The sequence below is a fragment of the Trichogramma pretiosum genome, unplaced genomic scaffold (genome assembly GCF_000599845.2).
Source record: "Trichogramma pretiosum strain Unisexual culture from Peru unplaced genomic scaffold, Tpre_2.0 scaffold51, whole genome shotgun sequence".
In the NCBI taxonomy this organism is placed as follows: Eukaryota; Metazoa; Arthropoda; class Insecta; order Hymenoptera; family Trichogrammatidae; genus Trichogramma; species Trichogramma pretiosum.
The window spans coordinates 696,250-1,250,750 of NW_019641226.1; the positions used below are offsets into that span (position 1 = coordinate 696,250).

The 554,501-nt window shown below is 39.7% G+C and overlaps 68 protein-coding genes and 1 non-coding gene across 123 annotated transcripts in view; 34 read left to right on the forward strand and 35 right to left on the reverse strand.

Moving 5' to 3' along the window:
* The first annotated feature begins 10,138 nt into the window (after window positions 1-10,138).
* Window positions 10,139-21,466, forward strand: LOC106648034. 5 transcript variants are annotated; one of them, XM_014364673.2, is made up of 17 exons: window positions 10,139-10,408; window positions 12,431-12,854; window positions 12,929-13,766; window positions 13,846-13,961; window positions 14,044-14,150; window positions 14,343-14,966; window positions 15,057-15,930; window positions 16,022-16,216; window positions 16,307-16,706; window positions 16,774-17,021; window positions 17,096-17,574; window positions 17,658-17,955; window positions 18,033-18,415; window positions 18,482-18,659; window positions 18,739-19,362; window positions 19,454-19,563; window positions 19,762-21,466. In XM_014364673.2, the coding sequence occupies exons 2-17, from the start codon at window positions 12,491-12,493 to the stop codon at window positions 20,233-20,235; spliced, it is 6,312 nt and encodes a 2,103-aa protein (XP_014220159.1). In that variant the 5' UTR covers window positions 10,139-10,408; window positions 12,431-12,490; the 3' UTR covers window positions 20,236-21,466. The 5 variants fall into 5 exon arrangements, with proteins under 5 accessions (XP_014220159.1, XP_023314024.1, XP_023314025.1 ...); XM_023458256.1 differs by lacking the exon at window positions 10,139-10,408 and having other exon boundaries at window positions 12,123-12,854; window positions 18,033-18,180; window positions 18,250-18,415; XM_023458257.1 differs by lacking the exon at window positions 10,139-10,408 and having other exon boundaries at window positions 12,123-12,854; window positions 18,033-18,180; window positions 18,250-18,415; window positions 19,454-19,533.
* Window positions 21,467-22,346: 880 nt separating this feature from the next.
* Window positions 22,347-37,570, reverse strand: LOC106648033 (filamin-A). 4 transcript variants are annotated; one of them, XM_023458233.1, is made up of 22 exons: window positions 36,679-37,570; window positions 35,941-36,065; window positions 35,632-35,762; window positions 35,328-35,541; window positions 34,946-35,251; window positions 33,625-34,876; window positions 33,257-33,553; window positions 32,980-33,189; window positions 32,761-32,896; window positions 32,607-32,686; window positions 32,353-32,520; window positions 29,849-29,995; window positions 28,250-29,347; window positions 27,010-27,231; window positions 26,752-26,939; window positions 26,333-26,666; window positions 24,776-26,248; window positions 24,468-24,611; window positions 23,630-24,387; window positions 23,164-23,551; window positions 22,590-23,089; window positions 22,347-22,502 (listed from the first exon to the last, which is right to left on the reverse strand). In XM_023458233.1, exons 1-22 carry the CDS (start codon window positions 37,073-37,075, stop codon window positions 22,434-22,436), a joined length of 8,637 nt encoding a protein of 2,878 aa, XP_023314001.1. In that variant the 5' UTR covers window positions 37,076-37,570; the 3' UTR covers window positions 22,347-22,433. The 4 variants fall into 4 exon arrangements, with proteins under 4 accessions (XP_023314001.1, XP_023314002.1, XP_014220158.1 ...); XM_023458234.1 differs by lacking the exon at window positions 28,250-29,347; XM_023458235.1 differs by lacking the exons at window positions 22,347-22,502; window positions 22,590-23,089; window positions 23,164-23,551; ... (4 more) ...; window positions 26,752-26,939; window positions 27,010-27,231 and adding an exon at window positions 27,252-28,026.
* Window positions 37,571-38,187: 617 nt separating this feature from the next.
* On the forward strand, window positions 38,188-39,760 carry LOC106660408 (speckle-type POZ protein-like). Its single transcript, XM_014383365.2, has one exon. It carries the CDS (start codon window positions 38,428-38,430, stop codon window positions 39,499-39,501), a length of 1,074 nt encoding a protein of 357 aa, XP_014238851.1. The 5' UTR covers window positions 38,188-38,427; the 3' UTR covers window positions 39,502-39,760.
* An 83-nt stretch (window positions 39,761-39,843) lies between these two features.
* Window positions 39,844-42,089, forward strand: LOC106660409 (E3 ubiquitin-protein ligase rnf146-like). 2 transcript variants are annotated; one of them, XM_014383368.2, is made up of 5 exons: window positions 39,844-40,520; window positions 40,605-40,880; window positions 40,945-41,313; window positions 41,390-41,520; window positions 41,618-41,824. In XM_014383368.2, the coding sequence occupies exons 1-5, from the start codon at window positions 40,448-40,450 to the stop codon at window positions 41,765-41,767; spliced, it is 999 nt and encodes a 332-aa protein (XP_014238854.1). In that variant the 5' UTR covers window positions 39,844-40,447; the 3' UTR covers window positions 41,768-41,824. The 2 variants fall into 2 exon arrangements, with proteins under 2 accessions (XP_014238854.1, XP_014238853.1); XM_014383367.2 differs by having other exon boundaries at window positions 41,390-42,089.
* Window positions 42,090-42,299: 210 nt separating this feature from the next.
* LOC106660447 (pantothenate kinase 4) lies at window positions 42,300-46,707 on the reverse strand. The gene is made up of 12 exons (XM_014383415.2): window positions 46,424-46,707; window positions 46,005-46,296; window positions 45,755-45,938; window positions 45,586-45,678; window positions 45,323-45,485; window positions 45,067-45,257; window positions 44,716-44,996; window positions 44,505-44,657; window positions 44,349-44,436; window positions 44,075-44,279; window positions 43,520-43,847; window positions 42,300-43,145 (listed from the first exon to the last, which is right to left on the reverse strand). The coding sequence occupies exons 1-12, from the start codon at window positions 46,536-46,538 to the stop codon at window positions 42,797-42,799; spliced, it is 2,442 nt and encodes an 813-aa protein (XP_014238901.1). The 5' UTR covers window positions 46,539-46,707; the 3' UTR covers window positions 42,300-42,796.
* Window positions 46,708-46,999: 292 nt separating this feature from the next.
* LOC106660471 (pre-mRNA-splicing factor 38B) lies at window positions 47,000-49,311 on the reverse strand. Of its 2 annotated transcripts, none has more exons than XM_014383440.2 (6): window positions 49,003-49,311; window positions 48,614-48,897; window positions 48,337-48,500; window positions 47,870-48,241; window positions 47,534-47,782; window positions 47,000-47,448 (listed from the first exon to the last, which is right to left on the reverse strand). In XM_014383440.2, the coding sequence occupies exons 1-6, from the start codon at window positions 49,016-49,018 to the stop codon at window positions 47,382-47,384; spliced, it is 1,152 nt and encodes a 383-aa protein (XP_014238926.1). In that variant the 5' UTR covers window positions 49,019-49,311; the 3' UTR covers window positions 47,000-47,381. The 2 variants fall into 2 exon arrangements, with proteins under 2 accessions (XP_014238926.1, XP_014238927.1); XM_014383441.2 differs by having other exon boundaries at window positions 48,337-48,488; window positions 49,003-49,309.
* A 404-nt stretch (window positions 49,312-49,715) lies between these two features.
* Window positions 49,716-50,813, reverse strand: LOC106660511. Its single transcript, XM_014383486.2, has 3 exons — window positions 50,378-50,813; window positions 50,119-50,318; window positions 49,716-50,029 (listed from the first exon to the last, which is right to left on the reverse strand). The coding sequence occupies exons 1-3, from the start codon at window positions 50,423-50,425 to the stop codon at window positions 49,882-49,884; spliced, it is 396 nt and encodes a 131-aa protein (XP_014238972.1). The 5' UTR covers window positions 50,426-50,813; the 3' UTR covers window positions 49,716-49,881.
* Window positions 50,814-50,951: 138 nt separating this feature from the next.
* On the forward strand, window positions 50,952-51,925 carry LOC106660505. Its single transcript, XM_014383481.2, has 3 exons — window positions 50,952-51,295; window positions 51,375-51,511; window positions 51,583-51,925. The coding sequence occupies exons 1-3, from the start codon at window positions 51,092-51,094 to the stop codon at window positions 51,752-51,754; spliced, it is 513 nt and encodes a 170-aa protein (XP_014238967.1). The 5' UTR covers window positions 50,952-51,091; the 3' UTR covers window positions 51,755-51,925.
* A 4,428-nt stretch (window positions 51,926-56,353) lies between these two features.
* On the reverse strand, window positions 56,354-60,040 carry LOC106660269. Its single transcript, XM_023458244.1, has 18 exons — window positions 59,962-60,040; window positions 59,827-59,888; window positions 59,593-59,748; window positions 59,243-59,326; window positions 58,933-59,129; window positions 58,491-58,859; window positions 58,319-58,429; window positions 58,115-58,256; window positions 57,964-58,048; window positions 57,781-57,862; window positions 57,523-57,711; window positions 57,367-57,458; window positions 57,238-57,299; window positions 57,127-57,175; window positions 56,968-57,047; window positions 56,792-56,898; window positions 56,539-56,664; window positions 56,354-56,461 (listed from the first exon to the last, which is right to left on the reverse strand). Exons 1-18 carry the CDS (start codon window positions 59,994-59,996, stop codon window positions 56,354-56,356), a joined length of 2,136 nt encoding a protein of 711 aa, XP_023314012.1. The 5' UTR covers window positions 59,997-60,040.
* A 384-nt stretch (window positions 60,041-60,424) lies between these two features.
* LOC106660493 (hemK methyltransferase family member 1-like) lies at window positions 60,425-61,933 on the forward strand. The gene is made up of 5 exons (XM_014383465.2): window positions 60,425-60,764; window positions 60,832-60,920; window positions 60,979-61,192; window positions 61,254-61,507; window positions 61,567-61,933. Exons 1-5 carry the CDS (start codon window positions 60,489-60,491, stop codon window positions 61,808-61,810), a joined length of 1,077 nt encoding a protein of 358 aa, XP_014238951.1. The 5' UTR covers window positions 60,425-60,488; the 3' UTR covers window positions 61,811-61,933.
* LOC106660268 (probable DNA-directed RNA polymerase subunit delta) lies at window positions 61,922-63,210 on the reverse strand. The gene is made up of 3 exons (XM_014383198.1): window positions 63,035-63,210; window positions 62,583-62,889; window positions 61,922-62,509 (listed from the first exon to the last, which is right to left on the reverse strand). The coding sequence occupies exons 1-3, from the start codon at window positions 63,094-63,096 to the stop codon at window positions 61,922-61,924; spliced, it is 957 nt and encodes a 318-aa protein (XP_014238684.1). The 5' UTR covers window positions 63,097-63,210.
* A 1,262-nt stretch (window positions 63,211-64,472) lies between these two features.
* LOC106660414 (laccase-2-like) lies at window positions 64,473-67,420 on the forward strand. Its single transcript, XM_023458275.1, has 10 exons — window positions 64,473-64,607; window positions 64,699-64,982; window positions 65,058-65,268; window positions 65,340-65,620; window positions 65,691-65,814; window positions 65,877-66,103; window positions 66,169-66,361; window positions 66,446-66,664; window positions 66,749-66,967; window positions 67,182-67,420. The coding sequence occupies exons 1-10, from the start codon at window positions 64,535-64,537 to the stop codon at window positions 67,343-67,345; spliced, it is 1,995 nt and encodes a 664-aa protein (XP_023314043.1). The 5' UTR covers window positions 64,473-64,534; the 3' UTR covers window positions 67,346-67,420.
* Window positions 67,421-67,612: 192 nt separating this feature from the next.
* On the forward strand, window positions 67,613-70,041 carry LOC106660407 (peroxisomal membrane protein PEX16). Of its 3 annotated transcripts, none has more exons than XM_014383364.2 (6): window positions 67,613-67,925; window positions 68,007-68,411; window positions 68,475-68,721; window positions 68,805-69,090; window positions 69,160-69,263; window positions 69,343-70,041. In XM_014383364.2, exons 2-6 carry the CDS (start codon window positions 68,279-68,281, stop codon window positions 69,587-69,589), a joined length of 1,017 nt encoding a protein of 338 aa, XP_014238850.1. In that variant the 5' UTR covers window positions 67,613-67,925; window positions 68,007-68,278; the 3' UTR covers window positions 69,590-70,041. The 3 variants fall into 3 exon arrangements, with proteins under 3 accessions (XP_014238850.1, XP_014238849.1, XP_014238848.1); XM_014383363.2 differs by having other exon boundaries at window positions 68,020-68,411; XM_014383362.2 differs by having other exon boundaries at window positions 67,613-68,411.
* A 26-nt stretch (window positions 70,042-70,067) lies between these two features.
* LOC106660405 (toll-interacting protein B-like) lies at window positions 70,068-71,882 on the reverse strand. The gene is made up of 6 exons (XM_014383361.2): window positions 71,454-71,882; window positions 71,184-71,357; window positions 70,988-71,121; window positions 70,714-70,918; window positions 70,463-70,642; window positions 70,068-70,400 (listed from the first exon to the last, which is right to left on the reverse strand). The coding sequence occupies exons 1-6, from the start codon at window positions 71,496-71,498 to the stop codon at window positions 70,290-70,292; spliced, it is 849 nt and encodes a 282-aa protein (XP_014238847.1). The 5' UTR covers window positions 71,499-71,882; the 3' UTR covers window positions 70,068-70,289.
* Window positions 71,883-74,009: 2,127 nt separating this feature from the next.
* Window positions 74,010-76,035, forward strand: LOC106660478. The gene is made up of 2 exons (XM_014383448.2): window positions 74,010-75,213; window positions 75,287-76,035. Exons 1-2 carry the CDS (start codon window positions 74,130-74,132, stop codon window positions 75,748-75,750), a joined length of 1,548 nt encoding a protein of 515 aa, XP_014238934.1. The 5' UTR covers window positions 74,010-74,129; the 3' UTR covers window positions 75,751-76,035.
* A 2,065-nt stretch (window positions 76,036-78,100) lies between these two features.
* On the forward strand, window positions 78,101-95,910 carry LOC106660401 (GTP-binding protein GEM). 3 transcript variants are annotated; one of them, XM_014383354.2, is made up of 6 exons: window positions 78,101-79,680; window positions 86,988-87,266; window positions 90,457-90,705; window positions 91,294-91,376; window positions 92,911-93,094; window positions 93,180-95,910. In XM_014383354.2, the coding sequence occupies exons 1-6, from the start codon at window positions 79,353-79,355 to the stop codon at window positions 93,458-93,460; spliced, it is 1,404 nt and encodes a 467-aa protein (XP_014238840.1). In that variant the 5' UTR covers window positions 78,101-79,352; the 3' UTR covers window positions 93,461-95,910. The 3 variants fall into 3 exon arrangements, with proteins under 3 accessions (XP_014238840.1, XP_014238841.1, XP_023314042.1); XM_014383355.2 differs by having other exon boundaries at window positions 86,991-87,266; XM_023458274.1 differs by lacking the exon at window positions 91,294-91,376.
* Window positions 95,911-98,167: 2,257 nt separating this feature from the next.
* On the reverse strand, window positions 98,168-105,271 carry LOC106660413 (ceramide kinase). Its single transcript, XM_014383373.2, has 7 exons — window positions 104,330-105,271; window positions 102,899-103,156; window positions 102,216-102,409; window positions 100,198-100,573; window positions 99,954-100,106; window positions 99,141-99,525; window positions 98,168-99,065 (listed from the first exon to the last, which is right to left on the reverse strand). The coding sequence occupies exons 1-7, from the start codon at window positions 104,457-104,459 to the stop codon at window positions 98,978-98,980; spliced, it is 1,584 nt and encodes a 527-aa protein (XP_014238859.1). The 5' UTR covers window positions 104,460-105,271; the 3' UTR covers window positions 98,168-98,977.
* A 1,839-nt stretch (window positions 105,272-107,110) lies between these two features.
* LOC106660266 (laccase-1-like) lies at window positions 107,111-109,489 on the reverse strand. The gene is made up of 7 exons (XM_014383197.2): window positions 109,435-109,489; window positions 109,090-109,364; window positions 108,802-109,012; window positions 108,328-108,738; window positions 108,048-108,256; window positions 107,795-107,987; window positions 107,111-107,728 (listed from the first exon to the last, which is right to left on the reverse strand). The coding sequence occupies exons 1-7, from the start codon at window positions 109,487-109,489 to the stop codon at window positions 107,148-107,150; spliced, it is 1,935 nt and encodes a 644-aa protein (XP_014238683.1). The 3' UTR covers window positions 107,111-107,147.
* A 938-nt stretch (window positions 109,490-110,427) lies between these two features.
* Window positions 110,428-112,186, reverse strand: LOC106660265 (odorant receptor 4-like). Its single transcript, XM_023458246.1, has 9 exons — window positions 112,040-112,186; window positions 111,958-111,972; window positions 111,660-111,777; window positions 111,294-111,555; window positions 111,077-111,229; window positions 110,961-110,976; window positions 110,751-110,887; window positions 110,557-110,689; window positions 110,428-110,492 (listed from the first exon to the last, which is right to left on the reverse strand). The coding sequence occupies exons 1-9, from the start codon at window positions 112,184-112,186 to the stop codon at window positions 110,442-110,444; spliced, it is 1,032 nt and encodes a 343-aa protein (XP_023314014.1). The 3' UTR covers window positions 110,428-110,441.
* A 1,224-nt stretch (window positions 112,187-113,410) lies between these two features.
* On the reverse strand, window positions 113,411-115,538 carry LOC106660264 (laccase-like). Its single transcript, XM_014383195.2, has 6 exons — window positions 115,395-115,538; window positions 114,685-115,294; window positions 114,394-114,623; window positions 114,129-114,321; window positions 113,618-114,055; window positions 113,411-113,550 (listed from the first exon to the last, which is right to left on the reverse strand). The coding sequence occupies exons 1-6, from the start codon at window positions 115,521-115,523 to the stop codon at window positions 113,411-113,413; spliced, it is 1,740 nt and encodes a 579-aa protein (XP_014238681.2). The 5' UTR covers window positions 115,524-115,538.
* Window positions 115,539-117,077: 1,539 nt separating this feature from the next.
* On the forward strand, window positions 117,078-121,900 carry LOC106660438 (uncharacterized protein DDB_G0287625-like). 3 transcript variants are annotated; one of them, XM_014383403.2, is made up of 10 exons: window positions 117,078-117,357; window positions 117,509-117,718; window positions 117,788-117,973; window positions 118,047-118,402; window positions 118,467-118,658; window positions 118,743-118,922; window positions 118,986-119,384; window positions 119,457-120,308; window positions 120,388-120,818; window positions 120,886-121,900. In XM_014383403.2, the coding sequence occupies exons 1-10, from the start codon at window positions 117,264-117,266 to the stop codon at window positions 121,574-121,576; spliced, it is 3,591 nt and encodes a 1,196-aa protein (XP_014238889.1). In that variant the 5' UTR covers window positions 117,078-117,263; the 3' UTR covers window positions 121,577-121,900. The 3 variants fall into 3 exon arrangements, with proteins under 3 accessions (XP_014238889.1, XP_014238890.1, XP_023314044.1); XM_014383404.2 differs by having other exon boundaries at window positions 120,391-120,818; XM_023458276.1 differs by having other exon boundaries at window positions 117,788-117,964.
* Window positions 121,901-121,952: 52 nt separating this feature from the next.
* On the reverse strand, window positions 121,953-123,688 carry LOC106660509 (putative nuclease HARBI1). Its single transcript, XM_014383484.2, has 5 exons — window positions 123,611-123,688; window positions 123,314-123,551; window positions 122,902-123,259; window positions 122,731-122,830; window positions 121,953-122,660 (listed from the first exon to the last, which is right to left on the reverse strand). The coding sequence occupies exons 1-5, from the start codon at window positions 123,626-123,628 to the stop codon at window positions 122,193-122,195; spliced, it is 1,182 nt and encodes a 393-aa protein (XP_014238970.1). The 5' UTR covers window positions 123,629-123,688; the 3' UTR covers window positions 121,953-122,192.
* Window positions 123,689-125,955: 2,267 nt separating this feature from the next.
* LOC106660473 (trypsin-like) lies at window positions 125,956-128,570 on the forward strand. 2 transcript variants are annotated; one of them, XM_023458267.1, is made up of 5 exons: window positions 125,956-126,160; window positions 126,330-126,421; window positions 126,497-126,759; window positions 127,632-128,064; window positions 128,131-128,570. In XM_023458267.1, the coding sequence occupies exons 1-5, from the start codon at window positions 126,040-126,042 to the stop codon at window positions 128,296-128,298; spliced, it is 1,077 nt and encodes a 358-aa protein (XP_023314035.1). In that variant the 5' UTR covers window positions 125,956-126,039; the 3' UTR covers window positions 128,299-128,570. The 2 variants fall into 2 exon arrangements, with proteins under 2 accessions (XP_023314035.1, XP_014238928.1); XM_014383442.2 differs by having other exon boundaries at window positions 125,956-126,115.
* Window positions 128,571-132,395: 3,825 nt separating this feature from the next.
* Window positions 132,396-138,291, reverse strand: LOC106660374 (zinc transporter 1). Its single transcript, XM_023458272.1, has 7 exons — window positions 137,910-138,291; window positions 136,113-136,311; window positions 135,734-135,956; window positions 134,356-134,707; window positions 133,561-133,894; window positions 133,377-133,487; window positions 132,396-132,630 (listed from the first exon to the last, which is right to left on the reverse strand). The coding sequence occupies exons 2-7, from the start codon at window positions 136,287-136,289 to the stop codon at window positions 132,433-132,435; spliced, it is 1,395 nt and encodes a 464-aa protein (XP_023314040.1). The 5' UTR covers window positions 136,290-136,311; window positions 137,910-138,291; the 3' UTR covers window positions 132,396-132,432.
* A 470-nt stretch (window positions 138,292-138,761) lies between these two features.
* On the reverse strand, window positions 138,762-149,805 carry LOC106648049 (telomere-associated protein RIF1). Its single transcript, XM_014364702.2, has 19 exons — window positions 149,499-149,805; window positions 148,935-149,138; window positions 148,235-148,864; window positions 147,566-148,145; window positions 147,293-147,498; window positions 147,075-147,215; window positions 146,630-147,003; window positions 146,151-146,557; window positions 145,866-146,081; window positions 145,336-145,673; window positions 144,358-144,665; window positions 143,607-143,875; window positions 142,954-143,521; window positions 142,721-142,875; window positions 142,491-142,662; window positions 141,845-142,422; window positions 141,041-141,777; window positions 140,222-140,786; window positions 138,762-140,159 (listed from the first exon to the last, which is right to left on the reverse strand). Exons 1-19 carry the CDS (start codon window positions 149,594-149,596, stop codon window positions 139,638-139,640), a joined length of 7,068 nt encoding a protein of 2,355 aa, XP_014220188.1. The 5' UTR covers window positions 149,597-149,805; the 3' UTR covers window positions 138,762-139,637.
* A 1,318-nt stretch (window positions 149,806-151,123) lies between these two features.
* On the reverse strand, window positions 151,124-152,249 carry LOC111693523. The gene is made up of 4 exons (XM_023458247.1): window positions 152,182-152,249; window positions 151,883-152,110; window positions 151,395-151,793; window positions 151,124-151,307 (listed from the first exon to the last, which is right to left on the reverse strand). Exons 1-4 carry the CDS (start codon window positions 152,211-152,213, stop codon window positions 151,124-151,126), a joined length of 843 nt encoding a protein of 280 aa, XP_023314015.1. The 5' UTR covers window positions 152,214-152,249.
* A 1,315-nt stretch (window positions 152,250-153,564) lies between these two features.
* LOC106648013 (golgin subfamily B member 1-like) lies at window positions 153,565-168,199 on the reverse strand. Of its 6 annotated transcripts, XM_014364632.2 has the most exons (26): window positions 167,311-168,199; window positions 166,967-167,247; window positions 166,297-166,422; window positions 165,970-166,227; window positions 165,508-165,669; window positions 165,100-165,435; window positions 164,438-164,785; window positions 164,146-164,359; window positions 163,406-164,068; window positions 162,898-163,310; window positions 162,512-162,670; window positions 161,769-162,388; window positions 161,376-161,706; window positions 160,643-160,699; window positions 159,920-160,090; window positions 159,398-159,481; window positions 158,890-159,183; window positions 157,620-158,822; window positions 157,098-157,538; window positions 156,643-157,011; window positions 155,846-156,569; window positions 155,187-155,572; window positions 154,823-155,116; window positions 154,359-154,538; window positions 153,899-154,293; window positions 153,565-153,815 (listed from the first exon to the last, which is right to left on the reverse strand). In XM_014364632.2, exons 2-26 carry the CDS (start codon window positions 167,018-167,020, stop codon window positions 153,791-153,793), a joined length of 8,307 nt encoding a protein of 2,768 aa, XP_014220118.1. In that variant the 5' UTR covers window positions 167,021-167,247; window positions 167,311-168,199; the 3' UTR covers window positions 153,565-153,790. The 6 variants fall into 6 exon arrangements, with proteins under 6 accessions (XP_014220118.1, XP_023314048.1, XP_014220119.1 ...); XM_023458280.1 differs by having other exon boundaries at window positions 159,398-159,478; window positions 166,967-168,199; XM_014364633.2 differs by having other exon boundaries at window positions 155,187-155,566; window positions 166,967-168,199.
* Window positions 168,200-168,286: 87 nt separating this feature from the next.
* Window positions 168,287-174,140, forward strand: LOC106648078. Of its 3 annotated transcripts, XM_014364754.1 has the most exons (10): window positions 168,814-169,081; window positions 169,347-169,657; window positions 169,736-171,732; window positions 171,808-172,187; window positions 172,261-172,419; window positions 172,498-172,835; window positions 172,901-173,065; window positions 173,124-173,444; window positions 173,517-173,696; window positions 173,759-174,140. In XM_014364754.1, the coding sequence occupies exons 1-10, from the start codon at window positions 168,814-168,816 to the stop codon at window positions 173,786-173,788; spliced, it is 4,149 nt and encodes a 1,382-aa protein (XP_014220240.1). In that variant the 3' UTR covers window positions 173,789-174,140. The 3 variants fall into 3 exon arrangements, with proteins under 3 accessions (XP_014220239.1, XP_014220240.1, XP_023314050.1); XM_014364753.2 differs by having other exon boundaries at window positions 168,287-169,081; window positions 172,261-172,835; XM_023458282.1 differs by lacking the exons at window positions 173,517-173,696; window positions 173,759-174,140 and having other exon boundaries at window positions 172,261-172,835; window positions 172,901-173,064; window positions 173,124-173,248.
* Window positions 173,877-176,182, reverse strand: LOC106648079 (telomerase Cajal body protein 1). The gene is made up of 5 exons (XM_014364755.2): window positions 175,564-176,182; window positions 175,071-175,501; window positions 174,764-174,996; window positions 174,469-174,702; window positions 173,877-174,385 (listed from the first exon to the last, which is right to left on the reverse strand). Exons 1-5 carry the CDS (start codon window positions 175,843-175,845, stop codon window positions 174,156-174,158), a joined length of 1,410 nt encoding a protein of 469 aa, XP_014220241.1. The 5' UTR covers window positions 175,846-176,182; the 3' UTR covers window positions 173,877-174,155.
* Window positions 176,183-177,560: 1,378 nt separating this feature from the next.
* On the forward strand, window positions 177,561-183,811 carry LOC106660375 (armadillo segment polarity protein-like). Of its 4 annotated transcripts, none has more exons than XR_001339578.2 (12): window positions 177,561-177,826; window positions 179,055-179,119; window positions 179,199-179,432; window positions 179,504-179,936; window positions 180,010-180,371; window positions 180,439-180,707; window positions 180,969-181,304; window positions 181,377-181,550; window positions 181,688-181,993; window positions 182,167-182,269; window positions 182,444-182,569; window positions 183,189-183,276. XR_001339578.2 is itself a non-coding variant. In XM_014383314.2 (11 exons), the coding sequence occupies exons 2-11, from the start codon at window positions 179,083-179,085 to the stop codon at window positions 183,374-183,376; spliced, it is 2,442 nt and encodes an 813-aa protein (XP_014238800.1). In that variant the 5' UTR covers window positions 177,562-177,826; window positions 179,055-179,082; the 3' UTR covers window positions 183,377-183,811. The 4 variants fall into 4 exon arrangements, 2 of the variants coding, with proteins under 2 accessions (XP_014238800.1, XP_014238801.1); XR_001339577.2 differs by having other exon boundaries at window positions 177,562-177,826; window positions 182,444-182,510; window positions 183,189-183,278; XM_014383314.2 differs by lacking the exon at window positions 182,444-182,569 and having other exon boundaries at window positions 177,562-177,826; window positions 183,189-183,811.
* Window positions 183,812-188,623: 4,812 nt separating this feature from the next.
* LOC106660263 (C-type lectin 37Db-like) lies at window positions 188,624-195,526 on the forward strand. The gene is made up of 4 exons (XM_014383194.1): window positions 188,624-188,702; window positions 194,500-194,609; window positions 194,699-194,934; window positions 195,338-195,526. Exons 1-4 carry the CDS (start codon window positions 188,624-188,626, stop codon window positions 195,453-195,455), a joined length of 543 nt encoding a protein of 180 aa, XP_014238680.1. The 3' UTR covers window positions 195,456-195,526.
* A 1,029-nt stretch (window positions 195,527-196,555) lies between these two features.
* Window positions 196,556-199,891, forward strand: LOC106660262. Its single transcript, XM_014383193.1, has 12 exons — window positions 196,556-196,640; window positions 196,713-197,073; window positions 197,145-197,299; window positions 197,360-197,565; window positions 197,635-197,779; window positions 197,865-198,035; window positions 198,122-198,446; window positions 198,515-198,695; window positions 198,772-198,935; window positions 199,012-199,215; window positions 199,306-199,473; window positions 199,560-199,891. Exons 2-12 carry the CDS (start codon window positions 196,977-196,979, stop codon window positions 199,889-199,891), a joined length of 2,148 nt encoding a protein of 715 aa, XP_014238679.1. The 5' UTR covers window positions 196,556-196,640; window positions 196,713-196,976.
* A 1,363-nt stretch (window positions 199,892-201,254) lies between these two features.
* On the forward strand, window positions 201,255-207,811 carry LOC106660449 (major facilitator superfamily domain-containing protein 6-like). Of its 2 annotated transcripts, none has more exons than XM_014383417.2 (10): window positions 201,255-201,405; window positions 204,447-204,667; window positions 204,757-204,911; window positions 204,991-205,217; window positions 205,312-205,462; window positions 205,530-205,724; window positions 205,796-206,453; window positions 206,518-206,721; window positions 206,814-206,981; window positions 207,046-207,811. In XM_014383417.2, the coding sequence occupies exons 2-10, from the start codon at window positions 204,571-204,573 to the stop codon at window positions 207,510-207,512; spliced, it is 2,322 nt and encodes a 773-aa protein (XP_014238903.1). In that variant the 5' UTR covers window positions 201,255-201,405; window positions 204,447-204,570; the 3' UTR covers window positions 207,513-207,811. The 2 variants fall into 2 exon arrangements, with proteins under 2 accessions (XP_014238903.1, XP_014238904.1); XM_014383418.2 differs by having other exon boundaries at window positions 201,389-201,409.
* Window positions 207,812-208,714: 903 nt separating this feature from the next.
* Window positions 208,715-226,017, forward strand: LOC106647993 (probable sodium/potassium/calcium exchanger CG1090). Of its 3 annotated transcripts, none has more exons than XM_014364587.2 (9): window positions 208,715-209,192; window positions 217,848-218,105; window positions 218,193-218,430; window positions 218,509-218,621; window positions 218,691-218,866; window positions 218,944-219,185; window positions 219,260-219,769; window positions 219,834-220,067; window positions 220,147-226,017. In XM_014364587.2, exons 2-9 carry the CDS (start codon window positions 217,854-217,856, stop codon window positions 220,344-220,346), a joined length of 1,965 nt encoding a protein of 654 aa, XP_014220073.1. In that variant the 5' UTR covers window positions 208,715-209,192; window positions 217,848-217,853; the 3' UTR covers window positions 220,347-226,017. The 3 variants fall into 3 exon arrangements, with proteins under 3 accessions (XP_014220073.1, XP_014220074.1, XP_014220072.1); XM_014364588.2 differs by lacking the exon at window positions 208,715-209,192 and adding an exon at window positions 216,993-217,385; XM_014364586.2 differs by lacking the exon at window positions 208,715-209,192 and adding an exon at window positions 217,392-217,768.
* Window positions 226,018-227,079: 1,062 nt separating this feature from the next.
* Window positions 227,080-227,761, reverse strand: LOC106660261 (odorant receptor 2a-like). Its single transcript, XM_023458248.1, has 5 exons — window positions 227,758-227,761; window positions 227,677-227,719; window positions 227,414-227,618; window positions 227,189-227,344; window positions 227,080-227,130 (listed from the first exon to the last, which is right to left on the reverse strand). Exons 1-5 carry the CDS (start codon window positions 227,759-227,761, stop codon window positions 227,080-227,082), a joined length of 459 nt encoding a protein of 152 aa, XP_023314016.1.
* Window positions 227,762-228,767: 1,006 nt separating this feature from the next.
* Window positions 228,768-231,683, reverse strand: LOC106660259 (flap endonuclease GEN-like). Its single transcript, XM_014383191.2, has 7 exons — window positions 231,279-231,683; window positions 230,924-231,200; window positions 230,571-230,857; window positions 230,335-230,499; window positions 230,073-230,238; window positions 229,701-229,998; window positions 228,768-229,620 (listed from the first exon to the last, which is right to left on the reverse strand). The coding sequence occupies exons 1-7, from the start codon at window positions 231,434-231,436 to the stop codon at window positions 228,848-228,850; spliced, it is 2,124 nt and encodes a 707-aa protein (XP_014238677.1). The 5' UTR covers window positions 231,437-231,683; the 3' UTR covers window positions 228,768-228,847.
* Window positions 231,684-231,867: 184 nt separating this feature from the next.
* LOC106660477 (ras-related protein Rab-24-like) lies at window positions 231,868-233,520 on the forward strand. Its single transcript, XM_014383447.2, has 4 exons — window positions 231,868-232,100; window positions 232,589-232,677; window positions 232,739-233,016; window positions 233,130-233,520. Exons 1-4 carry the CDS (start codon window positions 231,987-231,989, stop codon window positions 233,249-233,251), a joined length of 603 nt encoding a protein of 200 aa, XP_014238933.1. The 5' UTR covers window positions 231,868-231,986; the 3' UTR covers window positions 233,252-233,520.
* A 112-nt stretch (window positions 233,521-233,632) lies between these two features.
* Window positions 233,633-236,434, reverse strand: LOC106660455 (S-adenosylmethionine mitochondrial carrier protein-like). Its single transcript, XM_014383422.2, has 6 exons — window positions 235,573-236,434; window positions 235,308-235,464; window positions 235,042-235,151; window positions 234,616-234,856; window positions 234,382-234,520; window positions 233,633-234,312 (listed from the first exon to the last, which is right to left on the reverse strand). The coding sequence occupies exons 1-6, from the start codon at window positions 235,645-235,647 to the stop codon at window positions 234,195-234,197; spliced, it is 840 nt and encodes a 279-aa protein (XP_014238908.1). The 5' UTR covers window positions 235,648-236,434; the 3' UTR covers window positions 233,633-234,194.
* A 149-nt stretch (window positions 236,435-236,583) lies between these two features.
* LOC106660448 (protein RFT1 homolog) lies at window positions 236,584-239,172 on the forward strand. Its single transcript, XM_014383416.2, has 7 exons — window positions 236,584-236,887; window positions 237,186-237,388; window positions 237,475-237,661; window positions 237,741-238,028; window positions 238,094-238,225; window positions 238,296-238,928; window positions 238,996-239,172. Exons 1-7 carry the CDS (start codon window positions 236,828-236,830, stop codon window positions 239,152-239,154), a joined length of 1,662 nt encoding a protein of 553 aa, XP_014238902.1. The 5' UTR covers window positions 236,584-236,827; the 3' UTR covers window positions 239,155-239,172.
* Window positions 239,173-239,258: 86 nt separating this feature from the next.
* On the forward strand, window positions 239,259-240,501 carry LOC111693524. Its single transcript, XM_023458249.1, has 2 exons — window positions 239,259-240,045; window positions 240,114-240,501. Exons 1-2 carry the CDS (start codon window positions 239,675-239,677, stop codon window positions 240,499-240,501), a joined length of 759 nt encoding a protein of 252 aa, XP_023314017.1. The 5' UTR covers window positions 239,259-239,674.
* Window positions 240,502-240,585: 84 nt separating this feature from the next.
* LOC106660258 (putative odorant receptor 92a) lies at window positions 240,586-243,020 on the forward strand. Its single transcript, XM_023458250.1, has 7 exons — window positions 240,586-240,769; window positions 240,847-241,002; window positions 241,081-241,124; window positions 241,731-242,360; window positions 242,422-242,626; window positions 242,702-242,857; window positions 242,918-243,020. Exons 1-7 carry the CDS (start codon window positions 240,683-240,685, stop codon window positions 242,966-242,968), a joined length of 1,329 nt encoding a protein of 442 aa, XP_023314018.1. The 5' UTR covers window positions 240,586-240,682; the 3' UTR covers window positions 242,969-243,020.
* Window positions 243,021-243,118: 98 nt separating this feature from the next.
* LOC106660257 (copper homeostasis protein cutC homolog) lies at window positions 243,119-244,490 on the forward strand. The gene is made up of 3 exons (XM_023458289.1): window positions 243,119-243,485; window positions 243,717-243,924; window positions 243,987-244,490. The coding sequence occupies exons 1-3, from the start codon at window positions 243,462-243,464 to the stop codon at window positions 244,454-244,456; spliced, it is 702 nt and encodes a 233-aa protein (XP_023314057.1). The 5' UTR covers window positions 243,119-243,461; the 3' UTR covers window positions 244,457-244,490.
* Window positions 244,491-244,924: 434 nt separating this feature from the next.
* Window positions 244,925-247,546, forward strand: LOC106648053 (allantoicase-like). Its single transcript, XM_014364709.2, has 7 exons — window positions 244,925-245,071; window positions 245,491-245,553; window positions 245,803-246,013; window positions 246,096-246,184; window positions 246,254-246,595; window positions 246,668-246,853; window positions 246,918-247,546. The coding sequence occupies exons 1-7, from the start codon at window positions 245,006-245,008 to the stop codon at window positions 247,056-247,058; spliced, it is 1,098 nt and encodes a 365-aa protein (XP_014220195.1). The 5' UTR covers window positions 244,925-245,005; the 3' UTR covers window positions 247,059-247,546.
* Window positions 247,547-248,433: 887 nt separating this feature from the next.
* Window positions 248,434-275,116, forward strand: LOC106648052 (ABC transporter G family member 23). 7 transcript variants are annotated; one of them, XM_023458286.1, is made up of 14 exons: window positions 248,434-248,495; window positions 250,611-250,919; window positions 268,572-268,823; window positions 270,145-270,459; window positions 270,547-270,654; window positions 271,776-271,869; window positions 271,938-272,105; window positions 272,226-272,393; window positions 272,464-272,609; window positions 272,683-273,089; window positions 273,161-273,347; window positions 273,424-273,689; window positions 273,758-273,844; window positions 273,913-275,116. In XM_023458286.1, the coding sequence occupies exons 2-14, from the start codon at window positions 250,846-250,848 to the stop codon at window positions 274,125-274,127; spliced, it is 2,487 nt and encodes an 828-aa protein (XP_023314054.1). In that variant the 5' UTR covers window positions 248,434-248,495; window positions 250,611-250,845; the 3' UTR covers window positions 274,128-275,116. The 7 variants fall into 7 exon arrangements, with proteins under 7 accessions (XP_023314054.1, XP_023314051.1, XP_014220189.1 ...); XM_023458283.1 differs by having other exon boundaries at window positions 248,461-248,868; XM_014364703.2 differs by having other exon boundaries at window positions 248,461-248,868; window positions 272,259-272,393.
* A 140-nt stretch (window positions 275,117-275,256) lies between these two features.
* LOC106660494 (retinol-binding protein pinta) lies at window positions 275,257-277,990 on the reverse strand. The gene is made up of 5 exons (XM_014383466.2): window positions 277,155-277,990; window positions 276,399-276,558; window positions 276,182-276,287; window positions 275,574-275,940; window positions 275,257-275,491 (listed from the first exon to the last, which is right to left on the reverse strand). The coding sequence occupies exons 1-5, from the start codon at window positions 277,333-277,335 to the stop codon at window positions 275,418-275,420; spliced, it is 888 nt and encodes a 295-aa protein (XP_014238952.1). The 5' UTR covers window positions 277,336-277,990; the 3' UTR covers window positions 275,257-275,417.
* Window positions 277,991-278,561: 571 nt separating this feature from the next.
* LOC106660512 lies at window positions 278,562-279,407 on the reverse strand. The gene is made up of 2 exons (XM_014383488.2): window positions 279,276-279,407; window positions 278,562-278,780 (listed from the first exon to the last, which is right to left on the reverse strand). Exons 1-2 carry the CDS (start codon window positions 279,375-279,377, stop codon window positions 278,562-278,564), a joined length of 321 nt encoding a protein of 106 aa, XP_014238974.1. The 5' UTR covers window positions 279,378-279,407.
* A 307-nt stretch (window positions 279,408-279,714) lies between these two features.
* LOC106660256 (chymotrypsin-1-like) lies at window positions 279,715-280,717 on the reverse strand. The gene is made up of 4 exons (XM_023458251.1): window positions 280,669-280,717; window positions 280,284-280,606; window positions 279,937-280,191; window positions 279,715-279,861 (listed from the first exon to the last, which is right to left on the reverse strand). The coding sequence occupies exons 1-4, from the start codon at window positions 280,715-280,717 to the stop codon at window positions 279,715-279,717; spliced, it is 774 nt and encodes a 257-aa protein (XP_023314019.1).
* Window positions 280,718-283,433: 2,716 nt separating this feature from the next.
* LOC106660460 (protein big brother-like) lies at window positions 283,434-289,287 on the forward strand. Its single transcript, XM_014383429.2, has 3 exons — window positions 283,434-283,808; window positions 283,897-284,088; window positions 287,923-289,287. Exons 1-3 carry the CDS (start codon window positions 283,623-283,625, stop codon window positions 288,361-288,363), a joined length of 819 nt encoding a protein of 272 aa, XP_014238915.1. The 5' UTR covers window positions 283,434-283,622; the 3' UTR covers window positions 288,364-289,287.
* Window positions 289,288-336,456: 47,169 nt separating this feature from the next.
* Window positions 336,457-351,800, reverse strand: LOC106648018 (katanin p80 WD40 repeat-containing subunit B1). Of its 2 annotated transcripts, none has more exons than XM_014364643.2 (16): window positions 351,107-351,800; window positions 349,368-349,498; window positions 348,950-349,294; window positions 348,684-348,874; window positions 348,445-348,595; window positions 348,179-348,354; window positions 347,743-347,861; window positions 347,433-347,531; window positions 346,758-346,992; window positions 346,332-346,631; window positions 345,290-345,593; window positions 344,885-345,064; window positions 343,927-344,003; window positions 343,779-343,853; window positions 338,256-338,375; window positions 336,457-338,173 (listed from the first exon to the last, which is right to left on the reverse strand). In XM_014364643.2, exons 1-16 carry the CDS (start codon window positions 351,138-351,140, stop codon window positions 338,041-338,043), a joined length of 2,670 nt encoding a protein of 889 aa, XP_014220129.1. In that variant the 5' UTR covers window positions 351,141-351,800; the 3' UTR covers window positions 336,457-338,040. The 2 variants fall into 2 exon arrangements, with proteins under 2 accessions (XP_014220129.1, XP_014220131.1); XM_014364645.1 differs by having other exon boundaries at window positions 338,041-338,173; window positions 347,433-347,489; window positions 351,107-351,140.
* Window positions 351,801-352,015: 215 nt separating this feature from the next.
* On the forward strand, window positions 352,016-353,646 carry LOC106648020 (UPF0598 protein CG30010). The gene is made up of 6 exons (XM_014364650.2): window positions 352,016-352,324; window positions 352,402-352,419; window positions 352,519-352,875; window positions 352,939-352,987; window positions 353,070-353,287; window positions 353,359-353,646. Exons 3-6 carry the CDS (start codon window positions 352,702-352,704, stop codon window positions 353,587-353,589), a joined length of 672 nt encoding a protein of 223 aa, XP_014220136.1. The 5' UTR covers window positions 352,016-352,324; window positions 352,402-352,419; window positions 352,519-352,701; the 3' UTR covers window positions 353,590-353,646.
* Window positions 353,647-353,744: 98 nt separating this feature from the next.
* On the reverse strand, window positions 353,745-356,454 carry LOC106648019 (angio-associated migratory cell protein). The gene is made up of 8 exons (XM_014364647.2): window positions 356,367-356,454; window positions 355,733-355,968; window positions 355,402-355,658; window positions 355,172-355,316; window positions 354,901-355,100; window positions 354,617-354,823; window positions 354,354-354,535; window positions 353,745-354,276 (listed from the first exon to the last, which is right to left on the reverse strand). The coding sequence occupies exons 2-8, from the start codon at window positions 355,962-355,964 to the stop codon at window positions 354,213-354,215; spliced, it is 1,287 nt and encodes a 428-aa protein (XP_014220133.1). The 5' UTR covers window positions 355,965-355,968; window positions 356,367-356,454; the 3' UTR covers window positions 353,745-354,212.
* A 1,380-nt stretch (window positions 356,455-357,834) lies between these two features.
* LOC106660468 (condensin complex subunit 2-like) lies at window positions 357,835-361,343 on the forward strand. The gene is made up of 4 exons (XM_014383437.2): window positions 357,835-358,611; window positions 358,704-358,812; window positions 358,894-359,987; window positions 360,062-361,343. Exons 3-4 carry the CDS (start codon window positions 358,919-358,921, stop codon window positions 360,745-360,747), a joined length of 1,755 nt encoding a protein of 584 aa, XP_014238923.1. The 5' UTR covers window positions 357,835-358,611; window positions 358,704-358,812; window positions 358,894-358,918; the 3' UTR covers window positions 360,748-361,343.
* A 421-nt stretch (window positions 361,344-361,764) lies between these two features.
* Window positions 361,765-364,068, forward strand: LOC106660541 (calcineurin subunit B type 2). The gene is made up of 5 exons (XM_014383535.2): window positions 361,765-362,050; window positions 362,459-362,498; window positions 362,880-363,091; window positions 363,175-363,384; window positions 363,443-364,068. Exons 1-5 carry the CDS (start codon window positions 362,048-362,050, stop codon window positions 363,488-363,490), a joined length of 513 nt encoding a protein of 170 aa, XP_014239021.1. The 5' UTR covers window positions 361,765-362,047; the 3' UTR covers window positions 363,491-364,068.
* Window positions 364,069-366,277: 2,209 nt separating this feature from the next.
* Window positions 366,278-374,323, reverse strand: LOC106660539 (probable 4-coumarate--CoA ligase 3). Its single transcript, XM_014383532.2, has 6 exons — window positions 374,109-374,323; window positions 372,728-373,086; window positions 371,849-372,378; window positions 371,443-371,780; window positions 367,190-367,363; window positions 366,278-367,130 (listed from the first exon to the last, which is right to left on the reverse strand). The coding sequence occupies exons 1-6, from the start codon at window positions 374,304-374,306 to the stop codon at window positions 367,017-367,019; spliced, it is 1,713 nt and encodes a 570-aa protein (XP_014239018.1). The 5' UTR covers window positions 374,307-374,323; the 3' UTR covers window positions 366,278-367,016.
* Window positions 367,708-371,293, forward strand: LOC106660537 (serine/threonine-protein phosphatase 4 regulatory subunit 2). Its single transcript, XM_014383531.2, has 2 exons — window positions 367,708-368,188; window positions 368,330-371,293. The coding sequence occupies exon 2, from the start codon at window positions 368,396-368,398 to the stop codon at window positions 370,223-370,225; it is 1,830 nt and encodes a 609-aa protein (XP_014239017.1). The 5' UTR covers window positions 367,708-368,188; window positions 368,330-368,395; the 3' UTR covers window positions 370,226-371,293.
* Window positions 374,324-375,044: 721 nt separating the features above from the next.
* LOC106660536 (ATP-binding cassette sub-family B member 10, mitochondrial-like) lies at window positions 375,045-378,502 on the reverse strand. The gene is made up of 4 exons (XM_014383530.2): window positions 377,641-378,502; window positions 376,942-377,565; window positions 375,470-376,578; window positions 375,045-375,330 (listed from the first exon to the last, which is right to left on the reverse strand). Exons 2-4 carry the CDS (start codon window positions 377,543-377,545, stop codon window positions 375,070-375,072), a joined length of 1,974 nt encoding a protein of 657 aa, XP_014239016.1. The 5' UTR covers window positions 377,546-377,565; window positions 377,641-378,502; the 3' UTR covers window positions 375,045-375,069.
* A 102-nt stretch (window positions 378,503-378,604) lies between these two features.
* LOC106660540 lies at window positions 378,605-380,734 on the forward strand. Of its 2 annotated transcripts, none has more exons than XM_014383533.2 (2): window positions 378,605-378,934; window positions 379,610-380,733. In XM_014383533.2, exon 2 carries the CDS (start codon window positions 379,657-379,659, stop codon window positions 380,614-380,616), a length of 960 nt encoding a protein of 319 aa, XP_014239019.1. In that variant the 5' UTR covers window positions 378,605-378,934; window positions 379,610-379,656; the 3' UTR covers window positions 380,617-380,733. The 2 variants fall into 2 exon arrangements, with proteins under 2 accessions (XP_014239019.1, XP_014239020.1); XM_014383534.2 differs by lacking the exon at window positions 378,605-378,934 and adding an exon at window positions 379,007-379,440 and having other exon boundaries at window positions 379,610-380,734.
* A 595-nt stretch (window positions 380,735-381,329) lies between these two features.
* LOC106660253 lies at window positions 381,330-383,409 on the reverse strand. Its single transcript, XM_023458278.1, has 6 exons — window positions 383,107-383,409; window positions 382,881-383,033; window positions 382,551-382,814; window positions 382,179-382,469; window positions 381,849-382,103; window positions 381,330-381,770 (listed from the first exon to the last, which is right to left on the reverse strand). Exons 1-6 carry the CDS (start codon window positions 383,354-383,356, stop codon window positions 381,649-381,651), a joined length of 1,335 nt encoding a protein of 444 aa, XP_023314046.1. The 5' UTR covers window positions 383,357-383,409; the 3' UTR covers window positions 381,330-381,648.
* Window positions 383,410-386,643: 3,234 nt separating this feature from the next.
* Window positions 386,644-388,720, forward strand: LOC106660429 (CD63 antigen-like). Of its 2 annotated transcripts, none has more exons than XM_014383392.2 (2): window positions 386,644-386,863; window positions 387,444-388,719. In XM_014383392.2, exon 2 carries the CDS (start codon window positions 387,481-387,483, stop codon window positions 388,207-388,209), a length of 729 nt encoding a protein of 242 aa, XP_014238878.1. In that variant the 5' UTR covers window positions 386,644-386,863; window positions 387,444-387,480; the 3' UTR covers window positions 388,210-388,719. The 2 variants fall into 2 exon arrangements, with proteins under 2 accessions (XP_014238878.1, XP_014238879.1); XM_014383393.2 differs by lacking the exon at window positions 386,644-386,863 and adding an exon at window positions 386,971-387,367 and having other exon boundaries at window positions 387,444-388,720.
* Window positions 388,721-390,410: 1,690 nt separating this feature from the next.
* LOC106647996 (zinc finger protein 816-like) lies at window positions 390,411-392,541 on the forward strand. 3 transcript variants are annotated; one of them, XM_023458301.1, is made up of 7 exons: window positions 390,411-390,697; window positions 390,791-390,965; window positions 391,044-391,229; window positions 391,291-391,392; window positions 391,458-391,847; window positions 391,917-391,967; window positions 392,036-392,541. In XM_023458301.1, the coding sequence occupies exons 2-7, from the start codon at window positions 390,845-390,847 to the stop codon at window positions 392,521-392,523; spliced, it is 1,338 nt and encodes a 445-aa protein (XP_023314069.1). In that variant the 5' UTR covers window positions 390,411-390,697; window positions 390,791-390,844; the 3' UTR covers window positions 392,524-392,541. The 3 variants fall into 3 exon arrangements, with proteins under 3 accessions (XP_023314069.1, XP_023314070.1, XP_023314071.1); XM_023458302.1 differs by having other exon boundaries at window positions 390,831-390,965; XM_023458303.1 differs by lacking the exon at window positions 390,411-390,697 and having other exon boundaries at window positions 390,711-390,965; window positions 391,044-391,226.
* Window positions 392,542-392,593: 52 nt separating this feature from the next.
* On the reverse strand, window positions 392,594-397,793 carry LOC106647994 (nuclear pore complex protein Nup160 homolog). 3 transcript variants are annotated; one of them, XM_014364589.2, is made up of 3 exons: window positions 397,593-397,793; window positions 397,141-397,197; window positions 392,594-397,064 (listed from the first exon to the last, which is right to left on the reverse strand). In XM_014364589.2, exon 3 carries the CDS (start codon window positions 396,975-396,977, stop codon window positions 392,793-392,795), a length of 4,185 nt encoding a protein of 1,394 aa, XP_014220075.1. In that variant the 5' UTR covers window positions 396,978-397,064; window positions 397,141-397,197; window positions 397,593-397,793; the 3' UTR covers window positions 392,594-392,792. The 3 variants fall into 3 exon arrangements, with proteins under 3 accessions (XP_014220075.1, XP_014220076.1, XP_023314068.1); XM_014364590.2 differs by having other exon boundaries at window positions 397,563-397,793; XM_023458300.1 differs by having other exon boundaries at window positions 397,716-397,734.
* Window positions 397,794-398,314: 521 nt separating this feature from the next.
* Window positions 398,315-399,780, forward strand: LOC106660252. The gene is made up of 6 exons (XM_014383184.1): window positions 398,315-398,611; window positions 398,679-399,082; window positions 399,162-399,261; window positions 399,336-399,437; window positions 399,501-399,659; window positions 399,721-399,780. Exons 1-6 carry the CDS (start codon window positions 398,315-398,317, stop codon window positions 399,778-399,780), a joined length of 1,122 nt encoding a protein of 373 aa, XP_014238670.1.
* A 1,622-nt stretch (window positions 399,781-401,402) lies between these two features.
* LOC106660251 (proline-rich receptor-like protein kinase PERK9) lies at window positions 401,403-401,789 on the reverse strand. The gene has a single exon (XM_014383183.1). The coding sequence runs from the start codon at window positions 401,787-401,789 to the stop codon at window positions 401,403-401,405; it is 387 nt and encodes a 128-aa protein (XP_014238669.1).
* Window positions 401,790-401,997: 208 nt separating this feature from the next.
* On the reverse strand, window positions 401,998-422,337 carry LOC106647995 (interference hedgehog-like). The gene is made up of 8 exons (XM_014364591.2): window positions 421,832-422,337; window positions 405,674-405,762; window positions 405,074-405,328; window positions 404,554-404,999; window positions 403,718-404,282; window positions 403,350-403,648; window positions 402,743-403,283; window positions 401,998-402,667 (listed from the first exon to the last, which is right to left on the reverse strand). Exons 2-8 carry the CDS (start codon window positions 405,744-405,746, stop codon window positions 402,537-402,539), a joined length of 2,310 nt encoding a protein of 769 aa, XP_014220077.1. The 5' UTR covers window positions 405,747-405,762; window positions 421,832-422,337; the 3' UTR covers window positions 401,998-402,536.
* Window positions 422,338-428,775: 6,438 nt separating this feature from the next.
* Window positions 428,776-435,637, reverse strand: LOC106660428 (M-phase inducer phosphatase-like). 2 transcript variants are annotated; one of them, XM_014383391.2, is made up of 5 exons: window positions 435,421-435,637; window positions 430,010-431,102; window positions 429,567-429,939; window positions 429,398-429,497; window positions 428,776-429,312 (listed from the first exon to the last, which is right to left on the reverse strand). In XM_014383391.2, exons 2-5 carry the CDS (start codon window positions 431,063-431,065, stop codon window positions 428,949-428,951), a joined length of 1,893 nt encoding a protein of 630 aa, XP_014238877.1. In that variant the 5' UTR covers window positions 431,066-431,102; window positions 435,421-435,637; the 3' UTR covers window positions 428,776-428,948. The 2 variants fall into 2 exon arrangements, with proteins under 2 accessions (XP_014238877.1, XP_014238876.1); XM_014383390.2 differs by lacking the exon at window positions 435,421-435,637 and adding an exon at window positions 432,483-433,118.
* Window positions 435,638-436,560: 923 nt separating this feature from the next.
* Window positions 436,561-441,856, forward strand: LOC106648007 (zinc finger FYVE domain-containing protein 1-like). The gene is made up of 7 exons (XM_014364620.2): window positions 436,561-436,887; window positions 438,161-438,445; window positions 438,506-439,013; window positions 439,076-439,448; window positions 439,527-439,788; window positions 439,878-440,340; window positions 440,402-441,856. The coding sequence occupies exons 2-7, from the start codon at window positions 438,182-438,184 to the stop codon at window positions 440,623-440,625; spliced, it is 2,094 nt and encodes a 697-aa protein (XP_014220106.1). The 5' UTR covers window positions 436,561-436,887; window positions 438,161-438,181; the 3' UTR covers window positions 440,626-441,856.
* Window positions 441,857-443,411: 1,555 nt separating this feature from the next.
* On the reverse strand, window positions 443,412-457,758 carry LOC106648006 (alpha-actinin, sarcomeric). 11 transcript variants are annotated; one of them, XM_023458298.1, is made up of 11 exons: window positions 457,623-457,758; window positions 456,763-456,957; window positions 447,034-447,268; window positions 446,609-446,944; window positions 446,416-446,508; window positions 446,046-446,131; window positions 445,320-445,942; window positions 445,062-445,233; window positions 444,682-445,003; window positions 443,966-444,606; window positions 443,412-443,905 (listed from the first exon to the last, which is right to left on the reverse strand). In XM_023458298.1, exons 2-11 carry the CDS (start codon window positions 456,862-456,864, stop codon window positions 443,747-443,749), a joined length of 2,769 nt encoding a protein of 922 aa, XP_023314066.1. In that variant the 5' UTR covers window positions 456,865-456,957; window positions 457,623-457,758; the 3' UTR covers window positions 443,412-443,746. The 11 variants fall into 11 exon arrangements, with proteins under 11 accessions (XP_023314066.1, XP_023314062.1, XP_014220094.1 ...); XM_023458294.1 differs by lacking the exon at window positions 446,416-446,508 and having other exon boundaries at window positions 457,625-457,756; XM_014364608.1 differs by lacking the exon at window positions 446,416-446,508 and having other exon boundaries at window positions 457,568-457,641.
* Window positions 457,759-459,932: 2,174 nt separating this feature from the next.
* The window catches only part of LOC106660426 (leishmanolysin-like peptidase), a 105,737-nt gene continuing 11,168 nt past the window's right edge, over window positions 459,933-554,501 (reverse strand). Inside the window, exons 2-14 of one of the 2 annotated variants that reach the window (XM_014383386.2) lie at window positions 504,529-504,629; window positions 482,461-482,491; window positions 478,446-478,528; window positions 464,867-464,978; window positions 464,609-464,790; window positions 464,338-464,538; window positions 462,081-462,500; window positions 461,956-461,976; window positions 461,722-461,854; window positions 461,452-461,611; window positions 461,218-461,384; window positions 461,003-461,122; window positions 459,933-460,938 (exon numbers count right to left, since the gene is read on the reverse strand). In XM_014383386.2, the coding sequence (XP_014238872.1) occupies window positions 460,771-460,938; window positions 461,003-461,122; window positions 461,218-461,384; window positions 461,452-461,611; window positions 461,722-461,854; window positions 461,956-461,976; window positions 462,081-462,500; window positions 464,338-464,538; window positions 464,609-464,790; window positions 464,867-464,978; window positions 478,446-478,528; window positions 482,461-482,491; window positions 504,529-504,629 (1,899 nt within the window). In that variant the 3' untranslated portion in view covers window positions 459,933-460,770. The remainder of the gene's footprint in view (window positions 460,939-461,002; window positions 461,123-461,217; window positions 461,385-461,451; window positions 461,612-461,721; window positions 461,855-461,955; window positions 461,977-462,080; window positions 462,501-464,337; window positions 464,539-464,608; window positions 464,791-464,866; window positions 464,979-478,445; window positions 478,529-482,460; window positions 482,492-504,528; window positions 504,630-554,501) is intronic. The other variant, XM_014383387.2, reaches the window with a different exon arrangement.
* On the reverse strand, window positions 512,875-512,994 carry LOC111693531. The gene has a single exon (XR_002763425.1). It is a non-coding gene; the product is annotated as a U5 spliceosomal RNA (small nuclear RNA).

The following is a 554,501-nucleotide window of genomic DNA, read 5'->3' on the forward strand; positions in this document are numbered from 1 at the left end:
AAATGTCGCTTAAATGCGAAAAGTGGGCCCCGTCTTTTTCGCGTCATTTTTATAATGCGATCGCGTCCGAGAGTTGCATCATAAAAGAGCCCGAGTCTTTCATGCTGTATACGACTACCTACGAGTGCGACGTCCGATGATAAATATTTTAATTCTCCCGCGTATAGGCGTATTCGCGACAAGTCGAGCAATTATGCAGCTCGCGGCTGCCCATAACTGCGACCGAGAGAGCATAAGACGGACGCGGAGTCCGTTATGAAAAGCTCCCGAGGATGAGTAAGTACATTGTAGAAACGGGAAAGGCGACTTTACATTAGCAGCTACAAAGATATGGCTCATTGAAATAGTCTTTATGTATGCTACGCTCAAATGAATCGACGCGCGCACGACCTCGTCCCGTCTTACTATCGTGTTTTTCTTTTTATTTCTCCATTATTATTAGTTTTTTTTATAATGATGTCATAAGGTAAACAAAATCAAATACTCATGGTTGGTCGCGGGCGCCTCTACTTTTGAGACTGCCAACCGGCGAGGAAGTTTTGCGTACATGCGCGTACTCAGCAACAGCGGAGAAAGACGAAGCCAGAAGTCGAGTAGTAGACGGAAGAAAAGGACGAGGAGAAGAGACAGAAGCAGAACAACAACAGCTGCGCGCACCTGGCGTTTCATGCGCTGCACGATACGACTATAGGTATATGGAGGCACACGAATCACGATTATGCTACGAGGCAACGAACGAACGAACGAGAAGAAGAGGACGAGCGAAGAAAGAGACGTGCAGCGTACGAGCAAGGGACTCCGGAACGGATATATATTATAATAATAACGCAGATCGCGTGAGGCGCGTTTTAGACTCTCTCGCAATATCAGAAGGATGTGCGCGAGTATTATATAGTCTGCAGCGGAGCAACGTACGAGCGCGTCAATGGCAATTAGCTTGGATGTTGTTCGTACTTTTTTTGTTTCTTTTTTTTTTTTTATCTAATAAATCGATGTAAAATTTTCGACAGTCAATGCGGTCTGTTGCACACGAGAATCTTGCGTTATAGAGAGCCTAGGCGCATCGGGCGCGCGCTGATGCAACCCAACCGAACGAACACGATGCGAAGATACTCCTCGCGCGCGGCTTTATATTATACCTGTATACGAACATGGCACGTACAAACGCTACAGGCCTGAAATGCATGTATATATTTTGTGCGAAGGTTTATACAGGCGAAGAGAAAGCCAAAACCGCCTCCGCATAGTACATCAAGTGCAGGCAGGCAGGCAGGCAGGCAAAGCGAGCTGCGATAGTTGCATAAAGAAAGAGAGGGAGAGAGAGAGAGATAAAGTTGCGTAAGTCTCGAGTGTGAGTTTACGGTTCACGATTTGCTTTGCCCTTTTGCCACACATAAATACGCATATGTAAATGTGTTTGTATGTGTATGTGCACGCGTCAAGCTGCGAAATGTTTCAGAGACATTTCGTCGAGCGCATCTATTGCGGTGGGTTGACTGCATTACACGCGGAATTCGTATGTAAGTACGAGTGGGCGGACAAGACTTATGAACACGCTCTACCCACTCGTCGAAATTTCCCTAAAGAGACTGTATCTGCTGCTGTTACTGCACTGTTACTCGAGCCGGGCAAAGTTGGACACATTTTTCGTCGCGATCCGCGTTCGAAGGAGTCCAACAGAACCCGCCACTCGGTCAACAGTCGAAATTTACACCTTTCTAATTCAAAGCTCCGAGTCGGGCCGCTTTGTTCGCGCGGCGGTTCTACCTTATAAAATTCAACAGACAACTCGCCGCCGTGCAGAGTCCGCAGCTCCACATATACAGCTTGAAATGTACACGCGCTTCCGGTATTATTATATTTATGCGTGCGGCTATGATATGTGTGTGTGTGTGTGTGTGTGTGTACGGGAGCTGCAAGAAAAATCGACGTATATCGAGCGGCTTAACCGAGTGCCACCGATCCCTGCCACTCGCTCTATCGAGCTCGCCACCCCGAGACTATACGCGTATTACTGCAGATCGCGACTGGATATATTATACTGGATATGTACGCGTGAACGTACGTGCGAATGTAGAGAGTATTTTTGCACCTGTCAATCCATCCGGTCCGGTAGGTTTGTCCGTGACATCGGCCGACGAGTGCGAGCAGCGACGACGTGATCCGCTGAATAACTGGCACAATTCCACTCACTAGAACAATTATTTAATAGATACTGCTTTTTTACGATTATATCGGTCGGGCACTATTTCCAGCTGAAACACCAGCGATGCACTCGTTCCGTGTAAATTTTATTCACAGATATATTTCAGCTGCGACGATCACACGCGACACACTGATGGATTTTTCGTTTCTTCATGCTTATCTCGACTCGAGATCACAGTCACAATTTGTCGTACTATACCGATCGACTTGGAAACTCAGCGCAGCGAGATATCGAGAGCACTCGGCTGCAGCTCCAAGTTAAAGGAACAAGAGCAAAGAGAAAGAAAGAGAGAGAAAGAGAGGACTGTATACGCGAGCAGAACGTGTGCGATCGGTACGCTCGGCGCCGAGCTAGTGAGAGGTCGCCTCGGAAAAGAGAGAAAGAGAGCCCCTCGGTAGAGGTAGAGAGGCACATGCAGAGCCGAGGCAGCGGCGCGCGGAGAGGAGAACGCGAGAGTAACGCCGCGCACTGCACACGGTACATACAGAAAAGTACGGAGCAACAGAGAGAGAGAGAGAGAGAGAGAAAGGCTCGTGTATGCGCCGAACCAGTGACGTCAAAATATATACACACACGGCGCGTTACGTATATACAGTGCACACGAGAGCGCAGCAAAAACTGACAGCGCGAGCTCGACTGGCTTTTGCACTTGCCCGATCGTGACTGTAATTACTTTTTTCGACAATTGCTAGGCTAGAGCTCGAGATTACTGCAGCGGTATACGTATACGTGGACGCGAGCGCAAAGATTGCCCCAGCGATCCGATCGCTGCGCCGTTAATCTAAGCAGCCCCGGCCGAAATCGGCACCGACGTTCCAATAACCCCGGACGAATCTATAAATCAAAAGACACATTATATTACTCATCATCGATCATGCCATTATAGAGCTCGGCAAAATCTGGCGCGTGCAGCAGCTGACTTTATGGCCGATCCGCAAACTGCCGATGCAGTTATGCTATGCCGAGCATGAATCGTGCCAGGCACGAGCGCCGCAAAACGTGAGAAATATGTCCAAGCCATTGATATGTACAAAAATACCAGATCCTCGCGTGCGCTTATGTACTCCGAGCTCCTACTCCCCCGTATACGCTGCCATACACATAACGGGCCGATATTGTGCCGATGCAGATGCTGCTGCTGTTCTCGTATCAATTAGCCATTACGCAACCTCTCCACGATCTCTGCTTTCTTTTTCTCTCATAGTTTGACCTTGTACCGTTGATCGAGTAGCGACTCTTGCTCGTAGTAACTGCACGAAACGATTAAAAGCTCCCCTGCGAGTAGCTGTTTGTTCATTTTACTCATCACGCATCCTTCAAACATTCATGATGCTTTTCTCATTACGCTACAGAAAAAAAGACGAAAAATTACACGTTTTTTCTGGTTGGAAAATGCACAATCACTTTTGACGGATGGGAAAAATTTGTTGCGTGAAATTTCTTTTCATTGCCAATCTGAAACATTAATAAGTAAAGCGTGCTGAAGGCTAAAAATTACGACTACGATAAAAACATCAACATATGATTGGAATACGTATTACTTAATGGAGTTTTTAAATTTTTAATAAATGCGAAAACGCTTAGAGAGTTTTGTTTTTTGGTGTCTTAAAAATATTTTGCCAAGTCAACTAGAGTATAACAACGATAAGGAAAAGGAAGTCATGATTACGTATAAATACAGACAAAAACCTATGGTGCTGAATAGGCGAAAAATTACGACATTCTATAATTCAAACAGTTGAATTACTAGACAGAATAATACGTAGTCATCGCAAGCAAGAAGAAGAAAAAAACATCAGCTCAAAGTCCATCGAGCATCGCGAGTTCGAAGAAGTAAAAAGCTCGATCGAAAGCTCGAGACGAGCAGGTCCTCGATAATTGAAATTTGGCAAAATACAAAGCTCGAGTAAAATTAAGTGCAGACGTAAAGTCGGAGGACTGGTTGTGGCGCTAGCGCAGACTCTCGATATTTATTCATGCTGTGGATAGATATAAGCTCGCCTACACGATCCAACGAGCCACATAGGCCAAGTTGGCTCTCGGCTACGTATTGCCGCTCTCTTTTCTTTGCCACGGAGCTCGTACGCTGCTGCTTTTTATCGTCGTAATATGCGCAGCTGCATAAGCGCGTACCTACATTGTCAAAGGGGAAAATGTCGCAAGAATTTATTATCTGTCAGCTGCTACGGCGTCGACGACGACGACGACGACGTATATAGAAATTTGCGTGCACGCGCGAGCGCAGGGACTATATTATAGAAAGGAAGCTCGCTCGGTAGAATGGAATTGCGCATTGGCGCAACGCAGGCTCGGTCGATCGATCGAAATGCGCGAGCGGCCAATTGGCTTTTTTCTTCGGCCCAAGTGCGGCCCGACAGATACGCACGCAGGCCAGATCGATAAGAACGAGTTGCGAGAAATGGCCGAAACAATAGCGAATAGCTTAATTACAGCTATGTAGGATGGATCGGATGGAATTGCATTAGACCAGCCGGCGAAATCTAATGGAGTCGCTGGCGTTGAGAGCCGAGGACAGCTGCGGCTGTATATAGCCGCTAGACTTTTTGCTCTCCTCCTCCTTTTTCCTATATCAAGTTTATAGCAACTGGAGATCTGTTTCCGCGAGCTACGTGGATGTATAACGGTTTCGCACTCGAGCCCCATGCATCGATCTCTCTCCCACTCCGAAGCGAGTACTTATACTCGCCGCAGCTCTAACTCGTTGTCGTCGTCGGATGATGATGATGATGATGATGATGATGATGCTGCTGCAGCACGAGACGCGCTATGACTTATTTTCCTCGCTCACTCTCTTGCGTATACACATTATGTACTTGCTTTGTTCCAAACCCGTTGCAAGGCGCGATTTTCGTTGAGCAGTCCAAGCTGCTGAATCGCCTTAAAGGATAAATAAGAGTACGCATATCGCACGAAGAACACGGAGCTGACAAAGCGCCGGTAAAGTTTGAGAGAAAAAAATCATTATTCTGGACTGGCTGGGAGAGATCGCGATTATAGTTTTGGACGAGTCGCGGCGCGCCAGGCCCGTAACGGTGTCGCGTCCGAGCTCTGCACTTTTGTCACGAGGCGTTAGTTCGCGCGCGTACATACATACGACACGCAATGTCCTGCGTGCGTACTGGTATACCTGTAGCGTGCGCGCAGTTGCGGTAGGCAGCTCATAATACAGCCGAGATGCGGCTGTGCAAAAAAAAAAACCGGCTGCCTGCGTGCGCTGCTATATACGACCAGCGAGCAGCTCAGCTCGCACAAAAGACTGGCCGGAATAGTCGTGTACGTGCACGCATGCATATGTAAGTGTACATTGTGCAGTGCGAGCGATAAAGAAGGGACTGCGGCCAGAGAGAGAGAGAGAGCAGTGACATGAAACTGTTGCAGGCCGCTGCTCTGCTGCGCTCCTGCGCCTCGCGATCTACGTTCGAGCAAACGCGACGAATTATTAGCAATTATTACGCGCCGCAATTACATTGCTAGGCTTGGATCGTGCGATTTTTACCGCGTCAAATTGCGATCCTTCGCAAAGATTCTTCGCTGATTTTTTTGTCATTCACTTGCAGCGAAAATCTCGGCATTTTCAGACTCTTTCGATCAAATTTTAACAAAACAATCGAAATCTAAAAAATAACAAGGATCGGACAATTTTTGTTAATAACGAATAGAAAGAGATTCGCGCAGCCCGAGGCATGCAGGAATTTTCGAATAAAAAGGGCAGAAATTTGCATTTGCAGCGACTCGAGGATAGCAATTGTGCGACGTAGCGACGACGTGCGCGTCGGTCATGCTCCGGGAATCAGAGACGCTCGCGGTAATGCGGCGTGTCGCTCTGCGGCATCGCTCGCTGACGATCTCTCGCGCATAGGTGCACTGCACGCGTATAAAAGCCCGGGACAGCAGATCTGCGCAGCTCCGACGTCGTACAATGTCTATGCAGCTCTACGTGGGAGATTCGCGCGCACAATTAGCGCGAGAAGGAGAAAAAGGAAGGAAGAATGCTTTGCTCTCCGCTCCGAGCCAACGTGTATACGAATGGACGACGAGGTAAAAAGCCAGATAAAGAACAATCATCGAGCGAAATGAACGTTTTAATTGGCTGCGCAGTCATCGAGCTAGTTCTCGCGAATCCTTATTTTGATTGATGCGTATGGTGTACCATAGAGCGACTGCCGACTCTAATTTCTATTATTCTTGCTAGCTACTAACTTACCTCTCGCAACGACACTTTAAAAGTAATTCAGCCTACGTAGCGAAGCATCGGTTTGTTTTTATTCCCCCCCGGTCGAAAAAGTGCGAGGGAAGTATGTATGGCAATTGTCGGCGTCGTGCTCGCGCAATGCACAACGCCAACTTTGGCCGCGTTTCCAATTATATGCGCGCTTCGCAATTTCGAGACGCTCGGAAAATCGAATAATTCGCGCTCTCCCCTCTGTAATCTTTCGCTCTAATAGCTTCGATGTACGTAATACGGCGTCGAGTGCAGTCTTTGAGCTGCATCTAAACCAACAATTCGACGATACAGAAGCTGCTAGCAAAGTAAATGGAGTCGTTGCTTGCGAACCGATAGCTATAGTTTTTTAATAAAATGTAAAATTGTGGACGATTAAAAGTGCAAAAGTCAATTCACAGGGTTGCGAAGAGCCTTTATCTTTCGGCTTGGCGTACGCACATTTGATGCAGAGCTCTCTCGTATACGTGCGTATGCAGCGAACGGCCCAAACACTTACGAGCTCGCAATACAAAGCTATAGGTCCTGCGAGAGATCGTAACGGTATCGGCGCGTCGAGTCGACTGCGTGCGCGTATTTTGCAATAGCGCAGAGTCTCGACCCGGTCAACTGGGCAGCTGCCTCGCATGCAGCCTCCAGCCACCCACTCGGTTATAAGCCACGCCAAATGCCCGCAAGGACCTCGATTTTCCATTCACACCGCGCGACCGAAGCAGCAGCAGCAGCAGCAGCAAATTCAAGTTTCTTCCGCAGGCCAGTTTCTCGAGGCAGCAACTCTCCGCGTGCACAATACGGAGAAGAAGCAGCTCGGATATCGGCGATTCCGCGGCTCGACGTAGCAGCTAGAAGAGCTACTACTTGCAACACGCAACGCTGTTAAATCGTCTCACATGACTCGCGATCGCGGTCAAGTCGACTCAGAGCTCCAAAGAGATACATTGCATAGCGTAGCAGCTCTTCGCGGTCGTCGATCGTCCATAATATATCGCGTGCGCACACGTATATTATATACCTATCGTATTTTCACCTCCGTACGTGTGTGTGTGTCTGTGCAGCTGTGCAGCTCAAAATGCCTTTAAACACAGATATTGTATCGGTGATCGTTGTGCAACAGGAATCGGTAGCGCTTCGTCGCGCGTGTAATAAGAAAATCATACATCATCGGCATACAGCATGCGGGATAATACGTCTGCATATATAGGCGCTCGTCATTGCGTGTCGACTGATCTTTTTTTCTCGCCGAGCTGCTGCTGCGGCGCGAGCAACAAAAAAACTATTCATAATATGCCTGCTTGATCTATTGTCCCAGTCTAAGGCAGGCCTGCAGTTGCCGCCTTCGAATTCGAGACCATTACTACGTCGCATAACGAGCGGCTAAGACGCCGATAAAAACGATCCAGCGGCCTATAATGATGAAACTTTCTACGAGCTATGAGGAAAACTGTTTTGTAAAAGAAGCCTAGCTAGTTTTTCTCTTTTCGACTCCGCGCTAATGATAACAATGAGTCGTATCGAACGAGAGGATTGCAGCATGTCAGTCAGATGCATTACGAAAGGCGTACTTTGGTCCGCTTTACGCTTAAGCCGCGGTGCCGATGCCGATCGCGCCATCTCGCGACCATCCGACCAATCCGATCTCTCTTGCTTTTATCTTGGATCGGTACACGATCGACGAGCTGCGGCGAACTTTGCGTTGCTCTTATCGATTTCCACTCGCTGCACGACGAACTCGATAAATCTCTCAGCGTGCCGTTCGAGTGTCATCCACCAAAATATCATCGAGTCCCTTATCGCATGCAAGAACGAATATTAAATCTTCAATTACGGTGAACTGTGCCATGAAACTACGTTTTTCGCTCGATTTACCGCTAATTGTATTCGCCTGTAAACGCTCGACTATGCGAAATTACAGTGACAATCGCGAATATCGTATCCTCAAAATGTTCAACGAGCTGTAATGCCTTGAAATTATCATATCTAAACAGTCGAGGCAGATTGAGTCATTCGCTTGCTTTTCTTCAAGCCCATTTACGTTTGCTCGCTTTGTCCGCGCGCTGCGACGAGTTTCGACGCCGACGCACAGTTGCATCGGTCGTCTAACGAAGGCCCCCAAAGTTTTGGAAAAGGAGCGAATGGGAAAGTTCGAGGTGGGGTTGGTGCAATACAAAAAAAAGCTCGACGGCGCGATCGTTACGGTGATCGGTAATATCGGTGCTAGTGGATTGAAGCTGCGTATGACGTAACATGTGGGTCAAATATTTTAGCAGACGCTAATGATTTTTGTCCGCGCCTTTTTCTCTCTCGCTCATGGGCTGTACGCAGCATGAGTGTGCACAACAGCAGCAGCAGCAGCAGCAGCATCAGCGAGCCAGAGCGCTCCTTTTTTTCTTGACCGGAGCAGTTAATCGTGTTATAAGCCCTCCTAGTCTGGGCGTTAATGATGTTTGCGACGATTAGCGCGATCGTCAGTAGCCCGTGCGGGGGCGGGCGAAGGGGCCCTCGGCGGCCCGAGCGCAATTATGATGCGGCTACGAAACGCGCGCGGATCCACTTTCGATGATCGAGCAGACGCGCGATTTCGTTAGTTGGCTGGAAAAGCGCGGCGGATCGCGGCTTTGCTCGCAGTCAGCTGATCAGCGGCACCGCACGAGTCGCCGCTCGCTTATACGAGTCTCAGCAAAATGACCTTATTACGCGCATGCACGCGAGAGCATGTCGCTCGCAGATGCTCCGCCGTAATACACGTATGTAACGTAGCGTGTGTAATCGTTATCACGAGTTTTCGAGGCATAAAGTCCCTCGATTCAAAGAGCTATCGATGAAAACAGCAACTGCCGACGACTCTTGCAGCCGTATACACTCGACACAGACTTATAAATACACACTGAGGCAGATGTTTCGAGCTGCAGCGATTGAGCGCCGTATATGCTGTCTTTCTAATCCCTATCTTATCTCGGAACTTAGAAATGTAATAAAAAACGTTGTGTGTGTTTGTTGGACTCGGCTAATCTATCTCATCTTTCCGAAGTGTCGAAGCGATGATTGGCTATACATTGGGCTACATCGGGTTAAAATCGAAAAATCAAAAAATATCCGCTCGATCGAGCTCGTATCGCTACGACCTTCCACGCAGATTCAGACTCGAGCGCGATAATATTGAGAGATGAATCGGATGTACTGCAGGCTCGCTATGCCCTATTATCTCGTTATTGTCTCTCTGTGTACTTGGCTGCACACAGCCGCAAGTGCAGTGCACACGCGTACGTACGTGTGTATTTTTTCTACCCCAGCGCGGCAGCAGCGTCATTATCGGAGGCGATCGTTCATCCTCGTCGCATTTCTTCATCTATATGGATGTTGCGCGCTGCTGCACTTGCTGCGCGCACCGACCTATACATGACATGCCCAGCACGAACTCGATACGCCGTTTAGTGCCTTTGAGACGCGATAAGAGAAAGAAGTGAGACGCACACACGCTATCTAAGGACTGCGGCCGTCGTAGCGTAATTAGTGTGAAAAGAGAGTGCGGCGGGAGGGAGGCAGAGCAGCAGTAGCAGAGATCCCCGATATTACGCCAGAGAGGCACCGGCGGTGAAGCGCTGCTAAGCCGGTCGGGACTTCTAGTCGCTGCTGCGATTCCACAGCGCTTACACCTACACGCCGACGATAGGCAAAAGTCACCACCGACGATATTTACCGCAGTGACTCGTGTTCGTCTTAATGTTTGTTTAGATTCGTTTCATTTTCTTCGTTTTCTTTTTGCTTTGTTTTTCGTTTCGACAAACTTTTTCTCGACGACGACATAAATTGAGTTTGATGTGCTTCGTGGTGATTTGATTGGCAATTATATCAAACCGAAGGATCGTAAGCATGAAAAACAGAGCAGCGATCGTCCCGAGCCAACAGCAGATCAATCTCAGTTCTGTTTTGCATAATCATTGACGGGATTTCTGTCTGTGGTAAGTTTTCAGCCAACAAATGTTTATAATAGCGCGATACGAGTGCTTAAAGTACTGCAGCATAGAATTAAAATAATGACACAATAACACAGAAATAACGATTGCTGCAATTATATTCGCGAAGAAAAAAAACATAACGCGAATCGAATACTCTTTATCCTCTACGAATTACACAAACTCGTTGAAAGAGTCAGTCTCTCCGGATTTATCTATGGAAATTTTTTATCACCTTAAACATACATTGTATCGAACGCCTTACTTATAGGAACACCGAAATATTATATCAGTTACACAGGTAGAGGAAGAAGATAAAAAAAAAAAAAAAGAAAGACAAGAAAAAAGAAGCGAGAGTTTGAGAGTTCGAACAAAAAGTCGAGTACACACGTGTAGCAGATTTTGTTAGGTCATTCGTCAGAATTCGAAATCGAAGTTCAAGAATAGCGTGATTAGTCGGATAGTGCGGCTGTATACGCGACGCGACGTAGACGCTGTTGCTACGAATGTGCATGAATTGTGCATATAGCGGGCGGAGGCGGTCAAAGTAGAGCAGGCTGCAATTGAATCGCGCCGCTGCTGCTGCTGCTGCTACTGCTCCATGCATGTAGCTACTATACGTCGGCCGGCGCGCGTGCACAGTCAGACTTTGCTCGATATATCGATTGGGCGTATGGGGCCGAGAATATATTATAACGTAGGCCGTGGGGCTGTCGTTGTTGCATATGCATATAGTTAGTCGGTTGCCTACTTTCACGTGTCCGCAGCTCGAGACGAGCCTCTGGCTCCGCCGCAGTTTCGATTGCATCTATGCACGGACGGACGTATGTACTACTGGAAGACGCGCCAGCGCCTGCGATCGAACGATTGAAGCAGGTATCGATACTCGCGCCTATAAGCACAGCCGTCGAGGCGAACGCGACGAGCCATCCGCTGCACGACGATAATCTCGTAGGTTTCGTTGGGCTCGGCGAGTTTCCTTATCGGTCACCGCGACGAGGCTGACGCACACAATAGGAGCTCCGGCAGGCAGTTTGGCGCGATCGGCTTTATTAGTGCTAATTTTTGCTCGAAAGCCCGCGCGCGCGTCCAAAGAGCGTCGGACGGTTCACGCGACTGCGGAACGCTAATTACTTCCTCCTTCGCGCGAGCTGCACAGATGCGAGTAGATGCGAGCTGCGCGCCTCATGTGATCCGCCATGCAGCAGCGAATCGCGAATTCTTCTTCTCGGCGAACTTGACACGCTTTACATATATATTCGTTCGGTTGGCTCGTGTGGCTCTCGTGGCTCCTGCATCGAAAATTACCAAGCTCGATTGTCTCAGCGGCAGTCAACGATAGCTCGCTGGGCACTCGAGTACTCGGATCCACTCGGTGCGCGCTTACCTATAGATACAATACGAGTGCGTCGAGCTGTGTGCGGCGCGCGCGCGACAAACGTCAATGAGTAGTGCGCGTGCGGAAGCTCGCCGACACCTGCAGCACAATCGAGCGATGACGCGATATACACACGCCTTTAACAGTCAACCGGTTTTTCGTCGCTACATCTATGTACACGATACGCTGATAGGCAGGTACGTATAGACGCGTACACACGACTAAACGTACAGTCAGTCACATGATCGCCCGACGCGCAAACCAAAACTATCCGTCTCTGCGGCGCGCGTCAAAAATTCTCCTTCGAGTCCGGACGTCGGCAGAGATAAACAGGATGTTGTAAACAGTGCTACGGGCCAAAGCAGCAGCGCCTCTGCCCGTGTGTACGTGTGTGCGTGCGTGTGCCGATCGCTGTATGTGCTAAGCGGCATCTTTCTCTCCTATCTCTTCGGCGAAAGCTCGAGGAAGAGGCGACGCGTAAAATCTCTCATCGCACGTGCTCCGGCTATTGATAAGAGGTCCGACAAAGAGGCTCTCGCGAGGCGTGCGTCACCGCGCGCGTATATACCCTACCTGCCGATCATATACCTATCGTCGCGCGCTCCAGTGCAGATGTCTCATTCTCGTAACGACGCTTTGGCCTTCCGCAGACATAACAACTGAATGAGGAAGAGGAGACCCGCAGGCTTGTCGGCGCAATCATCAAGAGGATGACGAGGACGACGAAGCTCCTGCTGATCATCGGCCTTCTGCCGGCGATCCTCATCTCCGCCGGGACTGGTCCGCAGCACGAGCTGCTCCAAGAGGTGGAGGATGCGCTCGAGACGAGCTCGTCGCAGGTGTCGTCGAGCACGCCGGAGTCCGTCGTCGTCGTCCGGGCCCGTGACCAGCCGCTGGCCGAGCGATGCGCTCTCAAGACCGACCACGGGCCCTGCAAGAACTACGTGCACAAGTGGACCTACAACAGGACCGAGGCTCGCTGCCACACCTTCATTTACGGCGGCTGCCTCGGCAACGATAATCGCTTCAACAGCGAGCAGGAGTGCTTGCACCACTGCGTCGGCGGACCCGATAGTGAGTACCAATCATATTGTCGTATACTTGCAAAAACAGACTCGCGTACTATTGGGAGAGCCTCGTGCACACAGATACGTTGCCGGCATACATGGCCACCAGGAGCGGCATCTTCGTGACGACGGAGACAGCCGCGACTTTGAGCGACTCAAGCTCAACGGGAAGCCCGTCCACGACGCCGAGCAGCGACAGCGACAGCGGCAGCAGCAGCACCAGCAGCCCCGTCGTTACGTTCGTACCGACGAAGCCGACGAGGCCCCCGGTGCCGAAGCACAAGCGCGGCAAGGAGCTCACCTTCATGGAGACCGGCCACGAGCGCACCTTCATGTTCGCCCAGAGCAACACCTTCATCCAGCTGGACGGGCCCGGTATCAAGCAGTTCCAGCTGCGGCTCTGCCGCGAGATCTCCTTCAAGTTCCGGACGAAGCTGCCCCACGGCCTGCTCGTCTACCACAGCGTCAAGGAGCGGCCCGAGAGCCTCGAACCCTACGCCCTCTACGTCATCGTGGAGAAGGGCCAGCTCAAGGTCGTGCACGTCTTCGGCAAGAACAGCACGAGCCTGACCGTGGGCCAGGGCCTCAACAGGGACCGCTGGCACTCGGTGCTGGTGCGCATCGACGTGCACGGGGCTCGGCTCATCGCCAAGGTCGACGACGAGCAGGCCGAGACCGGCGTCGAGGTCCTCGAGCACATCGTCAATTACGGCGTCTCCGAGGAGCTGGCCTCGGTCGTCCTCATCGGCGGCCTCAGCTCCGAGGAGCGCCTCCACGGCGTCAAGTACATAATCGAGTCGTTCGTCGGCTGCATTCGCGACATGGTCCTCAGCTCCGGTAAATCGGCCAGCGACCTCTTGCCCATTCGACCGCTCATCGCTACCAAGCACGAAAACGTCAAAGAGGGCTGCACCGATAAGTCAGTATATCGTTCCTTTCTCGAGTCTTCGCGCGTATAGCCATAACTCGCTTTATCTACTTTTATTATTCCGTAATAGGTGCAAAACGACGGACAACCTCTGCTTCAGGAGCAGCCAGTGCGTGAACCACTACAACGGCCTCACTTGCGACTGCTTCGGTACCAATTACGAGGGAGAAAGATGCGACGTTTACAGTGAGTAGCCCAATTGCTAATTTCGTCGTCGTCATTGATCGTGATTTCGCACTATAATTTATTCGACGATCATTTTTACTAGCTGCGACTATTTTGACGCTCAGAGGCTCTTCTTACGTGTCGTTCCGAGTTTACGATTGGAAGGACAGAGTGCACTCGTCGGTTAATAGGATAAGTCTTGCATTCAAGGTCAGTTCTCGTTATTTATGATGAAAAAAAAAGAAACTCGCTGCACTACAAACTTTGGCCTAGTGCAAACTCGCTTATCTCGCCTGTTTAGATAAGGCTGAATCAACGCTCGAGCTAAATTAAATATTATCTCTCTTTCTTTGTTTCCTAACTGTCGCGCGTCCTGACGACCTCGATACTACTATACGACAGACGAAATGGGACGATTCGGCGTTGTTTTACGCGTCCGGCGAGATCGACGGCACTGCTCACTACGTAGCGGCGTCCATCGTCAACGGCTCCGTCGCCGTCGAGCTGGACTTTGGCCACAATGCAAAGCTCAGCACGACTCTGGGCCACCACGTCACGATGAATTACTGGAACAATTTGACCATCTTCCACAACGTCTCGGTGGTCTACGTCAGTCTCAACGGCGACGTCAAGATTTTGGATGTGCCCGGGGACAATTTCAACATGTACATCGACCCGGAGATCTACATCGGCGGCGGTCCGGAGCTGCACAAGAAACAGGGCCTCGTATCGACCAACAATTTCGCCGGATCCTTGAAGTACGTCTTCTTCAACGACAAGTCCATAATCTACGAGCTGAAGCGCTCGAATCCGATGGTCCACTACATCGGCGTGCTCGAGCCCGAGTACTACGAGGACGACGTCGAGGTCATACCGATAACTTATCCGTTCGCTGGCAGTCACATTTGGTGGCCCATCAATAGCCTCGACACTTTGAATCTCAACTTTGACTTTAAAAGCTCGAAACCGATTGCTGTAGTGGCATCGGGAGACGTGAAGAGCGAAGGAGGGCCTGGATATTGGGAGGTGCGTCATAATTTTTCTCACATCACAACATATCGAGCATAGAGCAAAAATAAAAAAAAATTGATGAATTATTTTGAAACGATTACGCAGCTACGAGTAGTGAACGATGAAATTCGATTCGTGCTGGTGCCGGTCTCGGGCGAAAACGTCACCGTCTCGGTGGCCGTGAAATTCCCCTACAACACGTCCTGGCACGCGGTCGAGCTGAACTACACGCGGGAGGAGCTGAGCATCCTCGTGGACTACCGCAACAAGCAGAGCAAGCTCTTCCAGATGAATCTCGAGCTGGGCGATCGGGTGATAATCGGCAGCGGCAAGGGCAGCGGCTTGGTCGGCTGCATGCGGGACATCATCGTGAACGGCCAGAAGATCGAGCCGAGGTACATCATCAACACGGAGCGAGTCGTCGGCGAGGTGGCCATCGACAACTGCCAGTTCGTCGACCCGTGCACCCGGCCGAACACCTGCGAGCACGGGGGCAAGTGCTCGGTGAAGGAGGACCGGATCACCTGCGACTGCACCGACACCGGCTACATCGGCAAGAACTGCCACTTCGCCCAGTACCGGAAGACGTGCGAGGAGCTGGCTCTGCTGGGCTACACCAAGGACGACGTGTACCGCATCGACATCGACGGCAACGGCCGCTTCCCGCCGGCCCTGGTCAAGTGCGAGTTCCAGTCGATCGAGGACGCCACCAAGACCATAGTCGAGCACAATCTGCCCTCACAGGTGGACGTGCGCTCCATCAACGAGGACGACTTCTCCTTCAGCATCACCTACGTCCAGTTCACCGCGGAGATGCTGCAGGAGCTCATATCGCACTCGCTCTACTGCAGCCAGTACGTCAAGTACGACTGCTACAAGGCGCCGCTGGAGCTGCACAGCGCCACTTGGTTCGTCAGCTCGAAGACCACCACCGTCGACTATATCGGCAACGCCAATAGGGGATCTTGTCCTTGCGGAGGTATCGACTATAAATTCGACTCTTGAATCCTTGTAATCGATCGCGTATCGCATGATATATCCTTTCATAATGTCCTTTTGTGTTTCCCCAGTCAACAGAACTTGCGTCACGTCGAATCTTAGCTGCAACTGCGACGTATCAGCTGGAAAGTGGCTTTCCGACGAAGGTTACTACGAGACTCCGGACTCTCTTGGCATAACGGAGATGGTCTTCCTTCAGCAACGAGATCTCGAGGAAGACGCTCAGGGCAGAATTACTCTGGGCCCTCTCGAGTGCGTCGAAACCAGTGAGTGACTCGTCTTTCTACGATCGTTTCTCAACCTCCGCAGACTCTCTTGTGAATTGCCCCTAATTGCCTCTTTCTCGATAATAACAGATACTCAAAAGTACGTGGTGACGTTCACCACTTCGCAATCGTACATCGAAGTGCCAGGCTGGAGAAAAGGTGACATAGCCTTCAGTTTTCGTACGACCGGAGAGAAGGCCATTCTTCTGTACCAACCGCCGATCCGTAGTAATTATCCTTCCTTCATGGTTGCCTTGACCTCGGATTACAAGCTGACCTTCAATTTCACCTTGAATACCGGAACCATACGCGAACTCGAAGTTAAAAGCCGAAGGAAGTTGAACAACGGCGAGTGGCAGAAGATCTGGATCGATTACAACGACTATCACGTACGCTTCATGATTAATACAGACTTCCAAATGGTCGATTTACTTCCCGAAGAAGAATTTGGACCGTTCGAGGGCTCGATGTTTATTGGCGGTGCCACAGCGTAAGTATTGAAATTCCTCGATCGTGAATTGAATGATCGTTAAAAACTAAGACCATTTTTGAAATAGGGAGCACTTGAAAACGTCGTCCGTGAGGCAAGGACTGATTGGTTGTTTCCGTGGTCTAGTCGTCAACGGCGAGATTTTAGACATTCACAGCTACATGTCCGTCCATTTGTCGGAAATAATAAAGGATTGCAAACCCTCGTGTCAACCGAATAAGTGTCAAAACAACGCCAAGTGCGTCGAGCTCTGGAGTAATTTCACCTGTGTTTGCGAAAACAAGTGGGCCCATCTGGGTACCTACTGCGAATCGAGTGAGTAAAGAAAAATTTTATTATCTTACGATGTTGCCCGAATAAGCGCCAATCGCGATATTTTTTACCCACAGATATCAACAATAAAGCACTGACTTTCACGTCGCCCGGAGCTTTTCTCAAAAAGAACTACTTCAACTCCATCGAGGAGGAAGCAGAAAAGACCCTGCTGAAAAGAATGCTGGTGAATAACATTCTGATCAATCTGAGGACGTACGATAGCCATTCGTTGATCCTCTACGCCAACGACCACCTGAACAATTTCGCTCACCTGTACATTTCCAACGGGACGAGGATCGTTTACCTGTTCAACGCGGGCAACGAGATCAAAAACATATCGGTCGAGTATCCCGGAGCCAACACCGGCATATCCGTTCAAATAGCCATAATCCGCACGGAGAACACGACGACTCTGCACGTGAACGAGCACAACGTGACTCTGGACACGGTTCCGCAGCTGCTCGAGGACTACTCCAACAAGCCCTGGATCAATCCGGAGAAGGAGGTCCTGGCGCCGCAGAGACCTCCGGCGCCTCCTACGGACTACTTTCAGGTTATACAAACGTTTTGTTTTTGCCCGATGTAACGAGGAATAATTTATTGATATTAGAGAGCCGTGTTGCGTGAAATTATCAGGTGAACCTCGGCGGCTTCGATCCGGACAATCTGCTGCGAGTCGGAGTCGAGGGCAACCTGATCCAAGGATACGTGGGCTGCCTACGAGGCCTCATGATAGGCACGTACCAGGTGGACCTTCCGAATCTGGCCAGCGAAGCCAATCACGAGGGCAGCAAGGGCGTACTGCCCAACTGCCACATGAAGTGCGACGCCATACCTTGCAAGAACCAAGGCATCTGCACCGAGGACTTTGGCAAGCAGGAGGCCTCCTGCAACTGCGAGCTCACCTCCTACTTCGGGGAGCACTGCGCCGATGGTAAAGACGCCCTTTTCAGCGGTATAATATACGAGTCGGACCAATTACTAACCGTTTTATCGCTTGCGACTTTGCAGAGAAGGGAGCGGACTTTAGTGGGGAAAGCGTGCTGCAGCGGGAGTTCGAGCTGGACGGGGACGTGAATCAGATAAAGATTCAGCTGGCCTTCTCGACGCTCGACCGGCAGCGCACCTCGGCACTGCTGCTTCTCCAGACGGAAAACAAGTACGCAAACGCCGAGAAAGCGAGTTACAAGCGCGATAGTAGCGATAAACATGTTGTTAAACCTCGCAGGAGGAGCTATTACCTGCTGGTCGCCCTGACGTCCGAGGGTCAGCTCATCTTCGAGGAAGATCGCGAAGGCTCGGCCTTCGGGGTTCGACTCAACGACCGAACCTTCTCCAACGGGGCTCGCCACAGCATTTACTACGTCAGGGACAACAATACCGCCACTCTTCTGGTAATTATCGAGTAAAAGTTTATTACCTCCGAGTTCGGTGCTTGAAGAAGCCGTTGCCTTTTGCAGATCGATCGAGAGCCCGTGCAACTCATGCCCATTCCAGCCCTCAACTCGGGCGACGACGAGGACGAGGAGGGCGTCGAGGACGACGATGGTCCAGGCACCACGGAAATCCAATTGGGTGGTCTCAACACCACCGACAAGAGGTTCAGAGCCTACAAGGGCTACACGGGATGTCTGAGCAGTAAGTCCACGAAAATCGAGCACTATATATAAGCTCGAGCGAAGGAGCTAGTTGACACGATGCGTTGAGCGTGTTTCAGACGTCGTGGTGTCGATCAACGGGGCAGTGGGCATGAAGCCGCTCGAAGAGTACATGCTGTTCACGAAGAAAGGCAGCGAGACCGTGCGGGTGACGGCGCCGGCCGGCGTGAGGAGCGCCCAGTGCGCCGTGTTCCACACTCAGCCCCGGGGTCTGGAGCCGCCCAAGAACGACAGCGTGAACCGCGACAGGTCCTGGGGCGAGGATCCGCCCAAGCGCGTCCTCTACAAGTCCCACTACTCGGACAACACGCAGGAGGAGCAGGGCGCGGGCACCTACATCTTCTTCGCGCTCGTCTGCGTCTTCGTGCTGGTCGTGCTCGGCTGCTCGTGGGAGGTCTGGCGCAGCGCCAGGAAGGCTCGCAGGCGCCGCAAGCAGCAGCAGAGGTCCAGGTCCGGTTCGTCCGGCTCGGCTTCCCAGAGGTGGCCGGCGGCGGCCTACAACTCCGACGTGGCTCCGCTCACTCCGAGCGGCGGCAAGAGCGTCGGCTTCAAGAACGTCGTCGTCGAGAGCAGCGTCGACAGGAAGCAGCCCAACGGCACTCACAAGAGCACCATCAACACGACCGAGTACAAGCCCTTGCCCAATTCCGATCCCAGCGACAAAAAGATTAGCCCTGTCAAAGGTACTGAAGCATTTAACATTTTAGCATTACTTTTAATTTTTGAATAAGCGTTCGGTCAATCGTCATGTTCCTTCTTCTTCTTGCATTGCAGGCGAAGAAGAAGCCGAGAAAAAAGAGCTGCTGGGAGTGAACGCGAGCTTAGGCCCGAAACCGGTCAAGCTAAATCCATTTGTAAAGACTTTATCATTCTTTTCCATCCCTGTTGGTGTTGATTTTATGTTTCAGCACGCTATTGCAAGCGCTGAGAGCTTCTGCTTCGACGTATTAAAAATCACTAACAATTGACTAACACACGCATTCGGCAACTAACTCAATGCAGCTTTTGATCCACCCACGATAAATAAGCCCACTACGTACTTTACTCGCACCTTTAACGTTTGTCTGTAATCACTTGTTTAGTCGATGGCCGATCTGCGCGAAGAGGACGAAGAGGAGGAGGAATCCGAGGCTGAAGCTCGAGAGAGCAGCGATCCCCAGGACGACGCCAAGCAACAACAGCAGCATCAGCAGCAGCAGCAGCAGGTCGAGCCCAACGGCCGAACGCCGGTAAAAATCGCCCCGGTAAGAAGCAACAATGGCAAACGCAAAGCTTTACTGCAGACGAACTTTTCGATAACCGGCTTGAATGAGATCAAGACCGAGCGCATAGCCGACGATCAGGACTCAAGATTCGTGCTGCAGTGCGACGTGACTGCTCGGGACGTGGCCGACGGCGCGCCAGGTCGGCCGGGCACCAATCGGCCCGTGAGCTTACACTTGAACAGCACGTTCACGACCTTCAAACCTCCCAGACCGTCTAGCGTTGTGCTCGAAAAAGTCACGGCTAAGATCGTTGACGGCAGCGGCGGCGGCGGCGGCGACGACATCGATTGATCGTGCCCATCATCGCCGCCTGTCTAATTACGAGTCGTTGGCCCTTTCTCGTCGCTTTTACGCACAACAATTTTGGACTTGTAACTTTAGCTGTAGTCGATTCGAGCTTTTTAGCAACTTGGCTTCGGTTTATCGCCAAATTTTATCCCAAAACATACGAGTAACAATTGTAAGCTTTTGTACCATACAAATAGGACTGAAACGTTCGCATAGACTCAAAGTCAGAACAATAAGCTGGACTATACTTTTAGGTTTATTTATCTCGACAATATCAAGTACTTTTGCGGTACTCTTTTAAATGAAAATGTAAGACAGTAACGAACGATGGCTTTTAAAGACTTCGTTTTTTGGTGCTTTTTAACTTTTTGTATTATAAATGCTTTTGGCATGAAGCATCCTATTATTAATTATTATTATTATAATTATTATTATTACTATCTTAATTGTACCTACTTTATGCACATTATTATCACATCACAAGGCAATTATTCACCATTGATCACTATAATAAGTATAAATGTGAGAACGACGAATGTGAAACTCGCTTATAATTGGAATGACTTATTGAAATCTTGTAAATAATCAGTAATTGCACTTTCAGATGAGAAAAGCATCATTGATTAGTATCGATGATGACAACGTTATACCGTTAAATTCAATCTTCAATGATGAAAATGAGAGTTGTAGTGATGAGTCTTGAGGTATTATAATTTTAATAGCTATAGCGCATGCAGTTCTTCGAGGCTTCGTGCTTAAAAAAATTTCCGTATTAAAATCCTTCTCTTTTATATATATTACAAATATATCAGGGTAAAATAATTTGCTATCATTACTTGCAAATTGTAAAATTTCAATGATGAATGCGAGAATGCTCTGGTCGATCTGTGCGCTGCTCAGCAACAACTATTACTATACTTTTACTTTGGTCTCTATAAAAAATAAATATAATGTAACATGCAAATATGCATACAATCAATAATTTACTAATGCTGTACATAAAATATTAAAAAATTGATATTTAATCGTTTTCTTTAAATTTTTCACACGATATTTTCATAACATCACTAGGTTGCATGTCCTTCTTTGATTCACAATGCTTTGGTCTGCAGTTATTCTATTTGTTTTCTCACAAACAATAAAAAAATAAAAACAATCAAATAATGCTTCAAGTCAAATTTTTCCCTTTATCCAAACGCACACTACAAGTTATTAATAAAAATATGCTACTACATGTGTAGGCAGCAGATGGAAGTTCAAACGGACAGGCGAAATTATCAAGCAATATGACAGCAGCAGGTTGGTGATATTGAAAATTATTGACAACCACGCCTTTGTTTATTTTTTCTCCTGCATGTGCTTAACTGTGATTTCAGAAGAGATTCGAAAGCTGCGTAACATGAAGCTGTCGCCGATGTATTTGTCACCGCAACAGCGCACTTTCAGTAATCCCATAAGTTATCTTGGTGGTCCACGGCTGCCTGCCTCGAGGAGTGGATCGTCTATCGAATCCGTTTTGTCACTGGACTAGTTGATAATGTGCTATTTTTTCGACTATTCGAGTCGACATAACGTACGATTATTACGCGGATGCTCTACTTAATCCTTCGTACCGACGGCCTGCGCGTTTCTATGAGAATCTCAACAATTTCTGAGTTGATAGCAAATTACATGTGATAGACTTTTTCTTATGAATGAAACGATCAACTTTTACGAGCTAAAATTATGTTCATGTGAATCATTCCTAGCTGATAACAAAGAAAGCAAATAATTAATCAAAGAGGACAAAGTAAGATTTATGTGTTATGTAGCACATTGAATAAATTAGTATCATTGATGTGTACTTGCAGTTCATAAAATTAAGTCAAACTCTTAATAAGTAACTGCTCTTCAAACATTTTCATTGCGAAAAGCATTAGATAAAATCAAAAACGCAATAACACAATAACTGTATATTAAAATTTTAATCATCTTCGAAGTATATTATATACATCTGAGTCAAAAATATAAGTATAAATATATAAATGAATATAAATATACATACATTTCATTGTATATATATGTATATAAATATATATTAGACATATATAAATATTTAAACAAATATTCTAGTATTGGTTGCTTAAATGATAAATAATATTAGTTTAGACTCGTCCAAGTGATAACAAAAACAGTTAAGTTAAGTACAATTAGGTATGAGATTACAATATTGCTTGGGACCCTCTCCAGGATGCGATTGTATGGTGACCTGTATTACAACTTTCGTTGCCCTGCAAATACACGATTGTATTATATTGAATTTTCTTATATTGAGCTATTTAAAAAGAAAATTGTTGAACGCGTTGCGTCTAATTCACCTGTGTAAGCATTAATAATTCGTCTTGAGTATCGACAATTCTAACGGGAAACGGTGAACCTGGCACTAATACACCAGCCCATCTAACTTCAACTCTATAGTCTCCCGGCTCGGTTGGGTCGTAGCGGCACAAAATAATACGATCTTTTTGAGTCTCGCGTTGCATTTCTACTCGGAACGCGCCCTTGGGTCCACGAACTCTCACTGTCAATTGACCGGCACCAGCTCCTCGAGTGTCGCAAATAAATCGTGACTGGAAAGTCGCTAGAACACCGTGTTCTACTCCCGGTCCGTATACGCGCACCTTCGAAGCATCAGGAGCTCCGGATACTTTCAGAGTAAATGGAGAGCCAGGTACGTGTTCACCGGCGTATTTTATCGTTAAGGCGTGTCTTCCTGCTTCTTGAGGTTTTATGTTGAGAGTAAATGTCGCATCACCATGATCATAAAGTTCGCAATAAGCAACTTTATGAGGACCTACACATTGAGCTGTTAGTTCACCTAAAAATTCAAATAATTTTAATCAAACAGGCTCTAAATCAAATAGATGACAATTTAGACTGTTATATAAATACCTGGACCAGCTCGTCGAGTATCGATAAAACTTTTGATCTCTTGGCCAACAACGCCATACTTCAAACCTTGGCCTGAACATATGACCCGAGAAGCATCAGCTGCACTTGTGACATTTATTTGCAGAGGACAACCTTTAAGTTGCCGACCGTTCCAAGACACGGTCATCAATAGTGAATCTGTAGTAAATGGTGTATAACTCGCTCGATATACACTATTACCGAGATGTTGTAAGACTACATCGATTTCGCTGGTCGGAGAAAATATCTGTACTTGTGGGGTACCTGATCCAGCTTGCGACCCATCAATGGTGAAACTAACTTGTTCTCCGCATTTGGCTGAAGTTAATCCACGACCTCTCAACATAACTCTCGAATCCGTAGATATTGACTGTAATTAAAAAATAAATTAGAAAATCCACTTTATGTACATTGTTTACAAAAAGCCGTGAAAATAAAATAAAAATACCTCTGATTCAGTTGCAACAGCAAGTTTCGGTGCTCCAGGGAAAGGCACTCCATTGAAAAGAATTTCCATAGGATGTTCGCCAGCATTAACTTGTGGAACTACGAGTTTCAATCGATTGTTTGATGTCATTTCAAAATCTAAAGGTTGATCAGCTAGTGTTCCAGTAAGTTCGCCTGGTCCAGCTTCGGTCGTATCAAAGCTTATTTTACTACCAGCTGCTAGTTTCAAACGTCCAAATTCGTCACAAAGTGCTGGCCATCCACCAATCACCCGAAGATTACGACTGTCGACGATCTTTGGGTGCCAGGGTGATCCTGGAAGTTGATGTCCAGCGCATGCTATTCTTACGTCGAAAACTCCAGGCTCGCTAGGGACGTACGAACAGTTCCAAGTTCCAGGACTGGGACCGGCTTCGATCGTAGGTTTAGCAACACTATCGGGTCCGTCGACTTGTATGGCAGGGGGACTGCGACTACCCGTTACAGTGAAGTGAGCGGGTTTACCTACGTGACCTTGAAGCAGACCTTGACCTTTTGCACGCGCTTGACCAGTAGACTCTACGGTGCACACGATCGGTGAACCTGGTACTGGGCAGCCTCCATAGCTGACGTTGATGCTATACGATCCCGAGGTGCTAGGAGAAAACTCAACCATTTCTGCGCCATCGTTCAAGCTAGTTATGTGTAGAGGTAATTCCTGGCCCGATGGACTTGTAGCAGTAACGTCGAGCTCGGCAACGCCTGCTTCCGATTTTATAACTAATAAAAAAAAATGGAAATAGAGAGCCGTCAAGAGATGTGTCCATCGATGGAAAGTAAACAGGGCAACCTATACTTACTTTTGAATGCAAAATGATCGTGCACGGAGATGACTGAAGGCCCCAGCTCGTGTATTTTTATTTTGTTTGCATCGAACGCTTGACAGTAAAATGGTGAACCCAATACCGGTTTTGCTCCGTGAAGTACATCAATTTTGTAAGTTCCTATAGATTGCAAAATGTTAAAAATATCGACATGGAAATAAAGAATCAAAACACGAAGAAAGTAACGATGATTTAGTGTTCATTAAATTGGTATAATCTAACGTTGAAGAAAATGGCAATAGTAAAATAAGAATACATAAAAAAGCAATTGAATTGTCTCTTACCAACTGAATGAGTCGTGAATTCTGCGAGTAAATTTCCATCACGATGCTGATAGCAACGCACCGGCACAGCATTGCCTTGTGGACTGCTTATAACAACGTCGAATTCTTTTCCTGGTCTGCCTAGAGTCTCGATGGAGAACGATGTAACTTTTCCAATGCTCGATTGATAAAGACCTAATCCAGTGGCAGTGACCTCGCGACCGCCAGTGGGGCCACGCACTGCAACTTCCAAAGGACTTCCCTGTATATGCACGTCGTTATATTTAACATGAAGTCTGTGCGGGGCTGCTCTCGTCGGATGGAATATAATCTCGTACAGCCCTTTATCCTTTTCACGAACGAGGCTATCTACATCGGCGCCTCCAGAGCGGACATGGACGCTTAGCTTGCCGGGGCCTGCATCTTTTGGTATAGCAACTACGACGCTCGCTGGTCTGTGGCATATAGCGTCCGATACCTCCTGGAGGACGATTTTGTTCGGGTCGAATGCTTGAATGGACTGCGTGCTCAAGACTTTCGAGTCTTGACTGAATGCGACGTTGTACGTTCCAACTTGTCTCGTGCGAACCTCAACCCGATGCAGATGTGAATCCAATTTGATTAAACTGCAAGGTATTATGATGCCGTCCGGACCTGTGACTTCGGCGTTTATCGGCCCAACCAAGCCACCCGTATCTAGATCTATGTAGGCCGTGTTGCCAACTCTGACCATCGTAGGTCCATCCAAAATACTGCCCACTACCAAACACTTGAAGGGACTTCCAGGTACATTATCGTCGTTGAAGCTAATATTCACGTAATGAGGAGCTGTTGTTTGAGGTACAAAAGTAACGTCGTACAATCCTCGCGCACAGGCCACGACCTCAGCTTTCACGGTATTATTTTCCGTACTGACGACGAGTTCCAAGGTACCCTCACCAGCTTGAGCAGCATCAACCGTGAAAGTCGTAGCTTGACCCAAAAGCGCCTCGGTCAAGCCGGATATGTGGACTTTAGTAACGTCGTAGACATTGCAAGCGAACGGAGAGCCGTTGATCGGCTCACCATCAACGAGTATACCGACATTGTGCCGACCTACTTCGATGGGCGTGAAGGTTATTTTGTATTTCTGATCCAGAGGTTCGATGGTTATGGGCAAGGCGATATTCGACGGAGGTGTAACGATGACATCGCACTTGTTGGAGGCCGCTTGTGGGTCAACGACAAACGTGATCGGCTGCTTGACTGGAGCCATTTTCAAGTTATGTCCGGATATGAGAGTTTGGCCAATGCCGAATACTTGACAGGTAAAGGGCGAGCCTGGCACTGGCTCACCGTTGAAACGTACGCTCAGACTGTGCAGGGCAGCTTCTTGAGGCTTGAAATTCACGCGAAATTTAGCGTTTCCCTCGCTCTGCACGAAATTCGGCACGTTTTTGCCGTTGACTGCGACGATTATCTCGAGATTTCCTGCTCCAGCTTGGCTCGCATTAACTGAAACGTATGTCAAGTATTATTAGAAAATGTTTCACCAACTAACAAGCTTGAGCTCATTTTTCGAGCTGCTTGCATACTCACTACTGAAAAAGACGGGCTTTCCAACGACTCCACTGTTTATGTCCGTGACTTTGACTTGATTAGCGTTATAAGCTTTGACAAGGAACGGACTGCCCTGAACATGAGCTCCCTTGAGCTTGACCTGGACGCTGTGGTCACCAACGTCTTTCGGGGTAAAGCCTGCATTGTAAGTAGTTGGGCCAGTTTGATCGATGATGACCGGTAGGCTTTCGCGGGTCGGTGCCAGCACGTCGACGGTTGGCTTGGAATCAGCCTCGATGACGAACGAAGCAACCCTCTGGACAGACACTTTCTCCAGAGCCTCACTCACCAACACTTTTGCCGTGTCATTTACCTGTGTCGAGTAATTGAATATTGGATTATGGGATGATTCACGAAGCCCTCGGTCGGAGGTAAAGATTATTATTCGTCGTGCTGACCTGACAGGTGAATGGACTACCAGGTACATCTTCGCCATTGAATCGGAGATCAACCGTGTGAGTGATCGGCTCCCTCGGAGTAAAGGAGATGGCATAGGTGTGCGGGCCCTGGGCTTGAGCCGAGGTAGGAACTCGGCCGCCATTGACTTTGACCTCCAGGTTGCCTGGTCCAGCTTGGCTCGTTTCCACTGCACCGGAACGGGGATTATTTGCGACGATTACACAAATCCCGAGGGTATAAGCATCTGCGTTACTTACCGAGAAATGTGACCGGCAATCCGATAACGCCGCGTTTCGCGTCCTTGACTTTGATAGCGGCCACGTCGTATACCTTGCAGCTGAATGGACTACCCAATACCGGCTGATTTCTGTGGCTCACTGAGATACGGTGTTCGCCGACGATGCGCGGGGTAAACGACACCGTGCACGTTGTGTCCTTGTTGTCGGTCACTTGAGCCGGCACTGCCTGTCCGTTTGGTCCTATATCGATAGCGAAATTTTGCAACCATCCATAAGCGTAAGTCAATACAATTTTCAATCTTTCAACTCTTTTCCATAGCAGCTTTTTTTTGCTCGGCAGATAGAGAGATTAACGTGAAGAGTGGGCCACTCGGTGATATATATCGAGTTTATCATTATAATTATGTTTTTCGTTTTCAATGTAGCTGTTAGTTATGATCAAGCGCTTTTCATGCAGACGGCACGCATCGGTGCTCGCGTACACATAAAAAAAGTGACTTGTTTCTACAAGCGGTTCAGTTATGATTGCCAATTGTTTAGCCACAGCGTAACTCACAGCTTTGAAACAGCATTTAAGCAATGTATATTATAGTAGTAGCTGCGCGTTACTTTTTATCGCGATATAATTATACATATACGAGCTGTACCACAGCTGAGCCTTTTACAAGCTAAGCAAAATAAGCGATAATTATGATTTAAGTACTTAAAGTTGTAAATGTTTATGGCGGCTTTGTTAATACAATGTATAAATATATGCGTTTAATATAGATGTATGTTTTACAGTTAGGTTTATATTCAATGCGTCCACCACCAATCATCTAAAGAGAATTAAAATGAAGATAAAAATGCTGTAACGTTAAATCGGTTATTTATCAATAACAGCAACAATAAAAAACAACAGTAGCGATCGTCTAGAAAGCAATCGTCATTCAGCCACAATAAATGAATGCGTGCAGGTTAATTGTGAATGTGAGGAAAGTGTGAGTGAATTAACAATAATTATTTAGCAATGTCGTAGTCTGAAAGTTGGCCGACCTGTAACATATAGAGAGAAAACATAGTTCTGAAGGGTCGGTGCAGTACAACTGATATTAAGTGTTTTCGGAAACTGATATCAAGGTAGGTTGGTACAATCACACACATAAAGTAACAAAACACAACAATAACAAGAAGACAAACAATTACAACAAGGTGGGTTAGAAAAAAACACACGAGACAAGTGAAAAGAGGAATCGGATAAGGAAGATGCGAAACGAACCTTCAACGTTAACCTCGAGGTCCTCGAGACTGCCAGCGACATTGCTGAGCGTGAGGGCACTTTGCCTGCCCAGCGGTGCGCTGCTCAGAGCCTGACCACTGACGGTGACGTGGGCGTCGGGCGCGACTCGTGCCACGATCGGACAGCCGGGTACGGTGCGCTTGTTGAAGGCTATGTTGACGAGGTGCTCGCAAGCCTCGAACGGCACGAAGCCGACGGAGAAGCGAGCGTTGCCCTGGGGCGTCACCTGCGTCGGGATGTTATGACCCCTGGCCGAGATGGTGATCTCGAGATTGCCCTCGCCCGCCTGGGACGCGTCGACCGAGAAGTGCTGGGGCTGTCCCACACTGGCTCGAGCCAGCGGGCCCACGTGCACCCGCTGGGCATCGAAGGCCTTGGCGAGGAACGGCGTGCCGTTCACCGGGTGTCCGTTGTAATCGACGTTGATCGCGTGAACACCCACGTCGCGGGGCGTGAACTCGGCCGTGAAGCCCTGGTGCACGTCGCCCGTCACGCGGACCGGCAGGTCGTTCGTTCCGGGCCCTCGAACCGACACCACGAGCTCGGCCGCGCCGCTCACTATGCCGGCCCCGTCCACCTCCATGTGGAAGCTGGCCGGCTCGTTGACGGGCAGCAGCTCGAGGTGCGCCAGGCTCAAGCTGACCCGGGACGTGTCCGACACGAGACAGGCGAACGGACAGCCGGGCACGGGCTCGCCGTTGAACTTGATGTCGATGTAGTGCGGCTTGGCCGTCTCCGGGGTGAAGCTGACCAGGCAGCGACCCCCTCCGACGACCTGCACGTGGTTCGGCACCTCGCCCTCGTTTATCGAGATCTCGAGTTGGCCCTCGCCGGCGGCCGACGCGTCGACGCGGAACTGACAGGCGTGACCGACCACCGCGCTCGGCACCTCCGTCACGTGGATCAGGCTGCTGTTGTAGACTTTGGCTACGAGGGGCCCGCTCGGTAGCTTCTGACCGGCTATGCTGATTTCCACCAGATGACTGCCCACCTCCTGGGGGATGAACGAGACTCGAAATTCGCCTTTGCGGCTCGACTCTTCGTCTATTCGAGCTCCGATCTGACGTTTCGAGGGGGCTGTAAATTCAATGCGCGTTTAAATAATATAATTGCCGCTTCGAGCATTTCAAAGCCGGAGAAATTTGTCGCGAAATCGTGTATTTATTAATATGTAATTTTATGCAAATTATTAACGCCTTGCAGAACTCAAGAGCTCGCGACGCTTTTAGCACGACCGTATATCATTGGGGAGCGGTCGGATTACAATAAAAGAATCTACCGAAACTAGAAAAACAAGATTCTTGAGCTCGATCATTTTTTTCGAATTTTAAGCAGATGCTCGTGTACTCGTATCGGCTGCCGGAGACACCGCCGCGCGCGAGATCGCTTGACACTAATCGGTGAGAAACGGTATGTCCTACATTTCACGGGAAATCGCTCCGATGCATGGCTCGTGTGTACAAACAATAACAACATTTTTCTCGTTCTCGATGAAATATCAATGCCGCAGCGGAATTCCGGATATTTTTCGAAAAAAAGAAGTAAAAATTTGGAAAGCTTATTGGTGAGTGTACTTACTTATGATTTGTACTTGGATCTCGTTGCTGCTGAATCCAAGTGCAGATAATTCAAAGACAGCCGGACTACCAGCGGGCACCAGACGCACCGAGTCGCCGAGCACCGACATCTTGGGACTCGGCATTATATTCACTTTCCAAGGTGAGCCTTCGATAGACATGCAAGAGAGAAACACAGACAAATGGCATATAAGACAATATTATTGGCACAGGCACTTCACACGCATCTTTCACAGTATTTTTATTTTCATCGTTGAATAGCAGATAATGTGTATTCACCTTTGCTCGCACAATGAGCGTTTACAAAAATTCAAGTCCAAATATTATCGATGAGTATATACCACTAGCCGAGCGCGTCGGAACGTAACGCATACAGAGAAAATTGGCTGCGAGAGAACGAAACGATATTCGCGACGCGAGAGGATAATTACGAAAGAAAAGAGAAGCTGCGGAGGTGTGTGTGTGTGTGTGTGTGTGTGTGTGTGTGTGTGTGTGTGTGTGTGTGTGTTAGTTTTTATTAAGGACGGGAGCGCGCGGGGGGGAAAAAAAAGGAGCAGTTAGTGCGGAGACTACGGCTAATGTCGCGAAGAGGCGAGGAAGGTGCTAATCGAAGCCGCTGCGCTAGGAAACCGATCCCGTTGTAAAATCGACGTCATCGTCGTCGACGTCGGGAAGCGAGAAGAACATCTTAGCCCGGAGAGACGATCGATTATCGCGGCCCGCCGAGCCATACGCGAGAGGCTAAACGCCGAGAGTCGTGTGTGTGTATATAGCGAGTCGTGTCGCGTATGCGCGTTTAGAAAGCAGGTGAAACGTCAGCAAGTCGCGATTTTTCTCAGCCTCGCGCCACAATACCGCGATCGCACTCGCAAACGCGACGCTTCGAGAGACGCGCACGGAGAAAGACTACTACTGGCTGCGCGCGGAGAGTGTATCGCGGGGCCGGCCGCGCGCGATCCCCGCGGATCATTCAGGAGTGTGTGCGTGTTGCCGTTCGCGTGTATACGTATAGCGAGCCACCGAGCGATCGCGAGAAAGAGAGAGGTGGAAGCGAAAAGACCTGTAATATAGGATACCGTCGTGTCAGGCCCGTAGCCTCGGATGGTAAGGCCCCCTGCGCGCGCTTTCGCCTCCAGAGGTATATACTCTTTCCTAATGGACGCCTTGGCACGCTATACAGCATAAAAATACTCCTCCACTCCCTACTCTCACCTTGCATTACTACTGCTGCATGGCATTCTTTTGCTGCTGCTGCATGCTACAACGCAGGAATGTGTGCTTATACCTATGTGCGTGTGCGCCGCGTTGCATGTATACAGATACGGCGATCGCACTCGAGCTCGACCTTAACTCGCGCCTATTTCGCGCTACAGCTCTCCGCGGCTTGTTCCGGCTTCGGGCATAAATTTGCGTACGTGGGTAGCGCCGCGGTACTTCTCTATCGCCTTCCGACTGATTTATCTCGGTATCGTGCGCAGATGTGCGAATGCGTCTCTCTCAGCTCGTATAGCCGATTTTGCTCGAGACTTTTGTTCGGGACTCCCTCGAAAGCCGTAGTAAAGAGGTCTGCGCGTCGGTCGTCGCGATTCGTCGCGAGCCGACCAAGGGCTCGACTCGCGCATATTATCCCACAAATGAGCGAAAGCGAAAAACGACCGAGAAGTGAGTCGCGCTTCGAGTCGCACAACGTCTATAAGACGACGCGCGCGCGCGCGAACCTCCATATACACGAGTGAACGGACCCTGATCGCTTCTGCATTCCCAAGATATAACGGCTTCTCTCTCTCTCTCTCTCTCTCTCTCACTCACTCACTTGCATCGCGCTCATATACACAGCTTGCACATATACTACACTGCGCCGAGTCGTGGCTATGCGTTTGAGTCTATTATTTTCATACTACATGTCTAGTATGATATCAGTCTATATCTATCGGTTCTTGCGTGCGTGCCTTGTATTCATTCTTCGCATTCTCCTCTGCGATTGCTCGCACGAAATTGTTTTCTTTTGATTTTTTTTCTTTAGCACATTTGAATAATACGCACGCAACATCAAACTGAAAACGTTTTTTTTCATTTCATATTCGAGGATAAAACGATTTCATGCGCATGATGTAATGTTTTAACGACATCGCTGTCACATTTTGACCGAATTTATCTTTATAATCGTATATACACAACTTTCAATTCGCTCGGCTCAAGTGAAAATCTTACGTACGAGTAGGATGTATTAGTTTCCTCTCTGTATATTTATACATCGTGTACATGTACTTCGTATGACGAGGTTTATATGGCGTTTATTTATTCAGGTCAATGGAACAATAAATGAGCACGTGAGCGTGTGAAATCGACGCGGCAACGACCTAACAAGACAACGCTATACTCGCTTCAATGTCACTTTGTGCTGTACAAAGTTGTGCGATAATTTTCATGCAGTCAAAAGGGTACTAGCATTTTCTTGCTAAGAGAAAAGAAGTTGCGAGATATACGACTGGATCGATTACTCACCTGGAACGGCTTCGCCGTTAAAAGTCATTTCGACTAAGTGAGACACTGCCTCGTGGGGCACGAAAGAGGCGAGAAATCGTTGATTGCCGAGCGTTGTGACGAAACTCGTGACGTGCCCACCATTCACGAGAATTTCCAAATTTCCCGAGCCAGCGTCCGAGCCATCGACTATTTAAACCGATCAAAAAACAATTTAAGCCCTATGCGTTTAAAAAAAGAACAAATTTAAATTTTGATGTTTTGCAGTGACTTACTTTCGAATTCGACCGGTTCGTTGATTACTCCGTCGGGAATGTCGCCGACTACGATGGCTTGAGCGTTGTAAGCTTGCGATCTGCAAAATAACAAAATAGCCTAAATATCGTGCGAGTTTAAAATTTTGGAATTAAATGTATTTAATTAATTTACCTAAATGGCGAGCCGGTTACATGTTTTCCATTGAAAAGAACTTGTATTGTGTATTCACCTATTTGATCAGCAGTTATCGTGTAAGTTTGATTTCTGTAGTTCGATTTTTGTACCGGTACTGGCCTTCCATTTGGGCCTGTACAAATAAAATCGAGTATAAATCTTTATTGATCCAAGCTATTACTTTTAATTGTAACAATTAAAAAATTGCGCACGCACCTGTTACAATGACCGAAATTTTACTTGCTTCTAAACTCGAATCCAGAGTGAACGAGGTAGGACGATAAAGCGGCAGATTTTCCAAAGCGCTACCTGTCACCATGGCTTGATTCGCTTTCGGTTGCATTCTTGAATACTTGTCTTCCAAATACGATTTGGCAACGGGGGAAGAGTGAGTTTCTACGATTTTCACTGGGATTTCTTTCATCGCTAAAATTACATCGACTGGTAAAACGAATGTTTTCAATGTTGCTGAACTATTAAAAGTTTTAAATACCTCGAGAGCTTAAAATGGATTCGTCATCGCGCGTAAATGTCGTTACGTACTCTGATTCTACCTTTTTTCTTTGCAAAGATGAATAGTTCATTACGTTTTTGTACTGTTTTTCTTCAGAATACAATCCATTGAAATCGTCATCAAAGTCCTTATTGCTCTTTGACTCATTGGCCACTGATGATTTGGCGAGATTTACCAGCGACTCCAAACTGCCATGAGAGAGAAGCGACTTTGTTTTTGCTATGGCATCCCAAGAATCACGTCTCAATAAACCTTCTCCGACCGAAGACGAGGAAACTGGAAAATAACAAGTGCTGTCAATGTAAGTTACGAATTTTGTCATTTTCTACAGCGAGGGTATAATGTACCTTTCACGTTACTGCTCGTATCAACGACGCCGTTTTCCGAAACATTTCTTTTACTCGTTGTCCCGTAAGATTTGGCTTCGGTCACTTTGGAATTCGTGGCTTTGTTGTAATAATTTTTTAGACTAGATTTGTTCTCGTATGGTACACCACTTTCGTAGCTCGACTCCGTCTGGTACTCATCTTTGGATTCTTCGTTAAAACTTGACTGACGCCAGTGATTGGAATTTTTGTTGAGAACATTTCGGGGTGGAGTGACGATACCGTGGTCATAAGTTGACTTGTAAAGTCTTTGCGGTGTTGAATCCTTGCTGCTACTATTACTAGCGTTGTCTCGGACTTTAAAAGAGTTCGGGTAAGCCGAGGACAATGGACTGTTCGAGAGCTTGGACATATTCAGGCCATTCATTTTGCGCTCCAAGGAAGACGTACTCGAAGATCTGTCCAAACTCTCGTTCAAAATACTATCTTTGGAGGCTCGTCGCGATCCTCTTGTGTTTCCAATCTTCAAGGGGAAAGGCGACCCGCGCACGTCCGAACCGTTAAAGTACACGTACACTCGATATTTGCCGGGTTCTTTGGGTAGAAAAGACACGCGATACTTCATGTCGCTGAGCTCTTTCGTGTAATGGCTGATCGAGCGCTTGTCGTGGACTATGTCTATGGCGATGTCGCCGAGACCACCGGTACCGCTGGCGTCAATCGTAAAAGTGAACATTTGGCCCGGTACGGCAGCTTCCGTGTCGAGTAGTCGAATACCGTGCGGATCGAAGACGAAACAGGTGAAGGGGCCGCCCTGTATGTAAGCTCCTTTGTGAGTGATGGCTATGCTCCATTCGCCGGTCTCGTCGGGCTGGAAGCTGGCCACGTGGACGCCGTCGTTGGCGCGCACGGGGCAGGCCAACGAGCGACCCGACGGCGACAAAGCCGTTACCTTAATACCTTCATGACTAGTACCGAAACTATTGACTAGAACTTCGACGATCGATCCAATGGCGCATGGATCCATGCCAGCTGCTTTAATTTTAGTTAACGGCGGATGAACTCGGAAGTAGTAAGGACAGCCATCGAGCAGTTCACCGTCGTTGTACACCATTAGCTTGTGCATACCGATTTCCGATGGTACAAAAGTTCCTTTGCCGAATAAACCGCTCCAAGATAATCGACACTCCACACGATCGCTAGGACCGATAACTTCACCCCGAACCTCTTTTGTATTGACTTCTTTGGATAGCAATTCGAGTTTGAAATGAGCCTGCAAGAGTAAAATTCGTAAGTATTATGTGCGGATAAATTAATGTCAAAAGTAAAATGAAAATCCTACCGGCTGATGGATCCTAGCAGAAGTGCTGTCGATGTGTATGAGCACTTGTTCGTTTATTTGCGGACGCGGTTTTACCCATTGGAAAAAGGCAGCGTAAGCCATGACTCCCAAGTGCTCAACATTTTGATCGGCCATGTCTTTGGCTTTCAAGAGAGGCTCGACGCCCAACTTTTTGCCGGCGTCGATGCCCAACTGCAAATTGTGCTCCCAAGCCGAAGGTCTCGAATCGATTCGATCGTAAGCCGGCGCCGGTCCGCCCAATTTGCGAACCAAACTGCAAAGGACTCGACCGTCGTTCCAGTCGCTCTGAAGCAGAATATTTTAGCATGATAATGCGAGTGTCTCGTTGAAACGGAGTTGCCAAAAGCAAGCGTCAACTTACGGTGAAGTTTTTAACAGGACAATGCGGCACTTGAGAATTGACCCATCTGAGCGTGGAATGAAATCCCGGCGAGCCGTCTTTCATGAAGTAAGAGAGATACGTCATGCCGGAGAGTTCGTCGAGATAGGGCGAGGCCAGGTACTCGGGTTGCAGCACAATCGGTATGTCGAATTCTCGCTTCGCCATTTCCATGGCTTTTTCGCAATTGTAAACTCTGAGCAAAAAAAAAGTTGGATCGAAAATTCCAAATTAGCTGCGAATCGGTAAACGCAGATCGACGAATCGTTGGTAAAAATGTACGCACTTGTCATGAGGATCGAGATGCCTCCAGTGAGGGAACAATCCAGGCCTGCAGTAATCCAGCAAGGCGCTCAAATAGATGCCGCTATTCCAGTCGGTCGTGAAATTGTTAACTCTGCATTCCGGCAAAACGGCCTGTAATCGTGAAAAAAAAATTGTTTCAGGTGAATCGTGGCTCGCGCAAGTCGTTACGTAACATAGACGGCGAGCTGCGGCGCACGTGCGCTCATATATATATAAAAGTTTGACCAGAGTCCAATTATTATGCATACATGCAGAGCGAGAGAAAACGACGAGTACGAGCGTTATTTACCTTGAGCCAGGAGAGCATCAATTTTCTCGGTGGAAATTTGGACTTTCCTATTTGGTACCTAACGATGAGCGACCAAATGAGACCGAGGATGAGCTTGTGATTGCCGTTGACGATGTCGACGTTACCTGAGGAGCAGACGAAATGCAGCGCCGATGAGTAAACACGTAGCGATAATTTAAATTTATGCAGAGCGACAATGCCCGAGAAAAGGAAAAGAAAAAGGAGAAAATAAAAAGTGTCGGCGCTGTACGGGCGTGTATCATTATCGGCTGCTCATTATGCATGGAGATTATGTTTTGAAGTTATAATGTATGTGGTCGAGACATTGTTTGGCGCTGCGCTATCACGAAAGTCTAGATGGCGGCGGCAACGGCGGCAAGGATGAAAAGGTCACGGCTGAAAAGTCGCGCGCGCGGCTCTGCTGCGGCTTGTAATACACGCTTGAGAAATCGCGCCTGTTGCGGTTGTTGCACCATATCCGGCGTCGGCGTCGCAGCCATAGCTCCGGCTCTCTCGCGAGTTTATACTGCTGCGGCAGAGCTGGCGCGCACAGGCTAAATCCTACCTATATTATATATGTATAAAGTGCAATTGACTCGCTGTATCATAGGTGGGTATGCGCTGGACACGGGATATAGGTGCGCTATTATAGGTAGGTAGTAGGTGTAGATTGGCACGCTGCTGTACGAGCAAGTGGCAGTGAACGATCGAGCAATATAAGTGGATATACTGTCTCACCGATGTTGACGAGCTTGACACCGTCGGCCTCGACGGCCTTGAGGGCAGCCGAGACGTTCTCGAGGTGCTGATGCTGATTGACGGGGTCGCGGTGCCACTTGAAGTGCTTGTTGCCCGTGAGCTGCTCGACGAGGGCGCAGAGCCTCGTGCCGTCGCCGAAGTCGCTCTCGAGATCGACCACGGGCCCGAGCCGCCTGCCGAGCTCCGACTGTCTCAGGTGCTCGTTCACCCAGTTGCGAAAGGTGTTGGCCTGTATGTCGACCCAGAGGTCCTCGTGGCCCTTGATCGGCATGCCTTTGGCGGCCGTGCCCTCGACCGAGCGAGCCACCAGGCCCACGAGCTCCGAGCTGTCGAGCTGCTCGGCGGCGGCGGCACCCGTTTCCCGACGTCGATGCATGGCCGCGAAGGCGATATTATTCCGCTCCCTGGCTCGTTATTATTAACGCAACGAAACACTCCAACTCTGCATTCGTTATGGGAGTCGCTCGAGCACAAAAACACGTCATACACACAGAGAGAACACGGGCCGCAACCACACCTGTTGAACTGTTACGTATTATATTATATAGCTAGCCGTACAGACAATGAGTTTATTGTGTATATTTGTAATATGCAGGAGGCTGCAGAGGTAGCGCCGCCGCGTGCACGCGGTCTACGCTAGACAGCTCGCTAGCCGCTACTGACTGCTCTCGGGCCTGTATCACTCTGTTATGCGCTGGACGCCGAGTCGCTGCAGTGCTCTCCCGCTGCTGCGGCACGGGTCACGGCACCAACACTGTACCTATCCTATATATCGCGTAGAATCGCGAGCCACGAGTCGCGATGACGGGCACAGGCCGTATACTACGACACAACAGCTTGTGCGCCTCGCTACGCTCGACCACTTGCGACTTTGTCGACTCCGCGAACCACACTGTACGGAATCGTGTGTACATTTAACTCGATCGCGACAGGTCGCCACTCGCCTGTATATATTAACTATATGTCGCCCCCGCGTCTCCAGTCTTGCCTATACCAGTATAGGTACCTGTGGCTCGTGCGCTACAAGCGTGCGAGCGAGAGCACATGTAATAATAATCCAAGAGAGGCCCAGGTAGAGGGGATAGCGCGACACGAATCGCCAATGGTGCACACTGCACGCGCCACTACTTCTCTCGCTCGGCGGCTCTGCTCCGACTTTCCGAGCAGGCCACTTTGAATTTGCCAATTTCGCAGCTGCTCCTCACTCGCTTTCCTGCGCGAACGAGAGCTGCGGCAAAGGCGATTCTCCTCCGCGACCACACCAATCATCAGCTCTCGCTGTATACACATTCTCTCGGCACCGAGACCGCGAAACGCATCTCTCTATACCGCTGCTCTAATTTTCCAAAACGTTTTCGAAATATCCCAGAGTATGAGATGTATATAGCGAATTGTCACGACGCTCGATGTATTAAATTTGCGATCGGTATAGCAGCCGACTTTCGCCGTACCATGTGAGCGAGAATTTGCTGTAAATATGATATATAGAGAGCCGCGTGCGAATCGAATTTTGATTTTCGTGCTCGAGTCTCGAGCCGATTAACGACTTTCGAGCGCGCCCATCGAGTCGGTTTTTCACCAATGAGAGCAGTATCGGACACTCACTGGCAGGTGACTTATCGGTGGACAGTGCAAAACTTATTTTATCCAAGACAAAGAGAGAGGTAAAAGATTCAGCTAGCCGACTATTTTGACAGTTGAACGAGCAGAAGATCAATAGAATAGAATATGAGCACGTGTACAGCCAAATCAGATGATCCTGCATTTAACATCGCCAAACAGGCGACGCATCAGGCACTCTGTGTTTCCTACGGTAAGATATTCGAGCGTACGACGGAGGCTAAGTTCGTGTGCACCATGTCACTGGTTCACGACGAACTCGCACTGATGGAGGGCTCGTCCAGCTGGACCCACCGCTGCTTCACGACCGAGACCAAAGGCAAGTACTGCCTCACTTGGCGAATGGTCATCAAGATCGAGCGCGAACGCGTCAAAGTCGAGCTGTCGCTGCTGCACCCCCTAGACACGGCGCTACGCGTCCGGGCCCAGATTATCGTCACGGAGCCCACCAACGGCAGCAGGGATCAAGAGCTCGATCGGACCCTCTTCGACGAGGCGTACCACCGCGACTCCATCGAGCCACCGTCGCACGATTCTAGCTACGAGCACCGAGGTGTCCTGCCGGACTACTGCACGGCCAAGATCATCGTTTTGCACGCGGAGACGGCGCCCCAGTTGCCGTCCAAGCTGACCTCGCGAATCAAGACCCTCTTCACGTACGGCACTCTGAGCGACGTCGTCTGCAACGTCCAGAACTCAAAGTTCAAGGCGCACAAACTCGTGCTGGCGGCCAAGAGCGACGTGTTCGTCGGCATGTTCGAGCACGACATGCTCGAGAACAGCAGCAACGTAGTCAACATCGACGACATCGAGCCCGAGGTCTTCCAGAAGCTGCTGGAGTTCATGTACACGGAGGAGCTGCCCGAGATGACGTTCGACAACTGGAGCAAGCTCATCGTGGCCGCCGACAAGTATCAGGTGGACGACCTGAAGCGACTGTGCCAGGAGGGCCTCATGCGCACCTACAGCGAGGGCACGGCTGTGCGCCTGCTCGTACTCACGGACCTGCTCGACTTGTGGGAAATCCGCGAGCCCGTCTTGGACTTTATCATTAAGAAGAAGGAGGTGATAGCCAACACGCCCGATTATCAGGATATGATCAAGTCGCATCCGCACTTGCTCGACGCTCTTTTTCGACGTGTTCAGCCGCGATTGATGCTGGCTCAGCGACCCTCCCTGTAACGTATTGACGAGCTACCCCGCACCCTGGAATATCGACCCAGCTCGCATTTTCATCTCTCTTTCATGATTATTATTACATTGACTTTTTTAAAAATGTATATTTTTAGCGACCAATACTCTATCCAATAGTGTGGAGAATCTCACGTATTTGGGATTTATATAATTTATAACTGATTATAATGATCCAACATGTTTACATTTACAACGCTGTCCATTGATATTGTAATATTTTAAGTGAATAACTTACGTATTATTCATGTGATGGTTGTCACTTATTTCTCTATCCCCACTAACGACTCTTCAACCCCCTTATTTCCACGATTCATAATCAAAACAAATCCAAATCTCATAGATTTGTGCCATCTCGCGATATGAAATGTCGAAAATCGCGCCAATATAAGAGTCCTTTATAAAAGTATCCAAATCTAGCACCATTGGCGACCTAGCGCTGCGATCGTGACGAAATTTCGGTCGTACAACATTGCTTGCAACTATACAGTTCTCAACTGCTCGTACTGCCTCGTAACAAGCGCATCAGTGCACTCGTGCTCATTGTATACGCAGATGCTTGTCCTGTCTCGAACTTCGGATTGTCAGAAATATTAACGTCGCATCTCAATTTTAAATGATCGTTCCTCTCTTTAATATTTGAATAGATCATGCGACAAAAAGTCAATATCAGGCTTGTTTATCGATGCGATACTTATCAATGGTGTGAGTGGCATGCAAATTCAAGAAAGTGTCATCTTTAATTATACCACGACTCGTTCAGACTTGTATCGCAATCTCTACGCTGACGATTGTCAAAAGTCCAGCAACGCTTCCCAACTGTGTTTATTTCAATTGATGTGACAACCGATGCTGTCTTGCATTAGCAGTTTTATCAAAATTTCTATTAGCAAAACTGCTGACAATCAAAAGTTATTAGTGCAAATAAACCTCTAAAATGGCTGAAGCACAAACAAATTTCTGTAGTGGTAATAGTTCTAATATTGAAAAACAAAAGGACGATCAAACTGGTAAATGGCTCAATTAATTTTCAATATTGGTACTTTTTAATCAATTTTGTATTTAACTAATGAAACTGTTTATCAACTTTTCAGTTTTGGGAGTACCTGAATGCGCTGTGTGCCTTCAACCATGTATTTATCCTGCTCGGCTACCTTGCAGTCATATATTCTGCTTTTTGTGTGTCAAAGGAGTTGCAAACCAAAGTAAACGTTGCCCAATGTGCAGGCATGAAATTCCGCCAGATTATTTAGAACACCCCCAGTTGATAGATTTAGATGAGACAATACAAAAAGAAACTATTAATACTACTAGCACATCTGATAACCATTCTCATGAAGAATATCAATGGTTTTATGAAGGCAGAAATGGTAAGTTTTTCCACATAGTTACATGTCGAAATTAAAATTAAAATTATTTTTTATTATTTCTCAGGTTGGTGGCAATACGATGAACGTACAAGTATTGAATTAGAGACTGCTTTTAAAAAAGAAGAAGCAACGTGTGAATTACTTATTGCTGGATTTTTGTATGTAGCTGACTTCACTACCATGTTGCAATACAGACGAAATGATAATTCAAGAAAAAGAAAAATAAAACGAGATCTCTACAACGCACCAAAGAAAGGAGTTGCTGGTTTAAGGCTTAATCACAATCAAAATCGCACTGATCAAAGTGAGCAATTGCAGCATCACAACCAAGTACAACAGCAACAGCATCAATTGCAACAACATCAATTTTTTAATAGTAACAGAGGAATTCTTAGGACTGAAAGATCTGCAAGTCCTTCAAATGATAATACAGGTATTTTAAATGTCTTATTATATATTTTCTAATAACTTTTAAAAGAAAACCTCTGGAAAAACTATTTATTACATAGGAGGCGAATCTACTTCTCCCATTCCACCAAGTAATACTCCCCAAACTCCAGCTGGAGGAACTCTTAGTGGAGACGCAACACCTTTAGCACAAACCAGACTTCTGGATCATCGCCCGGATTCTTTACATCAGGTTTTGGAACAAATGCGCTCTTTAGTATTAAGGGAAAATTTATCATCACATAATTCACAAGATTTACAAGATTCCATCGACGATGGCTCATTTTCAGATAATTCAACTTTTCCATGGCTCCAGTCGTCTTTTGCTTCTACCCAGAATTATTCCACAGAGGAGGAGGAGAACTCGTAGAATGAGAGAAATTGGAAATACTGGCCCTATTGGAGCACTAGATTTATCCGTTGCAAGGAAAAGAGATTGAAGAAGCTATTCAGAAAAGCTTCAGAATTTTATTTTTATTAGTATTTTTCATTAGTATTGCCAACAACTGCATTTAATTGTATATTATTATTAAAACCATTTTACCTAGTGATAAAAGATTTTAGATATTACATAAAAGCGGACATAAAGAAATATTTCCAAAAAATAGTATCAATATTTTTAGAATATTATAAATTTTATTTTCCAGGTAGCTAGGATTAAATTTTAAAAGTCCATGTATCAAATAATTATTTGTTAAGTTTAGTTGTTGTAATTCATATCTTATTGAATTAGTCAAAATCTTTAAATAAGTTTTATATTCAATTCATAATTTTAAAATTCAAGTGTGTTAATAAAATGTCTTTCACATGAAAATAAATATTTTTTAAAAAATATACAATTTTTATTTACATTCAATATTTTTGATACAATACATTTTTCTATGATAAGTTTACAATCGTGGATTTTTCATTTAAAAGGATCATTTTATATACAACACGAGTTGTATTTAATCATGATTAGTGAGTCAAAATTAATAATTATACCTTTTAATTTAAATATAACCACTGCTATAAAAAAGTCATCACAAAATAACAAGAACTTTTAATGATTTAACATTCAATACTAAAAATCTTGATTTCAAAAAAAATAACGCATACTGATTATTTTTATTTTATATAATATATACTGTTGAAATATTGATGGTACTTATATTGCGAAAGGACAAATAACGACCGAGGGTATAAAAACACCTGAGTACAGATAGTATCAGTAAAATCAGCACATAATATCACAGAAGACATATTGAAAATCCTTTTAGTACCAACCATTGGTACTCATAATAATACGCTCTGTAGTTACAAAAGCTATTGTTTTTCAATGATTTTCAAATCATTTTAATTCTAACTAAAAAAATATTATCAACAATTTTATTCTCATACTTAAAAATTGATTGTTTTTTGTTCATTCTCAGTTTACAGGCCCTTTTAATCATGTTCAATTTTTTTTTTTTTATTGTTAAAAGTTATCTTCAAGACAAATATATTGTTTTAGACATTACCGTTGAGGTTGAAGTTGGAACTTGAGCGCTAGAATCATTTGTATTTTTTTTTAATTGGTTACAATCACATATATCTTTAGTCTTGGCCATGTTTTGATTATCAGTTTTTGAAAGCTCTCTTTCATATTTACATATCACAGCGTACATGTCACCACCCAGACGCTTAGCGAGCCAACGATTTTTTACGACTGCAAGTTTGAGGCATTCGCACTTAACTCTGGCATAGAGATTTGTATGCAAAGTTCGACCCATCCCTTCGATGACAATTAAATCAACATTTTGTTTTATCATTGCGACACAAAGATCCAAATTCAGTCGACTGAAACAATCGGAAAACATTTTAATACATATTGAAAAAAATCACGTTCAGTGTCTATAAAATGGATATCACTTTTTATTTTTATTTAAAAAGGTTGTACAGCAACAAAGGCCCGCAATTAACTTACTTAGAAAAATTTTCTTTATTCAAGTATTATTTTTCAATAATTTCATTGATCTACATTGGCCTCTTCAGGAGTTAAACGAAAACAAGTATTGGTGACAATCCGCCCCTACTCAATTAACTAGCCGACGTAGATCGCCGAAACTGCAGAAAACAGTACTCTAATAGGGAACCTTTATCTAATTAATTCAAGTTTGGTTTTATGCATTTATTTTTGTACAACCTCTTTAAATCTATGTTTTTTTTTTTACCTCAAATCTAAACAAGGGCCAGCTTGAGCAGTTTCCATCGCCATTAAGCGATTTTCATTCAAAGCATATTTAATGATGTCACAGACTTTTGCAGCATCTTTCAAAATAACTTGTAATTCAGGGTAAGTAACATCATTCAGAGCCGGCATTGAATTGGCACATAGAATGACTTTCGTTCCTCGTTGCAATAGATCTCTTACAAACGGTAAAATACCTAGAATTATGTCCACTCCACTATTATCTATAAATACTGCAGCACACCTGTGAGGAGGTTCTTCTTGTAATCTTTTTATCCAATTATCTAAACAGTCTTGCAACCAAGGTCTTTCTAGAAAAATGAAAGTACGAAATTGAAAAATTGTTGAAAGTTTCAATTTTTTTCAATGAAAAAATTAGCACAACAATTTTAAATGCGATTTTTATGATTCATGCAACTCATGTTTCATTATGATTGAGACTAGCTGAAAGCCAAAACAAAGGTCACTAGAATCTTATGACAAAAATTCAGTTAAAATTATGTGACTTTAGAATTTTTTGGAAATTGCAGAAACATACCTGGTATCTTTTTTTGAGCATCTTCAAACAGAAAATTGGTTGTTTCCATTAAGAGTGCAACTTCTTGAGCGCCCCAGTCAAATATATTTCCAGTTAATACTCCTTTGATAAGTTCTTCTATTTTTTCAGAACCTTCCAAATTATCTATGACTTCTAGCCTTTTTTTTAAATGTTTCAAAGCCTCTTCATTTTCTTGCTTTTTTTGCTGAAATAATACTATAATTAAAACGACCATACTATGATTTTACAGTGCTATATAAATGATAATTATTACAAGAAGATAAGGGTCAGGAAAATCAAATTCTTTCATGCAATGTTCTATAGTATCCAATAGTGTCCTAACAGTTAAAGTACCATACCCACTGAAAATCAATTAATACATGAATCATTACAATGTGCTTTCAAAAAAATTATCATGATTTCCTCTTACAATGGTTGCTCATGAAGGTAATGTAACCGACTGATGTATTTTTCTTTCAATTTTGAAGCTCTGTCTTTAGCAGTTGGACTTTGAGGCTGACTATAAATTGCTCTTGCAATAAATTTGTCAACTGACTCTTCAAAACAATTGAGCCAATAATCTCTAAAAAGTAATTTTTAATGAAAATAAAACATAAACTTACACTTATTTTTCATTTTACCTAGCTTCCTTATCTTGAGATAAATCAGTAGTATCAGGATTATAAGTAGCTGGATCAATTAACAATGGACAAAAAGCTACAGCATTCTCAGCTTGATCAATTTCTAATTGATCGATTTGAATGCCAAGTTGGGCAGATCTAGTATTAGATTTTAAACCAGAAGAACCAGCAAAATTTTCTAGCCAACTACCTTTTTCAGATTCTGGCTGTGCTCCATACAAGAATGCACCAATAGCTCCTAAGTAGCCTTCATGACGCAAAAAAAGAGGCTTTACTTGACCCTGGTTTATAAAAGAAAATAAATTTATTATAAAATTAAATAAGAATTGGAAATTTTTAAATAAAATTCACCTTTGTCCAATATTTAATTGCATATGATATACTATGCATTGACAATGGGTGGTTGCGGAGAAAATAACCACCAAAATATACTTTATTCATGTTGTGCATGGAAGCATACAAACTTGCAATTTGACCTATGTCATTGCTTATGAGGAATAATAAACTTCTCACTATATCTGCTTCAGAATAATTTTTATTTCCTGGAAAGAAAAAATTATTAGTTTTGTGCTTTGTAACAAACTGAAATAAAATCCAATTATGCAACCTGATGGATCTTGACTATTAAATACTGCCTTTCCAAAAGACGATGCGATAAGATCACCACTAAGGCCTTGTGAAGAATAGTCTCCTCCATAAATATCTTTTACTAGCATATCAATGTTTCTGTGGTCACCTTTTTCAGCTAGTTGCAATAATTCATCGAAACCCTATTGATAACATTTTTTTTTAATTTTATAAAACCATAGCTAGGTGTTGCATGATTAAAATAGAAAATATTTATTTTATTTATTTTATTAAATAAATGACCTTGGCTTGAGTAAGTAATGAGCCTAAACCCCAAAATGTTCCCCCTCCTGTGGCTGTACCACCAACTCTCTCAAATTCTTGTTCAGATTCAACCTAATAAAATAGAATAGAAATTATTAAAAAATATTCTTTAAAAAGATAAGTTAGACTCTAAATAAGATTAAATTACTTTGAGTATGCTAACACCACTACCAATATTAACTAATAAATATGGAAATATATTGGGGCTAGCTTTATGAAATTTGTACTCTGGATTGGCATGGCGTTCATATTCAAAAGCTTCTCCAGGTATATTTTTTAATAAAAAGTTGCAACCTTTAATTAAACAGCATATCTCATCTTTCTTATCAACTCTGTAAATAATAAATGATTGAAACAGATTGTATAACTTCTAATCAAATGTTCAAGCTGATACTCACTCAGTGCCTAGCTTATCTTGGAGCAATTTTTTGTATTTGTAAGCTCCACCTCCTGTTACTTGAATACTTGTACCTTGAAATCTCTCAACATTGACTAAATTTTCTTTTACAAAATCCAAACAACTTTCTATATGACGAGTTTCAAATTTAACAAAGTGAAGTCTATTTCCTTCAGAAACTTGATAAGAGTTCTCTGCAGGGAAATCTTCATTTGATTGTGAATCTACACCTTTGTACAAGGCTTTTCTGTATCGCACGGTTGAATAATAAGCGATTTTCGTCAATGACAGACCTAAAATTAAGTCATTTTGTGCAAATTAAAAAAAAAAAAGTTTTTTTCAATTAGGTATAACCTTGAAAATACAACTCGAGGCGGCTACATTATTGTATTGTAATTGTTAAAAATTGTTAAAACTCACCGATATCAATGGCAAACTTTTGAGCATTTTTGAGATTAGCAAATATTTCAATTGCAGCTGGTAATTTAATACTTTGAGGGTGAGAGGAGGTTTCTTCGTTACTGACTTGAGCCATTTCATTAATCTGTCATACACACAGTTTATGCGTGCAAATTATACGCGAAGACTGCTTGTGCAGTGCGTCGAGACAGTGGCACGAGCGTGTATACACAAAACGCGGTGATGCAAGTCTTTGAGCGTGATATACAAGCGCTCTTACACATACGGCAGTCCGTGTATTTGCGCGATCGCAATTGAAAGCGCAAAAAAAGATCTACTGATGTTTGTGCCAATGTTAATCATGCCCAATAAAATAATAATAACAAAGTGCTTTCAATGTGCATACACTTGCGCGAACACAATAATACAAACTTACTCATAAACAGCCAATGTAATTTTATTCTTTTCTTGCTTTCGTCAATTCATTCGTTTCGTGAAGCGCTTGAATCACGCTACAATCGGTTTAATGAACTTTGAATCAAATAATAAAATGCATGATTAGTTGAATAAACACGGGTTTTATGTAGAAATAACAAATTTTAAACTTAGAAATCAAAACTTTATTTAATTCTATTGCAAGAACTTTCTTGTCTGCATTACATTCGGCTAACAATGGGACAAATTTAATTTACATACATTTTATACACTCATACTTAATATTTATAGATTATTTGTGAAATACTCAAATTCATTATCTAACACATTTTTAAGATTTATTTGTCAATCAATTATTAAACAATTAAAATTATCTATATTCAATTCTTTTGCATATTCATTAATTGTGTGAATACATTATTTCTTTTTTTTTTAATGTACATCTAAGAAAATAAGTTCAACCAAAGTGTGCAAGTAGATTATGAAAAGATAAATTTGAAACTTGATCTATTCAAAAATATTACGCCATCATTTGATATTTAAGTTACGCTCTCCTTTGACGTTCTTTTTCACGTGCTAATTCTGCAGCATAATCTACTGGTGAACTCCGTCTGTAAATTAAAAGAGTTCCAAGTTAAGTACAGTACAAATTATACTGTTAATTTAATCAGTTTGAAAAGAATATGCTTGTGTTACCTTATACGGTGTCTGTCTTTGTCACGATGTCGTTCTTTACTTCGTTCTCTGCTACGATCTCTGTATGATTTGTCTCTACTTCGACTTCTCATATCTCTGGAACGTCTGCTTCTTTCTCTGCTTAATGAACGTCCACGATGACGATCTCTATCGCGGTCGCGTTCTCTGTCTTTACCTCTATCTCGATCGCTTTCACGACTTTTTTCTTTCTTTCTACGTGGTGACCTGTCCCTTCGACTCTCATCTGATCTATAAATGAAAATAATTAACTGAATAAAGTGGTTATTCTGTATACAAATTATGTAATGTATTCAAGGTCATACCAAGATGACGCACCTGGCTCGCCAATGACTTGCACGTCCAGCTTCCCCCCATTGAACTTCATCGTCAGGCACATGTCTTGGCTCTTCTTTACGATTATATCCTCCATATTTACTTTGATTATTTAGAGTTATGGATGGTTTTGAATTTCTAGAACTACTTGAATTGTAAGGAAATTTTTCTGCTAAACGTTGTTCCAATTCTTTTTGAATAGGCACTGGAATTCTGGGAAATAATGTTGAAAACCATTCTAACTTTGTCAAAAATTGTTTCAACACTTCTCCCATTTTCATGGTTTGACCCCCACCAGCTTTGACATCCAACTCTTCTTCATCTTCCAAATAATCATCATACCATGAGAATAAATCAGCTGGAGGCTGAGTATATCTACAAATTTAATTTTTTTAAGACACATAATTTTTAGTAACATATTTTTTAGCTGTAATAGAATATAAAATAATGAAATATTGCCACTTACTTACCTAATATACATAAAGCCCAAAGCCCGAATGTATGGTGAATCAGGGTGATTGATTAAACCATTGAGCTGTTTTCTTGTAAGTCGTAATGTAAAAAGCTTATAAAGGAGACAGTATGCGGTAGACACAATACCACCAGCCCCAACTCCCCTGACCTGTAATAAACGCTAAATTAAAACTTCCAAAGTATAAAATTATCTCATGTGGGCTTTTAAATTGTATAAAGGCTTTCCTGCTATAAATTAGCTAAGATACTTGTTATAAATTGATTGATACTTACTCCTCCGCACATTCCAGTTTGACCAGCCGTTTTACGGCTTCCTTTTTCCCATGGTTCAAGATGTGCAACCTTGTAATAAATTTCGTCGATAACTTCATGATAAGTTTTGAGGTCATATAAATTGACTTTGAAATAATGCGACGATTGGATGTTGGTTAATATCAAAGGATTAAGGTTCATGGTACGTTCGTTACCCCATAGTGGCAAAATGTTCGATTTTTTTCCCTCTTTAGGTCCAGGCTTACGGTCCTCCTCATTTCCACTGGAATTATTCCAAGGTGAACCTGAAAAATAATAATTGAAAAATTAAGGAATGGACATAAATAACAAAATTTCATTATAGGTTAGGTCAGAATAAACGTTTACAAAGTTGTATTTTATTAACTTACCGTCCGTGTTCTCCATGTTGAAAAGAATGTAGCAAAATGTTTGGACTTTTGAATACTTTGACAGCTAACAAAATTAAAAAATTAATCCAGCTACCGCATCCCTTTAACCCGACTTGAACATTTGCAAAACGACGAAGCCAACATAAATTGATCTATGTTATGATTTGCACAGTTTACACTTAACGCTGCAGCCTGCAGGCAGCGTTGCAAAAATCCGCAGGCGCTGCAACGTAATGTCTTATAAGTAGTAGGTACGGTACGGTACGTACTACGTACTGTCTACTGGTAACAGTACCAGACAACAGTAAGAAGTAAGACTCATGAGTCACGTTCGCCGTTGGAGCATCGGTGTTTTTTACAAATTTCATGAGTCTTCTTTGACGATACAGTACCATTTCCAAATTATGAATTATCGGTCAGAGCGCAAACGCGACTGCAAGATAACATGCGTTACTGACTGTCAGTAAATATTTTAAAATGCGCATTTACTTATGTCCAAAAATTACTTTATGTAAAAATATGAAATTTAAAAATTTTTTAACTTTATGCATACAAGCGTTATTGAATAGAATTGAATTAATGTTAATATAATTAATAGAATCTTTTTTCTAAATATACTTATTTAGCAAACATCATATGGGGTGCTTTCAAGTCTGTGGATGATTGTATATTTTTGGAAAGTATGTTTATATTCATATTTATTTCATCGAATAAATAAATAAATTTTTACAATAATTTTTTATGAGGAAACTTGATTGAAAGCAGAAAATTTACAAAAATATTCCTTATAAGTTGAATACATCGCAAGTGTATTTCAAGTTATAAAATATCTTGATTGATCACCATAATCGACATCCTTTTACTATTTTGTAGAAAAATTTACTTTTGCAATTTGCAAACTTTGCAAACCAACATTGCAACTATAGTTGCCACTAGTATACAAATGAAACCCACGAAGAAATTGAGTATGAAATATTCTGAGACAGGAATGAATGGTATATGTGCAAATGTCATGCGAAGCTTCATCCTATTTTATAGAACAAAATATGATTAGTAAGAAAAAATAATCCTTATTTTCAATGCTCGTAAAATAACGAGAATATTTTTTAATCTCACCAACTTGCAATATTTTTGAGATCCATCTTTTTTAATATCTTCTCAACATTAATTTTAATCCAGTTTGCATAATTTTTACGAACTTTTGAGATTGGACCATTTGATTGATCATAGCTGTTCATTAATAAACTAGGTTTCTTTAATGAATTACTTGGATCTATTGCTTGACAATTGACTAATTCGATGAACAAACTTTTTTCCTATAGCAAAATACATCAGCGAAATCCTCGAGTGTTTATTGAAAAATAAGATAACTTACGTTTAATTGGCTTCGTGAACTCATAGCTCGATTTTTTCCTATTCCCATCGGTTTAATAAATTATGCAAATTGATGAAGTACGTCTCAATTCCGTAAAAGTCGAGAAACCGTGGATTTCATGTCGAGTGGTGTCAATCGCGTTGAGACAAACTGTCAAGTGATTCTCGACGCACGCACAATATTTGTACTTGAGCATATTGATATCATTACAAAATTAGTTTACAATTTTGCCGCCCCGTCAATATCCTTTTCTTTCAACGTCTAACTTGCTAGCATATAAAAATTCGATCCGATAAAAAAATGAATTCAGATCCTTTTTTTTTATTTATTGCTGATCATGTTATGTTCAACAGGCTCACAAAGCAGTGAACGATTGTGAATGCCTCACTAAATTGAAAAAAATGTATGATTTAATCGTAATATTTATTATGAAAAAGGTTTTTGTTTGAAATATTGTCAACTGTAAATATTATCGAATGAGTCTACTAACTATGACAACATTACGAGAATCCCAATGTTGTTGTGTATAATTTAAACGAACTTAAATGAAAGTTATTTTCAAAATTAACCGAGACTGAGAATGAATAACGTTTTCCGAATGTAAAGCTTTCCTTCGCACTTCATCAACAAATTTACTCAGTTCCTGACTTTAGTCTCACTGAAGAGTTTAAACGAATAGGTACTATTCAAACATAATTATTTAATATCTTTAAAATGACGAAAAAACGATCCAAAAATCAAAATGGTCGTAAACAAAAAACTCACATTGATGAAGAGAGTTCTGATACTCTCAATGGTCATAAACAAAAAACTCACATTGACAAAGAGAGTTCTGATACTCTCAATCAGATAAAACGAAGATACGAAAAAATTGAAAAACAAAGAAAAAATGAACTTGTTACAGATGCTACCAAACCCGTAAGCTGGTCATCATTTCTCAATTTCAATAATATTTTAATTTAATTATGTGTGATTCTAATGAATTAATTATTTTCAGAAAAGCGAACGATTCTACGATGAACTTCCGAGTGATATACCGAGAAAAGATCTTTTGCATAATAATCCATTATACAGTCTTAGAGATGAGACGAATTTAGTGCGGATTCATAAGCCATTGACAAAATTTAGAATTGGGTCAGTAATATGCAGCCAGATAAATATATATATATTTTTTATTAAAATATTAATTCTCATTTTTTGAACAGTTATGATTGGCTAAGACAGTCCAAAGTTATCGTTTGCGTCCTTTGTTTTTCATTGAGTTATCTTATAGCAACTGTATTCCTAAGCCTGTGTATGCTCAGTGCGATAACATCTATTTTTGATCCTGAGGACATCGTACAATTTATCAATAACTTGAAAAATATGTTCAGATAAGCTGAAACAAAAGTACTCAATGTAAAAATTTAAGCCAAAAATGCACTCAAAACACGTTGACTCTTTATTTATCGATTGCTTTTGTAGAGAAATTAATTAATTGAGTTAATACATACACATGTGTTAAATAAGACCACCCCAATAAAACATAATTTATATTGTGGCTCATTACTCTCACGGACTAATAGATTCTAAAACTAAACCCTAAGTCAGAAAATATCGTCAAGATGTACACTTGAAATTAATTACATTTATGAAAGAGTTGACCATTTATGGATACAGCTTTTATGTATTTGTTAATATACAGAATTCGCAGGATGATCAAGTTGAAGTATTCCACAACACAAGTAATATCCGTCAATGAATTTAAAATCATTTCTCATCATTCTCTTCTGTATTTGTAAAAAATATCCTTCAATTCTGACAGAAAAATTATTTTCTCGTTAAATACGAGTTTTGTATTGTTATATAAAAATTTGATAAAAACATATTTTTAAAGAATTCACTTAGATATATGCATACATGAATTTTTTTTCTAAAAATTTTAAATGCATTTTTGAAAATGCCGTATCAGAGATTACATATGATCGCCTTAGAACAAACAATTTATATGACTGTCAAAAGCCATAATTAAATTATAGTTTGTTGAACCATTCAGTGAAATTTATAATTCATCTTAAAATGATTGATCTGAAGACAGTTATTTTTAATTTCGGCTTAAAAAAAATATAATGTAGAGAAAAAAAACGAAAAATCTGTAGTGTAGGAATACCAACAGCAGCCGTGGCTTGTTTAATTTGCTAAAATGATGAAATGGAAGAATAAATTATAAATAATGATCAAAAACGTCGAAATAATTGAATATAAATTACTCCAATGTAATTTTCAACTAAAGATAGATCTGTAATTCACACTAAATAATACGAACTACAAGTTTTTTTACTTAATTATTAGCTAATCAATTCTCAATGGCTCAAACTGAAGCTGATACAAAATCATAATAATGAGATTTTCATATTTAAAAGAAAATTTAATTAATTTTTACAATTCTGATAAGAAATAGTATATTATGCAACAAGTACGTAAAGAAGATGACTCACCCAGGAGTTGTTTTCGCCCGATCAGCGTATCTTTACGCACCTGTCGGATAACATAATATTTCTATCCGAAGTATGAATAATATTGCTACTTTAGGAAAATAAAACTTATGAAAAATTGTACATGTATGAAAATTTACAAAAATGCTTTATTACATTAATACAAATGTAAAATAAATGAACCAATGTGAGAGGTTACAATGATAAAAGACATTAATATAAATTTGTATTTATAATCATGAATATGTATAAACATAACTTTTTCCGATTAAATGAAGAGTATATTGATAACATTAATTAGATGAAATTTCTTTTAACTTGCATTTCTTTTTCTCATTAATTTCATACAAAATTTCTGAAATTTTGTATAACTATTAAAATTTTAAATTTTAATTTGATCAAACTATGCATCTATACTTTAAAATATTAAAAATGATTTATAAGTGAAAAGAGAATACCATATTATTTATCTATACATTATATATTATTACACTCTTTCAGTCGCTCAACGTTTCGACTTGCTGTACACAAGTCCTCTTCAGGAGCTCTCTATTAGATATATATGATATATAAATTCTAAAATATTCTTTTGGTTTTGGTTATTTATCCGAAATGAAACAAAAAAATTCTGGTAAATGACGATCAAAAAGTAAGATATCGGAATGCAGGTGGCATCGAAAAAGATTTTATTTATAATCGTTTATGAGTATATTACATGTATTTCGATTTAAAACAAACAGTAAAAATAAAAGTATTGCTCATTAAGAATGTTCATCCAATTATGTTGAAAATGTGTTCATTTTTTTCTACATAAACTAAAAGTGAAAGAAACGATTAAAGTTGACAAGTAAATATCACTCGTTTCATTTCATAAATCTTACATCTAATAGTTTTATACGTGCGTAAATATACTCATTACGCGCATTAACAATTCACATTGATATAAATAAATTATAATTCACTGGCTTCATGTTCAATGCCCTGGATATATAGATGAAATCTGGGAAAGTAAAGTCAAAACGGCAAAAATATTCAGAGTTATTGTAATACCGTTCCAGTTTCTGTTTGGAGCAAATGAATGATGTTTATGATTGCCTCTTAGCCATATCCTGGCGAACGCATATCTATGAAAGTTAAAAGAGTTTTAAAATTAATTAAAAAATAGTTTTAAAATTAATCATAATAAAATTATTTATAATTGATTTCGTACGCGTATTCTGCAAACATCCTTTTTTTGCTCCAATAAGCCATTACTTGTGTTGGTAAATGGTTAATTGGTTCGTCTATGTTGATGTCTCTACAATACTCTTCGTTTATTGGATCGTCTATGTCATTGTCACTACAATCCTCTTCACATTCTCGTTTAAATTGTTTTATATCTGCTTCAAGTAAACTTACTTTCCTTCTTACTTTACTTCTTACTTTACTTCTTTCCTTTTTTCCTATTTTGTTCCTTCGATTCTTTGGAATTTCTTTATTCAAATCAAGACGCGATACATTTATCGACGACATAGAACCACTAGGAGATTTCAAACGCATTTTGTACAACAGCCAATACGGAACTGAACTTAGTTGAACTAAAAAAGTGTAATATTATCGAATTGGTTTGCCCATTAGGTAACACATAAGAGTGGGAGAGCTGTAGGTGTTGTATTTCTATAAAAGCGAGTTAAAATTTCCATAGATAAAACTATTTTGAAAAAGACACAAAAATAGAAAAAGGGTCGGCATAGGCGTGCCTCAATTCTGTCATGAGTACGACTCGTTAAAAAAATTACAAGCTTCTAAATTCTAGCATTCAACGTGATAATTTTGATTGAAAAATATAGAATTGTTACCAAGCATCGATGCTATACATTAAAACAATAACAGCTGCGATATGAAGTTGATGTGAATAATTCTTTTGCAAATAATTGATTGTTAGTTTATTAATGTGTAACTTTTGTACATTTATTCTCGTAAGTATATGGTTGATTCTCCCGGTGTCTGCTTTTCCGGGTATAAAAAATGAAAAAAATGGTGAACATTTTTTTTCACATTGAACGGCACGAACTAGTTTACCCTTTTTAAAGCCATAAAATATGTAATCATTGGTCCAATCTAGGTCCAATTTTATGCTTAAAATGGACTATTTTCGGTTACGGAAGTGACACACACGGAGGTGACAAATCGCTGCTTTGATCAACTAAATATGAAAAATAAGAAACGCACAAAATTTTCCGTACAACCTGAAATTCGGTCATGAAAAACGAGTCTTTTGACGAGGCGAGCGGTTAAAAAGAATCACGATAGCTCAAGATATTGATATCCACGGAGGTGACAATTTTTTTGAAACACGTGAATTTTCCAATAGAATAATTATCGCTGCATAGCTAAAATGTAAAATTTGAACCCGCAACCTACACTGATCAAAAGTTGGGTCATAATACTTGACATTTACGTATCTAGGGACATAAAAAATGAGTTAGCGACCCAAAGCAGGCGGTATATTTGATATTATTCAGAAGGATGATTAAAATCCAAGACATTTTTCTATTGTGTGGGAAATTTTTTAAAAACATTTTTCAAAGCCCTATGATAGACTTAAACTTTACTTCGGATGTATAGAACCTGGTCTCGTAGTTACTATAGGGCTAGGTGCTTATGAGAATGCATGGCATATGCAAATAGAGTTGATTTGGAGATCTAGACATGACACGGAGGTGACATTTGCCATGTACCATCTCCACGGCAAATGTAACTGGCACTAAAAAATTGAAATATTCATGTCCAATCAGAAAGAATACAATAATATTGAATGAACGACCGATCCAGATTTGGCTTATCTTCAATAGTTTAAAAACATGGCATAAAGACATGCAAAAAGCAGACTTCAGGAGAATCAACCATGTACTTCATTCATATAAAATATTTTTTACAGAGTAATTAAGAGTTAGGTAAATAATCAGAAAATAAGGAATTGTGAGCAGTAGTAGTATTATTTATCACAAATCGCTATATTTATTTTTAATTATATCAGAATCACTGTTTCTAAGTAGAAATATGTACTCTACAGAAGTTACGATGGTAGTATGTGATAATGAATTTAGTTAAAAGATAATACCAATTATATTTTTTTAGGCACTTTGATATCGTAAGGTTGTGTGCATAATCATAATTGTAATTATAGAAGAAAAATTAGAAATTGAAGTATGCAATCAATTGAAGTATGAAATTGTTAACGTTATGAATGATAAATAGAATTGCAATAAAAAAAGGTTTGGTGGTATTGTTTTAAATGATACATAAAATTTTATTAAAAAAAAACGACTGCAGTTTAGATAATTATATTAATCATTAAACTTTGACAACACCGAATTTTTTTTATGTGTTTTAAGTTATTTCAGGAACAATTGCACATTATGTACATTAAAAAAATTAATAAAATAACTAATGCTTTCATTAAAATTTATGGAAAAATATCTCGTTTTGTGAATATTTTTCTTAATTTTAGTTTTCATTATTAATTTCCAAATAATGATAATGTACAATTTCTCTCTAAAAATTCACCATCACAAATGAATTTGACTAAAATGTCTCTTTCGAAATACATGGTGCTGTCACATTGAGTCTGTAAAATATATAGAGTACAGTTTTTTTAAATACTTATTAATAAGTAATAAATACATAATGCAAAAAAATACTTACTAAAAAGTAAGATTCATAAAGGTTTTGAATGGAAACCTCTTGACTCCAGTTGCGTTTTATAGCTTCTTTTGCGATGTTGATACTCAAAGCTTCGGTTATAATTTTATTTATAAAAGACCTCGAATTCTATGAATAACAGTAAAAACGAAGACGTTTAAAAAGTTTTTGTAATAAATAAGGAAAAAATGAGAGTTTCACAGTCCTTTTGAAAAAAGTATTGTCTGTTTCATCTCAGCTTTTGTCTTGAACTTACATGATCGAGATCTTTTACATTCTCTAATCCCATTAAACATTGCATGTCATCGACTCGATGTGTCGTGTTCGGTAAAAGTACATTGAAATCATGGAAATCTGGCATATCTATAGAGTAACATAAAAACGAAATATGAAGTGAAATATAATCACTGCAGCATAATAACTAAAACTCACTTCGCTCAAAAGGATTTTCATGAAGAAAAGCTATCAATAAACCTGTTAACTTAATCCCATACGTTGCATAATAGGTTTCTCTACAAAAAAAAATTGGAATTTAATGCAAAATCAAAATTATGCACTCAATATTGGCGTAAAAAATCATTCACTACTCACTCATCAGTTTCTGATGGTACCAAAAATAAACTTAATATATTATGTAAAACTGCAAGGATAGATTAATTTAATAATTTCTGGCTTAACATAAAGTAAAGCTTGTCAACTTACCAAATCGATTGCGAGGATTTTCAAGCTCAGCCACGCTGAAGGGCGTAAATCGTTTTGCTGAACTGTAAAAAGAGAAATTTATGAAATCAATTAATGAATATTATTTGCAAATAAAATTTTCTAACTTACGATAAATTTTTCTGCAACTTTCGAAATTTCATTTCTCCCATAATTCGGCGATAGTTAATAATATCAACAAAATAATTACCAGAAACATGAAACTTTAATAAACTAATTAAATTTAAAATTTTCAAGCAATTTAGAAATTCAAACTTCACCACTTACCTTGTCGTAGTAAAATAAAATTAAATCATAATTTGATTCGTTAGAAAAAATATCTCTAATAATTGCTTTCAATTCGTAAGCTAAAAACTCTTTTTTTACTTTTGTCAACTGAGTTGAAGCATAGATTTCATCTCGAAGCTCTGCATAAATGTTGCTGAGAACCTTCTGTGCAAGGGGAATGCGCGATTTCTACAATAAATAATAAATAATACAATTTTATGAAAAAAAAGTTAAATTAATCTATTTTGTGATACGCACGAGCATTAATTCTTCTTTGAATACTTTGAAAACGATGTCAGATAAACCATATAATTTTGTTTCCTGAAAACAAAATTCCGGCCTGAAATCATATTATAATAAATATCCGAAATTTCCAAGGCATGCACAATTAGAGTTAAAGAGTGATGCAATAAATGCACCGTATCTTTCTTTTTGACATACTTTTCAATAGGATCGATGCTTTGGGCCAAATTCCAATTCAGATACCGTAAATTTTCGGCTACAATTTTGGATCTCATCGCGTAGTCTGCAAAAATACAAAACTGTTAATCTCACAAAATATTTTTTATTAACCAATAATCTTGAATGATACCAATTTCTTCCATAGAATAATCTCTTAAAATCGTTGCAAGTTTAAAAAAATATGGTTTGTTTTTTACAATAATTAAGTCATCATCATTCGTACTTATCCCAAGGAATTTCAATTTATCTTTTAGTACTTTTAACCAATTAATCTACGATGTAACAATTTTTGATCAGTAATGAAAAAACAAAAATGAAAAAACAAAATGTTTACCTGAGCTGTACTTTGCTGAGCAACCTCGTAATACATTTCATTCCATGATTTTATCGTCAATAATTTATAAGTTGACTTTTCAGGATAAACATTTTTCGTGTTATGTACAGCCTAAAATTGTTTAATGAGTGATGCATTTTTGTAATTAATCGTTAAAAAAATTATCTCTTACTTCAACTATTTCTTCCAAAAGTTCGATCGCATCTCTATCTTTTTTTGCAATTATCATCTTAGTCATAGCAGATTTTGATACTCCAACGAACGGTTGACATAATAAATCAATAGCATTTTTATTTTCGTTTATGTTTGATGACCAACTGAATTCTAATGTATTATTATCAACATCTGTTTCATCATCGAAACCGAAAAACTCAAAATCATCAGTTATCGAGCCAGATCCGCTATTTTGGTTCTCTTTAAAAGAAAAATGCAAAACCTTTTTACAGTAGTTTCTCGTTTTGAATTGTAAATTTATAAATAACTGTTTCATTGAATTTATCAATTTTTTAGCCTTCCAATCTTCTACCAACGGAGGTTCTAACTAAAAATTAAACGAACGACGTAACCAACGTTTTACTTATGAGTTAAAATGTTTAAATCAATTCCACACTTACTACTATTATGCTTTGTTTAGGGTTTTTCGGATTAATACCAATATTAATATTAAAAAAAGTGTACTCAAAACCGAAGGCAGCCAACATTTCCTGCTCTTTTAACCAAGACTGAGCTCGAGAAGTTTGATGGAATTTGTGCAAAATCGACTCAAACATGCCATCCATCGTATAATATTCATCTTCATCTAAGTCATTTTCTGAATAAAAAATATCACAGATAATTCGAACGTTCAAAAATATTATTAAAATAAAATATTCATATGCAAAAGTAAAAAAAATTATTTATAGAATTAATTTTACCAAGACCAACCTAGTTTCATACAATTTTTGAATAAGGTATGTTCCACTGCCAAAGGTTTGATATTTCGATCAATTTTTTCATCCTTAAGATAATCTGAAATAATTATTATTCAAAATCATTCAATAGGATAAATCATTAGTACCCATCCACGTTCCAGAAGTCGACTATAATCTTAACTTATTTATAAATTATTAAAATGGTTTATTCGAGGAACCTCTTACCAAACTGTTTCTCTAACTGCATCACATTTTTTTATCAAACTAATTAAATTATTCAATCGAATTATTCAAGAAATAGTCGAAAACTAGAAGGGATATCAGTTGAGGATACATATAAATACTTTAAGCATCATTTCTTACTTTTAAATGCATTCATAGATAACAAATATAAATCATTCATTCTTTTTTCAAATTGATAATTTTTTAGATGGTCCTTATTATCTGTTCTGGCACATATGGAAGAGTAATGACTTATACATTCCTCGTTGTTTTTAAAATCAATATTTTTCAATTTACCTGAAATTATACAGTACATAGATATTTTTGTTTATTCACGAGCAATACATTTTAATATGACGTTTTTCAAATACTTGCTTTTGTTGTCATTTTTAGGAACATCGTCAAAGGCCCACACAAATTTAAATAAAATCAAATAACTAGAAAAATATTACAAGTTAACTATAAAATTAACTTTTTTTTACTATAATTATAAATAACATTTTTACGTACCAAATAATTTTTGGGTAATTTGCTGATAAATACATTGTAATCGTATTATATTATTGTGAACCAGCTGAAGCCAAGAAATAAACTGATTTCTGTACACATTCAATTCATTTAGTTTTCTTCGGACTATATAATTATTCGTGACTATTTCATATCTATGATTTGAACACCATAAATACGTTCAAATTTTCGAGTATATGAACCGGACGTAATTCATTAAAAAAAATTGATAAAAACAGAAGATGACCTCATAAAAAAATCGGTTTTACCTTATTTTACTAAAATTAAATGGGTAATCTTTTTTTTTAACGCTAGAATCATGGAAATGTTCAATAAATATAATTATTATGCTTTTTATACACGATCAAGTAAAACTACCATCTAAAATGCTAATATCCCTATGTTTTCCACTACCTAGGTCAATTCGTTTCTCACCATATCATTTATGTTTACATGTGGCATCAGGCGAGCGGTGAGACGGTGTACTTGATTAAGATAACATTGAATAACAATTATATTATAAATAAAAAATGTTGAGAAATTTGGCTAAACGATCCATCGATTCGCAAAAATATAAATGGGAAAAAATGTTATCAAGCAGAGCCAGCAACATTACCGCTCAATCAATCTCGTTAAATAGATTTTGCATGAAACATGGAGTCGATGAAAATACAACCTCAGCTGCCGCCGCTGCCAATTCTTTGGCCGAAATAGCTAAACGTTGGCAGCAGCGTTTTGAAGAAGAGCGAATAAGTGAAGGATTTGAATCGTTCGCTCATATCGCTGCTCATGTTTTAGGCATCAAGGTGGTCAAAATGTTCATTTTCCCTCGTTACTTTTACTAACAATTCAACATTGATATAATTTTTGTAGAGATCTGGGCTGGATGCAATCATGGAAAAAAAACTAACTCAGCAGCAAAGTCAAAAATTGGAAGAATTGTGTTTATGTAGATTGTCTAGGTAAAGTATTTCATCAATTTTAATAATAGTTCAAAATAAATAACAAAATATTTTTTAGCATGCCCGTGCAATATATTGTAGGAGAATGGGACTTTAGAAATATTACTCTAAAGTTAGAACCACCAATTTTTATACCTAGAGTAGAAACTGAGGAGCTGGTTAGCATTGCATTGAATAGGATTGAAAATATGAAAAAAAATCCAATAAAAATTCTAGAAATTGGTTGTGGTTCTGGTGCAATTTGCTTATCTTTATTGCATTCAAATCAATCTGTAAGTTCAGGAACAAGTTTATGCCATGGTGGTAATACAAATAAGTTTTTATGTTTTTCAGATACAACTGGTTGCTATCGATAAAAATCATCATGCATGTACAGTAACAATAGAAAATGCAAGTAACTTAAAAATAAACAAAAACTTGAAAGTTTTGAATGCATCGATTACCAAAGAAGGATCAATACAATCAGAACAAAATATTTCGACAAATGAAGATGTGAACTTTGAAAAATTGAAATTTGATTTGATTATTAGTAATCCACCTTATATTCCAACTAAAAAGATTTTCCGTCTGCAACCAGAAATTAGACTGTAAGTTATAATTAAGTCAATTGGTAGCACAAATGTTTACTTATTTACTTATTTTACAGATACGAAGATTTTTCAGCTTTAGATGGAGGTACAGATGGATTAGATGTAATTGATGCTATATTGAAGTATGCTTGCAAAGCTTTGAATTCTGAAGGCCTAGTACTTTTGGAAGTAAATCATGATCATTCACAAAAAATTCAAGAGCTAATAGAAAAAATGTACTCTAAAGAACTTAAATATCTTGCAACTCATAAAGATATATATGGAAGGGACAGAATAGTTGAAATTATCAAGAATGAGTGAAATTTGGTTTCAAAGTATTTTTGTTGTTATTAATATGAAAACTACTATAGTACAATATATACAAGTAATTTTTTCTAAAAAACACTTAATAATTAAAATTAAAAATGTCATTTAGTATTTAAAATTATCTAAAATTATGTCTTCGGCATCATCATCATCATCATCATCATCATCGTCATCGTCATCATCATGATTATCATTATTATCGTCATCATTTTCAGAATCATTATTTTCACCTTCGGAAGAATCTTCATTTTCACCTTCAGTAGAATCTTCGTCTTCGTCTTTGTCTTCATCAATATTCATCCCAAAGGCTTCATTATCACTTTCATCATCATCATCTGAAAATAACTGGAGTTTTTTTGACTTGACAGTGTTCTCACTTTTATCATCTTTTTCAGACTCTTCAGTTAAATTATCACAAAACTTATCTTCTAAAATGGATTCTTCTTCCCACACTGATTTTAAAAGACTTGTTTTGTTCTTTTTCTTCAATTTTTTGGAACTTGGTTTCGATGGTTCCACATAAGCTGGAGGTGGTTTTATTTTTCCTAAAGGAGTTGGATCATCTAAAACGATTTCACCTTTAGTTACTAAGTATTCAGCATATTGTTCAGGTACACTTTTGAATCGATTGATTTTAGCTCGTATTTGGTTGCTAGTCAACTGATAATGATTTTTACGATCTCTAGCCATTGCCTGAAAAATGAACTCTTATTTAGTCAAATGTATTGATACAAAGATGTTTAACACTAAAGGCATGAAAATTTACCTTATAATCATCTCCATATTTGTCTAGCATATAAGTGGCAAATGATACTTCATTTTTAGGTAACCTAAAGAGCCTGACTCTTGGATGCTTGGCATCTTCTTCTAAACTTTTGGCAACATACTGCTTTGTCGGGATTATTGTTTTAGTATTTTCAAAGTTTTCCCCAGACTTTCCAATACTTTTTAATAGCACATCTTTTGTTGAGTCTGGCATTTTTATTACTTTGTTAGGATCATAAGCTAAGCCCATGTTTAGTAAATTATTACGTGTTGATCTCCTCTTGTCCCATGCCTCTTTGATTTGGGGGCTATTGAAAAAAATAAACATGTTATTATTTTCTGAATTTTAATTCATGCATACTGCACTCACGTCATTGAATTGAGAAGTATTCATTATACAGTAACATTTATAGACTATTAAACATATTGTAAATCTTTAATGTAAATCCTTACCATCCGATGCTGGGTAATTTATTTAATCTGTTACGCAGTCTTTTTTTATTAATGGAAGACATTGTGAGAATAACTTTCTGTTGAATAAATGTCTTTTACACAGTTTGTTATTAGAGCTGGCAGCGTGAACACGTGCATTCACTATTTAGCTCTGCTGCCGGCGCGATGAGCGACTACTTTAGCCAGTTTAAGCTGCCATCTAGATACGAGCGGCAGATTTAAAATGATTTTGTCATTTTTTTAATTTTTGAACCTGATCTTTTGATGGGTAAAATTTTATTTAGAAATCATGGAAATGTTTTTAAATACTTTACACATTTAATAAAAAAAATTTTTTTAATCAACAATTAGGCATTAACATTATTGATATTATAATTAAAAATATATTTTTAATTATAATATGTACATTTTTAAAGTGCTTCAATCAATGAAAAAACATGTAATATTTTTGCAGGATCCCTCCATGATGGTCAAAGTAGGGTATTTCATCGATGATCGATGAATTACATGGTTTCACATCGTTAGTATTCGATCATTGCCCTGTAAAAATTACAAATACACCGTCTTTATTATTTTTTTATCTCAAAGTGCGGAAAGTATTGGTTTTCAAACGGCTGGACATCTTAAAATTGACTTGAGCACGCTATAATAACAAATATAGTAAGCAATTGTGAGGCAGTTGCAACACGACTGTAATATAGGCCCCTCTCTCGTTATGTAATGTACTAATTATAATAATTACAATAAAATGCTAACTTGTTTCATGTCATGCTTTGTATTAGAAATATATAGTATGAGTATTAGATTAGTATCATTTTAATGTTTTTTTATTTCAAAAAGAAATGATTTAGGAGTAAAAAAATCATAGAACAAAAATTATAGCCAAAGAATTGATACGAAATTTTCCAGAATTTTTCGAGAGCTATTTTGAATTTTGAAATGGCCTTTTCAAAAACGGGAAAGGTTTAGCGACTACTTTTAGGACTTATAGCAAATGGCTTATCCTTTCATGGTTCATAACCAACTATTTAAAACGTTGGCACGATAATCTAATCAAACAGCGACCACTCTAACGCGTATAAATATAATTTATTTTTTAAAACTTTAAACCAATATGTATTGATTATAATTGGATGATTTTATCAACATAAATGATATTATACGGATTTTTTTATGGAACAGCTTAACACGTTGATAGATTTTCCGGGCCAGGTTGTCATAGCTATCTTATCGGTCTTCTTTTTTCCTGTTCAGCGGTTAGTAACAAATGAAATATTTAAAAAAGTATGTGAAAAATACGTATCTTCAGTCACGATTTTTGAGAACAATGCTATATCGGAAATCGTGACCAGGCGAGTATTTATACATGCGCATGCATACTAGAAAGCTGTTAATGTATTCATGATCATACAGAGTCAATGAAAAGGTATTGTAAAAATATTGCATTCAAAGTGTTGGCAAATCGTGCTTGCGAGGAGTACATTTTCCTCCTGGTGAAAAATGTTACCAAAAAACTGTAACCGGCGCGCAATCGCCTACTTTTTTCTACCCATATTTTTGGCGACCTTCGAGCGTGAGTAGAGATTCAGCGGTGGGATAATCGAAGTATACTCGAGATAATCGGGGTGAATTTCGCTTGTTTTCGACACTGTACGCGTACGCAGCTACCGACGCCGTCCTGAGCTACGAGGACGAGTATTACTTCTGCGCGGAAGCCGATCGCTACAACTGGACGAGCCACCCGTGTAAAAGGACCTGCAAAGATGGCGAGCCGCCTCGACAGTGCCTCTACGTGTTTGTCGTCGAGCAGTACAGCACCATGAGCAAGGCCTGCTACGACTGTCCGTTCAACATGGCCGACTGCTATCGGCCTCACTGCTTGCCGGGGGATGGTCGGCCCAAAACCGTTTTCACGGCCAATAGGCAAATGCCCGGGACACCTATCGAGGTCGTATTTGCAGCGCTTGTTGCGCTCGAATGAGCTTTTTTTTGTTTCACGAAGAACAGGATGTTTTATGCGCAGGTCTGTCAAAACGACCTGGTCGTCGTGGAAGTGAGAAACACCATGTTGTCCGAGAGCACGACGATCCACTGGCACGGATTCAAGCAGAGAGGTACGCCCTACATGGACGGTGTGCCCTTCGTGTCCCAATGTCCCATCTTGCCTGGTCAGACCTTCCAGTACATATTCAATGCCACAGAGGCAGGAACGTACTTCTGGCACTCGCACATCGGTAGGTGCTGGTCGATCTCTAAATCCTTCCGGTTCGGTTGATCGATTGCAATCGATTCGCTTGTCCTGCAGGATCGCAGAGAGCCGACGGGCTGTACGGACCTTTGATCGTGAGACCCTATCCGAGAAGCAACCCCCACAGGAATCTGTACACGCACGACGTTCACTGCATGTTGCTGACCGACTGGATGGTGCAAGAGGGCGACGACGGCTTCGTCGAGATGTACCATTACCGATCGCGAGTTCGCCCCGAGACTCTTCTGATCAACGGCTTAGGTCGATACCAGCCCTTCCGCCGGAATAATACGCGCGGCCAAATTTTCACCCCGACCGAGACTTTCATGGTCCAACGGGTAAGGAATGCGAGCAATCGGCCACAGCTTGTTTCTTCCTTTTATCGCTATTCTTATGAATGATTCATAGGGTAACCGATACCGATTCCGAATGATCGACGCCGGTGCAGAGGATTGTCCGATCGAAATGTCAATCGACAATCACAAATTGTGGATCGTCAGCCTCGACAGCAACGATGTCGATCCAGTCGAAGGTCAGTATAGTATTTGATAAATTGCCTCCTTAACGATTCGATCGATAAAATTCATTGTCCAGTCGACTCGCTGACTATTTGGCCGGGGGAACGAATTGACTTTGTCATCAATGCCAATCAACGAGTTGGCAATTATTGGATAAGATACCGAGGCCACGGACAATGTGAGCCATCGAACACAACAACTGGAATATATCAGGTTGCTATATTAAGATACAATGGGGCAGCCAACCAAAATCCAAGTTCGGCCGTGGGCTACAACATACCACCCATGACCAATACGACGAGGGTACGCAATTGAAAAATCAATTTTACATCGACTTTTTCGATCTGAAAAGTTTGGGCTCGTTTCAGATATTCAATCCATACAATCGAGGAACCGAAGCGCCACCCTATATATTCATAAACGTACCCGATTTGAACGCAACTGCGCCAAACGATCCTTCGCTGACTCGTCGACCGGATGTTCAGCACTACATCAACTTTGACTTTTACCCGATCGACAACTACGATTTTCATCGTCAAAATCTCTATGGTTATAATCAAGGTAGTCAAATTTCGTAGGCCGCAGATTTAATATGACTTACCGGTGGACTGGACAACGTGAAAATAAGCGCTATTGAATTTTCAGTACCCGCTGACCGGCGAATGGGTACGTTTCAATTGAACCACATATCCCTGAAATTTCCGCCTTTTCCACTGCTCTCGCAATGGGAGGAGATTGGGCCGGATACCCTGTGCAACAGAACCCACACACCGAGAGCGGATTGCCAAAGAGAACATTGCGCTTGCACACACGTGATTCAAGTGGGACTGAACCAAGTCGTCGAGTTGGTTCTCGTCGACGAAGGTGATTGGTCGAGTTGCGACGTTTCAACGATCGTGTACGTATGCAAGCCTGGCTTCGAATGAAATGATTTTTTCTTTGTGGCAGGTCGATACGTCGTAGCGAATCATCCCTTGCACTTGCACGGCCACTTTTTCCGCGTGGTAGCCACGGAAAATTTACGCGGAAACGTGACGATCGATCGAATCAAAGAAATGGACAGACGCAACCAGATTAGGAGAAGACTCGATCGAGCGCCGATCAAAGATACGATGAAGGCACCAGGTGGTGGCTATACGATTCTTCGATTTCACGCCAACAATCCTGGTACGTTAAATATTATTGTAAATTTTAGATCCATTTTCTGAGGATATTTTTCCCAGTCGATATAATTTTGTCAACTTATAAAAAAAATTCATCATTTAAATGGATATCGATAAGAGAAAGGAGTTGTATGAATTTATCCTGATGAAATAATTCTCGCTGGGGAAAGTACTGATGAATCAAAAGTTTAAAAGAAGCTGCTTGTGTCTTTCAACAGGATACTGGTTTTTCCATTGCCACTTTGAGCAGCATACAAATGTCGGAATGTCGTTAATCTTCAAAGTCGGCGAGCACAACCAATTCCCTCCAAAGCCCCAAGGTTTTCCTAAATGTGGAAGTTACACTCCGATAACGGGAAACTCCTTTAACGAAGCTGGTTAAACGGATCATTTATCTTTTTCATAGCTAACAATTTTCTTGTATAATGATAATAATAAAAAACAATAACGATTGAAATAACATTTCTATACATATTGAAGAGTACTTTGTGAATTTTGATAATACCTTGCTATAGCTGATTGAAATTCATTGAGATATTTTCTTAGGCAGTTTTGATTGCATCGTCTTTTTTTTTTAAACGAGGTCTTATTGCGTTTCCAAACATCATCGACTACAATATTTTCATGCTTCGACTAATTTTAGTGCTCAAAATTTTAATCCTTGCCAAATCTAATTATAAAATGTCCAAAAATCAAAAAAGATTACACAGAAGTAAACATTAAAACTAATAACTTTAACTTTACTTATGCTCAGTTATGTATAATAAACAATTAGTTAAACTACTTCGCGGCTCGCGCAGCCTCGACGCAATATAAAGCAGTCCCTGCCCAGTTATGCAAACATGCAGTGGTTAGCGGACAGGGTACACTAAAGTGCAATAAGGTGCGAGAGTATATTGTGCTCATGCCTCATATGCTGCCTCTTGGCTCTTGCTAAAATCGTTCAAGAGATTATTTAAAACGTAACCTAAAAATAAATATTTTAACTCAGTTATGAGATTTGCATGAAACATTCAGTAAGATAACCCAAGTTTAATGCCCAGTTTTTTTATGCAGAAGTATTGGTATGAGGCGTAATTATCGAACCCAAAACAAGACTTAGCGACCGTTCCATCTGATGAAGTTAACACAAGGCGAGAAGAAAGAAAGCGGAATGCGGCACAAGCATATCAGCTACATGGGTAGATGATTTGCAATGCAAAACGTTCGAATTAATTTATAGCAGGGCATTGTGAATTTTTGCTTCCATACTCGCCAAGTATATGTATAAAAGTAACGAAGAAACAAAACATTTTCTAAGTTCATCGCATACACAATGGCCAGTCCAATCAAAATAAAAATGACAGTAGACCAGTGGTTTGCAAATTACAAGCAATGGATTACTAAAAATCCAAATTTAGTTTCCGATATAGAAAGTACGATAAAGTACTTATCATTTTTCACAGCGGGTAAGTATTCTATGTGACTTTTGCAACCAATAAAGATTGAAACTTATTAATTTGATATTTTAGGAAAGTTTAATAGCACAACTTTGACATCTGAAATTGTATACTCTTTACCAAATCTCATGGTACTTTTTAACGATCAACTTATTAGAGCTAGCAGAAATACAGAAACAAAATTACCATCTCTACAATCAAAGATAAAAATATGGTTGACCATTATTGATTACACTGAAGCTTTGTTTGAAGTATCTGCTAAAAAAGTCTGGGGAGAAGGAGGTAAATGGTTTGTCATTGCACTTATTCAATTGCTCAAGTAAGTGAACCTCTAATTATAAGTATGTATGTTTACAAAATTTGATTTCAAAAACTTACTCTACACTTGTATATATTCAACAGAGTTGTTATGCGATTATTTCTGGTCTTCCGGTATAAAGAACGAATTACTCAAACACCTGCAATACCACCATTAGACAGAGAAAAATTTAATGAAAAGAATGATGGACTGCAGCCAACTAGAGAAGCTTTTTCATTGAAACGATCTGGAAAAGTTATCAGAACTGTTAGAAGCAGCGCTTCACATCCAAGAACATGGACACCACCAGCTTCTTCTACTTTTATTGAAACAGAAGAACTGAATGATTCAACTATTGGAGCTCTAAAAAAATCCCTTCTTATAGCTGAGGTATGCACTCAGTTAAATACTACATTTTGATATAAATGAGAGAAAATAATTTTATTAATTTTCTTAAAGACAATGTATATTGTTAAACCACTTTTGCACCTTGGATGTTTGTCCATGAGTGGACCCAAAAATTGGAACCCATGGCTCTTATCATTCCTTATTGATCTTGCAAGGTATTTTCTTATTATACAAATTAGTTTTGTTTGAAAAAAAATATTCATGAATAACATTATTTAAATCAATATTTTTCAGTTTAAAAATTTTGAATCAAGAAACTAGACTCAACAGAGAAGAACAAGAGGAATTAAGTCGAAGAAGACTTGGGCTGCTTCTGTATATATTACGATCTCCTTTCTATGATAATTGTAGTAGAAGAAGAATCAATGCTTTACTTGAAACTGTTTCTAAAACGGTTCCACTTGCAAGATTAATTGCTGAGCCATTAGCTAGATATCTACCACATTGGCAAAATACATATTTCTACATGTGGTCAAGTTGAACTGATAAAATTGGTATTTGTACATGAATCATTTGGAGGGTGTAACAGATAATATATTGTTAATCATAAGAATTTTTGAGAATCACTATTGTTTTGTTGTTAAGCAGTATCATAGAATATATGTCTCTTGGATTTAATCAGGACTTGTATTTTTAACTATTTGTGATGTAAAATTATTTGAATTTATAAACTGTGGAATGTAATTTTGACGTTTGTAACATTTTTTATTGTTTTTTTGATAAGAATTTTTTTGTGGCTAGTTTGTAATTATTTGACTAGAATTCAGAGGTTTATATAGAATTGTAAATTCAATATAATTGTGTTGATCAAGTGCCATTGCGCATCAAAATATTGAATAGTTGATATACTCAAAAACTATACATTGAGCATTCCAAACACAATATTTATAATTTGAAGGGTTGAGGAAATGAATAATTTATACTTTTCATTAACGAGTAAATAAATGACTTACGAAAAATTTCAGATTTTCATTCTTTTCTTATTTTAAATTTTTAGCTGGAAACAAATGATAAAAGTAATAATAATATAGAGTTATAACATAAACAATATAACGTAGACATATGTAACATCTTGAAAGGTATGAATACTTATACATCAAAATTTACTTTAATGACACAAGTGATACAAGTTGAATATATTTGGTTGCATTTGAAAAAATGTATCTTGAAATTAAAATATTTTATTCAATCATTTGTAAGAGCGAATTCACAGTCACATCTTTTCTACCACCATTCACATCATAAACTGATTTGATTACTTCTGGATCTATGTTTGAAAACATTTCATTAAGCTGAAAAAAGCATATTAGCATGAAAGTTTTATAATTTGTAAAAACGATAATAATGTTTTTACCTGTTTTAATTCTTCTTCAGCTTGAGGTCTTGAACTTGGCAAAACATTCATCTCAGGATTGACTGGAGGCTGTGTATAAACATTTACAGGAGCAAATGGAATCATACTGTTGGTTGGATTTGTTGATGGCACCATCACCACATTTGAAGCCATACCCATGTAAGGTCTTGGTACCCTTACCTGAGAGGTAATAAATTTAAATCATTTATTAACTTTGTTCATTTGGTGTAAGTTTATATTGGTTTTTTTACCTCATAACTTAAAACTACATTGATGGACCCTTCTTGATCATCTCCTTGTTTTCCACTTAATAAATACCAGTCTTCATAAGTTGTTCCCTTTTCTAATACTTGGGATGGAATAGTAATGTGTCCCCATGCAATCAAGTCATCCATTGTAAAAGAGCATTCATCATAAATTTCTACATAAATTTGTTTGATTCCAGGTGGAAGGAAGCTGCAAGAACAGATTAAATTAGAAAGATATACTTTGATTTGAAAAATGGAGCAAATTTGATATCCTTACACTTGAATGACTTTATTCCAATGGGGGTTTTTACCACCTTTTCTATCTGTATGAGTTTCATATATTGTATGGCCAACTCTTAATCTTACATAAGGATCCATTCCAGTTAGTCCATAATTTTTAACTAATTTGGCCTGAAAAAAGTATGTGTACATGAGTTGAAGAAGATCATGCTGATGTAAATGAAGAATCTTACTTGTACAACTGTAATAGTGAGTCTGCCCATCGAACACATGGTCTGATTTTGCATTTGAAGCATGGCATGGGCAGCTGCAGATTCATGATCCCTCGATCTTGCCTGACTCTCGGTCAAGTCATTAGTTCCATCATCCAATCTCAGAAAATTAGCAGGCAATTCACCCAACATGGCCTGTAAGCATAAAAAAGTTTCACGCGAATGAGTTGTTACAAATTTTTTCGCAATATTCCTAATACCTGGTAAGCTACTTATACGACTATTACTCACTCGTTCTCTCCACTCATCAGTGAGACGTTTTTTTGTGCCTTCCATGTCGTTGCTATGTTTTGCGTATTATTGTGTCTCTCGATGAAAATCTTTGTTGCGAGTAGACGACTACTTCGATGCTTAAGGCTGTACGATTCAGTCTCATCCAAAAGGCCTCTAGATTATTTCTTTTTTTTTAACGGAGCAAAGTGCAGCTATCAGGCATGACACTCGTTAGGACTAGTAGCTTCGTAAGAACTACTCGTTGCGAAGTGTCAATAATGTTGTTGTTGTCGTGAACAGCTGCGGCTGACGAGCAACTCTAGAACGTTTTGCACGGCATATAGCTATTGAGATATGTGTGGAATGACAGCGCGCGTCACAAGTGTCACAATACCCGAGAAGCTCATGTTGCTATATGCGTGCTTTGCGGCAAGCCAACCTGCTCGACTGCCTCGCAAGTGACAAGTTCTGACCGCACAATTTGTGAATGATCATTCAATTTTCAATGTGTTATATTGCTAACAAGCAGCGCATGCGCGACTAGCAACATTTTTCCATTTGCTGGAGCGATGCATTAACATTTCATAATTTTATCGTTTAATTATGTAGTCGCATGGATATCGAAGTAAATTGCAATACAATCGGAGTTCATGAGTAGGGAAAACATTTCAAATATTTTTATGAGATCTAAGTACAGGGAAAAGTCATTTGAATTTTATTTGCATGAAAATTTAATAAAAGACTGAAAGCTAATTGAGCTAGTCTTCGCACACAATCATTTTTATTATTATTTAGATTATTTATCGATTATCAATTATATGATCAATTTATTCTCATTAACTCCTAATCGTATCAACTACTTTCTGTGTTGGAATATCGAAAATTACCTAATTATTTAATGGTATAATAAGCCTATATGCGATTCTTAAATTTTCCGGTAACTATAGAGAATATGCCTTCATTAGTCCCAGTCTCGTTAATTCTGCAAGCAGATACCTTATTTGTTCCAATAAAAATAATAATAATTATATATAAACAATTCGATTTTCGTCGCTTTTTTGGTTCGGCCCTCGTTATATGCGGTAGTTATGTTTCAAAAAAGTACCGAGCATAACGAGAGAAAATGCAGATGGTTACGTTATCAGTGATTAATTATTGAATACATTAATATAAAATTATACAGAGGTTTCAGGTTTCCACAATCCCATCTACTAATCATTCTGTACTAAGAGGCATTACTAGATCTAAGATTTACCAAGCTTAGAGATAATCAAATCCTTCACCTGTTCGACCTTTCGGCCGTCTTGAACCGCGAATAAGGTGAACTTATCGTTGCGTTTGTCAATTCGCGTGTAAGGGTAAACCGCGAATACGTAAACTCCGTATAACTAAGGTCACCTGTATTTCGCAATCTATTGTAACATTTTCATCGTGCAACTACTTTGCGCGTTGAGATAGTATCCTAATTATAGAATTTCAACATAATTTTTCAAAGTAAACAATTTGTTTTAGAAATTGCCTACTTTCACTCGTGCTATTAATTGCAATTATATGTGCGAATATCATTTTTAAGGCTATTTACCTATCAATTAATTATGAATTGAGATATTTTTTAAATTTATGTACGAAAAATTCGCACCGTGATGTTTGAACTTAAAAATATATATGTTATGTTACCATTTTCCAATTTGAAATGATGAAAATAACATCGGCTGTAGTTTCTCGGAAAGAGTCGATTACTTAAAAGACGTGATAAAATATTTCAAGACCTAAAGAAACAATAACTATTTGAGTATCGCAATAATTTGCTCTAAAAGTTTGGAAACTATTAACAAATTGTAAACAAAATTCAAGCTGTTCTATCCATTCTGGCCATTTCTGGCAATATATGCAAATAATACATTTTTTTTTAATCGTTGGCCAAGCTGGAAGATAAATCAAGATATATTTTTGAAATTAACGTGCTTTAAAATGTATTTTGAGACCATTCAAATGTTAACTAATTTACTTTCTCCAAAAAATGAAAATGCTACTAGTTATCGAAAATAAATATAATTAGAAATTTAAGGAGTACTTGTCGATTCCTTCCATCATTTTCAGTTCATCGTTTCCCGACTGCGAACATGATATTATGTGGCACATACGTAAGTCCTAAAGCCCCATACTCGTGAAACAAAAAAAAAGTTCATAAAATATAAAGAAACGATGTTAACTATATCAACCCGAGTAAAAAACGTGATATACAAGGTATTTTACGTATACTATTGCATGAAAGAGATTGTCACATCACATACTTGAAACGGTTCGTAGCTTTTATATCATAACAACATTATTTCTCATTAAAACCACCATTAAAACATTATTTATAATTAAAATTGCTTTGAAATTTTCAATTTTCAAATGTATGAATTATACAAGTTATCGACATGAGCTCATCGTAGGTAAAATTTGTGTACAAATGTCCAAAAGAGGAAGACAGATCAGTTGTTGTCTTAATTCTATTTATTTCTCAATAATCACATGGTATCTATGGATTTGACAAACTAATAACACGACAGAGAGTCGGTTGGATAATTGTAGACAGTCAGTCGTCTGTGTACTGTGGTATGCGATCGCGCATATGTGTAAATATAATTAGTTTCACGTGCTACTATTATACTTGTCGTTGCAATTGATTTATAAAATCAATTTGAAATGTCTTCTCAGCAGAAAAAACACACGCAATTCGCGACTCTTCAGCCAAAGGCACCCGAATATTCCTTGAACGTGGAACGCATTGAGTTCCAAACTGGAGTGTATGCATTTTTATTACGAAACATACAAAATGTTACGGTACAACAATCGGTGCATGAACGTATTATCATGCGGCAAAATTTATTGTCACAATTAAAGGCATTAGCAGTTAATAAAGAACTGCATTCCTCACAGAAAAGGTCAAAACTCCAGCAACTATTGACAACAATTCAAGATTCTGGATTATTTCTAGAGATACAAGGTTTCAGCTGGTTTTTGATGCAAGCAATTTTTAAAAACGAGAGCGACGAAGTTATTAAATTTCTCATAAGATGTGGTTGTAAAGTTTTCGTCGACATGCAAGGTACGTCGGCCCTTCACTTAGCGGCCTTCAGAAAGAGAATAACAATAGTCGATGAACTCTTGCCCTTGGTGAAGACTAATTTTTCCGATCAACACGGCTTGTCGGTCTTTCACCTAGCTTGCCTATCCCGAAACGTTTATCAGATGCAAAGATTCATAGATAGCGGTGCCGACGTCAACCGCCGATGCCAGATGCCCGAATCAATCCATTCGAGGTTTCATTTTTGGAGCGAGGATTTCCATGCCGATTTCAAAGATCTCGAATTGTGCGGCAAGAGTGGCTTGACGCCTTTGCACCTTTGTATGTCGAGATTTTTTGAAAAACACCAGTGCCAGGACTGCCAGTGCGAAAGATACAAATCAGAGGCCGCGGCGGTGCGACTGCTCCTGCTCAACGGAGCCGATCCGAACGCGAAAAACAGCAGCGGCGAGACCCCCCTGCAGATCGCCGTGGCCCGCTATCAGTACGACGTGGTCAAGGAGCTGCTGGACTTCAAGGCAGACCTCAACATGCTGGTGGTTGACCAGCCGCAAACCTTCAACCACTGCAGGCACTGCTCCTTGAAGTCCATACTCAACTTCTTCGAGATACTTCAGCTGTTCGAAAGCAAGGGAATGCTTCTGAGCCCGATGAAAAAGTTGCAGCATTTCAAAAATTTTATCCGTCCACATTTGTATCTTCGTAAGGCTTCGCATTCCCATACATTAATATAAATTATTAATAAAGGTGATCTCAGAGTGGACCTTTTTTTTAGATAACCTGGTCCACGGCTGGAGTTTCTCGAAAAACTGGGACACCGAGTTTCACGATGACACGGCCAAGGCTTATTACAAAATGTTTGTAAACTTTGACGAGCAGGTAAAAAAGGCGTTTAAACTCATGAGCCAAACCAAGATCAAAAATCAACAAACGCTTTGCGATATCTACAAATCTAACCCAGACGAAGTATACCCGATTGTGGTAAATTCCAACTATTGGTCGGTAGTGAATTCGAGAGACTTTGACAATGATTATTTTCTCTACTCACGAATCTTAGTTGACATAATTGCTAAAAGTTTTGTTAGAAGATATTGCGAGATTTTGGCCAACGAATTTTTACCCTCATTAGTTGAACTGTCAGATGCTTCTATTGAATATTCAAATATAGATGGTCTAATTTATTTGTGTGATACCGCTGCTGATGCTCATCCTAATTTATTCAACTCGACAATAATATAATTGCACAAAAACTATAGCATTGTCAGTCCTTGCGTAATTTTAATTAGAAAGTTAGCTTAAAAAGCTTTTTTGACTATTTCTTTAATTGCATAATTATTAAAGTCATTGATGTATCAACGATTTCATCGTTACCAACCAGATTTTGTGTAATTATCTCAAATGCGATTGGCATTGTACATTTTATGCGTGTGACATTAGTACTCATTTGAATCGATTGTTTAAGCAAGTTGGTTCGACATTTTATGTGAGTAATCAAATTTTTTAAATATATGGTCTATATTATTATTTATGATGTAACGATAATTGTTTAACCTACTACATAATCACCTTATACATAAGTATTATTATTCAGTCGCAACAAAACAATAACATCACTTTAGCTTTAAAATCACTGATTTACAATTAGTTTAATTTAATAAAATTCAATTTTATTACTTCGTGAAGAACAAAATAATTTAAAGAACGAACAAATCACAACTTTACTTTCAATTTATATCAAATTAATTCAGGTATTGCCCGTGGGGGTTCTGCTGCTAAATACAATGTTACAGGGTTGAATTCGATTCAGAATTTCATTTAATTTTTTTTTCAAGAAATTAAATTTATTAGATGGCTGTAATGAAAAAAAACTATCGAGAGAAAAATAAAACGACTATTAGTTTTTTATATGGTGTTGTGAGTATTGTAGTGAGCTGTGTTGCCGCTAGGTGGCACAGAGTGAAAGTGCGGTTCACGCGAATGAGTTTGTCAAGTCTGTGCGTTAAATAGACCTAAGGAAAGCTTGTAAGGAAGGCTTGTAATTTTGATAACGAAGTGTTTGTCAATGAAGTTGCTAACAATGGAGGTTCTGTACAGAAAGTATTATATTGTGGTACATAGCTCGAGTTTATCGTAAAACTTGTCCTTACCGTAGCGTACAGATTAGCATATTCGGATTGGAAGTGCTCGTCTTTCGAGTAAGAAAATCGACTCGCATATTCAATGACGTAATTGCATCGTGGTGGAATATCTAATACTTGATGGCATGCTCGGCACAAGACTGAATTCGAGCTGTAGCTTGAAAGCAAGTCCCGATATAGGTCCGAGCACATCGGCCCGGTTTTGGTTGATTATTTTTTCGTTAATTCGAAGACTCGAGGAACTTTTTGCAAGTTGTACGTCGCAGCCCTTCCGAACAATTTCAAACGTCACCTGTCCGATGCAATTCGTATTGGACGAATCACGAGCCAAGGTCACTATCATGCCTACCTTTTCGAGCCTCGAGCATCGCAGTCTAATTAAGTTGGGCATCAAGTTTACCGTATATCTATTAAAAGCACATGCTCTAGGAAAATTAGAACTTCTCGCGAGTCGCGGTTATATTTAAAGCCCTATCTCTCCGCGCAAGTAAACGTCTTTTCTGCTTGGACGGCGTCCAGCAGCGCGCAAAATCGTCTTCTCGAATATTATTCGAGAATATCGTAGTATATGACAAGCGAGAGAGATTGTTGAACTCTGAATAATTATAAACGCGCCTTAAAATGTATATTAAATGTCTTGCCCCTCGTGGAAAGCTCAAAATTGAGTTTGCTTTCGATATAAAAACTTAATTTCACATGTAAGTGGAAAACTTTCGGTGGAAAACTTTTAATTTCAAACTAATCGACGATCATCGAAAAACGGAAAGAATTATTCGAAATAAAAATTGTTTTTTGCATTTGAAGATTATTTAGATCGAGGAGAATAAATATTTTGCCACTGCTATGTCTTGCAGTGTCCATGGAAAATACCCCTTAAATTACATTTAAAAGTAACCACTCGAATTTGATAATTTGAGCATTTACCTCGTTGTTATTTCAGCATCGTGCTCCATTGCAAAAGAAAAGTATCGAAATTTGATGGAGACGTTTGTTCAAGGTATGCCGCACAGAACTCGTGCGAAAGTAAATTGCAAAAAGTCAGTGAGAACGGGATGCAGCGCCTGTCAGGTCGCTTTTATCATTTTAAAACGGCCAGTGCTATCGATGCAGAGAACGCGTAAGCATGTGCAGCGACGATGCAACACGTAAGCTCGAGTCGCGTATGTGGTGGCAGTGGCACGCGTGTGAGAGAGAGTGTATCTTAACGCGAGCGAGCTCGCCGAGTTGGCGTTCATGTGGCGTGTGTGCGATGGGAGCTCGCGCCAACGGGGGCAGGGCAGGCAGGCATATCGCAGCGAATTGCGCGAAAAGCTGTGCGCGTTGGAAAGTCGACGACGAGGTGGTGGCGGCGGCGGCGGTGATGTCGCCAGTGCGTTTAGCCGGGCGTCGCTCTTTCTCGTGCATCGTATACGCGAACGAGTCAAGCGAGCGCCAGTGTTCGGCGACTGCTAAGGCTCTATGGTCGTGTGCGCGCCCGTGTCGTTGTACATGTGCATTCCGAGCTTTCGTCGAGAGCCTCTGGTGCTTTGTTGTCGCAGACAGTCAGCAGCAGCAGCAGCAGCAGCAGCAGCGAGAAGAAAACAGAGCTGGCGAGCGAGAGACGAGCTCGACATGACAGAGGCGTCGTTGTGCTCGCGAGTAAGCCTCGAGTGTCAAAAAGTGCGAGACGGCGTGTCGTGCGTGGCTCGAGCTTTGTTCCTTGTCGGCTGAAAGCTCCGAGTCCCGAGCAGTGCGTATGCAGGAGCTCGGTCGCGCGCGCGGGTCAACGAGCGCGATACACGCGCGCACCTATACACCTATAACTTTTACGCGCCTCTGTCTCTCTTTCTCTCTCGCTATCTCTCTCTGTCTGTCTGTGTGCAAAAGTGCAGATGAGCCAGGTGCTCGTCTTTGGGTTGAAAATAGACACACACGCACGAGCTCTCGCGTCTCGTGAATCGGCCGATTATAAATTATAAATCCTCCCTCTCGCGCGCCAAGAAATCTCGTTGTAGGCGCGAAACTCGCCGTCAGCTCTCGTTATCGCTGCCTCGAACATTCTGCTGTTTCCAGTGAAATTTGAACAAAAAAAAAGGCATAACAACAAGAAGAAGTAAAGTCGAAACAAATGGGATCAAAAGGAACGAGACGAGTTGCCGAGAATAAGTCAAATTAAATTTTGTTTGCGAAATGCTTAAAAACCCGGGCCGGTTTTGCATATAGACAGCGCGCGTATGAGCAGAGCAGATATATACGTATTCGACATACGCTAAGCAGCACATGGCCGAGCGCGTAAAAATAAAACTTGAAACATCTCCGTAAGCTGCGGAGCCAATAGAGCATTATCCGCGGCGTGCATCCCAAGAGTGAGAAAAAAAAACACGTACGCACGCACACGCCTCGTGCTGAGAAAAACGCCGTCGAGTGCGTGTCGCTTGGGGCTTGCAATTTTTCCCCAACGCGTAATACGTGCACCGGTTGTGACAAGAGAAAAAGACCAGCGGTAAAGTCAGGACCAGCGGTAAAGTCAGGCTGGACACTAATGCCCACGTTCAAATTCACAAGTGATAGTGCAGCTGATGAATTCGGAAGATTAAAAGTGCGTGTACAACATTAGTCGTGCGTGGGTGGCTCCGTAGTCGCTCGCCACTTCATATAAGTTAATCAGCAAGTGCGATTGGTTACTTAGTTAAAAAAAAAAAAAACAAAGAAATAGAAAAGACAATGGCCGAGACAAGCCCATACCACAACAATGCGCAGATCCAAAGCATGAGGCGGAAAACGCGCTCGGCCTCGATCTGCGCGCCTGGCTCGCAGAGCATGGAGCAGATGTTGAACAATAGCGGCGGCGGCGGCGGTGGCTGCGGCGGGATACCACCCATGCCAGCCATGGCCAGGGAAAGGGATCGGCTGAGGAAGGACGGCAGCAGCGGCAACGCCACACCCGAGAGCAACAGCACGCCGATCAAGAAGCGACGACCAGCCGTCAGGTCGCAGAGCGCCAGGGTGTCCAGGGACAACAAGAGCATCCGCAAGAAGAGACAGGAACAAGGTTCACTTCTGTTTTCTGTTTGCTTTGTATCGCGCCTAACCAACGACTCGAAATCGCTTTATGTTTTTTCGCGCTTCCAAGGAGTCGAGACGAAAAAACATTGACTTTTCGTCTCGTTCGGAGCAACAGATTGGCAAACTTTTTTCATCGCTCGCTCGACAACTTTTTCCGCGAATCTTAGGCGCTTTTGTACATTATCGCGTCGACTGGGATTTCGAATTCGCAGCAACTAGCTAGCGCGAGACGAGTGCAAAATCCTCATTTACGTCAACAAGCACAATACTCTTTTGCAAGCTAGACAAGAGAGAATTAGCTTTTTTAACGTACATATTGTTTATACAGATGGACATTTTTTTCACCTAGATATTATAACGTGAAAGCGTCTATTGTTAGCCGCGGCATGCGCCGCGCTGCTCTTTTTCTCACGCTTTTTTCATTATCGGTTATTTTTTCCCTGCCTCTCGGCAACGTGTCACCATCGCGGCGATGGCACGCGAGCGAGCTTGCGAGCTTGCGCCGCGCACCTCCAGCAGCAACCACATTGCGAGCTCTTACATAAAGTCTCATTTTCCTCTCTTTTACACTTGCTGCGTTTGTAATGACGTTACAGTAAATAAAAGGACACGTGTGCCTCGTCGTGTGTACGCGCCGAGATTTATGCAAGAGGGAAAACCGTTACAGTGGAAAAAAAAAGAAGAAGAAGGAAAAAAAGCTAAAACGGACAATGCGACGTGACGTAATTTAAAAAGAAAAATCTTCGCGTTGAAGCGCGCTCGCGACGCAAGCTATCGTAATGACGACTTTCGTCGCTAGCTTTTCTTTTTCACGGCTATTATTGTCAGCGCGTATTATTATAGAGAGCTTGCGCTTATACATTGTTTAAAGAGCAAACCGACGAGTCTGCGATCGGTCGATTTTACCATCATTAGGAATAAATTAAATTTCACATTGTACGCATAGCCGTTAGCTATCTTCAATCCCCACAATGAGCCAAATCACCGCTTAATTAATCATCCATCAGTCAGCCGTCGTGTGACGCATTCCAATCCGAATCTCTGCGGCTAGCCTCCCTTCCTAGCGCTGCCTCTAGATAATTCGTTCCTTGACAAAACCAATCCTAGTACATTTCCTGTCGTCGTTTCCCGTCAAATTGAAAACGCGCATACACGGACTTTTCGCCGGATTCGTGACCTCGGATAAAATGATTGATCGTCCAGTTTGTATGGGCAGAGCCGAGCTTGCACTTCCGTGACTTTGATCCAAACATTTCGCGTTTATTTACGCTTAATAAGTTTTCATTTGCACGCCTCCGTTCGCTAACGAAAGAATCGTATATTTTTGCACTTATCATTTTGGCCGTGTATTTTTAGAGAATATTTCGAGTAAGGTCTTGGTGGAAGAATTTGCGCTTGAAATAAAAGAGAAATTTCCACGAATTCGCGTATTCATTGCAGCGGACATGGAGCTTCGACAAAACTGTTTCTTCAATTTTTCCTCGCTCAGCCAACGCAATGTCTCGTTTGATTCAGTAGATCGATTGTGCACATGGTGTCTTAAAATATGTCTAGTAGATAAATTCATTATGGATTTCACACAAGTTACGATACAAAGTTGCATATAAATGATCCTTCAAGGGGGATTTTTTTATAAAAATAAAGTTGAAATACCCTTTCTAACGAACGAAAAGTCGGGACAAACTTCTTAAAAAATTTTTTCGTATGAGCACAGACAGTCATGTAATCTGTCATACTTACCAGACGAATAGTTCCGCAGTTTCTTTTCGTTAAAATTCGAAGCTAGTCAATTTGTGGCAAACGTGTGCAAGCCGCCACTACATGCAATAAATCTAAATCTACAACAAAATCTCAAATTGGAAGGCTACATTTTGCACTAGTTGCTTAAATTTTTATTTGCTATAATCAAGTCGGTGCAGCTCTGCTCTTTATACTCTTTAGCAGCTAATATAGCAGCAAATCACCGTTTCTCGTTAAAAATATTTTATCAAGTTGTTCATATCCTTGCACATTAATTTATGAAATTGGTGACATAACGCGCGGTATAGTGAAAGTCATTAAAAACTACTTAACCATTTGCTCTCCATCCGATAAATTGAGCTCGTCAAAAAACTCGACTATCGTAATCGAAATGCAGGCGGAACATTGTAAATACTGCTAGCTACTGCGAGGAGCATAAAAATCAACGCTAATTATACGTCCCACTTGAGATGGGAACCTTTTACACAACTTTTTTTTTTATGCTGCAAGGAACTTTAATTAACTTGGCGTGTACTTGCGTGTGGATAAACGTAATTTTTTCTACCGATAGCCAATTAAGTATTTTGAAATTAAAAGGAGAAAAACATGGGCAAGGCGAGCACGAGAAAAGCACGCGCTTAATGATTACTGCAAATCGAACGTTCGACGCAGCAGTGCACCGCAGCAAGCAATAACAATCGAAAGCTACAAAACTTCCGGGGGCATAACGTATCGCGTTTATTCGCGCGGCTGGCCGATATCCAAAAATAAAATCATTTCGAATGAGCGATGAGAGAGCAGCTTGCGTGCCTCGGCTGCTCATACTTCTCCTATTGGCGAAAGTCTGCGCTTGTTGAAATTTAAATTTTCTCCACTCTTTATCTCGGCGAGGTAAAAGTTTAGAAAATCTGCTGCTTCAAGTAATTGTTGCACTCGCGTTTACACTGAAAAGAAAGAATATTTGAAATTCATAGTAGATACGCAAGTGTTGCCGACTCCATCTCGTTTCAGAACCAGCAGTGAACAATGGAAAATACATATTAAACGTTGAGAAAGAAGCGCAAGAAAAGGCCATCGATTATCCGCCGAACGCAATCGATCATTGAAATAGTTAAATACCGAAAGTTTCAGGTAGCTCAAGGGGTCACTTATTCGTTTTTTCAGCTCTACTTGAGAGTCCACTCGGTTGCTTTATTCTGCAAGTAAGAGGCCCAATAACGTTTCGAAAAATCAATAGCTACGGGAAAGGCTCGAGATCTTGCCGGAGCAATGCGTTGTCAATGCGATCGAGCCTTTTCTTTGACTCTTGCCCAACGAAACAAAGTCGTTTATCGTCTCGTCGCGAAGCTCGACGCGTAGGGTACTTTTGCCTCGGAAGAGCACAGCCGGGCCGATAATCGATATGCAGTGTGTGTACTGTGACTGTGTGGCTGTGTATCTACGAGCTGCGCTGCACCAGATATGTTAGGTCTAGAGCTTGGCCAACGAAACAAAAAGATGATCGTTGCGGCATTGAATTGGAGGAAGGCGCATTTCGGCTTGCTAAAGACGATTCTTCGTTCGCTCGCGATGCAGCAGCCCCGAAACTCGATCTTCGTCTGCTACTCGTTGCATTCGAACGAAGAATTTTCCTGAAGCAGCTTCGATAAATCGAACTCGAAACGAAAGATGGGATACTCTGGCCGATTACAAATTCGTACGATCGAGCTCTATTTCAACGAAGAAAGAGAGAGAGAGAGAGAGAGAGAGAGAGAGGGAAAATATGTTGCAAACTGTTGCTGTTGCACATACGTGTGTGCAGTGTGGAACAAAATGTAGGCAACCTGTTGAAAGTTTACAATGTAGGTCGAGCTAACGGCGGCGCAGCAGCAACTTGTTTTGTTGCGATCACCCTTCAAGAGTGCGAGCATACTTAGCTGCACACAATGGCTGCAGAAATTAAAGTTTCCGACAACAGATGTTTCGCTTAACTATCGAGGAACTTTGGATTAACGAAAAACCTTCAATAAAATCCTTTTGCTCAATGAAAACGTGTCATTAACCTCCCTTCAAGATAAGTTGCCCCCCATACAAATTGAGCTCGTGAAGAAGAAGGAGGAGAAGAAGAAGAAGATAAGTCATCGTCGTCATGGTTATTTTTCCACAAAAAGTTGCCTCGACTTGAACGTTTTTGGGTCATTGACTGCTCTTCGGCTCGCGCTTAATGCTCCTTCTCTCTCTCTATCTCTCTCTCTCTTTCTTTCTCTCTCACTCTGCCGACTTTGCAGCCGACTTTACAGCCGTCGAGCTGCCGACGAGGCAGCATCATCTCTTTCTATATACGCATGTAGCAGAATCGTCGAAATGCTCGCGCGCGTTAAATATATACAGACATATTCGTCGAGCGCATATAAAATAAAAATAGTTTACGATTTGACGTCACGCGAAATACGTGCAGGCGCGCGTGCGCCTTTCCTGCGCGCCCGCTAGATTATAAATATTTTACAAACCATCTCTCTCTCTCTCGAGCTGCTGCTGATTCTCGCTAAGGGATCGAGTGGAATTTCGCATCGTCCGAGTCAGTCACGTCTCCCATACGCACGAGCAAAAACATTTTCTCCCCTCGCGCTTTATCTCTGCAGCAGAGCGACTTTTATTGCTCTTCCGAAAATGCGTCGCTTCCATCCACTGCTCGCCCCCCCGCAATCATTCATATAGCGAGTACAATTTTTCAAACTCGGCGAAAGCTCGATTCATATACTTTTCTCCCTCTCTCCGCTCGCTCTTTCTCAGCTTTCTCAGCTCGACATTTCTATACATCGAATCCCTTCAGCATCTTTGTCCGCGATAAATACGCAAAGTTTCATTTTACTCGGAGCATTTAACCTGCTTCGCTGCTTTGTAACGTAAACTAGCATTGTTTCGAGTTTTAAGACTGTCTCTCGGCGTCTGTGTAGCTTGCGCTTGTACGCTCTCATACAATCTACAATTTACTCGCCGACAAAACTTTCAATTCAATTATTATTCCCGCTGTAAACTCGAGATATATTTCAGCTGGGAAATCACAATTGACAATTATTATATCTTCTGTTGATAAATTTATGTAATTTTTCTTTTCCGACTTTTCGCTCTCGCTCGCTATCAAGCCGGACCAGGCCGCACGAGAGCGAGTGAGAAACAATTTCATTGTGCGCGCCTGCAGATTACTCGCGAGCTTTTGCAAGCTGCGCGCTGGCTAAATTACGTCATAAATTCATGCGTGTTTTTACATGTTTTGCATCCATGAACATGCGCATTTCGGTATGAGCTTTTTGCGAAAAAATTCACTTGTGCAGGCGCATATACTGCATAATATGCATACGATATGCTTTTCCAGACTTGGAAATACTTCATTAGATTGGCGGGAAAATTTGACTTTCTATAAACTTCAATCGATGATTCGAGACTGAAACTTCCTCGCGACAGTTCGATTGTCATCTCCGAGATTTCGTTGAACGAAGCACGATTAATGCGCCACATTTTGTAGAGCAGAGTGTGACGTGGAAAAAATGAGCATCGAATTGGGCAAAAGCTCAAAGCAAGAGACGAAGAGTATATTAACTTAGCTCTTAGCTGTAGGGCGCGTAATTTTTCCTTATATCAGCTCCTTGGCCTTATATCAGGCCATTTAAAAGCAATGGTAAGCAATTTCTTTTTCTTCTGCAGAGCTCAAATTATTATTGTTGATGACGATGGCTGTGCAGAGCTCGGCGTATAAACACAGCCTCGGAGAATGACAATATTGATTTATCGGCTTAGACAAAATTCTCTCGTATACGTGTGTATAATATACATGGCAAAGCGATGGAAGTTTGGCCGCTCTATAAATAGAATAGTTCAAATTTATTTATACACACGTGAGATATTCAGCTAAATTACAAACTCGCGAATAATATTTTTTTTAATCCAAGCCAAAACATTTGTGTGTTTCCTAGAACAAACAAACCGAGAAGCTCGGCTCGAGCACAGCTGATATTGAAACAGAGTTATTTAAATCCATGAGCTTTTGCAGAAAAAAGGTGGATAGTTGCTGCTCTGGAGAAAAATGTATGCATGTGCGCGCGCACACGTATACGTACTATACGTACTCGTGTGCGTGTGTGCGAGCGAGCGCGATAGAAAGTTGCGACGAAATCTACTCACGGAAAAAGCTTCGGTAATGACCACTCTGAATTTCGAGTTGGATGAGCTAAAACCTGGTGCTAATTTAACTTTGCGGTACGCAACAAGCACATCTATAATACGCGCGCCAGTGAGCTATGCGAACGAGCCTCTATTCAATGATTCGCTCAATTTATCTCGATCTTTTTTTTTTCCTCTTCCACGAGTCGAGTGGCGGTTCGCGCGCATCGTCGATATTTTACAATTTTCAATGATTCGCCAGCATCGCGTCGGAATTTGACGGTAATGAATGAAAATTTGAATTTGACACAAACGGGTGCGTCGAGTCGTCAGGGAATCGAGGCGTTGATTGCACCGCCTGGTACATAATACAATACATCGAGCGCAGAAACGTAGAATATATAGATAAGGGTTTTTCACTTGAAATTGTTACCACGACCTTCGCTGACGCATGTAACGTATTTTAGCACGACAGCTTCGGAGCTCGACACGCGGCAACGATGAAAGCTCGCACGTATATGATTAATAATATCCTTGAAATGCAGAGAGAAAGCGAGAAAGTAAAAGTAAGCAAAAAGTCAGTTTGCATTGGGAATTTAGTACGAAAGCTGAGTTGACGGGTCATTTGCGAGGCACAAATACTCGAAATCGTACGTACACGGCAGAGGCTGGTGTTGGTATAGCTCGGCTCGCGCGCAAAACATCTAATTCAATCGAAAGTGAGGCTTAGGCATATAGTCGAGGCAGCTTCGAAGCTGGGCGCGCAACGTGTGCCACAACGGACGGCCGAGCACACGTACGCGTCTGTGCACAGCCACACGGTCGCACACGCCCCCGAGTCCGAGTAGTCGAGCGTGTATCCCTAACCACCGAGACTTTGTGTGGCTAAGCTCTAATGAGCTTGCTAGCCCGTGAACTGCATCTGAGCACAAAGTTATGCGACGCTCGAGCTTGCATTCGTGTATATTTACGCGCACCTGCCGCGCTCGCTTCTATACGTCGTTAAATATTCACCGATCAAAAGCTTGAAATATCCGCATCTGCCAAAGTTCATCCGAAAGGGGAAAATTCATTTGGGCCATTTGTTTTCATCGTGGCTGCGAAACAAATGATTCGGAGATTATGCCGGCTCGAACGAACGAAGCGACTCATTTTTCTCGTACTCGGTCCCGAATAAAGCTCGGACCGTGAAATGAATTCACGCGCCCGCGTAAGCGCCGTAAAGCAGCATAATCTTCCAAGCTCCAAAAAAATGAGCCCCGAGTCTTGCACGACAAAAGACTCGGAGAGATGTACGAGTCCGCGTGAGAAATGTCCCCAAGACGAAAGAATCAATGCAAGCTCGAAATTTATTTGAGCCGATAAACTAACTTACTCGCTCGTTTGTTTGTTTGTTTGTTTATTGTGGCACAGCAGCACAGCACAGCGAGTACCACAGCGAGGCGGGCGGGGTGCGCTCGGCGCACTGCATCAGCGAGCCCAGACTAACCGACAACGACGCCAGTCCGGGCCTGCGTCGACGGAACAGCCGCAGGGGCCAGAGCGTGCATCATCCGCATCATCACAACCGCAAAGTCAATGCGTACCTCGACGTTCCGGACGCTAACGGACCGACCAATGCCCAGCGCGAGGCCGAGCTCATGCTCGACGAGGACCTGTACAGACTCAGGAGCTTCAGTCTCACCAGCAAGGGTAAGAGAGCGATTCTTTGCACACGCTTAAGTTGCAATTAAAATTTACAAAGTGTCGCGAGCTCTTCTGTCGAGCGACGCTTCAATGTACTCGTTTACCTAAGGACGATGCAAATCCGACGTTGGTTTACATATTCAGCTACGCGTCGCTTTCACTTTTCGCTCGTCGAGTGAACGTTGTATTTTTGTACTTTAACAGCCAAGTTCTTTGAAACTTTTTCAACGGCTGCTAACGCATAATTACGCGCGTAGGTGAGCTGTTTTTTCGCTGTGCATCTACGTTACTTAATCATATCTTCTCATTCAGCGGCGTTATATTTTTAGAAAAAAAAATCGTGTTGTAAACGCAGCTTATAATATCACTACATTTATCAGCTGCTTACAATGAAGTGTTATCCATCTGTCGTTGATGCATCAGAGATAATCCGAAAAAAAATTGTGAGCACCAGGCCAAGGACGTTTATAGAGCTTTAATCTTCGAGTGTGAGCTAGTATATGCCCGGAAGTAAAAAGAATAACAAAAGAGAACAATCTTCTTGTACTAATTGTGCGTGAAAGCTCAACGTAGTGACGCCTCAATATTGCCTGAAAGCTAAACTTTTATCAGAACACAGCCGTATACCTTACAGCAACGCGAGTTATGATATTCGATATCATGAAGAATTGATGGTATCGTAGTTGTAATAAAGAGTAGCAAAAAACATCTCAATGACTTCATTTCAAACATCTATAAACGGTAGATCATAGCGTGGTTTTACCCTCATGTATAGAAGTATTGAAAAATACAATAATTATTTCGTGCAAAAGCGTCGTGTTAAGTAACTCAAATGTAGGTAATTGATGAAAATGCCGAGAGGGCAACTGATAACTCGAATATAACAAATGAAGTATATCGTTAAAAAGTCAATGAAAGTCAAGAAAAAAATAGGATTATCACGATGTTGGAGGCAGAATAAATGACAGGAGGCGTGCGCGAGCGAACATACGTATAGGTCGTTTCGCGCAAAGCGCGACATCACACAGCACGCGACGTATTCCACATTTCATCGATCCATTCACAAGAGAGCGAGAGAGAGAGAGGTTCGTTCGAGCGTATATTATACAAAGTTCTGTGAGCGAATAAAGCTCGATCCTAAAGCGGTAGACACACACACACGTGTGGCTTGCGCGCCCTATATCAATATTCCAATGAACGAAGGAGCTTTTACCCGAGTGAAAAATATTTTTATCCTAGAATATTAAAATAGTTACAGCGATTGATGTACGGGATGATGGTTACAAGTCAGGGGTATATTTATTGCAAACGAAGAAATTTGAAACTCCTGTGGCTTTGAAACTCGCCAATGAAATATGAATTTGACGGAAAATTCAGGATATACGCACTCGGCCGCGTAAGCGAATCACGCTGCTCGAGGATGATTAGCACGTCCGACCGTAAACTGATTCGAACTACTGATTTTCTAAAGCTAGCAGTCGCTCCTGGCTTTTTACTATACATCCTTTTTCTACTTCTATCTTTGTTTATCGAGGCAAAGTCATGATTTTTCCCGCCCGTAGCACGGCCGTATTCGAAGCACGCCGTCGAGCTAATTAATATTCTTTTCCATTCGAACCCGCAGCTTCACGCGCTTCTATAAGCCTGTACATAATTAAAATGATTAGATCTTGCCTGGCTTGTACAATTTACTCTATGCGTGAGAGATTGAATATCGCTCGTATAATCAATTTCGTGAGTCAATGTTTAAAACCGCCATTGTTCGAGTCACTTGTCCAATTTTCTCCAATATTTATGCTCCAAAAATTCACCCACCCGCTCAAGCAAGCAAGTAATTTCCATTTTTTTTCTTATAATTTCATACTCAAAGCAAGCAAGGTAAGAACGTTTTGTCGAAAAATCATACTCGTACTTGTTGATTGAGAAAAAAAACCATTGAGAAAAGAAATAATTTTCATCCCAATTCTCTAGTTATTCTCACATGAAATGACCAAGCGACGGTGAAATTATATTTTCAAACTTTTCATCGCGTTCGTGCGCTGAAAACTCACTTGAAATATCAAATATAATTGAATCATGTATCTCTATTTATTACTACTCTTTCAGTCGTAATAATGTTGGATTACTCGCGCTTCGTCTGAAATCTCATTCCTTTTTCTATCCTCGAGCTGCTACCATTCACCTCGCTACAATCAGAGGCGCGCGAAAAAAATCACGACTACGTATAATATTTATATTCTCAAGCGAGCACAAACGCATTACGAAATATCGAGGAATATTACTGAAAGCTGCATAAATTATGGAACGCGTATCAATTTTTGCCTCGACAAAAAATATGATATTCTCAAATAGAAAATATTTTTTATACTTGGTATTAGGTTTACAACAAACGAGAGCAGATGAATGATATTGCATTGATAATAGTAGCAGGTCGTTGAAAGAACACGAGTCGAATAACAATGCAATAAGCAATTAAGCTCATTGGTTTGTATAGAGAGGCGAGAGCTCGCGAGCGCATAGTCGAAAGGCAAATCGTGTCAACAGGAGCCGAGCCACGTATGTTTACATACGATACGCGCGCGCCACACACGTGCTCGGCGCAGGTACACAATAGTCGCTGCTACGTTTTTATTTTTAATTAAATTTCACGAGTACACCTGCGTACGGTCCCTGAAGTGGAGAAAAGCTCGCCTGCACGCGACGCCTGTAATTGGATTGCATAGACGACGACGACGACGACGACGACGATGACGACACACAGCTGGCTCGGCGCGTCACTACTAATGCCACTCACACTCGAGCAAGTCGAAATATTCCTCGAGATCATTAGCAGGGCGAATCGGTTAATTTGCACAAAATCACGATACCAATCAACGAGTTGAACAAGAAAAAGTGGCCGTCGGGCCTCGGAGCCATATATCATGTAATTAGTGATAAATAGTCGCGCGGACGTAGTAAGTGGCTCGGTCGTGTAACGAAACGTCGAGCGCAAGTAGCAACTCGAGCAAAGTTTCGACAATGGCAAGTGACGAGAGAGAGCCGAGCAGCACGAGCCAACGGTCCATCGAGTTCCGATCGATTCGGCAAAGTTTGCGAGCGCGAAAATAATTGCGAGCGACTAATGTACCATACTCGGTACACACAAACACACCGACAGGATGTGCATTGATGCCCGCTGCTGCGTTGCTTGTTGCAGGTGTGATAAACCGAGGCGACTCGTTTCGCAAGAAGCGCTCGCGCTCCAACTCGCTGGCGCCGAACGAGGCCGAGAGCGCCGAGCAGGAGAGCAGCAAGAACAGCAACGCCAGCAAAGCCGCGCCGCCCAAGGAGGTGATGTCCTACAGCGTGGCCATACTCGGCGCCCGAGGGGTCGGCAAGTCGGCCCTCATCAGCCAGTTCATGTCCAGCGAGGGCATCAATGCCTACGAGCACGTCAGGAGCAGCGGTATGACACACTCGACGTATAACGTATAATAGCTCTGCTCGTATATAATATGATGTAGCCGCACGCGATCGAGCCGAGATCGGGAATTCGCTCGACTGATTAAAGTCCCCCGGCTTTGTCGTTTTGGCCCAACTCTCGTGCCTCGGATCCGTACCGAGTTGGATTTTTCATTCGGACGCATTATTGTCGAATCGAGCGAGCCAAGCCTGATAAATGGCTCGTCGAGCTAGGATCCTCTTTTGTTTTCGACCTAGCCAAAGGATACACGAAAACGAAGCAACAATAGCTGACACGTTTAATAGTTGCGAGGCTTTGTACGTAAGCGACGCGTTCCCTCGAGTGATATTAATCCCGCTTGGAGTGTGATCGCTTTCCTTTTTTTCCTTCCTTTTTTCCTTCCTTTTTTTTCTCCCTCCCGGCCATTACTCGGGTCTTACGTGCGCGTCGACCCAAGGGCGCAGGGGGAATTTCGCTGGCGCGCGGCCTGGACGATATCATCCGCAGGCTCACCTTTGCTCGACTTTTTTCTCCTAAACACGAGTATTCTTTTTTTCTTTTTCATGCCTCCGCTCATTGTTGCCGCTGCAGATACTCCGAGCGAGCAGTCGGTCTTTGTAATGCTGAACGGCGAGGAGAGCGAGCTGCGCTTCGTCGATATCACCAATATAAAGGTCAGTTGTGTCGTCGCTTCTTTCTCTACAGCTTGAAAAAGACCAAGAGCGTTTCACCTATATACTTCAGTCGCGTACTTGGTAAATATAATATATGAAAACGTCACTCGTCCGAGCGCGACGTTATCGTCACGTTTCCAACTTACCCCAAGTGAAATATATTAAATTAACAGCCTAGACATTATGGCTCTCCCTCTCTCTTTCGCTTTATTTAAAGCCTCGCGAGTATTGTCGTACGCGTGTGCGCGGTCCAACTGTTTTGATTGTCGCGCTGATGATACCGTCTAGCCAAGAGAGTAAGTCATGTTTTATAATTTGCCCGCTTTTCTGCCTAAAAATAGAATCGCTCAAGTAGGCTATTCAACGGCCAGAAACGTGCGTGTGAGTATGTCAATCGTCGCGCGAGTCTAAAGACTTTTCTGCTTTAATTACGTAAAAAAGAAAAATAAACATACTGCTCGTCGAGTCCTCTGTCGCTTGTTTATTAATGATTAGCCGTACATCGTCTTGTTTGAGTGCAACTTGATATTTGCGGACGCCGTTTTTATCTCCGAAGCTTTTGACACTGACTGACTTCTTTTGCTTTTAATGACATTAAATGATTTTTAAGTTCAAAAATATGCAAACGCGCATTTATTCATCCGACGTAATGAGACGATATGAATTCGAAAAGCTACCATTACACATTCAAGTGGGTTTTCGCTTTTTTTGCATGAAAACATTTCGTACGTAATACTAAACCAGGGAATACATATTTAACAAAACTATCAAATTCTGATGCGTCTTGTGGAAATTATTTGCACAATTTATATGAATTGAAGCAAATATTCGATAAACGACTGCCACAAATCGTTAGTCGATGCATAATATTATCTACCTTCGAACTACCTTTGCCTAATTTTCGGGAAATGTATAATAAAACACATAAAAATTAATTGATCGAATGAAAAAGCTGCCACTAAGAAATGCTTTCTTTAAATCAGTTCAGAGATAGGGGTGATTTTTATCGATTACACGAGGTGGGAATTCCACTAACGTTTGCACTATTTATGCAAAATGATGGTTTTACCCATTCGGGTTTCGAGTGACGCTCGTGCACGTACAGCTTGTAAAAAATAGTAAAATTGAGTTTAAAAACATACAAGATCTATTCTTGGTTATTGTAAAACCACGTGGCAGCTTCAAAGAAAAGTATTTTCTGCCTCAGGCTTCAATTTGTAAATTTTTCAACTGAATCAGGTATCTAGATAAAAATGAGAACTTAATCATTTACATAAAAGGTCGGTGCAAGGGTAGACATCTGGGCGAAAAGAAATTTCTTTGTAAAAGTAACGATACTGCGCTTTTCTCGAGGATTTCGTTCGGTTGAATTGGCTTTGAGATGTTAATTCGCTAAACTTGGATCGCCTTATAAATAGTTGCCCGTCAAAGAGTCGTTGTGCGAGCTCGCGATAAAAGAAACTGCACAAAGAAAATGCACTAACGGCAGCTTGGAATCTCAAACGATATAAGCTAAGAATTGATTTTGCCTCAGGAACTGGAAAACATAGCGCAGCCACACGCCTACGTCTTGATGTTCTCGGTGATCGACAAGGCATCTTTTCAGCGCGCCGAAGGCCTCCTGTCGCGTCTTCACGAGCAGGACATTCGCGGCCGGCCCGTCATCCTCGCGGGCAACAAAATCGATCTGGTCCGAACGCGAGCCGTCTCGTCTCAAGGTAAGAATCTCTTCGAGAACGAATTACAATTGAAAAATTAACGTCGCTACGAGTGTGTGACTATTTTTTTGTTCCTCTGGTCAAGACGGCAAGTGCTTGGCGTGCACGTACCGCGCCAAATACTGCGAGATCTCCGTCGCCATCAGCCACAACATCGACGAGCTTCTGGTCGGCATACTGAGTCAAATCAGGCTCAAGGTCGCCCAGCAGCAGAACAGCAGCAGCGCCGGTGCTTCCGACTCCGAGCACTGGTACAAGTCTCGTGGAATCGTTCGGGCCAGCATGAAGGCGCGACAGATGCTCACTTGGCTATTTGGCAAAGAGGACAGAAAGTTCAAGAACTGCGAGAATCTTCACGTGCTGTAAGAATACAAAGACGACAAGTTTTTAGTGTCAAATTAAACATCGCTTCATTATTTATTAAGTAAAAGTCCATACAAAGATTAATTATTCGCTACGCACAGTGTGGCAGGCTCATACAGATTTTTTTGTAAGAACAAGTAATCTTGATTCGTTGTTTATTTTATATACAAACCCTTTTTGCAGTTTATCAGCTAAACTAGCCTCATGATATTCATACGTAATGTATGGAGTCTTACGAAAAAATTTATACAGATAGTAGGTGTATAATTTTAAATGATATTTAATGCTTATGCAACAAATAGAGTAAAAATCGATTCTCGAAGAAAGTATCAAGTCAAAATTTTTATCCAGCCTTTTACTTAAAGTATAAAATAGATACTTGTTTTAATAAGCTTCAAATTTATATACGAGTCATTTTTAGTGTTCTATTTAGATTTCTTCAAAATGTCGGTCAAGTTTATACTTGCACAAATTTCACTTACATTAAAAGTGAACTTAAAAGTGAACTGCATAAATCAAAAGATTTTATGGTTAAAGGTACTTGCGTATTAAAAGGATAAAATACGTACATACATATATACATAAATCAAAGGGCCAAAGTATGCAATATCGTAGTACATGTAATTAATCACGCATAGTAAACAAACATTAAAATAATTATTAAAAATATCGAGCGCAAAATGAAATTTTTTGAAAAAAGATGACTGAATAAAATTTGTTCTTCCAAACATGAATTATATCATCAAAAAAATCATAGTACTTGTTTTTTTTTCGTTGCTCTACATTACCTTCGAAGTAAAACAATTCGCATAAAATTCTTGGGATCAAATAGAAAAAATACTCAGTAAAACTATTTTTTCTATGTGACTATACGTGTATCTTTGCGATGCTTCGTACATTCTTATCTATTTGAAAATGTTTACATTACGATTTTACGACTAGACAATAATCGTGTTCATTTAACCGGAACACGCAAATTACGATAGGACGCGTAAGTGCGACGCGACACTTTAACAGCTGTGCATAAAAATGCCCTGAAATATGATTATAAATAGAAATCAAATTATGCAAATTTTCTCGACTCATCGTTTGATATCAAAGTTTTAATTTAAGTTTCATTTACAATCAAAAGTTCTTGCTACATAAGTATTTTACTATTTATTTATAAGTATGAATTAATGTTTTTCACTTTGTGATAATTTTCGTATGTATAAGGCTGTTCGTCATAAATCAAATTGCTTCGATTCTCGATTCAACCCATATTAAAATGTTTTTTAGAGCCTAAAAAAAGAAATTATAGCTTCGCCAAAAAATATACTTCCTATAATTCCAACAGTGTGAAATACTTAAAAAAAAAGCATTTAATATTTGCCAAAGGCTAAGACTTTATGAAAAAAGGCGTGAAAAACTTCACATGGAAAAATATCCATACAAAACTTCGCATCCCTAAAAAGTACACGGAACGAAATCCTTAAAACTATGTAAAGTGTAAGTGTAAATTGGCTTAAAAAATATTCAAGGTATTGCATGAATTTATTAAATATTTCAAATACCGAGCTGCAACTGAAAATTTATTAACTTTTTTATCCCAAATAAATTTTGCAGAAGATACGAGTGAGAATCTGAGCAATTTAAGACAATAGGCGATCATCCTAATATGTACATGCTTGGCTCTTAAAATGAGATATCAGTAAAAATAAATCATAAACATTTTTTTAAGCAAATAAAATTGTGTATACTTGTGCGTTGACATAGAATAAAATTGATTTAAATGAACGATGGTTGTATATAATAAAGATTATGTTTGAATCAAAATGTGAGGATATTTGTCACTGTAACACATTAGAAATAGGAAAAGTACACCTAATACGAAATGATTCATTAGCTTTTATTACTTGAATTCATAGCTTCTAAACAAATGCATCAGTTCATATTTGGTGTACATCGTGTTATCAAATATTGTGAATAAGTTCATGTTAAGTGTGTGAATGTAAAACAGGTAAAATAAATTTAAAAAATCTAACTTTGGGAACAATGAAATGTTTATAAAGAGGCAAATTTTAATCATTTCTCGATAAATATATAATAATTCTAATGTCTTCGTTGATAGGATGCATGTTTAAATGAATTTTAATTTCGTTATCTGAAATAGTATCATGTAAAAAATAGGCCATGAAATAAGTTATGTTGTACTTTGTACATGCGTAAAGGGTAAAATCGTCTATTAGTGTGCTCGATAACAGGTCTTGTACTGGTTAGGAAACACTTGAATTCATTGGAAAATTTCATTGAATTTAACTGACACATTAAAAGGGATCCTAATGAGCCAAAACGTTTGAGAAAAGTTATCAAACCGTTTTGTACGTTATTAGGAGATGTATTGCCTCTTTGATCGAAATACTTTATGTAAGAAATAATCTGTACTATAATATTGAAATGTGTAAAATATATATTTCAATTGATCCGTCAAAGTAGAATTATCGATTTCACTGATATCATGAAGTATAAGAAAACAATTTCCAGCAACCCTCGGTCTAAATTGCTCTTCGTCCTAACTTGAATACCAGACCCTATACCCCACCTTGCACGAAACGTGGATCCAGTGACTCATCAAGAATAAAAAATACCAACTATTTCGAACGTAAGAGGGTCTGAATAAGGGTAATTTTGACGTAATGTCATCACGCAAGAAGCGAAGAAATTGACGCTCGAAGATGGAGAAGTAAGAGAGGGTAACTTGGTCGATACCGTAATGTAGATTATAGGTATATATAAGTTTTCGAACTGACTTTTCTCGTGAGCGACCCATTGAAGAAGAAAAAGCAAATTAAATTCATACACGTGCGCAGAAAAACAAAATAAAAAATCTTAGTGTTACGAACGTACCTGGGAAAAATATTATTCATTTTTTTATTATTATTATTTTACTTTTTTATTCAATTTTTATAATTTTCCATGAATGTAACTGTCATATCCGTATCTCGTGATATTGACCGAGTGTTCGTAAAATTCTATTGGCTACGAGGGACTTGAGTCCTTAGACGTAAAAATAAATATATCTTAAAAATATAAAGTATAAATATTAAAGTGAAAAATGGTACGTTCACAGACGAAAAACGGTGACATTTTAGCCAGTTTCATAATGCTGATTAATCAGGATGTGAATTCGTATAACAGGCACTTGTCCCCCACTTGACATGTCATCACTGATCATGACAATTAAATTACTGCCGATTCTTTGAAAGTCAGCTTTTGATGTTTAATTGCAGCTCATTGAATAGATAATTATTATGAATTGATGCAATAAAATTGTTTAAAAAAGTTATTATATCTCATATATAGAGAGAAAATTGCTTACTCTCCTGAATTGCTGACTGCATTCTGGAAGTTATAACGGATAGTCTATAGTCTATACTTGAGATATATGTGGCTATGGGAGGAACTCATAAATATCGATTAGCTTGAATTCTTGATTCTCGTGTCTTGTGTCTACCAATTCAAGAGTGACTGCCTTTAGCTATGCGTGTAGTTGTTGTCGCCAAAAATTCCAGACAATGATCATCATTACTGGTAAAATCAGAAGAAGCTTCATATTACAGAATATCCAATAATGTCAATGTAAACTGATTAACTAGCTGCAATCAACGCTTACGAATATTGACTCACATTTTTATGCTGCAATCAAGAGTTTAATTGTTCAAGTCATGCATGGAATTTGGTTTGATAATTAATAACGTTTATAGAAAATAGTTTTGATTTATTCGTATTTACTTTAATTACATACATAAGATAAGAAAGTTAATATTTTTATTCTTTAATTCGTTGATTTATGTAATACTATTATTATCACAATTTTAGATTTAAGATCTTCCATAATTTCAAATCAGATCTATTTTTTCATATTTTGTCATTTTTAGCTCAATCGTAAATCTAGCGTGAAAAATATGTGAGCGTTGAAATGAATAAAAAAACATATTTATCATTGTTTGTGCATAAATCATCTCAAATTCTTAACAAATTAACAAGATGAATTAAATACGTTATTATACTTACATATATTGAATTAAATTAAAATTTTAACTTTTAATAACAAATACCACAAGTAAAGATATGTAAATTCAAATCACACTAAAATAGTACAAACAACCTTTTTCCAATAATTTAAAGTTGCTGAACAATTTTTTCAATCTGCCTAATAAAGTACATTGTGTGCATAAGTTTCAACATCTTATAGTACAAAATAATTAACTTATTTAAGGAACGAATGTTTTTTACATTTTCAAATCGCTGTGAAGAACGAATAATTATAGTTTTCCATTACCAAGAATTAAATCTGAATAATCTAGCGCTATTTCAGTTGTAAAATTAATTCATGTATTCATCGACTTATCTAACAATGGCAGTTACACTTTCATGAAAATATATTCTCTATACATTTTATTTCATAGTTTCGTCACATGCGGGTTAAATTTAAAATAATTTTTTTCTTTTCTACTTTTTCTTTGCGAACTAAATAACTCGGTTAAAACCGTGCGTAAAGAGAACGATTTTCACATACATTCGTGGAATGTTCTAATTAAAAAAAGGATAAAAAAAACATCATAAATATATTGTATGAAAACTTACGTTATTTCATTGCGAAATTTCATAAAAAATTCATTTATGTATGTGAAAATAATTGTGCTAACAAGGAGACCACACCAACTCCGGGTCATGGATTAAATCCAAAATTTTTTTTGGGGTCTCCTGGTGCCCAATAATGAAGCTCTCTGTGTTTAGTTTAAGCTCATGGGGCGCTTGGGGCACATTATAAAAAAATCGTTGTTATTTTCTATATCGATTTAGAAGCACTCAAACAAAAAAATGCATATAACAAAAAAATCTTAAAATTGTTCAAGGAATCTGTCTGAATTTTTTCAGAATTTTTAAAACCGTCTATCACCTAGGTTCAGAGACTTCGATTTGACATTTTTTTAGGGGCTTCAGATACCTCTGAAAACAGGTGATAGACGGTTTCAAAAATTCAGACAGAATCCTAGAACAATTTTAAGATTCTTTTGTTCTTTGCATTTTTTGGTTTAAGTGCTTTAAAATCTATAAAGAAAATAACAACGGGGTTTTTTTTTTACTTGGAAAATCTTTTAATCGGCTTAAGGCCCATGAGATTAAAGTAAACACACAGAGCTTCATTATTGGGCACCAGGAGACCCCAAAAAAATTTTGGAGCAAATCCATGACCCGGAGTTGGTGGGTCTCCTTGTAAGTACATAATGTTTAAATTATAGAATTGAATTTCCTAGAAAAAAACATACCTTATATTTACAAATACTTTTTCCAGGCCAACAATTGATTAATTTAAAAAAAGCAATACTAATTAAGTCAAGAAGTAGTTAAATAACATCAACTTTCAATTTTTTTTTCAAATAAAAAAGAGAAAATCAGAATTCAAAATTCTTTTGTCGGCGTAGTGTTGTAACCGCACCGAGGAAATATTCGTGCGATTAGCCGACGCAACGGATATCAAAGTCTAAAGCAAAAACAGCTAGGACTGTCCGTTGGCGGCACTTGCATTCTTCGAGACAATACCTTCAACAGTTGGCAGTGTACTCTAGAAACAAAAAAAGGACAAGTCGATCAATTTTTCGTCCTGATATTTATCATTTTTCATGGTTGATGGTCTTACTTGATTTTGACACTCGGTGCGTCGATCACTTCGCCGTCGCAATTCCAGACGCTCACAGCTGTTCTGGCGACGCTGGACTCTGTGCCGACGATACAGTCGGTTGACGCCGTCGATTCCAAGTTCAACGAATCCGAGGCTCGAAATACGAATTCTCGAGCCCGGTAGACTTCGACAAAGGGTAAATCGTACAGAGTCTTGTCTTTGCTGCTGAGCCGCCACAACATGCGAATGTTGTTCAGAAGAGACGTGTGACGGACGAGAATGACGTCGACGCAGCCGTCGCCGATGTGGCAATGAGGACTGAAGCCCATGGGACTCTTTGAGCAGGCGCACGACACGTTGGCTCCGTTGACCATGAAAAATTTACCCCTCACTGTCAGCCAGCCTGAGAAAGATTAAAATTTTTTTTTAAATAACTCAGTACAGAGAAGATGAATTTTTTTCTTACAAATATTACGGACTGATACTTTGACAAGAAATCTTTATGCTTCAATTGAATTATCATCAGCAACTTTTAACGAGACAAGTATTGAAAAAGTTTTACACGTCGATAGCATATGTAGCAGTTGGGCGTTAATGAAATTATTAGCAGTTACATTTACACTTGGAAAATAATTCGGTGCACTCACCAAGGTTGCTAGACAGGGTCTTAAAACCTCATTAACATTTTAGAAGGAAAAGCGTAAATTATTATATTAAACTTTGGTAAGAAAAAGTTTGTATTTTTTTGAAAAAGTGTATACTTTGAAAAAGAATAAATAAAATAATTGTCTAAAAATAACACGATTGCCTAAAAATAAGCGTCAAACTTACTGGAAACTTTGTCTTGGGAGTCTTCGGTGCGTGATTTTTCGATGCAACGATTGCAATTATTTGTGCATTTCGTGCAAGTTGACGGGTGGTCGGTCTCGGATAGCAAAGCGATCTCGCCCTCGTAGCCCTTGTTGGCAATGATTTTTTTGAAGCCTGAAAAGGAAGCAACGATATGCGATCGAAGCATGCGATCAGGTTGATCTTATTGTCCAGGTGAAAAAAATGCAAAATGTGCGCGACGTACCGGAATAATCGTAGCGCTGCGGTCCCATCCAGCGGAATTTCTCGCTGTCCCTGAGCACGTCGCCCAAGTAGCCGTAGCTCAGTATGCTGGCGTAGACGCGCAGCAGTTGCTTCTCGCTGTGGACCGAGGAGACGTCGAGGCCGCTGCAGTCGCCGAAGATCACGTGTATGCAGGCCGTCTCGACGTCGGTGCTGCCGTGCAGACTGTAGGCCAGGGTGTCGGTGCTCCCGCCCGGTATGACGCCCACGGCCAGTCGTGGCTTCGGCAGCTCGACCGCCGGGTCGTTCAGGTCGATTCGTCGATCGCGAGCCGTCCGCAGAATCAGCCCGTTGAATAGCGCGGCGAATGTCCCGTCGCCGCCGATGCACACTGCGGCCTGAAACCCACCGTTTCAATAATCAATCAACCATACGAACTCGATCTTTTACTCGATTTCAATACTCTTAATTTTTACGTTTCCTTTACAGCTCCCTAGCAAGGTTAAAATTGACTGAGTTTTTTGAACACTTTAAAAAATCTCAAGGCTACTTATATCGTCATTGTTCTTTAGCCTTGTGGCTTCGAAAAAGGTCAGTCTCTTTTTCGACCCACAGAACTCAATTTTTAACTATTTCTTTTTCAGAATTATTAGGCTGAGAAGCAAACTGTAAAGTCATGACCTCACGGATCGTTGTGTACAGCATACTTTATAAGCGTGTATCCAAACATTTATTTTATGAGATTACTTTAGTAAAACTTTTTTTACAGGGGAAATATTTGAATTCGACAACTTGCCCCTACTTCGAGGAAATCCCGTATAATCTAACTTTGTTTAATGTTTAAAATATAATTTTCGTTAAAACAATTTTTCACTAATTTTTCTATAGTTTTCTGAAAGTAAACTTTTGAATATTATTTTGAACGGAGCCATGCTGAGCTCTGTTTCAATAATATATATAAGAAGCCATGAATAAAATAGGGTTCAAACAAAGAATCCGTAAAAGTTTTTAAAAACAAAATTGACACATGCTCTAGCTTACTCTGCCTTCAGCATTGTCTAAACAAGGAACAAGTTCCATAAAGCCGATTTAGTAATTATTATACTCTTCTCGCACTTTGGCACTTTAGTAAAAAATATCACGCATAGTTTATTGCAAGAGTGAATGGACAACTATGAAAATAGACAAGTAAATATTAGCATGCAGCATTAGATTGCGTATGTAGATAAGTTAAGCTATAGCTGGCGTGCGTTTATAGTCACTATGACTCGATATCCAAGCACTTGCTCGAGTGCACATCGGGCGCTAGTGTTATACACGCTGCTGCACTTATCGATCGCATTTTAGATGAATACTTTTAATTGGACGAGAAATTATTCTCAAAATAGATATATTCGACGGAAAAGTCACGATACACGGCTATCGAGTCCATTTTTTTCTGGCAACAAAGCTCGCGCACTGCATCGAGAAAATCTTTTGCAAGTCACTGCTCATTGAGAGACTCATAGCGCGCACGTGTGTCACGTATGCGCAGACAACTTGAGTCTAATTACACGCATGCACATGTCCTCGCGCGATGTTTCATGGCTATATTTTGCTGTGTGGCTTTCTTATTGTGAACACGCGCATCGATCGGCACGTTTGCTTTCCAATTCAATGGATCAAAGTAACTGCAACTTCGCCTTTTTCAATAATGACTTTTTACTACTTTGAAATTTAACTTAACGACGAGCATTAACTTTCTTACAAGTTGGCGACAAAAAATTGGTTTTATTCAAACCTGATCATTTCTTCATACAACCTTAAACGGTAAACTTGTCTAACTTGATAGCGTGTCGACGTTTGCCCAGGGAAAAATATTATTTTGAATTATTGTCCGACGATAAAAAACAGACTAATAATTTATTGATTTAACAGTAATTTCGACATAAAGTATTTATAAGTTTTGAGTTATAATTGCACGGATGTATTAGATAATATTATTCAATCGATTTTCAAATAAAATTCATTCATAGACAAAATCAACTCAGTCCATCTTACCTGATAACTGTCGAGTTCACAGTTCATGAGAACTTCCTCGATATGACCCGGGCGCTGTGTGACTATGACTTTGAATTCGATTCCAACAAGATTCATCAGGGGTTGAACGGTTTTTTCCCAGATTTTAAAACCTTTTCTCTTACCCCCAAAAGGATTAACGAAGAAAAGAATTTTCCGTGGTCGATTCGTATGCTCTAAGAGAAAAAAAAATTCAAATAAACTCAAGCGAAGAAAATTTTTTCCCATATTAAAAAACAATAAATTAAAAACATTTGAAAGTCCTTCGTTATCATGAAATTGAGCGAGCATGCATATTCCAAATATAAAAACAAAGTGCAATTCAGGTATAGTTTTATATTAATTAGTTTCACAATTAATTTTTGTTAAAAGATTTATGTGAGATTTGTGCAACGCTGAACATTTCCATCAAATTCGTAAAAGTTGTCACATGAAGAATTGAAGAAAAATACAGTAGAAGCCAGGAAAACTACTAGCTCTTTGTGTGCAATAATGCAGGTGTAAAATTTAAATGTAAGAGGTAAAAAAACAGGTATTGGTCATTCTTTCAAGTATGTTAATCGAATTTCGAGAGCGGCTTAAGCCATTGATCCTTTTTTTTCTTTTGTAAACCTCGCCATTAATCAGTGTGCATAAAAATGAAATAAGTGGGTTGTTGAACTCACTGGCTAGATAATTGCGAATGGTCTTGACCCATGAGGCGACTTGTCTGGGATCGTCGTGGCTCATAACGACCTCGTGGCGACGCCATTTATTTTTCGTATCTCTCGCGGCGTAATGCAGCACAAAAGTCGTCGAAGTTGCCGGCACGACTTGCTCGGCTGGTTGCATTTCCTTGCACGCTTCGGCGAGCGGCAATGACGTAGCGGCTTCATTGCCGTACGTCGCTGTTAAGACATCCGTCAGCGGTAATGTCCATCTCGCTGCGAAATTCACAAATTACTATTATACTCTCTTTACAAAATAATCGGATCGATGATCGAATGAGATCCGTAATATTTATGGAATGTATTTGCTGGTAAATATTTCAAGGACACGATAATAGTTTTGCTACAGCCGGACAACTTGGGTTTACCACGAGATAATGTATGCAACGACCTCGAGTTGAATTTTTATTCCCGGCGTACGTGACGCACGAGTGTCAGTATTTGTACAAAAGTCATCGAACTTTTCCTTTCAGTAATGGGCTCGAGTGATTTCGAGAACTTTGAGGAGTCGTGCAAGAAAATGTCCATAGAGTCCCGAGTCGGAAATGATAAACGGCTGCAATAATGTATTAAATGTGTGGCCAATTTAGACGCTTTGCCTAGTATCAGTGAACGCGAGCGAGCGACGAAACGTTTCATAAGTCTCGTCATTGACCAATTTTTCGTGTTTTTCCGAAACTGCAAAATTCGCAGAAATCAATTCGCAAAAAGTGCTATTGCTTAACTTTTGTTGTTGTTTTTTCGCTCCTCGATTACAAAACTCGCGCAACGCACGCATTTTGCTTGCGTCAATGAAAATGATTAAATGCTCGAACGTTGGAAAACAAATTTTCACAATTAAAAATTGCTTTTCCGCAATGTCAATGTAATTCATATACTTATGCCGATGATTGCTTATTATTTCGAATCCGCTTCAACAATATCACAGTTAGGGCTTTGTTCCGAAGGCAGAAATAACGCGGCCCTTTACTAAAACAACAAAACGTGTTAAGAAAATGTTTTTTTCACAATAATAAATAAATGAGTTACATATAGGCAAGCGTTATTGACCCGAATGTACAAAGCAAAGTATAGATCGCGTAGAAAATGTACAATTCGTACGTAGATGTCTGCATATATATCCGAAACGAATACAAGTGCAAACGAACTTGATACGAACGTTGGGATTAGGAAAAAAAAACATTTCATCGATCAGTTACGAGGGTGTCCGACTGCCATGTAAAAGAATCGAATGGAGCTTTCGAGGGTGTAAGGCAAAAAGTGCTATATTTAGCAGTTTGTAATAAGTGGGTCACGAAACATTATCTCAGTGGGTGCTGGACTTTGCTGGGTAGGCTGGGTGTCAAGTAATATTAATCGAGTTAGAATAAAAGCCTCGCCGACACTCACCGATCGGAGCTTTCATGGTCTCCCAAATGAGGTAGCCGCGATGAAAGCGAAGCCAGCATCTTTTTCGCTTGATGACGACGGTCGTCACGAGCATCGGCTCGTCGTCGCAATTAGGCTCCGGCAGCTGCATTCTGTCGGCTCACGTCTATCGGTCGCGCGATCTCCAAAGACGCTTATTTATTGCGGCCGTGCGAGATCCAGCCGCGAAAGTTTGAAATAGCTGCGCTCGGAAAATCGATCGTCGGGCCGTCCGCCTGTGTACGTGTATGCGAGTACTGCGACGAGGCACATGTCCGATAGGTCGGCCGCACGCGTCAGAGCGAGCTGAGTGCAACGTACATGTATACAGGCAGCGCCGCGGCGCACGTGCTCTATAAATGTCAAGGTTGAGCAGTCGACTGCACTCGAGCGTACACTTCTTTTCAGCGAAGCCTGTGGCCTTTGAATATTTTGCACGAGCTCGCTCACACGCGCTGGACTCGCAGCAGCAGCATCCGCGTATAGGCTCGACTTCGCCTTTTAATTCTGCCTATACACGAGTTGCATACAGGCACGTTGTCAGCTTATACTTGCCGCGCTGCACGCCTTTCTACGCCAGCTGCAACGAGCTCCGAGCGCTCGTACCTGTGAGAGTGTGCAGTTGCAGCAGCGAACGTTTCCTATCCCTTCCATTCATCGCGATCCCATGTACTCTTTCGTCTCGTATACGTAACGCAGCGAGGCTCGCACGACTCGCTGCTGCTTTGGCTCGGAACGGCTCACATCCTAATTGACACGACAAACTGCAGCGGAACCACAGACACCGACGCTCGTATTTTGCATTCTGCGCGTGAACTGCTCGATTATCGAAGGCGCGCGAAAGAAGCGACAAAAACGATCGCCACCGCCGCCGGACCGACTTGCGGCTTGGACAAAACTCCACCGAGAACTGAGTAGTGAGTAGGAGACAACAGCTGCGGCATAACAGCTCTATATACCGCACACTCGCACGCACACTCGCTCGGCCAGTTTTGCACGTTGATCTATACTGCACGGTGGGAGGTTGCCTGGAGGTGGAGAGGACCTCGATACAGCTAGTATATGAATGTGCGACTAGCATCGTACGATCGCATTGCTATTTGTAAGCGCAGCTTGCCAATTTACTTCTTTTTTCTTCTCCTCTCATCCTGCTCGACTCTCCAGGAAATTTCTCAATTCTATTGTCCATCTAATCTGAAATATCATTCCTTCGGTAAATATTACGTTATTTTTATCAATTCGGTTCAACGCACATCTAGTCGCTGTTTTGTTTATTCGCTTTACCAAAGCATATGAAATTCGAGACAACTTGGAATCGTCGGATGAATTGGTGTTGAAAAAAGTGATTCACGAACGAGAGGAGTAAAAAAAAGCCAAAAAAGCCCAGCTGTATCGTTGCCAAGGTTAATGTCACACATCAAACAGTGCATGTGTGCAGACTTAATTGGAAGATGAGACACAGTGACACAAAACACGTGTAAATTTGGTCGTACTTTCGCATTTCTATCTAATTAAAAATTATTTTTTTTACTACGAAAAATCGTAGCAAAAAATACCCCACTATCGAGAAAAACTATTGAGATTTTATCAACTCCAAATCAACTCACCAAATATAATTTGAATAACAAATACCAAATTTTAATAGGCTGAGTGAAGCGTAAATCTCACCTGCACAATTTCAAATCATTTTTTGTTACCAGTGTAACTAAAATTTTTGTTTACATTTCACACTTGCACGTGACTTAAAATTTTTGTGAAGTGTTAATGTATAGCTAAAGATTATTGTTGAGCCGCATCCATTTATGTATTTTCAGGTTTCTTTTTGGATTCTATTTGAGGATGGTACGGATGGTGGATAATAAGTGATATTCATGCCCTTTGGAGACGAATCGATTATTGTTTGGAAACTATCTGGTAAATGTCATACCGAGTGTATAACATGCATCTATGTTGTACCATTATGCCGTGCATTAATATGATCTTTAAGATGAGATCGGAATTTATAATTTTGAATTAAAACTGCTTTGTGCGTGTTGAGTAAAGAAGAAAACCTGCGAGAAACGAGTGAGTGCAATAATCGTAAGAGTATATAAGCTCCTTGGAGAAATATTATTTTGCGAGCTGTGATTGGCCGGCGCGAACGTCAATGCTGAGGGTCCGCTTGCCCCAATGTTCATGATCATTCAAGTTAAATTTAAAAAACATTACTCATTTTCAAAATCAATAAGAAACTATGTAAGAACAGCTGCTAGAAGTAAAAATTCAATGTGATACCACAGATTAATTGAAGTTGAAGCAAATAAATAAATTCAACTAAATCACTAGATTATCTAGTATTCATAGGTAGTAAAATTTTGTGGTTTTTTTCCATTTTTTTTTCAGGTGTTTACCTATTCAAGGTTTATATACTTTTATTTTAGCAATCTTCGATTAAAAAAGGAAACACTTCACGAAAAAAAGTTTTTGCATCAAAAAAAAATTCATCAAATTATACGTGTAAATTCAAAACATTTTAAAAAAATATAAATTTACAAAATCAATAATTGATGCTATGATGATGGGAAACTAATTCATAACAAATCTTATTAAATGAAAAAATAAGTTTGACTACATAGTAACAATCAAATATTTCACTAATGTATTTCACATCTCGTACGAATAATAATACAAATTATTTCCTTAAAGCTACATTAAAAATGTTGAATGTGAAATTGATTCAACATTTCATTATGATCTAAAAGTAAATTCGATTGCTAACAATAATCCGACGAAGAAAACTCCGTAGAATCAGAAAAATGACCTATTTTGACGATGATAGCCAACCACACTTTGGAAAGTTTTTAGGCACCGGTGGAAAATCCGAGTGCTCTCCGACCTTGAACAAAAGAGCCATACCATTGGACGTATGGTGCTCGTAATGACAATGGAAAAACCAGTATCCAGGATTATCGGAGAAAAATCTGACGATAATAAAGCCGTTGCTGGGTGCTTTCATGGTGTCTTTGAGGGGCGGCCTGTCCAAATTACGTTTGATTTTCCCTTGTCGATCCAACTGTTTGATTCGATCGATTGTCACTCGTCCTTCGAGCTGCTCCTCTGCCACGACTCGGAAATAAAATCCATGCAGGTGCATAGCGTGGTTCAGAGCCTCGTACTGGCCTTCGTCAACGAGAATGAGTTCCACAACTCGATTGAGTTCAACTCGTAAGAGATTAGTGCAAGAGCATTGCTCTTTAATACAGTCAGCCTTGGGCAAGTTCCAAGTCGCGTTGCAGAACGTTTTCGGTCCGATCATATCTTGCTGCGACAGCACAGGAAAAGGTGGAAGCATGAAATTTATGTTGTTCATCTGCAACGAGCCAGCTCGATACTTTTTGTCAACTGAAAATTAATGACAAGACTTAATTTCTAATCTTTATGTGTGCAAATACCTTCATACTTTCTTACCATCGTAATATCCATAAAGTCCTTTTCGATGATAATCATCGTGATCCAAATGATAGATATCAAAATTAATGTACAGCTGCACATCAGCTTTCTTTTTCAATGTGATATCATTTGGTTTTATGGATTTCAAGTCCAGTATGCGCACCTCTTTAGAACTTATCGAAATATTGCCTCTAATATTTGGATTCAAGATCTACGATAAATTATTCAAGGGTTACGTAAGATCATAAATTAAATTTAATTCTTTACTCACTCTTATATTTTTATCGTCTAATTTTTGCTTGTAACTCAGAGGATCGTACAAAGTATTATTATTGGCGCCTTTGTACCTCAGTAGAGTTACTTGGTGCAGGCCAGCGCAAGCTCCATGTCCTTTGTATCTTATCCAATAATTGTTGACTGGCTTGTCTGGATTGATGACGAAATCGATCCTCTCACCAGGAAATAAAGTTATTGCGTCGACTAAAAAAATTATCAACGAAATCAAAGAATTGAATCAAAAGTCGCGCCGTAGAGCGGTAAGTTTCCATTACCTTCAATCGGTTCGATGTCGTTGGCATCTAAACTTATGACTTGCAAAGGGTGCTGATCAATGGACATTTCTATGGCGCATGGCCTGCCACCAGCGTTGATTACTCGAAATCTATTTCTTTTGCCTTGCTCAACATTGAAAACGGCAAAAGGCGTGTAAATCGGCAAGCCCAAGCTCCAGGGGGATGCTGAAAAAGGCTTGTTTCTCGCAAGACCATTGATGAGGAAGGACTCTGGCTTGACATTGGGCACCTCGTAGTACTCCTTGACCGTTGCCGTACCGCTGGGACGCTTCATCCAGTCCATGAGTACCATGATGTGCTCGTCGACGTCGTAGAGTTTTCGGTGAACGTCGCGTTTGGGTCCCTCGCGTACTATCATCGCTCCGGTGAGGCCGTCGACTCGCAAGGAACCTTCGCAGTCGGTAATGCATCGATTATCTTTCGGTTACACTGGTGTTGCGCGAGAAAGCTTACCGATGTGCGAATGCCAGAACAAAGTCCCACTTTCGGTTACGGTGAAATCGTACACGAACTTTTCTCCCGGCAAAATGCCGCATTGGGTTACGTGATGCACTCCGTCCATGTAGGGTGTACCTTTTTGATCGACCCCGTGCCAGTGCAAGGTCATAACTTCGGTTCGCATTTTGTTGCGCGCTTCGACGATTATCCTATCGTTCACGCACACCTACATCCATGGATAGAAATGTAATCCCCGCGATACAATCGAGAAAAAAAAACTGCACTGTTAATTTATTGAATTACCTCGATCGTGGGTCCGGGTAGTTGTCGATTAGCCACGACGATTGTTTTTCTCTGACCATCTCCTGGCAGACAATCGGGCCTGTAGCAATCGGCCAGGTTTTGCGGGCAATCGTAGCAGGCCTTGCTCATCGTACTGAACTTTTCTACGACGAATTCGTAGCGACATATTCTGGCTGGCTCGTCATCTCGACATGGTCGTTTGCATGGGTGTTGCGATACGTCGCTTACATTTCCTAAAATTTCCCCAAAGCTCGCCACTTGCCTAGCATCCGAAACTGGAAATTCAGCACAATTAATAAACGAAAGCGAAACGCAGCTGTACGAGTGATAACTATAAGCACTCACGTAGAAAGCTGAGATTCAATAAATAAATGCACAATAAATATTCCTTGCTGCTCATCGTTAAAATTTTCCAATAAATTGTTGACTTGATCACTCTATTCTAGCTCTGCCCAATGGAAAATATGACGATCATGACTTTACAGTGCTTTTATATGCACGAGCAATCAAACGTGTCCATTCTCGTCCGTTTTTATCTCTAGCTTGCGAAATTAGTTATTTATGCAGCGTAGTATTTTATTCTTAGAGGCATAATCATGGATATAACATTCGTGTCATATGCGTTATCGCTATCGACATAAATAATCTCCAGGTGGCATTATTCAAATATTTATTGATTAAGGAGTTACAATACTTTGAACGGATTCGCTCGACTATTTAAGACGACGCGCTTTCAACTCGATCAGAAGTTATGCTGGCTGGAACTCTGACGGTAAGAGCCAGCGATTCAATTTGGTGACTCATCCACCAACAAATGTTCCGGAATTTGTTTTCATCGTTTTTACTGAGGTGTGCAATAGAGCGAAAGAAATTAAAGTTTTGTGATTTTACGTGCTTTTAACAAAAAAGTGCTTTCAAATATTCAATTCGAATATCTCAAGTGACGTGATTTCCACAATAAAAGTTTTACCTTACCCGAGTGGCTGTGAAAATGTGACTGCCGCAAATTTTCATCGTTTGAATTATATTATATTTGGCATTAGTTATTTTTAGCTTTAATATTTGCTTCATTTATTTTTTTATTTTATTTTTTCATTTTCTCATAAATCGATTTACAAATATATTTTTATTTCAATTTTATCATACGTAAGAGTGCAATCACTAACTGCTTTGCTATTTCAAATAAAATGACCATATTTTTAAAAATAGAAAAAAGAATCCATTCTTAAAATATTAATAAAAAGTTAATTAAACTTTAGTTTTATCATTTTATTTTCTTTACTAGTGCAATAATTTTAAGCAATCATTTATATAATTAATTTTTGCATAGAATATAAATCTTTAGTACTCATTTAACTGATATTCGAAAATACGGTGAAAAACGACATTGATTTTTTCAATATCTATATAAAAATAAATGGAAATTTGAAAATTATTCGAATTTGATTATACGCTATTAATGCTTACCACGGCAAAGTTTTCAAAATTCATGTTGCATATACCTCCAGCTGTGAGAATGCATGGCTTGGAACATCTTAAAATAAATATTGCCAACAATTTTCGAGATCTCATGGAGCTGTCGTACCACTGGCTGTTATAGCTGCTCAAAGATGAATGATGAAGTTTTTTCAAAGAAATTAAATAAAATATATGAAACTCACGCATCTCGAAAAAGTCCACTGCTGTGGTCAATCAATTTTTGACCAGGCCAGCAGAGATAAAACAAATGAATGATTAAACCAATAAGAAGCATTGAAAACCTAACAAAATCTAATGGTTTTTCCAGACTCATTAAAACCTGTGAATATAGAACCATTTTTAAAAATACCATACACAAAAAATTAACTCGATAAACAAGTAAGAGTATTTACCAATACCGACAAAGAACTAAAATACAACAAGTTTATTCCCATAATAACAAAGAAAGCCAAAGAATAGGATGTTTCGAGTAAACTTGCAAAACTGAAAAAAAGAGTTTCTATTTTACGTAGTATGCACAATTTGGTAATTCAGCATACTACTAAACTCTAAAACAGCTGAGTGAAGGCGTATATTTTCAACTAGCCACTTATACGAAACGTCTTCGTATCTTGGGTCAGTTTTTTTAAGATTCTCCTTATTCGGTATGCTCAATCTGTATCTTTTAATAAACTAAGCGTGAGTATTTGAATAAATAAATTCATTAAATCCAAAAAAGTGCTTACTTCACAATGGCAAATAAGCCTAAACAGTGTTCTGCACAATTGGCGTAAAAACTATCAACGGTCATAATGACCGTACTGGCCATGATACAACTGATAGAGTCTATTTGAAAAATTTGCCAATAATGTTCATCCGCATCAAACCAAAATTCTCCTTTTAAAAGATGCATCTTGGGTCGCGACTCGTTTAATGGAATGACCAAGTCCAATAATGTTGGTATAAAAGGTGTTGATATGTACACGATTAAAGCTAAGCTGATGTAGCCTATCGTATAAAAAATTTATGAACATTTCAGGGATTAAATTTTAAATAAGTTGAATTAAAAAAAATATACTAAGGCCCATATAATAAAGGAATAAATCTCATACTCATGTAGCCAACACTTATCATAAAACCCCTTTCAGAGTATTGAATAAGTATTGCGCGCTCTGTTTTATCGACTATTTTTATCCAATTTTTACGCATGTTATCCAATAAAACTTTCATCTAAAATTTATAAATAAGTTGTCAAACCATTTTTTTTTTTTTTTAAATTATTTAATACTTCTTCTCAACTTTATCTTCAAATATAATTGAAATGAGGAATTTGAATAAAATTGTATGCATGAAAAATAATGTTCCAACTCGTTCGAATAAACGGTATATATCTTTATCTCGGTAACTTACACGTAAGCCAAAGAACTATATCACATAAAAATTATATTAGAGTTGAGTTTAAATAGTTTTATTTTTGGTTTGGTGTTTTTACCTGAGGTAAAATTGTAACTACGCCTATAGCTGCAATAAAAAAACTACGTTTGATGTTTTTGGTGGCTTTATCGTCGTACGGCCACAATCCAACCAAAGATAACATTTTTTTATTTATTAGAAAATAATTTGTTTCAAAGATGTCCATTTTTTCTAAATTCCGTGAATATAGTTCACTGTGATTCAGAGACTTGCTCAAGAAAAAATATTATACCCATTTACCGAATTAAACCGCAAGTTTTCCGTTCGATATCAGATAATAGTGGAATTATTGATAATTTATATCCATTAAAATAAGTGTAAAGTAGTCATTTTCTGAATTATTCACATGCCGAGAGAAAGAAAATAGGAAAGGATTGACTCTATTATCAACCGGATTTCACGCAGATAATCAAAAATGTTACATAATTATAAGCAAGACTTTTTTATTTGCAGGGTAAATGTTAAAGTACAAGAAATTAAAAATGAATGCATCATTTTTTTAAGTGGAATGTCAATCAAGATTAAATAGATTTTGTAAACAACCATCAATCATCCGATATCTTATACCATCAATCAATTAAAGAGCTTATATTCAAAACTGAATAATCATCTTAGAGATAAGAACTTTCTTTGTTCATCAATTCAGAACTGTTTTTTTTTCTTTTAAATAATATAGCTTATTCAAGTGTCCGAGCAGAATTAGCTCATTGATCCCCGCAATGCTTTAACTTTGAGTAATACTACATTTGAAGCGGCTCATGACAATCAAATATCATGGATTGATTATGAATATTATATCGCAACGAAAGTCGCCTTATGTCTAGGGGTTTTCGGACATCTACAGGTCAAAAAAACCATGTTAATTCAGCTTTTAGGGAATGGTTGGCCCTTTTTCTTTCAATCATGCACAGAACACTCCATACTGACCGAATACTGGCTTTTAATTATTAGAGAGGGTTTATGGTGAAAAAAATATTCCTTCACAAAGAATATTTCCCGGCATAGGGGCCCAGGTTTAAAATGAAAAATTTTCACTTAATTATTGAATAGGATCTTCTCTTTTCTACTCCATTTTTTTTAAATGCTTAAAATTTAATTTTTTAACTGAGATGCAGTCGCTCTTGAGAACTTTTTACATATACTTGACGTTTAAAATTTTTTTTGTTTTTTCTAAACAGGTAAGCTTTACTGAGAATTATTCTTTTCACTATTAACTTTCTCTAGTAATTAAAATGTCTGCGTAGTAGTAGGTTACAACCACAACAAGTATATTTTATCCTTAAAAATCAGTTCATAAAAATCTCAAAGAAAATGTATCATTCGAAAGGTGAAATAACTTTGGACAATATGTCTAGTAATCATAATAAAGTATTGATCATTTTATTGTTGGCTACATCACCGGTTTATAACTACCACATTTGGGGAAACCTCTCGGGACAGGTGGAAAGTCGCTATGCTCGCCTACTTTAAATACTAGAGCCATACCAACTGCTGTATGTTGTTCAAAATGGCAATGGAAAAACCAGTAACCTAAAGAGTAAAACAATAATTAAGCTCGCAATCAGAATTTTTCGAAGCTCACGGAGGCTTTACACACCTGGATTATCAGCGTAAAATCGTACAATCGTATAACCACCACCGGGAGCTTTCATGGTATCCTTCAAAGGTGGACGATCGAGTCTTCTCTTTATCCTACCCAATCTGTCCAACTGCTTGACTCTCTCAATAGTCACTGGTCCATTCAGATTTTCTGTAGCGATAACTCGGAAAAAGTGTCCGTGCAAATGCAGAGGGTGATTAATCACACCGTATCGACCCTCGTCGACGAAAACGACTTCGACGACCTGGTTCAGGCCGACTTGAAGTACATGCGTGCAGGCGCATTGCGTCTTGGTGCAGTCTCGCGCGGGTAGGTTGGTTGAATTACAAAAAGTATCTGCTCTGATTTCGTTACGTTGAGAGAGCAAAGGGAAGGACTGCAGCTTCAAGTTTATGTTGTTGAATTGAAGAGAACCAATTCTCATGTTGCTCGCCACTGGACATTTAACAAAATTAGTCGCACAGTTTTTATCGAGAAATGAAAAACTAGGGTATATAATTTATCCAACCTTGATTGAATCCATACAAGTTTTGACGATGAAAGTCATAATTGTCCAATGGGTAAAAATCGAAATTAACGAAGAGTTGAACATCGGCATTTGGTCTTAATGTTGGATCATCCGGAGAGATTGAGCTTAGATCGGGAATGTTTACGTTTATTATTGGAGCTGATTCAGTGCCCTTTTGATAAGGGTTCAAGACCTACGAAAGAAAACCAAGCGCTTTAAATATTTGTAAAAAAATTATTTTCCAGATGAATTCTGCAATATAAACCCTCATATTATTTCTTCGTGGTGGTAAATTGTACCCGATGGCCCCTGTGGGTTCTCTCAAAGGAGCCCCCTTGTACTGTAAGGTGGCTACTTGGAATATTCCGTTATTAGCGTTAGCCGTATCTTGACATCTGCCGTATCCTCGATACCTGATCCAATAGTTGTTTACGTCTTGATTGGCATTGAGAATAAAATCGACTCGCTCGCCCGGCCAAATAGTTATGGCGTCGACTGTAAAGTAGGTGCATGAATTATTATATGATGGGAGCACGCGAGTGACTCTGTGAAGTACCTTCGACGGGCTGAATAGGGTTACTGTCGACGTTGATGATGGTCATGGTGTGTCGATCGATGGACATCTCAATGGGACAATCTTCGGCTCCAGCGTCGATCAATCTGAATCGGTATCTCTTTCCTTTTTCCACGGCAAAGGCTGCCGTGAGCACCGAAGGTCTGCGATTGCCCTGGACCCTCTGCTCGACTCGTCCCAAGCCGTTGATGATGATGGTCGTGGGAATGACGTCGGCGATTTGATGATAGGTCTTGATCAGGGCCGTGGCGCCGTCGGGCACCATCCAGTCGTTGATGATCATTCGGTGCACGTCGACGTCGTACATACTCCGGTGGATGTTGGTGCTCGGATAGGGCAGTATGATGAGCGGGCCAAAGAGACCGTCGGAACGCTGAGTGCCGATGTGCGAGTGCCAGAAGTACGTGCCGGGCTGCGAGGCGTTGAATATGTACTGGAACGTTTCGCCCGGCTGGATCGGACACTGCGTGACGAAGGGCACTCCGTCCATGTAGGGGGTGTTCTTCTGCTTGAAGCCGTGCCAGTGGATCGTCGTGCTCTCGGACATCATGGTGTTTCTCACTTCGACGACGATCATGTCGTTGTGACAGGCCTGCGGACGCGCCCGAAAAATACAAAATATTTTCACGTCATTGCATCATTTGGATCGTTGGGGGATTTAGTACGAGGAGAAAAGGAGGAACGGGGCGTACCACGACCGACGGACCGGGTAGCATACGGTTGACCGTGTAGACCATCTTTTGATTGCCGTCGCCGGGCAGGCAGTGGGATCGCAGGCAGTCGGCCATGTTGCTGGGGCAGTTGTAGCAGGCCTTGCTCATGGTGCTGTACTGCTCGACGACGAAGACGTATCGGCAGATTCTAGGAGCGTCGCCCTCTCGGCATTGTCGATTGCACGGGTGCTTCGACCAGTCGTACAGGTCGGCGGTGGCGGAAAAGAAATTCTCATCCTCGAAGTTCAGCACCGCCTGTGTGCCTGCAGCAAATTGTACCGCGTGAAAAAGGCTCGATTTACGGGATTTTTTAAGCTTTCTATTGTCCTAGCTTGCTACTAGGATCCGGGTAAATTGCGTGTTTTATGGCCAATTTGTAATTAGCTTTTTTGGAACATTTCAGGTGATATTCAACTTTTTTACGCATCAGATAAAAGTCTTAGCGTTGATATCACTTGACTCTGAGATTCATTTTATTTTTTTTCCATACTTGATTAAATTCGTTACAACAATTCAATTTTGCCAAAAGGTGATAATCGACTAATTGATCAATTGGCTCTCAAGTCAACAACGAAGATACCGCACACGACGTTATCGAAATTCTTTCGATGAAGATAAATAATGTAAATTTATGATTGAACCAATTGATAATTATTTTGTTATTTTTATTATGCTGACGAAAATTGTTTACCTTCGCATTAAGTTCTGTAAACAAATATGCAACAAAGAACAGCAAACGTTTTAATTAATAAAAAGCTATTGTAGATATTCATTTTAATAAAGACATTTTTCGTCATACTATTGCATAAAATAATTTTTACGAGTATGATATTTCGAAACTAACATTGATTAACAAAAATTGATCAGTCAAATTGATTTAAAAAGTAGTAAAATACGTTATTTTAATTGATTCATACTTACTAGTAATGGCCAATGTAAAACTCCATATAAACAATAGACAATTCTTTCCTATCATGTTTAATTATGAAAAGAAAGCGATGATCTTTCAATGCGATTCGATCGCCTGAAACGATCGATACCGACTGATCAAACGGAGAACCAAAATTCATCGTTTTTTCAGGGATTATGTCCGTGAACGGGCAATATTTGAATTATTATTTCAAATGAAATAACAAATTATTATCACGTATGCAATTCTTAGCGTTAAATAAAATTTAATAATGCATAATTAATTTGCTCAAATTGTTCGTGGTGTTGAATTTGAGTCAAAAATAAATTTTAGTATTGTTATTTAATGGTGAAAGCTATTATAACTTGTAACATGACGATTTGTGTAACTTTTACAAAAAGTTTGCATACCCTCGTGGACAAGTAAAATCCAACAAGCAATTACCTCGAGGAAAAAATTTCCAAATTATATTATTGAAAAACCCTATGCAAATCTCTATATCGAAGCACCAGATTAAAGCGATTTTATCGTCTTATGATCTGATTATATTTACGAATAAATAAATATTAAAATAAATAAATGAATGTGTAAAAAGTCAAAGATTCAGCAAATAATCGATATCTAAGGAAATCGATTATTTTATAAGCTACCTTCGAAGCTCACTAGATGGCACTAGCAAGCACGTTCAGGTTTTAAAATCTTGTTGTTTGGTTATCTCTTTCCCTCCAAAACCAGTATTGGTTGGCAAACGCACACGCGCATGTTTGTGTCAGTTTAGACTTTTTGAGTGTTTTGAGTTTTGAAAGACGAGTCTCGTCGTTGTTTGTATACAAACGTAGACGACAACTTTCTCTACAGAAGCTTCATCTTTATTCAATCGCAGATTCTTACATGAATGAAGTTTTTTATTTCTTCGCAAATACTATTACATTTAAATAATGTCTCGGAGACGAAGTCAAAACAGGCGTTCATCGGCCCGTCTATCAATTCCTACTGGTGTTTTGAATGATAACACAGAAAATTACGATGATGGTACATTGATGCATTATTAATATCATACTTGTCCTATTTTTTACATTTTAAAAATATGACGAGAATAATTAACTAATATATTCCATTAAAAAACTACAGATGCTTATATATTTCATAAAAATTAATACCCTTTACAATTCATTTGATATAGTGTCAAAAGACTTACTGTGGTATAATGAAAGCCTTGTTCGTCCATCAACTAGTTTTACTAGATCAAGAAAAAGTCACACTATCTTGGATGCAGACACTACAGCTTCTACTGCCGTCAGTACAAATTGGTACAATAATCTTACAAAGTCTGATTCTACAAAATTACTAGAAGCTACTGTACAGAAAAATGTACCCATGAAGAATAATGATGGTATTAAATCAATTTATTTAAATTATATACGTTTTTGAAAATTTTAACTGTTATTAAAATTCTCTCCAGCTCAATCTAGTGCTGAATCTGAGGATGATTTACGTCCATCTCAAAAGCGTAAAGCAAAATTTGGAAAAAAAAGAAATAAAAAGTACAAAGTAGATGAGAGTAATATTTTCCACAAAGCTTTTGAAAAAACTACTGATTCTGTAACAAAAAATCTCTCTCATGCAGTGACCATTGAAGGTAATAAAGGTAAAGCTAATTCTCTAGAAAAATCTGTAACAAAAAGATCAAAAAAAAGTAATAAACATATTCAAAATTACAGATGACAACTCCCATCAAGTTTCTAATACCAATATACCAAAAAGACGATCAATCAAAATAATCAGTGATAAGTTATTAAAAAAAGCAAGCAATAAAACATCTCATATTGAAGATGCCAATTTATCTGCAAAAGTATTAAGAAATAGAAGTATTTCTAATAGCCCATCCAAAACATTGAAAAGAAAGTTGTCCTTGATTAATCAAGAAAGCGACAGAGATGACACACTCAATAACAGTGCTAGTATTATAAAAAAGCCTAAACATAAAAGACGGGTCTTATTTTCTAAAAATAAAAACAAGTCAGAAACTAATGTATTTGATGCTATATTAGATAGTACAGGATATGATTCCATTTCTGTAAGTTTCAAACATTTTTCAATTCAAATGAATTCTTATATTCAATTTTATTATATTTCTTTAGGAAAGTATATCCAAAAATAATGCATCAGGAGGAGATGACCAATTGAATGAAAAAAGTTCTGCAGCAAATATAAGTGTACCAGAAAAAGCAGATATAGAAGATGATATTCCTAGTGATAGTTCATCTATACCAAAGAATATTAGAAGATCAGTATTTATTAAAAAAAAATCAGGCGACCTCAGTAAAAATAGGGTATCTTTCAAAAACATTTTTTACACAAAAATCAAGAGATTTGATTCCTTTATTATTGAAAATTTATAATTATGTTGAATTCAGGTTAGTGATATTTCTACAAAATCAAAATTTGAACTTTCCCAAAAATCTCAAAATAAATCTGGAAAAATAGAGGATTCTGATGAAAAAAAAGAAAATGTGGAAAACACTGCATTGCGATCAACAAACCTCTTGGAATCATCTGACGATGAAAATATATACGATAAATCCCATACTTCACAGGTGTGTATTATTTAATGATTCAATTTCAATTAATTTTTCACTTATTTAAAATTATATTTTTAGAATTCAGAAAATGTTAAAGACCAATCTGTAAAGTCAAAGACAACTGATTCTAGTGTATCGTCAAAAATTGCTTCAAAGCTCAATATGAGCAAAAATAAATCAAAATCTAGGGTAAAAAATTCTATGGATGCAAGTCAAATGAGTAAAAAATCTACATCTTCAATACAAACCAATGATAAAGAATCCTCATTAAATCAATCGAAATCAAGAGTAGAAGCCAATAATATTAGTTATGTTAGCAACAGATCAAAAAATTCTGAGGGTCCTCGTTTCACAAATCAAACTTTAAACAATGATTTTGCTGTACCCAGTCCTGTTATAAGTCAATCATCACAACCATTTAAAAATAAAAATTACTCTTCAAAAAATAAAACATTGGATACTTATGAAAATGTAATTGTAAGTATTCCTTATCTATTTATAACATTTTAAGAAATAATTTTTTTAATTTATGTAAAATTATTTATACAGTTGGAAGGTAATAACTATCAAACACCAAGTTCATCACAGCGTAATCCAACACAAAATGATTCTATATCATCTACACTTTCGTTACGTAGAAGTCAACCAATAGGCACATCAACCGTTGATCGTAACGCAAAACCAAAGCGTAAACCAATTACAGAGAGTCCGAAAAATATTTCGTATAATTCCAAAGAAAGTGAACATGAAGAGTCTACAATGCCTAAACATATTAGAAGAACAAAATCAAATTTATTTCAAAAAAACAATAGTAATGAAGAGAATAGTATCTTTGATAAGGGTAATGAAAGTTTTGTACCTGAAAAACAAAATCCAAATACTTCCATAATTTCTAATACGTCAAAAAGAAGTAATACTTCAACTTTACGCGATGCTTGTTTTCAAAAACAAATGCTAAACATCCCATCAAAAGAACCTTTAGATTACGTAAAGCACACTACGAAAAAAGTTTTGGAAATGAACGAGAATTCTTCTAATGACAGTTTAAAAGAAAATCAACAAAACGATCATTCTTCGATTAAATTGAAACTATCCGAAGCAAGCTTTGAAAAGCGAAAAAGTAAAAGTGCTTCAAGTCAAGTTAACGAAGAACAAAAAAAGAATAACTCCGATAATTCTTCGGTGAAAAAGTCCAATGAGTTTCTTGATAAAGATCCAAGCGATGTTAGTATTGAAGGCTCGAGTCGATCTAATAGAGACTCAAATGCAAAAGTTTCTAGTGATGTGAGTTTGGAAAATTCAAATCGATCTAAAAGTTCCAAAGAAAGCAGACTTGAAAATTCTAAAGAGAAGAGCACAAGAAAAAATTCTGTATCAAAGGATAAAACTCCTAATTCCAAGGTATTTGTTTCAATAAATTATTCATAAAAAATTATTATCATTATTATTATTATATCCATTATTAACTATTGTTTATTAGCAGTTAGATACAAATCGTGTATCAATGCTCGAGCGAGTTAGCTCGAAAATCTCTGATGACTTTAACGATGATGTATTACTCACGCCACATCCAGCACAATCTACTCTTAATCCTCATGGAAGACCAGTATCTCGTATTACACAGTTTTCTCTTGGAAAAACTTTACTCGCTGAAACCATTACCCCTAATAAAATAACAAAATTAAAGGGGGGAGGATATACAAAAACAGCAGAATATGAAGCTGTACCTGAAGATGATGAAGATGAAAGCGATTTAGATGATTCTATCGGTGATAAATCTAAAATTAATGAGACACAAGAGAGCAATGATTCTGTTAATGATCAACAATTGTTGTCAAGACATCCTGATGATATCCCAGAAGACAATGATCTATCGCAGGAAGAAGACATGACTCCGTTTCTATCGGAACAGTAAGTAATATTAAAAATCTTCATTATATTAGAAATATACTTTTTTTATTCTATATTTGCTTTACAGGCAATCAAAACAAACTCTCAACAATTCCAATCAAAGTCCCTCAACAATACCGGAAGAAGTTTGGCAAAATGTGAAAAAAAAGACAGATGCTTTTAAGCTCATGATGGCGAATAGAATTCAAGAAGAGCGTAAAGTTTTGCGCGAAAAAGAAGTGAAAAAAGCCCGCGTTGATGCCAAATTCAAGCGCACAATAGCTCAACAAGAAGCAGAAAAGAAGAAATCTCAGAAAAAAACTCCGAATGAAGCATATCTGGTAAAAGGCAAACTTTACAAACAACCACGATTACCCAGACCACAAAGTTGGGCTACGGATCGTTTGTACAAACACTTGTGGCAAGTTCTTGAACCGAAATTTGGTTTAAAAACTCGTGTTCGTTCCGAGGAGTTTGTTGTAGAACTTAGCAATACTGCTAAATTTATAAAATCGAAAAAAAAATATGAAGCCTATGAGTCAGAATTAGAGGAATTGATCCAAAAAATGGCCGAATTAGGAATAATTGAGGATAGAATTGATTTTTATCGATGGTGCAGAAATTACATGCCATACAGTTTTAGAAGTAAGGTAATACCGATGATGCTACCAGGTAATATAAAAAGCATTCCGTCGTTTGATCCTAAAACTGCCTATAAGCCAATTTTAGGAGGATCTGAAGAAGTAGAAGATGACAGCGATGAAGATCAAGAGAATTGACATTTTGAGTTTAGCTTTTTTACTCAAAATCTATTTATTTAGTTTTGTTGGATTATATAACTGATAAAATAATAATTTGTATAAAAATATTGTAATTACCAACGTTGAGATTTGTATAAAATTTTTGTTGAATTGTAACATTATTTTTTTTATTAATTGAAATTCGAATTCCTAATTCATAAATTAATTGTATTGTTAAGTTGTTGTATTCATAAGTTGTAGAGAGTTGTATTGTAGTTTGTATTGTTGTATTCATAAATGAATTGTATTGAATTATATCACTAATAAAATCATAAATGAAATCATATTTTATTAAAAAATAAAGAATGCGTTTGTTTTTTGTGAATTTTTTTCCTTGTATTTACTATTTGCAATATTTACAATCATAATTATATTCTTATTTTGCGAAAAAAGCTTTTGTTCAATAGTCTTAATCTTAGCCCCATAAAATGTTATTCAGTCTCAAGCGATGACAACTTGTTCGTATTAAAAAGTATGATACACGTAATATAAGAGACATATAATATTGTAAAACGTACGAGGAATAATCAACAAGAAGAAAAAAAAATATAGTTCAAAATGATTATAATTATTAGTTGTCAAGATTGTTGGGGAACTAGAGGTTCACTAAAAAAGACGCTTCAATTTCGATTGTTTTACTATTAACATAATCTTTAAGCACATCGCGTTCAAAAAGAGTTTGCGAGTCAATTTCATTACCGGTGAAGTTCATGTCAGGCTGCGGATACTTCCTCAGCATGGCATCGGCCTCGAGGAGCCATTCCTCGAAGAAGGGATCGTCGTTGACTTCGCATATGTTGTGTATAACGCAGCAAGCACCGATTACTTGAGGCACGACTTTGTAGCTAAGATCCAGCATTTGACATAAAATAGGAAATCTCGATCGCAGGCGCGAAATTACCGTGTCCCCGTAGCCGCGAATATCGTTTAAATTCCTATTGAAGATCGCCTCTTCGACGGTGGATTCCGGTTTATAATCGTTCAGCAACCAAGGGTAAGATGGTCCATTTTTAGGACTAATTATTTTGTAGGACATGTCCACACCATTGATACTTTTCTTTTCCTGAGTTGAACAATAAAAGAGATTAAAATTCATGATATTACCGAAGTAATTATGTACCAAAAATACTCACAGTCGGCAAAACTTTTTCAGAGTACTTGTAAATATTAGAGTCCGCGATGATGTTTTGGGGCTCGACTGCCCCTGTATGTCTAACGCTTATATCTCTGAAACTAAAAGAAACAATTGATCGTTTAAAAATTTAATTCCTTGAGCAGAAAAAAAAGTCAAAATTAGACTTTACAGGCAATTGGAATCCATTATAGCTTGTAGTACGAACGACGGGTACAAAAGTGAGTTCAAAAATTTGTAGTTCAAATTGATGGGCGAACATACGGGTATGTGAATGACTGACATGACGCCCAAAATTTGTGGAATTTCATGAACGTGCTCGAAATCCGCCGCAACGGCTTCTGCATCCTCATTTTTGGGCATTTTTATGATTTTGTGCAAGAGATATTTATTGATAGCCACAATGCTTCGATAAATAATCTTGTGTATAGTTGTTTTGTGTATTTTGAATTTTCTCGACATTTTCATGTAATCAACGCATGAAGTCAATTTGTACAATAATATGGCAACTTGCTTTTCGGCGCATACTCCTGTAACGGAAGAAATTTTTGATCTGAACTTCAAACTATGAAAAACATGCATACCTTTGCCCATATATGATTTGCTGCTGTCGAAGGTCGTTGAACCAGCACGTGGTGCTACGTAGGACTTTAAGGATTTAACGAGGTAAATGTAAGTCTTTCGAGAGCAACGAAAGTATTTCTGACATTTTTCGTCGGGATATTGTTCCTTGACGAATGTTTCCCACCAGTCGGGCTCGTCTGGAATAGTTTCGAAACTCATTTTTTCCGATGTTTCTCCCTTTCTCGTTAAGAACTGCGACTGAAAAATTGAAGTATTTAATGAAAGCGAGGTAATAGCTTCGTCATTTCATACTTTACCTGACTGCTCGAAGTCATCGTTTGTGCAAGCTCGTCGAGCTTGGCACGTCAAATACACGACGCAGCAGAGAATTTTCAGCTGCAGCGGATCGACGTTCCATTTTTAACGCCCCATGCTTGTTTTTGCGATTTTAGGAAGAAAAAAAAAACAAACGCGCAATGCTCTCGTTGAACTCGAGCTTGCAATTTATAAATAGACTCTTTACCGAGTGGTCGCGCGCAACGAGACAGCGTACACCAGCTTCTTCATTTCACTTTTGCGGCTATTCGATATTTTCATGGCTTCTTGACGTAAATCACAATTATTCATGCTGACTGTTTAATAAACAAAAAGTGCCATCGGAAATATTGAGCAGGTGCAGAAACCCCCGCTCAAAACTATGCCAATATTTTTTCTCTGCCAACATGGAGTGTAAACGTTGAAAATCAATGCAAGTTTTTTGAGACATTGTGAATTTTCGTTCAATTTAGATATATTGTATTGTTATGTGCACCAAATGTGTTGCCGTGCACTACAGGTTAACTGCATTTCTTAAAATAGAAGACAAATCTTGGTAAAATCAGGGAAATGCAGAGTGAATAAAAGCTCGCTTGCGTAAGCTTCTATTTTATTCCCACGTTACTCTATGACATTCGATACAGCGCTATTATCAAACTTATCGAAAACAAGTAGTTTATTCTGTCAATTGTTTACTTTGATAGATTAGAGAAAAAAGCTGACTTTAAACTGAACAACACGCTCGGCAGCGTGAGCTGTCAAACTCAACCCCCAGCTGATTTTGCTCCATTCCCGTGGTACGGGAATAGGGGCGAAGGGGTTGGTATCAAAGTGCGCGCGCATATCTGAATCCGTCGTGTATGCGCCGAGAAGAGTACAAAAGATCATAATAAACACCATGACTTTTTCTATAAACATATAATATTCCAATTAAAACTTAATAAATATGCAACTATAAACTAAATTCGTTTTTTTCTTACTTAAATTTTTACTATCGTGAAAGTATTTTTGAAGGTATGACTTTTCAATCTATTTTTTGAATAAAATAATTTTGAAGAAATAAATAAAAATGTACGGCAATAGACTTTGTTTTTACATAAAGTTCTTCGCAATAATAAAAAAACATTTAAAAAATGTGTTGTTTATGGCAACGTTCAATGCCCGAGGTTATAAATATTACACTTACAAATGTTGCGAGTTAATTATATAACTAATGTGGACATTTTATCTGAAATATCTCCTTTTGTTAATTCAATCTTATATTTTGTTTTCTTGTATTATTATTATTATTATTATTATTTTTATTATTATTCATATTCATTTTTATTCATTGTTAAAAATCATACATAAAAGATTCAATTTGATTCCTGTTAATTTGATTTTTCTCGAGGAAAAGAGCTTCAAATGGATGTACCATAATAATAATTATTCTGATATTATATATACATGTGCTCACGTTGTCCGGCCGCACTAGAGCTCAAGTGTGAAAATTATTATACTTTAATTTTTTAAAACTACTTCTATTGTCTTTTCTAACAAAACTGATAGCAATCTTTTTTTATACACTTACTGGCAATTTTTTTGTTTTGCAAGGTATGCATCTTTCGTCAATGCTGTTATTACTTTGAATATAAAAATATTTAATTCAACTGGTAATTATCCGGCGTATATGAGAATAATAGCTTTTTTCGGTGCGAGAAAATGAATACGCCTTTGCGGAGCGCACGGGTGTCCATGAAAAAGAAGTGTAATTAAACCCATCGGAAAATCTTGTCGGGTTTTACCTCTTATTATAAATTAGTTCTCCTTTTTTTTATGACGATCATTAGAGTCCTTTGCGAGGCTATTCCAGTTTCCTGTTCAAATAGAGCATGGCAGCGACGATGATTGGTTATTTTTTTTTTTCGTAAATTACATCGTTACATGGAGTGAGTAAGCGAGGCTATCGGCGGCGTATACGATGTCAATGTAGCGCGAGGCAAATGTCAAAGGATCGTCAAAGAAGCGTAGAAAAATTTTGCATTTCATTTCCAGCGGTACACTTTTCCATCGAAAAAATCACGTCCATAAATCCGCAGGCATGGTCCAATATACTCGTCTAACAAAGTCAAAGGGATAACAAAAGAAAGAGTCGATGAATCGACTCAGCACTCGATATAGCAGCGACAATAAAGGTCAAACAAAAGGTGCTGCGCGAATTAGACGCCGGAGAAGCAGCTTTTTCTTTCCATTAGAGTGGATAGCTCGGCGGCCTAGCTCGGGGACCTTTTTACGGGCTGCACGCGCTTCTGCGGAGTATATAAAAATCCGGATTACCGTAGCGAAACGTCAACAGTAGTGTCGCAGCTCTCGGGACAGCCGCACGCGAGCTCGATTTTTTTTCTCGTATTTCCTCTTCGAAGTTCGCGCATCCGATTTAGCTGCACACACGATGCACGGAACAAGTTGTTTCCTCGTTTCGGCGCTTCTGCTGCTGCGGATTAAGCACGCGTTTGGACAGATAGCAAGTAATAATTTCATTCCACCATTGGCCATTCAAAACAACGTAATCAGTAAATATTCGTATATATATATGTAGTACTCGCGATGCACATAGTTGTAATTGAGCGATATAGAAAAGACGGTCGGGTTCGCGGATAGCGGAAGCAAAAGGCCGGCCTCTGCACGCGGATGGAATCATTAAACGCTCTGCTATTTTTTTCCTCTTTTTGTCAATTTCAGCTCCATACATCGTGAACGATGGCCTGACTATATGCAAGTGCGCTTATCCGGGCAGCTGTCCCACAACAGTCATCGACGTGCGAATAGTCAACGTGAGTGCCGAGTCAAAGTGAGCCGCGCATCCGTATACAATTGCGATTACACGCGCGAATTGAAATTGTTCGCAGGACCCAACGAATTCAGGCTGCCCGGCGGGCATGATCATGTGCTGCACCCGGGACGGCAACAATCCGAGCCCCAACCCGGCGCCCGACACCTGCGGCATCCGCAAGATACCGGCCGTGCCGCAGCAAGTCGCCGGCCGAGCCAGTTTCGGCGCTTATCCCTGGCAGGCGATACTCAAGGACCGCTCCAACAATTACTTGGGCTCGGGTGTGCTGCTCGACGCGACCCACGTACTGACGGTGGCGCACAAAGTCGTCGCTTACGTGTGAGTACCCTCCTCGTCGGCTAGACAATCTTCTCCGGTATAAAAATACAGTGAAAAAAAAAAAAATTGGAGAAAGTCGTCCGAGTCTAACGGTAAATACGCGGCAATGATAAGGAAAGATTCGCAGCCATCGGGGCCCGCAGCGCGACAAAAAAAACGTCAACGACGCGTGTGCGCACGTGCATTAATTGTCGTTTCTTTCACCGCTGCAGGCCCGTGTTTGAGAATAATCGCCACGATGGTTCCGTGTGTATACCTGCGATATATACATAATATGTGTTTATATCCGGAACAATAGCCGCGCACGTGTGTCATCCCAGTTTCATCACTTCCGCGCGCGCGTCGCATAGTTTCAATTTATCGGGGAAAAAACGTGCATTATCTTCGCCGTTAAAATGATTTATGCAATCTAAAACAATGTATAAATTGTCATAATGAAATAATACAACGAGGCGCAGCGCATTTGCTCCGCTAAAATTATAAGCGATGGTCACGGACTAATGCACGGCTGAGCAGGCATATATAATCAGAACGAGACATTGTGCGTTTTTGCCTGTCCTTTCATTTTATTACAATTACAATAATATAGCGTGACTGGTCGATTTCAAACGGAATAACTATAACTTGATAAATAAATAAAAAAACACTAATGGAAAGGAGTAATTGTCTTTGATCAGCTTTTGATGAATGAAAGCTCAATGCGTGATTTAAGCTGGCTCTTTAAAATATATAAAAAGGAATAGAAAAATGTTTTGAGCAAGACTCAAAACATTTTCTAATAACTCTCTAATAATTACTGATTGAAAACTCAAAATCACGTATGCAACATCAAACAAGGTGGAATAATTAAAAGGATGAACATTGATTTTCAGCAATAACCCGCAGGGAATGCTAGTCGGTCTCGGTGAATGGGATGACCAAAGCACGAGTGAAGCTTACCGTGACATAAATGTAAACGTCGCGCGCATAATTCTTCATCCGAATTTCAATTCGGCTAATTTGGAAAACGACGTGGCTGTCATCAAGCTCAATGGACTGGTGCCGATAGCTTCTTATCCGAACATCAACACGGCGTGCAGACCCACCGCCGCACCCGTAACTGGCACTAGATGTTTCGTTTCGGGATGGGGTAAGAACGCCTTCACCGGCAGCTATCAGAATATCATGCGCGAAGTCGACGTGCCTATTCTCGACGGTACCGATTGCGAGAATCGGCTGAAAAACACCAGACTCGGTGCCGCCTTCATTCTCAATCGCAACAGTTTTCTTTGCGCCGGTGGCGAGCCCGGAAAAGATGCCTGCACGGTTAGTATAGACAATTTTGTATAAAGCCGCTCTCGCGGTCATCTAATTTTTTTACTCGTGTCTCAGGGCGACGGTGGATCACCACTCGTTTGTTTGAATAGTCAAACGAGCCGCTGGTCGGTCTATGGACTTGTGGCTTGGGGTATTGGCTGCGCCACGACAAATGTACCAGGAGTCTATACGAATGTTTACAATTTCTTACCTTGGATAAATCAGATTCTCGCTACAGTATAATATTATATGCTGAGAACTATTATTCTTGCATTTTTTACTTTTTTTTTAAATTTAGGTTATCAATAATTTAATTACACAAGAATTGATTTTTTATATTGTTACGTGGGAGGGGGTTAAATAAAAGGCGAAATAACTAATTAGGCTCAAAATATATCAGAGGGGAGGGGCCGTTCGCGCAAGGTGTCTCCTCGTCGCTTGATGTACTGATACTACCGCCGCTGATGAGCTATGCTTATGACTCTCATTGTAGTGCGCCGCGTCACTGGTGGGGCCTTGTCGTCCCACGTGACAATATGTACAGACTAAATAAAATTTATATTTTCAAAAAAATCATTCATGTTACTTCCTCCGTCTTTCAAAATGCATCTTACATGCATCACAAATAACTTTACAACATCTTTTTTATAAATATTATTTATAATTCTATAATTTGCAAATTTTTTTATGTATATACAATTTATATAATTTGTTCATTTTTACTTGAATCAAATGAGAAAACATTGCAAAATATCGCTCAGACATCACTTTCTATGCGTATATTACATAAATCCATACAGGTACCATATGCCTGTTGGAGTGTCAGGCGCTTTTATCATCATTAATACATTCTTGAGTGTATAGAACTATATTTTTAAATTGTTTTTTAAATTTAAAATTAAAAATAGTAATTAACTATGGGTGGGTCTATAACGGACGAATACGTTACTTATTTTTACCATTAGAAAAGTAAAAGAAAAAAGATCAAGTTCAATTAGAAATTTGTATAAGTTCTGTTTTAAAAATCATTGGAACTTTTGATCTTTCATTTGTCTTCCGAGCAATAGAAATTTGTATCGTCGACATTTTCGAGAGAAAAATTTTTTATTTATTTTCATTTTATTCAATCATCTATAAATTGTAATTCATTAAGAGGTAAAAGGATGTTACGTAAATGATGATTGTCAAAGAAAACAATTTCATTCATCGTTTATTGTTTCCCTAAATATAAACGCTATTTTCTTTCTATAAAAATTCATTTCATTCGTGATATAATAGCTTATCAAATATGAGAAGCCCCCGTGAAATTAGTTTAATTCCAATTTTTTTTCACGTGAGTCTCTGCTTATTAAATTGTTAAAAAGTGTAAGAAAAGGTCTTTTAAGAATTAAGAAATATAGGTGCCTGAAACTTCGTGGTTTCTTAATGTTTATAAACATTTTCATTTTTTTTTTTTTATAAATAGATATTGTATTACACTATATCCTTCGTAGAGTTGTTCCGAATCGCATCGAAATCGTTATTTAATCGCTACATGTCACAAAATCACAATACATATCGGAATTTTAAAATCAAGTTTTCTTTTTAATAATTATCATTCATTATTTTTTTGATTACCGTTTCAAAGGTTAAAAAAATACAAATGTCTTACTTGTGAGAGTAAAGTTTTTCAACACATATTTAATCAACAACATAAATCATTTTTATGTACTTAAAATTCGTTTAATTTTGATAAAATTAAGTTTTTGTCAAAATGTAATATCAATTTGTTAACTAATTTTCAGTGTTTTGTAATTCAAGTTACAAACGATGGCTTAAATTTTCCATTTAATTTTAGAGAGCAAGTGTTATTATACATTTATTAAGAACACAATAAGTATATAGTCTATAACTCAGCGCGTTATTCATTCTTCAAAATGTTTTTTCATTTACACCGAGCCCTTGGAGTTCCTAGATTTTTTTTATCTTTTAACTCTGGAAATTACAGCAAACCAGATTATTTCACAAATTCTTCTTTTTTTTTTTTAATTACAAAAATCTAAAATTATTTACACCTTGTCGTGAACAAATTTTAAAAAACTTTCTAACTACATAATTTGTGCATTTAGATGATATTTATTTCATTAAAAAACTGCAAAATTATGGTGAAAGTATCAGTGCGAGATTTTTATAATAAAGAAACAATTAAAAACGAAAGTTGTCAATTTTAAAAGGTATTTTTTCAGTATAAATTTCGTTTACTCATTATTTGAAAGACATTATAAACTTTTGAACGATCTAACTTCATCAAATTTTTAATATTGAACGATAAGAAAGTCATCCAAGGGTTAAGAGAAATGTTCATAGTATTTTTAGAATTAAATTACACCTTATAGTATGTATTCTTATGTACATCAAGTACTCGATTAAATTGTAAAGAAAGAAATAAGTTCATTCAATTTCTCTCAATTAGAATTCATTGATCTCTCTATTTAAGATGATAGCTTATAAATCCTATGAAATCAAAAAACTTTTCATAAGTATGTTTCGAGAGTAAGTAAATGAAACTGAAATCATTTAACAGCACTGAAATAAAATCACAAGTGGCCTTTAAACAAAAAATTATCGACTGAAATTGATGAAATAAAAATTATTTGTGAATTGAATAGTGTTCATCAGCCAATGTAATCTATAAATCAACATTGTCAGAATTAGTTCTTTATCTCTTGGTCATCTTCAATCTTTCTCTCCCACATGTCTAAAGCACACATGCTCAATTTATAATCTAACGTACTTCTGAGAAACGTATATGAAAATTCTGAAGTGTGTATGAAACCATGTACACATAAGCACGCCACGTATGATCACAAGAGCGATTTGTGCCGGCCGCCTATGGTTTTGCACATTCCGTTCACGTAACAAGCGCAAATTAGTCATCAATTTCAACTATACGAACCACGACATTTTTCTCTTATCTTTTTCTACGGTCTAATGCACGTTTGTCCCTGGGATCAGTTTTGCTTTGATTGTACTTAAGCAACTTGATTTAATTTGAATCCGACAATGAATTGTTCTTGACTTCCGATTAATGCATGATCAAATGAATAGCGTTTAAAAATTAACTGTGCACTTTTCCTAATACTTATCGTTGTGTAAATAAATAATATATAAATTCATGTTTCATATGTTGATATAATATATGTACATGATACAAATGCAACCCTAAAATTAAGCCACAGACAAGTATCGTGGCTTACCACCAAAATAACTAAATAGATTTTTTTTATCAGCTTTTCAAATATAACAAATTATTCTTTTTCTGATAATCAGAAAAAGCCATTTCACTATTTACAGCCACGTGAAATACTCGTATTACATCTTGGCTCTTTCATAAGTTTGGTGATTTTTAATTTTATAACTTTAATAACAAAATATTTGTTCTACGCTCGTCTAAACAATATTTAAAAGAAATTTAAAAAGCCAAAATGTTATATTATGAATAAAAAATCACCAAAATCACACATTACAACGGATACACGAGGCATTTTTTATATGAACATTCACTCAAGAGCAGCACACACCATTGGCATTCCTATTGTAAAATGGAGCAATAAAAATGTTTATAACATATTCCTAGTATACGCGGGAAAAAATTCGCTTATCACTTCGATTCTTGATCGAACATAAAAACGATTCTCCGTATTCACAAGCTATTTATTAGCTTAACAATGATTTATTCTCTTTTTCTTTTGCTTGGTACTGACTAAAACGCTTCGTGCACTCAACGACGGAAAACATTTAATCACTACTTAGCAAATAAGAGACAACAAATTTATACCTATATCGCATACATGCAAGCACATTTTTTTTTCTTTTTTCTTTGCGCGTCCTTGACTATTAAAAATTATTATTAGATATTGTAAGTATCTGTACGCGGCCGAACTCTCACCACACTCAGGCTTTGATGCATTATCTTATCTCAAAAAAATGCCTTGATGAAAGAAAAAGAAAAAGAAATAACACGCGCTTTAATATTTTGTGACAGAGTACATCATTTCTTAATTTCTTTTTCGATACCTGGGAAACAAAGAGATCATTCGCCATCAGCTTATTTTCATTCTTTTTCTCTTTCACTTTTCTAAAACGAATTTGATCATACTTCTTTTGACAAAAATTAATTGTCACGTTTTATTTTACTGAAACAGAAAAAAGAAAAAATCATGAGTTGTTCTAAGAATAACAGTAAGTGCTACTGGGTGATATTCAATACTTCCTCGTTATCTTGTGTCTAATTCGAAACATTTACGAAGAAGCTTGATATTACATTGCTCATTCTGTTATTCGTAATAATCACTACTAACCTGCATCTGAGTGGAGTTGCTAAATTGATAAGTCTAATTAAACAGCCGGCGAAATGAGTTGAGAGTGCGGCTGCATTTGCGAGACAGTGTTGGTCGGTGTAACTGAGAGCAAGTGTCCGCGCTCGAGCTCATGAACATTGATACCAACACCGGACAGCGAATTTGTCGAGCGTGTCAAAGCGTTACGCTGTCGACACATGTTCGGAGTCTCTCCCGGTGATGGTGTTTCGCGTCCCTTGTAAAAAAAAGGAAAAAATTATCAATCTCAACAATGTACTATATAACATGAAATACCTCTTATTTTGCGAGATATCATATCGAGTTAATTAATATAAAAAAACGTTTTTAATAGATCAGTGATTGATGATAAGGTTATCGATCTCAAAATATCGCATCCTCGAGCTACGTTTAATTAATATTTTATAATAGCAAGAAGGAAATAAAAAATTTAAAACGAGGTACAGGATAGAATATAAAATTTAGTCATAAAAAGCTCGAATACGCTTGTATGACGTTTAATGTAACATTTTTTAGTGCAACATTATGATGAAATTCAAAATGACATCGCTTATTAGTTAAAAAATAGTTATTTTTGGTAATTTTTCCATTTGTCATAACAAAATTTTTTAAATCATTCATTTATAACCAGAAAAACAATTTCTATTTTGAATTACTTAACTGTACTTATGCATAATATCTAACGGATTCCTACAAAAGAAAGAATTTTATGATTCGTAAAAGACGAAAGTGAAAATAAAAATAAGGTTTTACCCATAAAAATACTAGTGTCAGATTCAATAAAGTCGAGGCAATAACCAATGCATATGCAATTTGGAAATGGTGAAAGGTTTACAGGGTCGTTGCTCCTGCTATTTGTTCTCAGCTTGTGCTATATTAGGAGAGAGGATTATTTTTAGGGATAAAAAGGAAAGGAAAACCATTGGGAAGGTCATTTATATGGACTTGCTTGAAGATAGTTACCTGCTTGGATGGTCCACAACACGTAGCTTGATTGCAGGATTTGTCAGTTTTTGGGCAATCGAGAACGCAGTCTTCGTGTGGAGTTACTTCCTTATGACTATTTGATTGATACTGGAAACGAAAATGTCATAAATTCATTAGCTGTTGACACAATAAATGTTGCGTTATTCATTAAATCACTTACATCTATGAATTCGGGCTGTATCGTAGTCGAGTGTATTCCTTCGTTGTGGAAAAACTCTTTGACCTGTTCGGCGATTTTCATGTATTCCGAAAGATTTCGGCAGCGAATATGCGCTGAAGCGATAATACGATCGCCAGCCAATTGCCATACATGAAATTCGTGAACGGCTAAGACACCGTCGACATTTTCCAAGAGCCTCTGTTGGATTGCATCCACCTGTATATGAGTAGGCACCGTTTGCAAAAGTATCAAAGCGGAATCTTTGAGCAGCGGCCAGACCGACTTCAATATGAGCACCACAAGGAGAAGAGATAAAGCCGGATCGATGTAGAATCTAAAATAAGTGCATGATAAGATTTTTTTTGCTTTTATGATAATTGATGTGTAAATAATAATAAGTAGATGTCAGCAGTGATTATTTTACCAACGACGCTACTAACATGGGAAGTGTATTTTGTTATAGCATCTAAAATGTTACATGTCCGAGATTACGTTTTTTTGTCTCTATCGCGATACATTTACTATTAAGTAGTAAGAATTATTGATAGGCAAAATATGTATTTTTATCCGATGGAGAATGAAATTAAAACTCAATTGAAAAAATGTTCGGTCTGTACGAAGAAGAAAAAACATGAATGAATAAAACACGATGGTTATCGCGATGAACGATCTGTCGCTCGCACGATTGACGTGCCTCAATGCAAAAGTGAGCTGCAACCGATGAGATAGATTGGAGGAGAGGCGAAAAAGTCAGGTAGTATGGCGGGTCAGTCGAGTCAGTCGCTCGCATATTACCTTCCGCTCCATTTGGTGAGCCAAACAATGAGCGCGGACACGACGACGATAACCGATCCCAAGGCGTCGGAGAGCACGTGCAGGAACACGCCTCGCATGTTCATCTGGCTGGCGTCGCTGTGCGCGTGATCGGCAGGAGCGTGCTCGGTCGTCACCGCGACCGCCGCCGCGACGTTGTTGCTGCTGCCCGCGTTGCCATTGTTGCCGGCCACTTTGATCGGCGTGTGCGGCCTGAGGCCCGGCGTATCCTCGACCTCGGCCTCCTCATTGCCGACCAGAGCGCTTAGCCGATTGTGACTGCGGGATATGCCGTGCGCGTGCGAATGCGAGTGCGAGTGCCCGTGTCCGTGTTCTGTGGAAGCCATCGAAAGTCATAAATATTTTCATTTACGTTCGCAAATCCTTCGGCGGATTAACAATTACGCTCGCGTTTCCGCCTGCGACCTGTCTTATATATCTATATTTACGTCCATGCACACTGCACGGTAATTAAATGTCTTAGGCGGTGAAAGGAAAAAAACAACAATCGTTAACCTTTGGCCAGTGAGATTTATTGAAAAGAATATTCTGCGTTTTTCTCCGCAATGGTCTCGTGTGCAACGAGAAAAAAAACACGTATTTTTATTTAACGGGATTTCACGATGATTTTCGGTTAGGTAATTCTCTTACTTTTGCGCACGAGACCATCGTTGCCTTCTATATATTCACGCTCTCTTTCTTTCTCACTCTTTCTCGCTCTCTCGCACTTGCTATGTCTGCCCGTCTGACGCACAATAGTTGTGAATCATTCATGCATTACAGGGTAAAGAAAAAAAATCTCGCGTGCTTCTTCTAAGATTGCGAATGCATACGCACAGATGGAAGCGTCTCGTCGCAAAATTGGAACATGAGCGAAATATATATGCGCGCAGAGCGTGTTGCTAAACATCCTTGTGATGAAAAAGAGAAAAGCACGACGCATAGAAAGTTTCGACAAAACACATCGATGCGCGCACGGTGAATTTGTTATTGCGACTTTTGTAACTATGCTCGAGAACGAGAAAAGATGTTTGTTTTATTATACGAATCGAAAAATGCTGGATAAAAAGAGTAAGCGATTAGCACTCAACAATTATTCAATTTTGAGCGCATAGCAGCGCCATTCGCACTTGCCACTACGCGCGATAATTACAATTGCAATTGATGAAAAAAAAAACAACATTTGATAAAGAAATAAAACACGTTTAACCAGTTCATTCATTATTCAGAACTTCGATGCGAGAACGACCTAGTTAAAATAGACGTGTTTCACTCTTTCGTATTATTGTTTGTAAGATTATGAAGTATAATAAAGCTATGCTCTCTTATCTCGATGCTCAAGAGCAACATTGCAACTTACCGTGGAAAAGACAGAGTCCGATGAGATTGACAAAAAGTCCCAAAGCACCTACGATGGCTAAGAATTCAGGTTTGTGAATCTCTTCGATTTCAATGAACCTTTTGCAGGCTTCAACTGTGATGCTGAAGCACAAAGCTACAAGAAATACGGCGTTAACCAATGCTCCTAAAACTTCGGCACGCGCCCAACCAAAAGTGTTCTTGGACCACTTTTTTGGAGACATCTGAATTAAAAAAATCAAGAAACAATGAGTAATTTAAGTAACAATGAAACGGTATCGTGATATTGAATGATCTATTGTATGGACTAGCAAAAAACTAGCCGATACTGATTATTAAAGAATGAATAATAGAATAAAAATAATCATAATTTGACGTACTTTGACGGACAAAAAAGCGACAACGAGAGCCGCTACATCGGACAGCATGTGGAAACTGTCGGCGATCAGAGCCATGGAGTTGGTCACGTAGCCGACGATGATTTCGACGAAGAAAAAAAAGGTTGTCAGCCACAACATCGTCAGGAGGCGACATTTCTTACCCGTAAATCTACCCATTTTTGTTTGAAGTATTTTTTGTCTAAAAAAAAAACAAAAATCGTAAATTAAAACAAGCCGTAATAAGCCATCAAAAATATTATCATCGCGGCACCTGCAAGCGCAGAGATAAGACTAGTGTAGCAATGTAATAATGTCTTTATAATTGCTTTTAATTGATAATAGTTCTTTTATAGTCCCTATACCTTCAGATAACATATATATTTGAATTAACAAAAATATCATATCACTATTATATTATTCACGAATTTTAAGTTCCAAAAAGTTAATGAAATTGAAAAAAAATTTTTTTACAAAATTTAACAACTTGAAAATATTTTTCGGATATGAAAACAAAGCTTATCATAATGATGTGTGCATTTCAAGTTATATTCATAACAATGCATTATGCAATAAAGAAACCTTCGTAATTTGAAAAAAAATTTAGATTGTTAAAAGTGTACAGCTATTTCTGAACAAACCAATATATTTAATAGCAATAATAAGACATATAAGATTAAACTATGTTATCAGAAATCAATGTGTAAGAAATACATGCTATTATAAAGATGGTAATCATCTATCTAGGCCACTATTGTGCCACTTTTCAATTTTAATTTCAGATGAGATATAAAGTTCTCTATAATATTTTCATGTATTATCTTTCAGTTTATTGCCCTCAAGTTCAACAAAATAACATGTGAATTTTTTGATGTTCAAAAAATGCACCTTTTAAAATGAATTGATACAAATAGATAAAAAAATTAAAATTAGCATGATATTTTAAAATTACTTAAAAGATTCCTATTCAGATATAATTACAGTGCTAATTTCAAGTTTGTTAGATAATTTTAAATACTTGTTATCATGGGAAAGCTGACATGGTAATCACAAATAATAGTGTTCATTTATGATGATCTCTTTGAATTGTGTTACTATTATTTGAAATGAATTTAGATTTTTTGCCTACAGAAGGTCATTCACATGTGGATATATAAAATTTCTTGTATGATACTGTAGAAGCATATCTAATGTCATTGAAGAAGGTGTAGATTAGAGTTATTGATGCTCTTAATTGATTGATATGCTAAATTCATGTTCTATGCATTCCTATAAGTGGACCTTTTTAATGACTCAAATTCCGTTCCAACGTGGTGAAGTGCAAGTTAACACTGATATTAATAAACACTTTCTTGTTTTCTTGTCCTGTTCAATGTACGCGTTCTTTCTCTTCCCGACAATTCACAGATCGATTCTTGTAATTTTTTAAAATTTGTTCAAGTTTCCATTTTGACTCTGGTACTAATAATAAATGTAGAAATAGTAAGCTGACCCCCTCCGCAAAAACGAGCAGGCGTATCAATCCCGAAAGTTATTTTTTGACTCCATTAATGTTAGCGTCAAATTGGTAAAACGCGAATGTTGCGTTCGAGCCTAGCAAAAATGAAAAGAACTCTCGCAATTACTGATTCTCGCTGGTAGACGCGTAGACGTTTATTTATGAAATTATTCGCTATCTCTCTCTTTTTGCACAAAAAGATTGAGGAGTGCAGCGCCCCTTTATAATAGAACGAGCAGAGATTATATCTTCAATCACTTAAAAATAGGTTAGGTATGTACAAAAAAAACAGTCCAACTCACAGTTGTTTTGCGTGTAAAAATCTGTTGGTAGATTTCTCTGGTGATCTTTATGATATTGCTATCAAGACATGCCAGGAAGCATAGCTGCAGTACTCATCGACGAATGCAGGCCTTCGCGTTGTGCTCGTCGAGAGGTTTACTTTACTTGCAACGACACTAAAACACACTGGCGGGTATCTATTTTATCAATATAGTCGCTCGGCTATTAAAAACGTGTAAATGTCCGTGCGTACGATGCGACACTGCAGCGTGTCAGATGTTCTCTGTGCGAGACACGAGAGAAAACTAAGCTGCGGGCCGCCGACGCCGCTGTACTCGACTCGAGAGCGCAAGCAATGCACAAGTTTATACCGTATTATTATTGTTATTATTATACCTACCGACCGACTCTGCGAGCGACAGTCGCTGACTGCTGATGCATATGGCCATCGCGACACGCGATTCGCTTAGGAAGGGATTCGGCATGCTTCGTGACCGTCATTAATTTTTATTTTTTTTTCAGCAAGTACTGCGAGTAATAACGTGTTCATTTTATGAAAAGGGTAATGCATATATGCTTTTTTATATAAAAATTCAAATTTTTATTATCGTAGATATACAAAATAATATACTTTTATTTCATAATAAAAGTATAATTGTTATAAAGCTATCGTACAGTAATTACGATTTGAAAATACTACAAGAATATCGATTATTTTCATAAAACTTCGAGCATTTGTAGTAGTCGCAAAAATTTGCAGATTCGAGTTTCTTTTACTTTTTATCGTGATATTAGGCAATTAAAATTAACGCGTAAAAGCTCGATCAATGACTTCAGTTTTATGAAAATACGATGATTTTTAATGTTTTGAATTACTTAAACGTTTTTTTATTCATTTATAGTACAAATACAAATTATAAAATGTCAACACTAATTTTGTAAGTAATTACAGTGTAACATAGTCGCTTAAGTCAGTTTATCTTACTACTTGTCGTGCTTACTAATTTAAAAAATCATATTCTTGATTATCACTTTCAAAGTAACTAACATATCTATTCTTTTTTTTTCAAAGAAATAATCGGTAAATTAAATAAAGCTTACATAGAAAATTTTCACATGTATCTGGATCACTATGTAACTGTGTTGTAAATAGTATTCAATTGAGACTTCATTTTATACGACAGAGTTTCTTTTGCAATGGCTATTTTAATTGAAAATTTAGATTATTTAGCTTGTATTCAAATTATATTTGGACTTCAAATCCAACGGGAGTCGATACCAATTCATTTTTTTAAATCATAAAGGACAGAGCTTTTGTTCAGTGTTCCAGTTAATTAATTTTATGGAACAAATTAGTTTAGTATGTACAAGTTTTCTCAATTGAGATTCCTAATAATCCTAAGGATCGTAAAAAATCGACAAAATCAAACTTTCCTAAATTGAGAGCTATCAAATAAGTAATACCTCATTATAACAATTACTTACTATCTATTCAATAAAATGAAATGGCAATACTTGAACATGGATGATGAGAGAAGTGGAAAAAACTATAAATATATAATAATCGAAAATTTTTATACCAATAGTTTGGTTCAATGCGCTAACAATGATTTGAGGAAAATTCATAATTCAGTGATGATGATATCATAACACGTCAACATTTAACGTAACTTGCAGAAAATAACAAGTTTCATACCAATAATTATAAAGTTTCATAATCAACATAACTACGAAAAATCTTACATCTCTCATTTTTTTTGCAATTTGCATTTTATGGCTTCATTAAACAGATCAGAAAGTTTACAACCATCGATATCCCTTACTAATGTTTCAAACATAACTTGTCGTTTTGCAGAATTTTCAGTTTTAACGCGAATTTCTGGAGAAATGAAATCGACGAATGATTCAACTTCATTTGAGCTTTTAATGCATCCGTTTTCCGAACTAAGATTTTTAGTTAATTTGCTATTGATAATTGATAAGAGCTCATTGACACTGTAATGCTCAGCTAAAGCTTCTTTAAGTTCAGTTGGTTTCATAACATTTAATAAATTAGCCGGTTTGAGATTTTTTTTGTACGTTTTTAGTACGGTATCGTAAAACTCTTCGTCAGAATCAAAAATCATTGGAAGTTGTTGCAAAACTTTATGTAAGCCTACTGTTTTCGTCGATGCTTTAAAACTTGCTTCGCTATCATCTGTAACATTTAACCCAAGAATGTTGAGGGTCTCTTTTTTGAGTTCTTTCTCTGGTTTCTCTACCATTTTTTCCTGCAAAATTTTGTTTCAAATATTAAATAAGACAATACGATAAAACATTTAACATAACATACCTTATAGGCTTTGAGCAATCTTTCGTAATCAAACTTTTTAATAAAAGCTTCAAACAAAAAATCATCGTCGCAATGATCCATGAAATCTTTACAAGCCTCTTGATCGTTTCTCTGCTTTTTAATGGGGCTAGTTTGGATGGCGTTGTCTGTGGATGCTCTTTTCATAGGTTTACTTTCTTGAACTGCCGAAACATTGGATTTTATTAGGTCCTCGAACAAACTTTTTGTTCTGTGACCCAAGGGCGTACTAGATGATACACCAACTGGTCGTGAATCGGATAATTTACCAAGACGCTGAGCGTGCCTTGACAGGGCAGTTTTTACGCACACAATTTTTGATGGATAGTTACGAATTGGAAGTCGATTAATTTCCCTTTCAGTCAATTGAGCCATATCTCCGACGGAACTGATAGCTTTGGCGGCTAGATGCTCAACTAGATTGTCTTTAAACAATGGATCAACTAGATCCTTACTCAAAGTGTCGATTCCATCTGTACAGGAGGTCAATGTTGGATAAACTGGCAAAGTGGAATCGAGGTTCTCCGGTTCACTCAACTGAGCCACGCTGTAAATAATAATAATTATAAACGACTATTAAAATGTGCTGCGATTGTAAAAATAGCTTGATGATTTCGCTAATACGATTGCACATCTTTAGATTGGCCCATCGTTTTATTTTGCTAACATGTGTTATTTTAATGAGGTTACTATAATTCAGGTATCACTAGAAAGTGATGTATTTGCGTTTTCAATTTACTTTGAATTTTCACCCAATTTTTACCTACTAAGAAAAACTAATAATTTTGCTTTTTAACTTACCTATTTTGTGTCTCTTGACTAATTATTGGTAAATTAGAAAATACAGAATCTGTAACGGGTAATGTATCACCAGGTTCCCCACTACCTTGAGAACAACTTCCAACCGCTTTATCTGAAATATTATGCGAATTATCGAAGCTGGATGATATATTTTCTACATCAACCGTATCTTCGAGCGAACTCGCATTATCAGATTTGTTGATACTTGACAGATTTATAGAATCTAATTTAATGGAAGTATTATTTTCGGCACTTTGATCATCATCTTGTGATAGAGGAGCCTTAACTTCGCAATCTTCATGTTCGCCAAAAATATCAGCATCTTGAGAATTACTAGGCTCAGTCACGGATGTAACGGCCGTAGATGTGGCTGACTGAGATGTAATTTCCGATATGCTTGTGTTACCGGATGTACTGGTTTGCATCGATGGAGACGTCGCCAACGTAGTCACTGTTGATGGAGTAATTGACTGGGTAGCCGTTGAATCTTCGAGTGGATGTTCTGCAAGTACCGTAGTTAGTTTGACTTTTGGAGAAGCAACTGTAACTTCAATTTCCATTCTTTCTGGCGTTAATTGAGATAGACGCGTGCGTGTAAATTTGCGATTCTCTCGACGAGAAATTGGACTACGCGTAGGTGGTAACTTCTCTAGACGAGGAGGTGATGAAGTTTCTGTTAATATCTCATAACCCATTTCACGAGATACTGGTGGATCGGCAAAGCTCACTCTTTTTTTCTGTAAAACATAAATGTTAAAAGTAACGCTGGAACTTAGAAAGATTAGAAAAAATTAATTTACAAACCCTGTTGGGTGTGTCGATATCTGTGTCATTCATTCGTTTCAGAATGCTAGCACTTGGTGATGCGTTGAATGACGGTGGATTTGCATTTGTCCACTCAAGCATAGGCAACTCTCTGCGAGATTTTCCACTTGGAGATTCGATTGTGCTACCGTTCTCGGTTGTCAGTGAACTTATATCCAGATCTTTTTCTTGATTGCGCTGTTCCAATTTCGGAGAGATACGTTCACCTTTATTTCTCAAGTTACAAAACATCGACATAGATGGTGAGAGCGATTTATCGCCAGACTTTCGATTGTTACTCATATTCATGAACATTTTTTCTTGTCGGCTCCCAGTGGTACTTGGACTAGATAATACTGGTTCTATTTCTCTAAAACTATCTTTTTTCACGGTAGATAATGATGGAACATCATCATTTAGAGAATTTTCAGTTTTATTTACGCTTGATCCAACTTTAATTGGCAATTGTTTAGAGACTAAACCGATCATATGGGCAGCTCTATTGTGAACTGGAAATGATTTGCGCTGATTAGCCTTTTTAGGTGAAGTTATATGGCTCATTATAGCTGGTATTTTGCCTAAAAGAAAAAAGAAAGTAATAGTACCAGGCAATTGGAGGATATTTGTTATTTTTACTGGATCTTACCAATAATTTCGTTCCTCTCAATCTTTTTCTGTTCTGTTCTTATGGAAACAGGTTTTTCTGGCTGTATAGTAGCTGGAATAATTGATGTATCATCCAATGCAACAGACATTTCTTGGATAATTCGACCTGATTTTTCTTTTACATCTTGAGAATTTGTTTGCGAGTTAACAGCCTTCAAAATGAATCCAAGTTAATTATTATAAAAATATTATAATTATTAAGAAACTTACCATTTCGATATCATTATCTTTAAGAATTTTTACATAGCAATCAGGTTTATCTATTTTCATGCTGATTGTTGGTTGTTGCGAGCATTGTACAATATCTGAGTCTTGAGATGCAATGGAATTCACATCTTGGTTTTCTATATCATGGTCATCAATAGCTGAAGTTTGAATACCCAAAATTAATATATTTTGTAAATTAAAATTAAAATTAAAAAATTATTGTGAATTTTTCTTACAATTAAAATTATTTTTTCCGATTTGAATATTTTCTGCAATTTTGTCAGTATTTTCCGCGATGTCAGTAACTTTTGACGTTTCTTCACTTTCGGGTTTCTTTGCAACTGGTTTTGTTTCAATAACAATACTATTGGGTAGTGATTTTCTTGACGTAATTTTACTACTGCTTACTTCAATGTCCAATGAGTTTTTATTACCATCTTTTTTTGATTCTTGTTCGCCATTTTCGTTAGATTTTAATAACTTAGATGATCGTCTTCTTACAATAATATTTTCTTGACTATTTGATTCTAATTTTCCGGACTTCACATCGCTTTTTGACTTCTGTTCTTTGACATTCAAACCATCATTATTCAATGGTTTTTTACTATCGGATGCGACAGTAACAGGTGTTTCTTTTTTTACAACACTGCGGCGATTTGGAAGTGGTTCAAATCTCATGTCGATTTTAAGCCGCGACATTTCCGTCATTTGACGCTTCGAAAATTTTTTACCATCACATTCGGAGTCTTGACTATTAATATAACTCGAGGCTTGACTACTTGATAAACTCGATGCTTGACTCATCTGCAAGAATTAAGATTTATAGATGTAACATTTCATTTTAGAAAAAAATTACACGGATTTATCTAATAATAATAAAACAATTTACCTCACTATCAGTAGCAGATCTCAAACTGTCCTGACTATACTCAAGCGTTTCAGCAATCACATCGTTCGGGTTCGGCAGTCTGGGTCTCTTTTCTCGTTCAATGTATAAAGTACCTTCGGAATTAGAATCCGAGTTGCGGCGTTTTCGACCTCTTTTATTAAGTAAATTCTCACTACTGTTAGATCGTCGCAAATTTCCCGTTGTTGGTTGCATTGAGCGGCGACTTCGAGATCCTGATGCGGTAGCGGTTTTTAAATTACCTTGACCGTCTAGCAATAATATTATGTATATCAATTATTAATTTTAAAATAATGTATTATCAAACTGAACGTAATTAAATTTCGCATAGAAACTAGTTTAAGGTATTTAATACAAATTTTTCTAGTACAAAAGGCAAATTTTAAAAAAATGTACAGCAAATAATTTAATAACTCGTGTTTCAAAACCGCAAGTGCAGGAGTTATGAATCTGACAGGTTGTTTAGGTCGTAGCAGAAAAAGTCCGCTGTAATTGAGATATATTATATTTCAAATTCTATAGGTTATGTTAACACCATAATTTGTAATATAAATCTTTAGTAAAGATCAATAAAATGCATTAAAAAGATATGTAAAGAAAATCTACGGATTTAAAGTTTTTTAGTATGAAACTAGCATAATATGCATAAAAAATTCGGTCATTATTTTTTCGAAAAAATGTCGCATCATAACATTCATAAGTCATAGACTTTAACAAAGTATCAAGTACGAACCTGTTCCATTCATAGATTCGCGCCGCTTCATTTTGCCTTTTTGACTATCATCAATCACATCCTCGTCGTGTTTTTTATTATTGGAAACATCGACTGCACTAATGTTCGTTACTGCGGCATTGCCGCCACCACCAACACCACAGCCACTAGTAGCACTGTCAGCAGTCATTATTTTATTGGCGGGGTACTCCAAAGTCGAATCGAAGTCCAATTTTTTTGGCAATGGTATTGCACTCGTGCCGCCGTTGACGCCGTCAGATTGACACTGATTTTTATCCTTACTCGCGACATCGTTGCTACTACCACTTCTGTTGGTCAAATAATTAATTCTGTCATCATAAACGTAGGGTAATTTACGTAATAATACCCTCAACTGCCTCATTACGATAAAATATTAAAACTGTGGTTTGACCTTTTAAAATATTTAAAAAACTTGCCTAATCTTGGAATAATTATCAAGAAATTAAAATTAAACTTATATTCTTATGAAATCAAACGGAGCAACGTTTTCACGAACTAAGCAATACGTGCAATTTTTTGACACATCGACGGCTACTTAAAAACTGCCGACTTAGCGAATAAGAAATACCATAATTAGCCTATTGTGTTCGCGTGTTTGTGTACTTTGATTTGTCGAAGGTGCAATCATGTGATTGGTCAGTTGCTCGCACACTTGCGTATGTAAATAATATTAATATTTTCTCGCTCTCTCTTTCTAATCACGTGGATGATACATTTCATGTATTTGTGCGTGTAGACGTTGCGCGCGAGAAAATCAAGGTCTTAAAGATAGAGATAATGTCAATATGATGTACGCGATTATTTTGAGGCGTTGACCTCGTTTTCTGTTATGTTTCGATTAAAATAAATCGATAATATGCAGCTATTAAAGTACGCGATTTGCCGATTGTTTATACATGTAAGCGCAAAGTGTCAATGAACTCTTATGAATGCAAAGAAAAATAAAATAAATTTTACCTTTTACTGTTGGATGCTTCGGTTGTGTTTTTTGCTTCAATGGTAGCAGCTGATATGTTTTCTGCATCTTTATTTGAGAATTTACCAACGTTTTTAAAATTTGGGTTAGCCTTGTCATCATGAACTTTTGGAGAATTCGGTACTTTAATAGGTAAGGGCGTTCGTCTCGTTTGAGCGTCAAACCAACGTTGGATTTCTTGTGAGTCTTGAGTACCAGAATGAGATACATCGTTATACATGCCTGGAATGTAATCCCGGCGACTTTTTAATTTTTCTTTCTGATGCTCTGTTAACCGATTAACATCGAGTTTTAAGTCTGTATTGATGACCACAAAATCCTAAAAATACAGTACAATATTCATTTCATAATTTTAGAGTTTTTTAACAACACAAAAAGTCTAAACGTGAAAAAATTAAGATTGTTTAGGGGATAAAAACTTCTATTCACAGATTTATATTTCGAAATATAAGCTACAGAAAAAGTGCATTAACGAATAATAGCGATTTTCACAATTGAATTCATAGATTACCTGAGAATCCGGTTCAGGATTAACTACTTTAACTTTAGCATTTTCCTTTCCAGGGGTTTTATTACTGGAACCCAAAGATTTACGATTTAAAAAACTGCCAACTGGTTTTGTGGATACCGCTGATTTGGATTTAATTTTGTTATTGATTTCTTTGGCTTCTGTAAAATTGCTTTGACAACCAGCTGTTTGCAAATCCTTAACCAATTCATCAATAAGCTAAAACGATGAAATTAATTTTTATCAATACAATGATCATTTTAGGGCTATAATAATCATGTAATTTACTTTTTTAGATTTATCATCCAAACCATCTCTAAGATCAACGATTGAACACGCAGAATGAACAATATCTTCGTTAAGATGTAACATAGCTAAAGAAATAGTTTCTCGGTAGCTGAGTAAAAGATCGTAGCTGAACTCTTTTTGTAAGTTTTTAAATAAGCTTACTATTGTCGTCCATGTATTAACAATTTCTTTTTCTAAAAACGAATCATCATTTTTAGTGAGCATTTTTTTTATAGCAGGCTCAATGATCTTTAAATATGCTGCAGTTTTTTCAGCACTGTGTCCAAAAACTCCCAAAAGTAGTGAAGAAAGAGCTTTGAGTACACGATCGGTGTAAATACTGTTTGTTTGTAGGCATGTCAGAATCAAATCGCGAAACAGTATCAGTAAGGGAGATGTATCTTTATCTAAAATTAAAATTTAATTTTTTAGTGTAAACCTCAATTTTTAATATTGAATGCACTGAAATAACTGCTTACCTTTAATCAATTTTTCATAATTGACTGCAGCAAATAATCCATCAATGCAAATACCAGTAAAATTACTGATATTTTTATCTTTCTTTAAAATTGATATGATCATATTTGCAGTTTTATAAAGGATCTCATTACTTTGCACAGTAACAATCAACTCAGCCTGAAAGTCGAATTGTACATAAAGATCTTTCCAAGATTTAGCCATACTTTCCAACAATTCATGGTCACTTTGAATAAAGGTGAATGGGAAAGCAATAATTCTTTCTAGAGTACTAAAATTGTGCTTGGCAAGATTTCCTTCATTAATGTTTTGTGAGTCTTCTATATATTTCTTTGCAGTATTAGCAAGGACACACCATAACCGACTAACAGCAGCACTGAAAAAATAACAAAGCATTATTTTAGTTAGCAAACATAAAAAAATTTGAAAAGGCAAAAAACAACTCACATCTTGGTACAATCAGTTTTAGCTTGATCTAAGCCTTCCAGTACTTGTTGTAAAAGTTCAATAGTTTTTGGATTATAAACATCAGCTTTTTTTGGTTTGATCAAATGCCATAGTAGAGACTCTATAGTTTTACAGCTTTCACTAAAAAAATTTTTTCAATTCATACAAAAAATTAATATCATTATATGTATATAATTTTGTAGTGTATTGATAAATACTTCGAAAAACTGAAGCAGTCATCCAATTGTAAAATTGTCTGTAAAATTTCTTTTAAAGAAGACTCATTGAACTGCATATTACTTGTAGAGGAATCTAATTGGTTAAATACTCCATCAAGGATAAAATTTCTTATAAAAGGATGTTTTAAATAGTTTTTTTTAATCAATTCTTCAACTACAATTCGAATTTGTTCATACATCTGCGTCTAAAATGGAATAAAATAGAATATTTGAATTATTAGTCAGAGAAATAAAATTTTTTAAAATACTAACTTTCATTTTTTCATATTCTTCAACTCGTTTTACTAAATTTTCCCACAAAATCTTGCATAAAGTTGGCTTGTTAAAAACATCACTTGGTATATCTATTAGTAAAACAATTATTTCTGCAAGACAATTGAAAAAAACTTTATACATTTTTTCAAAAATAAAATTATTAACTGGGCTGATTATATCCACTTTTGGAGCAAAATTAGGAATCTTAGATTGATTTTCTGTATTTACAATAAGTTGAATGAAGGCATTTATGGCGAATATTTGAGTTTTAAGAAATTTTTTTCCTAATGGAACATTTTCATCTGACTTGTGTATGAAAAGCGGTTTCTTACTAAATGGACCAAAACAAGTACTCAAAAATGGTTCTAATACAGATTCAGTGCATTCCCCTAAGCTTGGATATATTTTGTAAATTAGATGCCACCAAACTTCAAGTTTTGTAAGCATCATGTCCTCTGTTTTACTGTTCTTGGCATTCAGTGGTACGCATAAGAGCTTAATACGTCGACTGGTAGCTAGCTCACGTTGATCCAAAGCAAAATTATCAATTAACGCCTTCCATGATACAAATGCTTGCCTAAAATATATTCATAAAGTATGAAATCAAATTTTGAATTAAATTTTGAGTTAAATTTAAAAATTATTAAAAAAACAATAATACTTTACCTTCTATTCATATCAACAGATTTGAATCCTATTTCTTCAACTTTTAGCAAAGTATTTACTAAATTAGCACCTTTGTGAAGATCAGTACCAATAAATAAAATGCTTGTTTCCCATTGAATAGACCAGTCTAAATCACAAGCAAGAACTAATAATGTCATGCGTTTGCAGTAAGTACTCTGAAGCATTGTCCTGTATTGGTCCCAAAGTGGTTTATTTAATGATCGAATGCGTAAGCCCATATCATTTTTTACTGCTTGCTTAAACACAACCAAAGCCCGTGACCTCTGCTTGCGATGACCCATGTAAGCTAGTAGTAAGACCTTATCCATGATAAAGCTATCAAATTGTCTAACATTAAGACCCATAATATATACATCACATACTCTGCTGAGTAATTCTAAGGCTTTATCTACTACTTTTTCTTCAAAATCTTCTTCAAAGTTATTTAATTTGGATTCAACAGTTTGCATTAATTCTTTGTTATCAGCATTTTCTTTGAGCAGCCACTCCATTTTGTCTGGCTTTATAGACTTCAAGCAATCTTCTAAAAACTTAATAATCGACAGCTTGTTGCACACTGTTGCCACTGTTTCGTCCTTTAGAATGCTCAAAGCTGTAAGTGCTTTAAGCCTGCAAAAAACATTTTAAGCATTTAATATACCAATTACTTTATCATAGAAATTAAAAACTGTTGACATACCTTTTTTTTCTATTAATTTGTAAAATGGATTGAAAAAAATCGAATTTTCGATTCTTTGTTTCGGGCAAAATGACGTCAAGCGTCCGGCACGCCTCGAGATGAAGTTTTTCATCATTGGATATACTAGCTTTAACGATGGAATTGCACAGTTCACACAATTCATTATCTTTCAAAGCTTTGACGTTTGTTTCATCTACATGATGCCTAGGAAATAATCATAAAAAAACATATAGTGAACGTGAAGAAGGCTGTAACTCCGAAAAAATGGATTGCGAGCTTTTTGTCATTGGTGATCTTTTTATAAAAACTTAAAAAAAAACAAATTAGAAATTGGCGAGTAAATTAAAACGTTATTTATAAACATGCCCCATCATAAATACGACCGACCCCTACAGTTTGTATCAAAAGGTTGAAGTATCAACGAAAATTAAAGGTGAACAGGTCCAGACCAGTAGGCGAGACGAAGTACGCAGCAAATTCAGTTCAATTGCACGGATTTGTGTATTTTAAAAATGTAGATTGATTTTACCCATTAATAAAATGGAGTCAAAGAGTTGTTTATACCTTCTGATTGTGGTTAAGAGGGTGATCTTTTTATGTGGACTACTGTCATCAGTCTCGATGAAAGTTTTGATAATCTTCTGCAGCGTGTTGACCGCCATGTTCGATTATAATCTCTGGTAAAAATGAAGATATGAAAATTTGTTGTTTACTTTCTAGTTTTTGCACTCGCTAAGAACCACAAATTGGCCGAATTCGGCCGTTTTGAGGCAGCAGCTGAGCAGTAGATTAGCAGCAGGCTGCACGCATACACAAACACGCGAGGCACTGATGGACTGCTGCTGAGATGCCGGACGCGCGGGAACTGGCATCGGCGTCGCGATGTCTTTTGGCAAATTCGCCCGCTCTTTTTTCCGACGAATGAGAATCTAGGAATATTTTTGCATGTTTCGCAGTCAAGCACTTGACAACTTGAACTTGAAAAATTCCCTACTGCTGATTGCTTTCAACTTACAAAATTTTCCTAGTTTGGTCTACTTTTTTCCCCACTTTTTTACAGCAAAGAACTAATAAAACATTAGAAATGTATTCTATGTAGATTAAGAAAATACATATTACGCGAGACTGTTTGCAAATTCGTTGAACATTTTCAACAAAAAAAACATTCGTTTTTAACAAATTATGTTAATCCATTCATCCATTCTTATTATACTTGAGCGATTCCAAGATAAATTAATTAGACTTTATAATCATAAAAAATTCATTCATTGACACATAGCAGACAATTTACGAAATTACCTCAATGGCGGGCTTTTTAAATTCTTCTCTAATCACCGAAGATAATTATCTAATTAAATTTTAATTATTTTTGACCGATACCATTGCATAGGAAATTTTCTTATTTCCTCGATGAATTTTTTTACAGCACTGAGAACTATTTTAAATTATATAAATTATAAAAATGGTAATATTCAGATTTTGTATTAGACAAAGGTTTTCATGAATATGAAATTGGCACTACTAATGAACATGAGCCAGTATCAATTCACTAACGAAAAAAAATTGTTCGGATCGTTTCAATATGTTATTTACATTCTTACTATTACACCAAATACACGAACTTATGACCCGATACAAAAAATACAACTAGAAAACATCGCTAGAAAAGGTCAAATCACAATGCACGAATAGTACGATTTGCTAAATGTTGGAATATGTATATTAAAGTGTTACCATAATATTCTTTACATTAAAAATATACAAACATTGAAACCCGTTTTCACGTGAAAAACCCTGCTTTAAATTTTTTTTCCAGCGAATAATATTGTGTGGTCAATTCGCTGAAGTTTTTTTTCGCGGCCGTAGCTCAAGCGAGCTAGTTTTTGTTTGACTTTATGATGTATGCTAGTTTTCGATAAAAATTTCAATTTTATTATTTTTCGTAAATAAATTGGACCGTGCTAGTGGTCGTTAACAACGTTGATATATTTTCTAAGGACTCAAATAGTCCTTTCTTTTTATGAATTGTACAGAGGCTTATTCATTTTGAGAATGTAAAAATTATGTTTCGAAGGAAAACAAACAATTTTTAAACGGTTTGTGTTGATAATAATTTTCAAAATGAAGAATTCAAGGGGGTTTTCAAAATAATATTCATTATAAATCTCAGAAATTATCATAAATTCCATTTATTTGGTAGCACAGATAAAAAAGAGGTAGTATCTTATCACAGCATGGAGCATCAAGTGTGTGAACAAATAATTTCTACTTCTCCACAAGTCCCATAAACTGTTTTGTTTTGATATTTTTCCTATGGTTTCGACCATGTCCGTAATATCATTCTTCTTCATGACTTCTTTTCTAGTTTGCATTCTGCAAAAAATAAATAAAAAAAGAGGCCAAATATTATTCGCTGAATGGGTAATGAATCATTTTTTAGTTCATAAGCAGTTCATTTACATCGTTAAAGTATGATCAAAAGGTGTTAATATCAATGATGTAACTGCCACCAAAACTGTTACAGCTGCAACATGTCCATAAAAATCATATTTTTGCCATACAAAAAAGTCCCAAGACTCGGTGACTACGACTGCTACCATCGCGTTCCCAAGGATCGACATGATAATTGTTGGAGCAATACCGCACCATAGCTTTCCCCAGCCTTCTATTCTTATTATTTCAGCCATGCTAAATGCATAAGAATGATCATTTTTTTCTGCTTTACTTGACTTGGAATAAAACGAGTCGCATGCAACACGCCTCATGATAACTTCAAAAGGTGTCCGTAAAAAACTGCCAGCAACTTCCACGGCGCCTCCGACTAACAGTAGATATAATACAGAAGGTCTAGTCTGGCTTCTACGTAGATGAACATTTTTCTATTATTTTTATTGAAATCTCAATTAAATCAGTATTCTATAAGCAATTAATCCCACTACAATACTTACTCCGAAAAGTTGTACACCAGTTCAAACTTATAAACTTCGCAGAAGCGGCTGATGCTATCAGCTGCTAATGCCGAAAGTAATCCAAAACGAAATTTCATAATATTTTTAAAGTATCTAAGGTCTCTCGAATAACGAGTCAAAATCGAGAGAAATGAAACGGGTTTGCTGCACATTTGTTGATAGAATTTGACTGTAGTCAATGGATACATTATGGTAGTAGCAATAGACCTAAATGTGTATATATTTTTTTTCAGTTGATTATCCGATATAAAATAACTTAACTTTTAATTGACGCTTACCCGCACAAGATCCATTTATATGAATTCTTCATTGCGATATGATTGATTATCTTTATATTGAAAACGTTTGAAACCAAATTATACCTTGATTGAATTTTTAATCTATTACGCTTTGGATTATAAAAATGAAAAAAAAACTTCATCACATGTAAGAGTATTTATAATAATGTAATGTAATCGAAACTAATTGTGTTATAAACGGATGACGGATATAAACATTCACTTACAAAAAATGTGGATCGGTTATTTCTTCTGACACATGTTGATTGTCTCGACACGATTCTTTTTTATTTATTTATTACATCGATACAGTGAAAAAAACAATTACGGTGTTATCATTGCCGTGAAAACATTTGAGTGAGAATGCGAGAGAATTTCTCTTAATTGAAATAAAATGGTTTTTTCACCACTTTTTCAAAATGCAGATAAAAAATTGCAACTATTAATTATTTAATTAGTGATTTCTTTTAGTAACTACTACAAAGTTATTAATTAATTTGAACTGTATTTCTCAAAGAATTCAAAATGAATATAGAGAAGAAAAACCATACTTGACATATGCAATAGTAGAATGTATTTACGACAAATGTTTTCTCTAACTTGACATCTGTCTGTTATTTGCTAAAAAAACCAAACTCTATCACAATAAAAGCTGTATTAAGTATACTTTTTGTTAATATCAAAAGCAGACGATGGCGACAATCTATGCCTAGTTTCAGGTTAAGTATTAAAGCCCAATGTTCTGCAAGTGGATGGGGTACATATACAGCTTATCCATACTCCTCAGAAAGTTATCAATACAACTATATTATGAATCAAGAAATTTTTTGAGCTGACAAAAAATAATAGATTTTTGTAGAGCCAAGCGAATTGTTTAGACCTTCAGGTGAAAAATCAGTCTCTTAATTTTATGTAAAATGTATTATTAATAAAGAGTCAGAATCCTTATTTAAAAAAATTGTTTCTTATTTATTTTCAATCAAAAACTATTCATTATAATATTTATTTCAATTACTGTAAAATCATTATATATGTATAAAAACACACATCATTCACAACATATTATGCATAAAAATGTTAAAACTGTTTTACATAGATAAAGGCACTGTAATTTGTCACTGTAGATGTCAATACATGCATAATAAATATTGGTAACACTTTAAGATCTGTTTTACAATTCTGAGTCAGAATTAAAATTAATTTTCATCAATTTCAACATTTACATAAAATCATTACACTATAATTAAACTTTGGTTCAACAGTATAGATGAATAATAGTGATGTACCACATACATTTTTAAAGAGTCCTATGCAGCTCTTTTTTTTCTTTTGTCACTATGCTATAAAAACACAAACAAATATACTCCACTTCGTCATGGAAACGATATATTACAATTATGTACATTGAATAAAATTATAAAAAGTTGAGACTTGAAGTAAAACGGCAAACACAGTTTAAATTTTTTTCATTTTATAGAATTTATACTTGCAAACTTGGCTTCTACTTTGTCTCCATTGGTACCATGTTCGAGTACGCAAAGATTGAATATGCAATCAGTAAGCGTTAGCATCGAAACCTCGTGAATGAAGCTCGAACGAAAGTAATTTATTATGTTGTCCATTGCAAACGAATTCTGTAAAGTATACAGGACATAGGAGTATTATCACAAATAATAAACATCAAGCAAAAAATAAAAATAAAAATAAAAAATCTTACTTTGCAACCGATTTTTCTCGGACCGGTGGCGAATAATCAGCTTGATTTCTTCTGCTCGAAACTTCTGGTGGTTGTATTTCTTGTTGTCTATAGGCTACATTACCTAGCATAACATTAGCGCCAACTCTTCGGCCAGTTCTCCATCTCAGAATCAACCATTTAATTCTGAAAATACTGATTACCATAAATACAGCACAACGGAAACGAGTACGTCCTTTTCTATGACCACGATGTACATATTGTTTTTGTTGTTGAGTCAACTGTGACAGGAAAGCAAGAGTATTTGCTTCGACTCTTTGATAACCAGCTATAATGCAATAAAGATATTGTTTTTGATACACTAAAGCTTTTTGTCGACTTTTAGCGCGCATGTACATTCCATAGAAATTCTGAAGCTGAAATAGGAAAATTCAATTGGAAAAAGTGTCTCTTTAATTTAGTATTATGAATAAAAACGAACCCTTTCATTGGAATCACTGCGCGAGACTACAGGTTGTACACTTCTATTTGCTTGTGAAAGCTGAGCTTCTAAAAAGCGAATTTGATCTAGATATCTATCCCTTTCTTCGCGCAATCGTATTGTTTTTTCATGTAAATGAATCTTATCTTGTGAAAGTCCTTCGATTCTTGCATTCAAATCCTAAAAATATGAAAATAAATTTAGTAAGATTTCATTTGTATAGGAAAAGGTACTGAATAACCAAGCAAAAAATTTAATTTTTTTTGTAATTTTCTATGTGTGATTTCTACCGAGTATTTATCTATATAAATACATAGATGTTTAAAGTACAACAAAATAAAATCATCAATGCATCGTTATAGAAAAATTCAGGAAACTCGGTAGAAATTCCAGAAAATTTCTGCAAATTTCAATTTTTACCTCAGTTTCACTATCATTTTAATAATAGTTCTTTCTCTATTTACCTTTATTCTCTGCAAAACTTTACTAGGCGAGCTATTCATATCAAGTGGTGACTTTTCTTTTTTTAGTTCTTCAGCAAGATCATGTTCTCTTCTAAGGTACAATTTTATCTCAGTGTGCTGTTCTGCTATGATGCTACGCAATTTTTTTTCTTCGTGTTTAGCAATTTCTAATTGTTCGCAAAGTTCAGTCTCTCTGTCTGTGAGCGCTTCGATGCAGTGATTTTGATGGGCCTCGCGTTCCGAGGCTTCGGCTAATTGCGTTTTGAGTGTTTTCATGTCAGCTTCGAAATCCATCTGTAAATATGATTAATACAATTAATTTTTACTTCAGATAAAGAATTTAATCACCATATGTAGAACATACCATAACGTCTTGAGCATTTTTCAAGTCTTGTTTTAATTGTTTTATATCAATTTGTTCTTCAATTTTGCATTGCTTACGTTTGTTTTCTGCATCATTCATAGTTTTTAAAATTGATTGTTGCCATTCACAATCTTTAATTTTTACTTTAAGTTCTTCCTTTGCTTTGCGTAAATCAGCTTTTAGTTGATCTTTTTGACAATCGGCAAGTTCTAAACTCATCATAAGTTTTTCAACTTTATCTTGAGCTTCCGTCAGTTGTTTTTCTATACGTTCCTTTTCTAATCGTAGTTTTTTATAATTTTCTTTAATTTCACTGTGTTGGAACTGCTCACACTCAAGTTTAGCTGATAAAGCCATTTGCTGTTTTTTATATTCTGCTTCTGCAACTTAAGAAAAAATAGTAATAAAAATGTATTAATTTACAGATAAACAAATAATTTAAAAATTGTTTATATTTTCTGGATCCAATTCTATTATATATTTCATGTAACTTGTGCGAAAATGTTTTTCCACGTGCATCACAATATCTCATTAATTCATGAGATCATGTTGGCATAAGTGCCAGCACTCATGAAAAACATGCTGGCACTAGTTGTATAATATATACAGAAAGGATAATACTTATATACTATAACTATATAAATATAATGGTAATTTACCTATGGCATCATCTTTATTGTGAATTTTCATAGAATTTGTCAATTCTAAATTTTTTTGTTCCATCAACAATTTATCTCTGAATTCAATTGCTTCATCAAGCTTTATTCTTAGCTCCCTAATGAGTTCGGTGTCCCTTACTTTATCCTCCTCCGTTGTTTGCTTTTCACGTTGCAGCTGGAGTGTTAACAATCTGACTTTGTGCTTTTCTTTTGCAAGTTCTTCTTCAAGCTTTGATACTTTCTTAAGTTCTTCATCCGTATCATTTTTTAACTGTAGAATTCTGTTATCATATTCAGCAATCTGAGATTTGAGCATCTCTTTTTCGATTTCTAATTCTTCATTTTGCCTCTTCAGTTCTTCATATTCTTTATTAGTTTTATCACCTTTAATGATATTACTGATATTAGTGACTTCCGTTTCACTATCTACAGCTTCGAGTAATTTTTGATCCAATTTAAGAGAGAGATTCAATTCCCTTTGAATTTTTTCGGCGATATCGTTATCTTCAATATCAGCTCGACGAGAACTGATCATCATTTCAATCTCGGTACGCAACTTGACAATTTCTTTAGTGAGTTTTACATTATCATTGCGTTCTCTTTTGAGTTTTTGACGAAGTTCAACAACATTTCCAGATTCTTTCATTTTATTCTGAATCGTTTCGAGAGCACGATGTAAATCTTTACTGTCGTCGCTCATTTGGCGAATTACTTTATCCTTTTCCTGTAAACAATTATTATTTAATATTCAATAATTATATAAATAAAGGCGAATAATTATTTAATCATTAAATTACTTTGAGATATTCTTGTAAGTGAAAGATCTCTTGGTCTTTCTCACTCGATGTAGAACCTCCGTTAATGCTACTTCGTCTTGTTAACTCTTCTAGTCTTCTGATCATCATATCTTTGTTACTCATACCTTCACTTAGACGTCTGATTTCTCCCTGCTTTTCACTCAACTCCATTTGATACATTTCGATTTTTCGCTGATACTCAAGTAATTCTAGGCGTTCTGCCTCAAGATTTATTAACCGTTGCTTCAAAGAGTGTATGGCAGTGTCCCTTTCGGACAATTCTTCTTTCAAATTAATAATTTCTCCGAGTTTTTCTGACAAAGCCACTTCACTTTGAATAGCCTGTTCATGCATTAATTTATCATGCATCTGTAAAAGTTGAAAAAAATATCATTGGTTTTGGATATTTTTATGTACGTAATTAATAAAATAACGTAAAAGATGCATTGACTAACCTGGATTTGCTCCTTACAATTACTGAGTTCTTCATCTCTGATTTTCAACAAATTCTCTACTTCTTCGTAATCTCTTTGTATTTTTAATTCGTTATCTTTCATTTTCTCAAATTCTTCTTTATAAAATAGCCTGTCTTGATTCAGTGACTTAATGTTCTCATGAAGTTGTTTTAAATTATTTTGGATTTCCATGAGTTCTGCTTCACGTTGTTGAAGTAATGCTGACTTAGCTACTAGTTCTTGGTGCAATTCAAATGCTTCGCATTCTTCTACGCGCTGGGATGTCATATCGAGCGCGGGAAGATTATTTTGAATAACTGGAGCTGGATGCGTCAAGTGACCATGTCGTGGACATAAGTAATTTGGATCTTCGGATATAGTGGAGGATCCATTTGTTGCATCACTCTCTACATCTTCAGACTGCGATTGAGCGGATTCCCCCTGTAATTTTAATTATAAAACTCAGTATAATTTACACACTTTAATGAAACTTAATTTTTACTAAAACAATGATTAACTTACAGCTTTGGAAGCATCAATTATATTTGAATCTACAATTAATTCCGAACCATAACTTTGACTCTGGGAACCACCCAAATCTAATCTTGGCACTACTGGTGTCTCATTAATTTCTTGAGAGAAATCTGTCACATCTTTTTTTTGCAATACAGCAGGAAGTGGTCCTTTAAAATGAGATATATTTTGACTTCTCATGAAGTTTGACCGCTCTCTGATAGCTTCTTCGGACTCTTCCTCGCCATCAGAATTAATTGATAGTATATCACTTAAAGTCCTGGCACTATTTTTTTGATGCTCATTTTGCCTCAATAATTCGCGTAATTGAGCCTCATCTAATGATAAATATATGTCTAATTGCTTTTCTGTATCAGCTAAACGCGCTTTTATTCGCTCTATTTCCTCGTTCTTCTCCGCTAACATAGTATCGATTAATTGTGGCACATTTTGTGACTTATCTTGCACCGCTAGTTTGGCAACAAGTATACGTTTATCTTCTTCGGATATTTCAAGTTTATCCTTCAATTTTTTTATAAAATCATTTTCAGATTGCACAACATTAACTATTTCATTTTCTTTTTCAGCTAATAATCGACTGACGCGTTCCAACTGTGTTTTAACTTCGGATAATTCCATATCTTTATCAAGTAAAGCCCGTTCAGTAATTTGTAATCTGCCATTTATTTCGTGAAGTTGAGTTTCGAGTCGAGACGTTGCTTGACGTTGAGCAAATGGTGCATTTTGTTTTTGTTGCTCTAGTCTGGCTCGAAGAGTTTCGATTTGGAAGAGTTGTTCTGAAGTGGTTTGTTGCAATATTTCTTGCTCTGCTAACAACTCTTCATTTTGTCTCTGTACGCCTCCTAACTGAATATCTAAATCCTTTAGCCTTTTGAAAGCAACATCTTGCACTCGAAAATGTCGAAGTAGAGTATCTTTAAGTTTAAGAACGTTGTCCAATGGTAGAATAGGGGGAGACGTAGGGTCATCTGGCGTAGGACAACGGGCAGCGTCAAGTTGATCTCGTATTGAAATATCTTCACTAGGCTGACTTATACTGAGAGACGAACCACAAACATGGAGAGATTCCAATTCTCGAGTTTTACGTTCCAGCTGAGATTGAAGATCTCGCAATTCTAATCGAAGTTGACGTAAGGCAGATGAATTTGCGGTCAACTGTTCTGAAGACAGCTGATGTTTTCTCAACTCCTCCTGCAAAAAAATATTTTCACGAGTTTTTCTACGAATGGAAAATTGCTATTATTTTAAATTTCCTCACCTGTAGGTGTCCGATATGATCACTTAATTGCTTATTTTCGTTGCCAGTTCTGATTGCTTCTAGCTCTTGACTCAACTCTTGTTGATTTCTTGTCTGAGAAACTATGATTTCTTCAAGCTGTTCAATTTGTCTCATAAGAATATCTTCTCGTTCACCTTTAGATTGCACTTGTTGTTCCAAATCATGAATCACTTCGCGCAGATCCCAGATTTTGGAAAGAGCTTGGCGCAGTTCATTATCCGTTTCTGCTTTCTTTGCTTCAAGTTCCCGCAACTGAACTGTTAAAGCTTCGACCTGATCATAAAAATAAAATCATCTTTTACTAATAACATGAATCAATGTTGTGTCAAGCAAATATCAAATTATAATTTACGAAAATTCTCACAAACACGTATCGAAAGAGATTCAAAGTAATACATTTTTATTTGATATAAATTTTAGAAGTACTTTGAAGTATTTCGAAACGTAGCTACTATTGTGATTGAATTAACAAGTTCATCAGACTCACTGATCCTTCGTTTTCAAACTCATCGCTTGATTGATGCTGAAGCGAACCGCTTAACGTGGACGAAGTGGGTGAGCGTGCAGACTGCTATTTTTTATGCATTCATTCAAAGTGCGAGTATGTATCAAAACAGAGAAATGAACCAAAACACCAAAACCAAAACCCCAACATATGCGGAGTTAAAAAAGAAAGAAAACCAGGTTAATTGCGTGAAATAAAATAGCATGTGCAAAATTTGTAATTTTGACAAGTTTGCGAGTATTAATTTTGTATTGTACAACATAGTAAAATAAAATAGGAAAATTGTTCATCGAAACAGTAATTAGTATTTGATTATAAAGCTGTGCGTACTGTAATAAAGCTAATGCGTAAAATATTACAATTATTGGCGTAACTAGAGATGAACGCTTTAGTGGCACATTAGTTGTCAATGAATCCTTGTACGGCGGATTACGAAATTCACCAAAATCTAAAGTCTAGTTATATACTCATTTTTAAAATTAAATAATAAAATATATCAATTACCTCAACGGTGGTATTGTGATGATCGCGATCTTTTTCTCGCTCCTTTTCACGTAATTTATCCTGTAACTCTTGTATCTGCTTAGCTGCTTCATCCCTTTCCTGTTCTCGTTCATCTGCCTGCTCTGCTTGGAATTTTCTCGTCAAACGAAGTTGTTTATCAGCAGCTTCGATCTACGTAATACATTTATTCGATTACTTAGCTCAACAAATTAGAATATTTTGTTATTTTAAAATAGAAAAAAAACATGTTAACTGTGTGATCTGCAGTGAAAAGTTTGCTAGACTTCAGGTAAAGCTAATTGTATGGATAGAAAAGTACAAATGCTCTACCTTAAATCTATGTTAAAACTAGGGTAAAATTTTAAATAGCAAAAAAGCACGCTAAAGATAAATTGATGCTCTAATAAGTAAATATCACAGGCAAAAGATAAAAAAAGTGCAAATGTAAAAACGAAGTATATTGGCAAAAAACAATTTAAAATTATCTCCTCTCACCATAAGAGTTTGCAATGTAAATTTTCTGCAAAAAATGTGCTTACGGTTTTATAAGATTAATAAAAGTATTTAGCGAAAAATTTTGCTTAAAGATGAATTAGTTAATCGGTACGTATATAAGCTTATTAAGATGTAATCATTAGATATAATATTCTCTTGAATTAACATTGGACAATGTATACGGATAACATTTATAACCTTGCGATAATATTTAAAATTAGTATTTACCTTTACAGAGCGAACCCTGTGCATGTTTGGGGTGGGAGTAGTAAGATTTAACGAGACCTGCCGGCATGACAATAAAGAGCCATTCATATTATCCTTCCTTCCATTTTTAATTTTCATATATTCACTTTATCAATCATTTTTTCTTTCCAAAATCAAATATTAGAATTAGACTATCTTCGCTTAAATTTTTGGTTTTGAGTATGATTGTTTTCACCATAAAAAATTTTTCATATTAGAGAAATTTCAAAATTAAGTAAGTGACAATATATTTAAATCAACAAGCTTTTTTTTTTAAATTAACTTTGTCACGCGATAGGATCTTGGATATGATGGAATTGTGCATTTATGATATACTTCTGAAATAATAGTTAATTACTAAGTATAAATCCACTCTCATAATATCCCCTAATGTTTGTAAATAATAGCAGACAACTACTGTGAAATAAATCGCAGAGTATCAGATATCAACAAATCAAGAAAAGTCAAGTTGAATAAACAAATATACATCATTTACAAACATCGTAATATTGCGAGAGTTCAGAAAAATAAGCAATATATTTAAAAATAGAAAAATGCATAACTACCAAAAAAATTAGTTATACAAAAAAATCAACTCAAAAAATTGAACCAACATGCCATGAAATTATTACACACCCCATAAAGATAGAATACATTTATGTGAAAAAAAACAAATAAAAAAATGTTGCTTCAAAAGGAATGAGGTAAGCTATACCTGTTTCTGCAAGTCGTCTTTTTCTTTTCTCGTTTCTTCCAAGCTTTTATCAGCTTGCGTTGTTAACTCATCAATGAGTTGCAAGAGATATCCGGTGTCATTACAACCATTCATTACCACATATTTTGCACGATCTTGGAGTTGACTATAATCTTCGCTGGCTTCTGTTTCATTTTGCTCCCCGTAACCTTCGCTGATTATTTCTTTTTTGCTCTCAGCAATGTGCAATCGTTGCTGCAGATCTAACATTTTTGATTTCAAACGCTCATTTTCTTCTTTCAAAGTTATTACTGCTTTTTCAGCCTCTTTTAGTTGATCTCTTGGACTATCCCTGTTATTGCATGAATATAAGTAAACAATTCTGAGGATGATAAAAAGTACAAAAATTCTTACCCAATTCCTGTGGACCATGATTCAGAATCCGAAAACGACGTATTTAATAGCTTGGCACTATCGGATTTAAGCCTTTGCAAGCATGTATCTAGTTCATTCTTTAAACTCTTCACAACATCTTTATCACTGTTAATCAAATCAAATAAATAACTATCGCTTCCAACAATCGACGTGATTTCAGAAGATTGAGGTGCAAAATGAACCCTTTTGGGTTGAACATTAAGTGCGGAATCCAAGCAAGGATCTGGACGGAAAGAAGGTTGCTTTTTCAAGACTTCATTGAGCAGTGTAGTATTCACTTCTTCTTCGCAAAGGACGAAGTAATCAATTAACTGCCCAACAAGACCTTTGAGAGTAGTGAAGGTTTTATGCAAAGTATCCCTTTCTTTCAGTAAATTATTCTGTAGTGATTCGTGAGTTACAGAAGTAATTTTTCGTATTTCTTCGCGCAAACTATTTATTTCTTGCTCACTTTCTTGCTTAACACGTTTAATTTCACTAACATGGCGTTCTTTAAGTTGCTGTATTTCTCTTTTCATATTGCTCGTAAATTTATTACGCAACTCTAATAATTCTGCTGGCCATTTTTCCACCGATTCTGCATCAGCCGCTATCAAAGCCTGATAAAAAAAAGTATAGGGATCAATGAATGGAAGATAATTTCATATCAGAATTTTGTAAATTATTTAAAAAGTATATTTGGAAACGAAAATCGAAACAAAAACACCTATAAGCGTAATTACCTCAACTTTTTCTCTCAAAGCATTAGTGATATCGATACGAGCTAGTTCGATTTGTTCTTGAAGCTGTCTCTGGTAATCCGCTCGAAGCTCATTTAATTCACTGTGACTCTCTTGTACTTCAGTCGATTGCGGGTTTTCGGTTTGCTCGGTTTGACAAAACTACATGCGGGATTAAGGATGTAAGTTAGTCACAATCAAAATGAAGAAAATAAATCGATTGATTAAACGTTCTACGTTCAAATTAATATTAATACAGTAATCATTTTATCAAGTGCCAAACATTACGTCAGCGTTAAAGACAATGGTTAAAGCATATAATAAATGTAAATAGGACTTTTCTGGTCAGGTTTTGAAAATAATGTTTTGAAATTAAAATTTTTTCTTACTTGGTTAATTGCTACAACTGAGTTTGACTTTGATTGTTTCAGATACCCCATTTTTTCTTTAGGTTCAGTTGTAAGTTTCGATCCTTTTTCTTCTACAGTATATTTTAGCCCATTGCTGATAGAAGTATTTGAATCATTTTTTAAATTCTTTTCATTTCCATTAGTAGATGCATCACCACCACCACCGCAATCTAAACTTAGCTCTTCTACTTCACTTTCATCTGAAACTTTTTTTGATTGCTGACTGAAAACTTCTTCAGAATATTGCTTTTCCATTTCTAAACATTTTTGTTCAAAGTAGGTTCGTAGGTTTTCCATTTCTTTGGCGTGTTTCTCCTCAAGCTCTGTTCGCAAGAGATTGAGATCCATACTAATTTCATGACGGTACTGTTCTTCTTTCTCTTCAATTTTTGCTAAAATTATCATATAAATTGTATTTAATATTGTACAGAATAGTATTACAGATTGTAATTGAAATTTGTAGTATATAAGTTGTTAAAAAAATTACCTCTCAAGTCATCATTTTCCCGATTTTTTTTGTCAAGATCGTTCAAAAGCAACATTTTTTCTCGTTCAAATTCTTCTAGCTGATTCCTGCACGTTTCCAATTTCATTAAAACATTGTTGTAGCTTGACTGTCTGTACATCTGGTCTTCGATATCACTTGTTGAATTAAATAATGACTGATTTAAATTTGAGTCACTAAATTTACTGTCATTAAAACCTATTGTTTGATCCAGTTTATCTTCAATCATAGCACACTGTGCATAAGCTGTGGCAAGTCCTGTCTTGAGTTGTTCACTTTCTTGTACTAATTTTTCATTTGTTGAACTAAGAGTTTCTAATTTCTTGATGTACTCTGCAGTTTCCTTATCTCGACGTTCGAGAGTTTTTCGAAGGCTCTCTATTTCAAGCTCAAAACTTTGACTTATCATTCGTTGCAAATCTTGCATATCTTGTCCTGAATCGATTATTAAAGATGGTTGTCTCTGAATATTACTATTTACCTCTGCTTGTAAACATTTACAAGTATTTTTCATATCTTTAAGTTGTTTCTCATAGTCTTCTCTCGCAATATTTGCCGATTCAAGTTCTTTTTGACCTTGCCTGACAAGATCTTCCAAATCCTGTATTTTTTTTACAAGTTCTTCTTCTAAAATAGCTTTTTCTTCTGAAAATTTAAAATTTTTTTAATTTTCATCTTAAAAATCAAATTTAATAACAGAAAATAAATTTATTAATTCTTACCTAGTTTCTGTTTTGTCATTTGGAATTCTATAGCTATCCCATCAAGAGTGTGATACATTGTTTCATCAAACTCATTCAAACTAATACCACTGACTCTGGATAAGGATTTTTCTAAACTGAAAATCTTGTTATTTAAAGTCCGTTCTTGAATTTGATTATTTTCCAATAAGTTTTGGGCAGCAGAATATCTCGCGGTTAAATCATCTAATTTGAACTATTTGAAAACAAATGGACAAATAGAATTAATTTAAAATATCACTTTCATTTTTTTACACAGTATATAATATATTACCTTAAGTGAATCATTTTCTGTTTTAAGAGTTGCAGCTTCACTTTGAGCTTGCTCAAGAGATCTTTCAATGCTCTCTTTTGAATCAAGTACAGCAGTAGCTGATAAATATTTAGTGGTCATTTCTTCCAATTGAAGTTTATGCAATTGAATCTGGTCATTCCACAGTGATTTTTCTTTTTTATAAGTTTTCATTTGTTTTTTCAATTCTGATTCAAATGTTTTACATTTGTTAACACAATCTTCATATTTAGCTTGTAGAGCTGACATTTCGTTTTGGTGCCTTATTTCAAGGGCTTTGTTTTCTTCTTTCAATTTTTGGAGTTCTGCTTCATGTTTTAATTGTAATTCCTAAAAAATAATGACAAGTATTAGTAGCATATCATTTATTAATTTTAGAGTGACATATAATCCCTTTTAAATGGTAAATTTCTGAAAAAATAGTTTTATCCTTTTACGAAAGATGAAACAGAGTATTGTGAATGTATTAATTTGGTTAAATAACATTGTTGACTATAAATTAAAGTTTTTTAATACAAAATTTTATCATTGTTTTCTTTTCAATCTTACAAGTCTTGCCATAAATATTTCCTTTGCAGCGATTAAAAAAAAATGTTCAGAAATTTATCAGAAAGCATGCATATTAATTATATTAATTGGTTTACCTTTATCTCTTTGTCATGTTTAATTTCATTGGCACTAGTTTCAGAAGCAAATTTATTGACAATTATTTGCATATCTTTCTTAATTTTATCTATTTGCTCTTCATATTTTTTCTGTAATTCTTCGACTAGAGAGTGATCAGGACTTTCTTCTTTTGAATTATCACGCATTTTTTCGTTAAGATTTTCTAACTGGTCTTTATAATTGTTCAATTCAGATTTCTGATTTTCTCTTTCATTTTCTAATTTTTTTATCTGTTGTTTTGATTGATGTAATTGAGAAGATAGTTGTAAAACTAAATCTTTTTTTTCATCATAATCATTATTTGAATCTGTAAACTACAATTTTGAAAATAGTGAGTACTCGTGAGATTTCAAATTAAAAATTATTAATTTATTCAGATAACTTACATTATTGTCATTTAAATTTCCATTGCGAGATATTCCTAGCTGTGTTAAAATGTCTATTTGAGTAATTAAGGCATCTCTAGAAGCCAAAGCCTGTTGCAAAGAAGTTGTAAGATCTTCGATCAAATTATCTCTTTGGTTTAGAGCTCGTTCAAATTCTTGAAACTGTTCAACACATAAATTTAATTTTAAAACAAATATGACATGTTTTCAAATATTTTGTAGGTTATTTATGTGAATAATTTGGTTTTGTTTTTTGTTAGTGAATAGTTTCACTTTGATAGTGTAGCTTGAGAATCATTGAGTACAAATTTTTCCAACAATTATAAAAATAGTATTTTAAAGTTTAATCATTAAATCTAAAATAATAATATTTAAACATCAATTTAAAAAGAAATGAAAAATTTTGAATTGATCATAAAAATCCAATTAAAAATGTTTAACATTGCATTATCACTAACTCACCTTTGAATGATAGGTACCAATAACATCTTTGTACTGAATACTACTATTATGACTGTGCGATGATGTTGGAGATGAAGTTTCTGCTCTGAATGTATCAATTTCAGCATGTAATGCTTCAGCAGCAGCTACTTTGTTTTGATATATTTCATTCAGTTCCGTTATTCTTCCAGCTAAACCATCTAAATCAATATCACCCTCTCCTTCACTCATACTAACACTACTATTTGTTATATCTCTTGACAAAGTACTTTCATTAATCTGCAATTTGAAAATATTTTAATGATAATTCAATCATTTAAAAAAAGTTCAGAAGTATATTACACTTACGCTAATGTTTCTACGACTTATAGATTGATTTTCTGGCTCAGCTTGAAAAGATTCATCATCTGAAGCTTGTTCTAAAGTTTTATTGTTAGATTTCCTATTTAATCGTTTGGATTTGTATGATTCCAGCTAAAAATTAATATATAAAAGATTGAATAATATTCTTATAAATTATCTTTAGTTTTTTTAATTAACATAATCAAAAATCATAATTATATTAAAATTAGGTACAAATTTTTTTGTGCTCTAAATTAAAACAATTGTTTGCTGTAAATACATGAAATTAATCTCTTGTTTCTTTACTCATGTATTATTCCTTTTGTAAAAAAATAATGTGTGTTCTTATTCATATGACAATAAATTTAAGAGGCAGTAAATAGAGCCAAAAATGTATTTTCTTCTATTTATAGCCAATAAAATTCAATAACTCCTAACCAACAATAAAAAAAAATATATATATAAATAAAGTACTTTTTTCTAAAACTTAGAACTGTAAATTGTGAATTCTCAAGAATTTGAGATGAAATATTCATTAGTAATGAATATGAAAACTGTATAAGAATATATTGTGATTCGTGTATCAAAATAGAGATTATAAATAGCATAGAAATCTGGCCCTTAGCGATCCCTAATTAGCATCATATGCAGCCTCATGTTGGGGTCTTGCTCTTACCATTTCTCTTCCAGCTTCCAAAGCAGAGTGTCTCCGACGTTTTTCTTCATCCATTTTATTTCGTTTTGCTTCGAAATTGTCTAACTCGTTATTTCATTCCTCGATCGCTAATATTGAAAGGTATGCAGTAGTTTGGTATCCGTAATGATGCATCGTTCAACAACGACGAATTAACATTGTCATGACTGAATATATCGCACTCACTGCTGGTTAATGAATCTTTCAACGAAACGACCGTTTTTCTCGACCCTATTGTATGTATCCGTGCCAGATTGACCGAGCTATGTTATGTGTGTTGTGAATAGCAGCTATGTGTATATAACATACAAATGTCGCATACGCACCGACCACAGCAACCCCACCTTCTTAAAAAAGGCGGTTAAATTGCTGCAGAACAAGTTGTAGTATTCTAGCGACTGCCGAGTGCCAAATTGCAGTTGGGGCGAGTTGCTTTTTTTTCAAAATTCTTGAATCAAAATTTTGCCGCAATTACGAGTAACAATTTCGAGTGTTGCGTACGTTAACAATGTTGATCAACTTGAGCGGCTAAGCGCGATGCTCCGTTTCGCTCAGAGGATTCTAACTGAATCACGACGGAGCTTCGCCACCAAATTGACGCTTGACGCTACGCAGGGCAGCAGCAGCCGCAGTAGGCACTAGGCAGTGTGAGCAGCGTGGACACAACACAAATATAGCGCTTGTATTTATTTCATACCATTCGCCGAGATAGAACCGCTTTTTACGCGGAATTTTATGAGAGCGAACAAGAGGGTAGAAGAGAAGGAGTCCCTTTTCATCGCATGCAGCTTAGGTAACTGCGGCGAACGCAGGGGTTCTCCAAGTGCATTTTTTATTTTCGTCGTAGATAGTAGATCGCATTCGTGCTGTCGAGATCGAGCGCTTTGTAACGTACTCATGAAATTTAAAACTCGCTGACTACTCAGACGACTCCTATCTAGATATGTCTATATTGTAGAGCTAATATAAACTATAAAGTTGCAGGTCTCGGCACGAAGGCAAAGTTAATGTGGCTCAAAAAATGCGGCACTGCAGTAATTGCATAAGCTGAACTTGAGGATTTATTTATCGAGTCATGCAATCCGAATACATATCGATCAATCAAACTTGCATGTATACGTTACTCATGTGATTAATGCTCGATCGAAAGTGTGAATTCAGTTAGTTTCGCTGTAAACTCAACAATTGCAAGATTAACAGATTATCATTATAATTTTACTATTTAACCACGTAATAAAACATCACCAAGTATTAAAAAAAAACTCCGTTTTTGAATAACTTGTGATTATTATTGACATGCGTTCGAAAATGTCAATAATTGGCGTTTCTGTCAAATCTTTTCACCGGAGAATCGAAAAACTTGAGAGTCGTAATATCTAAAAATTCCAAATTGTCATTTGCATTTCTCCTCGCACATGATTGGTCGGCAATGCCACAGCAGACGTCTACTGTTTCACTATCCTGTTGGCCTATTGGCTACAACACATGACAATTGACAACCGCTGTCGTCATACAGTTAGCAGATATCAGTATTCAAGCAATCAGCCAACTGACTGCTGAGCTGATGACTCAGGCTCATGCAAGACGCATGCGCTCCATTTAAATAAGCGCCCTCTCGTTTGCATAATCAGAACGTCAAGTGAAAATTCAAAATACGACAGTCCGTTATTAGATAGAGAGAGAAGGATCAGCTTGAGCGAGCGCGTCTTCAAAACACAACTCGTGCGGCCAATCGTGCAAGTGACCATTGCGTGTCAGTATATACAAGTGTGGAAACTCGTAGTGTTTATTGTGCATCCGATTTTAATTCGACAAGGAAACAGCGATAAATGACGGATTTTCGCGAGCGTTACAAGCGTGTCGGCTTCGGCAGGGAGAACGCCGAAGTTAATCGTGCGCTGAGAAGTCAACGACGCGACGAAGCCCGGCGAGATCGTCGTGATGAACATCTCAGCAGTTTGCGTGGTGATTTTTTCGCTGCAAATGAAAATAGCCACGAGCATGACGAAGAATTTTCAATGCAAAGCTCTTCCAAAAAAATCGAGAACCTTACAAATTCTGAAATGGATGCAGAAGCCAAAAGAAAAGCTGATGAAGGTTTGTTTTGAACTTTGACCATAATACCTTTAATCATGTAATGCATTGGTGGAGTGGTCAAATCTTTCAGTTAGGTTGATTAAAATTATGATAGATTGTAAGAAGCCATAAATGTTCAATTTTCTAATATATATTCATTATTATTTTGTCAGTAAATCTTTGTTTGAAAAAAATAGCTTTTATTGGTCAAGTAAATTTTGTTTTTAATTGAAATTAATCATTTTCAATTTATTAAGTTATTAAGTATTATGTGTTTAATTTTTAGAAAAAGGTGTTCAAAAGCGATTGCAACAATTAGAAAAGTGGAGAGAAGAAAGAAACCGTAGGAAGCAACAAGAAAAAAAGAAGGCTAAACCAGTATTTAAAGTTGGAGTGGTTCATCATAAAGTTTATTCACCCCCAACTATTAAAGATACTGAACCAATGACAGGAAAATTATGTAAATCACATAAATCAACGCTTTCTGAAGAGTCTCACCCTAAAAAAATAACAAGAGCTACTGAAAAGCGATTAGCTGTTAAGGCGATTACTAATCAACAAAAAGCAGAAAATAATCGACTTAAAAAAAAACAAGAGGTATTTCAATTATTTTATTTTACAAAGTTTTTCTTTGAATATATTATTATATTTAAAAATGATTTTTATACTTTACAGTTGAGTAAGAAAAACATAAAACAAAAGATTCCCAAAAATCCATTAATTTCAATAGACCACCAATTTAAAGCACCCAATGGTGTTACACCACTACCAGTATTTGGTCGATGTGCCTTAGAAAAAAATAAAAATAATAAATTGGATTTTGTTACAAATAGATTATCATTTTCTGATATTGAATTACCAAATTCATCATTTAATATGACTCAATCGAGTTTGACATCAAGCAATATAACTTTTGGTTTTGGGAAATCTAAGCGACGTTCAAACATGAACGAATTACCTTCAGCCAGCAATTTTTTGGTTCCTGCAAAAGATACTGCTGCTGACCATGCTGAGAATGATTCAGAATCAAAAGTTGATTTTAGTATGTTCAAAATGAAATCATTTAAAGGAAGAAGATCTTCAAGAGGTCAACCATTATTAGCAGCAAATTCAAGAAAATCAGAAATTTCTGGTTTATCAGAGATAAAAGAACACAAAACTAGAAGAAAATCAAAAGTGGAAACAACATCCATTGATTTAAATTTAACTAGAGAAAATACAGCAAATGGTTTAAATTATAAAGAAATGGAAGAAAATGATACTAGATCAAATTTGAACATTAATTCAAAACATGATACACTTGAAACCAATGAGAACTCAGAAGGAGTGCATGAAGATCAAAAAATGGAAGACATTCCATCAAGTGAAATCAAGAATTTGTCGTCATCAAAATTGAATGAAAGTGTACCTCGAAATTCTAGTTTTGTTTTGAAATTTGAAGAAAGTCCAGATAAACCTTTAAGTAAATCACCTGCAAAAAGAAAATCAATTAAATCACCTCCAAATGTTGAAATATCAGAGACATCATCGCCCAAAAAGAAATTAAAAAATAAAAGACATTCAATTGGCACAGTTTCAAATACTGAAACTTCTACACTCAATTATTCACCAAAAACAAATAATGAAACTATTATTACTCCTAAAAATATCATAATTGATAATGTTCCGAATCTTATGGATTTTACATTTTCCGATCCAGCCACTGGTTTTCGTCGGCCAACAACTATTCCTAATGAATTGCAAAATCAATCTCTGATGAAATTTTCTCCTCGGCAATCAGCACGACTTTCAAGATTAAAAAGTTCACCCTCTCAAGTTAAATCGTCTACATCTGTTGATTCACATAATGTGATTCAATCTCCAAAAGTTATGAATAAATCGACATCTTCCGAGCCAACGATCGAGCAATCACCAGAGAAGCTCAAAATGAAGGACTTGCATAATTCAAGTTTAAATATTTCTTTACCTAAAGATGAGACGCCTGATAGACCACTTGCTTTTTTTTCACCCTACATAGTGACTAGTAGAGGTAAAAGCAGCGTTCGAAAAGAAGTACAAAAAAAACGGTTCAGTCAAGGGTTACGCCAAGAAGAAATCCCTACCAAAGAGACAGTTATGCAAAATTTAAACATTTCAATTGAAGATGAAGAAAAAACAGCTCAATATTACAAATTTATTCTTGATCGTGAAATCGAACGTTTAAATGAGCGGTGTGACACTTGGAATACAATCAAGGAATCTGACGGCACACCAGAAGATATAGTCTATCAAATTCTAGCTGCTGTTGGACAAACACAACTGCTTATTAGAAAAAAGTTCGAACGTTTCCGTAGACTGGTACTTGATTGTGAAACTGGCAAAGGAGAGATGTTAGTTACTTGCAAAGATCTCCAAGGTTTTTGGGAAATGATGTATATGGAAATTAAAGATTGTGACAATCGCTTTAATCGACTTGAAGATCTCAAAACGAAAAATTGGGTTGATGAAGAACAAGAAAGATTAGAAAAAGAAAAATTCACGAAAAAAAAACCAGCACCTAAAAAAACTGTAGTTAAAAAAAAGCCCATAGCGGCTAAAAGTAACATGAGAGCTCTTATTTTAGCAGCAAGAAAAAAGAAAATGGAAAGCAATGAAAATGGAGCTGATAATATTGAAATAATGGATATTGCTACGTGAGTTTATAAAACTTCGTTAAAAAATGTCTTTAAATGAATTCCATTTTATTTACCGTCTTATTAAAATTTTAGGAAACCAGCTGTTCCAAAACGTGCTTCTCCTAAAACTGCAACCCCATCGAAAATTGCACGTCGTAGTTTATCAACCCCCGTATCGGAAAAACGTCGCTCTTTACTTCAAAAAGTTCAATTATCTCAACATCGGAAAGAAATAACAACGAGTCCTCTAATACAGATGAAAATAGCAAAATTGTGTAAAACGCCTGAAGTGCAAAGAGATGAATCTATTATTTACATAAATTCCGATCGCACTCCTGCTAAAGGTATACTCAAGAGCAATATAAATGATGGAAACAAGTCAATCAAACAAAATAAGGTAATCTTTAAAGAAGCACCTGTAGAATTTCCAGAATTTGATAAACTTTCTGATGTTGGAAATGATGATTACATGGGTAAGGTTTTTCTTTCATTTGTTTTAAATAATTGTTTAGTAACTAACTTATTATTCTCATTGAAAATTTACAGATATCGAACCAATTGAAAGAAAACTCAATTTCGAAGATGACAGCTTTAATTCATCATTTGTTGATAATGACGAAAAAGAACTTGAAAGGAAAAGCCCAACAATTTCTGAGGATACATCGAAATCATCACTTCAATCGAAAAAGTCATCAAATACTCCTGGTACGCGTAAAAGTTCGAAATTAAAAGTAATAAAATCTCAAAGTAGTCCTATGCTTTCCATGTCACCATTGAGTTTAGAAGATTCTCGGACGGAAAAAGCAGTTAAACATTCGAGTTCAAAAAAGAAACACATTTCGTTTCAATGTTTGGATAAGAACTATGATGAATCTCCGAAAAGTGGTAAACTTTCTACTCTTGGTACACCTAAACCAAAGAAAAAAATCCAGATTGAGAATGATACAATGGAAGTTGATGACAATGTACCTAATTCTCATTGTGACTCAACATTGACTGATGTAGAGGCAAACACAGTGACAGAATTTTACATGAACGAAAAAGGTATGATTTGTGAAAGGAAAGTACCAGTCAAAAGTGATACTCCAAGAACAAATAAATTAAAGAGGAGTAATTCAGAAGTAAGTGCTGTAGTTAAATTTTTTACCGAATTTCAAATGAAAAATTTTTTTTCTTCAATTTTTAGAAAGTCCAAAAAACTGCAAATAGTACGACCCCTTTAAACATCTCACGATTGCGACGAAGAACTTCTACTCTGGAAGTAAACAAAAATTCTCCATCGACTTCAGCTACACCTAACAAAACCAGGAAATCGATTGCGACTCCATCTCCACGTCGACCAAGCAAAAAAGTAAATTTGTTTATTTCTATTTTCGAAACATATTTGACCTGAATATTTTTGTTGATAGAAAATATCTGAAGAAGTGGATGCTGCTTTGGTAGATAATTCAGATTCGACACCAGAGGTGGTAAGTTCACCAAAGATTCGCAAAAATTTGAGAGTGAAGAAAAGTGTTACGGGCTTGGACGAGATGGACAAACCAACCAATGCCAGTAAATTGAGGAGAACAAAATCACTCGTAGTGAAGAGCAAGACTGATGTAGATGTTACTGAAAAACCATTAACATCGAAAATAAAACGGACCGGTTCCCTACGGGCCAAATCATCCGTTATTTTAGATGGTGTTACGAAAATATCTTCTCCCAGTACAGGCAGCCAATTTTCTAAAGTAAATGAACTATTTCATTCTTATCAATACTGTTCTTAACAGTTTAAATGAAAAATCAACTTTTCTCAACAGATAATGCAAGAAAACGTGGAACCAAATACACAAAAGCCTGAATCAACAAATAGAAGTTTAAAAATACTGAGAACTCCAATCTTGAAACGAAACAAGTCAAATGCTAAGGATGAGCTAGGAGATGGAAGTACATTTATTTCTAATTCATTGACACCAAGCAGCCAACGCAAAAGTTTAAGGGTAATTGATAAATTTCTAAATTTTTACAAGCTTTATGTACTAAATTAAAATATTTTTTCTAGACGAGAGTCAAGCAAGATGCCGAAAAATGAAAATACTAAATATTTGTTAAAACTAAACTTTTCTAATTAGAAAAGAAAATGAGCATGAAATCAACTGAAAAACTTGAGTTATTTTTTATTTGTCACAATGAAAAAAAAAAAAAAAAATTGGTGCCACAAGAATTATATTATGATATAATTTGAATCAATTGTAAGAACCCTAAAAAGTTGATGTCATGATCTTTAACAATTAGGTTGGAAATTTTAATAATTTTACAGTTTTTGATATATTGCATAATTTATGGTATAAATCGATATTTTATAAAATATATGATTAGAAGTTGTAAGAAATACTTGTTTTGAAACTATTTTTATAAGTACAATAAATTTACAATAAAAATAATTTGTTACAATTTTATTACCTACTATCTAGCCAATAAAAACGTAAACCATTATCGCGAAATTTATCAAGTTCTTTATCACAAATTCTAGTACCTGTAGCCACTGCCACTAATGGTAAACTTTTGTGTAATTGTACTCCATTAATACAATCTTTAGTCATTTGAAGTTTGTAAGCTGGATCTAATTCTAATTCTTCTTCAACGTCATATGGAATTTTCCATATTTTTAAAGCCCCATCTGTTCCCCCTGTAAATTTATAATATTTATAAAAATACGAGTAAAAAATTAATTGTATTAGAGTAAAATTATTGTATTTAATTGTAAATTACCTGAAACTATTTCATTACCACTAAATGATAAAGAAAACTGTATTCGTTGATTTGTGTCTGATTGTCTATTTTTCAAGGAATATAACACAGAACCAGGATTTCGCAAATCCCAACATAAAAATTCTCCACTACGTCTAACAGCTGAATAAAGTTTAGTTCCACATGGACTAAATTCAATCTGGGTAACTCCACTACTTGTTTTGAAAGAACAAAGAGGCCCATCTTTGTACAAACCTAAAAATAATTTTAAATATTACTTAGATACTTTCTATAGAGCATTTTAATTTTAACTTACCTATATTTTTAGAGTAAGTACCAAAACCAATGAGCCCAGCCATTGATGGATTTTCTCTTATACATGAAACCATTCCAGACATGTTAGGAAAATCTTTTTTTAAGTATATTGTACTTGTTTGTCGCCCAGGATTATTGGTATCAAATGTCCTGAGCGCATTTTTAAAGCCAGTCCAAATTTGATTACCACTATTTGTGAATTGAATGCTAATAGCAGCCTCAACTTCATCAACTCTGTGGATAAAGTAATTAGGACAAAATTACTCATGTAATATGATAAATAAAGTATAGTGAAAAATTTTGCTTACTGATTGTAAGCCCTATAAGAGGCTCTAAGATGTCCAGTAAAGGCATCCCAAAGATGTACTGGACTACCTTGGCTAGTACTTAGAAAACAACATGTAGAAGGTTCCCAAGAACTCATATGAGGAAACCAACAAAAATCATATATTGTCCCACCTTCTTTAATACTAAGACTAGATTTGAAATCTGAAATTTCAAAATTTTCTGGTAATGTACCATTATACAATTCTTTAGGCAAATCAAATAATCTAAATCTGTAGTCTTCTGATGGAACTAAAACACAGGTACCATCAGGAGCCCATTGACATCCTTTTGTGAAATTTTCATAGTTGTCAGTTGATGCAAATTCTTTGCTAGCCTTGCATATAAGTTTTGGTGTGGTCCAATCGTATGTCAAAATTTCATTCTGTTGATTTTGTGACTCAATCAGAGAGTCCTGTAAACAAAAAAGCACGTGAATTCCGCAAATTTTATGGAACGTTTGAAGAAGTTCCTTACCTGTGTATCATTTGATATTTTGTCATTATTTGTTTCATCTGCGAGGACCGTATCATTGTTTGAAAATTCCGGTATTGACGAATCGAATCTAACCTTCTCTTCATCGAGATTCACTTCTGTGGACATCAACATTTGCTTTTCATTGTCATTTAAATTAAAGTTAACATTTTCGGTCGCCTCTTCTATGTGATCTTCTTTACTAAATTTAATTTCTGTGCTAATGACTGATTGTTCTTGTAAAACAATCGACATTTGGCGGTCAAACAGTTCTTGATCGTTCATTGTTATATACTTGGCACACACATTAATTTAAACGTAATTAGATTATGAATTATTAGTAATATACAAGTCATTCAACATAAAAGCAACATGTGAATTAGGTATAATACTACATTCATATTAAAAAATTTTCTTTTACAGACAAAAATTGTAATCTACCGGCACGAGCTATTTCGCAGTTCGCTCACTTCGCACTGTTTGGGATCGAGCTGTCATTCGAGGCGAGCCGCAAGACATACGCGTGGACTCACTCTGTGAGTCTGTGACGTAGATCGTATTAGAAAGTTAGTCAGATTGGAGCATGAAACTTCTAGTTTTGTTCCGTCCAGTTTTTTTTCTCGTAGATATTAGATTAAAATTTGTTTACCATCACCAAAAGAATGATTCTTGATGAATTCTTGATGATCAAGAAATGATTAAATCTGAAAAATTAGAATTAACTAGTTATATGGGTCTCACTACTGTGTCATTAAGGGTCTAAATAATTTTTAAATAAATTAGTTTTCGATACACACCAAAATTATAAATATTAAAAATAATTATACCATAAATGCGGACTTGGAGATAACTTTTTTGTAAAAATGTCTTTTTGCACCTGTGACATGGATGATTGATACGATTATTTACAGTACCAAAATTAGTTTTCATACCACATGCAATGTGAACATGACTAATGAAGTCATTTGAGATAACTATTCTAATTTAACATTTGTGTACATTTTTCTTATAAACAAATAGGCAGCAAAGAAACTTATGGTTCCAGTTAGCAACCAAAATGTATTTGTTATCGGGCCCATACAACCGAAATATATTAACGTTGGACCTATCTCTGTAATATTCGATTCGGTATTGTGTCTGAATGTGAAAAAGCTGATCCTCCACTGACCATAAAACTTTTCCACCACCATCTGGAATCCTAGAATGAACATTTTTTAAAATGACTATGAACTCATCAAATTGTACCTTTTTATGTCCTAGATAATAACCAGAGACCCTAATTTGATGCTTTTCTTGCGAAATTCAGAAACCTCTAAAAAAGGGTAAAAGACGATTCGAAAAATTCTGAAAAAATTCAGACAAATTCTTTGAAAAATTTCAAAACTAATTCCACCGACCAGATTTTCCGGAAAACTTGTTTGAAAATTTCAAGCCGGGGAAATGAGTGAAAATTTCAAACACGTTTTCCGGGAAATCTGGTCGGTGGAATTAGCTAAAATTTTTACCAGCTATTCAGAGCAATAAAATGAATGCTCTCACAAAGCCGTTTTTCGATATTCGATTTAGAAAAAAAGATATAAATTAAACAAATTTTTCGACTCTATCGGTAAAAAATGTGGGGTACAGACTTCCTTAAAATGGTTAAATTAACGTAAATTAGGTGTTGCTAGGTCAAAAAAACATAATTTTTATTTTTGGGCCTGGCAACATGATTCAGTGGGCAATTTTACATTGGAATATGTAAAAAACTCGATTAAAAAATTTTTTTGGGCATTGCAAAGCTGGGGCCTGGACTAAGATGCTGGCCACACTTCCTATACAGTTGAGCATCTTCAGTAATGTATCACTTGATATACCTATATTACAAGCTCAAACGAGGAGCCGAAGCAGTAAGACGGTTCGTCGAGCGAACATTCATTCCTAAAGAATTTACAGCGAGGTAGGAGTAGGACGTGTTTGCTGCTGCCGTCGCCCGCAGTTCAGTGTTATTATATGTGCGATACAGTACTGCGCAGTGTGTATAGTGACTCCGAACTCGCCCGCAACTTATATCCACGATGTACGCGTCATAATAATAACAACAACACACAGTGAGAGCGAGCAGCAGCATACAACACAAGTGATTCGTGAGAGCCAGTTCTGTGTGTGACTCATTCGCAGGTTTAGGGCTTTGCGGACTTGGGCCTCTTGCTGCTGCTAACATATCGTTTTTGCGATTAAATGCAGTATGTTTTAACGGGACACCGTTGAATTCGCAATCTTTTGGGTGAGTTTTCGACGTGCCCTACTAAGTACTCGCTCAATATGCGCTGATACGATCGCGGCTATTATGCGCTTATTCATTTACGTTACACACTCCCAGTACAAAGCACTCTCGTATGTACACAGTGCACGCATTTGCTCAAACTATGTTTTGGTTCGCCATTGGGTATATTTATGCGTCAAACATGAAAATTACTCGATTGACTCCAAATATATTTCACACGGATGCGATTTAGAGTTACGAAATGAATGGGAGTTTTGATCCTTCTTTCATTGCGAAGCAGGCTTCTTCTTCCCTCCAGCATCCATGATTGAACTGAGTGCGTCTGTGTAGCCTTGGTCTTGATGGATACCAAAGTGATGTTTGTACACAGCATTCGTTACCTTCTTAGCTTCAGCTTTTAAAACTTTTTTAATTATAATAAAACAAAAAATTGTTTCTTCGAATTATAACAAAAAATTTTCCATTAAAAAAACTAAAATTGTAAATTCTATCAACTACCTGAAAATCCTTCATTATTCGAAGAATAGGGCGTTTTCAGATTGACACGAAATGGTCACTTTACTGATTTGCCTGGAGGAACAACAAACAAGGTCTCTCATTTACTTAACCCGCAGCACCTTGTTTGTTGTTCCTCCAGGCAAATCAGTAAAGTGACCATTTCGTGACAATCTGAAAACGCCCTATAGACGATTCTCAAAATTTAAATGAATTTTTTTAGCTATTTACAGTGCGATTTATTTTTGATTTCAACAATATTTACGAACGGTAATTCGACGTGTGTGTATACCAAACTCTTTGCCTTATATCAATTATGTAGTCAAATTCTTTTGAATAATTAAGAGCACTTTAAAATTGTTACAGTTTAGTGTATAAAAATATTTTAATGCTGTAACATTACCTATTTATTCCTGTATCAATCCGCGCCCTCTTTTTTCTGAATCTATCTATATGTCATATGCAACGTCTGCTTGCAATTCTTACTGCACGCGCAGGTTCATTTTCTTTAGTTGCAGTGCTTAAAATAGTACAAGCACTTATCATTTTTCCAGTATTTTGCGATGTATACTTCTCGCGATTGATATAGACATGATCTAAAGCATAGCAACGAATATAAATGTAGATTCTTTTCTTATATTTTTGGAGTGCTAGTTAGAGAATTGGGTTAGATATATATCTTTTAAAGATGTAAGGTGGATACTTAAAAAATTTCATCGTTAACTTTTTTTAGGTGAAATTAAAAAATCAATCCAGCAATCATGAGTTATCAAATGCCGCAGAATCAATCCAGACCAAGTATGAATAAAAATATATTGAATGAAACCTATAAATCTTTGCTTGAGTTAAAACATTAATTCATACTTTTAATTTACAGTCTCGCATTCAAACTACCAGCAAGGTTCATTGGACCTTCCAATGAGCTCTAGTAAGGAACAAACTCTAATGTGGCAACAAAACTCTTACATGGGCGATTCAGGCATCCACTCGGGTGCTGCAACTCAAGCCCCATCTCTTAGTGGCAAAGAAGATGATGAAATTGAGGGTGATCAACTTATGTTTGACCTTGATTCTGGTTTTACTCAAGGTTTTACTCAAGATCAAGTTGATGGTATATAAAAAAAAATATATTTCTAACTTGTTAATTCATCAACAGTCTTCAAATGACATTCTCATTTTCAGAAATGAATTCTCAACTAAGTCATACTCGCTCTCAGCGAGTTCGGGCTGCAATGTTTCCTGAAACTCTAGAAGAAGGCATTGAAATACCATCGACTCAATTTGATACTGCTCAACCAACTGCTGTTCAAAGGCTTTCTGAACCCAGTCAAATGTTGAAACATGCTGTTGTTAATTTAATCAATTATCAAGATGATGCTGATCTTGCTACTCGTGCTATCCCAGAGCTCATTAAATTGCTTAATGATGAAGATCAAGTTGTTGTTTCCCAAGCTGCTATGATGGTTCATCAACTTTCTAAAAAAGAAGCTTCGCGACATGCCATAATGAACAGTTCTCAGATGGTTGCTGCTTTGGTACGAGCTATTTCTAATAGTGAAGATTTAGAATCTACAAAAGCAGCTGTTGGTACTCTGCACAATTTGTCCCATCACAAGTAATATTTAAATCTGATTATACTTTCTCATTTTATTCAATGTGATGAAACTTAATTTATTCATAACTTTTAGACAAGGCTTGTTGGCCATTTTCAAGAGTGCTGGTATACCAGCTTTAGTAAAATTACTCAGTTCTAATATTGAATCAGTGCTGTTCTATGCTATCACTACTTTGCACAATCTTTTACTTCACCAAGATGGCTCAAAAATGGCTGTTCGTTTAGCTGGGGGCCTCCAGCGAATGGTTTTATTGCTACAACGTAACAATGTTAAATTTTTGGCAATTGTCACAGATTGTTTACAAATTCTTGCTTATGCAAATCAAGAAAGTAAACTTATTATTCTTGCTAGTCAAGGACCAGTAGAACTTGTACGTATCATGAGAACTTATGATTATGAGAAGCTATTATGGACGACTTCTAGAGTGCTTAAAGGTAATTTAATAATTCATTTTTATAAAAAAAAGAAACAAAAAAGTAATGAATCGTTTTTCATTCATAGTACTCTCGGTTTGTCCAAGCAACAAGCCGGCCATCGTCGAAGCTGGAGGTATGCAAGCTCTTGCAATGCATTTAGGCAATCCCAGTCAACGCCTTGTACAAAATTGTTTATGGACTTTGCGTAATCTTTCCGATGCCGGAACTAAAGTTGATGGTCTCGAAAATCTTCTTCAAGGTCTTGTTCAACTTCTCGCGTCTTCTGATGTCAATGTTGTTACTTGCGCGGCGGGCATTTTATCCAATCTCACCTGCAATAATCAACGCAACAAAGTAAACAATTTGTCATGAAATATATTAACCTAATACAAAACTAATTAGTACATTATGCAACAAGGCAAGAGGTTGTCTATTTTGCACGAGCTTTAAATTTGCATTAACAACTGTCGAGTGCAAAATTGATAACCGCCCCAGTTGCCTACAAAATTGTTTACTATAACGCTGGGAAAGTCGATTTTAAGATCGCCAATCGTACGCGAAAGTAGCACTCTCTGTACGCAGTGATAAAAAATGATGTAAGATTCTTTGTATCAGGTCACCGTGTGTCAAGTTGGAGGTGTAGATGCTCTTGTTCGCACGATTGTCAGTGCAGGCGATCGTGAAGAAATTACAGAACCAGCCGTATGTGCTTTGCGTCATTTAACTTCCCGTCATATCGAAGCTGAAATGGCCCAAAATTCAGTACGTCTGAATTATGGTATTCAAGTGATTGTCAAATTACTGCAGCCACCATCAAGATGGCCATTGGTTAAAGCAGTTATTGGATTGATCAGAAATTTAGCTCTTTGCCCAGCCAATCATGGTCCACTGAGGGAAGCTATTCATCATCTGGTTCGATTATTACTTCGTGCATTCCAGGATACTCAAAGAGTGAGTCATTTTCGAATTTTAAGGATAGTTTTTTATAATATAACATTAACTCAATAAACTTTTTAATTATAGCAACGGTCCTCGGTAACCAGTGGAGGTAGTGGTAGTGGCCATGGTATTTATGCAGATGGAGTACGTATGGACGAGATCGTCGAGTGTACTGTTGGTGCACTTCACATTCTTGCAAGAGAATCGCACAACAGAACTATGATTAGATCTCAAAATGTTATTCCGATTTTCGTTCAGGTAAGTTCAATAAAAATTTAAAATGTTTTTTACTCAATAAAGTATAGTCCATTGCAATGGGATCGTTTTCACTTAGCAGTAAAGCGACTTTTTTGTAATAATCTGAAAACGCTCTATATTTACATTTTTGATTGCAGCTATTATTCCACGAGATCGAAAATGTCCAACGCGTCGCCGCTGGCGTGCTTTGTGAACTGGCGGCTGACAAGGAAGGAGCTGAAATGATCGAACAAGAGGGAGCAACTGCACCTTTGACAGAATTATTGCATTCACGTAACGAGGGTGTAGCAACATATGCTGCTGCTGTACTATTCCGTATGAGCGACGATAAACCACAAGATTATAAAAAACGCTTATCCCTTGAACTAACTAATTCTCTGTCGTGTCGCGAGGATAACAACATGTGGAATAACGCCGATTTTGGGATGGGCCCTGATTTACAGGCAAGTTAAAAACAACGTAGTTCGAATTATGTGCAATCAAGTCGACCAAATTCAACTATAATATTACATGATGTTTAGCACAACTAATCACTTTTAAATTCATGCCTGTAATCGTTCACGAACTACCTATTAAAATAGTAAACTAAATTATTTATTTTTAAACCCGTTTTCAGGACATGCTGAACTGTGGTAACGATCAAACCTACGAGGGCATGTATGGGCATCAAGGACCACCAAGTATACGTAGCAATCACGGGCAATTGTACAATCCTCAGGGTAAATGAAACTTTTTTGCTTTTTTTCACAGTGATTTTTCACTGGGAAATTTATTTCCCAATAAAACTCAATAGATTCATTTATACTTCTATCACAAAGAAGTTTCGCAAAATTACTAGCTGGAATCAGCTATAATTTCTATAAGAGGATAAAATTACTTTATTATTTTAACAGTTTAACCAATGGATTAAATAATAAGTAAAAGGCTATCAGCAATATCTCGCAGAGTTACATCCTAGGAGTAAGAAAAAATTTTTATGTTCCACATTAGGAACTATAGTTTGTTTTTGCTTGCTAAATGTATGTAATGTTTGTTATTTTGGATACATTTTATGCATTTAGTTATTTTCCCATGGCATGACGAATCAACTTCATGATATCCATTACATTTTTAAAAATATTCATTTGTAACTTAAGTTTTCATGTTATTTTATTTTAATCATTTTCCAATGTTAGTACTGTTCTTAAATAGATCGAAATTGTTTCATTTTTATCCTTAGAATGAATACCGACGTCAAAGTACGAGACGAAAAGTAGGCTATCTGCGATTATTATATCGAGAAATGCTTACAAGTCATCTTGAATTAAAAATAGAGTATTGCGATATCTTACAAATTAGACCAAACATGGTTAATCATTAGATAGTTGCAAATGTTAATACAACGCCAATTACAAGTATTAAAAATAAAGCTTTATTATATGATACTAAATTATGTATCTGAAACACCTGCTTTTCGTTTCGGTTATCATTATATCATATTACATTTTTCACTTTCACAATGTGACAGTACTTTTTGATTGAAATCAAAATTGCACATTAATCCACACGAAAATTTTACAGAAATATCATAATGCACTTTGTAAATATTTGAATAAAAATTTACCGAGACAGTTACTAAAAATTACATCTCATCTGCAGGTTACGATCAGATTCCAGTAGATTCAATGCAAGGCCTAGAAATAGGAGGTACGTCGACTTATGCCACTATGGATGCAATGGATGTGACTACACCAGAGAATGATTTAAACTTTGATCATCTTGATGAACTACCTCCCCCTCCTCAAGATAATACTGCTCCCGCGCCATGGTATGACACCGACCTTTAAAAGATCAAGTTTTGATTTATTTTAGTTGTATTCCCATTTTTTGGAAATGTTTTTCAATGATACGAAAATTATTGATATCTTTAATTGAGATACACATTTTTAATTCACAAGTGTTTTTATAATGGAGATTTTTTGTTAAATGTCAATTTTACAATTGTGTTTTTAGTATATGTAAAAATATCGTGCATTCAGTTTGTTGTAAGATTTGATTTTTAAATTGTGAATTGTAAACCGACACAATTTCATGATGAACGGAAAAATTTTTTAAGCTATTTTTATATTATGTATTTTTAACTTTTTTACATATTTAATTGAAGTACCCTAAAATTTTTTCTAGCTGAAAAAAATTGTCTTGAACCGAGCTTCTTAATATTATAATACTATATTACTTAATTATGTAGAGAATAGTGATAAAATATAATGATATATCACACATATATTATAATATAAACAGTCGCATAATATTATGATTTCATGAAGTATACAATCTTAAATAGATTTCAGACGTTAAACACTCAATGAGTTGCTAAAGCACTGCTTAAATAACATTGAAATACAATTTTCTCCGTAAATTTTTTTATGCAAACACTTTTATAAAAATAAAAGAACTTTGTTAACCATTATAATGAACATTTTTTTAGAGATTTTTAATAAATGCATCTACAGAATACGGGATTATTAAAAGTGTAATACAAATTTTAAATATTTATAAATAAGTTTCTATTCATAATAATTGTTAAGAGATAAATTGAGGAAAAAGAAAGCATTCAATACATTCATAGTAATATAAAAATTATCTGATAAAAGTTTAGAAAAATGTATAACTATTATTTCATAATATAAAAAAAAATTATGGAATGATCATTAATGTACTCTTATAGGAATCATGATTACAAGAACTAAATTGAAGCAAATCAGTAAATCTGATTAAATCAGTTCATTACATAAATCGTGAAAAAGTCTGAAAGCTCTATTGTACATACAATTTGAAGCAGTTAAATTTCTTATAAAAAATATTACTTACAAATCAATTTGAATACAAATATGGTACTTATTGAAAAATGATGTAGCTATAAATGCAACTCTATATTCGCATTATGTAGATGTTCTCATAATCACTCACACCCATGTGATCAACGAATAAAAGGTTCAATATAATACATAAAATTTCCAATGTGTTTTGATTTTTATAATTTTTTTTTTTATAATATTTGAAAAAAATTTTGATACATTATTTCTAAGTGGTAAATTATAAAAACTGAAAGACACCAAAATTCAGAAGTGAGTAAAAGTTGCACTTTAGGTTGAAATTTATGCTTACGTGTCTCAAAAATGTCGTTATTCCTGTTCGTTTAGCTTATTATAGGCATGCAGAAAAAAAGTCAAAGTTTTTGGTCAAGTATTTAATAACGTTCGATAAGGATAAATTTTTACTTGAAATTTTATAAAAACCATTTTTTTTTTCATCAAATATAATTACTTAAAGTTGATTATTGATATCTTTGTTTGTCACTAATTTATATTTTGCACAGTAGCATTTAATTTGGTGACTGTAACTTCTTATGAGCTTTTAAAGTTGGTACAAACTTTGGTGATTTATTTATAACACGTTTTTATAACACCCATACTAGGATGGATTTTAAATGAAAACACGCCAAATAACCAGATAGAAGTTTATGGTAGAACCGTTATGGTATCTAGCGAGACTGCAGGAATCTAGTTGACTTTACCTGACATATTTATCCATTTAAAAAGTAGTTGAGTATTTATATAGCTCAATAACAAAGTTGCACGATTAGAACATTGATTTAATCATTTGTAATAATTCTGAGCTATTACTACTTTATGGGTGTCAGCGTTAATGAAGCGTGCAATCAAAGATTCATCAACACTCATTAAAGTTCTCTAATCAGCAGTAAAATTATGACTAGACTCACTTCGCATCGAGCAATTGGATTTTGAAATATAATTTATCGCCACTTGTGCAATTATCCAAGTTTCGTTAAAAATGCTTCGAGTCATTGACGGTCGAGAATCGCGGAGGACTCGATGATCAGCTTGCTGGGCATCGACCCTATATCTCGCAACATTTAAAACTCTTCCAGGATGAGACTTTAGCCTTGCATAGCTTGTTTCCGAACCTTGACGAGCTATTCTCTCTTTCCTCTTCCATCCATGCGTATCGTAGACCTTTCAAGGCTGCTCAAGGTCTTCTTCGCTTAAGCATCATTTTGTTTTTGCTCGGCCGTCTGAGTGCATCGAGATCGAAGTTGATAGCTCTTTATGTTGCGCAAAACACGGATCGAGCCTGATGTATCGATGCGCGTTACCTGTGCCGGCGAGATAATCGGTGAAAGTTCGTTGACCAGATGGGTAGTACTCGTGTGCGCAGCCGGATCTTTGACGATCGATTTATCAGCAAATTGATTTTTTGAAAATGAAACTCTTGATACTTTTTTCTCTTATGCTCGTGTGCTAATTACGTACTATTGTAAACTCGATTCATTACTCACTTTCATGACGCGCGCGCGCGACCGTTTCCAGGAAGTTCCTAAAAAAATTCAAATTACTCGCTGGCAATTTGAGGAATGGCAATTCAAATAAATAAACTCATATGGAAAATAATCTTTGATTTTAACGTACGTAAGTCAAAAAGCTTCTTCTAGAACGTCCACACACTCTTGATTACTTTCACTCGAGTATCATAACTCGAAATCGATAAAAATTTTCGCATCTGTGATGTACGTTATGCATCAAAAGTTAATCGGTTGATTATTCAATGAATCTAGGTAAACTCATTCAAATGATCTAGTTACATAAAAAATCTTGATTTAATAATGTGTCAATAGTCGAATAGATTTTCTCCAAATGATATAATTTTATGTTACTTTCTTGAAAAAAACACATTTTCTTTATAGACCGCAAAATAAAAAAGGCTACACGTTACTAATCAGGTTAATTTATATTTATACATGCGTATATTTAAATAAGTATTGATAATAAAGGAAAATTTTACATATCGTCTATAATTAATTATTGAATTTGTAATTGAACGATCGATGCGAAAATTTGAAACTTTTAATGAATTAAAATTCATCGAAACGCACATAAAATAATAAAAAGAGAGAGGAATTTCAAATTACGTAGAAATATGTATTCGTCTTCGTCAATAAGTGCAAAGCGTGTGTACGAAGCGGAAAATGTCAGTTTACGAAACGCACGTAAGATCCTAGGCTGCAAAAGTGAAGGCATGTGTACGCACAGTAGAATTTGAAAAATGACGCGGGTAATGTTCGGGGTGTGAGTTTGTTATTATTTTCTTTTGCATTTCGAAAACAGGTCATTTGAAACTCTAGAGAAGAGGTACAGGGAGCAGCTCAGTTAACAGTTAAAAAAATATTATCAAAATTAATAGCGAGCTCTTAACATACTTTGTTCAACGCCGTCCAAACAATCATCAGCGCGAAACTTGCGCGGCTGAAAGAAAAATAAAGGATTGTCGCAATTGGCTGGATTTCTCAATGCGCGAAGGAGCTGCTCGCATGCATAATCGCGTATATATATGTAGCGAAACGTTGCACACGGCGAATTCAAACTAGATTACAAGCGAGTTCCGAAAAACAAATAATAGAGTATTTTCCCATGGGGTTGTTGAATTTCATCGATCGGCGATCGCGTCGTTATTTTCTCTTTAACGACGCGCTCGCGCAGATAAATACAGTGCGAACAAATACATGGACTTTACGCACGCAGGTGAAAGCGCGAACGATTTTATTGCATCGACCGGCACAATGAGTTTTAAACCCTTGTAAGGATTTTTTTCGTCGAGTCGTAAAATTTCTCAGGAGGAATTCCAGGTCCCGAGCGAGTCCCCCGATCGGAGCGAGAAAAAAAAAAGAAGAAATGCAAGCTCTCGCTGTACGCAACACGTCGTCGGAAAATTAACTAATCGGCTCTTGCGTGTGCGTCGTCGCCGCCACCGCCGCTTTATTTGGTCAAATCGAGCGCGGCAAAAATGTGGCTTGTTTTTCTTCCTCGCGTGTGTACCGATCGATGTAGCGTCGTCGATCGAAGCCACTGCGCGTAGACACCTTTTGCCTCTCGTAGTTCGCTATATACTTGTGCCGCACGCGATAAGGTATAATGAAATAAATTTCAACGATTATATTGCAATTCAGATGGCAGCATTGCAATTGCGACCATTAAGTGTCCGATTATTGTGGCAGGTATTGTGAGAGAGAAGCAATTATTAATCGCATTGTTAGTTGAAGCACGGTCGACTATATCTGTATATACTTTCACTGATAGTAAAATGCAAAGCCAAGGTGCACCGAGACATTTGTTATGAATAGCTGCCTGCATATATAGTAGCGCGATCGGGGCCCGATCGCTTTTATTGTGGCGCGGCGTTCTAAATACCACTTGTCAGAATCATGGTCATGATACGAGATTAAAATAAATACGTATTTATGTATTTTGGATGTATTACAAGCGGAGCAGTTTGAGACAAAAGACTCTCTCCGCTCGCGGAAACTTCAGAAGCGTCAAAATCGTCGCCTCTCAATCAGCTGCTAATCGAATTATTATTTTGTTTCTTCGGAAGCGTTTTTACGTGGCGTAGGAGCGCGCACGAACTCGCGTAACTCCATCCGATCTCTCTTTCTGTGCTATCTCGCGCGCGCGCGTCGTCGCCACCCAAAAAATACATCGACCACAAGAGAGCAAAAAATCAGTGCACTCGTTTGCTACATGCTCAATGCTCTGTATGTGCGTGTGTTTGTATGTGAGTCGGCGTAGCCGCATGTAAGTGTGTGCGCGCGTTCGTGTATGTGTCATCGCCAAGGTGAGTAGCTCCCTTTCGTATACGTACGTATCGGCCGGTGAAAGAGAAAAGTGTGTGCGTGAGAGAGCGAGAGAGCGAGAAAGAGGCAAAGCAGGAGGAGTGGAAGCGGCTGCTGGACGAGATGCGGTACGTATATCGCCGCACGGCCAGTATCAAGGAGGGACATTCAACAGTTGGCCACTGTTCGGGCCACCTCACTTTTTTATCGCGGCAAACTCGTTGCCTCTCGATTGTACGTCGCTTTTTTTCTTCTGTATTCTCCTTCGTCGCGCAAAACGGACAAAACGTTTCCTATGCTCGTACCTTGAACGAGCTCGAGTTAAAGATAACGCGTGTGGTGCTCAAAGTGTCGAGCTACGCATCGTTCTGTGCGCGGACTCGAGAATTCGAAGCAAGTGCGAGCAATGACGTTCCGAAACATTTTCCTCCTCGTCTTGTTGACGGCTTTGGTCGGCATCGACGCGGTACCAGGCAAGCTCAATGGTAAGCTCTTCACTTCTTCTGCTCGTATATACATTCGTTCGACAAAATTTATCGTTCAACAAGTTGCGCCGAGAGGGAAAAATTATAAGCGATTCGCACTCGCGAGCGCATGGGCTAAATGTTTACTTTTGTGCACGATAGGAATCGGTATATCCTCGTGTATTTCAAACCTCATAGACCCAAGTAAACGTATCTCGTAAGCTGTAAGGATTATTGAATGCAAAATGCAGAAATGCTCCACTGAGATAAATAGTGTAATTGAACGATGAAAAATAGGGAGAAAAAACATCGAACGTTCATTTATTATTATTACTAAAAGTACATATCTGATTTAACGTTGATACGCTCGATTCATACAAATAATCACGATATATTCAAAAGTCCGAAGTCAATCGATTTCAATCAATATTCCCTTACGATATCGCGGTTCCGTTCGAGCGGAGAATATATATTATAGCCATATTAAACGTTTCCGAATTAATAGGAAAAAACGTCGATGTATTTATCGTATTCATACATAACATTCCAACGTGCGAACGCGCGTAAAAAGTTGCGATTGAATTATATTTCCATTAAAAACTGATAAAACTTTCACTGAGGACTTCAATACTTGCGATACCGTAGCCGTGCCACAATTTTCTTTTTTCCTTTTCTTCAGTCGAGCGCGCGTAACAATCATGCTGTATGCTCGATGTATGATGTAAAACTACTGCTCTCTCGACTCTTACACCAATAATATCCTTCATCGATTTTTCTTTTATTTTTTAACTGAACTTGGAACTAATATCTCTTACTTTACTGTCTAATCAAATCGATTAAAAAAAAAAAACCCTCGCATCTTTGAACTTGCACAATTGTACATGCACATTTGACAAGCGCACCGCCACCTCCACACGTCATCATCATTTCTATCTTGCCTCGTGCACCCGCAGTGACAAACCGACTACAAAACGTCAGTCAAATGTTGCGCAATGCCAAGAAACGCCAGCTCGAATCCAATTCGAATAATCTGCATCAGCAGAGGCAGACGCAGGCACAGCTGGCTACGCTGCAGCCCCAATTTCGGCCAGCAGCGGAGCAGCATCAGCAGCCGCAGTCGCAGCAGCAGCAGCAACAACGTAAGGGGCCGTTAAAATTTACCTTCGCCCAAGACGTCGTGCTGCAAAGTGTCGAAAACGAGCTCAGTTGTAAGTTTATTGCATTTTTATCGCGCGGCTATTCACACGAGATCCTATTATATTCTAATTATCCATCGCCATCAATCCTATTAACTCTGAGCACATAGTTGACAGCTTTGCACTTTAAAATAATCCATTACGGATTTCACGCGTAAATTGCACGGGCCGCTCGCATGAATGCTTATTATGCTATGTAACTAAGGCTATACATCTATCGGTGAATTTCGCGCCGTTGACTCTCTCGATTCAGTTGGATTTGATTACGACACTTAATGAGGACTATCGTTGCCCCTGGCTAAGCAAACGCTCGAAAGTGAAACGCATGAGCTCCGACGCGCAGCCATATAGACGATTCCCTTTTTGTAGCCGGTAAAAAAAATGACCCCGACGACCTTTCCAATGCTGCAAAGAAATAATCGCGTTTCCTCGCTTTGACGAGATCATGCGAAACCAATCGATACGTTCAAACGATTAAGCTCTTTTCCATAAGCAGCATTTCTTTCCATAAGCTATTTTGAAATGTTTACTCTAGCTTAAGCGCATACATTTAATATAAAAGTAAAATACAAGTATATGAAGAAAAATCGTTTGCCAATTTCGTCATTGGAATGCCAACCAAATATGCGTGCATCTCGCGGATTAGCCGCTGGCTAAGTCAAGAACATTTTCAAGCGAATTGCAAAAATTAACGAGCCTTTCATTACCGAGCTATGGAAAAGATGAATTATTTTCCACATCTTCTCGAGAAATGTGTTCGCGCCGGTCCTCGATAGACTTACTAATTAAGCACATGTTAAGGATTCGATTCGAGTCGTGTGTCCCAACCGAGAGGGCACCTACGTAATCGCTGAAAAATTCGAATTCAAGTTCACGGCCTCTGGACGCGGATCGCTCGGACGTCACGAAAAAAAGCCCCTAAGCTGCTCGGAGACCGATCCGAGAAAGGGAACTTGATTCTGACTCGCTGGACTGAATTCACACGTACGGTACTTTCTACCTGGCCGGTGATTCACTTTCTTTGCGGGTGCATTTTTTTGCCCAGTTGCGCAGGCTTATAGCGCTCGCTTACACATGTAGGTACACTGCAGTATGCGTATTATAAAAATCGTTTTGTTTTTACACACACTTATGGCGCGTTAATATGTGACAAGATCGTAGAAGTGAATGTTTATCGATTTGAATAATCGAAGGTTATCGCTCGAATCATTTAAATTCTTTAGTTTATTTTTGTATACAAGGATCATTTTTTAATGCCTATTTATACAATTTACGAATAAAGGATCCTTCGATCGTCACGCATCGTGCATATGTGTAGCATTGAGCATCGCCAAAACGATCGCTTCCTCATTCTCGAGATACCCGATCCCCGCTGGAATTTCGGAAAATACTCGTCGAATTATAAACGCTATGCAGCGATCCTACGCTCGAACTGAACTCATTTTTCTCGTAGATTATGCTTTTTAAATGATCCTTGCGAAAGGGGGTCCATGCAAGATAGAATAGTAAAACTTTTTTTTAAGCAAAGATCGATAATCATCGTGCATGAAACGAGGCTGTAAAAAATCGTTTTATCGCCATCCGAGCAGCGAGTGCACGCGTCGAACATGGGCCAAGTCGCGTTTTACGCGAGAGAAGAGCACTACATATATGCTAGGTATGTGCCGCGACGTGATGCAACACCGGCCATCGCAAAATCGCAACCTGAACTGCTACTGTTGTACGCAAGTCTGCACACACACACACACATAAGTGTATGTACTCGCATTTTTGTCTGAATGTAATTAGAAAGTCATCAGCACGCATGTGTGTTCGTTTATATGCATCGGCGAATAATGAAGTCAACGGAAAAAAGGATAGCCTCCTGCGTAATAGCAGCTGAAAAATTCGATTTCCGCTCTTTCTATTGTTTTTCGATTTCACATCGATCGATTTGTTGTCCGAGATAAGATTCAAATGAAGATAGCGACAATCGGACATGTGATGGAGGAGGTTCAAAGGAAGACTTCAAGAGTTGCCTAATCAAGTATTATACCACTGAATACTCGGTATGTATTCATAATGACCTATTCGAGTGAATAAGCATGATGAAAAAATAATAAATCAATTCGACCCGAAGAGGCATACAGACCATCGATTCAACCTGTTACTCCACATTTTCAGCGAATTTTTTAATAAACTATTTGCAGATATCTGAAAAATGCATAAAATTTTTGCAGATACCAGTACGTGTTTAATGTATTCGTCGAAAATCAAGAAACCGATTCGCTTCGACACACTTGACGTAAATGTGGAATCCCAATTTTTAATAAATCGCAAAACTTGACCTTTAACATGTAAAAGAATTTCTCGAGCTCAAATGTAAGTTTTGCTTCGAGTGAAGTTTTAGTTGTGATAAATTTCTAATAATAAATGATTGACTCGTTTAGACGAGATGTGTAAAAAAAAAAAAAAAGCAACGCCGAAAAATATTTCTCAAGCAGTTTTGAGTCATTCCAAGCACACGCGCCAAAAACAGTAGAATAATGCAATCGTGTCTCTATGTGCGCAGTACATCGTCGGATCATGATTTTGTTGAATTTTTTGTTGGCATCTTGCGCGCGCGCGAGCAGAGATCAAGTCTTATAAGGTCTTGACTGGCTCGCTTTCTCTGTCTTTCGGTATTATTATTCCATGCTCCGCGAGTGCGTAGTGTGTACTGCTACGTAGCGGTGGCGGCGTTCGATTTAACGATGTGAAATGATTGAAAGTTCGGTATCGCGCGCGACACACCGCAAACTTGTAGAAATGTAAATTAAATGAAACGATGATATCGTTGTATAAAGATATACACACGTGTTGGCCCGTATCTATACGGCAAGGAGTTACCGACAGTGACTCGAGCAAGGAAGATTTTCGAAAATTGATTGCTATATGATCGAGTAATGTTATTGTCCCGAGCACACGCACGTAATACATAACGCTGTTAAAAAAAATTAATTTTAATCCAGATTTAATGTAATTATGTAAATTCAGTCATTAAAATTAAAGTAACTGATACTGAATTTTATTTAAGGTACTTTTACACATGATAAACTTCGTTAAAACTTGATGTATCATCACTTACGGTATGAAACTGCAATCGCGAATATTATTTTTTTGGTGACACTGAACAAAAAAATTTAATAAAAAATGTACAAAAATTCCATCATAGTTAAAACCAGTTTCCAGCACTAGATGGCGATTAGTACCTTTACCTGTAAACCTGCAAGTGACAAAGCAAACGTAATTGGATAAGTAGAAGCAGTAATTAAAAATGTTTAATGTTTAACAACTTTTGATTTAAAATGTCCACCCGATAAATTGTACATATATTTATCGTCAGATCCATGTATGATATCTAAAGCAGATGATATTTTAGTACATTCTTTTGACTCACTTGAAAATTAACAAACGACTTGTGACATATATAATTCTCGATTAATCGACAAGATTTTACAAAGACTGGTGCTGATGGAAATTTTGCCGCTTGCCTTGCGATATTTCTTACACGATGGGACAGAATAAGGAATTGCTAGCAATTGAATAATAAGACGGTAGTTAAAACCAGCTCATGATAGACAGATTTTCAAGCGAAAAATTCGCTGATTTTCGTTTTGTTATTTCAAAGATGCCTCGTATAATACTTATGTATCTACTCATAACAACGTTAAAAGATCGATTAAGTTAACGTGTGACTTATCAATCGCAAAAAGGAAGAAGCGTTGCGAGGCGCCGGCAACGTTAAGAATTTCGATCGTTGGCGATAGCAAACTGGTTCTCCACTCGCCTTGAAAGCTTCATATTTTTTTCTCTAACGAAAAATTCCCATTTTTTTCCAACAACAATTGAGGCACACGTTTATTTTCGCAAATCAATCGACTAGTAAATTAACACTTTGGAAAAATTCTTTTTCCCAGATAACGTAGATTTAACATAGAAAACTTTCTTTCACCTGGAACATTTGATAACAGCATTGAAAGTGCCACAGCAAGTAAGCACTGGATTGCTTTTATTCTTCAGTCCACGTTCATGAATATTCATCGTTCCGCGGATTAAGATCTGCATGCTTGCCATGTATTTTGTTTACAATCGTTGGGATAATAAAGTTCCGAAACATTTTTTTTTAAGTAATCAAAACATAAATAAGGCAGGTCCAAGGGATGATTAATAGCCCACCTGCATACAGGCGTTGCTTTTACGCTTACCGATTCGTTAAGAGTGTCAGAAAACGAGTCACTTTGCAAAGTTTTGCCTCAAGGCTCTCTACGTATTTTATCGCCTTTTTTTCTTCCTCGATCCCAAACAAGAAAAACACATCCAATATGGGATTATTCCAGCGGAACTGATTACCAGGAGCTTTGTTTCATTTAAAGTTAGCATAATTAGACTAAAAATCGATTGGGTACAATATTCAAATAATCGATCTATCTTTTAAATTTTGTCTGCAATGTGCACTATGCACATGTCGAAACAATTAAATAATATATAATTTTCCAGCGTCAACTTGTTAAACGTATATAATTTTGCGATTAAAATGTTTAAATTCACATTGTCTACGACAAAAATAAACTAAATGATTAGTTTAGATGATTTTTTTACAGACGACTGTCCAAACTGCGCTGAAGAGAGCACGTTGTCCGGCCAAATGAGATGGACAATGCCGCTGCTCAAGCTCGGCGAAAAGAGATACTATCTGGGCATTTTCTTCAAGGTAAGAAAAAAAAACTCGATCCTCGGAGCTTGAGCTCGTAAAGGAGGCAAGAGCCGTGTTAAAAATGAATTTATTGGCTTGTCGCGCAGGCCAACTGGTACAGAGCGGCGCAGTACTGCCGCTACCACGGAATGCACTTGGCCAGCATCAACTCGCAGGAGGAGAACGACAAGCTGGAGAAGCACATCAAGGACTTTGGCCTGGGACACGAGCACTTCTGGACGTCCGGTACCGACCAGGGCGAGGAGGGCACCTTCTTCTGGATGGCCAACGGCAGACCCGTGTCCTTTGAGAATTGGAATACCGGCGAGCCCAACAACTTCCGGTAATTCGGCAATTACGTTTTTTTATTCTCTTCGCTGCAAAATTGGTCAAGAATAAGCAGAAAAGTTTATTTCCGAGAATTAGAAAGTTTTTTAGACTTGAAAATATCGTAATTTAGCAAAAATACATATCAATGCATATATTATGTATTTCACGTGCTACACAAATAAATGCGAAAGTTAATTATTATTTCAAACGATCGCGTAAAAATTCACTCTACTCGCGAGCAAGTAAAAACAATGCGTAGGCTCTGTTTGTGCGGCAGTCGCGTGGTAAAAATAAAACTATTGCCCACAAATTGCAGGTGCGGATTGCACGAGTCGAGGCGTAATTAGTCTAAGAACGCCTTTTCCCGCTCGAGTCTCTTTTTCTCAGCTGCAACTCGTTTATTTCTGTGTTTCCAGGTACGAAAACGGCGAGGAGGAGCACTGCCTCGAGCTGTGGAACCGCGACGGAAAGGGCCTCAAATGGAACGACAGCCCTTGCAGCTTCGAGACTTACTTCGTCTGCGAGATCCCTTGAGTGCGCGACTCTACTCAACTTTCGCAAAAAGTCGACCATCCAACGCTCGAGATTTTAAAAAGCAACACCAATAATTTGTTATACAAGTGGCATTCTCGATATACGCAATTGTATTGTTGAAATTTTACATTCAACCGAGTTTGTATGAGACGTAAAAGTGAATAAGTGCATAAGTGTGAGTGTGTGTGTGTGTGTGTGTGTGTGTGTGTGTGTGCAACTATGTGAGTGTGTACGTTTGTGCGTATATGTGCGTTGAAGAGCTGATATTGTAATTTGTTCGAGTGCGACGTATTATCATTTTATTCATATAACTTATACATAAACTCGTATGTAACAGAATAGGTGAAAGCCGCTTTAAATCAGGTGTAGCTTTCACATATCATCAGTGGTGGAATCAGAAGATAATTTTTTATCGTCAAAAATTATTCATCTTTGATTGTGCCTTTTCGTAATGCACATCAAATATTGCATAATTGTCCAGATTTTTTCACGCGTGCATAAAAAAAAATGTAAACTCTTAATGTACAGAATATTTACTTTTTTTATACTATTAAAAGAAAACAAATGAAGATTTATTGTATCATTAAAAACATTGAGTAATGTAATTTTTACCGTATCCTATCATCATATTGTAAAGAATCTATTTGAAAAATATTTGGATAAAGCTCGATTCGGCTTTTATCTACATCGACCGTCGATAAGATAGAATATTTTTGTGATTTATACCAACAGTTTAGCTTCATACACGCATTTACATACATGCATCATGTTTTATCTTGATTCGTTTTATTTATTATAATTCAAAGCGCTTTTATACATAATAAATGTTATTTGATACTTTTAAATTTGTTTTTTTTTTCTACTGAAGAAAAATAATAATAAAGAAAATGTTAACATACGATAATCACGGAAATTACGCTGCGTGTAACAGTACTTTTGACTAGGAAAAAAACACACAAAATGATTCTGTATCGTTCGTTGTTCTCTACACAACATTCGTCTCAACTATCCTGAGTTTACATGCAACGACAATTAATTTGTTGCCAGTCAAATGACATTACCTTCCGTATAACATTTCGCATTCAGTAGTCTTTTTGCTGTGGCATTACATGCTCGCGAGCAGTGATTTTTTCGGGCAAATAAAATTTTTCGTGCATCTGACGAGAAGACCATTTTTTAATGCAGGTAAATATTCTCGCATCAATCATTATTTTTCGCGCCAGCAGGTGTACTAAACAGTATGAAAAATTTTATTAGATCATAGGATGCAGTTATGGCCATTGGCAAACTTCGGAAGTCCATTTGGCTTACGTAACGTAAATAATTTTAATTCGAGCATGTTCGTGTAAAGTAGAAAAATAAGCTCTGAAAATTATACACATAACATCGTCGTTCAGTGCTAAAAAGCGCCTTGTAAGTGAAACTAAAAGTTTGCAAAAGTTGGCTCGATCATGAGCGCGCGTGTTTGTTTGTGATACACCAGTTGCAGCGAGATCGAGGAAAAGCATCGGGACAGCTACGATGTTGTTGATGAAGAGCACGATTGGCCGGATCGGCGATGACTTGCGTCAGAAAAAGCTCATACCGCTCAAACTCTTGTTTTTTTTCAATTCAGCCTGTAAGTCTCGTTACGTGCTTCATTAAATTTGCCTGTACAATATACAAATCTATATTCGAAATTGTCGACAGCGATGACGATTTTTTATCCGTACATGACTCTACACATGCGAGAGTTGGGAATCAACCTCGAGGAGATAGCTGTGATGAATGGATTGACCCCGCTATCGACGATCATCCTACCACCGATCGCTGGCCTGATCGCCGATCGGATCGGCAACTTCAAAGTAAGTCCCCGGCGGCCCACGCCTAGACAATTTTACCTTTTCCAATTGTCGATTATTTAGATCCTGCTGTCGAGCATTTCTGCTTTTGCTGGCGCGGCGTCGTTGCTGCTGTTGCTCGTGCCAGTTGGCCGAGTCACTATGCAGCACCCGGACAGCGTCGTTCTCAACGTCAACTGTTCGCACGAGCTGATTCTGGGCATGAATCAGGTCCAATCGTGTGACTCGAAACGCGACGTCAGGTCCAATTTTACGCTCCAGAGTTGTGGGTAATTATCGCGTCGATCTGAAATCGCGAGCGCAAATTGAATTCAACCGGTGAAATCTGCTTTGTACAGGTACTCGTGCCCGATGTACCATTACAACGACAGCGAAATTCAAGCAGCTTCCATGTCGAGCAATTACGTGCTCAGCGTTTGGGACTCGGATAATTCGACCAATTTCTCTTACGAATTCAATATCCTCGATGAGCATATGTCAAAAGTAACGAGCTAAAATTTATAATAATGATTAATTTTATTTCGTACGTCGATGCACAATAGCGCGTAATCGTGTGTATTTCACTCAGAGCGGCAAGCTGCTCGGCGACGTGCGAGAGCACAAGCAGATGAGAAACGAGGAATTTTTCAAAAGCACCATTCGAAGATTGACCAAACATACTCTTTACTTTCCTTCCGACAAATCCGAGCTTTTCGTTTTCAAGTGCAAAAATACGACCGATTGTTCATATCAGTCTCAGGTACATACGCGCAAGTATAGCGAATCAGAAGTCGCACGACTGAAACGTAAAGTTTTGAAAAAATATAATCGTGCATTTTTTCGCAGGTAGAAACTCAAGACTCGGCTCGGCTGATTCAGGAGCTTAATCTGAGATTACTCGGTGGCTCGTCTTACGACAGGAAGGAGCTTTATCAACGCTACGTGCTCAATGCGAGCTCTTCGTCGTCCGCTACCTGCGCAGCCGACCAAGAGATATTGGCCAGCGTTCAAATAAATTTAGAGGCCAATCGGTCACTGACGAGTCAAAATTGCGCTCGAACTTGCATCCTCACGGCGCCTAGGCGGGATTTTTGCAAGAATTTAGAAGTTACGATCGAATTCAATCCAAGTTTGACTTTCTGGTCGTATCTGTCGATAAAAATTATCATACGTAAGATTCGATCAATTGCTATTCAAATACGAACTATAACAGCGGCTGTAAATAGCAAAACTCGGCAGGTATCCTCGGAGGCTTGTCGTTCGCCATGTTCAAAGGGGCCGTCATGGCCATCATACGAGAGGAGAAGGCCGACTACGGCCTGCAGCGGGTCTACGGCAGCATAGGGGGTGTCATAATGGCCCCGCTCTCGGGCCTGCTCATCGACTACGCCAGTGACGGCAAAGGATACACCGATTTCCGGTATGCAGCGTATGAATTTACCGACTCTCGCGATACGCTCGTGGGTCGGTTGAGCTAATTTTGAATTTAATCGCAGGCCCGCCATCTGCCTGTACGCGGCCTGCAGAACTACCATGTCCGCGGTGAAGCTCCTGCTGAATCTGGAATTCAAAGCACCGGCCAAAAACGTCATCAAGGACGTGTCCGCAGTTTTGAAAAATCCGGAACTCGTCGTTCTACTGATCGTCTGTTTGATCAAGGGTACGCTGCAACACTTTGTCTCTCGGACAGCTCCTCTCCCATCAAATACAAATTAATATGTGTATCGATTGCGCAGGGGCGACGTTCGGTTCGATCGAGTCCTACCTGTTCTGGCTGCTGCAGGACTTGGGCGCTCCTCGCTCCCTCATGGGTATGGGCATAACCGTGGGTGGCGTCGTCGGCATCCCCTTGCTCATCATGTCCGGCCCGATAATCGACAAAATCGGCCACCCCAACGTTATCGTTATCGGCCTCATTTTCTACGCTGTTCGACTCATCGGTATGATCGCACGCGCATCTGTTGCAAAATTAAGAAAATACGTCAAAGTCCAAGTTCTTGTATTTATGCGTCTTTTTTGTCACTCGACAGGATACTCCATGATCTACAATCCATGGTACAGTCTGATTTTCGAGGTGTTTGAGTCGGTCACGGTTTCGGTGAGCTTCACAGCTGCGGTTGTGTACATCGCTCTTTTGTCAACAGCCTCGACCGAGAGCTCCGTCCAGGGCATACTTGGGGCCCTTTACTTCGGCATCGGTCGGTTCAGCAAATCACGATCTTAATTGACTCGGATGATTTATCCGAGTAATCGATTAATCCGCGTTTTTGTTTTTGTTTTACAGGCAAGAGCATAGGAAATTTTGTGGGTGGTCTGTTGATCGACGCCATTGGCATCCGTCCGACTTTTCAGATATTTGCCGCTGTCACACTTCTCACGGCTGTTTTGTATTTTCTGTACTTCTTACTCTTTCTGTCGGGCAAATTTAAGAAAGCTCGATCGAACAAAGATGTTGGCGAAACTGTAACGGAGATTCGAGCGGTCGAAAACGGCATTAAAGGATTGAAATGCGACGTCTCGAATAATCACACGAATCTCAACGATCTTAATGTGCGCGAGGATGCTAACGAGAGAAACGATGTAATTAAAATGTCAAGAATAGAAAAACGTGACTGAAAAAATGATCGATTCATCATTAATTATCTATACAACTCGAATTAATCACAAAAACTATTAATTACAGTTTGTAAAAAAATGTCATCTTCTCTCGTCCACTTGACACAGCCGTATGTCATCGAGTGTATCGATTGATTAGCTCATCGTCGAATACGCGAATCGTCATTATCGATTACTTGGTTTTCACTTTCATGGTGCCGTAACTCGGCCATTGATCGCTTGATACGGAATCAAGGCTCGTGATATTCGATGGAATTGCGATACGAGCCGAAGATTTTTGTATCGCGTATTTAGAGCGATAATAATAGATTGATTTTTTTTTTTATATTTGCGCATAGTTCGAGGCTGCAGAAGTAAATCAGCATGTTGCACCATAATGGGATCCATGGAAACAATAAAGCAGTTTTTTTTATTCGTTCTCACAGTAGCCCGAGGCAGCTGCGAGCGAACTTCAAAAAGGCAGCCAATTGTCTCGAGAGTTTCACTTTTTTACAGTAAAGACTCGTTCAATAACGCGAAATGATGAATATGAGGCCAATCGCGAGGATGCGCACCGACATTTATTGCGTCGATGGGTGTTATTTTATTAATTTACTTGGAAAAATGTCTTGAGGATAATTGCAGTCGGTTATAAGATCTCTTTGTTGCAACGTTTCAAGCGCAGTCCGTAGCTCTGCGTACGCGACACCGCGATAATCAGTGCATAATTTACAGCTGAGAATTTACAGCGTAAACAAGAATCCTCAGGCCGATCGAAGAAATTGGGACACGCGGCTAATAAAACAACAAGGATCAATTTCACGTAATCTCGGATACACGTACAATTATTTATCTTAAGCGCAGAACGAGATATGATCGATGACTCGCCAGCCATGTACGATCATTCGGAGTCGATGGGGGATAGGATCGGCCTAGGTCAATTGGCGAGCAAATAAAACGTGCCAAACCGACGCGATGATGTCATTGCTTGGCCTCGGCGAAGGTCCGATTGTGAGTTACTTCCTGGACTCGGATCGACTACCGGCCTGCGTAGGTATGTGCCGCGAAACAAAAGTTTGTAAACAATGAGCCGCGAGAGCAATTAGCGCACCTGCCCACGGTGTTACGCTCGTCGATCGGCACGGGCCTCATGAAAAATTCGTTGCGCAATTCGTGCCAACGCACCCGATTCGTGTGGCTGGGCGAATAAAGTGCGTCTCATAGGATCTTCTGAAGTAGTTCTTGCAGTACAATAATGAGATGGATAAGAAGTAGTCGTGCGTCGGGGATCGCGGCTCGTGCTCTGCACCGCCGAGCTAGCGTTGAACGAGCCTATATGCCGCTCGCGAAGCGATGCTATTCAGTCGCTAGTCCGACACCGATCGGTGCGCAATTGCATCTCTCTCATAGAGAGGCCGCCTGTCCAGTGCCGACCTCTGTGCCTATGTGTGCGTGAGTGTGCAGTGCCGCGCAAATTCGATCGTCCAAATTTCCAGTGCAGCCAGCTCGTTTAAGCTGAATCGAGTTATTAGCACGTAGGTATAATAATAGAGTCAGTTGCATCTGCGACTTTTTTTGAAGGATCGCAGCGAGGAAAATAGAAAATAGAATCGACGCGTTATACGGCCGATATGAATCGTTTACCGATACTCAGCTCGCAGGTAACGTATACTCGGCTGATTTTTCGTACAGAGCTCGAGTCGCTGCACGTCATAAGTAGAAGACGTTTAGACTAGGCGAATTATGCTCAATTCCGGTCAGTACTGCAGGCCAGTGCGACTAGTAATAGCTATACAGATAGACGTCCAAGAGCGTGTATCGTCGCTGCTGCTGCTGCTGGTCGTCGCGATCGCACACAAAGCCCGCACGGCTCGGAAGACGGCAGCTCGTCGTCTTTTCAGACGAACCGTCGCATTCACTCCCCCGATTATTCTATCACGCTGGCTGCAAACGTGCGCATTAGCGAGAGGATAACTTTGTGTTACGTGTGGCCAAGCGATGCGCAGCGCGTATAGCTCGAGCGAGCACTGCAATTTCGCTGCTCTCTTACGCGCAGAGGCACGCACAACCTGCGCACTTGACCTAATAATCATTTCTCGACTTTGTTTCCATCGCTCGCTAGTACGGATCCCCGAGCCCGGCGCAACCCAATTCGTTTTGTCGAGCTGCAGCCAGCTGCGCACACAAATAATGTCACAAGAAGCTATCGACGATAAATTCAAACGATCATTTTTTTCCCCGTCCACGAGGCTCGCTCGCAACGCGATATCGCGTTATGATACGCCAACGACTGCAGCCGAACGCGGATCGCTACAAGACATTGTGACGAAATTTTAGTCCACGTGCAGTGTCGCGCGGGCACACACACACACACAAAGTATTACGGCACGATTCGCCGAGTTTTATCTCCGCGTCTTACGTGTCGGCGTAGATACGTCGCGCTTCGTTGATTCGCTTTTCCTCCCGCGCGCGCGCGCCCGTACATTGCTGCGGACTCTGTATAGCTGCAGTCTGCGCGCGAGCCTCGACGATCGTCTATAGTTTCGCAGCAAGAGGGCAATTATCCATTAGGCCTGATTAAGCCGAGCCATCGCCGACGACGTCCTATGAGCTACATATATTGTTTGTCTACTTTGGACTAAAAAGTCGACGCGGTGCGTGCTCGTAACGTAGTATACGGTCACGGGAGGATTATTTGCTCGCGAATTGGCGCTTCGAAGTCACAAGTAGCGTAGGATGGACGAAAAATCGGCTGCGAGTACTCCGAGTCATTTAGCGACTCCTCGTCTCTCGACGCGAGAGTACACACACGATCGAAACTGCTTCGATATGGTCGCGTAATTATACAGCCGCGGCTCTCGCAGGATTGCACAATTTTTCAATCTAATGACGACCTTTCAAAGTATATATACTATATACCTACACGTGCTACACTGTAAAAAGTATTCTCTCGCGCCGCAATTACCGATTGTCTCTTTCTCAATTCTATGCATTGTACGCGTATACTCTCCCATTAATGCCGCACTTTTGAAATTATTCTTCATTACTCGGCCGTAGATGGAAAAAATATGTTACAAATCCATCCTTGCATTATGCACATGTAAAAAAGAAACTCATTTTTTATGAATCGCTTGTATACGTGAGTTTCTTTCATCGTTCCTGTTTTTTTTTTCAGTATGCAAAATGTGCATTTTTCCACGCAATACAACAGTCGATTCGATTCTGCTCTTCGTGAAAACTGGATTTTAATTTCTCATCGTAAACGTCTTGTACAGTATTTCGGAGGAGAAAAAATATTTCTCGCAAAATTATTAATACACTCGCAAAGACGGCGCACGGCGCAATCGGCGTAATATTAGCAAAAGCAGCGCGTGGATAAGCATAAGCGCACGTAAAAGCCGATGTAAGCCGATCGGCTCGTTTCTCGATTACGATCCTGCATATACATTATGCTCGGCACATGTAACAGCTAGGCATGCCGTAGCGCACCGCCAGCCGCGTGTTTAGCGTACATGCCTCGCAGAAGAAAAAATCCCGCCAATAATACTATTGTGGGGAATTTTTCGCAAACAATCGCGAGGAGAAGAGGAGATACATGCGCGTTTAATTTTCCAAGGTCAGGCGTGCGCGAATTCGTCAATTTGAAACAATTGTATAGACAGCGAGACGAGATAGGAGACGATTTTCCCGCGTTTTCTATTCGACACTTTGCTCAGTATACGAACTCAAGACCGTGGACTTATCAGTAGATTATCTTTTCGCTAAATTTTACACACATTTTTTACGCTTTTGTAGCCATGTCAATGTTAATTATCGTAGTTTTGGCCGAGCACGAGCTTTAAAAATTACAATTAACAAATTGCGTCCAGAAGTTGAGTACTTTTTTTTACAGCTCGTAAAACACACTCCTGAAATTATGCACGAAAATGAGGGAGTTGCGCAACTCGAGAGCTACACGAGTAATTGAATTTTATGGAGTAAATTAGCTCTCCGTGTAGCCGAGCAAAAGACTCGACGCTCATTGTACTGGTGAATTACGACGATCAGCTGGCGCTTAGCAAATACGAGAATGCGTGTCCAATACCGAAAGAAGCTCGGTATGCTCGATCGATCGATTTCAATGTCAAGTGTAGACTTGCCGTTAGATATCGGTCATTGGCGATGCATTAGCATGCGCTGAGCGCATCTTCTCTCTTTCACCTGCGGTTCTCCTCGTGCGTGCTCTCGTCGCGGCTGATGTGCGATGAATCAGGGTCGCGACCTTATAATCAATTTTTGTTTTCGTTATCAAGGATGCGCAGATTTTCCTTTCAGCCGATCGTACACCTCGCGCAAAATATGCAATGACCTGCATTCGAGCCAATGTTATGCGTACATCGGCGAATCGAGTCGGCGTCGTATTTTTACAACAAACGAATAGCTGCCTGGCTGCAGCGCGTAAACAATGGATTACGACGAACGATCGGCATCGCATACCGAAAGTTTCCACGCGATCGTTGCAGCGCGCCGCAGCCTACACTCGACAAAACGCCTCGAGAGCTAAAGCAAAGTGTGCATTTTAATTTTCTTGCTTCAGAATTGGGCTCCCGGTGGGGCGAGCTTTTCAGCTGCTGCAGGATGACTCGGTGCGGATAATAATTGGCCGCCGCTGATTTTCAACCGATTTCGCCGAGCAGGCACACGCGCAGTATCAACGCAGCATGACGATGCTCAAGGGTTTTTTTCGCCGGATCGGCAAGGATCTGCGCCAGAAGAAGCTCATTCCGCTCAAGCTAATATTTTTCGTCAACACTTCGAGTAAGTCGAGAGCACAATAGTAGTAGTCGGTAATGAAAAAAAAAATCGAAAAATGTCTCGGCACGCGTGACCGTTGTTGTATATTGCAGCGCTTTACATACTCTACCCGTACCTGACGCTGCATATGCGCGAGCTCGGCATAAGCGTCGAGGAGACGGCGATAATGAGCGCGATAACTCCGTTCGTGGCGATAATCATGCCGCCGGTGGCCGGTCTGGTGGCCGATCGCATTGGCAACTTCAAGGTACGCATCCGAATACATCCGATATCCCGAATCCCATACCGTACATCGATATAATCATTGGCAATGGTGCTGCGCGCAGTTGCTGCTGTCGCTGTTCTCGGCGTTCGGCGGCGCCGCGTCTCTGCTGCTGCTGCTCGTGCCCATCGGCAGGATAACGATGCAGTTCCCCGAGAGCGTCGTGCTGAGCGCCCGCTGCCAACAAGGAGCAGCAGGCGGCGGCGAGCTCGTTTACGCCATGAGTCAGAATCATCCGTGCGATTCCAAACAAGATGCCAAGCTCGTCGAGCTCGAGTTGCAAAGCTGCGGGTATAAACATTGCGCACTTGGTTACTTCGTTCGTGCATAATTCGCTCTCGTTGCCGTTCGCGAGCTCACACTTTGCGCATTTTTCCCGCTGCAGATACGCCTGTCCGATGAGCACGAGCCGGTACAATCACTCGGAAATACAAGAGGCCATCATGTCGACCAACTACAGGTTCAATGTCTGGGATCCGAACGAGTCGACCAACTCGTCCTACGACTTTGAGATTTCCGACAGCGACATGCCTCACGTAAGCCTTTCATTTGGCATCCATCGAATGGACCAAAATTCATTCGCTACTGATTATTTCACGATAGAAAATGAAAATCATCGACGATGGACGAGAGAGCCGAAAGCTGCAGAACATCGAGTTTTACCAAGTGGCCATCAGACAGCTGTCGAAAAATACCCTCTTCTTTCCGGCCAACAATCCCCGGCTGGTCGATTTTCACTGTAGCGGCGCGGACGAGGCTCGAGGGAGGATTTGCCGCTTCAAACCCGACTTATCCCCGGTGAGAAATCGCTTTCGGACCCTCTCGGGTCACGGTGCCGAGTATTTTCAAGTTGACGCGCGCTTTTGTAGAGTTCACGCTCGGAGAAGGAGAGCCGAATCTTTCCAACGTACCTGAAAGCTCTGGAGGTGTCGGGCTCCGACAAAGAGGACTCGCTACGACGCTACCGGTCAAACTCGTCCTCGAGCTGTCCGGCGAGCGACGAGAGAACGAGGGTCGAGGTCGATCTGGCCAGCAGCGGCGAGTCCATCGCTTCCGACGAGTGCACTCGCAGCTGCATCTTCACGGCGCCCCGGGCGGAGCTCTGCACGAACGCCAAGATCACCGTGGAGTACAACACGAGCCTGACGTTCTGGGCATACCTCGCGATCCGCGTGTTCATGGGCGTGATCGGGGGCACGTCGTTCGCCATGTTCGAGGGCGCCGTGATCGCCATACTGCGCGAGCAGAAGGCCGACTACGGCCTGCAGCGGATCTACGGCAGCATCGGCGGCATGATCTCGTCGCCGCTCTCGGGCCTGCTGATCGACTACGCGAGCGAGGGCAAGGGCTACACGGACTTCCGGCCGGCCTTCTACCTCTACGCGACCCTCAAGATATTCACGGCCTTCGTCAAGCTGCTCATCAATCTGGAGTTCAAGGCGCCGGCGACCAACGTCGTCAAAGACGTCATCGCCGTCCTCAAGAACGTCGAGATCGTGGCTCTGCTCGTCGCTTCCTTCGTTCTTGGTACGAAATATTTTAGGCTTTACGTTCTGTGACTCATTTGGCACTTTTGCATTGCGATGCGCAGGTACGGCTTGGGGCTTCATCGAGTCTTTCCTCTTCTGGCTGCTGCAAGATCTGGGCGCTTCGAGGTCCCTCATGGGTATAACCATCACGGTGGGCGGGATCGCCGGTATACCTTTGCTCGTACTCTCCGGGCCCATAATCGACAAAATCGGACATGCCAACGTACTCTTTATTGGATTCGTTTTCTACGCTATCAGGCTAGTAGGTGAGTATATCGCGCGGTATAAACAGAGGCCGCACAATTTCGGGACCATAGAGCAGACGCATTCATCGATTCCAACGCTCTTCTTCTTACAGGTTACTCTTTGATATACGACCCATGGCTGTGTCTTATATTCGAGGCTTTGGAGTCGGTCACCTCGTCGTTGAGTTTTACCGCAGCTGTGACATATGCTGCCAAACTGTCGACGACAACGACCGACAGCTCCATTCAGGGCTTACTCGGAGGCCTCTACTACGGAGTTGGTGCGTTAATTATTCTAACATCGTTAAACCACTTAATATTAATCATTGTGATTTGAACCTCTAGGCAAAGGTGCTGGCAGTCTAGTGGGCGGATACTTGATCAAATTCTACGGTACGCGGCCAACCTATCAGATATTTTCCGTCGTCACGCTGTTCACCGGTTTCCTCTACCTCTTCTTCAATCTCACGTATTTGGCCAAAAGACCGCAAGTCGAAGGCAACGAAATCGTCAAAAAGGAGCCGAAAGTCACGACGAAGGAGACTGCCGTGCAGAAGGATTCGACGACGCCTCACCTCAAGGAGCTGGAGAACACACCGTATCTGGTGGACGACATCGAAGCCATGAATAATGCCAAAAATCTCGATATAGTCGAAGCCGTTAATAATCAAGACGAAGACGACGAAGTAGAAGAGCAGCGACGAGAAGTGGACAACGAAATGAGACACAGAAACTTGGGCCTCGGTAAGGTTAACATGGCTTTCGAAGCCGATAACGATACAGCCAAGCACAAGAAAATAAGTGAAGTGTAGCCACTGTGACTGCGGCTCCGTAGCTGTTTTTTTTTCAATTATAATATTTGTTCACTCTCCGAAACAACTTTTTTTCCAAGCAAGTGCGTTGGTGAGCTAATTTCACAGTTATTTTTCCTCATTACCTTCGATCGTTTTACGCCCTATGATAATTGTAAATATATACTTAATTTAAAATAAATCTGTAGTACATTTAAGTGCATAATTGTAAATCGTTCCTATTGCAATCAATGTAACTGAAGCAGTTGTTGTATGAGTCGAGCGAAGGATATCATGTTCATTGTTTTTTTTTTTTTTTGCGAATTATTCGAACGCATATACGATTGTAATAATATCTTTTAATAAAATACACGTTATTTGATAAAATTTTAATCGGGGTGCAGTCAATGAGTAATTTGCACATTTCCGACGCCGGTAAGGTAGAAAGCTCGCTCGCTGCCTTTCGAGCTGGGGCTGATTATTGATCGCGGTTAATTATTATATAAGCTGCATCGTTACACGCATCGGCCAATCGAAGCGAGCAATTCGATAAAATAAAATAACCAATTATCAAGTTCTCTCGGCCGATTCTATATCGAATATTTTCGAGCACGCACAAGTGGCGTCAATCAAATAAACTTGGTCTTCGGTCAATCGGAACTTTATGGCCGAGGCACTCATCGCAAAAGCCCAATTGGGGAAAAACGTCGAGGGAGTGCGAATGAATCATGCTCTTGAGTCAGAGCTTAATATCCGCAGCTGGTAGCGAAGCATCTTTGAGGATCGATAGGGGAGAAGAGTCGCCTCCGACTTTCTCTCTCCTGCTCCGTCTCTCTCTGGCTGTTTGGCAAAGCAAGCAAACGACGGTCTCGTATATTACAGCAGCAGCTGCGGAAAGTGGAAAAAGCTCGCTCGAGTTGCCTGCGTATACATAGCTGGCGAAGTGGCAGCCCCGAAAATGCAGGCTTGCGCCAGCTTTCTCTTAGCTGTACGTGTGGAGTCTGGCTACGTAACAGCAGCAGCAGCAGCAGCAGCATAGCTGATATTATACAGATATAGGTGCTAGTGCCGCCCTCCCGGCTGGCCACCCGCCGCCAGCCGCCACCTTCGCGCGTACGTATGTAGCAGCCGCGCACAGTGGGTTGCGATTCGGCGCAGGCGTCACGCTTACGTCGTAGCTCGGCTCTTGCTTATATACGGCTACGTCGTCGACGTCGCATGTCTCCGTAGACCAGGAGAGAGACCCCCAGATCCGCAGTAATCGCACGGGGCTCGGCTCTGCACGACGAGCCTCTCGCGTCGCTGGACAGCGACGCAATAATACACGCGTATACTGTTGGCGAATCGAGCTCGCGGATCCGTCGCTGGCGTGTGTCCTCGTAGTAGCGCGTGACACTCGTCGGCTGATCGTGCGAATGTCCATCTCCCCGAGCGAATCGTAATTTAGCCTCGATTCGATAGTCGATCCGAGGTGCCGTAAGTAGTGCGAACCAGTCGGAATCGCCGCAACGAATCGCGAGAGCAAGACGCGCAATCACGACGTCGGTAGACGAGGCTAGCTGTGCTAGTAGTGCTAGCAGTAGTAGTAGTGCTGGTGCTAGTGGTGCTCGTTCAACGAGAAGAAGAAGAAGAAACAAAGAGGAGGAGGAAGAAGGAGGAGGAGAAGAAGCCGATCGGCAGCCAAAGGATCAATCAAGCGAGGTACGCCACACTGACACAGAGACGACGTACTGGACGAGCTCGCGAGCCACCTACCCTATACGCGACGTCTATCGATTCTTTATAATGCTCGTGCGAGTTTCGCTCTCTGGAGCGCTACATATATACGCGGGGGAGGCGAGTGCATGCCACATTGCACACCTATAGCTATCGCACAACTAGGTGTCCCTCGCCCCCTCCTCTTTAGTCACACTCGCACACACACACACACATACATCATTAAGAAATCGCCCTACCTAGGCCCACACCAACGCGATGATCGATAATCTAATGACAAGACTGAGCTAGAGCTGCACTTAATGCTAATTGTGGCTTTTCGCGATTATGTCATTACGAACGCGCGGCGCGCTATATTGTTTCGTCGAGCAGCAGCAGCAGCTGCGGTGGTGTCCCTTGTGCAACCCGAGCCAGACCATTATAATATTATGCACCGATAAATAAGTGCCGTTGATGCGTTTTCCTATGTGCCTCGTGCCTCGAGCCAATGACATTGCCCAACGCGAGACTCTAATCGGCCTTAGCCGAGGGAAGCCCGATCGTATAGCGCGCGCGACTACGCGATCGACGCTCATGTGCGTGGACGAAGAATGTCAAGGCAAGGGAAAAGCCGCTCGAGAAAATGGACAGATGACCAGTACTGCGCGAGCCACGGAAAATCGATCAATTTTATACGGCCGGCCTTTATGTATGCGCATCTAACACTGACTCATTCACGGTAGATTGTCTGAGAGAAGCAGAGAGAACCACTACACGTACGTATACGACGTGCACTAAAAATACGCCTTCCTCGACCTCAATCTCAATCTCTCTCTGGAGAGCTGTGAAGGGTAGCTTGTTAGGGCGCCTGCGATATCCTGCAAATAAACCATCGCGACTGCCGGATACGATTCGCCTTTTCATCCGACTTTTTACAACCAACGATACATCAACCATCCAAAAGAGCCAAAGTCTAGCCTCGAATATCGATTTTTCTCTCGGAGTTGAGCAATCGAACGCTACTCGCACTCTCTCTAGTATACAATATAAATACGACTTGCCAGAAGAAACGTGACTGCGAAAAGCTGTTGTGCGTGGCGCCGTGCACACGTGTGGCTGTACTCCCCGTCATGTAACCTTAACTCGTTATCCATGGCAATTATGACGGGTTGGCGCGCGCGATTTGCGAATCGAGCTTTCGCCCGCGACACCAGCTGTGCGGTATACGTTACACACGTACAAACACTTGCACACATTGTAATTGGATCGCTGTTGCAATAGTACACCGCCGCCTGACTATATAATTGACTCTGATCACTCGGCCATAAGATAATTATTTTTCAAGTATTTCCAAATTGCTGCGCTTACTCGTTACTGCTAATACCCCGTTCAATCGCGGCCCTCGAGCCATCGCGTCGATCGCTGCAAAAATCATTGCTCTTTGCTCGCGTTCCACTGTAGACTCCAAATACGAAAAACGAGTATCCGTGAGAATGCTCCTGTTCCACCCAAACGATTCAATTTTACTCCGGCAGATTATTAGTCGTGCGCCCCGAGTCAATCCGAGAGATTTTTAGGATAAACGAAAACAGCGACGAAGCGGAGTGATTCGGCATTTACGAGGTCGCGATGTGCATGACTCGGAGCGCAAGAGCGAGAAAGAGAGAGAGAGAGAGAGACTTGTCGTGCTCGCTCCCGTTTTTTTCTGTCGTTTTTTCGTTGTGCTAGGGCTAATATGCGTCCTCGTTCTTGTTACATTTACACGTTATAACCCGCTGTGTTTTCGATGCTCTCCGCGAAATTCCCAACTAGCTCTATGCACCCGCTGATTTACGTACATTTTTTATCGCCGCAAATACAGAAGGGATATCAAGTTGCTGTGCAATCGACTATTTATGCTAAACGTTCGGTAATTATGTATGAAACAACGCGCCTATACGACACCGACGTGCTTAGCGATATATATTAATGAAACTCGAGAAAGGGGCGCAGAGAGATGAAAAAGCTCTCTCATGAATTTTAAAATTACTATAAAAAAGGATGTGCTACGGGTGCCCGATGCAAAGTGTCGGCTCTTTTGCAGCAGACATCGAGCTGAAAATTGCCCCCGATACCCGCGCGGATTCCATGAAAAATGAAAAACCATTCAACGGCTATTCTCCGCGTCGAGTATTGATCGGAATGTTTAATGCAACACTTGTTCTTGTAAAATTGACACGCAAGCGAGCTCGTACTCGGTAATAGTCGGCTGGAATTTCGGCGAGAAATTTTAGTCACCAAGCTCGTAAAGCTGCCAAGCTGCTCTCGTTGACTTTTATGATTATTATATCGGCGTGTATACGGGCCGGGTGCGTTTATACGGAACTAGTCGCGCGCGCTCCAACACCGAGATGCGTATACGCGACGATGTCTGAATGAACGGCGTATAGAGTCAGTCGCTGCTGCTGCTGCTGCAGCTGCACGCCAGTCGAAACTGGGCCGGTAGGTAACGATCGCGCGCCCACCAAATCGTTTCTCGAGCGCGCATCACTCAGCGTCGTGTCGTCTATGTGTGCCGTGAGGCTTTCAATGTGTGTGCGTGGCCATGTGTAGGTGTGAGTAGCGCAGTAGTAGCGGTACGAGCAGCAGTAGTACCAGCAGCAGGGGGGTGACGATAGCTTATATCGATTTTTCCGATAATATGTAACGTCGAGTCTTTTGCTCTTGCAAACTGTTACCAATAATTAGATGCATGGAACGTTCGCAAACCGAAAGCACCGATAAACTCGCTTCTGACAATTTTTCATCATCTCTACGAAATAATTCCGAGAACTAGATTTTATTCAACTTTACTTTTCTTGATTTTCTGACCCGTGCTCGTTTTTCTTCCAACTATCAAATCGTATTTTGTTTTTGTACTTTTTTCACAAATATTACCGTGACAAACACTCGCGCCCAAAATTAAATCTAAATTTTCTCATTTTTTGCGCTTTTCACGCTGCACAGAACAAGTTTTCAATTTTAGTTAGTACATGGCGAGTATAAAATTGCGCACAACTTTTGCAGCCAAATAAAAAACTTGTAAATCGTATTCATTTTAAACCGTATTTTTTCCAACGAAATGCTCGGAAAGTTTTTCCTTTTACTTCTTCTCTTTTTCTGACGCTGTTTCTCTTTCTCTATGTATAATAATAAAAGTATAAAAAAGGAAGTAAAATCAATTTTTTGAAGCTCGGATAATTTATTCCGTCTGCACCATTGTAGCGCGTCATTATTATTGGAAAGCTTTTGTTCGCATTACAGACTCATCCATAAATGTATATTTTATACATCAACATTCGCAGTCACGCTCCGTTTTATCGTTTCCTCGGAAACATAACATTATTTAAAGTTATTTTAATTATTCTGACAAATAAAAATTTATAAAAATAACATCTCGTTTTATTTCAATCCTTGAGTAAATCATAATAATTGTTGTTGGACAAAAAATAATTAAAACGTGAAAATGTACTTACTGCCAAGAGGATGATAAATCAAAAGTACTACCATGTCGATGAAATTAATATCAACTAAAGCTCGAAGCTTTCGTGCGTGCCGTAATAATAAAAATGAAAAAAATGCTTAATCGATATCCTTGTCACGTAGTCACTTTAACGGCGAGAAGATACTTATATTCTCTTTCCCCTTCTTTCTTAATTTGTCCGTTGTTTTTTCCTCCTGTATGTAAAATTAATCAGATTGTTGTAGCAAGCAAACTGGCAGAAAAAAGAAAAGAAAAAAGAACAAGCGGGACGCAGTGATTCCAGCCTTGTCTATAGAATATTTTTTCCCTGCAGCTTTATTATATCCACTTGATGTCATAATACACGGATTTGTTCTTTTTATTTCTCGTCCCTCTCCAACCTTGAGCGAGCTTTTCCATCCTTTATTTCCTCGCGCGGAAAAAGCACGTACAAGCGTCGCATTTTTGCATAAAATACTTGAACGTACAAGTATCCTCGTCGTATCGATGAAGATTTTTTGTTTTCAACGTCAAAGGCACGACTCTGCGATGACGGGATTTTCCCAGAACGACTCATCTACGGGATGCCGGGCGCGCTCATCGGCCAGGAAATAGGATTTTCCGACGCGCCTCGCGATCAGCAAAAGAAGAAACCACCGTGAGCTTGGCGAGTATATTGTTGATCGATTGAATGAGTTGGATGAGAGGCGGTATACACAAAACGGATTTTCTCTGCAACGGATATTGATCGAAATAGCGTCCGTACCAAAGTCATTGATTCATCGAATTCGCCTATTCCGTACTAACAGTATGTTTATGAAAATAATACTTGATAGGAGCCCCAAGCATAGTCAAATCAAATCATAATCGATAATCATTTGCGAATCCCTGATTTTTTCCTTTTTTGACGATTTTTTTCTAAATTATATTTTATTATTATAATATGTAATTAATAAATAATTTTTTGTTAGTTTTTGATTTTTAATCTCAAATTCGCGTCTTATATAATAATCATCTTCGGATAACGTATCTACAGCATCAGCAAATTGAGAGACGGTGAATTGTCTTGAAAAGCGCTAAAGACTCCTTTACGTCACAGCTTCTACTCAGCTTTATGGCAAGGAAGAAAAGCTTTTATCTCTTTTCTGCGCCGCCGCTCGAGTTTCCGATCACCATTTTCCGTTTGTTTGTCGCTGAGTAGGCGCCGATTGTCGCTCTTCTAAATAATAATCCAAACGTTTTTCTAGCATCCCCGTCATTCCGAATTACACAATATCCATTTAAAATTACCAGAGTAAATATTTGAACAAGTTTCATTACATCTAATTTACGAACAATTTAGGTTATTTTTACTCATCAAAAGGGGATGAAAAAAGAAATTAAGCTTCCCCCAATTGGTGCAACGATCCGAATTTAAACCAACAAAAATCAAGAATGAAAATGAATTAGATCGTGCGCGTAAATATTTGATTATAAAGAGTAAACAGAATTAAACTTTTTATGGACTAACACATCAATGAAATGAAAGTGCTAAAACGTCGTAAAGATCCGTTAGCAGAAATGGGTTTCTATGCTTTACATCGCAGCTTTTTTCCGTACTTTTATTATTCGAAGGAGATGTAATCAGCAAAGCTCCAGAAAATTATGGTTATACGGGAAAAACCCCGAGTGAAATGAACTCTCGAGACTAGAGTTCTGCGATAATGGATTCGATCGTTTGTAACAAAATGGTGCTTCAAAGAAAGCTAGGAAGTTTATTAAAAGTACAATTGAATTATGTATTTTAGGCTTGCTAAATATTCTTCAAAATTTCAATGGAATATCATTTAGTCAGGGCTATTTTCATTGCATCAATGTTTTCTTCTCCTAAAAATCATTGGAATTTTTGTGAATTAGCTTTCAATTTTTTCAGCCTATTTGGTTTCATTAGTTAATATTAATAAAAATTAAATTAGATGTTAATTTTCTTTCCCATTTTCACTAAAAATAGTCTTAGAGCTGTTCAAAGATTGGCTTTCGTATTTGTGCTGACAATGTTTTCTTTACAAGTATCGAAACTCAACAGTTTAACTCAAAATTTTCCTCGAACTATTTGACTACATCAGTTTCCAATCCGTTGACTGAGGAAGCAATCTAATGCTAAGCTCTTAGTTTTTTCGAGACGAAGAAACATGGACATGAAGCTTCCCTCAAGTGTTGGCCGAGGTTACAATGCGGTTCGGTAAAAGTGAATGCTCTCCAAAAGTCTCGACCAGCCAAAGCTTGCAGGGTATGTTTGTGTGTCGAAATCGATCCGCAGGCAGCAAAACTCAACCCACTCTACATTCGTGCGTATGTATGTGCCCTTGTGTGTGAGTGAGTGCGCGCGCGAGCTAGGAGTCTCTCTCTTTATCTCCTGTCTTCTTCGAGGGCTGCTTTTATTCTCGGCTTTTTTGTCTCGACTTTCTCGGCTCAATTTTTGCAAATTATGAAAAGAGGAAGAAACGAAACTGCCACGCTTGAAAAAAGAGTTTGAAGCCTCGCTTTTCATAATTACAGAAATTGAAAAATACGATTTGCGTTCGTGTCAACTACGAGTGATACAATTGGCATAACTGAGAAGGTGTTCTATACGATGGTATACGTTACCAAAAATTATACATATAATCTCATATTAATTGAATTTGATCGTTACATTTGACCGTTTAGAACTTTATCAAAACGCAGTGTAGATTTTCGTTTTAATAATAATGCACTCGAATAGAAATAAATAAATGATTTATTTGGTATTAGTAACTGCATAATTTATAGAATATACTCCTTTGAAATTTTTCAAGAGTCAAAAAACGTTCACACTTTGCAGGCAAAAAGATGATTCTTTACATCATATTTTTCATATCAACACCTTTATAATGGTGAAATTTGCATGAAATATAATCCCGATCAGTATCAAAGCTTTCTCGAGAGGCAATTCTATGCATTGAATCTACTAATTGTACAAAATAGCTCCAAGCGTCATTCGATCGCCGATCGTCGAGTAAATTAAACGGCTGCTATGTCGGGCGGATCCTCGAAAGAAAACCAATTAAACGACATACCTGCAAGTCACTCTTTGATCAGCTAATCCACTTTGAGTGGCTTGGGATACATTCCAAAATGCACTTGTGGTTGGTGTACGCACGTATAATCGCATGCATTTGATCGATAACGTTCTGCTGCATGAGAGTGTCGAAAATCACAAGAGCCAAACGTATTGGTGAGCCAAAGAGATACGCTGTAGCAGTTGGCTCTTCAAGATATAGAAAGGATCAATTGTCTCGGGTTCTAAAAGCTAATGCAAAAGTTGTAAATAAAGTTGAACTTCCTACTACCCCTCATGGAGCAAATTCATAACAACTACTGAATCAATAAATTACGAGTTAGAACAATTATGATGCTTTGTTGAGCATGCCGTGAAAATTCAATTAATTATAAAATGTTTGACTGAATTCAATAAAATACTTTCAAAGCATCATTTATAATAAAACAACAGTTAGAAAAACTGAATTAATAAAAGATTATGGTAAGAAGCTTCGTCAAAGATAGATATTATTATTTACATAACTATATTTTTAAAAAATAAAAAAAAAATGTTAATAAAGGTATCAGTTCTCTGGCAAATTATCATTCGTACACATGAAACTTGTGCACGGGCTTTTCTGTACAAGTTTCATGTGTACGAATGATACCTTGCCAGTTCTCTTTACAAAAAGTAAATGAAAATAAAAATAAAAATCATATTACATACTATACGATGTAAATAAGAATTTCGATAAAATTCCATTAATTTTTGTTCGTATTAAAAATGAGCTGAACAAATTTTTTCGAGTTGACAAAATTGAAAAAGTATACGCACACTAAATCTCACCGGAAACAATTTACAACACGGATTTAATCAAATGAGTCTGCTTTAACTCGTTTCCTCGACCAATTTAATTGCTGGGGACATTGTTTGTTATAGGAGATTTAGTTGTCTTAATCCTTACCTGCAGTTAGTGAAAGTTTCACTAAATCAGTAAAGAAAAATAAAGCAATGCACGAATTCATACTTGAACATTTTTTGAAATAAAAATGTAATCTATGTGAAAAATACGATGTTATTTGGCTAAGAAATAAATTCCTTGAAAAAATAGGTTATCAAATGAAAATAAAAGGAAAAAAAAATGATAGAAGAAGCAATAGATAAAAATTACAGGCATTATTCGTCTTGGGTAACGATACGCATCAGATGCTTCAATAGCACATCGCGTTTCCTGCAAAACTATTGTGTGTGTATACACGTGTGTTGAGTCGCGCACATATACACAGAAAAGAGATTCACGCGATCGCAAGATTACGTCAGGACTGTGTTTATGTATACATTCGCGCGCAGCGAGCGTCTGTTATGCGTATATGTACAAAGCAGCGCATAGCAGTAGCAGCAGTCTGAAATCGATATGAAAAATTTTCTCGCCCAGTACCGGAGTCGAGAGCCGATAAGGCGCGCGGACGGCAAATTTATACTATCGGAGAGAGTCGCAGCGTGTGCGGAGCAATGAAAATCGATTGAACTTTTTTGCGCAGCCGTCCCGTGTATATAACTTTACTCGACCGGAGAAAAGGCCAAATAATGTGTGCAGCCGAGCGGAGTCGAAGCGGCAAAGTTGAATGTTAATGCTCGCCAGCGCCGAGTGCAGCTGCAGTCCCTCGTGTGTGTCTTTGTATGTGTGTGTACGCGTGTTCGAGCCTGGCGCACGATAAAAGCATTGTAATATTTCAATTAAGCGCCTTGATTCAATTTGTTAAATGACGAATTTTCCAGTGGCAAGTTGGAAATTCGAGCGCGAAAATTTCTATTTCTCGGCATTTCTATTTGCACGGACGAGCTGCGTACCCGTTGTGCTGTACCTGCACTGGATGACCCAATTCCGAGGCAACTATTCCATTGTATCTTGTTGCTTGCCGCCTGCATGCATATAATACACGTACGGGCGCTGAGCCTAGTTACACACTCGATTCGCTCCAAGCCACTCAATACGGATCCAAAATAATTGTCAGTTTATTAAGTTTAGCGAGTTGCGCTGCAGCAAAGCCCCATATTTAAGTTTGTGAAGAAATGATAACGATTACGGTGAATCCATATATAGCAAAGGCAGCCACATAACCTCGAGTAACGATTGCAGGAAACGATGCCGAGGCAAAGGATGAGGCCGCGTCGCACGCGGATGGACCGCTTGCCGTTGCACATCGGCTTGTTCCTGCTCTACGTGCTCTTCCAAATGGTCTCGCAGTCGCTGTCGAGCTCGTCGAGCCAAGTCTCGTCGGCGAGCGCCTCCTCCGCGCCCCTGGACCTCACGACCCAAGAGTCCAGCCAGAAGGAAGTCGACACCAGCTCCAGTCCGGACGACGCGACCGCTCGAAATCCTCTCGACAGGTCCACGGTGAGCAGTCACGAGCTTCGACTAATTTTCAAGCGACACTCCGGATAGCTTCCTCCAACGATGGACCTTTGTTGTTTCTGTTTCCAGTCGGCTCCGGAGTACGGTTCAACGACCCCGTTCATAGATCCACGGCCCACGTGGCGACCTCGGCGAGAGAACTGCTCGCCGCCGGCCATCGAGCAGTTTCCCAGGCCACTGATGGGCCCCAACGCGAGGAAGCACGGAGGCCTCATTATCCACGTGCTGGTGGCAGTTTACACGTTCCTGGGCCTGGCCATAGTCTGCGACGACTACTTTGTCGCCAGTCTCGATCGCATTTGCGAAGGTAAGACTTTTCTGCGATCGCTTTTTCTCTTAAAATTGGTTCTAAAATCGGATCGACGCTCGATCGTTTACATCGTAGAATTGAGATTGTCACCCGACGTGGCCGGTGCGACGTTCATGGCGGCTGGTTCATCGGCTCCGGAATTGGCAACCGTCGTCATCGGAGTCTTTTTCGCCAAGGACGACATCGGGGTAAGTAGTTAATCGAAATACAAGCTGGATGGTGTAACGCCGTTTTATGACGTATTTATATTGCTCTAGGTGAGCGGTGTGATAGGCAGCGCCGTGTTCAACATAATGTTCGTCATATCGGTCTGCGGCCTCTGCTCGACGACCGTCTCCAAGCTCAACTGGTGGCCGTTATGTCGCGACTGCTTTTTCTACTTCATATCCATTCTCGTGATGCTCTGTACCATTGCTAACGAATCCATCTCGTGGTGAGTTATTATTTCTTGCAGCCCGTTACAATTTACACAGGCAGCAAATTGAATGCTAATTTTCGCCTCGTCGTCAGGGGTGAGGCGCTCTTCATGCTGATAATGTACGCCGTGTACTGCGTCGTTTTGGCCTTCAATGCGCCTTTGGAACGATGGGCAAAGTCCTACAATATTCCCTGGTTACCAAAAGACGAGGAGCAGCCAGCCGAACAAAGTGCCCTGGTGACTTACAAAAATTTGCAAGAGGACCGCCAAGGCTACACGGATCCGAACGCGCCGGTAGATCAACAACAGCAACAACAGCAGCCACCAGTAGACCGTACGTATACTCGCCCATCTATCTTCCAAAGAGACATCTTGCCATTTTTAATATACCGCCTTTTCAATGTCCAGCTTATGCAACTGGGGGAGGATACAACAGTTGGCAAGATTCGAATGTCTCGGGCTCGTGGGATCCCAACGATGCCTGGAACCAAGGAGGAGGTGGAGGCGCCGCTGGCAACCAAAGCCAATCCGACAATTGGAATCCAACGGATTCTTGGGGTCAACCCCAGCAGCAGCAGTACGGCGATCAATCGCAGCAACCAGCACAAATGTCTCCGGAGCAGCAACAACAAGCCCAACAGCCAGTGGCACAAGCTCCGGCACCCAAGCAACCGGCCTATTACAAAGCCAAGGAGCCCGATCCCAACGAGGTATCGCCTTTGGTCAAGCCTACCGACGGCGGCACTTGGGGCCTCTTTACCTGGGGCCTCGTCTACCCCATTCACTACATGTGTCGCTTGACCATGCCAGACTGCAGACAAGGAAAATACAGAAACTGGTATCCATTTACGTTCTGCATCTCCATGATTTGGATCAGTTTCTACAGTTACTTCATGGTCTGGATGATCACGATCATCGGTGAGTTTGAAAATTCACACTTTTATTCGCGATAGATGATCATCGCCCGAATGACGATTTACAGGAAGTACTCTCGGCATTCCGGACACGGTAATGGGACTGACTTTCGTCGCTGCTGGTGTCAGCGTGCCCGACGCCTTGTCTTCGTTGGCGGTTATCAAGGAGGGATTGGGTGACATGGCTGTGAGCAATGCAGTTGGAAGCAACGTCTTCGATATCCTCGTCTGCCTTGGTCTTCCCTGGTTCATCCAAACTGCCATGATCCAACCTGGATCACACGTCAACGTTACCAGTAGAGGTAAGTTATATATAAGTATCATTCGAGCTCTATACCACAGATCGACAGTTTCGTTCAATTGTTTCGTCGATTATTCTAGGTTTGACGTACTCGACTATTTCTCTGCTATCTACGGTGATATTTTTGGTAGTTGCGACGCATTTCAACGGTTGGAAACTCGACAGACAGTATGGAATAGTACTGATGATTTGGTACCTGATATTTATAGTCTTTGCTTCGTTGTACGAGCTCAACATTTTCGGAGAAATGAACCCACCGGCATGCTTCAGTGAATTTTAAATTGTTCAACTTAGTGAATTGAAAAGTGCGACAGAAATGAGAAAAAAGATCAACATTTATTGCTCTTTGCTTTTTCACAACGAAATGATTGATTGGTCGTTAATGAAAAGATTAACGTGCATCCGAAATATCTCTGAATCGTAATTTATCAGTGATGCTTCCAGCGAAAAACGAAACGCAATTGTTGTCAAGATTAGCAATTGAGAAATATAATGGAAAAAAATCGTCTGGGACCACAAAGTGAAAGAAGGACCTAGAAAGATAAGACGTTTATTAAATGAAACACTGTGTAGCATATGTTACTAGAAAATTGTTATAGATTTATTAGTAATATTCATCATCAGTATTATGGAGTACTTTTTTAGTGAGTGCGTAGTTCATTCATTGAAAGTATCAAAGACAAGGCTGAGCCTCCATGTTGTAATTAACCAAAGAATATACGAAACACTGGATGATTTCGTTTTAAGCTAACGAAACTTATTATTTTGTATTCAGTTGATTGAGCCTCGTGACCTTATCGTATAGATCATGTCAAAGTGTTGTAAAGTACAAATCAAGTGTAAATTTCCCTTTCTTTTGTTTTTTAAAGAATTTTTCCCACTTTAATTGAATTATTTGTTTGAAATTTACCTTTAATGAAAGTAATGTATTGAGTTTTTGCAAAAATGTACGAAAACTTACGATAGTAAGTTATATAAGTTAAAAAATATCCTGAAATTCCATGCGTTTGTATATTTATTGATATTCATTAATTTGTAGCTGAAAAAATGAGGTGCAATAGAGCCTTCATACATAATATTTCATAAAATTGAAAAAACAGTGAGTGTCGCTAAACTTGTCGAATTTAAAACCAATTTTCAAAAATTATGTAAATTCTACATAATCATTCGAGTTGTTATGTATTCCATTTGATACCGTGTATTTATCAAATTTGAAAATTTTATGATGTTTCAATTATTCATTATATATTAAAATAAATTAGAAAAATTTATGATTCTACGAATCGCGCAGTGTTAATGTTCATCAAATTTATAAAAAAAATAAATATCAAAGTCACAACTAAATTATCCTACATTAAGTAAATTCATTTTATGAATATTGTTGGTTTTTTAATAATCATGCAATTAAAAAATCATAACGTATCATATAAAGGAAATATAAAAAAATACAAAAAAGAAAAAAATGATTGTTCAATTAAAATTTGTATGATAAAAAATGTAGAATCATTTTATATAACGCACGAATGTTGCTTGCACGTAGCAATCGTTGACTAGCAAAGTGACAAAAAAATTAAGAAAAAATATATGAGTACCGAGCATGTATTGCAAAAATTTACGAAGGAGTATGCAATTTTGACTTAATACTCGCAATTCGTCCCCAATGCTTTTAAATATTTACGCACGAATATTATTATAGATATATATTTATGAGGATAAGACTTGGATGAACTTAAAAATAACAAATAAAAGTTTAGTATTTTTACAATATTTACTGCGTCAAAAATCTTGTCTGTTTTTTAAGATGTACATCCTTTGTTACGATGAGCAGTCAAGCAAAACCGCGAAGCATGTGTATAAAAGCCGAAAAAGATGGCTAAGTAATAATCTTTGAGATTTAAATGCAGAGATAAATGTAAAAATAATAAACTTTTTTCTGGACATATATCAGACAAAATGCAGGGAAAGTATATAAAATGTGACCGAGTTGATATAGAAGATTGATTCCTAGCAACAAAACACACTCTTACAAATGACAGTGTGCATAATTATCAACGGTAGCTGGTTTATTAGATGTCATAGCGGTATTGTAACTTACATTATTTACGTAAATAGCAGAGATTAGTCAAAATTACCTATAAATGTTCATATTATTAGATAGCCGAACGAAATTTTATATACAAGTTGAACTATAAAAAATTATTCTGTTTTTATTAAACACTTATTGACGCTACGTGCAGAAATCAGAATTTTTAAGAAAAAAAGTTTTATCAAACCATTAAACGATATTTCATAAAAAAAATTTGCATATCTCAAGTCCTGTTATCTATAAATACTTATAAATATATATTATGTTCAAATCTTTTTCAATCTGAGCAGTTGCGAATGACGATACTGATTTAAAAAAAAAATAAAAAAAATATCAAAGCAAGTAACCGGAAACTCATAAGAAATTCAGAGGCAATAAAATCCTTTAATATATTTGATTGAAATATAGGTATGGTTTCGAATAGTATACGAATGGAAAGACAATAAAATGAAGCAGCCTTATCCGATGAAAGTATATCTACAAAATCTTTGCGCGTTCCTTGTGTTTCGAAGAATATGATGAGATGTACATTGAACATTTTTTTTCGCTAATTTTCAAGCATATAGAGGATGAAATTAATTATTTTCAGAAATGCTTTTACAGATATAAAGAAAGTACCAATAAATTAAACGTTTATACTTCCTTTATTGGCTCAATGAATTGAACTTTACTTACGTTCATTTGCAAGTGCTACAAAACCGTACCAGACATAAACACCGTATTTCAATAGATTTTTGGAAATTGCATCGAATTAATTTTTTTATAATTTTAAATTTCACGGATTATGCCGAGCTAAAGTCAATATCACACGCTACTTGTATTATATGAAAAATGAAAGTTTCGAAGCAAGATGGATCGAAATAATTGAGTTATCATGACGTTGATCGTTTTTACTCGAATAAACAAAGAAAAAACCATGTCAACTTTTCAACGAAAAAAAAAGATAGTACTTTTTTATACTATACGTTAAGCTACTTTACGCATTATTAATTTATTGTTAGTGCATAATGTTCTTTCATTATACAATTGATTTATATTTTATATATATCGAGAGACTTTGAAGTCGTGTGTGGATGGATCTTCTTTCGACGGCAGTGTCGAATACACGAGTTATTCAAGTGACGTTCGATCGTCAAATTACTTCAACTTTATATCCATTTATCTTGATTATAGCATAAAATATTTTGCATGATCTATATGTGTATCATAGGAATAACTATTTAAACTGTACTTTAAACGGGGACTTTAAATGAATCACGAATAGATGTATTAAATAATTATATAGAAATGTGTTCATTTGAGGATTTTACAACGTAATCATTTTCTGTGATAAAATTTCAGTTTTTAGTTATTTAAATTAAATTTGCACATATAATATATGATTATTAACGGAAACAAAAATTATTTGTCGATCGAGCGAATCAGATACAATATAATGCAAAAAATAACATTATTATCAAAAGAAGAGGAAATGGATCGTACACCAAAATAGCGTTGATTCCTGCCTACATAAAGAAAGTCACGGATGATAATCCAAATAGTAAAATGAAGCGAAATAAATTACCAGTCATTAATTAAATTCAAATGCCGGGTTCGAAAGGGAAGCTCGAAGTTATGATGGATAAAGTCTAATACGAAATTTCCTTGATAAACGTCGCTGCTAACTTTCCATTAAAACAGAAATTATTGTTTAAGATAAACAATTAGGCGAAGAATGTGTATATGACGAGTATTTACGAAAACAATATTATATTTATTAAAATATTAATGAGCTGAAGCGCAGTGACGTCCGAAAATAATATATGTATTACTATATATATTGTCATATGTATTTACAATGTCTCTGCCATACATTTCAGTTACCGTTAAACCAAATAATCGCGATGTATTTGAACATCAACCTGAAAGAATAATGATAAAATCAACGAAAATAAATCTTGTATGTCTTCGGATACTTGTATTGTAATAAAATAACGCATGCAAAATATGCATTGTATAAAAATTGTAACGCTTTGCGCAATCATGAATACGTTGATAAACATGATAAAAATTCTATCCACGAATTCAATGTACTAATTAAATGTTATACGCTGAATAATCTATTGTCAAGTGACTTTGTTATCTTCCATTTAATATTTCTCTTTTTCCATTTTTGTTTAAAAAGAGAGAAAAATTAAGAATAGCTGAAAGTTTTGCTCGGTGCGAACGAAATGTTATAAAGTCAGTCTACATGTAAAATAAAAGTTTAAATATATAGCTATATGTTAAATTCAATTATATTACATCAATCATAAATTACGAGAAAAAACATGGGTCAAAATGAACTTCGATCAATTTGAATGTGCCCTTATAGAAGCGTTGGTTGTAGACTTCATGAAGTTGAAAAAGTCAATATTAGAAATTTTTTCATTTCTAATGCTGTATGGTCAATAAATGATTTTTATTTCCTTACAGAAAACATGTTGTGGGTTAATTGTTGATTCGCACTGATGACCTCACCTTCTTTGCGATCAAACTCATGTAATAATACGATGCAAATAAATTAGGTATATTGTACAATTTTAATTGTATTAATTCCCAACTAGTCAATTCAAACTGTAATTTATTGAAAAATATTGTTTCCATAGCCACAAATATTTTGTACGAATATTTATTGAAAATTATGTATATTTTCCGTCGAATCAACAAGGACTAATTCTTTCGAATTTTGCATTCCACGAGTAAATATTTTTAATTTACATCAAATTTTTGTGGTTCCTATAAAATGTTATCTTAGATTAATTTTTAAATATGACTATACTGTAAAAAACAGAAGTTTACGGCAAACGTTGAATATTAACGAAGAATCGTAATTCTATTTTTTACATATTATGTTGAAACGTAATATTTCGATGCAGTTAGTAAAACGTCGAAATTTGGGCCTATACTATTCTATAAAAAGTATTTTTACCGCAACCCTTTCAAGTTGAGGGTAATGTACATCAGCTCTATTCGTGGAGTGTAATTAATTATGGTACATTGAAAAAACTTAATATATATAAATTAAGACTACATTGATTTGTTATATATTAAAAATGAACACGATCAAACGAAAATGTTTTTTGTCCTAAGGCGTCAATATTCATGTAGTGAGTAGATCTGAAAAATAAGCAGATACAATTCATTGTCATGATACGCTTATGATAAGATTTATCATGATAAAGAAAAATATATATTGTACAGAAAAAGACATAAGCAAATTATATTAATATAAATATACACGAAGAAAATGAAAAATCGTTAGTTATGTACAACTCTAATAGAGCATATTCATATAAACATGTAATACATATTATATTGCATATTATTCGGAGTTTCGAAATAAGATAAGTCTAATAATTTGAGTATGCATCAAGATATTCTTACGCTTATATGGAAAAATACATATATATAAAAAAATATATATATATAACTATAAATTAGTTTGTAAAATTATTGTTGATTTCTAAAAACTGATCAACGTTTATTCGTCGATAACGGTGAAAAATAATGAAAAACGTCACATGGATGATCCGATAATCAAAAATCAAGATTTCCTTCTATTATATATAAATAATGGAGATACAACAGTTTGGTTACACAGAAAACCCATGTGACGCGTTTCGTAATTATTATAAAATATAAAAATCAAATAGTATATATCGTCGACTAAAAAAAGCTAAGTGATTGTTAAGTACATTACTATTTGCAAAAGGTACTATTAAAAGAGAATATTGCAATGACAGGAACAAGAAATCGAAAAACAGAAGCAGCGAATTGATATTCTGTACCACGATGTGTATCCAAGTCGTTTGAAACAAATAAAAAGTTGATGCAGAAAAAGTAATTTCTGTTGTTGAATCTTTTAATTTTTTCCCCTCTAACGAACAAATAATAACCAGTAAATGGGTAAAAAAAAGCACAAATGCTGCAAAAGTCGTTGCTGCTGTACGGAAGTTAAAGAACTAACGGGTTTGTACGAGGACCTGCATCGGGCGCGATGTCGAGCTAAGCAGGTTAGAAAATCGACGGAAATGCCTCTTTTTGAATTTGAGCTGAACGAGTGCGAGCGCAAGTGGCTCGAAACCAATGGAATCCCTATAATAAAACAAAAAATTGGCCAACAAAGGCATACGTTGAAAGGGCTCATGGAGGCTCTGAAAGGCTTGAACGAAAGACTCGCTAAGAAAGAGGAGCAGTTTTGCGCGATAGATCATCAGGTACATGATTTTCAATGGTTCGAATTTTGATTATTCCAATTATAATATCTTTCATAACACTTTTGAAAGATTGTAGAACTGCAGTGTTTGCTTATGGATGTTCAAAACAATATCAATGAAAAAGTTTGCCGGTTTAGAGCTCAACAAGAAATCAATCAAAAACAGTTGGCTAGCGAGCAAGCAGTTTGGCGGCAGAAGGTCAAGAATGAATTGTGCGAGCAGCAAAACCTCAAGGCATGCTTATTAATTAAAAATTTTTTTTTTTAATAATCATTCTACTCAAATTTTGCAGGATAAGATAAAAGCTTTGAAGTGTGCGATGGATAAAGAGTGTTCATCGAGAAAAGCTTGCGAGGATAATAGATTGAAATTACGGTTGGATGACACGAAGCTTATGTTGGAAGCGGTTAAATGCATTGAAAAATGTTTGACAGAATGTAGAAGTATGTGTTCTTGAATTAAGAAATTCAGAAAAGTTACGTGCATATCATATTCATTTAACAAAAGTAAAGAATCAATCTACTAAAACAAAAAAGTTTTGGAAAAATACATACACTTGCTCATTGAAATACTAAAAAGTATTTTATTGTAGGTCAATTATTCTGAAACTTTTTGACTGATTATATATTATGTAATTTTCGTTGAATTAACGTGCTGTTCGATGCTGTTATATTATAAATAAAATGAAATTAGGTTGCTCTTCTAACAACATTAAATGCAGAATACGATAATTTCAAAACCTACAACATAAACATTAACTTTGTATTTAGTTTTATAATGGTAAAGTTTAGAGCTTGCCTTCAAGAAGGTTTGCAAAGAAAGATCCATAATAGAATTTCTCGACATTACGATCGGTCTGACAGTTCTAGCAGCAATCAATATTAACCCTTTGCGAGATCTCAAATTTAACTTGGTCCAATTTATAAGAAAGATAGAATTTCGAAACTTTTCATGCTGCAATTTTTGAGCTATTTTACCAATCTTTCGTTATTATTTATAACTTTTAAATTTAAAAATGTATACGTTTATTGTTATTTCGTTTCCTGCCCAACAGTAAATCAGAAACTCCACCAGCATACACATTAGGTGTAGAAGTACCGAAAGGCAATGAATGCTTAAGGTTTGAAAAGTCGTAAGAAGATAAATGTTGATCGAAACAACGGAATAACTCGTGAAGAACTGACCATTAATAGGAACATTAAAAGTTCGTTGAATAAGATCCACCAAGCTGCAATAAGCAACAAAGATTATTCAATTTTTTAATAACTATTTTTTTTTCTACTTACTCATACAAACGTAGATGTTGTTTGATTACTTTTTGAAACAATTCTGTTTCAAGTACATCACTTTTGTGATCGGTTGACAGCGCATGACGATTATCAATTTTTTGAGGAATGCATTGTAATTTATGACTCAGTATTACCATTTCTTCACACAGAAACATAAAAAAAACTAATATCAGACAATCGTTTGCCAAGGCTACGCAGGCGACCAATGAAATTGCAAAAGCTTCCAACGCATAAATTCTCCAAAATATTTTGTCTGGCAAATAATCTCCGGGTATCCAGATTGGAAATGGCATAGCTCGACGATTCGGTGCTTGAAAAAATGGTGTAGCCAACCAGGCAAGCAATGTGAAACCTACAAGTGTGTAAATCAAAAGTATCAAGAATCTAAAAAAAAAACATTGCATGATTGTGAATGATATTCGCTTTCATGAAAGTTGCTGAATCATTATAAAACCTTATAAAGCTTTTGTGCTCGTCTCGAATTCCCCTTTCAACAGCATCATCGCGTGATTCGTTTCTGAATGAGTGGAGCGCTCTCATGAGCTTTTCTAATTGGTCACGTTTACGAAAAAAGTTGTAGGATTTCAGTACGATATTAAAAACGGTCAAAATAAGAAGCATATTTTCGATTGCTTCATCGAAATTTAACCCTTTGAAAAGTAATCGACTAGTCATTCCAATTAAAAGGAAATAGGGCATTGGCGCGGCGATAAAGCTGTACACTGGATGAATTTTAAAGAGGACTGGGTGCGATTTTAAATTGTTACGCCAAATTCCAGCAAGCGACAAAGTGTAAAATATTAGATCGTATTGTTCCATGATGCCAAATGTTTCTTTTTGCAATGAATACTTATGATATTAAGCCTCTTTGGTCAAAAACAGTATCGCTCATAATGATATGAATATTTAATTTAAGTCTCTATTTAGTGCATAGACGCTCGAGCCTATTTTATTCATGAATACTCTTATTACATTGCAACGGTAAGTTATAGCAATTATACGGCCTGCATATTGATTTACAGTTAAGAATACATTATAATAAGGCACAAAAAATTAAAATTCCAATCACTTGGTTTAATTTATAAAATTTTATTCAATTTTCATCTTGAATAATTGTATTAAAAATAATAATACTGCACTTTATGTACATACATTATCGTATAATTCATCAGTCGTCCGAAGCATTTAAAAGACTTTCAATACCTATACTCATTCTATTTAATACGTTGGTATCGATAGACATTAAAGACTCATTCGCTTTATTCGCAAAATTTTTATCATTTCCAATCCTTTTATCCAAAGGTACGTAAGATTTGTTAAAAGCATCAAATTCGTCGGTTACTTCATGCTCATCAAGTATTATGTTTGAAGATTTTCTGTTTCTAGGCTTTTTCACACCCAACTCATTAGCCAAATTTTCTTTATCTGACACATTTTCTACTTTTTCACTGTTAGTTGCACCAACGATATTATCAATAACCAAAGACATATCTAAAGAAACGTCGAGGTCGCTAGCGAAATCTTCTGGAGTTAATTCATTGAACATCATTTCCAAGGAGCCATTTAGGATAGAATCTAATTTCTCTGTCGCCATAACTCGTTCAAATTGTGGACCTCGCTTTTTCGGTGTGTTCTTTTTCATTCTCTTTGGTGTTATGCTAAGGCGATCAAAAGCCTCTTCAAGTGCTGGTAGTGGCTTTTCTATAGCCGTTGGAACTTTTTGAATGAAATCTACAATTTTCCGATTGTTCTTTATTTCTGTTGCGTTGTTAACGCGTTTTCGACGCACAGGTCTCTTTTCCACATTGTCGCCCACATTTTCATCATCTTTTTTTTTACGTGCACGTGCAGGTTTTTTCTTTTTAGCATTACGTTCGGCTTCAAATTCCTGCACTATGTTTGGATAACATTTGTTAACAATATCTTGAGGTTCAATGGTAACTGTAAATTACAGTGAAAAAATTATAATTAGTACGTTATAAATAGAATTTTTAGTTTATAAGAATGTTATTAAATTTTACCAAGTTCTGTCAGTTTATCTGGATTCTCTTCTTCAGAAAGATCGTCATCAGTGTTGGGCGCATTTAAATATAATCCATCTAAAAGCTTATCTTTATCAAGCCAAAGTATTTCATAACTAGCAACACTACGAATATTTCGAATTTTTTTTATTTTTTCGGGAAAAAATACACCTGATATATTTAATCGCTGTTGTATCGGGTATTCTATAAGATTGACAAGCTGCCATCGAGTAGCAAGAGGAAATATTTTAGCAAATGCATAAGAGGGTTCCCATGCAACTTTTCGGTCCATAAAATCCTGTACAATTTATAAATATATTTTAATAAATGTTATCATCTAAATTCCATTCAATAAATTTAAAATTAACTCACAATGAATTTGACAATTATTGGTTTACTCCATTTGAAGTCTAACTTTGATGGTATAGAACCAGTACGAATTAAAAATTCATCTATTAGTCCTTGATTAGGAAAATTATCTACTAATAAAGCTTTTTTTCTCATTGATAATTCATTTGAAATTAATAACCGTTTTTCTCTGAAACAATTTAGTTTGTTCCATGGTCAATATGCAAATTCAAATATAAATTTAATAAATTTTAAAATAGTTAATGAAAAGTCATCATCAACATACTTGTAAGAGTCATTGCACTTTGTTGTTGTTCCGCAATCTTCACAGCCAAATTTTGTATGAGATCTCACTTTTCCTTTATGACCACAGTTTGTACAAATTTCTGGATTTGATAATTCTGCTTCCATTTTTTGATACTTGGTAGAATTTGTTTTCCACTCTTTCATTCTAGAGCAAGTTTATTAATTAAATAACTCAGGCATAACATCTATTAGTAACTGAATAAAGCATTTAATTACCTTTGTAAAATATTACAGTCATCAACAATCTTAAACAATTTGAGGGCAGCTTCTTTGCCAACCCCAGGCAGACCGTCATCATAATCACAACCCAATAAAAGAGCTAAGGCTATCATTTTATTTCTTCCAAGATTGAAAACAGACTGGATTTTTTCCATAGAATATTCATCAATGGAGCCACCACTTGTTGTGCGATTTCCTTGAGTACTTGTACAAAAATTTCTATAGACAACTTTTGCACCATAGAGGAAGCAATCACTATCTTGACTGATACAGGCATCAACTAGCTAAAAGTAAAATCTTTTTTAAATTACTTATAATAAATAATTTTTTTGTTACCAAAATGAACTTACTCCATCTGCGTTCAAGTATGCACACATAGCTTCAGCTTCTCCAAAACCCTTGACACAAACCAAACCCATGTACTTCAACATTTCTTCACATTCTTTTAAAACATGATTGAAACGTGTTCTTCCTCCTTTTTGACCTTTTTTCTTTTCTTCGCCTCCATTTCGCTCTTCGTTTCTTTTAGCAATGGTTTTGTGTTTTAGAGTGGGTGCTGTTCCTTCCAGAACAAAAACAGGAAATATATCATGTAGAAGAAAGTAAGATGTACGAAAAAATAAATTTCTGCAAAAAAGTGATGAATCTAAATAAACAGTGTATAAAAGTTTAATTTTCTATATAATAAAGGGGTAAACTCTATACCTGAGATACATTTTTGGTTGAGCATGGTTGTCGGTAACCGTCTGGCTGTCAACAACCCAGCAACTTAAATCTATAGCAATAGCTTTGCCTTGAAGTTCAAAAAGTGGTTTTCTTTCACTTATAGGTGATAGTATATTCCACAGATCTTTCACTCCCATTTTGAATGCCTTAACGAATTTATTATAGAAGTTCAATATTAGTTCAGATACTATCAAGTTTTCAGTAAACTTCTTAATTTCATATCTTCTCTAAGTAACTATAACTTTTGATTTGCAGTAAATGATAAAAAGTTGTATAAAAAACATTTCACTATACGGCTAGTAGTTATCAAAAAATCAAAGCGCGAACCAAATCATGATTATGCAAGTCAATGCAAGTAAGCATAAGAAACTGATTCGAACGCACGTAAACACAGCGCAAGAGACGCAAGTTGTTAAACTGTTTTATTTGAAAACAGCAGAGTTTCTGCTCGAATGATACGAAGTTTACAGATGACGCTTCGTTCGCAGAAAAACACTGATTCATCTTGACGATAGGAGCGGAATCGCACGCTGCAAATCGCAAGCCACAGGCTGCAGTAATATATAGGTCCTTGTTAGTAGTGGCACAACAGCCTGGCCTGAAACTACTTTCTGCGTGTAACATGCCCTGCGTCAGATGATACAAAACATTTCAAAGTTTTTTTTAAGAAGTTAACAATTGTGAACAATGAGTCGTGTAGATATAAAAATTGTGTTACTCGGCCACGAATATGTTGGCAAAACTAGCCTAATGCAGCGTTTTGTAAATGATCGATTCAACGAAAGTCTTTCCTATCAAAATGTGAGTGCATATCGCTTGTCAGTTTTTCTTTGTTTACTTTCATGAACGTATAATCGTATAGTGCCCATTAACATTCTTCTTTGTTCATTGTGGCGATGAATCTTCTATTTGCTTCAAGTGAATTTTACGATACACTTGAATGGGTTATTTGACAATCTTTATGTAAGAACGAGCCAATATTCATAACGAAGCCTAATATTTCCTAATTGTGTAATCATGGTATTTTTTGAATACGAAAATAATTTATAAGATTAAAATTTGTCAGGTTTAATTTTCGGTATTGCTGCTCACATTAATTATTATTAGTTTAGTGAGATTAAATTTTGAATGATTCATATTTCGCATTCTATTTTTATGACGGAATTAACGCACTCGGGTATTCACGTTATTTATCTCTACTCTAATATCACTTAAAAGAACTTCATTTATTCGTTTATTCTTTGTTAAATAATTATTTATAATTCTCTTAATTAAATTAATTTTCTCAGACTATTGGTTCAGCGTTTGCTTCTAAAGAAATGCAATTGGACAATAAAAAGCTTGTTTTAGGAGTTTGGGATACAGCAGGTAGTGAGAGGTAAGGATTTAAAATTTTAATAATTAAAAGTTAAGATGATTCATGAATCTTGTTTCTACAGGTATCAAGCTATGGCAAAAATATATTACAGAGGAGCTGCTGCTGCTATTGTATGTTTTGACCTTACAAATCCAGAATCATTTGCTAGGGCCAAGTTTTGGATGAGAGAATTGAGAAGCATTGAAGAAAATTGTGTAGTATATTTATGTGGAACAAAAAAAGACCTTATTGATGCAGATCCCAAATTAGCAAATCCTCAAATAGACATTGTTAATAGATATGCAGATGGAGTCCAATGTAAATTTTTCCTAACTTCAAGTAAATCAGGAGAAAATGTTGGTAAGTTTTTTAATTGTAATGAAATAAGATAATGGATACAATTAACTTTTTTAATACATTTATTGCAAGACTTGATGTTAAAGAATAATTTTATTCTCTTCTTTTCTTTACAGCTGAAGTATTTAATGCTATTGCTAAAGATTATCTGGCATCAAATCCAACTAATTCTAAATCAGTTGGAAATTTTATTACGCTTAAGGAAGAAAGCAAACAGTCTCGCTGCTGTTTTGTGTGATAATTTTTGAATTTTATTTTGTTTCATAAATTTTTCTAGACTGAAAATTCACTGTGAAAATATGCTTTACTGACATGATACATTTTGAGCGTCCACACTCATGACCCAAAAAAATGTATCATGAATATTAAGTGATAATACTCATAAGTTTATATAAAAAAGTATAATACAATTACTCTCAAAGAGCATACAGTCATATAGACATATTACAATTTTTGAGAAAGTTCCATTAAAATTAAAAAAGTATCGTTTTAAATTATACTTTGAAATCACTTCTATTATTTTACTCTTATAATTATGATATAAACTATGAAAAACTTTTCAGTTTGCCAACAATTTTTGATTTAAAATTTATAGATATGTATTATTCATTTGCCAAAATGACTATTTTTAATAATTATTATCTGAGTGTCAAGAAAAATTCTGTACATTAAATATTTAATATTAAAATATCAAAGAACATGAAAATAGGAAACTTTATAGCACGCGTTCGTAAACTTTTTATGAATAATACTTTCTATATAGTTTATGTACTTTCATAAATTTGGTGCATGTTTAAAAAAATATGCAGCATTGATATCTATATTTTTGTACCTTGAGATATCTTATTAAATGCATTTGTGTTTTATATGAAGTCACAAATTCCGTAATAAGTACGGTAGCAATAATTGTATTTTACAATTTTTTAGTAAAAATTGACATTGTTTAGAAAATGCAGCCGCGTTCCACTATACAATAAAATCTTTACCTAAAAGGCGCGAGTTAATAGAAAAAGATCACATTCTCACCGATCCTCAAGTACTCAAAACATTTGTGCCTTTTTTGTTTACAATTGTATTTACATTATTAAAATTTAAGGATTATGTAAATAAAATGATAGAATATATTTAAACTTTTTGAGCCAAAATGCTGAGATGTAATAGAATAACTGATTTATTGAGAACTAGGATTGGTCTTGAAATTCCTCATTACAAAAGTTACGTACTCTTTCGTAAACTCCAAAAAATACAAATCCACCCATTGTAAAACCACCAACTCTAGGACTTATTCCTTTGAATAATCTGCAATCAAATTTTTTAGAAATTATATGTTATTACAACTGTACAAAAATTATGAAGATAGAAATTTACCCTCTAACACCATGAAGTTTGTAAACTTCTATCAGCATAGTTGATATACGAACTTCTTTCTTATCAGCTGATGTTGATGAAAGCATAATTCTTGTTTTGGCAACATCAAGAGGTGTTGTGACTGCTGCTGATATAGCCACTGAAATATAGTTGTGAAATTTACAAATAAAAGCAATTTAAAATTTATTGTGTTAAAATAGTGCTATTCATAATTATATATCATTAATTTATTACCCGATAAAGCACCACAAGCAGCACTTTCAACAGGTGTACACTCTCTTTTTACTCTATCAGTCCAGCTTAATTTAAAATATTCCCACAAAGGCATTTGTAACAATCCAAATGGTAAATCTCGAAGCACTGTACTACCATAGCCACGGAATAACACTCTAAGTTTTAAACGTTCTGAATCAGCCAGTAATGCTTGTTTTCTTTGTTTAACTACTTCCACTGGTACACGAATCAAACATGCAACCTATTGGAAGAACAATTTTTATTTAGCAGTACTTTTTGAATACATTTTTAGTTGAATTATATTTTTCTGTGCGTTTATAAAAACTAATTGTAATTATTAAATTATTAAATCAATGTTATTTAACCAAAAATTAATTAGGTTTGTATAGATTAAAAAAAATTATAAAAATTTGATAATTTGCCTACCATTTCTGCACATGATGCAGCTGCCATGTGCATTACAGAATGATACTGGGATGGCAAATTTGGCTGCACCAAGTGTTTTATACCATCATAAGTCACGAAAAAAAGTGCAGCTACATGGTCAAAAAATCCAAATTTGTTTAGTTAGAATACATTAGTCAGTTAATTTATATACTAGTGCTACTTGCATATATATTAAAAATATAGTTTGATCAATAATATAAACCAATGTCACACAATTGTATGTATAAAAATAGTCAGACTCTCACCTGCTGGAGCAGAGCCAATGATAACTGGAGTAATACCCTTGTAAATTTGTCGAAATCCTCCAGATTTTTCAAATCCATGTTGACTCTGCAGCCTCGTTTTTAAGGTGTCCAAAGGAAAAAAGACTACATCGCAAAAAACACCTGCAGCTGCTCCTGACTGTATAAGACATTACTTCTCAATTCAATCATTCCCGATAGTACGAATGATTTAAAAATAATAATTGATCGGTATGATTGGAGCTGATGTAATTCATCAATTACTTACGACCAAAGATGTGAGAAAAACATGTTTCACCGATGTCGGGTGATCTTTATCGTTGCCATCACCGCTGTGCATCATTGTCAAGACAATCAACTACATGTGACAATTTTTCCTCAAAGAGAAAATGTGGTCCATTCATTCAGCGGCACTAGTCGAAAGCACAACACAGACCTAATCTCACGCGGTTCGTTGCAGCTAGCAGAAGACTGCAGCACGCAAGCTTGAGAAGCAGACGACAGCCGAGCTTTTTCGCAGGTATGTACGCCGATCGATGGTAGGGGATAGCAACGAGTATGACGTCACGATAATGAAGTTGACTTATCGAATTTGTTTTAACACATCAAAAGGTTTGAAATTTTTTTTCGTGCTGCAGCTTTTTCATGACATAGCAAACTTTTCATGCAGCCACCTTCAATATAAATCGCTGCATTTCCGGTCTGGAATTTTACTGGAAATCTAGCAATCTTCTTAAAAAAAATCAAATTCATCAATGAAAGATGGAGAAAAGAAAATTTGTATGCATCACACATTTCAGTATTGGAAGGATCCAATGTCACTTATTATTAGCAAAATGTCTTTGAAGTTAATATAGATGATTGATACTGGATTTGAAAATTTCGAGCGATTTTTGATAAAATATACATATTTTGGAAATTCCAATTCGTTCTACCGATTATTAAAGCTTTTAATTTTAGTTTTCAATTTGAAAAACGAGATAAAATTTCAACGAAGTATTTGATTTTGAAATTCAAGTTTCATTTCTTGAGAAATTCGGATTTTCAGCGGATTTACATCAGCCCTTGGAACGTTATAATTTACACGGGGCTACGATAAGACCAATCTGTGATCCCCACCTTTCCTAGCAGGTGTACTACCACGTGGCCCAAGCCTGACTTATTTGCGTGCGTTCATGCTCGTTTAGCAAACTGCAAAGTTGTCTGCTACGACACGCGCGAGTACCCCAGCTGGGCGGCGGCGACGATCGACGGTGGCAGCGGCGGACGATGTTGCAGATTATCGCCTGCAGTATGTCCACGCATGACGGTGAGCCCAGACGAGCCCGCAACTACGCACTATGTCTATGTGCAGAGTGAGATAATTATCAGGCAGCGTGTCTAGGAGATGAGCGTTCAATTCGATATCATTAACAGCTCGCGACTCTCAAGGTCGCCGGCTTATGCAATAACCTTGGGAACCCACGATTCTTTTGTTTTGGATTAATACGAATATACCATTTGCTGAATTGACAGAGGCTACAATGGCACCTAATATTCTCAAAAGCAGCCTCGAAAATGCCTCGTTTAACATCATCTTTCAGGTAAATTTAAGAAATAATAATTTATGATTTTTGAACCAATAGGCTACCTAATTGACATTGACATTTGTGTATTTCTGAAGATACAAATGAGTTTTGGCAACTTGTTTCACAATTCTTTGTTTAGATTACCTCATTGTTAAAATGTGGTAGCTATTTTTGTCCAAATGTGCAAAATATATTTTGAACCTGTTTTGTTATTGACTGATATAATATTAACAGAGTCCTAATATCATTTTTAACTATAATATTTACAAAGAAACTTGTACATTTCTGATCAATTGTTATTGTTGTTTGACAGATTTTATGTCGAGGGGTTACATTTGTCCTGAATGCTTTTGTGGTGAGGCATGTAGGTCAAGCAGTTTTGGGTGTGATGAATGTTCGTCTTTTACTTTTGGAATCCATGATATTATTTTTATCTAAAGAACCATTCATGAAAGCTTGTCTTACAAACACTGCTGAACACAATTGGGCTCAAGTTATTAATTTATTATGGATAACGTAAGTATTTTAGTTACTTTAGACCAATAAATACAAATATTTATATATTTTTTTTCACTTTTGAATATTATTTCAACTTTTTTTAGTGTTCCTATATGCGTTGGGATGTCTTTTATCTTTGGGTACATTTGGCTCAACGTCTTGCAAACTAGTGAAATTTTACCTCCTTACTACAATTTTGCTGTAGTAGCAGTTGCTGTGTCTTGTGTGATAGAATTGTCATCACTGGTGATCCAACTTATCGCCAGTGCATTTTTATTTGTTAGGCTAAGAGTGAGTTCATATTGACAGTAATTAAAAATTATCTTTTAATTGATGAATATAATGAAAAATTTTATTTATTATTTATCAGATTGTTTTAGATACCATCATGATTGCACTTAGAACAATAACATTTGTTTTTTTGATACTTTACAACCCAGAAAATGCACTTCTTGCTTTTGGAGTTGCTCAATTAGTAGCAGCTATATTTTACACTACAAGTCTTTATGTTTACTTTCATATCTATATAAAGCGGTTGAAGAGGCACAAATTGAAGAGAAGAATGTCAGTAAGTGATGATGGCGTAGAAGAATACATTGAGTCAGAATTTCCATTTGTTACTATAAAAGAATTTTTACCTGGACAGCTTGAGAACAGTGTAAGTAAAATAATTACAACTTAATACCGAAATTGTTCAGTATAAGTAATTGATGATTTTATTAGGATTCATATTTGGATCGAAAATTGACTATTCTTACATGGAGTTTTTTCAAGCAAGGAATACTCAAACAAGTTTTAACAGAAGGTGAACGACTTATTATGACAATCTTACCTGTTTTAACATTTTCAGAGCAGGTAATAAAAATTTCTTTATTTCTACCCTATTAACCAATACACGTTTATTTTAATTTATTTAATTTTCAAGGGAATATATGAAGTTGTAAACAATTTGGGTTCGTTAGCGGCTCGATTTATCTTCCGACCAATCGAAGAAAGCAGTTATTTTTACTTTACACAAATGATCCAACGTGATCGACCCATAAGCCGTCAAAATCCAGCCAAAATCCAAGAGAGCTCAAACGTTCTGCGTCACCTCTGTGGAGGTGTAACATCTATTGGGCTCATTGTTTTAGTTTTTGGACAATCTTACTCATCCTTACTCTTGTGGCTCTATGGTGGAGAAAAACTCATCGATGATTTACCGGTCCTCTTACTCAGGGCGCACTGCTTGGCCGTGCTGCTGTTGGGTATTAATGGAGTTACCGAAGGATATACCAACGCAACCGCCGACAGCGATACGATTAACAAAAACAATTTAATAATGATCTACGAATCAATTGCTTTTCTCGGAGCGTCTTACGTTTTTGCAACTTGGTTCGGGCCGGTTGGATTTATTTTTGGTAATTGCGTTAACATGATACTAAGAATTGTACACTCGGTTATGTTCATCGATCGAAGATACAAGGAAACTAGTTACAAGCCGCTTCTCGGGCTCGTGCCAAAATCTCTTTTCGCTGGTAGTCTCATAGTGGCTGCTCTAGTCACTTCTATATCTCAAGTAAGAGTTATTTGCTTATTTAATCGAAAATCGAACCACATTAATAATATTTATATTATTATTACAGGCTTACTACTTTTCCGAAGATAAATTTTTACATTTGTTTATCGGTGTGATAATGTTTATTATTGTCGCATCATCGTGGGCTTATGACAATTATGATCTACTAAAAGTCGGCTTCAACAAATGGCTGGAAAGGCGCGATAGTGATGTTAAAGAAGAATAAATCAATTTATCAATCAGATTTATATCTATTTTCCCACTGTTATATGTATTAACTGTATTTCTTGTCCGTACAAAGTCTACCTCATGAATAATTTTTATAGTACAAAGTATCTATATTTGTTTAAAATATTGTAAATACGAATATTTAAATAATAATAAGTTTTATTTTTACGCTCTGTCTTTAAGTATTATTTTTTGCAGCATGAATCTAGCAAATATAGCTCGCAATATGCACTTATGTATAGGTATTATTTTACTTGTACTACATCGTATGTACATTACAACCAGCTCATGAAAAATTCATGAGAAATCGACAAAAGAAAGATTTTTTATTCGTTTCATAGGATCCCTCAGCTAATATATTATTTACGACTTCCTACCCCTACATACTGGAAGTAGTAATTTATCCTTAAGTCAGCTTCAACTCTTGGTGAATATTATTAGATGGCCATTACAATTGATGTGTTTATTTTCGCACCTACTTTCAACCATAAACAAAGAATTTAGATTTGAATGCAAAGATGCGAAAAATATTCCATAATTTGCTTCAATTGCAATCAATATTTGGTGTTTGGACACCAGAAATTGAAAATAATTCGACGGTGAACAAATTAATTTATACGGTTAACAGAGTTTTGATTTTCCCTATGCCAATTTTACTCATTGTTGGAATGATTTTGGCTTTGTTATACAACAATCTGAATGAAGAAGACTATTTGGAAACGGTTATGATGTTACTGACGGTGTTAAATAATTTTTTAAAGGCAGTTGGCATGAGACTTGGCAGGAAATACCTAATAAAAATTATCGAAATAACTCGTTGTGAGAGAATGAGCAGATTACATGATCCTGAAGAAGTACTCATCGAGAAAAATTATAGCATATTTTTAAGGTACTCAATAATTCGCGTGAATTGAAAGAATATTATAATTTCCTATAATAACTAATTAATAATTACAGGAAATTTTTTAACTCTCTTCACATCATGATAGGAGCTACTTGGTTCGCATGGGTCTTGCCAATATTATTCCAAAATAAAAACCAGCGAGTTTTGCCCGTTAAAGTCTGGACTGGTTTTGATGGGCTGAGCGATCAAGATTTCTGGTGGTTTTTTATTCCAGATGTCGGTTTTTTTTTGGTCGCTGCAATAATGGCGTTGCATCATGAGTTGGTTCTAACTACTGTCTTACTATTCACTTGCTCGCAATTCGATATTTTGGCCCATCGCATCAAAAATGTCGCTAGGAAGGCAACTAAAATTGCCAACAGCACCCATGGCTATGTGGAATCTTGCGAAAGTCGATTGATCGAGGAGTGTGTCACACATCAGTTGTTAATTTTCAAGTGAGTCAAAAAAATGAGCCAAAATGTCACCTATTATTGATGTAATGAATGTAAATGATAAATGCAGATTAGCAAAGATGATAACAAAAGGTTTTGGTTTTTCGATCATTGTTCAATACGTAACTTGCTCCATTTTACTGACAATTAACGTATACAATTTATCGAGTGCCACAACGGTCGACACTATGGTTGTCATGAGACTTCTTTACTTGTCTTGTGCCCTCGTGCAAATGTTTATTTATTGTTATTTTGGAAACAAGCTAACATCCAAAGTAAGTTGGTAGTAATCGAGTCCCAACTCTATAAAAAATATGCAAGATATTTCAAGTCCTTAAATATTCATTTCCAGAGCGAAGAATTTGCTCTAGGTCTTTTTGCTTCGAACTGGACAGATTTGAGCATAAAATCAAAGAAAAAGATCTTGTTTATGATAACAAGAAGCATGAAATCCGTCTCAATTAGTAAATTATTTTACATGGTTTTATCTTTAGATTCTTTTGTTAACGTAAGTTGAATGAATCTATATTTTTTTGTTCAACTATTATTTAATAGCTGTTTGTTGAAATATAAACATTTTTTCTAGATATTGAGGATATCCTACGCTGTTTTAAATTTTATGCGACGAAAGTGAAGCACGATTTTCGATTTGTGGTTCTGGATGAAGTAGCAAAATATTAAAAGTTCACACAATTTCCGAATGATTGTACATGGTACAGCAATTTAAAAATTTTTTGTTCGATTTTAACTATCAAATAGAAGAGATATATATATTCTCACAACTTCTATTTTAATTGCAAACTTTTGTGATACATTGGTCTCCATGAAATCAATATCCGCGAAAGTAGTCATTAAAAAAATCTTTGAAATGCATTGTATATACTGTTTGTGATATGTTTAAAAGTGAATATCAACCCTTTTCTCAAAGCAGCTCGCAAACGCAAGCTTAATTATAGCTTAAAAAAGTACTAAGAACTGCAGGTAATTATATAGTGCAGGCTGTAGGTAAGCCAAATTAATAGAAGCTACTTTATGCAACGATGAAAAAATACTCTTGATTACGTTGGCTATCGAACGCTCCTCTCAAGTACATGCCAAGCGTGAAAGTATGCTGGAATTACAATTCAAAGTACTGAGCTTGATGGGATTTTGGTATCCTCGGAGCTGGTCAAGCTCGGGCTTGACTGAAAAACTTTACCGATGCTACAGCGTTTTGTCGGTGACAATCTTGTACAGTTTGGTCGTGTGCCAGACCGCCGGACTGCTGCTGACGAGGCAAAGCTTCGACGAGTTCAACGAGACGTTCTTCGTCGTGCTGTCGACCGGCTTTGCGTCTTTCAAAGGCAGCTGCGATCTGTGGAACCGCGCGAAAATCATCCGACTCGTTGACATGCTCTCCGAGCCATTTTGTCTAGCTAGGTGCCAGCGCGAATCAGCCATTCAGAAGACGTACGACCAAATGGGTAGGAAAATCGAGATAATTATGCTGTGCGTCGTTGAGCTCGCGGCAGTGATCTTTCTTTTCGGGCCTCTCATCAACCATAGCCGAGAGCTACCCTACAAAGTCTTGCTGCCCTACGATTTGAACGACACCCTGATTTTCAGCTTGTCGTACGTTCATCAAACCTTCAGCTGTATCCTCGTCACTGCAGGCACCATGACGAATAATGCCTTGATCGTTGGCTTTATGATGCAGCTCTGCTCTCAGCTGGATATCTTGAAATTGAGATTTCGCAAAGCTTCGGACAAGATCAAGGAGCAACTCGAGAAAGAGGTGGCATCGGGAAAATTGTCCAACCGTAGCAGTAGGCAGATGGAGGTGCAAATCATCCGAGAACTGGCTCAGCATCACTTGCATGCCTACAAGTACGTATATCAACGGAATTGAAATGAACGTATCATCGGCGTTAATTTTTGTTAATTGCAGCCTCGCCGAAACGTTGTGCGATACGTTTTACGGTATCATAGTGGGTGAGTTTTGCATCAACTCGTTGGTAATTTGCGTGAGTGTGTACAAACTGTCGTTAAACGCCGGGACGATACCCGAGATACTCTTCAACGCGCTCTACCTCGTCTGCGTAACGGGCGAATTTTTTGTCTATTGCTATTTTGGAAACGAAATCACCTATAAGGTTTGTTGGTCGCCACCCTGCTATAATCTTGACGTCAATTTTCCGAAGATATAATTGTAACCCGCTCCTTTTTAGAGCACGACGCTTTTTGAAGCTATTGCTGCTATCGACTGGAATCCTATGTCAAAAGAATTTAAAAAAAACATCATTTTCATTATGAGTCGAGCTTCTAAACCGATTTTCATATCTTGCGGCGCTTACGTCTATCTAACGCTCGAATCTTTTATGGCTGTAAGTTGGTATCAATCTAAATTCCAAAATAACTAAAAACCGATTTTTCATCATTTTCAGGTTGTCAAATTATCCTTTTCGGTTTTCAATGTTCTCAAGTCCACTTTGTAGACTACTCTTGATGTAACTGCAGGTTATATGTATTGCATGTAAAGTGTGATTCACTTTCATTTTTATCAAAAATACATCACAATCAATTATTTTTCAAAATATATAAGAGTACATAAAATAATCAAATCGATAAAAGTGTCGTAAATTTTTTTAGCAACAAGAGATAATTCTTATATTGATATTCAATCATTATTATTTAATTGTGATTTTCCTCTTATGACATAAAACATTGAGAAAAATAACGTTTGTTAATTCATTTTATGTACATGTATCAAGATGAAAATCTATGGTCTATTTTATGAAAGAGAAGTAGAGATAAATATGTAGAGAATTCACAGAAGAGCTGACAAAATGAAAGTTGTGGTAGACTTGAGATATGTAAGCAAGGTAGGAGAAAAAATGAGTTCGCTCCTGAACCCTTGCTTCTGCTCCGTCTTTTAGTATTCTTCAATCGTCATTGCGATCAAGTGTCTGCTTTGATACTGTTTGAAACATGCCTCTCATCTCTGACCCAATCGTAAGTTTTTTATCGTTCCATTATTCCAATAGTAAGACTTCAAAATCGTTGCAATTATATCTTCAATTTACGTATACTACAGAATTACATAATTTTTTTAATTTAAACCTTCTGAAGCTACAAAGATTCAACATTATCTAGCTACGAGAGTTAAAGTTGCGCGTGCGCGGGAATACGAATTTTTAAAGCCGCGAACTTTGAAAATTTCTTTTAACACGATCAATGTTGTAGCTGGAAATATGCGTGGATTGTTATGAATCCATAAAGAATGCAACCGAAGGGGGTGCAAATCGTTTGGAATTGTGTAGCGCACTGTCCGAAGATGGTCTCACTCCAAGTTTTGGTTTGGCCAAATTAGCCATGGAGGTTTCATCCGTTCCAGTGTTTGCCATGATTCGAATCAGAAGTGGTGATTTTGTTTACATGTCTCAAGAAATAGGTGAGAAAATGTTTATCGTCTCTTTCAGTGCGTATAATATTTAACTAAATTGTTGCCTTCAGACTCAATGGTAGAGGACGTGTTGGAGCTCAAGAAGCTCGGAATCGCTGGTTTTGTTTTCGGCGCTTTAGACGATCAAAATAACATCGACGCATCAGCCTGCAAAAAAATAATCGAAGCGGCGAATCCACGTCCGGTGACGTTTCATCGGGCTTTCGACCAAGTTGCGAATCCACTCGCAGCGTTGGAGCAAATACGCCAACTCGGCTTCAAACGGATCCTCACATCCGGCCAGAAGCGATCCGCCCTCGAAGGAACGAGGCTCTTAGCCGAGCTCGTTGAGAAAGCAGCCGACGATATAATAATCGTTCCGGGGGCTGGTATCAATGAGCATAATATTGGCCAAATAAGAGACGAAACCGCAGCCAGAGAGTTTCATGGTTCGGCCAAGAAGTCGACTAATTGCCCGAAAGGAATAACCATTACCGATAAAGATACGGTCCAACGTATGGTCAAAATATTAAATAAATAATACTATTGTGTACAATTTAATAAATTTTTTTTGTCAAATAATAACATATTACAATTACTTTTGCCTAGAAGATAAATCTGTATCTCGATACGCAGTTTTTGTAGACATCTAGAGGCCAAATACTCGTCATAAATCAAATCTGCTTTCGATAAAACAGTGAAACATTCTTGCGCGTCGTTGGCATAAATAAGGAACGACACACGATAATTGTTTTCAGTCGCTCAATAATTTGCGTAGTCGGATTGTGTTTATACACAATTAGCCAGCCGCGGCTTGCAGAACGGGGGAGAGAGCAACGTCCAAGCGCGATAATAACGTAAAATAATATGCGTCAATGTGCGGCTGTTTTCGAGCGACCGTAGATAAACCCGCCGAGCTCGAACGAGTGCGAACTTAATAAGTCGAGAGACTCGTTTGCGCGTACAGTAGCGGTGCACATTGGTTTTCACATTGGCCCTGCCCCGAAAAGCTATACGATCCCAGTTTAGGACACCGATCGACGAAACAAGTGCCGAACGATCACGTATACATCATTTGAACTTTGCCGAGATGGACGGTGCGAAAAACGAGTCAGCGGAGGCACGCGAGTCTTACAAGGACGTTTCGAGCCAAAAGGTAAAATGTATATAGATAGATTTATCGGTAGCGAAGCGATCGGTCGCGTTGATGAAATCGATGAAACGATTTAAATGTATAATTAATTTTTTACTCTCGCAGATATACGTGCCGCTGATATTTCACTCGCCCTCCGCGCGACTGCCTGATATAGCTGCAGAAACTTGCGTAACTGCGCGGCGCGGACGACGTGTCGAAATTCACATCTCTCTGGCGCGTGTTGCATACAGGATCGCGGAGTACCTTGAAAATGATTTTTTTTTCGCCAAAAGAACGCTCACCAACGAATGCGCAGATTTTTATACAGCTCGCGACGAATGGCTTATATGCTTCCCCTCGGCAGCTACCGTGCAGCTCGTTCACGACCAATTTCACGCGTATAATACGCACGAATGAAAACGCTTTCCTTATCTTTTCAGAATGGAGCGAAAATTTTGTTTGCCACTGATGACTTTTTTGCAGTAGCTGAAAATCTGTTGAAGGTTAGTAGCTATATCATAATGTAAAAGATAAGGTGAAAGTCTTCACCATTGTGCACACCGATCTCTATCGTAATTTCGTTGAGATATGACAAGCCGCAAATTAATTAACTTATTTTATAAAACTTGATAAAACTGGTCTCTGCGGGTCTAATTATCTGTCCGAGAATTACATGGGTAATTGCTTCTCGGAAAGAACGTTCGGGACAAATCTAGTATGCTAGAGTCTAAAATGCACTATAATAAATATAGGAAGAAGAGCCAGAATGGAACGAGAATTACACCGAGTACGGCAAGTGGATGGACGGCTGGGAGACGCGGAGGAAGCGCATCGACGGCCACGATTGGGCAATAATCGCCCTCAGCGATCCGTGCGAGCTCCGAAGCATCCACCTCGACACGGCCTTCTTCACGGGCAATTTCGCTCCGAGGTTCTCCGTGCAGGCGGCTCATTTAGTCGACGGTACGTTGGTTGCTTGTCACGCAAATATTTGTCATTTGATACCAACAGTCCTCGAGGCTTCATTTTCATTTTAAACTCGCAGATCCGAAGCCCATTCAAGATCGACGCAATAAGATGGGAACGGCTGCTACCGATGTCGAATTGGAAAAAGCTCGTGAACTGAAATCCGAGGTAGGATAGGATAGGACCGGTGGATGGTTCTCCGCTCAAGCTAAAATATCTTCTCATTGGCTTTTGCAGGATTGGGACGAGATAATCCCAATGACGTCTCTGCGCAGTGGACACGCGGAAACGCGCAAACACGTCTTTGAAATCGCGAATCCCCGCACGTACAGCCACGTGCGATTGAACATCTACCCCGACGGCGGAATAGCTCGGCTGCGAATTTTCGGCTCGGAATCGACCGGACGACAGCAGCTGATGCTTCGGAGCGAGTGCGTGGCGTTCAGCAACGCGCATTACGGCAGCCCCGAGGTTCTCTTGGAAGCGTCGCCTTCCAAGGGTATGCACGACGGCTGGGAGACGGCCAGGAAGACTGAGCGGCCCTGGAAGATCGACCTCGACGATTCTGGTTTCATAAAGGTGAATTTAAGAAAATCAGAGCGAACTTTAGAGACAACCGAATCTAATTATGTTCTCGTACAATTTGGCTAGGCCTACGGGGAAGAATGGGCTATTCTGCGACTGGAAACCGACGTCTGCATCGATGACATTCAAGTCGATACGACGCACTTCAAGGGCAACTGTCCGGACAGCGTGAAAATCGAGGCCAAGTTGAGCAACGACGAGAAACTCCATAGCTCCGACGACTCGTGGATCACCGTTTTACCAAAAACTAAGGTAAGTTGGCACAACGTCGCATTATAATCATAATGAATTTGACGGAGCATGTGTTGTGACGCAGCTGGTAGCCAATCGGAGCAACGGCCTGACGAGTCGCAACGTCGTAGCGACCAAGCAGCCCGTCAATCACATCAAGGTGACCATCGAGCCCGACGGTGGTTTGGCGCGAATCCGAATTTTCGGAAGCAAATGTCGCCACTAAGGGGCTCGGACGATTCTGCATCACGCCGCGCGTTCGAATCCGAGTGCGCTTGGACGCGCGCGAGTACGCCGCCGAGCTGCGAAGAAAATGAAAGTACTTATGCTGTATGCGTATGCTGCACAGGGACGCGTATGCAGCTCCGAGCTACGTAAAAGTAACGTCGATGATTGAGTAAGAGTTTGGCTCGTTGCGATTGCGCCCCGACTGCAGGCGACTCCGTATGTATCAATTACCCCCCGACTAAGCGTATATAGCATGTAACTCGCTCAAGTGCCTGTGACGAGTCAAACAAGTGCAGACAAAATATTTTCCCGTACTGCCGTGTCTGTAACTGCTCGATTGTATTTCAAATCTTGTATTATTTTAATTGTTATTCTTAAGTTGATTCGTATAATACTTTTTGTAAAAGTGCAAAGGCAGTGGCTTTTGTCCGAAGCGACTGAGGAGCTACTAGCCTACATACTTGTTATACTTGTCGTATTGCGTAAATAAATATTTTCCGATGGAAAGTAAAAAAAAAGCGTTGTATCTGATTGAAAAGGAGCAGGAATCGGATGCGCGATGAAGCAAATGGATCGTTGCGCGCGCGCGCGCGAAAGCGGCGCTGATCAAGTCGGCCTCTCTCTCGTTGCGAACGCATTTCGAGACGCGATCGCGTGCGCGAGCGAGTACGAGCGAACGCGGCACAGCAGCACGCAAGGTCGATTTTCCAGCGACGATAACGCGTGTACACGTTGTGAAGGTGCTCTCACAATGGCACTCGAGAGTCGCGAGTGCAGATCGGCATGCAGTGCGCCCGTCTGTCTGTACAGAAGTATTTCAGGCATGGAAATCGCTGCGACAGGCATTAGCGCGCGATTCACGCACTCATCGCGATAATAATGTCAATATTCTTACGTTTTCTTGCGAGCGGAGAAAGCCCCGTATCTGCTTAATTGCCAGGCAATTACGTTATTCAGGTGTCAAAGCGATGTCGACGATATATCAACGATCGGTATGGAAAAACATGCACATTAGTCCGCCTAATGAAGAGAAAATATGTTTTTTGAAAAAATAAACAAAAGTGAGAATTGGAAGTTGGAAAAAATAGTCGGGGAAGCTTCTCGTAGATATCGGTGCGAGAGCGTAGCGCGTCCACGGCCCACTGTCGATCTATGCACGCGCGCGCGACTCGAGCACCCGTCCCTATACGGACTCGCAGGTAGACAGGTACATGCGGCAGGTATATTGCAGGTTTACTGCAGGAGGCAGGTGAACGCGACGCACGAGGCAGAGGCATATACGCACATATACGCGATATTACAGGCAGCTAGTCGCGGCTCGCTCGCGCGCGACCCACACGTAAACTAACGTCGCGCAGCGAACGAGAGGCAACACACTGGCACAGACGAGCGACCGCCGACTGCCGAGCGTCAGTCCGAGGATCACTTTCAGACGGTACGGCTGCTCGACTCGTCTCTGTCTCTCTTTCTCTCTCTCTGCCACCTATTTTTTTTTCGCCTCGAGTCTTGTTTTTTTTTTTGTTGCTCCTACGTATACTCGCGACTAGACACGGCGTCCTCCGACTTTGCTTCCGAGTCGAGCTGTTTTTTTTTTTTTTTTAATTTAAATTTTTTACCAACGCGACAAAAAAGTATCGAGTGTGTTTTAACGATTCGACGAGCCGAAAGTTCGACGGCTCGAGCTTCGATCCGAGCTGGATGAAGGAAAAAAAACAACACAAACAAAGCAACGGAGCATTGTCGATCGTATAAGCTGTGAATCACGAGTCACTGATCCGCGATTCATTAAAACCCAATCAAAGTGTGTAGTACGTCTAGCGATATACATATAGGCTAATTTCATACATATATAGCCGCAACAAGTGTTTGTGTTGTGTTATTCGCAGGAGTCACAGGTGATTTTCGCTATACACATGCTAAATGGGCGTCTGTGTGTGTATGTGTGTGTGTGTGTATGTGTATGTGAGTGCGTGTGCGCGAGTGAGCCTCGAGTCGTTCTCGTTTCTCGACTGCGGTCGACTCGTTTCTGCTGCGGAGCAAAGGACACCAATTTGCCAAATGAGCAAAAAATTCGCACGAATATACGATATGCATGCTCGAGAGTCGCTAATATAGGACGTATACAGTTGCGTGCGGGTGTCTATGTGTGCGAGTGCCATTCGGTATATACGTAGCTGGTCCGATGTGTAGTGTGTAATACATTTGTAGGCAGACCGCACAAGGATGTTTACCGTTTCGTAGCGCCCGACTCATGGAATTTTCTCATTTTTCTTGGGCGCACGCTTAGCCTCTGCATGCCGCGGAGAAATATAAGCACATGGCCGATACGTCAAACTCGAGCCGTATACGCACTCCATTAATTCTGGCCCGAATGAATCGTCGGCTGCGTACTTGCGATTTTTCGTATCCGCGCGTGGCCTCGTAAAACCGTGTCTCTCACGGGTACGCGTGACGATTCGTCGAGGCGCCTCGGCCGCCGACTAAAATCAGCAATAAAACTACGAGCGACGAGATATAGGCAAAATGATTATTTTCGTGAATCGCGTTGTCGAGCCGCGAGTCGCGATCGCCGCGAGAGAGGGAGACTGAAAAAAACTGGCCGATCCAGTTTCACCGCCGCGGAATGAAAATCGTCGTGTTACTCGTGTTATATATACTACTCGTGCGCGCGTAGCAACAACACGCGCATTATCCCAATTTAAAGTATCGTTCGGAGGCCTGACTGCAGCCTTGAGGTATCCGTAAATGCGCAGGCATTATATGTACGCGAGATCGCGACCATCCGAGAATCGAAAGACAATTGTGCTCCGTTTTTATGCCGCTGCAGTCCGAATAATCGCCGCGAAGGAGTATTTGCCTATATTTTTTCGTACACGCATCTTCGAGAGCAGCAAAGGCATATTTTCTCGACGACTGCGGACTGCAGCGGCTCGGCCCGAGACTTTCACCTGCGCAGCTCGGCTACGCGCTGCAACGCGACTCGGGATTATTCGCGCGAAAGGAGAAGATGATAATTATTATAATTTTTTTAAGCGTCTTGGCTCGTGTTGTCTCGGGCATATGTTTGCCGAGTGCATTTGCTTGTTTACCGCGTTAAATTAAAAGCTAAGTGACCGCCCCAACAGATCCTCGCAATCGCCATGTTTTTAGATAAAAAAAAACTACGTTCGAGCATCCTTTTTCGCGTTACTACGCAGTTCGCTTGGGTGGTTTGCGTCGTATAATTACGACTGGAAAGAAGGATTCGATGGTCTGACGCGCTATTACGACACGAAATCCCAAGCCAGCTGGAGTAATTACGATTATCCTTACGCGCGCGCGGCTATATATTGACGTGACGCATGAATTTTCTCGCGGCTCGACCGCAATGGTGACGTTTGTGCCATCTCTCCTCTCCTTTATACTCCTTTCATTCCATAAGCCAAGTACGCGCGTCATTGTACTTATGCAAAAACGACCCAGTCTCGCCTCTGTGTTAGCGATCATCACCATTTGGCTCCACATGCAGGAGGATTCTCATGCACATGCTCATTGAATCTTCGTTTTGCAGTGTTTTACCGAAGGATAAGGAGAAAAAGCAACGAGCCATTGTAAGATGAGAGACTGTGCTCGATATATGTGTAGTACTTTACGAGACCAGTGAATACAAACACGCGAGCTCGTATGCGCCCATTAGAGTGAAAACAAGTGAGTGATACCATTATAGACACGAGAGACGCCGAGTGCCATAGATTTCGCTTCCTCGTATGTTTGTACTAGAGTAATTTTTCTATCGATAAAACAAAATGCCAACCAAGGAAGAAGAGATGCAGCGAGAGAACATCAGGCGGCTCTTCAGTTGGAGCAACGGCATCATAAGGTGAGTTGAATTCGAAGCGACTCGGAGCAGCGTGCGATCGTGTGCCGGTCGATCCTAATAACGCCCCTTCGTTATTTCGTCGCTCACGAGATATCGATTTCCGCGGAAAATCCGACCCAACGACGATGACATGTCAACAAAGCCGAGACTGCAAATACCTCGTTAATTCAATTTTTTTATTCCTTACTTTTTTAAAGCGTAATAATTAAGAGGCGATCGACGAAAAAAAAAAAATTTTATGCGTAGGTCACGCAACGCTTGCATATTACAAAATCAGCTCGTTATACTCTGTACGACGATTTTTTTGTTGTAATACTCCGATAAAGCTAATTATCGTATAGATTCTCTGGGAATTCCATGACACGTGTGTTTTGCATGAAAATCGATGCCAAGGATCCATGTGTGATTGGATGTATAATTAGTGATATATGTGGAAAACATAGAGATGGTGGTTGGTTTGTAGGTGGGGATCAGTTGGTCGAGCTGGCGACGAGTTAACGAGGAAACGATGCAGCTGCAGCTCGCCGCCGAAATCCTTCGATCTATAAGAGGCCCGAGCCGAACGAGACAATTTTCAAACCGGTCTTGTCTCGCGCGCCAAGCAACGCACACACGCGCACGTAATACCTAGTATTTTGCAAGGAAACGCCGGAACCGCGCCTGAAAAGTCAACGCGCTTCGGCCACTTCTTACCTAAGTGACTTTCCAATATATAAATACTTGAGCACACACACACACACACACACACGTCGATCGACCGCCTTAACTAATTTCAAAACTTTGCGACGACGATGCTGTGCGTAGGTTTTTGCAAACCGCAGAAAAACCCAAGAAATAACCATTGGGTTCGGCGTGATCGATCATTTTCTTGCATTTTCACAATCCGAACTCAAGTTGGTCTTACGTTTTGTTGCTCTAGCGTAAAATTTTCGCTTGTGTTCTCGCGGCGACTGGCGTCAAGTGAATTAGCGTTTCTAATCTATAGATATAATAATTTAGCATGTCATATACGCCAAAGGAATTTATTGCGCTACATAGCGTTACTATTTGTTTCATAGTTATTGAATTTGATTCACATGTAATGTAAATAAAAAGATAAAAGTTGATCCGAATGCGAGTGAATTTTATCTTCATCAATATGTTGACATTTCCTGCAATTATGACAACAATAGTGATCTGCCTCGTGCAAAAATAATCCTCGCATGTGCGCAGAGGCACACGAATACGTCAGCGCTTTTAAAACAAGTGCCGTCAAATATTCGCGCCCATTTATTTTTGTTGAAAAAAAAAAAAACAAGAAGAAAAAAATTCCCTCAACTATTAAGCCGAGCCTTGCAAAACAATGACAAATCGGTATTAAACGATTCCTTTGTGCGCATCTCTGCCGTTGGCTCGGCGGTTAAATAAATAAAAGTACGCGCGCACGCTGCTGCGCGCTCATCATCGAGAGATGTAATTTTTTTTCTCCATATCGTGCGCGTGTATCTCTTTCTCTCTTGGAGCCGTGTAATTTCACTGATTATCGCCGCGTGCACGCGTATCGAAAGCATCGAATTATCTCCGACGACAAAGTTTACAAACTATGCTTTTGTACTTTACTAGCGTGTCAAGTGCGCAGAGTGTAACGCACCGACAATTTTCTAGCAAGTGATAATGAACGATAAGCTCTGGTCTACATAATTGATACTGCCGCCAACGATGAGCCGTACAATTATTTATCTCCGCGGCTCAATGAAAATTACAATATCATAGCCTGCTGCTAGCCTGTGCGTGTACTTGGCTCGTGTTCACATCGCGGATTCTTATTTCTTTGTACGTAGCCTTGCAGCCTCGGTATCGGTGAAAGGTGCAAAAATTCATCGACGACGTAATTCGTCGCTTCGTCCAATGTTTCTTCGCGAACCTGTCTCTATACGTTATTTATCGCTTTTTTCGCGCGATGCGTGGAAAGTCATTCGACGCATCATTCCGAGCCATTGGCTCTTGTAATCTCAACGCCTCGGAAAATTCTGACCGGTAATTCAGTGAGATATTTTACCATTTGCGAGTGAGCTTTAAGGATAGCGCCAAAGATGGCAGCACAATGACGCCAACTCGCGAAAATCTTATGTAAAATACCGATCCATGATCGGAGGATGTTTGATTTTTAATTTTTTTCAACTGGCTCGGGATAATCGAAAAACACTCAATTAGTAAATTTTCTCAAACCCGATTTATTTGAGAACATTGAAATAAACAAAAACTACAACTAAATAGTCATTTGGCCATATTAATTTTCATAGCTGGCCAATATCAAGCGAATTATATTCTGCAGGCTCGATCAAACTTTCTTACGCTAAACGTTCTCGCATCGTATCCGTCATTATTATCGTGCCACGGAGTATGTCGCGAACATTTGTGTCTCTTCCTGGGCTTTACGTAATCTTTGCAGCAGCAGCTGGACCGACCACTTTCACGTTTTCGCGTTTCATACACACGCCGATTTTATAAATATTCGCGCGAGCTGAAAAATTGTCCTCGAATCAGCCTGCTAAATCGAGAATCGAACTGTCGCAGCAATAAACGAGACGATTATTTTGCAACGGCAGTTTTCGATCTAGGAGGGCAGGAATTGGCTCGCGAAGATCGATGTGACAATATTTATTAATCAATATTTTCATCGATTGGAATTCGACAAAATGATTATGACCACCACCGCAAAATAAGTGAATTCTGTTATGAGACGCGCCATCCGAGTTTCTCCGTTAATTTACCATTACAATTTTGGTCAAACGCACTTGTCTCTCGAGTGCGCGACAACTTATGCAACTTATCTTGTGGTACAAAGATTACCATAGCATAGTCAAGCTCGATACGCAAGTAAAATACTAAACGAGCCATAGTCGAGAAGGTAGAAATTGTATATTTTCTTCTTTTACTTGAGTGTGAAATCATCTTATCCCTGTTGAAGATAAATCATCAGCGGTAAAATGAATTCAATCGTAATTGAATAGAAACGACAGTTGAGATTGTTCACTGCATCGATATTTAGCCAAGTTATTTTCGTCATCGCTTTTGCTATGCCTCGTACATATATATCGTTGACAAACTAAACAAATCATCATATCCTCGTGGTTTAATGTACGTTCGCGCTTCGAATAGAAACATTTGCATGCAAGACACGTTATTTTTCTGTCAAATCATTTTTATTCTTTTTTATTTTATCTGCTACTGTTTGCATTTAAAATTTACAATCTAAAAGATTTCATCCTGACTTGACCTCGCGAAAAATTAAATTATAATCATTTTAACAAAACTTACTACGAGTTAGGAAAACGTTAGAAAGTCATTTATTCGAATAGTCATTTATTAGAATAGAAATAACAAACTAAAGATTCGCCAAGGAATATCCTTACTAGCGAAGCCACCTGAAAAGCAGCGAAGGCAAGGATGTATGGAACTGAAATTACGTGAAGGGTAAAACCGAGCTCAATTGTCGACATCATAATCAATGACGTCAGATTGTGGCTACGTACGGGTGAAAAAAAGAAGAAGGAAAAATTACGTTTGTTGAGCCGCTGGAGGCCACCTATAGCTTTCTCGAAGTAACGCGTGTATGTGGTATACGTACATGCAGCCACCGCCGCCGTCTACGGCAATTGTGCAACTCACGTGCACATACACTATAACAACTGACGTAATAATTCGTGTTCCTCTACGTGTACATGTAGATGCGTATATAATATACTATAATATACATGTACAGGACGATTAAATAACCTTAGAGCAGTTGTTATTATACATCACAAATCTCCTCTGCTCGACGTTTGAGCATCTGACAAGACGTTCGAATTTAGTTCATGCTTCCTTTCAGTTAAAATATTCATCCTAGTAATCATAAAAGCTCATAAAAATTTTAATGAAGAATAAATAATATTGGATTCAAAATATGAAATACGTGAAAAAGAAAGATAATTCTCTCTGACACATTGTCTGAATAATTCAAAACAAATCGTCAGGAATCTGGAAATTCACATCAATTTCAGTAGAAGAAAACAATGAAATACGCGCGATGTTCTTGGCAAACAATAGTCATAAAGACGATGCGTGCATTATGTACTACTGCTGGAAAAGTGTAAACTCGCGTGAACTTGAATGAAGAATACAATGCGTTCACCGAGTCGCGAAGTCAGGGTTAACTAATTGTTCGCAGGATTGTGGACAGGTGTCTTTGCACTTGTCAATTTTGCATTTGCCACTGACAAATCTTCGCTGTCCAAGACTACCTAAATATTCTCAATTGGAGCTGTGAAGAAAGTTGACGAAGAAAAATCATAAATAACTACGATCGATCGATAACTGAGTAATTGTCTTTACCTCGAATAGAATTTAACACCTGATTCGATTTACCTTCAAATTTTTAAAATTCCTTTAATCATTTATATGTTTACAACAGTTCCTTATTTGAGTATTTCCAAACTAAGAAATGTAGCTTTTTATGGCTTTTTCTATTGATACGAAAACAATCAATTCACAATTACGTCCGTTTACTTTTAAATTGATGTTGATGCGAAACTATAGCAAAAAATGTGATAGTAAAGGTGTCTCATAACTGTTGGTTTTACAGGGAGCTAATTATAATGTTAATGCTTCAGACACGTTTATGCTTCTTTTATTCAAATTGCAACTGAACTTACAATAATATTATTGCAGAGCAATTTAGTGGTCTATCATAATTGCAGTTAGTTTAAATTTTATATGTTCTGTGACGCAGTCGGAGTAAAAAGTCACTTTTAAATAATTAATTCATTTAACATTTTAATGGATCGTTCAAACCAACGACTGAATTCTTTACAGCATGACTCGATCGTTAGTTATAATGGTATAATTATTTTACATAACTAGACATTTACAACAATTGAGGAGATATTTTGTATTAAAACATTATATTTACTCGTTTTCACTACAACTCTACTTACTGATTGAATTCAATAAAATCCGATGCATGTACCATTATATACATGTAACATTCAAACTTACTTTTCATGCATCTCTACATAAAATATTATAATATTTCAATAAGCTTTACATTTTTGTGGCCCGTGGACTAGTGGATCTTTTTCAACAATTCAATGGAAGCTTTTTCATAATATTAAGTTTTTTTTTAGGTATATCAATAGGAATTGATTGATCGTTTCGATTCATGCTAAAAGTAAAAACTTTGTGAAATGAATGCTTCCAATCCTTTGACATAAAAAATACGTCCATGCATAACGAAAAAAAAAAAAATTGTTAAACCCACTCCGATTCGATAAAGAATCGTCCTTCCTTAATCTGAATATAAAAATAAGTAAAGGCCAAGAAGAGGAATCATCATAAAGTAAACATTGCTACGCGCTCAACGACTTGGAAACGAGCCGCGTTCTTGAAATTTGCAACTTTATTTTGAATAGCGATGTTTGCTACGATTCATGCTCTGCATTTTGCAAATATCTCGAGTCACATATAATGACTGTTTCGTCGATCCAGCGACACGCGACGCACTGCGACTCTGGCTTACCTTAAGAGACGCCATTAAAATTTAATTTTCTCAAAGTACCTTTTACCAATTATCGATTGATTAAAAACAGAAAAACTTTAGAATAAAACGCGAGCACTGAAACGGGATATAAGTTTTCACGTGTCCCTTTCAAATTACATCCGGACTTTGTCCATTATCATATCATTTCATTCTCAAGGCGATTCAAGGCTTCTTGTCGTTGGTGTTTTTTTCTTGTTTTCATTGGATGATGAGTTTTGCCGGAGGTCGTTTTTCTTTTGACAATAATCATACTCTGTGCGACAAAAAATTCACTTGTGGTTGTGTGCGAGCGATAACGATGCCTACTCGGCTTCATGTGCACTTGAGAAGAAAAAATTTATTTCTAATTTGTCTTCTATGTTGATTTCCTTCAAACTCTAAGAATAATAAGCGTTTCTTCTTTAAGTTTTTACTCTTTCTCTCTCACCTGAGCCCATAAAATATTTTCAATGAATATAATTGATAGATTGATAGTCTTTCTACTTGCATCTCGTAATTCATAAATTTTAAGTGCACTCGACGAAAATGTACTTGATATTTAAAATTTCATTAAGCTTCCGGGAAGAGAAAAATGGGTGGGAAATTATTTCATGGTATCGCATACTCAGCAACGAATATCCACGAGACTTTTTTATTTGCATGGCGAAGCGAGGATTCGCAGGTGTTGCCCTTTGCGAAAAAATCTCGTGAGCAAGCTTGTAAGCAGGGAGGCATAATTTGTCACGAACGTAATAATTGTTGCGAGGAAAGTTCCACGCGCAGGCAATGATGAATCGATAGGACGTTGGACTCGATCTTTTCATTCTCAATATCTCAATACGCTACGTCGGGGATGGAAATGGTGGAAATTTTCAGCGATTCTCATGGTGCAGCGAGTCGACAAGGTTTGCAGGACAGGAGCTCGCGGCTCAAGGCAGACTTGCCAAGCGGATGAGTCATCGAGTCGATGGTTTACGTTCGAGGCAGAGAAAATGAGAAGTCGAATTTGCGCAGTCGAATTACGCGAATCAGTGTCGTGAACGAGCGACATCCAATGCGTATATAGGTATATATATAAATGAGCGCGTATGCAGGTTGTGCACGCGCGAGGTCGACCTATCCGCGCGCAGGCCAGAGATCGTCATCGGTAAACCCGCGCACGTTGACGCATAAATTATAATTTACGACCTCTCGGCAGCGATCTATTTTATATTTTCCTCTCGAGCTGATCCAGCGGAGAAAATACCTCATCTCGTTGCTCTCACGAGCCTGGATGTAATATAGTTTTCGGGAAATTTTCCTCTGCGCAATAAAACGTGAGGAGGATATCGATCGCGCGCGCTGTATCGAGCCCCCCGACAAAAAGAGAGGAGAAAAACGGCAGAAGCTTGACTGCTTTTTTGTTCGGCTGCGGTCTCTCGCGTTTGAGAACAAAGAATTATTAATGACGAGACGAGCAGTCGCGGCGGCGGCCGTCGTCGCTCTTTTTACTCGCGCGCATGCACACGTGCGTTGCGCGCGCCTATATATGCAGCCACGCTGCATAAACAGCCATGGCGTTTGCCGATCATGTAATGCATTGCGAGCACGACGGCCGTTGCGTGGAAAAAGACGAAGGAAAGTCGCCTCGCGATGCAACGAAATCGATGCGTACCACGAGCCATTGTCGCGGTTACGCGAGTGCAAAGGACGGGCATGAGGTCCGAATTTAGAGCCGCGGCGGACGACGATCGCGACGATCGGCCGTGCATATTGACGCGGGCCGTACGACGCCACATCGGCCGCGCCAAGGAGTCGTACTAATAGCTCGAGGCTTGATTGATCTTCCAGTACTGCACGCAGTTGGAATCGATACACTCGAGAGATTCAGCACTATTCGCACGTCGTATAGTTTGGAGTTACGTAATAACCTCCGACGCCGAATACATACAACATAATCTCAACAATGTTCATTCGGAGCTCGTAGCATGTATACACTCACATAATATTTATGTATTTTATAAACACAGCTATGTACATACATATGGGTATTATCGAAAATAGCGTAAAGTTTCGTAATCCAGGCCCGTTGGCGCGGATGTAATATAGTTACATAGGATTATTTGCCGGGGCAGCTCGTTACGAGCGTTGTATAATGTCCATGCGCGGCTCGAGGCACACATACAGTTGCTGGTACCGGTACTCCTATGCTATACATACATTTGCAACTACTTTTTATCCGGCGAAGCTCCCTGTAACGAATCGGAAAAGCCGCGCGCAAAAGTTTGGAACAAGCTCCAGCCGCGGAAAGTACCGGAAAACTCGAATCAGCCGCTCGCTATAGCTCCAACAGTTGGTCGATCGTTCGAGAAATTGGTCATTTGTACGTGGGTGAGCGCAATAGGCATACAGGAGCAATGTAGCCCGCTGTCCGGGCATCGGGAGGTATTGTTACACGCGCGCGCGCGAATGTTATTAAGAAAGGGGCATATACTTTGGCGGGCAGCCTTAGCGGCGCTCAAAGAGGAGAGAAAGGAGCTGCTGCTGCTAAATGTGCCGCGCGCGCGCTCGATCGGCCGCCGGTGGTGGGAGCGAGCGAGCTGCGAGACGAGCAACGCCGATATACGCGCGTCAGAGGCCAAGTCTTGAAATTTCAAAGACACCTTTTTCAGTCTCGTGGCAGGACTCTGACGAATCGTGCCGGTGCTCTACTACCCAATAGGCCTCGAGTTTTGTAATTGTCTCGTAGTCGTCGTTTGTTCCTAGTGATTATTCTTCGCTGTCGAGGAGATGACGTTGGTGCTGTGAAACAAAAATATCATACACAAGTTTGGTGCGTGACGAATTGATCGACTTTTTCGAATTTTTCGTTTTACCTCGTCCAGTGAATATAAGGAGTGTGCCCTCTGTTGTGTTGAGAGTTGATCGAGACTGAAGATAATCGCGAACTTTGACATCGCGTCCATCGCAACAACACCAGGTATACATCCTGTAGCCAATTACGCACCGAAAATTCGGAATCCGTGATTTTAGCCTGGCCTTTTCATTCACTCGATCGTGAGCATTACTTGCAATTTTTCCGCTTACTTATAATACTTGGCGTACGTCTCTTGCGATGAGCTTGCGAAGTTACGCGATTAGCCAATGCCTGTATCGATACCAAAATTACTTATCCGAGAAAGTTTTGGGAAAGATTCCACCGACATAAATCGATCTCATTAAAATATTTGTCATGCAATGATGATATTCGTTCGGCCGACTCGTTAAATTCAGATATGTCGCAATGAGGCAAGCTAGCACGAACATCGCCTCGATCGGCTTGCATATAATACGACGAGTTTGGCCAGTGACTTCGATGCTTCGCTCGCGCCCGGCCAATTCTTAGCTGCAGTAGCTCTAACAATGAGAGCCCCTTTAAATTTAAAACTCGTGGGCCTAGAAAGCCGCGATTGCTGCGATTTACATAGTTCAATTGGAAGGAAAGATTTGGTCATTTCGTACCTTTCTCTTTTTTTTTTCTTCGATTTGATCGACTGCGGAATTCGGTCAGCGATCATCGCTGTTGAATAATATTATTAAAAAAGGAGAGAGAGAGAGAGAGAGAGAGAGAAAAGAGGAACGAGTTCCGAGTCTTTCTTCACTTCGACTTGCCGCAAGATTAGAGATGGCGCGATGAGGAATCGTTGCGAATTCGATGCTCACCGCGACTGACAATGAAAGTAACAGTAAAAATTTGCGGCAGCACACGCGTGTATGTATTTAACGGTGGCTACTCGCGCCTCCTGCCATTTTGCAATATTCGACGAGATATCTTGAGACATCTCGCGGAATACTAAAAATACGTAATGGCTACATTTTTTTTCATTCGCGATAGGCCAACATAAAAAACTTGGCTTTAATTAACACATCCACAGCTTTCACTTGAAAAAGAGCATTATTCGTCAAAAATCCGACTTTTTCTCTCTCTTTATTCTCATGATTATTTCACTCTTGAGCCCGGGACGAAAAATTTGTTATTTCGACGACTAGCTCGACGAACGTAAAATATAATAAAAGAAAAAGAGTGCGATGATTTTGATTGGCACAGTGGCAGAGATGCCAAGAAAAATGCGCATCGGTCAGCAATAAATAAAGAGTCGAGCATCGCAGCGCACAGCAAGAGTTACATATCGATTACTTAAAGAATCAATCGTATACCCCTCTCCACACATTGTGCGGCGCGAGGACATAAATAATTAATAATACGAATTACGGAGGCGCTCGCGAGCCGTTTTATTTGTGCAGTAGCGTTACGTGTACGTACGCGTCGAATTATGCTGCGTATACGATTCCAAATCGGCGAGTGGCTATTTTCTCGCGCGCGCGCAATTTGCAAGGTGTATACGTTCGCGGATCGTTTCCGTCTATCCGCGTGGAAAAAACTCGAGTCTATTTATCTTTGGTCGGCCGCGGCACATAGCCGTGCACCGAGCGCGCGTTTCCTCTATAACTATTTACGAGAAGTGCAGCCAGCAGCAGATTTGCTCGGCCACGTTATATTCGCGACATAATGTTTAGAAATTTTTAAATCGCTCCGCTCGGCCGCTATAATATCTGCTTTTAGACCAGCTCAATTGGTAACCTCGTGCTCCGAGCTAGACGTTCTCCTGGAACGTTTCATTTTCGTTCGAAATTATATCTCATTCGTCTCGGATTAGAGCCGGGGTGAATGAACATCGTTCAAATTGTTTGTCTTTACGCAATAATAGCTCAGCGACGCCTCGTCCAACCAATACATTTTTCTCTTTACCAGACTTTCTTGATTTTAACGTAAAAAAAAAAAAAAAGAAGTGCAGCCGTCAAACTTTTCATCGGCGAACTTAATAATCGATAACTCATCGGGAAAGCAACGACGTGTAAAAAATTAGAGGGAAAAAGAGCGGATTCGCTCGGCGAGTGAAAGATGCGCGGCGCGTAGTCGTTGTCGAGCTCCGAGTTTGCGTGCACCGCGCGAGCATCTCGAGAAACAAGAGAGCACGAGTAGCGAGCGAGAGAGAGAGAGAGAGACTCGATGCACTTTCACTCGGCAGCGAGCGTGCAACGCAGCTTTTCCGCGTAGGCCATTCAAACGGCGAAATACATAATTGCGACTTGTGCTGATGCACGCATTGAGATATATTTCTTTTTTCGCGGCGAAAATTTAGCAGTAAAGTTTAGCCGAACGAGCTGCTGAAAATTATCGCACGATCGTTAAAACTATCGAAACTTGATTACTTGGCGAATTGGTTCGATTTCGACTTTTTCGTCGAAAATATCTACGCAGTGCAAATACTCGAGTTGGTGCGAAAGAGTCCAAGATTCATACGCCTGTTTTCTAGTAAGCCAAGAGCTATCTTCTCGCAATCGACTTAGAGACTGTATTTGTTTCCGTAATAGTTGTTTTCGGCATTATTACGCGTAAACCGATCGATAACAATGTACCCAAAGCAACATGTTTACTCGGCAACTTTATACTGTAATTTGTGGCACATAATGAAGATAGTTGTAGGCAATTTGAAACTATAGATTAATCGCGTTATAAGTTTTTAAAGTTCTCGTCGCATATCGCTCGTTGACGGTAGAGGACGATTAGGCCGTAATGGCTCGTCGCTCCCTTCCCCGATCGATTTCTCGCCGGTGACCTTGGCACCCTTGCCGGCCAGCTCGTCGCATTCGCGCACACATTTTTCCTGTGGAGCAGTAAGCCGTGGACTCGCCACGGGATCGGACGCGCATACAATGTATAAATGGTATGATTGCGCGGAAAAAGATCGGCGCGCTGCCGCTCGAGCACTCGAGCCGTGATAAGTGGCTGCTCGTGCAAATTATCGAAAAAGTGCCTACCGGCTGGCGGTGGATTGATTTTCGCAACATGCATGGCTCTCGGCAGCAGGTAAAATTACACATACATTGAATAATAACTCGTTACAATGGTTGTGTCGGGCCTCGAGGTGCACTGACGCAACGTTGTGTGTTCGTTGTCGGTGCGGCATTAGATTTTCTAAACTTGCATCATTTTTATCGCTGCGCAGCCACGAGGTAGGTGCTAGCTTGCACTTGCACCAGTCACCTTATCACTCAATTCACACCCTTGGTTGGAGAGGAGTAAATTTCTCCTTCATAATATAGTCATCGTCATAGCAAAACCTCTCGATCGCTTATAACTTCAGGGGTCAAAATGTGTGCTGGTGCGTAGGCGGTCAGTGCACGCGACTACTTGTGGCACGAGAGGGAGACTATCGAGTCCATCGATCGTGTCTCGTGGGTGCACTCACCGCGCATTATAGTTGTCGCGATTATACCTGCACATACCGTCGATGTCAATGTGCACTCGGACGAGGAGAAAGAGAGAAATCATATACGCTCTATTGTACTGGCGTGTTTACCTTTTTAAGCGTCGACTTTTCTTCTTTCGCTTCGTTGTATGTCTCGAGAGTCGAGTGACACTCCGAGCACGCGTAAATCTGCCAGCGCCACGCTGTGCGCGAATTGTTGTGCAAATTGTCTTGCTGAAAAGACAAAATACGTGCTTTGCCGAATCTCCCGAATAAGCTCCAACGAATCAGGTCACTCGGACAATGCAAAATCTTGTGTCGCGTCGAGAAAAATGTCTTAGAAATTTCGATTGCCCAGCCGTTTAACGCGACGAGCTCCAGTATAAGTACACACACTCGAGATGTCTGCCGATTGCTCGTACACAGCGTGTGTCCGCAGCATGAATGGAGAATATCTGGCACACCTTACCGTTCTTTTTCACCTGCTACGCGAGCAAAAGCTACGATAACGATGTTAGCCGGTATACTAGGACTTTACTTTCATGCGCGCAGCCTACAAATAGTACGGTATACATATATAGCTGAATCAAATCTCGCCTCGCGAAACTAGCGCGTCATTGTTTCTTTACTGCCTTTTTTCAATGCGCGAACTGATAATTTGCAATATTTTTTTTATAACTTGTCTAGTAATAGCTGCGAGCGTTCGTTGGCTGGATTCGAGCGATAATACTGATTTCGATCGAAACGATACGAATAAAGACTAGGATACGTCCAAGTAGTTGATTCGATATCTTATCTCTGAGTCATCGGGTCCGGAAATAGTTAATTTTCGCTGCATCATAGACAATGGCATTAGCGAGATCGATGCCTAAGGAAAACAAAGACGGTTACGTTATTTGGTCAGTACAGCGAGCGCGTGCGAGAGCGATGTAGGTCAGAGCCAGAGTAAACAAAAATTTGAGCTCCTCCTTTGAGACCGCGCGTCACAAATGCAGCTACAGGTCGTTACGCAAGTGGCTTGGATTTTCAATTTTCTTGCCGAGCTCGGCGAAATTCGGCCCGTGCCTGCCTGCCTTCATTTTGTCAATTGGAGCTTTCGATGTTTTGGCAGAGTGTGACTTAACGACGACAATATTTTGTCGAGCGATCGTCGCTGCTGTGCTGCTTCGACAAATTTTCAGCGAGCTTCGTCGCTATGCCACATTTATATAAGCTCGCGGGATGCATGATTAAGAAAGCCGATAGGCCGCGCTGGAAAAGGAGCAGCCGCAGTAACTTTGGCCGTGTGTCTTTCTCCGCATTGCATCAAAGCCTCCCGTGTGCGTATGGTATATAGAAAAAGTGCGCGAGGCAGCTAATACGCGCGTACGCCTTTTAATGCGGAAGTCGTTACCCAATTGCGCGTAATTGTGCCTTAGACCTGTATCCTCGTAACGTTACGACACTATATACCATTTTTCCCAGATATCCTGGATTCATTCTCATAAAATGGTCTGGGCACCATTACGATTCCGAAAGGCAGTCACTTCTCTCACTCTCCGCAATAGACAATTTATATTTCATAACAATAAGTAAGCCATGCACGGCGGCCACCCTGCCGGTTGCGTGCAATGTTTTCTCTCTCTCTTCGTGTATAAGCGAGTACTTATAACTGCAGCTTGTAACACATTTCTAAACAAGATTCCATATTACGGGCTTGAAACTTTTTCGTCCTGGCAAAAATAACTATCGCTTGCACAGCTTGAAAAATGGCTTTTATCGCGTGTGCGCACGTGCGTCAGAAATTAAAGTTTTGAAACGTATATATAGCGCAGTCGCCGGCCAGCAGCAGCTCGCTCGCAGCTTCTCTCTCTACATCTGGCCGTTTTTTATTCCCATATCAGCCGTGTGTGTGTGCAATGTATGCATCGTTTCGTCTCTTTCGATCCGAGAATGGAATTTTACCGCGTGCTTTTTGCTCGCCTAAGTCATTCACTGCAGAGAGAGACTCGACTGAAATTAGCATACATATGCATAATCACCTTCTTCTTCTTTTTCTCGCTCACAAACACACTGACATAGACACATACACACTCTCAGTCGGACAAACGCGAGGATATTTCAGCGGTAGGATTTTTTGCTTGGCTTTTTTCCTACCGTTGCACCTCTCTGTGGTCGCAATAAAAATGTTGCGCGCGCCACACGGAACGTCGGCGGGACCGGAGTTGATTTTTTCGTCAACTATAAAAGATGGTGTAGACGAATTAAAGCAATTGTACGGTGAGGAGCACTAAGCTGATGCCGCATTTACACTCGGCTCGCGGCTCAAGTGATAAAACACGTACTTTCGCATCGAGTATTCATATCGATTAATAATCCTTATGTAAGTGCGACAAAAACCTCCGAGAAATTAATTGTTTCGCGAACGTTTTATGCGCTTACATTATTATCTAATGTTGCTCTCTCTCTCTCTCTCTCTCTCTCTCCTTCAAATCGCTGCTATATCTCAGCATTCGCGCAGCTACAATACGTACATGGAGAAATTAGCTAAAAAGATGTATGCGAATGGACGCGAGCTCAACGCCCACACGGAGCTCGAGTCCTTTTCCTGCTTTCGCGCTGGAGGCTAAAACAAAGAGACAGCTGTCAGGATCAAAGTTCACGTAAGCGCGAGCGCCGCGCAGGCGGAGGCATGTGCCGCGATTACCGCACAAAGACAGGCCTGCGCGCATGCACATTATTCATATTACGCTCGCATAAGCGTCTCAGCTAGCTACTCTCGATTTCACCGAGAGCCGAGTTCGTGTAGTGCGACAAATACATGCTGTAATTAATGCACACATGTATGCGTGCTTCGAGCAACGAGTCACTTTTTACTCGCGAGCTCAGTTGCTCGCAGAATTTCGCTTTTTAACGTACGTCGATAATGTCTACTGAGATGGAGCAAACGGTCTCGAGGACGATCCTTCAATTAAAAATGATGGACAACGATTTCAAGTTCACATTTTCACGTGACTTTTTTTGAATCAAGAAGCAGGATGGAAATTAAAATTATTGCCGCAAGCGAGCAATATTTCAGCGCGCTGCAATAAAAACAATTTGAAGGAGCTCTTGCAGATGCACTTGACAAATAATCTGCATTACATCATTGCAAGCCGTGTAAAAAACGCAAATTGATATAAAACGACTTTATTGGCTGGTTCGCTATATCGAGTGCAAGCTCGATACGAACATCCGACTTTTCGATCTAAGCTTTTCTCGTAGACGACTCAAGAGGTGTCGTGCACAAGATCGCCCAGTATTCGGCGCTCGCATAATGCTTCGCTTTGCGTAACCATGAGGGCCGTAGCTGCTGTTCATTTCTTCCTCTCTCTCCCTCATTGAATTTCGGAACTTGGAATCCGTGCCTCCGATACATAACTAGCCAATGTCATAACGCGCGATCGATCGTAATTTTACACGTATGCATAAATAATTTTCTTTTTCTGCCACTGCTCACTGATTATCGCGAGTACTCTCACGAGAGAGCGATATCTCTCGCTCGCAGGCAGGCGGTGGTTTTTCTTGAAACGCGTTGCGCTCACCGCAGTCGCTCAACGCACGGATAAACCTGCCATCGACGAGTCCGCGCGACACTATGAATTAACTCGAAGATTGGGAAAAACATCCTGCGCGCGTAAATACACGCATAGACGCACTTGTCGAGCTGCAATTATTACAAGCAACTACATAGCCGCGTTGCTAAACCGATCGAGCCGTGCACGACTTTATAACTATATGTGCGAGCTGCGAGCGAAGAATCGGCTCGCACGAGTGAAAGGAAATACTTTGACAATCGCGCGCAGCGGCCATTATATTGCTCACTTGGCGCGCGGGCATAATTTTTGCCTGCCGAATGACTGCACGCGCGTGGATCCTTTTTTGGACGTTTCTCAGCTGGATGCCCGGCCGGCAGTTGCCAACGAGATCGGCGCGCCACGCAGCACAACAAAAAATCCGCGCCTATATATAACTTTTACCCATTGGCTCTTCGTCGCCGCTGCCTCTGCATATGTGTGCGCACGACGTAATTATTAAAATGCGAAAGCGAAATTATCGAAAGTCATAATGTGCCACGAGGACTGCAAGTTGTTGAACTCCATACGCACACGGGCACATATACGCAGATATACACGCTCTATCACGCGTTCGCGTTTCGTATTATGTTGGAAAGTAAGTGCGATGATTTTTTCTCTCTCCTCCTTGGGCGACGATGAAATGAAATTTTACACGCGGAACGTAATAAGCAGCTTATTACAGGTATAATATTTAAATGAATTTGATTACGAAATTGTAAAGGAAAAAAATGAAAAAAAAGCTGACGCGTCCAGTGTGTATGTGTGTGTATGTGTGTTTGGGTGAACTACATTCGTTGTATGTGCGAGGCGTATGTGACGTCAGTTCGCGCGGCATAAACATACGCAGTGTACGCGCGCTCGTGTACGGGGCAGCTCGGAGCGATTTCATAAGGAATTAGCGCGACTATTCATCCGCGAGATAGAATGATTTCCGATTCCGTATTAAAACTTTCACTTTCTAGGCACTATGCTTGAAAATAAAAAAGCCTATCTGTATACGCACATAGCGCGCGCTAGCTCACATTCGCGTAATTTCAATTAGATCAAAAGAGCTACGAATTGAATGGTCCGGCTCACAAGTACGGACTGATTAATCCGAGAGAAAATTTTATGATTTCGATTTGCTACCTTCACGTTCGACCTCTCTACAATGCCTAATCCGTTCAAGCGTCTTTTCTCCATCGTAATAAGAATGTGTTCTATTTATCACGGCATATTTGCGTTTTTTAATGTCTACATGAGTATTGGCTTCCAAGTCCATACCGATAGACTAGGCTCGATGTGAAAGTTCGCGGTATCTTCTTCGTTACTCCATCGTCTTGTTACGAGGATTTCATTCGCCGCCTCGTCTCCCCTCAAGTTCAATGATCAGAAAATGTCCGATCGATAGCTCTACGTGTTGCAGAGTAAATTTATGCAGCATTGCGCAATCGAAGGCCAACTATTTGAAGAATTTTTAATTGCAGGCCTTTGCCTGGAGAAATCAAAAGCTTGGCGCGCCCGTAGAAACAAGTAAATCGAACCCATCGATAGTCTCATCCGATGATAGTGTATATTTTAAAAAAGGGTGGGATATCTTTTGCGATACGATATCCTACTGTGTACGGCTAGACGCAAAAAGAAAGTATCGGCGCTTAAGGCGCGCGAAAAAATCAGTCTGCACATATGATCAAGCCCATCGATGTTTACGCAATATCATGTCGCGTGCAATACCAAGTTTTAGCCGCTTCTACCTACTATACGATGGGATGGCGCGTGTTAGTATGCGCAAGAATCGGCAAAATATTCGAGTGACACAATGAATCGGAGCCCGAATCGATCGGACGTGTGTCGCGAAACATATTTTGAAATGATTTAATCGACTCGCATGATTATTTTTTATCACGTAGGCTTTGCAACCTTGTGCACGCACGCCAAAGTTGACATTTTACAGAGACATGCTTAGAATTTGACCACGTCAACGCCTCAGGACTCTCGTCCACGCTTTTATCGTCAAAAATGTCGTCGACTCTCGACCGATGTTACTATGAAAACTTTTTTCGTTCGAGGAAATAAAAGCAGCTGCGTCATTTGTATCGCGAATTGATAATGCGGGAGAGCCGTCGCAGCGTCTAAGCTGCGAGCCCAAGGCTTTCACAACTCGTGCATAAAATTTGCCTCGAAGCATCGAAATAATCTCGACGTTCGTCAAGGTCTTTGAGGCATCGCGAACTAAACGAAATTTTGTTATTTTCTCATTCCGCAGCGACGGCGCGGAAACAGATACAGTCGAGCCTGAGACCTACGGGGTAGCGCAGAGAAGGATGCAGTCCAGCCCCGACGTGGAGGCTCAGGTGCCGACGAGCGTAGTAGCCGCAGCCACTCCGGGCCTCAACAACCAAGCATGGAACCGACAGCAGGCCGTCTGCGTCAGGCACGCGTTCAAGACTTACGGCAGCAGCAAAAATCCCAATCACGTTTTGCAGGATCTCAACTGTACCGTGGCCAAGGGCTCCATGTAAGTCATCAATTTTTTTTTCACTTTTTTTTTAATTTACTCACGTACATGAATCTTGATCGGCAAAATAGGCCAAGGAAATGCTCGATAGTATATATTTGCGCACTGAAAATTTTCAGTACATGAGAATTTGTAAAGGACAAGTTTGCTCGAGTAAAATATTTAATTTCAAGATATCGATGGAACTTATGGATTCTGTGCGCTTGAGTAAATAAGATACATTGAATGATTTACGTCGACACGTGTTCGTATACCATCCCGATGCATTAAAAATTATCAACGCTCGTCGCGATTTATAATTATATTGAACTATTTCCAGATAACTTGAAAAAATATTGCGTTTGACAAAGTATATAAATTAATAAATAATCTGAATCCCAAATACTGTCAAAAAGAAGCTTTGGAATTCCATAGTCAATTATATTTGACGAAAAAAAATGGCAAAACTCTTATCCAAAACCAGTTTATCGTTCGCATCCTTTGCTCAGACTCTACATCTTGAATGAAATTTGTCATGAATTTGTCAGTTCAGTTGCACAGAGCCATCCGATCATTGTTCGTTTTATAGTCGCGAAAAAGTCAAACGAGTACTAAAACTCGACTTACAATTTCTTTTGTATCGTTATTTTTCTGACTTTTTGTCGATTTCAAAGGGTATAGTAGGGAGCTACATTTTTAATGCGAGAACGTGACATAACGCTGCAGCCTTCAAAGAAATGGCGATTCCAGCAAAAATAATTAAACCTGCTGTTTTTAACCTTCAATATAAAATTCAAAGTTATGTTCACTAATTCAGGGTCTGCCACTTTTTACTGGCCTGCGAAGAACGCATACATCACGCGGACGACGCACATTCTAAAATTGTGTCTTTTTAAATGTAATATATGCAATTTCGTTTTTATAAATATCTCAGCATTAAAACGCAACAGGCCGATCTCGTTTTATTCAGCAATATAATAGTAGAAATGTTTAAAAGAAACGTGTAAGGTCATTATTTCGAGCAAACAATTACTGCAAGTGTCTCGAATTTTTCAAAGACTCGTTGCATGTAATTGTCTTATTAAAGAGAGGTAAAATGCGCGAGAAAAAACTTTCATGAGGCTTCATAAAGTTGCTTTCACGCGATAAGCCGCGCGAGGATGAGTTTTACGAGCAAGTAGCGATGAAACCGATAAAAAGATACCGGGTAGTCGGTTGCGAACAATAAAAAATGAAAGGGCTGCCACGGCTCGAGCTCGATGCATTCTCTGAAAAATTCTCAAGGCTGGGAGAGAAAACGTTAGAGGATTTTTCGTTGCTCACTCGGATCGATCTGTTGCAGATACGGCCTGCTCGGTGCCAGTGGCTGCGGCAAAACGACGCTGCTGTCCTGCCTCGTGGGCAGACGACGGCTGAACTCGGGCGAGATATGGGTACTGGGCGGCAAACCAGGCACCAAAGGCTCGGGCGTGCCCGGCAAACGAGTCGGCTACATGCCCCAGGAGATCGCCCTCTACGGCGAGTTCACCATCCGCGAGACCATGATGTACTTCGGCTGGATATTCGGCATGACCACCGATGAGATCGTCGGCAGGCTCAAGTTTCTGCTGCAGTTCCTCGACCTGCCCTCCCAGAACAGAATGGTGAAGAACCTCAGGTAGGCAGCGCTCTTTTGTTCTCTTGGAGTTTTTGAGATTTTTTGAGCAACGATTTGCTGACGATTTTTCGTTTTTGTTTTCCGCAGCGGTGGTCAGCAGCGACGAGTCTCCTTCGCCGTTGCTCTCATGCACGATCCCGAGCTGCTCATCTTGGACGAGCCCACGGTCGGTGTGGATCCCCTTCTTCGACAGAGGTAAGCGATCGAATCCACTTCCAGTTGTACGCACAAGTGTAACTAGAATAGAAAAGGCGAATGTCAACAAACTGATCATCGATTTGACCACCAAACGCACCTACGTCATCGCTGACTCGGCATTATTCGTCGAAGCGCAACAACGTCATCGTCTCGATATCTAATTCATTAAACGGCTAAAACCATATACTTATAAATATTCTACGCTCTTCCACTTCAGACGTAAAAGTGACTAATATGTTTGACGTTTTTTTTACGAGGCTAGCGGTTGTACAAAAATCGTTCGGTACCGTGCAGAATTCAGCAAACTTAGAAGAATAAATTTGCTATCTCCGATATGATTGTAATTCAACTGCCGATCCTCTATAATTTCAAATTACACCCAGCAGTTTATTGAGGAAAAATCTTGCGGAATTGCGTAATCGATCGGATAAAAAATTAAGTGTTATACGCTCGTTCGTCCTTCGAACGGCTTCATTTCGATATTATCAAAATAAGATTTCACCGGTACACGACGTGACTTTTTGTCCTCATATTTGAGAAGACGTTTCATCGGCTTAAAAATAGCCGCCATAAAAAAAGCCTTAATTATATTATCGCCAAACGCGGTGCACAAAATTCACTGTGCGCATCGCTAATGAATAATTTTTTATGGACGCGAAAAAAAAGTAAATGCCATCTATCTTTTTTTCATCTTGCCTTTCTGACATTCGAACTTCCAAATGGCCTCTGATCAGCATCTATTTATTCATTCGTCTTTTTGACTGTGGTAAAAGCTTTTGATCGATTTAAAAAAAGTACGTCACTGAAAATATTCTTACGTAGAAAATTACGAATGCACACGTAAAGCGCGCGACTTTTTTTTATAACGCAAATGCAAGGTTAAGGTGTCGAGGCTGGCAAAAAGAATTAACGTTCGCGAAAGAAGGAAAACATTCTCAGCGATAGGATGCAAAAAAAGCGACTGACTCGAATGTCAAAGTAGTTGACAATGATGTTGATCGGGCGCAAGGTGAACAAATTCACTTGGCGAGCGTTAATTGAAAGCTCTCGAAGAAGAGCAATTAAATATGCGCTGTCTATATATTTTTAAACCATGTTATTTTATTTATTTTGCTCAGCATCTGGAATCATTTGGTTCAAATTACCAAAGATGGCAACAAAACGGTTATCATCACGACGCATTACATCGAAGAGGCACGACAAGCCCATACGGTAAGTAGTGTCGCATTTTCAGAACCTAGTTCAAAAGCAAATTGTCACGGGAACATTTTTTATGTTAGATCGGCTTGATGCGAAGTGGTCGATTACTGGCGGAGGAGTCGCCCCAGGCCTTACTACAAATCTACAATTGCCCAACCTTAGAAGACGTATTTCTGAAGCTATCGAGAAAACAGGGAGCTTACCCTCAGCCAGCGGCGGAGCTCAATATATCGAACAACATCAGTCTGGTGAGTCGATTACTTTCAAGCTTCATGCTCACGTCATTTTACATTACCACGACGATCTCATTTCAACCTAACGTTATAACAATCGCTCATTAAATTTCATCCCTCGTTCACCTCGCAAAGAAAACAAAAATGTTTCTTGTTTCCGGACCGAAGGCCTCGTTGAATTGGGGCAAAAAAGACGAGCCCGTTTACGTGACCGAGGAGTCGGGTGTCGTTGGTCTTAACTTCCATCAGAGCAAGGAGGTTTTGATACACGACACGACCAATGGGGTAGGCAGTCATTATGACGTAAGTAATCCAACTTTGTCCTATCGATTGCACATCGATTGTAAACTAAAGTTTTAAGTAAACTTCGCAGCTCAATGGAAAACCCTTGCCTGGAGCTAAAGAGCAGACCGTGGAGTGCGACAGCTGCGACTTTGCCGATTGTTACAGTATTACGACCAAGGGCAAGATCAAAGCTTTGCTGCAGAAGAACTTTTTGCGCATGTGGAGAAACGTCGGGTGAGCGAATCAGCTATGGAGGAAAACGAGCGATAATTTTTTACTGAAATACTAACGAGATTGCTTTTTTCAGGGTGATGTTGTTTATATTCGCGCTGCCTGTGATGCAGGTGAATCTCTTCTGTTTGGCCATTGGTCGAGACCCGACGGACCTCAAAATAGCCGTTGTCAATGACGAAATGATCTGGGAAACGAAGGATTGCAACTGGACGCAGCCGCAGAACACTTCCAGCGGCGAATGTTCGTTCGAAAATCTAAGCTGTCAGTATCTAAAGCATCTGGATAATTCGACGTTAATAAAGGAGTATTATCGGGACACCGAGTCGGCCATCGACGCTGTGCGGAGAGGCAAAGCTTGGGGAGCTTTATACTTCTACGGCAACTTCAGTCAAGAATTACTCGCGAGAATGGCCCTGGGCAAGAACGTCGACGACGATGTCTTCGAGTACAGCGAGGTTCACGTCTGGCTTGACATGTCCAGTGAGTCAACGATCCGCCACTGCTCGAGCTCAACTTTGGCTTTGGCTAAACTCTTCCTTCCTTTTTTGCAGATCAACAAATTGGCTTGATGCTCGCCCGGAATCTGCAGTTCTCCTACAGGGACTTTGCCAAGAACCTGTTGACCTCGTGCGGTGAAAATCCCAAGCTCGCCGACGTGCCGATGCAGTTCAACGATCCGATTTACGGATCGAACGAGCCGAGCTTCACGGATTTCGTGGCTCCTGGTGTCATTCTCACGTGAGTACACGATATAGAAAACTAGGCTCCCAGCTATAAAAAGACGCTTCTAAACGTGTCTCTCTGTACTTTTCAGGATCGTGTTTTTCTTGGCGGTGGCGCTGACGTCCTCGGCTTTGATTATCGAGCGAATGGAGGGCCTGCTGGATCGAAGCTGGGTAGCCGGTGTTTCGCCCGGCGAGATCCTCTTCTCGCACGTGGTCACGCAATTCGTCGTCATGTGCGGCCAGACCGCCCTGGTGCTCATCTTCATGATCTGGGTCTTCGGAGTCGAGTGCAAAGGAGAACTTGGCTGGGTCATTGTGCTGACCATACTCCAAGGACTTTGCGGCATGTGTTTCGGTAAGTTGCCGCCGCTTTCCCTTTTGCACTTCCAATTCGATCGTTCACGATATAATCCATTGTTTCAGGCTTCGTTATTTCGGCAATTTGCGAACTCGAGCGAAACGCCATCCAATTGGCCCTCGGCAGCTTTTACCCGACTCTTTTGCTCAGCGGTAAGTGTCGATCATTATTCGCCATTTCTTGATTTTAACTCGGCTGACGATTGGATTTGTTTGCTCAGGTGTCATCTGGCCTGTGGAGGGTATGCCCGTTTTCCTACGATACATCTCCGATTGTCTGCCTTTGACCATGGCGACTACGGCTCTGCGTTCGATGCTCACTCGCGGCTGGAGCATAACCGAGCCCGACGTTTACAAAGGTTACATCTCGACCATATCGTGGATCGTCATTTTCTTGACGATAAGTCTGCTGGTACTCAAGTTCAAACGAGGATAGAGAGATAAATCGAGAGGATCCATAGATAAAGTAGGATTCGCACGAGGGACGGAGAGATATAGAGAGAGAGAAGGAGGAAAGGAACGAACGTAGGAGAAATTATAAATAATTACCTGTGTATGTAGGCAAGGCAGAGTTGTACACACGGAAGAAAATATTGACGGGCCCGTGCCGCTACGAAGACGTGTGTGCCTGTCCGTGTGTTTGTGCGAGTCAATGTGCGTGTGCGTGCGCGTGTGAATGTGTTTTTGTATGTACAATAATTAAAAGGCACGGAGTCGATCGGTGCAATGATCGGCACACATATGTAATATGCAAGTTGCTCAACATCGCATATTTGTAACATGTATATGTTAAATCATGACGGCCACGATGCCACACTTATACTTCATTTTTTCTGTTGTTTTCTGTTATAAGTATGTGTATACGGGGACGCGTGATACGCTCCGAGGCATGATGCATATATATTTACGATATACGCCAAGACCTATTTTTTAATTGTACTTTACATGTTATTTGAAAAATCTAATTTTTTCGTACTGTTAAATATTTTCCATTATCTTGATTAAATGATAATGCAATCGATGAGAGGAGGAAAAATGATGGGTCATGAATTGCTTGTTTTTCGTGCACTCGAGGAAAAATTAATCATTTTAGTTAATAATTTTATAAATATGAATGAATTTTTAGGACGATTTATAAGTTATACAAAATATATACATATGTAATAAACAAAAAAACAAATGGGGGAAAACTTGCAAAATGTGTATAGGAAAAATAACGTCATTTTTTGTTACAAGGAAATCACGTAAATAAGTTTTATATGTTTATAATGCGATTTAGGTGAATGTGTGAGAATTTATAAGAAATTCACGAATTAATATTATTAATTAAACGAAAAAAGTCAGTTGTCGATTCTACTTGCCCATGACTTAGAGGGTAGGTTTTAATATTTAACTCGTAATAAATAACAAACCTAAAAAAATCTATATTATGGTGGATTTTGTTGATTTTTTTGAAATTTGAATAGACGAAGCAATTGCAACTGGATTATATTTTTAATAAATCGTCACTAGATGATCGTGTAAAAAATTGTTGGATTTTTATTTGTTCACTTTACAACTATCAACGTAAATAAAATACTTTAATAAAAAAAAACAGAAATATAATTCTTTGTGCGTTTCAATAAAAAAATTTTATCAAATACAACTCCTTAAAAGTACAAATCGATTAGCCTAAAGAACGGTATGAAAATAAACGTGTAAAATATCACATGCAAAGCGAGTATCATCAAGTTTTGAGCTTGTAGTTTTCATCTTCCACGAACCACTGCTTATTTTCCTCGACCTGCTGCTTCCAGTAGCCTGAAACGTACGAATTACAACAATCAAATTACTCGTCTCTCGACTTTCATGCAAATTAAATCTGTCCGCAGAACGACGTTACTTTTGAGAGTGGCGTAATCGCTGTCGTTGCCTCCCAGCTCCTTCGGCAAGAGATCGGGCGACAATTTCTGCAGCAGACTCTTGCCGTCGCCCGGATGCACGTGCATGCGCTCGCCGAGCTTCTTGCTCATGAAGCGCTTGAACACGCTGAGAATGACGTTGACGTGAGTCGGCGCGTTCACGTAGTCGAGCGAGTTGAGGCGATTCGGATAGCCCTGCCAGGTGTGCACCAGGCGCTTGATCACGCCCGGCGTCATTTGCAGGGCATGCCCGAAGTGCACGCCCTTCATGTCGTGAATCACGATCAGGCCGTACAGCGACGAGGTGACGTGGTCGCGCATCGCCAGGTCCAGTATCATCATACTCGTCTGAAATTGACGCGAACACGTTACGATTCTTTCCTTCGCGACTCTCGTGCAATTGATTATATGCTTTGGACAAATGATCAAACTTTACAAGTACACATTTTAACAGACAACTGCGTGTCAACGTAATAAAAATCCTATTATTAACTATAATGAAATATTGACTCAATTTACACTCCAGATTCATCCTTTTTTTCACAAAAAAAGTAGAGTTTTTATTAATCTTAATTTGCGGTGCAACTACCTTGAAGACATCGGCTTGTTTGTGCTTGACTGGATTATGTATGCAGGCTCGGATGACGATTACCATTCTTCCTTGATCGTCGACTTTTCTCAACGGCAAAAAAACTCTGGAAAAATATTTTTCGAGATCAATTAGCTTGCAATTATAGGTGACAAAAAAAGAAATTAATGGCGTTACAAGTTAATTCCAGTACCAAGTGGAACGAGATATGTCTTACCCCAGATTTAGCAATTCCTGTATTTCTGGTAAAAACGGATCGCGATTGGCAAACCATTCTGGTGACAGTGAACGCTGCACGTAATAATTTCTCAACTTTTTCTTTGTTTTGTCGACGTTGTACTTGCAACCTCTCAAAAAGCGAGCTATGAAGAAATCGTCTTTGGTGCGCACATGTAATTGAACAATGAGGCATTAATTAGACAATAGCTTACGTACCGGCTATCAGTAAGATTATACATATATATGGAGTCGATTAATCAAATCATTAGTTTTAAGCGCCGAATTAACCGCGTGCAGCAAAGGTCAGCTTGGTGCAAATGAAAAGGCATTGATAAAATAAAGTACGTATTTATAAATATTACAGCACGTTGTGTTTATTGTGAAGATTGAAACACATTATCATAATGACACTGCGCCGCATTATCGTGACTCAAAAATTATAGACTTATGGAAAAAAAATAAACGTTTTTATGAATTTCCACTGCAATGCAAAATTTTGTATCTCGCTATAATGAATTTTTTCTTCTGCTGTTCAATCACGTCACATTGATTAAGCCGATATGAAAATCAATAAATAACAACGATGCTTTACTACGAATGCATAAAGCATCGATAATCGCCGAATGACATTAATAATAAAAAATAAGGAAATGTTTGAGAATTATAATTAAAAGAAGCAAAAAGCGCATCGAGTATGAATGTTTTTTGCTTTGTAACTGTGAAATGTTTTTTACCCGTCGAATATGTCACTCACCAGTTCTAGCGTTAATATCGTCGCAAGACAATAGCCACTGTCGCACATCCTCTATCACTTGATCTCGTCCGGGTAGAATCTCGTTCAAGTGTTCGGCGGCGTACTTGCTCTGCTCCGGCGTGAGCTCGCCGCACGTATGCAGCTGGGCCTTGTTGTTGATGTTGTTCGCGTCGTCCCTCATCCCGTAGCGGTATTTGTTTCGATCGATTGTCTGTTGCTGCCACTTTACAGGCTCGCAATGGACGGAGCGCGACTTTTCCTAACGAATATCGTACAAAAACGAAAACGGACGGACAAATTTTATTTACAGTTCATATCGTTGGTTTTTTACTCATATCTCGCGCTGCACATACTGCTGTTTAATATTAAGTGCAGCACACACACTAAAAGTGGCAATGTTACTGAACTGCAACTGCGGACACGCATCTGTCGACTGTAGCGCTATATGACAGCGACGCGGTCAGGGCCGCTACCGGCGACTCTGGAGCCCCATCCATGTACGAGCAAAGAAAATTATTTCTTTCTCTATTCCTTCTGTAGTTCAAGTACTACAGAGTGAAAGCTTCAAATTTGTTCCGCTGTTCCATCTGTTTTTTTCACTTGGTTTGGCAAAAGATGTACATAAAAAATTGATATTCACTTATACTCGACATAGTTAATGGTCAATTTTACAAATCCTTCGAGTAAAAATGTTATTTTAAACTTGATAAAGAAAGAACTGTTATTCATAACTTTACAGTTTTTTGTGTTAAAATGATAATATCGACAATCCATACAATAGAAACCAAAGCGTATGAGTGTTCACATTTCCTGCATTGATTTTACAAAAGTCACGTATAAAGTAAGAGTGATAGGTTTATACGAAATTTTATTTTAAATAAGTTGATAATTAATCAATTTTTTTTTCCAGACAAACATAATTTTATTATATTTAAAAATATTAGACCTCGATGAAATTTGAAAATTTTTTCGAAAAAATCAAAAAACAGAAATAAGAAATAGAATTACACAATAACCGGAAATCAATTTTTGGGACAAATACTTTTTGTCGTATAAAGATCATTTTATTATTATGTAAATTATTGAATATAAAAGTAGTTTTTAATTGAATTGTTTCGCTTCGTATAATTTAAAAACGAATTATATCTTGATCATAGTTATTTATTTATTTTTTTATTAAGTAAATTTTTAATGTTCAAATATTCAACTTTTTGAAAATCATGATGACTTGGACGGTCGATGATGACTTATGTTGTTATTGTTGAGCTTTTACAAACATTTCAGATTAATGCTAGTTTATGCGTTTAAATATTTCTAAAAGTGAAAGTTAATTATTAGTTGCAGTCTTGTTACATCAGTCTGATTGAAGCTACAGTTTGAAATAATTAAAAATATAATTGTTAGGATTTATCGAGTTTTGATACAGCTGGACTTTGGCTGCGTGATTGGATACTTGCGCTGAAGCTTACCGCTCATAATTTCAGTCAAACGTTTGTAAAGAATAAAATTTTCTCGAGCAATCTGAGTTTGACGTTCCCGTTCTAATTGCCAACGTTTTGCATTGTACCGAATGTGAGGGCGATGGGTTGGTGTCTTCATATTTACCGTTGGGCTAATTTCATTCACCTATGGATCATATAGAAAATTATACTTATTTATATTTTTTTAAATGAAAACCTTAATTTGGTCGTTTGTGCTTTACTTTATCTACACAAATTTGTCATTTTCTTCTATATCGGTACATGATCAGTTTATACGAAAAAATGAAGTTATCCCGATAGAGGGCACTGTTAACGCTACTATCAGCGTCACAGTTAAAGTAATCACATTTATAACAAAGGAAAGGATACTAGTAGAATTTAATTGTTACGACATTTACCTCAATTAATTAAATATGTGTAGATAAATGTAATTTAAAACACAATTATGAAATTATTATATAATAATCTGATTATCAAATAATTGATATAATTTTTAAAACAACTTAGAGTTTACTCAATTATTAAGAAAAAAGGCAACGTCATAATCAGATGTCGCATTTACAAATAAAACTGGGTAATTATAGTATGAAGAAAAATGTCATTAAAAAGCCTAATGGTAATAATTCAAGGTAGCTCTCACCCTTGTTCGATGCTGCTCGAATGATCGACGATCCCAGCTATAAGCAGCGGATTTACATTGTCTGGAATTTCCAGCGTTCTTACTCTGTCGCGACGCCGACATGATTTTCTTCTTCCTAAGCTAAAAATCCAATGTTTGCCGACGGCTTGACTAGCTTCTACTGAATGGAACTCTATGTGCACTCTGCACTTGCCACCTTTGTTCGTTTGTTCAATATCAGTCGATTCGAAATTGAAGTTTCTGTGGCAACGTGTAAATAAGCACTTATATAGTCTGCCAGATGAAGGTATAGTTACAGAGCGTATCTTTCGATGAAAGAATGTAAATCACAGGTCTTTGTTTGATGTACGTTTAATTGCAAAAGTGTTAAAAAATATTATTTACATTACAATGTGATGTTGATTTTGATAAAAAATAAAAAGTTTTTTATTGTACGTCATTATGCCTTAGTCACGATCGACTTGATGTACGGTAGATAATCGTAAACACTTGTGAAAACATCAGGATATCCACGGGCGCAAGGTATGCCTCCGGAAACAATTCCAATTATTACACCGTTGGAAACCAATGGACCGCCACTGTCACCCTGAAGGCAAAAATCGAATATCGTTGTTGGCACGCTGAATCAACTGATTCGATTAATTTTCGTCGACAAACTCACCGAGCAAGATCCCAATCCTGTACCGACGTAAGTGCAGACGTGACTCTGGTGCACCCTTGCGTAAGAAGGCATGGACTTTCTGCATTTGTCGAGGCTTATGACGCGCAAATTTAATTTCTGCAAAATTGGCGACGTAGGGCTTTTAGCCTTGGTCGCACCCCAGCCAGTGACTATGGCCGTTGATCCGGGCTTCGGAGCTTCCGTCGGCAGCTTCACTATACCAACTCGATCCGTTAGCTTTACTTCGTCTTTCAGCTGAATAATGAACAGTCGAAATTGATTATTCGCATTATCAACGTCAAGTGCGTCGGAGGCCTTTTGCATTTTGAAATAATCGAAATAATGACCTCGATGACTCCAACGTCGTACATCCAATCGGGACTCTTTTTCTCGACGTAACCCGGATGATAGGTCATTTTGCTGACTGCGTAAGCGGTGCCATCCTTCAGTCTCAAATCGTTCGTTCCAACCAGCACCGACACGTACTCGGTGTCGATGTCTCGGAGAGCGTAAAGGCAGTGAGCGGCCGTCAAGACGTGTTTCTTGCCGATGAGCGCGGCGCCGCAAATGTGACCGGTGCCAACTCGCAACGAGGCTTGGTATGGAAATTCGCCGTTCTCGGCTGGCCTAGCTCCAAGCAGTCTCTCTTCCACCGAATCGTCCTCCTGACCTGTCGACGTCCAACGAATCAATTTACAGATTGTTAGGCTGCCAAAGGGATGCCAAACTTACCGAAAGTCGACGCGGCCAACAACGACAAGATTAGCAGCTTCAAAATCATTTTCGACGCGAGTCGATAGCGGATTAAAAGGAAAAAATAAACTACAAAAGTGCGGAACGTCAGCGACGACAGCTGACGCCTTTATGACACAGCTGCGTCTTCTGCCACTTACTTAAGAACTTGTCAGTGAAAATAATTTTCGCATGAATTTCGCGTGCAATTGACATTTAGCTTATCTCAATATTTTGACAGTGATTGGAATCCGCACGAGGGCTTGATTTTCGTTCGTCGTTTTTGTGCTTCGGGTGCACGACAAATAACGGCCATCGTATTTTCAATTTACAGCCATTCAGTATTTTATTTCTATTATTCTGGCAGAATTAGAAAAAATTAAAGAACCAATTCAATGATTTTGTATGAAATGAGTAAAATTCGAGTTGAGATTTTGAACGATGAAGAATGCACGGAAGTTTATAAATCTTTAATCGTTTTATCTGATTAATGTGAAAACAAAAGCTTATTGGAACAATGCGTGCATTTAAATAAACATTATTTCCCCTCGATTGATTCACCAAAGTCCGGATCAAAAGTTTTATCGCGGCGCTCGCAAGTGCGCAAATCGATTATCAAATTTTCGTAATATTTCCGTAGCGTGTACTTTGCCGATCGGCGCGAAGGAAATGCTGGTGTTTATTACAGCGCGACATTATTCCCAACACCGCGTTTATGCGCGCTTTCTTCCGCGGCGTTTAAAATCTGAAATCTCATCGTGTTGTTACGTCCTACTTCCGTCCCAGAAGAATACAAAATCGAGCGTATTATAGCGGGCTAGGCCTGCAGAGACCGTAAGTAAGTACACGACGTATCGCTGAAAAAGCGTTTCCGCGGACAGTACCTACAGCTAAGGTGTTCAATGTACCATAAGAAAATCAGACTACACACGGCGCATGTGCGGGGGAAAAAAAAGGAGATAGTTCCCATAGCGAGTAGCGTATAAATTCGCCCGACGACGCAAAAAATCTTGAAAGTCTCGGGACTTTTTATCTCGTCATCGTAATCTTTGCCATTGTCGTCGATTCAATGACAGGAGTTGAAGGATTGAAAATACACTTTTACTCCATCAAAAACATTGTATTTTTCTCTTTCAGTTTCTTTCGTTAATAATGTTATACTTCAAATAAATTAACAAACAAGTGTGTCCAAAATCATAGTGTCCTATGTAAAAGGTTACCCTGAAAAAGAAAGCATGCATAAAAATATATGAGTACCAGTAAAGAAGAAAAACTAGAGAAGGCTTTGATATAGATACTTGATAACCAAAAAGTAGGTGTAGTATGTGGAAGGAAGAATTGAAATGAATTCAACCTTCTGGGCTGGAAAAAAGAACGCCGAGTGACAATGTGATTAACAAGACATTTGCAAGTTGTAAAGTAAAAATGATGCGGTAATTATAAGCTAGCGTACAGCAGAGCTGTAATTCAAGACGTTGACCGAATATTCAACTGCACTCGTAAAAGCCACACACGCAGACGCTCTTGAGTTGGCAGTCGTAGGCAAAATAATCGAGTGCAGCGTGTGTATCAACTTACGCGTCTCGAGCTCGCAATTATGTGCATCGAGCCAACGGATAAATGTATACGTGCACAACAATCGCGAGGCTAGGGCAATGCGCAAACAAAGTTTTTTGTTGCACGCGTATACACAACATGTCCCATATTGTGCATATATAAAAGAGAACGCCGAGAGAGGGGCAGCTCTCATTTGCTCTTGGCTTTGTTACGCGTCGGAGCTGCGTTTCGCACAGAACGCATAGTAAAGACACGGGGAGGTATGTGCGAAAAGCCGACCAATCACGGCTTTGGACTAGATTTATCGACCCGTTCTGCTGCTGCCGCTGCTGGCTGCGTGTAACAAACAATCTTTTTTTCTTTGCCAATGTAATCTAAGCTTGCCGCAGGCCATGTTTCTTTCCTCGGCACGAGAATTTTCATTAATTCCATTAATTACGATTTACGCGTCGAGTGAAAACAACAATTTATCATTAAACAATATCGGAAGATCTTGTATGTTTACAGAATGTGTGTTAAAGTTTGCAAACATTTAAATAAATTGTCTTCCAATTCATAATTTTTTAAATTGGTTTGTATTCGAATCGAACAAATCATCACTGAACTTACTGTTTATTCAGTAATGAATGAATGAATTGTCGAATTAGTTAACGATAATCTATTTTGTTGAATTAAAGAGAAATAATCATAAACACTATTTTAAATCCGAACACTGAGAGAAGAATTTCTTAACAGTTAAGAAATATCTTAATAGTTAGAATATACCTATATGGGATATTCTAATTGTAAAGATCGTTTTTAACTGTAAGAAATTGATAACAAAAATGTAAAAAAAAATAATGAATATTGAGTGTTACTCGAGGCATTTACATAAATTTCATCACGAACCCTCATCCGAGCTCTCTTATCTGAAAATCCTAATGCACCGTTCGTACACAATCTCATTTATAGCGTAGGCACATGGGTCTCGCTCAGACGTGTCACATACACGGACACACGCTTACACATATACACTTACACAGACGAAAAGCGCTCTCGTCCATTAAAGTGGGCTGTACTTACCAGCTCCCACCAAGAAAGTTGGGCTATCCCTAGGCACGAGTCGCAAGCCTCCCTACTCCCCTGCTTTGCTTTGGAAGGCGGGATCATCCACACATCTCTCGAAACGGACTCCCAGGCTGGATAGTTTCTCAGTCTCGATTCGACAGCGAGTGAGTTCGGAGCCGCTGCTGCTGCTATTACAGCTACTGTACACCGCTTACACGTTCTGTAGAGAGAAAGTTTTTTATGGTGAAAAAAGTTTAGTGCGACGATCGAGTCGGAAGTTGTCTAATTGTTTCCCCCAGTGAGTTGAGTGAATAATTGTTTTGTAAGGAAAAAAAAGGGCCAGCGTCATCATGATGATGCACACGATGGATCACGCGGGTGGTGGGCTGCACATGGGGGTCCTGCCGTTCGACGGCATGGGCCTGTACGAGCAGCCACGACCGAGGCTCGTCTTCAAAATGCCACGAGTAGTGCCCGACCAGAAGAACAAATTCGAAAACGACGAGCTGTTTCGGCGACTGAGTCGCGAGAGCGAGGTAAGTTGATGCATCGACGATCGCTATCGATGACGTATCGATCGACATAGGTAGAACACACGAGGCTGATCGATATCTTTTGCCACAGGTCAAATACACCGGCTATCGCGACAGGCCGATCGAGGAGCGTCAGATGCGCTTCCAGAACGGTTGTCGCGAGGGACACACGGAAATCGCTTTCGCAGCGACGGGCACGAATCTCCAGCTGGTCTTCGGGGTGGCCACGGGCAACTTCACCACCGGCCCGCGCGAGTGTGATTTCGACAAGGAGCACGGAAAGGTGAGTCAACTTGTTTACTTCTCTAGCTGTTAATGCCCATTTATGTCCGCAACGCAGTGCGCGCGTCAATTAACAATTATATGGGCATCGGCTGATTATAGACGGTGCAAGAATTTCACCGACTCGAGTGCGCTAAACTCAGTGCAACAAGCTTCGGTATAGGCACACTACGCTTCATTAATTCTATCGTTCCAGCGATTTGGCTCATTTGAATAATAATCAAGCAGCGTGAAAACTCGCTCGTATCGCCGCGATTCCTCTTCGCATCGATGATGCTACTTCTAGTATATTTCCAGTCGCTCCAATATCTCGCCTCATCTGTTTCTCGAAATTCTAATTACTCGAATTTCAATTAGACTACGACTACATGAAAAATGTCAAGTTTTCCTTTCACGCAGCTTCCGTTCGGCTGCTGCAACGCGTGGCCTAAGTCTGGCCAAGATATGCTTCGTTTTTCCTGGAAAATGTCTCAGATTTCATTCTACGCTTGGTATATATTAAAATGCGTAGACAGCTGGAGCCTTTCAAATTCGTACTGTTTTCTAATTACGACGCTGTCAAACGAACGCATGCCCTCTCTTACAATTTTCACTCCGACGAAATTTCTACTCGTTTATACTCCTAGGGGAAAAGAGTCGATCGATTCTCCTCGGCCGCTTATAGCCCGGACGGCGGAATATTGCGCTTGCGCCGTAAAAGGGGCGAGTGCGCCCCCAAGACGGCAAAGAGCGCCGCTGCTGATCGGGGGAGGTGGTGGCGACGCTGCCCCACTCGGGACACCATCGCGAATCGATCGCTCCTCGACGCCATTATTGAAAAGCTCGAGCCGCGCTTTTCGGCCTTTTCTCGTCTCTCGGATCGAAAATGCCAAAAAAGCCAAAAATAACTCGGCGCGTCGACTCGCTGTCCGAGCAGATGCAATCGCTCGCTTCCTTCCAAGGATATTCCGAGTAATTGCTGAGGCCAAACAATCTGGCAGCTCTGCAGGTAGACGCGCGCTGGTGGCTGCTCACGAAATCGGACGTCGAACAAGGAGACACGCAACTATTATCCCTGTATGTCTGGCCATATGTCGGTCGTCGTTTCGGCTGTAAAGTCGAAAAAAGAGCTGGCCCGGCCAATCAAACGTAATCGAGTCCCATTCACGAGAAGCAAACACACACACAGTACGTCGAGACTCGGGCTTTTTACGTATATAATTGCTCGACATGTTCATTCAAAGCGAGAGATAGCTGCCGAGCGAACGACTTTTCTCTCGTCTTGTTTCGTTTCTAGAATTCACACTTTTCGCTGGCACTTGCTGGAAATCGCATAAACCTGCCTCAACAATCGCCGCCGATACAATCGTAAGAGTATAATGTGTTCGTACATTATGTATAGGCATAGGTCGAGTTTATTCTCGTTCCCTGAAATCGATTGACCAAGCCTATTGACATATTTGTCCGTGGGCTGAATTAACCGAGATCATTAATGAGAGTCGTGCGAGAGAAAAGCTCGCTTTGCATTAGAAATCCGCTAAGAAAGGAAACGAAGAGCGTCCGCAGTGCTGAAAACGGATGCCGGAAACTCATTCTTCGCAATCAGCAGCAGCATCATACAGGCGTATATAAAATGTAATCGGCTGCGATGCAACGCGACAATTATAATTGCGAACGGTCGATTATATTCATAACTACGAGCGCGACACGTGCGAGACTCCTTACATCGGCTTCGATCCTCGTGTCCGATAGCTCGCGCGCCACTGCTACGTACTCTCATCTCTTGGTCGATCTTTTTTAATTGGATTCAAAGCGCGGACAATTTTCGGCTCTCTAACATGCCACATTCATCAGGTCGCGGCAGCGCCTGCGTATTTATTAGTTTCTTCGAATGGGCGGAAAGAGAAATTGCAACTCGAAGATATACTTGCGCGCTCTGTATACAAATGATCCGAGTATTTTTTATCTGTTTGGGAAAAGCAACGGACTCGACAGGCCGCAGTGGCCTCATATTCACGGGTAAAAAGCCTAGTTTATTGCTCTCAATTAGTCAGCGTTGGACGTGGCCGGTAGGCAGCTATGCGCGACACGCACAATGGCCAATATTAATTGAAAATCACACCCGCCTCGTATTTTATAATCTTTAATTCAATTCGTATATGCGACAAGCTTAACCCTTTCTCGCTCGCTCTCACGAATTAAAAACACGTGTATACGCCCATTCAACGATTCTCGCGATATTTCTTTCGCACTCAACCCTTTCGACTCGGCTGCTGCTGCGACTCATTTGCATTCGGACTTGAAGAAAAAATCAACAACGAGACAGACAAGTTAGGGCTAGTTCCGGAGGCAGCAAAAAACATATAATGCCTTCGAACATTAAAGTGCTTCGATCCTATCGCCAAATTGCAATTTTTCAACGGCATAAACAAACAGGACCGAATCGGTAGACCGTTTGACGATAGACATGCGTCAAACGACAAGCGAGAATCTTGGCATGTTCTCTTGTTTTCCGCTTGTTCTCTTGTTTTTTGCTGCTGCTACCCATGGGCGTGACGCGTTCGATTTTTTTCACGCGCAGTCCGAAAGGGGAGCGAGACTATGTGTGCGCTGCATTACTATGTGCGTGCGTGTCAGCATATACGATGCAGACTTTACGGCAGAGGAGAGGGTCGAGACGCGCTCGGTCAGCGACAGTAAAATACTCGGCCGAATTCCGAGGCCGCTTGGACATTATATAATTAAGGGTGTGCATTACGGACGAGGCGCGTATTAGCGATGACCTTAACTTTGATTTACGAGACTGCGAAAGCCAGCCACATGTGCCCGTCGCTTTTTGTTTTCTGCTCCGCTGTAAAATCGAGCCAAAACACCTCTGCTCTGGATTACGACTTGGTCTCGCACTGCCATGACTTATGCCCGCACAGTCAACTGCATTCGATAGTTTTTTCTTCGATCATCGTTTCTAATGTTGCCTGGAACAAAGCAACATCTGTTCTCGTTTACAAAACTTGGGCATATTTCGGCATGCGAAATAAAAGAAAGAAATACACAAGGACGGAAAGTGCAAATTAGGTCTTCTTTTCTCACTCTCGGCGTCGGGACGACATTATACAAGTCGATAATTGAGCCCCATGCACCAAACGTACCATTCTCTCGGCTGGAAGTTACTATTTTGAATCCGCGACGGGACGTCCGGACTGCGTACCTTGTTCAATAATCCCCGCAAATCGTTTCGTGCCTCGAGGCTTTTTGCCTTGCGCATGCGAGTCTTTACACGAGCGATTTGGCTTCCGACTCGTGTATATACAGCCTTAGCATAATCAAATGCGACTGCGTCAATCTCCTTCGTATTCATTCCCGATGCAATTAAATAAATTGTCAGCGATGCAAGAGTCGATGTGGCGCGAGTTAAGGTCTGGGTTTTAACGCCTCTCGTCGACGTACTTACGCGAGCGCACGGCATAATGCGACAAGCTGCGATTTGCACTCGCTAATGGACACTTGCGAAACGACTCGCGACGTTTCAATTTATTTGTTGGAAAAAAAGGAAAAATAATGAAAAAAAAAACAACAACTCGTTACTATGGCTCAAAATATTTTGCTCATTACGTTACAAAAATTGTATTGCGTTGTATATATTTAAATGTCGAAATTACGCATCTGTGACGAGGCATTTTTCTGGGAATAATTTTACGATCTCGGGAGCTATTGGTAAAAATACTTTACGATCTATCCGATGATTCACGCAGGCTAGTATCTGGATCATCGAGAGGAGCAGCTCGATGGAGGAAAAATTTGTGAAAAAATGTATGAAATATAAATCTTAAACGGTCGAATATTTTTTTGCTTGCAGGTCCACTTGAAGTCGCATCTCATAATGAACGGCGTGTGCGTGACGTGGCGCGGCTGGATCGACCTCGAGCGCCTCGACGGCGTCGGCTGCCTCGAGTTCGACGAGGAAAGGGCGACCGAGGAGGACGCGATACTGCGCGACCAGCTCGAGCGCTACAACCGGCGCATGCACGACATGGAGGAGAAGCACCGGGTCTTCAGGTCCGGAGCCGGGGCGGGGGCCGGAGTCGGGGTCGGCGTCGGCGTCCAGCCGCCCACGCACCTCAATCACCACCACCATCACCAGCATCACGCGGCGGTCGCGGCCGCGGCGGCGCACCATCAGGCGGCTGCCATCGCCCATCATCAGCACCTCAACATGGCGGCGGCCAACGCCGGGCTCGAGAACCACCTCAATCACAGACAGGACCCGGAGATGGAGCTCCGGCTCAGGGCGTTTTAAGACGCGTCCCCCCCGCAAACCCCCTTTTCTTAGCGCCAAGCTAACCGAGAGAATCAGCATCGCTGATTCTAGACTGATCGGGCATTTCGCTCCAACCGACCCAAAACATTTTCCAGCCGAGAATGTTCATAGTTTTATTTTAGTTCGCCTAATGATTGTTGTTTAATTTTCTTTTTTTAATAAGACTATTGAGATTAGATGTTCAGAAATCGTAATTAATATAAATTCGTTGATGTGATATTTAAAAAGAAAAAACGAATATTAATGTGTAGCGATGTAAGCAAAAACCTGAGTAGATTTAACGTGCGAATGTATTATTTTGTCTAGTAATTGTAACTATTGCTTTGTAAAGATAGTTTCGATTCTCTAAGCGACACGAATGTATTCGGTTGAAAAATCATCGATTCGATCTTTGAAACTTCAATACCGTAAGCGCTGCGTTTGCAAAATCCATCATTTCAGATAATTATATTTCGCTGCGGAGAATGTGCGTAATATCTCGCGTATGTGTGCGCGCGTCGAGCGCCAAGCGATGATTCAGGCGCGCCATTTCCGGCGGCTAAAAAAATTCACACGCGCGCATATTATATGTACACACATACTTGCATATATTCACGTATTTATTATGAATGAGAGACGCAAGAGAGAAAGATGATGCGCGAGTCAGTGAGTAATAGAAAGAGTGAGAGGAAAAACTCATATATATTACATAAATATATATTGATAAGTGTAATATTTGATATAATTGCAAATTAATTTCCTTTCTCTATAATATGTTCGGTATTAATTACGATTGGTCAATACTATTTATTTGATTTATGGCAAATTTTATTGTATGTACATATTTGTAAAGAGTTTATCGATCAAATATATGATATTCCTCGTATATATATAAAAAAAATATTATATATATGCAACCAGAAATATGGTCTTTTATTCATTACTGCCTAAACATGTGCGGGGGAGGGATACGAATAATATATAGAATAGATATAGAAGATGCTGCTATAAAAAAGTGAAGATGAAAAGTTGGTTGGATCGAGCCACCCTCGCCTCTTCACAAAGGAGTCGTCGTGCGTACGTAGGCGTAACTCAAGTCACCTTTGTGCCATCAATGCTCATTAATCAGCCGAGCGTCACCTTTACAGCGGGACTTTAGGAATCCGATCTCGCGCCGACTGCAGTGTAATAATGGCGCGTCGCGAGTAAATAGAGACGTCCCGTCGCGCGTACTCGTGCTGTGCACTGGGCTCGCAGTGTACATAATGTATATAAAGCGACGTACGAACGTGTGAAATGATTTCTCAAAAGGGACAGGAGCCAAGCCGTAAGTTACAATATAAACGCTTACGGTATACGTGTGTGTATACGGGGGGACGATGATAAGGCCTCGTATACGCCAATGACGCGCTATAAAAGGGCTTTTCAGATTTCTGTAAACTCGAGAGGACGACGACGACGACGAGTTACATTAGTCGAAATGCGAGGCATTACGAGGGGATCGCTTGTAAATTAGATGATAGATGCCGTGTAGGCTTCTCCTCGCAGCTTATTAAAATCTTGTTAAGTTGGCACTTTCGGTGATAGCATTTGGAGAGGTCAGTCTTCGATACAATTGGAGCATTAATCACGCAGTCTTGAGCGTAAAATTCTCCAAAGAATCTTGGAATACGGTAGCAGTAGCGGTAGAAAGAAAACTCGAGCGATAATATACTCGAATCGTCGTGCTTACTCGATAGAGGCGACACGACAAAATGCACCGATGACATTATACTCTCTTCTCATTCTTCTCTCTTTCTCTGTTCTTTCTCTCTCTCTTTTTTAGAAATGTACATTTCTTTATCCCGTCTATCGGCTGGTCATCTTGCGAGGCTTTGTGTAGGCGCGACACAATTACACCATGTGTATTATACAGTATGAACGAGGAGCAGGCTAACCAATACAAGCGTAACGCGCGTGTGATTAATGAATCGTAAAAAGTTTAGACTCAAACTCGATGCGCTGCGTACATGTGTCGAAGAAAAAAATGAATATTCCAAGTGAAGGGAGCCCGAGGGTCGATACGAAGTAGTATTGGAAAATTAAAAAGAACGAACAGTCGCGTGGGCAAACATTTCCGCTTACGGAGCTGGCGCACGCGCCGGAGCAGCTATCAAACTTTTCGGCACTCGAAACATCTTCAGCGACGCATTAAGTATATTATCATTAGCTGTCGTAACATGTATACGTGCAGGCGCCCCCCGCGCGCGACGACGTCCCTATACATAATATAATACAAGCTATAACGCTTAGCGCCGGATGTTTTGTTTCGGGGCTTTTTTCAGAGAAATTACTTTCATCGCTTAGTAATTCGATTAATCTTTCTCGCAGCTACTCTTTGGCTTTTTAACGTGCTACATGGATCGCTACATTTCTTTTGCTTTGTAGAGACGAGACGAAGAAGCGGCTGCACGCGGCCAATGTAATTACGTTACTCGATCGGCCCGGGCGCGTCGTTTGTAAGTCGATACAAGCCGATGCACACAACGGCGGAATTCTTATAAGAAGCCCTAAATGTCTGCGCGGCGTCGATCGAGTCCAAGTGAAAAAGGTGCATTATATCCATCGATCGACGAGCGAGCAAAGAAAAGGGAAAGGCCGATCGTCGAGTTCCCACGCGAGAGCACCAACTGTATATACGTACTGTGTACGCAGCCTCGACCTTCCGTTACAATAAAATAAATACGGTCAAATATAATAATTATTTTACGTGCGATAAGCGAAAAACTAGACTACGACGACGACCGCGACGCGACCACGACGTCGGGTCTTGTGCGAGTTTCCTGCCTGCTACTATCTTCTGCTGCTGCCGCTGTTGCTGCTGCTGCTACTGCGGCCGCTTTTCATATCAATTTGTCCTTTTAAATGCGTGAGAAATTGATTGCGCCAAAACCGCGCGATTACGCGAAATTTAAATAGACAAATAATTTGCTTCTTTCTCACACTGACCGATGTGCGTACGTGTATTATGTAGCGTAACGTAAGACGCGCGGCGGCGCACGCGACTCGTATGCGTACGCAATCATAAACTCCAGAACTCGGCTTGGCTCTTCGAGTGGCGTCAATTTATTTCCGATTTATTTTCGATGAGCGACTTCCGTTTTGTGTTTATGTACGCGTCTCGCCCAGGCTGTCGTGACAAATTATCCCAGGAGACGCGTCGAGTTCCAACGTCTGCAGCTCGCTTCTGTGCGCTACATCGAGTAAGCCAAGCTATTCGAACTGCACTCGGAGGGAAAATTCGCCAAATCTAATCGACGGCGACCTTGGACATTTTCTAAAAAGTTCGCCTCGCGATCCTTCCGAGAAACGATATAGCACCATCTCATTTCGTATATATCAATTATACGCGCGCACAAGCTCGCCCTCTGCGAACTACAGCGGCCCATTATCGGAGATCCCTTCTATTACACTTTGTAACCTCCCGCCGCAGCGAGGGTATCCGCAGAGAAATGAGAAAAAAAAACAAATAAAAGAATAAAAAAAAAAAAAAACATGCACGAACGAACGAGGCGAAAAAACGACGGCTTACCCCGAGTAATGAGCTTTGGCTTCTCGTGCGCGCACGCAGTTGGATGCTTTGACTCGGATTCGACGCGATATACCGAAAAATTGTGACTATATCAAACGGATCAACGAACGGCGATATTTCGTTTTGTCGTATATGTATAGCCTAGGGCGCGGCGGAACGAGTACGCGAATAGTCCCTCTGCGTGTGTGGTTTTCCTTGCCTATACATATATGTATGCGTACGATGCGGATGTGGTTTTTCGTTTTTCTGCCCGTCGATCTCGCGGCTGCACTTATCGTTGCGCCGCTCTACACACGTACAAGCTCCGATGATTTTTGCCGTAGCCGCTCTCTCGCGATGTAAACATATTTTTTGCTTCGACGCAGGCGGACAATAGATTTTGCGGTTTTTCAAATCCGTTATATTGTATTACGTATGCTAAAAAGCAAGTCGGAAATTTAGAGCATAGGAAAATGCGGGCAGCAGCAGAGTCGAGCCCGAGCACACGAGCAGAGGTATATAGGATGTGTGCCTACAATTGGGCGTCGAGATACACGTCGGCTTTGTGCGAGTGCGCGCGCGGATCGCTGAGAGATTCACGCTTCGTCGGGTCCACTCGTACGAATGAGCAATCCTCTTAACCGCATGCGGGGCAGCGATGCTATTTTCGTTTTGTTTTGCTCTTTTTTTTTCTTCTGTTTTTTTTTCTCTTTGCTTTATATGCGCCAAGACGAGCGAGCGCAACGACCAAGACGACCTAATCGATTTTCGAGGTTTCAGCATGGTAATTTTTTTATTCTTCCGCACGAGGCGAATAAATGCGAAACATTATACATCGGTAAGTATTCATCGTACTGCAAGGAGAGAATGGGATTCTGTCGGCAGGTTTTCATTAATTTATATTTCACAAAAGTTTATTGCTAGTCGGTGATGTATAAAGTCGATATCGAAGCAAACGGGAGGATGTGTCGATATGAAACGTCGCTCAACGTCGGGAACATATTGACATTGGCTGGCGACGAAATTGAAAAAAGGTACACACGCATATCGAGAGAGAGAGAAAAAGTCGCTCGTTTATAGTTATACGCAGCGAGATCCAACGAAGCGAGAGACAGAGCGAAAAAAGGAGTCGTGTCGGTGTATATGTAGCCTATAGCCGAGAGGGGAAACGATGCATGTCTGTGTGACTGCGCGTATCCCGTTGCGATTGCCTATGAACACGCGCGTATGTGTGTGTGTGTACGGCAACGAGCTAACTGCGTTTCACAGTTGACCGCCTCGGCTGAATGCAATAGCGCGTGCAGTGCGCACTTATAAGGTGTCGAGGAGCGACAACGAGACGATATACATGTAGAGCATAATATATCGACGCATACGGTAGCTCCGAGCCCAAGGGAGGATATAAGATGGGCTGCCAGTCGATGAGGACTCATCTCTATTATACAATAAATACAGACTCTTGGGCCAAGAGCAACAGTCACTGTTGACTGTCGGAGCACTCGACGACGGCCAAATGATCAACCGCCCGAGAGCCATGCGGGCTCCGAAATTCAAAGTATCCTCGTGACTCTCGAGTCGATAACTCGTTTAACCGCATAGACGATGTGGCTACGATCGCTACGAGTTGGAGAAAAATGTTTTCTCGATATAGATAAACGAGCGGTGCACATGTCACGCAGCTCGCCGACTGTAACACAAAAAATTGACTCCTTTTTTCTCGATCCACGACGTTCCGTAGGCTGCGGATAGGCCGCGTCCACTGGTGCTCGGGCACAGCTGGCCCGGTGAATTAATAAAACGCGCGCGTACAGTATATGATGCAGCGCCCCTTGCCTGCGCCCTTGCACGACTACTACGTGTACTTGATGTGCGCGCCCCCGCCTGCCGATTGTTTCTTCCATTGCGCGCGCCTCTATTGTTTCGACAATTTATTTATTTGCTCGTTAACGTGTGTGGCTCGCGCACGAGACTCGATGCACGTTTCAAGTATGCGTACGTACGCAGCTGATAGAATGAGATGAGAGAGAGAGGATCGACGCGAATCGCGTACTTGGCTAAGACTCGATAAAACTCGACGATGTACTTTCGACGCCCGGACAATGGGCACGTATATCGACAAAATCCAAAACGAAAACAGCTCTCGTCTCCTCGTGGCAAATATATATATACGAGTTTAAATCTGCAAAGTGGATATCGGAGACGACCCCGAGCCGTTTTAATGCACAATGAATTTCCTAAGCTGCGAGCTGCGAGCTGCTGCACGCGTCCTACATGTATGTCTATGTCGGACATATGCAAAACTGCGCAGGCTATATAGCGTGTGGCGTGTCTCATTGTGTATATACGCAGCTCGAGCCCATGCCTAAGAGAAAAAGAGATCATCAGTCCTGCACCCCATGCTGATTTATACAGCTACATCCTATACGTGGGTACATACATACATACATACACGTACCGTGCGTACATGTCGACGCGCCAACGCGTTAATAGTTTTCGTTTAGCCCGACACACGAGAGGGAACACGTGCATATTTACCGTAATTTATGATCCTTTTCTTTCGAACGGGCTGCACCGTACGAGCAAGCAAGCAATATCGCGACTGCGACCCGTTGAGTTTTGCATTTATCGGGGGCGGCGGCAGCTCCATTTATGATAATTCGAAGCCGACTCCGATTGCCGTCATCCGAGTCTTGGAGATTGAACATTTCGGCGCAATATCGAGCCTGCAGAAAATCGTCTTATTTCGAGTCGTCGCAGTTAATAAAAAAAAAGGAAGAGAGAGAAGGATTCGACACGCTACGAAAATGTGTCATGTGTCTCATCGACCCTGTAAACTATTACACATGCCTTGTGTCTCATCCATCATTGTAAAACGAACTTTTTTGAAAGTCAGTAGTTGTCGTACGCGGTTAATCTCACGAAAGGGGGGCGCAACGACACGTCGCAAAGGGTTAAAAGGATGTTTTTCCACTCGAAAAAATCTCGAGAATACACAAGCCGTAACTAAAGTGTTTTCCGATCGATCGGGCGACTGAAAATTCGCCAGATTATTCGGCAGGGATCGATCGATTAATCTCGAGTTTAATTTACAGTCTCGCTCGGAGACAGAGCCGCAGTATAGCAGCTACAGGAGGCGTCGCCGAGGCCTTACTGCAATAAAGTCGCCCTTGTCGCGTAGCCGATTTCACGGCCATCTTCGCAATTTATAAATTTACAACTGCTCTCTCGCGCCCGAGCGTATAAAATTCAAATGAATACGGCCCGCTAGAGACATTAGGCGTGCAGCGCCACGGTGACATGCTAATCTCGAGCTGCCGAATGAAATATAGCAAACCTGTTCGTGTATATACATGCGACGCACCGAACACCGAACGCGCGTACACGAAGGCGCAACGTCACCTTGCACAAGCGAAAATTGGACTCTGCTCAAATGTATGTTTTTTATTTTTCATCCAACTGGCGCTAGATTCGAGAAAACAGCTCCATTCAATTATTCTGCAGCAGGGAATAATAATTATCGAGCTGGCCGTATCTGCGCGACAAAATCATCGATCTGACTCATTAAAAGCCCGAGTCCGGGGGCACGTGTGCGTCAAGGCGAAAAAAACGTATGGCACACGCGCACCCGTATGTATATATACGCGCGTCTTTTGATTACGCGCAAGGAGATAGCCATCGGCCGTGATCCATTACTGCTGCGCTCGGGCCTGTGCTTACGTCCATAATCCACTTTTCAATTGCGCGCGAGATTCGAGGGCTCCCGAATCTCTCTATGCAAATCGACAAAGACGACGACGACGACTTCCGAATGCGTAAAAAAGAGCCTCGTATCAAAGTACGAGATTTGATGTTTTAATCGGGTTAGGCGATACAATGCCCTGATGGATCGAGTGTTTACCTTTGACTTTCTTTTCGGGAGAAAAAGGCCTCCTGATACGCGAAAAAGAGCAAGCTTTGCACGATTGCTATCTATGCTGATTTTTCCAACTTTTTTTCTCCTCTCTCGAATCGATCGCGAATCGGTCGCTGCTTTATTAAATTGGACGTCATTGCCTGGACGTGTCCCCTGGACGCTTTTAATTTAACGAAAACTCGATGCAATCAACCTGTTCCGGTCGGCCTGACACCGCTGCCGATGTACACGCAGCCGATGGATTATACGGGTAATATGCGCTCGGATCTGGGGTCGCTCTCGGCTTATCCGTCGGCTTATCCCAATCATTGCGTGCTCCCATGCGCGCGGCCCAATTACGACGAATCAGCGTCACACGGCAACAATGACACGGACGCCGCGAGGCCACGCGCACACGTCCGTCAACATTTTCCCAAATCAAAAAGCGACTACTGCCTAGGAGGTATAGTATAGCTCTCGCAAGTAACCGAGCTAGCCGCCCTTTAAACTTTGAAAAAGTTGCTCGACGAAAAGCGAAGCAGCGTAATTGTCGCGCTTATTCCAGCCGACGGATATTCAAACTCGCAACTACTGCATGTACATAGACACATGTGGGCCTTTGCCTAATGCAAAATGTCAATAATACACTTTGCGCCCTCGAGCAAATAGAGCCCGAGACGCAGCAACCGTAGGCACTATCTCTCCTTGATCCCTTCCAACAATGAGGCAGTAATTCGAAACGTTTCAATTCGATACGACTCGCCCCCGCGTATATGCCAGCTCGGAATTGCATAAGCATGTCCTACGTTATGAAGAGAGCATCCGAGGCAGCCCTCGGCATACTCAGGTGTCCCGTGTTTGGTCAGCGAATTACGCGCAAAATTACTTGGATTATTTCGATGCCTGCCGATCCTCATCGAATCCCAATATCGAACTGCATCGTGCTATGCCGAGTATTCGTCGAATGAACATTTTGAGTCGCTGCTGATTCGACGCCACTGACCAAAGAATCGATCAGTTGTCAACGAAAAAAACGCCGATATTATTTTTTCTTAATCAGCAACGTAGACAGATTCGAAGCTGGCATTGTCGGATCAAGTCGAGAAAACGCTACTAATTTCACTGGTAATCGTCGGCTCTTTCGTACCCTCAAAGCTGGCCGATGAACGATTATACGCTATAATATCCCCGCAGCAGTTTGACTCGTCCGGGCAAAGTATAACATAGAGAGAGAGAGAGAAGCATTATTGCTTCTTACGCCCACGCACAATTGTACGCCGAACGAATCAATGTCGGGCCTGAATGGCCGTGAATGCGCCGAGCCATTGACAGGCCAGCCATTATTATACCGTAGAGTCCGTAGCCCGACAGATTCTCAATGAAGGTGAACGAGTGTCTAATCAAGAAACGAATGTTGACTTGTAGTGGCTGCTGCGTAAACATACGTATAATATGTGTGTGCGTATGTGCGCACACCGAATCGGACCCTCGGCTAAATACCAGGAAACGAGCACTGAATAATGCGCACGCGGCCAATCTGAAATTGATATTTTTTCCCGCCAGCAGCCGACTATTTGTTTGATCAGTAATAAAATTCACTGCTTCATCGTGACTCCGAACTGCAGCGCGAGTGACGCACGCGCGCGACGAAAACTAGGATCGATCCGCGTCTTCCTTTCTCCGTCCCGAAACCTTTTACGTTTTTATTTATAAAAATACGTTGGTATAATACATGTAGTTCGCGAGGCCCGATTGCCCCAGCGCCGCTGTGATATAATATGCGTGCGTCACGAGCTGGCGAGACAATCCTTTCTCGGGCGCAACAGGCTTTCCTGCAATCTGTGACAATTTCGCCTTTCCTGCTACGTCATCGACTTCTCTTTGGCCTTTTTCAATCAAAAATCGTGCCGCAAAAGCGAGTCTTTAAATGGACGGATGAATATCTATTAATAACCGAAACATGTTAGATTGGAGATTTTTTCGATCGCTTCGATATTCGCTCGTAATAACTTGGGACGCTGCAGGGAAATTGTCTATACCTACGAGTGGTCGCCTCGCTGCATCGAGCGGACCCATACCATTGCCAATGAAGAAATTCCAGTCGTCGCCCCGCAGTCTCGTCATTGATACACCTATCACGTCGATCGATATGTTAAAATATGCGCGAAATTTCACAATAAAGTACTCGGCAGGAGAGCCGAGGCGTAGTTGCGTCTCGTGTATACACGTGTCACCCTATACAGCATCGGTAGGGGCGCGTACATACACGGCATCGGCCTCGCTATGTATACTCGCATACACTTTTCAAGTATACACATACAGAAAGAGAGAGAGAGAGAGAGAGAGCAGAAGAAAACAAAAATCGTAATTGCCGGCATTGCAGGGGTCGCACGCGCGCCGTACCTTCGCGCGTGACTACGTTTAATTACACGCAGCTATGCGCAGCTCGCCTACGCTCTTTGAGAAAACACTCGGTTTTGCATGTACGTACGCGCGTAGCTATTCTCAAGAGCTGCCGATGAAAAATTCAGCGACTCGCGTATACTGCCAAAGTCGCGCTTAACGATTTGTTTGAACGAAACCAAAACTCGTCGTATACGATTGTTTGGCGTGTACGTTTGAGCCTTCGACGGAGTTTGTTCTCGGCCAAGTCTGGGCGATAGGCCGAGCGGCACGCCTCGCGCATCAAAGTATTAAAATCTTGTCAACACCCCATTTAGCGCCTGTTCACGACTAAGACATTATTATCGTTTCGTGTCCGCTTGTAACACCCAAATGGATATTCCATCTCACGTTTCTATTTCTGAGTGGACTACTTGTATTCTCTCACTTCCAATAGTTCCAGTGAAAAAGGTTCCCGTTCGAATTACAAGGAATACGAGAGAGGCAAAAGGGACGAGAGATCAGAGACGCGTTTGATTGAGAATTACCTCGGCTCCGGTATAAAGTTGTAATTTTAGAGCATAAAAATCGAACGATGCCAATCGAGCAAACAGCGTTAAATCATCGGCGTTGATCCGCGAGCACATAGAGGCATTCGAACCCTTTAAAAGCAGCGGTACAATGAGTTTAAGTTACACACAGGCGTTAAGTCCAATCAGCAGCCGAGCTTTATGCCCTTTAAATTATTCAAAATTCGCCGTCGATCTCCATTCAAGCCATTACACACATCAATTCTCTTCTGGAAAAAAAGAAAAGAGAAAGAAAAGAAATGTACACATGCGTGTATGTGCGCGAGCAAATAAAATCCGAGTATAATCCTCGAGCTCGGTGGCACGTTTTTTTTTCTTTCGTTTTCAAATACTTCCCTTTCTTCGATTGTACACGAGAGTCGCTCGACAACGCAGTCGCGCGCACGTGAACTCATACGTGCCCGGCCTGTGTTTACAGACACTAAATTACACGACAATGCGACTGCACACACACACATGCACACGCACAGGATCGTAACCCCTTTTGCCCTAGACGTGTAGATTACTACTCCTATGTACTTTGGACTGTTGCTCTTTTCAACTCGTCGTGTTCTTTCGATTTTTAATTCTTTGCTCGTGGCAAATACCATGGGAAAAATATTATCAACAAATGGCTAGCAGACGAATGATATTTAGGCTACTTGCTCGAAGCTGATATATTCAGATCAGTGATTGACAGCCTCGCAAGAAGCAAGATTGCAATTAAAAATATAATTGCACTTGAAAGTATGGAGTGCTGTAAATATAAACGTTGCCGAGATGAGGGCATGTTTGAAAAAAGAGTCGACTCCAAGATTGAAAAATCGTTAAGAAATTTAGCTCAAGATGGAACAACAACATATTCAATCAAAAATAGGGTTAGATTCATCATCTGTAAACATTACGTTTGAAATAAAATTAAACTTCGTGCTATTGCAGGTTTGTCGTTTCCCATCGGAATATAAAAAAGTCTTATCACAATGTCCCGAAAAAATTATGTTGGAACGAAAAAAGCGCAAGGAGCCTACATATACGTGTTTCCTCCCCATCCCAGAAGTCGTAGTTTTTCGCAATTTCTCCATCGGTTGTAACCACGAATGCTTATTCCAGCTTTTAAACCGCTCAGAAGTATGTTGACGCTTTTTACGATTGATAATTTGAATGACTAGAAACTTACGATTAAAATTTTCATTTTATCGCTTAGGTGCCACGTCTTATAAAATTGAAGGAAAGTCAAAATCTATTTTTCCAAGTCAAGTTTGCTGGATCTAATTCAAATACTCGATTAGCTGCCGGTCTGAGTCACATCTACGATGTGAAATTTCACCCCGATGAGGATCGCGATTACTATCATGATATCGAATTCGAAACTGATTCAGGCTCACTTGCAGTTCCAGTTATCGGTAAAATATAATAATTTAAAAACTTGACATAGTGCTCACTTAATGTTGCGATTTTTTTAGCCATTGGTCCACAACCATTAGTCACGTTCCCCGACGAAATCGACGTGGGTGTTACAGTAGTCAAAATCAAAAAAACAATTCTCATTTCATTGGAAAATATTGGAAAAACAATGACAAGATTCAGCATTTTCAGTGATAAGTTAGTAACTCATTTGGACATCTCTCGCGTATCAATCAGCCGTAGCTAATGAACTTTTTTCCATTTTTAGTGAATGCTTCACTGTATGTCCAACAAAAAATTCCTTAGAAGTCGGAGAATCAATGAAATTCAATATCACTTTCTCTCCAATGAAATTAGGAACCTTCAGTGGCTTCATATTCTTCCGATATGAATCAGGTACGCTATTTTATATTAAGAAAAATTAACTAAAAAATTGCTTATAATTTCGTGATCGCAGGCGATACAACCCAAAGTTTTATAAAAGGTGAGGCAATCCCTTGCGACGTGAAACTGATCGATCACTTCGTTCAGATGGAAGATACTTTCCTCAATCTATCGACCTTATCATCGATTTCGATACAGAATAATAGCGATTATACTCTTACTTACAAATGGATGAAAAATAAATCTATAGAGGATGATATCAAGGAAAACGAAAGGTATTGTTATATTTTTCTAGCTTCGTGTTATTTCAGATCATTTCATATTATTATTATCATTATTATTTTGACAGTCAATTATTATTTATGTAATATCTATAAAGTATAATTATTGTTTAGATGTCACAAAGAGTGCCATGAAAAATTTGACACTGTGAAAGGCGTAGTATCAGAAAAATTGAAACAAATCATCAGAGATAGAGTTTGCTCCGAAATTCAAGATGATATTTATTTTAACAACGAACATTTCCACATTACTCCAACGGTAAAACTAACATGCGTTACATAAGTAATATGAAAACGTAATTTATTTTCATATTTTTTTAGCATGGCGAAGTAAAAGCAAGATCTACATTGACCTTAAGCGTTAATTTTCAACCTCGAAAAGTAGGCGATATTATTGCAAAAGGATTTTTGGACATAAGCGGCATAGAAAATCGAGTCCCGTTAAGGTTCAATTCTCGGTTGCATATTTACACATTAACATAAAATAATTTACAAATAATTTCCCAACACACCATTGCAGTTTATCGGGAACGAGTATGGGACCTATTATAGAGTTAGATCGTGAATCAATGGACGTTGACAAAATTTTCTTATGCTCTACGTACAAGTTCGAAGTAAGTGAACTTTATTTTTATATCATATAAGAATGATTTTTAAGTTAAGATAACTTTAGTTCAAGTGCAAAAACGTCGGGCGCATTCCAGGAACATTATCTTACGTTCGAAAGAAAACCGAATTTAATACTCAAATTAATGTTAAACCCTGTAACATAGAAATTTGCGAAGACAGCATAGAAACGTTAACCCTTGACTTTTGGTCAGACATAAGTGGAAGTTTCGTTGAACGCGTTGACTTTTTGATCCTTGAAAGCTCAGAAGTCATATCATTAATATTAAAGTAAATGATTATAATTATCGACTTCGATAAACTTTTCATAATTTAAGTGATAATTATTTAATATTTTTAAAATTAAAATAGGGGAATAATGGTGACACCACTTGTTTTACACAAGCCCATTGATTTAAACTTTCCATTGGTTTCACTTGGGTTTAGCTCTTGCAGAAAAGTTACTATTCATAATTCATCACATGTACCAGTAGAATTTAGTATTTCAGTTCCGTGTGATGGATGGGAACCGGCTGTAGGGCACGATGAATTTGCAAGAGCACTTACGAAGCCCGATTTTCCCAGAGAACCCCGAGAATTTTTCGTTAAACCAACTCGAGGAACTGTCGAGGCTAAAAGCTTACTTAATTTTAGGGTTTGTTGCATTAATTTCTGAGGTGAATATTTTATAATTCAGCTTTCTTTGTTAGGTTTACTACACTCCAAATGTAGTGCGAAAAGGAACTCGAAGTATTGAAGTAAGAGTGGGCAAAAGTCTAAGTTCTGAACCTCTGATGTTACCATTTTCTTACGAATCAACCATCACCACAATGAATGTGAAGCCAATCGAAATTAATGAAGGACGCTGTTTTTTGAATTATCCATCTAAACATAATATAACGATTTTTAATCCATGTAATGTTTCAGGTTATTTTTTTGTTGTACCACAAGAGGTAATCATAATCTATTTAAACAAAATTAAGTAACGAATCTTATAATATTTTTTGTTCAAAAAGGTGTCAGAAGATTTGCCTCTTATTTACTCTCTATCCGTTAATCAAGGTTATATTAAAGCAAAACAGTATAAAGAAATAGAGCTCAAAATAATCGCTAAAGAAGTTGGGCACCACTTTTTGCGTATAAAGTATTACTTGATTAATAAAATTTTTAATTATGTCACGAGGCATTGGAAAAATTTGTGTTTTTCATTCAGTTTTTTTAGTATGGGACACAAGGAACCAGTAGCATTTACTGACGTTACTGTCACTGCTTACGGGCCAATAGTTTCAACAGAGCCATTCAATTTCAAATTTGGGCAAATTAATGTTCTAAAACCTAAGGAATTTTCTTTTAACCTTATCAATGAATCACCCATACCTGCCCCATATGAAATAGCCGTGAAAGTAAGTTTTTTTATTATATATGCTAGATGAAATAATATGACATTTTATTTATTTTGGATTCAGAACGTAAAAAAAAGTTCGATATTGGAAACCGAATACAATATCGGCGAGCTCGAACCTTTTGAAACAATCGATATTAACATTTCTTTAATTTTGAGAGATGCTGGAAAGTACACTGATAGCCTAGCCATATTCGTATCTAAAGGGTCCACATTTAATATTAAACTCTCAGCCGTTGGGGTTGGATGTAGTATTGTTTTTAAACCAAACATATTTCCACTACTAGATATGGGATATCTTTTCAGGTATATCATTACTTATTGAAAAAAAGATCATTTTCACTTTTTTATTTTCTTCCCTTAGGCGTCAAGATAATACGAATCTGATAACATTGAAAAACGAAAGCACGCGTATACACAATATGTATTTGGCAAATACGGAAAGAGAAAACAGAGGAAAGAAGAATGATACCGATGATATTCAAGAGTAAAGATAGCTAGAATTCGTTTATAACATCAATTATTCACTATTTAATATATTTCAGAAAGTTTCGGATCGAACCGGCTGCATTTGAGCTACATCCAGGAGAAGAGCGTACAGTTGAATGCAATATACGATGGCCTAAGTAAGAAACTGAACAATTCTTAGTTAGTGATATATTTATTTCACCAAAAACGATTTAATTAAATAGTATCGAGGTAGTCAAGGAGCAATGGTACATTTTTGCCAACATTGAAGGAGTAAACAAGCGCGAACTTCTTGATTCCAGCGTATTTAGTGCTTCTTTCATTGATCCCATCATAACTTTCAATAAAAATGAATTACACTTTTTTATGAATTTCGGATGGAATTGTGAAGATCACCAGTTAACAAGTATGTCATTAACATATAAATAAAAGAAAAATTAACATTCGTGTTAGAGTCTGGTTAAAGTTGACTTTTTTAACAGATGAGCTTACAATTACCAACAAGACTGGACGTGATTTAAATGCTCACATGATTATTGAGAAACCTTTTTATTTCAAAGGGGATAGTAATACATGGACAAATGATAAAAAATTGACCCTAGTCGACCAAAAATCATATATCGTTGATGTTTTCTTTCGCTCTGATCTTTATAGCTTTGAACAACAAGTTTCAACAAAATATCAAGGATACTTGAAAATTCAATACCAAGAGCACAAGCAAACGGTGAGCTAAATTTATTTATTTTATGTTTCTACTTCTACTTCAATTAAATAATTGGTACAATATTTTAGGATAAAATTTTGTGTGTGACAGAAGTTAATTTTCCTTGCATCACGCTAGTTTCTACTATCCATTTATATTGTATTTATGGTAGTAATACTGAACAAGTAATATCACTCATGAATGATGGATCTTTACCGGCACATTACAAAATTAAAATTCATAAGTCAAGCCTAAAGTTTCAACGTATAAACAACTTCAATGATGTAAGTGGAAAATAAATTTCAATACATTTAGAATCAGTTCTCACTTTCCATTTTTCCAAGGATGACGGATCACAGGCGGAACATGATGATTTTCTCGATGATGGTAATGATTAAAAACAAATTTCTCAGGATTTGATAATTTAAATTTAATGGTTTATAATTAAAACATTTCATTTTATTTATAACAATCAATAGTCTCAATGTGTTCTACACGGAAAACCATTTTATGCGACAATTTCAATTCAAATGATACTCAAAATTCTGGTCATCATTTTGAAAATGAATATGAACATACAGATTCAGAATTGGTGGAAATTGAGCCTTGCATGGACTTTATTGATAAAGTATTTAGTGATCAAATGTAAAAAAATCGTTATCTAATCTAAAATATTTAATAATGTTGCCGCAAATTGGAATCTAATGGTCGCAAAGACTAAATTTTGTTGTCTAAATTGAGTTTTTTTAACTACAAAAACGGATTTTTACGAATAGATTTCGATTTTTGTGCGTACTTCATACTTTTATAAAATCCATTAATTTTTTTCCATAAAGCTGTTAGATTTGCAACCCATTGAAGGAATGGTGCTTCCAAACAGCGAAATGCATGTTACTTTAGCACTTGATGGTAGTGAAAGAGTAAAATTTTCTATTGACGCAGTTTGCGAAGTCATGGGAGGTGTTTCCCAAACGTTTACTATCCACGCAACCACCGATATTGTGAAGTATTATATTGAAGATTTTGTACTTGATTATGGATTACAAGTAAGTAACGCCAGCGGACATTTTTTATGAGTTGTATCTAAATATTTACCAAATTTTTGTTAGTTATACTGCGAACCATCAGTAGCTGAATTAAAAGTCACCAATCAATGCCTCATACCTCTACAATTCAGTGTTGCTACAAGCTCAACTTTATTAAAAATCATTGAATATCCAGAGGTACTTAATCCAGTTTCTGAGCATATAATAGTAATCGAAAGTCAACCATCAGCCCCTGGTATTTTCGATGAAGCTCTGTATCTTGAAGTGAGTCGTACTATAATCGTTCAACGATCATATGAAAACTAAACTTGCGAAATTTAGATTCACTCAGACGTGATTGAAATTCATGTGAAATGGTTTGCGACGTTCCCTCAAGTTTATTTGGATGTACCTCGTAATTTACTAGCGGAATCTTCCGTGGAATTAGGATATGACGCTGTTAGATTATTTGAGAAAGAAAATATGGATGTTGATGAAATGGGTTGTGAAAGCAATTTTTCCGATGATCAAGTAGTTAACTGTGAAAACGAATTGAGTTCAAATGATTTAGCTCTACTATCAGGTAAGTTTAATTTTAAATAAAAATTTCTATCGGTGTATTGTAGATAGTAAAATTAGACTATAAATCGAGTGAGCGAAAGCACGAACGATTGTGGTAAGTCTATATATTGTCCAAATATCTCAGGGCAAATCTGATACTTCTAAGGTGAGTAACACTCGCTGCCAAGCTTTTGCTGTGTCTATGTAGCGTTATGTAACATCTCTCTCGTACTCCCTAGCTACTCATTAGCCCGGGGTGCTTGTTTGTGTGGGTTGCTCTATCAGTTAAACCATTTTTTGCGTTTTTTAGTTAAAGTTCAATTTCTAACTGTTCATTTGAAATAATCAAACATTTTTCAGCTGACGAATGGCAACTTGCTTTGACTGTCGAAGTAGCGATTGAGAAAAGAGACATAGAAATGGCCGTGGAACGTATAATTGCAGCGAAATACTTTTCAGAACAAATAAATACCTATATTCGAAAAGATAATTTCGATTTCTCCTTACCACCGTACGATATAGATTTGGGCTATGTTGCAATCGGTCAATCGATGCAAATGATTATACCAATTCAAAATTATGGTTACGAAGAAGCGAGAATTAAACTGAAAATTAACAGGAAAAAATCTAGTTTTGCTAATAATTGTTTCGTGGTACAAATGGATCGGAGTATTCAAAACAGTCAAACTCTTTTAAAAATAATGTTCACGCCCAAAAAAGAGATGTTTTCTGAGAACGAGACTAAAGTTGATTATAATTTTCAAATCGAAGTTAGCAATTATTTTCTTTTAATGTATTTTTATAAGTGGAAAAATTACCATCAAAATTTGTTCGCAGGTGAAAAAAGGTTTTGTTTTACCAATCATTGCTAAGGCCACAGTAATCTACCCTCGAGTAACAGTGAAAATATCACATTTAGACTTCGGAAAAATTTTTGTTGGTGATCGTGGAGAATTATTATTTTGCATCGAAAACCAGTAAATTTATCAAAAAATATGCATTTGGTTACATTCAAATTTTAATTTTATATATAATTACAGTGGGCCTGTTGATTGTTATTGGTGGCTTAATTTAGAAAACTCAATAGATAATAAAACTAAATCTACGAAAAATCCTTTTTCTTTTTCTTGTACCAATGATGAACTTGCACCTGGAAGGAAAAGCTTAGTTCGAGCTTTTTTCAAACCTCATAAAATGGTAGTAAATGAAATATTTTAATTTGAAAAAATGAGCTAATATAAAGATTATTTTAAATTTCTTATCGAAGGGTAAACTAACAAACAACATTGAGATCTCGGTAATGCATGGTCAAGACGCTCAAATAATTTCATTGTATGGTTATGGCCTTGAAAGAAAAATCCAAATTGAAAAATCTATAATACAACTTCAACCAGCGATTCCAAACGTTGATACCAGAGAAGAGATATTAGTTATTAAAAATCTAAATAGATTCTCGGTAGATATGTACTGGAAACATTTAAATGAGTACGTATTCAAAAATCCTAAATTTATATTTCGATTACTAACAAATTATAAGGCAATTTATTGCAGTTTTTCAGATGAAAATATATTAATTCGTATACTAATGCATTATTACGAGTATAAAGAAATATGGTTGCCTCGTGAACTTATAGACAATGTTTCGCAAATTTGCTGGGATTTTTACAATAAACTTGTTGAGCATATGTGCAACGATGTAACATTCAAAGACATTTTAAAGGATTTTATGAAAAATTCAACCGAGGATAACTTGATAGAAAAAAAATCTTCAACAACGGAAACTAAAAAAATGTGTAGAAAAAAATCGATTACCCTTTCAAAATCTAAAGAAACAAAATCACCATTACTAACCGCAGTTTTGCAAACCAATTTACGGGACATAGAGAAATTAATTCACTGTTAGAGTTAAATACTTTTTTTAAATTAATTTGCCATAACAATGTAAATAAAATTGAAAATATTCTCCATAGCGTACATAGATCATTTTCAAGAAAACAGTGATAATTGGGAAAGCAAAAAAGATCTGCTGTACGAAATTGTAGAAAATATTAAAAATGAAGCTACATCAATTGAACCTTCAGTGAAAATTTCTTCTACAGAACATAAGTATGTAATCATTTTTCATGGAGCTGCTAATACAGGTATTTTTGTAAAAAAACTACTTCAACCCCTCTTTATTCTCTTGGCTAGTTATTTAAAAAATGGTAATTTAATTTTTTTAAACAGAATATCAAGAAACCGCATGTCGATGTGCAAAAAGGTTGAACCTACCACTCCTCGATCTGAACAAAGTCTTTTTACAATCACTTTCATCGACGCAAATTAAACTTTCGAAAAAATTGTCCGATCAACTCGAAAAACATTACATAGAAATGACATCACAGCTAAAAAAATCAACTTTTAAAGGATTATCAGATAAGTATCAAAATCAAATTGACAAGATTTTTACAAAAATTTCAGTTAGTGAAACATTTGAAGAAAAAAATTATGATTACTTCGAGCTAAAGTTAGAAATACTGAATGATATTCTTAATTTGGCGGAGAAATATGGCAAACCTACTGATAAAAAGGGCAGCATTAAAAATCAAGAACTGTCAAATAATCAACGAGTACTTTTTAAAGACGTGAATTCAGATGTGTTTCGAGAGATTTTGCGAGATGGGTAAATTTATTTTAATTGTCTCTAGATAAAGAATAATAACTTAAAACCGATGCACCAGCGTCCTATAACGGTATTAGTTCAATGTATTTTAAAGTCAGTTTTCCTCAAAAAGTCTAATACTATTCCATGATCATTGAACATTTTTATATTTCGTCTTCTGTGATTGAAATGGAGAGATTACTAACTTCTTTCTTTTTTTTTAGTCTCTGTCAGGCAAAATTCAACCGTGGATATGTTTTGCAGACTTTGAAAAATGATTTTATGAAAAATGAATCTCTCATTCTGAAAATATTATTGAGTATTTCTGATGGCACAGAAAAAATGTTGTTCATTACATTTAATAATAAAATTTCTAAATTGTATGAAAGAACTGAGGATGATAACCGAACAGAATTGTCATTCAAAGACGAAACATTTTCAACTGATGATATTGGAATTGAAAATAACGTTTCATTGCTTGTACAACAATCTCCAGAAATTATCAAGGAGTATGAAGATAGTTTAAACAACCTATTCCATACAATTAATGAATGGGAAGCGGGATTAGCTTCGGGTAAAACGAGAAAAAATACAAAGACGGCCACTAAATCTATTTTCACATTAGCATCTTCAATATTGGTGAGAATTATGTTATTAACGTATATTTTTGATGTGTTTCTCTCTCTTTATAAATTCATAAGAAGGCCTGCAGGAGGCTATATGATAGTGCGTGCGCAGGAGAGATTTAACTACCCCCACCCCCCTACTGTCTCGCATTTTCCCAGGTCCGAGGATCTGTGGTACAAGGGAAACCTGGGGTATACGTAGTGCATATGCAGTAATAATTCGTTTTTCCTTGTTTGATAATTGTTGCTTCTTGTTCAATGAATATAAATGAAATATTGTAAATACGACTAATTTGAAGCCCTCCTTTGTTCTCCTTTCTCGTTTGTTTTTTACATTTTTACCTAATTCTTCTTTATAAATTCTTAGCATCACTTTTACTCCGCATTGATAACTTTGATACTTTTTCATCGTTATCACTCACCCATCATAAAACTCTCCCGTCACAAATTTACGAATCTTTTCAACACGCATTTGTGGTCAAATAGTTATCCATTTGATTTACGTATAGAAGTAAACATTTGGTAAAAAATGATAATTTCCAAACGACTTAATAATCATGTTTTTAAAATTTACGAGTTTTCACTGTTATAGGCACCTGAAAAAATGTATGTTTGGCACGTTGGTATTGACAATGTAAACAATAATTGTATGGCATATGCGATTGAAAATTACTTATCAGAAACTATTTCAAATTTTATCGATGACCCAAGTATTAAACATTTTTCTTATTAGTTTTACTTTACCAAGTACTTTACGATTTATTTTAAGATTTATAACATTTCTTAGTTTTAGATGAATGTTCTATAGAAGTCATACCATACTTTCTTCTAAAAGAACGTGAGACGACATCCCTTCAAAATGGTTTTTAGCATTTATAGTTCAAATCTTCATAAATATTTATTTTTGTCATAATGAAGAAATAAATTTTTGCAGATGAAATATTTGAACTCCAGCCTTTTCACAGTGTTGCATCTTCTTTCGTATCTCAAACTGGAATGGGCGAAACTTTTTCAGTTTCGAAAAAATCTTTAACTGCTGAAACGATCATTCGAACTAAAAGTGAAAATTTGAATTTACAGTTGTATGAAACTATTTCCTTAGAATCTCGATTAATATTAGAACCAAGTGAATCTAAAGAATTCAAAGTTGTTTTTAAGCCTATTCAAGAAGGACAATTTAAGCATGAATTTATTCTAGCACTCATGGATAATCCTGAAAAAACGTTTAAAATTAAAACATTAGGAGATGCCGAGATTCCGAGACTCAATATGACACCATATTCGATTTTCAGTAAAGTAAGTTAATTTTATAAATGCATGATTGTCGCAAATATGTTGTTTCCTAAGTTACAATGAATGAAAAACAAATGGAACCAAAAATATTAGTTTGAAAAAGCTTCAGAACTGAAAACATAATAATTTTTGCACAAAAAATTTTTTGGTACTAATTCCAAAATTTAATGAAACAAAACTAACAAGCATTATCTAAAATTATTTATTTTGATAAAGTATATTTTTTGTGCAATTCATTTTAAAATTTTGGCTTATAAGTAATTTTTAATATTTTATCGATCTAAATATTTTTTTCTACTCTCTTCGAATATACATCTGCCTTACTCATATCTGTTAATATGAATAGATTTATTAAGAAAACAATATAAATTTAGGTTGCTTCACAAAAACTCATAGAAACGCATGAGCCTACCTATTTCTTGAGTTCGCATTGTTATGATTTTGGAAACTTTTTGGTCTCTCAAGATCAATCTAGGTAAGGTATTATCTGGTTAAAATAGTAAATTACTACTCATAACCTAAATATTATAAGACTTTATAGCACTATGAAACACAAATCGCATTTTTTTTATCTAACTATCAATATCACTACGCTTAGAGGTTAAACCACGTTGTGACGAAATAGTATATTATGGAACAACTGCGTGAAAAAGATGACTCCTGGGTGAGTCGTCCTCCTTACGCACTGGTTGCATACGATTATCTTCAAAATTAGCGTAGAATGTGGTTTTTATGTCACTGAAATTTAGAAAACTCATGTTTTACACATAAAATTTTGAAAATTATCGTTTGCAACTCCTTTATGAGTCATCTTCTTAACGCTATTGTTGCATAATATTCTATTTATTACGTCACTTGTTCTGTTTTACTACTATGAAATCACAAAATATTGAACAAAAATCATTCCTACTTTTCGTGGAACTATACTTACTCCTGGCAGATCAATGACACCGAAATTAATGAAAGATTAACTGAATATTATTTTTAGGGTGCACAACAAAAGAGAAACATTTAAATTTCGAAACATAGCGATAGTTCCAGCAGTAGTATCTTTTTCACTACAAGATAAAAATTACGATATTTTTGAAATTCAACCACTTCAGATCGTTCTTAATGTAAGAACAGCTACATTTTTTCTAATTAACTTTTAAAAATAAATATTTACTTATAAATACATTGGTTTATAGCCAAACGAAATTGGGTTTGTTGCGATTTCGGCTAACGTCAACCAATTAGGTGAATGCAAAGATACATTGATAATTTCAATTGAAAATAATCTTCAAAATGAACATATTGAAGTATGTTAATTTTCAAAGTCTGTTTTCTATTTGAATATTGGATTAATTTTTTGACATTTATAGTTAAGATGTAACGGAGTACAAATGGAATTAATAGTAGAACCGAAATCCATAAACTTAAATAGGGTTCTCTTGAGTAAATGTGAGATGAAAAAAGTTATTATGCAGAGTAATACTGCATTATTACTTTTTTGGCGTATATCTACTGAACTAGATGAAAATCAAATACGATGTCAACCTGCTAGTGGAAAGTTAAAATATAATCACACATATGAAATAGAAATAAATTTCTGCGCTAATCAGGTAGCAGCGTATAAATAATAATGCAAAAGCTAGTCAATAAGTTATTTCATTGACGTTGATCTCCCAAATTTGTAGATACATGGATCAGAAACGAAAATCATTCGAATTTTCTTATTTCTTAGCGAGAAAGAGATGGAACCGATTGCAATAGAAACAATCACTTTGACTGCTGAATCTTACGAAATTATTTTTGATGTTTCACCCCGTGATTCACTCTGCTTAAAAAGTATACCGGTCGGTTCTTTTACCACTGGATCATACACTATTACAAATTTAGGAAAATATCCTTTCAGTTATGAGTACGTATTACGTCATCATTTTAAACCTAAGAAATATGTTAATGAAAATTTTTTGCAGAATTAATTATCTGAGCTTACATGGTCTTACCACAAACAAAAAAAATGAAAATAAATCTGAAATCCTTCAAAATAATTTTAAAATGGAACCCCAGTCTGGGATCGTATTACCAAAAAAGCAAAGTTTGATAAATGTTTGTGCAATATTTTTTTAAATTATAAGTTGCAAAATATAGTCAAATCACTTCAATAAAAATTGAGTTTTGTGAATCTGCAGTTTTAATAACAATAAATCCATTTGCAGGTGACGTATAATCCTACGATTGAACATTCATTAAAAGATACGATTTTATTCATATTATCTTTAATGGAACCTTACAAAGATTATGGACTGGTTGAAAATGTTTCTCTCAAAATATCTTCAATTTCTTACTACACAAAGTAAGCCTTCTAATCACATTAACTTTCAAAACTTCTTAATAAAAACTTTTTTTAAGGTACTCCATTCATCCTTATCCCACGCTAAACTTTGAAACTGTTGAATTGAAAACTAATAAAACTATGACACTAAAATTAGAAAATACAGGAGAACATGCACTGACATACTCATTGAAACATAAACCGTTACATGAATCTCAAGGAGACTTTTCAATGGTTCATGAAAAATCAAAAACTTCAAAGAGAAAATGCGGACCGAAAAAATTGCGGTAAATATTTATAAAAATAAGATAATAAATTTATAAAAATCAGAAAAATTTTCTGACACAAAGTGTCACACTACATCACTTGTCTCGTACATTACGAATACCTAAAACGAAAAATCATAACTTTGACCATAATTTTGGTCGTTTGTGCCGTAACACATTTTAAGCATAGCATGTTAGCAATGACGTCACATCGACATGCCAGTGCTGAAAGATGCGGCTCCATAGTAGCGGCATCTACCAGAAGTAGATCAGAAAGATGTCACTTCGCGCTCCAGACAGAAAGATGCCATTTTGAGTTAGAGCTGCAAGATGCTACTTCGGTGCTCGGTATTTCTGCGTCTGAAGCTTCAACTGTAACTATTATCTTCATTCCAACGCCAGATTCTGGAAGAGCATCCAATTTTACTTCCAAAACATGAAACATTAATATGTTGTCACTTCAAACGCCGAAAAAAACATCCTTTAGAATCGAGCGCCGAAGTGGCATCTTTCTGCTCTGCTCTGCGGAGCGTCATCTTGCAGTACTGACATGTCGACATTAATAATCTGCTTACATGTCAAAGATCAACTCTTCATAATCGAAATTGTATGTTCATTAAGGTCTTTACAGTCCGGTGGATCTGAATCAAGATATGGTCCGTTCCAAATTGAAAAAATGAAAGGTGAATTGCAGCCTCGAGAATTTGATAACTTGATGGTTCAATTTCGAGCCGATACTGTGGGTGAATTTGAAGAATATTTCTTAATCGATGTACCTGACAGCTATCTATTAACTGATGAGGATCGGCAAATTTCTCTGAAAGCTAATGTACACGTTGCTAATTTGGATTTCAATAATTTTAGACAAATGTTCGCAAATAGCTATGTAGTTAATAGTCCTGAAGAATTTGACTTTTCTAACAAAGTATGTAGATTTCAGCTATACATTTTCTAATATTTAATAATAAATCATAATATTTTTAAGATTGAAGAATATACTGTTTTCATAAAATGTGATAACACTTTGCACTATCACAATATCTGTGCAAATGATACGTATGCAACTAGCGTCACTTTAAGTAATACAAGTGATGTACGTGCCGATGTTATTATCGAAACAAGTTGCAATGAAGCTTTTTCAGTTAATATAAATCGTTTAGAAATTAAGCCTTGGAGCAGAGAGAAATTCATACTCACATTCAATCCGAGCAGAGAAGGGGTAATGTTTCATTAAGGGCGTTGATCAGATTGTGAATTAAAAAATATATAATTTAATTCAAAATATTTTTTACTATAGATTTATTCTGATACTTTGCATATGAAACTTGATGTACCAGAATCTTTGGATCCTCATACTTTGATAATAAATCTCCAAGGCGAGGGTTGCTTACCAAGAGTACAAGTCATCGAACCAAATGAAGTGGCTCATGACAATTTGGAGATGCATTTTGGCTTTTTGAATATTCCTGGAAAAGTAGAAAAATTACTAAAAATTCAAAATATCGGGAAAGTTATAGCAAAATTAAATATTGAATTAGAGAATAATTTTCCAGAGGTATTTAAAATCATCGAAAATCCTGATAGAGAACCAATTGGCAATGAATGCATTTACAAAACTCGTGGTAAGATTCATTGATTTATATAGCTACCGATTTGTACATACTTTTTTCTGAAATGAGAGCCTAGTACTCAAAAAGGAAGAAAAACGCTGCAAAGAGTTATGTTGATAAGGTTATTTACATAAACTGTTTCGACTTAAAAAAAAATTTAAAATTAAAGTTTAATTTACATTTTTAGTTAGAATTTAAGATGTAATTGTCAAATCAGAAAATGATTTTTATTTTAGATAAAGTTACAGAATTGATGATTTTACCTCAATATGCTGTAAATTTGAAAATCTCTTTTATAATTACTAATCCTGGTCAATATATAAGTAACTTGAAAATACACATTGATAAAAACCCTCATGAGACAATCGAAATGAAATTAATTGGTGAAGGATTTTTTAAACCAATCGTATTTAATTTAGTTCTTATGTATCCAAAATCACTTGTAAATATCTCTGAATGCACTTCAAGCCAATCAATTGAACAATTAGAAAAAGGATTTGATAAAAACTCTTACCCCAAAACCGGTAAGTAATTTTATTATAAAATTTTTTATGAAAACGTATACTTATATTAAAACTTTTTTTTTAAAAAGTCTCAGAAGAACCGATCAATTGGGTTTATAAACTTGACTTTGGTAATTGTTCTATGAAAGATCAAAATACTTACAAAAATAAATACACATTCAAAATAATCAATGCGACGACTGACCAATTCTTTAGATACGAATGGAAAGACGATGAATTAATACAATTTGATCCACTGGTTGGACATATAGGTCCTATGAATTTTCGTTACGTTTCAGTAACTTTGGGAACTAATGAACCTACAACACTATGTGAAGCAAGTTTCAATAATGAATATTAAATATTATTAAAATTAATCTACACTGCTATAAATTAACGTATAATTTATGGAATTTCTCGAACTAAATCGATCAGCATCATTATCTTGTAAAAAGATATTAATTATTAATAGTGTAAAAAACTTACTAATATTGTTATTAGATTTCGATATGAATAATTAATAAATAAGAATGATTTCTAAAGATTACCAATGTTGCTTTTAGAATTTTCCATAATATGTTGTTCATAAAAATCGATTACATTTATGATTAACATATTGTTCGATACAAATAAACTCCTCAACATAAAGTAATATTTCGATTAGTCTTAGCGAGAGCAAAATGTTACTTTTAAGTGGGCTGGTACCAAGAAATAAATTCAACGTAATTTTTTTAATTGAAAAGTTCGCCAAAGTTTCATAAAGCTTTTATTTATAACATTAAATATATAAATTAATATGTGTACTATAATGCATTCGTCTGTACTAACAGTTATTATAATGTAATAAACCATTATAATGTAATAAAAGTAAGTATTTTATCTCAAAAATTTTCAGATTTCAACAGAGTGTATGATAAATGAAATAATTTTGAAAGAGCCAGTAAAATTTATCGGCTATGAAAAAGATTCATTGGGCTCGATAGTTCAGTACACCGAAAAACTGTATGCGAAGCATCGGAAACAAAAATACCCAGAACATGAAAATAGCTCTGATACAGCTAATAACACCCGAAAACTGGCTGCTGATGATTTACAAGAATCAGAAATCGAACCAGAATATGAAATTGTCACTAACACAACAGAAACTATCAAAGTACTTGTGTCAGCTAATCTTGGCTATTGTAATTATGAATGTAATATCGACTGTTTAGAGTTTGAGAGTACTCTAGTATCAGAAGTAAGATAAAACTCATTTATTCATTTCAAATAGCTATTATTTACTTTAATTCTCCATTTAATTTCTCAAAAATAGACTCGAAGTCTTAACTTTAAAGTGACCAATACAAGTAATCTAAATTTATATTTCAATTGGTGCTTATTGTCAAAAGGATGTTCAAAGCAAAAAGATTTAAAATGCAACTGTAAAGAATGTAACTGTCCATTTACAGTTAGACCCGAACGTGGTGTCATAGCTCCCCAAGAAAGTATCGAATGCGACATGTTATTTTTTCCAACATATGTTGATGAATTTGAAGTATCTTTTTGTTGCAAGTTAGTTATCAATAATTTCTCGCAAAATATCATTTTTTAAAATTATTACTTAATTGTTCATATACATTTAGCATGATAAATTTGGATCCGACAAGAGAACCTTTGGTAATAAAAGTTTTAGCTAGCAGTATATTATCATATCCAATTTTTGACTTTGGCGAATAAGAAAGAGATTTTTTAAGTATTCGAATCGAAAATGATGAAAACTCTTATTGCCTTTCATCTTTTATACATTTGAAGAAGAATTTCCAAATGGTTCAAGAATAAAAAATGCGTGTCAAAAATTATGCTGGTTTTAATGTTTTAAAATAATTTCAGTAATAATACAAAAAACTTTTAGAAGAAGCTTCGTAATTGATTTATTATGGAATATCAGAATCTTAACTTTACATGCAAGATCTCACTTTTGCGACGCGACACGCATTGATTCAGTTTTTCAGTTTTTAAAACGTTTTCAAACTATTTTTATAATTTGTGCACTAAACCTCACAATGAAAAAAAATAGTGTTTATCGCACAATAATTTTGTAATGCATTATTTGAAGATATGTATCGTTAAAAATAATAATTTTGATTCTGAGGTAAGTTCTACCTACATTTAATTGCAACAAACATTTAATTTTTCAATTAGTAAATCTTGTATTAATAATGAATTTTTTCCTCAAACTTATTTTCAACACGAGAGTTTGACGCTTTTATACAATTGAATGAGTTACAGTGTAGGAATGCGCGTCAGCCAGGATGAAACACCGAGCTCGACACAGCCATAGTTGCTCGAGCGACGAGGGTGGCACGATCGATACTCTTCTTTCTCTCTCTCTCTCTCTTTCTCGCAACTCTCAAATCTCCATAGCGACAGACTGATACCTATACTGGCCACGTTGGGCACGCCACTGCGTATATTTACCCCCCGAGGGCGAGGCTTTAGCTGAAACTTACTCGCTGCGACGAGATAGATTTAAAAGAGGATTTCGAGATTTTCCTACAATATCTTTAACTGCGCCCAAGCTGATACTAAAACGCCGAAATGATACAAATGGAATGGACGGATCAAAGCATTAGACACGCGTAACTAGAATTGATTTTTATTAGCACAAGAAATGGATCAAATCACTTTTTTATTATAATCAATTGGAATTAAAAGTCAAATTATTAGCGCGGAACAAGGAGGAATGAAATAGCCGGTCAACAGTAATAATAATGCATAATAGCGCGCTTATATAGCATTCAAGTCTTACTCATCGTTACATGTTACCCTGCGCAGTACACACGCACACATAAGCCGTGTGTGTGTCGCGCATGAAAGGCTTGCCGTATATAGTCGAGGGGCCTTACACATAATGTAACAATATCGCGCACACGTATATGTACAGACGAGTTAACGTCGAATAAATCAAAATAAAAGCGCACGACGAGGCGAAAACACAGAGGCGAGCATGGGGCGCGCGCTGACGTATACACACTACATGTACATACATACGAAGGGGTAAAAGGCGAGCGAGCGCACGGAGCTGAAAAAGAGTTACCTGCAGCAGTAGCAGCAGCAGCAGCGGGCCTTATGATTTTTGACGCGGACGAATGCGCAGTTTTCAGCAGAAACTTGGGGCTCTGTTTAACGAGCGAGCCCAGCAGAGTGTGAACGCGTGAACGCATGATTAGTGTCGAGAAAGAGAGAGAAGAAAAAACGTGTGCTCTCTACTCCGCTCCCTCTGTGCGACTCGATCGCATTAACGCGCTGATTGGGTCGGCTATAATAGGTGCTAGCTTGGCACGTTGCAGATGAAATTATTTCTGAATCAAAAGTTCGCCGCCGAAGCCCATAGACAACCTGCTGTTATTGCTTTTCATCGCTCGCGCGCGCACGAGTACGTGGATGAAATTTAATTTTGCCTTTTTGACCCCAAAAAAGCCAACGGTCTCTCCGACGTTCTCACCCTTCGGGGCCGACTTTCGGAGCTGTTAAACCAGACAGGTTCATCCGCGAGAGAACAATTTTATTTCATAGATAAAAGTTGAGAAAGCGAGAGAGTGATTGAGGCATTATACAGGAGCCGCTGACGATAAGTGGTAATTGATTCACCACGCACCCTTGATTTATAACAGCGTTTCGTTTTTTTTTTCCACGTTTCGGGGTAAAATCGTCGTTCGATATCACCCTTTTTTTTCATTGTGCGCCAGTTATCGACGTCCAGATGCATCGCGTCCGTCGCATTTCCATCTTTATGAAAAGATGATTTGTCGCCGGCGATCGTAGGAGCGCACCCCGTTCACCGTGAAATAGCCCCGATAAGGCTGCTTTCATTACAGCGCACCCGTGACGAATTATCTTTAATGTTTCGCCAGCTCGTGTGCTGCGATATTGCCTTTTAAACATTAATACGTTCGTAGATAAATCATAGATAATTAACGGCAATGAAGAGCTTACACGGAATTCAAAGTCGCCTCAAAGCATCTTGTTCTCCGGAGATTTATCCGAGTGCATCTACTCGAAATATGATTGGAGATCATAAATCGGGGCACGCCAGGCCAGGTACTGTATAAACATAATAGTGTATGGGACCCGCCGGCGGCTACGGCAAGCCTCCGACTTCATCTATAATCCGATTTACTTCAATAATCTGTATGTACGTTATCGCTTTTTGTTATTAATGCCTCAACGGCGCCATTCATTCGGTGTATTTGTCCAGTATTTTGGAATCTTTGGTTGCTCACGATGCGGTAGCTCGATCGCTGCAAAGAAACACGTGAGAAACGTAAATACTCCAGTCTACCGGCTGAAAGGGGTGTTCAATGCGAAAACTTGACTTTTATCGTTATCGCTGAATTATGTCGCTTTTTTCTAGAGCTCGCATAAATCGCCGGATTTTTTTTGCTGTCGTCGGAAAAATCACGCGTTTCACGCGTTTAAGAGGAGGTATAGAATGTGCAACGTGACGCGAGGTAACTCATACCAACATCCCTCGCGAGTACACATATCTTCCACAATGGTCCGTAGGAGAAGTGACGATCTGAGAAAGCGATAGAAGCCAAAAGAGGCGCGCGCGCGAGCGAGTGCAGGCGTCGACGATTAGCCCGAGCCCGAGTCTTTTGTCAGCGAGTTTACATGTACATCGTATCCTCCTTCCGGAACGAGGCGGATGACAAAAAAAAAGAAAGAAAAGAAGTAAATACACACGCACCTTTGGGAAATTGAGACGCTGATGACGATGGCAAACGTCGGCGTACAATGGCCGAGTCCGTAAACGAGGGTATAAGCACAAAGTAGAGACAAGCCAAGTGATGCTGTATGTGTATAAGGTATTATTATCCCGATGATTCGAGGTGCTATATAGAAATGTAACATCATCATTATGTATTCATAACGCTAATGACGAGATTGTGGGACAAGAGTGGTCGGATGATATTTCATCGATTAAAGATCGCAGTTTACCTCGTACAAATGAGTCGAGTACGTTTAGGTGTAAATATTTATCAGAAAATTACCTATGGTCAATAAAAATGTTTGCAATTGCGAGAAAGAGAGAGAGAGAGAGATGACGAAAACGTTCGGTAGTGCTCGGAGCGATCGATGAAAAATGAACTGTTGATTCCGGCGTCGTCCCGTCGAAATGCATCAAATTTACGGCATAACAATAAGTCGTAGTTTTCTGTCATAGCCGTCGTCATCCCCTGACTCTTTCAATTGATCGGCTCGGAAATTTGTTTGGCACAGACGCACACACCTTTTCGTTTTTCTCTCTTTCTAGCTCTAACATCGCACCTACATTGCACCTACAATGGAGCACGCATTCCCTCTTACTTTCAATAGCCTCCCTTGAAATGGATACGTACATCTCAATATCCATCCACACGACTCGAAGGCGAGGAGCTCGAAAAAATGTGCCTGCCCTGTATATGCGTACGAGGAAAAGAGAGAGAGAGAGAGAGAGAGACATTGGCTCATTGAAAACGGCTAATCCGGTGATTCCGTTCACGTGAAGCCCCGAAATCGGAACTCTACTTTGCTACCTTTTATTCTTTCTAATATACAAGGAGAATCTATAGGAGCAGCAGCAGTGCACAACTATGCTGTTTGCTGACAAACGTGCCCCAGCGCAAAGGGCGCGGGCTATATATATATATATACGTACACGACTTACGGCCGCTCGCGTGTACGTGTGCGTGCCGAGCTGCTGTATACATTACTCGTATACACGGCATGGCATGATGGCATTGTCCGCGCGTCTGTTTTGGCCGGCCCGTTAGTACTTTTATACGCGACGACTGCATATAATAGCTTTTGAGCAGCAGCAGTTGCACATTTCCTCGAGCCGTGTTATGTATACACACATACCTGTCGGATGCTCGTCGTCGTGTCCCTAGCGAGGGTCTCTGATTTTTCCATCGACGCGAGTCAATGACGATGGAATTGTCGCCGTCGCAACTCCACTGGATGCCCCGATCATTTGCCATTTGGCCGACTTACTGCCAGCGAAGATTCTTCAAATACAGCCGAAAATCGGACGCGCCGAGAGCTCGAGTATTGACAGGTTGGATTAAAGCGATCATTATTGCCTTAAAATTGTATTTGTCGCCAGAAGCCGTTTCGCGCCTGCAGCCCGTTTCGCTACTCCAATTTCAATGTCACCAAAAATATCTCGAAAGGACGCAAAAGCAACGAATGTAACGAGGCCTCGGCGATTCGCCATACCCCCGCGCGACCTCGAACTGCAGCATCTTTTTCTTTTCCTTCTACTTTTCCCCGCCGCATCATTCGGTCAGTTGATTTCGACTGCGACTCTCGATACTCGAGCACGAGATCTCTCGTCAAAAGGATCGCTGCCACGCACATGCCTGATCGATACGAAACGTTCCTTCTTCTTCTTTTTTTTTCAATCCGTGTTCCGTCGCGCGTAAGGCCCTATCCGAGAGCCTTTTGCGCTGCTACGCGCGAGTTTCCGAATTTTTGCTTCTTTTTTCTCTTTCTCTTTCATTTTTTTTTGCCCACTTTGCGCGCGCGAGCTCATTGTCGAAGATGGAGAAGCGTGTAATTTCACTGGACTTTTCAGCTGGGGAATACACTACCCACTTTGGCTAAGAGAGAAAGAAAGAGACGGATCGATCGAGCGATTCGCTAAACCTGGCCTGCAACGTGGATGGACGGATGATTGATTTATTAATGCTCATCAGCGTTTCATCGGTTACGCCAAATATATGGAACATAAAAAGCCCGCTGATTTATCGATAAAATACATAAATTTTCAAATGTTCACACCCTCTCGATTCGTACGATTGCGACGGGAAGTTGATCTTTTGTACCAACATATATATAATGTAATAACGACTGGAGATCTCTCGGAAAAGACTCGAGCGATTTAAAAGTCGCTCATTGTGCCCTACCTGCAATTGATTCCTCGTGCATTATAGCTATTTGCCATTGTTGTACGCAGAAAATACGACCAATCGCTTCCTAGAATCAACGCGAGCTTTTTCTATCGTACTTTATGCATTTTTCCTTTATACAGACACGTCGAATCGAAATAAATTAAGTGAGACCGAAAGTGTGCATAATTTTTAACGTCTAGATCATAATTATGCTCGAGTTTGATATATACCCGCGACGCGGAGGTGTTACGACGAGCGCACATAATACCAGAGCAATGGCTCTAAACCGCTAATTTTACAGTCGTTTAAAAGCAACGATAACTCAGCTTGATTTACGACGCATCCTTTCTGCAAGGCTTTGCTTTATTATTCGCATACTCTTGAAATTATTAGAATACGGCCGGTACGAGCGGTAGCCAATGGCATTTCTCTGAAATCTAATCATCTCGAGCAGAGGCCCTATACGTAGAGCTCCTTGCTACACGCGTACACACGCGAAGCCGCAAAAATGTTAATAATTTTTTATTTCCTTTCCCTTGGAGCGGAGCAGCGGTGGACTGGGGCAATCGTGCACATCGAAAGCCAATGCAGAATTTAAATACGAAAATAAATTGAACGACGATGCGCGGCTTTGGTCAAAGTCTCAAGAGTCGCGGAATGAGTAAACAAATGTAGCGATAAAAGTACGGTCTCCGCAGCGTTTGTTTGTATTATGTGCGTAGGCCATACGAAACGTGCGCGTCTGGCGAGGCCCGAGACTTCCGTCTCTTTCTCTCTTGCTTTCATCTCCCACTATACGTACATATATTTTTACGTTTCGCACCAGCTCGTTGCAACCAGTCCGTGCGATTTTCGACTTTGAATTTGGTACAGAGACGCGAGCTTATACATCGGATAAGGCGTGTGCGACGCGCATCGACAATCGCATATCCAATGCGATTAGACGTCACGAGGAATCGTTCGAGCTCGTATACGCGAAACGAGTACGAGGCATTTTTGCTCGTCATTGCATTTCGCGCGCAAAGTCATTAATTTATTTATCCAGCTTACGAGCAAAAATGTAAAAACAGATTTTCGTCAGCTGCGCCGCATTAAAAGAGCTACGAAGCAGCAGCAGCTGCGCGTTTTATATTCTCGCGCGAGCTATACTGGCAGCTTTTAAGACGATTTTGATTATTTTGAGGACAAACGGCAATGAAATCAGACATCAAACGGAACGGGCGGCCGCGAAGCATCGCCGAGCAAAAACACGGCGCACAGGCCGAATCGGCTCTAATCAAGCATCGCGTATATACGATCGCTGACGCGTCGTCGCTGCCTCTCATGTGTGTCACTTGTGTATAAGTCATGAAACGACGCTTGCGTGTAGCGATCATCCGCGGCATCGGCGAAAAAAAGTGTTGTTTATTAATAATTGACTCGACGCGGCGCTAGTATATATATATGGTGCGCGCGTGCGACACACAAATACGTCATCGTAGAATTGCCACACACGCAGAGCATCTCGAGAGCGCGCGGGTGCGTTTTACGATCGTCGCTCGCTCGACACTCTATTTTTTTTTCTCTCTCCTCCCCATCCGGAGCTAATGAGAACAACGACTGTCTCGCGCGGCGCATTATGTACGCTATAGCTCGCAAGCCAGGCCACCCTTTCACACCCAAAGTGACGCAGACAAATTACCAATTGTGTAGTACGAGCTTCGCCACTGTGCGAGAGACTCTATGCACATGTTGCAAACTGATCCTGTGTGCTGCAGCCAAGACGACGCCAGCTAGACACCTCGGATTTATTAAAATTATTCGCCCGCAATTATTCCTCGTTAAAAGCGTACGTGACGAGCGATATTACCCCAAACGCTAATATGAAAAGAACACGATCATAATATGGCTCGAGTTCCGAGCCATAATGAAGTCTCTCACTCGAGCTCGACGACGCGCAGTCTGCGATTCTCCTGCGCCGATCGAGCGGGACAAATAATGCCGCGCAAAAGTGCAAAACAACTTTGTATTCTGTTATGCGAGCGGGGGTGTACGGATACACTTGATTAAAATATAATAGTCCGTTTCGCGCGCCTTATGTCAAGCTCGTTTTGTTCCTTACTCTATACGTATTATGCTGCTGTATTCTTTACCCCATTGCCCCGAGACTCATTCCTACTAGTTTGGGGAAACATTTTTTTTTCCACTTTTTTTCTTTTTTTCTTCATACGGCTTCTCAAATATTTCGATGTTGATAATGAAAACGAAATCAATGTTTATTGTAAATCATGAGTTCGGTTCGAGTACGAGACTGCACAGTAGCGGCAGCGATCATATTTGTAGAGGTATCGTCCACTTTTGACAAGACGCTCAGTCTATCGCGTAGCTGGCGACGCGTGCGATGCCTCGACTGGAGCACGTATATCCTGACACGGTTCGACTCGCAAATAATTTCGTTGCGTAAAATCTGGAGAGAAGCGCGATTTTTTGGGACCGAGTAGAAATGTCAATCGAATTACATTGTCCGAGAGCTGCGCGCATTCGCTGCCTCGCACGGCACACAACAGCTCCCAATTGGAAAATTGTCGGAAAGAGGCGTGGTTCTCTATATGCGAATCTATTATGATGCCGAATTTACTCGTCCCTCCCGATACCCGTCCCGTCTGTTTTTCTGGCGTCGAGTGCGCTACATGTGCAGCGTACTCCCCTCGTTTGCAATGCGTCAAAATAAACATCTGCTATCGAGGACCCTTGAAATAGACAAAATCGCTGTCTTGCGATGTGTCAGGTATATGTCGAGCTGCCAAATAATAGGGACGACGTGTGTTTAGCTCTATATTTCCACTTGGACTTTTGAAATTGTGATAAATTATCTTACAAAGTCGTAAAGATACGATAATAGTGTTAATCGAGTGTCGCGACACAAAGTCTTATTTATAAATTTCTAATTGACTCGAATCCATTAGCGAGCGCGAGCACATATTCCAACGCTGGTCGACAAATTGACAAACGAGCCCGTGAGTTATTACCGTATCTCGTCGCGCGCGGCTAGATTAAAGCAGCCAATTTTGCAAGTAGCAGTTAATTTCGTCTCTCTCGGTCCACACCCACCAACGAGTGCGCGACAACGACGACGACAGCGACGTGACCGGCGACGCACACCCCTTTTACCTGCAAAATTGCCAATATCTCGGCAAAAGGACTCGGGGGTCAGTCAGCGGCGACGTGCACGACCGGACAAACTGACCAGTGGCCTCCGCGAGATTCCATGGCTGAGGTGCGCCTGCACAGTGGGCACGTTGCAGCCTCGGCATGCCACCCCTGGCGCTGCAGACACTGTATTTTTTATCAATCAAAACTTTTGCCGGGGGATGGTGCATGCGAAAGGCGTCGCGGGGCGCGCAGCTGCGAAGATAATTGAGACGCGTGCTGGGAGGGCTGCCGTCGAGCTAGAGAGCACCGCTGAGATGGAACTGCAGAGAGAACGAGAGAGAGTTAACATTCGGATACGACATCAAGCTGAGTGGACCACCCGCTTGCGAGTTAATCAGCGGATAAAAGGCTTGCGCGCAGTAAGACGACAACTGCAACCCCCTCGATTGTCGCTCGCATCTATACAGCCAGTAGTTGTTGTAGTAGCAGTAGAGTCCCGAAAAAAGGCCTTATGATTTTGCTTTTCTCCTTTTTTCTCTCTCTCTCTCTGTATTGGGCGCTTATGGGGTGGAGTTTTCATCGTCACCTGGAAAGCAAACTTTATAATATAGAAACGCTAGCGACGCGTATCATCGCTTCAGCTCATGTACCGTATGCAGCGATATACCAACGTGTAACGTAAGATTTTCTTAAATTTTGCGCTTCTCGATTACACGCCGCTAGAAAAATAAGAAGAAAGAGGAAACGCGTCGCCGTGGCCGTACCGTGAGGCAACGCCAATCATCTCTCGGGCTCTTTTCCACTTTCTGCGGTTTCGACGAGGCACAAAACCGCACAAAGGGATATCGCTCGACGCTGCGGCTTTCTTTCCTTCGCCGGTCTCGTATCGTGTAATGTACTTTTTTCCTCTCTCTCTCTCGCGCTCGCTCTGCTTCTCTCCCGACGTTGGATACACGAGCCGAGAGCGAGCGAAATTACGCAAAAAAATATTTATGCAATAACGCGCGAGATTGACGAAAAGTCGACGAAAGGGGGCGCGGAAATCAAAGCCTCGTAGACGCTGTCCAAGACAATGTCTTAAATAGCGCAAATATACCGAAATGCTGTTTATTCGCTCGTTCGTCGAGCTCGCAAGTACAAAATTCGTATATGCTCGAGGGATAATCACATGTCATTTGCTCGATTCTAGCCTCGTAATGCAGCGCATTAGCAGATACCACTGCAGCGAGTAAGTTGCGAAAATAACATGGCTTAAGAGGAGGAACGCGCGTAATGACTTTAAGACCCTTCCGTCAAGTCGGCTAGGCTATTATTTCACTTTTTCGACAACACGCACACGTACACGTTTACCAGCTGTGCGGAATGCTGTATATGTATGCTGTATGCACCTTCGCAAATTGAAAAAAGGATTCGACTCTACTTGTGCATAACAGCAGGCTAAAACTTGAAAATTACTGTAATTAACCGAGCGCTGCTCTTCCTTTTGACTTTCGTATGTTTTAGAAGCTAATTTTTGATTGTATAAGCCAACGACTTGACACGGCCAACAGCCTCTGTAACAAATAGTGCAGCGCAGCCAAGGAACATCGAAGAAGAGCAAACCTCGCGTGCGCGGGCGACTTGTGTTACGGCTATCGATATCGAATTATACGCCGTCTTGAATCGGTTGAACCGAAGGCTAAGATATACGTAAGGATCCGCAGCCAAGAAGAAAAACAAGTCGATGCGGCCGTTTTTCTGCGGTCTCGTCGAACGAGGCCTTCCCTGCTTATCTATTGCCTTACTTCCATTGTTTTTGCTTTGACGCTTGGTCTTTGCTTTTTTTTCGACAAAAATACGATGCCGTCGAGTCGGTGCTCGAACGATCGATTCGACAAGTTTTGCCGTGAATTTTTAATAATTCTATGACGCAACAATTTTTTCTCAAACATATGGACTAGATGAATGATTTTTTACATTGTGCTTAATCTTCGAAGTAAATAGATGAAGAAGTTGAGGAGAAAGCGCCGCAGGACTCGAATATGCATTCATCATATCCATTTTTTATTATACTTATCCAACAAAACTGATCAAACAAAGTGACTTTTTATAAAAGCCAACGGCCTGGAGTGTACGTAGGTGCATACACACAGACCGGCACTAGCAGTGAGATAATGTGCTTTATGTATCGAGAAATATGAGCGTCAGGCATTTGATTCGAGCGCCACGCACGACGAGTCTTCCTTTTCATCATGTGAGAATATTCTCGTCTGAAAAGAAATTCAAAGAAGAGACGATTTTTGACTTAAGGCAAGTGCACGAAGAATGAGATTCTCTCTAGAGCTACGTGTTTGCTTTCGTGTCTCACAGCCAAGTGCGCTCGGGCTCGTCGACGACTCGAGTGAAAAACGATAATACATTTCTAATGCTTCGGGCAATATTAAGCTGTGCCAAAAAAAAAAAAAAAACAAGGTGAAATGCAGAAAACGCCCGGGTAATCAGCATGTGCAACACTTGACGCTCAATTAGCCAAACGATACACTTCCTCTTTCCTCTCGCTTTATTTTTTCTTTCCTCTCTTTTGTTGTCGGTAACACAAAGTAGTCGGAGTAACAAACACAAGGTGAGCACACAGGGCTATCCTAATCAATCCGTCAGTCAGTTGGACGGGGAAAAAAAGGAGCAGGACGTGCTTGCTGCTTGCCGCTTGCCGCTGCACCCGAAACGTTCGAAAACAGCTGCTTTTCGCTCGAAACCGCGATCGCTTTTCCATCTGCCACTACTTTTTGTGCACCGCTGCTGCTGCTGCTGCCGTTGGCTGCTCTCGGCGACGATGATGACCCCGAGCAGTGCGAGGGCCAATGTCAAGGGCTTCTTCCACTAGCGGCTTTGCATATGCGAACCTTGACCGCAGAAAAATGTTTATATGCACGACCGCCGATAATGAGTTCTTTTTCTCTCTCTCCCTGGCACACACACACACACACAAAAGTCATAAAAGTCCATTGCTCTTCTTCCCATGTAATTTTGGTCGGGCAAAGTACACTTTTTCTTCTTTTTATTTCCGTGAATACAAAAGCTTGCCGGTTCGAATTTTCGTTTGCACTTGGTAAAGGGTTGAGGACGTCGACAGTTGCTGCGCTGAGCGATTATCGACTTTTATCAGCACGAAGCGTAAAGAAGCTTCGCCAAGCAAATTCGCAAAAAAATGGCTGTTTTGCACAGCAAGTAACGGTTTGCTAAGCGTAACGCTCGCAAATAGCCCCCAACGCCATGTTTCGACGGGCGTGCAAAAATCTTACCCTTTCTCGGCCTTCCTAAACAATTCTCTCCTGGACACGTATCCTGTTGCAAATCCATTGAAACCTCTCAACCGAACCTGATTCTAACTTTTCTTTCGAGATCCATGTATCATGCTGCTGCTGATTTTTTCACAAGCTAGAACTTGTTCTTTCCAATCTGATAGGCTGCCAATTTTTTAAGGGGGCAGGCTTGTTGAAAAATGAAATCATGTACGTGAATTTTCATTGCTTAACGTACGAAGATTAGCATTAAAAACTTAATATTCGTGTCGTACAAAGTTTTATTTGAGAGCGATGACTTTTTAATGACTGCTCTGAGTAAAATGATAGAGACAACAGAAAAGACATCGATCATGCCTACGACAATACAGCATGACTGGAAAAATGAAGCGTGCCAATTTCACTAAGCGCGTGTTTATATGCAGATTTGTTTACTATACACACGAATCATCCAGTTCCCCTGCACAAAATAAAAATTTTGCGTATCATCATCAATTTGTACTCAATTTAGACTCGAAAACTCAGGCCAAACAATTTGTACAAGCGAGTTAAAAGCTTGCTCCGAAAATAGCCGCAAAATTGACGCGTGTCTGGATTGAAAAATTTTACTCGGGTAGCCTAGTTTTTGAATTTGTAAAGTGGCACTTACTTTTCTTTGAGTCGAAACATTTTTGAACTTAAATAAAGAATTACGTGCAAACAATGTTTGATTCGGTCTAACTCGACGTTATCGTTCTCATTCGGGCACAAACAGAACTCTGAAAAAGCCTAGCATTGCTCCCATAAAATTACTGTGAAAATGTTTTCAAACTCTCGATACGTTATTTAATATTTTTTTGATCTCTGTCCGTAAAAAATCGATGCACCAATGAAAGCAGAAGAAATACTCGAAACTGCCTAAATAATCCATCAATAACACAGAACAGCTAAAGTAAAAGTACTTTGTCTCTATCTCTCTTTAACTCTTGTGAACTCGAACGTGAGTACGTTTGCCGCATGAGCCAACCCCTCGTTTTTCATCCCTACTCGAGGCCCTGACATAAATGGTGTGAATAAAACATCCCCTAGGCGCGCGCCTCCATTGGCTAATTGTGATACGGGGCAGAGCCGTCTCGGATTGGCTTAGACGACTAACCGAGGGGGATCTGTTTGTATGTATTATGAGATGAGGGGCACGAGCTTTTATCAGTCGGCTGTTTTCGGCGTCGGTCCACGTAGTAGCTTTTCGATGTTCCGAAAACTTCCACGAGGCATTATCTTATTGTTCAAATTATTTTTCTCACAACCATGAAGTTTAGTCGAACATTTTTCAAGTAATAATTAACCGAAAAACTTTGAACTTTTCTTGTAAATATAGAAACATATGTTGTTATTTATCAACTGCAACTGGTCTTGAAAATATGATATACTGAAGGGAATTCTCACGCGGACTTAATAATATAATACACTAGGTCTCGTGCAACTATCCTCGTGGATGTCTTAAACGAGCCCAAGAATGCGTTCCTATAATAAAGATAGATTTTACGAAGATACGAGGATTAGAAGACAAGATCGCTGAGGCGAGTATACTTAACCGACGTGACGCGGTGAGATGTGTGACTGAGAAAAATAACACAATGACACCAGTCCTACGCACACCTTTGCGTCTAACATCTTTTTCTTCTTTAAACTATAATTCGCCTGCAAAATTGCAAAGCACCTCGTTTCACCCTCATCATACTTTTTTACTTGCGCGTGTACCAAAAGAGAGAGAGAGAGAGAGAAAAAGAGATACACCAGTAAGATTAAGCCTCGCCTTTCGCGAAAAAAGGTGAAGAATCCTCGGACCTAAAGTGGCTTTAAAGTAAGTAAGTAAGTAAGTAAGTAAGTAAGAAGAAGAAGAAGAAGACGCAGCAGCATCGAGTATATATTGATACTTACAAAGGAAAGCGCAACGCGGAAGCCGAGTACACTTTCTCGACTGGTAATCCGCTTAGATACTTATGGCATTATAGCGCAGCGCGCAGGTACTCTTCTTCATCGATTTTCTCCAATAATAATAATGTATTATACGGGTGTGCGCCTAGGTGCATAATACTCACTACATCGTATTTATATTATTTATTTTCCGTTACAAGTGCGCCGCCATTTAGCCTGCGTTTGTAGAACAAGAAAGCACAGAAAAATCGTTGCGATTATTGACAATTATTTGCACCATTATGTGATTAAAGTAAACTTTTCAAACATAATAAAATTAATGTTTTAAAACATTTTTAACGCATGAGAATATTGATCCTTGAGATATTTTGTACTTTAAATAATTTTTTCAATTCAGAAATGAGACTACAATTACTTTCTTGACGAATTTAAATAAATAAATGAAAAAATCTTGCTAAAATATTTATAATAGGTCTCAGTAAACATAATGATCCCAACTTTACAAAAAAAAATTGTAACTAACAATTTGATCCTTGCGTTTCACAATTTCACACCTCGTACATTCATTTCGTTCTTATATGACAATCCAATGAATCCTAATTTTCACTTTTTTGTTTTCATTTTAATTTTAATGATGGATTATTTTCTTACGCTCGATGAAAAATGATGGAAAAATGTGCAACAGTCACTAGACAAACATGTACAAGTATTATCAAACTCGGATTGTACAAATACAGCCGCGCGGATGTATCGACGGAACCCTTTTCCCCTTCGTTCACGTATTCAAATCATTGCATATATGATCACATGAAAGCTTTGAATATACAATGCACTAAACAGACAAAACCAAGATACTTGGCACGTGCGGCAATAAAATTTCACGAATTTAAATGGATGCAATAGTCACTGAATATCTAATTCTTATTGCCCATGAGAAAAAATTGCACGTACCACTAAACTAATACATAAACATAACACCAAAATATAAAGCCGTTTAACAGTTTTTTATATTAATCAAAATTTGATAAAATCAATTAATCCATAAATCGAAAAAAATGATTTTTACACCTGAGACTTTCAAGTCTTGTTAAAAAAGTTGATTCATTAACCAAACTTTACAATATTATCCTGCGCCTAGCAGCCGACTGTTACTTACCTGCAAAGGAAACAAATCTATTTATGAACATTAAAAATTAGTTGCCAAACTCCCACCGAAACGATACATGTGTAATGTTGAGCGAACAACGAATCGCGTCACGGCTCATTCGATCGAAACTTTGAGCCATAAATATGAAGCTATCCATACATGAGCATGAAATTGGAGCACACGCGCGATTTTTACCCCTTTCGCCGAGCCTAGGCGCGACGAATCGTCCTAGTCGCTGTCATAAATTGACTCGTTTTATTCTCCTCGCGCCCCTACTCGCTAATTTTCCTTCTCATTGCGGTTGCAACTTAGATTTTTATTTATGAAGCGTCACTATGTTCATTGATGTATTTTTCTTTCCAAACTGCAGTCGAAAGAACCGATGTGGATCTTACATAGGTCGAGAAATAAATAATCTGCAAAAAAATGTTAAGTTACAGTTTGCGCCACTACAGAAAACTGACAGAATTCCATTAAATGTGGAATAATTTTCTACAATTTTTTTGCTATCGCCAGCTATATCCGAAAGGTTTCAAGGATTGTAATACTGCAATGACTTTTCAGCTAGTTTTTAAGTTTGAATCGAATCCTTATTCATCTTACATAATAAATTTAAAAAAAAAGAATGATATCTTATTTAATTACCTATCTTAACGTACATCCAGATTCAACTAGCTGCCTCGCTCGATCTGTATGTTTATACCAATGTTTACACTTTATAAATCATACTGTATATAGGTCAGTACACATTACAAAGTCGCTTGGACAAGATCGCTTCGTCAGTCGCAAGTGATTCTCGTGAAAAAGAACAAATATTTCAAATTATAAACGATCACATACGATTATAAACGAAAAATGGCACAAAACAACCAAAACAGTTCAAAGGCGGCCTATGGAAGCTCTCAAAAAAGAGTCAAGAGCTCTTTGATGACGTTTCTTCGGTAATTAATATTTACAGATTGAGCCAACTTCCAGATCTCCGGGAAATTTTTCAGACCGCAGCAATCGATTATCTTCTTGGTACGAATTTGGATGGCTCCTTGGCAAACTCACTAATCGAGAACGGCTCTTAGCGCTGATCTGTCAAGTTTTGTTTTTCCTACTGCGAGTCTCTTCGCCGAAATGTTTATGACATCTCACGATATAAAAAATTACAAATTGAGAATAGCAATTGGCTTCCTTGCCGTCACCCAGAATTTGGAGAAAAGAGGCTACGAATTGGATCGGAGCGACGCCTTGATGATCATGAAATTCTTCGCCGAGCACGGATTCATCAAGTACTCAGATCTTCGAAAAGATTGGTACGGATATATAATAGATAAGTTTACGTACGAAGCAAAGAAGTTGATGATACAGCCGAACCTGTCCATCTACGACTTGATGATGATGCAACCCGAAGAGGCATCGAAACGACTCGCGTACTCGGACTACTATACAGGTTCGCGATCCAAGACGATTTTAAGTACATTCCCAAATATCGCAAAGAGGCGTATTCAATGCATATCAGAGAGAAAATATCCAGAGGGTTTTTCCGGCGCTGGACGCTGGAATATCTTCTGGAGCTGAAGAGCCGATTCAAGCTACCGGTGATCTGCTGCGAAACGATCGCCAAGCAGCTAATTAACAGAGATTTGTGGCATGTTTACTTGGCGGCTACGCGCCAAAATTCATGATGTCGATTATAATTTTTACGATATGTTTTTCGCGTTCGTCATTTAATGTTGCAAATTTTGCATGTAATCAAATGAATACATTTATAGATAATTGAAATTGATTTGTTCAAATTTAAAAATTTGTTTGTATATTCATTTTATTTTACTTTTACTTTTATGCAGTTGTTTTTCATACCTTCAACTCTTCACGAAGATTAGATTCACTGTTGATTTTTTTGTAACTAAACTATCATTCCTAATTTTTTATTTACACACTAATTTATTTTACAAACTGACTATGACATACTGTGTTACTCATGTAGACGCACATTTTTATATCATCTTTAAAATAATTGCAATTTTAATAGAGTAATAAACTCAACTTATATTATTAATGCTTTGAATAATTCTTTAATATTCACTAATTGTATCTGAATTATTTGGAATTTTTTTCTAGTGCTATTCAAATCGACAAAATAAATGTTTCTCCAGTTGATGTTTTCCTTTATTAGTTTACTTGACTATATGTATTGAAATTCAGTTTCTGTCAGAGCTATTCGAATTTAAAATATTTAAAAGTAATATTCATAAAAATTGTGGACTACAAGTTACTATAATCGAAAAAATAAATTGTTAACTGATTATATTGATGTTTTTTGCAAAACATTAATATCAACATTTATTTTCAATTTATAATGAAGTTATTATTATTTTTAATTATAATGCTTAGAGTATAAATATCGAACATAAAAGAATGAAAAATATTTAGATGCAATGGTGTTCTCAGAAATTGTGACATAGCATAACTCTACATCTTATTTCACGGAACGTTTCATTATTTAATCATACTCAGTTTATTTTTATTAGAATATTTCATTAATTTACTTTGGTACAAAATAGTACTCAAGGAAGAATATGTAGTATAGAATGACAAACGTTGTTGAGGATTCGGTGTTCGTTTAATTTCATAAATTCGATAAATGATTGAGTTTTACAATAAAATTTTCCTTTTTCGTGATCTTTCAATATAATTTTGTTATCTGTTTCAAAAATTTTTTTAATATTTTCCTGCGTCAAAAATTAACTGAAAAATTGTAATGTTACCGTTATTTCAGTGTTCAGCTACGCTTATGAAAAGCAAGTATATATTCATAATGGACATAGATAATAAATAATTTTTTGCATAATATTTGGAAATAGACTCTGTACATCAGGCTGAATTGCGACATCATGATCTAAGACTTTGACAGACAGTTCTGTAATGCTGATTGAGTATGTATCAATGTAAACGCAGTTTAGGGTGCATTGCACGCGCGACAGAAGTGAAATTCAACTCTCGAAAATTGTCATCTAAGGGTATCCTATTCAAATGTCGGTGTATTGGTGAAACAACCCCCTTAGTTTTGCTTACGAGTTGTCGCTTTCGACTACTATATGGGAAGGCGAAAATTAGCCAAGACAATTGAAAAAAGGGTGATAATCGTATGCACGGCAGAAATTTAAAGATGAGATGACAGCTGCGTGATGACGTTCTCTGTTGCTGCTGATGCTCCCGTACTGTCTTCTTTGAAGCCGTTTCATGTTTGAACATGATTTAAAAAAATTTTTTATGAATATTTTAATAAATACAATATTATTCAAATAATTTTAAAAGTTGTCAATACTAAAAAATATTTTATTTTTCGGATTTTCGAGAGGATTTAAGTTTTACTTCCTTGTATTTGATCATTATTGAGTATTATAACTAATACTGATTTACTATATACATTTTTAATAAAAAGCAAATTTCAGAGAGTGATAAATTATAACGAAATTCGAAAGTAAGAATTTTTATTGCTGTTGCTGAGATTTTCAATGTTTTTTGTATTTACGAATACAGTAGAAAGGTGTAGCACCAGAGTACAGTCAAGTGTAGTAATTTTTTCATACTATTTGAACAATAGTGATCTGAATCCATCTTATTAGAATGAAACAATTATAAGTTGTTTATTATGTTTTATCGTCTTTCAAATTTATTTCTACTTTAAATCAAAAAAATAATAAAATAACACAATTTCAAGATAGACTAGAAATGTAACCCATTCGTGTAATTAATATAAGTGAATAATACAAATTTATTTTAAATTAATTTTATGGGCCTTTTTTCATGTAAAATTAAATCGACATTATTAATTTGATATTACGGTTCGTAGCAAATTCGAGTAATTTTTTTCAACGAAACATTTTAACAAATCTTATGAGTGTACTAAAACAATTTTTTTTTCATTAAAAAGTATTTATCAGGTGTGGATAATATGACACTGCAAGTGTAAAATAAGTGATACACAGGATATAAGTTTTCATCGGTAATTAAATAATTTTTTATTATCATTATTCATTATTAAATTTGTAATGACTTATTATGTCTAATATTTTACAATCGACAGTTGGCAAGTATAGTCCTTAGTTCTGCTTAACTCGCGTGCCAGTTTATGTAGCACATTAGTTGATGAAAACAGTTGATTTGGAATTTTCATTCAGAAACGCATTTGACTTTTATGATTAGAACAAAAAATTGTAATTACGTACAAGTGAATAATCGAGATAATCATACTCGATATTTATTAAATCTCGCATACTGAAGCAGGCTTCATGTAAAACGCAATGATATGTACATTTTCAATAATAATATACTGAAATTCTCACAATTACACGTCTCGGAAAGTCCACATGCGCCCAGAAAAAACAATTTTATGAAAATTAACTACAATGTATGATATATAATAAACGCTTTCTTATATTCTTCTTACTATCACAACCAAAACGTCTACTACATTTGTGTCTTCAGTCTAAGGTTTATAAGTATTATCTCCCTCTATTATTATGAAGTTTGCGTTTAACATTCATACTTTTATGTTCAAAATCATTACTCATTTAGTCAAGTCAAAGTTACTTTGAAGCCAACCGTTTATCTTCATTAGCATATTTACATTTAAAAGTATTAACTGGTATTGTAGGTAACAGTGTATTTCATAAATTAGTTTTTATGTAGTTAGATCAGCAAAAGCAGGAACGTGGTTGGCTTCTTTTACATAGATACATATAATTTGTATGAAAACCATAGCTTTTCATTTGAAACATTCTTTAGTGTTTCGGTTTTGATTCACACGTTCGCACGAAAAATTATGTATTTCAAACGGTCATTAGTCTGCTCAACTACTTTTTTTTACAAAAATACAGTGGACGGAACAGAGATTTTCTAAATTTCACACTATTATTCTGTACATTTTAAATAAGTGATGTTTGATCGCCAATTTTTAATTTTTTTAGCCTACAATTTTAAAGCATGTATTTGTTTGTTTGCATGAAGATATGAATCTACTGTAATAACGTGAGAGACCCAATTAGATATTTTATATTGATAAAAACAAATCAAGGCACGATTACCACTTATTGTGTTGAAATTGTAATTAATTTCAACTATATTTTAAAGCTCATTCGGAGTTGAGTCTAAACAATTATTATAATAAACATTGATTATAATAAATACTGATAACTTTGTATTACAAATTATTTGAAACACATTGACTCAAAAATGAAAATTTCAACATACTTAGTCGCTGCTGCTGAGATTATCTTTAAGCCTTTTTTACAATAATTATTCTTCATTTTGCCAATCAATTTGTTGACATGAAATTTATAAGCGCTTTACAAATGAACTTAAGAAAATAACTTTAGCGTAGAAAAGAGAAGTCAGTCGACAATTATTAAAATCATAATTAGATCTTGTTATGATTCTTTGATTAAAAGAAATTTTTTAATTTTTAATTAACTACCTACTTAAAATTCTAAGGATAATGTTATGAAACTTTGATTTTTATGCTATCAATAAAATGTCAATAAAACTTAAACCAGCTTTTCCAAAAACAATGTGGAAAAATGATTGATGAAGAAATGTTCAAACACGTAGTATATAAATCAATTAAAACGCTATAAAAATTATAACCATAATTTTAAAACATGCATCATTTCCTGAAATATCCTGCTAAAAAACAGAACATCTTAATTCACTTGAGGTGACATTAAAAAGAAAAATCATTCTAGTATAATAACCCCTGAGAGCATGATTTGCTTAAAAATGAGTTAAATACTCATTAACACATATTAATCGAAGTAATTTTTTAGTAAAACTATTATTAAAACTGAATAATCAAAAATTTATTTGAAAAAAATGTGAAAAGGAATCTTGCTTGACAAATTGAAATAAACCTCAAGAGAGCATAGGGTTAATTATTTCAGCAAAATATTTTTCCTTATTATGAAGCAGAAAATACTAAAAGGAATTATATTAACAATAAAAATGGCAAACATATGTGCGCCCTCGATGTCTATTGAGAAACGTTGCAAAATATAACATCTCTCAAATATTCTTCAGTCAGTCAACAGTAAGTCTCAAAATCTCGGAAGATAACGAGGCGAATGCTTCATGTTTATCGCTTACAAATCATCAATCTAATTCATTTTACAGGGGATATAATTGATTCGACGAAAATTTAGTAACTCCTTCATATTTTTCATTAGTATCAATCTTCTATTCCTAATGTGTCTGGGAATCGTATACGAGACCTATCATATATATTGTACAACTTACGTATTCATTTTCACACTTTTCAATCAAAATACTCATTTTACTAACTCATCGAGCACTACCATTTCAAAAGATACATTTTTAATCATAAAATATACAACGATCACTTATATTGACACCGAATTATCACTGTCATGAGCGAATTCGATCAAAAAATAGTCAATGAGTGACCTTAGGGTACGATTGTTAACGGTCTCTATTAGGATTATAAGGCATTTTTACAAATACTTGGGCCGCATTCTCCCATAATCTAAATATACAAGTTTCAACTCGATTGCTGAAAAATTCACCCTTACGATTCGGTAGCATAAATTCTAACATAGAATATGCTGTATAACCTTTTATCGTTTTGACTTTGACCAGGCAACGCCACTGCAAGTCAGCGTACGTAAGTCTGGCAATTTTTTGACCTCCACCTTCATATTATGGCGTAGCAAGACGACGAAGGACCTATGCCTACTCGACTGTTGCTGTTTTTGGTGATGATTAAGGCACGATGATCGACGCCTCAATTTGCGACATCATCACTCGAGCGTCCTTATGAGCGTGCACAGTTCTCGAAAACTTCCACCCAACTTGCCGGGCATGCTCTGCTTTTTCAGCAGAATGTCTCGAACCTGTAGAAGTTTGTCATAGCAAGTGACACATTTGTGATACCTATGCAAGAAAAAAATAGACAATGAGTTTTATTTGCTGTATACTTTTATATCTAATGTTGCAGAATGAAGAATCGACTTACCGCTCTTCACGAGATACATCGACGCCGATTGTATGGAGAGGCGCATCGACGTTGGATTTGATAACGGGGCCAAAGTTTCGCAATATTATCCTGAGCGCTGAGCAGCCGACTGTCACATACCTGCAAAGAAAAGAAATGGGTTTATAAATTATTTATATCATCAAAATAATGATATCAAAAATTAGTTGCCAAACTCCCACCGAAACGATACATGTGTAATGTTGAGCGAACAACGAATCGCGTCACGGCTCATTCGATCGAAACTTTGAGCCATAAATATGAAGCTATCCATACATGAGCATGAAATTGGAGCACACGCGCGATTTTTACCCCTTTCGCCGAGCCTAGGCGCGACGAATCGTCCTAGTCGCTGTCATAAATTGACTCGTTTTATTCTCCTCGCGCCCCTACTCGCTAATTTTCCTTCTCATTGCGGTTGCAATTTAGATTTTTATTTATGTAGCGTCGCTATGTTCATTGATGTATTTATTTTTTTTTCGATCTAATGCCGGAGGGACCGATGCAGAACTCGCGTGAATTGAGTAGATTTTGTTTTATTTTCATGAAATTTCGCCTAGGCAAGAAAAAGAATTTCCCATCTAAATAATAAAAGAGGCGAATGATTGCTACGGAAGGTACAGCAACATCGAGTTGCAGCTATGAGCTATCTAACTCTAGAAGAGAAAGGCAGCGGTGTATATATATGCTATTTTTTCTCATGAAATGAGAGCGATGCGGTTGTTATGCAAACTGCATGGAGAGCTGCGCGCGTATGTCCCCTCTCTTTCTCTCCTTCATGCAAATTTGCCTGTATACATTATAAGGGATTAGAGCGTGAAAATGGGTATTGAATTGGATGGCATTACGTATAATTTTTGACGAGTTTATTAGAGAGAAAGAAAGATGTACATGCGGGTGTCGGAATGTCGAAAAAAAAACGTATGAAAATTCAATCAAGCGCGAAAATCATCGGATGGAAAACGTGCGCATCGCTGTGTGCGTATATAATAAGTTTATTAATATTGAAGTGGAAAAAAGATTCATTCATCGCTACGCCGAACTCGCACAATTAATAGCAGCTCGTACTTAACTGTGAAATGTATACACCGTTTTGTTTATGATATGCAGAGAGCTTCGCACGCCTAACGACCACCGCTAAACTTTTAATTAAGCCCTATTGTTTCATTTACGCACCTTGCCAGATTACAGTGTACAGTGTATACGTTGATTATACAGTAAGTATGTGTGTACGTTTCAATGGCACGGGAAATTTTTTTTGGTTGCTTATCTCAGAAATAGCTTGGGGGAAAAAACGACCGTTGTGAAAGTTTTTGATTTGAAGCGTATAACTTCAGTCATATATTTTATGAGCCATCAGCCTGATAATTATCGAAAGATAGAATATAGAAAATGTGCAACTTTCGTAAAAATCACGAGCGAGCTCGTTAGAGCGATGGACACAATTCAATTATGCATATAGAACGAGTGCTCGAGAGGCCATCGGTCAAGATAAAAATGCATACGCGAGAAAAGACGTTGGGCGAGAGCTGCTGCGCGAGATGCTAATTGTTTCGCACTGACACGAAAATGCCAAGCGTGCATATAGGCCGCGCGCGTTAAGTACACCTACGCCGCCGCGTGCGCACATATGATATGCAACCAAGAAAGGCGCTAAACAGATTTCCATCGTTGCAAACTCGTTTCTTCGTTGGAAAGAAAATCAACGTAATATCTCGGCGCGAAAGAATACCGAGACTTTCTCAAGGTGCTCGGCGGCTCCGGGAGGACCGACGACGGCCTATGCACGCGCTGCGTGTTTACTCGCACTGACAAAAGGTCGAAAGTGCATACGTCGAGCTGGGATATTTGCCCTCCGCGGCTCTCGTGGTAGCGCAGCCGAGAGAAAACGTTTCGAAACGCGCAATTATTGTTTCGTTTCTGTGAGCCCAAGCTGTTCTTCTTTATCTTTCTCTCTCTTTCCCGTGGCGCTCGCGCGTATATACCTACATATCCCGAGAGAGGCTAATTGGGGAGACTGTAATACACACAGCGGCGACCTATAATTCGTGTATTATATAGCGATTCGCCGACGCGTGCGAATATCGTTTGTTTTTTCGAGGCGAGAAAGCCTTGGGACGTCGTATCCGCCAGCGATATACCTTGATAAAAAAGCCAACTTTTTTTACTTATGCGCGTTTTACATCGTCAAATCCTAATTATATAGTCGTTTACCGATCTGTCCAATGGCAATTAATACACGCTTGCGAAACTAAACGACTGCGCCTATTCAGACACGTATGCTTTTGTACAAACGTTGCAATACAATGACACAGACGAGACAGGAGAGACATACCAGATGCATCGATTTGCTGTAACGTGTTTTTTTCTCCAATTCGTACCTCGCCAATAAAGGAATTCAAAGTTAGGAGACATAGAGCGTCCTTCAAATTTTAAAAAGAAACGGCAGCAAAAAAGATAATACGAGAGCAGCAGCAAAGAACGTCACCTCTTGGTTGTCATCTCATCGTCAAATTTCTGCCGTGCATACGATTATCACCCTTTTTTCAATTGTCTTGGCTAATTTTCGCCTTGCCATATAGTAGTCGAAAATGACAACTCGTAAAGAAGACGAAGGGGGTTGTTTCATCAATACACCGACATTTGAATAGATACCCTTATGTGAGGCTTTTCGAGAGTTGAGTTTGTCACGTACAATACGTGAAAGATAGGAGCACGGCGACACGGGTGTTTCGTTGCTTCGCTTCTCATCAAAAGAGAAACGAGTCTGCACGTAAGTTTGCGCGCGGCTCTTTACGTAACCGATCGCGAGCAATGGAATACGAAGCTGTGCACGCGAAGGAAATCAAATTACGAGCAGAATTCGTTGTTTTGATTGAGCGCGTAACAAAACGATTATGGTATGTAGCCGCACGACACTCGAGGATCGCGATGCAACGCGATGCCGAGCCGCTGCGGCGTTTTTTCATACCGCACTGCTGCATTAGGAAACCAATCAACGTTGAGGTGTTAATCGTTTACGAAGTGCAGCTACTCGGCTAGGAAATTACGTGCGTCGCAGATGTTATTTTCTAAGGACGAATAGATCGATAGAAAATCGGTACGCGAGCGTGAGCATTTGATCGTACTCGCAGATTTCGAAGCTCGCGGCGAATCGATTTGTCCGAGTCATTTTTCACCATGGCCATACTTCATTACACGTCTTTATATGCCGCGGGAGCCGCGAGAGTAAATAGCCGATGACGTTATTTGTATATCGCAAAGTTTCCTTCGCCCGACGACCATAAATCAACTTTATCCGCGGTAAATGGATCGGTTGCGATGTCGTTGATGTTGCACGTTTCGGATGTATATCGAAATGAATTTCCGATTTCTTCATGCGCGGTCGGAATTAAGATGATTCGAAGGTTCCCAATGGCGAATCAGCGAATTCAATGGCTTGGCTTTTCATTCTCGTGCGTGCCGCCGCCCGCGTCGCTTATGCCAGCCACAATGAATCAGAAAGCGCCGTGAGCCTCGATCGCCATTTAAGATCTCGTATACAAACACAGACAATGGCCATGCTCAGCGAGACAATAAAGCGATTTTCCTTTTAACATTAATAATTCCTTCTAATGTTATGTACTTTGCAGGTAAATTTTAAAGAGCGATTATAACGGCTAAAGCCGATCGGCCAGCGGTGCCGAATCAAGGACACGAACTTGAGATCAACCAGCTGCCTGCTTTCAATTTGTATTATGATTATAATAAAGGCGCGCGCGCACACACACGCATTGCGCCGATGAGCGTGAATTGCGCGGGTGGCTTTTGTAATGGAGAGACGCTTACGCAATCGGATCCGAGTCAGGAGAACGTCTACGATTTGATATGCGAGATATTGAAATTTCGCACTCAGACTCGGACGCGTCGCTCGTGTGCTGTTTTTGCACGAGGCCCGCCACACTCGCTGGGAAACATCCATTCGAAACACAATTTTTTGTTTTGTTTTTCGTTTAGATAACGAGAACAATTACGCACTGTTTTTTACAAGTGAGATATTGTGACTCGGTTACAATAACAAGACTTACTAATAGCTCCTTAAGAAAAACTATAAATTTCGATACGAATAAACATAGGCAATCGAGCGTGTTATAACAATAATGAATCATTATCGTCGCGCGAATAGATGAAAATTTTTATAACCATTTATGGAGCTCGTAAAAAAAACCGCGACCGACTACTCTCTGCTTAGTGCCCGCGAGTAACATAAACGTCCCGAGAGCGATTTTAACTTTTTGAATACAAATTGTGAATTATCAATGCTTCGGTATAAGAGTACGTGATGTATTTCAAATCAACCTGCGCTACATCTTACGTAATGACGAGCAAAGAAGCATGACTCGGTGCATTAGAATAAGACACCAGGTAAATTTTTCGTTATTTGCGTGCTAATGAGTCGAGCTCGAAGAGATGTTTCGAGGAAAATATGCAATAGCGCCATTCAAGCTCGAGATTCGATCGAATCTACGCGCGAATGAGTAGCAATCATAACCGAAATCACGGCAAAAGCAGCCAACTGCCTCTGGGAGATATACCTGCTGTGTTTGTATCTCTCTCTCTCTTTCTCGGCGACGGCAGTTTGCATCACGATTTCGTTTCGCGTAATAACGCACGCGGCACGCACACAGACACACGCGTTCTTTCGTTCGTTCGTTCGTACGCTTGCTCGCTCGCTCGCGCGTGGGCATCGGGAACGCAGCGGAGCATTTCTCATTATCGATGCCGCGCTCGCTTTTATATATGGTTAGCTAAGCGTAGGAGGGCATTTAAAACCGGTATATGTCATTTGTGCTGCTCGCCGCTCGCTCGCGCCAATGTCTGCGGGATAAGTAATTCGCTAGCATTGGCTTCTTTTTTTTTTCTTCAATTTTCTAATAGAATTTTAATCGATACACGTAATTTTACGACGCAGTTTTATGATACGATAGACAACGAATTTTAGTAGACTGTAACATGCACACCTATTCTCTCGCACATATTTTCATATGTAATATATCGATTTAGAATAGTTATGTTCTCAAGGTCACGAGCAAAAGAGAGAGAGAGAGAGAGAGAGAGAGAGAGAGGAGGAAAAATTCTATGCTTGATATGCATTTCCTTTTTCGTCAAGATTCATATGGGTGGGAATATTGTTTTAGAGTCTCTCTCTTTCTATCGCTCATTCGCTGAGCACGCTCACAAGCAGTAATACAGCGCATGCACATACGTCTGATGAAATTATTTTGAAATGTCTTTAATATAATATAAAAAATATAAAATAAGTATTGTAGGTCATGGTTTCAAATATACGCATGTGCTAGAAGCTGTTGAGATTCATTAACGAAGAGAAGTGTATCGAGCGCTAGGCACTTATTGTATACCGAAAAAGGCAATATAAAGATTTCGCGTGTAGCGCACGCAGCAAACATCGGAGAGTTCTTGTTTTTTTTTACGTCGCGGTGAATAAAAAATTGGATGTCTACTTACATTTCATACTTGCTCTGAAGAAGGTCGCCGATAGGTGCGATTAGTGTATTGCACAGGTCGAGATTCCAAATGGCTCTGGAAAGGTGCACACAAAAAAGTTAGTTTCAATAATTCGATTATACGAATAAATGAATCCACAGATACTTACGGCTTTAAAATGAGCACACCAAGAAGATCGACAATCACAGACAAGTCGTTCATTGCAACTGCCGAGTCTACAGCCGACTGAAAAAATTTTTTTAATAAAATAAGCATTTTGAACTTTACTTTTTAAGAAATCGATAATGCGCTGCAGTGTTGACGCGCAAATTGGCACGAAACCGCTAGAGTAGCATGCCGTATCCTTATCGGACCTCTCTCTCTCTCTCTTTCTCGTAGCTCCGCCACGATATAATTTAATCGGATTAATTAATCTACACACTCGTGCTCACACGCACTCATCACAAATATCAATAATTATATGCGCGAGTAAACACACTTGAGCACTTGGTTTTCATAATATTATTTCAAGGAGTTCCTTTCTTAAATAAAGCTACAAAGCCGATTTATTTATGTTTAGATTGATCATCATATTTATGCAAGAGACGAGGAAAAGCCCGTAGATTGCCAACGCATTATGGTTCAAGATAGAAAAGCGCGAAACTTGTTCCTTGGGATAAACGGCGAGAAAGTAAATACGTATAATTTTTTATATAAAAAAATACAATATAATTAAATAATGTGCGCAAGCGGGCTAAGATAATCTAATTTTATGAAAAATTGACTTGGCACATCTATCTTTTATTTTAACGCTAGTTTCACGCCGATTTGTTTTTTTATATTAACTCTACTAGCATTGAAGACAGTACAGCGAACTTCCACTCAAAGTTGATGGCTTTACGGTCTGGCACCCAGAACTACTCGGACATTGCGGCTCGGTTTAGTTAGAATTTTTTATTTGATCGGTATGGGTCGTCCATCGAATCCTTGTATAAAATTTTCCTGATTTCTTAAGCGTAAATTTATTTACCCACACGTACACATACGCGTTCACTCACACGTACGGCTCACATATACGGCTTTGAAAATATACAAAAATAGAAATGAAGCCGCGCGTAATAGTTTACCTTCATGTCCTTGTTATGCCAGAGTGAATAGATAATTTGTAAGGAACGATGCCTACTCGTGAGCACAGCCATCATAGACTCGTGGCCACGCATCATCGTATTGAATACTTCAGCCTCTGACATCTCACTGTAAACACCCATTTGCGCGTAATCTAGTGACGTCTGTCCGGAATAGTTTTTCTGTGAACAGCAGCAATGGGAGAAAAAAATTACTCGATCTACTCTCGATGAGACTTTTCATTATTATTATTATCATCTTTTATACAGAAAAAAAACATTTGATGCAAATTAATTCTATTCACTAGTTTACGTCTGCATATTGCTTTCGCTTGTGCAACATTATTAGCCTAGCCGAGAGTTCATTGAATAAAAAATAAACGATGTCAAGTCGGAAATAGAACTTACCGGTAAAAAAGAGTCGACATCGAGACCATAAGGTTTGTCAGCCGTCATCGACACGAATTCCTCCATGTCCTGTTGCTTGCTTTGTACACTGGGCTTCAATTGAGCCACTCGAATCTCAGTCTTCGGGCTTGGCGCTATTTGAGCTCGGTTAGGTGGTGGCCTGCGCTGCGTTGGTCCTGTGCCGTTATTACGCGCCGACAGAGGACCCGATGAACCGAGATTACGCGTGGTGGACTGAGAGCGTGCCGTATTTGGCCTATTTAGCTGTGGCTCCGAAGGACTGTGTTTCAAATTTGATGAAATTCTACAAAAAATACAAGATTTATATTTCATATGAGACTGTAAATATGTCTATGATTTGAATGTGCATGCACATTGAAGCAAGTAACTTTTTTTAGAAACAAAAATCAATGGAATATTTTAAACTATATTGAATTTCTCCTAAGAAAGGATCAAAGTCATGAAAATTACTTTACGTACAACGGGTATTGTTAAACTCTTATCTACAATAGTGAGTCAAGCGATTTCATAACGGTTGTTTTGACTTTAATACTGCCTTGTTCGCTTATCTATCAAAATCGATTTTTTTTTCAATACAAAGGAAATTAAAACTTTCATCGAACATTTAAAAATATATATATATGAAAAAAAAATCATGGATTATTTTAAAGTTGTCATTTCACCCATTCAGTGTCGTTCTATATCTATTTTTGCGGTGAAGATGAGTTATGAGCGACCAATTTCGTATCTTAGTAAATGATCAATACTCAGAACGCCCGCGTGCATATTTCACCATCACTTTCACTTTAACACTGACCCACATGATCATGTATGCGTATATACATATGAAGTACGCGAAGCTTACATCACGATAATATTTGTTCAAGGATAAACGAGCGGAAATGCCTCGTCATTGATGTCACACGCACGCGGCGCAAATTTTAGCTACCAAAAAACATAGTTCCTCCTCTTGATGAATTAAATCATCTCGTGTAATTCATATCATGTATACGCAGCAACTCCTGCATTGGACTCTACTCACTTGACGGGAAAGTCGCTGTCGTAACTCTCTCCGTTATCCTTGCCTCTTTTGATGAGCTGCTTTGGGTAATCTGGACTGTTAGCTCGAGACTTCAATTTCCCGTCATCCATGACAGGCGAGACGGCAGCCATAGGCGCGTTGCGCGGCGTCAGCGTGGTATTGGAGCGTTGAGGGCCCAACGGCTTCGGCGGTGGCATCGGAGAACTTCGTTTAACTAGGTTTGAATTTTGTCCCTGATGCCTCAACGGTGGCACTGGCGCTAGATTCTTCGAATTTTTACTATTCGCTTGTAACGTTGCTCTGCACAATTAATCGCAGGCAAGAAAAAGGAGAAAAAAACAACCGCAAAATGCATAATGTTAGACATTGACCTGAATTCAAAGTATGGGATGGGTCGTTTGCACGATGAAAAATGACAATATGCACCTGATTTGGCTCGTTGAAGATATAGGTGGTATAGGACTCCTCTGTATGAGCGGCGTCTGCTTGATCGGCTGTACCCTGACGGAAGTTGGTTTTGGCATCGAAACAGAATTCGTCGACGTCGGTGGAGACGTCGACGACAGATTGTTTTCATTGTCTTCGGCATCGGCGCTCAACAAGCTCGACATTGAATTGGATAAGCTACGGACCATCGGTGAAGGTTGCTGGTGTTGAATTTCTTGTAAAAAATAAAAAAATAAAAATTAATGCGTGCTTATAATTACCAAAGCGGAAGTTCGAGCGTCAGCATATTTAGTAAAAATTATCATAACGCGATAAGAACAACGGCAGCGTATTACTAATACGCGTTTCAATTTCCGAACAGAAGCGTGCAAAATTTTAAAGTTTCATACGAAATCAGAAACAAAAAAAAGAAGGAATGAATCAAAAAATTGTGCTCTATCTGTACGAGTAAACGAAAACGTCTGAAAAATGATTTTTTCGATCAGTTTATTCAACTCTTGAACATACAATGACAACATAGAATGACATCATAAATCGGTCACCCAAGCGTATGACAAAAGCGGGTAAAGTGTATTATAAGACGTAGAAAAAGTTGAAACTAATCGAGAGTAATGAGCACTTATTGAAATGCAACGTTTAGAATGGTATTATTACCTGGTTCCTCTGGAGGCTCTGGGAAAGCCTCGGGCTCTGGAGGTGGAGTGCGAGTTACTGAAACATACCGTGCACAAGACGCATGCTCACTCATTTCATCTAAACATCGATAGGTATAGATAGACATAAAGAAAATAATGATTTGCTTCGCCCAACACATGCGGTAATTATATCGTTTCAAAGCCGACGGATTACGCATGTTGAGGACGATTCAACAAATAAGCACGTGTGCCGTAATGTCAATGAAAAAAAAGTGCTGTAAATCAAGTGCGATATAACAAGTCTTGCATTACTACGTGAATAAACTTACGTGATCGCGTGGGCTGAAACACGTCTCTGTACTCGGAAACGTTGGGAATATCGAAATTCGCTTCTTCCTCCTCCGGATCCGTGCCAGATTTGTCCTCCTCGATCGTTTTCACCTCCATCCTGCAACAAACGCATTATTGTGATCGTTTTACGCTCGAGGATCAAGGCTCAGGCGCTTGTATACACACATCGACCGGTTGATCAATCGCGCATTGTAAGTCAATGACCTAGACTCGCACGCGAGAGAGATAACGCGCCAGCAAAAATCGAGACGTGCAAACAAAAAACACCAAAAATAGTAGTACGGCGTATAAATTTATTCTCGCTCTCGAGGTCAGGCGCAGAGGTTTCATCAATGAAACACGATACGCGTATTTTTTTGCCAAGCAAAAGTTTTACTCCGCGCACTTTGGTGAACATTAACATAATATACTAACGTGTGTTTTTTCAGACTAGCGGGCCGTTCCTTGGAGAAGCTCTTTCTCAGTGAATTTCCATAGGAAAAAGGAGAGGGTGACGTTTCACCTGTTCCGGAGCTACTGCCCAGAGGTGCTATTTTCTTCAGATCGCACACGTAAAGGACGACACTGGCTGCGTGAAAACCTGCGCCGATCTGCAATTACGAAGAGCAAAGAGTCGTGAATAATTCAGGACACGTTTTCACATCTATTACGGACGTTATGCGATGACATTAAGCACTTACGAGTTGATTTTGAGCTATCGCTATGTCTTGTATCTTTCCCCAGCCTACGGGTATGGTATCGAAGGTGCGTGCTGGCTCCCATCCGTAAACTTTCATCACATCTTGGCAGCCAGCGAATAAACATTCTCCACCGTGACTAAAGAATATGCTCCTGTACGCGAGATGACGGGACAAAAATATCATTATCGAGTCAAGTCTTGTCACCGGTGCGTGTAATAATCCAACAATTAGATCCTTACCTTATCGGAGCAGAGTTCGCTTGGTCGGTCGACGAAACGAGCTGAAACGATTCCAAATCCCAGAAATGTACCACGCGATCGGCGCCACCACTGGCTAGTAGGAACTCGTGGGGATGAAATTCTACGCACGTGGCCGGACCTGTATGATTTGAGAATTCGCGCAGCTGTCGGCCCGCTCGTAAATCCCACAACTGTAAAAATAATGACACCAATATTTACACATCTATTATTTTTAATCTTTCTTTGCTTCAAGCAAATTTACTCACTTTCACCATGCCTTCTTCTCCTGCGCTAGCTATCCATTGCCCATCAGGGCTGAATTTGAGATTGTTCACCATCCTGTCATGGCCTTTATATGTGAATATACAACCTTTCCTTCTAATATCCCAAAGTTTTATAGCTGTGTCTAAACTGCCTGAGGCCAGTAATTCACCATACGGATGAAAATCCATGCAGCGAATGCCTAGCTTGTGACCTGTCAAAGTACGGGCTAATTTGGCATGTTCCAGATCCCAAATTTTTAAAGCTCCAGTCTGTGAGCCAGCACAGACTAGATCCTCTGTTTGTCCAAATCTGACACATTCTATAGGAGTTGTATGGCCACTAAGGCTCTGCAATACAATATAGAGCCAATTGAGTATCGAGGTAACGTTTAAGATTTAACAATAATTATTCAAAACTGACCATAATACAATTTTGTTTTCCAACTGCCCATAAATTGACTTTTTTATCATCACCACCAGTGACTAAAACCCTTCCTGATTTGTGACCCAATGATAGACAATTGATATTTGCAGAATGGGCAACAAAATCCTCTGTAGCATAAAAAAAAATAATTTTTGCTTAAAACTGCAATTGGAATAGAGCAGTATAAATTATGCAGCTTGAAAACTTATTTAAATTAGCATTACAAGCAAGGCGGTAACTTGAAAAAACCTGTTATGATGCAATGTTACTAAGGAGAGACTTTGCAAACATATGAGCTCTTTTATGCTATCTCAGCACATATTGCAAAAGTGTTTCATCTAATAAATCATACAAAACTACCTTGCATCTTAAAAAGTTGATGGCAAATTTATACCCAGCGGTAAACAAACATTTGATTGTCTTATGATATTATTTATGCGAATCATAATTAGGACTACTAATTATCTATGTAATTGTGATATTATCATAGATTAAGTGTAACTGAAACTGCAAACTGTTTTTATTATTGACACTTTATTTTATATATCAGGATTATGTAAAAACTTTCATAAATGTCCCAAATGAAGCAAGTACCCTCATAGTCAAATTTCAACATTACCATGATAAGTAACTATTAAGTAACTTATTAGTTTCAGGAAAGATAAAAAAAATTCATGAAAAAAAGTTACATTTTGTTTGTTTTACTTTGTGCTATTGTTTTTGTAAATTATATTTTTGGTGTCATGAGATAAAACAAATAAATAAAGCTCCTATATAGATTCAAATTTTTAGCATCTCTGTGTATCAGCGTCTACCCTGAGTATCTATTTCAAGTTCTATACTGGGCCAAAGTATAAGCTCCAAAAACTACCTAATAATAGGTAGTAGCTGAATGTAAGCATTAGAATTTGTATGAGACTAAAACAAGTTAAATTACATCTATGATGGGTTAATTTATTCAACTACACAAGTACAACTATAGGAGTTAAACTATTTGAATTGGCTGATTTAAAATTTAATTTATAACTTAAAAGAGAAAAATATTTTAGATAAAATTGTGGATTGAATAAAATTCAAATTTATATTTTCATTTTTTGCATTGTTCAAATAAAACGTGCTTAACGGAAACCAAATAATTAAATTGATCAATCATATGCAGCTAATAGCTATTCATAATTTTAAAAATGAGTTTAAGGAAGATTTATCCGCGAGTCAAAAGCGATAAACGGGACCCTGCGATGTCCCTCCTCCTTCATCTAATATACACGCAAGTCATCGTATAAAGACTACCACCGCCAGTGCATAGTAACACAACAGCAAAATCCGTTACGGATGATGTACACTCGTTTAAAAAAAGAGAGAGAGAGAGAGAGAGAGAGAGAGAGAGAGAGAGAGAGAGAGAGAGGATAAATCGATTGTACAACATTCTGCTTCTATATAACCCCTAAAAAACTTGATAATGTGCCAGGGCCAACGAACTCCTTTTCTTCCATTCTCGCTTACACTCTAATTTTGTCCAATTTGTATAGAGCAAGCAGTAGGCAGGCTACTGTTATCCAAGTCTTGATTTCGCGAAAATTAAACGAGCCTAATCTTACGAGATGAACAGTAGACATCGTTAATGTTATTAACACGCGATGCTATTTGTGTATATAACGTGTACATCTATAGATGTACTAAAAACATGTATATCTAAAAGATAAAAGATTGATAAACTTATCTAATCAAAAACTTACGGAGTTTCCAGGATCTTCTGGTCGAGGAAGCCATGGCTCCTTTATTTCGTTGGTGCCGAAACGGAGGACGAAGAAAAAAACTCGAGCAAATCCTCCGTTATAAAATTAAGGATTTGTCGAAGGCTTGCACACTACACATAGATATACGTAGATACACAGACAGGCCAAGTAAGTCGAGCTCGAAAAACGAGACAGAGAGCGAGAGAGACGGCGAGACGAAAGTATACAACACAGGTTGAACGAGAAACGCTGGCCGTGCTCCGATGTTGGGCCTTATTTGGCAGTAGCAAGTACAGTAGTAGAAGCAGTAGCAGGCACAGCGAGCCTCGTCGTCGCGTTTGCTGCTGCCGCTGCTGCTGCTCCTTTCCTCCTGGTCCTTGTGATTATGATTCTCGGCTCAGAGATCATCTTCCCGCCCTCGCGACCGCCGCACTTGTGGTCGATGATAATTGGCTTGCCGTCAAAACACACATCGATTTGTTATCACTCATAGGTACGCACTCGATTGACAGACGCACTGCATCAATCTCGCGAGACGACGTGCCTCGCGGAGGAAATAATCCGCACACCAAACTTGCTTTTATATGTAATGTATCACACTGCACTCGAGAGCTCGTGAAACATAGCTCCGTCCGCGCGCTGATGCGATTGAGTTTCTTTCCCGTGGAGGACTGACTGCGAATACTATCAATGTGTGTTCGTAGCGCAAAGCGAAACAGCGAGCGAGAGAGAAAGAGCGATACCCTATATAGAGTATAGAGAGACACACACAGTCACACAACACACAACTAAGTATACACAGCACGACCACACGAACGTCAGCCGCGCACATATACACACACTGTTAGGCCCGACTTAGGCTCGCAATCTGCCACCTTTTCCGAGCGCCTCTAGTATATTGTGGGCCGACGTTATTATTATTAAGTCAGCTCGTAAATGTCTCGTCAACAGTCAACGTGCTCCAGCCGTGCATGTGTATATTAGAGATATGTATACCCATACATGTTTTTATTTCTATAATACATTGAACGTGAGCGAGCGAATCAGAACGAGGGAAGGGGAAACGTTGGACTTGGAGTGCCGACGAGACACGGTAGGGATCTGCAGTAACGTTTAAAAGTTTGATTCACAATTCCATCGTTTGTGTTCGAACTTCAAGAGCAATCGCTAATCATGATCGTTCGTCGATCGTTTTGACAATGACAATTACCAAGATAGGTACAATTATCGTATCTCTTGTAACTTAGCCAGCTCAAAAACGAAAATGTTTATCATAAAACGAAAATTCAACCAAGATGCAGGCAGCATGTGAAGTACGGATCACGATTGCATCTACCGGTTTGGAAAACCAGTTTTGCACTCATTGCCTTGTTATTACTCGCTACTTACTCGGCACTTGGTGTAATTCACAGCTCTCACTACTGTGACGAATGTTCGTCGTGTTTCCGATAAGAACTATTTGCATCCGTGGCTGCGGCGCAAAACGAGCTAATGACGTTTCATTATGAACGTAGCTTTGCGATGAGCAGACGTTATCTTCAAGCAGACTACGTTCAACATCGATGACATGATGCATTATTATTTACCAAAGTCTCATGAGTCGTATGAAACAACTTGCTGCAATGACCAGGATCACGGCTAGTGCCTTCAAAACTCTCTCCAGCTTCAATTGTCAAGCGATTCTACGCAACTGCTCCAGCTATGTGCAAGGCCAGAGCCCGATGCCGAAAGTCAGAGAATACTTTTATTTCATCGATCATCAAGGAATGGTATAAAATCATTTTATCTTGATCGAATCTTGAAAAATTGCCATCCTTTGTGAAATTTTGTAGCTCTTCTTGGACGATACCAAAATAAAAAATTTCACCTCTTGTTTTAAAGGTAATAAGCAAGATGAATAATTTGACAATAAAGTTCAAACTGTAATATTTTACGTAAATTTTAACGCGTTGTATTTTTCCAGATAAAAAGTTCCTGGCCTTTTTTTTCAAAAGACTGAAATATAATAATACCGAGCGATACAAGGAATTTCCATATTTGTCGCTCTGCGGCCGTGAGCGTAATTTCGTGAGATGCGACGATTTGCCGATTGTATTTACTCATCTGATTAAAAAACAAAATCCAGACACAGGATTACTAGAAAATGTTTTTTGTTACAATCATGCTGCAGAACTATTAAGTGTATGTTAAATGACATTAACACAAAGTTTGTATCTGAGGGCCATAGATAAATTTAATATTCGTTTTTCTAGATGCCATTTCAACCACAAAAAATATTCATGAGCGTACATTCAGGAAGAGTATATCATCCAGCACCAGAAAGTATTGGTGGTGTTGGATTAGTTAAATCCAGTTTAGCAATTGAATTCAGCACTATGTTCAAGTTTGAACATGGCGAAGAAAATCCTCCAACATATTTTAATTGGGAGGGTCAAGAATATAAACTTGATCAAGAATGGTTTAAAGATAAAATGTGTAAATAACTTGAATAGATTGATATTTTTATAACTTTTGTTAAAATAAAAAAATTTTATTCTTTACATTTGTTACATTTTTATTTTAAAGTACAAAAGTGTATCTACTAAACAACGCTATAAAATTACAAATGTACATTACAAATTTTTAATTATTAACTTCATTCATACAACATCAACCTTCAAAATAAAAATTGAAACTGTTAACATAAATATATATTACATAAGTCTTGTAATTATCACTGTTGCATTTCAACAGAATGCATATTAATTTAAAAAAAAAAATTAAATTTTACAAATTTGTAACTGTGTTGGGTTGACATTGAAAATTTACAATAATTCATAATTTTAGATAAAATATTGATTCTATTGTGGAACATAATTTCTCTGTTACAAGTTAAAGAATGAGTGATCAACACTACATACTTTTGATACTCGAATTTTAAATGTAAACTCTGTAAAATATTCACTAAAAGTATTTAACACATAGATAGTTGTACAAGAATTAAAAATGTGCCTATTAAAAGTCCTAACTAGTAAGACTAACAGATAGTATTTATCAATAAACTAATTTCTGATAAATGCAATTCACCTGCATAGGTGTTTCCAAAAGTCTATTGTATTACTAATATTTACTCAATTTCAAAAATTCGTGCAGTATTATCATCTGATGTAGTGAGAGCACGTTTTCCATCTCTGAAAAAAAATTAAGATTCATATTACCTAGTAAAAATTTAAATGTTTATAGATATAAATATATTAAAATAACTCACGTAGATAAATGCAAGTCGAGAATGTCATCAACATGACCTAAATAAGTTTTTGCACATTCTGCAGTCCTACCATCGTAACACCTTAATATTCCATCCAAACCAGCAGCGTATATTAAAGGTGAATTCAGTTTCCAAATAATTTTGGCTACTCCGCTCCCTTGGTCAATTGAATGCCTTAACACCTAAAGAATAGGAATTTATTGTTAACTGATTATAATATTGATTTTTGAATAATTTTATTAATGTATAGCATAAAAAATTACCTCTCTTGCTACATCCCATATGAATATTTGTCCTTTTAAAGTTCCGACAGCTGCTATCTGTTGTGAAGAATCTTTCATGAAAGCAACAGATTCTGCCCAATTACTGCTAGAATTTCTAGAACCAGAAGCTTCCATGTCAGAAGATTCTTCGTTTGCATCAGCCATTTCTCTATCAACATTGTGGTTGAAATTTTGAAGAACGTGCACCTAGCATATAAACATCATTTATTTTAGTAAAAAACATTTTTTTCAAAGGAAAGCTGAAAATATCTAATATAAATTACCCTTCCAGTATTTGCTGTACTGACAATGACTTTTCCATCAACTCCACCCGATAAAATTATATTATTATCCACATAACAATCAAGACATGTAATTGCATCAGAATGAGCTAGATTACCAGAAATTGTTTGCAAAACTGTTGCTGATCTCAAATCAATAACTCTTATAGTTCCATCCTCATACCCGACCACTAATTTTCTACCTAAAGCAAGAAATATCTTCATAAATCATCATGAATTTAAATACACTAATAATGATATTATGTAAAAATACCATCTGGCATGAGGGAAGCAACATCTGGTTTTCTTCCAAATCCTTGAATAATCTTGCACTCTCCACTTGGAATCTTCCACATATAAACTTCACCTGCTACTGATCCAGCAAGTAGAACATGTGCATGATGGTGCCATTGCATCCACTGAAATTAATTAAAAATAAGCAATTTTTTTAAGAGTCACAGGAATGAACCTTGTTATTAATCTTTTAAAAACTAAATAACTTACAAGGGCATCACCCATATCATAATCCCAAATAATTTGGTTGTCTGATGTTTTTCTAACTTTAATGATACCATTCATGTCACCAGTAGCCAGATAAACATCATCATGACTAAAATCAGCAAATACAACACTGTCTTTATGCTCTGAACATTCAACAACAATTTCTCCAGTTCTTGAATTCCAAACGTAAGCCTTATCATCTTCACCACCCGTTACTGCATAATTACCATCTTTACTCAGCGATCCAGTAAATACAGAAGCTACAAAGAAATAAGCACATACATAATTATATAATTACATAAAAGATAATAAAGCGACTTCAAAATTGACCCACCAGTGTGTCTATCAAAAATGCATGAAGCATCTTCTCTCTCCATTTGCTCAAAATTTTCATGGGGTTCACCCATTTGATCTTCATCATCCTCTATTTCTTCTATTTCTTCAACTTCATAACTGTCTAATACTTCAACATCTCCATTTTCGATCAACTCCAAGTCATCATCTTCCAGCTCTTCCACGTGTTGATCCATGTAGGGAGATGTTGGAGGAGTTTCCTTCTGAATCATTTATCTACAATAAAAAAGTTTACCTTTTAGTTTCCATTAGCATACAATTTTATTCCAACTATGACTCATATTGGTTGTAAATATGAATCATGATGTCCCTAACAAAAATGATGCAATTTTCTTAAACAATAACAATATTACAATGTTGTACAAAAACAAAAATTTTTTCACATAGTGGATTCATTCACTATTTCACAATTAAATACTGATTTTTTTGAAAACCAATGCTAGTGTATGACATACGATTCGAATCGTATTAATATTTAAGAATTATTGTATGGAACAAGTCTATGACACACAGTTGAGCCAATAATAATACGTCTGAGCCCTTTTTTAATATGATTTTTACGTATGTTCTGACATATTAACAATACAAAAAGTAAAAATTAAAATATTTCTAACCTAGAACACAAACAGAACTCTACACGGAGTAAGCGGCGACTGCTCGTGGGTTTCCGAAATGCATCAGAGGCCACAAGTGCGCTATCTCCTACTTCTTCGCGTCGATTAATTTATTTGCATGCTGGGAACTCGATGCGAGCGCCGCGTAAAAGTCTTGGCTCCGTAAAGTCATATCAACTACCCATGAAATATTTATCAATGATATCCAATAAAATTTACAAAAATCATTTATTTCAAAAAGTTCCAAAAAACAACAATTTTGAACAAGAATAAAGCCAATTAATCCAGGGGGAATTTTTGATCAAAGTTACTTTGATTTTTGTCAATAGCAACTTTAATCAATTTAATTAAAAAAAGATAATAATAATTTAGGACAAAATTTACTCTTCGTTGGAGAGAAAATGATTTTTCAAATGAACTTTTATCTCTCAAAATACAGATCGCTATTATTCATTCTAGGAACACAATTTTTTAAAACGTGTATCAAAATAAATTTGTAAATTATAGGCATCGAATTTATCGTGAACTTTGACATTTTCCAACTTGAACGAAGGCTTGGTTAAAAATCGGTTCGAAATTAACAATTCTACAAAATACAGTTAAGTCACCTTAATTGATTCAAATGTTTGATTTGCCGATCATTAAGTTACGGAATAAATCAGCTATATTATTCGTCGGTTATTTACAAAAGAATTAATTAAAAAGTTACAAATATATATATAATTTAGGTAATTATTTAAAATAATTTGTAAACAATACTTCTGATTACAGGATAATATTTTAAGTTCATTTTTTCAAAAACCCCGAGGTTGACATTTTTTATTAGAATTCTGTACTCACTCGAAGATAAAAAAAGCAAGACAGGGATACTTTGTTAAAGTTCACGACTTAAAATTATTGATTTAAAACAAGTTATTTGTTTCAATGTATATAAACCGGTCCGTCCAAATAAGGGCTCTTTTTGAGATCGCGTCGGTCAGCAATGACGGAAGCTTTTAATTGAATGTTCAGTCACTATATGTGTCATTCGTTCGATATTCGTTTGGCAATTGTTTTAAACCTTATTCCATTCGATTTTATTGCATATTTCAAGAGCGATGGAAACGTTTTCACATTTGTATGACTTTCCATGAAATATCTCATGCAAACTCTATAGCATGCATCTGAGCATCATTTGCTTCTGGAAAATTCAAAATTTGAATAATTTAATTTCTCATTGAAAAAAGAATCTCTTTGAAATCCCCCAGCACTTTGCACAATAGTTTGATTTTCACAGTTATCGCGATTAAGTGCTTATTTTTCTGCTTTTTGAAGTCGCAATAGAAGTGTAAGAGAGTACCAACATGACATCGATTGTTCATGAAATTCCTCAGAGCGTGGGATTAGGTAAGGTTGACTGCGATAAGAAGAGATTTTTACGAACGAACTCTATGACTTGAAGAACGTAGCATAAACAAAGCTGCTAATTTCTGCATAGCAGTAGAGTGTAGTATATAGATACAGGTATTAGGGAATCGCTTTTACAATACATAGATATACAACGTACGTGTAGTTCCCGATTATCCGTTAGATTAGCGCCATTTTTCTAAGTGTATTTTGTATATCTATACTATTGTAATCACGATTCAGCATATTCGGTCTGCACTGCAATTCGCAAATATAGCCCACAACAACAGCTCGCAGCGAAGACTGCGCTCGACGCTATCAAGAAGCACGCGGGGCGCGCCCGCCATTGATCTGCCGATGACCGGCCGCGGTGGCGTCACTCAGCGAGGCCGCTTGCAAAAAAGCTTCCCGTGTACTCGCGTCCACTTGAATCATAAGTTACAAAAATATCTTTAAGCAAAGCCATGGATAAACCGAATAGTGTGTCCAGCGTCGACGCTATCTTCGCGCCTCTTTGTTCGACAATCTATGGGATTATTGCAACGCTGGCCATTGCAGAACAGTGACGGAGTAGAGTGTGCGTGTGTGCGACTGCATACAATAAGTGCATGTGTATAGTGTCATGCATCGCTTGCAGGTATACAGGTAAAGCGTCCGATGTACACAATGGAACGATAATAAGCGCGAGTGACTTTTACGAGCCGGACCTCAGTTCGAGGCTTCGTCGATCGTCCTAAGACTCATATTATTCTTCGGCTGTAATCGCCGCGCCGCTCGCAGTGTCAACAAAGGCTCAAAACAAACATTCTCCTTCTTTATCAATTTCGGCTGATTACGTTTATCTGTTAGAGAAGCACGAGTACGTATCAACACTGATAATACCTGAATATTGCATTAGATAAATATCTATCTATGATTATGCAATGAAATAAATGTTTCGTTTACTTTCAGGTGAATATGAATATTGGTGGGACTAAAAACTTCGCTTCTCGATTTCTTCAGCTCAAAATTTTCAATCGACGGCATCACGATCGTTGCTGCTATTGGTGACTCTTGAAAAGTAACATTATTTTTGTGGGCATAAAAAGTTATTAATTGTTCCTTTATCTAAAACATATCTAATTTTTATCTAATTTTTTAGTTGGCTTGTACTTGAAAATTCAAACATGACTCTGTTATCAATTGGTGGGAATAGTGTTAGTGGAAATAGTCTCAGTGAGAATGAGAGTGAAAATGAAAATTTTAAAGAATATGAATCAGATGTATCTCAAAAAAGTAACATCAGCTTATCTATCAAATTTTCTGGTCTATCTCAGTATGAAATAAGCAACCAAATATCAAGTTGTTTAAAACTTAATGCTGAAAACAAAATTACTGATAAAAATGCATTTGGACTACAGCTAATTGATTTGTTCGCATTTGTTCTTCGAAAACAAGAACCTCACAACATGAATTTGCAAATGGCAAGTGCATGCTTGGACGTCAGTGGAAAAATTTATGCATATCGAGTGGATAAAGTTCACTCTGATTTACTTAAAGTTGTTCAAGCTGGTAGAGGTACCAAAAGAGCAATTGAAGATGAATATAATGAATACGATGAAGACCGTCCTAAACGAAAAAAGAAAAAAAATAAACCTAATATATTATCCTCGAGTCAGGCATTGAAGGGTTGCTTGGAGACATATAATCCACTCTCATTAGTTTATTGTAATACGGACCCACAGACTTCTGATAAACTATATCAATCAGCTTTCCCATTTCATGCTAATTCTCAAATGAGTTTAAATTTATTCAATGATGTTCTTCTTGACAAAGTTATCAGAAATTATGAAAATTATGAGACTATGAAAATAAATAAACTGGATAATTTTTCTAATAAGGAACTGTGCCCATCGTATTCAAATTTTCAATTTCTCCATTGGCATGAATGCCCAGAAATTGAGAGTACAAATACCGAAAGTAGTGTTGATTACCATTTTAATCTTCAATCTCCTCTTGATGAAGGATTTGTTGATGATTCCATGTGCCGGGATGGATCATTCAATGACAATGAATTATTTCAAGATACATTACAAAATACAGAAATCGTAGACTTTCAAGATGTTATTGAAAACCAATCTAACCCGGATAAAGAATATGAATATTCATATCTTCAGCCTGAACATTACAAAAAATGGAATGGAAGTAGACATTGGAGATTAGTTTTCAACAAAAAGCGTAAAGTTAAGACAAAAGGTATGATTTTTTTGCATTTTGAAACATGAACATTTTTTAATTTTGTATCATTGCATTTGCACTTATTGTTACAGCACCCATTGTCTCTAAACAGTCTGATCACAACTCTAACTTGGTTAAAATTGAGTGGGAACATTTTCATAATTTTCATAATAAACCGGTTGTACTCTTGAAAAGGTTATCATTACCCCTTGATAAAAGAGAATGGGATGAAAATACATTAGAAAAAATAAGAAGTGAAGAAGCAAACCATAATCTTCGACGACATTTTTCTGATTCTGGCATCGGTAGACAAAGAGATACAGATGATTTTGAAGCTCTTACCACCTCTTTCCAACTTGAAGATGAGTTCAATGATACAGATCAGCTAGATGAAGATGGTGATAGAATTCGTACTTCAACTCCAATAAATCATGAATCATTCACAGGTCCAAATTTAATCTCAGCTCCAACCACACCAAAAAATGTTTTTGTACCATATTCTCGAATTGCAAAAAAAGTAAACATGCGAAAATTGAAAGAGGCAGCTTGGAAAACACTCATTCCAAGCGGAGAGAACACAAATGAAGAAATACAAACCACATTTAGTGAGATGTATCAAAAATTGCCACAAAATTTGAGTAAAATTAACGCGAAAATTTTAAGTCCTGCTTTAGCGTTTGTATCTTTACTTCATTTGTCAAATGAAAATAATTTAGAATTAAGTCAACAAGAAGAACTTGATGATCTCTGCATAAATAGTTTCAGAGATAACCAGTAAAACAACTATTAGTCTTACTGAAGTGTTGAGATAGTTTTAAAATTAAAAAATGACCAAATTAATGGCTTGATTCATGAGATTCTATTCTTGGCTGCATGTAATATTGAAAAATTGAAAAATCAAAATAGAATGACAGAGTGCTAAACTATCAACTTTTGTCAAGATATCTGTATACAAATTTTATCTTCGAATATTAGTGTAATTGTTGAATCTGTGATCTATGTTTATAACAAAAAACTGTAATTATGTAAAATATTTGTTGTTTAAAAAACTTATAATGTAATTAGTAAGGTTATTCAAAACATGCAGAATTTTGCATGTATTTTTATTGCATGTTGTAATTTACTAAACTTGGTAAATTTATGTTAAACGTTGGTTAATGTTGAATGAATAGTGCGTTATTGCTTTCCATGTAATTGTGTAAATAAAAAAATATCCAGTTATATTTTTTGTAAAAACCTAAGTTAGTCATAAAATTGACCTTGAACACTATTCATTACACATAATAATGTAAAAATGTTGTTATAAAAATTTTACAAGTGCAGAGAAATATTTCGTACATTTGTAAAAGGTAGAACTTGTTTTTATAGACGATATAAAAGAGAAATAAAAGTTGACTTTGAAAAGTAATCACGTGCATCCTTTAGTCGTTTACATTTCGAAATCATTTAATCACCATCAAAGAAGGTGTCGTCGCAAAGAGCTATTCTTAACCGAGAAGCTGCAGCTCGGCTGCTGCGCAGCGCTTGCAAAAAGCTCGCTGAACGACGAGCTTTGGCGCGATCCGCATTCAAAATCGCACGCAGGCTAAACAAGAATCGAGAGTTAAAGTGGTCACATTATCGGATTTTCAACAATGGCTTTACGAGCTGGCTGCGTGTGCTGAAAGTTCAAACGAGCATTAGATCATAAATATCCGCGGCTTTCGAGGCACAGTTTTCCGCAACGATCGTGGGGGACACGAGGAGCGCGCGCGAATTCACGTATATACACCTGCGCCAAGTTTACAGACGAGACGAGTCAAAGCAGCAGAGCAGCCAGCAGCAGCCAGGCAGTAGCAGTACAGTCAGTAGTGAGCAGAACGGAACAGCAGCGTGATCAATTTGCAATTTTTTCTCAAGTCGCGCATATACCGTTTCCATCTCTCTTGCTTCGAAGCTTTAAAAAAAACAACTACACTAGTACGCCCCTGTGTGCCGTGGGTGTGAGCAGCTTTCAAAAATTCGCTTTTTGTCTACGGAATTAATTGTCCGTCCTAGGATTATTATACTACGTTTTTGAACCACACACAAGACACATAATGGTGAGTTGTGTATTACTACTCTATGTCTTGATGTGTATGCGTGTGTTTATATGTATATATATTTTTTTTTTATGTACATACGTACTATATATGTATACGCTCTCGTATACATTATACATTTTCTCTTTACGCGAGAAAGAGAGAGAGGGAGAGAGAGAGAGAGAGAGAGAGAGAAAGAAAGAAAGAGAGACAGAGGGAGGGAGCGAGAGGATATAATCGATCGCGCGTGTTGTGTATGTATACACACTCGCTTTCTGTGCTTTTTCTCTCTCTTTTTCACTGCAGAGCTTATTATTATTAAATTCCCAATGTATATATAAATATATGTATGCATGATTAAATTCACAAACATATATTTTTATGCGCTACTACGAGAATGACGATTCTTATTTATGCCATGTTTTTCAGGGTAACGAAAGCTCGCTGCCTATGGAATTATGCTCCAATTGTAAGTTAAAGCGATCTACACATATTGTCGCAAAGACATTCGGAAAAGAGCATGTAACCTTGATTATTGCAGCTGCGTTCAAACATTTCCTTTTTATCGCAAAAAATTGCCTTTTCTTCTTCCGCTCAACAATAGTTTTTTTTTACAACCCGAATTTTAGCCTTTTCAAATTTGCGACTTTTTAATGATTATTTATTTTGATATGACAAGGCTATATGACACTCATGTGTATTCATGAGTGGTAATATGTATTGATTTTCATGTAGCCAAAATATTCAATACATTAATGAGAATAATGTAGCTTTATGTGACAAGGTTTCTGCTCTTTACTTTCTGCACTGATGAAAATTTTGTTGAAATGGCAATTATTTTTTACTATAGTTGATGCAGATGAAATTAGAAGATTGGGCAAGAGATTTAGAAAATTGGATCTTGACAACAGTGGAGCTCTTAGCATTGATGAATTCATGTCACTACCAGAGTTACAACAAAATCCACTTGTACAACGGGTCATAGATATCTTCGATGCAGATGGCAATGGAGAGGTAGACTTTAAGGAATTCATTCAAGGTGTATCCCAATTTAGTGTAAAGGTAAAACTAAGAATAAGACCCTAATTGATGGAGATTCAAAGATTGATGATTTAAATTATAATGAGTTCAATTTTTTTTCACAGGGTGATAAAGAGAGTAAACTGAGATTTGCGTTCAGAATTTACGATATGGATAATGATGGTTTCATTAGCAATGGTGAGCTATTTCAAGTTTTGAAAATGATGGTTGGTAATAATTTGAAGGACACTCAACTTCAACAAATAGTTGACAAAACAATACTTTTTGCTGACAAGGACGAAGATGGAAAAATTAGTTTTGAAGAGTTCTGCTCTGTAAGTTAATTTGTAAATATAAACTTTTCACATTTATAATTAATAATTTATTTTATAGGTTGTCGGAAATACAGATATTCATAAGAAGATGGTAGTTGATGTTTAATTAATGTAAGCTACTTGAAGCATGTAAAAATTTTAAGTATTTCTAATTAAGCTCGATAACAACTTCATTGGGTATAATCATAAAATTATCATCTACCTAATCTTTTACTTTTGGGTACCTATTTGCAATGCATGGATCTTTCTATCTATTCTTCTCAGGTGTCATGTTTTCATCAAATACCTAGTCTATTAAAATGAAATGCACTTGCCTTTAATATGCATATCTTCTTCTTGCCAACTGCCTTAATTTTGTACTTGCAATGGCTAAGGTAATTAAAGTGCAACATTTGAAATGAAATCTCCTATTATTAATCTACTTTAAGTATGTAGAGAAAAATATTTTGAACAAGAGTCAGGTACCCGATACTGTAAGAATAAGACTTCCATTAACTTCTTTCTTGTTTATATTTCATTTAAAATTTTATGATTATTCCCAATTTTAATTTTGTATTCATAAGTATACAGCGGATCTATTCAAATAATTTGATGAGAAGAGTTAAATATATACTAAAATACAATAATAATGAAGATAAATGTCATCTTTCTTAAATAATTATGAATGAATTTTTATGAAAATTATACATTATATATTACGACTACTTAAATTGTATGAAAAATGATAATACCATTGCTGCAATTTTAAACTTATTTAGCGTTAATCATTTGTATGTGTATGCTGATACTAATTACTCTTCTTGTCCCTTTATAAGCTAAGCACTCTTGCGAAATAAAGGTGAAAAATAATTACTATTACTACGAAGTAACTTATGCACTCTCTGCTTAAAACAGTCACTGTGTCAGAGTTTTGTTCTACGTTTTCGTGCGTAATTCAATTTTTCATTACCTGCGCAAAAGTTTTCACTTTAATTTCTTTTGTAGGTATATGCGTTATAGGGTATTCATTATTTTTCAAATGCTTGAAAACCTGTTCCCAAAATATAAATTACTTTATTTTTACTATTAAAAACTAAACATAACATCCCGCTAATTTTATTTTAATTTTTACCAATTTTCCAAATCATAAACTACATCAGAAAAATATCACCAATAATTCAGCATTAGATTGTAGAGTGTATTGTAGTTTTCCAGAACATTTCTTTTCTACCTTAATAAGTAAAAAAAGTCGTATAATTGACTTATATTACGAAAAATGTAGTAAAAACATTTTGAAATTTTTAATAGACTATTCATATTAGTACAGTTGCAATAAAAAAATTGGTTGGATATGGATACAATTTTAGCCATAAAAAGTGATCTATAAGTTTAGAAAAAATTGGAAACATTTAAAAACATAACAAACATTTAATTGAAAGTAAGGTTGCATATGAAATGTAAAGAAAAATTTTCAATGATCAATTGAATGATCTTAAAAACTATTCTGTGAGAGATATAATTTTAAAGGACGCAGCAATTTTTTAACGTATATTTTTCTGTCGCCTTGTGCAAGTACATAATTGCTTGGCTAATCAATTTTTCGTCAGAATAAGTAGTTTAAGTTTTTATCGTCTAAACAATTTTAAGATCGAAAAATATAACATGACTATGTAATTTGCAGAAGCAAGGGATCTTGAAAGAATATTGCGTTATTCATAAAATTTGTATGATGATCGAATAATTAATACTATCTACGATAATAATCTGGTTTGCATTTATTATACTTTGGCAAGCTTGGTAATTAATTTTTTTTATTCAAATTTGTTGAGTTTTGAATATATTTGAAAAAAATTTTCACTTTGATAAATTTTTCATCTTTATTGTAAATTAGTTTTCCTTTCAAACCCACAAAGCATAGCATTTGTATAAAAATAAATAAAGATATTTTATAATATAAGTTGAACCGTAATGAATCACGTTCTTAATAATCGCTAGGATTTTTGGATTGTTTAGTTATTACAATGCGCAATAATCACCTCTCAATTTTATGCTCAAAAAAATATCCATCTTCATACTTTTCAACAATTTTTCATTATAAAGCTCGCTAGAACGAATGAAAAACCAGATGTAAATGAATGCTGAACCTTTATATATTCTTGTGAACATGTTGCTCAAAAGACGTAAGAAAAAATGTGTAAGTTCCCTCAATAAGTTTTATTATTGTCATCTGTATGCACTCGCCAAAATTGAACTGGGAAAGTGTCAGTGTGTGTGTGTATGTATGTGTGTCTATCTGTACAGTTGCTAAATAGTGAATGTGTGCGGATAATTACATTTTTATTAACCGTTAAAGTGTTCATATATTGAATGATTATATGGCTATGTTGTGGGTACGAATATCAGAAAGTTTTTGCCTTACTTTTCGTGAAGAATTTTCCACTAAAAACATAACTATATTTGAGCTTTTACGATATGAATCTATAAAATAGAAAAGAGCGTGAATCCACATTTAATGAAGAAAAGGCGTGGAAAGTGAATCGTGCTATAAACACAAAAATACACAGTGTTCAGGGGATAAAACTTTATTACGTCTTACCATATTGTAAATCGTGTAAAAGACTGATGCAAAACAAACAAATTTATATGAGTGGGACCCCCTTTGTTGATAAAAGAAAAATAATAAAAACAAAAACTACATATATACGTCATCTTTCGCGCCTGTTTGTTAGGGGTGCACGTGCACATGCGATCTCTTCTACATAATATAATATTACAAATATTAAAATCAAGTGTGATTGCGATAATTATTTCAAAGAGATAATACATTAATTATTACTAACTATTACACTGAAAATTACAAGAAAATCTCAAAGAATCAAGGTGGTAATTTAATAAATATTATAAAAATAATGCATTCAATGATTGAAATGCAAATATATTATTCATACGAAAAAAGTCTTATTCTATAAAGTTGTAACTGTTTCTTATATAATATGTACATGTTAAACCGTGGTCTCACTTGAAAAATAATTGTATGTCAAATCGAACAAGTCTTGCAAAAAAGCAAAAAAACCTGAATCTCTATATCATATAAAAATAAAGAGTAATTAAAAAAGGAAAATATAAGGTGACAGTTATCGTTATTTTTACGATCCTTGATGATCGTTAACATGGAGTGGTTATATTATATTTAATTCTACAACAACTTTACTAACATATGTTTTGAACAACTTTGAGGTGACATCAACATAAATTTTTTTTAATCACCACACTATACGATCATGTCCGTGCATTAAAAACGTATGCACTGTCGGACCAAATGAAGGTGAAATATGTATAATATTGATTTGAAACACGAATTTAAAAATTTTGAATTATGCTTTCAACTTTTATGTTATAGATTAATTTTCAAATTACACGATGAAAATATCCGATTGAACTGTCAATTCAATATTCCAAGTCGTTTATGTCAATATTAATATTGCTTTCGTGTAATTTATTGTCGTTGCAATATAATTGTTACGTTAAAGTTGACGGTATAGTTTGAAAAAGGTTTGAATTTTTTTTTCGTCAGTTGTCTTGATGCAAGTTTAGAAAATGCATTCTTACAGCCCATTCGATTTGAATCTTGTAGTTCGTCAATCTTTCCATTTTTAATTTTGCGAGCACAAGTTTTTCAATTCGTTGCGTAAAATCTTGCCCGAAGGATTCCTTGGAATGGCTTCAACAAACTCGACTCCCCCAGCTAATTTCTTGTAAGTCGCAACCTGCATGGTAGAGTTTAGGTAAGAAAATTGTTTGATCATCATCCATGGATATAAATTACCTTCGGTGTAACGAAGTCCTGGACGGAATCAACGGTCATATCGTCGAATCCAGGCTTGCGCACAATGAAAGCCTTGGGCAGTTCACCAGCAAACGAGTCCGGAATGCCGACAACCGCAGCGTCGGCCACTCCGGGTATTTCCAAGAGCAAAGATTCCAACTCGGTCGGTGAGACCTGCATACAAATACAAGTAAATTGTTTGTATCGGGCAGAAAAAAATCAATCATTTTGCAATTTATTCATTCCCTCATTGGCTAATGGCTTGGCTAATAAACTCTAAACTTTAAATTTTCGCGCATTTCAGCATTGACCAGTGGCGCTTGCTGTTTATCAGCGCCAATTTTAGCTGCTTGCGTGCCTGACAGCAGCACTGTTTATTATGTTAAGACATAACCTCGCAAGTAGCGCTGCTGCACTATGCGATTTGGAGCGTTGCGGACTGTCGAAGAACCCGCGTACTGTTACAGTTACCCCCTGTCCCTACCAGGCTACCTGAATCCCGATGCTGCTGCCAACTGCCAAGTCGTGTGTTAGTGCACGCATTTCGCTCTCTCGCTCTCACTCGAGTGTGAATCTTGCATGTCGCGCGGCTGCAGCAGATACATTACGCGTAATCGCGATACGGAGGAAAGAAAGTAGCCCAAGCAATACATCAATTCATGACTGAATCTGCTGCAGAGTTCAACATACGCGTGTCGCGAGAGTGCTGATTATTTGAGATCGAGAAATTTTTTCGTCGTTCTCTAGTCTATCTATACAGGCATAGAATACACGCACATATAATACACACGCGCGATTCCCAATCCCTACCATTTTCCCCTCTCCTCTTTTTTGCCTGCCTTTGCCGTATACGTGCAGTGTCTAACGACAATAAATAAATATATCAATTCGAAAGTCTCCGGACGCACTTGGGTGCCGTCGATGCCGAAGCAGTAACAACGATCACGACGACTTTCAGCAACATCGTTTACAACGGTTACTCCTGCAGCAGCTCAGATCGTGAGTCTAAATTACCTCTATTTCGTTAACCCTTCTTAAGTGTGTGTACATTGGTACACATCTCTAATTTAGTTTTACGATGTCCCCTTCGATTATTGACAACAAAACCTCGTGACCATAACACAATTTTTTTTTCGATAGCTCTGTTCGCTGAGGGAAAAATTGGCGTGTCAAATACAACGTTAAGCATCTATTTCACCATTTGCCATGGAAAACCCAGAAGAAGTGCTTCATGCTCTGGATGAATTTCAAAAAGTGCGGCCTTCAGAGATTCCTCGCGAACTTGAGGATTACCTCTGTTGGGTTGCTCGCACCGGAGATCCTGTATATCAATGGAGTCTTGTCAAAGCCTTATTCAGAGAAAAACTTGTCAAAGTAATGAGCGAATTTCAAGAAAACTGCCCCACTCTTGATCTTGCACCTTGCCCTAATGTTGAACAATTTAATTATGATATTATGAAAAGAACACTAATAGAGAGACTAGAAAGTTTCTCCAATGCACCTTTTACTGTTCAAAGAATATGTGAATTATTGACCACTCCAAGAAAAGAGTATAATCGTATCGATAAATTTATGAGAGCCATTGAAAAAAATATTTTGGTAGTTAGTACGAGAGAACCCGGACCATTGGGTCGAAGAAGTGAAAATGGTGATAGTTTGGTAAATGGATCATTGGAAGATGAATCTCTGCATCACGGACAAACCTCTAATGAAGTAGACATGGACAATTGGGTAAAGGACTGTACTACTTCTGTTCCTTTACAAACACCTGACAGTAACGATTTATCAGTAGAGAATGGTATGAATTCGACTAATAAACAACTCGAAAAAATGGAACAACAAGTGAGTAGCATAAATCCATTGGCATCAGGATCTGCTAGTTTAGATTTTCAAACAAATGCAGTCATCAACACACAAACACCGCTTAATGCTGTTATTGCTCCAACTCTCTCTGGTAATAACCAAGAAAGTATTGATGTATCAGATGCCATTATGAACGAAGACACAAGTTCCCAGCCAAGTTTAGAACTAGAAAGTGAAGATTCTAACAGTAATGATTCCAAAAAACTTCAGACTGCTTTTGAGGCAAAAGATTTCGACTCTTTATTGGAAGAAAATCATGTCAAAACTTATGCAGAAGCACTTCAAAGTGGAAAATCAGATAAAAATGAAGAACAAAGCGAAGTGTGTAATTTACCAATTGAACTGAATTACTCCAATGAAACTGCCATTAATAATAATACACATGATAATGCACAAAATAATACTGAAGTTTCTCAGACTCCTGAAAACAATGATGAAGCTGAACAAAATCTAACAAGCACACTGGATACCAGCAACAAAGATCAAACCACATCTGAAGAAAATTCAGCAAATAGTTCTGACATTAGTAAGCAAGATGATATCATTGCCAGTACAGATACCTCATCAGATGTTGACAATTCAGCTAAGCCAATAATTGAAACAGAAGAATCAAGTTCTGTTGTATGTAAAGAAAGTTTAACTGAATCTGTAAAAGAGCAAGTTACAACTGAACCAGTTTTAAGTGAAAATTCCAGTGCTGAGCCTTCAAATGAGAAAGAAACATCCGAACCAGCTGTAGAAGAAGACAAAGTAAAATTGTTAATTGAAGATCTTATTCCAGATTCAAATAAACCTAGTCCTTCTATAGAAGCTGTAAATTCTGAATTGAAAGTAGAAGAAGCTCTTATAGAAAACAGTGAAACCACAAGCTCAATAGAATCTGATGCAACTCCTGTTATAGAAGAGCCAAAAGAAGTAGCTGACACTATAAGTAAAGATCTTACAGAAGCTATTAGTAAACCTGCAGATGTAGACTCTGCTGTTAATAATGGCTTATCAGAATCTCCAGTTACTAATTTATTGGAGAGCAATGAAATGATTGTAACAGATGAACCTGTTAGCACAAAAAATCCCTCAGAGTCTATGGATGTGGATGATGGAGCTACTCTTGCTACTGCAACGGGGGATGAACCTATGGATCAAGAACAAGGGATTGAATCAATGAGTAGTTAATATTGATTCTCAAGTCCTGGACAATGAATTTACTTGAATGATTTTCTTAATATAAATGAAAATTGAATGTGTGTTTAATTGTATTTATCAGGGATCACTGTGCAAAATCTTAGTTTGAAAATCGACTTTTTGTTTATTCTAATCATTAAAAATGGACTCTAAATATATTATTTTCAAAATATAAAAACAAAGTAATAATGCGGCTTGAACTTATAATTAAAAGTTACTTATCAATTAGAGAACTAAAAACTCTTTCTATGACTTTGCATGGTTTATACAGCCCTGATTAGTGTACAGCGGAATGAACGAAAGTGAAAAAGAGAAAATGAAATGTGCATTGTTTTTCCGACAAAGCAAACTTAATTAATTTGCTTGAGAAACTAATTTTTTTCTTTGTATTGTCATCGTTGTAAGTGAGACCTGCAACAATTCTAAAGTGTTGCAGGAGTCAGAACTTTTTTGTGTTGACTATTTAATTAATCTTCCTATTCTACATTATACGCCGCTGACAAATACGTTGTAGCAGCAAATCACTGCCCGACTTATTAATAGACACTGAATGTAAAGTTGAAAAAAAATGCTGTTCTGATAAGCCAACGTTGAATATGTTTGCAATGATGACTAGTTTTTGTAATCAACAACAGAGTCGTTTAGCACATTGGCAATATATACATTGATACGATTTTTATATATTGTATAAAAATGGGTGTTATGAAATAATATATTTTAATAAAAACATTAAAATAATAAATCCGATCGGTCAATAGTGTTGAATTTGACTGATGATGCAAGGCTACGACCTTGCATCAGTTTTTCTTTATTTTGTAGTAAATTATATCATTGTGTAGTGCAGTGATAAATTAATCCTCTTTCTATGAGAAAAAAACAAACGCGCGTTAAATTTAGTTTAGGTAAGAAGTAAAATGTTAAATGTAGAAGAAGGAGAACCAACAATTGACAGCTCGACATAGCTTTTTTAGAACAATTAGTACAGTATTTTAATTTTTTTTTTTTTCACAGAAAAAAATGACGGGAAATTATTATTTAGAAAAAAATGAGACTTGATACAAAAAAAGTAGTTGGTAAGAAATTAAAATGTATTGGTAAACGATAATGCGTGTGTATAATAATTTTATAGTAAAAACAACGATGGAACGATTGAAATGAAAAAATACACATGAAATGAGTAAATATAACGTTGAGAGTGAGTTTCTTACCTGATTACCCTTGACCTTTATGAGCTCTTTGGTCCTATCGATAATGTAAAAGTACTCCTCCTCGTCGTAGTAAACGACGTCGCCCGTGTGAAACCAGCCATGGGTGTCGATGACGTCGCTCGTGGCACCCGGATTGTCGAGGTAGCCCTGCATGACTTGGGGGCCCTTGACGAGCAGCTCACCCGGACGATTGGGCACGCCGACGACGTGGCCGTCGCTCAGGTCGATCACTCGAGCCAGAGTGGACGGTAAGAGGCGTCCGCAACTTCCGCTTTTGCTGTACGGCATGTTGTAGGGAGTTATCGTGATTCCTGGGCTGGTCTCGGTCATTCCGTAACCTGCGTGCATAGGCCCTAGGCATGACGAAGCTGCTCGAAGCTAAAAATGAAATCTGTGCGCGACGTACCTTGGGTAATGGTGCAATCGGTCCTGCCGATTTTCTCGTAGAAATGATCGATGAGACCCTTCTTGAGGGGCGCGGCGCCGCAGAATATCTTGTTGACGCTGGCCAAGTGGCGAGGCGTCACCTCGGGATGCGTGATCAGAAAGAGCAGGAGGGACGGCACGACGAAGAGAACCGTCGGTTGGTACTCGAGCAGGCACTTGATGTAGTCCTGGGGCGTGAACTTGGGCATGGAGACGAGGTGGCTGCCGATCTTGGCCAGATAGTTGAGGATCGCGTTGAAGCCGTAGATGTGGAAAAAAGGGAGGACCGTGAGCGAGACGTCCTGGAAGGTGAGCGGATCGGTCTCCTCGACGAGCTGGGGGTGCAGCAGCTGCATGATGTTGACCACGAGGTTCCGGTGGCTCAGCATCACGCCCTTGGGCACGCCCGTAGTGCCGGAGCTGTAGGGCAGCACGGCGATGTCGCTCGAGCGCACCTCCGGCAAATCGACTTTTTTCTCCGTGCTCGTGAGAGACTCCAAGCCGAGGATTCTGTGCACGACATCGAACGAGATGATTATTTTTAGCGTGGATCGAATTCGACTTTGGCCGCGATCACATGCTCATCGAACTCGAGTAGAACAGACCGGGAGTCGGTTTTTACCGATCGGTATCGATCGAGCCGCAATAAAATGCGCACATCATGATCGTTAATTCCAACACTCGTTTAGTTATACAGTGTTCAAGTGCGTGTTTTTGAGCAAGCTCGATCAGGGGGGCGGGACAATAAATAAGTTACAGCAATGGAGTTGTATTAGAGCGTATCTCATGTTAAGTTTCGCGACGGAGTAATAGAAATTAGCTGTATAATAAAATGGCAATGCGACAGATATATACGAACTTGTTTTGCGGACTCGGCTCGCCGCCGATGTTGATGGTGCAGTCGTAGGCCGGCAGGGACTTGGCCACGGCTTGGGCGAGCTCGAGCAGCTGCGGCACCGTGACGATGCACCTGACCTTGGCGCTGGTGAACTGGCGCGTCAGCTCGTGCACGGTGAAGAGCGGATTGGCGTAGGTGACCACGAGGCCGGCCTGCAGGCTCGCGTGCACCGCCAGCGTGAACTCGGGCACGTTGGGCAGCAGCAGACCGATCCGGTCGCCCGGCTTCAGATCGGTATTGGCCAGCAGGGCCTGGGCGCCCCGCTGGCACAGCTGCTGGATCATGCCGTAGGTGTAGCTTCGCCCGCTCACTCCGCATGTCTGTCGACGCGAGCGCAATTAATTAAAATTCCTTTATCTATTCGACGATAATGGTCGTGTTATAGCCTTATTGCATCGATTCCAATGGAATTGGAGCGTTGCGCACCGTTCTTTGCGAGGACGAGTTCGACGACTCCGTGAGGGAATTTCGCACGCATGTCTCAGCCGCTTTCGGCGCGAATCGCGATCGATCGTTTCGAGGCCAATGACGCAATTAGCCGCGACGCCGAGTTGCGCCGCGTCTCGCGAGCAATGCCATATAGCTCCGTATCGAGACAATTCATTAGCGATCCGACGATGACCTTTTGATCATCGCAGTTCTACATCTAACGCTCCAATCATCCTCGATGAATTTGCATTCTTCCACTTAAGGCGCGTCGAGTAAACAGCCGCGCTTACGCCTATAGAGCTTACAGTGGATGCAGTCGCGATTGAAAATTCGAGCTCGGTCGGCGCGCGCGCGCGGCTCAGCTCGTGCTCGTGTGCACTTGCTGCTGCCGCTGGCGAGTAGCATCACAGCTCGTGGCCGTAGAAAAAAAAGGGCAGTGCTCTATAGCGGCTTGGATGCGCGTATATGCGTCCCGGAGCCCGCCGCAGAGGTGGATGACACCACGCGATCCCGCACCCTCTTGTGCAGTCGGCAGCAGCAGCCGAGTCGTCGTGTGCGCGCTCGCGAGCAGACGCGACGAGCTTATATTGATTTTCCGCGCGCGCGGCCCATGCAACAACTGCCTGCGATTGCACGCGCGCTCGACGCTCGCTGCTTTTCCCGCAATCCGACTCCAATTGAGAAAACGCGCGAGAAGCTACCAGCAACAAGTTATATAATTCATCTCCCGATGATCCGTGCGTATTTTATCGGGTGCACCACCGCGTTACGCAAGTCCGATGCTCGAAAATCAGAAAGAGAGATAGAGAGAATGAGTGAAAGATAGAGAGAGAGAGAGAGAGAGAGAGATGAAAAGCGATATTGAAAAGCCCAGAAAAGACCAAGAAGCTTTTTGTCGTCTAGCGTTTATTACCAATGCAGGCAAGTCCCTCCACTTGTGAGCGTCGGCGAACACGAACTGGCTCAAGGTTTGCTCGGGTACGTCGACCTCGCCGTAGACGCTCTTCAGTACTTTGACGTTGCTGCTGCACGTCCGCGGCTTTGGCGAGGCGCTTTTTGACACGATGCCAACGCAGCCCCGGGCTATGAGTTTACATTTCGATGTCAACATTTTCAACGTGCCGAAATAAAACTCCAATTCAACAATTACAACAAATAACGACACTTTATTCTTTCAACGGTTTACTTTCTCCTTTATTTCAAATTTTCGTATTTTTATATATTATATATATTTCATAAAACTCTGTACACTATAATTGTTTTATTATATCTTTATAACATGTACAATGGACTTGGAATATATAGCGACGATAGGTGACCCGCAGAAAACCCAATAGCCCTTATAAAACCGACCCTTGCCAATATAAACAAAGAGGCGAGCACATGCACTCCGCTCGTCGCTTAATGCAAACTAAAAGTGCACGTGCTGGCCTAGCGAACATATACCAAAGCTGCGTGAAACGCGACGCGTCCGTATGGCACAAAGCTCGAATGCTGACTGCGCTTCCAAGAGGGCAGTGCAACACACGCGCACTCGCGCGCAATCCATTTTTGTCTTTTTTCTTCCTTCCGCTGCACTTGGCTGAGTTACCAAGAACAAACGAAATAGTCATCCATCGCTCCTTGATTCGTGAAAAAAGGAGCAGTGGATGTCAGAAAGATGGACAAAAACAAAATGCGCGCCTCGCGACGACATCGTGCGCCCTTTGGGATTTAAAAGCCGCTCGATTACGAGCGTTCTCGGGTTTCGTAACTCGATATTCGCGCGCGCGACTTTTCCCTTCGCGTGCTTCAGGTGTCGCGAGATCGATAAGCAGCAGCGATGCATAATGCATAACGCAAGGGCCACACGCGCGTGTCTGTCGTTTCCCCCTTCAACCGAACGTCTGGTGCTGAACGAGCTTCCGAAACAGGCCGTTCTCGATGCACATGAGCTCGTCGTAGCTTCCGCTCTCGCTGATTTTGCCCGCGTCCAGGACGGCGATCTTGTCGGCGTTCCGTATCGTGCTCAATCGGTGAGCTATCGTCAGCGTTGTCCGTCCCTTTGTGGCGCGCTCCAGGGCCTCTTGGACCAGCTTCTCCGACGTGGCGTCCAGTGCGCTGGTCGCCTCGTCCAAGATGAGAATCTTCGGATTCTGCGAGTAAAATGACGCGTGATTTATAATATTGTGCGTTTTCCGCGTCGAGAGCTCGTCAAATAAGATCGACGAGTTCATCAAAGATTATCAGCTCAATGCCAATGTGCGTTTGAAAATAGATCAGTGCAATTTTTACCTTGATAAGAGCGCGAGCAATGGCAACTCGCTGACGTTGACCTCCACTGAGTGTGATGCCTCTCTCGCCGACGTACGTATCGAGTCCGTCTGGCATTTTTTCCACGAATTCCAGCACGTTGGCTTGCTTCGCGGCTTGCAGAATATCCGCCTCCGAGGCCTCGTCGCTGCCGTAAACGATGTTTTCTCGAATGCTCCCGTTGAAGAGTATCGGCTCTTGAGAAACGAAGCCCATCTGTCCTTTGACCCAGTAAGGATCCAAAGATCGCAAATCCTCACCGTCCAAGAGCACTGATCCCGAGCACGGGTCGTACAGTCTCAGCAGCAACGCGGCCAATGTCGATTTTCCCGAGCCAGATGCTCCGACCACGGCCGTGATCGAATTTTTCGGCACGCTCAAAGTAAAGTCCTGGAGAATCATAGTGTCGTTTCTCGTTGGGTACGTGAAATTAATTTTATCGAAAATAATTTCGCCCGATAATCCTGAATCTATAACTTTTCCACCTTCGATGGGTATGCTTGGCCGTCTGTCGATCAATTCAAAAAGCCTTGTACTGGCGCCTAAAGCCTTGTTCAGTTCTGAATAAAAACTCGATAAACCACCCATCGAAATGCCGACGTAGGCGGCGTAAAGTAAAAAAGCACTCAAATTCCCAACGGAGATCGTCGCGTCCGAGAGCATTGCTCCGCCGTAATACAGTACCGAAAGAATTATGGCATTTCCAGATAGGCCGGTCATTCCAAAAAACACGCCCCTGTAGAAGCTCTCTTTGTAACATAGGTCGAGTAAATGTTTTAACTTGCGACGATAAATTTCAATTTCATTTTTTTCTTGAGCAAACGCCTTCACCGTTCTGATGTTGCTAATTTTTTCCTCTGCTGTAGTATTTAAAACTGCCAAACTATTTTGCACATCTTTTGAAATTTTTCTAACAAATCTTCCGTACAAAATACCCATACCAGCAACAGGTGGTACTATTGCTAATCCTACTAGGGCCAATTGTGGAGAAACATAAAACATCATTGAAATTCCAGCTGTGGTCATTATTCCTGATCTAAGTCCATCAGATATATTACTTGTAATGGCTGAACTGACCAACTGTGCATCACCTGAAATTATTTATGAACAAATCAAAGTATTAAATGAAATATAATGAATAAATAATTTGCTTATATAATTAAGGATCATATGAATAACTAAAATCAATTGTAGCGATTGAGACATAAATCTTTTAAATAATCTTTACTATTAAGAATTGTTTAATGATATTATTTTTAATATATTATTCTTACTAAATCTTCTTTAATCTTTTACAATCACAGTTTTTATTTCTTTTAACAGAAAACTATTTACGAAAACTATTTTATTACATAAAATTATTTACATAATCATTTACCACAATAATCTTCATTATTTCCAATTGAAGATATTAGGTAAATCCTATTGAACCAATTATAGTAATATATACGCACCTGAAAGTCTACCAACGAGCTCGCCGGTGCTAACTTTATCAAACATAGCAGTTTCTTGGCTTAAAATAGCACCATAAGCTTTCTTTCTTAATGCTTGAGTTATCTTATGTCCTGTAGTCGTCATCAAGTACACTCTGGCAAAATTACACAAACCACCAAAGATAAACACCCCCAACAATATAAGACAAACATTATTGAGATTTTCTTTTGTTTTTGTGTGGTCATTTGTATAAATTATGTCAATAATTTTTCCCAAACAAAATGGCACAGCCATTGTCACTGTTGAAGATATTACCAAAAAAACTATTGCACCTAATAATCTCCATTTTTCTGGTTTTGCAAGTAGAAACAATCTTCTGAACTCGTTGATACTTTTTTTGTTTACAAATTTAGTCTGCTTCGCTGGTGAAATTATCTTTGTCTTGATATTATTACTAGAAAATCTCTTGATATGTTTGAGGTTTAAAATTTTTTTTCTGGATAACTGTGATGACTGTGCAATGAAAATTTGTACATAACATTTTGTGGGCAGAACAGGACCTAAATTTCTAGGCCTCGTGTGCAAAATTGTGCCAGCACGTAAAAATCGACCGAACAGTAGCATGATTCGTAGCTACAATTTTTCTGCAAGAAATACTCTTTTTAGCAACGTATCACTTTAATTTAAAATTATAATAAGTTGAGTGAACTTGTGCATACTTTACGTGTGTCGGAAATTAGTCGAAGCATCAGCGAAAAGTCCTCATGGCATATGTCACCTGATGAACATTGCTGCTTAGAATTTGAATTGCACCAATTTTGTGCTGCACGGAGATACTAAACAACTTGCACCGATGATTTTCGTAAATTTAATGATGATTTCGTAATTTCGCATTTCATCGTGCAACAATACTCGAAGTTATACACAGACAATTATGTCGCATGGGATGGAAACATTTTTTCGTCTGCTAGAGTGCGCTACGCTATATACTGTATGCTATATACATTCACGCACACATGGCTCGTTGTACACTAGCGTTCAATTTCTGACAAAAAACCATTAGAAGTATATAGAACCTGTAACTTCGATAGCCGTTATGTTTTCTATTCATACGAGTTAAAATGTCATTAAAGATTCATTTGATTCATAGCAGTAGCGTCGGACATCCGAAAAACTTGCCTATAAATTTATTTACTTAGTAAGTTTTTTTTAATGTCCAAAATTACATGTAAAAATTTTAAAATTGGTAATGAATCATTGGAAAAACGGTGTCACGATTTTTAACCATCTTGATTCTTGTATGTTCGACTTTGTTCAGCCTTGTTAAAGTGAAAAATCATAATCTTATTATATATCAATAAAAACTCATATGCACGGCAAAGGCGATTCACAATTACGTAATTAAGCGCCGAAAATGAACAAGCATATTCGTGGGATGCGTATATCATGATTCATGAATGAACAGTTGGACTATTAGCCGTACCGTGGTACAATAAGTATTTACGGTACATTGCTTTACCAACTTTGAAAATTAATGTCATTGAAGGACTTTACATTTAAACGTCTTTAACCGCCTTTAACTTCAAGCCTCAAGGTTATAGAACAATATTTTTCAAAGTTGGCAAAGCACTGCCCTATACTTATCGTACATCATGGTACGACTCGTATTTCGATCACTCTCTATTTGTCGTCAATCAGCACTGCGATTCGCAAATCCCAAGCTGCAAGTGGCGATTACGACTTTAAAAGTCAGCCAACCATATACTATATGATTTGAGATTTGAGAATGAGCTGCGGCTTGCGGGGGCAGCAGCGGCTTTGCGGCTGTTCGCTGTGTGAGTGACGGACGACGGCTAACCTCATCGTAACACTTGTTATTGAGCGTGCGAAAAGAAAGAGAGGGAATTATTTAGGAAGGAATCGCAGGAAGACGTCAAAGTGACTTACTCCGTGTGGTGGGTTAATCGAGGCATTGCCCAAAATTGTTGCTAGTCCGGATAATTGTTAGGCAAGGTGAGTATTTATCCAAATATTGTGTATGAACAGATGTGGGACAGGGTCGTTCTCGGGATTTAGTGAAAGGTGCGGCTAATGATCGTGATCCGACAGAATGTTATTAGCAAATTCACATCGGCTGTAGTGTGTCGTATTTACGCCGTAATCCATTATCTCTATAGAGCAAAACAAGTGTCAAACGAGTTGATTGGGATCGTTTTAGGTTTCGAGAATATCTCGGGTATTGGGTGGATTTAATATGCACGAGCTATAATTACAAGTGCAAAGTACACACAGTGCAAAAGGAAAAAAAACTGTGTACTAAAAGCACGCGTGTTCAGCAATTTTTTAGTCGATAATATACCGGTTTCATAACGTTACAATTATTGATTTCGAGGCTATTGGATGTAATGAACGAAAGATTATTCTCTCGTTACAGTTCTAATAAGCCAGCAGAAATTAGCAATAATTGATAACTTTCTTTTTCCTGCTTCACATTCTCTTTGCTTCTTTGAGTTCGAAAGGTTATGTACTGCTCGTTGTATTGACTTTTGTTTCTGCTTTGTTTTTTTTGTTTTTTTTCTCAGGAATACAACATTGTTGTTGCGGAAGATGTCAAATTCGGCAATCTTTGAACCTTTATTATTCGGGATCATAGGATTAACATAGCTTACCAAGTCTCTAATTTTACAGATCAGTCAAGAGCGAATTAAGAGTAAAAGAGAGAGAAAGAGAGAAACATGTATCGAGGAGGAATTAGTCGCCAGACGCGTGTTGAGTACGTAAACCGCGCTGGGCAACGAGTCAATCCGAGAACAGGTAAGCCTTTGAGAGGCTACGGCGGCGGCGGTGGTGGTTTCGGTATACAGTCGCGCCTAGGTGGACGGGGGAGAAACGGTATAAACAAACCCATCATCAACAAGAAGAAGAGGCCTTTACCAATTAAGCGAATTGGTACTCTGTTTGGCAATCTTGAACCAATTCCCACTAATCCACGCATCGATCCACCACCGAGGGTCTGTTACAATTGTTGGCAGCCGGGTCATCCCAAGCGCAGCTGTCCTCGCCCCTGCGTCGCCAGATTTTGCGTCAACTGTGGTCGTAGGGATGAGGACGTCGAGACCTGTCCACGATGTTGTCAAAGACACAAACTCTGGCTCGAGAGCGGCCAGCAACGAGACGAAGTCGACGAAACAGACTTGGATCAGCATGCAGAGTATCATAATTGGCAGCAAGAAGAAGATAATCCAGAGGAGGATGCTTGTGACGTTGTGTTAAGGGAGGTAATGAGACGCAATGAACAGCAGGAAGCTATGAGGCAGCGTGAACTCCAGGAGATGGAGTTCAGACGAATGAGAGAGATGGAATCATTGAGGAGAGTACAAGAGTTTGATTCACAGCAAATTTTCATGAGAAGGCAGAGAATTAAAGATGAGCCACATTTCCAAGTTAGCGAAGTGGGCCCATTTAATCCACGGCCTGACAGCCCTAACTACAATAACATGATGGGAGCTACTGGGATGGGAAATAGTTACAATGGCGAAAGTGTGAGCTTTAATGGAGATGAAGATCCTGTAAATGATGTTCTTAAGCTTGCTAAAACTATATCTCATTTGTCACCTATGACGCAAGACATGATAATGAGACAGGTCATGGCAGAACGACGTGAGAAACGCCAAGTAGAAGAATCTTGGGTGTAAATGAGGAAATGAGAAAATGTTGAATGAGATTCGAAAAATATGAAAATATTTAGTTGACGGTGGAGACAACTATTATTCAAGTAAACTCAATATTTAAAATTGCTTGCACAGTAGTAAATGTCACAAATTTTTATAATTTTCATGGTTGTTTTCTTTGTATAATGAAAATCAATCTTGTAAAATATTTCTTGAATTATATACATAATATTTAAATTCGGTTATTAGAATTCTATGCATAACTTATTCTAGTATGTTTTTACTTTAATTATACCAGATTAATGATACCTTAAATTGTATGTATTTGCAAATATGATAAGCATAATAATAATTTTTGTTAAATAATTTGTCAAGCTAAAGTAAATTACATTTAATTTAATCAGAAAAATCTTTAAAATATCATCATTCCTTGATATTTATTTTTAAAAAAGTTACTATTTCATTAAGTGAACACAGACTTATTTCTCTAACCTTTTTTGGCTAGAAAAAAATTTTAATAGATAGAACACAAATAATTTGTATGTAAAATTCTGAATGGACATGAACTTTGTTTTTAGAAAAAAAATAATGCTCACTGTAATCTTATAGAAAGAATAAAAAATAAGAACTTGCATAATGAAGACTGTGTAGTTCATTTGGTAAAAATCTTTGAAAGTATGTGCTTGACATATTAATTTTAATTGAAAAATAAGGAAAGTGATAATAGATCCATGAACAGGTAAGGTAGCGTGTGGTTGACACTAAAACGTTGTGCGTACACTTGCTTCAGGCAGCCTTTATTTTGCTACATTTAAATTTTTTCTGTTTCGCAGATATAAATGGAAGCAAGTGTACATAACATAAATGATTCAGTGATTGGATACTGAATGATTCAAAGAAAAGGTGTAAAACAATGTAATCCATGAACGAGATATTTTCGTAGAGAAAATTGCACGGAGAAAGCTTGGTAAATGTGAATAATATCGAGCAAGCGGAGGTAGGTAGATGTTTTGCTGAAAAGCACCGAAGTCGATCGAGAAGTCGGGCTGCGAGCTTTCACCGCAATTTCATGGTGCACGGTTGTTGGACGTAATTCAAGCAGAAGCCTCGATTGCCAAAATCGCTAGGCGCCTCCGTGCCATCGGTATGGAAGACGAGCCTGAACGGCTTGACAGTACCTGGCGACAAGGCGCGAGAGTCACAGTCGAGTCGAGTCGGAAAATTGGCCAATTAAAGATAGATATTATTTGTCATACTTATGATGGAGGTGGAATTGACGCTGCTCTCGGTATTGAAGGCCCCGCCGCAGAGTCGATCGACGCAAGTTATCTGGGCGTTGGGCTGGCGGCCGGCGCTCATGGCGCAGGGTATCATGAGCCAGTCGTTCTGGCAGTTGCGGTCCGAGGAGAGGGCGGCGAACTGCCCGTTGAGGGTGTTGCCCGAGAGCGTGAACGAGCTGCTGCGCGCCGCCTGCTGACCGACTTGCACCGCGTTCGTCTGCGAGGCCGATACTGCGCTTCCGACGCGTCGAATTATTCATTCGCGATCCGCTCGATATATTAATTAGTATAAGTTGGGCTACTCACAGCCGTCGTCGCAGGTCATGTACTGAATCCCGCAAAAGTTCCTCTCCATTCTGATGCAGATGCTGTAGTCCTGATTGGACAGCTGCAGGCCGACGTTGGGGTCGTAGTTGAAGGACTTGATCTGGCCGGAAACGCCCGTGTAGTACTGCATGCAGCCCTCCTCGGCTCGGAATATGCTGCTGCAGGGTATTTGGGCTATGCGGACGCGCCAGGATCGATCGAAGCCGTTGCCGCTCGTGACGAACGATAGCGTCACTGGATTCGTTGGTCCGGTGCCTACGTCGATATACACTTGAACGACAAAAAAAAAAGTTAAATAAATCAATAGATATGAAAAGTAGGACAGCTGAGACGCGAGTCAGTAAGGCTCACTGTGATTTCCGTTGTTGTTGCCGCAAATCGGCGAGACGGGGCTGCCGCCGGAAACGATGAACTGATCGTAGGTGCAGAGATTGTTGAGCGTCTCCGGGCCCCTGATGCTGAACTGGACGAAATCCAGCCGGTACTGGCAGACGTCCGGGTGGGACTTGAGGACGGTCAGTTGGCACGAGTCGGTGCCGTCGAAGGTCGACGGGTAGTTGGCGTTGACGAAGTACGTGTTGTTGTCGAAGGTCGTCTGGCCGCAGCTCACGCTCACTGCCAAGTGTGCGCAAGGATCGTTATTTATTATTAACGACTGGTACGTCGTAAGCAATGGCATACCTATGCAACAGACGCCGTAGCCGCTGGCGCAGAGGCCGCTCGACAGTCCGCCGCGCTGGGCGCACTCCGAAGGCGAGATGCAGGTGCCGTTCTCCCCCGTCACCCCCGCGCAAATGTTGTTCTCGAAGCGTACCAGGGTAAACAGCGACAGCACTGTGGGCCCGTCGAATTTTTCACTTTAATTTTGTCGATCGCTCTACGAAATAAGTTAATTACTATTACGTACGTCTGGAGTCTCTGAATGAGTTTCGCTGCTGCTGTTGCTGTTGCCTGTGCTGAGCAACGGCCGTGGCGGCGGCCGCTTCTTGTTGAGCAGCGGATCTTTTCTCGCTGGTCTGCCAAAAAACCTTCTTCCAGTCGGGGCCGCGATTGCTGCGCCTGGACTCGGGTCCCACGAGCCGCGACTGATTCTGATATTGGGCCAATGAGCTGCTCGCCAGGCTCAGGATGAGCACGAAGGACGCGGCGCCTTTCATGTTCTCGCCGTAAGTATGCGCTCGTTTCGACTGAGCCGCGGGAGGATCGCTCCGTGCGGGCCGATCTGCAGCTGCAACGGACCACGCGATGCTCAAGTGAGCGTGCACGAATAATTTATCCTTATTATCAATCATATGCTACAACTGGAGTCGCTGACCGCCTAACTATACGTTTCTCGATAAATTGACAATAAACGCTATTTCTGACCTTTTCTTTCTTTCTCTTTGCTAGACGTCCGAAATCTCGCTCGGTACAAATTTTACCGAGTACATTATTACCGAGCCCGACTTTTATTCCAAAAAAAATTAGTAAAATATTACGGAATACGGAACGATTACTTTTTGCAAATTAAATTAAAAATGTTACCACGTCAATTCATCAAAACATGTTTTGCTTCATTATTGCATTTAACTGCAACTTTCCGTAATTATCTGCTCTGATTTTGCAGATCGCATTAACCTTTTTTTTTACAAGCAAACTTGAACCTTCACTTTAACAGTCAGCAAAAGAGTCTCACCATTTTTTCGAGTACCTCGATTCCTGAAATACAGCTCTTGAAGTGTTTTAGTATTCATACGGACGTATTTATTGTTTTTACGCAATGATGATCAACACACAAAAAACGAGATTCAGTCAGAACAAGTAGGAAATATTTTAAAACTTTTTGGGTATTTTTTTATAAGATTTAGCTATACTCATCAAAGATTACAAATAGGCGAAGAATATCGCGTGCATAGATACTTTTCGCATTTCGGATTATAGAAAGAATGTTACTCGGCTAAAAATGAGATAAAATAAAAATAACCTTCTATTTTCATAATTATTTTGCGTTACTTTTAATAAAATATTTGGCGTAGGTGTGCGAGAAGTGTGATGGACAAAAATCTTCAAAGAAGAAATGAATGGAAGCATTATAATTTTTATAAGCACGAGAAAAATAGTAAAAAACTCGTTATATTCATTGATTCTAGGCATCCGCGTCGTTTAAAAAAATATCAGGAAACGTGTTTCAAAATTTATTTTGTCTTCAGTTTCCGCTAAATGGCCGGGTCAATCTCAAAACTATCCTCGTAGCCTCGTAAAAGATGTTTAGCCAGATAAAGTTTGGAATTTTCTCTTGAAAAGCTGTGCATGAAAAAAACTAAAAATTTTCCGATAAAATGTCTCAATTTGGTCGACAAGTACCTCTGTAATAATGTAATTTTAAGCATAGGATAACCTTGAAAATAATTATTATTGATATAATTTGTACAGCAGTTGCGCAGAGATAATAATTATCCTAAGATACCTCATACGCGATAAATCAAGAGATTTTGCAGCAGACAAAAAGAAGCCGCGATGAATGAAATGCAGGATTCAATTGTAGTACGGACTGTTCGCGCGCATGCATTGATCATTTTAACGTTATCTTTTCAAATCGTTTTTCGAAAAGACAATTAAAAACTGCCGTTAAGTAAACCTGCAACAACAAATTTCTCTTTGGCAATAAAAATAAAAGCTCAGTGAATAATTTATCGACTGTTTGCTTGACTGGACTACTCTGGAAAAAATCCGCCGACGAGAATTATTTATTCGCATTATGTGACGCGACTTGGACTTATCCGCTATTGAGCATGAAAACTGATAATCCACCACTGAGTCCGCAGCATTTTCGAACTTTTCAATAACGATGATTTGTTTTGTTATTCATTCGCCGTTCATCCGTGACGTAAGTCAAATAGCGATAAGAAAAACACATATCACTATAGTTCATAATCGAAAAGTTACAATTAGGAGAGCAAAAAATATGTTAAAAAAAAAAGAAGTATATGACTCGCTTTACGAAGTTGCGTAATGTATAACTAAATAAGCACAATCGGCGAGTGCTAAGCTGATTTTTACGAGTTCTTAATAATTTTTTTTGTATAATTGAAAGCAGACAATAGGCCTCGATTGACATGAGCGGCTGCGTGCTCTGTACGATTCATGCCTCAACGATAAACGAAAAATTTAGCGTCATGCTAATTTCATTGGTAAGGCAATGTTGCCAAACGCCAAAAGTAGAGATAGGCCCAATCGTTAATGACCTTGTTGAAACTATTTCGCCGCTCGTTAAAATTCGGCAAAAGCGAAATCTCTTCCCAACAGATTTTTGTGCGCGTACGGGAGGAGGCTCAATGCTCCTTCTTCGCGCGAGCTATATACGTTTCTCGTTATAAAGTCGCTTTTTACATGCTACCTCATTTGCTTTATTTGAATTGTGAATAATCAGAGATACAAACTCACATACACACACACGCGCACCTGTCGGCTCGTGAGTCATTCGAGCTTATCGAGCCGTAAAATATTTAAGTGCACCGTGCAGTACTTGCGAGACACATACATTACGTGTATAGTGTCATCCTTTCGCACTCGCCAAGTATGTAAAAGAAGAATCACAAAGAACTACCTGCGCAAAATCATTGTGTTTCTCTACTTTCTCTCGCAAATATTATAATTTTTTCGAATTTAATAAGCTCGTGCGTATACCAATACACGGTACACGCCGAGGCTTTGAAAATAAATGAAGTAGCTTTACGTCAGCTAAAAATACTCGTTCGTTTTCATTTCTCATTATTATTAGTCTTTTTTTTTTTTTGTTCAATAACGCTGGCTGCGCCACGGCCATTTAGATAGTAAAAATAAATCGATAAAAATTGAAAGCTCGAGCGGCACGACGCGTACATACAACATAGACGCTGCCGCAGCCATAGGATACCAATAACAATACGTCAGGAGAGAAACAACGACGAAGCGAAACCAAATGACGAGCAGCAGCAGCAGCAGCCGCCGCCAACGGTCAGCGACTCGAATGAAAAAAAAGTGCGTAAATCCCGATGAGAGCTCGAAGAAATGGGAATTTGACCTATTCCCCGTATACGCTATCGCGTCGAGTAAGACGTAATCGCGGCGTTGTGTTATACGCGGGAGGGCACGTAACGTATACACGCTATGTAGGTAGCTCGCGCGCGCGTTTTGTCATTGGCAACTACTAATATAGGTCTGACTCGAGACTGCAAAAAAGAACAAAAGTCGGCGAGCGAGCCGAAGCTGCGTAGCGAGCCGGGGCCGCCGGCACACGGCGTATACGGAGTACGGACTTACGGAGTCGAATGTCGATTCTTTGCGATTTTTATGACTCGCGCATGCCCAATGAGAAGACACGCCCGCCACCAGCGCGCGTATTTCCCGAGTCTTAAAGCGCTCGTCGTTGCGTACGCCACTGCTGCTAACTGCACGCGTTCAGAGGGGAATCTATGGGACGGCGGCTTGCTTGGCTCTTCTGCCGCTTCGCTTTGTACTTTGGCACGTCTCGGGCGGCTCTCGCGCGCGCTTAGAAGCTCGCCAGTCGCCAGTCGTTGGCAAGCAGAGCCGCTGTTAACATTCGCATACGGTATCGGTGCGTTCTCGTGTTTACATTGTGTTCATCCCAGTGCCCATATAGTTATATATAGAGACGATACGTGCGTATCCACACCTGTGCAAAAGTGAGTATATACGCGTACCGCCTATCTGTACGTGATGCGATTGTGCCAATTGCCAGAGACCAGTGCGTGATACCCGATACACATAGGTACACACACGCGAACGCGCACACACGCATACACTTCGTATACCTGTCCATGATCTCGTACTACATTTGTGATTCACGCATACACACTTGCTCGCGCACGCACACACCCGTATATGCGCTCTCTGTTCTATATTCAGTGAATCACTTGTTGACATTTTGTTGACTGCGCTATATACACGCACCTTGTTATATATACGTGTAAATTCGTGCTCGCGAGCAGCAGCAGCAGGCATCATCCTCTATTAAGTACATCGGCTGTTATATAAATAAACAATAATAACAATAATCGTGCTCAACAAACGCACAGCTTCTTTTTATACACACTCGCACACCCGCGTTCAACACACGCGTAAAACCTACAAGAATACCTACGCAACACCCATATAATACAGAAAGAAAAAGAGAGAGAGAGATACGCGTTCGTATAATCATAATATATGTGGTTTTTCCAATAATTCTTACATGGGTATTTGCCTTTCTGATGGTTATTCCAGGTAGATCTACCGAAGAATCTCATAAAAGACGATCAAAATGGGTTGTGCATCGGGCTGCGTCAGATGGCTTCTTTTCCTCTTCAATTTTCTTTTCGCCTTGGGCGGACTGGCCATCCTCGCTAGCGGTGTAGCTATCCGCGTAAATCTCTCCGACTATGAGCAATTCAAAGATACGCCAGTTTCCGTCATCCCTGCGTCCTTGCTCATCACAATTGGCGCCATTATCTTCGTCATTGCTTTCTTTGGATGCTGCGGGGCGTTGCGCGAGAGCTATTGCATGATCATCATGTTCGCTCTTTTGCTCATACTCCTGCTCATTGCTCAAGTCAGCGCAGGAGCTTATGCCTTTGTCAAGTTCAAAGACTCCAATCTCGAGGAAAAATTCAACGAAGGTCTTGAGAAATCTTACCTACAGTATTTCACGGGTCCTACTCAAATAAAGGACGGTATTGATGCCATGCAAGGTTTAGTCGAGTGCTGTGGTTACAATGGACCCAACGAGTTCCCCAACTTACTTGGAAATGATAAACATATTATACCAGGTAGCTGCTGCAGAAAGTATGGTGAGGAAGACGCAGACGTTTGTAGTCCGAATGAGGCATTCCGAAAATCCTGCAAGGAAGAAGTATTCCCATTCTTGATGAAGTACGCTGTTATTTTGGCAGCACTTTGTATTTCTGTTGCATTTATTGAACTGATTGGTGTGATATTTGCCTTTTGCCTTGCTAGTTCTGTAAGGAATGCCGAACGAGGTTATAAAGTTTAATAAAATCATTATTAAATGGGGCCATATAGTACACAAAGCTACAATTCAATGATAATAAATGAGTTGGGAGGTGCTGACAATGTTTTGAAATATAAATTCTAAGTTTTCATTTGTCTAAGTACCCTATAAGGAAAAAAACAGGGTGATTAAAAAGTTGATGATTCAAGAATTATTCTGAATAAAATTTGTTACAAGACACTAGTTTTCCACACTGTATTTCAATAGATTGTTTAAATAAGTTATTCAGTGTGCAAATAAAATATATATAAAATTTATATAAATGTACATTGTAAGCTTTCAACTGCTTGATTTTGTCAGAATGCACAAAAAATATGATTGATTATAAAAAATCACTGCTGAACATTAACACAAAGTATTGCAACAAAACAGCATTTTCAATAGGATTTGATATACGTTTTGACAAATATGTAACGTCTAACAAATGCAAAATAAAATTTGTAATTTTCTAAACAAAAGTATATATATTAAATACAAGTATATTTTTCATTCTTTATTGAAGAAAACAAATGTACAATTTTTTTTACGTATAAAAATAAAGTAAAATTTTACCTGAAAACATACATCATTTTTCTATTTATAATACCTTTAAATACTCAAATATGAGGTAATGATCTACACCGTCATCCATTATCTTGTTCAATGGGGGAATCTGGGTAAATGAGTAACTTACATTTACAATCGGAGCGAAGTTTGAGATTATTATCGCGTGATTATCACAATCTTCATCTATAGATACGAAAAAATATTCATTCTAATAATATTTGGAGCAGTGACTACAAATTTCTTTTACCATGTAATATGTCTCACTACCGGAAAACCCTTTGCATATTTCAAATACCTTTCTCATTAAGGGCAGTAGCAATATTAACCATTGTTATTATTGATACAGGGAATCATCAATGACATCATCGCCGGATAAAATTTCGAATGAGCTTAACATTTTTCTGCTTTGGCAAGTATGACGTGTGCTATAATTGAGCAAGAAATAATAAGTGATAAGAGAGTCAAGATACGCCAAGTGTGTGTTCGATCTACAAAATCGATAAACCAAACGCATGGTATACCAAAAAATAGCCTATATAACTCATCATCATTAACAGTGAAATCGCCTTATTTCAAATCGTTGGTGAACAATATATATATTTCTACTTATTGAGGTTTCGAGTTCGATGCATAGTTGATGTAACGTAAAATGTTTCGTTTTCTTGTACGTTAGAACCAGAATTAAGAACTTTTCATTTGTGTACTGCTCGAACGAAACAATTAATGCGTCTTCAACATCGCTAAATTTTAGCATCTCTTTCATTTTCTGCTGCCAAGATCAGAATTCAATATTAACAAGATTTTCCCTTTATTTTTAAGGATAGTCTAAAGCGTATGTGGTGAAATGTGTCTTTTTTCAGCAATGCTCATTATCTTTTCGCATACTACTTTTTTGTACACACGACTTGAATAACTCGATTATTTCGAGATACAAAGATTTCAACTTATGCTAGGTGTACTCTTGTTGACAAAAAACTAAAAAATGTTCAGTTTTTACTACAAATATTATTATTAAACATATGAATGAGGATAACCATAGACGATTTTTTACTTTTATTTTTATTCTGAAATGTTTAGTTTGCATTGTAAAGTATTGAAATATTGCATTTTTCAAATTATTTCGCATTGGAAAATTTGAGTAATTTAAACTTGAAAAGTACGAGCAAATGTTTGAGTAACCGAGGTTTTAATTCCGAAATTTATTTTCTTCGAAATAAGGGCAATTTCGAGTTCCTCACAAAAAATGCACGATGATATTTCTTCGTTCGAGCACTTGTTATGAAAACTCGAATAAAAGCTGTATTTTCTCGAAAATAGATCACGCATATGCGAGTACAATACTACAATGTTTACGTGAAGTTTATTGTACTGCAGCGTATATACAATAATGACGTACCATTACGCCATCAATCGAAGATTCAACTGAAAAAATACTTGCTGATTATTTGTATATGTAGTAGTGCATGTCATATATGCAGCTGGTTTTTTTTCAAATCATTAAAAGTATATGTAAAGTATACGTTTGCACGTGGAAAACTAAACTATCAAATTTGCTCACGATTGGCGCATTATCATCAAACTGCAACGGTGTTCTTGTCTTTGAACGCATCGTATTTTATAATGATTTTGACCTTGAGTTTACAAAAATATCGATGTTTTCTTCAAAGAAGGAAGAAACGAGTTTCTAATTAGATTTTTCTTCAATTCCAGTTTAGACATGAATCGTATTAGCTTTTATGCGATTAATTAAAAGTAGAAAAAATAAGCCACATTTTTTCGTAGAAATGAAATCAATGAAGGAACCAATTGCCGTAAGCTATAGCTGACATCGAACCGTATCTATAACATGTAAAATGGTACGAACGACGTCACGTGATAGAATTTTGAACTTTCCACAGAAATACTCTCTGCGCATAATTTCTAGGTTAGTAATTCTCATATAAACAAAAACATTGCTGTTCTATGCTTCGCTATGGCCTACACACAAGCCTTCTCTTGTTTTCATTCTTTCCGATAGTATTAGTAGTATTTGACGAAATGATTCGCATTGTATGCAGTGTTGGAACAGAAAATGGATAGCCTTCATGAACACGTGACTATAAAAACTGAGCCGGTTGACAGTTATGAAAACACGCACTACGAAAATGTAGTTGTAAAAGAGGAGCCGGTTGTGAAGAACGAAACTCTTTCAGGTATTTTTAATTCAACTTGGATTTCATTATAGGTTTTTATTATTTTTTTAAGTATAATAATAATTATACTCAAATCAGACGATGAATTTACGTATTCATCAACATACAACCGAACGATAATTAAAGAGGAAGTGGATCTCGATGCAGATGAACCAATTGAAGAATCAAACGAAGAAGATTACGATTATGAAATCTATGAAATTTATGAATTCGAAGAAGAAGATGACACGGAAATAGAAATATTAACATCTCCATCTGAAAGTGGTAATATGATAATAGCAATTACATGAGTACTTAATATTTTGAATTTCCGATCATTTTTTAGGGGAAAAGCCTCTTGATGTTAGATATTATAGTCGAGAGGAACTAGTGGCTGAATCTCTTCAAAAGAAAAAGAAGGAACCAAAAAATTTAGAAAAGGTTCAAAGTATGTACTTACAGTTTGCAAATTACATTTGTGAACATTTCTAATTTCAATTTATCTCTTGACAGAAATTTTATCAAAATCTAAAGTTAATGCCACTTTAGCAAAACAAGATAAAAAAGGGCTGTACATGTGTAATCAGTGTGACTTTAAAAGGCCCAAAGAAGCAGCTATATATAGACATGAAATCACTAAACATACACCAGAAAGAGATGAAAATGATCTGATGACTTGTAAAATATGTGGGAGGAAATATGCTAAAATACAAAAAATTATTAATCATCTCTATGGTTGTAACAGAACACAACTTTTGTTTGCTTGTCGAATCTGTCCCATGACTTCCAATCGCAGACATAGATTGATACAGCATTACAATCGAGTTCATAAGGCACTGGGTTCTGAAGTTTTGGAACAATTTTTGTCTAAATTAAGACTGAATAGAAATAAATTAATTAGAAGTAAATAAATATTATTTTATACTTTTATAAACTTAAATAAAAATTATTAATGATGTTCATTCTCTCTAGATGGTGATATGAAGTATGTTGATATTGAGGCTTTACCAAAACATGAAGAAAGTAAGTAAATTAGTACTAATTTAAATATAATACAAACAAATATCTCTATTTATTTGTTATGATTGCAGATGTTTCAAATTTCATGTGGAAATATTGCCAAAATTGTGATAAATTATATGAAAGAGGTGCAGCTAATTTGTTAATTAAATGTGAAGTTTGTGACACTACTTTTATCTTTAAATGTAAATTATGTGATAAGATAATGCAAGATCGCTGCAATGCTTATCGTCATGTAAAAGAAGAAATCTCTATTGCTGTGTATAAATGTGCCCACTGCGATTATTCATCAGAGCGCAGAGCAACTTTACGAAATCATATTTCATCAAAACATCCAGTTTTTGGGTCAAATGAATCTTATAAATGTGGTCAATGTGGCAAGATACGAATAGGTGAACAAAGTTATAAGTATCATTTGAAAGTTTGTATGAGAAGATTTGAGTGCATTTATTGTTCATTCTCAACCAATATAAGAAAGCAGTTAAGAATTCATTTGTTAAGGCATGCTGATTATTTTACAGGACCTAATTCAAATAAAGAATTTTATAATGTTGATTAATATATATATATATTTGGAGCAGTGCTATCATTATTCTTTTGAAACAATCCCATTATTTTTAAAAAATACATATTTTAGTAAAAAAAAGTATTGAATTTATTTTTGAAAAGATAAAACAAACTTGAATCAATTTCTATACATAAATAATGATTATTACATAAAGCCTTTTATTGGTAAATCCATCATACAAATTAACGTATAATCCGTTGCATCTAATAATAAACATTTAACCATGAGACACGATGAGAAACTGATAATAAACCATTCATTCATTTGTATTTGTAAGTCTCCAGTACGTCATGCGACACCTGTTGCATATTTTTGATGTATTCCTTTAGTGAATAGTCTAAAGATTTAAACAGTTCCCCGTAACTACGATCATCGGCGCTTGCAGCTTCCAACTCCATTAGTAGATTTTCAATCGCATTTATCGGTACGTAACTGTCTCGGTTCTTTTCACCGGTTTCCACTCTAGTCTTGAAGCGACCGTCATATTTACTCTTACCGAGTAACTTTTGTATGTACTCCAAAGAAAACTGAGCAGCTTCTTCCAACCTGCCCATCTTCATCATGAGTCTTAGTAATTCGGCTGCATTTTTTTCAACGTAAGAGGAAAATAGCCACTCTGGGAGGAAAGCTCCATGATGGAAGAGATTTTCGGCAACGCATTTATGCAATATCGTCTCGCCTTCCTTTTCAAGTGTCAAAGTCAGTTTTTCAAGTAATTTCCAGCACATATTGGTGGGATTCAGAGTCGAAACTTCCAAGTCAACCACATCGTTGTGAACTAGCCAATCCCAGGATTCTTGATTTTTTTCGCTTACCCTAACACAATGCGAGGTGAGATTCTGCAGGACCATAGTTTTGTGCAGATTGAACGATTCGCAAATATTAAGCGCGTCAACGTAAAGGCCCAGATTCGCATTGATGGCGACCATCTCTTCGGGACCCGCGTGAATTACCGCATTAACGTCGGACTGCATTGTGGCTATTTTGTACTTGGATTCAGCCATTTGGTACTCTCGACGAATATCTTCGAACTCTAGTACCTCCGTGATCCTCTCGACTTGGTGCTGACGTATCTCGTCGTCCTTCATGATTCTCGACTCGTCTTGATCCTTGCAGCCATTGAGCATGTTGCGATCGACCACCGGTCTTACGATCCATCGGTAGTTTTCGTTCACCAAGTACAGGGCGTTCATGCAGGCCAGCAGACAGTTGACTTGGCGCGCCAACACTCCAATCGACGGTAATTCTTGATTCAGCCGGATCGCTTGCTCGTACATGATCGACGCGGCCTTTCGAACGTTGCCCTTGTTGATGTGAAAACTGTAGAGGAAATCGTAATAATTGTTGTCAGCCAAATCGACGCTGCGAGAACGAGCCTCCATGATCTTTTCCAAATCTTGATACATGTCAACGTAAGGGAAGTTGACGAGATCCAAGAGATTCTTCTGGTCGAAGAGAGTGACGACCAACTGCCTCAGGCAGTCGACTTTGCGCTCGGCATCGGGATTGGTGTTGAGGCAGTTGTAGGCTTCCGTGTAATGGCCCAGACTAAGGTGCTGCGTAAATACGATGGAATGTAGAGTCGGCAGAATAGGATCGTCCTTTTCGGTAACAGTCATCGCGGTCATGGCCAGCTCGATTATGCAATCGTACGCGTTATGCTGCTCGAATATCTCGATGACTTTGAGAAAATAAAGGACCAGTGCGCCCTTCTCCGTCGTTACGTCGGACGTGAGCAGCAAGTCCGAAAGGTACGGGTCGACCAATACACCGTCGGCCGCTCTGAGGAAGTAGTCGCAGGCCTTTTGCGGCTCGCCCATCTCTAGCAGACTGACGGCCAGAGCGAATTTTCTCGAGGCATTGTTTCGCTCGCACCAAGTGCTCAGCAATCTCACGTATTCTTGGAGAATAAGAAATTGTCCGTTCGATAAAAGCCACTCTGGGAACAAAAAGTTCTCCGAAATCGGCCAGATCAACTGCGTTACGGTGTTTACGTAGGAGAGCAGATCCGACGAAACGGAAGCGGAACTGTCGCGATTTCGATCTAGCTCGTGCAAAGTTCTTTTGACGCCGCACTGAATGTAGAGTTCGAGAAGCGATACCGATCTCGACAGTCGGTGACCGATGACGGATTTTGCGTTTGATAGCTTGAGTAGCGCAAGACGCTGCACGCTCGTCTCCAGCAGCGCTTGAGACGGCGTGACCGACGGGTTTGACTCGCAGATCCACGTCGTAACGTAGTAGGCTTGAACCAACACCACCGTTCGTGGTATCAGCGACGATTTGATCGAGTGCAACGTCTCCGAATCCAAAGTTTCGGGACGCGACAGGGCCAGCTTCTGTAATACCAACAAATTTCTGCAGAGAGAAAATCTCAAGAGTGAAATTTGTATGATAATTTCTGACGTCATTGATATACCGAGCTGACTTCCAAATGGATGATCGAGGAGTTTGTTGCGGCTACTATGATGTTGAGATTTACCATCTTGATCGATATCGTAGGTGAGCATTGCTAAAAGCATCGTGATTGCGCTTGATAGGTCCTTGACATTTCCGAGTTTTTGCTGGAATACGAGTTGAAAATCAAAATCTAGAAATGAATCATTTTTCTGAAATGATAATTTCGACATCAAGTTGTCGATTATTTTATCAGGCGCTTTGAGTTGATACAGTTCTTTTTCAAATGTAGATTTGAAATCGTCCGATAATTGATTGTCAAGAGCTACTATCGTTGACATAAGAATTATCAAATCCTGGCAAATGTTTGGATCCTCGTTAAGGATTGGCGTATTTCTAAAATGCGAAATTGTCGACTGCTCATTGCACAGCATCAAATGCTCCAAAGGTTCCATTGGTCTTAGCACAGAAAAGAAAGATTTCTTCAAAAGAACTATGCCATCGATGCTTGGAAACAGCAACAAACCTACGGGTCTCGATCTGTTAAGGTGATACTGTAGAATGCGAGAGTAAAATTTAGACCAACATCGGTTGACGATTTCCAAATACTCTTCGTCCATTAATTCGTAATCCATTACTTCGTTTTGAATTTCAGCCTCAACTGCCATACAAACTCTTTCTTTGAGTAAAGCTGGTGAAAGATTTATATCGATTAAGAAATTTGTTTTGCGATAAATACTCAAAGCTCGTATGATATCTGCTAAAGCAAATTTTCCAGGGTGAAATATATAATTGATGTATGTTTCCCTAGGATCCATGTAAGCTTCACTGATGATGTAATCTTTGTCAGGTGGTTGCACAAGTTCAGCTGATTCCCATTCGCAGCTAATTTGGTTATTGTGTAAAGGTAACTGAACATGTGTAATTGCAATTGAATCAATTTCAATAGTTCTCCACACCGCCCACAATTTTTGAGTCGTAAATGAAAAATCTACAAGATGGTGATCTGGTGCAAGCAATGTACACATTCGATTAAGCTTGAATGATCCAGCTTCTTGGACAACTTTTAAAACACAAAATTCGCTGCTTGAATCATATTTTAAATACGTAGTCAAATACAATTCGTCGCTCTTTGTTCCACTGACTTTTTTCAATGCATGATTTTGAATATTTTTCACTACATTTTGATTATTCATAGAGACATTAATTACAGCTATGCACTGGGTCTTATTGCAAGACCACATCCTCAGTGTTCCTTCTTGATATAGAGCAAATAAATAAACTTCACTACCATGTGAATGTATAACAAGCGACATTGGAATTTCTTGATCATTATTGCGGCGAAATGCTGTAGCTAATCCACTAAGGAAACGAGGCATTATTGATTCATGCTTAAGTTCACTAGAATGTACCAAACCAGTCACAGTATCCATGCGTAATAATAAAATTAATCCTGTATCATAGGCTAAGGCAAATTGAGCTTCTTCTTGAGGCATGGTAAGCCAAGAAGCAGCTGCATGGGCAACAGGTGAATTTGTCAGACCAACATTGGGAATGACATAGAGAGTACTTGGATCTCTAGCTGCTTGAACAGTTGCTTCACTGAATATTGATTGCATTGTGAGTTCAGCAGTAGAAACTAGAGTTTGATCTTGTTTGTGAACTCTTTTAGGATGCACAAAGGAGAGTTTGTGTACACTAGAAACCGTAACAACTAATATTACAATAGAATTAGCTGTTTCATGAATTGTGATTCCTTCAAGAATTGGAGTATCTGTGAATTTATATCTGACTTGATTGTTTACAAGATTGATGTCAAGACTGTATTCAACCAATTCCAAAACATCATGAGCTATTCTCCAGTAGATGAAACGATTTTGCGTAAAATATCTTGATGATGGCTTGTAACAATATCCTCCAGCTCTTTCAGACACTTTTATATCTTGTAGAGTACTTTGACTACCTCCAGTACTTATAATTATTTCTTTCCATTTATCTGGCAAAGATTGATCTGGGATAATTTCCCGGTATCCTAATTTATAATCCATGATTACTACTTTTAAAACTTGAATAACAAGAAATTCTGTTTGATTCCGTTTAAACTTTCATCAAATCTGTATATTTTTTACAACAATCTGAAATACAAATAAATTAATTCAAAAGCTATTTAAGAATTTTAATGAAAATGGCTCAAGCTCTTTTTTTACTCACTGCATATATTTTTACATAATCTTTTTTAAGATTAATGATGTCTTATACTAAAGAAATCTGCAATAAAAATAGACTATTTAGTGAGTGTAAAAAACAGTAGTCTGTAAGCATATATTTTGTCAATTATACAATATGAAAAATTATAAAAAACGAAGAAGAGAGAATGAGCAAGTAAAAGATTGGACTTGAGTTTTCGAAATTCTTTTCTTTCTTCTTTCTTTTATAGTTTAAAAAACATACAAGGTGCCGGCAAGCAAAGTTTATAACCTCAAAGACGATACACGTTGAAAAAGGTAAACACTGTCGCTTATTTGAAAATGCAATACATTGAAAAATGGAAGAACTGTTCTATTCAATAGTTGTCTTTACGACGATGAATTATTAAATGAATAAAGTTTAAAAAATAAAAGCTATGACTGAACTTGAAGCATTTGTTTGAATGTAAGACTCACTATTAACTTGGGTAAAAAAGTCAAAATAAATCTCTTCAGAGTCGAACGTTGAGTAGAGTCAACAAATAACATTGGCAGGGTATTCTGTAACACAAGCGTAACGAAGAATTAAACCGCAATTACCACGATTGTGCACTTGACATGATGTTTTACGTATGGATACACATCACGGTTATCCCGCCAAGTATCGTTTTGATTGAAGCATTTTTGCCGGATTTTCAATTTAAAGTTCATGTGCTGCGTAGATAAAACAGAAGTGGCAAGGACGGTTGCTTCCGTATCTACTACATTAATGCAATTATTCGTCGGCTTATTGAACGCGCAAAACATTCTCTCATTATCTATAATAATCCTTGTAATTATAAGTACGTTGATTGTTTGCGAACCACACGGAGTATGTATTTGGTCGCGTCCTTTTGCACGGAAACACGTAGCCGTGTGCAAATACGAAGTAATTCATTAGTCATATTATTTGGTAGCTCGCGGTCATTTCCATACGAGTGCGGACGGTGTGGGGAGTTGTTGACACTCGGACGACGATGTAGGGTTGAACGCGGGCGAACAAGGCCTCGATCATTAACTCCAAATGTATGCGCAAACGAGTCCGCGTAGGGAAGCGAAAATTGGGAGAGTCCTTGAACGAAGACTAGGCCGATGCATGCGACCGAATCAGTCGACTTGGTACTCGGCGAGCGGCAGCTGCTGCTGGCCAATATTTCAGGATGAGCGGTTTTTACATAAAAGCAACGTGGAGCTACCGGGTGCTGAGCTTCCTCGGCAAGAGTCTGACCATCTGGCCACTGGACAGGGGCCAGAGCAAAGGACTCGGTCTCCTGCTCAACTGCTTCTGGTGGTTTTACCTGCTGAATTACGTGGCGATCCTCGTGCCGACGCTCTACGGCCTCTACATCAACCGGAGGAACATCGTGTCGGCCTCGTACTCGTGGATCGAGAGCACCGTCTTTACCGAGGCCACCGCCGTCATGATTTTCAGCAGGTGGCAACGTTCGCGCCTCGAGGTATGCCGATCTCTGTCCAACTCTTGCTATACGCTAAACCGATCTCAGAGCTAATTCGTGCGAGCAGTCGCTCTTCCGATTGGCCGAGAAGCAGCTGGCCGTGAAGAAGCGAAGGGTCGTGCGCTTCTACGCCAATTACTACGCGATCGTCTACCTGGCCACGCTGGCCTTCTACGTGTGCGTCGTGATGATGTACATCATCCTGGAGAAGCCGAAAACCGGCAACAACGAACTGGCCCTCTCGGCCTCGTACCCGTTTCGCCTCGAGGACAACCCGATCAAGTGGCTGCTCTGGGTCAATCAAGCGATCGTCTTCGTTCACGCCTACATCGTGGCCAACTTCGACGGTATCGCCGTCTTTCTCATTTTCACCTGTACCGATCGTCTCAAGCAGCTGGACAAGCATTTTCGTGACTCGCGCTCTTACGAGCACTTGGTCGCCTGCGTTCGAGAGCACAACGACGTTCTCGCGTGAGTTCTATATAGTCCGTTGAATTTTTTATCGATCCACTGAATATTTACCAAAATATTTTTTCCATATCTCAAATAGATTGATCAAGGACACGAACCGGATACTCAGATTTATGGTGTTGAAAACTACGGCTTTCTTCATGTCATACGTTTTCGGTGCCGGATTGCAAATTTTGAACGCAAGTTTCTCATGACAACAAAATAAAATATTACATATTGAAAATACAATGATTTATCTATTTTTTCGTGGCAGAATACGGCGCAAACTGTGATGATTCATCAAATATCCATACTTTTTTTGGCCTACGCTCGACTCTACCTGTGCGCCGAGAGTGCAAATAACATGTCCGCAGCGGTCGGTTGATCGAGCTACAACTCAATTCACTTCGAGCTTACATTTATTTTACCTTCTTTTTAGGGAAGAGACATTGCCATGACCGTTTATTCAACGTCTTGGTACGACGAAACTCCCAAAATGTCCACGGCAAAGACCATCATCATTCAAAAGTGTCAACGAGAACCCGTCATATGCGTCAGCGGTCTCATGTCTGCCCTCGACCGAAGATACTTGAGAGGGGTACGAATCGATTTTTTTTTTTTAGGAAATAGTTATTACTCATCTTTATTCAAATTTACAGATTTTTTCCGCCACGATATCTTACTTAATGACGCTGAGAACAATTGTGGGTAGTAAATAATATCAAACTTCTTCAGTATAAATAATTATACTGGCTATATAGTATTTTGTATTACGAGTAATTTATTATAAAAGACAAAATTAAGTACAAATTGACAGGACTGTTTGTTTGTATGCATACTCCATTTGTCGTTAAGCTCTATATTTACAATTTATCCGTTTTATGAAAAAACGCACATTTTTTTATAAATACTATACATGTAAGCAATCAAGTATTATGCTTGGATATAATAATAATAATAATAATAATAATAATAATAATAATAATAATAATGTATTATAATTTCGTATTTTCTCCGATTACATAAATGAATTTTTTTGACAGGCATCACAATCATCACAATTATTTACAATTCACATTTATAAAAAAAATAGTTATACAATCTCATAATGTTTTCACTTGGTTCCGCAGCTCTGCGTAATTTTTAAATTAAATATTTACATATTTACCATTCAATGTTTCATTTTTTTTTACATTACAACACATGGAAGCCGCATTATTTCTGACTATAAATAAAAATTTGCAGCTCCAAGGTACTAATTAATCTCAATCATTATTATAAAAGTTTTATTTTTTACAAAATAATCGTATAGTTAAAAAACAATACTGTTAGTTGAATAATTATGGCATAGCCATTTTTAAACGAGTTTTATTATCTTTCTATTAAGCTAGCTAGAATAAAATTATCCGCAAGAATATTTTTCTCATCAAAATTTATCTACGAAGTCCATCACGTTTTAGTTCATCATATACACAATATACGATTGGAAAAGATATTTATTTACAAAGATGAATGAGGAAGATGAGTAAATTGGAATTTTCACGTTGCTATATAGAACCATATAACGTAGTAAAAAAACAACCTGGGAAAAAAATATGTGATAGTCTCGCAGGACTTGACTGACTCTCGGCTTGCGGGTTTAATTTGGTCCCGCGATCGGTATTTACTTCCACTACCACGAATGGGATGGCAGATTTCGGAACACTGGCTTTCTCACCGACAGTCCGGTACCAGTTTCCGGGCCCCATGACACCGTACCCCCCCGCGACCGTCTCAGCATACTCAGTGGGACTTGAATGCAAGCCAACACTGCGGAACGTTACCGAAGACGATAAACCCTGGGGAGAAAAAGCCCTTCAAGAAAGACCAGTCGGTAGAGAAGAATGAAGAGAAAGTTGATCGGCGAGACAACGCTGACTCTCGAGGCAAATCAGAACATGAAAGCTCGGCCAAGCCCAAAGAAAAACCTAAATAAAATAACTACTAAAATTAAAACGTCAACGTCAAAGTCGAGGATAAAGTCCATTCTCAGGACTACATCATGACGTACTGTGTCGCACAGCTTGGCTCTTCCTTGTACAAATACTACTCGAGAACGCTAAATCGTAGCGTAAATATATACACAATAGTAAAAATACGTTTTAATATAAATCACTGCTCGACACATGGATAAATAAACATAAAAAAAGTGGCCTAAAATTGAATTTACACAAGACGAAGGGATAGCGAAATAATAAATTTCGATAGCTAAACCAGTAAAGCTAACGGTCCTATAAAATCGAGGATAGGTAGTTATAATAGGATTCAGTCGAGGCAAGGTTCGAGGTGGCGCTTGGGCATCTCAGCATGGTTGCTCGATGGGTATGGGCGCTTGAAGCTGAATAGCGGGCATCGGCGAGGAGGCTGGGGCGTCCGCAAGAGCAGACGCGGTCGGTGGTGGCGCGGCCAGAGGCATCGGCGGCATGGAATTCAACTCCTGGTGGTGGGTCTGCTGGTGATGAGCGAGAGCCGAGGTCGGCAGAGCAACCACCGGGTAAGAGTTGACGTGGTTCTTGGCCGACGGGGGTAGGACCGTCGTCGGGACTTGCAGTTGAATCGGCGGGTTGAGTGGTTGGGCCGGCTGCGGCTGCGGCGGCGGCGATGGTGACGCTGCTACCGGATGACCATTGGCCATGGCGGCCGCTAGCCCGATGCCGTTGTTGTTCTGGCCGTTAAGAAACGAAGCCATTTCCATTGAGGGCTGTTGTTGGTGCAGGCCGCTCTGCGTTTAGAAACATGCGTGTTCTTTCGTTCGTTCGTTTCGCTTCTTTTGTCATCTACAGCGGATAGTAGCAAGAGTCTTTTCAGACCTACGTGCGTGTTTGTTGACTGGCATTGTTTTGGCAATTGTTTTTTTTTTTTTTTTTTTTTTTTTTTTTTCGCACGACACCACATANTTTTTTTTTTTTTTTGTTTTTTTTCGCACGACACCACATAGCCAAGTAATAGAGATACGAAAGATAACAAAAAATTACAGGCCAGAGAGAGACAGAAAGAAAGAAAGAAAGAAAAAAAGAAAGAGTACTTCTCGTCTTTACTGGATGCGCTCGTCCGAAAGTGTATGCGTACGGAAATATCGTTTGGCAGTTTAATCGAGACATACACTGACCGACGAGGATAGGATCATCCACGAGGGAAATTTCCAACAGCTGCTACAAGCGATCGTCTATATCGAGAGCTCGCAGATAGATCGACAGAGGCACAACTACTCGCAGAGGTTCGCCGATCCAAGTACAATAATATATAATAAATGTATGTAGCAGCAACAGTAGCAGCGCAAAGATGCTTACAAGCTCAAGATTCAAATACAACAACTATATATTTAAGTGGAGCGAGTAGAGCGAGAGAAAAGAGAGATGGCGCAGCGCGACCATTATCGAGTCCAATGAACCGTTCAAAGCATCAATTTGCCATTGTGTTTTGTTGTTGGTTGTTTTCAATCACTGACCTTTGGCTGCTGCCTCGGGTCCTCGCTCGATTCGAGACCGGCCAGCGGATTCGACGTTATGTTAATCTTCGAGTCGGCGATATTGCCGTTGAGTACCCTGCCGTTGCTAATCGGCTTGCCTGCGAATCGACGCGCAAAATTACATCATCTCTAAAGAGTGAAAAGTTGAAAAAAAGCGAAAGAAAGCCACTCACTCTGATCCTGGGAAGGCTCGCGGCTCTGCTTCTGCTTGCTCTTCTTGTAGGTGACGCCGATGGCCGTGACGGCCACGAGGAGCAGGCAGCTGCCCGCGATGCCGCCGATGATGGCGTAGATGTTGGAGCTGTCGACGGTCTCGACGGTGCTGTGGTCCTTGTTGTTTGCGCCCGGGAGCGGCTGGCGGGCCGGCGGCGCCTCCGTCGCCAGCTTCTTCGTCTTCTGCTTGAGGATCTGCGAGAACTCCGAGGCGGCGCTCACCGAGAAGCTCTGCACCTTGAACTCGTAGGCCGTGTCGGGCTGCAGGTGGGCGATCGTGATGTTGGTCGCGTTCCTGCCCTCCACGGTCGTCTTGATGTAGTCGCCGGCCGAGGTCGAGGCCCGATGGTACACGTAGAAGCCGTCGATGTCCGCCGAGTAGTTGGTGTTCTGCCAGAGCAGTCGGATCTCCGTCGGTCCCAGAGCCTCCGTGTGCGTCAGCAGTGGGATCGGCATGGTGTTGGTGTCGAAGCCGTTCTTGCGCGTCAGGTGGAATCGGACCTTGAAAATTTTTCAATCAACCTCGCGATTCACTTAATTTGTTTTTAATCGCAGGCGTCCACTCACCGAAATCGGACTGACGGCGTTGTCGTTGTTGGAGTAAACGGCGGCGATGCGAAAGCGGTAGGTGTGATCGGGCTGCAAATCCGAAACCTCGAACGATCGAATGTGACTGGCTATTTCCGTGCTGTCGGTCATCCACTTGGCCTGCTTACTGTTGCTGCTGGGCTTCTGGCCCAACTCTCGGTACTGCACCTTGAAGAATTGAATGGGCAATCCGGACTTTTCCGGCACCGACCAGCGCACCATCACCGAGACGTCCGAGAGCCTCGTGATGTTTGGTTGGTTCGGAGGTACCATGATAGCTGCGAATTTCATCAATTTTAATCAGTGATCCAAGTACTATTGAAACAGAGGCTGGTTCGAGTACTTACCCAATCGATCCTTGCGTTTACCGTTCTTGCCTCTTCTGCGTCCGCCGCCCCGGGTGTGCTTGTGCACGCCCCCGGCCATGCCGTGCTCGTTGCCGCCACCTCGAGGCTTGTAAGCGGCGCCCATGTGCTGCTTCGGGCTGACCTTGAGGAAGTTGTAGCCCGAGTGGGAGCCGTAGTCGTTGCTGGCGACGCACTGGACGATGCCCGCGTGCCTCTTCTCCACGAGCGAGATGTAGAGGTTCGAGCCCTTGATCTCGAGGTTCTTGCTCGGCTGGAGGGTCTCGCCGTTGATGAGCCACTCGATCCTGGGCGGCGGCTGGCCGCTGGCGTTGCAGGAGAGCTCGAGCTCGCCGCCCTCGGGGAAGGTCGAGAGCCGGGGCGGCTGCAGCACCTGGGGCGCCTCCACGACCGTCAGTATGACGCTGGCCTTGACCTGGCCCACCTGGTTCCTCCACTCGCAGTCGTACTCGCCCCGGTCGCCCGGCTGCACGTTCGAGATGCTCAGGCCGTTGGCCGAGTAGGCCGATCGCGAGGGCAGCACGCTGCCCAGCTTCGTCCACGTTACCTGCACACCCAAGCACACGGTCAGAAATTTGCAAATTTGCAAAAACGAGCTCTTGGAAAAGGAGAGGAAGCAGCGCGCAAAACCTCGGGACCGTTTCCCGGTAAAAGCGCTAGCGCGTCCGCCGTGCGAAAGACCATACGAGATTCCTCCGCAGGGGCAAAAAAAGCCCGCTCGCGGAGACTCGCTAGCTTTAAATCAAAAGATGCGCACCGCCGCCGCTCCTCGCCTTTTCTCACTGCTCGTCGATTGCATATATAGCGTATATATATACCTGGGGAATGGGATAGCCAATGGCGAAGCATTCCAGAGTGACATTTTTGCCGCGCTCCACCTCGTACTCGTGGAGCGGCTGCTTTATGAAGTAGGGCGCCTGATCGGGCATCTGCTTGACGACCCTCAGCACCGTCTTGTGATTGCTCGTGAACGTCTCCGAGGTGATGTAGTTGTTGGCCTGGCAGTGGTAGCTGCCCGAGTCCGAGGCCCGGGCGCGCTCCAGGATCATGACTTTGCCGCTGCCCGGCTGGCTCGCCAGAGTCTCGATCTGGCTGCCGTCCTTGAAGAACTGCACTATGGCCTCGGGCACGCTGGTGGGCACCGGGCAGCTGATGGGCACGTTGCTGCCCGCCGGCACCGTCCAGTGCACGTCGCTCCGGTCGACGAAGCGCTCGATCCGCGCCTGGGTCAGTCGCGCCGGGTTCGAGGCCAAGCCGCTCGTTCCTGCAACATTCAAACGAACGATCGTATAACGATCCGTTGAACGACACACGAGTGCGTGCGAGTCGCATAAATACCGTAAAAAGCGACGCATCGATAATCGCCGGCTTTGGACTCGTCGTCGAAGTAGACGACGTGCTTGGACGTCTTGCCGCCAGCGGGACTAGCCGAGTCGATGAGCCTCCAGTCCTTGGAACCGAGGGGCCTGTGTCGCCAGACGAACTTCTCCGCGGCGAGGTTGAGGCTGCACTCGAAGTTCACCTCGTCGCCGAGCGGCGCGATGAAGGCCCTCGGGTGCTTCGTGAACACCATTCCAGGCTCGGATTTCTGGCCTGTTTCGGAATAGAGTCGACGAATTAGCCAGCTATTCAAAGAGTTCTGTATACAACGATGCGCGTCTACGACGTATGCGATTGAAATTTTCTCACGGATTCGCTCGACTTTAGCCTCGCGAGATAGTTTCTCCGCAAAAGATCGCGTGCGCGTAAAAACGCTCGGAACATTTACGCGCGCAATTAGTGCGTGTTTGGCGCGATATCGCAATCGACTTTGACGAAAAAATGACAATGAGGAAAAGGCGACTGTGCCGCGCGCGCGCTCGATTCCTCAAAGACGCTCGACGCTTAATTGCGCGACGAAATAAAATCGTCTTATATAGGTGTATAGACATGACTCACCAGAGACGCCCATGTATCCGAGCAGGATGAAAAGCCAGACCGCATCGGTGAAAAAGCTCCTTGTCGCAGCCATGTTGTGTTGGCTCGGTCTGGAAAAAGTCAAGAAAAAGGCATCGCATGAGTTCACCTGTACTGGAGTGTGCTCCGCGGGGAAATTGTCGCGGCAAAGTTCACGTGTGGGTGCATAGGAAGACACGCGAGTATATCTCTAAATTTAACGTTATATGCAAGCCGCGCCGCGACGAGTCAAAAGTGAAAATAGAACGTGCACGGAGTGTACACGAGGCTGCTACGCGCAAAGCAGCAGCAGCAGCAGCAGCAGCAGCGATGTTTTCCACGCGTGTAATCTTCTCTTTAAGTTTCTTATTTTTTCTCTCTTTTCTTTTTTTTAGGCTCGCGTCGCGTGTACACAGGCGTTGACTCTTGGCTCGTGCGCGCGCACTTTGAGGAAAAGCGAGAGACAAGTGGAATGTTCGTGTTTCTCGTCGTACTCGGCATTCGCGACTCTCAGACACGAGCTCGGGTGAACACGAGAGACAGGCCGAAAATGACTTTCTTGAAATAATATTTAAGCCTGGGATAGTAGTTGCGCGTCAGGTCGGTGTGTCGTCGCTCGCTGCACTGCGTAACACGTCGCGATAAATCGCTCACTCGCGAGCCACGGCTACTCGCGAGTCTCTCGAGGAATAATTTTCGACGAGTTACATTATATGTTTCGTGGGAGCGGATCGGATGGAAAATTAGTTGGCCCGCTTAGTCGTAGTCGATACGATCGCGGAGATCGGCACGGCGTTCGAGATTAGCCGCCTTTGGAGCACAAAGAGCGATTAGGTGGAAAATAATGGCCGGGACCTTAGGAGCATATAGGTGCTGCATCCGGCGCGGCGCTGCATCGGTATTACATGCTGCACACATAGGTAACCGAGAGCTGCGAGCGTAATTAAGCGGTGAAACGTTTCGTGCCAGTCGCCGGAGAAGAAAGCTCCGAGATCAAGAGAGAGAGAAGCCGTACATAGCCAAGGTATATATAATACGATACGTGCGAGCGAGGCGAACGCGCCCACGCGATTATTACGTACGTGCGCTGCGCACTGCGGAGGAGGCAGCAGCACTCCGATCGCTGCCGATGTGGCACGCGCCGAGGAAAATCATGAATGAACGGCCGAACGGTGGCCTCGCGCTCTCCTACACGCTCTCTTACACGCGCGCGCCAATCTGCTCTCTACCTACTCCTACATAATATTGCTGTGTGCGCCGCCAGAGAGAGAGTCGCTTGGCTCAATGAAAAGCATGCCAACGCGAATGGAGGAAAGCCAGTCCACTGCGTGTAGTGTGTACCCGTACGATATCGTTAATGAGATGCGCGACTTTTTTGCGCCGCGCCGCCGGTCCAGTCCGCAGTGCGGTGAAAGGAAGAAAAATCGACGTAGCTCTCGAACGACCAGCTATACCAAATTGCATTCGACGCCGCGGATTTCGGCGCAACGGGACTTTTTCTCGCGCGATGTATTACCGAGTTAAAAACAAAACGAGATTCACCTGTGCCGTGGAGCACGTTGTAATGCAGCGATCGGCTGCAGCGAATCGGACGCGCTTACGCACGGCCGTTTTTCTCTCGCTGCAGCGATGATCGCTGCGAAGAAAGCTCAAACAAGCAATTATAAACTATATACACGGATCGTAAGACAATATTGACTTAGCTAAAGTACCTCGTAGCGCGTTAAAAACAACAAGCGCGCGCAAAAGAACGTCTCGAGTCTCTCTCGGCTCTTTCAAGAGAGAATGAAAAAACGCTACAATACATAGGCTCGTTGCTATATACGCTGCGCAAAGAACATGAAAACGTCGGATATTTCCTTGGCCGTTTATAGCTCGGCGCGAGTTGCGAAAGTATATAGTTTAGCGCGCGAGCAATAATCGAGGAGTGTAGTACGCGTAGGCGTCTATACGTACCATTACACGAGCTCATTCATAGACTCTATATATATACACACACACGTGAGATCTCTCTCCTTCTCGCGTAGTATATACGTCGCCCACTCGGCCGATCGCGCCAATTGCAGTAGATGACACAGGAAGTTGCTGCAGGCCGCGCCAATTTTATACACCCATAGGCCTGGGTACATATATAAAGCCGCGGCCGATTGTTGTCGCGGACCGCTGATCTATGCCTTATACATCTACCACGATCCTATATACGAGCAGCGGACAGCAAGAAAACCGATGCTTCCGTTACACATAAATATATGTGTATCGTATCTTGGCCGATCCCGCGCACCACCCAGCGACACTTTATTTTATATTTTTCTTTCTTTCGCTCGCGCTATTTTTCTCTACGAAATATTTTTATGGAACTCGCGACGGAGCAGCCCGAGCGATATGAATTGTCGCTCGACCGGTTCGATCGCCTTATGAATACTTCTGTATCATATACATATCCGATTATTCATACGCGCGTCGATCGTAATTTTTCACTCGTGTACGAATACCGGATACGCGTCGGACGTCCTGCGCTCGTTCCAACTTGAGCGAAAAATGCAAAAAAAAAAGAAAAAGAAAAAAATTATTACGAAAAGAAAAAATGACTATTAACGAAAGGAGTAATGAGATGTGCTGTTGGCGTGCCGCACGCGCGCAATCAGTCGCGCTAACACGTCCAACCCTACACACATGCGCTGCACAATTGCGATTCGCGCGCGCGGCAATTTCGCACGCGGCCCATTATCATCATTATGTTTATTTCTTCGAGAGAGAGAGAGAGAGAGAGATACGCGCGCGCGCGGCATGTAAACTGGCAAATCAAGAGAAAAATTAGCTGCACCGAGTTATACAGAGGGTCCGACGCGAGGAATGCTACGCAGCTCGACAAAAACCGCAGAAACGTTAATCCGCGTATATATTCTAGCGATACATTGATCCGCACGTAAGCAGAGTTTTTGCTTCTATTCTCTTTTCTTCCTCTCCTTCTTATTCTGCTTCTTTGAGCCGTGCGAGCTGCCAAGTGTGCGCGAGGGACACCTTCTATACCTATAATAATAATACACCCTATGCTCTTTCTTCTTTAATGAGAGACTCTTTTGTGGATCTGCATACAAGAGCTTAAATTATGTATTAGGTCCCTGCCGCTGAAAAGAAACTATCTAGACTACATGGGCATGAATAGCAGCACTACTCCTCTTTTTTACGCCTTTGCCTTCTTCTCTCCTTCGTCTTGTTCTTGCGCGCCGCAGTTTGCTATTACCAACGAAATTGTGTTTCGTGCAAATAGAGAGAGAGAGAGGGACGAATCAACTTTGGAAATGAAAAATCATTTACGCTCGGCGAGTACGCGCGTAAGCGAAGCGTGTCAAAAAATATTTATCAACGCTATTAAGCGAGAGAGAGAGAGCAAAAAAAACGACCATATTCCCAGTGGACGATCAAACCTAACAATGTATAACGAACGTGAGCCGAGAGGAGCCAAAGCCTCCGAAAATCTGTCAGAAAAGGAGAAGCCAGCGGCGGCAGCGTCATGAATTTTTAATGACTTGTACAGCATCGAGCGACCAAATTAGATTCTTTGACGGCAAAACACCCCTTTTTTTGTTCAAACTCCTTGGCCGAGAGTAAAAAAGGGCCCCAAATCCGCAATGTCTATAGACGCGTGTGAAAGAGAGAGAGAGAAAGAACCTTAAGAAAGAAGGCGTTTCTCGATCAGGGATCAAAAACACGTCATTTATCGTTCCTTTTCATATTTCGAACATGTGTACGCTCTCTCGGACTCCGTATATCGCTCGATTACCTTCCAAAAGCTGCGGAGAGTCCTGTTGATTCAACGATTTTTCTCCTTTTTATATTAAAATTTATAGACGCGCGCGCGCGCAAGCCAAGCGATGAGTCGAGATAATAACATAGTCAAGTCACTCGAGTGTGACTTTGGCAAATTGGAGATAGAGAGAGAAAGAGGATTCGCCGGCGCGCGTAAAAATTTTTATGTCTCCTCCGACGAAATAGATTTAACTTCCTCTCTTGCTCGCGCAAGCAGAGATGGCATTTTCTATTTCTGCATCATAAATTCACGCAATAAAAAAATTTAAGTTTCAAACTTGGCTAGAAGTGTGCACATACTCGTTCGAGGCAAAAACAACAGCAAAAAGAGTAGCGAAAAGGCAGCATAAAAGTTTGAATTGATAAGACGTGGGCAAACGAAGCACGGATACAGCTTCCAGCGAGGAAATATTATAACATTGAAATGCGCGTGATTTCATCAGAGCATTATTGCGAGCGTTGGCATTGCACATCGCCTACACGGAAGATTAGAACAAGACGTTGGTGTTGTGCCGGCAGAGCTTATAAATTACACCAGCTCGAGCTTGATAGCTCAATAATCGGACTCGGCGTGGCTCACCTGTTGGTTGGCGGTGTCGATCGTCCAATTAACATATTCCCGAAATAAAATATCATCGGTCGAAAATATATGTAAATGTGTCACGAGCGGCAGCGGTGCGCGGGGCGTCAAATCTCTCGCCGCTGCTCGCTGATGCTTCTGCTCGAATATATACAAACGAGTCATATTTTTACGAGTGTTAATAAAGCAAATTAGAATTGATTTGACACATTGAGGCGCAGACTCGGTATAAGAGTCAATTTCTCATGTATATAATAATATGGAGCGCTACGGGCGAGAGACGAGGCGATCCGAGAGAGCCGAGAAGCAAAACGTGTCGATTTATCCCTGCTGCATGGCAATATATAATATAATCCGAGAAACGAGCTATGGTAATCCTTCGTGCGGCAGAGTTTCGAATCATTTTTTTTCTCTGCAGCTCCGAGTGCGTGAGAGAGAGAGAGAGAGAGAGAGAGAGAGACAGGGAGAAGCTGCTTACGCCGAGCGCGACTAGACGCGTTTTTTCACACTTATTCTTATCTCGCATCGTTTCTTGCATCTCGTTACACGTACGAGAGCTGCTGCGAGAGGAAGAAAAAAAATACAGATGGTGATTTTTTGTTTCTCGTCGGCTCGCACTCTCAACGAGGCTGCGTGAGCTACGGGCGCGAACGCGAGTAATCATTCCGACACTCGGAGCAGTCCGCGGATAGAGAAGCAGAAAAGTCAACGCAAAAAAAAGGAAGGAAGAAAAAAACGGTAAGGAGGGGTAAAAATGATTTCTAGCCCAGTCATTCACTTGCTCGTTGCTCACGCGCACGTATGGTTACATGTAAAATCTTGATTCGTCCGTCTTCGAGAGGGAGAGAGAAAGAGGATATTTGCAGTTGGCGTATAGGTATTTCGTAGAAGATTAAGAGGTCCTCGGCCGGTTGGAAGGCGCTCGTGCACGGTGAGGAAATATATGTACGAAAAGTGCATATACATGCATTATAATACGCATACACGGAGCTCTCTCGTGGAGGATCTTATACGGAGTCGTCGAGCGGCAGACAGGCTGCAGGATTGCGCGGCCGTTGCAGGCGGGAGCAGCAGCCGACAGGTATCCAATGCGAATAAAATGAGACTATATACCCGCACATGCGAACCGAAAGAAAGGGGACAAGACAAAAAGAAATACGTGGTACACGCTATATAGTTTCGCGTGCAAGAATACAACAAAAAAGCAACGGACGAGAAAACAAAAAGTACAACAGCTAAGAAGAAGAAGAAGAAGCAGCAGCAGACGCAAGGATGAGAACCCGTTTTTAAAATCGCGCGCGCGCGCGCGCGAGAGAGAGAGAGCAGGAGCGCGATAAAAATCAACAGGTGGGATGTTCGACAAGTCGCACGCGTTATGTAGGCCCAACGAAATTCTCTCTCTCTTCACAGAGGAGCAAGAGATGCATTCGTTGAGAAAGACTCGCGAAATTCGTCCTTATTACCCTTTTCTGGCCTTACAAACGATCTCGAGAAGATGTGTGTATAGAACAGGTGGATGCGTATGAGGCAGGATCGAGCTACGAAATGTGGCCGCTTCTGTTTGAAAGGTAAGAAACGAGAGGTTCGCCTGCTTATTACAGGACGCTATAATTAACGAGTATGAAAAAATTACGAGCCTAGTCGAGCCGATGTCTACAGGAGATGCACACGAGTCTCGCTTTTCTATAATAGAGCACTTGCATACACAAGAAAGGGATGCAGTTGGCGATTTGAATAGCATCGTCCGGTGCAGCAGCATCCAATGGACAAGACAATGCGCTCTCGTGGCTGGGCACAATTGCAGCTCGATCGAAGCGATCGCCGAGCGGCCCTTTTTTTATTTATAAATGAGAATTCCAACACTCGGCACTTGTCAGCTGTATGTGGCTCGAGCAGCAGCTCCAAGATCGCGAAGGGGCCGTTTTAATTGATTTTATTGATGCGCGCGGCTGCGTCGAGAGCCAACGATGCGGTATCGGCATCCCGGGCAACATGGCCCAGAAAGGCGCAGCGCAGCTCATTAATTATACAAATCACATGGGCCATATGAAGCGGTTTGGAGACTCGAGAGAGAGAGAGAGAGGAATTAAAGCGGAAAGTCGAAGCGGACTCCGGTAGCGCGGCGTATTGGATACGTATTGGTGCGCGCGCGGCTCGATCTGCGGGCAAAAAAGTTGCGTGCTGGGCGCTTTTTTGATTCTTTTTTCTCTGCAGCTATTCTCGCTCCTTTATTATTCGGCCGGCCGCTTCTCTATCCGATTCTCGTTTTTAGCCGGCGCGTCAGCGTATACTTAAAAATCAAATTATCCATTATTTACGCAGTACCAGTTGCCACGCCATTAAGAAGCTTCTGACGCTCTCTTTCTGCTCTTCTCTTCTCTCTCTTTGGCAATTCTCTCTAGCTTCTCGCCTGCGCCCGTCCTGCAGCGTTCAATAAAAAGCCCCCTGCACCGGACCGGACTTTATCGCTATAAATCAACCTCTCAACTCTCTTGTATCCTCCGAGTCTCTCTGCTGCCGGCTCTCTCTCTCTCTCTCTCTCTCTCTCTCTCTCACTGTCTCGTTGGACCCTTTTTTCATTCTCTTTCTCTCTCGCTCGACTAGCTATGTCCCAAAAACTCGTGGGGTTCTGCGAAAATTTCGGCAAAAAAGACGAAACGAGTCAACAAGAGAAAGAACGAAAGAGAGAGAGAAAGAGAGAGAGAAAAGAGTATCGCAAAAAATGAAAATAAAAAAAACTGCGAATTCATGTTGGTCCGTGTGCATAGCTCGCACGAAGCTGCAGAGAAAGAGAGTAAGAGAAGCGGCCTCGCCTCGCGCGCGTGAATCGGCGCCTCCGATCGAACCTGAACACATACACACACATACACATATAAGCACACTCGAAGGTACTAGCCAGAGCGCAAACTTGACCTTCCTGCGGCGCGCTGCAGCATGCGAATGTGCGAGAGCTCGGGCGAATGTCTGCACTGCTGTGTATAGCATGGACTGCATGTGTACCGCGCGCATGTGGACCCGTATGGGAGTCTTTCGCGAAGATGACCATAAGAGCGTTTAACTGCGCTGCTCGCGCAGGTATACATACGTATAGTGTACGGTATACCTATGCACACAGGTAGACTCGATGCAGCACATGCAGTGCGCCGCAGCGGTGCACGCGAAGAAAGGCCCTTTGAGAATGCGAGTACGTGTAGCTACTCCGAGAGTCTCGCTCATAAGACTCTCGCTTGCCTCGTTCGTTCCTTCCTTCGGCTCCGTGTGCACTGCACGGCTCTCGCATGCTGCTGCATCGAGTCTACCTATACCGTACACATACGCGCGTGCAGATAAAAAAAAACGCCTCGCGAACAATGAAAAAGGGAGAAAGGATCCTTGGCCGTCCATAGGCTATACCGTGCACACACGTACGTACTGTATACGTTTGTTGTATGTGTGTGTGTGCGAGGCGAAGGACTCGGACTCGAGGCTTTTCTTCCCTCTCGGTGACCGGGAGAAAAGGAGAAAAATTGTCGAGCGGCTTTGATGCGCCGTATCGAGCATCAGCGTCAATCGTCGAGTGGCTTAGCTTCCAAAGAGAGAAGAGCTGAGAAAAATGCGCTCGACAAAAATCCGATTAGTCGCTTGGGTCGGTCAAGCAGCTCGTATAATACTCGTTGCATTGTCACTTTGGATGCGGACGAAAGGATCGCTTTAGCGCGCGGACAAAAAAATCCAGCCGACACAATGAGCGAGTTGATGAAATTAAAATTGGAGCTCCGAGGGTGTACGATACGCCGACTCACTGCGTAGGCCGTGTTTGCCAGCTTTAATGAGGCTTAACGAGCCGTACCGTACCGAGTATATGGCAGCAACACTTGTATTCTCGAGAGCTAAATTACAGCTCCGATCGCCTCGAGCTCGCTTCGCGCGCGGCTAGGGCCTAGAGTAGCCGAGGGCCCTTTTCTACCGCGGCCAAATTGCAGCAGCCGGGACCTCTGCGCTCCTTCGACCTATCCGCGTCGTAAAATCCCGCACTCGGAAATGGAAAACGCGCGTCTTTTTCGAGAAATGGTATATCCTCGTGGCCGTTTCTAAAGAGGGACGCGCATCGTTTTCGGTGCAAAACTTAACACTCAATTAACGAGACAATGAGAGAGGGAAAGAATGGGAGAGAGAGAGACGCGTTGAAACCAAAATAAATATATACGTGAGATGTGGCGCGGCTGCGGCTGTGGCGGCGTGCAATAATCGCTACGTTCGAAAGCACCTCGAAGGCTCGAAACAAGCCAAGAAGACGAAGCTAAAAGAAGAGAGGAGCTGAACGGGGGGGAGCTCTGTGTACAGGCGCAGCGAAATGCATCGACGACGACGACGACGACAAGCAAGACGATGACGACTTTGCGAAAAGCCCAAGCGGAACCATAATAATACTGCGAACGAGTTCTCCCTCGTGCAGTGCAGCCGCGCAGTACACAGCGCGCTGTGCTCGCTTATAGCTTACAATCGCGAGGAGGAGAGCAGAAGAGTAGAGAAAAGAGAGACGAGAGGAGATTGCGGGCTCTGCATGTGCGCTATACAGTTGGTAGCTTCTTTATATACACGGCTCGAGTGCAGTGCGTGCCGATCGCTCGCTCTTATACCTTGCTCGCGCGTGCACTGCTCGAACCGTATATGTTGTGCCCACTCGGCACGTTGCACAACGCGCACTACGATAGACGAGCAGTCGGTATATATATAGGACCTGCGGCCGAGTGCGAGAGAGAAAGAAAAAGTCGCGCCCTCGGAGCTGCTCCTGGCCGCCTGCGACACCTTCGGGCCGCCCCGCTGCTGCACGCGACGACCATCTGGACCTCCGTTCGTCGCGGTCACTCGAGGCTCCATCCATAATAAGCTTATTTTTTCACCTGCACCTCCAACTCCGACGATTGTATAAAGAATTGACTTGGTGCAATCGTTCGTCGGCTTCTTTTCATTTTATAATCTCGTCCGCGTCCTTCTCGGCGAATTCTGACGGGCCACGCGTTGACGTTTACGTTGACTGTACATCGTCCAAGTCGGATCATCTTTGCAGACGAGGCCTTCGCAACTCGTCTTTCTGGTTTCCGAGCCGATGTATCTAACGAAAAACCCAACTCGATCATCTTTTGGACTTTTTCAAAGCGATGAAAATTAGTTGCTGCCATTGCCAAGGATCAAAATGTCCCTCTTGCGAGATAAGCATTTCGTTGTCGCGTTCAGCCACTTATGATCTGGATTTTGCGATCGAATCGCAGAAGCAGCAGCAGAATTTTTCCGTGAACCTCGCTGAAATCTAATCAACCGTACGATCCCCGCACAATTGCCACAATAACGTCGATGGACTCGTCGCCGAAATTCGCCTCTGCTAGAGCAAACTTTCTGCTCGAAGAATGGGACAATCGCTTGGCTCATTCATAGGCTATTATTCAATTGGCCGCTCGCCACATTTTTTCCTTTTTCTTTCACTCGATTCTCTGGGCGTCTTTGGAGCGTCGGGTAGCAGCATCTTTTGCGGAACAAACGAAATTCCTCAAAACGCAGGTATAGTATTGTTGCTACGAAATCTCGAAAATTCCCATTGCAGCTCGAAGCAATCTCTCAGTCTGATAATTTTCCGGCATACGCGAGAAGCAAGGAGGCGTGGAAAAAAATCTTTTATTTTTTCACGTGCGTACACGGGCCGTAATATACGTACAGCAGATAGATACGCGAGCGAGCCGCGCGTATAGAAAGCGAGGGAAGTGGCCTGTAAGCTCCTGGGGGGTTCCAAAGAACCGAGGGAAGTTGAAGAGCCTCCTTGTAACATAATAGTCGCGTGTGCTGCACGTGCACTCACACACACGGACTCGCAGACTTGCATACGTGTGGTTGACGAGCCAATTCAACGACGTAGCGTGTAAGCTGCTGCTGCTGCACCCGCGAAGATTATTATACGTACGCTTATAAGAGTGCAAGTTTTTAATTTTTTATTCCCAAGCGTCTGGGCATTGAGTTAACAAAGAGGGGCAAATGCAGCTTCAAAAAGGAATAAAAGAGAGAAAGAACGTGAATTCTCCCCCTGGCCGCCCTTTAATGAATCGCGAATATGAAAAAGCGAAATACTAGATCTATTATGCGGTACAGCGTTGAAAGTCGACGCACGGGAGCCTCGGCTCGTTGAGCTTCTGCTCTTTGAGCTCGCTTATCGGATCCGCTTTTGCGGAAAACGACATTTTTTCGAGTCGCGAAATTTTTTGACATACGAGCTGCTTCCGATCGGCCCGATAACCGTAAAAGTCTCCAATGAACTTTAAGCCATTTAAGACGTAATCCGCTATAGAGGCGTGAAAGTTTAAGTATATAGCGAGATTTGTCGCGCTCGAGGAAGAGAAAGAGAGAGAAATGCGCCGCACAAATCGATCGAGAGGAGCTATAAAAAGGCGTCGATTCGCGCAAAGGACGCATACATCGAAAGCGGAAGTGAGCCAACTTCGAGCTCAGCGGGAGTGACGCAACCATCATCAGCGCAGATTTAATGTCATTACTTATTCTCTTTTTTTTTTGCTACATCAATACGGCTACGTTGATTTTTGTCTCCGTTGCAAGCGGAAACTAACAAAGTGACACAACGATATCCTGCGCCTCGTCGAAAACTATTCGCCACGAGTCGCCGGTACGCATATCAATTAAGCCAAGCCAAGGTGCAGTACTCATTGGCATATGATTAATGTGGTATATATGCAATGGTGGCTCGCTCGAGTCGATCCGGTGCGCGGGCGCGAGCGTAGGCATGACCGCTGGAATTCGCATTAAAAGCAACTATACCCGTAGGCGAGCTCTACGCTACTATGCGATAAGTGCAAAAAATTGCCCTGAAACTAGACGAGATACGTCGATTGAATTAGTGCGGCGCGGATGTATACTGTATATAGGAACGACGCTTAATATCATTGGCTAACGAATAGATAATTGGTTGAACCTGTCGCGGCCTACATCGGACTTACTATGATTATCGACGGATTAGCAACGATCGGCTTCTTTGGACTCCGGAAACCCGCGACAGCCATCGAGATTTCATCGATCAGCTACATGGATCGTAGATCAGTGGACGATCGTCCGGCAAAATCGGTAATTACAAGGTCGCCGTAAGGGAGAAAAAACAACGGTCCTCCCTCGTACGAGCGAAATTCGACACCGTCAACAGGTGAATCGGTGGCTTCCCTCTGCATCGTTTCCTGCTACTTTGCTCTCTCTCTCTCTCTCTCTCTCTCGTACTCGCTATAGACTAGTACGTCTCGACAATGAGTAAACACTCGAGAGCTCGACAATAATAACATTGACCTGACAATGACCGAGCGTCTTCTTACATATACTCGAATTAGCCGTCGTTTACATGTATATAATTGTGTAAATGTACGCAAAGTAATGATGTTTGGTCTCGAGGCGTGGAGAATGAGATTAGTGGCTTTTTAATCGCGCCTCGTGTAAATAAGACTTTAATCGGTCTCCGGGGCCCTGGCCGCAGTGCTTTAACGAAACTCGAAATTGCGCGCGAGGATCGCGTCGTTAGTGCGTACAGCCACGATCCGAGCGACGAGATTCCATCGAGTCGAGTTTTATATAGGCACCGAAGCAACGCTCCTAAACAAGCCCATTTTTACGCGTTGCGAGCAGTCAAAAAAAGTCACATCGTCCAGCGTCGAATCGCGTTCTTCTCTACACGTGGGAATCGATAATTCTCGCATAAATTCGTCTTCTTATGCGCGAGCAATTCAGCCTGTATAGCGGGACGGTAATTTATGGCTTTTCATAGAGCTCCATGGAAGAAAAAAAAAACGACGTCGCTGCTGCTGATGCTGCTGCCGAGTAAGTCTTAAACAATCAAAAGAGCTAAATCTAGGCATTATCCGAGATTTTATTTGACGCGTGCGCCGGCACAATGATAGGTCGCGTTTTATGCACCTACGCTGTCAGGCCTCACAGCTGGCGCGCATTCGTCCCATTCAATGCAGGCCATACTGATCGAAGGAACAAATTTCATGCCATAGAGAGAGACGCCCGCGTTTCTACCTTTGCCTATATACCTGCTCGCGAAACAAAACCTCCGAGAGTACATAAGCTCGATGATTTATCTCGTGTGGGGCACTCGTAAAAAAAAAAAAAAATACAAAACGAAAAAAAACACGCCCACGAACGAAAGCTGCGGGCTTGCGGTGGCGAACTTTTCGAGCAGCAGCAGTTGCGAATGCGCCTAGTCCTCTCGAATCCGGCGAACGTGCATTGCTGCAGCTTTTCCGCAAGTTCGCGCGTGTGGTCCGGATGCACGTTTCGGAGCTGTTGTCTCTCGATTCGCGGGTGGATCCGGTTCCGATCTATTTGGGCACGTCCGCGACATTTGGTCGAGTTGCGCCGAGAAAAGTGTCGTCGTCGGCCTGCGCGGCACACAAGGACTCGAGTTCGTACAACATATAGGTACGATATAATAGCTGGCGGTCGCACGCTATCTTTCATTAATTCCGAGTAAGAAGCGCTCCGAGTAAATTGCGCCATGCGATACGACGCGAATCTGCCGCGCGCGTCCTTAGTACTCTTATATCTAGCGACGACTAATGCTACTTATGACTTGTGTCTCGTTCCCCCCGCTCCTCCTCCTGCACTCACGGCTCGAGTTCTCGGTGTCGGGAGAGGCGACATCGCCGAGCATGTGCGCGCGATAAGATTGCCACTCGTGTGCTCGCCTCTGAGGACGATTTCGCACGACGTCTCGAAAAACCCGTGCTTTTTGCAAAACGATCAGCTGCCGAAGCGCCTCGAGTTACTTGGACCTCTATTATACTTGTATTATATGCGGAACAGACGGATGAAAACGTCGCCGCTGCATGTACGCGAGCTCGTAACGAGCCTCTCTCTCCTCGCCGCTCGATAAATCGATACGCGTTGAAAAAAACCCGAGGGTCCTCGCTTCTATTTGGTAATCGGAGAGTTGCAACTTCATAATATTATGCTGCTACTGGTGAAACGCGTCGACCGTCGCCAGCAGCGTTTCTCTCTCTCTTTCTCTACATATATAAATATACGCATACATCGAGGTTGTTTTTTTCTTAGCTCGTGTCCGCCTCTCTTCGATTCTTTCCTTTTTCCCGATTCCGACTCGTTACATTGAAAAGTACGGTATTGTTGACAATTTGTAACTTGCTTCTTCCATCGGGGCTCGTGCATCGATTCGGTAAACGCGCGTAAGCCGTGTAATTTTTATATTTAGACTCGCGCCACGGACTTTTTCAGGCGGATTTTCGAAAGAATAATATTATTTCGAACTTTCTGTCAGCAGTGCCTACACACAGAGACCGTAGTAGCAAGCGCGCGTGCCTTCGTGCGTAAGCTTAAGAAAAATGAAACATTCGAGTATTACTGTTTCATTGCGTAATGAATTTGAAGCACATTAGTCACGAGTGACATCGAAAATCTCGTACTGTCCAGTGTATATCGTCATCGTCGTCCCTAGCCTATTAAGCGTAAGATTTATACGAAGTGACGTAGTGGTATGGCCAAAAGTGGATCGCCACTGCAGGCAAATCGAGAGGCCAGTGACACGGAATATCTGGCCGATCGCTCGTTTTTCCGCAGCATTTTTATACAAAACATACATATGTGTATATTTTATGGATGAAATGTAAATTACGGTTTCGGGGAAGGAAGTAAAAAAAAATGCGTGTGGCGAAAAACTTTTTGCAGCGCGTAATGAAAAGCAGCTCTCGCAATACGCAGAAGTCCGGCTTCGTATTTTCTTAATTTATATGGCAGGTGTATTATGTAATCCTAGGCTGCGAGCTATTAAAGAGCGAAATTTCGTCCGATCTTTGTCTCCTTTAGGGCGGGCTGTACGCGCACAATGGTTTGTTAATAAGGCTCGAATAAAGGAATTGGCAGGCGTAAGGGATGCGCAAAATATGGGCAAACAAGAGGCATCGTCGCAAGAGTCAGATGCAACAGCGTGGCGTCGAGCGAATATTCGCGATGGCAATATTGCGCGAAAAAAATACCTAATTGCTATCTCGTTGAGATGTTTATCGCGTCTTGCTGAGCCCGTGTAATGCTCGCGAGGCGATCGAGATAAATATATTATTTTTTCCGTGTCGTACAGAAAATGTTATTGCATCGATTGGGCGATCAATCGGCCGATTGACGTGCTCAATGGCGCAAATTGTGCGAATTATTGTGCGAGTTTAATTGGGGCCCGGCTCGACTCGACTCGATGCGCGCGACTGCATACAATCCACGAGAGAGTGAGAGAGAAAAGATTCAAAAGAGAGACAGACGTAGACGTTGTGGTTGGGGCAAAAAGTCCACATGCACCGCCGCAGCGCGTTGTCCTTCGCGTCGCGCAGTCGCTTCTTGGAAAAAGAAATGGTCGCAGAGTTTCTGGCATTCCTGTCACCTAGGGTCCTCTCTCTCTCTCTCTCTCTTTCTCTCTCTTTCTCTCACGTGTATAGTAGAGAGACTTTTGGCCAATGCGCACTGCGCGCTGCTCGTGCGTGCGTGTAATATATGAGTGTGCGAGCGAGCTGCTTGTGTACGTGCACCACAAGGCCCAGTCGGAAACAAATGCGCGTGGGCCGCTTTATATATAAATGCGTTCGTTTCGAAAAAGGAAAGGAAAAAAGAGCCTGTGTAAAAAACGGAGAGAAAAAAAGGAGACTTTAGCCGAGTTTTGACTGCGCCTCGGCACTGCTCGACGTGAGACGGACGTTGAGCAGCAGCGAAGCAGCGATAATTGGAGGAAATCGTTTCGTTTGCGAAGGGGTTTAACAAACAAGCTCGCCACTATAAACTCCAAGCGCTATGAGATTGGACTATTTTGATTGGTACATAAGTAAGTGAGTCGCGACCTAGCGAGGCATGACCGTGACAAGTGCGATGCGGGGCTCGAATAACTCGGCGTTTGTTTATTCCTCGCGGAGCAACGACGACGTACACGAGTCAGGGTCCTGCTGTCCGCGAGTGCGCTTGTAAAATACTCGTGCACCGAGGCCTGCATTACATTCGTATATACAGAGAGAGAGAAGAAGCAGCAGGTGCCGATTCTCCCTCTTTCGCAGGCTCGTGCGTATGCATGTGGCAAAGAGAGAGAAAGAGAGAGAGAGAAAACGGCTCTGGCAATAAAAACAGCCGGAATATATATGTGCAGAAAAGCAAGTGTGTATCGGTGTGTCTGCGCGCGTGCATGCAAAAGCCTATAGAGTGCAGAGCTCGGCGCGCGCCTTGCCTTCTATATAGGAATAAAAAAAATGCGGCCCTTTATATTTTTAGCCGCAAAACTCGTCGTGTGTCTCTTGGCGCACTCGTGTGAAATATAAATACTCGCTGCTCTCCGCGCAACGTCGAATAAATCGCTTTGCACAAACTCGTATATACAGAGAGACATGCGATCTGTGCATTCGAGTGCACGAGTCTCATTTACGGTAAAGTTCAACAAAACACACGTGCGTAACGGAACTGTCAATATTACATAAAAACTCGAGTGCATTATACACAGAGGCACACCGAGCAACTCGGATAAGTAGAGAATGAGAGGAAGAATCAAAGCAGGCAAATATTTACGCTCTCACATAGATTGGGCTTAATCGGGGCTTAGCGCAATTAACGGAGGGACTACTACTCGTCGACGTGCTTTCTTCGAAACAATCACGCGATGCACTTGACGGCGCACGAGAACGATTAGGCCTCTCTCTAATTAGGCACTTTAATGCGTGAGAGATCGGCTGCACGAGAAGCCACGCGAAACGATTACTCACCCCTGCCGCTGTACGAAGACGACGGACCAACTTGTCAAATAGAAATCCGAGTCGATTAATCCTCCTTGTCGATCGCTTGCGCTCGCTGTATCGGTAGCTCTCCAGTGCAGCAGCGGTAGCAGCACCTCATCTCGTCCGCCGTGGGCAGCTCGTACGGGCACTAAACCACCAACCAGCACAATTGCCTCTGCTGCGCCGATCTCGGCGACAACCAAAACAACACTGCATTCATCTTTCGATCGATATTTATAATACTGTAAGATATGATTTCGATGTATTTGATTCCGGACGCGATTCGATTCTGACGGGCAATGTTGACAAAACGCGCGACAATCGACACCGTTTCCTTGTGTATATAACAAAACTGCAGATCCGATATACGAGGAACGAGGCGGTGCAAGGAAGAGATGTATAATATACGAAGGTACTGAAGCTGCTGCTGCTGCTGCTACGACGGCAGCGTCCGGCGAAACACTGGAATGCAAACCGACGAGTTTTCGAGGCAACAGCTCGAGACGGCAGCGGCGGCGGCTGTATACAGCGGCGGCGGCCACGGCGGCTACTCGCGGCTGCGGCGATGCCAGTACCTACTACCGAAGCCTCTACATATGTGTATAGCTTATACGAAAGAGGAGGAAAGAGAGAAAGAGAAAAAGAGAGAACGAGGGGAAGCAGCGATCGGAGAAGGATGAGATTTCGCCCGTATGTATTCAGTCGGCTCGTTCCGTACTGCCAGTGTGTCTCCTTCTCCTTGTACTTGTGCTCTGCCTCTCTCTCTCTCTCTCTACGTGCCTCGTCTCGTATTCTTCTCTCTTGTTCTTCTCGGCCTCGCGTGGCTCTCGAGCGAGTTCGATTCCCTGCAGCGCAAAGCTTCTCTGCCCACTGCTCGCTGACACTTTGGATCGAGCTGATTTTTTCGCGCTCGCTCGAGAGCCACGCGATCGCCCGCCTAGCTTTTCCGCGGAGCTTGCGCAAGCACGAATTTTGCGGGCGATCCCGAAGCCACGCGATAGCTTGCGCAAGTCTCGCGACCCTCTGTATCTTACTCGTGAATACAGCTGCTCCAGATGAACGTAATGAAATGTAAGGCTGTGCAAGATGGAATTAGCGAGGTCCATTAGCGACAAAAGAGAAACTTTACATCGATCCTTTTTCCTTTATGTACTCTTGTCACCTTCCATCATCACGAACATACATGAATTATATTCTTAAGCGTACTTTTACGCTAAGCTGTTTCTCTGCGGTATGAATAAAAAACAAGGCGACGGAAAAAATTAGAAAGCCGGCCGAAATTATCGTAGCAATGGAAATGCGTGAGCCGCGCGCGGTATCATTTAAGGAGAATCGAGAAAGGCTACTTAGGAACGTGGGGGCTACGGTCGCGAGCCTTGCAGTTGCGAGCCGTTTTTTTCTCGCTCGACGATCGCGCATCCATACTGCACTCACACACACACACACACACAGGGCATATAAACAAGAGAGGAAGAGAGAGAAAGAGGAGTGGAAAGGTGTCTTTATAGTTTTTGTTGCAGCTGCGACGTTTTTTACTTTGGTCGCGTCGCGCATGCACCGCGTCGCATGCAGGCAGGCCCTGCACAGCTCTCTTATGTAGCGAGCGCGCGTTAGCGCATTTTCAGAGAGAAACAGGCCACAAAGGATAATTTATGGTTGCGACGAGACCGATAAAAGCCCATCGAATAAGAAGAAGAGGGAGGGAGACGAGAAAAGAGAGAGAGAGAGAGAGAGCAATGATACGCGTACATATAGGATGCATAACTACGATGCGCGCACATGATAGAAACGTAGGACGTTTCTCGATATATAAATGGATTTTGTGTGTTTATGCTAACGAATCATATCGGACGCGGCCGAAAGAGATCGTTAGTCCTATACGAGCCGAGCGAAGCTGCAATTGTCGTTGTTGCTCGCGAAAAAGAATGCGAAATTTCGAAATAAGCCCCCAGCAGAGCCTCCTGCGACGCAGTCCACGCGCGCTAAAGAATCGTCTCGCCTTCTTCCCACACTCGGCTGTGTCTCCCCCACCCTCTTCCCCTCTCTCTCTCTTTCTCTCTCTCTCTCTCTCTCTGTTGCCATGCAGCCTCCATGCATATTGGTACCAAAGTGTGTAGCGAGCCGATCCCGTGTATATAAGCTACTCTCGCTTCTTCCGCTCCGTTTCCTTCTTCGTCGGCTTTCTGCGTGCATGGCTCGATGCAAGCCTCCTTCTTTGCCCCCCCTGTATACCTGCACAGCTCGCTCGCGACTAATGACAAGCGCGCACAGCCTCGCTGTATAGTAGCTAGTCTCGAACACCTACGCCTCCGCACCGACGGTCCAGCACTTGACTTCTCTATATACCTATTCCACGGACGCGCATTTTACCTTTGATTTTACGGCTTGAATTACTCTCGCTACCTCCATCTGCCGGTTCGCTTTTACTTTTACTACCCTTTCCGCTTGACTTGCTGAAAAACCTTTTTTCCCTTTTCAAAGCCATCTCCTTATTTCTCTGAAAATATGCAATTATAGAAGACGTTTGCGCTTTCATTTATTACCGACGCAAAGAGAGAATGGTGAACTTGCTCGCCGCTAAAAGTCTGCTGTAAAGCCGACGAGAAAAATCCTCAACACACCCTCGGCGCTGAAAATAAAAGCTCTATAAAAGGGAGAGTAAAAAAATTAAAGATCGATCACGCTCACGCAGTGGAGCTGCACATTTCGAGAATTCTGCCAAAGTCAATAATTGATCGATCGCTCGATAAATAGAAATTGCTTTTCGCACTCATCGAGGAGAAAAATTTGCAACGCCAAAAAGGCCCTTTGTTTGTTTCTTGCTGCAGCCGAGACTCGACATACCGAGGCTTGGTAGCGCGCGCAAAAAAAGCCTAACTAAAACCTATCGCGATATACAAGTACAAAAGCTGTGAAATTACACGTTTCTTCGAAGCAATATCGTTATATTTCCTGCTTCCTTTCATCGCGCGCTATTAAATGCTCAAAGGTGCGATACTCGCGCTTGATTTTTGCTCCTTTCGACGGAAAGGCTCCGCTTTATAATATTTCGTTGGCGCTTATTCGAGGCGTTTCGCGTAATACCTCGTTTCTCTTGTCTTCTCTTTTTTTTCTTTTTCTTCTCGTTTTTTCCTTACCGTCGGCAGATTTTTCACGGCTGATGTTTCAGAACTCCCAGAGCGATCGAGACACCAGCGTTTTTCACCTTAAATCGTAAAGAAAAAAAGTGCACAGAATCCGCGCTCCCCGATAATTGCACTTGACTCCGAGAAGTTGAGTGTTTATATATCGCGAGACTCTCGAGCGGCTGTTTAAATTTAAAATTCGCGCTTCGTGCAACGGCCCGCAGCACATTTTTTTTATGCTCCCTCAAATTCAAGTGAAAAGCCGCCGCAAAATTGGAATTCTGCTTCATTACAATATTCTCTGGCATTTGCGTCGCATTTTTCTCTTTGTTGATTTTGTACTTTTTTTACTTCATATGTTTCTGAAAACTTGTAGATAAAGGATAAAAATAAAAATACTTCTGACTAAAAATTTTACACTTTTCATTAAGTAGATGAAATTTTATCATGAATACAGCCTAAAATAGTGAATTATAAGTATAATATTTCTCTTAGAGTTAGAATATTTAAGCAAAGCCACAAACTTAACAAACAGTATACATAAACTCATATTTCTCTTAAAAATTATTATCTTTTTGTATTCCATGAGATGATAGCCATCTTAAAATTCTATCAAACAATTTTATAACAATGTCAAAATCAATCGATAGAATTGATGAAAACTGTTATAAATTTAGTTGATAGCAGAAAACGTGGTTGGATAACAGGACGATCGCTTTTGTAATTGTTTTTTCTGTTTTTTGTTTTGATTCATTCAGACCTCGTTAACATTTCTTCTTAACAGTTATAAAAACATATTTACTTAACAGCCAGTTACTAATGATAATAACGAAGAAAATCTATTAATGTTAATTTACTTATATATAATATAACAGTTACCTGATTATTGAAGCATACAAATGTAACAATTGATCTTTACTGACTTCTCGTGTTCAATCTATCAAACCAAATACATTCATGTATTTAGGACCTCGTGACAATTGAGAGTCATTATGTACAATCTTTCTACAATTATTGAAACAACTGCTAAAAAAACCATAAAACTTTATTTTTATTTTGGTCGATTTACTTTTATCGTAGAAAATGTTGCCATTGAATACGTAGCCTGAATTTTCTTTAAATAAATTTGGCACAATTCAAATAAAGCGAGCGAAAGTTTAATTTGTATTTTAATAATAAAAATTTTATATTGTTATGAAACATATTCATTTCAACATTTATTAATCAAACTGTTTTATATAAATATGTTTTTGACTGTCCATGTTTACTATACTACAAATGTATACATTTTAGATCAAATTTTGTATTAATAAAATAATCAATAAAATAACATTTTTAATTTTCCTCTTTTTAAAAATGAAAAAAACACTAATCTAAAAAATTTTACGGCATTTTGATGTTTAGAGTATTTTTCGTATAACGTCAGGTGTTACTGGTATATTATATACATTCACACATAAAGAAGTATATATATATTTACATATAAACAAATGGATTTATATGTACATACATATATTTCATGCTAGTAACATAAAATCGGGTAATTTACATTTGTTTCGTTAATTATACATCTTAGCTTTGTACAAAGGTGATGCGTCAACTATTCATAGTATGACTTATGTACAATTTTTATAATTTTAAAAAATATTTTCCAAATATTTTATTATTAAAATGATTAAACTTTTTAGCACATATTAACTTGATCCAATCAATATATAATCTAAAAAACGGAAGAGCAACTTTTCAGTCTAAAAGTAAGCATATGGTAGTATAACACCCAGACAGCGAGAGAAATCAATCAGATTGAGTTGGAACATCAGGACATACATTTATTATGATAAAAAAAACATCTTTGTTCACAAATTCATAATAAAGAAACCTGTTTTTTTTCGGGTTATTTATCACAATTAAAACAAATATGTCCTTTATCGATCTTACAGTTTAAATGTTTTTTGATCCAAAACAATTATCAACATACGGGTACATGAAACGGAACGTAGATCAGAATGCCATTACAAAAGTTACTAATCACAATAAAATATGAAGCTTTAACAGCTCTATACTTTTTGATAACTGTTTAAATTCGATATAATTAATATATAAAAAAATGAAAATAACTATAAAAAAAAATTCAATTCATGGCACTCTTTTCAAAATTCGTTTCTTCTTCATATATGTAAATCCCAATTATATTTATTTATTACGATTAACGAACAATTAACGAAAACGCATAAACATGCCTACATATGTTCACGTAAACTTGAATTTACTATCATTGCTCAAACTAAAAATTAGTATTCCATACGCAACCTCTCCTTTATTCGTGAAGTACATCATAAAACTTTTCTTAACAAAATTCATCTTAAACATAATATCATAGCATAAGAAAGAAATATTCTGTCCATATAATTTTATGATTTTAATAATAATGTCAATTGTATTTTATATTTACATTTTTACAATGCATAAAATTTTTATGTAAAGTGCATTTGCATCCAAAACAAAGGCTTCTCAAAATCGCTAAATAATTTCAAAACTTTTCTTTCTTGGTTTTTAATTACTGATAAATTGATTTAAATTATATCTGATTTTAAAAATTATTCTCATAAATATATTGTAATATACCACGCTAATTTGCCTGATCTAATGAGTTCGGAATCAATTGAAAAGTCGTATCTAATTGTTCGAATTAATAAAATTGATTTAAATAACTGAAAACTTTGCCTATCACGAGTACTTACTCATGTGGATGTAATTAATAACTTTATAATAAAAAGTTGTATAAAATTATAAAAATTCTTTTTATTAGGATATAGGTAGGTATTCCACCTTTATTGACGTATAATCATTAATGAGTACTGACAAAGTTTTTTGCCATATTTTGAGTGTTTTAAAATCACGAATATAATAATATGAAAAAAAAGTAAAAATATGTTTTATTTTTGAGGTTTTTGGTACGCCACACATTCAATCATTGTTTCAATATTTTCAATAGAATTTATTTAATTTTCTAGCAAAATAAAATTCATCTGATTTTATAAACAATAACAGATTTTCAATAATGATGTTGCATTATAAACTAAGCTATATAAACTACAAAATTAACAGAAAATACATTAAAAGTCTTTTAGATGTACAATAACCGACATATAATATAAAACAGTGACAAAATTAGATTTTGCGTTTTTAAAAGTATAAGCTTAACATATTTGCTATAACAACTTTAGGAATTAGTAATTCATTATAATTTCGTATAGTAAATGGTATAAATTTTTCATAATTAATAACCTTCTATGAATTTCTTCATGTCTATACAATATCTACAAGATAAAATCTAATAAATTTCTGATAATATTGATATAACTTTATAATAATCTTATAATATATCATTAGTTTTCAACGAGTAGAAGTATTTCAATTTTTCTCAACATATTTTACAAATACCCATAAAGAAATTATGTATCTTTGAATTATTGCTTTAAGATTCCATAGAGATCTTATTTCAAAGACACAATAATTTTTCAATCTCTTATAAAATTTGCGTACATATTTAATATGTATTAGTTGAAAAAATATGACGCCTGTTGCATTAGTTTACCAATTTTTGTGAAATGCATTTATGATTATAAATACACTAATTCAGGTTTTGACTTTTCATTTTTGTGGTATAAATTAACAAGTATGATTTATTGAACTCTGAATTTGTATTCTTTTTTGTTTCATTTTTTATTGCACTTCTTTCTCCTTTTTTTCTATCTCTTTCTCTTTCTTTTGATCTCGCGTGCATATATACATAAAAGAGTTTAGTGACAGACAAATTTTAAAAATTGATATGTGGCGAGAAAATGATAAATCATTTTTCAGTAGTTCAATAAATCATAATTACCCCTAAAATTTTATGGTATTTTGACTATACTAAACGAAATGAATCACTCATTAGACACTTCAGACTTTGGTATACATTTGATAACAACACTTTACTACCCTCTAACATGCTTCGAATACCTGGTATTTTCATAATATACTTCATTCCAAGGTCTTTTGCGACTTCCTTCGAAAGCAGGTCGACGAACAAATTGTTGTTTTTCAATGTTTTCGTTAAAACCTCTGTATGATTTCATGTTGTTCTGGCTATAATTATTTGCTATCCTTTCATCAATCATTTCGGATTTAAATTCACCTTGGAGAGCGGATGTGCAAACACCTGCGAGATTAAGAAGGGCGTCAGCACCTTCAGCTATTTTTCGTTGCTCATCCAAATCTTCCTGACATATAGGAGTCGCTGACACCATCGGAGATACAGGAGCCATTGAAGGAAGTGGGAGAACCTCCTCTTTACGCATGCTGTAAGAGAAATTATTTATTTGTGACATGGTAAAAATATCAAAATTTAGAGAAGAAAAAATTTCATATAATTCGAATAACTTACTTTTCAAGTCTTACAGAGGTAATCAAACTGTAAGTGTGGTCTTCAGTTGAACTTCTAGTTATAACCGGTACCATTTTACTTTCCGGTTTTTTCTTTTTTTCTGAAATAAAAGAATCAAATTAATTTTCATGTTGTTTGAATTGATAAATGTTTCATTAAAGATAAAAACCTTTATTGTTGTTGAGAACAACCGGACCGTGTTTAAAAGACAACATTGCCGCAGCAGCTTCGTCGATTTCGCTATCAACTTCTATTTTTGAGTTTTCTTCAACGGTCGTGGAGGCTAGTCTTTTGGATAAGTAAGGAAAAAGTACGGGATCAGGAAGCCTAGTATTATTGTTCGTAATAATGTTGGTAGTAGTCGAGGTAGTTGTTGTTGTTGCGGCTGTTGACTTACGAATAATTTTTTCAGGTAATGAAATTGTAACTGGTGTAGAGCCATTGGAGATGTTAGGAGGTGGTAAGGGGGCACGCTGCATGGCTTGAAGGAGATTCGGTCGGAACTGTGCATCGACCATCCATAACGACCCTTTGCCAAGATTCTGAAAACAATTTTTAATTTGTTATAATTATTTTTTGAGAAAATCGTAGAAAAATAATTCTGAAACTCACTGGTGATTTTTCAACTTTGCGGAAGCACTTGTTGAGACTGAGATTGTGCCTCACGGAGTTTTTCCAGCCCGTAGGCGCTTGTCGGAAATACGGAAAGTGTTCAAGTATCCACGCATAAACTTCCTTAACGGGGAGTGCTTTGAGCGGACTATCTTCAATTGCCATGAAGATGAGGCAAGAAAATGAATATGGCGGTTTACTATTCTTGTGCAGGTATGGATCATAGGGTATATGATTTGGATGTTTGTTACGAGTTGGTTGAGGTAGATTAAAATTTGTATTATTATTATTATTATTATTATTATTGTTAATGCTGTGATTATTGTTGTTGTTGTTGTTGTTAACGACTATGTTACTGTTAATGTTGTTATTGTTATAACGGGCCTTGTATAGGACATTATTCTGCATCGACACATTTTTGAAATTTTTGCTCTGAATGTCATCTTGAAAAATGTCAATCTTCAAGGCAGATGGCGATGAAGTCCTTTTGTTGTTATTAACGTTGACGTCACTGCTCACGACGTCAAAGTAACCATCAACAGGCAACTGGTTAACGTTAAAATTAGCGTAACAATCATCAGAGCTCGATACGGAATTTGTGGTCTCCGAAACATCCAGACTGTCCTCGCAGAACATGTTGCTCTCCACATCGTTGGTCTTTGTACTTCTTTCGATAGTTATAACCTGCTCCTCTTGCAAGCCCTCGTATTTTTCCTTCTGCTGCCTCTCAGAAATATCCAGGCTTTTGAGTATATTTTGCTGATGCAACCAGCTGAGCGAGGTGAGATCGTCATCGCTGGCGGTTCTCTCTTCGTTGCCACTGTTTGGTTGCAAGCTCTCGGGCCTCATTGTTACGACTTCTTCCTCCGTCGTACTACTCTCCTCCATCAAACAAGTTGACTGATTCTGATCGCCTTCCCTTGACTTACAAAAATTATAAACATTGCTGATCGTTTTAGAGCTCATCTGCTCCTCAGACGGGGCAACGGGCATAGCAACAGATGCTTCAGCACCTCCGCTGTCTACGTCTTGAGCATCGGGTCTATCTGGTGCCATATTTGATTTAACCCACTCCTCCTTCAAACTTTTGACACTGATAAAAAAAAATTTCATTACAATTGCAATTGCTTTTATATCCTTACGACATATTCATTTTTTATTATTAAAAATTAGCTTAAATTATTCAATACACAATTACTTAAAAATTTAAGTAAAAATTCAATCTAATTAATAGGTGGAGTGCAGATAGATTTAGAATTGAGTCGTTTAAATTCAAAGACTTTTCCGAAACAATTCGCAGTCGTCTGACATTGTAAACATATATAGTGCTTAAAAATCGTCATTTTCATTATATTTTATTCAATCTCATCTCAAGAAAATTTGAAAATTCATTTTAAAACAATAAAAATTGAAAAATGTGAATTTTTTTGTGCGCATACTACGGAAATTTTTTTCCTGCAATATCAGATAACCGTTTCAAAAGGGCTTGCGGGTTGTTTACTAGGCGCATGTTGAATATAGTTTGCCTAAGTTTTTTTCATAATTTACTATAGGTTCCCTAATAAGATTAAACGGAAAGTTTATCTACATCAATTTTGCATACAAACACGAGGACAATAAGTCAATACACTTAAACCGACTTATGTGACGCAGACTTTTCATTTCTTTTTAACATTCATGGATTACGTAATATCGATGGTAGAAATCGTTACATTAAGTCATTTCCAAGACTTTTTTTTATTCAAAAAATAAGTTTAAAATAGCTAAAGCCGTCTATAATATTTATCAATGGGACTTCGAATTTCAATTATTACCGTTTGTTTTTGTAAAAGTAAAAGTTGATAAGAATATTCGAAAATATAACAATAGCAGTTAAAGTTTGGTATGTAAGTGAAAAATCATGACAGTTTATGATTGCGTGCATGCAAAGATCGTGAAAAAAGTTGGGAGAATTTTAACGATTAATATGGAGCTTCGGTGTTCTGTGGCCTACTTTATTGCCGTATAACTATAACTGTTATATATACACAAACAAGGAGACGACGCGCATTTACATAACCTATCGATAAAAGATGCACGAACCCGAGCACGCAAAAGCTCGACGCATCATCGTGCGAACTTTAACATGCACGCGAATGCGCTTCTCTTACACACCATGACGTTTCAGAAAATGAGAGACGCGCAGAATAGACCATGTACGAGCAAACGCCAGAGGCTCTCTCGCCTCGTTAATTGCGCAAAAAATATTGACAACTTAACCTATAAGATGGCGAACGTGTGTATGCACCAGTTCAGCGGAAAATAACAAAAACATCAACAGCACTAACGACAACGTGCGAACGCTTCCTTCTTACATATTGATTGAAATTTTGAGTTGTTTAGTTAAATGCATTGCTACAGTTCGAAAATTTGATATTGTCATGCTGTCGATATGTTTGTATAATCAAGATAATAATGCAAAATTTGCATGTACCTGGAAAGTGTATGATTTTTTGGCGCAAATTCCGGAAATTCCATTAGTTGTTGATAAACATATATAATATGACTCTTTTGTATAACCCTTCAGAAATATTGCCCCAGAGAAAATGTCATGATCGCGTGCATCGTGTATGCACCAATTGTCTTGCATCGATTACTGTTTACGAATTCGCATTGCAGCTTCGGTCTGGTAGCCGCACAACTGGCCTATTCAAATCAAAAAGTTCACTATGCGTGCGGGATGACGGTGTTTTCGTCGCTGCAAAGCTCGAAGAAAACCGAGCGAATCATTTGGCGAACTGTGCTGATGTACTAATGGCTGATGCAAACACACACGCGTAATGAAGTCGGTAAGAGGAGAAACGGCAGCAGCAGCCGCAACAGAGGCACGCGTGTGTGCAGTCGAGTCGGCCATAGATTTGCCAAGGTATAGGCAGGAGTCGCATGTGCAAGTGCTTGCAGTGGCCCGCAAGGCCAAGCTTGCAACTTGCAGCTAGAGCCGAAAAATCGTCTCGAACGAAGCGTTGCTCCGAGCAACGCGACATGCATTCCCGTATCCTCGGTTACACATTATCGAAATACTTCTGCTGCATTTGAAACATTTTTCATCCTATTTTCGCATGTGAAACTTGACGCAATTTCTTTTTTACATATTTTTCTTTTTTGGTGCTGTAAAAGGTCAAGTTTGTACTTTATATTCAAGTTTTCTGATTGTATAGTGTATTCATAGATGGTATTCGTAGATGCCCATGTCAACGTGAAAATTGAGCTTTTAATCTCGTTTTCTGAAGCATTTTCTAAATTTTTTTTCTAAAAGAATTAAAGTTGCGCTGGAGAGTATCAAAATAAAGAACCTTTTAAAAAATTGTTTAGTTATGATTGTTTCTGAAAACGGAATAGAAAATTTGATTTTTACGATGACTTTGGGGTCTTTATAATACGTCACGAAATCAAAAATTTTTTTCGTAAAATCTAACCTAAGCTTTGTACTCGAGATAAACATATTTTGAAAGTGGCATATACATATTTTACGTGGTTGTAAATGTTTTAAAATTTATATTTATTTCAAACACGAGTACTGAACTACTGTTGTTAACAAACGAATGTATTATTTAAAAAAATTGAAGAAAACAAAAATACAACAACAAACATGATAAAGGTTTTTTTCATATAACCACACTTTTGATATCATACAAATTTCAATAAACGTCAAGATCCAATTCCTTCACACGAGCATTTTCACACTAATTCAACTATGATTCGGAAATAAATAAATAATATAAATAAAACTTACAGGTAATAGTTTTTATTGCGCTTCATCTCTAAAGAAGAGACCATGATTGCACGCTTCGTGGGTGTGTGATGATGTGTTAGTTTATCTCTATCTCTTGCCAACAAAACATGTAATACACCTAACTTCAAAATCAACTTAAAATTCTCGAAGTTTTGAATCCCATTACTAAGATATAAGTTAGATAACGAGTCGAAAATCGAAATAGTCGAAATCTTAAAATGAAGTTTTGCGCACGCGCACAAGTAAAATCGTCTGCTACATAGTCGTTTGTTTTCATGGATCGTGAAACAGTGACGAGTCCCAATCCAAAACGACATGCGACCATGTTTATGTTATGTAAGCTTCGCATGTAAACACTTTTATTTTTGATCGAGAGGAAGAGTTGAAAAAACCGTAAACAATTGCATTACTATCAGGCTTTAGCTGATGAATATAATAATTTTGTAAACAGATGATTTCAATTATAGACAATTAAGTAAATATTAATATTCGGCAAATCAAATTTTGGTGGATGAAGCTTCGATTCAAAAAAGTTGGTAGAACTCGAATGCCGTGTCATGCGCATTAAAAAAAATGAATGAATACACATGTGCAGTTAGTTAATCATTAAGGGGAACATCGTCATTTGAGCACATTTTTTTGAAAAGCTACTATGAATAGGTGACACATTTCATTTAATATTAATGGTAAACAGGTAGAGGAAAATTCAACACCACGTTCTACCGGAAAATTTCTCGTTTCAAAATTGTAAATTTATTTCTAGAATGTAAATGTTTGATAATATTTTCGAGTTAAATCAATGAAAACCATTTTTGATTCAACACAGTGACAAGACAAAATTGAGTTTTGAATTAAAAAGTTCTTACATTTAATTTAATTTAAATTCAGTCACGATAATGATCATGTTACCTATTACAAATTTATTAGTCAGGCGTGATAAAATTTAATGATTTTCGAATAGACTAGTTGAAAACAATACACCAAAAAGCAATCACTCATTTTCATTATGCACAGTCTAAATAAATTATGGCAGCTAATCCAAGACATTTCAAGAAAGGTTTAACATTTCGGTGCGTGATGTATAATATTCGCGTTCGGGCCGCTTCGCAAATCAGCCACATGTGGCGTTTCTGCGAAACTCTTGTCGACTCCGATGTTCGAGATTTACGTGCAAAAATGGCTACACAGCTTTGAGCACTATATATGTATACAAAGTCGCTATTTCTATTTACACGGCGTCTCGTAACTGTTTTTTTCAAACCCCATTGAAAAATTGATGAAATGGCACTGAAAAAGTCTTGGCGATCATTGCGAATAATCGCTAGTATCATGCTTTTTATATTAGAACAAGGAATAATCGCGTTGCAAAAATGTTGAGGGTTATGTGGTCGCGAATATTTATCGCTGCAATACTTTAACGCGGAGAGAACAGAAAAAATTGATTGAAAAAAACTTGAATAAATCGTAGTCTTGATAGTCGATTGTATTCGATGTTTATTGTCACTAATTTACCGATTTTATAAGTCACAACACAAGCGGCGTCTGTGGCACACGTTTGCACAAAAACAAGCTACGAATTTTCCCGATTGTTGAAACAAATAAATAGTCAATAAAAATTCAATAATGTTTATGTACTCACGGTTGTAATTGACAAACCAATGGTTTCACATCAACAGATTACTTAGCAGCTACAGATGAAAAGACCATTCGCTTATACGTAAGAGATAGACGTGCAAAACGTATGTAATGTATATAACTACACATGCCAATAATGTACACTGATGTTACAGACTTGCTGCGAATGTATATATGTATATAAACTCACTGTTGAGTCGGATAATATTAATTAAAATTAAACGAGCGAGATTGGCAAGCTGCGCACTGCGCAGATTCTGTGCTTTGCATTGGGTGACGAGACTTGAGACTTGAGTTTTGCTGACGATTGACGATGGACGACGGACTTTTACAGGTCTGTTACACTATGAGCTTCTTGTGGTTGATTGCCTCAGCTTGCGAAGCTTCTCATCATTGTAGACTTTTCGCACAAACCATAGGTAACTATGTAGCCTACATACTACAGCTGGTCTGATACTCTACTAACTGACAGTAAAGCACCATACATATCGTTACTTTTAATCTAACCTATATTTTGACTTGTTTGTTTTCATTTGGAAGATTTTGTCGCGCAAGTTTATGTTTGGAGTTTAGTTTTGATTATGAGTGGGTGGATTGTAGAATACCACAATACTAGATTTTTTTTTATTTACGTCACATTGAAATATGACCGGATGAAAACCTTCGACGATTTATATTTATTTAAATTAATTTTAGTAAAACATTTAATCCTGTCTGTGCATAGTTCTGTTTATATACTGAAAAGTAAAAAGTTTATCAGTAACTTTTCATTTTATTTAATAACTGATTGTACACTTTATAAAAATTATAAATTAAATTCTGCATACTAAATTTAATTATTATTAATTTTGAGATTAATTAATCTTATAAAACACGAGTATCAAAAAATCAGGAAACTAGAAAAGATTAAATAATTTGAATAACTTGAATACTTTTAAAAAGAGGACGAAAAAACACATATTCTTGTGGATTTCATGTATTTTGACGAAAAATGATTATAATTTGAATAATGCATGATTTTGTGTATCATTTATGAATTTAAATACGATTAAATAATTTAAATTAATTTTAATGATTAAAATAGGATGATCTAAAAGAAAACCAAAGCAACTTCATTTTTAAATGCCCATCTTAGTTGTTTATTGCGCAGAACGTTCTGCTCATCTGTCAGATTGGACTACTTAGCTCAGTGTACTTGGCTAGTGGACTTGCATCACGATGTATAGTAAAATGTACTATACAAGGCGCAATAGCTAGTGGACTGCTGCTGCTACAGACAGTGCCCAGGTGCACACTTAAGAGTGGAAAGACTCAGTATCCGCGCATATACATGTACAACTTTCTTCGTGCGTAAATATAGATATACAGTTAACGGCTCGTGGCGGCTCATGGTTGATTCGCTTCCGTTGTGGCTGGCCGTTGATTCGCCTCGACACTCATCAGCCATCGTCTTCTCGTCAATTTACTCCAGGTTAGTCCCCAAGTGAGCATTAGAGATAAGAATAAAAAGCACCGTTCCTTTATCTATCGCTCTTGCGATGCAGTTCTTTGTTTTGCGCAGTTCTTCTGCCATGTCACTTTCGCTTTCGATTGTCTCTTACTCCCTCTATCTTTCTCTCTCTCTCTCTCTCTCTCTCTCTCTCTCTCTCTCTCTCTCTCTTTCTGTTCTGACTTCTGACAGTGTTTACTCACTGAACTCAGCTGTCTATTTTGTATGCATGTATATGCGCGTAAAATAATTATAAGTGCTAAAAAAAGTTTAATTCATTAAAAAATTAAATGATTTCTCAGTGACTCGTAGTTTCTTCTGACAATAAATGTACATAAAGTATATCTGTATGTTGTGCATCGCAAGTGTCTGTGCAAAAGAGTGCAATAAATGTATTCTTCAATTTTAAAAGTACAATCCATCATTAATTGATTTTTCAATTGAGTATGTATGCATTTCTTGTTAGCTGATTTAGTTTAACTTTTTGTGCTTAGCAAGGTTAGATACTTCTTTAAATTTATGAATTTGAAATTATTATGCAAGTGGCTATCTTTAATACTGACCTTGTATACACTGCATCAAAAATACATACAATAATTTGATTGCTCTATTTGGTTTTCCTTGTTAAATAATTAATCAAATTTATTTGCTTAAATCAATTGAAATTGTGTGTCTACTTATATTTTATTATTTATTGAATAGTAAATATGGAGCTTAATAAGAAATGCAGTAATATAATTGCAGTAATTAATTCTATTGATGTAACACAGTTGTTTACATAAACTCTAGTTTCATCACAATGTCAAAAGCCTTTCTTATGTTAAAATTATTTATTAAAGATATTAACTATATACAAACTATATAGAAAGAACAAAAAATTCAATAAAATTTGATGTAATATACTTCAATAGCTTTGATAAATTCATTTACATTAATCGGAGCCCATAAATCATAGTTTTTTTCCATGTAAACCAATAAAATATAGCAATTGATTTCACTGATCGTTTGTATATGAACTAAATAAATAGTTTGTACTTTCTCCAAGATTGATAGAATATTTTATGCCATTATTGTGTAACTTAATAAATTGTACTTCTACGCTTATAAAGTACAAGTGAACTTTTCAAAAACCAAATCAAAGTTTTAATATTATTTAATGACATTTATTGAAATTTAACATAAATATGAAATATTTCTGAATAAGTAAAGTAATTTAGAATGATTATAATATTTTATACGATTTTTTGCATTTCAGAAAAAAAGTCGCGCAAAAAGCATGAGTGCACTGGATCGCCCAACAAACAACTATTTATGGCGAAATCTCAAGTTGGACTCGACAAGGCCGGCCATAATGGAAAGCCTAGAAAGCTTGTCATTTTGCAATCGTGACGAGAATACTTCCATTAACAATTCTTCCTTCCAAAGCAATCTTACGCAGCACAGCTTCAATCCAATGCATTCCGAACAAAGCTCCAAACTCATGAAACTCAGCGATATTTTACAAAGTTTTTTACTCATTGATGGTAACGAATACCTCAAGGTAATATTTATCAACAAATAATATGTTTAGAGCAAAACATAACTCATTTTCGTGCTTCAGGTATCAAGCGCCGAACAATTCATTCAAAAGCTCCAGTGCGCCGCTAATGATCTCAAAGTTAAAGTAGTCTCGATATTCGGCAACACAGGCGACGGCAAAAGTCATACATTGAATCAAACATTTTTCGGCGGTGCCGAAGTTTTTCGTACGTCTTCCGAGCAAAGTTCCTGCACCCTGGGTGTTTGGGCAGCTTTTGATCCTCATCTGAACGTAGTTTGTCTCGATACCGAGGGTTTGCTCGGCATCACTGATCATGAAAATGCTCGAACTAGACTACTTCTCAAGGTTCTCGCCGTTTCGGACATAGTAATTTATAGAACAAGATCCGAACGTTTGCACAAAGATCTGTTCACATTTTTGGGAGCGGCTTCTAGAGCCTACAGTCACTACTTCCAGGCAGCTTTACAGGCTGTAAGTCTACGAGAAGGCATAGCAAATGCTGTCAATACTCTTGGTCCGAGTGTAATTATTTTTCACGAGACACGACACACTCGTCCTTTGAAAAGCAGTGAGTATTTTTTTATTTTATATTCAAAAGTTTTCGTGAGATTGAGTAAAAACTTTTTTTAGATGCTAACGAGAGCGCAGAAGATATTTTACGTGAAAGATTTGCTCAAACAAAATTAGAGATCGAAGCATTCAGTTCAATCAAGTACGTAGGCGTTCAGACGATCAATCCACCCACGGAGTACGAACCATTGAGGTTGGCCGTTCAAAATGAACTGATGAATACAACGGTTCGCTCAGCAAGAAAGCCCCATTTGGTTTATCACACATTGAAAACCCTCAATGACAAGTTTTCCGGTGAAATCGAAAATACATCTACCATATTGTTTCCCGATCAGTATTTTACCTGCCCAGTGAAATGTTTCAGTTGTGGGTGCAGGTGCCAAAACAGTATGGGCCATGTACGCGAGGGCAAACCTCATGCCAACGATGGCAGGTAAGTTTTCTATTTTTTTTTTTTTTTTTTTTTTAATTAAATTCAGATACTACCGTAACATACTTTAATATTTTTCAGATGTAAATATCAACATCAGTACGAAAATCTAGTGTACGTTTGCAAGAAATGTCATTCCAACGGTAACGAAGTTATTGTAACCAGTCGCATTCAAACACAAAACGATAACAGTTGGTATGGATTAGCCAAATATGCATGGTCGGGTTACGTTATCGAGTGTCCTCACTGCGGCGAAATTTATCGCAGTCGGCAGCACTGGTTCGGCAATAAAAGCCCAGAAGATTCGGCCGTAAGAAGTGAAATCACACACGTTTGGAGTTTGGTAAGCTGATGGATTGTTTGTTATTATTAATATTTTTTTTTGTGGAAAAAGTAGAAAGTGTCGATTATTTGGTATACTTGTTTCCTCAGACGAGCCCAACATCGCAAAACACAGCACAAAGAGTCGTCGATGGAGTTTCGTATATCACGGAAGCTGTTACGAGTGTTTCCTTACAACCGACCAAAGCTCTTACGGCTTGGGTGACGGATCAGATAGCACCAACCTACTGGAAGCCGAACAACGAAATTCACCAGTGTCACAAATGTAAAAAACCATTTCTACCGACTGACTCGAAGCATCATTGCCGATCTTGCGGTGAGGGATTTTGCGCACCATGCTCGTCCAACAGTCGTTGCGTACCGGAACGAAATTGGTTCACGCCGGTACGCGTTTGTGACGACTGTTACGATCCTGACGCCAATGCCAATTCTACAGAGAAAATCGAAGAAGTACCGGTTCGTGATGTAACTCAAGACGTCAGCGTGAGAAAAGTGTCGGAGCATGTAGTTTCTACCTTCAGCGCAGTCGGATCGGTTTTGACTTACTCCAAGTGTAAGTCCATTCTACAAATAGTCACAAAAAATAGTTTTAACACGTTGAATTCTTTTTACAGCACTCATCAAAGATACGGCTAGACCTAGCTATTGGATACCCGATTCAGAAGTCGAATATTGCTGTGTTTGCGAGGAAACTTTTAATGATCTTCTTCCGCTGCATCACTGCAGGGATTGTGGACGAGGTGTGTGCGAGGACTGCTCAAAAAATCGTAAACGCGTGCCACGTCGTGGGTGGGATAACCCTGTGCGAGTCTGCGATGCATGTGTTAAGATCGACTAGCATTGGGATTTTTTCGGGCTGAATAGGTGATACGATTACTCAGATGATTTGTTTTGTTTCTTGTAAGTTGTTTCGGTTGTACTATGATTTTAATTTCTTTTTGAAACATCGCTGTTTCTATTTTATTGATTTACTTGTAACCGGTATAATGTAATTACTAAGTTCTTTGTTTAAATCTCGAATAAGACCGATTCAACTTTGAAATTTGTAATGTATAATATCCGATTGTTTTATGAAAGCATTTACATTCAAAGTGTTCTTTTCTATTTATTAGAAATTTGTTAGTAGCTATTATATATATAAAATATATATAATGAAATATATATAATGATATATTCAGGTATCTTAAACTTGTACACTCAATTGTAGGTGTAAAAGAAACTTATCCGATTAGTTTCTCATTTATACAATAGCTCTGTAGATTATTTTTTAATTATAAAAAATATAACAGAGAACACACGAAATTAATATGAAAAATAAATGAAATATATTTTTTCACAAACTGTAATTTACTGTATATTGTATTTTTATGTGCAATGAACTATCGTTAAATGTTTCCACATTTAAATATCTGGTGTGATAGAATTATCACTTAGATTAAAATTAATAACTAAGCTCAGATCTGTATTTATGTACCTAATAATAGCTTAGTATTGTATTAGTTGTGTACATTGTAGACCAAAGTTTTCGAACGATTAGTTAAATATATAGCAATCGCAATTCACATGTAGTCGACTAGTATTAATTAAAAACAATGTTTTAAAATGAATATTAGGAAAAATTAGTATTTAAAATATATTACTATGCTTAAAATGTCAACTTAAGATCTAAATTATTAGAATAAATAGTAATTGTTTGTGAACCCTTTATAGATATGAATAATAAGGTAGTCTACATAAGTACTTCATAAATCATCTATATGAAAAAAGGAAATCATAATTCAATCTGAGCTAAATGCTGACTGAGTCAAAAGAGCAAATATGTTTCAAAAACTAGGCTGTGAAAAAATGCAATGATATTGAAAAAGTAACGTAGCGTACAAATGATAACCACTGACTTAAGTACCATTTCAATGATAATTACAAAAAAGTTTTTCAAAATTATCTTTGTTTTGGTTGTCATTAAAAGTTGAAAATACAATTCAAACAAAATTAAGTATAAGAATTAGTATTACAATCATTTTGAGATCAATTGTCTTTCATAATGAAAAATAAATTCTTGTCATAAAAAAGTTTGAATGTCTTGTTATTACATCAATTTTCAGGGTCCAATAAAACAAATCCTTTATAGATTTTCCTATTTTATTTTTTCGCATATTTTGCTTTTCATTTTACACAATCTTATAATTTGTCGATTAAACTAATAAATAAGAGGTGAAATGAGAAAAAAGAGACAAATACACGCAATAGCCAAAGAGTAATGACATTAAGAGTAATATGCGGGATGACCAGGTTCTTCTGTTCTATATTCGTTACATTTTAAATATTATAATTATTATAATTATACAATTACAATGTAAATTAAATTTAAAAGTATATCATAATATATTATTCTTTTGCATGCATAAATGTAATGCCAAGCAAAAGTGTCGAACTTGAAGTTCGTTGTGAATATGTTGTTTATTTTTTTATTTATTTAAATTAAATTATTTTTATGACGACGTGTGACATGATGATAGTCGATCTTATTTTTTCTCTATTCAATGATTCTAACGTCGTAGAAAATGTACTGTAATATTATGTATTTTATGTACAAATATTAAAAAGCGCTGATTTATTGCCCAAAATCAATACAAGATTGTATAGTATACAAGCTCAGCAATTGATTTTTTACGCTTGTTTTATTTTCAAAAGTTTCGTTATAGCATTAATGATACAAACAGAAAATACTATCGTACACGACAATAGCGGATATAATGAAACAAATCTTAAAGATTTCAAGAGTAAAAATAAACAAAGAAAAAATTGACAATACCTAAAAGCGTTATAGAAGCAAAACGGTAAATATAATTTTATAATTGCAATATAATGATTTATTTCGTATACATGCAATAAAATTTCATTTCACTTTACCTACGTGTGATTTCGAAAACATGATTTTATTACATATAATGTGTATGGTAGTTCAGCTGCATTAAAAAAGAAAAAATGAATTCATTTTTTTCTTGTATGATATTATAATTCATTTGCTTTTAAGATCTCTCGTAGCTTTGAAAAATATTTATAAAAATAAATTCTTTCCCAAATTCCCTCTGCTTCTCTACTAAATATATATATTTATATGTATGCAAGTATATATATTCTTTTTGTATAAATACATATCATAGGTAATTAATCAAATAAATAATTTGTATATTTATTACTTTTATATAAAGTTTCGTATAGAATTACTTTTTTATATTAAATAAATATAAGAAATTTAAATCGGCTTTTTTCATACAGTTGCAAGAACCGTAATTTTTTCCGTCGCTAGATAAGATTATTATATTTTATAAAAATATAGATGTATGTGTGACATGAAATTTTAGATTCGAAAGGACGAAATTTGTATCATCCGTACTTAAAATTTTTAACGATGTAGGCATCAATTTCAAAAAATGCGAATACCGCGATCTGGAAAAATGCTTAAGTTGGAAGTGTATATTTAAAAACAAGGTATTTAAAGCAATGACTGTTATATTGATATTTAATGACGTTTTATTATTGACGTCAGTGTAAATTTATATAGGGTGAGAAATCATTTTTTGGCTTAAGATAATTTGAAAATTATTTGATTATCTTTTCAAGTCTTTTTTAAAAGTTCATTATTGATATAATCGTTGTAAATTCGTTCAAAAGACTCAAAAAGTTGAGTTCTAATTTGCAATTTTTTTGTATTTATAATAACATGTTAAATACATCTTGCTTGCTGTTCATGTGCGCTTGCTAGTTTGAATAATTATGGACAATTTTGGTCACCCATTTTTATCTTAATATTGTTCGCCACTTTAACATACTCTGATCGAGCTTATTATGACTATTTGGACGAACAGAGTATAGCGTAACACAATGGACGAATATTGCTCTTGAGAGATCCTAAAATGTTTACATGCATTGTTGATCGTATTGTTTCATCTTTAGCCTTATAAATCAGATTCGCCGTAGAGTGCTGTTGAAAACGAACGGTAATCTAGGGCTCCGGGCATGGCATTGGGTCCCTTGAAAGGTGGCATTCTTAGAATGCAGTATTCAGCTTGATCCGGAGGCAATTCTCTCCTTAACTCATCGGCCAGGATGTATGGCTAAATAAATTAAAGAAATACGTTAACACCAGTGGAGTCAGATTAATAGAATTAACTTACCTTGTCTCCTGCTAGAATGCGGAAGCTATCGATGACTTGTTCGGCAGTATCGGTATCCGTGGACTCGCGAGTCATAAAGTCGAGGAAAGCATCAAATTGTACGTATCCCGAATTGTTGGGATCAACAATGGCAAGTATACGCTGGAAATCAATGTCGCCCTGACGATCTTTACCAATGGAGTAGCCAAGTGAAACCAAGCAAGATTTGAACTCTTCAGGTGCTAATCGTCCAGTTCTGTTTTTGTCGAAGTGATTGAAGCTGCTTCGGAACTCGCTAAGTTGCTCTTGAGTGATGCCCTTCGAGTCACGGGTAAGAATTTGATTCTCGACCTCGTTGATGTTACGATTGATCGATGTAAGAAGTTGTTCCCATCCGACTCGCAAAGTTTCCATGGTGTACTGAGTGTAACGATTTTCAAAGATCATACCCTCCTGTACGGCTTGGTGGATCTTTTCCAATTCCTCGAGATGAGCTTTGTAGGCATACACAGCCTGCTCATATTCCTTCAGTCGGTGAAGTTGGTCCTCGAGAGTACCTTGCAAACCTAGACCGATTGCAGTGACGGCGTCTAGTTGCCTTTCGATCCATGGACCGACGGCGTTGGCTTTCTCAGCGAACTGTCTGCGCAGCAATTCGTTGTCTATCGCAAGAATAACAACAATCAGTAAATTTATATTCGTGTTAGAAATGCATTATTAATTTAAACTACACTTACTCTGCTGTTTACGCAATTCAGCAGCCAAAGTTCCATCGCGCTGAGGTACCAATTGCCTAACATCGCTCCACTTCTTTGTAAGGTCTAGAGCAGTCAAGGTAGTGTAGGGATTTTCCAGGCCTCCAGGAATTTGGAACTGTTTCACGATTGACTCGACTTCGCGTACCAGAGTGACGATCGAATTGTACTCTTTATCAGCTTCGCCGAGTGTCGCTTTGAAGGCAGCATGGGCATCCATAAGGCCTTGGATCTCCTCCATTGTGTGAACGATGAACATGTCCACGAGGTCCTCCCGAGTGCCGTCAAGCCAGTTATTGAATGGCTAAAGTAAAAAAAATTATTATTTCGATGTCTCTAGGAAAATAGATCAGTCTACTTACCGCAGCACGCTTGGCAAACTCCAAATGAAGGACATCAATTTTCTCGAGTATTTTTTCAGCCTCGTCGAGGGCTTGTCGTCTTCGTTGGGTCAGCGTACCAAGGCGATCCCACTGATCGCAGATTCTCTGGCATCTCGCGTTGACAGAAGCACTATCGTGATATTCCAAGGTACTTGAAGAAAAAAATGAATAGTTGAATTTTCAAGCCTTGGTTTATATTAAAACAAAAGATCCAAGTCAGACGAAATGACTACATACTTGAGCTCCTGAGCAATGGCCGCGATTTGCTCGACGCGATCTTGATGAGCAGCGAGATCGGACTCGAAAGCTTCGTGTTTCTTTTTCAAAGCTTTGAGTTCGTTGAGTTTGCACTGTCTGAAATGCTGCGAGGTGAGCATTTCCTCTTTGCCGGCGGTCCAGTCCTCGTGAGCGTCGGCCTTGTGCTTGAACTTTTGAGCCAGATGCTCGAGTCGCTCGAGTCTCATCATCTCGGAGAGCAGCCAATCCTCGAAAGCTTTCTCGGCCGTCTCGAGACCCTTCCAAGCCTTGTTGATGTCCGAGACCATCTTGCCCTCGGTCGGCATGTAGGCCGGTCGATTGGACAGGCGCAGCTTCGTCTGCAGGGTGTTGAAGTTGGTCTCGAGCTTGGCCTTCTGCTCGACGCGCGGCGGCTTGTGCTTGCGCCTGTAAGTACGGTACTCCTCGAGCTTCTTCTGACAGCCGGCCAGAGAGTTGTCGGTCTGACGGCCGTTCAACCAGGGCATGGTCCGCCTGATCCACTCGAGCAGGTCGGAGGCCAGACGCTCGTACTCCTCCATGAGACGTTCGTTCTCTTGGTTGACTTTGAGCACCTTGCAAATCCTGTTAGCAGCCGTCTCAGCCTGAACAGCGATCAAGCAAGGTTAATTTTTATTACGGAGAGCGGCAAAAAGGAGCAGGTTGTTTTTAATTAGCATTCATTAGTAAGGATAATGTTGTACGCACCTTTTGTGCGCCACTGAAACAGTGGTAGTACGACGACACGTAAGTCATAACGGCTCGCTCATCGGGCATAGCTGTGTTATGCATGTCTAGAAAAACACAAGCAAAAAACTCAACACACAACACAAGCGTCGTTGGTTAGAAGAGCGAGTATATTCGCGTGTATGTAATATAATCATCCGTTAAGTTCGACAACGTGTCTCGGAACGTGTTGCGAATCTCGCTTCAGGAGCAATCAATCCAACAAAAAAAATGAAGAAAAAAGAAAAAAAGAAAGAACAAAGGGACGTAGGAAACGGTGAGTGATTACTTGAGGTGTAATGGAAGAGAAAAACACAATCGGAAAGCAGTTCACGCAGGTCTTTTTACAAACTGCTGACCTGCTGAGCACCCTGGAAGGCATGGTAGTAGCAGGACACGTATGTCATGATTGCTCGCTCGTCTGGCTTAGGAGTGTTGATCAGATCTAGATTGATAAAGACGTGTCAATGACAGGTCATCGAGCGACTCGAGAAAATTGTCCCTAAATAATCGCGAAAAATCGAGAGCGGATACAAATGCTTTACCATCGGGATCCAACATGCGCGGGATGTCGAGGTACTTCTCGGCCACGTCGAAGGCGGTATTCAAATTCTCCAATGGATTGTCCTTGCTGAGCTTGTGATAATCAATGAGATCGGGCCGATGGCGATGAATGAGAGCGCAGAACGCCAGACCGTCTTTGAAGGACAGATGGAAGTTCTGAACGTTGACATTTTTGTAAGGCGCCGTCTTGCGCTGGCACCAGAGCAGCAGACCCTCCTTGGCGGTCATCTCTTCAACGGAGATGTCCTGGATGGCGAATCTCAGAATGATGGTCCAGATCATACCGAGAGTCATCTTTAAATTGCCATCGACGATTTCTGAAAGTCAAAGTCGCCGTGAGTGAGCGCGCAAAATTGGCAAGATTTCGGGCGACATCCATTTGCATTCGGCCGCGTGACCCACTGACCTTCCGCGCCGATAGATACGAGCTTGACGCCCTTGCTGGCGATGTAATCGAGGGCCTTGTTGACGTTGGCGATCTTGTGGAATCGCATCTTGCCGCGATCGGGCTTCGGCAGGGTCTCGCCGGAGATCACCTCGAGCAGCAGCATGAGTTTCAGGCCGTTGCGGAAGTCCTCCTCGATCGACTCGATGGCCGTGCCGGCTTTGCGAAGATGAGAGTTGCACCATGCTGTGAATGTCTGAAACAATGCACAGAGTTTCGATTAATTTACTTTTTTTTTTTTGTTTTTTTTTTGTTTACAATACAATTTCTCTCGTTAACTTAGTTAGACAATCAAATTTATAAGCGTTCGTGATTTCACCCTTTCTCTCTGCCACATGCACGGGAAACTCGTTTCACGCCCTTGTGAGGCGCATACTTTTTTGTCGTCTGCGGCTTTCCTCGGCTGGAACGCTGCGAAAATGTCGTAGCTAGCATAGCGTTATTAGCTCGTTAAACCAATTATTATTGCGTGGGAAAAGTCATCCGCTCGTTCTCTCTTTACTTCTAGTTGAAATGTAAAGCACCACGAATAAATCGACGAAAATAAAGAAACAACAACGTCCAACAAGTCGACTCGACGTTTGGGTTTAATTTTATCCGCTTTACAAATATGCGTCAATGGAGATGAACTTAAAACAGCTGGTCTCCGCGAATTGTACATTTGTCTGGTGGTTTTGTCCGCACGCTACTTTGCTCCTGTTGTTCTAATGCATTTCAGTTTTCATAAATTTTAAACGAGCTTTATCGAAAATCTTCGAGAGATGAACGAAACGCGTAATCTTATATAAAGTTTCAAGTCGTTGTGTTTTTCCAAAATTTATAAAAGCAAAAAAAATGATATATGACGTCGATTTATGAAGATTAAATATCTATATTAGAGTAAAAATAAAATCCGTTCGCGTAATATATTATTCATTTTTACGCAACGTTTTGCATTCCTGATACACATAAATCGACAAAAATAACCGAGCGCGCTCGACCTAGGCGCTAAAAATAAATATCGTATAACGTGTGCCATAACCTTTGCTTCACAAAGCAATTACAATCGTCGTTAAATAATATGACGGGAAACGAGTAAAAAAATCGGCAAATTCATGAAAGATGCGCGTCGAAATCGGCTGCAGTTAGTTCTAGCATAGGCTTTCTCTAAGCGCTTTGTGTATATTTTCGTAATGACCCCGATCCCTTCTCTTCTGCTATATATAATCCCAGTGTCCTGGTTCTCTCTCTCTCTTTCTTTCTTATTCGAAAGATTTTCATTGGATTCGCTTTTCATATTGCCAATCTTTTATTCATGCTCATTGTTACGGCGATGCTATTTGATTTTGTTTTTTTTTTGCGTGGACTCGCATACATACGAGTAAACTGGATTAAGAGGATTCAATCTGTAGATATTTTTTCTTTCTTCCATTTCAGGATTTACAGGATGCGTGCGTATGTTACAAATGTTTATTCAAGTCATAACTCATTTCTTCCAGAGGCGAAAAAAAAATTTACAATCGAGGATTTTTACAGAGTCTCATAGATTTCTTATAGTGTCGGGTTGACTGGAATCAGTCTTTTTTGGACGTAGAAAATACTCGAAAAGCTATAGGTAGTAGTTTAGGCGCGAACACGTATAAATGCTCCATACGTCGCAAGCCAAAATTGGATATGAGCTACCCTGAAACTCGTGCTCCGACTGCGATCTATTTGTAAGACATCGGTAGACTCCCGCGCCGTTGAGCGAAAGTCTATAGAGCAGCTCTCGCTGCTAGCGTCAAAGACGTTATTTTGCGAGAAAGAGAGGCAATTTTTAAAAATTCTACTTCGCGCGCGGCTCGTAAAAACAATAGGTCCCTGCATCGAAACACACTGCGCTGCACATTTTCCGAGCAAGCAAAACTTTTTGGCTCGCAGTGTCTTCTGCAACGTTGAAAAATCTACCGACGAACTGATTTTCGTTGCGTTGATGCAATCAATGCCATCGATAAATTCCTACTCGGAGAAAGATTCGAATCTTCGTTATAAGATATCCAGATACTAGTTGAAAAAAAGATGTTTTTTTTTCGACGGTCGAGCAAACGATGTACGATGAAACGATGATGAAAGTAGCAGAAGCCGAGGCGTGTATAATGCACGTGCCCTCTCGTGCCTTTTTGCCCGAACATCTGTTCAGCCCGTGAAAAAGGGGGACTCTGTATACATATACACTCGAGCGCGCGAGACAAAGAGAACGAAACGATTGTTGTATACGGTGTATAGGGACTCTCGCAGGCCTAAAATGCATTGTGGTTTTACAATGTACAGACAAGAAAAACGTCTCCTCTTTGCGCTCGAGATAAGTCAATATCTCGGGCTAGCTCTTCTTCTCTCTGCGTGAAAATTCAAATTTGTTCGATGTCTGCCGAGCTTAAAACAATTCCCCGCAGTCGCTTCGTCGGGCGGTCGAAAGCGCGACGCGCGCGACCAAGCGCCGGAGCGAAACGGAAGACGAGGAGGAAAAAATAATTGTCTACATTGGTCAACTGCGCTCGATGCATATATATAGCCGAGCCCGAGAGCGAATAATTGTTCGCTCCAATGAGTGGGATGTATTTCAATTTTCAATTCAATTTCTCGTCCACGGAATTCAGCGGTTGAGAATAGCTTCGTTCGAAGCCGCACGCGATCGTTCAACAACGAGCATCGCAGGCAAAATAACTCACACGGGCTCGATATTTATATGCGTAAGTGCGTATCTTAGTCGAAATGTTACGGTCGTTTCAATCATCGCATCTCGTATTTCTCCGTACGCAAGATGCAAAACTGATGTAGGTATACGTTACATTTATTCTTATCTACTGGAGAGAGCATCCCCGTGCAACAACGATTGACTTAACCCGCCCAGCGTCACAAACAGGAACAAATAAAATACATCTCAGTCTCGCAACACGTACAATACATCAAAGTGCGTAAACCACGACGCTGCATTGGACACTTTTGGGACGCGTCGAGAATAGCCTCGTGCTCTTGTAACTTCCGCAAAGGTTCGATTCTCTTTCGTTCGTTCTTTGACGATTATAAATCCCTCGTCGCGATACTAGATATTCATTGATAAAACATGTTTCCGCTTGGCTTTTGTCTATTTTCGGCTTAGCAGGTGCTTCGCAGCAGGTGTAAATTATAAAAAAGTTTTTTTAATAATCCTCGTTAATCTTATGGCGCTGACCCTAACAAGCACGCACAGAGATCTGTAGAAAGTTTTTACAAACTTCCTGTCATTATATCTGCTTTAAAATAATGATTATATGTTTTTAAACGGAGGGATGTCCATTCGTTGAATCAATTTCGATTGTTTTGTGGCGTGACAAATTTTAATAATCCATTTCCACGCTTTATTTTTACAACTCGTCAGAGTTTATCATATTAATTCATCATTTTGCGCGTGTTTATATACACGAGCACTGTAATAATATATGAGGGATGCCAAAACATATAATCATAAAATTGAAACAGAGTTACGAGTTAAAAATATCTATCAAAGCCCGGTAAGCACGCATAAAAAAACATAATTTAGTCAAGTTAACTTATACCGAAGCCTTTGGGCCCAGAAAAGAGCAGGAAGCGTAACATATACAAGTCCAATTGTGAATATGGGTCGCGCAAACTCGTGTGTGCGCAGTTATGATTTTCCCATAGTACCATAGGCTCGTAAATATATAATGCAAGATCATGTATACTCTTTATGCTGGCTGTGCTCTCGCTCGATGCCGCTGCCAGAGTCGTGTGCACTACATAAAAAAGCGACACGTTTGCGTATATAAGCATGGGCTCGAAAAGAGCCAGAGAAAATGATAGTACGTATGCTTTATTATTTGAAGTTTGTAATCTTCGACCGTTTTGCAAATTGTAGTTTATCAATTTGTGTACACGATCGCGCCGGACTCTTTATGCGCGTCGAGATTCGAGAGAGATTATTGTGTAAATGTTGCACTTTGTGGATATTGCAGCAACTTCAAGTACGAAATTCGTAGAAAATATCGCGATATTGCAACACAGGCAGTTTTTTAATAGTAAAAAAATCACGCGCAGTTTATAAACTTTCGTGATTAAGCTTCCGATACATTAAATTCAACATTGATTTCCCCGAACAAAGGAAAACGTAACAATAAATTGGACCCATAGTCGTCGCACTCTCGACACGTGCTTTTCTCTTTCGGTCTTTCTCTTGTGTGCATACACACAAGGCACTCATTCGATGCCTGCAGTCACGGTTTAATGACCTACCTCCCTCTCTCTCCCTCTCTTACTCTTGGTCTTGCGCACGCTTGCGACTTTCCGTTAATTTGCTCCACGCGCGCTAACTAACTGGATTTTGGCTTATCTCTTTCTTTCTCTCGATCATGTGGATTCGATAAGTATTCAGAGAGGGAGTGCGCAAGGAAAACCGAACGAGTACGCTTGGTATCCTGCACTCGCCAAGGTTGCTGCACGCCAAAGTGTTGGGGCTTAATTTTGCGAGATTCTGAAGGCTCAATTAAGCCACTTGCGTTCGATCGCGAGGAAAACTGTTGCAACGACGCGCAGACCAACTCGAGAATGTCAGGGTCGTGGCCTGGATGAAAAAAATAAATCGCACATTGTACACGACGTTATCTTGCTTACTTCATCGTTTTGTCTTTCTACTTTTTTCGTAAAGATTGTTTTGCAGAGATGGATAAAAAGCGCTGACAAACTCGCTAATTTATCATTTAACATTTGCTTGTTCGACGAACTCTTTTCGTTTATTAGTCAACAGGCGCTATTACATGTGTACCCGTTTAATTAGATACGCAAAAAGCTCAAGGCTGACTCTCGCCTTTCGACGAAAACATCTGATATTAAATAAAATGTCTACTGAAACAAAAGAATATGAAATGATCGAGAGAGAGATAGAGAGCAGTCGGAATGATTACCTCGTGCCTTATAGAAGCTCGAATGTCTCCTATTTTTGCAGCACCGCCACATTTAGCGTCGTACGTGGTGACGCAACGAAGACGTCGGACTCGAGGCGACAAGCGCCGTTCGACTATACACATTCATAAACCGAAAATCTGACATCCCTGAAAAAGCGTTAGACGCATGCAGAGGCGAAAAAATGAATTATGCTCGGGTTCCTTCTCGATCGGCCCAATAGATCATTGTGCAGAGCTCGAGCTGCAACTCGATCGTTTACCCATATCCATTGGCAGAAAAGCGTTTGTTTGGCAGAGCCAGCATGGTAATAAATTATCACGCGGGGAGAAAAACCATTGCAAGCAAATAGTTGACCGGTGAGTAGTGCACTATTACATAAAACGTTGAGCTTCGTACGCCGAAGCAGAGGTCGGCGTTGGCCGAAGCTTACGTACGAGAGAACACGAGAAAGAGTATGATTCACGATTTATCTTTATAACGTTAAGTTTCAATTCATCCAAGAATAAAATGTTATTTTCGCTGAGCATCGCTTGAAAATAGTCGTCGTATATTAATATGATCTCAAGCTCGATGCAAGACTTACATAAAGCAAGAAAAAGTCGCAAGAGCCGCCGCGTGCATCCGAGCGAGGGAGTATCGACGATCGGCCGAATGCATCGGACGACTACGCGACCGTTATGGCTCTCAATTAAATTTATTATCTGAAAAAATGTAATAAACACAATCGGGCGATCTAAGATCAAAAGCTCGTCAATGCCATGTCGAGATTTTTTTGCCTCTAGGTAATGGTCAAGCCGGTTGAAGCGATTTTGATTTTGAGCGAGTGAGTAAAAAATGTATGTATCGGCAGGTAATCGGCGCCAAAATTATCAACGTAAAAAAGTGACGCAAGCGCGACGTTATCGCTCGCTCGTAGAGTAGTACACGTCAACGCAACGAATCCGAAAAAGCGAGGAAACAAGGAAGCGACGACGACGACGAGGCCTGTGTCAGCAATCGGGCAAAGTTTGCAGGCCGATGCTCGTTAGTCTGTACCGTGCGTCGCGCTTGCAGCAGCGCCAGTCGAAAAACATTTAGGTCTGGGTTAGTCATCCAAGAATGCAGAACGCTAGAAAATAGGCACTCGGGCTAGCAGGCGCATGCCGCGCTTTGTAAGTGCATCAGTGCATTTGTAATGAGTATATACATGTTGCTGACTACTTCTCGCTGACTCGTCCTGCATACGCAGTCGATGATTTTGTTGCGGTTAAAAAAGCAGCTCTACATACATATTAGACGTGCGAAACAGGTGAAAGCTGTGAGGCGCTACCCTGCGAAACAGCCGAATGTCCTCGAGGCTGTCGCGCTTTTGCAGCTTATTCATCGTCGACCGACGGAGAGCTAGGCTTGAGAGGCTATAAAGGCGCCGAGAGACAAGATCGGTATTAGGCTGAGCGCGTGTGCGACACGTAGGTTAGGTTGTCAAAGATCAATGTTACGGGGAGGCGTCGAGTCGCTCGACCGACCAGTCGTCTACTCTCGACTTGGAATTAGCGACGAAAAAAAAGCCCTCGAGTCATGCTCCTCTCAGGGAGCACTTGGATCTTACGTACTGCGTACACGACGCAACGAGCCGTCGAGTCGACAACCAAAAAAAAAAAAACAATGAAAAAGAAGAAACGCGAGCTGCGTGAGAGGCTACTTGGGATGACTTGGTTGGTGAGCGCGCAAAGTCAAACTCTGCCGCGCGACCAAGTTGCGACGAGCTTCGCCGCCGACGAGTGGGTCACCCCGAATCCAATCTGAGATTTGGCTCGGCGCCTAGAGATCTCGCAAAGGTTAACGATCCACTAGCCAGCGAACTCGAAAGATTCTCGCTACTTTTTTTATCGCCCCTACATACGTAGTACACGTATATAAAGCCACGTAGTATCGCGTGAAATCTTGAATCCGCGCAAAGACGACGACGCGCCAGAGTACCTTGAAGTGTCGGAACGCGCGACGAGCTGCCCGAGCCCGACCTATGCACCGTGCCACCGCGAGACATGTTTCACTTTTAGATTTTTTGAGCTTCTAATAGTTTCTGTTTATGCAGCCGACGCCGAGGAATTTCGCGAGTTTGCGGGCAGCGCACGCGGCCCACCGGGCTTGGACTGATTTCAAGCGGAATAGACCTAATTTTGTACGACTTACGAGCTGGGGACCTTGAAACTTTTCGCATCATCGCTTTCTTTCTCGCTAAATTTCATGGTTTCTCTCTCTCTCTCTCTCTCCCTCTTGTTCTTCTCGGATAGATAACATTAACAGTGGTAGAAGAAAAAACTAAAAAGAGATGCTACTACTACTGCTTATTCCGCTTCTCTTTTTTCTTTGAAATGAAGTAATAAACTCGCTAGCTTATTTTTAGTAAAGCTGCGAGCGCAAAGCGACGATAGATCGATCGGCGCCATTCGTTACGAAAAGCACACGTGGTAGATCGTCGTTTGAGGAATGTTGCGAGCGAAAAAGTTTCAATTTTTTTCAAAAATACACGCCAGCAGTAGCGTGCGCCAGCAAAGACTTTGAACGCGCGCGGGAAGTTCAACGAGGCATTGATTCTAAAATTTCTACCGATCACGTTAGCTCGCCACGAAGCAGTGCATAGCCAGCGGAAATTTGAAGCTCTTGCCCATCGATGAGGCGAGCTGCTCATGTATATAACGCGTAAAGAGAGACAGAGAGACTGAAGGCGTGAAAATTTGTTGCACGACGGGGGACCCGCATCATCAATTTAATATACACCTAAGACGAGAGAGTCAAGAAGTTTATTTCTGATGTGTAACATACGTTTCGACCTATATATTTCTCTCTCTGTCTTTCTCTCGTATACATACACACACGCAGCATCTACAAGTCGAAAATTATTGCAAGTATATTTTCGAACGCGGAGAACGAATGATCAGATCCGGTGGTATCTGAATTTCCGGTTAGCTTGATATTGCACCGAGTGAGACCCTGTCTGCGTGAGTGCACGACGCATGAGTAAGCGTAGGAATTTCAGTTTCGTGCATTTATCTTTGCACGATTTCACTTTTTTTCCTTCCAGTAATAATAACATTTGGCTTGGTTTCTAAAAGTACGTCACATTAAGTACGTTTTTTTTTTACATTCACAATTCGTGCCTACGCCATCGTCTGATAAGGAAATTGTCTCTTGCGGGAACGAGCAACGCCAACGAGCATTATCGCGACATACAGTAACAGACGTGCGTTATGAGGAGAACAAACAATTTCGACATGCTGAATAAACAACGGCCAAGTTCAATTACGAAATCCAGCTCAGCGCTAATATTTTTCAGCAACTCCAAAACATTTGCTCGGCTTGTATATCTTTTCATCGTTTATTGAAACTAATCGATTTTTTCATCAAAAGAGAAGCGTCTCAAAATTAAATTCGGTTCGGAGTGAATGATAGCAGAAATTTATCAGTGATCTTCTTACCTTTGTTAGCATAATGAACTGTATTTTAACCATGCTTGTAAAGTATTTGTATGCAAAGTCAATGATGATTAAGAGCAAAAATGTTGACTATGACTAACTAATCATTGCATAGGCATACAGCATTTTAAAATATTTATACAATTTGAGATATTTGAACAGCTAAGTAGTAGGTACGTTTAATCAAAAATTGATACTCAAGAATCAATCAAGAGAAGTATTTTGAATTGTTTTTGCAAATTCCATCAATATCTAAAAAATGTTTACAGCAACTTTACAAAGAATTCTTTGATTGATTTTGAGAGATATAAGCTATGAAAATACCTCTGTAAAGGGCCACAGGGGGTGCTTGTGTACAGCCTTGAATATGTGCCAAAAATTGGGAAAACATCAAGAATCATGGGTACACCTCAGACAATCAACCCAATGATTCAAGAGGAAACAAAGCCTTTGAATTTATGGTTATTATTTTCAACTTTTAGTGATATAGCAAACCTATAAGCGTATCATTGATAAAGCAATGTATTTACAAACTAAAAAATATTAAAATGCTATTCGATGAGGCTTTATCTACATGTTTCATTCAAGACAAATAGTAGAATGAGAAATAATTGCTTGTACAAGAGAAAAGCAATATTCTACTTGTTAGAAGTTAAATTTGTATTTGATTTATTTGTTAAGCCTAGCCTCACCACGCTAATAATTATTACATTAATTGGAACACTGTGAATTTCAAATCATTCTAGATCTTTTAAATTTAAAAATAGTTTATACTGGCAATGAAAATGTAATAAAATTATAAATTTTCAAACTGTGTTGAAATAAAAAAACCAGTTCTACAGAAGGTATTTCAGATGCTTAAAGAGATGAAACTTGAACCAAAACAAGTAACTAAAATAACTCTATGCCTATTTTTTCATCCAATCAAGAATTCAGTTTGAGATGTCTATATTTAGCCCTGGAAAAATTTTATCAGAAAAGAAGAATACATAAAATTTTAACTGATAATCTACTTGGAAAAATTAATAAATAATACAATACACTTTGAATTTTTATTCAACTAATAAAAATGAGAGAAAGAGGGGGAAAGAAGGGGAAGAGAGAGAAAGAGAGAGCAGTAGTGTTACGTACACACCTACAGCATCCTATTAATAAATCACCACCTTAGCTACTATCTCTTTGCTGTAAGACCACAGTTTATCGAATCACTTTTACTGAATGCATACACGCAACATTTTTTATCTGCAGACGTCGATCAAACGCCCATTAAAGCACTCAAGTTGAGTAGAAGAAAAAAACAAGGATAGATCAAACTCACTTTCTTCTGCTGTTTCTCCCAAGCAGGGTCAAGCAGACCCTCGCGCTCCCATTCCTCTTCGGGCTCCATGTAGCCATCCCCGTAGGAATCCATGTCATTCATCCTGCCGCTTTGTCGTTTTGCTCGTCACACTTTATTTACTATTTGTTGAACTTTCTTGATGAATATCGCTTGGTCGGTCGATGATACTCGTTCCTACGGTACGGTAAACACACTTTTTATAAAAAAATGACACACATGATATACTCGCAAGCACTTAAAAAAAAAGTAGTAAGGTGTAATCGCGAAAAGCACAGTGCGTCGTGGACGTCGTGATAAGGGTGGCGTGGTCTACGCACGACCTAACCTTCAGGCCTTGGGATTAATGCCTTAACACCCCCATCGATATGTTTTCTGCTATTTCTCTCTCTTGCTTTCCACACTGTATACACTCGTTTGACATATGCCTAGATGAAGGTGCAAGCGTTCTTTTAGCTGCACGTACACACACATCGCCGGAGCTATATCACAAAGAGAAATAAAGAGAGAGAAAGAGCAGAAAAAAAGCGTAATGCACAGTCGGAGAGAACGAGTGTTTTATATTTTCGAGCGAGAGTAGCGCATCGGAAAAATGCTGCGAGAGCTTAAAGTACCGTACGTTCGAATTCGCCGGTATGCAGCAGCGTACCTAGCGTACTGATATTACAGTCCGGGTGATCTGTGCTTACATATATACATGTATATTAGAGCTAAGGTGTGTACACATGTATGCAGCGGCTATGTGTATCTATATGTATAGATAATAATAATACATATATATATGTACGTGTGTATATATCGGAGCTAGTAGAAACAACACTATCGTATAACGCAACACTCACACACTACACGAGAGATGCGCCGCGGCCGTGCGTCTGCCCCCGAGACTCGTCGAGCCTATGCTACACACGGCTTCACTCTGTCTCTGTCTCGCGCGAGCTCTCGGCAGTTCTCGGCCGCTCGACAGTCACCACCGCCGCCTTCATAGTACTCTGTATTATACACGCATCTGAAACTTCGCGAGACACCCCCCCTCTCCTCTCTCCCTCTCCGTCTGTCTCTCTCTTTCTCTCGTACACTCGTTCTCTCTATACTCTCTCTCTCTCTCTCTACTCTCTGTCGCAGTTGACGCAGCTTTCCCACCTCCCTCGCATGTACAGCCCGCAGCAACCGCGCTTTGACACATCTGTGTGTTTACACATTATTCTCAATTGCACTTGTGTTGTTGGGAGACGTGCGTTTACAGCTCTGTCTGTCCAATGCTCACTCACGAATGTTTTTCTTTTTTTTCATAATCTTGCCGATTTTGGCCATGCTTGTCAATGAACCAGCTGGGCATTTGTTTATTTTATTAAAAATCTTTTGCTAAATACGTCTGAAGGTAATGCAATACTTTTGACGTGAAGCAATCTTAAAATGTTCCAATTTGCTTTTCATCGATCATTCGAAATGGTGGAAATTCTTGTTTAATATCATGCCGTCATGCACTGATCATTGGAACTCTATCGATAAAACAGAGCCCGGAAGTGCCTAATCCAGCAAGCCATGAATTCTTTATCGAATGAAGTGAACAATTATTTCTAATAATCTTAATTACTATTTGAACTTTATCTATCGAATAATTTCTGCTCGTTAGATACCGATTTCATTTACTTCGAATTAATAACAGTCCATTTTTCCAGTGGTGAACACGAAATTTTACAAGTAAAAAAGCTCGTTTACATGGTCATAAATCAGCGTCGATTCAAGCTTCTTTTGCCCGTTTTTTAGACTGGAGTTCAAAGAGCATGTTTTTGACGGGTGACGACGGGCGTACTAATGATTATACGTGACGACGATGCCTCAACATCGCTGGTTTCTGCACGTACACAGTTGCGAGCTTATTTATGCGCATGTGAATTGTCTCGCTACGAATGATTTTTCTTTTCCAAAATGTTTACAATTGCGGAGAGAGAAAAGTAAAATTTTCGATTAGAAGCGAAAAAGGCGTGGATCGACCGGTGAACCAACGAGTCAGCGAATGCCGCAATTCTCGAAAATAGAGTCGCGCGCGCGCTTGATTCGACCGTGGACCTCCTTCACCCACATTTCTACAGAAATAGCCACACGCGCCGCGGCCGCGGAAACGAACATTTTTCTAATAAACATAGCTTCATCTCGTGGTATATATAAATTCGGCTTCATGTATCGACGTTACTCGTATTTTTTTCTCTGTTTCTTCCCTCGGCGAAGAGCGATTTTAAATATCGCGGTTCTTTCTGAAAATTTACCTTTTGCAGACAAGCCCGAAAACTACCATAAAGCTATAGTGTTTGCTACCGATGATTTGCGTAAATGAAAAAACACCCAAAATTTTTAGTTTTATTTTTAATTTTAAAAATTCAAACAACACATATCATTCTATGACATACAATGACAAATAAGAGCTTACAAAAATTCATCATGAAAATATTAACATTAGATCGATCGTTATTATAACTATAAATCTTTTTCATTCGATATGTAAGTTAATAATAAAGTTGATTATTTTCAAATTGTATCACATTGTCGCACAAAAAGATTCATTCAATTCTAAATTACAATAAATGAAACTGTTCGACATAAAGGCAATAATACAAAGTTAATGGATTTATTATATCTTTTCAAAATTAAAATGTTTCTCTGGAAACCTCCATAGAATTTTACTGATTCCAGACATTTTTAATGCTGGATTATTACTGATCTAGTTAACAAAACATTCAATGTGACTTTGTAGTAAATTAGTTTATCCATCATCATAAAGTTTTTTTTAAAATATTTTTTAATGGAAATAAAAAAATTTACACATTAATATTTCAATGATAGATCGCAACATTAAAAATAACAATTTTTTACAAAACTGCTTACTTTAAATGAAACGATACTTTTCCATTATTATTTACATGACTATCATCAATATTTTCTTCACTAATACATCATTTTGATGTAGATTTAAATTTTGAAGTTTCTAAAATTAAAATTTGTTAGCGTATTTTGATGGATTTACTTTGTGTCTATGTAAGTATAAACTACATTTTCTTTTCTTAAAAATTTGATTTATTTACAAATCTGGATGTAATTTGATATAATATATCATATATATAATATTAACTTCAATTTATTATTTACACGACAAAAAGAAAACATTACTTAAACGCACCTTAATTAATTTTAATTTATAAAAAATTCCTCTGAAATTGTAACATTATTTGATATAGCTAATATGAAAGTCTAGTTCAACTTAATCATTTATTTAGTTGCAAGTTATATAATTAAAAGTTGAATGGCAACAATCTAACGCATTATCATTCCTTAAAAATCTCGTCAATACATAATAATGCATAACAAGAACTCGAAATATGATATCTAAAAGTTACATTATTAAATTATTATAAATTCTTAATCCTTAAGATATGAGGAATGTTTAATAGTAAATAAAGAGACGCAATGGTACTGACACAAATATGTTCAACCTTTAAAAAATATCAGCAATGTATAACTGGGAACCATTTAAAAAATTTCATTCGATTGGAATGCGATTCAATACTGTTTATAGGTTCATCTTGACACGAAAGTAGTCTTTGAAGCACATTCATGTATGGATAAGAAAAATTATTCGAATATTTTTACAAAATGCCGGCAAAGCGTAGCTCAATATCAATAACTGAGACGCGCACAGTATCGCTGATAATGAAAATACCCTACGAAATCAGCTAAGTTCAGTCGGTAAAACAGTGCGACTCTCTGGACTATAATTAAGAAAATAATCACAATATCTCTTGTAAATTGGAACAGCGAGAGGACTCGTACTTGAACGACGATTTCACACAGAAATTAAAATGATCAACTATCGTTCTATTCGCACATTCTTCATGGTCAGGCAGTCATTCAGTGGGAAAGTATCGATCTTTGCTCTTGAATCCGTAATTCCAAGAAAAAGGAGAGCAGCGACAGCCTGTCTATGTGTCAAAATCACCTGAGATGAAACAAGGCAGGAAGGAGCACGACGAAAAGAAAGGCCAGACTGGGAGCTTTGCTGCGGGCCGCGTTATTGCAGTCGAGCTTGTCTCGATGGTAAAAGGTGGCCGGCGGGTGCTCGTCACCGGGCTTGCAATGCTCGCCACGAAGAGCGAATTCCTCCTAGAATGAAGATTCATTAATTCGAGGCAGGCTCGTGTTTGAGAGTCGTGGAGAATGTATTTACCTGGCAGAGGTCACGGCAAGGTGGACATATGAGCGCGCCCTTATGTAGCCACTCGTTCTGCATTATCCTGATGGCGATCTCCTGTCCCGCGTGGTAACACGTGTACGTGTAATTCGTGACCTACAAGGCAAAAGCACATAGTAGAAGAGACGCGAGAGTGCGATAAAGTCGAGGCGCGGCTAATAAAAGTCGTGCTTGCGGTCGTTGTCGCTTACCATGATATGCAATCGTCCAGCCTCGCATTTGTACCTGTAGCAGCCGGAGCCCCAGTGCTGCCACTGCCTCACCTGCTTACAGGTGCGCTCCTCCCACATTTGGTTCGTGTGGTCGAAGCATCGCGAATTTGACCCGTACTTTTCCAAGGCGAAATTTTTTTTAGAATCTAGAAAGCAAAGTCAAAGTGTCGTTAGTTGGAGTTGACTTTTGATAATGAATCATCGAGCACTTACGCGGATTATTATCCTCGTAAAGGCAGTGTGAGCCGCGGACAATGGTGTTATTGGCACGCCATGTAAATTCTTGATTATAAGGGCAGTAATCGGCCAAGGAGACCGAGCCACCGTAGTACTCCTCTTTACCCCGAGGCACGTTCGGTATTCTATCGAAATTCTGAAAAGACGGCAAAAGATAAATGAGCCTTGGGTTACATCGGCTTTTAAGCTCGGGCGCACTTTACGCGCCGTACATCTATCCGCTGTCTGCGCAAGTAATAGACGTACCTGATATTGTTTCGGCAAAGGGGTCGGATGCTCCACGAGATTGCAGAGCGCCACCGAGCTGCGATCGTCGGTGCACTCGGTCTGCAGCGGGTCCCGTTTCACTTTGTTGCAGAACGGATGGATGGATTTGCGCCTGTGGAGCAGAGAAAGGTTTCGCTTTAGTAAGCAGCAACGAGCAGAGAAGGAGCGATTGCTCGTTTTAACATCGAGTCAACGTTCGTTCTAGATACTCACGGATCGTTATCGTAATCTTTCCTAAGGTATGCGGGCAATTAAAAAGTCAGCCAGGGGTTAGTACATCGGAGCTTGCGAAAAAAGGAAAGGAAAAAAAGCCTATGGAGAAGAAAAAGAATACTCACGAGGATTTGGCGGTTTTGGTAACGATCCACTCCTTGCAGGACTTCATGGCGAAGTCGCAGCCCAAGCCGCGGCCCCAGCCGAGCTCCTGGGCCATGGAGTAATTGGCGCTGTACCAGCCCGTGTCCTCCATGAGGGCCAGGGTGATGCGCGAGTAGACGGGGTTCTGGGTGTGGGTGCCGGTCATGGCCTCGTTCTCGAAGACCCGCTTCTCCCAGTGGGTGAGGGCGGTGCCGTCCTCGCCTTGGTCCTCGAGCTCGGCGCCCTCCAGGTCCTGGCAGCCGAAGTGGGCGCGCACCTCGGCCGTCACCCGCGGCGTCACGACCATCTGCATCTCGCGCCTCACGCTGCCCCCGTGCACCTGCCAACTGTGCCTGATCACCGTGCGGATCGTCGACTCGCTCCATTGGTGCGTTTGCAGCCTATAAAAAGCACGCGTTACGTTACAGCTGTAATGATTTACTCTCGAGCTTCTCGAGAGTAGTCGCAAGCCTGTTATTATTATCTCTGCAGCGTCGAGGATAAGCAAAATAAAGACAAACGAATTGCAGCGTGCGAGGAAATTAATTTCCATTCCGGGCGCGCGCGCGCGACGACGACGAGCAATGCTAATATTTGCGCTGAATTCAACACCTCATCGGGCGGTGGCGCACTCGAATTAAAATTGGAAATTCAGGCTGCATCGCCGCCGCGCCCGGAAAGATAAAAGTATCCGCTGGCAGTGCAGTAAATCTCGGCTAAAGGATGTTTCGCTCGATCTTAAAAGCAGAGCGAGTGCTTGAGAGGAGCCGCTCGTATTTGCTTTGGAAATTGGAAAATTCCCGGCGGAGCGCGTGAACTGCTCGGCAAGTAGCTGCGATAAACGCCAAGCGCGGAGCAAGCAGGTAGTTGACGAGAAACGTCCGCGGCGAGAAAAAGTAATTGTCCTGCGCGTACTTTATTGCGCTTGTTATTCGCTGTAGCAGGCGAACGGCTCGAGGCTGCATCCCTGGCACAGCTGGTTCTTGCAGTAGAGGCCCTCGGCGCAGAGGCGATCGTCCACGTCGATCCGTCCGCAAGCCTCCCCCGGAGCCTGCACCTCGAGCACACACGTGGCACAGAGTCACATGAATAGTTCCAAAGATAATGGCGATTGCCGAGTGGTTCGAATTTTATACCTTGTAACAGACGTTGAATTCGCACGTGCGCGAAAACTTATAGCCGTATTTGCATCTGTGGCATTTGTCGCCGCAGCTCCTGCAGCTCGCGTCGACCGATCTACGGGTATAACATCGTGCGATCATCATATTCGATTCTACGCTGGAACGGCACTCGCAGTAAAACAGTCGGACCTCGATCGACTCGCATACTTACAGAATGAGCACGGACAAGAGGACAATGTGCGCCAAGCGTAACGACATGTTGTTGCAGCACAATAACGAGCTAACTCGACTTTTCGCCCTATACGTTCATCCAGACGCTGAAATTGCACCAATGGAATCTCGGCTATACGGTTAAATAATTTTCCTCTCAAAATAGTTAGATAAAAGAACTTTGAAAAATCGCATTAGATTAACATTTCTTCGGCGTAACTGGCTAAGTAAAAGTATTACAAGTTTTCAAACTCACCGCAAAGTTTTTTTTATGCCATTAGCTTGAAAGCGTTAACTTCGTAGCTACAAACGAAGTGAGTATACTATAGAAATTAGTCGAAACTGTATCACGAAGCTTTTGCACCGGATCCACTGATAATTTCAGCCAAGTTTTGTAATCTTCGAGTCGCACTCGCAGAATATGTAAGAGGATGATGAGCGCTCGCGAACAGCCCGTGAATAGACTCGACGGAAAGTCGACTTGTCTTCGCTTCTATAGGCGCGCTCAATTGTCAGCTTCTTTATAGACGCAGCGCGATATGTGTATAGTTAACCAGAGGCAGCTATTAGATACTGTTATGCACATGGATAGCCGCTGCTGCTGCTGCACACTGTGCCTCCAGTTGATCAATGCCATTATTTTTAATGCTTTCTGTTAGAGCGTCGTTCGTTCATTGTCGAATTTTCATACACGTACAACACGCCTACACGATTAATTCAGCAAATGGTTCAAATTGGGTGACACGGCACGTTTGGCCAAGAGATGCAATCGAGAGGGGGAGAACGAAAATGTGTCTCGATGCGAGGGATCGAACATCGACGACGAGACGCCGGAAACTCGAGCTGCAGAGATACGCTTCGAGGTAGTTTTATTTTACGAGCAACTAATCGTTGTCGTTACACTTACGTTTTGTTGAGAGGCGGCTTGCCGGTCTCGGTTCTTCTGGTACGCGGCTCACCCTTGTCGTCCCGATAGAACGCGTACAGGCTCACGGAAAAGCCAAGAGCGTGAAGAATCTCGTGCTTCACCGTGCTCAGCAGAGTCTCCAGCTCCTGCGATTTGGTGCTTATGCTCTCGGGACAGAGATTGGCGTGTCCGGCTATGGGCCTGCGAGCGAAAATATATCTCGGTAACTCCGCGAGCCCATGAAAATGTCGAGTTGTACTTTTGGACTTACCGATCGAGTGCGGCCTCTTGCTGGCAGTGAGCGGCGTAAGCCACGGTCAGGCCTTTCTTGCAGCGTTCGGTCGACATTGCCGAGACGTAAAAGACGAAGTCGGCGCCGTCGATGCCGCTACCCGGTACGCTGCCCGGTTCCACGCGACAGTTCAATCCGGCTTTGTTGCAAATTCGGCAAGCCTAAGTAATCCCAAGAACAATGACATTTTTTTTGATTGGCTGTTCGATTTTTTTTAGAAAGTTTAGATACACTTACGTCGAGATGTTCCTCGGGTACGACGACCTCCCCGCACATAGTCTCAGATTTGCAAGTGTCGATGCAGTGGGTGAGGTTGTCCTTCACGAACACTTGGGTGCTCTCGCATTTTCTGAAACAGTAACAAAACACTTTCATCATTTCTGTCTCTACTTTTTTATGTATGCTCAATAGGGAGCCGTAAATAAAAAGAGTCGCGCTTTATGCGCAAGTTTCATCTCCGAGTTTCTTTGCCTTTGATTACCAGTCGATGCGTATAATAACGTAGGACAAGTGGAAAATTTTTCATTTTTAAAGTTTGTGCAATGTGAATAAGTTCTAGGAAACAATTTTTTTATTTTTTACTTATACAGGCACCGAATATTATCAGCTTCATGAATGTAATATTTTATACGTTTGCGAATACAACATAGTATTCCATTTCTTTCTTTTACTTTCCTCCCTTTTTTTACCCTCTCTTTTCAAGTACGCAATAAAATTTCTCCTGTACCATCAGAATGATATTTCAATTTTAAACTCATTCAAATGTAGCATAGAAAAAGAGCGAAAAACCGGGGGCGTATTTTACTTTATTGAAATTACTCGCATTTACTTAAAGAAAAATGTAAGACTTCATTTAAAATTCGATAAAACGCCTTGCTACATATTTGCGCGATAAAATATTAATTTTTATTGGCGCTCATGCCCCAAGGATATAATAAATTAACGATTGCGTTTTCATTAAAATTCGGTTTTATAACATTTATCGATTTTTTTCAATTTATAGTTCATTTAAATCAGACCTTTTTTGAAATAATTTTTTTTTACCTTTCGATATCAGGATTTTCGGTACAAAATGACTTTTTATTTTTAACAAAATTGTATACACCCTGAGTTTTAGGCGTTTATATGTTAACGTATATTCCCATCCATTTTTAAAATGTATGAAAATCATGTTGATTGCGTTTAGCGATTATCAGGGACGGATCCCTTTTATCTGATCGTATCTCACTACATCATTAATGCTTTAAAATTTATAAACGATCCCCTGCGCGTCGTAGCTGCAGCAATCAATGCGGGCACGGGTGAATTAAAGCACAGGTTAAAATCCACATTTTACGGTCCAAAAATTCGAATGATGTACACAAATCTAGACTAGTGGAAACCATACTGTTGGGTCTCAAATATTTCGATCAATTAGTTTTTGTAATGCACGATCCAATTTAAGGGGAGGCTCTCATCTAGCGCCTCAAAAATGACATGTTTTTCGTGATTTTTTTTTCGTGGAAGGAAGTGAATAATGCAGTCAAATTTTTTTGTACTTATAAAGTATGTATTCAACTATATTTACAAATTTTTTCAGACCAAAATATCGAATTATTTATCGCCTAGCAGCGTTTGATGGAGGTCGTGTTAAAAAAAGGTACCTCAACGGGCGGCAAGCTAGCGCCTTCAGTTTTTGCCCGAACTAAAAATGCGAAGTTCTTCTTAAACAAGATGACATTTGCTGGAGGTTGAACCTAAATAATTGCAAAAAAATTAAAAATTGATAAAATGGCGGACTTCGGAAAAAAATTTCTTTTTTTGCCCTTTTTTGGCTCTTTTGAGGGCTGTAAAAAGTAATAATAATGAAAAAATTTAAAATTTTATAGGTTCAACCTCCAGACAATTTAATTATTTTTAAAATAAAAAAAAAGCGTATCTCTAAGTGTAGTACTTTTCGAGATATGTTGCCGCCCGATTCAGAAAACATAGTTTCGAGAAAAACGCGTTTAAAGTTTTAGAAAGTGAATGTACATACATACATACATCGTTCCCTCGTAAAAAGACAGCTTCGGTTTTTTGCCTATAATTTTTTAACTAAATCGATTTTGATAAAAAGGGTTTCGGGGGTGTATTCTACGGGACATTTGCTATCTAAGTAAGCAAAAAAAAAAAAATCGATTTTTTGATCGAGTCTCATGAGAGCCTCCCCTTAAGCCAAGGGAAATATTTTTTCAATAATGCTCAGAGAAAAAATTGGATATAGCCGAATAAGTTGTGCAAACAGAGCTGCATCGAAATGATGTAATGATAATCGTTGCGACAGTCCGCTTTTCATCGGAAAATTGAATTTGATATTGGTATTTAAAACAAGAAATCTACCGTACATTTGCAATATACAATATTAAAAAGTATTAAATTGAAGCTGGATAAAATTACGAGAAATAAAGCACGATAAAACCTTCAAAGAGATCAGATGATTTTTATAGGTAAAAACTTTTGCTGCTACATACAGCAGCTTTCGAAAACTCATAGAAAATAAAGAAAGTGAACTTTTTAACTATAAACAGTAAACGAATAGCAAAAAAATTGCCAAATTTGTTGAAACAGAGTTCAGATTTTTGTATTAAAATAAAATTATCTGTATGGTCATGAGTCTATAAGTTATTTCTCAAGAGAATTGAGTTTGCAACATACGGGCTAGCACAAGTCATTAAAAAAATTTCATCTGCGCATTAGAGTGAGACTATTTCGTACAGTAAAAGTCGATCAAATCATCTCAGAACATTAAAAGCAACTGAAACGAAGCTCAACTCAAAGCTTGTACAATTTAACTACTGTCAAACTTTCATCTTTTAATTTTACGGTACACCAGGGTAAAGTTTTTTTCACGAAATTCCCATTCAGCGGTTTCTACACGATCACTAAAATATCAGTTGGCTTTCAATAGATGGCGCACATCTGTTAATTAAACAGGTTATTATGTTTATGTGGGCGTGTGCACAAATCCCTTGAGAGCTGAAGAGAGACATGCACAATGCAATAGATTATCGCATCTATAACTGCCTATTCTCAACAATGAGCACATTTGCTCGGGTTATTATAAGCGGAGTTATATCCTTTGCACGTTGCGTGCATCGATATATATTTCCGTATAATCTCCATTAGAACGTCACACGCTATTGACGTAATTTACGCGACGCTGCCGAGTGAGGAAGAGAAGTAGAAAGGAAGAGAGGCAAAGGGAGAGAGAGAGAGAGATGAAATTGACATACGACATGAGAAATGTAAAACCAGGTGTATATTGCTTTTCGACAAGATTTTGGGATTAAAATACTGCATAGGATCCATTTCGGTTGACGCTCGGGGATCGAGGAGGAAATTACACCGGAGTCGGCGCTCTGTTATTATACGACCCGAAGTATCAAGTTAACAACGAGCTGCATACTTGAATTGATTTTTCGCCGGCAGATACATTTCTTAATAAAAATAAGAAAATATACGAGGTCTGTTGAATTACACCGCAAGGATAGATTCAATGCAAGTGGATTCATTCGAACAAGTCCGGAAAATGTGATTAACTATTCGCTTGCGCTGCGTAGATATGCGCGCGAGCTTACTGATTAATGAGAATCGCCGCGCGCACAGTGTGCGAACGTACATATGCGCGAAATTCTAATTTCGCGAATTTGGCCGACCGACGAATATTATACAGTTTAATCTATGCGGTGTTGTTGGCTGTAAAGGCCAGACGTGCTCGTTACTCTCTGTTTGTCCGACGGTGCGCAACGGTAATTTGTTTTGACGGACGAGCCGTCGTTTTACGATATTGAAACTACGGATGATTGTTACGGCCGCGTGAATTGCCATCTTTTCCCGCATCCGCAGATTAAAACTTAAATTATCCGATAGAATTTTTTTTCTCCTAGATAAAGGGACGACGATATAGAAGACCGCTAAATGTGCGCGAGCGAGCTTCCGGGTTTTTTTATTTGCTTTCAGGATTTGCTTGGGGGTCCATTACGAAATTGAATATGGACCAGAAGAATTTCTCGCTCGCTCGCTGCACTGCCTCGTTCTCCTTCCCTTTTTCTTTCTCTCATCATTTCGAGAAAATTCCTCGGGATTTTCCCATTGCGGTAAAAAAAGTGTGTATTATGCCACGTGAAAAGAGAAGAGAGCGAAAGAAAGAAAAGCGAATATAAATGTGAATGCTAGATAAACAGTGGTAAAAAAGATGAGCGCAGCTTTGAAAGTGGATTTTCTTGAAAAAATATTCCTTGAATTACGATTATGAAAAAACATCGCCCAGCTCTCGCAAAAGTAATGATGGTGATTCGCGTCGAGGAGACAAAGGAATGAATTGCAAATTAACTCTTATGATCGAGTTGCATTTACTTGTAATGAGCAAAGCAATATTTAAAAAAGAAAAAAGTTACCCAAGAAATGGCTGATTACTCGACGAAAAAGACAGAAAATTAATGAACTTTTTTAATTGCATTCATAGCCTCAAGCTCGACCCTTCGTTTCTTTAAGCGAAAAAAGTCCTCACGCTAATGACTTGCGTCAATTAGGCAAATGTTTCGCTCCTACTGCCATTGCTCCGCTTTATATTGCGTATATACATGGCTCTGATGTCCGTCATTCTCTCTTTCATTTCATGCTTCAAGATATAAGTTTGAACCTTTTATGTAAAGAGAAAAGCATTGAAAATTATAAGCAAAAAAGAGGAATTTTTGTAAGTTCAAAGATAAACATTTCGAAGATGTATTAAATTCAAAATTCAACTGTATACGGCATTTCAAAGACGCTAGATTAATCAAAGAAAGTAATAAATATTCTTGTGATATTGTAATTAATATTCAAGAAATGACACTATAAATGAAAATTTGACGGAGCGATATAGATGAAAAATGACTGGTAAAGCAGTCTTACTTTGAATAATAAGGAAGCTTGCGATATGCAAGTAAAAGCTCAGTCTGACTTAACAATTTTCACTGCTTAGGAGGATATGTACATTGAGGCAAAAAACGTTTGATATCTCGCTGAAAATACGGAAGGAGCTTAAAAACGTCATGAGCAGCTATAACGTACTCACATCGTCGAAAATATGATAAGTATTGCGGCGAAGTCAAGAGACAAGATGCGGGGAGGGAGGTGGACGCGTAGCATGATTTCATCTGAGCGTCGTTTTTTACACCCGGACAAAAGGGACAATTATGTTTTCACGAAGCACTCGGTATAAATTAAGCGAACACGTAAAACGTCGCTCGAGCTAATTATCGCGGATCCGTATGACAAATAAGCTGTAATAAAGGAGTTGCAACAGCTTTTAATATAAGCTCGGAGTCGCACCCGCGAGAATAAAAAGCGCCACGTTTACATTTCGACGGTCTCATTATGTCGCCGAGAGTTGAACAAGATAAATACACATTTCAAAGACGCTTCGGAGAACGTCTTTTGTAGTTTTCTGGTTAAGGCTTAACTGGCTGCAGCTAAAAAATAGAAACCTCTCCACTATGCACGCACCTAGAACCAAGTGGGCCTTTTGAAAGCTTTTAAAATAAAAAGCTGCTGTGACACTGAAAGAGGGCCAAAATAATAATTAATTTCGACACAATGCCTATAGTTTCTAAACGTGAAGTTTATTCACGATTTTTAAAAATTTTTTTTTTAGCACAAAAGTCTGCGGGCTACAAGAAGCGTCTTTTTAGCTTGCATACAGCAGCGTAGCCTGGATTTTCTTTTATCGCCCGGGCGCAACTCGAGGCGCCTTTTTAAAGCTTTCTGTCTTGTGTTTATTTTATCTTTGGCACCCTCGCGAGCCGTGTACACACATTTATATCTCCGTTTAATGGAGGCCAGGGTGTAAGCCCTGTGGTTAGGAAATTTTTGTTTATTCTACAATCGAATAGAGTAGAGCTGCACTGCACTAGCTGATACGGCTTGATAATTGGAAGGTGGCAGTGGCGCCGACTTGATACTCTCCATATGCGCAGTGCCTCGTGGCATCTTTGCGAATTCATCGAGCGAGTGTATAATGCAGCTCTAATGAGACTTGGGCAGGCCTGAGTCGCTCCGTTCCTGGCAGCGTACGCGTGCAAAATCCGATTACAGAGCGTGCCTAGTCTGCGCAAGTTACTTTGCGAAAATGTTACATGCGCGTATACCTACGCACGCCGCTCAGCGGATCGTATTAGTCGCAGCCATTATCGCCCCGGCCCTGCGAGCATCGCAGCCAACTTACCCTATATACACCGGCGCTAATGTGTGTACGCTACAACGAGTAATTTTTTCAGCTTCGAGCCTTTTTCTTTACTCTCTCTCGACTTTTATTATGTAACTCAAAGCCGCTGGCGCGAAATCTTGCTAATGCATCGATGCACGAGACTTTTATATTTTTCAGATGAGCAGCGGAAGCAGCCCTTCCTTCTATATTACATGAGCTTGACTCCTTTATCAAGCTGAGATCCGATAGGAGGATTATGTATCCCATACGATCCGCTGCGCTGTCTAGCTTAAAAGCAAAGCTCAACTCACAAACTATGATTATTATGAAATTAAGCCATCTTTTTTTCTCCTTATGCGTCGATGGTTCACAATTCAGCATTCTAAAAAAATGTAAAATAACGAGAATGGAGGATTTGACATTATGACTTATTATTTACGCAGTGATTATAGTAATTTTTCTCTGTGCACAAAATATCACGTATCAGCATTATAAAATTATTGATTGAAATGACGCAATACGTGCACAATCGACATAATGTACTTACAAATTCTTCAACAAAGTTAATTTGACTAGTCTCATTCTCTCTTGCTCTATCTCTGTCGCTAGTGCCTCTTTGAGAATATTATGATGTCAAGTCTTTGTTGTCTCTTTAAAAGCATTTGTGTGTTTGTTCTAGCGAGTTTCTTGTAACGTTTTAATTAAAAAGTCAGCGCGCGAGTGACGTAGTCTTAATCCTCTACAGTATACTCGGCCTCTTGGCACTTGGCTACTTCTTCCTCGCTTTTCTTTTTCGCACGCTCGACCCGCGCTGACTCGAGTAAGCTTTAGAAAACTTATCTGGTCTTTTCTTTATTTATGCTGCCCGACATTTGTCCATTATCATGATTTTTTTTCCGAGTCTTAATATAATTTTTATGATTTTCCCAGGAGTGATTCGTTTGTTTTCCTTTCGAATTTACATACATACAACCAGATCAATCCATACATTTACGAACTTTTTTCACGTTCGGATTATATTTGCTATTTTTCCTCTTTCTCTCTTGTCTCCTATTTTTCTTTTTTTTAATATCCATCGGCGTTTTTCAATTATTCAGCCATTCCAAAGCCTCGCCTATTTTCAATGGGCTTCTCCCGTGTGCGTGCACGAGAGTGCACCTAAATAACGAGGGTTTTCAGCCAGTTTTTGTTCGAAATTTGTTTCTCTATTGGAAATGAAGTTGAATGCGTACGACGCTGCTGCGCCTGTTGTTGTTGGGATCAGTTGGAATATGAAAAAGTTTCGTGAATTTTCACCTCGTCGAATATTTAAGGATCTCAGTATATATGGAAATAACTTTTGCCGTATAATTCTACAATGTCATGATGCGTGGGCGCGAAAAAAGCCTAGAAAAAATGTGAATTAAAAGTAACCTGGACAGTTTCGATCTTTGTGAAAATCAATAAAGTTCATTTCGCTGCTGCGCCTGAAAATCTCCGACGTTTTTCCCTTTCACTGTACATTTATAGCTTTTTTTAGTTTATTGTTTTGAGGACGCGTGCAAGAATGTATGGGCTATTGCATTGATAGCTCGTAGGTATTAGAGGAAAAGAGCGTCTCTGACGTAATTGATGATGGAGAATGAGCTACAAGACCTTCCAGAGGGGGCTCAGTCTCGTAAATATGTATATATATATTTTGTACTGACTGGAGAGGGAGAAAAAAAATTGCGATTGTGATTCTCAAGGCGTATATAGGGCCACAGTTAACAACATATATAAGGTGCAAAAAAAAGGAACACGTACAATAACACAAGGAGCAATCGATAGCAGAGCATCGAGTGTTCGAGAGGCAGAGGTCTTGAATCAAGTACAGGCAGGCAATACTTCTCGAATACGTCGATATAAATTTTTCCGGGCCACAACAGAGCCCCGCGCGCTCGGGAGATTACGTATATGGAGGTAATTTACCGTGCTATGCAAATCTCGTGCTGCGCGCCGCACCTAAAAGATTAAATGTTGCGTATCGAATTAGCTGCGTCTTTTGGGTAAACTTTTGCGATAAATTGATCTAAATTTGCCGCTTAAACAGGCCGGCTATTACTCCATGCTTATTGTTGCAAGTCTCCGATAAATAAAAGCTGGCTTCTATTTCCACTGCAGCGGGGGCAATACTCGCTCGGCGTTATTAGAGATTGTTGAGTTATTGTCTCGTTTTTCTCGAGATATCCCTGCTACTGCTGTTGCTACTGCTGCTTTTTGTGTTTTACTGCGCTGCGGTCAGGTTATGTAATGGCCTTTGGGTATTACGAGGCTCTTATATACCTGCCCGTATACCTCTTTTCCCGCTTTTTTTTTCTCTTTCTTCACCAGTAGTTTCAAAAGTTTATTATGGATGTTGAAAAGTTGTATTATGTGGTCTTTGCCACGATGCTATAAACTACATTTTGATTGTATACTTAAACGAGATCGAATCACTAGTTATACACGCGTTTGTAATTTTGCCTTTCTTCTTTTTTTACTCCCTTTTGTTGCCAAGTATACATGTATAGATGCAAAGTTATGGTTTATAATACGACACTCTGAGTCTTAACTTTTGTCTTTCACACGAGAGGGAGAGAGAGAGAGAACGTCGTGTAACTTATCAACGGGGTGGCACTGGTGGAAGTTTAGCTGCTTGGAACTTTGTGTGCGCGATAAAGCAAATTGTGTTTTCTTATGCTCCGACGTGGGTGCAATAATTGTACAACTGACTTTGACGATGAGAATTATTCTCCGGCAGTGCTGCAGCTAGTGCCACTGCTGAAATTTCCCTCTCGCAGCGCAAGAAATATCACATGCAAATCAACGCGTCTCGTAAGAGGAAAAATTCCTCTCGAGAGCTTTCAACTAGTGCTCCGGAGTTGTCATCTCTCTAGCTTGTCACATGAAAAAATCATAAGGCTTTTTTTCGGCCGAGATAGGAGAGCCAGGCAACGGCGAGGCAGCAACACCTCCCTTGGGGCAGGAGAATCCGCGGCAAAATTTCACTAGGTAGCGGGTAAACAAACGCGCACGCGATGGCTGAATAATGGATCGTCTGGATTTGCCGTGAGAGCTTTTTCTTCCAAGACTATTTGAATTTTCGCTCTCTTGGCCTTTTACTTTTACACCGTCGTGTTATACATGCTGAATGAGCCGCGCTGTTGCGTCTTTTCTTTCTCTCTCTCTCGCGAAACTACTTTATATGGCTTTTGAATATATTCGCTTGGTTGATTGTCGCTACGACGCGTGCGATATATTTGCTGCTGCTCATGTAGATCTTGGCCCAGATAATACAGGGTGTGATATGCCCGACAGTCCGTGGAGAATTCGAGAGCCGCGAAGATTGTTTCAGAGTGATGGCTCTCGAGGGTCCCGAGACTCCTGCTTACGGAATAAGGATCATCGAAGCTTCGAAGGCGCCACCGGCAAATTTATCCCAAATGCCAAGCAGTAGATTGTAATTAAAGCGCGATTGTACATGCGGCGCAATACGAGCCGGCCGAGAAACGAGAAAAAGTCGCTTTTCTTGCGAGCTCGCATTCGCGTATACGAGTTAATCTCAGTAACAGCTCTAAACGAAGAGAAAAATGTTCTCTCTGCAGTTGACGTTTCGTAAATGGCATTATGATTATTTTTCGCGCGAATTTGCAACTTATCTACGTTGCAGGACTAAAAAAAAAAAAAAGAAATAAAACGAGCTGGGGAAGAGAAATTCTAATGTACTGCATACGTTGTAAGCCGGAAAAAAGCTATGCTCGCGCGAAGCAAGAGCGAAACAAGGAAGGAAAGCGGCGGCAGCAGCAGCAACAGCTTTAAACGCAGGAAAAAATAAGAAGCGAAAATACATAAGCTTACGCGAGCGCGCGCGCACCTCCTGAAAATAAAGTGTTTTTCAAGCACTTCGGAAGTTCAGTATTCCTTCCTTCCTACCAGCCTCTATATATAGACTCGCTCTCTATTTTTTACGCGTTTTATTTTACTGTCCCTCTTACGCTGCTGCACGAAGAGCTGCATACTTTGCTTTTATGCCAAAGCTCCCTGTGAAACTTGTCCCTATAGCGAGGCGCAAAAAAACGGACTTGGCTTACCTTAGGACTGGACGATCGTGCGCAAAACAGGTAAAAACTTGCACGCGACTCTATATATTGACAAAAATGTCTTGTAATACCTTGAATTTCATAGACGCGACGATGATAAACTTTTCTCGTGTATGAGACGTCAAAGTTTGAAGGGAAGCTTCAATTTGAGTAATGATACAATGCGCCGTTGGGAAACACGAAAGTTGCAGAACGCGTGTGTTATTACTCGGCAAAGAAAGCAAGAAGAAGTATCGGTAAATAATAGCAGTAATTTTGAATGGAAAACAACACAAGAGCAACAAAGTTGGTATGAACAAAAGTGGGAGGCATAAATAAGAAGTGAGAAAGAAAGAGAGAGGTAGCAAGTGAAACAAAAGGAATAGAAGTCCTTATGTACCTGCGAAAAAAGTAAAAAGTCTCTTGCGGCTATGGGAGAAAGACGATAGTTGAGTCAAAGAACGAAAAAGTTTTGATGAAAAAGTTCAAAGCCCTCCTCGTCGGCATAACAGACAAAATATCACTCGCGTACGGAGCAGCCTCGGAGGTACATGTGCGAGATGTGCCCGTGCGTACAAACTGATAAACTTTATGACTTACGGCATAACGGATCGATTAGAATTTCACGGAAAACTAATTTTCCCCGCGAAGAGCAGAAAAGAGTCGGAAATGCCGTCGCGTTTACGGCTGCGCGTTCTTTCGTTTGGCATTAAAACGGGCCGGGACGCAGGTATTCAGTAGCCGGACCAATTAGCATTATTAGCGAGACAGCTTATCAAAGAGTCGACGAGCCGACAGCGGCGCTCGAATGTGTAAACTCGGCGAGCGCTAATTACGACGTGTTTGTACGTGCAGCTGTTTTATTTGTCCTATCGATGCGCCACAGTAGTAGCGACAAATGTTCGGTCAGACTCGAGCGCCCGAAATCTTGGCACATATCTAAGCAACGTTACGCGCCACGCTCTCGTAAGCTTTTGGCAAAGCAATTTAATTCCGTCTCCAGTCCTTCTTGCCTCTATCTCTGGCTTTGACAGCGAGTTGGGTGGCAAAAACTGAGAAGTATCATGAGCGCGTAACAACAACAACAGCAACATAAACCAAATCTATGTCGAAATTTCGAGCCAAAGCTCTGACATTAGGTGAGGCGCAAGGAAGAGGACGTCTTGCCCAGCCTTCGGCGCAATGTGCACGAAGCTGAAATGCCTGGCAAATACGAGCGTACACGGCGAGCATATACCTATGTAGGTTTAAAACTATGTAGCTAGCAGCAAAAACAAACATGGCTCTACGTACACATGCATGTATTTCTTAGCCGCCGAAACGCGTAAGCATACTCCAAACTGCCAACTGATATACGCGCTGTATACATGTATTTATAAATACACGTGCGTGATATATATATTACATACAATGTAGGCGCATGTACACAGGTATAATCGCGTATTTGCTTGAATGCGGCCCGACGCGCATTAATTTCAGTTATGTGCGCATGCGCCTTTCTGCGCGTACTCCGCACACCTCCATCAATCTCCAAGGCATTCATCAAGTGTGGCACGGAGAGACTAGAGAGCGAGAGAGAAGAAGACTGAGGGAAAGAGAGAGAGAGAGATGGATATGCGCTTATGCACACATACATATCTGCGCCTTGTGCGTAATAGTAGTACGTTTGCTCGAATTGTTGGTTTAGTTACTCGAGATGCGATATTTCAGCCAAGAGGAAATTATTTGCAGCGCGCAGCTAGCTTATTATATTCCACACGGTGCATGGCTGGATTTATTGAAAAAAAGCCACGTACGTTTACGCAGTGCTCGTTCTTTTTATAATCTATATTACTCTCCAAGAACAGTTGAGATGTTTACAGCTGACCGCAGCAGCATCTTGGACGCGATCTGCAACAAAAACGTCTCTCTCTCTCTCTCCTACGACAACGACGACGACGACAAGCGAGTATGAACTACTGCGGATGGCTGCGATATCAACTCTCTCGCCGCTCGAGACTATATCCATGACGTGCGCCTGGATTTATGTAAATAATAAATAACCGACGACGTGCGGCTTCGTGACTTGAAAGTTGGCAGGGCTTTTTTTTTTATTTTTTTGCGAATGCACAGTTATCATTATTATATAGCTACTGTATGTTGAAAGCTTGTACGTGTAATAAATCGCGTGTTTATGCTATATACACGTATTTTAAGCGGCCGCTCGTCGCAGCGGCTACAAAGGAATTCCAAAATACCCATGGCACGCGCGATGAATTTGATGCAGTCGTAAAATTCAAGTAATAAAAATCTGATCAAAAGCTCGCTGGGGTCTCAGAAACTTAATTAAATATAGACGCAAAGCGAGGGAGAAAAAAGACGAGAGAGCTGCAGGGAAAATATCAAGGATACGTGGAGGAGGACGCATCCGAGACATCTCGAACGATACACGATGTTAGCTTTATGTAGCCTCGACTCGACGTTCTCTCGGCGTTATATATGTGCGCAAGCTCGAGTTGGAGGCGAGCCTAAGGTACAGGCGCGCACACGTAGTCAGCAAGCGATCAAGCTCCGAGACCTCATTACGGCTATACGACGTAAGCGGAGATTTATGCGCAACGCCCCGAGGCAGAGACGTGCATGCATACAAATTATACGCGAGAGGCTAGCTCTCTGACTTGCACTGCCTCGTGCTGCGCTCGTGTGTGTATATATGTACAGCAGCAGCAGCGGCGGTAGCAGCAGCAGCAGCAGCAGCAGCAGCAGCAGCAGCAGTGGCGGCGGCGTTTGCTGTTCAGAATGGTAAGATTAGATTATATCGCTGTGCTTGCTATGTGCGCGGGGGGTAGGGGATCGCTGCTACATCGCTAGGTACACAACCGAGCTCGCGCTACTTTGTTTATCGATTACTTTTTTTTGAATTATTACCATTTTTGAGCTTTCTTCCGTCGTCGTATACACACGTAACGTCGGAACGCACGTATATATAATGCGCATCAAAGGAGAAACAGCAATAACTGGAGCTTTACGTAGCGCGCGTGCTCTACTCGAGCTCGCGCGCTCTCGTCTATGTAATTTTTTTTTTTTTTTTTTTTCGAGCCAGCCGGTAGGGAAGTAAAAGCAGCAGCAGCAGCAGCAGCAGCAGCGACGTACGGCACCGGCTGCGATGTGTCCGATACGAGCACAATGACGAGCTGAGAACGGAGACGTCGTGAGATTCCATTGTCGCTTGCGGCGATATATAAACTCGAATCGAAGTATGGCCTGCGTTGCTGCACTGTGCGCGAAGCTTTCAAACGATCGAAAGCTCTTTCCCCCCCCGTCATTGTCGTACGCGCGCGCGAGTTTGAATAACTTTGACACTTTGGCATATTGTGTGCTGAGAGCTGTACGTATATGTGCTCGGCTCCGGCTTTTCCAGATACATGCATATATCTGCACGTTAAAATGATGAACGCTTCCGAGCGTGTATATATACATGCTCGAACGGCTCGGCTTGCGGTCGGACGTGCTTATTTTCAGCACGACGAGCGTAATGAGGAAAACTTACCGGTTCAGACGTATGGTTCCTCTTGTTTCCCGTACCATTAGAGCTCGCTCCCAAAAATGTACAGCTTCGGGCAGAATTGTGTTCTGAAACAAACAATGCATCACGCGTTTAGAAAAATATACAGCACATAAAACAACGCCGCGCTGTCAACGAAATATTTCACTGTCATTGCCATTAATCGTAGCTGCACGCCTAAAATATTCGTCTGCAAGGAAATATGTACAGTAGAATACGTTGGACGCGATCTTATGTACTGTCGATTTATGTTCTACGCCGTTATATAAGCGATTACAAAGCGGTAAAGAACTCAGGTTATCGAGTAACGAATATTTCTTTCGAGTTAAAATGCTCCCTCGGTTTATATTCAGAAAAATATAAAGGAATAATTTCACGAATGATCAATGACTTGAATTATTGCGATGTTTTACGACTGAACAAAGATGTTTGAATAGCGCGCTGCCATTGTTCTACAAAATTTATTGCCCCAAGGGCAAAATCGCGTGATCTGTAAAACAAGTCAAATGTAGTGGGATCATTAGAGCTGAAAAAAAAAAATACGAAAGTAGAGCAATGCAAATTTGTATGCCCTAAAGCTGACTGAAAAAAGGTAGATAGAGGATGGAGGGGAAAAAAGCTGTTTAATCCGGACTCTAAATTGCGTTGCGAGCGAGCTGAAAAGATGGAAAAAGTGGGCAGTGGAACAAGACTCGCGTGGAAAAGCGTGAAAATGAAAGGGTTGAGGATGCACTTTGTGCTCGCGTGCGAGAGTCGCCTAAGTATAAAAACCACAACGAGCTTTTTCGTCCGTCGGTATGGGCGCGCGCGCGCGCGAGTGTGTGTGTTTTTTACCTCGTTGCTGGGCGATGAGCAAATGTTGACGCAACGCGAAAAAGCGTTAGTGATGAATTTTATAATTTCATTTGCTCAACTAAATGCTTGGCCGTTTCGAATACTGCTGCGCACTGGTCTGCGTTTAATAGAGAAGAAGATAAGCGGATCAGACTAATAGATATAACGAAGCGCGTACTAGCCAATCGCAGCTACGCATCGCACGCACGTGACAGTAAGAGGATAAAAACGAACGGGGGATAGGTAAGGAGCTGAGAAGAGGAAGCAAAGATAAAGAGAGAAAAGAAAATTATGATGGATCGAGTGGTTGAAAAGGCCTGAGAAAAGGAAGTGCAGCTAACGGCCAAGTTTTCAAATAAATCAAACCCTTATAGTGTCTAAAGGATTTACGATCTTGATAACTAGCCTTTTATTCATAGACGCTTCTCTTATTCTGCGTCGGTCTTCTTATGCAGTCGAGCTCTCGGGGCAGAACCGGCTGCGAGTATCGGACTTTGCGCGGAAGTTGAGTAATTTGAGGCAGTCGTGTATTTTCGACGAGTCGATATGGCTTTCGAAAATATTCAAAAGCTATAAATCCTGCAGTCGGCCGGGCTGCAGCGCGATCGAATTTTGGCCCCCCGCGCGCGCGCGTGCAGGCTAAAACTCGCGAGCCAGAGCTAGCCGGAGATTATCGTTCGGCCAAATAGCTTTTATTTCGGCTCAGCCACGCGAAAGGAATTCCGAGTTGGCCGGTGATCGCGTGTATTGCTCGCCGAGGATTTTGACGTCGAGCGAACGAGCGCGCGCGTGTGCACACCGAATTAATTGGATTGCCATTCGTTCGCGGAGGAATTTCGGATCGCTTGCTTTTTCTTATTTCTAACTCGTTTGATGTCTATTGTGAAAACATACGCTCGACAAGATCCTGCTGTACAGGCGTACAAGCTGCCGACGACTAAAGCTGTTTATGTAGAGCGGTTCTGCGCACGAGCACATAGATCCGCAAGTTTCCGTAGAGAGAGAGAGAGAGATAGGGATGAGAAAGACGCAAGCCTAAGCGAACTTGGCCTCAGCTGCTGAAATTGACAAGCTTGCGCGATGCTCGCTTGCACAAAGATAGAGAGGAAATTCGATTATGCTGGAAAAATACATTCCTTAATGGAGGCAAGATAAACGCTCATCCGTCACGTAAACTTATACGAGATATTCTCGACTTTTTCCCAAGCTCATACATATCGATGTTTTTTCTCTCGCGATCCGACGTAGACGTGCACGTAAAAAATAACAACCGGTGCACGCGCGACTCTGCTACTCTCGCGAGGCATATAAAATAATATGTACGTGTCAACTGTATATGCACGAGCGCGAAGCAGAAAAATTGAGCGCGTATAAATTTTCAATGTTTTCAAAGCACACATATACACACACACATGCGCTACAAACAGACGACGCGTCTCGACGCAACGACTATTTTTGAAAGCACAAAGTTCAATGATCGATTTCATATGTTCATTCGCAGTTGCTCGAAAAATACAGCGATCGATCGAGCCCTTGGCGCAATAGACGGGACCTTTTGATGTTTCGTTAATGAGCCGCGCTTTTAATCCGCGCTTAAATCCCTCATGATAAAGACCTGCACGTTGCACAGAGAGGATAGTGAAACCATGCCGTGCTCGCTATTCGGTGCGATTGAACTCGTGCGTGTGCGTAGGACTGATGTACACTGGCGAGAATTTGATCGATTTTTGTGTGTTTTATGTGCCGTGAAACGCTAAAGGTCTCCAAATTCTGACAAAAGCAAACGAGTTCCCACACGAGATGCAAAAAATGAGGATAAAAATGAGAAAAAATGAAAAAAAATTGAGAAAAAATGAGAAAAATTGAGAGAGTGAGAGAAAAAGCATCTGCAAGCTCTCGTCGAGGAGAATCTCATTACGAGCATCTCGCAGGAGAGAAGATAGGGCGGTGGCAGCGTTGATAATTCACTAATAAGACACCCTGGAGACGTACAAGTAAGCTCTGTATACTCGGGCTAAAATGGATCCCTCAAGCATACGAGCTAGCGCATGGCTCTGATAAATTTTTTGCGCATTAATCTAAAGTAGAGCGTCGCTACGAGAATTTCGAGAAAGAAAAAAAAATTGATTTTTTCGAAAATGCAATTAGTTTTTGCCACAAGCGCACGTCTACACCTTGGAGCGAAACCTCGAGGCTTAACGAAATCACAAAGTGAAAATTACTCGCGGAGTTGAGCAAGCAACATATTGTGAGTACTTTTTTGCCGTCTCTCTTCTCTCTGTAGCTTGTGGAAAAGTCGGAAGAAAACTCAACGAGCTGTGTCTTGACTTGACTTTGAAGTTACAATTAGCAATGCGAGAGGCAAAAGAGAAGAGATAAAGTGAGGCCCCGAAGCGCTTCAATGTGTTGCCGATCGTGTGCGGTTGCTCAGGCCATATACTTGCAAGCTTCTGGTTTATACACCAGAAGAATGTAATTATCGTTCATATATACCTATGTGAAAGACTTGTTCATCAGTCTAAGAGCTTACGGAGTGCACTGGTATTAGAAAAAGCGAAGAATTGCAAGCTCGCTAAATTTCAACATATTATTAAACTTAAAACATTTTTGAATTTATGAGTTGCAGAGCAAAATAACACGTTGAAATTTACTTTCTCTTATTTTGAAATTCAACTTTTCGATTTATGAAGCAATATTACAAAATAAAATACAAGTTATATCGAGAGGCGAGTGAAAAGACCATTCGAAAATTCCACCAGGTTTCAAACGCCGAGGTATGAAAAAACAGCAAGATCATCGTCTAACTAAATAGGAGCTTTTTAATTTACTTGCACGTAAAAATTCTGAACAAAGTTTGAATTATTGTAATCCGTCGCTTAATAAATTATGCATATAGGGCTGTATAACGGCCGAGCGAAACAATAACGAAACAAGCTGCGTAAATTGTTTACTCGCGCGCTAAAAAATTAAAGGATAAAGGCCAAGTGAATTTAATGCATTGCAGCCATTTGGCGGAAAGCTCGAGTCGCTCACGATGTATGGAGGCGGCTGCATATTATATCGACTGCCGGGCTCTTCGTGCACTATTCATTAGGTTTGCTTTTGCCTGGCTGCGTTTAAAAGATGCTCTATGTAATAACTGGGAGAACGTGAATTCTGTACTTACGTTAATCAGCTCGAATTTACGGTCGTCCAATCTGAAACAGAGAAGGAAAATATGATGATTATTAATTACATCGTGATATGTGTACACGTAACGAACGTTGACTCTAGCTCAATATGAATGAAATCGTTGAGTCAACGTTAACATTAAAAATGATATACAATGTAAATTGGTCAATTTGCATGTCGGTGGAGAAATCAGCTATACGTACACTTCTAGTGTGGTGTGCATGTATCTGAGCGCATACACAAGAAAACAATAGACGAGCTGTGAGCGCATTTATTAAGCGCGCATAAATGAACACAACCCGGGCTTTGCAGAGGGGGACGAAGGGAGGTACAGGAGGGAGTGAGAGGAATGTGTTCGACATTGTTTCTCGCCGCCGTGTTTCAAAAGCACTCATGCGCTTGCGGCGCGCAGAGCTTTTTTGTTTTATTTATTTACTCTCTCTTTCGTAGTCTGCTGGTTGCATATATCGTAACGCTGCAATTTTTCTACCTTTCATGAGCTTTTGCTAACATATATACACACATATACATGTATACGCATGCACGAGGCATTCGCTATTTTACTCTCTCCTTCTCTTTTTCCCTCTCTCTCTCTCTCTCTCTTTGTGCGTACACTGCTTAGCTGTGATGCTTTAATGTTCCTCTATTTTTTTGCACATACAAGCGGTCCACGAAAATTGCTCTACATAATAATTTCAGCCTCGTAATTCATCATTAATTAAAAAATATTTTACCCACTGGTTCTTTTTCCAGAGAGATATGAGTATATGACTAGGCAAGACTGTTTTTCCTCATTATTAGCCGATTAGCCAAAAAAAAACCGGAAAAATTTCGCTCACGTTAATATGGTAAAAAATATTGCCGTATTTTTACCAGTCGTAAAAAGCAGTACAAAAGCAGTGCTATTTTTCGACAAATGAGAGGCTCGGTTTAATCAAACACTTTGGCAAACCGTAGTGACATCGGTTGCCACGCCTTGGAAAAAAGCGATTAAGATTCCACGTAAAGTGCGTGCGTACGAGAGTTGGAACTCGCGCCAAGTCGACGACTTTTTGTCTCGGCTTTTACGCTCTTATCTTTCGACTTTCCTGCATCACATATATATACGTATATGAGCGTGCATATATATCCCGATTTCAGGGATTTAAAAATAAAGTTTCTCGTGCAAAATATCGCCTATCGCTGCCTGGAACGGAATTCAAACGAACGCTTTACTCGCTCTTTTTCTCTTTCCAGGCCGACTCCCTTTTTTCTCCTTTTTCTTTCAACTTTTGGTACGCAAAGATTAAACTTTGCTCGTAGGAGGGATTTACTATAAATTATCGATTGAATCATTATACTTGGTTGTGTTGGTACAACAACAGCAATAGCAGCGGCAGACACAAGAGTGGAAGCAATATTACCCATTGAAACTAATACGCAGCAAGTACAACGTCGTGTATGTCTATGATTCAGAGAGTACAACAACAAGCCGCCAACTACCTATGCAGCATACAAACCTTATTCAATAGAGAACGGTGCACATGCATACACAGACACACGCACGCACACACGTAAGCACGGAGCGTTAAAAGCCACGTGCAGATCGGGTGTGAGAATCAGCTTTACACGGAGTGTATACGCGCGTATAGGCGCAATTTTCGGGGGAAAAGCGCTTTGTTTCTGTCCGAGCAAACGCCACCATGTGTGCTCGCGCGCGCGTTTGGGGAAACAACTTTCGATAACGAGGGATATTGATCGATGAGTAATTGCGCACACGTTGCGGAGCTGGGCATTCTCTACGCTGATGTATATAGTTGCTGTTTTAGCCTTGCTGCTGATGCTGCTGATGCTGCTGCTGCTGCACTTGCACAGCTTTTTTCATTCTTTCTTAAAGCCTCTTAATTGCTGCAAGCTACGCGCGCGCGTTATTAATGGCTATTAGCACGATTGATTGCTTTTCGCGCGCGCGCCGTTGACGACTGCTGCTGCTGCTGCTGCTGCTGCTGCGGCTATACTGATCAAGTTTCTTTTGTTAGCATGTTCGTATATGCCTGCTAGCCGCAGTAATCGTCTCGTGTACACACGTTCAGGACCGCAAGCTCAGCTGAAAATATTCAGCTCTAAAACAATACATCGAGCCTAAATACACATTGTGCGCGGCTCTCGAGTTCTTTATCTGTACTCTCGCAGTTACCGGACTCTGTAGCTGTTTTCCGCGCTCGTACGTTTTCAGCACTTATAAAGCAGAGAGCCATAAAGACGGTTTAACGTTGACCTCGTCGTCGTCGTGCAGTGCGAGTGCGTGCGAGTTTTTTGCCCTTTATCGCGCTAATTGCCGACGCGACGCGACGCGCGCGCGCCCACTGCCTGGGCTAATAACTAACTGCGCGCTATTGGCGCCTAGCTGCCTCTACTAAATCAAGAGCGCGACCTAATCGCGTCGACACTTGGAATATTCGAGCGCCACAAGCCACAATTATTCAGTCTGGCTTATCTGTCTGTACAGCAACGCCGCCGTTCTAAAATCATGCACGCGTCAGCGCGAAAATTGATTCTCGAGCATCGAAGCACGCTTCTATACCACCGACAGCAGCAGTAGCAGCAGCAGCAGCAGCAGCAGCCTACATAGCAGCTTTGTTTGAGTTTCCATTTTCAAAGAGCGCTCGTGGCAAGTGCTGCTACAATTCGCCCGCAAAATATAAAGCAATATTGAAAATTTCAATGCACCGATTCTCGCACAATATCCTATCTTTAATGTAGTTCAGTATACATTGTATAATACGTTACGTCTTGCTGCGTAATTTTTACATCTCTCTATTGTGCATTAGGAAATTCAATAATACACGAACAGTACTCCTAATAACGAGATCATATTTAGATTTAGGTACAAAATTACAGATTCTATGTGAAGCAGAGAGAAAAAGCTAGAAGGTAAATTTGAAACTAATGAAAGTACTACTTGTGCACGTATTTCTCGCGAAACCCTCGAACTTTCACGCAGCTCGGGTTAGAGAGATAGAGACGGAAAAAAGTAGAAGACCGAGTATTTCTGTGTGCCTAGCGATTTTCGCGCAAAATTTGCACTTTTTCCAAACTTTATTTCGAGAGGTCTCTTGATGTATACACACAGAAAGTCGAGCCACGCAGATACAGTTCTAACGAAGCCAGTACGCACACGAGCGCAATGTAACATTTTTTTGCATCGAATAAAAAATGACTTATCGAATATTTAAGTATATATAGTGTACACGCAGCGGAGGTTCGCTCGAGCCGAATCAAAAGGCAAAATAAAAATGCATAAATAGAAAGGCAAATTCCACGTGCGATGCGCGCAATTCAAGCGGCTACACCCCGAGCTAAAGGCAAAGGCTAAATAGTGAAAGAGCTTGCCAGAGCTTTTGACGTTATGTTATATGGATCTCGTATGGGATGAAAACACACGGCCTCTCCTCGAGTGTAGCCACGCGACCATTTGAAAGAAAATACTGAAATAATGACCTGAATAAGCAATCAAGCGCGTACTTCGTATCACTCGGCGAGCCGACGGAAGCTGCAGCAGCTCCTGATTGATGAATTTCCCCTTCGCACATGCACTCGCTGAATCTGAGAAAATACCTAAGCCGCGCCGCGTATTTCTCCGAGTTTATAGTGGAAGCAGGACCGAAAGAGATATGATAAACTATCGCAATCGGAGGCATGGTCCGCTCGTTCCACTTGTCCATCGGAGCGCGATAAAACCTGCCCTACGAAAGAGCCAAGCTAGATGCCCAAGAGGCTTTAAAAGCGGCCTGGCGTGGTTAATTATACGCTGGGATTAGCCGCTATTCCGTGCATGCACACACGCACCCGACCCTGCACACACACCCACACACACCCACATACACACACATTCACATGCACCGCAAACCCCTATAATTTTCTCTTGGCCAGAACTGCTCGATTGCGAGGTAATAAAGTAGCCAGCCCGAGGGCGACACCTCCCACGAGATATCTTATGCGCTGCATCCATGCGTATAATATAGAAATGTCGATTGCGTTATTTTACATTTTTCTCTTTTCTGGGGTTTCGCTACGAGTCGGAAAATTTTTTTAACCCCGTTAGAATGCTCAAACTGCAAGGTGCAGGCCGCGACAGTCTATCTGGCGACTTGGCTGTGTGAAACAATGTCGAGAGATAAAATGGGCTGCAATAATACAGAGAGAGAGAGAGAGAGAGAGAGAGTATAAAAGCCAAGAGCCGCTGGTGGCGGGAGCGATAAGGAAGAGGAAAAACTGGCAAACACACGTACACATCACCGAAGGGTTTATTTTTCAAGCTCCCATGGCAACATCGCTGTAGTCGCGTCGTGGAAATATTAAATCGGCCGAAAGTTCAATTTCGTCAGCTGGCAGCAGCTTCGTCCTCGGGATCCTGTGCACATATGTATGCACAGAGAGGAAAAAGAGAGGGAGACGTAGCAGCCCTTCGCCAAACGGCCAAGGAGCAATATAATAGTCGGCTGCAGCCATGTATTTCTCAAAAATTCCCCAACAGCCGAATGGCAGCCCGATTCATTGTTTTCTAGCCCAAGACTTTTTGGAATATATAGCCTAAACAATGGGTGGAGCGGCGGCGGTGGGGGCTTCATTGTATACATGCGACTGTTTACTCGAGGGATTCGCGCAAGGCTTTAATTAGCTCGGATAGCTCGTTACCTGGAGCGAAGCGCCAGTAGCCAGTGCACATAGCGCAAGTCCAACTTGTAATAATAATCGGAAATTTCGAAGGAGAAATTAAATTTATAAATTGCGAAAAAAGAGACCGATAAGCTATTTTAATTAGTTCGCAGGCAAGTTTCTGATGAGGCACTTTTCCAAGAGCTTCTTTGAGATTCTTTTGTGTTCGTCGGGCACGAGAGCGCTCACTTTTTTACTTCTTATACTCTTTTGATAAGCAGCGGCAGCAGTCTGCTCGTTTAATCGCGATTTAATTTTTTTCGTTCAATCGCGCGCAAATTTCATCTTTCCTTTTATTTTTGCGACGCATGCAGATAATGTTGCAGCACATACGTTCGATTTTTTTTCCCCTCGTACACGTAGAGCGAATTCGACACGCGAGCTCTGCTCCATCAAAGCGGAAGGACCTTATTACGATAAATCCGATTCGTATTTGACTTGCAAAGCTTCGAGAGCGAGAGAGAGAGAGAGAGAGAGAGAAAGAGAACGAGTGAGACGGGCATGGGGAGAAAGTAAGGTAAACAGAGGCTGGAATAAAGGCGATGTTGATTGCGAACGTCGACAGACGAACTAGGCGATAGATAGGTAAAATACACACTCGACTGTCGGCTTTTTCCCTAGGAAAATCATGATATTTTCTTTTCACTTGGGCTTGTACCTACGTGCACAGCCAATGTTCTCCGTCGCGTTTCTTTCATGAAAACAGGCTCGAATTTTTCTAGGCACGATATGGCAAGCATTTCACGCGATTCTTTTGTTTTGCTCGGCAACAAGAGCACATTTTTATCCTTCACGAGCATCGAGATAGCTCGGAAGCGCTCGTAAATAATGGCAGAAAACGCAGAGCATTAAGAAGATTTACGCTTTGGCCTAGTCTAATACACTGAGAGCGAAAAGAAACACGCGTAAGTTCGAGATAATGCCATTCTTACGCTCAACTGGCATAACTCCGCAGATGCCGCGATGAATTTTTCATTGGTCTTTCCTCGAGCTTTGGGATTAATTATGAAAAGTCGCGTGACTCGAGCTATCTACGAATCTCGAGCGAAAGTTAAACAACGTTCCGGTCTCTCGAAAAATTTCGACCCTAGGTGATAATTGATGCAGGGTGGCGCGCGGACAAACGAACAATGCCCCGGCCCTCTGCAGGGAATTACTGGCAGCTAGTTAATATTGATCGAGATCGCTGCGAATTTCGCGTGCTCGATTTTTTTTTCTCGTCAAACTTGCCATTGTGCGCGATGTAAAATTGAACTTTTAAGCTGGCCAAAATCAGTGACTCTCGGCTCTTTCGAAATACACGTGCTGTGTACGCACAGACGAAAGCTCGTTGGAAAAGCTAGCCTGGCGGCGTCGAAAGTGACGGGAACGATTCGTTTAACGAACGTTAGACAGATCGTCACTTTTTTCGGCCGACGGCCGGGATAACTTGTACAGGAAACAACGATCCGACAACTCTGCAAACGTCCATTCGCAACTGTTAATCTGTTTCTGCAAACCGCTAAAATCTAACGCTCGTGCGTCGCTTGAATGATATTCTCCGTGCCATTTGTGAGTACTCTCTAGGGGGACTCTGTGTACGTCAGTAGATGTATATATTTGCCGTATACGTGTCGGGAGGCCAAACTCAAAGTTAAGCTTTGAACGGATACAGGCACAAGCATTCGTTATCCGACCGCTAATTGGTGGAAGCCTGCTTGATGTAGCTTTCTATCTTTCTCTCTCTATCTCTCCCTCTCTTTCTCTCTCTTTTATCCTCTCTCGATTTATCGTACGAATTAACGTAAAGTAGGAGAAGAGATGCATCAGCGAGCCATGATAGCAAGAGCAGCCAAATAAAATATCATTAAAATATACGCGTGTGACGTGCAACCTAAATCAGAGCCTATGCATCAATCAACGACTTGCACAATCGCAAAAGGAGATCATTACGTAATGAATGTCATTTGATAGCAAAAACTGGAAAACGTCTGGGATGACGCAAAAAAAATCTGTATCGGGGCGTGGGTGAAAAATCTTTAAGCAGCTCGTTATTGCGTTTGCTAGAAAATTGAGGCTTTTCCGTCAACGACGACGACTGAAATTCAATTTTCGCACTAGTTAGCTGTACATCAAAATTATACAGTAGCTAGTTGTTAACTCGTCATCGCAAACTTTTCAGTGCGTGCAGGCGCAAAGTCAACACATCTAAAGCTGATGCTGCTGATGTTGCTGCTGTTGCAGAGTTGAGATTAAAATATTGATATCTAGCGGCATGAAAGAAGCTCGACAGGTGTGCTTGAATCACAGCACGAACAATGAGCGGTGCGAGCGATACACGATAAATACCGCCTCTATATACACGGAAATATCCTCATGGCTCTAGACTCTCTTTTTTTTACTTCTCGCCCAAGTGGAAAAAAACTCGACGCACGTAGCAGCAGTAAGTCATATTATAGCAGTGTACATGGCCGATTCTCTGTGAAATCGAACGTCCAAAAAATTTTTTGTTTTTGCTAGCACGAGAAACTTTATTTTTTTTATATTACACATGTCCCCAAATTTTAATCGAATTTTTAATATCTAACGAAGAAGCTCAAAGTTATTGTTTTTATTATTTTTCAATTTTTTGACTTTTTTAGGGTCTTTTTAGTTTTTTTTTTCACTATTTTCGTTATTCTCAGAACTTTTGTAGCCATTCGACTTGTTGAGCAATTACAAAAATTTAGAAGGTATCGTTTGACATAGTAAAGAAACTCTTTGAATTTTTTGGTGAACTCGATAAAATTTTGGCTTTTATATTTCTCTCTATATTTTTAAGCTCAGCTCATGCGCTCAGACCCTTTGAGAACCCTTTTCCTAAAAGTTTGTACAATTTCCAGCAATTTTTAAATACATAAGTAATAACTATGAGTTTCAGAAAGACGCCTATTTCGGGTCTCTGAAAAAAAAAAAAAAAAAATAGACAGTCTCAAAAATTCAAATAAAATTTGGAAACGCACACGACATCATAAACAAGTTTCTCATCAGGCAGCAAAAAACATCTTTTTGGGCGTTCGATTTTCCAGAGAATCGGTCACATACACACGCAGTGAGCTCGAAAGAAAAAAATTACGAAAGCAGCTGCCGAAGTAACGAAAGAGAGGAAAGAGCTGGCTGTTATATCTCTATATACGTATAGCAGTACGCGAAGGTCTACAGGGGGTTTGAGGTGAAAGTTTTGTAAAGTTTCACGACGTCGATGTGCTTGGAGCAAGAATTTACTTCTCCGGGTGGCGATACAAGTTGCTTTTTTTATTCTTTTCCTTCTCTCTCCTCCTCCGTTGCTTGGCTTTACTACACGAGGCAAGAGTTACTTGCCAAGTACATTAGGTGAAGAGTATCCCGTGGAATTGGATGTGATATTGACACCAAGCTACGCGTAATCCATCGTATTTTTCACTTTTTGTTTTGATCGATTTCGGGACCGATGTACATTTTTTCAGTCAGACGGTATTGGGCGTTGCATACTTGCCCGCACAAGCAAGAGCTTCGCTTCGCCTTGATGACAGACACCGAGTGCCTCAAGACTCTCGACTATAGGGACACTTGGCTTTCCTTGGAGATGCAATTATGCTCACTGGGAGACATGCTAATTTGATTTATCATTCGTTCAACAGCGTTGCTATTTCTCGCACACCTATCGCTACGGAAAGACCTCTATTTAATATTAATAATAATCTATTAGCCTATAGGAGCGTGGTGCTTTGTCGCTTTTTAAAGGGAGCTGCACTTATAAAGGCTTAAAAGAAAAAGGCGATCGTTAAATCTAGGAGCGAGCTTTTTCTTACACACTTATATATATCGAAGGAAGGACTCGACAAAAGGATGTAACGAACATCGTTACGCTTTAACGATCCGTCGCTTAGCCTGGGAAAAATCTGGCAGGCAGTAATGGCTTAGGTGCGAAACAATCGGACTTTTTTAATGATCGTTACGGGAAAAATATCGTTCGGGAATCTTTTCTTTTTTGCGAAGGCAGTCGTGAAAATTTTTTACAAACAAGTGAAGCCGGCCGAAATCTTGAAAAGTTTTTATTTTATGTATCTCGGTGCGGCTGTTAGGGTACACACGTACAGTATAATTACTGAAGAAAACGCAGGTCTCGAGGCGACACGAGTGTCTAGACGAAAAGAAAACGGCAGACAAGTAAATTTCTCCATGTTTTCCAGAGGAGGAGAGAAAGATGTAGTATAAAAAAGACAAGTTGTTGGGTCAAAGGGCGACGACTGGCGTGCACGAAGGCTGCCGCCGCTGCGCGCTGTGCACACTGCGCGCGTCTGTATGCACAGTTTTACCTCACTTTGTCTCGCTAAACGAGTAATTTAGGTCAATGCTTTTTGGGCACGTGGCGTGCTGCGCCACGCACGAACTCACGCGTACCCTGGCTCTCACAATGTTAAATACGGCCAGCGTATTAAGTTAATGAAAGCGGAAAAAGAAGACTTTGCCGCGCGTGTAGTTTACACTTTCAATTGGACTGCTTCTCAAAAAAGGTGTAAATTAACGCCTCGATCGATTGCACAGCGAGTGCCGCGAATTGATTAATCATGAATCGACGGGAAAGCGCTAGAAACTAAGACTATAATCGTTGCTGCGCGCGATTCCATGTAGCGTATAGAATCGTCGCGCGCAGCTCCATTGTTTTCGAGTGCAATTCAGAAGCTCCTCCGCGCGCCAGCTCATTCAATTTAACGGAGCGCTTCAAGGTGTTTGATAAAAGAACATTTTCCCGAGCTCCCAGACGCACGGGTAACAGCTGCGTAAAAGATCGAATTTAAAAGCCTCGAGCATTATCGACGCGCTCGAACACAATTAAGCCGCTTGTAAGAACATCTTCCGACTCATTAAAAAAAAGCATGTGTCTAATTACGGAGGATTATCGAGCTTCGAATGTGCTCTAATCGCTTAATTTTCAATGATTCTATGAGATAAAAAGAAAATTTTCAATCGCGAGGTGGATTCGCTTGGAATAGCCAACTTTTGGAATTATGATCGGTTAACCAAGCATGTTCTTATAAGGTCGGAAATGCATTTCCAAATGATTAATCACTCCAAGTTGGGGAGAAAACTAATATAACGTCGCGAGAATCGAATTTAACCCGAGAGATGTTCGTATAGATTTCTGAGGCTGCGCTTTGAGAAAAGAAATATTACGTTGGATTCCAATTCCGAGAATTGATAGTGAAATTTAATTGTCAGCGTTTAGGGACGAATGAATAATTGTTATTCCGTTAGGATAAAGACATTGAGAAATTCGACGAGTCGCAATTATCTATGCTAGAAATGATGCAATGCAAAGCAAATTCTTGTGCAAACAAATCATAGATACGTTATATTAAAGAAAAATGAGAATTGATGTTCGTGCTCTACTAGAGTTTTCGACGATGTTTTAGATCAGCAGGCAATGAAACAATTAAAGGCTATAAATAACGCATACGTGTTATACGTACGAGAACAATGAAAGCGAATCGGCACATTCAATTCGAGTTGTGTAAACGCTGCAATGGAGAAGAAACCACACCTGCGGTTTTTTTTAATATCTCCGCAGTCGATGAGTGCATACCCCGAGCGAGTCGATTATGCATTGAGTAAGCTGAAGAGCAGTGATACCGAGACATTGTTGTTTGACACATGAACGCGAAGACACATAAGCGACTCGAGGTTTTGCGCAAATTAGACCTTGTAACGAATACAATGATCCCTTTCACTCGGCTGATCTTTTTCTCATTGTTAACATTTTTCTCCTTGCAACAAATGCGCAGCTTTGAGTGCTCAGCTTCTCGAAAAAGAGAAGGTAGTTTTTCAAAATGATAATAAAAGAAAGAAAAAGCTATAGCGGTACTGGATCTCCGTGAAACTGGCATTGAATAGTTTTTTTCTCTCTCTCTCTCCCCCCCACTCTCTGTTCTCGCTTCGATCGGGGAGCGCATTTCCATCCTTTTTGCTCTTAGCTCTAGTACTGAATGTATGTATCATTGGAGAGCAGGCGCGAGCCTTACTCATGTCCGTGTTTATCTGTACGGCTGTACATACAGAGTCGAGAGCTCGGAGAAAATCTAGTGTGCGGTTGCGGCTTTAAAAAGTTCTTCTTTCTCGCATTTTTCTCTCATCTATATACGAAGTGTACGAAGCTGTGTCGTATAAAGCAGGGTATTGATCTATTGATTCTAATGCATATCGAGGCGTAGCGATACGATGCAGCAAGAAAAAATTCTATTTTATCGAGATAATAATTACTCGTGTTGCGCAGCCGATTGAATTATTCGACACGTGTTATACGTACACTATCAAAATTGCAATGGACAAATCGCATTTTCAGCTGGCTCACGAACGTCTTTCTACTCTCTCTCCCTCTCTTTTGCAAGGCGAGGCATGCATAAAAATAAATAATGCATATAATGGCAGCAGGTGTGCGCGCGAAAAAATAAACACAAGAATATAACGCTCTCTTTCTCATCACGAACTACACACTCGCATCTCTCTCTCTCCCTCTCGCAGAGTGTATATCTCAGACAGCTGGCCTCATAAATTTTGCTACGCGAGTTCGCGCATGACGACGATGTACATGTACAGAGCACAACGAGATTAGATCTCTCGTAGCTATTCTCGATAGAGATCATGCCGAACCCTTACATTGAGTTGTTTTTGCAATGGTGCATGTACTCTCGAGTAAGTGTACAATTCATGTGGGTATCAATGTGAGCCAGCATTGAATGGCTTCGCTATTGTTGCAATTTTGCAATTTCGCGCCACTAATAACCAGTAATAACACGAGCGCTGAAAAATTTCTTCGTGCTCCGGCCAAGCCAGCGAAACTCCACAGCAGAAGCTTCGCAAAAGCTCCGGGCTAGAAAATCAAAGTATACACGATGCTGCGTTATATAGTTCTGCACATACTCTCAGGGTTCGTTTGACGGGGATTAGAGTAGCGGTCGGAAATGTCCTCGACGGTTTTAGGATTAAAGTCGACGTAATTTTACCGCAGGCAAACTTTGCCGGACAGGAAACATTTTTCTGATGCTACCCGCAGAGCTTAACTTTCTATTTTGGCGGATGTTGCGACAATTCTCGAAAGTCCAGTCTCTAACTCGGAGTATTTAATAAATCGATCAGAATTCAAACGAGCATCGACGAGCTTTTACACGAGCTTGCAACGATAAATTCACCAACTCGACAGCTCTAGTGAGATGATAAGAGAGAGAGAGAGAGAGAGAGAACGCGCGAGAAAGCGAAACGCACAAAAAAACTTTATAGTAGAACCTTTAGCTGCGCAAGGCAATAAAATGATCCAGCTATAGTCGAGCTCAGCAACGATATAATAATGCATCGTATATACAGCGAGTCTTTTTGCGCGTATATAAACTGATGGATGTGTTGAGTTTTTACTGCCACGATAAGATGATGTAACGAGCGTGTAAAGCTACTTTCTTCACAGGCGTAAAAACATCTTTGCGGGCAACAGGAAGACTTTTTAGTTTTGATCAGAAAATGAAAAATTTTCGAAAACTCGGCGCAAGAAAAGTACAGATATAGCAGTCGAAAAAGGGCAAGCAGCTATGCGGATTCGAATATTAGGCAGCAGCCGTATACAGGCCATTCTCGTGATGCAAACGATGCACTCTGGTGAATTAAAGCGTCTGCTAGTAGTTCACCTGCGGAAGCAACGACTCGGAAGGCAGCACGACCTCGACTCTACTCTTTCTGTACACGAAGTAACCCAAGGGTGGGGGAAAAAGCTTCTCATGATTTAAGGCGTTTCCGAGCCCGAGTTCTGCACGTTCGTTCGTCCGTTCCGCTCCAAGACTTTTTAGGTCTGCAGTAAAATTCTTCATCTCTTAGGCCAACAATTAATATTAGATCTATTAGTAGGGATTAAAATTGTTCGGTGCCGTACTATTTGCAAAATAAAAAGGTGAAACTGCTGAAGGGGAGAATCGTCGTACGGAGGCAGAGACGACTGGCAGCTCATGAATACGATTAGTCTCCTCGGTGAAATGTTCGCTGCGGAGCCTTACAAGCCGTAGCGCGCCGCTGCAGTCGTGTCACAGCTCGACTCAGACCTACATATTTATATTCATGCATGTACTGTATGTACGCGCGGGCGCTTGTATGCATGCACTTTGCATCATACATACGTAAGTAGCAAGAGAAAAAGGAAATTCGATCGATACGTACACAAATATATGTATTAAAAGTATTCCAGTCCATACATCGCGGATTAAAAAATACTCCAAATAACCAAGAGTTATAAAGTCGATTTCATTCTTTAAATATTTCAAGTGCGAAAAGTGTTGACGCACATCTACACTTTGACAGTTTTCGCGTTGAATTTTTCAGTTGGAGACTATTACAACAACATGCGCAGTGGCTGTCCAGGCGTGATTACGCGCCCTGCGATCACAATGGATTGTGCGCGAGGAATAATTAATTGATGCAAACTGTTCGAAATAACAAAGATGCTAGCTGCGTAATCCCTGACCAGTGTGGCACAATGGGCAAATGCGTGCGTTAGTTAGTTGTGCCAGGCGCGCAACCAATAGGGCTTTTGTAATGATCCGCCCGAACTCCAGCCGCCCAACTCGGAGAAATCAAAGCAAAGCCAACTTGATTGACAATGCTTTACACGTGTTAAGCTACACGAGAGCTAGAGCAGCCTATCGATGTAAGAACAATGACGGCGGGCTTTTGTTGCGGCGCCTGGGCCGCGCGAGCTTTCGAGATCTGTGACCCAACGCCAACTGAAAGCTCTCCCACACACGGCGCGCGCAGCCTATTATGATTTAGATGAGCAGATTACGCGCGGCCCTGTATAAATCATCGAAACATTAATCTTTGAATATATATACGTGTGGCATATCCAGAAACGAGAGTTTCGTCGATGGCGCGATAAATCCACGAATAACGCCTATAAAGCTTTGCAGCTGGCCTAGCGCAAACGATGAACTTTATGGTCTTCCTTCTGTCCTACGACTGGGATGAGTCAAACTGTAAATCAGCTCTCCACGTCGCACTGATTCTTTGATCTGTAGCAGCTTCTATCTCTCGCACAATGAATCTCAATCTGTGTCCATCTTTTGAAAGACGAGTGTCAAGTATCGTTCGCACATTTTCCGACCCGAGTGAAAATCAATTCAAATACTTGAAAATATCAAGATAGCTGATTAAAATTATATTCATTGCAAATCGAAACATTATATCAGTGTAGTACAGTAGAATATCATATTAATTCGGTATGAAATCAAGATAAAGCTTCGATAAATATAGAAAGAGGATGGGCAATTTGGCAGTCGAACAATCCTCAATATTCTCTCTATAGGCAGTCTAGGCGAAGGATTATGAGAGCCAGAGATAGAGAGAGAGAGAGAGAGAGAGAGAGTTTAGGCCGAGGGTTTAATATCGAAATGAACAGGCATTTATCATAATTACGCTAGATGAAATGAGCAGTTGGCAAGCTGGAAGCTTATCGGAGTTTCGTCTTATCACTGGATCGATTCAGTTCGTCTATGTTGTGCGTAGGCAGATATAATATGCGCCGAATTTCGCGTAAAAATTGCAAGTGCAGACACATGACGTTCAACAAATGCGTCTCAGAAAATGGCCTGGCGCGCCGCATCTGTTTCGATGTCACCTGTTGCGCTTCTTACCATCCTAGACTCCTTTCTGGGTGTCGGTCGATTCTCATCGCATGATCTCGGACAGAGTTTATAACTTTTTTTTTGTCGAACGCAATGCATTAAAATGCTCAAAGTCATTTTGTAATGCAAATGATTAAATTCCCAGCCCAGAGCAACTGATAAAAAATTCTATGCATGCCCAAGTATCCATTATTCGATGTCTTTGCGTCGGAGTGTAGTTTTGAAAGCGATACAACCTCATGTAAGTCGTGAAATTACTTTTTACAATCCATTAAACGCGATCGACTATGCTCATGAAAAAGTTAATTTTTTCTAGCAATTCTAAAAGTGACTCACTCTTTATTTGTTTCATTATTCCTGGGAAAATGCGAACATTAAATATTTGTTTGAAATAAAGCACCGACTGCAAAATTATTGGTTGACGCTGAGATTTTGACGTGGGTCGGAAAATTAACTGCATATAGCGTAACACTTTAGCGATACGCAGGCATGTCAAAAAACCGCATATTAATACAAGTCCAAAAATCGAATCGAGCAGAGAGTGAGTTATAAATGTGAGCTATTCGAAATTAATTATCGGATTATTTTCGGGTAGTAAAAGCGACTCGTGCTATCCGATGATTCTTGCATAACAAAGTTTAAAGTGCACATGGAAGCCAGCAGCTACATAATACATGTAGAGCATTCTGTCGAGCTTGCGCGTGGGTGGGGATTCAATCGAAGAGCCGTCGTTAATTAATCTCGATCGATCAGGTACAATCATCGACGTGCACCGCGCGCTCGAAACTATGCGATGATGATATTACGTCAACGAGGCCCCTTTCCTCGGGGCTAAATCACTCTTTTGCCGGTCCTCTGTTGTCCTAAGCCCGGTATATGTATCACGCTTGCGAAGGGCTATCTCTCTCTCTTCCTCTTTGCCTCCAGCTCACTCCAGCTCACTTGCTTTTCACGTTTCCGCGGGCAAATTTCAAAATGAACCATTAACACTGAAAGCCCAACAGCAGCCGTCGTTGGCTCTCAAGAGCGATATACTTTCTCTCTCTCTCTCTCTCTCTCTCTCTCGGGCGAAAACGTCGACTAAACGAGCAAAAGCTTTTAACGGAATACAAGCATCGCGTTTGCCCGGAGTCGGACTTTTTTTTGCGTGCGCGCGCGCGTGTTCGGCCCAACTGTACTTCAGCACAGCCATTTTTTCATTGCATCGGAGCCCTCGCTATCTCTTCCGCTGAAAATACCAACGAGGTCGCGCGCTCGGTAAACTCATCGCGAGTGTAAGCAGTTGAAAAAAATAACAGAGAGAGAGAGAGAGAGAGAGAGAGAGAGCAAAAGAAAGAGAGACATGATAGATAAGCGAGAGGCACACATCGAGCTGGATAAATAATCAAGTGGCATAGGCGCAAATTATGTAGCTCGGCCCCCCTGCCAGTGTCTCGCGAGGCTTTGGGGCTGTGCGCGACGAGCTCGTTCGTCTTCATTAGCGGTTTTAATTGAGGCAGCGAGGGTAATCTTGTGAGAGCGCAGCCTCGAGTAATCCACCGTAACCCTTAATTTATTTATCACGTACACAGATACATAGTGCAAAATACGCGCGCGCATAAGCTAATTAAAGTCTTATCGGTGCAACCTTCGAGGCGTTGCGCAAGAGGCATCGGGGCTCCTTTATTTTTTCATTTGTCTCGAGCTCGAGAAATTAATCATCAACGCGCGCGGCCCGGCACAATCAGCATACAGTGTCAAGCTCTGGCTGCGCCACGTAACATGCCTACGTATGCAGCTCTACCACAGAGGCGGCCCACTAATTATCCATGGCCTTTCGACTCGCTCCTGGGCTGTAAATTACGAGCTGTTGGTGGTCGCAAGGCTGCTGCTGCTGCTGCTGCTGCTGGATGCATCGCTCATAGTGCGTACGTGTGTGCGTGTGTATACGTATGTATTTTGACCACTAACGCGCGTATGTGTAGTATCGGCCTGATGCATCGCGCGATAATTACTCGGTGCGGATTTTTTGCGCTGGCGCTTAGCCGTGTCGGCGCAGCGGTGCACACTGGACATTAGAAGCACGTGCTGCTGCTTCGTGGACGGCGTCGTTATCGTTGTTGTTTGTTGTTATGGCTTCCGAAACGAGGCGAAATTCCGGCGGATATTATTATTACCTTGTTCCAACGCTCGTATGCAGCTGCTGGAAAATATGTAACTTTTTGAGCGAGCAAATATTCAAACACATCGCTCGGAAATGTGCATCGAAGACGCAAGTAGGCGAGCGAAAGAGAGATAATAACCATTAATAAAGCTCTGCTGTTGCTGCTGCTGCTGCTACTTCTGCTAATGCACTGCAACAGCAGAAAGCTTCCCTTGTACTGTGTTAGTATTTGTGTGAGTGAGTGCATACGCGTGTATACAGGCGCCTGTATATGTGTGCGGTTGAAGAGCGTCGCAACCACAAACCACGAAACTCTCCGAGATACTGTACCTACTCGGGGCGTGCACAGCGTGCGTAGGTGCGCGCGTATACGTACACAGAGTTAGTGGCCACATAGAAACTCCCGACGCCCGCCAACAATGCTTGAGACTCTTCCTCGCGGTCGAGCGATGCGCGCACACCCCCCGTCATACACCTGCCTTCTGGACTCTGCCGAGGATAACTCCTCCGATGCGCGCAGCAGTCCGACTCGGCAACTTTCGCGCGCTCTCTGCATTTTCCGCTCTTTTTTCGGCACTGGCTTTTAATGATTTTATGCAGGCGTCTCTCTAACCCCGTCCTGCTATACCGAGACAGGACTCGAAGATCGACTTAATCTCGAAAGCTGTGAGCACCAGCTTGATTGCAATGTTAAGTAACGATTAAACTTTGGACTTTGGAATACCAAGGGTTACTCAGCGCTTAGCCTAGTGCGATTCTCTCTCTTCGAGCAGATCCAAGTCCAGATATAGTCCATTTTAAAGTTTCTACGGAACGACCGAGTCTGCAACGAGTATATGCAATATATACCCAGATACAACTCACATGTACGCATCGATGATGTAGCGATGAATTTGCATTATTACGTGGACGCGTTAGATAAAAAGTTTTTTCCGCTTTCACAGAGAAGGCAATTAAGAGAAAAACGAAATTTTCATACGAAAGAGGCTTACCCAAGTTTCACTTTTATTTCTCTTCTTGCTTAAGTAGTACGAGTTCGACAAAAGTCAGACGCAAAAGTTTTCTCTTCGTCATGATCACACGATTGCCACCAGCCTCATTATACTTTCGGCTCTTAAATGAATTTAATAACGCATCTCCGGGGAAGTCCAGATCTCATGCATTTTTTTCCCGATTAAAAGAAAACTATTGAATTTTTACTCTTACCTAGCTGAACCAATATCGTCAACAATTTAATCTTTGATTACTAAAACCAAAAAAAAATAACCAAGACCACAAGCTGGAGCAAGTACACGCCAGCGCACTGGAATTAGACGTGTAAATAAAGGTGTGTACGGCAGAGTATTAGAAGGGTGAAAATAAAGCACACACACGGAAGAGCAGAGAAAAGTCATTTGAACATTGAGTAGAGAAAATAGGGAGTTACGCGAGGTATTTTTCTGGAAAAATAATTGAAGGCTCTCTTTTATGCTTACCACATACACACACTAATGAAAATTGGTCGATGTGGAACGAGTTTTCCCGTTCGTTCGGCAAATTTATTTAGAAAAAGTAATCTAGATGAATTGGAAGAAACAAAAGTAGTGAGAGAAATAACCCTAGAAACATTAATTAAATTTTCAAGTGGCGCATCGATGATGCAGTACAAATATATCTGCGTCGGAGTGATACGACGATCACAAGATTTTTCTTACGAATGTAGAGCAATTATGTCGTTGGAAATAGAATAGTAAAACTTGTTTTTAACTCGTGGCAAAAATTAATAGATTATTGAACTTGGATGAATATAATCTAAAGACATGAAGTAATCGGATTGAATCACGAAAAAAGTCGATTTTTGGCAAAATATACTAATGGTCATGTAGACAAAACATTTTATTCAAGTCCAAGCTCAAATATATTTACTGCAATATAAAAAGTGAATAAGATATACCTCCTGGTTTGCTCGTCACAGAACTATAAAATACGCACGTTGTTCTCTATCGTGTTTTTTCATTGCTCGAGTGAACACTGAACTTAATTAATGAAACGAGTATTGTCTTTTATTACTCACTCGTGGAAATTCAACTCCGGGTTAAAAGTACTCGGGCATTTTCAGATAAAAACTATCGATTGTGACTAATAAATTATTTCCACGACGAAACTAAGCCCTTATAACGGGTACGATCAATTTTATTACCTGCTTCCGTAGCTGCAGGCCAGATTCATTAGTCTCTTTCAGAGTTTGTGTATTATTATATATCGTTGATTTTTTTACATCAAGACGCAAGTGTGCGTATATATGTGTGTGCTAGCTTACGAAGAAAAGCCAATAAATCGTTGGTCGATGCCACGGAAAATCTTTTATTTTCATTCTTCTAGTCTCAAACTCTTGATTCCTCTATTTCCTTCATAAATACAAAGAGGAAGCGCGGCTATTTATCTATTTATCTTTCAGTTTCGCTCGTTCATTTTAGGATCGACAGTTTTTTCACTCTCTTGTCTTTTTCTTTTATCTGCTATAGGTGGAAAAAGGTAATTGTGTAAGTCGTTTTTCCCTCCGCAGCTTGCGGTAGCATGTGGGATTGATGTGTGATTGGATGGCTAGAAACGTATTTTTCTTTAATTTTATTTTTTCCAATCAGCCATTTTCTATGCTCTTTTTACGATTATCGACGCGAGCACACGCGAGTGGAATTATGAAGTTCCGATTGGCTTGATTATGGAGAGCGATGCAAAGAAAACATCGTATAACACAGGAATCAACATCACATAAATTCAAGGCAAAGATGCTGCGTCCTCACACGAATTTCACGTTCAAATTTGAGTGTAGGTAAAAATATTTTATTTGTCAAAAGCTCACGCAGTGCATTTCATGGCAGTGATTCTATTTTATAACTCGCTTGCAACATTTTGCTGGCGCATATACCTAAAACTCACGCATCAGGCACATATAGGGCGCCTCATTGTTCAGTATAATGTGTACAGTCGAGTAAGTGCGTCCATCTGTCAGTTTAGTGCTGGAAAAAATATTTAGCGCGTGGAAACGTCATGGAATGGATTTTCAGAGGCTACAAAACTATAGAGTCTCGCACAAATGGAATAAATTAAAATATGATAATTGAAAAAAAAATTTATTTTTGATTAATGCGCGTGCGTGTGCATGTGGTTCCATTTGTGAACCCCTACCAAAAATCCCAAGTTTGCATTATAAACGATCGAAAATCCGTTCTGTCAGTTAAAAGTTGGTATTTATTCAAGAAAAACACGGGGATGGAGCCATCTGAGCGCTAAATTTTTTCGATCACGAGCTGGAGCAGGGAAAAATTATTTATAACGATAAATCAGATAAAAAACGACGATATGTTCGAGCTTGAAGGAGCTATTGTATACACTTTGTATATTTCAATTTACATTTAACAATTTCATTTTTATATTTGAATATGGATCTTTACACCCTTGAAATAAGTTTCTAAAAAAGTTTTTTTTTAAAATGAAAACAAATTGTTGTCAAAGGATTTTTTCCCATTCCATTGAATTTCTTAAAATTTAAAAATTATGTTTTTTTTACTGGCATACAGCTGTTTTCTTGAACCTTTCAACTTAACGTATAAATTTTTCTTCTTTTACATTTTCTAATGCTTTATGTTTTTCAAAATTGCGTGGACGTGTTGTAACTTTCAGAGCGAACTATTTGTACTACGGCACTCAGAAGGTGAACACTTCTTCTGAACATCAACCAAAAGCAAAATACGTGAAAATACAGCTGCATCTCAGTGAGAAATCAAAATTTTAATATTTAAAAAAAGTTAATAGAAAGGGAAAGGAAAATCGTTTCGAATATTTTTTGATTATAATCGTCCTTTTTACGCCCGTAATGATAGATCTAGGATATTTATTATGAGTTGGAATCGAAAAAGGTAAATTTTTCTCATCAAATGCGTATTCAGAGTATTTGGACATATCGTCGAAAAGGGTATCGGAACGTAGCTCAAAAACATCCATCGTCGATATTATGTGCAACTGTACATTTTCTTTTGGTTATATACAGTGGCGAACTATTTTTCGCATTCGAAGCACAACGTGCAGACAGAGACACATTTTGTATATCCATCATGGAGAAAGCCGGCATCGAGTCGAAAAAATTCTCCTTTTTCTTTTTACTGTACCCTTGCATTTATTGCACAGTAACGATACGCTACTACTCTTGTAAATATGTTTAGTTTTAAATATCTTGCAAAAAACAGGTATAAAATAATTTATATATTTCATTTTCTTTTATTTTCGATCGATCTCTGTTTAAGCAGTAAAATGTTTTCTACAAGCGCTACAGTTTATTTGATTTTCAAGCCGAAAACTCAGGAGGCGGGCACGTTACAAATTGAGCTGTCTAATGGACCGAGGCAGTGTGCACATGTTTCGCACCGTTCGCTTGCAAAACAACCATACGATTTGTCAACCGCACACGCCAACGCCTGAATTACGATTTAGCAATAGCTGCCTGCTTTTTTATTCCTTTTTGTCATGGCCGGAATGCTGTCTAAATATCGAGAAAACCAGTGCCATATATTGCGACACACATTTGCTTAAAATTAGTATCTAACTTCTCGTATCAATTTCTTTGCGCCTACAGTGACGGACAAGTTTATACGCAAGAGTTTCGCGACGGTGAAACAATTTTGATGTTATGCTTATAAGCACCCGATGAGCTTGAGACATCGCGTTCACGAAGCTTTATATCTTGATGAAGAATGATGTGTGTTATGAAGCTCGATTAAATTTCAACGTTTTTTTTCCATAACAGAGATGATTAATCGAGTCTACGTAAAAAAGTAAATAACGCACACATACAAACACGATCGCACACACGAGCAGGTAAGACGTTCTAGAAAATGAAACATTAATGAAATTGAGGGGCACAAAGTTTTGCAGTATTTCGCGTAAAGTTTCTTCTGCACACACATCACTGACTTACAAACACCAAACTCACTTCGTCACTTCATCAGCGCGATACCGCTAACGACGAAATCTCTAATGTTGAATGATAAATTGTAAGGGGAGCACGCAAAGGTTACATGTAAAAAAGTTTCTCGCAGGTATGTACTTTATGTTACAGGACTTTTGAGAAATTCTTGAAAACAGTTTATAGGTAAAATGACTTTTTCACGGTGATATATCAGTTTTATACAGTAATGTATAAACGTCTTGTTTATAGAAAAGCCATTGACATTAATCTAAGATAAGTACAGGTGTTACATTTTTCTGAATTATAGTAATATTTGTTGAATTAAATGAAAAAATTTTGAATTTTTTTCGTGCGGAATTAAAAAGTATATCGTTGCACCAGAACGACATGCTTGTCGAAAAAAATCCAATTTCGATACAGAGAGATCAATCTACCAGGATCGTCACGAGTCAACGATTCGAGCTTTTAAATCGATCCACGCGCTACAGTTTGTTTTCTTACGCTCGCTCGAATTTGCCCTATTTTACGATATAGTGAAAACTTTACAAGCAGCTCGAAATAAGAATTCGAATGCTTTCTACGTTTTTGCGTTATTTTTTTTTGTTCGCCTGATCAACGTACCTGTAAACACTGTCGTCGTAGTGAAGTAGGATCCGTAGCTGCTGGTTGATACTACGCTTTTTTACTATGTGGGCTGGTTCTACGTGAACACCGTGAACGACCTGCAAAAAAGTAATTTTATTTACCTCATACATAGGAGTATAAACACAATACATGCATATGAAATGAAATTTAAGATTCGTGAAAGTTCACGTTGACTGCCTGCGAAGTGATAACGAACGAAGGAATATTAAAGCGAGAGCAGATAGCAGAATGGAATACTTCTGCGAGCTTGCAAACGAGAAAATAATGCTCATTATATCAATGGATCTTCTCTGACTTGCTCTCGTTGCTACAGCTGCATTGCATAATAGATACATAATGCGGCCTCGCAGTCGAGGTGTTAGATGCATAATTGATGCGTCTTGGTTTACCTAAACCTCCTAGTGAATGCGTGAGAGCCCGAGCAATAATGATCATAATAATAATAATAATAATAATAATAATAATAATAATAATAATAAAACATGATGATGATAATGATAATAATTGAGATTAGGTTATTGTGATCTAAATTATTTTTATCAATCGCAGGACTGTTTTAATTGTTAAATTTTACATAATTTTTATAGATATAAAAACTAAACTGGTCATGACTTTTTTTTCGATGCTGGATAGAAAAGCTTATGGAAGGATTCATTCAAAAACATATTTGCATATTGCAAGCATTAACTATGATATTTTTTTCAACTTAATCTCGAAGTAATCCTTGCATAACTCAATAATTCGTATATTTTTTTATCAGTTTAAAGTGTCGTAAAAGTCGACAGCATGAATATTTCAAAGTATATAAATATTATACCTGAATCTAGAAAATCAACGTGTCTATTCAGGCCTATGTCCTCTGTTTGGATGTGTAAACTAAATTGCATAAAAACTGAATAAATCAGTAACAACATACTTATTATCAAAATCGAAAATAATAAAAAAATGTTATATCTTTTGAATTTAGCATTATTACGAAATGTTACGATCAGTTCTATTTATGCAGGTACTTGAAATTCATCACGTAAAAAATACATACGCTGCTACCGAATATGAATAGCGACCCTATCATCATATGAATCATATTACTTACTCTTTGATTTATTTTGACTATTTATTTCATTGCTGAAATGCACGTAAAACTATTTTTCTAAAATAAAAAGTGCATTTTTTTTATAAAATATGAGTAACAATCGACGTTAAAATCATTATAAAGACTAAAATGGTGTTCGATTATTTGTTGCAAACGAGCGAGTAAATTTTGTAACAAGATCATGCGAGCGTAAATTTGCCAGATACGACTCAAATTAACGCGAGCGAACAAAGAGTCAACCAGAGTATATTATAATCCAACGCTGCAACGCGCATCGATGCGATTGTTGCATGATTCGCCTGCACCTTCTTTTTTAAAAATAAAAAAAGGATTTTAAAAATGAAATCACAGAAATCCTGTAAGAGTAAAAGAGTATTTATTAACTATGGCTTGAAAAATATGCACTAGCTTGTTATAAATATAACATTTTAATAACAGTAAATAAAATTGAAAGCAAGACTTGAGAATTAAGTTTCCTTATTAATGGTCTCCTAAAAATCATTTCTTCAAAAGCCAAACGATCGCCCTCTCTTAGAAAGTAGCCACAATGTATGCGAGAGAGCTGTATATATGGTTCTCAGCTCTTCTTCTTCATTTTCCTTTTGCTAGAATAAGCCGCCCTGAAGGCAAAAATCCATAAGGCGCCGCTTCGCGAAGCATCGCATTACTGTTAAGGAGCTTTTCGCCCTGGCTCGTAAGAAGCCCCCATGCTATTCTATAAGAAAAGCTTCAAGTCGCAGATTAATACCTTTTTGAAGTGTGATAGGTATTAAAAAGATTATCAGATCTGCAGAGATCTATGTGTTTTTATGCTACTTTCAATTGAATCGTACTGTCCAAATTTTTTTTCAATTACAACGGAAAAACTTTTCACGTGCGTATATATTACGGCTAATTGTAGACATAAGGGACCAAAATCGTATATTTTTGGCAGTACATCTTCACGATTTCTGAAGTCTATTAAAAAATTATTTGTCAATCAAACGGTTAATGTTGTTATTTTTTATTCGGTATCAGACAGTTTATATAGGCTTTCGCATAAGGAAAAAGCAGAGAAAAGAGAAGGCAAAGAGTAAAAAAGTAATATACAATGTACTCGAGAAAGTAAAGTGTATGTATTGAGGAGAAAAGTTCCGAGTTTGAATCGGTAACTCAGGACGAAGTTTCACACAAAGTTCTTTTGTGGGAGTTTTCGGGAAAGGGTTCTCTTAGCAAGGTGCCCTATAACTCAATTTATGAACACATTTTCTCGCGAAAGTACATAGCAGTAGTGGCGCGCAACGTTAAATCGAAAATTGTTTCGTCCAACTTTTAGGAAGAAGGAGGGAGAGAAAAAGAGATTTATTTTTTTTTCTTTTATTTTTATGTATACGTATTAAGTGCACGCATTTGAGTAAAATAAAAGCCCGGTTTTATATTTAAAGAAGATGGTCCCAAGCATTGCCTTACGGCAAAAGTTGAAAAATCAGAGCCACCAGTCATGATTACAACTTGTTTGAGTAAAGAAAAAGGTTTCTTTCGTACAAAAATATTAATAAAAGAGAGTCCTTTGGAAATTATCCCTTCGAGATGTGAGAAAGTAATAATATACAAAAAGAAACAATCGACTTTTTTGAGTCAAAAGTATCGTCACTTTTACAGCAAATACGTATACAACTTCGCATTATATGACCCTTAATGAAAAGAGCTGCTGCTGTATGTTTGAAAAAAATCGCGTGCACAGAAAGGACGAAACGAGTACAGCAAGTCAAAAGACTTGACAAGATCGTCCGATTTGCGTATATATATACGTATGAATGTATACCCTGTGCGTATACAGAAATACATTCCAGAGAATCGTAATCGCTGTAGTACGAGCCTCAGGCGCGACTATATGTTGCAATGGCATAAAAAGCGTGACATCACAAAGCTGTCGCGCAGAGAGCTTTAAAAAAAGCACGAGAGCCGCGTTGCGTATTTTCTTTTTTTTTGTTTATTAATACGAATAATGAATGTTTCAGACGTGATGAAGAATGATGAATGCCAACTGCAAATTGTAAGTACACTGGGGCAAGTTGTAGCTGTAATTAAACATGAGTATGTATTGTAAGCATAGCGATGAGAAAAGAAATAAATGAAAATTATTTTAAAAACGTATATTATTTTACCCTTTTTATGAAAAAGGAATTTATGAAAATTGAGAAAAGCTCTCATATAACTTGCCGGAAAAAAGTAGTTGCAGAAAATTTAAATGCAACATCATATCAATTTCAATAAACTATTATATTACAGACTAAGTCTGAATTATGAAAAATCATTCGTACCTATTTTGAATTAATATTTTTAGCATTAATGAATTACTATCTATCTTTTTTAGAGCGATGATACATATTTTCTCGTTTCGGTGACACAGGTAGAAGTAAAAGTTGAACTTTATAATATTCAACGGACGTCCGCTTGTTTTATCAAAATTAAGAGCACGGACCAACGGTATGATAATGAATTCGCAGAGACCCTTGCGCTTGGGAGGCTTTTAAAAACTATGTGGGAAGTATTATTATAGCTTGATGAAAGTTCGCACGAACAGAAGAGAGACACGGACTCGAGAAGATAGAGCTTATGGACCTTTGAAGCACGGTTGAGATTGCTCCCTCGCCTGTAATTGATCATGGTTATTTCAAGAAGTACTTGGAATGTTGCGCTTAGTTCAGGTACAATAGATACTATCGATACATATTAAAAATGCTTCCTAATTTAATTAAAATGTATCCAGGGAGGGCGTGCCCGAAGCAATGCTGGAGTACAAAACATAATGTATTGTATATCTTTGAATGGGGTGTATATAATTCTGCAAGCATCAAATTATAGAAGCTTCGCGTCACTCGCTGGAAATTTTGCATAGTATAACAACGATGTCGCGTAATTAACGATATACAGAATATATGAGCGTACACTGCGGAGAAATTGAAGACATTTAACTACAAACACGCTTGAAGCCTCTTGGTATATGCGTTATACGCTATGCAGAACTTGTTTCGTTTCAAACGAATCGAGAACGTACGTACGGGTATTTACATTTTCTCCGTGTGCACACTCACTATTACAATAAAACATATATTTCACAGTTAATTATATGTAACAGAAAATAAAGTCTAGTGCGTACGTGGGTTTTCTTCTTCGCATTCAAATATTTTTGACAACAACCCAATCGCCGATATTTTACGTTACACAAGCGAATTAGTGTACTTCTTTCACGTGCTTTTTCATTACGAGTGGTAATACATATACGCATATCATTAACAAAGGAGTGATCAAAGGGACTCTCGAAGGCAAAGCTTTGTCTTATATACTGCCACAGTAACGGAACAAACGTACGCGAACCAATAGCGCCCAGCCACACGTAAATATACACATCAAATACACGCATAGTTGCGCATGCAATGTGAAGGCAAAATGCACCTTAAGGCTAAATACACCTGTGCTCGTGCCTGTTTAATTTCCTTTGTTGTCATAACGAGAGACTTCGCAATATTAATGCCACCGTGTGAGAGGCGTATAAGTCCTTTGTGATTTCGTGTGAGAGACACATTCCAATACATGAATGCATTGGGTGATGATCCATCGCAAAGAAAATGAAATAAATTGTATCAATTCATTTATCGTTAAGTAAAAAACGATCTGCTGGCATGATATGAGCCAAGATTTATGGCTAAGAAGATAGAACGATTTCTTAAATAAAAATAATGCTATTATAAACAAAATGAAACTGTTTGAAAGAAAAAATACGATTAAATTTCTAGCCCTCAGTTGGCAGTATCCGTCAAGAGGCTTTTATACTGAAAAATGAGTGCGAATCTTTTCACCTTTCGTGCGATTCACGAGGGTGGAAATAAGACCGCACGTTGGTACGTGGAACGATTACTCAAAGCAACCAGTCATTCTATATAGTAACGATAAGAGCCGTAATTTTATAGATTGACCGAGGGAAAATTTAGGAGAAAGCTGAGTGATATAGAGAAACGCCGCCCTTGCTTTAGTATGCGAAACGTGATTCTGACTCTGTGCTCGCGCACGCGAACCGAGGTAACGTATAGATATATATGTGTATGGATATCCCTAGTGTATTTCTGGATTGGTTATGCGACTTTTTACATACAAAAATGAATTTTAAAATAAAAATTTCATCGTTTTTGAAGAAACAAAATTTTTTTAACATGTTATAATTCTTCGACGAATAAGGTAAGGAACACGTGTTGAAATGTTTTTTCGGAGTGTTTTATTTGTGTGGCAATAAAAATTGTCTTTTTTTCATGTGAAAATCATCAGTGTCTGTCGTTTCATTTTCCATCCCAAAATTTAATGTCAAAACAGGTAAAACAGGATGTAAAATTGTTTTTCAAGCGTTAAAAAAAGTTTAAAGATTCGTGCCTTATATTTTATATGTCGAAGATAGCATAATGTAAGGGCAAAATAACATACTATTCAGCCCCTATACAAAATAAAAACACCTGAACAATCAACAGTGGGCCACGTATACGTGTGCTTGCATTTTGAAGCTACGTGAGGATCAAATTAAAACGCCAGCGAAATTCAGTACGTTCAGTAATAGGGTTTTACATGGAAAATTTCGGTTTATCAGGGAAAGAGCAAAAGAGTAAAAACATTTTTGCACGGATTTTTTTACACCATTGTCAAACTATCAGGCAGGTAGATACCAGTACAAACGAATATATACATCCGTAGCTAATGTGCAACATTGAATTAGCATATCTGAAGCTAGCTTCTTAATGCTGATTACGTATGCGTCGCTCGCTCTGTCAATCTAAAGCACAGCATGCCGTGTTCCGTAAGCAGCTCTCAAGACGCTGACAAGAAATCTATTGAAAATGAAAATGCCGCACGAAGCCATGTCATTCAGAATTATTACTTGCTGAATAGACGAACTGATTTAAATGATTTCAGCAGAATACGAGCACCAGATGAATTCACAAATCCAAGGATAAGCGAATTGGTCTAATAGATTTTTTTAACTTAAGTATATTTAGGTGCATTTGAACAAGAAATTTTATTACAAATAACAGAATTAGATGTAATCAAATCCAGTGACATATGCTCACATTGACTAAGGAATCAGATAAAAAAGCTTAAAATAGTTTCCCAGTTGGAAATGATCAAAGGTATATTCTTTAATCTTGATAAATGGAAAGTAAACCTAAAAATAACAAGCGACTGAACGAGTGCAATAATCTTAAGTTTTATTTTTTGATAAATCATTAATATGAGCTCATTCGTGAGCGAGAACGTAGGATGATAAGCTTTATCTTTGACATTTCTTTTTGATACAAAGAAATTCTACTATTAAATATTTATTTGCTTTGTAATTAAATAATTCAGCTGGATTTATTTCAAAACATTTTGACCAATTTTATCTTATTGATCGAGAATTAAAAATAATATCGAAGATGTTCTTCAGATAAAGCGATAAAAACATTTGTTTGTGCTGATCGATTTCCTGGACAAAGTATGAACCAGTTTTTTTAATCAATTTTATTTAATTTATCTATTTTTTTAATTTTATGCGGAGCAATTTCATTGCACAAGTATGATCTGTTAGAAAGTACGAGCGAGTCAAAGCAAACGCCCTATTAATGTAACCTCTATATTCAACAAGATAGTATCTATGCAGTAATGTATTGCCACCTCAACTCGCTTTCCACGATCAGGCCTATCTAGAAGCATGTTTTATCGAGATGCTTCTGCTTGCGGTTGGCTTTTCTCGACAAAGAGTCAAATTTTATCGGTGTGTGCTGCGATGAAGCTCTTTTCGTGAAAAATCAAATACCCGCATGTGGCTCTAAAATGCCAACGTATAGTTGATGCATGTGTTACATTTTTAAGCTAACCTCAAGGAATTAATAAGAATTAATTAAAAAGCTATATAGTTATGGTAATGATGAAATTATGGTAAGTTTTGAGTCGCCTTAACTTACAATATCAAATCAATAGGCTAGGCACGACAAAGGTTCTGTATTTTTTTTTATTAATTAAGCTGAGTTCCTTAAAGACTTTCATATGTATTTTCGGCTGATGATCTCGAATGTCAATGAGAAAAATTAATCCAACTGGGTCTAAATTAGTTATTAGCAATTTAATTGTTTAAAACTTTGTAGTTTCTTCTGAAAAAAGGATAAAATTGATTTTCTAAATTAAAAATCAAAGATAATTTTCAGTTCGTTGTTCAATACGCATCAGGCAAAAAAATGACAAGAATAAATTTTTATTTAGAATCGTTTAAGAAATCAAAAAGTCTTTTTTATTTAAAAAAAAATTTTTTTTCAATTACAATTTTTGTTAATTATTTCATTAAAAATTTTTTTGCAAAATCAAAAATATATTTAGATTCCTTAAACAATCCTAAATAAAAAATTATTTTATCGCTTTTTTTCGTCCAATGCGTATTTTAATTATAACAATTTCTGCTACTATTAAGGTGGCTAGTCAGTAATCATAACAATAATAGTAACCATAACAATAATGTCTATCTCTTTCTCTCATTAGGCAGGCAACCGCTCGCATTATTCGAAATCAATGATTTTACGCACATTTTGTTTAATTTTTCATTAGTTAGTTCGATAAGGAGTAATTTTTAACATACCAATCGAAAGGTAGTGACTTGAAGCATAACATACTCGTTTTTGGTTAAAATCTGTTGTTTAATAAAAAAAGTTATGGCGTAAAATGTATGAAATTATGGTGGCCTCCCATAAGAGCCCATGTTAAATTTGCTATTTTCAACGGCTTCGTTCTCAAAAATTAGTTAGATAACCCATGCTGAAATTTCTACAGCATATCAAGGGCACTTTAAATGACATTTCTGCAAAGTTTCATAAACATCTGTTGTCGACCCATTTTACTGACTAGCCACCTTAAATAAACACAAATTGTTCATAACTTTAGTTCTAATAAACGCATTTTAAATTTTTAAAAAAATTAATCTTATATTTTATTATAAGAAATAAAGAGTATTTATTGATTCATCACATCTGTTATAGTTTTTTATTTCGTACAGTTTAAACAATAAAATTGTTAATAACTAATTTTGGCTCACTCGAATAAATTTACTTTATCTTTTATTGTGATTAGCAGCTAAAAATACATAACACAGGCTTAAAAAGAACTTAGCTGTATTAAAAACTCCTCGGATACTATAATGCTAAATTATAACGATATTATGTTTGGATTATTTTATTAGCCCGACTTGCGTCAGGCTGTCAAAAAATTGATGATAGACTCATCAAGTGTTCCCCACCACGGAAATCTTTAGTAAAAGGCGAAAGATTTATTCGTATACTGATGGGAAACCAGAGTACCGAAGTATGGTCTACGTACCTATTTGTATATTTTTGGGGATACCTCGCTTGGGGAATGATTTTGATGGCCTATGAGACATCTAGTGCACGAATTAAGAAACTCGAGCATTTCAAGAAGGGGAACCCTCGACACGGCTGTCTGCTTTCTTCGCCTGTGTGAGTGTAGATACATTGATACATTAACGCGTCACGATTGTTGTAGGCCTTTTTTTAATATTCGAAAGTATGACAAAAAGTAAACGAGAGAGTAACTAAATCAAATTTATTTCATTCGCACAACCGTATCATAAATTGACATGTTATTGATATAAGTGCGAGGTTAAATATTTGATATAATTCAATTTGACTGCCGTAAAATTTAGGTTCGTTTGAGATATAGTTTTAATTAAAAAAAAATATTGCAAATACTTTTTATATTTTCATTACCACTACTATGCTTAAAATATTTGAGTGATAGAAAATGGAAATAAATTTATTAATAACAAAAGTACTCTGCGGAGATTTTTGTATTATTTTCAGAGACAAGTTTCGAAAAACAGAATTATCCGGTCCGTCCTTACACTTTCAAACTAAAAAAATTTATATTTTCGATTCTCAAAAAAAGATGATGTCCTTTCGTGACTTTTAACGAATGTTATTCATTTTAGTTTATTCTGAGCAATAATATGAACAGATTATTGTCTTGAAATTTAAGAACGATAAAGTTATTGGTTTTCTTTGAATCATGTGTGCCGCAATTTTTTGTTTTGTTTTTTTTATATCTGTAGCAGATGACACTGAGTCTGAAGAGTTTTAGAAATTTTTTTTCATATATTTCAAGTCGAAGTAAGTATACGTAAAAAGTATTATGAAGATATGTCTTTTAATTCTAATGAAAATAACTTTTGGATAAAAGTATTTTTTTTAAGTTTGAAGGTGTAAGAAGGTTTAGAATTTCATACAACATCAGTTGCATCTTTCAGTTAAATTTTAATAGTAATAATTACAATAATTGAGAATTTCAATTGCAATTATGTATTACACTACGTGCTATGATAAGCAAAAAGCGAGAATTTTACTGTTTGAAATGCATCGACGTAAAGTAAAAATTGGGATGAAAAAAGAGAGTATTGCTGCTGAGTGTAAAAAAAGACGGTCTTCCGTCTCACAGCAGCCATAATGGCAGCAATTTCTTCCGGCTCTAGAATCCTCTAACCATCGCATCTTCTCTCTCTCTTTCTCTCTGAACGTCCGTTGCGTCTTCTTCTTCTCTATATATCTTTCAACTCGCTGCTTGAATATTACGTCAAAAATAAAATAAAAAAAAAAAAAACGGAGCGCGTATGAAAAGGAAAACGCGAAAAGAAAGATTTCTACTAGGGACTGCGCATATACAGCTGTGTTCTAATGCTACAAGGGGTCTGTGTTACGAAGAAAACGGGAAGAAGAAGGGAAAAGAGGATATTTTTTCCTCCATTTCTCTCGGGGACAGTTTCTTTAAAACCCATCCTGCGAAGTAGACTTGATATTTTTTTCTATCTCTCTTTGCTCGGCTTTCCTCTAACGATCTTTCCGGAAAATGAAGAAATATTTATGCGCACGCCGGTAAAATTATTATAAGGCTACTTCTTATGGCCCTCTTGAAAATTGCGCCTAGCATATTACAGTTATAAGAAATAGTCGCATAATCGGCTCCGCACTGTTTCAGAATGTTGCGATGTAGCCGCGGCAGAGAAATCGGCATATTTGCAGCTTGGCAAAGTACTACTATGCAGGCGATGCATCAAAAGCACGTCAAATCAACTCCCATGTAAATTAGCCGGAGAATCGTTGCTCGGCAGATGTATGTATTAGCTCGTGCAAACGTACGTACATTCAGTCCATCAACGAAAATGCAGGGCCACGACTGACTTGCGTCGCTCCCATATGCATGCTGCATATATATCTATTTTACACAAACGCTGGTACACACGCGTAAGTGTAAATATACACATTGGCTTGCAATCAAGGCTCGCGCTCGCCTGCATATGGGATTGCTCCGTGTATGTGCGTATTGTTAATTATTAGCATTCGCATCAAAGTACCTCTTCTGGTTATGAATTATACTCTGGCATAACAATCGCGGAAATATATCGAATTCCAGCTCGTGGCTCTGTAGTTCAAAACGCATTGCGGCCTTTACAAAGTACACTGGAGCGATTTTTGAGTTTGCGATTTAATTTATAAAGGTAGCTTCTTTAGATGTCGGTTGGCTTTGGGAAATTTGCCGCAATTTGCAATGCTGTAACTGCTCTAGTGCACTCGATCTTTGAGCTCGTGAGGGCAGAGGCAAACGGACGCGCACACGCTCGCACACATAAACTGCATGCAGTCGGATCATTAACTCGCTGATCAAACAGTCTGCAGCAGCGCGCAGTTTCATCTGTATACGCATTGGGGATTTTCATGATTTATAGCGCGGCTCGGGTACGTAACACACACGCACACGCACACATACCCTCGCGCATACACACTCGCACAAGAGCGCGCAGTTATTGTCCGAGTGTGCACGGATAGAAAGAAGAAGGGGTCATACACATTTATACACCTAATGGGAAATCGATTAATCGTCGCTTGCGTTTGTATGTTTGCCGCTATGATTGCTGAATAAACGCACTTGAATTATTGTATAGTGCAGTCAGAGCAGTAGGTATAAACGCGCACAGAGACGGACGGATTTGTGCAGTCGATGGCATAGCTGCTACCGCATTGGCAGCAGGAAAAAGTGTGAGCCTCGAGTATTTGCCTGATTTCAACATAATGTTCAAAATGCACCTGCGCTGATTAATTGCTATTTGAGGAATTGATTAGCCGTTGATTTTCATGCAACTTCTATATCTGTGTTTACTTTGTTTAATTATCCAAAATATATGTGTTAAAGAAAATTAATGATCTATGAGCAAGCATTTATCAATTAATTTGATGCGTCATCGTATTTGTCGATGTTTAAACCATTTAGTTACTTGCAGCACCGATTAGAACGAAAATTATATGCCATTGAAAAAATATTTAATTGTTTTTCTCATATTTACGAGAGCATATTATACTGAAACGTGCAGTAATGCCATTATTATTATTGTTATTTTCATTGTTATGATTATTATGGCTCATAAAGCGGCGCAAAAAACTTTAAAAACGTACTCGCAACTTCTTGAGAACGGTTATGACGAGCCGTTACGTAAAATATCCATTGATTTCAAATACAATTATTTTTTATGCACTTGAAAATAGAAAAATAAGAAAAAAATTCACATATTTCATTTCTTTGAGTTTGAATGGTGCATAATCCCTTTTTTTCATCTGCTGCATTCTTTTGTATTTTGGCTACGGACGATAAGCCGATTAAGCTTGTTCGAGTACTTTAATACATTTTTTATGACTTTAGCATTTATTCTCCTTTAGAGACAACTGCTTTTCCATTTTTATACTCCTGAAGGCTTGTGAAGATTTTTTTAAAAATTAACAATAAGTTGGTTCTTGGTGCCTAAATATAAACGATAGTTGAATACATTTAGTTTGCTTGCGGTGGCGCTTCATTTTTATATCACACTCGCGAGGCCAGCTTAATTGCCTTTAGAATTGGAGCTACGAGCTGGAACAACGGGAAAGAGTTTGACAATAATTGTAACAGCTGGTGCATTCACTGCAGCATCAGCGATCTGTACATTTTCCGTTTTAATGCGTGGGAATATATACCGGATTTGTGTTACATACTGTGAGTTTTCAGCTGCTGCTACATTATATAGCTACATACACGTGTACAATATATGCGCTGAACAAGAGGAAAGCTTGGCATGCACGCAGTTGTACAGGGTTTGCAGCGTTAACGAAATTGGCTTGACGTTTGAAACGTAAAAAGAGTAAAATTAATTATTCAACTGAAAAGACTGGGAGTTTGGCGCTGCAGACGTTATAGGTTTGAAAAATTACACCATTATTACGAATTGTTTGTATTTTCTTTCCAGAATAGAGAAACAACACGAAAGCTATTGAGAAAACAGAAAAATATCTGATAAGAGTCCGAGAGTAAACACGAAAAAGCATTTACATAGATAGGATAAAGAAGAGTGGAAAAAGCCCCAGTACTTATATACCTATACGCGAGAAGACGCGTACAGTCCGATGGGAAAAGACGCTGCTACTGCTAGTATAAGAGAAAAAAAGTAAACTCTATTCTAAACGGATCGAAAATACGAAGGGGTTTTCAATGCGAGAGAGTCTTCAAGTTGCTAGATCGAGAGTTTTGGCCTCGTGTCGTCCTACCACCAGGGACATGTTAGTTTGTTTTGCGCTTGGCGGGTATGCGTCTGTTTGTGTGTATGTATACGTTGATAAGGAAAGAGAAATAAATTCGTATTTATTCCACAACGGATGTGTTCGTGCGGAGAAAATTGAAATATCGAGTCATTAATTTTATTTATCAATCGAACATCAAAAGCTCCGTCTGTTTTGTCGCTAGCCAATTAATTAGTTCAGGTAAGCGTGGAAATTTGCCTGTATATGTGCGGGCACTTCTCAATGAAAAAGTGAAGCTCTCATCACTGCAACGACTTTTACATTTTTCAGTCAAGATTTTATCTTTTTGATGTAGCTATTCGTGAAACACTAAAATCCTGCAAGCTCGCAACTCTCCGACTGATAAAATACTATTTTAGAATTTACGCGAACGTCCGTAAAATGACTCGGAAGCTTTTAGCGAAATGCGTGTCAATGTAACCTCTTTCTCTCTTTCATTTCTCGTTTATGCTCGTAATGAAGTTCCACATGGGATTATCTCTGAAAGCTCCTTTTAAAATCGTCGAGCATAATCACCTGCTCATTCATATCATCGACTTTTATGTATAGATTTTGACATTTAGCGCATTAAGATAGCCGAGATGAAACAAGAAAAGCAGAATAAGGTTGCGAAAAGATGCGCGGAAATTGGAGAAGATGCTCGAGAATCACACGCGTAACGGACTCTGAATTATGCAGAATGCGTTAGCTCCGGTAGCAGAAGCAGCTCATCGTCTATTCCGTTTTTCCAAAGGCGCGCGCATGCACCTAAGGTTGCACATACACACGCACGCGCATGTTTGAGAAGGGCGTCATGTAAAGATTTGAATTGTACTCAGGATGAGACTGCAGACGTGTGTACAGCAACAGAGAAAATGCTGATTTAGATATTCTATCCTTGGTTCGGTGGGATATTTGCGCTGAGCTTGCGCACGTATATAAAAAAATCGCCTTTGACGATGTGCCATGAAAGAATCTGAAGATGATTTTCCGAGGTTTATAGGGAGGAAGCGAACTTTTTTCGATACGAGAAAAAAAGAAGAAATAGTTAAGCTGGAATATCGAATAAATATTCATTTTATTCGTTGGCACAATTCAATGAATATACAATGTCTCCGCTAATTCTCCATTCAGAAATTCTGGCTCGCGTGTAAAGGCGCACACACACACACACGGTCAAATGAATGAATTTATTCATGAGAGAAGTGCGCGCCTTGTGTAAAACGAGAGGATCTAGACAACCGCTGCCGAGGAAGAATAATAGGGTATAAGCCGATTTTCTTCGCGCCAGAGACGAGCTGAGAGATGAAACGCTTCTATTTGGTCTTGAAAGTTGAACCTAACAAGCTACAGCTGCTTGAAAATCGCAAGCTAAAACGATACATCCGCGCAAACACAAGCACGATTAAGTTTTGCAGTCTTAGTCAAGTTGAATGCATGATACTCGATGAAATATGCCTAATTTAGAATATGATACACGAGATGAATAGCAGTCGGGTTTCGAAATGAATGGATTTGTATCTCGTAACCAATAGCATTCATATTTACTCGATGGCCATTCAAATACACACAGTTGTAAAGCCTCTCGTATCATATATTTTTCTATAAAATAACGAGAACTGTAGGCCATACATTCGTGCAAATTGCCACGTCATCCGGAAAACAAGCCATATATAAAACATCTATATAAATTGCCATTGCTATAGAGATATAAATTCTATACGCATGTGCGGAATCGTATGGCAGTAATTTTACACAGGCCAACTGAAGAATCCGCTTGATTTCCACTAGGTACACACCATTCGGTTTTGTCGTAGTTTTGGAATATAAAGTACGATGCGCAGCTCCAAGCTTGCGGCATAAATAATAACGCAACAAAATATGCCCATATGCGTGAGTATCGTGCACGTATTTGAATAGTAAAGCTGAACAACAAAATTCTGTATATCATGCCACACGATCATGAATATTACAAGCCGTAATAAGTGTGACTATGTAATTTGGGTTTATTGACGCGAATTTATATGTATATCGTATAATTTTATGTTTTAATGTACTTTGCTGTGTGCAGTGCAACCGTTACATATAAAAGACGTTGCCATGGAGCTCGGCTCATCATAAATTGTCATACGAATTATCATCATGAATTATCGTATAGGAAAATTGATATTCTATTCGTGCAATTCATACAACCAATGAAAAGTTACACTCGAACGCAGCTCATATGCGTTACTAAAATTCGAATTAGAAGATAAGAATAAGCAAACGATCGGTGTATTTTATAGCTTGGAAAATGCAAAAATATCAGTACGCTGCCAGAGGCAGAGCAAAACGAGGAAGGCAAAATAACTGAACGCTCGCGAGCTCGTATATGAACTCGATACATGTATGCCATTTGCAATTAATGGAGCGAGCGCGCGTATTGGGAAAAATAAATTGTTAGCTTGCACAGATTTAATATGCAAAATTATCAGATGCGCGCAATACTAGCCACTCGGAGAACGGCACGTTTCAAAAATATTTCACTAATCAATATAATTTTTTTCCCGCTTCTCAACAGTTTTCGATAAATCAAAATTTTATCTGGCACGTATATTTGGTCGAGCGGCGAATTTATATTTAATGCCAGAGATACGCACAATTAGAAGAAATATGGAGCTGGGAGGAATATTAGCGGGCAGATTCGTGGTTTATGCAAGTTGAAGCGCGCGAATACGTCTGGCCCTTTGCGGTTACATGGACATTTTCAGCTTGGCCGAAACAAAGGGGTGTGCGCAAAAGCTCGCTCGCATCTTGCTCGGATCTTTGTTGTAGTTAAGCGACTTTAACTTTTCACGTATTGTACGCGCGTAGCTCGAGTGTAGATGTATTGTGCCCTCGAATGAAAGAATAATCTTACTTGGGTACATTCAGCCGAAGGGTCTTTTTCAAAAGCGTAAAAGTTTGCAATTTTTCACAATGTTTATTCGCTTTCCGCATGGAAAAGTAACGACTGTCGAGTGTGCTCCTCGCAGATGTACGCAAGTTGAACAGCACAGTTTGTCGCGAATCATCGCACCGCTAGTCAGGAAGTCTCTATTCCTGCCTGCTGCTGTTGCTTTAATTAGCATCAATTGCTCGGAGGTGACGTACTATACGCTTTTGGCATCAAGCCTAGCTCAACTCCGTACGAGACAACTTGTGTTGTTGCGCGGACAAAGTCCGACGCGTTCCATGTATTATGCATACAGAGTTTTTTTACGTTTTTGTCGTTTCCATTTTCGACAAAAAAAGGATTTGATTTTCGTCCAAGTCACCGTAAGAGTTGCGAAAAACTCGATGCCCTTTATTTACTTCTAAAAGTGTGCACTTGAATAAATAAATTAAACATGTGTAATGACAGATGGGACTAAAACTGAGTTGAATAACATACATTTATTGAAATGAAAAACATTCTGATTCGCAATAAGTCGGTTGGCTATTCGTAGCTCGAGCACAGTTGTAATAAACACGCACACGCGAACTAGCTTCGCTGGTCATAATCCATGCGAGTTTCGCGTGCTAAAGCTCTCGCAGTAGCGAGTCGCAGTTTCGTAATATTTGCATAAACGCCAAAAGCAGAGAGGTAGCGGCGAGATGCAAAAGTTATGACGGCGCAGAGAAGCCACGAGGCATCAGCCATGCAAACGATGTCTTTCTTGATGAAAATTAGAAAATTGATGAAAAATAACTCATGAATAATTCGCCCCGGCAAAAGCATCGATTTCATATTTATATGACAATCCAGCGACCGTCAGAGCCATATATATTTTTGAAATTTAAATTTTCTCCTGCGCGCGGCTTTCAATTTAGGTAACAGCGCGAAGAAACACGTAAGCGCCTGAATTAATATAGCTGGCATACGTATAGCTTTTAAAGCAACGATCGCAGGAAAAATATTTACGGAATTTATTTTTGTGCTAGACGACTGATAAGGGCGATAGGAATTTTAACGAGTGATTTTAATTGTACGGCTTAGTTTGTAATGATAAAAATTTTGCATTTTATTCCAAGGCAAGATTCAAAGTGCTCGTATCGATAAAATTGTCGCAAATAAAGAAACGAGATTTTTTGTTTTTGGCAACGGAAAAGGAAAATAAAAAGAGATTTGATTTTTCGACATGTACGAGTACACGCATTAGATTTTTTGATACATTATCCATAAAAGGCAAGCTCCCAAAGATTATACAACAAGATTAATAAAGGTAGCTGCGCAAGGGGGTGGGAGCTGTCGGAATAAAAACTGCCGACTAGCCCGTAAAGTTCCATTTGTGGCTTTTGCGCGATCGAATGCGATTTCCCTCTTTCGCTATAAAATTGGTCGGTCGCGTCGCTTTTACGATGCAGCGGCAGCAGCAGTAGCAGCAGTGGCAACAGAGAGAGAGATCGAGAGAGAAAGAGAGAGAACGGAAGAGCACGGAGAGAAAAGTTTGCTGCCCCGGGCGCAGAGTTGCAGTTTTAGGATCGAGAGAGAAGAGAAGAAGTGCGATCGTCGGCGCGATTTCGCGCAGTTATCAAGGAGACTACCTGCTACAACTACTTTTATACCAGATTCAACAACTCAAAGCGTATAGGTTGTTAAACTTGTATTATACGCCGTTTTAGCTGCGGTAATCGGGCCTCTAAGTATTATTTTATTGTACTATGTTTCATCGAATATAATTACAGCGTTACACCCCCCGACTTTGTGATTTTAATCTCGCTCTCCATTTCTCATGAAGCGATGAAGTCATTAAATGCATCAATTTTTTCTCGCTTTCAGTGAAAAATAAGTCGATCTTAGCCGAGCGATAGGCTCGAGAACGGCCAATTAGAATATTGCCCGGCACTTAAAAAAAGGGGGCTTGAATTACACGAGCACTCGCGTGATTCGTGCACCCTTGCGTATAACGCGAGCGAGAAAATCAATGTTTATTGCTATAAGGTAGAGAAAAAAAATACCCTTCGAAAGTTGGTATGCGAATAAATTTCTCTATTCTTTTCCTCAAAACATTCACTATTACGACTGCGGAGAAGGAGAGAGAGAGAAAGAGACAAAGAGAGAAAAGCATCCAATCTTTGGTCTTGAGCGTAGAGGTATAAAAACAGTCTTAGCATATATACACAGGCGAGGCAAGAGCAGTCTTAATGGCCACCGCTGCAGTAACACTTTAGTTCCGTAGAGCGCACCACTGTTGTATATACTTGGCATTTAAATCGTGAAAGTCTACCCTAACGCCGAGTCGCACTACTACTACTGTTGCTGCTGCTGCTGCTGCTTACTAGCAGCACCGTTGGCTGCATGTATAATTGTCTTTCTTGCATGCCCAGTGCACACTCGCGCGCGTACACACACAAGCAGACAATATTCATAACTGTTTCGAGGCATGCAACAAGATTTTTTCGAGTCTTTTTGTTAAAATTCTAATCGAGACATCCAGCCGAGCGTGCGTTATTATTTTCGGAAACCGTGCGATCGATAACAAATTGGGTAAAATGAAAAATTGGACGGGCTCGGGCAGGCGAGAAAACAAAAATAAATAACAAAAAAAAAAGGGGTAAATAACGAAAGCCGCTTGCTCGACCGAAAGACACGCAGAGCCAATTTCCTCTAGGTACTCGCAGCCCCCCCACACACATTTATACATACACATACATGCATAGACTAGACATGCAGCAGCACATATGCAGAGGTACGGGTGGCTGCATTAAAGTACAGAGTCGCAGCTCTCGCACGAGAATCGTTACGCTCGGCGCGCGACGCCGTTATAGCTACTGCCCAGTAAGGCCGGAGCACTTGTTCAAGAGTACGGTGTTTTCGGTAGGGGCAAAACTTGAACGAGCACGACACACGACGCGTCGTTTGATGGGCAAACTCGAGTACATCGGAGCCTGGCCAAACAAAGACCGAGATGGACCTAACTGGAGTTGTAAATTTTCAGCTACAGAAGCAGATACGCGCGTCAAGGCGGACGTACAAGCGTCCACCAGTAGAGGTCTGCACGCACGAGGAGAGGCGGACATTGATGGAACGATAAGCGTCTCGTGCCAATTAACGTCCCTTAATCTCACACTCGCGCGCGCAGCTAGCTGCAGCTGATCGATCGACCTAGTCTCTCTCTCGCGCGTCCATTGGCCAGTATAAGCTCCGTGATTTATGCCAGACAGTCGGACTCGGAAGCAATTACTGCTTTCTCGATGTATGTGTACGCGCCTCGAGCTCGAGCTCATCTGCCTTCTTTTGTAATTTTCGAGCCGCAAAAATCTCACATATTTACAATCCCGAGTGGCTGAGCAAATTCACGCTCCGTTAGCCAGGCTGATAAGTTCGAGAGATGCATCGTACATAGCAGCATACGGAGTCACCCCGAGTGTCTCCTCTATTGGCTTCTTCGCTGACTTGGCCAAAGCTGCTGCTGCTGATGTTGCTGCTGCTGCTTCTGCAGAGTATACTATTAATAATGGATTCTCTCTTATGATTGCACAAGACTTCCAATGGGTTTCTATAATTGGAATTGATGCATATTGATGCGTTAACCTTGTTATCGTGAGCGGCGTCGTCGTCGAGGCCAGCTCGTTGCTATTGTTATTGTTGTTGTTGTCGTTCGTCGCTCCCGACGCTGCTGCATAATTCTCCCGATCGATCATCAAAATATTACACAAACGGAAATAACGTACAATTTTCAACGCCCATTGATTAATATTTATAATTGTCATGGATAAATTGGACGTTACACGGCACACCAGCCTCGGGGGCAAAAATTCAATTTTTAAAAATTTCATTTGCATGCAATAAGACTTTTGACCTCATCATAGAGATGTAAAGTAGAGCAAACAGTTATTTTTTTCACCCGAACATTATTGTAAACGTGTGCGGCAGCGGCAGCAGCAGCCCACAGTCATACTCGTCTACTTTTACGATGCGCGACAGCGGCCAACTTTTTTGTACCTCTTGTCAGAGAGCAATGAACACCCACACGCGCGCGCGCGAGCGGGCTTATTTTTTCGCACCCTCTCTCTTTCTCTTCGCACTGTACCTTCGCTAGATCAATATTGATTGAAAATACAGGGGCTACGCTGCAGGATACCATGAAACGACTACTGCGCGGACGAGCTGCGAGTCCGGCTGGAATTGCGAGAAAGAATAAACTTTGGATAAGTCGACGAGGACGGAATTAACTGCTGTAACATTCTATTTTCAAAACTTTTCAATTGCACGAGTTTGTTTGGTCTTATATTGATTCTTTGAGAGATAAGTTATTGGATCCTATGACTAGAGTGCAATTCGTCGCCTTTCTCGCGTATCAAAAATTCTTTATTCGTTACGAAGAACAAAAGTCACGATCGACGTCGACGCTCGCACGTACATTGCGCTGGTATGTGGGTGTGTGTGACCTGGTCATAGAAGCGACTTTTTAACGTGTATCAAGCAGCCAGTAATCGAGCTCCCTGCGGTGGAATGAAATCTCGTGCTCGCGCGTGTGTACTGCCATACTTGTACATCACATACATATATACGCACGCGTGTGTATGTGTCCCTTGCACACTGGGAACGAATTGCGGAGCTCGACAGTTTCCGCTTTAATCCGCAGGGGCTCACGTAGCCTCACGTTTCTATATATAGCTACGTGTACGGTAAGTCGAGACCTCGTCAGAGTGCAGAGTGCAGAGCGAGAGAGAGAGAAGAGGAAGGAAGAAGCTGAAAGAGCTCCTATCCGCGGTAAATGTGCCAGGCGATGGCCGAAACAAAAGGATGCGGATAAATCGGATAAATCATTAGGGTTGCTGCAGCCACCGTTTCTTTTCCTCGTCGCACGTCTATACTACCTACGTCGTCTCTGTCTCTGCGAGGCTTGATTTTTTTGCCAAGGAAAAAAAGAAGGAAAATCTCGATAATGCCGGAATATAAAGCCAACGACAACAAAGTGAACAGAGTCAACGCCGACGATCGGACCAAGGGACGCTTGCCAAAGTTATGCAGCAGAAAGGATCTCTCGACGTTTGCTTTTTCTTTTATGTATGCATACAAGCTGCTCTCGCTTGCCCTCTCAGACGGACTAGAGAGAGTAAGGGAGAAAATTTTCATGTGAAAACAATGACAAGAAATACACAGCATGTATTTTTAGCTTTTTTTCCATTCGATCGAATCAATTGCTCGACGTTTATTTTGAAATAATTATACATCAAACATATGTAAAGACACGCCGAGCAATGTGTGCTGCGCAAATCGATCGCTATAATACTGCATTCAAGAGTTAAAAATAAAAATTCGCCCTCAGAATTCCTAAGGAGCTGGGAAGAGAAATATTCGTCATTTTTTCGTCTTTACATTCATTTATTAATAATTTTTTCAATATGCTTTCATGCTGACGAGTCGAAACATAAAAAAGGGAAGAAAAGAAAGATAAGTAGTATACAAGTAAAAGGGTGTAAAAAATTTATGAAATTGAAGGAGCAAAAAATGTGCGTACCTCAAAGGCATTCTAGTACAATTATTATTTCCTCCTTCGTCGAGCTTGAGAAAAAGGCATTATAAGTTTCATCTATCCGAGATTTCTTCCTTTTTTTTTGCTGAAGCGAAGCCTCTGTATGGCTTGGTAAAGCTTTTGAGTGGATGTTTGCAGCAGCAGCAGCAGCAGCAGCAGTAGCGCAGCTATTTTCATTTTATCGCGCGCGCATGTAATAAAAGCTGCCACACGCATTCGTTGGCCTCGAGTTGCGTTATCTCGAAAAAGCGATTGGAAGCTTAGGCGCAAATGAGCGAGAATATTTCGATTGCAGCTGCACAAAAATAACAATGATAACAACGAGAGCTGCGAGAGACGCGGTTACGGTAGCAGTTGCCGCTAGTACGCATAATCTCAAAGTAAGCTCGGCAAGACTGATACGGCGCAGCCACTATATATATAATCATGGCTGATATAGCGAGAGTCGAGTCTTGCTTGGCGTAAGTTGATGGAGCAAGTAGCTGCGCCACTGCCAGCGTTACCGAGTCGTCTTAATTCTCGCGGCGCAGAGAGCTCCGTTGATACGACCGCCAGCACCGTCTCGAGCGCGCGTCTTTCATAATTATCTACAAGAAGTGGATGGTAATGACGTCGGGCGGGGGAAGAAACTTTGACTTGTTGTACACTTTGAAGCTTTTGTAATTTGTACGAGGAACAGCGGTAGGCAAAAGTCGTGACAGGGGCGGCTTTTCCCCAGCATCGAGCAACGGGAAAAGGACATTTATTCGATTAAATCAGTCGGATGACGAACGAACGAGCCTGTCCGAGTCATTAGAGGAGCTAATTCGTCGAGCGCGCATTTAAACATGTGACGCGTATGTGTGTCAGTTAATCGCTCCCATCGAGGCCGGATTACGATTGTTATTATTTTTTCTTCTGACTTTTGACGGAAGCAAAGGGTTGTCGACACATGTAGCGCAAGTGTCGCGCAGCTGCAGATGTATCAGCGCCGAGTCTATTTACCATGCAGAGTGGATGACTCGAGCGACTCGAGATGGATATACGTATACGATACAGTCGCTCTCGCGCTTGCGCCTGGCGAACGCTATATCATACATAAGTGGATTCGTTAAGGGTTGTTACCTTATCTCCAGTTTCACCCCTGGCTGGAGCTTAGAGTGAGAGAGAGAGAGAGAGAGAGAGAGAGAGCACGAGAGCGAGAGTAGAGCGAAACTATCTTTCTCCGCGCGAGCTGTACAAGGGTGACGAACAAACTTTGCGCGAGCAACGGTGCGTGCGTCGCAGCGAGTGTATTTGATTCTTCATCTGTGTGCGCCTGCTTCGTGTCTGTTTCGCCTGCTCGCTCTGAATGCTCGCCCCAGCTCCAGACTATACGCTACACGCAGCGCAGCGGCTGCATTTGTTGCCTTTATAATTATTGTTTCCACGAATTCTATGGATACTTACGCCGGAATAACTGAATTTCACGCAAAGCTCGAGCTACGGTGTATACGACTCAATGACGCTACTCACCTGAAACACAAAAATAAATGTTTTTCGAATAAATATTTGCATTCGCAATGACGAAAAAATTACAGAAAAAAATAAAAACAACGTCGTAAAATATTCACGTTGCATAAGTGGACGTACTCTAGCTCACCTACACCAGATCGGAATTTACAACACTTTTTTCCGCACTCGTGCGCTAGGGGTATCCGCGAGAATTATGTAGCAAATATTTGATTACCCACGAGCAGACATTCGATCGCTCGGAACTCTCTGCTCGTATTTTATTTAGGGCGCCTGGAGTTCGACCTTTCAGAGGAGAGAAATTTAAAGGGAAGAGGCCAAAAAGTGTTGGGTTTCCAGCTCCTGCTATAATGGTAAATAAAATATCGAATAAATATCTCAATGAAGCATAGAATAAACACTTGCTTCGCTTAAAACATGGAGAGTATGTAAAAGCCCGAGCGTCCATTTTTCGAAAAAAAAGAAGCAAAAAAGCAATTCCAGCTATAGAGAAAATATCAAACAACCAGTAGAAAGCCGATAGAGAGATGTACAGAGATACGCGTTCATGAAAATGGGAAGATATGAAAGAAAAACTGCAGAGAAAAGCTCATAACTCGCCTCGCATGCACAAACGATATAAACGAGTGAGGGAGGGAGACGTGTGGGTTGAAAAAAAAAAAAAAAAATAACTGAGAAGCGAGAATGTCCTCTCGATCGTGCGTGCATGCACGTAGAATCGTTTATGATTCCAAAGTTCACCGACGAAGGGAAAAGTATTTAAATCTTGCCGAGAGGAGAAAAAAAAGCGAGTCTCTCTCTGCTCGTGCGCCACAGTGATGATCTTTCCGTTCGTGCTCGCGCTCGTAGCCGCTTCATATAACGTCAAGCCCTTCTCTCCGTTTCTCTCTTCGATACAAAAATTATGTAATAGAAGTAAAAAAAGTGACCTGGAATATACTCGGCTGGCTGCATAAGCATCTATGCAGTCGCATACGGTGACGAAATTTCATCGAATTTGCCGGAGCGAAAGTAAATTCCATCCAATTTCCGCGATCGAACGACCTCCCACGAGGCTGAAGAAAGAAAATCTCTAGAGCTTGCCGACGAGAGCAACAGCTGTCGAGCCATCTCAAAGGAGCCCCGAGTATAGCAAAGAAAGAAAGGAACACACACCTGACGCGCCTTCGAGCGCTGCCCTACTCCAACATACGTAAGGATTATGCAGGCGACTACCAGACTCACTGACGTGCTTTCGACTCGACTCGAATTTCTTTTTTCCCTAGACTTTTTATTTTCCGCTACTGCTGGATTTTTTCATCAACGAAGCTTCGAGTAAGACTTAGCACCCTGTGGCGAAATTGCCACTCCATGAAGCAAAGCCGAACTTTGAATTTTTGCCCAAATTAAGCGTATCTCGCTTGTCATTGATAGTGAAATTTAACGGGCATTTAATCATTCAAAAGAGCCAAAGCTACATTTAATATAATACCAACTATCTCCCCTCACTTTTGCTATTTTGCGCTCGCTTTCTCCCTCTCTCTCTTTCTCTTATAATATGAAAAATTTTCCGGTATGTGCACGCAGTAATAACTCATATACAAATGGAAACATCTGGCTTGCGCGAGATATCTCACATTCTCTCTCGCGCGCGCGCGCGTATAAGCTGGTGATGAAGTTTAATTTTATTCGAAATAAGCTGTGCTCAGTTAAACGTACACTTTTTCATATACTTTCTACTTTGTTACCTCGGAACTGCAGGAGGAAAAGTGAGAGAGAGAGAGAGAGAGAGAGAGGGGGGAGCAGAGCATTAAAATATTAGAGACATTTAATAATGAAGCAATTTCACGTGCGTATGTGTAATATTTACAACGTTTGGTAGGAGGCTCAGAAGTTGATTAAAATATTCTCAAATCCCTGCATTGAAATTTGAAATGGAGAGAAACAAAAGCGAGTCGAAGGATAATAATCCATTGAGGAACCAGCGAACAATTGCACAAGTTATACTTTGCCCGAGGCATTTCCATTTGTATGATATGCGCAAGAGGCAATTCATGCAGTCAATCGTCTTTGCAAACATACGTATACACAAGCTCGCCCGTATAAACACGCGTATACACAGGTACATAGTCATATTCAATAGAGTGCGGAGCAAGAGTCGCGCTCCGCAGTGCTTTCAAGAAAAATGGGCGAAATATCTACTCGGTTTGAATTGTATAAATGCAAAAGACAAGTCGTGTACAGTGCAGGGTACCTCATTAGCGACTTCAGCGCTTGCTGCTACTGCTGCTTTTTTTCATAATCAACTGCTCTGTCCGCGCGCGCGTAGCACACGTTAGCTCACCTTTTCTCTATTCAGCAAACAGCGTCTGTACCAGCAGTGCTGCTGCTGCTGCCACTGCTGCATTCTCTAGGCTTCGTTAAAGCCCTATATATACGCTCTACTTTATACTCTTCAAACTTTTCTCTCGCACTCGTTCTCTTAACGACGATCTCACTGTCTATGCGGCGCTATTCTTCTTTTATTTTCGGCTACTCCGGAAAACTAGCGTCGCTTTGTTTTTTTCTATTATACGAGCGCGTGAACTTTTCTCTGCGAAATTACTCTTCCATTACCCCTAGACATAGAGGGCGTCGTCTCCTAAAAAACGTCCTTTTTTCACTTCTATTCCGACTATTCGATAACGATTATTCGCCTCGATGCGCAGCGCTTCGTTTCTCGATAATAAAATATGAAAATTTTCGCCGAGCACTGCTGGCAAAGCTCGTCAAATATTTCAAGTCACTGCCTTTTTTTTTCTTTTTTAAAACAGACCGAGAGCAACGAAAATAAAACTTATTGCTTCGAGTATTTAATACGCTTTTGCTCTCATTACTTTTATTTTTTACGCTTCATATAGTGCAAATATCGAATGAAGCGTCTGCCCGAATTGTTTATTTAAGCCACGCGCTACTATATTTATAATTCAACGTTGTCGAATTCGCTCGCTAAAATATGCTAGACAGGTGAAAATTTCAGACTTCCTGTGGCTGGCGGCCTCATTCGAGTATCGAGTGCTCGAGCTTATTTTGAAAAATTCAGATCTCCGTGATTCGATAATACGGGCGTACATCGTTAATGCGAGACAATAGCTCTCTCTGTGCACATTATGTTCTACGTGCCGAATTGAGAGAGAAAATTACACATCGACAACAAAACCCATAAGTATCGTAATAGCGTGCGTCTGTACATGCGTCAGTCTCGTCGATTTCGTGCTTACATAAAAAAATATTCACTGCGCGGAAGATTTCGTCATTGCGCGCCGTCGACGCGGTGGCTGGAAAAAGTGATTTTGATAAAATTCCAGCCGTGAGGTTGCGCAGTGCTAGAAAAAAACAGCAGCCTCGAAAGCTGTGAAAAATCAATTGACACAGAGTCGCTGTGTTTTTTTCCGCGAAGCTCTACTGCCTAGTTGTTGCAGCCCTTTGATGATGCTCGCTCCGTTCAATCGAATCGAACTACAAAAATGAGAATCCGTAGCGCATATACGTACGTACACATCGGCGCTCGCACGCAGCAGACTTTGCTTCTGTCTATTCCGTTATTTTCCCCTCTTGCCTTTGTTTGCTTTTTTTTCAACGCTGTGTTGTTGGCTCGGTGCTACTGCGGTCTATACATATAAAACACACATTCACACACGCGTGCACACCCACACATAGACCAAAAAAAAAAAAAAAAAAAAGCCGCATAAAATGCGCTGACGCAGAGAAGGAAAGCACTACTCTTTCTCTACCCCTCTCTCGTTCTCGCTCTCTGTTTAGTGAGGCAAAATAAAGCCCAAGTTTTTATCTTGACCATCGATCGGACTTTTAGGAGGAAATGTATAAAAATGAAAACAAAGTGCGAAGGGAATATGCTAGGAGAAAATTCAGCCAACATTCGATTGCAATCCCGAATGCGAAGCGATTTTTTTTTCCTTATTTTCAAATGGATCAAACGGTAGAGGGTCGTTTTTTTCAAGCAGCACGAGTGATCAATGTTACAAAAAAAACCGCTTGTATATTTTAACTTTTTTTTCGCCGCACTCGGCAATCTTTCTCGGTGGAGAAGGGTCGAGTGTTGCATTTTTCCTTCGACATCGCGCCGACATCAAAGACTCTCGCCGCGAGTACGTACACAGGGCTGCGGACCCTTGATGATGTATAATGCGAGCCCGTGCGCGAGAAAAGAGTCGCCATAAGCGCGAAACCACTTCACAGAAGACCCGCGCGTTTACACTCTATGCGCGTCTTTCATTCACCTTCCTTTATTTTTGTCTTTATTTTATTTTCTCTTGCTCCATACAACAAAAAAATTGACAATTGCGACTATTCATAAAGGCGTTATTATAAGAAGAATGCGATATACTTTGTTGTTGGAAGCTCGAACCATCCCAATGAAGTAAATTGCCTCGAATATCAAGTGGAAAACGTTTGATTTTTCGATATCAACTTTGTCAGAGATGATAGATGAGCGAGAATACGGAAATTGTACAGAGTGCATCGATTACGTGCTGCACAAGCTGCTGCATGCGAGTATAAAGCCATGCGTAATATATAGTATACTAATAAACTTTTTCATGCTTATAATATCCACAATGTGCTCACGCAAGCCTCACCATCCAACTTTTTTTTTATGCTATTTATTTTACATCGCCGTAAAACGTCAGCCATAAGCCGAGCATTATATCCCCTGTTATAAGGGAGAAAAAAAGTTTGTCCACGAAAAAAAAAAAAAATATATAATAGATCCCATAGCGCGATACTGAACTTTTGCACTCCGTACAATAAATATCGATGAGAGCCCTACGATATACCGAGCTATTCACTTTCCTAATTAAAGCTTATCCAAGTCAGAAAATAAGAGCACGGAGCAATATCATAATTTTCTCTTTCTCTCTCTTTAACATGGCAATTACCTCTATCGCGTTGACTGTGCGGAAATAAATATGATGTGCAAGTGTATATGAATGCACATGGCAAGAATAACGAGAATCCAATATCATTACTGTCATCGCAAGCGCAAGGGTTAAAAAAGGGAGAAAGATAGAGATAGAGAGAGGGAGATAGGAATCGCTATATAGCGCAAGGATAAATTGACGCGCGTCGCTTTCCACCTGAAGAGTTGAGTAGTAAATACCCATCTACATGTATATATGTATATAGCTGCTGGTGCTGCTTGCGCGCGAAATAAAAGGGATTACCGGAGGAGGGTAGGAAAGGCAGGGGACGCCACTGTAGCTGCAAGCACATCGATCACAGTCTGATGCATACATATAGTAAGAAATCTTGCTGGTAGTAGTCGTGTCGCTGCTACACATGATGCTCAAAGCGTATTGCGCCTTTGCGCGTGTACGTGTATATAGTTTAGCTCTATACGAAGCTCACGCAAGCTTACACACTCTCGCGCAGTAGAGAACCTAGTGTCCCGAAGCTTTGCATATATACCCATAAGGATGGATCGCGCTTCATTTAACCGACGACCAAGTTCATGCATATAGGATATTAAACGCAAAGTTGTGTGCAGCTTTTTAACTAATTGAAGTGCGCGTTTTTGCGCCGCGATCTAGCGCAGCGAGAATATACATCCATAGGATCGATCGACGAATATTCGAAATTTCAATTTATAGTTTTCGATTAGCCAATAGAGCGTGGCGGTCAATGTATATATAGATAGCGGAATCTCTTGAAACTTCGATAAACGTTATTCGCAAACTCGAGCGCACACGCGTACGAGCGCATACATACATGTATATAGTCGAAGCTATAGCCAGTGGGAGGTCGGGGGCGAAGCTGGAATGAATCGGTCCGACATGGACCGCGCAGCAACAGCAGCAGCAGCAGCGGCTACATGTGGCTATATGTATGGCCTGGGAGGAGTGCAACATTGGAATTCAATCTACAAGAGCCATCAGAGCCGAATCCTCCGCAGTGAGCGAACGAGAGAGAGAGTTGCCAAGGTGGCAAACATCACCTAATTACAACGCGTCAAGAGCAGAGTCGGACGAGCTTCCTCCGTCTTTGTATACACATATAAAAGACCCTTCAGACGTCGGCGGACGCGGTAAGAACAAATCGAACTTTCCCGATCATTTCTTTTTCTTCTTGTCTTTGGCTGCACATCAGCGCACCGCAGAGACGAAGCCTTCATTCTCTCTCTCTCTCTCTCTCTTTCGCTCAGCTCGCGCTATCTCTCTCCCTTTTCCCGTTACCACTGCTCAAACATCGAGGAAAGTTCCGGCGTGGCGGGTTACTTACGAAAGCTAGAGTCGCGATGTGCATCGCAGTAGCAGCAGCAGCAGCAGCAGCAGCAGCAGCCGCAAGCACGAGTCAATAAACCGAGGGATCGCACGTGCAAACAATGAAACGGCGCAGACAAAAGAACGAATACTCGCTGAAACGGGCTAAGAAAAGGTCTTACACATAGGCTGTCAAGTCGCGCCCGAGGATTTGCCGGGAGGAAGCGCAGGCAAAAATACGCTGGGAAATCGCTTCGTATTTATATGCGGCGACCACCGCGCCGCGTATAATATTACGATCTGTATATAATACAGCTGGTATTACCGAGCTTTTGCGCGCGCGCATGTATAGCCTATATTATAGGGCTCGCTCTTCCCCGTCTGCACTGACACGCTTCAAGCCATACATAATAGCATTTTGAATTTTATGAAAACTCGAGCGATGACATGTTGGTTTTCCACTGCTATGTGTCTGTAGTGCGGCCGGATTATAAATGTATACGTGTGTGTGTGTGTATGTATGTGTGCGTGTGTGAGTGAGTGTGACGCGCGTACAAGAGCAAGAGAGAGCTGCAGATAGAAAGAGAGACAGAGCGAGTAGTGAACGATATTTCAATTTCCAATTTGATGCTTGCTACGTGCTTGGGTTATGAATAAATACATAGAGGTACAGAAAGAGAGAGAGAGAGAGAGAGAGAGAGAGAGAGAGGCAACTATAATACCGAGGACAGGTAACAGATTGCAATTGAAAGCTCCCTGCTGTGCATCGTATATATAGCTGCAGCTGCGTACGCTCCGAAATTATATACATCTAGGATATACAAAAGGAAAATTCGACGCTGGGTCATAGCTACGCAACGCACTATTTTCCTTTCTTTTCTGAGCTTTTCCATTAGCTAATGGCGATGAGGTGGGCGCGTTATCGCGTGACGCCGATGCCAGGCCAACCAGGCCAACCAGGTCTCTCCCTCCACAATGGCAGCAGCGCAGTGCCAAAAGCTCACGCTCGCAGCTTTCCACATTTAATTAACACATTTGTAATGGGTATCGCGAGCTCGACGTCGCAATTAGCAATGAATATAACAAATCGAGTGCACAACGCCGTCGAGCTTTATCGTGCAGGTGGCGAGGGCATTGACACGTTATGCGCGCCGCCACCGCCGTACGGCATATACCAAAGCAAATTAGAGACTTAGTGCGCCAGACATACGGATCTATATGTATAAGTGTGTTAATTGATGAAGGGAGCAGTTCTCTCTCTCTGTGTATGGATTATATCGAGTAATGGAGTACTGGCCTTCTAATTAACTTGGGCCGCAACGCAAGCCCCTCCCTCGTTGCGTGAGCGAGCCGATTCTCTGCCCATAATGCACTTGTACTTTGTACCGCTAGACTGCGAAATCGTGTGAGTTCACCTACTAGCGGTGTACCAGTCCAGTTTCTCGCTATCGACGACGTTATCTCGCTGTACGAGTCGGTAATTATTGACGAGCTCGCTAGCTGGCTGTACTTGGAGGCAAGAAAGCAGCTTTTTTACCTTTGACTTTTTTTTTGTCGTTGGACTCGAGAAGAGACTCGAGGAGGAAGGACGCGCTGAGCATCTTTTTAATTTTTCATTCTTCAATACACTTGCTCGCTGGGAAATAGCGAGTTGTGTATAACGCGCACCTCGTTGCGCTTCTGAACAGGAAGGACGTGCGAGCGGGCGCAAAAGTTTGTTAGCTACATCAAAGAGAGGTTAAAATGAACGAGCTCAGCCAGACGAGGTCAGTAATTGGAACAGTGCTAGCTGCTGCTGCTGCTACTACTGCTTCATCGTACTTTTCAGCGCACACTTGCACACACTAGCTCTCGACAGGGCCGGCACACAATCACATGTGTGCTGTAAAACAGCTACAGAACCAACTGCCAGTAGGCAGGGGGGTGGGAGCCAGAAACATACAACATGAAAAGGCAAAGAACAATGAGAAAGAACACGCGGAAGGCTTATGCCGGCCCGAAAGAGAAAAAGTTTTGCTGATTATACACTTGGTGAAAAGCTGGGAAAGAGAAGATAGAGTATGCTAGTGCAGCGCTGGCTAGCTATGGACTTTATCAGAGATTGTGCGCCGATTGCGTGGGCGTGGAGAAAAAGATATAGCTCTCTACAGAGTTTGGGTTACGGCCAGACACACAATGTGTAGAGAGAGTAAGAAAAAAAAACGACGCCCGCGTGTGTGTGCGCGCGCCTGTTTTTTTTTATCTTATAACCGAGAGCATTTTCCTCCCCTGCCGAGAGAAACTCGAACTTTTCTCATTGTCCCAAAAAAATGCAGAATGAAGCAAGAGAGAGAAAGATTCTCTCTCGTGCCATTCATCTTTTAGGCTGAATGCGAAAAGAGTCGCGAATTTTCAGAAGAGTGAAACTGTGCGCGCGACACGTAGTGTAGTTTATAGTACGGACGAAAAGAAAAATGCTAATTCAATTCGCATTTACGCGCAAGCGATTGTTTTCCTTTTTCGAGTCGTATTACAAAGTTAAATTTTAAACCCTACATCCAGGCTCAAGAAGAAGAAAAAATTTATTCATCGATTGTTTAAAGTATAACAGAAATATATTCTAGTCTTTGCAAATGTAAATATTCCCGCAGTGGCTCTATTAAAATTCATATAAATGAGCCTGCGACGAAACAAGTAGAAAAGTTTTCGTTTTTTTTTAAATTGACTTTTTTCTCCACTTTAGTAATTAAAGTTATCTAGTTATAGCAAGAGGTTTCCTCATTGATTTTAACGACAAATCGATATGAAAATTTTATTGCCAAGCGGATAAAAGTGGAAAGGAGCAAAAGAAGAAAAAGAAGAAGAAAAAAAAACACCGAATTGCGATAGGAAAAAAAGTGGAGAGGGAATATTGTATGATTGTAGGAGAGTTACGACGATTTAAGGCTGTCTCGAGGGCTCGTAAATGCCTCACGTGGCTGCAGAGAAAATACGTAAGATTCGCTCGAGCAATATCGGAGAAGCCGTAAACCCCTTTTCCTCAGCAATGTTTTGCCTGCCATTCTAAATTATGCGCCAAACGGCCCCTTGCTTATTTATTTCTTGCTGGAGCCTAACGTTATAATATATACGTGTATATATCTATGTGAGTGTGTGTGTATGTACACGTGGCCTCTTCTCGCTGAAATATATCGCTTAATACGCGGCGCGGAGGTCGTTTATACGTCGCGAGGCACTAAGTTGAATTTAATTGCGCCCGACTTCATATTTTCTCGTAATACCCGCCCTCTCTCGCAGACGGATCCTCGAGGCGCTCAAAAGAGTTGGCAATTTCGGCGCCTCCTCATCTAATGCCACCGACGACGTCGAGCGAGACGACGACGACGACGACGATATAGTCAGCTTTTTCAGTCGAACGTCATTTCCGAGACTTGGCCACCATGAGTCAAATTGATATCAGTACCGCGAGGACTGCATGTTTTCCTTGCCTGGGATACAGACTGCTGGCGGCGTTTTCCTTGGAAACTCTTCTATGCGAAGGAGCGAGTAATGAGTTATACGTGTCACATCGACAGCAGCAGCAGAGGTACGGAAAGAGAGAATTATACAAGTGGAATTAGCGAAGGAGGTGGAAGTTTTGCCAATACCTCTATCTAAACTTTACTTAGATTTAACCCGAGCCGCGGAGCGTCGGAACTTTTGTGTTGCGCTTCCTTCGGCTTTAATTCATTTAAACCCTACGCGCGCACCTCGCTCTACCTGAGCGATGCTCTACAAGTTTACTTTGCGTAAATCTTCAACAATAGCTAAAGTCTTAAGTTCGTTAAGCTACTGCGCTTTTTTTCCGTGTAATATCGATCAAAGGACACGAGCAAATTGTTGGAAGAGAGAGAAAAAAGTTGGACGGGCCAGCACGTGTAGCAGTGAAATTGGCTCGCGATTTAATGCCGATGAAGCAGGAGAAATAGTTGCGCGCGCGCGCGGCCAATAGCTTGCGGGCTTTTATTATACTGCGCTGCAGCGAAAGCTCGAAAAAATAAGTAAACGCGATCCAGGCAAGGCAAGGCAAGGCTCGCAACGAAAATGTAACCGTTAACGGGCTCAAACCGAACGACAACGTTGGAACTTAAACGGCTTTCGGGAGAGAGGCGGCAGCATATAAAGGAACAAAGCTACGTCGGAATTCTATACTCGCTCGTATTTCGATGGAGAACAGCGCCGGCATGTTCTCTCTCGGTTTTCTTCGCAGCGAGGCATTCAGCAGCAGCAGCAGCAGCAACAGTAGGCGGTATAGTATCTGAATTCTCAGCCCTCCGACTGAATTTTCAGCGGGGGTGCCTGGCAGCCAGCCTTCCTCGAGTACCTTTGTTTCCGCGAAATTCATTTAAAGCCACACATACACAGCGTAAGCCGCCGCCACCGCCGCCGTCTGTACTCGTGCTTCACGTTTGAAATAATTGAGACGAACTCATTAAATGTGTGCATTTACCTGTACGCGCGAACGAACGGCTGCTGGCAAGAACGTTAGATTTTAAACGGACTGGCATTTAATTTCGATCGAAGCTGTAGCGATAAAAAGGATGTAAAAAAGGATGTAAAAAACGATGCGAAAAATCGGCTCGTAGCTCTCGTTGGCATGGCATCGAAGCCTTGGCCTCGAGCGCATCGAGCGCAGCAGCGTCTGCTATTTATGCTATTTATTTTCACCCTTGCTGCGGAGGCATGTGCATAGCCTTTTTGGAATTCCCAGCACATTCGGCTTTTATTCGTATGCCCGGCGCACGAATTTCCTCTGCGTGCGCCGGTGTATAGCAGGTTATATCGCGTAAATGCGCTAGCAACGGGGCTCGAGCTATCAAGAGCATGACGGCGTGAACTTAACTTAAGCGAGCCAAGTTTTGATTTATGCAACTAATGCCTCGCGCGCGCAAGCAAGCAAGCCTCGGCCTTATAGGTATATGTGCCGTGGCTGCACGTACAGTATATAGTATATAGCAGGAGCCGAGAGACAAACAGTGGAGTGGCTCGAATCCTCGATAGACGCAAAACGGAGCGAATTTGTCCGGCGATTGGGCCAATCGCTCGTCGGTCCGCATACTCTCTGCATCTATGTATAAGAGAAGAGTAGCGAGCTGGCGACGACGAGCGCGATGAAAGAGGGAGAGTGCCAACTACGCTCGACAACTCCTTAATGAGATTGCTAGCTCCGCAACCAAAGGCGGCCCCCCCAAGGAAATTGAAAAGCGAGGCACGATTTTCCCAGTTTAGCAGCAGCAGCGACTCGCAGCTGGCCCAAGCCCGCACACACCAGCTATAGTTTCTCTCTCTTTGACTCGTAGTCCCGTGCCTGTTGCTTCTCGCGCTGCACTCGAGAAATATACATAAATCAAGAAATGATTCCTTTTCGTTTTGCCCGATTCTCCAGCGAACGAGTCACAATTACGACTTACAGAGCCTGCGAATATATTTGTACGATGTATAGTCAGGCAGTCTCGCGCTTTAATTGAGTTCGATTTGTCTCGACCCGATACGATTATATGCCGTGCGAAGCGTCGTGCGCCCGGCGCCGATATCTTCAATAATAAATAGTCCAATATATTATGAGCGACGAACGCAGACTGCGTCGGAGGCACAGACCCGCACGTTGTATTAATACTGCAGGAGTTCGCAGTTACACTTACTCTCCCACGCTAATTTATGACCACTCGAAGTAATGACGCTATAAATCGCCGAGCAATGCGACGTAATAATAAACATTATATACAATATCTAGCTATAACATTCAGTAAAACAGTCGAGCTACGTATCGGAAAAATCCATTGGAAGGGGGAATATTTATTCGTTAAATTATTTATTCGGCTGCAATTTTTCTCGGCTCTTCTCTCGGCTTTTCTCGTCGAACGCGCGCGCCGACGATTAATCACGCGGCAGCGGCCCGAGGAGCTTCCGCCGACTGCAGCCGAGCGCAGAAGATGCATCTAGCGCTCTTCCTTCCGCTCGTCTGTATGTGCCGTGGTACACGCGACGGAAAAAGCCTTCCGATAACGCTCTACAGCTGCCCGGCTACTTTTTCGTCGCGACGAGCACACGGCAGGACGAGGCAGGATAGTCTTGATATCGCTCGGCACGAATTAACGTACTGCAACAACACGTACGATACACTCGACGGTCAATTGTCGGAGCCGGTAAAATTTTGCCAAGGGGATGCGGCGATTGGAGCAGGCGCAAAGTGAGTTAAAAGGGAGGTCGAGCCGCGAGTGCGAGACATGTACGTACATCGATCGGATATTGCCGGACGAGTGCGCCTGCAATGTTGTAGCTAGGTAGGCGCGTGCGAGCGCGCGTACATGTACAAAAGCACGACACGCTGGGGAAATTGAGAGTCTGTACATGTGCGCCTGTGTAAAGGAATCGCGAGAGAGAGAGAGAGAGAGAGAGAGCTGCCAAGCCGAGAGCGCAAAATGGAAAATTTTCAAACATTTCACCTGCACACGTTGGAAAAGTAAATCGCAGGATACGCATCGGATTTTTTCCTCTGCCACAGGAAGGACTCTTTGATGCTGCTGAAGAACTGATAGTCCATGTGTGGCTGTATGTGAGAGCGAGCTTTACAGATAGGAGCTGGGACGGAGAAAATTGTGAACGTATGGATTCCCGAGCCTAATAAAATATACGCAAGTTCAAAAACAGTTTGATGAATCGTGCGTACCCGGAGAGTTGGCAATTCCCGTATCAGATTCGATGAAATATGTTTTTTCATTGTCCGACGTCTCGTAATTTCGACGCAATATTTTTTTACGATAAATAATCAGAATATTCAATGCGGCTGATTGATGTTCCTGAACGAACACATTTTTTTTTACAATAATTTATCGCAAAACCAATTAATCAATATTTTTATAGGCGCCATAGGTAATGGTAAAATTTCATTATAAAATGAAATCACAACTGTTTGAAATCAAGATTGTCAGAGAATGACAAAGCTGAACCAAATGTAAATATTACTTGATATATTTTTTTCCAACAGACAGTATGAAAGGAACACTTTTTTTTATAAAAATCGCAGTTGAGGTAAAAATCATATAGAGTCTGGCTTGGATCTCTATAATGAAAAGAAGAAAAAAGATATTACAATTTAGATTAATTCAATTTTTCTTTTCGAAATGCTTAGTACAAGGAATGAATTTGATATTCAAATGGTAAGTTGTTGAGACGTAGTTCAGTTCGAGTACGTCAATGTAGGTCAGAGTTGTCAATATGTCGATCGCTAAGGTCGATTTTCACCATGTCTTCATTCAAACGGACACGGAGAAATACCATTAACGAGTGTACAGTTGTTGCGCAGTGGAAATAATCGCTTTGCGCGACGCTCGAACTATATATACATATATATAGGTTGTGTGTTCTCGGCAAAAATCAACAATAACAAAAGCTAGATGTGCGCGCGAGTAAAAGCGCACGGAGCCGAGCTACAACACGCGGGCTTTTGTTATAACGTGAAAGAGAGAGAAAAAACACGGGATGGAGTCGGCGCACATAGGTACATGTAATGAGCGCGTAGAGAAGCTATATAGCTGTGTGGCAAACGTTCATGCTGCAACTCGTGCGCAGCTACAGGCGTGTAGTCGTACGTGTACGGCGCGGCATAATTAAGCGCCGCAGGGAGTCCTAAGCTCGCTACGTACGAGCCGCGCGAAAAAAAGCGAAAAACGTACACGTTTGTGCGCGACGCACTCGTGCACACGTTGGTAAAGCCCTCAAAGCTGCTAAAAATAGACGAAAGGGAGGAAAAAATTTGGGCCCCTTCCCCCGTATCGCAGCAGCGTTGTCAAATCCATTTAATCAATTTGACGTCACGTTGCCGTCGATAAAACTTGCAGCTATCGCTCGGAGCTGGCTGTAATTTCTCAGCTTGTAGGCGAAATTCGCGATGTTGCGTAAAATGCATGTAAATGTTTCGTTCATAATATAAATACACGTGCACGAAGGCGGGAGGAAGCACAGCGCGCTACGTGTATATGTGCGGGAGAAATACAGCCGAGTAGAGCAGAGAATGAAGGCGAAGCAGGGCAGCAGCAACGGCAACAGCAGCAGCAGCAGCAGCCGCCGCCGCCGTGGAGAAAGAGAAATTGCGCCGTAATCCATTTTATCACGGTAGAGCGCATATAAGATTATGCTAACCACCGGCAGAGTCGCTCTATGTATATATGCGTGCCGCGCGCACATGTGCATGTACTGTATGTACGTATATATGTATAAGCTCCCAGCAGCGGACGGGGTGCTGCTTTTGGATAAGCGATATTGTACGTTATGCATGTAGGATAGGTAAAAGCTCTGCCTCCGACAGTCGCCGGATGTAGCTTCTTCATAAAACCGAGCAGTTTATAGCCGCGTTGGAGCGTACATACGTGTACGCGAGAGAACGGAAAGAGAGAGAAAGAGAGAAAAGTGCAGCATAATGCACTCGAGCCTCCGCCTCGAGCTTACCTAGGTCAATCCCGCTGATTTATATTAGATGTATGGCCCAGCCAAGACCTTTGTAGCGCGCAGCTATGCAGTAGGAGTTATATCATGCTCTTTTTATTCGAGCAACGAGATTGCTGCTTTGCCAAAGAAAGCGAGAGAAGAGAGCGAGAAGCCACGTCGTCGGCGCGACTAATTGTAATGCAGCAGCCTCCCGGTTGAAACTCTAATTCTTATCAATTTACCGAAAGAGAAGATTTAGGGGCTCGAGCGACTCCAAAAGGAAGTTATGTATTCCGAATTCGTGATGATTCGAGGTATCATAAAGGTCGGGCTGCAGTCGGCCGGAGAAAGTTCGATCGGGCTCGATCTTTAGCTCTGATTGCTACGTGCGCTGCGGGACGGCCATAATTATACGAGTCGATCTCGAGGCGATAGCACGGGGATATACGTATAGTATGACGGAGCATTGTGCAACCTCTTGGATAAGAGAGATGCGAAAAAAGCATGATGTCACCCCGTCGGATCGCAGATTGCACGTTGCAAAGGAGAAGCGACTCGTCTTTTTACCGAGCTGCATAAGAAAGGATCGTGGGAGGTGAATAAATCCGTCGCCGACGAGTCAGACAGCTGCAGCGGAACGCGACTGGCTTAAATTCAGGTCGAATGACACGGAAAAGACAAGATAGCGCGCGCGAGTGCGAACAATGCCCCCGAATGCGCATATGCGAACATACACCCACAGCCACACACACACACAGCCCTCACACACTCAGACCCTAGTCGGAGAGCAAAGTTGGGCGAATTATTGGCCGTAGGAGAGATTAGTCCTGCTTTAAACTAGTCCGTGCGCCGCCCCATCGCCGTGCGCCAAGAGAAAGTTTGAATTCGCGCCCGGTAGTTCGCACTGGCAGTCGCCCTACGTAGCGCGTGCCTACTATCCTCCTATCCTCCTCGTGGCATTTGATTCATTTGTTTGCGGATGCACGACGTGCCCGTTTATACCTTCCAACACGCACACATACACACACACACACACACTTGCACGAAGACATGCACACGCGCGTATCTGCTGATGCGAGAGCTTGATAATGACAACTAATTCATTTGTGCCCGTGTCTCTTGTCGCTCGTATACACGCACGCGTCGACTGTCGAGCCAATTTTTCCTAGCATCGTCGAAGAGAAAATTGCGAAACGAACCGAACGTATAGCGAGTCAATTGCGTCATCGATGCGACTTTATAAATGTGGAGCAATTAATTGGCGTAAAAATGACAAAATTATCCTTATTTTTTTGCATCCTAATGCATTAAGGCATCCTGTGCAGCTTTATTATACATTACTAACTTTTTTACGAGTCCGTATCGTCTAATGCATGCAGTGAATGTCTATTATAGTGAGTCAGTTTATGGCTCATTGTATCGCAGGTGCTTAATGTACTTGGACGCGTGAGCAGTTGCGAGCGATTGATAATACTCCGGACTATATAATCGTCGATAAATCGTAATAAGCCACTTGCACAACGAGGCGCTCGGCACACACGCACGCACGCACGCACGCACACATTCACATAATCATGAAATATGCATTAATGCATGAAAATCGAACGATGGTCGCAGAAAATTGCAAGAAAAAAAGTGCTCATTTCAGTGCAGTCGACTGGCATTGGAGCGCCACCGAGCCAGTTGCGCGTATCGGAGTCTCGAGTTATCGATCACAGCTCAGCTGCAAAGTCTGCCTGTCTATGCCGCTCGCCTGCGCGCCTAAGTGAGTGTCTTTCTTCTTTCTCTCCCTTCCCGCGTACGTACTCGTGCGCTATGCGCTCCATTGTGTGCGCGAATGAAACATGCGTTGCACACGTACATATAGAGGCGTGTATATATGCAACACGGAAAATGTATCTGATAATTTGCTCTCCGGCGTATATATACCTGCATGCATCTCGCGAGTGATGAAATTTTTCGAGGAATAATGTAAGAATCGACACTTTTTTGCAGCCTCAGCAAGTGCATTGTAGATTTTCACGCGGAGTTTCGTTGATTTTGTAATGGCTAAACACGCGCCGCGGAGATTCGAGCTCGAGGTGGGAACTTTTTCGTGAGCTTTGTCAGATCCATGAAATTGATAAGAGCGCAATGAAAAAAAGCCGAAAGGCGCAGAACCTGTTGATCTATTACACACTTATAGCACTTAAGATTTGGAATTTAGCTTCTCTCCTCGCTTGAGCAACATAAAATTGCAAATTATAACGTTGAACTATTTACAGCGCTCGCGCGCATAGACAAAAAAGCACACAAACGACGATGTAAAAAATATCTATTTTAGCACATTAGGTATGAAAGTCTTGTCAAGTGTCAAGCGACTCTTATGTACATTGCGATTATCACCGAGCAACAACTCACGTAAAAAGCACGTGCACCTATATATACTTGCATGTAGATATGCATGTTCGCGTGAATAAAAGAACATCGCCAACTCACTCGGTGTACAAGCAAGTGTACCGAGCTAAAATACGTCTATTGCAACGGCAGAGGGACTCGAAAGAAAATAAAAAAGAAATATGTTGGTGCATCGCAAAAAATAAAAACTAAAATAAAATAAATAAATATAAATGATATATGATAAATATGGGAACGCAGAGCGATGATGATACGGAGCACTCATATACATATAACAGACTTTACATAAACATGTGCGTAGCGCATCGCGGATGCAAGTCGGCCGTTGATATATACAGGATATATCCAGCAGACGAGCTACATGCAACATCACGTTCAAAGGTGCTGCTGAGGGGGGTGAGATGAAACACCCGGAGGGACGTGTGCATGCGTGGGTGTCTGTATGTTGCGGGGGCGAAATGGCCTCCGGAATGGCGCGCATGTGTGCATGTATAGAGCCACATACATACATACATACATACATACATGCATGAAGCCCGGCTGCGGGAAGTATGCGAGACGCGCGCAACGAATACAGATCGGTATACTGCGCGAGACTGCCTAATGCGGCGCCCCCTGCCTCGGCTCAAATTTAACCTCGAGCCCTCTTTTTTCCTCAACAAAAATATATATTATGCGCTAGGCTGCTGGGACAGCAGTAATGACTCGGACATGGGGTGGCGAAAAATCATACGTGCCTCGGTGGCGCTGATCGTGCTGACGCGAGGCTTGCACCTGTCATACGTCGAGCGATGATCGTGCCGACGGCCAAACGACCGATCCGAAACAAATTACGTGCCTCGATGGCTACCAATCCAAAGTGTGGCTCGACCATCAGCTATCGTACGCAACGCCGCTTCGTTTCGAGCTAAAGCTTTAATGGAAAAATGTACATCTGCGAAAAAGAAAGAGATAGGAATATTTTCAAAGCAGCTAGCTTCGTGTGTACCCGATGTACAGGCTCCCACGCGCGTTCGGTGCAGATTAAGAGGAGAAAAGCGAGCAGCCATAGAAACAAAAAAGCGTCCGCGGGGAGCGAGTCAAACGTTTAATCTTAACGAGGCATCTATGCCCTCCTGTCCCCCCGTAAGCTCGAGGGGGGGCCTCGGCTGCAGCTGCGGAAGAAAAGAAACGAGCTCGAGAGCCGCCGGCGAGTATAAAGAGTCGCTCGCGTTCTGGATGATGGATCGCGCGTGCGAGGATCCTCCTGACCGTCAGCTCTCGGGCTTTTCATTTTCCACGTGCTGCTGCTGCTGCAACGACGACGTCTTTCCCGAGTGGCCTGGGATATATCTCGCTCTGAAATGGAAAAGACGCGGCGACGTTTTATTAAGTCACCAACGGGAATTCATCCGAATGGGCACTTTTTCTCTCCCTCTCTCTCACTTTTTTTCTTATTCGCGAAAATTGTTGAAAAACTCGAGCTTCTGTAAGGAGGAAAATTTCTTTTTTAAAAGGAAAAATTCTTCAACTTTCTGGCGCAAAAGTAAAAGTTCAGATTCGCCCATAAATCTCCATTTTGAATTTTTAATTTTCTCCGTAAAACATGCCAAGACGAGATATATCTCGTGTTTGCTATTTCCATGTGCTATATAATAATAATAATAATAATAATAATAATAATAATAATAATAATAATGTTATACAGACGTGTATGTGTGGATGTGTGTGTGTGTGTATAAGGTACGTCGTTTGAACGAGATATACGTATCTCGGGTTACCGCGCCAGAGGCTTAAATGCCAGAAAATCGAGTATAACATCTAGCCCGTAGGAGCACACACACAATCGCTCAATTTTCCAATCGACAAAACATTCGCGCGTTTCGTTTTACTCTTTCCATTCCCTGGGAGCGCACAAAAAATGACAAACAGCAGTAGAGTCTCACACGCGACGCCAAATAGCTTTGTGATATTCGAGCTTTTTCTCTCTTTTTCTCTCTCTCTATTCCGACGGTAACGGCAGTAGCAGCAGCAGCAGCAGCAGCTAGCGTGCCACGATATATTTTCTCTAATGTACAATCGATACGAGGTGATAGACTTTTTTTGTTGTAAATTTCGCGACGCAAAGGTAGTAGCCATCGAGTACAAAATGCGCCAACGTATCTAACATTGGCTATTTACGATCGTTAACTCTGCTCTTCCAGATAGAAACGATGCAGCTGTATAGGGTATACGGTAGGAGACTTTCTGCAGCTAGCCGTGCTGTTGCTCATGCATCGATGAATAAGTAAACGAAGCGACTGCCTCAAATGCATCTGATACTAAGATCTGAAACTCGTCTGTAATCACGCCGAGGGCACTAATTGCAACTTGAGGCTACAGAGGCTTCGTGTCGCGCTGCCAGCAGCAGCAGCTATATGTGGCGCAAAGACGCGAAGCACGCAGTATCTAGCACTACCGCCAATGCATTATCGATAATTTCGAGGAATTTGCTCAAGTCATTAAGCAAATATCACTGCTGCAACTGCTTTTCGTCTTATGTACTGTTCCTAGCCAACTGCCAAGGTAGTACTCGCAAGAGAGAGAGAGAGAGGCGGTTTATACGTATTACGTGCACAAAGTGGAAAGCCATCTCCATCTCGCTCTCTCGCTGAGTAGCTGCGAGTGTAACTTTGTTATAGGAAACTGTCAAGTTCTAAGTTGTAATAAACTTAGAGGCTTGCGTGATGTGCGTGTGTCGGAGCTGCTTACATGTATAAGTGTACATGTGTGTGTGTGTGTGTGTGTATGTGTGCGTGTGTATACGCAGGCGAAGCTTTTCCAAGTAAATTGAAAGCGAACGTGCGCAGCGCCGACGCATATGTGCCGCTACGAGCTGGGAGCCTTGCTCGAGCAACACTCGACATTAAGCTCGCGCAAGCAAGACGAAGAAGCTCCGGCATAATCTGCAAGCAAGATTGCCTTTTCCGTTTTGTTTCTCGCGACGAGCCTCGAGTCGAGCTTTTTCTTCTCGCGGCGTCGGCCGTCGTGGTAAAGAGCCCTCGACTACTCGACGCTATGCTAATCGACGCTATCGGCTCAGCCATCTGCAGCTTAATGAGCTGTACGCCTGCGCGATTCTATGTGTGTCTGTAGTACCTCCCTGCGCAATCTGTGCGTCGGTGTGAGTATGGCTCTGCGAGCCGACCACTAGTCCTCCTCCAGTGCTGGATTTCTCTCTCTCTCTCTCTCTCTTTCTCTGCACTAATGCCGTCTGTCGCTATGCTCCAACAGCTACCTCTGCCTTCTCGAAGCTTCGAGCTGCTGTACGACAGGACGACTAACGAGATGAACCCTTGGATTTTAGATTCTGCATTGCAGCAGCTACCATCCCTAATCAGACCGGAAAGCTCATTCCCGGGTTTGCAGCGACGCTTGCGGTTGCGATCCCCGCGCACTAGTCGCGCTGTAATTCTTAGTGCTTCTGCTTGCCGAGTCGAGTCGGCGAATAGCGAGGTCGACCAAGAGGATGCATACTTCAAAGCTGCACTTTAATAACATTATCGTTCGGCTTTCCCTCAAAGAAAGACGACTTTGAGATATGCAGCTCGATCCTCGCCAGTTGCAGCGGCATCGCGTTTAGACGCGCGCGTTTGCAACTGCCACGAATGAGAATGTTTCGCATCGGAATCGTATTATTCGTACGACTGATGAATTTGAAAATCAATCGAAATCAAATGCATAGAGTTGCTAAAAGTCACTGGACTCGACCGAGCGAGTAAACGCGACCGAACGAACCATCCGTGAGTGGGAGGTATACGAAAATTCAATATTTGACGCGCAACATCGATTGCGAGCCATGAAAACTTTGTTTTGTCTATGTGTGTGCTGCATAAGCGCGTAAATTCAAATGCGTCGAAACTTTGACTCGAGCTGCGACTCGGAGCGAGAGAGTAAGAGAGCGAGCGACTTTTTCAATCATTAAAATGTACTGTGCGAGAAGGTGGAAGAAAGAAAAGAAGCGCGCAAGAATTTGCTTACAGCTCGGAGATTTTTGCCATTCCCCCAGAGATCATAATCTCATCAGCATTGTCTCGCTCGCAGATAATGACTTTCGTATTATATCGTCTAGGCTCTGATGAGAAAATAAAGCGTGCGACGTTACGAAATACAAATTTTCCTGCACTCTATCTCGCTGTATATATGCCGTGCCCGGGCTTCATTTAAAACGCAGCCGCACACATTGGATTATCAAGTTTTGACTCGACCAAAGGAATTTCCCCCGACGCCATTGAATATACATACTCGTACAGGCACAAAGCTCCGAGTGCACTCGCATGTATAGGCGACCCTTCGATAGAAGCCTTCGTTTTGCACTAGATGCGTGGCAATCCAATTTCCGTAGGAATGGGACGTCATCGTGTCGCCTCTCTCGACCTAATCGCTAATCTTCACTCGGCTGCAAAAACGATTTCGCACTCGATATAAACTGCCGTAGCTCGACTGCTGCAGCTCCAGGCTAAGAGATGTCGAGATGATGAAATCGAAAGGCCAAAGAATGAGACTCGAACTATTTTTTAATTTTACACTCTGTTTGCTTGGTTGATTTTTTCTACCGAGCAAGAAAGTTACAATCTTAATGGAAATATATTCAGAAAAATGAAGCTGAAAGTAATAAGTTTTTTTATCCACTGTAACGTATATCAAATCGAGATGAATTATATACCTGCGATACTCTTTGCGAAAAGAAGTTAATTTTCTAAATAGTTTTGCTTGCGTGTATCATTCGCTCGACGGCAGACTCGAGCCGTGCAGACAAAACTTGGCCTAAGTAGAATTGTTTTTCAAACTTTAATCTTTTTCATAAAGATTGATCTTGCTGTGCGGAGAGCGAGAGCTATAATTGTATTTGAGAAGGGACGCAGAGAGAAAAGGATAAAAATAAGCGCATTTTTTTCTATTTCACCTGGCGTCAAATCCAATATCGCGCGATACACATCGACAATTTACACAATTTTTTTCCTTTTGTGCGAGCACTCATTCGCTTTGGATGCAGCTTCTATGTACTTGGGCTTTCATTTACTTTTCGACGTTTTTCTTTTCGTGTGACTCTGGTTTTGTCACATGGCGCGAAATTCAAAAAAGTATCTCGTTCTGACGCTCGCCTGTTTCTTGCAGACATTTGTTTAGCGAGTACTTTAAAATTTCTAAGCACGTAGAGTAAAGAAAGAAAAAGAGAGTGAGCGAGAGGGCGAGTCAGAAGAGCTATAGAGTGTAAAATAATAGTGACGCGAGGCACGCGACATAAACGAGAAGCGAGAAAGAATGAAAAAAAGATTATTCTGCTAAAGTGCCAAATGAAAGTTGCCGTTGAACAATTTATTATAGTCGCGCGCGCGCACACATGCGCTGTCTAACGCAAATGCATATAGCAGCGAGAGTGAGAGAGGTTAATGACCGAAAGACGGGATGGAAAGATTGATCGATGCTTTAATGTCATGATTTTACATGCGTATATCACTCGACGTTCTGTCAAGTACAAGCGGACGTAATTTTTTTTCCCAACGTGCCCTACTTGCAGCACTGCCGCTTCGAGTAATTTCGCATTTTAGCGGGTACACATTTTAAAGCGAGCAGAGGCAATGAGAGAAGTAAGGGAAAATTAGCCTGCGTCGAGTAAACAGTAAATCGATCGGCAGCCGCTGGAATGGCAAACTACTTGGTAAATCGCCTATCGTGCGCTCGATGGGTCTTAGATCAACACTAAGAAATCAACACGAAACTCCTTTGCTATTGTGCGCATGTATAAAATGTGGTGCACTACACCGAGAAATAGAGAGAGAGAGAGAGAGAGAGAGAGAGAAGTAGAGAAGGAGAAAGGTAGAAAGAGAAGAAGTTGGCTAAGAGCAGTTTGCAAGCGGGAAAATACTGTTTGCGCAAACAGTAAACTCGAAAGTTTCTATTTCTAGAATCGGAAAAGCGCCGGGAAGCCATGGGGGGATGAGCTAAAATCAAGATCCGCTGCTACTGCTGCACACATCAGCCCCCCTCGAAGTTGCCGAGGAAAGAGGCCGATAAGCTCGAGCCCCGAAGACACTCGCACAGCAGCAGGGAGTAATCGAATTCCACTTTCGAGCGGCAGATTTGATTAAATTCGTTGCGAAGTTACTCTCTTCCTCCCCGCGCGCGCGCAAGCTCACGTGTATGTGTCTCTTGCCTTTTTCAACTAGATATAGAGCAGCAGCAGCAGCAGCAGCAGCACATGATAGCGAAGTGAAATAGAAAGGCAAAGTGGGTGCTGGCATAACGCACGGAAAGTTGCAAAATTAATTTTGAGTTTCAAGGGATGTACGCTTCATTCCACCGAGTAAAGAGTAGTTGTTTAAGGGAATGCAACCTATACACTCGAGCGAAAACGTAGCTTTTATTTTCATCTGTGTATTTCCGTGCTTTTTATAAATATCTTTTTATTCCACGAGCAGAACACGTATCGTTGCGGTTTTGAATCCAACTTGATTAAAATCTCATAATGCAAACAATGAAAATTTCGTAGCTTGGCATGTACCCGCGCGCAATTACATAAGTATATCATGCAGCCGCCGACGAAGAACTATTATCTCACGGCGTCGATTATTAAACGTATCGTAGACAGTGCGGGCCCCTTTCTGCAATGCATGTAGTTCAACTATGCGCGAGCCCCGCGACCGTGTAATATAACGATATTAATAATAACAATTTACTTTTTCACTGCATTTACAGTTGCGCATATACGAAAGTCTGCGAAAAAAGAAGAGGGAGAGAAAAAGATTGACTTCCATTAAGAAACATAAGAGATGTATTATAAAAGCGAAACAATGGCAATTACAGCCGCGATTTTGCCCGACTCCTGCACTGTTCGAACGTGAAAATGCTATTACTATACATTGAGACAGAGAGAGAGAGAGAGAGAGAGAGAATATATGTATAATGTGCATTACGCTGCTGAGTGAATGTTTCAGGAGGGGACCTAAATACGCTGTGCAGCGCTGTGCAAAATATACCCAGCTGCCGATCCTCTTCCCTCTTCTCGTAGCTGCTGCGAGACTGCGAGCTCTCGCACACACTCTCATTCACACCAACTCTATATATATACTCATTATTGCGTGCTATATATGAAATGCGATGTGAAAAAAAATGCGCCACAAGTACGATATATACGTCGGGGGGCTGGTAAATCGCACCTGGGAGAAAAATCGATCGCGTCTACGACAGCCATTGCGATCACGGCTTATCAATCACGCGCTAGGGCGATGCTCGGGGCCGATACCGAGCTTCCCTCCAACTCGTTGCAGCAAAACCAAGAAGATAGAAGCCTTTCTATACCCGTGAAATCCATCTGAGAAATTTATGGCTCTTGCGGCTCTATAATTCATGCGTTTCTAATGAAAGATGAAGAATGGAATTTTTTTGCAGAATTATGTTGGAGTTAGCTGAAAAGCTACTTCAAGCTGCAACAATGACAACTGCCACAGCATAATAACAATAAGTTTGGAAAAGCGAAACCCTCTAGGAGAAGTCGTAGGTCGAGGCAGGCGTCGAGGCATGGACCTTCATCCATTCTCTCTCTTCCTCTCTCTCTCTCGGGGGAAAACGACGTGGTTTCACGATGTCCCTGCTAATTACCGCCAGCGCGTACGTATACTACATTGTTCACGCTCGCCTCTTTGTGTATATGCAGCTGTATATATGAGCGGTCACGCTACATGCGTTTTTGGTGTGATTCTTTCTCTCCTTCTCTTAACGTCCGTACGCGACATTTTGCAAGCACTAATGCGAGGAGAAAAATTATTTCCCAGCATGATGCTGCCAGGTTAAAAATAATTTCAGGACAATTTTAAACGGACGGACGCACTATTTATAGAGTCGTGTTGGGAGCTTTAAATACTTCATCTCTTTTATTTTGCACACGCGTATTACAGCCCAAAATTTCGGCCTTTCATTGATCGCACTGTAAATGGTTTTTCAACGGTTCAGGCCTTGTAATTTGAACTTTCGCGTCTGGACACTAAAATTTAGCCAGCTGCACTAATAGGCGGTCAAATTTTTGTCGAGCAAAAACAATGAAAAGATCAGGCGCGATTAATGTAACTCTGGCGTTTTATTTTTCCTAGAGTGATTCGTTCAAAAAGTACTGGTCTGCTATAGTCGCCGCTGCTGCTGCTATCAAGTTTATTCGCTCTAGCTTTTATATAGGTGTAGGCGGACGAAGTACCCTGGCGTAAAAATACAAAGTGCTCTCAAATTTCGAGTAGACAAACCCTTTAACTTTTCATTAAAATGCAAATTATCCATGATGTTTATTGTAATTACGGCTAATTTACATGTAAATAGCGTGCGAAGGAGATAATAAAAGCTGCCATATGACGATGCTTTATTTTTGAAAAAGCAGCACTGATCTTCGATTAAATTTACTTTGAACGAGCAAACTGCGCTTTTGGTTTCAATCTATTTCTCGATACGTTTAAAGTGTAATAAAGTCGTGCAACCGACGCAGCAATAAAACATTTTTACTATTTTTTAATCAACTGCAAAAGCTATGGTTCATTCATCAACTTTGGAAAATTCCAAGCGGTCTTATCGGCGATAATAAAAATATCAAAAGCTTACGAAGGCTTTGGTAAAAAAATTCGCCCAGCTAGGCCCGATATAATTCACAAACGTTCGGGAAAAAGCGACCTTTAAACGACCCGTTGCAGACAGCAGTGATGGTGTGCACCCAAATGCATAATATATTCCAAATAGAATAAGAAAAGAAAGAGCAGGCAAGGAAGAACTTGCAGAAAGGGCTGCGAAATCATCCGCAGGAGACTCAGGGGTGGAGTAAAAAAAAAAATGTTTCCCGCTAGAGGTGCGAAACTTTTTTACGGTGATAAAACATGTCTCTCTCTCTTTCTCTCTCTCTTTCTGTGCGCATCGATATAAGGTGGTTTTTTCCTCGTAAATACATCGGATGCAGTGGGAATAGCCGGAAAATGTACGCATCAGCGAGACGTTGTCGAACGAAAATGATCCGTCATTTGGCCGTGTAATTGAAATACATCCAAAAATGAAGTGTAACGCGAGGCAAATATGCTTGGAAGTTAGTATAAATAAAGAAACTTTGGTCGTAAACATGCCTCTAAAGATTGGCTTCGCAGAGAGAAGTAGAAAAGTGCGTCAAACATTATATACAACTCGGCAAAAATGTCAAAACTTTAGTCTCGTGTATATATTCCTGCTTACGGTGTCTCATATTCTAGAGAGAAGAAAAAAAAGGAAGGTTCTGCCGAAAGTTCGCTATTTCATTCTTCGTGGCGAAAAGTAACTTTTCGTCGAAGAACAAAAAAAAAAAAAGGGAAAAGGGAAAAAAAGAGGCAGCGACGACGCGAAGAAAAGAAGGTCGCGCAAATTTTATGTATTCCGTTGCGGCGTCAAGTTTTTTTTTCCTCCAGGACAAGAGGGAGAGGGAAAAGTCTTTCTTCTCGCTCTCTCTGTCGCTCTCACGATTGTGTCGTAAAGTTTGCGCTCGCGCTTTTTCAGCGCTCAGCGTTCCACGTGATTTGCGCAACTCTCGCGTGTAAAGCTTATTGCTGCATTGTACAGCGGCAAAGCTCCTCCAGAATAGTTTGCAAAAAAAAGAAGTTTGCTTTTTTTCTTTGACGTACGAGTAAATGGCTCGTGCGCGATTGAAAAACTATGCAAGATACGAGTACAGTTCTCGTTTTACGCAATGAGACTCGTGTGTGCTCGCATCGGAAACATTGGCTGGCCGAAACTTTTGCGATACGTTCCGGCCAATCGCCGATTAATCCTAGAGTTTCTCGCTTATCGGAAATATCGAAAGGGCAGCGAACGGCGAGCCAAGTATGGAAGTTACGAAAGGCACGCCGAGTCGAATACGGGTCGAAGCTGGAGATCTTCTTGAAACTCGCGCCGCGTTTATATCATCCGAAAATTATGACGGGCGAAATCGGTTGAATAAGAAAACCGGTCCAACTGGATGCATCGAAAATGTGCGTCGTAATTCTGTTTGCGCGCGCGCGCGCGGATCATCGTATTAGTAGTTCATCACCCTCGGAATGTAAATCTTCCGTTAATCGGATGGTCGGAGGAGGAGAAAGTTTCGACGAGGCTTAGTCGGCGCTTATCAAGGTCAACGAGCTGCGAACGGTATATCGGAGAGTAC

Coding starts and splice junctions, on each gene's coding strand:
- LOC106648034 (XM_014364673.2), top strand. CDS start 12,491: ATGACGAGGACGACGAAGCTCCTGCTGATCATCGGCCTTCTGCCGGCG. Junction 16,217..16,306: donor TCTCGAGTGCGTCGAAACCA/GTGAGTGACTCG, acceptor CGATAATAACAG/ATACTCAAAAGTACGTGGTG. Junction 17,575..17,657: donor CTCCTACGGACTACTTTCAG/GTTATACAAACG, acceptor TGAAATTATCAG/GTGAACCTCGGCGGCTTCGA.
- LOC106648033 (XM_023458233.1), bottom strand. CDS start 37,075: ATGCATCGACGTCGGGAAACGGGTGCCGCCGCCGCCGAGCAGCTCGAC. Junction 33,554..33,624: donor TACGAGCAGTAACGTGAAAG/GTACATTATACC, acceptor GTTATTTTCCAG/TTTCCTCGTCTTCGGTCGGA. Junction 26,940..27,009: donor ATTGCCGGTCACATTTCTCG/GTAAGTAACGCA, acceptor GTTCCGGTGCAG/TGGAAACGAGCCAAGCTGGA.
- LOC106660408 (XM_014383365.2), top strand. CDS start 38,428: ATGAGCACGTGTACAGCCAAATCAGATGATCCTGCATTTAACATCGCC.
- LOC106660409 (XM_014383367.2), top strand. CDS start 40,448: ATGGCTGAAGCACAAACAAATTTCTGTAGTGGTAATAGTTCTAATATT. Junction 40,521..40,604: donor ACAAAAGGACGATCAAACTG/GTAAATGGCTCA, acceptor TCAACTTTTCAG/TTTTGGGAGTACCTGAATGC. Junction 41,314..41,389: donor TCCTTCAAATGATAATACAG/GTATTTTAAATG, acceptor TTTATTACATAG/GAGGCGAATCTACTTCTCCC.
- LOC106660447 (XM_014383415.2), bottom strand. CDS start 46,538: ATGGCTCAAGTCAGTAACGAAGAAACCTCCTCTCACCCTCAAAGTATT. Junction 45,939..46,004: donor CAAGATAAGCTAGGCACTGA/GTGAGTATCAGC, acceptor TATTATTTACAG/AGTTGATAAGAAAGATGAGA. Junction 44,437..44,504: donor TACCTTCATGAGCAACCATT/GTAAGAGGAAAT, acceptor ATTGATTTTCAG/TGGGTATGGTACTTTAACTG.
- LOC106660471 (XM_014383440.2), bottom strand. Junction 48,501..48,613: donor AAACTGGAATGTGCGGAGGA/GTAAGTATCAAT, acceptor GTTTTAATTTAG/CGTTTATTACAGGTCAGGGG. Junction 48,242..48,336: donor TTGGGCTTTATGTATATTAG/GTAAGTAAGTGG, acceptor TTAAATTTGTAG/ATATACTCAGCCTCCAGCTG.
- LOC106660511 (XM_014383486.2), bottom strand. CDS start 50,425: ATGGGAATAGGAAAAAATCGAGCTATGAGTTCACGAAGCCAATTAAAC. Junction 50,319..50,377: donor GTTCACGAAGCCAATTAAAC/GTAAGTTATCTT, acceptor ATTTTGCTATAG/GAAAAAAGTTTGTTCATCGA. Junction 50,030..50,118: donor CTCAAAAATATTGCAAGTTG/GTGAGATTAAAA, acceptor TCTATAAAATAG/GATGAAGCTTCGCATGACAT.
- LOC106660505 (XM_014383481.2), top strand. CDS start 51,092: ATGACGAAAAAACGATCCAAAAATCAAAATGGTCGTAAACAAAAAACT. Junction 51,296..51,374: donor TTACAGATGCTACCAAACCC/GTAAGCTGGTCA, acceptor AATTATTTTCAG/AAAAGCGAACGATTCTACGA. Junction 51,512..51,582: donor TTGACAAAATTTAGAATTGG/GTCAGTAATATG, acceptor TTTTTTGAACAG/TTATGATTGGCTAAGACAGT.
- LOC106660269 (XM_023458244.1), bottom strand. CDS start 59,996: ATGTATTTATCAGCAAATTACCCAAAAATTATTTG. Junction 56,899..56,967: donor TGAAAATCCTTTTGAGCGAA/GTGAGTTTTAGT, acceptor GTTACTCTATAG/ATATGCCAGATTTCCATGAT. Junction 56,665..56,791: donor ATGTAAAAGATCTCGATCAT/GTAAGTTCAAGA, acceptor TGTTATTCATAG/AATTCGAGGTCTTTTATAAA.
- LOC106660493 (XM_014383465.2), top strand. CDS start 60,489: ATGTTGAGAAATTTGGCTAAACGATCCATCGATTCGCAAAAATATAAA. Junction 60,921..60,978: donor TGTTTATGTAGATTGTCTAG/GTAAAGTATTTC, acceptor AATATTTTTTAG/CATGCCCGTGCAATATATTG. Junction 61,193..61,253: donor TATTGCATTCAAATCAATCT/GTAAGTTCAGGA, acceptor TATGTTTTTCAG/ATACAACTGGTTGCTATCGA.
- LOC106660268 (XM_014383198.1), bottom strand. CDS start 63,096: ATGTCTTCCATTAATAAAAAAAGACTGCGTAACAGATTAAATAAATTA. Junction 62,890..63,034: donor AAATTACCCAGCATCGGATG/GTAAGGATTTAC, acceptor TTTTTTCAATAG/CCCCCAAATCAAAGAGGCAT. Junction 62,510..62,582: donor AATATGGAGATGATTATAAG/GTAAATTTTCAT, acceptor TTCATTTTTCAG/GCAATGGCTAGAGATCGTAA.
- LOC106660414 (XM_023458275.1), top strand. CDS start 64,535: ATGTTACCAAAAAACTGTAACCGGCGCGCAATCGCCTACTTTTTTCTA. Junction 65,815..65,876: donor CGATGTCGATCCAGTCGAAG/GTCAGTATAGTA, acceptor TTCATTGTCCAG/TCGACTCGCTGACTATTTGG. Junction 66,104..66,168: donor CCATGACCAATACGACGAGG/GTACGCAATTGA, acceptor GGCTCGTTTCAG/ATATTCAATCCATACAATCG.
- LOC106660407 (XM_014383362.2), top strand. CDS start 68,279: ATGGCCAGTCCAATCAAAATAAAAATGACAGTAGACCAGTGGTTTGCA. Junction 68,412..68,474: donor CTTATCATTTTTCACAGCGG/GTAAGTATTCTA, acceptor TTGATATTTTAG/GAAAGTTTAATAGCACAACT. Junction 69,264..69,342: donor TTCCTTATTGATCTTGCAAG/GTATTTTCTTAT, acceptor AATATTTTTCAG/TTTAAAAATTTTGAATCAAG.
- LOC106660405 (XM_014383361.2), bottom strand. CDS start 71,498: ATGGAAGGCACAAAAAAACGTCTCACTGATGAGTGGAGAGAACGA. Junction 70,919..70,987: donor TGGAATAAAGTCATTCAAGT/GTAAGGATATCA, acceptor CTGTTCTTGCAG/CTTCCTTCCACCTGGAATCA. Junction 70,401..70,462: donor CTGAAGAAGAATTAAAACAG/GTAAAAACATTA, acceptor TGCTTTTTTCAG/CTTAATGAAATGTTTTCAAA.
- LOC106660478 (XM_014383448.2), top strand. CDS start 74,130: ATGTCTTCTCAGCAGAAAAAACACACGCAATTCGCGACTCTTCAGCCA. Junction 75,214..75,286: donor CCGTCCACATTTGTATCTTC/GTAAGGCTTCGC, acceptor CCTTTTTTTTAG/ATAACCTGGTCCACGGCTGG.
- LOC106660401 (XM_014383354.2), top strand. CDS start 79,353: ATGGCCGAGACAAGCCCATACCACAACAATGCGCAGATCCAAAGCATG. Junction 87,267..90,456: donor CTTCAGTCTCACCAGCAAGG/GTAAGAGAGCGA, acceptor TGCTTGTTGCAG/GTGTGATAAACCGAGGCGAC. Junction 90,706..91,293: donor CGAGCACGTCAGGAGCAGCG/GTATGACACACT, acceptor TTGCCGCTGCAG/ATACTCCGAGCGAGCAGTCG.
- LOC106660413 (XM_014383373.2), bottom strand. CDS start 104,459: ATGCAGCTGCCGGAGCCTAATTGCGACGACGAGCCGATGCTCGTGACG. Junction 99,526..99,953: donor CTCCCAAGACAAAGTTTCCA/GTAAGTTTGACG, acceptor AATCTTTCTCAG/GCTGGCTGACAGTGAGGGGT. Junction 99,066..99,140: donor GCACCGAGTGTCAAAATCAA/GTAAGACCATCA, acceptor TTTTGTTTCTAG/AGTACACTGCCAACTGTTGA.
- LOC106660266 (XM_014383197.2), bottom strand. CDS start 109,489: ATGAGCAGCAAGGAATATTTATTGTGCATTTATTTATTGAATCTCAGC. Junction 109,365..109,434: donor ATTGAATCTCAGCTTTCTAC/GTGAGTGCTTAT, acceptor CTGAATTTCCAG/TTTCGGATGCTAGGCAAGTG. Junction 107,729..107,794: donor ACTTTATGGATATTACGATG/GTAAGAAAGTAT, acceptor ATTAATTTTCAG/TTGACAAAAAGTATCGAGCT.
- LOC106660265 (XM_023458246.1), bottom strand. CDS start 112,186: ATGGACATCTTTGAAACAAATTATTTTCTAATAAATAAAAAAATGTTA. Junction 110,690..110,750: donor AGTGGACTTTTTCGAGATGC/GTGAGTTTCATA, acceptor ATCTTTGAGCAG/CTATAACAGCCAGTGGTACG. Junction 110,493..110,556: donor ATTTTGAAAACTTTGCCGTG/GTAAGCATTAAT, acceptor ATTTTTATATAG/ATATTGAAAAAATCAATGTC.
- LOC106660264 (XM_014383195.2), bottom strand. CDS start 115,523: ATGAGCAAGGCCTGCTACAACTGCCCCAGCAACATGGCCGACTGCCTG. Junction 114,056..114,128: donor CTTGTATGGATTCAATCAAG/GTTGGATAAATT, acceptor TTAAATGTCCAG/TGGCGAGCAACATGAGAATT. Junction 113,551..113,617: donor ATTTTACGCTGATAATCCAG/GTGTGTAAAGCC, acceptor TTTACTCTTTAG/GTTACTGGTTTTTCCATTGC.
- LOC106660438 (XM_014383403.2), top strand. CDS start 117,264: ATGTCTCGGAGACGAAGTCAAAACAGGCGTTCATCGGCCCGTCTATCA. Junction 118,403..118,466: donor CAGGATATGATTCCATTTCT/GTAAGTTTCAAA, acceptor ATATTTCTTTAG/GAAAGTATATCCAAAAATAA. Junction 120,819..120,885: donor ACTCCGTTTCTATCGGAACA/GTAAGTAATATT, acceptor TTTGCTTTACAG/GCAATCAAAACAAACTCTCA.
- LOC106660509 (XM_014383484.2), bottom strand. Junction 122,831..122,901: donor ATAATGGATTCCAATTGCCT/GTAAAGTCTAAT, acceptor TGTTTCTTTTAG/TTTCAGAGATATAAGCGTTA. Junction 122,661..122,730: donor CTGAAAAAGTTTTGCCGACT/GTGAGTATTTTT, acceptor TGTTCAACTCAG/GAAAAGAAAAGTATCAATGG.
- LOC106660473 (XM_023458267.1), top strand. CDS start 126,040: ATGCACGGAACAAGTTGTTTCCTCGTTTCGGCGCTTCTGCTGCTGCGG. Junction 126,760..127,631: donor CACAAAGTCGTCGCTTACGT/GTGAGTACCCTC, acceptor ATTGATTTTCAG/CAATAACCCGCAGGGAATGC. Junction 128,065..128,130: donor CCGGAAAAGATGCCTGCACG/GTTAGTATAGAC, acceptor CTCGTGTCTCAG/GGCGACGGTGGATCACCACT.
- LOC106660374 (XM_023458272.1), bottom strand. CDS start 136,289: ATGGGTAGATTTACGGGTAAGAAATGTCGCCTCCTGACGATGTTGTGG. Junction 134,708..135,733: donor CGGACTCTGTCTTTTCCACG/GTAAGTTGCAAT, acceptor TGGCTTCCACAG/AACACGGACACGGGCACTCG. Junction 132,631..133,376: donor GTTGTGGACCATCCAAGCAG/GTAACTATCTTC, acceptor TTTTTTTACAAG/GGACGCGAAACACCATCACC.
- LOC106648049 (XM_014364702.2), bottom strand. CDS start 149,596: ATGGCGGTCAACACGCTGCAGAAGATTATCAAAACTTTCATCGAGACT. Junction 143,876..144,357: donor CGAATCTATGAATGGAACAG/GTTCGTACTTGA, acceptor TATTATTGCTAG/ACGGTCAAGGTAATTTAAAA. Junction 142,876..142,953: donor CGGAAAAAATAATTTTAATT/GTAAGAAAAATT, acceptor TTCAAACTTCAG/CTATTGATGACCATGATATA.
- LOC111693523 (XM_023458247.1), bottom strand. CDS start 152,213: ATGAAGAATTCATATAAATGGATCTTGTGCGG. Junction 152,111..152,181: donor TATAAATGGATCTTGTGCGG/GTAAGCGTCAAT, acceptor ATACACATTTAG/GTCTATTGCTACTACCATAA. Junction 151,794..151,882: donor CTGGTGTACAACTTTTCGGA/GTAAGTATTGTA, acceptor TCATCTACGTAG/AAGCCAGACTAGACCTTCTG.
- LOC106648013 (XM_014364632.2), bottom strand. CDS start 167,020: ATGGATGAAGAAAAACGTCGGAGACACTCTGCTTTGGAAGCTGGAAGA. Junction 159,482..159,919: donor ATCACAATACCACCGTTGAG/GTAATTGATATA, acceptor CATAAAAAATAG/CAGTCTGCACGCTCACCCAC. Junction 158,823..158,889: donor ATCATATCGGACACCTACAG/GTGAGGAAATTT, acceptor ATTTTTTTGCAG/GAGGAGTTGAGAAAACATCA.
- LOC106648078 (XM_014364753.2), top strand. CDS start 168,814: ATGACGGATTTTCGCGAGCGTTACAAGCGTGTCGGCTTCGGCAGGGAG. Junction 173,066..173,123: donor CACGTCGACCAAGCAAAAAA/GTAAATTTGTTT, acceptor TTTTGTTGATAG/AAAATATCTGAAGAAGTGGA. Junction 173,697..173,758: donor GCCAACGCAAAAGTTTAAGG/GTAATTGATAAA, acceptor TATTTTTTCTAG/ACGAGAGTCAAGCAAGATGC.
- LOC106648079 (XM_014364755.2), bottom strand. CDS start 175,845: ATGAACGATCAAGAACTGTTTGACCGCCAAATGTCGATTGTTTTACAA. Junction 175,502..175,563: donor AAATATCAAATGATACACAG/GTAAGGAACTTC, acceptor TTTTGTTTACAG/GACTCTCTGATTGAGTCACA. Junction 174,997..175,070: donor TCTTATAGGGCTTACAATCA/GTAAGCAAAATT, acceptor CTTTATCCACAG/AGTTGATGAAGTTGAGGCTG.
- LOC106660375 (XM_014383314.2), top strand. CDS start 179,083: ATGAGTTATCAAATGCCGCAGAATCAATCCAGACCAA. Junction 181,305..181,376: donor CATTCCAGGATACTCAAAGA/GTGAGTCATTTT, acceptor TTTTAATTATAG/CAACGGTCCTCGGTAACCAG. Junction 181,551..181,687: donor TTATTCCGATTTTCGTTCAG/GTAAGTTCAATA, acceptor TTTTGATTGCAG/CTATTATTCCACGAGATCGA.
- LOC106660263 (XM_014383194.1), top strand. CDS start 188,624: ATGACGTTCCGAAACATTTTCCTCCTCGTCTTGTTGACGGCTTTGGTC. Junction 188,703..194,499: donor GGTACCAGGCAAGCTCAATG/GTAAGCTCTTCA, acceptor ATTTTTTTACAG/ACGACTGTCCAAACTGCGCT. Junction 194,610..194,698: donor ATCTGGGCATTTTCTTCAAG/GTAAGAAAAAAA, acceptor CTTGTCGCGCAG/GCCAACTGGTACAGAGCGGC.
- LOC106660262 (XM_014383193.1), top strand. CDS start 196,977: ATGTTGTTGATGAAGAGCACGATTGGCCGGATCGGCGATGACTTGCGT. Junction 197,566..197,634: donor TTTACGCTCCAGAGTTGTGG/GTAATTATCGCG, acceptor TGCTTTGTACAG/GTACTCGTGCCCGATGTACC. Junction 199,216..199,305: donor CTACGCTGTTCGACTCATCG/GTATGATCGCAC, acceptor GTCACTCGACAG/GATACTCCATGATCTACAAT.
- LOC106660449 (XM_014383417.2), top strand. CDS start 204,571: ATGACGATGCTCAAGGGTTTTTTTCGCCGGATCGGCAAGGATCTGCGC. Junction 205,218..205,311: donor CTCGAGTTGCAAAGCTGCGG/GTATAAACATTG, acceptor TTCCCGCTGCAG/ATACGCCTGTCCGATGAGCA. Junction 206,982..207,045: donor AGGCCTCTACTACGGAGTTG/GTGCGTTAATTA, acceptor TTGAACCTCTAG/GCAAAGGTGCTGGCAGTCTA.
- LOC106647993 (XM_014364587.2), top strand. CDS start 217,854: ATGCCGAGGCAAAGGATGAGGCCGCGTCGCACGCGGATGGACCGCTTG. Junction 218,106..218,192: donor ATCCTCTCGACAGGTCCACG/GTGAGCAGTCAC, acceptor TTCTGTTTCCAG/TCGGCTCCGGAGTACGGTTC. Junction 219,770..219,833: donor CTGGATGATCACGATCATCG/GTGAGTTTGAAA, acceptor GACGATTTACAG/GAAGTACTCTCGGCATTCCG.
- LOC106660261 (XM_023458248.1), bottom strand. Junction 227,619..227,676: donor CAACATCTACGTTTGTATGA/GTAAGTAGAAAA, acceptor TGCTTATTGCAG/CTTGGTGGATCTTATTCAAC. Junction 227,345..227,413: donor GAAACGAAATAACAATAAAC/GTATACATTTTT, acceptor CAAAAATTGCAG/CATGAAAAGTTTCGAAATTC.
- LOC106660259 (XM_014383191.2), bottom strand. CDS start 231,436: ATGGGAGTGAAAGATCTGTGGAATATACTATCACCTATAAGTGAAAGA. Junction 230,239..230,334: donor AAGTGCAATGACTCTTACAA/GTATGTTGATGA, acceptor AAATTGTTTCAG/AGAAAAACGGTTATTAATTT. Junction 229,999..230,072: donor CAATAATTGTCAAATTCATT/GTGAGTTAATTT, acceptor TAAATTGTACAG/GATTTTATGGACCGAAAAGT.
- LOC106660477 (XM_014383447.2), top strand. CDS start 231,987: ATGAGTCGTGTAGATATAAAAATTGTGTTACTCGGCCACGAATATGTT. Junction 232,101..232,588: donor AAAGTCTTTCCTATCAAAAT/GTGAGTGCATAT, acceptor TAATTTTCTCAG/ACTATTGGTTCAGCGTTTGC. Junction 232,678..232,738: donor GATACAGCAGGTAGTGAGAG/GTAAGGATTTAA, acceptor TTGTTTCTACAG/GTATCAAGCTATGGCAAAAA.
- LOC106660455 (XM_014383422.2), bottom strand. CDS start 235,647: ATGATGCACAGCGGTGATGGCAACGATAAAGATCACCCGACATCGGTG. Junction 234,857..235,041: donor CTGCATCATGTGCAGAAATG/GTAGGCAAATTA, acceptor TTCTTCCAATAG/GTTGCATGTTTGATTCGTGT. Junction 234,313..234,381: donor AAACTTCATGGTGTTAGAGG/GTAAATTTCTAT, acceptor ATTTGATTGCAG/ATTATTCAAAGGAATAAGTC.
- LOC106660448 (XM_014383416.2), top strand. CDS start 236,828: ATGGCACCTAATATTCTCAAAAGCAGCCTCGAAAATGCCTCGTTTAAC. Junction 236,888..237,185: donor CGTTTAACATCATCTTTCAG/GTAAATTTAAGA, acceptor GTTGTTTGACAG/ATTTTATGTCGAGGGGTTAC. Junction 237,662..237,740: donor TTTTATTTGTTAGGCTAAGA/GTGAGTTCATAT, acceptor ATTATTTATCAG/ATTGTTTTAGATACCATCAT.
- LOC111693524 (XM_023458249.1), top strand. CDS start 239,675: ATGCGAAAAATATTCCATAATTTGCTTCAATTGCAATCAATATTTGGT. Junction 240,046..240,113: donor AATTATAGCATATTTTTAAG/GTACTCAATAAT, acceptor TAATAATTACAG/GAAATTTTTTAACTCTCTTC.
- LOC106660258 (XM_023458250.1), top strand. CDS start 240,683: ATGGTTGTCATGAGACTTCTTTACTTGTCTTGTGCCCTCGTGCAAATG. Junction 240,770..240,846: donor GAAACAAGCTAACATCCAAA/GTAAGTTGGTAG, acceptor ATTCATTTCCAG/AGCGAAGAATTTGCTCTAGG. Junction 241,125..241,730: donor TTAAATTTTATGCGACGAAA/GTGAAGCACGAT, acceptor AATCTTGTACAG/TTTGGTCGTGTGCCAGACCG.
- LOC106660257 (XM_023458289.1), top strand. CDS start 243,462: ATGCCTCTCATCTCTGACCCAATC. Junction 243,486..243,716: donor CTCTCATCTCTGACCCAATC/GTAAGTTTTTTA, acceptor TCAATGTTGTAG/CTGGAAATATGCGTGGATTG. Junction 243,925..243,986: donor TTACATGTCTCAAGAAATAG/GTGAGAAAATGT, acceptor TGTTGCCTTCAG/ACTCAATGGTAGAGGACGTG.
- LOC106648053 (XM_014364709.2), top strand. CDS start 245,006: ATGGACGGTGCGAAAAACGAGTCAGCGGAGGCACGCGAGTCTTACAAG. Junction 245,072..245,490: donor AGGACGTTTCGAGCCAAAAG/GTAAAATGTATA, acceptor TTATCTTTTCAG/AATGGAGCGAAAATTTTGTT. Junction 246,185..246,253: donor CTCGTGAACTGAAATCCGAG/GTAGGATAGGAT, acceptor TGGCTTTTGCAG/GATTGGGACGAGATAATCCC.
- LOC106648052 (XM_023458286.1), top strand. CDS start 250,846: ATGCCAACCAAGGAAGAAGAGATGCAGCGAGAGAACATCAGGCGGCTC. Junction 250,920..268,571: donor TGGAGCAACGGCATCATAAG/GTGAGTTGAATT, acceptor CTCATTCCGCAG/CGACGGCGCGGAAACAGATA. Junction 270,460..270,546: donor AGAATGGTGAAGAACCTCAG/GTAGGCAGCGCT, acceptor TGTTTTCCGCAG/CGGTGGTCAGCAGCGACGAG.
- LOC106660494 (XM_014383466.2), bottom strand. CDS start 277,335: ATGAGGGACGACGCGAACAACATCAACAACAAGGCCCAGCTGCATACG. Junction 276,288..276,398: donor CAGGAATTGCTAAATCTGGG/GTAAGACATATC, acceptor ATATTTTTCCAG/AGTTTTTTTGCCGTTGAGAA. Junction 275,492..275,573: donor CGATTACGCCACTCTCAAAA/GTAACGTCGTTC, acceptor CGTACGTTTCAG/GCTACTGGAAGCAGCAGGTC.
- LOC106660512 (XM_014383488.2), bottom strand. CDS start 279,377: ATGTCGGCGTCGCGACAGAGTAAGAACGCTGGAAATTCCAGACAATGT. Junction 278,781..279,275: donor TCGAGCAGCATCGAACAAGG/GTGAGAGCTACC, acceptor TATGATCCATAG/GTGAATGAAATTAGCCCAAC.
- LOC106660256 (XM_023458251.1), bottom strand. CDS start 280,717: ATGATTTTGAAGCTGCTAATCTTGTCGTTGTTGGCCGCGTCGACTTTC. Junction 280,192..280,283: donor ACGACGTTGGAGTCATCGAG/GTCATTATTTCG, acceptor TTCATTATTCAG/CTGAAAGACGAAGTAAAGCT. Junction 279,862..279,936: donor CAGGATTGGGATCTTGCTCG/GTGAGTTTGTCG, acceptor TTTTGCCTTCAG/GGTGACAGTGGCGGTCCATT.
- LOC106660460 (XM_014383429.2), top strand. CDS start 283,623: ATGATGATGCACACGATGGATCACGCGGGTGGTGGGCTGCACATGGGG. Junction 283,809..283,896: donor GACTGAGTCGCGAGAGCGAG/GTAAGTTGATGC, acceptor CTTTTGCCACAG/GTCAAATACACCGGCTATCG. Junction 284,089..287,922: donor TCGACAAGGAGCACGGAAAG/GTGAGTCAACTT, acceptor TTTTGCTTGCAG/GTCCACTTGAAGTCGCATCT.
- LOC106648018 (XM_014364643.2), bottom strand. CDS start 351,140: ATGGCTTCCTCGACCAGAAGATCCTGGAAACTCC. Junction 338,376..343,778: donor CTTCAGAGCAAGTATGAAAT/GTAAGTAGACAT, acceptor TTTTCTTTGCAG/GTATGTGACAGTCGGCTGCT. Junction 338,174..338,255: donor GATGTATCTCGTGAAGAGCG/GTAAGTCGATTC, acceptor TTTCTTGCATAG/GTATCACAAATGTGTCACTT.
- LOC106648020 (XM_014364650.2), top strand. CDS start 352,702: ATGAGTCGTATGAAACAACTTGCTGCAATGACCAGGATCACGGCTAGT. Junction 352,988..353,069: donor TTTCACCTCTTGTTTTAAAG/GTAATAAGCAAG, acceptor GTATTTTTCCAG/ATAAAAAGTTCCTGGCCTTT. Junction 353,288..353,358: donor ATGCTGCAGAACTATTAAGT/GTATGTTAAATG, acceptor TCGTTTTTCTAG/ATGCCATTTCAACCACAAAA.
- LOC106648019 (XM_014364647.2), bottom strand. CDS start 355,964: ATGATTCAGAAGGAAACTCCTCCAACATCTCCCTACATGGATCAACAC. Junction 355,101..355,171: donor TGCTTCCCTCATGCCAGATG/GTATTTTTACAT, acceptor TTCTTGCTTTAG/GTAGAAAATTAGTGGTCGGG. Junction 354,536..354,616: donor TATGGGATGTAGCAAGAGAG/GTAATTTTTTAT, acceptor CCTATTCTTTAG/GTGTTAAGGCATTCAATTGA.
- LOC106660468 (XM_014383437.2), top strand. CDS start 358,919: ATGACTCTGTTATCAATTGGTGGGAATAGTGTTAGTGGAAATAGTCTC. Junction 359,988..360,061: donor GCGTAAAGTTAAGACAAAAG/GTATGATTTTTT, acceptor TTATTGTTACAG/CACCCATTGTCTCTAAACAG.
- LOC106660541 (XM_014383535.2), top strand. Junction 362,499..362,879: donor TATGGAATTATGCTCCAATT/GTAAGTTAAAGC, acceptor TTTTTACTATAG/TTGATGCAGATGAAATTAGA. Junction 363,092..363,174: donor TATCCCAATTTAGTGTAAAG/GTAAAACTAAGA, acceptor TTTTTTTCACAG/GGTGATAAAGAGAGTAAACT.
- LOC106660537 (XM_014383531.2), top strand. CDS start 368,396: ATGGAAAACCCAGAAGAAGTGCTTCATGCTCTGGATGAATTTCAAAAA.
- LOC106660539 (XM_014383532.2), bottom strand. CDS start 374,306: ATGTTGACATCGAAATGTAAACTCATAGCCCGGGGCTGCGTTGGCATC. Junction 373,087..374,108: donor GGAGGGACTTGCCTGCATTG/GTAATAAACGCT, acceptor TCGCGTCGACAG/ACATGCGGAGTGAGCGGGCG. Junction 371,781..371,848: donor CGATTGCACCATTACCCAAG/GTACGTCGCGCA, acceptor CTATGCACGCAG/GTTACGGAATGACCGAGACC.
- LOC106660536 (XM_014383530.2), bottom strand. CDS start 377,545: ATGCTACTGTTCGGTCGATTTTTACGTGCTGGCACAATTTTGCACACG. Junction 376,579..376,941: donor GCTCGTTGGTAGACTTTCAG/GTGCGTATATAT, acceptor AAATAATTTCAG/GTGATGCACAGTTGGTCAGT. Junction 375,331..375,469: donor TTGCTCGCGCTCTTATCAAG/GTAAAAATTGCA, acceptor TTTTACTCGCAG/AATCCGAAGATTCTCATCTT.
- LOC106660540 (XM_014383533.2), top strand. CDS start 379,657: ATGTATCGAGGAGGAATTAGTCGCCAGACGCGTGTTGAGTACGTAAAC.
- LOC106660253 (XM_023458278.1), bottom strand. CDS start 383,356: ATGAAAGGCGCCGCGTCCTTCGTGCTCATCCTGAGCCTGGCGAGCAGC. Junction 382,815..382,880: donor CTACGGCGTCTGTTGCATAG/GTATGCCATTGC, acceptor CACACTTGGCAG/TGAGCGTGAGCTGCGGCCAG. Junction 381,771..381,848: donor CAATTCCACCTCCATCATAA/GTATGACAAATA, acceptor CCTTGTCGCCAG/GTACTGTCAAGCCGTTCAGG.
- LOC106660429 (XM_014383392.2), top strand. CDS start 387,481: ATGGGTTGTGCATCGGGCTGCGTCAGATGGCTTCTTTTCCTCTTCAAT.
- LOC106647996 (XM_023458301.1), top strand. CDS start 390,845: ATGGATAGCCTTCATGAACACGTGACTATAAAAACTGAGCCGGTTGAC. Junction 391,393..391,457: donor AAATTTAGAAAAGGTTCAAA/GTATGTACTTAC, acceptor ATCTCTTGACAG/AAATTTTATCAAAATCTAAA. Junction 391,968..392,035: donor TTTACCAAAACATGAAGAAA/GTAAGTAAATTA, acceptor TTATGATTGCAG/ATGTTTCAAATTTCATGTGG.
- LOC106647994 (XM_014364589.2), bottom strand. CDS start 396,977: ATGGATTATAAATTAGGATACCGGGAAATTATCCCAGATCAATCTTTG.
- LOC106660252 (XM_014383184.1), top strand. CDS start 398,315: ATGAGCGGTTTTTACATAAAAGCAACGTGGAGCTACCGGGTGCTGAGC. Junction 399,083..399,161: donor GAGCACAACGACGTTCTCGC/GTGAGTTCTATA, acceptor TATCTCAAATAG/ATTGATCAAGGACACGAACC. Junction 399,438..399,500: donor CAAATAACATGTCCGCAGCG/GTCGGTTGATCG, acceptor CCTTCTTTTTAG/GGAAGAGACATTGCCATGAC.
- LOC106660251 (XM_014383183.1), bottom strand. CDS start 401,789: ATGGCTTCGTTTCTTAACGGCCAGAACAACAACGGCATCGGGCTAGCG.
- LOC106647995 (XM_014364591.2), bottom strand. CDS start 405,746: ATGGCTGCGACAAGGAGCTTTTTCACCGATGCGGTCTGGCTTTTCATC. Junction 405,329..405,673: donor CGGATACATGGGCGTCTCTG/GTGAGTCATGTC, acceptor ATTCCGAAACAG/GCCAGAAATCCGAGCCTGGA. Junction 403,649..403,717: donor TAAACGCAAGGATCGATTGG/GTAAGTACTCGA, acceptor TGAAATTCGCAG/CTATCATGGTACCTCCGAAC.
- LOC106660428 (XM_014383390.2), bottom strand. CDS start 432,526: ATGGAATTTCCGGAATTTGCGCCAAAAAATCATACACTTTCCAG. Junction 429,498..429,566: donor TGTTCTCAACAACAATAAAG/GTTTTTATCTTT, acceptor CTTTTATTTCAG/AAAAAAAGAAAAAACCGGAA. Junction 429,313..429,397: donor ACCTCTGTAAGACTTGAAAA/GTAAGTTATTCG, acceptor TTTCTCTTACAG/CATGCGTAAAGAGGAGGTTC.
- LOC106648007 (XM_014364620.2), top strand. CDS start 438,182: ATGAGTGCACTGGATCGCCCAACAAACAACTATTTATGGCGAAATCTC. Junction 438,446..438,505: donor ATGGTAACGAATACCTCAAG/GTAATATTTATC, acceptor TTCGTGCTTCAG/GTATCAAGCGCCGAACAATT. Junction 439,014..439,075: donor CACTCGTCCTTTGAAAAGCA/GTGAGTATTTTT, acceptor AACTTTTTTTAG/ATGCTAACGAGAGCGCAGAA.
- LOC106648006 (XM_023458298.1), bottom strand. CDS start 456,864: ATGAATGACATGGATTCCTACGGGGATGGCTACATGGAGCCCGAAGAG. Junction 446,132..446,415: donor GGGTGCTCAGCAGGTCAGCA/GTTTGTAAAAAG, acceptor GTGTTTTTCTAG/ACATGCATAACACAGCTATG. Junction 445,943..446,045: donor GTTTCAGTGGCGCACAAAAG/GTGCGTACAACA, acceptor ATCGCTGTTCAG/GCTGAGACGGCTGCTAACAG.